The sequence below is a fragment of the Dendrobates tinctorius genome, unplaced genomic scaffold (assembly GCF_039654945.1).
Source record: "Dendrobates tinctorius isolate UK_male_01 unplaced genomic scaffold, ASM3965494v1 ptg000156l, whole genome shotgun sequence".
Classification (NCBI taxonomy): domain Eukaryota; kingdom Metazoa; phylum Chordata; class Amphibia; order Anura; family Dendrobatidae; genus Dendrobates; species Dendrobates tinctorius.
In genome coordinates, this window is record NW_027361823.1 from 8162483 (window position 1) to 8739198 (window position 576716).

Below are 576716 nucleotides of genomic sequence, written 5' to 3' on the forward strand. Positions count from 1 at the left end.
ATCCTGCTGAAAGTAGCCATCAGATGTTGGGTACATTGTGGTCATAAAGGGATGGACATGGTCAGCAACAATACTCAGGTAGGCTGTGGCGTTGCAACGATGCTCAATTGGTACCAAGGGGCCCAAAGAGTGCCCAGAAAAAATTCCCCACACCATGACACCACCACCACCAGCCTGAACCGTTGATACAAGGCAGGATGGATCCATGCTTTCATGTTGTTTACGCCAAATTCTGACCCTACCATCCCAATGTCGCAGCAGAAATCGAGACTCATCAGACCAGGCAACGTTTTTCCAATCTTCTACTGTCCAATTTCGATGAGCTTGTGCAAATTGTAGCCTCAGTTTCCTGTTCTTAGCTGAGAGGAGTGGTACCCAGTGTGGTCTTCTGCTGCTGTAGCCCATCTGCCTCAAAGTTCGACGCACTGTGCGTTCAGAGATGCTCTTCTGCCTACCTTGGTTGTAACGGGTGGCAATTTGAGTCACTGTTGCCTTTCTATCAGCTCGAACCAGTCTGCCCATTCTCCTCTGACCTCTGGCATCAACATGGCATTTCCGGCCACAGAACTGCCGCTCACTGGATTTTTTTTCTTTTTCGGACCATTCTCTGTAAACCCTAGAGATGGTTGTGCGTGAAAATCCCAGTAGATCAGCAGTTTCTGAAATTCTCAGACCAGCCCTTCTGGCACCAACAATCATGCCACGTTCAAAGGCACTCAAATCACCTTTCTTCCCCATACTGATGCTCGGTTTGAACTGCAGGAGATTGTCTTGACCATGTCTACATGCCTAAATGCACTGAGTTGCCGCCATGTGATTGGCTGATTAGAAATTAAGTCTTAACACACAGTTGGACAGGTGTACCTAATAAAATGACCAGTGAGTGTATATACATACTACATACATACTACATATATACTACATATATACATACTACATACATACTACCTACATACATACTACATACATACTACATATATACATACTACATACATACTACATATATACATACTACATACATACTACATATATACATACTACATACATACTACATATATACTACATTCATACTACATATATACTACATTCATACAACATACATATATACTACATACATACAACATACAGTGCATACTACTTACAACATACATACATAGTACATACATACATACTACATACATGCTACATTCATACAACATACATATATACTACATACATACAACATGCTACAGACATACAACATACACACTACATACAATACATTCATATAGACATACAGTACATACAACATAGAGTACATACTCACCATTACTTGTCACTTTGATCCCCGAAGCTAGTGTCATCTAAGGAAAAATATGAAAATAACAAACCACCAAATACTCCCTGATCCGCAGAAATCCACGAGTGAGTGTCCCACGCCGATCTTCCATGGAGAGCAGCATCAGCTGATGCGACCGCTCTCTACGGGGCTCAGGAATGCAGTGTCGGGAGGTAGGTATCCTTCCTCACTGTATTCCTCCGCCACTGTAAAAAAATAGTCCCTGGTCTCACTTTATGGCAAATGCTGCGTGGGAACTTTTTCACACAGCAATGCCAAAAGTGAGACTAGGGACTATTTTTTTACAGTGGCGGAGGAATACAGTGCGGAAGGATACCTAAGTCCCGATACTGGATTCCTTGAGCCCCTAGAGAGCGGTCGCATCAGCTAATGCTGCTGCTCTCCACGGGAGATCGGCGTGGGACACGCGTGGATTTCTGCGGATCAGGGAGTATTTGACTTGTTTGTTATTTTCATATTTTTCCTTAGATGACACTGGCTTCGGGGAACAATGTGACAAGTATTGGTGAGTATGTACTCTGTGTTATACAGTGGGGCAAAAAAGTATTTAGTCAGTCTGCAATAGTGCAAGTTCCACCACTTAAAAAGATGAGAGGCGTCTGTAATTTACATCATAGGTAGACCTCAACTATGGGAGACAAACTGAGAAAAAAAAATCCAGAAAATCACATTGTCTGTTTTTTTTTCATTTTATTTGCATATTATGGTGGAAAATAAGTATTTGGTCAGAAACAAGCAATCAAGATTTCTGGCTCTCACAGACCTGTAACTTCTTCTTTAAGAGTCTCCTCTTTCCTCCACTCATTACCTGTAGTAATGGCACCTGTTTAAACTTGTTATCAGTATAAAAAGACACTTGTGCACACCCTCAAACAGTCTGACTCCAAACTCCACTATGGTGAAGACCAAAGAGCTGTCAAAGGACACCAGAAACAAAATTGTAGCCCTGCACCAGGCTGGGAAGACTGAATCTGCAATAGCCAACCAGCTTGGAGTGAAGAAATCAACTGTGGGAGCAATAATTAGAAAATGGAAGACATACAAGACCACTGGTAATATCCCTCGATCTGGTGCTCCGCGCAAAATCCCACCCCGTGGGGTCAGAATGATCACAAGAACGGTGAGCAAAAATCCCAGAACCACGTGGGGGGACCTAGTGAATGAACTGCAGAGAGCTGGGACCAATGTAACAAGGCCTACCATAAGTAACACACTACGCCACCATGGACTCAGATCCTGCAGTGCCAGACGTGTCCCACTGCTTAAGCCTGTACATGTCCGGGCCCGTCTGAAGTTTGCTAGAGAGCATTTGGATGATCCAGAGGAGTTTTGGGAGAATGTCCTATGGTCTGATGAAACCAAACTGGAACTGTTTGGTAGAAACACAACTTGTCGTGTTTGGAGGAAAAAGAATACTGAGTTGCATCCATCAAACACCATACCAACTGTAAAGCATGGTGGTGGAAACATCATGCTTTGGGGCTGTTTCTCTGCAAAGGGGCCAGGACGACTGATCCGGGTACATGAAAGAATGAATGGGGCCATGTATCGTGAGATTTTGAGTGCAAACCTCCTTCCATCAGCAAGGGCATTGAAGATGAAACGTGGCTGGGTCTTTCAACATGACAATGATCCAAAGCACACCACCAGGGCAACGAAGGAGTGGCTTCGTAAGAAGCATTTCAAGGTCCTGGAGTGGCCTAGCCAGTCTCCAGATCTCAACCCTATAGAAAACCTTTGGAGGGAGTTGAAAGTCCGTGTTGCCAAGCGAAAAGCTAAAAACATCACTGCTCTAGAGGAGATCTGCATGGAGGAATGGGCCAACATACCAACAACAGTGTGTGGCAACCTTGTGAAGACTTATAGAAAACGTTTGACCTCTGTCGTTGCCAACAAAGGATATATCACAAAGTATTGAGATGAAATTTTGTTTCTGACCAAATACTTATTTTCCACCATAATATGCAAATAAAATGAAAAAAAAAACAGACAATGTGATTTTCTGGATTTTTTTTTCTCAGTTTGTCTCCCATAGTTGAGGTCTACCTATGATGTAAATTACAGACGCCTCTCATCTTTTTAAGTGGTGGAACTTGCACTATTGCTGACTGACTAAATACTTTTTTGCCCCACTGTATGTACTGTATGTCTATGTATGTATTGTATGAATGTATTGTATGTATGTATGTATTGTATGAATGTATGTATGTTGTATGTATGCAGTATGTATGTATGTCTGTAGCATGTTGTATGTATGTAGTATGTATGTAGCATGTATGTAGTATATATGTATGTTGTATGAATGTAGTATATATGTAGCATGTATGTAGTATGTAGTATATATGTATGTTGTGTGAATGTAGTATATATGAAGCATGCATGTAGTATGTAGTATGTATGTAGTATGTAGTATATATGTAGTGTGTAGTATATATGTATGTTGTATGAATGTAGTATATATGTAGCATGTATATAGTATATATGTATATTGTATATATGTAGCATGTATGTATGTATGTTGTATGAATGTTGTATATATGTAGTATGTATGTTGCATGTATGTAGCATGTATGTAGTATGTATGTAGTGTATATGTATGTTGTATGAATGTAGTATATATGTAGTATGTATGTAGTATGTATGTAGTATGTATGTAGTATATATGTATGTAGTATGTATGTAGTATGTATATATGCAGTATGTATGTAGCATGTATGTAGTATGTATGTAGTATATATGTATGTTGTATGAATGTAGTATATATGTAGTATGTATGTAGGATGTATGTAGGATGTATATATGTAGCATGTATGTAGCATGTATGTAGTATGTATGTAGTATATATGTATGTTGTATGAATGTAGTATATATGTTGTATGTATGTAGTATGTATGTAGTATGTATTGTATATATGTAGCATGTATGTAGTATGTTTGTAGTATATATGTATGTTGTATGTATGTAGTATGTATGTATGTAGTATGTTTTTTTTTTGTTTTTTTACATTCAACACATTAGCCGGATGATGGGACTACTACTGTCCCATCATTGGCTAATGTGTCAATCACTGTCAGTGTAGCAGGCATCGCCCGATGGGACTTGTAGTCCCATCGGACGATGCCTGCACACACACAAGACCCCCGGCAGGCCCGCACAGACCACTGGCAGCCGGCACAAGCCCCCCGGCAGGCCCGAACAGACCCCCGGCAGGCCCGCACAGACCCCCCGGCAGGCCCGCACAGACCACCGGCAGCCGGCACAGGCACCCGGCAGGCCCATACAGACCCACGACAGTCGGCACAGACCCCCCGCAGTCGGCACAGACCGCGCATCATGATGCGCACAGACCGTGCATCATGATGACGTCATTTCAGCAGCCAATCACAGCCATGCCAATAGTTAACATGCCTAACAGGATGTGCCCACACTTCTGAGGATTCCCATTGGCTGAATCAAATCGAGCAGGCTGATGGTTTTATGGGAACTTCCGATTCCGGTATCCGATACGAAAAAAGTATCGGAAGTCAGTATCGGAATTCCGATACAGCTAATATCGGCCGATACCCGATACTTGCGGTATCGGAAAGCTTAACACTAATCCTCACACAATCCCCGGTTCGCGGTCGGTCTTTATCGGAAAGTGGTGCCGTTGTGTCGGTCCTCCCTCTTCCGCCCCCCGTCCCGCCCTCACTCTGTCTCCTGTCTGCTCCATTGGCCGGGCTTGCTCTCCCCGATGTCTGCCTACCTTCCCCCTCTGCGCTTTGTGCTTTCTCCCTGGAGGTTGCCTGCACTGATAGCTGATGGTGGGGAGCCATTATTCTCCTGGCCGAGGTGACTGTACCATCACACCCTGTGTGAACCGTCAGTGGACGTCAGCTGTCCTGTAGTGGCTCATACACCGCTGCACGCCCTCTGCCGCCACATCTGTCGCCAGTGGCATCCGTGAGCAGGGCTGCCACTAGGAATTTCAGGGCCCCATACTGGCAAAATTTTCGGGGCCCCTTGAAACGCCACCCAGGCTCCACCCCAGCTCCGTCTCCACCCCTCGAACCTTTCAAAGTCCCACCGCCCTCTCTTGGAACAACTCCACTTCTGCACCATGTCCTCACAAATCACACATTAACACTTCCCATCACCACATACATAGCAGGCAGCTTTTGCTTTGGCCAAAAGATTTTTTAATCTGCCGTCACGTGAAAGTAGACTCTTTTGGTCAGGCCCTACTCTACTGTAACTTACTAAACATTTGCTAAAATATCCAATACAGTTTCGGTATATTTATTTATTTTTCCATTTTTTAAATTACCAGTAATGCCACATACAATGGACAAATACCACCGCACCGTGACCAGACACCATATTACCACCACATGGTGACCGGGGTCCCCTCTGCTCATCAGGCCCCATCCAGTAAGGGCAGTAATGCCCTGATAGCGGCCCTGCTTAGGTCAGTGGGTTTGGGAAGAAGGATACTTATATTACAGTCATATGTTAAAGTTTGGGCACCCCTATTAATGTTAATCTTTTTTCTTTATAACAATTTTGGTTTTTGCAACAGCTATTTCAGTTTCATATATCTAATAACTGATGGACTCAGTTATATTTCTGGATTCAAATGAGGTTTACTGTACTAACAAAAAATGTGCAATCTGCATTTAAACAAAATTAGACCGGTGCAAAAGTATGGGCACCCTTATCATTTTCTTGATTTGAACACTCCTAACTACTTTTTACTGACTTCCTGAAGCACTGAATTGGTTTTGTAACCTCATTGAGCTTTGAACTTCATAGCCAGGTGTATCAAATCATGAGAAAAGGTATTTAAGGTGGCCACTTGCAAGTAGTTCTCCTATTTGATTCTCCTATGAAGAGTGGCATCATGGGCTCCTCAAAACAACTCTCAAATGATCTGAAAACAAAGATTATTCAACATAGCTTTTCAGGGGAAGGATACAAAAAGTTGTCTCAGAGATTTAACCTGTCAGTTTCCACTGTGAGGAACATAGTAAGGAAATGGAAGAACACAGGTACAGTTCTTGTTAAGCCCAGAAGTGGCAGGCCAAGAAAAATATCAGAAAGGCAGAGAAGAAGAATGGTGAGAACAGTCAAGGACAATCCACAGACCACCTCCAAAGACCTGCAGCATCATCTTGCTGCAGATGGTGTCACTGTGCATCGGTCAACAATACAGCGCACTTTGCACAAGGAGAAGCTGTATGGGAGAGTGATGCGAAAGAAGCCGTTTCTGCAAGCACGCCACAAACAGAGTCGCCTGAGGTATGCAAAAGCACATTTGGACAAGCCAGTTACATTTTGGAAGAAGGTCCTGTGGACTGATGAAACAAAGATTGAGTTGTTTGGTCATACAAAAAGGCGTTATGCATGGAGGCTAAAAAACACAGCATTCCAAGAAAAACACTTGCTACCCACAGTAAAATTTGATGGAGGTTCCATCATGCTTTGGGGCTGTGTGGCCAATGCCGGCACCGGGAATCTTGTTAAAGTTGAGGGTCGCATGGATTCAACTCAGTATCAGCAGATTCTTGACAATAATCTGCAAGAATCAGTGACGAAGTTGAAATTACACAAGGGATGGATATTTCAGCAAGACAATGATCCAAAACACGGCTCCAAATCTACTCAGGCATTCATGCAGAGGAACAATTACAATGTTCTGGAATGGCCATCCCAGTCCCCAGACCTGAATATCATTGAACATCTGTGGGATGATTTGAAGCGGGCTGTCCATGCTCGGCGACCATCAAACTTAACTGAACTGGAATTGTTTTGTAAACAGGAATGGTCACAAATACCTTCATCCAGGATCCAGGAACTCATTAATAGCTACAATAAGCGACTAGAGGCTGTTATTTTTGCAAAAGGAGGATCTATGAAATATTAATGTCACTTTTATGTTGAGGTGCCCATACTTTTGCACCGGTCAAATTTTGTTAAAATGCAGATTGCACATTTTCTGTTAGTACAATAAACCTCATTTGAATCCAGAAATATAACTGAGTCCATCAGTTATTAGATATATGAAACTGAAATAGCTGTTGCAAAAACCAAAATTGTTATAAAGAAAAAAGGTTAACATTAATAGGGGTGCCCAAACTTTAACATATGACTGTATAAAGTCTTCGGGAATAATAGGAATAATTAAGGTATATAAAAGAATTGTCCAGCTGAAAAAAAGAGTATGGCTGGGGTCACACGAGTGATGATTCTCTCATGTGAGAGAATCAGCTCAATTATGCTACTGACACTCGGCCCAAACTCTCATTCGAGTGTCATCTGATTCTCTTGCATGAGATAATAGGAGCACATTGAGAAGACAGGGAACTTACCATAATTTCTCCATCTTCTCCATTGTCTGAGGTCATGGATTCAGACTACACTCAGCTGACAGCTGAGTGCAGCCTGATGTTTCACACGCATCCATAGATTTCAATGGGTCCGTGTGATCCGAATTCCAGAGCCACTTGCGGCGTGCTGCAGATTATTTTTCCACAGATGAATTTGGTCTGTAGAAAAAGATCACAGATCTGCGATGCCCCAAAGTATAACATTGTGCCAAGTGTTATCCAATAAAACATCACATAGCGCTCAGCCGTGTTATACGTTCGTGTGAGCGAGGACTAAGAGCCTTCATTCCCCCTGCAGATCTTCTCTCATTAGCTTCTCATGCTGGAGTCCGGCCTCAGTTACTTTCCTGTAATATAGTACTGTGGAATTTTTGCATACTTTTAGGGTATGTGCACGTTGCAGATTGTGCTGCGGATTTTTCCGCTCAGATTTGGCTGAATCCACAGGTAAAAATGACCTGCGTTTTACCTGTGGATTTTCTGCAGATTTTCCCTGCATTTTTACACCTGTGGATTCCTATAATGGAATAGGTGTAAAAATGCTGCGGAATCCGGACAAAGAAGTGACATGGTGCAGATTTAAATCTGCAGAAAATCCGCGTGGAAAAATCCACAGCACATGCACTGCGGTTTTGGTTTTAGATAGACTTTAATGGTGCTGTACAACGCAGCAGAATCTGCTTCAGATCCACAGGGCCAAATCCTCTGCGGATCCACAGCAGAATCCGCAACGTGTGCACACACCCTAACATATACTGTGTTTGATATATATATGTTAGTGTGTGGTTGTGTTACATGACATCTCTGGGAGGTGAGCCTGGTCCTCAGCTATACCTCCTGATGAGCAGCGACCTGGACCCCTGCCCCCCCCAGAGAACAGAGAAGGATAATGCTTCTGTGCCCCCTCTGACCCCTGACAAGATACAACACCTCCATTCTGAAGACTGAAGTTTTTTACTCAAGTTTAGAGAGTAAATGCAGGGAATCCTGAGAGGGGGCTGCTGTGTCCTGTCAGGGGGCAGGCTGGGCTCAGCGGTCTTATGCTTCTCTGCAGGACGGGAGGGGGCACTCAGCTCTGATCTTTTCATGATACAGACAGAGGTCAGACTCATCAGTTAGCGGCTGCTGTGCTGATAGTAAGACTGACACTGTCACTGAGCACACAGCTGACTCACTGAGGATCCATCTGCTGCAAGGACTGGACTACAGCCTGACAGACACCGTCCATACACTGAAACAACACAGGCTCAGAGCCTGAGACACTCACCAGGGGGGCTGAGGGGGCTGCGCTGCTCCTCAGTGACTCTCACTGTGACTGACTATGTGACGGAAGAATACTGTACCTGCACTAAGCCTGCGCTCAGCCAGGATTGGATGCTGGAAAGTCCCGCCCTCCTGTTGCTCAGCACTGGCTGCCTCTCCTAGCTGTCTGTCACAGTGACTCCTGCTTCCTCCTCACACACAGCGCTCTGGTTTATGAAAATTCTGAGCGCGGGCCCCTCCAGATGGGTCGGGCTCCAAAGCAACCGCTTCGGCTGCTACCCCGGTAGTTACGCCAGTGCGTCTGCCATTACTCAGCAGCAGTTATAACACCTTGTGCACGGTGGACCCCAAGCGGCGAACGCACATTATTATTTATTTTATTTAGTGCGTTCCGCCGTTCCTAACATGACTGGTGGTGTATTATACTATATGGAGCACTATGAGGATTGTATTATACTATATGGAGGACTGAGCGGTGTATCTTAACCCCTTAATGACAGCCAATACGTCTTTTAACTGACCTCAGATAAAAGAGAATAGCATCCCCATACAGGTGACAATCCAGCAGCTGTCGGCTGTTCACTATAGCTGACAACTTGCTGTATCACAAACGATCAGTGTTGTCACTGTCCATATCTGTTTAACCTCTTAGTTGCTGCTGTCAAAAGTGACTACATCAAATAAATGGTTAATAGATTGTGGGGGCTCCCGCTTTAATCTAATTGACACACCGAGATCATGATTGTGTGGTCCTGTTGTTTGCCATAGCATTTCATGGCCAAATAGCGGCCTTAAAGTCTCCAGGCTCTAGTGGTCAGTTCAGAAGTTAGTAACATTTAGGTGGTAAACAAACACTTTTTCATTCTGGCTATACCACTTTGCATTAATTCCTGAAAATCACCTCAAGGGTTAATAAACTACCTGACAACTGTTTTCAATGTGTCAGGGGGTGCCGTTTTTAAAATGGTATCATTTTTGGGGTTTCCCAATATATAGCACCCCAAAAGTCACGTCAAACATTGATAGGTCCCTCAAAATAAATTTTGTAAATTTCCTTGAAAAAATGAAAAATTACTGCTACATTTTTAAACCTCTAAAAGGCTAACTAAATAAATGAGTGTTTTAAAAATGGTGCTGATGTAAATCCTACATGTGGGAAATGTTATTTATTAATGTTTTTGTGTGGAATGACTATCTGGATTAAAGGGATAATCATTCAAAGTTTGAAAATTGCAATTTTCAAATTGTCAAATTTCTGATATTTTTTATAAATAAACACAAAACATATCAACCTAAATTTACTATTATCATAAATTATAATGTGCCACGAAAAAACATTCTCAAAATCAATGGGATTTGTTGAAGCGTTCCAGAGTTATCACCACATAAACTGACAATGGTCAGAATTAGAGTTGAGCGACTTTTGTTTTTTTAGGGTCGAGTTTCGTTTCGTGAAACCCGACTTTTCCAAAAGCCGGGTCGAGCAAGATCGGCCGATTATAGGAAAAAGTCGGGGTCGTCCCGAAACACGAAACCCAATGTAAGTCAATGGGGAATAAAAGTCGGCAGTGAGAGGACAGGAAACACACCTACAGTGCCCATTTGAATGCCAAAAGCATCAATTCTTCTTACTTAAGCTTGTCAACCTTAATTAACTTCATAATACAAGTTACGCACTGAAAAATGGGGGTTATTTGGCTAAAGTTGTGGGGGGGTAGGGCTGGCTCCAGGTTTTCATGTGCCCTGGGCGAAAGAGCGCCCCTTTAACACATACCACAACTCATCATGCTCCGATACGGCAGAGAAATAGCGGTATAGTACAATGAAAAATACTTCACTTTTTACATCTCATGACGAGGCCCATCTATTTCTCCATACAGAATCATTGGTCCCATATAATGATTGAAACAGTATATGATGAGCTCCACATAATGCTACAGTATATGTTGGTCCCCATGGATGAAGCTCCACTGTCTTATGGCCCAAATAATGCTCCAAACATAATGGGCCCCATTTCTAATGCTCTAGTGTATAATGGGCCCTGTAAATGCTGCTCCAGTGTCTGATGTCCACCTTTGGAATGTTCCAGTGTATGGTGGGCCCCATCTATCATTCTCCAGAGTATAGTGCTCCCCAAAAATTGCTGTCCCAACATTGAAAACAATCAAATAAGTCTCCTCGCTAGGGAATCCCTGTACTAGTCTGGACTCCTCGTCGTCCCCATCTTCCATCTCACTGCACAGTATTTCAACCTTGCAAGTGCTGTGATCCTGAGCAAGCAGGGGGGGGCCCACTCGTTGGCGACGGCACTGGCACAGGGCCCCTGATAGTACGGTGGTGTGTCTGATGGCGGGTGGGCCGAACCTGCACTTTCATCTGCAGCTTCCTCTTTGTCACCGTGTAAGATGGAACTGTATATGGGAAGGGTAACCTGAGTTTCATCAGGGTCAGATTCAGGCCGTGTAGCGTGCGAGGGGAATGTAGTGGTCTGGGTCAATGTACCAGCAGATTCATCGAGCAGTGGCTGGGCATCAGTGCACTTGTGTCGCCCCCAGGAGTACGGTCGCCACAGTGGCATTACCTTCCTCCTAGGGAGTGTGATGTCATGCTTGGGAGCAACGAAGGATCTCTCTAGCAGGTTAACTGATTGGGCGGCGTTATTCCCACGAGTCATGACCCTCCAAACAGCGTTCATGAAGGCAAAGTGTTTGTTTTACGTGGGCAGTATGGTTGCAAAGCTGAACCTTAAAGGAATGTCCAGAAGGGCACCACCAGGAGTGAAGCCTACGGTTAAATTTGACTCCACCTGCGAAACCTCAACCATGCCAGCTACAGAACAGATGCACACATTGCAAACTTAATTCCGTTAACGAACGAGACTCCGTCATGCCCCGCGGTCCGAGTCTGGCTTACTAGAGGGACACGTGAGGCTCTGGCACATGAGATTGGCCAATAACTGGTGTGTCATGCCCTTACATGTCCGTGGCTGCATGTGCGCTACACTGAAAAGGCCAGCGTTTGTCGCTTACAGGTGCAGATAACCCGCTGAACAACGTTAGTGATGGGGATCACTGATTACAATTATTACCCGCGAACGATGATTTCCCAGTAAGTGCAGGTCAACCGCAGTTCCGGAATTAGGCCTAACCGTCATTCCTGAAAAAATGAAAAACTTACGTGTGCAAACCACAGGTGCTGTAGCTTGCTTAACAGCTACCAAGCCGTTCTCACGCCCAGTATGGATTACACGTGATTGCACAAAGGTGAGAAAGGGTACCGTATCCCCAGATAACATGTATGGATAGCGTACACATTCAAAATATAACTCTATACATCAGGAGGCAGGCTCAGACGGTGTTAGGCCCAGTATGGCTTGCACGTGATTGCACAAAGGTGAGAAAGGGTACCGTATCCCCGGATAACATGAATGGATAGCGTACACATTCAAAATATATGTCTATACATCAGGAGGCAGGCTCAGACGGTGTTAGGCCCAGTATGGATTGCACGTGATTGCACAAAGGTGAGAAAGGGTACCGTATCCCCGGATAACATGTATGGATAGCGTAGACATTCAAAATATATGTCTATACATCAGGAGGCAGGCTCAGACGGTGTTAGGCCCAGTATGGCTTGCACGTGATTGCACAAAGGTGAGAAAGGGTACTGTATCCCCGGATAACATGTAAGGATAGCGTACACGTTCAAAATATATGTCTATACATCAGGAGGCAGGCTCAGACGGTGTTAGGCCCAGTATGGCTTGCACGTGATTGCGCAAAGGTGAGAAAGGGTACCGTATCCCCGGATAACATGTATGGATAGCGTACACATTCAAAATATATGTCTATACATCAGGAGGCAGGCTCAGACGGTGTCAGGCACAGTATGGATTTGACGGCCCAGACTACACAGCGGAGGAGCAGGGAGAGGTAAAGATTGCAAATGCTGGGGCCCTGCCCAAGCAAGGGGGGCCCACTCGTGGGCGTCGGTACTGGCACTGGGCCCCTCATAGTACGGCGGTGTGTCTGATGGCGGGTGTGCACCACCACCGTCAGAGACACTTGATTGCACTATGAGGGACCCTGTGCCAGTGCCCGCGCCCAAGAGTCGGCCTACCCACCTGTCCAGGGCAACGGCACTCGCACGGTGTCGTGCGCTAGGTGGTGACCCCGGCCATGGGGGGGGCAGCACAGTTAGGGAGTTTTAGAAAGTGGCATATGTTGATGTTGGACATTCAGCTGATGCAAAAGGCGAAATAGGTCAAGTCCCAGGAAGAGGTGGACCAAAGCAAGCCATTTTTCTGTCACCCTATGTGTCATCAGGGGAAGGTAGGACAAAATCCTTGGAAACCCATGCATGGTTCATTTTAATGAAGGTTAGATCATCCACATTTTGGGTTGACAGACGGGTCCTTTTTTCTGTCAGGATTGATCCAGCTACACTGAAGACTCTTTCCGATAGCACACTTGCAGCTGGGCAAGCGAGCTCCTGTAAGGCATATTGTGCCAATTCAGGCCAGGTGTCCAGTTTAGCGGCCCAATAGTGAAAGGGGAATGACCTGTGTGGGAGAACATCGATATGGGAGGAAAAGTAGTTTGTAACCATAGTTGACAACTGCTGTCTCCTGTCACTTTCCATCGATGCAGTATTACCAGTTGTGTGAGCGGTACTTGAAAAATCAGTCCACAACATTGTCATGAAACCCCTGTCTCCAACGCCACTTCTGCTGTGTGCACCACGAACACCTCTGCCAAGCTGCCCCCGGCCCGTACGGCTCGTGTGAGAACCATCACCGCTGCTGTGTGCTGGGAATGCCTCAAGCAACCGATTTACCAGAGTTGCTTGTTTATTAGCCAATATTAGGTCAAGGTTCTCCTGTGGCATGATGTTTTGTAATTTGCCTTTATAGCGTGGATCCAGGATGCTGGCCAACCAGTAGTCATCATCGTTCATCATTTTGGCAATGCGGGGGTCCCTTTTTAGGATCTGCAAGGCATAATCTGACATGTGGGCCAATGTTCCCGGTGTCAATGATGCACTGCGAGTGCTGGTTGGAGGAGCACTTTCTGGCAAATCCACATCCCTCCAGTCACGCACAAACCCTGTACCAGACCTTGCCACGCCAACATTTTCACTTGCCCCACGAGATGCATCCTCCTCCCCTAAGTAATCATCCCCATCATCATCCTCCTCCTCCTCTTCTTCCTCCACCTTGTCCAGGAGAGGTCCCTGAGCAGACAATGGCTGAATGTCATCAAGGATTCCCTCCTCCTCTTCCTCCTCATCAACATTGGCTGCAGACGCCTGCTCCTTAAGGTGCGTCAAAGTTTGCATGAGCAGACGCATAAGTGGGATGCTCATGCTTAGGATGGCGTCGTCTGCGCTTACCAGCCGTGTGCATTCCTCAAAACACTGAAGGACTTTACAGAGGTCTTTCAGCTTCGACCACTGCACACCTGTCAACTCCATGTCTGCTCTCAAAGTGCCTGGCCGTGTATCCTCCCACAAATGCATTATGGCCTGCCTCTGCTCGCACAGCCGCTCCACCATGTGCAGGGTGGAGTTCCACCTTGTTGCAATGTCGATAATGAGGCGGTGGTTGGGAAGGTGGAGCAATCGCTGCAGCTTCTGCATACGAACGGAGTGTACAGGCGACCGGCGGATGTGCGCGCACAGTCTTCGCACCTTCTGGAGCAGGGCTGTTAACTCCGGATACTTTTTGAGGAAGCACTGCACCACCAGGTTCAAGGTGTGAGCCAAGCAAGGTATGTGGCTGAGTTTTGAAAGGCCTATGGCTGCCACAAAATTACGGCCGTTATCAATAACTACCTTGCCTGCCTCAAGATGTACACCGCCCAGCCATGACTCAGTTTGTCGCTTCAAGTACTCGGCCAGCACCTCGGCGGTGTGTCTGTCGCCCAAACACATCATCTGCAACACAGCCTGCTGACGCTTTCCACTAGCTGCTCGATAGGGGGACACCTCGTGTGCAACAGTGGCAGCTGCAGATGGAGTGCTCGTACGACTGCGCTCTGTGGACGAGCTTTCGCTTCTGGAGGAGGAGGAGGGTCGAACGCCTACAGCCAACTGTTTCCTATACCGTGGGCTAGGCAGCACTGTCCCACCACCGCTGTCCCCTGTGGACCCTGCATCCACCACATTAACCCAGTGCGCAGTGATGGACACGTAACGGCCGTGGCCATGCCGACTGGACCATGCATCAGTTGTGAGGTGCACCTTTCCACTCACTGACTGCTTGAGTGCATGGACAATGCGGTCTTTTACATGATGGTGGAGGGCTGGGATGGCTTTGCGAGAGAAGAAGTGGCGACTGGGTAGGTCATAGCGTGGTACTGCATAGGCCATGAGTTCGCGGAAAGCTGCGCTTTCCACCAACCGATAGGGCATCATCTCAAACGAGATTAGTTTGGCAATGTGGGCGTTCAAACCCAGTGTACGCGGATGAGAGACTGAGTACTTTCTTGACCTACTCATAGTGTCTGGGAGGGTGAGCTGGACTTGAGAGCTGCATATGGTGGAAGTAGCGGTGGACAGGGCGGACTGAGAGAGGGTTGATGATGGTGTTGGAGTTGGTGTTCTTTCTGATGGCCTAGATTCAGTATTTCGTTGATATAACAGTGGGATTCCCTGACTGCTGTGGCCTTGCAACGACACCTCAACATTTGCTGCTGTGCTAACCGGTGGGCTTACAGTGGGGGAAACAATGTAGCGTTGCTGACTACCTTCTTTGTGATCAGTTGCACATGTGGCACTTGAGGTTTGGTGTTGTGTCCACGCTTGCAAGTGCATGCTGGTTAAATGTCTAAGCATGCAACTGGTATTCAAATTTTTCAGATTTTTCCCTCGGCTAAAGGTCTTTGCGCACTTCTTACAGATAACCTTGGCCTGATCATGAGGATTTTGTTCAAAAAAGTGCCACACTGCACTCTTCCTACTTTGGCAGACATTTTGCGGCCTAGCACGCTGTGATCTTTTGACCCTCTGGACAAGCTGTCCAGCAACTCTTTTGATTTTTGGAACCTGTCTTTGGAGTGCTCCGGGCCTGCCAAATAACAGCTGTTGCGATGTCGATGTCTGCTGTGGATGCTCCTCATCTGAGCTATTGGAAGCAGCACCCTCTTCCCCCAATGGATGCCAATCTGGGTCAACAACTGGGTCATAGAATCATAGAATCATAGAATCGTAGAGTTGGAAGGGACCTCCTGGGCCATCTGGTCCAACCCCCTGCTCAAAGCAGGATTCGCTAAATCATCCCAGTCAGATGTCTGTCCAGCCTCTGTTTGAAGACTTCCATTGAAGGAGAACTCACCACTTCTCGTGGCAGCCTGTTCCACTCATTGATCACTCTAACTGTCAAAAAGTTTTTTCTAATATCTAATCTGTGTCTCCTCCCATTCAGTTTCATCCCATTGCTTCTAGTCTTTCCTTGTGCAAATGAGAATAAAGTTGATCCTTCTACAATGTGACAGCCCTTTAGATATTTGTAGACAGCTATTAAGTCTCCTCTCAGTCTTCTCTTTTGCAAACTAAACATTCCCAAATCCTGCAACCTTTCCTCATAAGACAGGGTTTGCAGACCGGTCACCATTCTGGTCACTCTTTTCTGAACTTGCTCCAGTTTGTTGATGTCTTTTTTAAAATGTGGTGCCCAAAACTGGACACAATATTCCAGATGAGGTCTGACCAAAGAGGAGTAGAGGGAAATAATGACTTCACGTGATCTAGACTGTATGCTTCTGTTAATACATCCTAGAATTGCATTTGCCTTTTTTGCTGCTGCATCACACTGTTGACTCATATTCAGTCTGTGATCTATTAGTATACCCAAGTCTTTTTCACATGTGCTGTCACTTAGCCCTATTCCTCCCATTCTATATCTGCTTTTTTCATTTTTATTGCCCAGATGTAGTACTTTGCATTTCTCCCTGTTAAAAACCATTCTGTTAGTTGCTGCCCACTTCTCCAGTTTATTTAAATCTTTTTGAATCCTCTCTCTCTCTTCTCTAGTATTAGCTATCCCTCCTAGCTTTGTGTCATCAGCAAATTTAATCAGTTTACCCTCAATTCCTTCATCTAAATCGTTGATAAAGATGTTGAACAATACAGGGCCCAGGACAGAGCCCTGTGGTACCCCACTTGAGACATTCTTCCAACTGGATGTGCAGCCATTTACGACCACTCTTTGGGTCCGATCACTAAGCCAGTTATGAATCCACCTAACAGTTGCCTTGTCCATTCCATACTTAGTCATTTTTTCAATAAGGATTGTATGAGAGACTTTGTCAAATGCTTTGCTGAAGTCAAGATATACTATATCTACAGCATTTCCTTGATCCACCCAATCAGTGATACCATCATAGAAGGAAATTAAGTTAGTCTGACATGACTTATTAGTTACAAACCCATGCTGACTCTGTTTAATCACTTCATTCTTATCCAGGTATTGACATACATGTTGTTTAATAATTTGTTCAAAGATCTTTCCTGGTATAGAAGTCAGACTCACCGGCCTATAGTTGCCTGGGTCCACCTTCTTCCCCTTTTTGAAGATAGGAACAACATTTGCTCTTCTCCAGTCTTCTGGCACTTCTCCTGTTCTCCAAGAATTTTCAAAGATTATGGAGAGGGGTTCAAAAATTTCTTCTGCTATCTCCTTCAGTACTCTGGGGTGTAATTCATCTGGACCTGGAGACTTGAATTCATTTAGGTTAGCTAAGTGTTTCCTCACTATCTTTCTGTTTATAGATATCCTGGATTCTTCCATTCCCTTAATAGGACAGTGAATAACAGTTGATGCTACATTTCCTTTCTGAGAGAAAACAGATGCAAAATAGGAATTTAAAAGTTCAGCCATCTCAACATCCTGTCTTACCATTTCATCATTTTCATCCTGGAAAAATCCTATAGCATCTTTGACTTTTCTTTTACTTTTGACATATCCCCAAAATCCTTTAATATTGCTTTTGACATCTCTTGCAAGCCTCAATTCATTTCCAGCTTTAGTAATCTGATTTGTGCCCTGCAGGTTCTGCAGACAGCATTATATTCTTCTTTAGATATGCCTCCCTCTTTCCATTTTATAAACATTTTTTTCTTCCTTTTTAGCATGTGCTTAAGTTCTGTGTTCATCCATCCTGGTTTCCTTAAATGCTTCCTATTCTTCCCTCTTTTCGGAATTGTTAACAACTGTGCTTTGAGAATTTCATTTTTCAAGATTTCCCATCCTTCCTGGACATTTTTGTCTTTAAGGATATCCAGCCATTGGATCCCTCCAATTCTCTTTCTGAATCCCTTAAAATCTGCCTTTCTGAAATCTAACCTTGACGTCTGAGTCTTCACAGGTCTTCCGCCTCTAGTTATCCAAAATTCTAAAATAGCATGGTCGCTACCTCCTAGGGTCCCAGCCACTTTTACCTCCTCAACCATTTCCTCCCTGTTTATAAGGATTCGATCCAAGGTAGCAGTTCCCCTTGTTTTCTCCCTTACCTTTTGGAAGATAAAGTTGTCAGCAAGAGAGGATAAGAATTTCCTTGACCTGTTAGTTTTGCCTGAGAGAGATTCCCAACAAATGTCTGGATAGTTGAAATCTCCCATGACAACTATGTCATATTTTTTGGAGAACTTGGCCATTTGATGCATAAAGAGTTCATCCATATCTTCAGCTTGCACAGGCGGCCTGTAGTAAATGCCTACAATGGTGTCCTTTCCATTGTTCTGTCCTTGTATTCTTACCCAAACAGTTTCCACAGAACTCCCAGTCTCTGAAGCTTCAATCTCTGTGCAGATATACGCATTTCTAACATACAATGCGACACCCCCTCCTCGTTTATCAAGTCTGTTTCTTGCAAATAAGTTGTATCCTTCTAGTCTTGTATCCTTCTAGTCATCCATCACCTCCTCTTCAATGTCATGTGCACCTTCCTCTGTGTCACCGTGTATGGTGGTATAGTGTGCGGGAAGGGGCACCTGAGTCTCATCAGGGTCAGAATCTGGCTCTGTACACTGCGAGGACAATGTAGTGCTCTGAGTGAATGTACCAGCAGAATCATCTATCAGCGGCTGTGCATCAGTGCACTCCATGTCAGATTCATCTTGGCCTGGGTAATTCACCATTTCACTTGATAATCCAGGCATGGTATGTGAAAACAGCTCCATGGAGTAATCAGTAGTATGGCCTGCGTCATCCTTCCTTCTTGGTTGGGGTGAAGGACACAAGGAAAGGTGTGGTTCATGAACATGAGCCTCCAATGACGACTCAGTGCTTTTATTTTTTACAACTTCAGAAGAGGAGGCGATAGAGCTGGAGGCTGAGTCAGCAATGTAAGACAAAACTTTTTCCTGAAGCTCTGGCTTTAAAAGCGGTTTGCCAACTCCTAGAAAACTAAGCCTTCGAGGCCTTGTGGAGCCAGACGATGACGCAGGCTCAACACCTCCTGCATTCGGTCCTATTTTGCTTTTGCCACTACCATCAGATCCACCATCAACACCATCATTACCAGCTGCCAACCCCCGCCCAATTCCATGGCCTCTTCCACCAGCCTTCCTCATTTTTGGTAGAAATGTAGACAAAATCCAACAAACTATATAGTAATGTAAAACAAGGTGCAAGGTGTCTATAGGACAGGGGAGATTTTGAATTTCTGCAGACACTTGTGGACACTGGACACTTTTGGATTGTGTGAGGCCCACTGAATATCAGAGCGCTATGTCACAGGCTCGATGGCACAGGTGTGAAAAAAGTGACTACAGGATAAGGGAGATTTTGAATTTCTGCACACACTACTGGACACTGGACACTTTTGGATTGTGTGAGGCCCACTGAATATCAGAGCGCTATGTCACAGGCTCGATGGCACAGGTGTGAAAAAAGTGACTACAGGATAAGGGAGATTTTGAATTTCTGCACACACTAGTGGACACTGGACACTTTTGGATTGTGTGAGGCCCACTGAATATCAGAGCGCTATGTCACAGGCTCGATGGCACAGGTGTGAAAAAAGTGACTACAGGATAAGGGAGATTTTGAATTTCTGCACACACTAGTGGACACTGGACACTTTTGGATTGTGTGAGGCCCACTGAATATCAGAGCGCTATGTCACAGGCTCGATGGCACAGTTGTGAAAAAAGTGACTACAGGATAAGGGAGATTTTGAATTTCTGCACACACTAGTGGACACTGGACACTTTTGGATTGTGTGAGGCCCACTGAATATCAGAGCGCTATGTCACAGGCAGAAATTGGCTAGTGTATCACAAACTACAAGGTGTATGTAGAATTGGGCAGAATAGGAATCTCCCTAGAGTGTAGGTCTGTAAGAACGGAACAAGTCCTCCACTTATCCTTCCACAGAGACACACAGATAGCTTTACTGTGGCCGTGATAACAGCCGTTACACGGTACTGAGAGGAGCGTGCACGTACACGGCTGTCCGGTGTACGTAAAATTGTCAAGCTCCGTGTTTTTTAAGTATACGGACTGACACGCTGTCTCTCTATAGTTTTGAATGTGATCAAACAGCAAATATATTTAACTGTTTGAAAGCTAGACAAAACTAGTAGGTGCAGGTCTGTAAGAACGGAACATGTCCTCGACTTATTCTCACAGAGTGACACACAGATAGCTTCACTGTGGCTGTGATAACAGCCGTTACACGGTACTGTGTGAGGAACGTACACCGCTGTATTGTGTGAAAAAATGCACGCTCAGTACCTCAGCAGGACAAAAAAAAAATTGGGATTGCTTTTAAAAAAGAAGTTTACAGAGCAGTGGGTAAACAGCAATGCAGCTGTCAGGAAGCCTTAGAAGGCAGCCTAACAACCAACACCGCTGATCCACCACAATATAGCCTCCCCTTGCACTGCACACACAGTGACTGGTGTGTTGTACAGGCAAAATCTCTAGCAGCAGAAGCAGTTTTTTTTTCTTCTTCCCTGCCTAACGCTCTCCCTAAAGAATCAGCAGCAGCAACCTCTCCCTATGCTAAGATCGGCAGAAGTAAGATGGCGGTCGGCGTGCACGCCCTTTTATAACCCCTGTGACGCCCACCAAAGCAAGCCAATCACTTGCATGCCCTTCTGAAAGATGGTGGTGACCCCTGCTTATGTCATCACGTTGCCCACAGTGTCCGTGGATCCTGATTGGCTGAAAAAGAGCGCAAAACAAACTTTTGAAACGCGACTTTGGTGCGTAAGTCGCCGACCTCGTGGCCGACCTCATCCTAGGGTCGGGTTTCGTTTCATGAAACCCGACTTTGCCAAAAGTCGGCGACTTTTGAAATTTTTCGACCCATTTCGCTCAACTCTAGTCAGAATTTAAAAAATTGGCCCCGTCACTAAGGGGTTAATATATGAAGGACTATGAGGAGTGTATTATACTATATGGAGGAGTGTATTATACTATATGGATGACTATGTGGAGTGTATTAGACTATATGGAGGACTATGGGGAGTGTATTATACTATACGGAGGACTATGGGGAGTGTATTATACTATATGGAGGACTGAGGAGTGTATTATACTATATGGAGGACTATGGGGCACATTATATTACATGGAGGACTATGAGGTGTAAACTGTAGATGTGCTGCTGATAACATGATACTGTATGGTGATCTGTTAGTGATCCATTAGTGATTGTTCTGTCCCCATTATTCTTTCTCAGATGGTGGAAAGAGGCTGGGAAACAAGTGTTGAACGATTTCAATATTGTCAATCACACTCATTTAGCGTCCTGAACTCAGCGCATGTAAATACAATCAAAATGCTTCTGTTTGATGTGCAATATGTTAGCATTTGGGGCCCCATTTTAAACTTTGCCTAGGGCCCCACTTTGCCTAAAACTGGCCCTGACAATAATGTTCAGAATGTACCATTTATGAGTTACGTGTAATGTGGCGAAGCTGTGTAGCTTTATACAGTAATGTGGTTAAGGAGGAAATGGTGTCGAAAGTAGTACTGGAATAGCACTCAGACCCTCACATCTTGTGCCCTGCAGCAAAGAGGTCAGGCAGCTGCTTCCCAGTCCTTTCTCTGTAAGTCCTCATCTGCATAAATGAAAGAGCATTTCCCCTGAGATTAGGAAAATGGAAATTTTTCTACGCTTACCCTCCACCCTTTCGACACTGATTGAAACAGCCATAGAATGTTTCGGGTTTCTCCGGATGAGGCCAACTGTGTGCACTGGGAATTTGCATGCAGCTACTTCAAGAATAGGAGCACTCTTAAAGAAAAAGAAAACATAAAACATCTATCTCAAAACATATACAACATATACACACGTTCTATGTGTATAGAGTAATTAAGACTCAATTTTCTTTAAGTACAATGTTTACACCATCGTGTCTCTTTTGCTTTACTGTTTTCCCACTGTATGTTATATACACACGTTATATACTATCAGGTTAGTAGAGACTGTCTCCCATCCTCCCAGTTTTCTTTACAAAGAGAAACCCTATATAACTGAAAGTGGGTATGGGATGAGAATTCAGCTCTTCACTCCTCACTACAGTGAATTTGATTGCCAACAGATGTGCCAGATGTTTTAGCAAACGAGTACTGGGAAGAAATTTCATTGAGAAGTTACATAAAGTGATAGAAAAAAAGCCTGAGGAAGTAGTGATCTGTCACACATCATAGTGGAAGAAATCGCAATTTGTTACATAGGAGAATGGAGAAGTAGAGTTCTGTCACATAGAAGAAATACTGAGGTAGTGATCTGTCACTTAGAAGAACTGACAAGTAGAGGTCTGTAATAAAGGAGGGCTGCAGAAGTAGTAATCTGCCACATAAGATAACTGAGTAGTGATCTGACACATAGGAGAACTGAGAGGTAGGGGTCTGTCACATAGGAGAACAGAGAAGTAGGGGTTTGTCACATATGAGGGCTGCGGAAATAGTGATCTGTCACATTGGAGAAATCAGAAGTCACATAGGATTTGTCTCATAGGAGAGATTTGTCAAATAGGAGAACTGAGAAGTAGTGATCTATCACATAAGAGAACTGAGAAATAGGGTCTGTTACATAGGAGTACAGCGAAGTAGTGATCTGAGGCATAGGAAAACTGAGAAGTGAGGGTCTGTCGCATAGGAGGGCTGCAAAAGTAGTGATCTGACACATAGGAAAACTGAGAAGGGATCTGTCACATAGGAGAACTGAGAAGCAGGGGTCTGTCACATAGGACATCTGCAAGAGTAGTTATCTGTCACATAGGAGTTGATGGCTGGAACCAAGTTTTGGTTGTGCCTCAAACCAGGCATTCATAACAGCATTGGCATCAGAAATGGTGTGAAATTTGGTACCCTTGAAGTTTTTCTTCAGGTTTGGAAACAGATGTTAGTCGGAGGGAGCTAGATCTGGTGAATAAGGTGGGTGGTCAACCAGCTGGAAGCCCAGCTCTGTCAATTTACCTTGGTCGCTTAGGCAGTGTGAGCGGAGGCGTTGTCTTGCAGGAACAAGATTCCTTTGGACAGCTTGCCGCACCTTTTCGCCTTCAGTGCTGCCTTCAATTGGTCCAAAAGTTCAATGTAATACCTTTCATTGATGGTGGAACCCATTTTGAAGGTAGTCCACTAGCAGCACACCCTCCTTATTCCAGAACACAGGGACCATCAGTTTAGTGGCTGATTTTTGCACTCTGAACTTCTTTGGACGAGGAGAACCACTGTGCCGTCACTCTTTTGACTGATCCTTGGTTTCAGGGTCATACAAATAAATCCAGGTCTCATCCATAGTGACCAGTCTATCCAGGAAATTTCTTATCAGTCTGGAAATGCTGAAAAATGGATCGGGAAGTTTTCACTTGCATGCTTTTCTGATCTGTTGTCAAACATTTGGGGACCCACTTTGCAAATAGCTTCTCATGTCCAAATGTTCATGGATAATTACACAAACACGTTCACGGGAAATCCCCATGATGTCTGCTATTGCTTTAGCTGAAATTTGCCGATTCTCCAGTATGAGGTTGTGTACAGCATCGACGATCTCCAGAACAACAATCACTCTTGGTCGTCCACGACATTCCCCATTGTTGGTGCTGAAGTGGACTGTTTTAAATTTGGCAACCCAGTTCTTAACTATAGAATAAGAAGGGCATTGATCCCCTAATGTCTGTGACATATCACCATGAATATCCTTCACGGACTTTCCTTGCAGAAACAAGAATTCTATCACTCCTCTGCTCTCATTTGCTGTGAATATTTCATTAGACTCCACTCCACCATTTTGTTTTCCCGTTTGCTAAAAACGCAAAATTTTGAAAACATATATTAGACACATAAGGCTTTCATGTGATGTAACATTCGTTAACATTGAAACAAAAAAAGATCACAAAGCCAAACACTTATCAGCAGCTCCTCGTACAAAGCCTTTATGAGTGTAGGAGAACATTGACTACACTTTCAAAATATTTGAATGTGTCCTGCCAATTGTTGCCTTTCCCGGGTCTATAGATGACACGACGACCCTCCTTATCATTTTTTACTGGCTTTGCACTTTGTGCAAATCCTTTATAAGTGTAGGAGCACATCAACTACACTTTCAAAATATTTGAATAAGGCCTGCCAGTTGTTGCCTTTCAGAGTCTATGGATGACTGTATGATCCCCCCTTATAATTTTTCCTGACCTTGCACTTTGTGCAATGCCTTTATGAGTGTAGGAGTATATCACCTACACTTTCAAAATATTTACGTTCAAAAAAATTCTTGGTTGAATTTGTCATCCATAGAGTTTTACATGTTTTGTGTTACATTATAGTGGTATCTAAAACTCTAAAAAAAAAGTTCAAAATTATTTCTTGGATTCATTTAGTCATCCATACATTTTAAGGTACTTTGTGTAAAATTGCAGGGGCTTAAAATTTTTAAAAACCGCTTGGCTGGGTACAGTTCACAGAACATTTTTGTTCCAAAAATTGACTACTGTCATACATACTGTATAACCTGCTTTGTATGAAATTTCGTTGGTTTGAAATAAAAATGAAATATTAGCTGGTCAGTTACAAGTGTACAAATTTGGTTGTTCAACAATTGACTATTGTCATATATACTGTAAAACTTGGTTTGTATGAAACTTTGTTGGTCTGAAATAAAAACAAAAATTGGCCTGCTACAGATGTACAAATTTGGTTGCTCAAAAATTGATTGTCATATATAACATTGAACTTGGTTTGTGTGAAATTTCTTTGGTTGAAATACAATAAAAAATTGGCCTGCTACAGGTGTACAAATTTGGTTGTTCAAAAATTGACTATTGTCATATATACTGTAGAACTTGGTTTGTGTGAAATTTCGTTGGTTTGCAATAAAAACAAAAATTGGCCTGCTACAGGTGAGCAAATTTGGTTGTTCAAAAATTGACTATTGTTATATATACTGTAGAACTTGGTTTGTGTGAAATTTCCTTGGTTTGAAATTAAAAACTAAAATTGGTATGCTACAGGTGTACAAATTTGGTCCCTCGATACTTGCCACTATTTCTCCCGGTGTAGCAGCACCTTTCCAGGAACATCACCCATGCCCTTTGCTGGGATTGTCCACTTAACAACCGACACGTGGCCAAGGATGCTATATTTACCTGATGGCACACTGGGTGAACATACTGGAGTCCTACCCTGGAACGGCACATGTGGTACCGACGGCGAGAATTACTGGCCCTACTTTTATCAGGGTTTCTTCCACCTCCTACAACAATTCCTGCACCCCTCCTGCTCGTCCACATCTTTAAAGTGCTGTCTCAGAGCATGTCAGCCACATCAGCCAGAAGCTGGAAGCTCTGCAGCACTATCTCATCAAAGTGGCAACAAGCTCTGCTGAAGCGAATTTATCTAGGAGACAAACCGCAAACCACGGCAGAGTTATTGAAAGGAATAAGAGACCAGACAGATCTATGGCTCTTGCAACTGAACCTACAACCTGGCATGGTCTTGTGACAAAATGGCCATAACCTGGAGGCGTCTGTGAAGCTTGGAAAGCCCACAAATGTACAATGCTTGACCCTTGTGCTCAACTTGGTAGTTCAGCGGTTTTTGAAAACCTACTCAGATTTGCCAGAGATTCTGGTCAAGGTACATCTCATCAGCGCCCTTTTCTGCAAGTCAGCTACAGCTGCCGCCGAAGAGGAAGCAGAAGAGGCCGGTGGTTGAGTACCAGCTCCAACACGCCAGTCGATATTCTGGTCAGCCTCCGCATAACAAATGAAGAGTGGGCATGGATGTCTGACATTTGTGCAGTTTTCCAGGACTTTTACAGTTCTTCAGGACTACACAAAGATGGTGAGCGGTGATGATGCCATCATCAGCGCAATGATCCCACTTCCATGCCTACTTAAACAGTGGCTGCTGACAATTAAACATGAAGCTTTTCATGCAGACCAGGTGGAGAAGGAAGAAGACATGAGACAGGGAGATACCAGCCAAGCCTCATCTCATCTGCTCAACACAGATTGGTAACAATGAGGAGGTAGAGGCTGAGGAAGAGGAGGAGGAACAGGAGCTGGCTGATGGCACAACAGAGGCTATTAGCCACATAAGCTTTGTCCCATCTCTCCTACATGAATAGTGTCATGATCCCAGTGCAGGTTTTGACCTGCACGTCAGGGGTTAATGTCTTGAGCTCAGTGCAGGCCTTGACCTGCACACCTGGTGTTAATTATTGTGGCCTCTCTTTGGTTCAGGCAGAGCTTTTTATTGCCCTGAGATACTCCAATCCCTGTCAGTTATACTTTTGCCTTTGGCTGAGTGTTTTGACCCCTGTGTGCCTGTTCGTTGTCTTATAGCTTGCTTATATGGTTCTGATCAGGTTCTGTCCCCCGTTGTGAGTTTGCCTGTTGATTCTGTACTGCATATCTGCTTCTCTGGTTTCTGACTTCTTGGCTACGTCTTGACTATCCGTTCTGTCTTGCCCTTTGGTAATTGCCGTGCTATCTCGTGCTTTGACCCCGGCCTCATCTGGTTTATTTCCCTCTCTATGCCTATTAGTAACTTTGTTCCGTAGTTACCAATCTTGGAGTTTTCCTGCAGCTCTTAACTCTCGGGAGTTTAGGCCACACCCCCAGCAGTCACATGCTTCAGGTCCTGTGGGTCTGAAGCACGCATCTTCTCTGCTGCTGCCCGCTCCACAGGTATCTCTGTGTACAGGTTGTCTTACTCAGGACACGCGCACTGGCTCAGTGAGCAAGTGCAGTGCGGTGTTCCTGACAAATAGGCTGAGGAGCGGAAGGAGAAGGAAGAGATGGAGGACGAAATAGAAAGTAGTCATCGTGGTAGAGACAGGGAAGTGTTGGCTGTAGGAACCTTGGCACATATGGCAGTCTTCAAATACCACTGCCTTTCCTGTGACCCTCACTTTACATACATCTTGGCCAAAAGAGAGTACTGTCTGTTCAACCTACTAGACTCACGCTACAAAGAGAACTTTGCATCTCTTCTTCCTGAGGTGGAGAGGTTTTCTAAAATTTCTATACCAGAAGGCCATTGTGGGAAATATGTTGAAGAAATTCCCATCAGACAACGCTAGTGGCACGGGGAAAGCTTACTTGCCCAACCAAGGAGGATAGGTGAGCAAGACACACACCAGGTTCAGTATAGGCAGGGGTACACTGTAAAAAACATGGGCCGATATCATGAAACCCTCCCAGTGTCCAGGCCCTGATGACAGGGTATTTTTGACAAGAAGGAGAAAGTTTTTAAACATGGCCAAGCAATACCTGGCAAACAGAACTAGCATACTCCCTAATTTCTCTGCAACCTTCAGCAATTGAGTCTCAAAGAAGAACACCTGGCTGTCCATTTATGCCTTGGATATGTTGGGCTGCCCTGCCACTAGCATCTTGTCTGAGCGGGTTTTTAGTACTGCCAGGGGGTTAGACAGGTGCTTCAAGAAGTGCTGACAAGTTCACTCTGATAAAAATGAACAAAGTACACCACCAGTTGACAGCAGCACATAAAGTGCTTTTAATCTTCAATATTTGAAGGAGGCTCTCTAGTTGTTACCTTCAAGGGTCTATGGATGACTGGATGACCATTCTTATAATTATTTCCTGACTTTGCACTGTACGCAAAGCCTTTATGAGTGTAGAAGTACCACAACCACTTTTTGTTCACAATATTTGAATGAGGCACTACTGTTGCTGCCTTCATATATGTATGGATGACCCTGCTTGTAATTATTGGCAGAATTTGCACTTAGTGCATAGCCTTTATGAGTTTAGGAGTACCAATTCATGACAATTTGAACATTATATTTCTATATCGCCAACATATTGCGCAGCAGTTTACATTTTAAAGGGGATACCAAGTGGAGTGATGGCCCTGCTCGCAAGCTAACAATCTATGAGAAAATATGGGAGACACGAAAGGTGGATGGTAACGATTCTTGTATTGCACGGTGCAGCCATCAATATAATAAATAGAATGTTCATGTAATGCTGAATAAACTGGTCACCAACCAGTATGTGTACAGACACAGAGGGCTATTAAGTGCATGTAGAGTGTGGGAACAGATGATAAGAGGGTCTTGGTTTTCAAGAAAATTTTGTATGGGCAAAAAAAGGATAGTTAGATAAGTATGTTGAGGTGATAACCAGACTTAATGTTTAATACAGGGTGTATCTGAGTCCCTCATTTTTGGCACTTCTTGCTTCCTTCGGAAATTACACTGAAATTTCCAATTTTTTTAATAAAAAAATTCAAGGTTTGTTTATTTAACCACTTTCCAACATCGGGCGTAATAATATGCCGATATCGGACACTCTCCCTTAGATGTGTGCTCCGGCTGACAGCGGCATTTTTACATGCACTCCTGGCAATCGCGCCAGAAATCTGCCCATCGGTCACCCCAGTCAAATCATCGTGGGTCACTGATGGGTTGACATGATAACCAGAGGTCTCCTGGAAACCTCTATGGTTGTCACTGCCAGATTGCTATGAGCGCCGCTCGGTGATCGGCGATCATACCAAGTGAGGTATTCTGCTACATACAGGCGATCTGATCATCGCCTGTATGTAGCAGAGCCGATCAGGTTATGGCAGCTTCTAGTCTCCCATGGAGACTATTGAAGCATGCCAAAATTGAAAAAAAATGTTTTTAAAAATATAAAAAATATATATAAAAGTTTAAATCATCCCACCTTTCGCCACATTCAAAATAAAACAATAAAAATAAAATCAAACATACACATATTTGGTATCGCCGCGTTCAGAATTGCCCGATGTATCAATAAAAAAAAAAAGGATTAACTTGATCACTAAACGGCATAGTGATAAAGTCAAAACACCAGAATTATGTTTTGTTTGGTCGCCACGACATTGCAGTAAATTGCAATAGCGCGTGATCAAAAGATTTTATCTACACGAAAATAATATCATTAAAAACGTCAGCTTGGTGCGCAAAAAATAAGCCCTCACCCAACCCAAGATCACGAAAAATGGAGACGCTACGGGAATTGTAAAATGGTGCAAGTTTGGAATTTTTTTTTACTAATGAGATAAAAAAGAACTTAGACATGTTTGGTGCCTAGGAACTCATAATGACCTGGAGAATCATAATGGTAGGTCCATTTTAGCATTTAGTGAACCTAGTAAAAAAGCAAAACAAAAAACAAGTGTGGGATTGCACTTTTTTGCAATTTTACCACACTTGGAAATTTTTTCCCATTCTCCAGTACATGATATGTTAAAACCAATGGTGTCATTCAAAAGTACAACTCGTCCAACAAAAAACAAGCCCTCATTCGGCCATAATGATGGAAAAATAAAAAAAAGTTATGGCTCTGAGAAGAAGGGGAGCAAAAAACAAAAACACAAAACCAAAAATACCTCCAGTCATGAAGGGGATAAATTATATTTTTTTAATCCTATTAAAATTTTGTCTTATATACAAGTTATTATAAAGAAAAAAATGTTTCTCAACTTTTTTTTCCTTTAAACTCCAAGTTGTCATCGATTTTGAATGTTTTATCGTCAGTCCTTAAAGTCGAGTAAAAGTGTGACACCATTGTTCTCATCAGTGATCTGGGAATTAGAGATGCCTCCAGGGCTCTTCCCCATGCTGTTCTCCTTCCACTCAGCACTTTTTCCATCCTTTCAACATTTTCACTGTCGCCAGAACTCCATGTAGTGTCTGCCGGAAAAATGCTTGGTTTCCCATTGACTCCCATTATACTCATTACTCGAAACAAGCATTTGAGCATTAGGAATTGCTTGGTTCGAGTAACGAGCATCTGAGCATTTTAGTGCTCTCTCATCCCTAGCCATAACTAGGGATGCTACTTTTTTTATATGATGCATTCCATTTGGTGCCTTCAAGGTGAATGGATGACCCTCCTTTTAATTTGTTTCTGGCTTTGCATTGTGTGCCAGAGCTTTCATGAGTCTAGGAATATCACAACTACACTAATATTTGAATGAGGCACTCCAGTTGATGCCTTCAAGGGTGTATGGATTACCCTGATTGTAATTTTTGGCAGGCTTTGGACTTAGTGCATAGCCTTTATGAGTCTAGGAGTACCACTACATGACAAATTGAACATAATGTGCATGAGGCCTTCCTTATGTATGTATGTATGTATATGATCTGGGAGTGTGAGATGCTTCTGGGGGATTTCCCCATGCTCTTCTCCTTCCATTCAGCACTTTTTCTATCCATTTCAACATTTTCACTGCCCCCCCAAACCTCATTGTAGGGTCATTAGGAATTGCTTGATTCTAGTAACGAGCATCTGAGCATTTTAGTGCTAGCTCATCCCTACTGAGAAGCAGTGATCTGTTACATAGTAGAACTGAGAAGTAGTGAACTGACACTGGAAAAATAGTCTGAAAAGTCTGAAACATAGGATGGCTGTGGGAGTAGTGACCTGTTACATAAGAGATCTAAGAAGTAGGTGTCTGTCACATAGGACGTCTGCGGAAGTAGCGATCTGTCACATAGGAGAAATGAGGAGTAGCAATCTTCATAGGAGAATAGGAGAATTGTAGCAGTAATTTTCTGAAATATAGCAGACAAGCATAACGATAGCGTATGAGATCACAGTTGCAAGAGTAATATTACCATACTATTCTTCCTTCTTGTTCATGAAAGGATCAAAAACTGCACATATTGCCTACTCCTGATATGCTACAATGGAGGGCACTTTTATAGGTCGTCACTTATTTAGCCTAGATTTCATGTAATTGTAAAGCAGGTTGTAAGGGGGACGACCGAACTGCGGGTACCTGCTTTCCGGGGCTGGAACTGTCGAGGCCTGTTGCCTGAGGGAAGCTCTAGCGAGGCGGACCTTCCTCCTGACCATGGGGGCGGGGAGATAAAAGGAGAAAGCGTACGCAGCAGAGCAGTTTGGCAAGAATAGAGGGCAGCGTGCAGTCAGGTGAGTGGCGTGCTCCACTTCCCCTTCCCACACAGAGCACCGGCACCACAACAGGCCGCACTGACAGGGTCTCCCGACGTCTGCAGAGGGACCGCTGCACTGAGGGGAGACGTGTGTCCAGCAGCAGCAGCCAATTATAGGAAAGTTGCTGAAAGACCCGGTCTGCAGGGAGCAAAGGACAGGATTCTATTGATGCAAAAAATTCTTCATTTATTAAAGAAACAATTGGAATTTAAAAGAGTCCACAATGCGTTTCAACTGAATAGATCCATCTTTCTCAGGTGGCATTATACACTCAATGAAAAGGGGGATGTATTTTAAGGAACAGCAACCAATAAAAATTTAAAACAGTTACCAATACTGATAACGGCCATATAAAAAGTGTACAAAACATAAATACAAGAACATGTTAAAAAAGAAATGAGTAGGGATAAAACATCACTAAAAAACTTCAAAAATGTGGAAGGTGTATTTTGATAAAAGAATCTCAGATATCAAATGGCTTTTTCAAGCCATAAATCCATAAAGACGCCATTAATCCTCCCGGCTGCCCTATTATTTCAGGCATTGGTTCCATCACGTGTAACCTGTCCCATTATGTGGATTTATTTTTACAAAAATATGTGTTGAATCTGGCATCTTACCTTAAGGACATAGGGAGCCAACAAGGGGTAAAACATCTTAAACAGTGTAAGGGTTATTTTAACTCAGTCTTTTTATCAGGTTCAATTTATCTTGACTCTGCTATCCTTTACACGCTTGCAGACCGATGGGTGATGGGATGCCGGCAGAGGCAGATACTGCATCTTCAGGCTTACCCGCCCAACACCCGGTCCCACTTCTGGCGGCAGTGGGCAGTCACCAGTTTTTCCCACTGAGCCCCTAGTCCTTTGAACTGCAGAGCCAAAGAGTGCAGCTCTGTACAAGTCTCTACATTGCTTTCCTGTGCACCTGCCAATACCTGGATGCCCACACCGCAATGCTTCACTAGGCGCCCAACTCTCAACACACCTGCTGGTACCTTGATAGCCGCACTGCACCGCTCTGCCCGATACGCATCTTCCTGTATGCCTGCTGGTACTTGTGAGTCTTTACTGTGCTCTTCCTGGATCTGTGCTCTGCGGCAGTTCCCCACTCGGCATGCTCTGACCTGCACGCTTGGCGACACTCCCCAGGTCCTCACTGAACCTGACCCTTATCACTGCCGTGCGGCCTATTGCTGCTTGCTGCGCAGGTCCTCTCTCACTCAGCCTTCTGGCAGGAAGCTCCTCTCTTTTCCTGTGTAAACCTCCTTATACCGTTGTACTATATGGGTACAAATGGAGGCCAGCTGGCCTTGGGTTGAGTATTACTTTAATTGGTAAAATCATTTGAGAAGTAAGATGTGATGACTGTTCAGTCTTTGCTATCTGTAAAAAAACAACAACTAAGGCTAGTTTCACACTAGCGTATGGAGGAGCTGTGGAGGGATGCAAACTTCCTCCGTGAAGCTCCGCCCACTGCCGCGCCTCCTCTATTCAACTCCACCTACATCTTTAGCATTGGGTATGCAGGCCATGCCGATGTATGCGGATGCCTCCGCATGTGTCATTTTGACGGTGCGGCGACCTGCTCCTCCATACGCTAGTGTGAAACTAGGCTAAGACTTACTAAATTGAGTAAAAAGTGCTTTCCCATTTTCAGCATGTTATCTTTGTGTATAGTCTATATAGGAGTAGACAAAGAACATTCCACCAACGCACACACTTATTGTATTTCATAGTGATCTTAACATAAAACAAATGGTGTGCTGGATCATAGTGCTGGACACACCAAAAAACTATGCAGAGGGCAAGAAAAAGGATGTACTAGTCCAAAATATTTATAAATGGTATAGAAAATTTTATTATTAAAAATTCATTTACAAGGTATACTCAGAAAAAACACAGGAAAGGACATGAGGGAATGATGGAAAAATAGTGCACAATATGTAGCTGTAAACAAAGATGCTACACCTCAATGAAAGACCACATAAGGAAAATGTAACACAGTTGTAGATAATTCAATTATAATCATTATAAGAAAGAGCCAGGTGGTATAACCAAAGATATAAAAGACAGATGTCCATAACACATGCACTAGTACTAATTAGTCCACCAAATAAATGATTTGGGCAAAATGGGCCGTGTTGCCTATATATAGTGAAAAAGGCTCAGCTTATAGTGGTCATCCAGGGGGTATAAGCGCCTACCCCAACGCGCGTTCCGGCCTTTGCTCCCTGACGAAGGCAGGGGAAGAGTCCTTAGGAGAGAATTTGCATATTCCCAGTGCCTTCTGAGATAAGTGAAGAGTCTCCGCGAGCTCAATGATCACTGGATTTTGGCCGTTGCAGCTGAAAAGAGGAAATCGGTAAATCGTGCGCCAAATTTTGGCTCATTTTTCATCGCTTTGAAATCTCTTTAACAATAACAATATTGAAGAGGCCAGGAGCCCTTTGGTGAGCTGCATTTCTTGCTACATGTTCACAGACTTAGCAGTGGAAAAGCCAAACTTCACATGCCACAAATGCAAGCTTGTGTCCCTGTTGGAGGAAAAGTTGCAAAATCTCGAAGAGAGGTTAGCTACATTGAAAATCATTAAGGAAGATGAAGAGTTCTTAGACAGAGCAGAATTATCTCTTCATGTTACAGAAAGAGAAAAAATTTGAAGTGCACCTGAAGAAAGAGAGGAATGGAAACATGTGACCCAGAGAAGCAGGAGGATCGGGAGGCAGTCAGCGCCCATACTTCTCAGGAACCAGTACCAGGCTCTCACGCAGGAGAACGATGAAGAAATACATCTGGATAAGACTTTTCCCACAAACAGCAACCTTGTACGCCTTCAGAATCCTCCTGGATGGAGAAAGAAAAATGTTGTGAAGAAGAAACGGAGAGTGGTGGTCTTGGGGGATTCCCTGTTGAGAGAAACAGAGGCCGCTATCTGTAGACCAGATATAACCTCAAGAGAAATGTGCTGTCTTCCAGGTGCAAAAATTAAAGATGTGTCTGACAGGATATCAGGACTCTTCAGACCTACAGATGACTACCCATTCCTGCTACTACATGTGGGGACAAATGACACTGCAAGAAACGACATGGAAACCATCTGCAGTGACTTTGAAAAATTAGGTAAGAAAGTGAAAGAACTGGGAGCGCAGGTGGTCTTTTCTTCCATCCTCCCAGTGGATGGCTATGGAACAAGGAGGTGGAATAAGATTCTGCAGGTGAACAACTGGCTACGTCGATGGTGCCATCAGCAAGGTTTTGGATTTCTGGATCACGGAGTGGATTACCTATACGAAGGACTACTTGCTAGAGATGGGGTGCACCTTACGAAGACTGGAAAACGTGTATTTGGAAGTCACCTTGCTACACTCATCAGGAGAGCTTTAAACTAGAATAATGTGGGAAGGGAAGCAAAAGGCCAGAAAAAGCCACACACCTGATAAATGCTATTGAGAACTCTGCTATTAGAAGTGGAAAGGAAGAACAAAGACAAAAGAATCTAAATAATAAAAATATTGGAGAAAGAGAAACCAATCACAAACTAAAATGTTTCTATACTAATGCACAAAGCATGGGCAACAAACAAGGAGAATTGGAACTACTAACGCAGGAAAAGAAATATGATGTCATTGGAATCACTGAAACTTGGAGGGACAATACACATGATTGGAATACAAGGATAGAAGGATACAACTGATTTGCTAGAAACAGACTTGATAAATGAGGAGGAGGTGTCGCATTGTATGTTAGAAATGCGTATATCAGCACAGAGATTGAAGCTTCAGAGACTGGAAGTTCTGTTGAAACTGTTTGGGTAAGAATACAAGGATAGAACAATGGAAAGGACACCATTGTAGGCATTTACTACAGGCCACCTGTGCAAGCTGAAGATATGGATGAACTCTTTATGCATCACATGGCAAAGTTCTCAAAAAAATATGACATAGTTGTCATGGGAGATTTCAACTATCCTGACATTTGTTGGGAATCTTTCTCAGGCAAAACTAACAGGTCAAGGAAATTCTTATCCTCTCTTGCTGACAACTTTATCTTCCAAAAGGTAGGGGAGAAAACAAGGGGAACTGCTACCTTGGATCTAATCCTTATAAACAGGGAGGAAATGGTTGAGGAGGTAAAAGTGGCTGGGACTCTAGGAGGTAGAGACCATGCTATTTTAGAATTTTGGATAACTAGAGGAGGAAGACCTGTGAAGACTCAGACGTCAAGGTTAGATTTCAGAAAGGTAGATTTTAAGTGATTCAGAAAAAGAATAGGAGGGATCCAATGGCTGGATATCCTTAAGGACAAAAATGTCCAGGAAGGATGGGAAATCTTGAAAAATGAAATTCTCAAAGCACAATTGTTAACAATTCCGAAAATAGGGAAGAATAGGAAGCATTTAAAGAAACTAGGATGGATGAACACAGAACTTAAGCACATGCTAAAAAGGAAGAAAGAAATGTTTATAAAATGGAAAGAGGGAGGCATATCTAAAGAAGAATATCATGCTGGCTGCAGAACTTGCAGGGCACAAATCAGATTACTAAAGCTGACAATGAATTGAGGCTTGCAAGAGACGTCAAAAGCAATAATAAAGGATTTTGGGGATATGTCAAAAGTAAAAAAAAGTCAAAGATGCTATAGGATTTTTACAGGATGAAAATGATGAAATGGTAAGACAGAATGTTGAAAAGGCCGATCTTTTAAATTCCTATTTTGCATCTGTTTTCTCTCAGAAAGGAAATGTAACATCAACTGTTCTTCACTGTCCTATTAAGGGAATAGAAGAATCCAGGATATCTATAAACAGAAAGATAGTGAGGAAACACTTAGCTAGCCTAAATGAATTCAAGTCTCCAGGTCCAGATGAATTACACCCCAGAGTACTGAAGGAGATAGCAGAAGAAATTTTTGAACCCCTCTCCATAATCTTTGAAAATTCTTGGAGAAATGGAGAAATCCCAGAAGACTGGAGAAGAGCAAATGTTGTTCCTATCTTCAAAAAGGGGAAGAAGGTTGACCCAGGCAACCATAGGCCGGTGAGTCTGACTTCTATACCAAGAAAGATCTTTGAACAAATTATTAAACAACATGTATGTAAGTACCTGGATAAGAATGAAGTGATTAAACAGAGTCAGCATGGGTTTGTAACTAATAAGTCATGTCAGATTAACTTAATTTCCTTCTATGACAAAATCACTGATTGGGTGGATCAGGGAAATGCTGTAGATATAGTTTATCTTGACTTCAGCAAAGCATTTGACAAAGTATCTCACACAATCCTTAATGAAAAAATGGCTAAGTATGGAATGGACAAGGCAACTGTAAGGTGGATTCATAACTGGCTTAGTAATCGGACCCAAAGAGTGGTCGTAAATGGCTGCACATCCAGTTGGAAGAATGTCTCAAGTGGGGTACCACAGGGCTCTGTCCTGGGCCCTGTATTGTTCAACATCTTTATCAATGATTTAGATGAAGGAATTGAGGGTAAACTGATTAAATTTGCTGATGACACAATGCTAGGAGGGATAGTTAATACTAGAGAAGAGAGAGAGAGGATTCAAAAAGATATAAATAAACTGGAGCAGTGGGCAGCAACTAACAGAATGGTTTTTAACAGGGAAAAATACAAAGTATTACATCTGGGCAATAAAAATGAAAAAAACATATACAGAATGGGAGGAATAGGGCAAAGCAACAGCACATGTGAAAAAGACTTGGGTAAACTAATAGATCACAGACTGAATATGAGTCAAAAGTGTGATGCAGCCGCAAAAAAAGCAAATGCAATTCTAAGTTGTATTAACAGAAGCATACAGTCTAGATCACATGAAGTCATTATTGCCCTCTACTCCTCTTTGGGCAGACCTCATCTGGAATACTGTGTCCAGTTTTGGGTGCCACATTTTAAAAAAGACATCAACAAACTGGAGCAAGTTCAGAAAAGAGCGACCAGAATGGTGACCGGTCTGCAAACCATATCTTATGAGGAAAGGTTGCAGGATTTGGGAATGTTTAGCTTGCAGAAGAGAAGACTGAAAGGAGACATAATAGCTGTCTACAAATAGCTTAAGGACTGTCACATTGGAGGAGGATCATCTTTATTCTCATTTGCACAAGGAAAGACTAGAAGCAATGGGATGAAACTGAATAGGAGGAGACACAGATTAGATATTAGAAAAAACTTCTTGACAGTTAGAGTGATCAATGAGTGGAACAGGCTGCCACGAGAGGTGGTGAGTTCTCCTTCAATAGAAGTCTTCAAACAGAGGCTGGACAGACATCTGTCTGGGAAGATTTAGCGTATCCTGCTTTGAGCAGCGGGTTGGACCAGATGGCCCAGGAGGTCCCTTCTAACTCTACGATTCTATCCTGGATCTCCTCATATCTTTCCAACCGCACACTCAGCGTCTCCCACTCCCAAACTACCTCCTCATCCCACCCTCTCTCTGTTAGAGTCCCCCAAGGCTCTGTTTTAGGACCCCTACTCTTCTCAATCTATATACTTGGCCTGGGGCAACTCATAAAGTCCCATGGATTCCAGTACCACCTTTATGCCGATGATACTCAGATCTACCTCTCTGGCCCAGACGTCACCTCTCTGCTGTCCAGAATCCCGGAGTGTCTATCAGCCATATCCTCCTCCTTCTCCTCTCGCTTCCTCAAACTCAATGTCGACAAATCTGAACTGATCATCTTTCCCCCAATTCACAGATCTTCCTTACCCGACCTATCTATAACAATTGACAACATCACGCTTTCCCCTGTACCAGAGGTTTGCTGCCTCGGAGTAACACTTGACTCTGCCCTGACCTTCAAACTGCACATCCAAGCTCTCTCCACCTCCTGTCGTCCCCAGCTCAAATATTTCCAGAATCCGTCCCTTCCTCAACCCTCATTTTACTAAAATGCTTGTACATGCCCTTATCATCTCCCGCCTCGACTATTGCAACATCCTTTTTTTGTGGCCTCCCAGTCCATCCTTAACTCTGCCGCCCGACAAATTCATCTCTCTCCTCGCTATTCCTCCGCTTCTCCCCTCTGCAAATCTCTTCACTGGCTCCCATTCCCTCAGCATAGCCAATTCAAATTATTAATACTGACCTACAAGGCCATCTATAACCTGTCTCCGCCATATATCTCTGAACTAATCTCCCGATATCTTCCCTCATGTAATCTCCGGTCCTCTCAAGACCTCCTTCTCTCCTCCACACTTATTCGCTCTTCACCCAACCGCCTCCAAGACTTCTGCCGAATAGCCCCCATACTCTGGAATTCTTTACCCCAACACGTCTATCAACCCCACTGCTGAACCCCCTCCTCCCCTCCCTGGTAAGTTGCTCCATGGTTTTTTGCCTGCGGTTTTTTTACTTCAATCAGCATTGGGTTTATTTTTTACCTTCATTGATAGCAGGCATCAGTCATATAACACTTTGTTACCGCTATTATTGCAATTTACCCTATAAATGCTGGTGTGGCATCTTGATCTGAGATATGATCTATGTTCCATGGTTGTTGCTCACTGGGTATTCCTTCTGGGGGGATGTGTGAGGTTGGTTCATGGGACATATTGTCCATCATTGTTCATGAGCACATCTTTTGCTACCCGTTTTGTATTGTTGCTATATATTTAATAAAAATTTGCATTTTTCTATATGAAATTTACCGCGTGCTCTCATGCTTCTCCTCTTACTAATATCATGTTTTGAGCTTGCGCTTAGGGTGTTGGAGCTGGGTTGTCCCTTGTCTCCTCATCACCTTATATCTATGGGCTTTGTGTTACCACGTCTATCAACCACAATCGGATCCTTCAGACGTAACCTGAAAACCCATCTCTTCAGGAAAGCTTACAGCCTGCAATAATCCCCACTGCCTCCTCACCATTTCTGGAGCTACCACCTCACCATCACTGGAGCAGCTGCAAACCCCCAACCTACTGTCTCCTTCCCCACCATCTTGTAGAATGTAAGCCCGAAAGGGCAGGGTCCTCTTTTCCCTCTATATCAGTCTGTGATTGCTAGTTTGTTTACTGTAAGTGATATCTGTACTTTGTATGTTACCCCATCTCATGTACAGCACCATGGAATCAATGGTGCTATATAAATAAATAATATGTCCTACATTATATTTCAATCAGAACATGAATACTCATGTGATTGAGTTTTATCTGAATTTATCGTAGATTTTATGACCTTTTCTAATTTCTTTGTCTCTATTAACAATTGATCAAAAGCCATGTAAGATGGATCTCTCATGCTTTTAAAGGGAAATGGTCATGCAAAATAACACTATTAATTGGAGATATTGGGTTAATCTGCAGGTTAAAAGCGCTATCACACCGTATGGCTTCAGGATTGAGAACCCCACTGCCGGGAGGAAATGAACTTCATCCCCAACCAGTAGCGTTTAGCTTCCAGTGTGCATAGAGAGCGGTGTCTGTAACCGCGACTTCAACACTGAATGACAGCAGCTCAGCATTAGCCCCAACTGTCAGTAAGTGGCGGGGGTGCAATTACCGCCACCGCTCTCCATACTTTGAGTGGTACCACCCCTATCACAGGAACCGAACGATGCTGGGGGAATACAGATCAATTCCTCCTGGCAGCGGGGCTCTCAGTCAAGGCACCTCATGGTGTCAGAATACTATTACCCAGCAGATTAACCCCATATATGCAGGTGAATAACATTATTTTACATGGCGAGTTCTTTTTAAAAGCTTTTGTAGCAAAACTCAACCTTATGTTCTAGAATCATGGATTCTGTTTGTTGAATACGACTGTAGTTTAAGTATTAGATTTTATGATTAGTAATTCGCAATTCCAGTTTTGGACCTGAAAAAAACTGTCATGGTTATTTCTGATATATATTGGCTTGTAAGCACAATTTTTGTAGGGCCAGGCCATCAGAATTTTCATTAAAGAGTTTATTTTGTTGTTTTTTTTTTACCAGCTCATTAGATTGTCAATATTGGTCTACATAGAAGAAGGCAAGATACCTTGAACTTCATAAGTCAACTCCATGCGAAGCAGCCAAACTCTTCTCAGGACAGTTTTACAAAAGTAGAAGCAGCTGTGCTAAAATAATAGCATAAACTGCAAAGTAAAGTTTCACTTCTTCAAAAAAGTATATGAAGTTGTTGCACAATAATTTGGAAGAAATTTTATAAACTTAGGAAATTATCACTGTTTTTTTCCCACTACTGTCCCTATCCGGTCGAAGGATAATTGAAATATGCATATGTGTATGTTTAGCTAATAAAAGTGATTGCGCATATTTATAGGTATAAACACCAGATTCTAAACATCTTACTTTGCTTGTGTATTCATGTGGCTTATCAGATTTGTTGAGGTTTACTAATGATCAGATTGTAGAGTCAGAGGAAGGTCAAAAGCCTCAAGCATTTCCTGTTTTATTTATCTTTGGCTTGTGGTAATTATGCAGACATTAATCATATACACCGCAACATGGTGCTAATATAAAATATGTCTACTGCTATTCACAATGTCAGCTCTGCTTTAAGGTAACTTTGGGTCAAACTGTTGCTCTGAGTGACACCAAGGGGCTCTATCATTAAAAAGTGCCGTTACTCCATTACCCCCTTATTACATCCAGAGGTCTATCTCTATACCAATGATTAAAATAATTCATTTTTATATTTTCGCATTTTGCTTTTAATTTTCTCTTGGAATATTCTGCCCTGTAATTTGTGTGACTCCATATTATGGAACTCACAGGAGAGCCGAGTGGTCACATCGGTGGATCTTAAAACGTAGGGGACCAAGGTTAATTTTTAAGCATGGTTTTACCACCATGTGTATGATAGTAGGACGGAATTAATAAATGCACAATTATTCATATGTACCCCCTCCTAATGATCCTTACACTTAAATGTATGTAAACTGGCGCCAGTTGGCTTCCAGCACTGTCCATCGGCAATTTAGCAGCACGTGTACCAGGTCCCTAAGTTATGAGTAATGTAAGACGTTCATGCACCTCAAAAGCCACATTAGGTTTACATAAAACACTAAATATAATCGTCCCAAGATAGCTTGGTCTTCAATATTGCTCTGCAGTTTAGGGAAAGTACCCAAATTAAAGGGAACCTGTCACCTCTTTTGGCTGCTATAAGATACGGCCGCTGCCTTTCAGGGCTTATCTACAGCATTCTATAATGCTGTAGATAAGCCCCCGGTCTGACATGAAAGATAAGAAAAATATGTTTTATTATATTCACCCGGGGTGCGGTCCAGTCCGATGGGTGTTGCAGGTCCAGGTCTGGCGCCTCGCATCTTCTTGCGACGCTGCCCTCCTGCTTTCTTCATCACTCCCCGGCGCGCAGGCGTACTTGTCTGCCCTGTTGAGGGCAGAGCAAAGTACTACAGTGCGCAGGTGCCGAGAAAGGTCAAAGAGGCCCAGCGCCTGCGCACTGCAGGACTTTGCTCTACCCTCAACAGAGCAGATAAGTAGGCCTGCGCAGGAGCGCGATGCCGGGGAGCCATGAAGCAAGCATTAGGACGGCATCACAAGAAGATGGGAGGTGCCGGACCTGGACCTGCGACACCCATCGGACCGGACTGCCCCCCGGGTGAGTATAATAAAACTTATTTTCCTTATCGTGCAGGTCAGACCTGGGGCTTATCTACAGCCCTGAAAGGCAGCGGCCGCATCTTAAAGCGGCAAAACAGGTGATAGGTGCACTTTAAATGTCTTCACTAATATAGTAATGAAAAAAAATTCTAATAAAAGGAAAAATAAGAAATAAAAGAGTTTCAAAGCCAAAATGAAAAGTGATGTTGGCACTATGGTGGTACATTAAAACGATTGTTCCAGAACTAACCGTAATGTCAACTGCCTGTTTCACGTGGCAATAAACATGAGATGGCTGCTGGCTGAGCAAATCAGATTGCATCCTATGTACAGTACAATACTATTCATTGCAGCAATGGAAATAGAGAAAATATTATAGAGAATCTGTCACCAGGTTTTTTGCAATCTCCTCTGAAAACAGCAGAATGTAGAGAAAGAAACCCTGATTCCAGCAATGTGTCACTTATTTTACTGGGTGATGTAGCTGTGATGAAATCAGTGTTTCTCTCCTGTACATGTAGTAGTGCTGATGTAAGCAGGTGCTGGGATTGCAGAGCAATGCGGTGCAACAATATGGTAAAGATGATAGTAATCTCCTCGCAGGGAGTTAATAAACAGTAAACAAGGATTAAAGAAATAATAAGAATTGATGCAACAGTCTGAGGTTTAGGGTATGTTTCCACGGGGCATATTGGCAGCGCTTTGGACGCAGCTCCGCCCAAAGCGCTGCTCCCTTTTATACACGCGGTGATTCCGCATGTATTCATTGAACACTTGCGGAATCACCGCATCCTATACATAGACTGTGTAATTTGTCTTGCGGAGACTGAGCATCTCCTCAAGATAAATAGACATGCTGCGGTCTATAAAGATGCGCCCCATGTGCGTATATGCAGGTCTGCCACCTGCATGTTTGAACGCATAGTGGAGCTGAGATTTCATAAAACATCGGGACACTGCAGCTGTATGCAGCGTCGAATCCACAGCGTCTACTGACCATGGAAACATACCCTTAAACTAAGTGTACATATTAGGCCTGTTTCACACTTAATTTTTTTTACGTCAGTCAAAATCCGTCGTTTTGCAAAAAAAACGGATCCGCCATTTTTTTGAGCGGATCCATTTTTTCCCATTGACTTGCATTGCGGCGGATTCTGACGGCTAGTCATCCATTGCATCCGTTTTTTGACGGATCCGTCATAATTTTGCCGTCCGCTGTCTTGAGTGGACAGACAATGAAATGTTTTTGTGTGCGTCGAAAAAGCGGATAGCAACGGATCCGTCGCTGTCCGCCATGCGTTATAATGGACGCCTATGGGCAGTGGATCCGTTGGCAACCGTTATTTGACGGAATCCGCCAACGGATACACCTTTTTTTATACTGAGCATGCCCATAAGAATTTTTTTTTAACCCCAAATTCCGTTCTGGCAGCGCAAGAAATCTCTCTCTCTCGTGTCAGGACCTAATCTTCCATTGCACATGCCTCAGGGTTCAGTAGTGAACACTGCGTGCACGTTTTCAGAGAGAAAGAAGAAATTAATGGGCCAGCGGCCACCAAAATACAGCTGTCGCCCCAAGCAATGTAGTCCCCAGGAATCTGCCCGGGGGCTGGATAAAAGGTAATCGAATGCTGTAAACCGCCCACAGGCCTGAGGTTCTGAGGTTCCCCACCCAAGATCTACAGTGTAAGCTAACAAGGCGGTGGGAAATGGACAGAATGGTCTTTGAAACCTAAAGCCAGAATTGCTATGACTCCACCTATATACCACAGATGGTGCCAAATAGTAACCACAACATCAACAACTTGCAGTCTTGATTTTCAGGTAGAAACAAAACTAAATGCATTTTAAGGTAAATATGTATTTTCCATTTTTCATACAACACATCATAAACAATGCATTTACGGATTTTTTTTTTAGTTAAACAATCTCATCTGTGTTTGGCAACATCTTTCCTCCAGGCTACCAGCTCTGCTCACATGTTCACATTTTATGTGCTCAGTCATAAATCTCCAGTGGTTGTCACTTTGCTTTATCACATTAGTGCTCAGTAACATGTTCCCAATATGAAATACTTTCAGTTTGCGGAATGTCAATTAGGGGGTGGAAAGCCGAGCTAATGTTCCTAATGGTACAGGAAGGCCACAATGTAGGTCAATGGAGTCATACAGTTGTGAGTATACATATATACTGTGTATATATATACACTCACTGGCCACTTTATTAGGTACACCTGTCCAACTGTGTGTTAAGACTTAATTTCTAATCAGCCAATCACATGGCGGCAACTCAGTGCATTTAGGCATGTAGACATGGTCAAGGCAATCTCCTGCAGTTCAAACCGAGCATCAGTATGGGGAAGAAAGGTGATTTGAGTGCCTTTGAACGTGGCATGATTGTTGGTGCCAGAAGGGCTGGTCTGAGTATTACAGAAACTGCTGATCTACTGGGATTTTCACGCACAACCATCTCTAGGGTTTACAGAGAATGGTCCGAAAAAGAAAAAAAATCCAGTGAGCGGCAGTTCTGTGGCCGGAAATGCCTTGTTGATGCCAGAGGTCAGAGGAGAATGGGCAGACTGGTTCGAGCTGATAGAAAGGCAACAGTGACTCAAATTGCCACCCGTTACAACCAAGGTAGGCAGAAGAGCATCTCTGAACGCACAGTGCGTCGAACTTTGAGGCAGATGGGCTACAGCAGCAGAAGACCACACCGGGTACCACTCCTCTCAGCTAAGAACAGGAAACTGAGGCTACAATTTGCACAAGCTCATCGAAATTGGACAGTAGAAGATTGGAAAAACGTTGCCTGGTCTGATGAGTCTCGATTTCTGCTGCGACATTCGGATGGTAGGGTCAGAATTTGGCGTAAACAACATGAAAGCATGGATCCATCCTGCCTTGTATCAACGGTTCAGGCTGGTGGTGGTGGTGTCATGGTGTGGGGAATTTTTTCTTGGCACTCTTTGGGCCCCTTGGTACCAATTGAGCATCGTTGCAATGCCACAGCCTACCTGAGTATTGTTGCTGACCATGTCCATCCCTTTATGACCACAATGTACCCAACATCTGATGGCTACTTTCAGCAGGATAATGCGCCATGTCATAAAGCTCGAATCATCTCAGATTGGTTTCTTGAACATGACAATGAGTTCACTGTTCTCAAATGGCCTCCTCAGTCACCAGATCTCAATCCAATAGAGCATCTTTGGGATGTGGTGGAACGGGAGATTCGCATCAGGGATGTGCAGCCGACAAATCTGCGCCAACTGTGTGATGCCATCATGTCAATATGGTCCAAAATCTCTGAGGAATGCTTCCAGCACCTTGTTGAATCTCTGCCACGAAGAATTGAGGCAGTTCTGAAGGCAAAAGGGGGTCCAACCCGTTACTAGCATGGTGTACCTAATAAAGTGGCCAGTGAGTGTATATATATATATATATAGAGAGAGAGAGAGAAAGAGAGAGGGATAATGAGGTAATTTATTGAACACCCCTTATATATATACATACAGAGGGTGTTTGATAAGTTATCTAGCCCGAGTCCAGGTGGGAGACCCCAGAGAAAGTGGTGGAGAATGAAAGGGATAAAATCCTCTGGGACTTCAAGATCCAGACGGATAAGCAGGTGTTGACTAACCAACCAGACATTGTGATAGTAGACAAGGATCAGAAGACAGCAATGATAATAGATGTGGCAGTGCCAAGTGACAGCAACATCAGAAAGAAGGAATGTGAGAAGCTGGAGAAATACCAGGGCCTCAAAGGAGAACTGGAGAAGATGTGGAAGGTGAAGGCGACAGTGATTCCAGTGGTGATAGGAGCACTTGTAGCAGTGACCCCTAAGTTGGAAGAATGGCTACAACAGACCCCAGGAGCAACATCTGAACTCTCTGTCCAGAAAAGTGCTATGCTGGGAATAACTAAGATCCTGCGCAGAACCCTCAAACTCCCAGGCTTCTGGTAGAGGACCTGAGAATGAGGAAGAACAACAAAGACCACCCCCCATTGGGGGGTGAGAAGGAAGTTTTACATATACCCAGGTGCTTCTCACACAATTAGAATATCATCAAAAAGATAATTTATTTCAGTTCTTCAATGCAAAAAGTGAAAAAGTGAAACTTATATACAGTATTATGAGTCATTACAAAGAGAGTGATCTATTTCAAGTATCTATTTCATTGGCTGTATCTATTACAGCCAATGAAAACCCAAAGATCATTATCTCAGTAAATTAGAACAATTAACAAAAAACACCTGCAAAGGCTTCCTGAGCGTTTAAAAAGGTCCCTTAGTCTGTTTCAGTAGGCCCCACAATCATGGGAGAAGACTGCTGAATTGACAGATGTCAGAAGGCAGTCATTGACACACTCCACAAGGAGGGTAAGCCACAAAAGGTCATGCCTGTTCATAGAGTGCTGTATCCAAGCATATTAATGGAAAGTTGAGTGGAAGGAAAATGTGTGGTAGATAAAGGTGTACAAGCAACCGGGATCACCGCAGCCTTGAAAGGATTGTTAAAAAAAGGCCATTGAAAAATTTGGGGGTGATTCTCAAGGAGTGGACTGCTGGTGGAGAGCCACCACACACAGACGTATCCAGGACATGGGCTACAAGTGTCACGTTCCTTGTGTCAAGCCACTCATGACCAATAGACAACGCCAGAATTGTCTTACCTGGGCCAAGGAGAGAAAGAACTGGACTGTTGCTCAGTGGTCCAAGGTGTTGTTTTCAAATGAAAGTAAATTTTTCATTTCATTTGGAAATCAAGGTCCCAGAGTCTGGAGGAAAAGTGGAGAGGCACACAATCCAAGCTGCTTGAGGTCTAGCGTGAAGTTTCCACAATTAGAGATGGTTTTCGGAGCCATGTCATCTGCTGGTGTAGGTCTACTGTGTATTATCAAGAGCAAAGTCAGCGCAGCCATCTACCAGGAAATTTTAGAGCACTTCATGCTTCCCTCTGCCGACAAGCTTTTGGAGTTGGAAATTTCATTCTCCAGCAGGACTTGGCACCTGTCCACACTACCAAAAGTGCCAATACCTGATTTAAAAACAAACAGTATCACAGTGCTTGATTGGTCAGCAAACTCGCCTGACCTTAACCCCACTTAAGAACTCTCTTGTTTCCATCCATTTCTGGGTGCTACTTGAAGTATGTTTGGGTCATTGTCCTGCTGGAAGACCTGTGACATGTGACCTAGGATGCAAAGCCATCTTACTGACACTGGGCACTACATTTTAACCCAAAATCCTTTCGTAGTCTTCAGATTTCATGATGCCTTGCATGCAATCAAGGCACCCAATGCCAGAGGCAGCAAGAGATCCTTAGTCCAGATGGTGGATAAGCAGACCCAATCAAGTTCCAAAGAAATTCCAAAGAAATTCAATCTGCCCTGCAGGCTCAGGGTGAGTCATTGTCAGCGTGAACTATCCATCAACATTTGAATGAAATTAAATGCTATGGCAGGAGACCTATAAAGATCACACTGCTGACACAGACATAAAAAATCTAGACTGCAGTTTGTCAAAATGTACGTGATTAATCCACAATCCTTCTGGGAAAGTGTCTTGTGGACAGATTAGACCAAGATAGATTTTTTTAGTAAAGCACATCATTCTAGAGTTTACAAAAAATGGAATGAGGCCTAAAAAGAAAAGAACACAGTGCCTACAGTCAAATATGGTAGAGGTAAAAGAGATATTTTGGGGTTACTATCCTGCGTTGCAACCTTTTATGGATTTTTTTCTGTCGCTCTTGTCCAGGGAGATTAGATATAATGCCATGTGTTGGTTGTAAAGTTCTTGATTATGTTGCGCACCATGGACAAAGGAACATCGAGATCTCTGGAAATGGACTTGTAACCTTGAGATTGTTAATATTTTTCAATCATTTTAGTTCTCAAGTCCTTGGACAGTTCTCTTCTCTTTCTGCTTTCTATGCTTAGTGTGGCACACAGACACACAATGCAAAGATTGAGTCAACTTCTCCACTTTTTATCTAGTTTCAGATGTGATTTTCATATTGTCCACATCTGTTACTTGCCACAGGTGAATTTGAATGAGCATCACATGCTTGAAACAAAGTTGTTAACTCAAAATTTTGGAAAGGTGCCATGCCATTTTGGGGTTTGTGTGAAATCATTTCCAATTTGCCTTTTTTTCTATTTTTGTTTTGTGTTGTTCCAATACAGACAAAAGAAATAAACGTGTGTATAACAAAACATGTTGCAATCATTTTCTGGGAGAAATAGGTCATTTTCTGGAACAATTTAACTTGAGTCCAACAAAAGCAATCTAAATCCCCTATCAGTATGTCTTTGGAATGTGAGAACAATCATGGGGACAATATACACTGCTCAAAAAATAAAGGGAACACTTAACATAATATAACTCCAAGTAAATCATACTTCTGTGAAATCAAACTGTCCACTTAAGAAGCAACACTGATTGACAATCAATTTTACATGCTGTTGTGGAAATGGAATAGACAACAGATGGAAATTATTGGCAATTATCAAGACACACTCAATAAAGGAGTGGTTCTGCAGGTGGGGACCACAGACCACATCTCAGTACCAATGTTTTCTGGCTGATGCTTTGGTCACTTTTGAATGTTGGTTGTGTTTTCACACTTGTGGTAGCATGAGACGCACTCTACAACCCACACAAGTGGCCCAGGTAGTGCAGCTCATCCAGGATGGCACATCAAAGCGAGCTACGGCAAGGTTTGCTATGTCTGTCACCGTAGTGTCCAGAGGCTGGAGGCGCTACCAGGAGACAGGCCAATACACCAGGAGACGTGGAGGGGGCAACAACCCAGCAGCAGGACCGCTACTTCAGCCTTTGTGCAAGGAGGAACAGGAGGAGCACTGCCAGAGTCCTGCAAAATGACCTCCAGCAGGCCACAAATGTGCATGTGTCTGCACAAACAGTTAGAAACTGACTCCATGAGGATGGTCTGAGTGCCCAACGTCCACAGATGGGGGTTGTGCTCACAGCCCAACACCGTGCAGGACGCTTGGCATTTGCCACAGAACACCAGGATTTGCCACTGGCACCCTGTGCTCGTCACAGATGAAAGCAGGTTCAAACTGAGCACATGTGACAGACGTGACAGAGTCTGCAGACGCCGTGGAGAGCGATCTGCTGCCTGCAACATCCTTCAGCATGACCGGTTTGGCAGTGGCTCAGTAATGGTGTGGGGTGACATTTCTTTGGAGGGCCGCACAGCCCTCCATGTGCTCGCCAGAGGTAGCCTGACTGCCATTAGGTACCGAGATGAGATCCTCAGACCCCTTGTGAGACCATATGCTGGTGCCGTTGGCCCTGGGTTCCTCCTAATGCAGGACAATGCCAGACCTCATGTGGCTGGAGTGTGTCAGCAGTTCCTGCAAGATGAAGGCATGGAAGCTATGTACTGGCCCACCCATTCCCCAGACCTGAATCCGATTGACCACATCTGGGACATCACGTCTCGCTCCATCCACTAACGTCACATTGCACCACAGACTGTCCAGGAGTTGGCGGATGCTTTAGTCCAGGTCTGGGAGGAGATCCGTCAGGAGACCATCTGTCGCCTCATCAGGAGCATGCCCAGGCATTGTAGGGAGGTCATACAGGCACGTGGAGGCCACACATACTACTGAGCATCATTTCCTTGTCTTGAGGCATTTCCACTAAAGTTGGATCTGCCTGTAATTTGATTTTCCACTTTGATTTTGAGTATCCTTCCAAATCCAGGCCTCCATGGGATATTAATTTTGATTTACATTGATCATTTTTATGTTTTTTTGTTCTCAACGCCACTATGTAATGAATAAAGATTTGCAGCTGAGTATTTCATTCAGTGATAGCTACGATGCGGTATCTTAGCGTTCCCTTTATTTTTTTGAGCAGTGTATAAACTCCTTGCAGATGTTGTCCTTAATGGTTTTTGAACCCAGGACCCAAATGCCACTTAACTATCCACAGAGACACTGTGCTGCACCTGAAGATGATTTTACACAAATGTGCACCAAAAAAAGCTTTACCTTCTTATGGTTGATGAAGACAGATTTTGTGTGAAAGTACAGCTACACTTTAAAAAGTAAATACCTGGCACTGGTCAATGAAGAGATAAGATGGATAAGTAAAATATGATTTCTGATAAAAAAAAAAAAATGTTTACTTCAATCATACAAACTTAAAGAGCAATATAAACTTTCCTATATGTATTTGCTTTAGCTCCAGACCTTCCTTTAGCTCTGGCTCCTGTTATGCTGAGCATAGAAAAATGCTGAGGTTTTAAGCCCACCAAATCACCAAGGTAAATAAAAGTGCTGAAAATAGCTGAGACAACAGTAAAAATAGAAATGCCTTGTCCATGTGCAATGGAAAAAGTTGACATTTTAAACAAACTAAATTAGAAGTAATTTGCATAAAATTAATCCAATATGTAATTTAGATGAAGGATCAGACATCTTGAAGCACACATGTATCAGCCGGAGACTGGATGTACTTGTAGCTGCAGGGTGCAGTAATCTTTTTTTATGGGAGATGCTGTCATAGACACTATGCATATGCTGTCAAGCGCCATCATGTTGTAAATGTACTTAATTTAATCATGTCTGAATAATGCTTAGCCTGTGGCTATTTAGAAAACAACAGGAACACAAAATAAAAGCAGTTCAGTTATTATTGCTGGTGTGTGGTAGAAAGTCATAGATAAGATTTCTGCCTAAATGTTTCATTCCAGTGCCATGGGATGACATGAAGTCTATGTGACAAACAATTCCTTTGGATGCAATCCCTTGATATCAATGTTCAACCACCAACATTTCAGGCCACTGAATGGTATGTATCATTCTGTTATGTGGTCTGTGTAAATGATACAGTAAGTTATCCCCCAATAGAATATACTGGCCAAGAATCCCAAAACATTGGAGAGGCTCTTAGAAAAAAGAGAGACCTTCACAACTCCCGGAATAGTTGGAATTTCTCTGGAACACAAGCTCAAGCTTCCTAAAACCTGCTGGAAAGAAGAGCTTTCAGGTTTCTTGTGCATAATGCCAGGATACTCCACCATAACACAGAGTCCCAGTGTCCAAAATCACATTCAGGGGGTGAAAAATTGGGTGTGGAGGAGTTATCAATGGAGAGTGAAATTCATTTTGCCATGTATCCACAAACAGAAGGGTATATTCTGGAGACATGTCTCCAAGAAAGAGAACGTTGTCCATGTAATGTCATGTAACTACAGCAGGCCATTGGTAATGTCCCATCCATGCTGATTTAACAGGGAACCTACTGGAGAGTTAATTTATGTGACATCACACTGCATCAATATTGGCATTTGTTGTAAACACCATTCCCTCCGAATTCGTGTTCTTTTGGGGTCAAAACTACACCAATATTGCTTGGAAATCCAGCAACAAGTATCTAAGGCACCGAATATATTCCTCAATCAGTTTCTTTATTTGTTGCAGTATAAAAACACAGCATTTTGGACATATACGGCAAAATATGCAGCGCTATTTATTATAGCGCATGGATGCATACAGTTGTGGCCAAAAGTATTGACACCCCTGCAATTCTATCAGATAATACTCACTTTCTTCCTGAAAATGATTGCTAACACAAATTCTTTGGTATTATTATCTTCATTTAATTTGTCTGAAATGAAAAAACACAAAAGAGAATGAAGCAAAAAGCAAAATATTGATCATTTCACACAAAACTCCAAAAATGGGCCAGACAAAAGTATTGGCACCCTCAGCCTAATACTTGGTTGCACAACCTTTAGCCACAATAACTGCGACCAACCGCTTCTGGTAACCATCAATGAGTTTCTTACAATGCTCTGCTGGAATTTTAGACCATTCTTCTTTGGCAAACTGCTCCAGGTCCCTGATATTTGAAGGGTGCCTTCTCCAAACTGCCATTTTTAGATCTCTCCACAGGTGTTCTATGGGATTCAGGTCTGGACTCATTGCTGGCCACCTTAGAAGTCTCCAGTGCTTTCTCTCAAACCATTTTCTAGTGCTTTTTGAAGTGTGTTTTGGGTCATTGTCCTGCTGGAAGACCCATGACCTCTGAGGGAGACCCAGCTTTCTCACACAGGGCCCTACATTATGCTGCAAAATTTGTTGGTAGTCTTCTGACTTCATAATGCCATGCACACGGTCAAGCAGTCCAGTGCCAGAGGCAGCAAAGCAACCCCAAAACATCAGGGAACCTCTGCCATGTTTGACTGTAGGGACTGTGTTCTTTTCTTTGAATGCCTCTTTTTTCTCCTGTAAACTCTATGTTGATGCCTTTGCCCAAAAAGCTCTACTTTTGTCTCATCTGACCAGAGATCATTCTTCCAAAACGTTTTAGGCTTTTTCAGGTAAGTTTTGGCAAACTCCAGCCTGGCTTTTTTATGTCTCGGGGTAAGAAGTGGGGTATTCCTGGGTCTCCTACCATACAGTCCTGTTATGATGAGTCACCGAAGGAGGAAAAAACAAAATACCAGCTAAGTCCAGAAAAACCAGAGAGGTTGGCAGCTATCGGATTGCAGACCCCTGAACCTATCCACAACAACTAGCAGTAGCCGTGGGGGGTTCCTACGGTGCCCTAGACCCCTCGATCACAGCCGGAGAATTATATAGTCTAAAGACAGAAAGGGGAAAAACTAAACTGCCCCAGAGCAGACCCCAAAGCAATAGGCAGCCCCCAACATATAATGACGGTGAAGCAAGATGAAAACACTAACACAGATAGAAAGATAGGTTGAGCAAATGATGGGGCCCAGGCTAACTACATAGGACAGGATAGGAAAGCTGCTGTCTGCCATCCGCAAAAACCCTCTCAAAATGAGCCAACCGACTGATAGGAAAAATATGCCCTGAAGTCGCTAGGCTTCAAAAGACTATATCAGCACTCAGGTATATTCTGAAGACAGAGCAAAATATCAACAGATCAGAGACAAAAATGGAGTTCAGCTCACCCCCGGCCGGGGATGGCAGAACTCCCAAATAACAAGGCAAAACAAAAACAAAACTGAAGAGTACAAAGAAGAGCAGAAAAACTTAGCTTTGAGATGCAGGAATCAGACTGGTCTTCAAGAATCCAGCAGGAAAATCACAAGCCAGGAAGAAGGGCATCAGCAGCCTTATATCCAGTCCTCAATTCCAGCCACCCAGTCATCATCTAGCTGCCCAGGTGTTTGGTAATCAGCCTCACTACCTTCCTTCACCAGAGGGAGTTCATCAGACCTCAATGGTGAAGGGAAAGATGAACTCACAACAGTACCTCCCCCTTGAGGAGGGGTCACCGAACCCTCATCCATGCCACCAGGGCGATCCGGGTGAGCCCGATGAAAGGCATGCACCAATCTTTCGGCATGAATATCAGAGGCAGAGACCCAGGAATTATCCTCCTGACCATAACCCTTACACTTAACCAAATACTGGAGTCTCCGTCTAGCCAGACGGGAATCCAGTATCTTCTCTACCTCATATTCCATGTTACCTTCAACCAATATAGGGTCAGGAGGTGCCATCACAGGAACTACTGGTTCAACAAACCTCTTCAACAAGGACTTATGAAACACATTGTGAATTTTAAATGTGACAGGAAGAGCCAACCAAAAAGAGACCGGATTAATAATCTCCAAAATCTTGTGAGGTCCAATAAATCTAGGCTTAAACTTAGGAGAAGCCACCTTCATAGCGATATTTTTTGATGACAACCAAACCATATCACCCACCTTAAACTGGGGACCAACGGTCCTACGCCGGTTGGAAAACCGCTGGGCCTTTTCCTGGGAGAGAGACAACTTATCCACTACTTGGTCCCAGATCTGGTGCATTCTCTCCACCACAGTGTCAACACCTGGGCAGGCAGAAGGCTCCACCTGCCCTGAAGAAAATCGAGGGTGAAAACCAAAGTTACAAAAAAAAGGTGACATCAAAGTGGCAGAACTAGCTCTATTATTTAAAGCAAATTCGGCCAAGGGCAAAAATGAAACCCAATCATCCTGATCGGCAGAAATAAAACATCTCAAATACGACTCCAAAGTCTGGTTTGTTCTCTCCGTCTGCCCATTGGTCTGAGGGTGAAACGCAGAGGAGAAGGACAACTGAATTCCCAGCTTGGAACAGAAAGTCCTCCAAAATCTAGACACAAACTGAACTCCTCTGTCAGATACAATGTTCTCAGGAATCCCGTGCAAGCGAACCACCTGTTGCAAAAACAAGGGCACCAACTCAGAGGAAGATGGCAACTTAGGGAGTGGTGCAAGATGGACCATCTTAGAGAATCTATCACAAATCACCCAAATAACAGTCATTCTCTGAGAGACAGGCATATCAGAGATAAAATCCATTGAAATATGGGTCCATGGCCTCCTGGGCACCGGCAAAGGCATCAACAAGCCACTAGAGCGAGAACAAGGTTTAGACCGGGAGCAAGTCCCACAGGACTGCACAAAATTCCTGACATCATGAGACAAGGCGGGCCACCAAAAAGACCGACTCACCAGATCTCTAGCACCAAAAATACCTGGATGACCAGCCAATGCAGAGCAATGAACTTCAGACATCACTCTCTTCCTCCACTGGTCAGGAACATACAACTTTCCACTGGGACAACGCTCAGGTTTGTCCTACTGAAACTCTTCCAGAGCACGTCTCAAATCGGGTGAGATGGCAGAAAGAACTACCCCCTCACCTAAGATGGTAGCAGGCTTAGTCACTAGAGGAGAATCAGCAAGGAAACTCCTAGAGAGGGCGTCTGCCTTGACATTCTTAGTGCCCGGAAGAAAAGAGACCACAAAATCAAAACGTGTGAAAAACAAGGCCCACCTAGCCTGTCAAGGATTCAAGCGCTTGGCCGACTCCAGGTAAATCAAATTCTTGTGGTCAGTAAGGACCACGACTTGGTGTTTGGCTCCCTCCAACCAATGTCTCCACTCCTCAAATGCCCATTTCATGGCCAACAGTTCCCGATTCCCCACATCATAGTTACGTTCGGATGGGGAGAACTTTCGGGAAAAGAAAGCACAAGGATTCATTTTAGATGTCACAGGATCTTTTTGGGATAACACCGCTCCTGCACCAATCTCAGAAGCGTCCACCTCCACCTGAAACGGGAGTGAGACATCAGGTTGCAGCAAAACCGGAGCAGAAGTGAATCTTCGCTTCAGCTCCTGAAAGGAAGAAACAGCCTCCGGAGACCAATTCAGCACATCAGCACCCTTTCTAGTCAAATCCGTCAATGGCTTGGCAATACCAGAAAAATTAGCTATAAATTTCCGATAAAAATTAGCAAAACCCAAAAACTTCTGGAGGGCCTTCAAAGAAGTGGGCTGAACCCAATCATAAATGGCCTGTACCTTGGCTGGGTCCATTTCAATAGTTGACGGAGACAAAATAAATCCCAAAAATGAAATCCTCTGTACCCCAAAAAGGCATTTCGATCCCTTGACATACAGGGAATTCTCCCTCAAAATCCGGAACACAGTCCGAACATGTTCCACATGAGAGTCCCAATTCTTGGAGAAGATCAAAATATCATCCAGATAGATCAAAAATTTATCCACAAAGTCTCGGAATATATCGTTCATGAAGCACTGGAAGACAGAAGGGGCATTAGTGAGCCCAAAAGGCATCACCAGGTACTCAAAATGTCCCTCCGGAGCATTAAACGCCGTCTTCCATTCATCCCCATGCTTAATGCGAATAAGATTATACGCCCCCCTGAGGTCAAGCTTGGTAAACCAGCAAGCACCTTTAACTCTGGAGAATAGATCAGAAATCAGGGGTAACGGATACTGATATTTAACAGTAATTTTGTTGAGGGCACGATAGTCAATACAAGGCCTTAATGAACCATCCTTTTTAGCCACGAAAAAAACCCCAGCACCTAAGGGTGAAGAGGATGGTCTAATATGACACTTCTCCAATGCCTCCTTAATATAGGATCGCATAGCCTCGTGCTCGGGTACAGATAAATTGAAAAGCCGACCCTTGGGGAATTTACACCCCGGGTTCAGCTCAATTGCACAGTCATAACTCCTATGAGGAGGCAAAGACGCAGACTCATTCTCACTAAATACATCATAAAAGTCAGCCAAATAGTCAGGAACATCATGTGACTGGGGAGAGGTGGAGAAAACAGGAGCATCACTAAGGGCACACCGACAACCCCAACTCACCACAGACAAAGATTTCCAATCCAGAACTGGATTATGGATTTGCAACCAGGGAAACCCCAGAACAATGGTATCATGCAAACTATGCAACACCAAAAATCTGCAATTTTCTTGATGGTCTGGGGCGACCCGCATTACCACCTGGGTCCAAAACTGAGGTTTATTCTTCGCCAAAGGAGTAGCATCAATACCCCTCAAAGGGATAGGCGTCCGCAGAGGTGTCATAGGAAATCCACAACGTTTAGCAAAATCCAAGTCCATCAGGTTCAGAGCTGCTCCTGAATCCACAAAAGCCTTGGCGGAAAATGTGGACAGGGAGCAGATCAGAGTAATTGCCAGAAGGAACTTAGGTTGAACACCACCCACAGAAAACGTGTGTGTACAACGTTTCTCTCGTTTAGGGCAGACAGAAATAATATGCGAGGCATCTCCACAAAAAAAACACAGCTTATTACGCCTTCTGAACTCCTGACGTTGCGCCCTAGACAAAACTCTATCACATTGCATAGGTTCAGACATCTGTTCAACAGGTGGCAACATCTCTCGTGTAGTTTACAATTATTCTTGAAATTCAAGAATTTAGACCGATCCCCCAAAAATATATCAGGAGTAGGAATCTTTGGTTCAGCAGCATGTGAATGAGCAAGATAGGCGGAAATTCCCCGCACTTCAGCAGCAAGCTGCTCCACACGATCAGACAATTGCTTCATCTCCATTGAGAGAAAAATTCCCCCTTACGGCCTCAGAGATATAGAGGAAAAAATATGCACACCAAAAAAAAAAAAATTCTGACCCTTTTTTTTTTTTTTTAACAATTCTCTCCTGCTATTGAGTACCCTAGGATCTGCGGTATGGCTGGTGATTCTGTTATGATGAGTCACCGAAGGAGGAAAAAACAAAATACCAGCTAAGTCCTGAAAAACCAGAGAGGTTGGCAGCTATCGGATTGCAGACCCCTGAACCTATCCACAACAACTAGCAGTAGCCGTGGGGGGTTCCTACGGTGCCCTAGACCTCTCAATCACAGCCGGAGAACTATATAGTCTAAAGACAGAAAGGGGAAAAACTAAACTGCACCAGAGCAGACCCCAAAGCAATAGGCAGCCCCCAACATATAATGACGGTGAAGCAAGATGAAAACACTAACACAGATAGAAAGATAGGTTGAGCAAATGATGGGGCCCAGGCTAACTACATAGGACAGGATAGGAAAGCTGCTGTCTGCCATCCGCAAAAACCCTCTCAAAATGAGCCAACCGACTGATAGGAAAAACAGGCCCTGAAGTCGCTAGGCTTCAAAAGACTATCAGCACTCAGGTATATTCTGAAGACAGAGCAAAATATCAACAGATCAGAGACAAAAATGGAGTTCAGCTCACCCCCGGCCGGGGATGGCAGAACTCCCAAAAAACAAGGCAAAACAAAAACAAAACTGAAGAGTACAAAGAAGAGCAGAAAAACTTAGCTTTGAGATGCAGGAATCAGACTGGTCTCCAAGAATCCAGCAGGAAAATCACCAGCCAGGAAGAAGGGCGTCGGCAGCCTTATATCCAGTCCTCAATTCCAGCCACCCAGTCATCATCTAGCTGCCCAGGTGTTTGGTAATCAGCCTCACTACCTTCCTTCACCAGAGGAGGGAGTTCATCAGACCTCAATGGTGAAGGGAAAAATGAACTCACAACACAGTCCCTTTTCATTCAGATGCCGACGGATAGTACGGGTTGACACTGTTATACCCTCGGACTGCAGGGCAGCTTGAACTTGTTTGGATGTTAGTCGAGGTTCTTTACCCAACATCCGCACAATCTTGCGTTGAAATCTCTTGCCACATCTAGGGAGGTTAGCCACATTGCCATGGGCCTTAAACTTCTTGATGACACTGCGCACGGTAGACACAGGAACATTCAGGTCTTTGGAGATGGATTTGTAGCCTTGAGATTGCTCATGCTTCCTCACAATTAGGTTTCTCAAGTCCTCAAACAGTTCTTTGGTCTTCTTTCTTTTCTCCATGCTCAATGTGGTACACACAAGGACACAGGACAGAGGATGAGTCAACTTTAATCCATGTCAACTGGCTGCAAGTGTGATTTAGTTATTGCCAACACCTGTTAGGTGCCACAAGTAAGTTACAGGTGCTGTTAATTGCACAAATTAGAGAAGCATTACATGATTTTTCGAACAGTGCCAATACTTTTGTCCACCCTCTTTTTTATGTTTGGTGTGGAATTATATCCAATTTGGCTTTAGGACAATTCTTTTTGTGTTTTTTCATTTAAGACAAATTAAATGAAGATAATAATACCAAAGAATTTGTGTTTGCAATCATTTTCAGGAAGAAACTGAGTATTATCTGACAGAATTGCAGGGGTGTCAATACTTTTGGCCACAACTGTAGATGTTGTATAGTGATGAACCACAGAAAGAGACTATTGCAATTAGGGAACTCCGCTGCCACAAGCGGGTGTATTCAGTCTTCAACAATGCAACTCCATGGTTCAGATACACACCCAACCATTATACAGCCCCTGGCAAAAATTATAGAATCAACGGCCTTGGAGGATGTTCTGTTGTGAGTTCATTTTCCCCTTCGTCACTGAGGTCTGGTGAACTCCCTATTCTGGTAAAGGAAAGTAATGAGCCTGATTATCAGGCACCTGAGCCTAATGAGGATGACTGGCTGAGTGGAGTCACGGACTGGATATAAGGCTGCCGACGCCCTTCTGCCCTGCGGGTGATTTCTCTGTGGACTTCTAGGACACCAGTCTGATTCCTGCTCCTCTAAAGCTAAGTTTTCTGTTTTGCCTGTTAGCATTTTTGTTTTGTTTTTTGTTTTCCTTGCTTTTCTGTATTCTGCCATTCCCTGCGGGGGTGAGCTGAATCTCCTTTTGCTTGTAGCTCTGTCTTCAGAATATTCCTGAGTACTGACATAGCTTTTTTGAAGCCTAGCGTCTTCAGAGCATTTTTCACTGTCAGTCTGTTGGCTCTTATTTTCATAGGGTTTTTCACGGATTGCAGACAGCAGCCTTCCTGTCCTTTTCTATCTAGTTAGCTTGGGCTCCTCTTTGCTCAGTCTATCTTTCTGTCTGTGTTAGTATTTTCATCTTGCTTCACCGTCATTATATGTTGGGGGCTGCCTATTGCTTTGGGGTCTGCTCTGGGGCAGTTTAGATTTCCCCTTTCTTTCTTTAGGCCTATTTAATTCTCCGGCTGTGATCGAGGGGTCTAGGGCATCGTAGGAACCCCCCACGGCTACTGCTAGTTGTGTTGATAGGTTCAGGGGTCTGCAATCCGATAGCTGCCAACTTCTCTGGTTTTCTGGACTTAGCTAGCATTTCTGTTTTTGCCTCCTACGGTGACTCAATCATAACAGAATCACCCGCCATACCGCAGATCCTAGGGTACTCAATAGCAGGAATGAATTGTGTTTAAAAAAAAAAAAAAAAGTGTGTGTATATTCTTTCCTCTGTATCTCTGAGGCCGTAGGTGGAATTTTTTTTTCTCTCAATGGAGATAAAGCAATTGTCTGATCGTGTGGAGCAGCTCGCTGCGGAAGTGCGGGGAATTTCCGCCTACCTTGCTCGTTCGCATGCTGTTGAACCAAAGATCCCTACAACTGATGTATTTTTTGGGGATCGATCTAAATTTTTGAGTTTCAAAAATAATTGTAAATTTTTTTTTGCCTTGAAGCCTAACTCGTCAGGGAGCTCCGTGCAGCAGGTTAAAATTGTCATCTCTTTGCTGCGTGGCGATCCCCAGGATTGGGCGTTTTCTTTGAAACCAGATGATCCTATTCTGACTAATGTGAACGCATTCTTTGAAGCTTTGGGGTTGTTGTATGACGAACCTAATGCTATTGATTAGGCTGAAAAGACCCTGTTGGCATTGAACCAGGGTCGAGATTCTGCAGAGTTGTACTGTCAAAAGTTCCAAAAGTGGGCGGTCCTTACTACCTGGAACTATAATGCCTTGGCTGCTCTCTTTCGGAAGGGTTTGTCAGAAGCCGTAAAAGATACTATGGTGGGATTTCCTGTTCCCTCTGGTCTGGACGATTCTATGTCATTAGCCATTCAGGTTGATCGGCGTTTACGTGAACGCAGGATTGCACGAGAGGGGTTGCCACCGGTTGAACAGACGTCTAAACCTATGCAATGTGATAGAGTTTTGTCTAAGGCGCAACGTCAGGAGTTCAGAAGGCGTAATAAGCTGTGTTTTTTCTGTGGAGATGCCTCGCATATTATTTCTGTTTGTCCTAAACGAGAGAAACGCTTTGCACACACGTTTTCTGTTGGTGGTGTTCAACCTAAGTTTCTTCTGGCAATTACTCTGATCTGCTCCCTGTCCACATTTTCCGCCAAGGCTTTTGTGGATTCGGGAGCAGCGCTAAACCTAATGGACTTGGATTTTGCTAAACGTTGTGGATTTCCGATGACACCTCTGCAGACGCCTATCCCTTTGAGGGGGATTGATGCTACTCCTTTGGCTAAAAATAAACCTCAGTTTTGGACCCAGGTGGTCATGCGGGTCGCCCCAGACCATCAAGAAAATTGCAGATTTTTGGTATTGCATGGTCTGCATGATGCCGTTGTTCTGGGGTTTCCCTGGTTGCAAATTCATAATCCAGTTTTGGATTGGAAATCTGTGTCTGTGGTGAGTTGGGGTTGTCGGTGTGCCTTTAGTGAGGCTCCGGTTTTCTCCACCTCTCCTCAGTCGCATGATGTTCCTGACTATTTGGCGGACTTTTATGATGTATTTAGTGAGAATGAGTCTGCGTCCTTGCCTCCTCATAGGAGTTATGACTGTGCAATTGAACTAAGCCCGGGGTGTAAATTTCCCAAGGGTCGGCTCTTCAATTTATCTGTACCCAAGCACGAGGCTATGTGGTCCTATATTAAGGAGGCGTTGGAGAAGGGTCATATTAGACCATCCTCTTCACCCTTAGGTGCCGGTTTTTTTTTGTGGCCAAAAAGGATGGTTCTTTAAGGCCTTGTATTGATTATCGTGCCCTCAATAAAATTACTATTAAATATCAGTATCCGTTACCCCCGATTTCGGATCTATTCTCTAGAGTTAGAGGTGCTTGCTGGTTTACCAAGCTTGACCTCAGGGGGGCGTATAATCTTATCCGCATTAAGCAGGGGGATGAATGGAAGACGGCGTTTAATACTCCGGAGGGACATTTTGAGTACCTGGTGATGCCTTTTGGGCTCACTAATGCCCCTTCTGTCTTCCAGTGCTTCATGAACGATATATTCCGAGACTTTGTCGATAAATTTTTGATTATCTATCTGGATGATATTTTGATCTTCTCCAAGGATTGGGATTCTCATGTGGAACATATTCGGACTGTGTTCCGGATCTTGAGGGAGAATTCCCTGTATGTCAAAGGATCGAAATGCCTTTTTGGAGTACAGAGGATTTCATTTTTGGGATTTATTTTGTCTCTGTCAACTATTGAAATGGACCCGGCCAAGGTACAGGCCAATTATGATTGGGTTCAGCCTACTTCTTTGAAGGCCCTCCAGAAGTTTTTGGGTTTTGCTAATTTTTATCGGAAATTTATAGCAAAATTTTCTAGTATTGCCAAGCCATTGACTGATCTGACTAAGAAGGGTGCTGATGTGTTGAATTGGTCTCCTGAGGCTGTTGCTTCCTTTCAGGAGCTGAAGCGAAGATTTACCTCCGCCCCGGTTTTGCGGCAACCTGATGTCTCACTCCCGTTCCAGGTAGAGGTGGATGCTTCTGAGATTGGTGCAGGAGCTGTTTTGTCCCAAAAGGATCCTGTAACATCTAAAATGAATCCCTGTGCTTTCTTTTCCCGAAAGTTCTCTTCATCTGAACGTAACTATCATGTGGGGAATCGGGAACTGTTGGCCATGAAATGGGCATTTGAGGAGTGGAGACATTGGTTGGAGGGAGCTAAACATCAAGTTGTGGTCCTCACTGACCACAAGAATTTGATTTACCTAGAGTCGGCTAAACGCTTGAACCCTAGACATGCTAGGTGAGCCTTGTTTTTTACATGTTTTGATTTTGTGGTCTCTTTTCTTCCTGGAACTAAGAATGTCAAGGCAGACGCCCTCTCTAGTAGTTTCTTTGCTGATTCTCCTGTGGTGATCAAGCCTGCTACCATCTTAGGCGAAGGGGTAGTTCTTTCTGCCATCTCGCCCGATTTGAGACTTGATCTGCAAGAGTTCCAGGAGGACAAACCTGAGCGTTGTCCCAGTGGAAAGTTGTTTGTTCCTGACCAGTGGAAGAAGAGAGTGATGTCTGAAGTTCATTGCTCTGCATTGGCTGGTCATCCAGGTATTTTTGGTACTAGAGATCTGGTGAGTGGCTCTTTTTGGTGGCCCACCTTGTCTCATGATGTCAGGAATTTTGTGCAGTCCTGTGGGACTTGCTCCCGGTCTAAATCTTGTTCTCGCTCTAGTGGGTTGTTGATGCCTTTGCCGGTCCCCAGGAGGCCATGGACCCATATTTCAATGGATTTCATCTCTGATATGCCGGTCTCTCAAAGAATGACTGTTATTTGGGTGATTTGTGATAGGTTCTCTAAGATGGTTCATCTTGTACCACTCCCTAAGTTGCCATCTTCCTCTGAGTTGGTGCCCCTGTTTTTGCAACAGGTGGTTCGCTTACACGGGATTCCTGAGAACATTGTATTTGACAGAGGAGTTCAGTTTGTGTCTAGATTTTGGAGGACTTTCTGTTCCAAGCTGGGAATTCAGTTGTCCTTCTCCTCTGCTTTTCACCCTCAGACCAATGGGCAGACAGAACAAACCAGACCTTGGAGTCGTATTTGAGATGTTTTATTTCTGCTGATCAGGATGATTGGGTTTCATTTTTGCCCTTGGACGAATTTGCTTTAAATAATAGAGCTAGTTCTGCCACTTTGATGTCACCTTTTTTTTGTAACTTTGGGTTTCATCCTCGATTTTCTTCAGGGCAGGTGGAGCCTTCTGCCTGCTCAGGTGTTGACACTGTGGTGAAGAGAATGCACCAGATCTGGGACCAAGTGGTGGATAAGTTATCTCTCTCCCAGGAAAAGGCCCAGCGGTTTTCCAATCGACATAGGACCATTGGTCCCCAGTTTAAGATTGGTGATATGGTGTGGTTATCATCAAAAAATATTGCTATGAAGGTGGCTTCTCCTAAGTTTAAGCCTAGATTTATTGGACCTTACAAGATTTTGGAGATTATTAATCCGGTCTCTTTTCATTTGGCTCTTCCTGTCACATTTAAAATCCATAATGTGTTCCTTAAGTCCTTGTTGAAGAGGTTTGTTGAACCAGTTGTTCCTGGGGTGGCACCTCCAGACCCTGTATTGGTTGAAGGTAACATGGAATATGAGGTAGAGAAAATACTGGATTCCCGTCTGGCTAGACGGAGACTCCAGTATTTGGTTAAGTGGAAGGGTTATGGTCAGGAGGATAATTCCTGGGTCTCTGCCTCTGAAATTCATGCCAAAAGATTGGTGCGTGCATTTCATCGGGCTCACCCTGATCGCCCTGGTGGCGTGGTTGAGGGTTCGGTGACCCCTCCTCAAGGGGGAGGTACTGTTGTGAGTTCATTTTCCCCTTCGTCACTGAGGTCTGGTGAACTCCCTATTCTGGTAAAGGAAGGTAATGAGCCTGATTATCAGGCAGCTGAGCCTAATGAGGATGACTGGCTGAGTGGAGTCACGGACTGGATATAAGGCTGCCGATGCCCTTCTGCCCTGCGGGTGATTTCTCTGTGGACTTCTAGGACACCAGTCTGATTCCTGCTCCTCTAAAGCCAAGTTTTCTGTTTTGCCTGTTAGCATTTTTGTTTTGTTTTTTGTTTTCCTTGCTTTTCTGTATTCTGCCATTCCCTGCTGGGGTGAGCTGAATCTCCTTTTGCTTGTAGCTCTGTCTTCAGAATATTCCTGAGTACTGACATAGCTTTTTTGAAGCCTAGCATCTTCAGGGCATTTTTCACTGTCAGTCTGTTGGCTCTTATTTTCATAGGGTTTTTCACGGATTGCAGACAGCAGCCTTCCTGTCCTTTTCTATCTAGTTAGCTTGGGCCCCTCTTTGCTCAGTCTATCTTTCTGTCTGTGTTAGTATTTTCATCTTGCTTCACCGTCATTATATGTTGGGGGCTGCCTATTGCTTTGGGGTCTGCTCTGGGGCAGTTTAGATTTCCCCTTTCTTTCGGCCTATTTAATTCTCCGGCTGTGATCGAGGGGTCTAGGGCATCGTAGAAACCCCCCACGGCTACTGTTAGTTGTGTTGATAGGTTCAGGGGTCTGCAATCCGATAGCTGCCAACTTCTCTGGTTTTCTGGACTTAGCTAGCATTTCTGTTTTTGCCTCCTACGGTGACTCAATCATAACAATGTTCATTCAGTTGATTAATTTTGTAGAAAAAAAGCAGATCACAGACATGGCACAAAACTAAAGTCATTTCAAATGGCAACTTTCTGGCTTTAAGAAACACTAAAAGAAATCAAGAGCAAAAAATTTGGTAGTCAATAATGGTTAAGTAACCATTACTGACTACCACATTTTTTTGTTCTTGATTTCTTTTAGTGTTTCTTAAAGCCAGAAAGTTGCCATTAGAAATGACTTTAGTTTTGTGCCATGTCTGTGATCTGCTTTTTTTCTACAAAATTAAACAACTGAATGAACATCCTCCAAGGCCGGTGATTCTATAATTTTTGCCAGGAGTTGTAGCTTTGGAAAGTGCACAGTGATCAGAATGAGCATTCTACACCACCCTAGATGCGAGAAGCTATGATGTATTGTTTATTCTGATACCTTTCTGTATAGCCAGCAGTACCTTTCTAAGAATATGTAGCTCATACATTTTAAATCCCTTGATTCATAGGATCCTGGGGAAAAAGAATCCTCCTGGTCTCGAAGAAGAGGTGACAAAGCTGTAAGGTGCACATAGAATCTAAAACCAAAACCAAAATATGCCAGGGCTGATATTATTATAAAAACCAAAAGAAAATCAGGCCTAAAAGATAACTTTTATTGAATCATTTTAAAACTCTCAAAAAGTATCAAAGGATTAATACCAAAATAGTGAGAGGATCAGACAGAAAAAAGTAATATGCCAGGTTCAAAAAATGTCTCAATTACAAAAGGATATAGACTAGGGAAATAGAGATAATACTGCCTATTTTCCCGACCTGGTAGCGTAGGTTGGCACCCTAGGGGAGACAAAATGATGCCACCGATCCACGTCGACTAGCCTAGCTGATACTTAAGGGATTCCCTCACCAAGCCAACACCAACACCATGAAACAAAAGTGCTTAAGGACTTATCAATGAAATAACTTCATCCATATCTGTTTGCTCAGTGAGCGTTCAGAAAACAGTCAGTATTCAAGTGCTTGTTTGAGTATACAAAAATGTGCCTCATGCAGATGGATAAACTCTGCCAGCAAGTTTAAGGGAGGCATATGTCTGAATAAGCTAGTCAAATCCCCAGATAACATTGATATAACCTGGTAAGATAACCTCAAAAAAAGTTGTCAATGAAAAAAACAGCTTCAATATCCTTGCTGTCACCATCAAGACACACAAAAATGATCTATCACCATACTGATTCAAGACGAATCAAAAAGCACTATACTGTGGGTTCACTATAAATATTGAGCTGACATACAAATTGGCATTTTAATTAACAACTCACTCAAAAATCTCAGTGGTAAATGACCACCTCCCAACCATAATTAGTCTGAGTTTTGTTGGTGGAAAGACACCGCATCCCAATGCATTGCTCCCTTACAGATGGAGTAAGGGATCATCAGGCGATTATACAGGGTGTGCCATTTATATGGATACACCTAAATGAAATGGGAATGGTTGGTGATATCAACTTCCTCTTTGTGGCACATTAGTATTTGGGGGGGGGAAACTTTTCAAGATGGGTGGTGACCATGGCGGTCATTTTGAAGTCAGCCATTTTGGATCCAAATTTATTTTTTTCAATGGGAAGAGGGACATATGACACATCAAACTTATTGAGAATTTCACAAGAAAAACAATGGTGTGTTAGGGTTGGGGGAATGCAGCAAATAAAATATAATAATAAGGTGCGTTCGCAACCCGGAGTCCACCGTGCAGTGATGGTATACTGGTGCTTGGTAATTGCGAACACAGAATGAACACCGGTGGGGTAACCGCTGACCAGTGTGTACAGGAGCGAACTCTGTTACTGTACAGAGCCGCAGAACACAAGTACCAGAGCCTGTTAACCTCACAGGGCTTGGCAAGGTGAACACTAGTTAAGAGACACAGGACTCTGCCCCAAGAACACAGGGTTAGAGTCCCTCTAGTCCCACTAGCATTCGACACTGCAACTGCGATGCCTGAACTAAATAATATAATCGCACCACGTGCGCACTGCATCGGTTCAGAGGACGCCAATAACCACCCAGAGCGGGGAGGTAAGCGCTTGACTTGCGTACGGCGCTGCTGCACATGAAGTCCAGTGGTGCCTTGTGTTGACTGGTGCTATCTAGTGCTAACACTCATGTGGAGAGCGGGATGCTCTGTGGCACATAGATTATGCCACTGACTATCTCCTTAAACCATAACTCATACACAACCGAGGGTAGGGGTTTCATAATGAGTCAGTCACCATTCTCATACATCCATCATCACACACACAACTATCCATCAGAGTCTATATTAGCGAACCTTTTATAGCAGCGTCCTTCCAGGACCTTCCCGATGGTTCAATCCGAGCTGCTTGAGGACCTGAGCATATGACCTCCGACCTCCAATGAGAGGTGATCCCACGAGCATGCTCAATAGGTTGCAAAAAGGACAGTCTCTGGAGCTGCTCACTGCTGGCTAGTGTGGATTGCTAAAGCTGGACCAGAGGTGGCAGCAGCAAACAACCTGACCGCACTAGCTTGAGCAGGACGCCGGGAATGACGCCTTTGCTGAGCAGTCTCCTCTGCGGTCAGGACTGAATGGGAGATCACAGAAGGCAAGGCAGGGTATTCCTCCTGTGCAGAGGTCGGAATCCAACCCCTAACATTGTGTGCTTGTTTTTAACGTAACTTTATTCCTTCACGAGTTATTTACAAGTTTATGACCACTTAGACTAGTTTCATACTAGTGTTCTCGGGCGCAGCGCAGGGCCGCCGCTTGGCTGCGCCCCCTCTGGTCAGCTCCTCCTAGGATCGCATGATGCTGCATGCGATCAGCGTACCCTATATTTAGCGTTGGATACGCTGACCGTACGCTGGTTTGATTTTGCTGGCACTGCGCCCTTTTGGTGCTGCGCCCAGCGCACAAAAATGCAACACAGTGCGTTTTTGTGCGCTGGGCGCAGCACCAGCAAAATCAGACCAGCGCACGGTCAGCGTACCCGAAAGAGTATGGGGGCACCACCGAACTATTCAAAAGGGATCCAACCTTGACCTATAACAAAGTGCATGATTATCAAAAAGAAGAAAGTCATAGGTCACAAACAGGGGATCACCCTAGGCAGGAGTTAACATGAAAATTCAAATTTTATTAGACACAGAAAAACAGACACAAAAATATTTAAAACATTAAAAATGGTCAATAGTATAGGTAATGGGGTGCTCACCGCAGTAAAGTAGGTGCTCAGAGGTAAAGAGTAAATACTAATATGAAAAATAACCTCGGCACACTCAAAGAAATAAATTCACGTGGCTGCTTATAATTTTTATTTGGAATTTCAACGGACCAAAAAGAATAAAGTACAGATAAAAAAAATCAAACGTTTCAGCTCTCTAGCCTTTGTCAAGGATTTATCTATAATGACAAACAAATCTCATCTCAATACCTTCATAGAATAGAAACAAAAAAGGTCCATATAATACACTTTGTTGCCATGATTGAGAACACAACATATATAATACAAACAAAAAACATCACAAATAATACATTTATTGTTCTTGGATAATAAATTCACATGAGAGGCATATAATATCTGCTCACAAATGCACAATGAGGCAAAAGAATTGATCAAAAGAATGCACTTAATACCTGTGAATAAATTGAAGACAAACTGGTCCTAAATTATGCAGACAGGATGCACATGTTCAATAGTGACCTGTAGGAGTCACCTTCTGATCAAAAACGAAAAGATATAGCGTGAGAAACCAAAAAGGATATAAAAAAGAACATGGTCCAGTATCCAAAAAACATACCGATTGTGTGAGTTCATATCCAAGCCGTCAGGAGCTGGTGCAATAACGTGGTGCGCTTGAAAGCGCATTGTGAGCCGTCAGTCCCTTAAATACAGGCGTAGCAAAGACACTTCCGGGTAGAGGTCGGCGTTCACCGCTGTGTACTGCGCATGCGTCGTCCAGAAATGGCGGAGATAGCCGAAGAAGAACGAAGGAAAGAGAGGGCGGCATTCACCGCTGTGTACTGCGCTGTGTACTGCGCATGTGCCGTCCGAAGACGGCAGGGACAGCCAAAAAAAGTGGAAAGGAGGCGTGTATCTCCAAGGAAGGAGAGTGCAGGGACTTAACCAGGAGTGCTATATGAATTGCTGGAACCGAACCAGTGTGTAGCACATAAGTGCTGTGACAGGATACTGGAAAACAGTTGTTAGGATATCTAAAAAGAAAAAGGAAATGAAAAATAATTCTTTATAGAAAGCAGATTAACACATACGGAGTATCAAAGTTTGTAATCAAAAGTGACATAAGACAGAAAAATCCATATAGACAAATAAATAAATAACTGCTACTACAGAGTGGAAGGGAACAATATTAACTCTTTACTATAAATAATAATTCCAATGCATCATAAGGAGAAAATCAATAAGAGACCTCATATTCTCTATTAAGTCCTAACGGTGTTAATGTTTGTAGTGTGTGGATCCAAAAGGATCCATGTTCCTTCAGTCTCTTTATCCTATCTCCACCCCTTCTTGATATTTGAACTTGATCGATAACTTGAATTTCGTAATAATCTACAGCTTAAAAAGATGAATAAATTCCTGCGGCATATGGACGATTATCATAATAATCAAGTGTACCGATGGCGTTTTTCTAGTACCTACAGGAATACTCGATCATTTCGGAGAGGATACAGCTCCTTATCCACCAGTTCAGACAGCGATCATGGAGTGTCACGTCCAACTACAACTTCTTTTTTGGGAGTACGATGGGAATGTCCATACAGAGGAAGATGCGGAGGGGCAAACGACGGTACAGCAGAACAGTCGAGAATGACAACGAGATAACAGGTAGGCGGCAAAGAGACAATATCGTGTACAACATCTCGTCCGAAAGCCTTTCCCCCTCGGAGATGACATTGCTGCAAAAAGGCTTAAGTTTTTGTCCCACTTCCTCTTTAAATTCGTTTCAGTTGGATCAAGACCTGCATAGATTTTATAGAATGTTACGCCTTAAGGCACATTTCTCCGATTGTATTCCTATGACGGGTGTAGATACTACTGATACATTTACCAAATTTTCATTAGCATCTCTTAAATTATGGTTTGTGAGCAATTTTATGCCACCACGAATCTATCATCCCATTGAAACTTTTATTAACCTTGTGCAGCGTGACGTTAATGAGGTACTACAGACTATTAACAGGGGTCATTTACGAGTCAGAAATAATTTAACATTGGAGGAAAAGAGATCATTAAATGATCTAAAGGAGAATAAAAAATTAGTCATAAAACCAGCCGATAAGGGCGGAGCATTGGTTGTCATGGATCGGTCATATTATATAATGGAGATTCTTTCCCAACTAAGTGATACTGACACCTACACTCCCATTTCACGTAATCCTACATACAATATAGCAAGGAGTGTTAGAAAACTTGTCGATTTTTATTGTCAATTGGGTACCATTGATCTTAAACTTAGTGAATATCTTATTAATACCAATCCTACTATACTGGTGTTTTACACTCTCCCAAAGATACACAAAGACTTTTTGAGACCCCCTGGATGACCAATTGTCGCCTCCACCAATTCTATTGTTTCTCCCTCATCTATAACATTCTGACTCCTTATGTATCTTTAATAAGGTCCTTTATCAAGGATACCTCTGATTTTTTTACAGAGCATTAAAGATGTTGGTCCCATTCCTTTTGGGAGCAGACTAGTGACACTAGATGTGAACAGACTGTATACTAGTATCGGACATCAAGAAGGTATTGAAGCTATGGTTAATTTTTTGTCTAAAAATACGATTTTTACAGGAGATCAGATCGAATTCTGCAGGGATTTACTCACATTAATTTTGACAAAATTTTTTTTTCTTTTTGAAGATCAGTTTTTATGCAAAGGAGGGGGACAGCCATGGGGTCCAATGTGGCACTCCCCTATGCCAATATATTCATGGCACATTTTGAGGATTTATTTGTTTATGATTATCCTTTATTTACAGCCTTTGGGTTATCCTGGAAACGATATACCGACGACATTTTTTTAATTTGGACTGGCAATGAGGAGACTCTCCTTTTTTTTAATCATTTAAATGGATGTGTTGCAGGATTAACTTTTTCTCTTCATCATGATTGCCACTCTATAAATTTTCTTGACACTTTGATTATAGTCAAATCTGATGGCTCCACTGATACTGACTTGTATGTTAAACCTACTGATAAAAACAGTTTACTGCATTTTGAGAGTTGTCACCCGAAACATATTAAGCAGGCTGTCACGAACTCATTTTCTGCTCCACCAGTTGAGAGTTCCCCTTCCGTTCTCCCTCTGGTGGTGACAGGAGGTAGTGCGGTTGGTTTAAGTGGTAGTGATCTGCCACCTGATGAGGAAGATAACGATTGGATCTCTGGAGTATCAGACTGGATATAAGACAGCTGACGCCCTATCCGGGTGCTGGTGATTCAGTCTGCTTCTCAGGTCCTGGACTTCAGCTCTCTTCCAGTCTTCTCAAGATAAGTTTGTTTTTTGCTATTGTTCACACTAGCGCTTGTTGGTCAATTCAGTTTTTTGTGTAATCAGCCTGCCCCTGCTGGGGCTATGCTGAAATTCCATTCCTATTAATCAGCATTTACCAATCTTTTTGTCCCTTATTAGATTGGCCTCTTTTTTGCTCTGTCTCAGAATATTTCAGAGTGCTGATATAGGTTTAGAAGTCTAGTGACTTCAGGGTTAATTTTGCTATCAGAAGTGTTAGACATTATTTTTGTAGGTTTTTTTTGGCAGATTGCAGACAGTGTCTTTCCTTTTCTGTCCTTTTTAGTTAGGCGGGCCCCATCGTTTGCTCAGCCTATTTTCCTGCCTTTGTTTGTATTTTCATCTTGTTTCACCGTCAATACATGTGGGGGGCTGTCTTTCCTTTGGGGTCTGCTCTGGGGCAGTTAGTTTTCCTCTTTTCCTGCTTTAGGCTTATGTAGTTCTCCGGTTGTGATGAGGCGTCTAGGAACGCTCCACGACTGCTGCTAGTTGTGCGGGTAAGATCAGGGATCTGCAATCTGCATAGTTACCAACTTCTCTGGTTTTCTGAGACTTAGCTTGTTGTCTTTTTTTCCTCCTCGGTTTCCCATTCATAACAGCAGGCATTACCAAGGTCACAATATGTACGGATTGATAGGATAGTTTTGGATCCTTCCACTAGAAGTGTGAGACTTAAAGAAGTTGAGGAACGTTTTCGGAATAGAGGTTACCCTACCTCTATACTTAAGCATAAGGCTGAACCTGCCCTACCTAAAGAGAGAGGACGGAGATTAGCGTTTGTTAGCACACAGTGCAGGAGGGTGAGCAGCCCTCAGTGATGGTGCAGGAGGGTTGAGCAACGTACTCCGCACCCCGAGAATCCGCACTGCAACGTACTGCAGCCGACATCTCCTGGTCACTCCAGTGGGACAGCGAGTGTAGAAAGTGCAGTGTGCCCAGCTACAAGTAAAACCATGCATGTGCAGAGAAGCGAGGGCCGGCTACAGGACACTAAATTGCTGTCCCATCTGTCGGACAGCACACATCAGCCCAAGCTTGATCCTGGGATTTCTGCAGCTCTCTTTACGTTAGGTATACAGGTTTATGGACTAGGCGCTCAATGGTTGCGGCCAGAAGTTGGACCGTTGTTTGTTGGACCCCATCTGCAGACAATACTCCGGCCGTTGCCTTTACTACAACCCTCAAAGGATCATCTGCGGCTGAGGAACCTAAGGACACGATAAGATTGATAACTGGACTGTTGTTAGTTTGCAATTTCTCTTTTCAACTTAGCTGTTTATCTCCCTGCGAGGAGTTCCTCTATTGATTCAGTTAAACGGTTATACTGTTAACCCTTGCTCTGCCTTCCTTGTATAACTGCATCGCGCAACCTGCTTACAGTCACATGACCACTTGGCCTCGCCGTCGGCACAGGGGAATCTTCACATCTTGTACTCTGCGCGATGTGAGGGATTCACAAGTCTGCAGTGACAGAGTGACTGCAGACTTTCATGATAAGCATGGACAACCCCTTTAATATAGTTCATAATAGTAACAGAAATCAAACCTTTGCTACAGCCAAGATGTATGAGAAGTTACCGGACAAGTGGTGACCGCTGTGAGCACAAAATATGTTTGTAACTTTTCTTTTCCAGTCTAAAAATTAGGAGACTAGTGTCCATAATAAAGGTGTAATCTTTGAAAGTCATAGTTTCAAAATGTAGAGTTATGAAACATGAAGATAAGAATAAGAAATATGACTTGTGAAGTCTTGTGGCTACAACATAGTTTAATTGCAGGTAAAATGATATGCAAGTTCTGAAGCAATCTAGCAAAAGTCAGCTGTGCGCCTCTTTCTCATGACATTTAATCTATGTAACTCAATGAGATGGTTCATATTATCAAGAACAATAAATGTATCTGTACAAAGGTCTAGCTGAGGTAATGGCGTTGGTGATATATATATATAATACTTGAAAAGATCTGAAATATATGGAAAAGATTTAAAATTCTATTAATTAGTTGATTGAGAAGCAAGGGAGGTCTTTCAAGGTCTTCTGGATGTGGTCATATTTGGACTGATTCCTAGGATGCATTAAATTAAGAATTAATAATGGCAGCCACAGTATTACTTCTTGTGTTTTAATCTGCAGAACCATGTCTAGAAGGTGTTCTCATTGCTACTGCAAAGGTTTAAGTGTTTTCATTTTCATTCATTTAGCAAGATCATTACAAAAAAGTTCTGTAAGAACTGTAAGGCTTATATACCTTTTCAAGTTCTCATAAAAATGTTAAAGTTGCTGGAGTCCACCTTGTCACAAAATCAACAGACAATCTAAGCTTAAAAGAGTTATCCAGGCATACAGATTATTAAGGTATTGTGAAGTCTATGTGAAACGAAGAAATGTCATAACTTGCTGTAAAAAATTCAGCTTTGTTTCTGAGCGTTCACATGTGTCAATCATCTGACCTCCATCTTCTTGCTTTCTGCTGCAGTTTGTTCAAAGCAAAGAGTAACAGATTTCCCATCTGTGCTTTGAATGGAATGTCAGTCAAGCCCCTCTTGTATGCAGGACTCAGGATAGCTCTGTAGTTTGAACTGTGATGTTATGACCTGTGCTTCTCAGCAAGTTGTGAAACACTGGGGATGTGCACTGGGGCAGGGTCCATGAAGAAATACAGGCTCCACACACAGAAAAATAGTAAACTTATCAAGTAGTGACTTTAGCTAGAGGGGATGGAGATAGGTAGCCAGGAGTGACTGATTACACTATATTAAATTAATGTGCTATTACTTATAGCTGTCATGGGTGTGTTAGGTGTGACAGGCAGTCATCCTGGGTCCGGCTGTAGAAGGTCATTGCGTTTAGTTCAAGCACCTTCTTGATTTTTGCATCTTTGTTATGGAGCAATATCCTTCTCCTTCTAGGACCCAATAGTTACCTCCACATTCTGCTGCTATTCACACACCTGTGCTGAAGGCTTAAATACATTCAATTGATGTAGCATAGTACAGGTGTTAGCTCTTACTTGCCTTATTCTTGTTGAAAGTTCTAGCAGTCGGCTACTGTCTTCCCTGAGGACCCTTGGAGGATTGCTGGCGTGACGTCTCGGTTGTGTTCTCAAGCTAAGTATTTCCCCCATCCGTCTACCCTCTCTGTCTTTAATTCTAGTGGGGACTGACAATTGTCACCCCATCCCCTCCTTATGTAGTGCATATCACTAGGGTCTGGCAGGGATTAGGTTCCTGCTTGGCGATAGATGCAGAACCTATTTTTAGGGCAGACAAGGTAGTTTTAGATCTGCCTATGGGTCTCCATTCCCCTCTTCCCTAGTGTTTGGGCTCCCTGTCATGCTCTTACTAAATGAATGGGATTCAAATAGCTTAGCAAGCAGCTAAATCGCTATACCGGGTCCAATAAGGGAGACTGTAGTTGAATCTGTGTTTTATTGAACGTAGGTATATAGAGGAGGTGAAACTAGGATCAGAAATACATGAAGACAATCAGTGCCGGGTACATACAAAGTACATATATACATAACGTACATGATGGCACTAACAGCTGAACAAGGAAACTATCTAAGCTGGCCAGTAAGAGAGACAGGTATTTATAAAGGGAGCGTGTCACTTACCAGCGATGCTAACACTGGGGGAAAGATGGATGAGGTGTTTCCAGTATGCAAACAGATTGAAAATGGAGGACTGGACAGGGAAATGGGGATGGACTAGACCATAATCCCTTGCAAATCCACCCATGATACAGTGGGAGTTGGAGGGAAAAAGAAACGAAAACAGGAAGAGAATAACACTGCAGTTATTATTTTTGGCCACTAGATGGAGCTGGAAACAATGCACATCAAACTGTATGGCAACTGAGCATTATCACTGAATTTATGCAATGGAAATAAACATTTAAGAGTCATTATTTATGTTGGAGACAGAACACTCCCCCTGCCCTCTTACTGTTGTTGTGCACTTACTTATCCTTTACCCAGTGCGACAATAGCTTCCCTACAGTACACTGAGTCCACATAGTGGCAGCAACAGTACCTATAATATTAAAGAGTTATATACTAACATCCGCAATAATCCGAACCTTCCACTTCCTTATCCAAGAACCATGTAGAAACATGTCTAGAAGGTGTTCTCATTGCTACTGCAAAGGTTTAAGTGTTTTCATTTTCATTCATTTAACAAGATCATTATAAGGTTTTAGGCATGCCCTAAAACTGCTCTTCTTTAGGTTGGCCTATTGCCTCGCCTCATTTAACAATTCCAGTTTTGCCCTTCCAAAATTTTGTATCTGTACTTGTATACAATACTGGCTGGTGACTGGTTTATGCAATGCTATTTTAATACATTGCTGGCTGGACCGAACAAAACAAGCACTTTTTACAATTTACCTTTCATGCCTCCCCTAGTTTCTCATAGAGTGTAAGCTTGCAAGCAGTGCCCTCACTCCTCTTGTATCTGTTGAATTGTGATTTCTCTGTTATGTCTTTACTGTCTGTATAAGTCACCACTGTAATGTAAAGTGCTGCGGAACATGTTGGTCTTATAGAAATAAAAATGATTATTATTACAGGTGCTGTTCTGAAAAAATAACAAATGAAAGCATAAGTAAGAGTGATTATTTAAATTATTTAAATAATCACCCTTACTTAGGTTTTCATTTGTTATTTTTTAGCGATGTCTGAAAAAGATCTGGATGAGGTCGAAACGTTAGTCGCTCCTTAACATAATTTGCACTCATCAGACCTGCAATTGTTTTTGTTTGTGGTGTAACTTCTTGCACAAGAATTAAAATTATTGTTCAACTTGCATCTATGTGAGTGCGGCTATTTGACTATTTCGACAGACTCAATTAATCACTCAGACTTCAACCTCTACAACATGGGCAAGACCAAACAGCTTTATAAGGATGTCAGGGACAAGATCATAGACCTGCACAAAGCTGAAATGGGCTACAAAACCATAAGTAAGACACTGGGTGAGATGGCGACAACGGTTGGTGAAATAGTAAGAAAATGGAAGAAATACAAAATGACTGTCAATCTACATCGATCTGGTGCACCATGCAAAATCTCACCTCGTGGGGTATCCTTGATCATGAGGAAGGTGAGAGATCAGCCTAAACTACATTGGGGAACTTGATAATGATCTCAAGGCAGCTGGGACCACAGTCACCAAGAAAACCATTGGTAACACATTACGCCGTAAAAGTTTAACATCCTGCAGTACCCGCAAGGTCCCCCTGCCCAAGAAGGCACATGTGCAGGCCCGTCTGAAGTTTGCCAATGAACATCAAGATGATTCTTTGAGTGATTGGGAGAAGATGCCGTGGTCAGATGAGACAAAAATTGATCTATTTGGCATGAACTCAAATCGCCGTGTTTGGAAGAGAAATGCTGCCTATGATCCAAAAAACACCATCCTCACTGTCAAGCATGGAGGTGGAAACATTATGTTTTGGGGGTGTTTCTCTGCTAAGGGCACAGGACTACTTCACCGCATCAGTGGGAGAATGGATGGAGTCATGTACCGTAAAATCCTGAGTGACAATCTCCTTCCCTCTTTCAGGACATTAAAAATGGGTCATGGCTGAGTCTTCCAGCGAGACAATGACCCAAAACATACAGCCAAGGCCACAAAGGAGTGGCTCAAATCACATAGAAAACTTATGGGGGAGTTGAAGCTTCGAATTGCCAAGCGACAGCCTCAAAATCTTAATGATTTAGAGATGATCTGCAAAGAGGAGTGGACCAAAATTCCTCCTGACAGGTGCGCAAACCTCATCATCAACTACAAAAAAGTCTGACTGCTGTGCTTGCCAACAAGGGTTTTGCCACCAAGTATTAAGTCTTGTTGACCAGAGGGATCAAATACTTATTTCTCACTGCAAAATGCAAATACATTTATATAATTTACACAATGTGATTTTCTGGATTTTATTTTTGATATTCTATCTCTCAATGTTAAAATTAACCTACCCTTAAAATTATAGACTGTTCACGTCTTTGTCAGTGGGCAAACTTACAAAATCAGCAAGGGATCAAATACTTATTTCCCCCACTGTAGCTCTGCCTCTTGAAAAATGTAATCTAGGGGCACTTTGGAAGAGCTGACAGGAAGTTCTGAATATAAATAATAACAGTCAATAAAAATGGCTGCAAGGGGCTGAAAAAATAAGAAAATAAAAACAAATCTAGAGGGTTGGGGAACTCATTACAGGGACAGCTGTGCCTGTAAAAACACTTTAATATAGTCTTAACATTATCACCCCCCCAAAAAAAAAAATCTTACACTGTAGATAAAATTATTTTTACCCGTTTAGACTTTTAAAAGGAGTCTGTCAACCCCAAGCATATAAAACTTAAACAAATATATAGGTGACTCGGTCCCAATAAAAAAAAAATCATATTAGCAGTAGAGATGAGCAAATCTTTCATAATTCTAATTCGACGAATTTTCCCACAAAATTTGATTCACATTTAATAAATTCAAGAATATATTTAATACTGGAAAACTCGTAATTGTAAGTATATTACACGTCGGGAGAGGAGCAAGAGAATGAACCTGACAGACTACAGGAGAGACAGAGGACCCCCACTGATTATAAGAGCTTAAACTCTACAGAAGAGAGAGACTTACCAAGTGACTGGAGATGAAAAATGACTCTGCCATTAGATGGCCCAGGCACTGACCACCACTGTACAAGGTGTGATAATCCGCTAGATGTCAAAGCTGCAGGGAATTATATGTTCAGCCAAACCAGGACAAAGGCCTCTCACCCAACCTACCAGTATCCTACTCTGAACCAATGAGGGGCAAGAACCCCGAAACATCTGTTTGCAGATGGTGGTCTTTTCCATTTGGGGAAGACTCTAATTTGGCTCAATATCACAAGGCAAGTGGAAAGACATTGACTATAAAAAGTGGCAACCTTCAAGAGGTGACACTAGAAAGCCAGCCTTGTAGCAGTACTAATGTGCACAATTAATGTAGTAAATAGGTTTATAATAATAATAATTTTTATGTCTATGTCTAGATTCTGCAGCATTTTACATTTAGAAGATTCAAACCGGATAGGGACCAAGTAATGGCTGGTCCAAATATTGACCTGAAAGTCTTGTTAGAAAGTAGATCACATGAAGGCATGACTTACAGTAGAGCTGCTGCATACCTTATTACACGGCCTTTTGTTCTCTTTCTAAAGACGATTACATAGCTCTGCTTCTTCTATTTCTGTGGAAATGAACAATAATTGTAGTTTGGCCTTGGGAAAAATTCATTGCACAAATGAATTAGAAATGTTCAGGCAATTTGCCTAAAACGTTAAAATCCACACTTTCAAAGTCAGGTTCCCAAGCCTCATCTCGCTGCTCTTCTAATTCCCGAGCCTGATTTCTGACAGCTGAAGGGCCTTTTATTAGGTGTTCTAAGTCTGCGGAGGATTTCAGCTTCTAATGTACAATCTTAACTTAAGTTGAAACCAAACTCATCCGATATTCTGGTCATTAGCCCGGCATATTCGGATGGGTTATAGGAAATCTTATTTACTGTAATTGCTTGTTTTATATTGCTTGTAAAAAATATCTCCCTCCATCCTTTTTAGTTTTTTTCTGGTGTAACAACAGTAAATTTAATTTAATTTGTGGGTTTTTTTCACCACTGAGATATAATTTTTGAAGATTTTATTTTTATGGAAAGGAAAAAAAAGCAAACAATTACAGATCCTAACAGGGTCCAGAAGAGCGTATATGACTGCTTAGTGAATATAAACAGAAATAGTGGACAAAGTATTGCTGGGACCCAGGTTTCATTTAAAGGAAGTTCTAGCTAGGAGGAAAGGTGAATAGAAAATGTCATTTTGGATATTATATTCATACAAAAGAATCCATAGTTTCTTAAAGGAATATTCTCTATCATATATACTATATACAGTATAGCTGAGATGTGTGTATTTGTCTATACATGCCATCCACAAATAATTAGGACTAAGTAAATTATGAATGGCTGAGAAGTGAATGCCCCTTTAATTTTAATATCAATTAAATATAAATCATAAATTAATAGTACACAAGATATATTATAAAGTGGCTTATTTTCATATTAGAGAAATCTTCTTTCTCCTCCTGGATTGATCTTTTACTCAAAATTTATGGGCAAAATCTATATGCAGTGAAGACATATTTTCCAATACTGAGATAGGAAATGGCAGTTGGTTCTTGTAAAATTCTATGGAGGGGGAAGGGCTAAAGGAGACTACAGACATTCTACTGCAAGATCTCCTGAAAAAAAACAGTTACAGTTCTCCATAGAACTTTGTAAGCACCAGTATGCATAATTTTTCTCAGTAATGGGAAAATTTGTATTTACAAAAAGCAAAGTTTACCTGTGAATTGAGAATTTTGAGAATAAATGATCAGTCCAGGAGGAAAAAAGAAGTGATGTTGTGTCCCACGAATGGGAACAACCTGTAATGTATATTTTCTGTGTTTAGTTTTTTCCTCCAATCAGCAAAATTCCCTGTTGTTGCTAGGTTGAATTAGACTGTGTGAAGATTGTCCCTATGTCCCTCCAGTAGTTGAGCTCTGTATTAGGTTGCTCCTCCCTTCTTCAGTTTAGCCTACAGCAGCCATTACTCAAGATGCATGTGTACTCCCCTGTACAGATTACTCCTTTTTACCTACTGTTCATTGTAAACTAAGATTTTGGAAGAAAATAGCATAGTTTTGCCTGGTCTATCTACAGTTTCATTGCCAGTGGAGTTAAACTATCTGCGGACGTCTAGTGGCGTGAGTATGAGTTACACAATTTTCTAAGAACTTGATAGTTAGAACGCCTGGGATTTGAAGTCATCAGGAAGAGGCAAAATAAGCGGAGTTCTCGAATAAGTACTTTTTTAAATTTTGCTATATCCTATTGATTTATATTTTCAAACATTTAAACAACATTACTCTTAAGGCTAAGTTCACACGTAGCGGAACTCTCGCGGAAATTACCGTGAGAATTCCGAATTCCATTCCACGGGAAAATCGCATTTTAAATTCCTGCGATTTTCCGGCGGAAAAACTAGCATTTTGCAAGTGTTATTAGCTTTCAGAATTGCTAGCGTTTTCCAAGCGATCTGTAGCATCGCTTGGAGAACTGGTTGACAGGTTGGTCACACTCGTCAAACATAGTGTTTGATGAGTGTGACCAACCTTTTACTATTGAGGCTGCCTATGCGGCATCAATAATAAAAGATAGGATGTAAAAAAATAAAATAAAAAAAAATATTGTTATTCTTACCTTCCGGCGTCCCGCGCAGCCTTCCCGCCTCTCTCCACGCTCCCTGTCCCAGTAATCCTTTGCGAGAATTACCGTGATGACGTCCGTTCTCGGGGGATCGCGACGTCTTGCGGTCATTCGCGATGACGTCGCGCGAATGACCGCGAGACTTCGCGATGCCGCGAGAACGGACATCATCACTCGCAAAGGATTACTGGGACCGGGAGCGTGGAGAGAGGCGGGAAGGCTGCGCGGGACGTCGGAAGGTGAGAATAACAGTATTTTTTATTTTAAATTCTATTTTTTACAGGGATATGGTACCCAAAGCCCAGAGGACAGTCTCCTCTCCTCCGGACCGTGGGTACCATCCGCAAATGTTCTGCTTACTTTTCGCATGGTGTGCACAGCCACATGCGGAAAGTAAGCAGAACAATGCATTCCTATGGGTGCGGGATCGCCGCGATTCCGCTAAATTAACGAGCATGCTGCGTTTTTTACCGCAAAGCGATTCCGCCGCAGTAAAAACCGCAGCATTAGCACAGCATTGCGGAATCCCATAGGAATGCATGGGATTATTCTTTGCGGCAAAATCGCGCGGTTAAAACCACTGCGAAAAAACCGCCACGTGTGAACATAGCCTTAAAGGTATATTTATTTGCATGAAGGGGTTAATGAACACAAAATTTGAAGTTCTAGGTGGATCTAATTGATTCAGGATTTTTTTTTCCATAATGTAAAAACAAATTAGAATTCTAATGTAAAACCATTGCTTTAGCCTTAAATAACATCATCGAGTCATAAAAGCTTTAATAAATCAGTTTCATTATTCTATAACAAACAAGAGATGTAAAGTAACTTGCAGTCACATCAATAAAAGCATCAGTTTCAGATGATGCCAGAAAAGCCATTCTAACCAATAAATGTAATTAAGCTGAGAGCACAATGTTGGAATGCTCACACATAAAAATTGATACGATCACATTACTACTTTATATATAATCGGCTAGTGTCCATGCTGAGACCGGGAGACTAAAGATTCCACAATCCGTAGTGCCGATTCGGTACATCCATCAAAGTTTGAATGTGTAAATCCATCTCCACCACATAGCAGGAAAGGCTTGCTGTGCAGAGTTATCTGACCTGGACAATCAGGAAAAGCCTCTGTAACCTGCAACATAAATCATTGCAAAATGTCAGCAACAGAAGTCAGCGACAACATAGGCTAGGGCATACGTGAACACCAAATTGTTTTACTTCTTCTGCTTTTGGTAGCAACTTTTCTGCACACAACAAGCACATCATGCCATAAATATGCCAATGATAGCGCATAAGTGACACATGACATTCTCATAAGTACTTCTGCCATCAGGAGAGGAACAAGGGGCTTCATAGATATGAGATCCTGCAAAAAAAATAGTCTATAGTTATGTTCATCTCATGAACTCAAAGGAAGCCTGACAGCTTACACTTGCTGCTTGATCCTCGGGCAGCATGTATCAGGCACTGGCTGTATGATTCAAACTTTGCAGCATCCTCGATGGCATCTCTTCAACCAGCGTCAGTGACTGACAGTTCTTTCCCTATACATGCACGCAGGGAGAGACCCATACATACCGCCGGGGACCCCCTAGCCTCCCGTGTGTTTGGTTCCCCAGTGGCTTTTAAAGTATGTAGGCCCAGCTCCTGAACCCACACTATACACGGGCACCCTGACTGTGACATACAGTTATATCACGGCGCGTAAAGGGGTTCATTATATTGGTCTATCTGGTTGAAGATCTAATTTGACTACTTTTTTCTAGGTAAAGATTATGCCAATAGAGTAACTAATTTATTTCCTTGATATGGCAAGAGGATGTTCTTCTGGCCTCCACCTGGGGTTACTGCCTGACAGCGGCCACAAGCACAGTCTGCATCAAGTATAACGTCAAAGACAGATTTATTGTTGGTGGCCCATATAACCAGCACCAGTACAATGCTCATCAGCTCTTTTGCTTATTTTCTTTACATACTTTAGTGTGACGGATAACGTTTAAAGGACTACTGATGCCACACCAATAACAGGTGTAAGGCAGCGACTTCCACATCAGTACAGTAACAAGGCAGTGACCCAGGTAAGTTATAAAACAAAGTCTTTATTATCCAAACTTTACAAATTAAAGTTCCAAACCTTCATCTTCCGAATCGCAGTCGGGAAAATTCGTATATAATCCATTGCCGTGGGCGCCTGCACCACCGTCTCCGGCTCTGGTCTGCGTTCAATCTCACAGCCAGGCATACACAGACCCTCTAGCTCTGGTGCACTTAAAAACAACAACTGAAACCCCCTGTCACGCAGGCGCCGCCTGTCAGGTCAGTACCGGCGCCGCCTGTCAGGTCGGGGCCGGCGTCACCTGTAATGCCGGGTCCCGCACTCCCTGCTCCCTGGGTCCCCTGTTATGAATGAGTCACCGAGAAGGAAAAACAAAAACAAGCTAAGCCACAGAAAACCAGAGAGGTTGGTAACTAAGCGGATTGCAGACCCCTGATCCTATCCACACAACTAGCAGTAGCCGTGGAGCGCGCCTACGATGATCCTAGACGCCTCATCACAGCCGGAGAACCAAATAAGCCTAAAGCAAGAAAAGGGGAAATCTAAACTGCCCCAGAGCAGACCCCAAAGCAAAAGACAGCCCCCAAACATGTACTGTCGGCCAGACAAGATGAAAACACAAACACAGATAGAAAAATAGGCTGAGCAAACGATGGGGCCCACACTAACTAGAAAGGACAGGAAAGGAAAGATGCTGTCTGCAATCACGCACAAAACCCTGCCAAAAAAAGGTCCAACACTTTCTGATAACAAAAACCCTGAAGTCGCTAGACTTCAATTCCCTATATCAGCACTCTGGTATATTCTGAAGACAGAGCAAAAGAGACCAATCTGATCAGGGACAAAAAGCAAACTGGCATAAACAGAGACATAAGAATGTAAATTCAGCACAGCCCCAGCAGGGGCTGGCTGACCACAAAACTGAGTAAACCAGATCAAATCTCATGTGAAAAAATAGCAGAGCACACTTAGCTTGAGAAGGCAGGAACAGAACTGGAAATCAGAACCTCAGGGCAGGAAAAAATCACCAGCACAAAATTAGGGAGTCGGCTGCCTTAAATCCAGTCAGAGACTCCTGATGTCCACTCACAGTCCTCCTCCTCAGGTGGCAGGTCTCTACCATTTAGATCAGCTTCATTACCTACTGTCACCACTAGAGGGAGCCCGGATGGAGAACTCACGACTCCTCTGTCAACACAGCCAGCTCCACCACCCTCACCAGAAGCCAGAGGTAAACCAGAAAATGAGTTCACAACAGTCCCCCCTCGGCTCCCTGCTCACCGCTCTGGCCGCCGCGTGGCACCCCGGTCTCACGTCTTGCAGCCCAGCACGAGGGTTCTTCCTCCTCCTCTGCTCCTGTTCCAGGCATGCGCCTTAGGTCACAGGTGCACGCTCTTCCCCTCACTTAACCCCTTCTGCACCATCCCTGTGGAGCAATCACCAATCAAGCTCCAGCACAGGGTATATCAGGCGGCTCCTACGTCATGGAGGTGCCTGATTATCGTGTGCCTTCTTGTACGGTACTCTGGCCCCGTTTGGTCATTCCTGACTCCAGTCGCTCCTGACCCTCTGCCTTGTTCTGTCATCCGCACCTGAGCCGCCCCTCTTGGTATCAGCTGTCGCTGTATTCGACTCCTTCGGGCCTGCTACTAACGGTCCCTGTATAGGGGTCGGCTTCACCTGGCCAGCTCGCCCCAGGGATCCCGGTACCGCGACCCAGAAGGTCCAATCTTGCTACTCCTTACAGTATAATCAGGCCATGGACTCCGCTCGTGCCTCGGCAGCCACCCAAAAAGAATTACTCTTTTTGTGGAAGAACCAAACCCGGATTATGGCTTTTATGAAGTCCATGGACACGCGGTTATCCGCCATTCAAACCTCTGATCCAGGGAGAGCCCCTCTGCTGGCGGGACACCAGCAGGAGCTCGTGCAGCAGCGTGATACACAGTCCCATATTCTTAATTACATGGCATCTGTTGATGACCGTTTGCAGTCCCTGCAGTCTTCTGCAGCGGCCTCTGCCCCGCCCCGTGACCCTGCACTTCACCCACCGCCACGTTTAGGGAAGCCTCCAAGGTATAGCGGGGATCCCAAATTGTGCCCATAGTTTCTCAACCAGTGCCGCCTACATTTCGAGCTGCTGCCCCAGCAATACCCGTCTGATAGGGTGGCATTTACCCGTCTGATAAGTGGCATTTATGACCCATCTCGAGGGGGAGGCCTTGGCTTGGGTGAGCCCCCTGTGGGAAGGGGATGATCCAGTGGTATCCAGCATACAAGACTTCCTGGACACCTTTCGCCAGTTCTTTGATGAGCCTGGGCGTCTGGCCTCCACCACAGAGTTCCTTTTCAATCTCCGACAAGAAACTCTTACCGTGGGACAGTACGCTATTCGCTTCCGGACACTGGTCTCAGAGCTGGGGTGAAATGAGGCATTGGTAGGGGCCTTTTGGAGGGGGTTTCGGGGAAAATCAAGGACAAGCTTGCTGGTCGGGACACCCCCACCTCTTTAGAGGACCTTATATCCCTGGCTACTTGTATTGACTTGCGATTCCAGGAACGCTCCCGCAAGACACTCAGAGAGAGAAGCCCGTCTAGGTTTAACCCAGCCCCTAGCCCTCGTTCGACCAAACCTGCCAGTAGTTCTGCCCCGGAGCCCATGCAGGTGGATCGCGTTAAGCTATCAGAGCTGCGGCGCAGGGAAAAATTAGAGCAAGGTTTTTGCCTCTATTGTGGTGGAACCAACCACTTTCTGCGTTCCTGTCTAGAGAGGCCGGGAAACTCCTCCACCTAAGCCAGGTAAGAAAGGCCTCCCTAGGTGACTCTGTTCCTTCTCTACCCTTTACTATCTCAGCATTAATTCTCCTAGGTCGGGGGCGTAGATTTGTGGAGGCGTTTGTGGACTCCGGTGCGGCAGGCAACTTCATCTGGATGGAAGAGGTGGACAAGTTCCGGATTCCTGTTGTCACCCTTGAAGAGCCGAGTGTGATCACCTCGGTGGATGGCAAGCCATTACCTGTCCCCGTCACCACGGTCACTCTCGAGCTGGAGATGCAGATCAGAGCCCTACACCGGGAGAGAATTGCTTTTTATGTTTTGCCTAACTTGTCCCATGCTCTGCTCCTTGGCCTGCCCTGGCTCAGGTTGCATGAGCCAGTCCTTGCTTGGCGCTCCAGGGAAGTCCTTTGCTGGGGTCACTCTTGCCAAGAATGTTGTCTGCTGCCTGTTACCCATACCAGTCTGCAACAAGTGCTCACGGACCTTCCTGGGCTTCCCGTGGCCTACTATTCATTTGCGGATGTCTTCGACAAGAAGGAAGCTGAGACCCTCCCTCCGCATCGGGCCTACAATTGCCCAATCAAGCTAGTTCCTGGAGCTACTCCCCCCAGGGGAAGAATATACCTGTTGTCGCCTGCAGAAACCTCTGCCATGACGGAGTACAACCGGAAGAACTTGGCCAAGGGCTTTATCCGGAAGTCGTCTTCTCCAGCAGGGGCCGGGTTTTTCTTTGTTTGGAAGAAGGATGGATCCCTTCGTCCTTGCATTGACTACCGAGGCTTAAATAACATCACGGTCAAGAATAGGTATCCTCTACCACTTATCCCCGAACTGTTTGACCACCTGCGTGGGGCCCGGATCTTTACTAAACTGGATCTACAGGGGGCCTACAATTTGGTCCGAATACGTACTGGAGATGAGTGGAAGACCTCCTTCAACACGTGGGATGGCCATAACGAATATCTGGTCATGCCCTTTGGACTTTTTAATGCCCCAGCGGTCTTCCAAGAATTTGTTAACGACGTCTTCCGGGATCTTCTGTACTCGTGCCTCATGGTGTATTTAGATGACATCCTCATCGTTTCACCAGACCTGTCCTCTCACAGGAGGAGTGTTCACCTGGTCTTGCAACGCCTGCGGGAGAATCGACTTTATGCCAAGATAGAGAAATGCCTGTTTGAACAGACCTCCCTACCCTTCTTGGGGTATATTATCACGGACTCGGGGTTGCGAATGGACCCAGAGAAATTGTCTGCGGTGCTCAAATGGCCGCGACCTGACGGAGTGAAAGCCATTCAACGATTCTTGGGCTTTGCAAATTACTATAGGCAATTTGTCCCGCACTTCTCCGTGTTAACCAAGCCTATTGTTTCCCTTACCCGGAAGGGAGCAAGACCGAACATCTGGCTTTTGGAAGCTGAAGATGCATTTCTCGCTCTGAAGCGGGCCTTCGCCACGGCTCCGGTTTTGCATCGGCCAGAGGTCGGCAAGCCCTTCATCTTGGAGGTAGATGCATCTTCTACAGGGGCTGGGGCGATTCTTTCCCAAAAGACATCTACTGGGCGCTTGGCTCCGTGCGGGTTCTTCTCCAAGTCATTTTCACCTGCAGAATAACTACACAATTGGGGATCGAGAGTTGCTGGCCATAAAGATGGCGCTGGAGGAGTGGCGTTATCTCCTGGAAGGGGCAGTCCATCCCTTCACAATATTCACTGACCACAAAAACCTGGCCTACCTCCAGTCGGCTCAAAGACTCAACTCCAGTCAGGTGGTCATTGTTGTTCTCTCACTTCGACTTCGAGCTCCACTTCCGACCCGGTGACAAAAATACCAAAGCAGATGCACTCTCCCGGTCCCTGCAGTCACCCGAAGTGGAGGAGACTCCATCGCATGTTATCAATCCAGCCCGGTTTATCACGGTAGCCCCTGTGAGTCTTCATTCCGTGCCGCCTGCAAGACCCTCATCCCGCAAGGCAAAAGGGTAGAAGTACTACGCTGGGGGTCACTCCTCCAAGATCGCTGGACATGTTGACATCAAGAAGACCCTTGCGCTGGTTTCCCGTTATTACTGGTGGCCTTCTCTCTGCCAAGATGTGTTAGACTTCGTGGCCTCCTGATCAATTTGCGCCAGGAACAAGGCACCTAGAAGCTTGTCCTCTGGCCTCCTTCAGCCATTGCCTGTTCCCGAAGCTCCTTGGCAACACATCGCCATGGATTTTGTTACCGACTTACCCCGCTCTTCCGGATGCACGACTATTTTGGTAGTAGTCGATCGGTTTTCCAAAATGGCCCATTTTGTTCCGTTACCTGGCTTGCCCACGGCCCCTGAATTGGCTAAAATCTTCATTCATCAGATTTTCAGATTACATGGGCTTCCTCAGCGGATCGTGTCTGACCGCGTGGTACAGTTTACCTCCCGCTTCTGGAGAGCACTCTGTAAACTCTTGGGCATATCTCTGGATTTCTATTCCGCTTATCACCCACAGACCAATGGGCAAGTCGAACGGGTCAACCAAGTCTTGACCTCCTACCTGCGGAACTTCTCTAACAATCAAGACAATTGGGTCGATCTTCCGTGGGAAGAGTTCGCCCATAACAATCATTCCAATGAATCCACCACCAAGTCTCCGTTTTTTGTGGTCTCCGGTAAAAACCCAGGGGTACCTCTTCCCGTATCTTCATCCTCTGGCGTACCCGCCGCCGATGCCCTCCCCCAAAGTTTTCCCAAGTCTGGAGGAAGACCAAGGAGGCTCTCATACAAGCCGCGGTCCGGATGAAAAGACATGCCGACAAGAGGCGGAGGGATCTCCCACCATACCATCCAGGAGACAAAGTTTGGCTGTCGACCAAGCACATCCGCTTGAAAATCCCTTCTTATGAGCTGGGTCCCCGGTACATCGGCCCCTTCGAGGTTCTTGGACGCATCAACAATACGACCTATAGATTGAGGCTGCCTGCTTCACTCTGGGTCCATAACGCCTTCCATGTCTCGCTCCTGAAACCGGTCACCTCAATCAGCTCTGCCCTGCGCCTCCTGTTGTTCATCAGCCAGTAGGGGCCGATGACGTCTTTGAAGTGAGATATTTTGGCCATGAAAAAGGTTAGGGGAAAGACCTTTTTTCTCATTGATTGGAGAGGGTTCGGTCCTGAGGAGAGGTCTTGGGAACAGCAAGAGAATGTTGATGCTCCACACATCATGGACAGATTCTTGGCCAATCTCAGAAGGAGGAGATGTAAAGGGGGGGTACTGTCACGCCGGCGCCGCCTGTGAGGTTGGTACCGGTGACGCCTGTCAGGTCGGGGTCACCTGTCATGCCGGGTCCCACTCTCCCTGCTCCTGCTTCCTGAGTCCCCCCTCGGCTCCCCACTCACCGCTCCAGCGGCACCCCCCGGTCTCCCGCCCTGCAGCCCAGCATGAGGGTTCCTCCTCCTCCTCTGCTCCTGTTCCAGGCATGCGCCTTTGGCCATGGGCGCGTGCTCTTCCCCTCACTTAATCCCTTCTGCACCATCCCTGTGGAGCGATCACCAATCAAGCTCCAGCACAGGGTATATCAGGCAGCTCCTCCCTCATGGAGGTGTCTGATTATCGTGTGCCTTCCTGTACGGTACTCTGGCCCCATCTGGTCACTCCTGACTCTGTTTGCTCCTGACTCCAGCCGCTCCTGACCCTCTGCCTTGTTGTGTCATCCGCACCTGAGCCGCCCCTCTTGGTATCAGCTGTCGCGGTATTCAACTCCTTCGGGCCTGCTGCTAACGGTCCCTGTAAAGTATAGGGGTCGGCTCCACCTGGCCAGCTCGCCCCAGGGATCCCAGTACCGCGACCCAGAGGGTCCACTACATTACTACGGATCTCTCCAATAATAAAAGCCCATATCAGATTTTCCTAAATCTGATTTGGTCAAATAGCTTGATCCAGTCCACACTTAATTTAATTTTGTGTTGCAACCATAGTCGTGGCTGTGAGTACAACCCTCTCCAGTGGGTTCAGTATGTTTCCATACACATTCTGGGGGACATGTAACAACCCTCGTATATGACTCCCATTACTGCCTCACACGTGCTGTTAATATCGTATTGTTTCACATGTTTATGCAATGACTGAGGCCATATAGAGTAATCCATTGCGCACAGACTTCCATGGTAAAGTGGAAACCGGCCATATGGGAAAACAAAGGATTCTGTTTTGGCCAATGAAATCAACTGTTTAGCATGTACATATAAAGCTTTCCCAGGATCAATCCGTTCACCCATTCTTCCATTTTAAAATTAACCTGACACTTGATACATACTGCACGATCCACGGGCAACATGTATCAGACACTGGCTGTATGATCACAGACATGTATTTCTGACTCTGAATGGCTGCGACATTTCAAAGAAAAGCATACTTAAAATAAAAAGGTGGACCCTGTGTCAGTGAAAGGTGGAACATTTCCAGCAAGGGACATTTCCAGAAGCTATCATGGGTGCACGGTTTCTGTGATGACAAGACCAGGGAATTTCCTTCTCATTTGACACTGTGGTTCCTCCAGTGGTGAAGTGATGTTGCAATACTGCTTGGTAATGTATAGTATGGATACTTATTTCTCTATGTATTATAATTCATAATAATTGTATGATTCACATGAAATTAACAAGACAGGGTAATATTATATCTGCCATTCCATTGATTTGGTGTTTTTGTCACTTGGATTGATCATTGTATAATAAAATTGTGTTATATCCAAGTAGTAGCCTTCTTTAAAGCTGTATCCGAACCTTATTGCTGAACAGTTGGCAATACAATACTGCACGATCCACGGGCAACATGTATCAGACACTGGCTGTATGATCACAGACATGTATTTCTGACTCTGAATGGCTGCGACATTTCAAAGAAAAGCATACTTAAAAGCTTACAAAAATTAGTTCAGCTCACCCCGTCTGTTTTCCAAAGAGTGCATACAATCCGAGTACGGACTCGTTTCCACCAGACGTCTAAGAAGATACTTGAAAAAAAGTGGAGTCCAGCTCCAGAAATAAAATCAATAACACTTTATTACAAATCCATTAAAAATATTACAAGGCTGCTATATTCATTATGAGGTATACCCAAGCGGGATTACCCAAGACGAGTCTGCAGAGAGCCTAGACGCGTTTCGAACAGCAAGTGTTCTTAAACTAAAGGCCCTGTCACACTAAACGATCGCACCAGTGATCACGACAATGACACAACCTGTCAGAGATCGTTTGTACATCACTACATGGTCGCTGGTTAGCTGTCAAACAGGCAGATCTCATAAACGACACACCAGCGATCAGTGATCTGTATAACGACCTCGGCGGTCGTTGGGACCTGTCACACAGCATGAATTGTTAAAAGACCCAGACCTCGATAGGCGTGATTGAGCGCAACCTTTTCCACGCCCCTCTGCACAGATTGGTGGTCACTGTAAGCTCTCGCTTTGTGATTGGACGACCGCGTCATAAAAGACGACGTATTAGCGCTCCCTTCCTTTGTTCTCGAGTGCTGTGGTTCATACGGATTTCCAGCAGCATCATTCCATATTGCATCCTGCTAGCCTTCAGCTTTGCAGCTCCAGCGATCCAGTCTTAGCCGCTATTGCGTTTGCCCCAGATTTATTCTTTCAGGATTTTTAAACTGTCTTGTAAGGTAGGCACAAAGGACTACCACCAGAACGTTGGAGTAATCCACAAAGCGCGCAGGAAGAATGGATGGGGGCAAAGTTTTATGTTTTCTTTTATGCTGAGGTGTTGTAGAGGCCATCAATCGGAGCTGAGGGGCGTTACAAAAGAAAACCTAGTCCCGCCTGCGCTGCTGAGCTATGAGTCGCCAACGAGGTCGCTCATCGTTCATAAAGGGTGTCAAACTCAGCGATTCAGGCTCGGCAGTGGGACGCCAACGATCAAAAAACGGGCCAGGACGTTCGAGCCACATCGCCGCTACATGTCACACACAGCGATATCGCTGACAATGTCGCTACTGCATCATCAAATCGGTGTTGCTTAAGCGATATCGCTAGCGATCTAGCTTAGTGTGACAGGGCCTTAAGGTTAATCTCTGAAGGCAACAAGACAGGCTTTGAAATGAATGAACAGGTGAAACTAATTATACACATGAGACACGCAACATGACAAACGCTGAATAATACCATTAATGCTATACAAATAGACACAACGAATAAAACTAAATATACACAAGATAAGAAAAAAATTAGTTAAAAATTAATAATTTAACATCAACTCTTATCAGATTAAGACCCAATGGCACTCGTGTGTCTTACAAGAAGATCCAAAGAGCTTCCTTATCCCGCAACGATTGTTCCCTGTCTCCTCCTCTAGGATGTTTTTTAATACGTTCTATTGCGTATACTTTACAATGGGTGACACTCCAGTTGTGTACAGTGACAAAATGTTTTGATGCATGAGACATATGCCGGGTAGTAGAATGTAGGATATCATGTCAATGTTCCCGAAATCTTTGAGTGTCAATGAGTGTCACCCATTGTAAAGTATAAGCAATAGAATGTATTAAAAAACATCCTAGAGGAGAAGACAGGGAACAATCATTGCGGGATAAGGAAGCGCTTTGGATCTACTTGTTAGACACACGAGTGCCATTGGGTCTGAGAAAAGAGTTCATGTTACATTATTAATTTGTAACTAATTTTTTCTTATTATCTTGTGTATATTTTGTTTTATACGTTGTGTATCTATTTGTATTACATTGATTGTATTATTCAGAGTTTGTCATGTTGCATGTCTTATGTGTATAATTAGTTTCAACTGTTCATTCATTTCAAAGCCTACCTGTAACCTAAGTTTAAGAACACTTGCTGTTCGAAATGCGTCTAGGCTCTCTGCAGACTCGTCTTGGGTAATCCCGCTTGGGTATACCTCATAATGAACATAACAGCCTTGTAATTTTTTAATGGATTTGTAATAAAGCGTTACTGATTTTATTCCTGGAGCTGGACTTCATTTTTTTTCAAGTATACTTAAAAGCTGCAAGGGACCAAGCAGCGCTGAAGACTAGTCGGACAGCTTAGTCCCCTGCAGTTTCTCCCTGTCCGCTGCACTGGAATGACAGGTCTCTGCCTATGTGCACATACAAGGAGAGACCTGTTAATCCAGGACAGCGGGCAGAGAGAAGCCATTGGGTACCCACCTGTCCAATTAGTCTACAGAGGGACTTGGTATGTACTTGGCTGAGATCATACAGCCAATGCTTGATACATGGTGCCCGTGGATCAGACAGCATGTATCAGCTGTCAGCTTCCATTTAAATAAGAACCCAGTAGGGGCCAAGCTACATATTGTTATTCTTATAGAGTACATATTATTAAAAATAATCACATTAGATATATTGTTGCTTTAGATACATTACATTTTAGCTGCATAGCAGATTCCTAGTTAGTGGGGGAATTAATAATTATGTAAACTATGCAGGGAAGACTCCCAGAGTTAAATTAGTACATTTTAGACTGGTTTACAGAAGAATCCAGTAAGATAAATAATTGGTTGGGTGAGTGATGGAAATGGCGGTACATTGTTTGTCTGTTTGTATAAACAGAGCAACTCAGAGATTCGGAGATGAGGCCGTATACTAAGCACACTTGATATAATTAGAAGTTCAGGGTGATGAGAAGAAGTTTTGTTAAAATTGCCTCTCCTTTTTTAACATCATACAGCTTTTTACAGAAAATCATAACAAAAAATGATATATTGTTTAAATCAGGTTTTAAGTCTATAAATATTCTTTAGCACAAACTTTTTAACTTGTAAGTGATCACTATTAACAAAAAAAATCTTGAAATATTTCAGCTCTCACACTGGTCACTAGTGCAGACACAATAGATTGTCATTTTTTGTTTTCCGCACTTGTTAGCTTTACTGTGTAGACTGCCACAGTATGAGCAGAGACGTGTGAGCCCTTTCTTTTTATAGCGATGCTGTTGCTCTCACTCTTTGCTCATCACTTTTGCAGGCGGTCCTCTACGCTTGAATGTTTGTTTGATAAAGGTTGTGCCGACCGAAACCTCACGTTAATGATTCTACATGGACCACATGTATTGAATAAAACCGATCTTCATTCACTTTAATTCTGGAGTGCCAGATTTCTCTAAATTTTTCATTATTGTTAGGTTGGACCCTATCCGAGCACCCAAAATGGAAACAGAAAATTGACGTTTTTCCTGCTATATAATTTAAGCAAGAGCCATTTCATTGTCATTAGAAGATGTCCAAGCTAGGCTAAATTTACATCGTGTTTAAGCGTCTGTGTTCAATACATACAACAGGGCATATATGTTAAACATTTCTCCAATGGATAGTGTCACCCATTACCACAGTATTGCCATAAGTTTATATTTTTTATCGAATACCAATGTTTAGAATATCTTTGCAATTCCAAACAATGGTAACCAGCTAAATAAAATTATCCATATGGCATACGTATAAAACATTAGATTAATTTATGTCCCAGCACTTATATTAAAGCACCACTTTGGCCTATTTTTTAATTTCACTGCTGGAGTGGCATCATTAAAGTCTATTCCCTGCCCCTAGTAAAATACTTACCAGGTGTTGTCTTCCTGCTCTTCCTGATGTTGCTCTGATCCTGTTCCTCACTTTTGTGACTTCACCTCACAGGTAATGGTCACAAGCAGTGTAAGTCTGTGAAAGGCTCGTTCTGACCTCGTTCTGGCTCTCAGGGCTGTGGAGTCAGAGTTGTGGAGTCGGAGCTCATTTTGGTGGATTCGGAATAAAATGGTCCGACTCCAACTCCTAAAATATATAATAAATTGGGTTCAATGCAGAATGTGCTGAATATTTTTTCATAGGAATTTGGGAAAGTTATGAAATGTCCTATAAATGGCTGTTCTATTCCTGATCTAAGGCTACATTCACACACAGCGTTTTTGCTGCGTTTTTTGAGGATATGTTTTTCAGCTGCAAAAGCAGATCAGCTTTTTAAAAAACCGCATCACCTGAAAGGTTTTGAGCTCATAGATAATGTTTTCAACAGCAAAAGCAGAATAGAAATCTGCTCTATCTATCCATTTATCCATATCTGTCTATCCATATCTTATCTGTACCAAAAAGAATGAAAGCTGGGTAGCACACAGACTAACACTCCTCTTTTTTTTTAGCACCAGTCAGGTACACCTCATAGCTGCCCAAAAGGACGCCCAGAACAGGCTTTGCTCGTCTTCAGTAACACATCAACATCAATTGATAGTTGGAATAAATAGACTTCATTCACCACATCTTAAGGTGCAGTCTTTATTTTCAAGTGTAGGGGTGTGCAGTATAAGGTTCTGCAGCAGCTGAGGTGTGCAGTATGAGATTCTGTGGAACAGTATGAGGTTCTGCCCCCTCTAGTTTTGATCCTGGCTAAAACCGTTTCTTATAGATATGGCGAACCCTCAGGTAACCCTAAATGAAGGACAATGGACACAGGTGGCTGAATTGAAGGAATTGCTTAATCACCTATTTACCATGACTAAAAAATTACAAGCTAAGGATTTAACTCCTGGCATTTTCATAAGGGAGTGGAAGAACTTGCTATTTTGACTGTCCCAAAGAGGAGATTTAATCGCAGATGGCATTTCTGCTTCAATGAAACAGAGAGAGACACAGCTATTGGAAAATAAAATTTTTCTGGCAGCTGTTTATGTGGACCCAAGTCATCGTATATTGCTTGATGATCGACAGCTTACTAAAGGAAAAGAAGCTCTGACTGAGGTAGCAGTTAGGATGAGTGGCCTACAGGAGGACTGCCAGGCGCAAGAGGACTTGGGTCCTGACAGTGTACTGCTGCCATATCTTCATCCTCATCAGATGAGGAGTTTGACTTTGACAAGTATTTGGATGATATGGAGCAGGCAAAGCGTTGCTGCAAGGAAAAAGATTTCACTCCATCTCCTATAGCAAGCAGACAGACCATATTTCAGCAAAATGTTTCACTTGCTCTCAAAGAAAAAGAAAAATTCAACCGTTCATCAAAACTGACTGTGCATGAGGCAATTCCTTTATACTTGGAAATTGTTAGAGATATTGCCCATGTGGTTACGGCTTTGCCTCCAACCCAAGTTAGTGTAGAGAGGTTGTTCTCTGGCCTTAAAATTATTAGGACAGATTTTAGGTCATCTATGAAGGAGGCTGGCCTGTAGGATATACATTGGCAACCATAAGTTTTGCATTTTTTTTTTTAAAAAGTCTGATTACTTCTGTCTGGTTGTTGTGATGCCATTTTCCTGATGATTTTAGTAAACTTAGTTTGACACTGTTTTATCCCTTTATGTGTTAGTTTTCAATATCTGCTGGACCAAATGTTTTGCATTATTTTGTCACAGGTAGTTGAATTTTTGGATAGTCCAAAAAGATTTTCTTTGTGTGTTTTTAGGTTAATATATGGCAGAGACAAAGACAAATTTATCACCAGATGTCAGGAAGCTTACTAATATGAGAATGAAGTCAGGCAAAAGCCAAAAAGAGAAGCTATGGAATTCAACTGCTCTCAGAGTCAAGTGTCACATACAATGAAGAAAGAAAAAGAAGGTTATGGAACAGCTGACAAAACCTAGAAGTGAACGACCACAGAAAACTTCCTGCAAAGTTGATCACATTATTAAGAAAAAGTTAGTATCTGATGCCCATGAAAGTCCTGTACAGACTTCGCACAAAATGAATATGAGGTCAAAGTGAGTCACAAAGCTGTGGGGTGACGGCTAAGAGCAATAGGGTTGAATACATGAGTTTTAGTCAAGAAGCCTTTCATCTCAGCATAGAACCGAAAGGTCCGATTTGAGTTTGCCAAAGAACACAGCCAATGGAAAGAGACACATTGTTCTAAAGTGTTGTGGCTGGATGAATCAAGTTCAATCTGATTTGTAGTGATGGCAAGCACTATATATACCCCTTGATTGGAAAACGTAATGATGTGAGGTACCACACGCCTACAGTGAAACATGGTGGTGGCAATATCATGGTTTGGGGCTGCTTTTCTACATCTGCCATTTGCCCTATGAATTGATGGAAATTTGAATGCTACCATGTACAAGGATATACTGGAGAATGTAATACTGCCACCTGGTAAAACCAAAGTAGGCAGGGGTTAGAAATTACAGCAAGATAATGATCTTAAGCACACATCCAATTCAGTCAAATATTGGTTAGCAAAGAAAAAGGTTTGACTTTTGCAATGGCAAAGCCAATCACCTGATGTAAACCCTATAGAGCACCTTTGGGATGAGTTAGGGCAAAAAGTTGGTGTTCATACCAAAGCAATATAGATGAATTGTTTGCAGATTTGCCAATGGAATGGAGCAAGATCCTTCAGGATGTCTTGAATACCAGAGTGGCTTCAAAACCTTTAGTGTAGAGCAGTAATTAAAGCAAGATGTTATGCTACAAAATACTAAGTTGTGGCATTGTAAATAATGAATTACAGTATATAATCAAGTATAAGCCGACCCGAGTGTAAGACAAGGCACCTAATTTTGCCAGAGAAAACTGGGTAAGCTTATTGACTTGAGTAAAAGCCGGTTATGCATTGTCTCCTCATCCCTGTCCTGGTATGTGTGGCTCCACCTTTTGTATGTATGGCTCCCCCGTCCTCTGCCTTCTTATATGGCTCAGAGTCCTCCCTGTCCTCACCCTTGTTACATGGCTCCGCATCCTCCCTCTTGTTACATGGCTCAATGTCCTCCCCCTTGTTACATGGCTCAGTGTCCTACCAGTCCTCCCCCTTGTTACATGGGCTCAGCATCCTCCCCCGTCCTGCCCCTTGTTACATGGCTCAGCGTCCTCCCTGTCCTCCCCCTAGTGATATGGCTCAGCGTCCTCCCTGTCCTCCCCTTGTTACATGGCTCAGCGTCCTCCCTGTCCTCCCCCTTGTTACATGGCTCAGCGTCCTCCCTGTCCTCCCCCTAGTGATATGGCTCAGCGTCCTCCCTGTCCTCCCCTTGTTACATGGCTTAGCATCCTCCCTGTCCTCCCCCTTGTTACATGGCTCAGCGTCCTCCCTGTCCTCCCCCTTGTTACATGGCTCAGCATCCTCCCTGTCCTTCCCCTAGTTACATGGCTCAGCGTCCTCCCTGTCCTCTCCCTTGTTACATGGCTCAGCGTCCTCCCCCTTGTTACATGGCTCAGCATCCTCCCTGTCCTTCCCCTTGTTGCATGGCTCAGCATCCTCCCTGTACTCTCCTCATCCTTCCCTCGTCTTCTTCCTTGTAAACATGGCTCGGCTCCCCCTGTCATACTCACTTCCTCCTGGTGCGGTCTCGGTACTTCCCAGCTGTATTGTCTCCGCTGTTGGCAAGGCAGCTTCTTCCTATGTTCAGCAGTTACTCATTAAAGTAATGAATATGCGCTCCATGCCTATGGGAGTGGAAACGCATGCATATTCATTACTTTAATGAGCGGTACCACGTGAGCGCTGAACACAGGAAGAAGCTTCCTCGCCAGGACAAAAGAGATGCAGGGAGGATGTGCAGCGACCAAGCCAGGAGGGGTTGATTATGATTTAACAGCCGCTGGCTCCTGACGCTCCCCCCCCTCCAGCTTTCTGGGACAATGACTCGTGTATAAGCCAAGGGGGCGTTTTCAGCACAAAAAAATGTGCTGAAAATCTCGGCTTATACACGAGTATTTACGGTACTCTCTATGTTGTCATTAATAAATAGTATATGCAAAACCTTTAGCAGTGAGTTTTCTTTAATTAAATGACCATACCTATATTCTCAAGCACTTTGGTTAAAATTAAGATCTTGCATGATGAGAACTTCATGCACTTTCAATTCATCACCAGAAAAATGGCATCACAGCAACCAGACAGAAGTAATCACACTTAAAATGCAAAACTTTTGGTCGCTGCCATGGGTTGATATTCATAGCTACACAGTAAATCTCTATTTAAAAAGTGAAAACCACAGTGTGGCATTGAAATTACATTATACTACACAAATGTGCAATTATTTGCGTCCTAACTGTACAATTATGCGATTAAGGCTATGTAAATAAACAATCCTCAACGCTGAAATTGCAACACCAAGAAGAAAAGTCACGGAATTATGGAAATCACAGGATGGATAGACATGTTATGAATATGCAAATAAAAAATTGGCTTCCATCAATGAGGTTATTATTAGGGCTGAGCAAGCACTAAAATGCTCGGGTGCTTGTTGCTCGAACCGAACAATTCTTAATATTCGCCTGCTAATTTCGAGAAATTAATATAATTGGAGTTAATGGGCAAGCCAAGCTTTTTTCCGTCAGACCCTACAAAGTCTGGGGGGCAGTGAAAATGTTCAGATGGATGGGAAAAGTGCTAAACGGAAGGAGAACAGCATGGGGAAGACCCTGGAAGCATCTCTGACTCCTAGATTGCTGCTGAGAACAATGGTGTCAAACTTTTACTCCACTTTAAAGACTGACAATGAAACATTCCAAACCAATGAGAAATTGCATTTTACAGGAAGAAAATGTTTTTCCTGTATAGTGACGTATATAAGGTTAAATGTAAAAAGGATTTAAAAAAAAAACATATAATTTAAGTAAACTAAAATTTATTTTCTTATTAAAAATAGGAAATTTTAGTGTAATTTATGAAGAAAGCAAGAACTGACAAAAATTAGGAACTGACATAAAGGAGGGCCTCATACACATTCTGCTCAAATTGTCATGTATTGCACTTAGTTACATACCAAGGAAATGTACTTCAGACTACGGAATAGTCTATGAGTGAGCAATAGAATACCAATAAGGGTATGTGCACATGTTGAGTAAAATTTCTGCATCATTTCTGCATCTCTTTGCAGGAAAAACGCAGCTGCAAAAAGCACGTTTTTTTGATTGATTGGAGTGAAGTCAATGATGAAAAACACAAGGCAAAACGAACAGAGAATTGACATGTTGCAGATTATTTTCTGCACCAAATCTGCAAGTCAAAAATACTCAACGTGTGCATGAGACTTCAGGTTTATCATTCGCTTTACTAGCATCAGGTTTTGGTTCAGGATTTGTAGTAAATCCGCACAGAAGAAAACACGACAAAAAGGCACCAAATCTGCAATGTATGCACATAACCTAAATTTTTAAACACGTTTTTTGAGGGTTATAAACCAACGAAATGTACCCAAGAATATGTATCACCCTATGGATGATCAATATAATACCGATGCATTTTTGAACAAGTTATTTTAGGTTTTTATAGCAAAGAAATATACCCAAGAGGACGTAATACTTTATGGGTGAGCAATATGATACTGATAAATTTGGGACAAGTTTTGAAGGCTTATATAGCTACAAAATGTACCAAAGAAGATTTAATACTCTATGGGTGAGCTATATGATATCGATAAATTTTGAACACATTTTTTGAGGGTTATATACCAACAAAATGTACCCAGGAATTTGTAATACCCTATTGGATGAGCAATAAAGTACAGATAAATTTTGAACACGTTTTTGAAGTTTTTATAGTAATGCAATGTACCCAAGAAAATGGAAAAAAAGCCCAAGGGTGAGCAATATAATACCGATAAATTTATGAATATTTTTAGGCTTACATAGCAATGAACAGTACCCAAGAAGATGTGATACCCTATGGGTAAGCAATATAATAATGATAACATTTTTAACAAGTTTTTTGAGGGTGATTTACCAACAAAAAGTACCCAAGAACATGTAATACTGTATGGCTGAGAAATGTAACAGCAAAATTTTTCAATTTTTTTTTGAGTGTTATACGTATATCATAAAAATGTACCCCAGAACAAGGAATAGTGTATGGGCAAGAAATGTGAACAAACAAGTAAAATTTTCAAAAGCTTTTTTGTCCTGTTATATAACACCAAAATGTGAAAGAAAGCTCAAAATAATATATGCATGACTAATGTAATCTTGAAATATTTTTCTGCACTTTTTTTTTTTTTTTACATACCACCATAATGCAACAATAACTGTTAAACTATATGGATGAGCCATTGTATTAATAAAAAAAATTTTTCAACGAAAGTTTAGTTGATGTACTTATACAGTCATAAAGAAAGTGCAAATCCAGACAGAAATTATGAAGAGGGTCATCGATAGAATCCTGAAAGGCAACAACTGGCAGGCCTCATTAAAATATTGAATATTACAAACACTTTATATGCAGCTGTCATCAGGTGGTGTGGAAAAGTCTGGGCTAATCCAGGCTTTGTTCATTTTTATGAAAGTGAGCCTGTTTGCATTCTCCAACAGAGAACCCACTCAGACAAGACGCTAGCACAACACCACCAAAGCATAGAGGGCCAGCTCATATCAGGTGTCCTGCTTTGAGACCCAATAGTTGATAGTCACAGGGAGTTAGGAAGTATGCTGGTTTGGTCGGCCAGGTATTTCATGGCTATCTTTAAAAACTTTTCCCTCCTTGTCAAAAATCCCCAGTCATCAGGCCCTGGTCGCTGGGCTGGTGTCACGAAATTGGCTCATTCCTCTGACAGTGTACCCTTGCCTCTGCTGTGGATCTCCTTGGTTGGGCAAGGAAACTTTCCCCCTGCCGCTAGCGCTGTCTGTTGGGAATTTTTTCAACATATTTTCTACAATGGCCTTCTGGTATAGCATGATTTTGGAAGACCTCTCCTCGACCACTTTAAGAGATTACAGAAACGTTCACAGACCACGTAACACTATGGCTGAGAAAAGGAAACCTTCAAAATTTTTAAAAGCTTTTGTTCACATTTAGAGATCATTAGAATGTTCATAGACCACGTAACACTGTAAGTCTGAGAAATGTTAACCTACAAAATTTTTAAAAGCTTTTTAGCAGTTTTTCAGATCACAGAAATGTTCACAGACCACGTAACGCTGTCTGAGAAATGGAAACCTACTCAATTTTTAAAAGCTTTTGTTCACTTTTAGAGATCACAGAAATTATCACAGACCACGTAAACCTGTATGTCTGAAAATTGAAACCTACAACATTTTTAAAAGCTTTTTAGCAGTTTTACAGATTACAGAAATTTACTCCACACTACAGAACAGTGTATGGCTAAGAAATGTAGCCCAGGAAAATGTTTCAATGATTTTTGGATATGTTATATAACGCAAAAAAGGACCTAAAATCATGTAATACTTGATGGATCAAAATATATTACATTTTTTCAGCCCGCACAAAAAATGCAGATATTCATTTTCTGCACATGCCTAATTCCTGCCTACAGACTTGATTCTGTCACGCTTCCTGTTCCTCCGACTCGCTCTCCCTCCCTTGGCTAAATGCAGATTATATGTGCTGCAAACAATTAGCCCTTAGAAGAGCTGTTAGTATGAAGTCACAGCTACAGAACCAGTATCAACACTACAGGACTCTGATTTCTTATTGTCGTGCAATACAGAGACAAACACTAGAGGGCAAGGAAGGGAGGTAACAGGAACTCACCCCAAGCTAAGACCTGTAGAGATGAGCAAACACAGATAGGGGGCAGTAGAGAGGTCATACAAGCCAAGTCAGAAACAGCCAGGGACCCAGTGTCAGAGGGGAAGGCAGGAGCAAGGTATGAAGCAATCCAGAGGTCAAAAAAGCCATTCGGGAGCGTGGTAACAAAAGAGGACGAGACGAAAGCACAGCCAGAAACACGCCAAATGTCAGAGCCAGACAGATCAATCCAAAACAGGAACGGAAGATAGATGGGCAGGTCAGAATTCAAGCCGGATCATACACTGCGGGGAACAGTCACACAGAAAACACTAAGTCAGAGGTAGGGAACGAGGCAAAACAAATACGGGCAGACAGGTAGCAACGTACACTCAGGGTACGCTAGGTCAGCTGCTCTCGCTGAAGACAAACTATCACTGACATCAGTACAACGCAGGGAAATAGTCACCCACACACCAGAGAGAAGCAGAGAAGGTTAAACCCTGCCTGACCAAGTCAGGAAGCAGAAAGCAAACCCCGACATGGATCATGACACTTATACTATGCACATAAGCCTAGGCAAGCAATCTCTTTCTCCAATACGAAATGTCACAGAGCTGTGCAATTTCATCAGTGTGTCGAGCCAGGCGGCGCATGTCCTTTTTTAATACCTCATGATGTCAGACGGCGAGCCAATTACAGTAATGCCAGAAAAAATATGGCTGAGACATTACAGTGACTCACGGGCAATCCCTGCATGCTTATTGGCTGCATAACAGGTGCCAAAGATGTGGGGCGGGGATTCGAGTTTTATATCGAGCACCACCTATTACTCGCCGAGTAACGAGCATATTAGAGCATCGTGATACTCGAGTAATAACCGAGTATCACAGATCACAATCGCTCATCCATAGTTATTATTGGTTGTCTGAGGACTGTTCTGCCAGGCTGAATGCATTTGGGCACAGAAATCATAAAGATTCACTGCGGACAACTCCTTTTGTAAATGCTGGCAAATGACATTCTAGAAGAAGTGCTCAATGGGAGACAATTCCAAAGACATTGAAGGCTATGGTAGCACATTTAGGCCTCGCAGGCTGCTTACAATAGCACTAGCAACATGCAGCCTGGCATTGTTGTGTTGAAAATTGCCTCCAAGGTCATTTTGGAGAAATGTCTGCACCACTTGTTCCGCAACCAAATAAAATTAGTATACATGGAATGAAAATTAGAAGGTGCGGTGACTGAACATTAGGCCACCCTACACTCTAATTCTGGTAGTAGGACCATTGTGAAGTTTTCTCTTCACGGCAACTTCATGGAGTTGTCCATGTGGTCTCCAAACCAATCTCTGTATTTAAATGAATCCAATACAAAAATGGGTCCAATTGCTGAAAAAGATAGACCTCTATTCCAGATGTAGGGGAGGTGGACTGACGTATGGACCTGTCTGCAGTGGGAAGGTAAAGGTATAGTGAGAAGGGTGCAATACTGAAATTTGTCCACAAGATGGGAGTAGAGAGAGCTGTGAGAAATGGACTTAACACCAACTTAGGGCTACGAAACCGCACAGTCATGGGGGGCGGGGTTACAGAACTCTGGGAGGAATCCTCAAGGAGGGGGATAAAAAGCAGGTGGAGAGTTCTAGAAGCGGTCAGTCCAGGGAGAGGAGCTGAATAGAAGAGTAGACCTGAGGACAGTGGTGAAACTCCAGAAGGGACTGACATCTGAGACAGTCAGAGGGGTTACCCTGACAGGAGAAGCCGCAGACGGAGAGACAAGAGAAGCCGCAGACAGAGAGAGAGCCTGGGGGTACCACAAGACGGACGGACTCGGGCAGGCGAAGCGCTGTAGTGGTACGCCTAGAGCATCTGCAGTGAAAGAGCCGCGAGGGCTGTCATACCGAAGAAGGAAGCGAAGGTACCCGGGCCTGTGTGCGGATAGTGTCTAGCTGCTGCTGTATGTTGCTGCGGTCGTCAAGAGGACGGCCAATAAAGAGGACCTGTTGGACGCACTTCAGTCTCCGTCTCAGTCTGTTCGCGGTGAGAAAAGGGGTCACCCCCCCAGTCGGCTCACCTACCTACACAGAGTCCATTTCTTTCTTGCTCTACACCATTACAGCATTTGCTAGTGGTGGTGTGAGGTGAATGGTGCACCTGTAGCTGGACGTCTGGTTTGTAGATTAATTTAGTGAAAAAGCCTTCTTTTGATGTTTTGTGTAGCCATTGTATGATGTGTTAGGCTTGATATTTCATATCCAATTTCACTTGCAGTACAGAATGGATCAACCATGGATCCAGTGGTACGACCATTTAGCCAAAGTGTCCCAGGGACCATTTTTTTAACATGACAACACCAGGCCTCATGTTGCCCATGCTACTCTGAGCATCCTGCGTGGGCTAAACATGCTATCATGGCCTGCAGCGTGTTCGAACTTGTCTCCTATTGAGCACATCTGAAACATCATTAGTTGGCAATTGCAAAGGAAGCTGCTATCAGAGAATCTTAATTATTTGTGAGCCTAAACGCATTTAGCGTGGCATTACATTTCTCAGACAACCATTAATAATCTCATTGATAGCAGCCAAGCTGAGCAAAAGCGTGGATTTTTGTGAATCATGCTCATATTTGATACTAAATAAATCGACTAAATAAAATTCCATTTTCCAACAATTGCATTTCATTAACATGTCTATCCTTCCTGTGATTTTTATAACTCCTTGACTTTTCCTTCTTGGTGTTGCAATTTCAATGTTGAAGAGTGTACATAAAGGGATTATATGGTTTTGAGATATATGGCATAGACTACTGCAGGGTTAGTTACGTGTCTAGAATCAATGTTTTCAGAAGAAACATGATGGTAGTTGTTATTCATGAGCTTAAAACAACAGTATAATATGGACTCAGCACTCGCAGAGTATCACATTACCCAGACTTGTGTAGCGTATTACAAGAAAGCATCATAGCTACCCAAAAAAATAACCCTAGCATATAAGGAAGATAAATAATCCTTGTCTAGGGTGGTCGAACAGAAGACAATCAGACAGAGCTCCCACAGGACTTTTCCTCCTTGCACATGATGCTGTACATAGGATGGATTATTTTGTGCAGCTCCTACTTGGGGATATTCCTAATCTTGTCCTGGGGACCAACTACGTGTCAGGTCTCAAATTCTTTAGCTTTTTCAAATGCTAGATATTAATTGTCGTGGAGTTTTGGTTGGCTTCTTGTTAGCCAGAGGAGAGTGATCCTTTCTGTGGTCATTAGCTTAAGATAACACGATAGTATATTCTCTCGAGAGAATCGGGTCTATTATGCAAATCAGACTTATCAAACTCAGAGTTTGATCAAAGTTTGATGAGCGTGTGATCAGATTCTTTCGGAGAAGATGGAGAAAAAATGTTCTCCATCTTCTCCATTCTGTTAGTCTGTGGAAATCTGCTTGCACTAAGATGTCATCCCAGTGCGATGTGATGGTTGCCACGGACTCATTGACTTACATGGCCAAGTGTGATCAGAATATCAAATCAAACATGGGCATGCAGCAATTTTTCTCTCGATTCAACGAAAAAATCTGATGTGCTTGGCCCCATAGAATAACATTGGTCGATGTGCAATCCGACATTTTGTCGGATCGCACTTGGACCGAAAATACGCTCGTCTGCACAAGCCCTTACAAGGCTAGATTTATATACAAGGAGGAGAAGCCATATCTCAGGAACGGAAAGACAGAGGACCCAAAAAAAGGCCAGGTTCAGTACAATGGTTGCAACTAGAACAGTTAAGACATTTAGGCTGTGTGCACACAGTGCTTTTTTGGTGCACATGCGTAGCCTCCGGAGGCCAATTTCCTGAAGCGGAGGGCTGCTGAGATCTTAATCTGTGCACGCGCTGCCTACGGTTTCAGGAAGATGGCCGCAGGTAAACCAACGATGAACTACGCACCGCTGACACAGATCATCAGCATTGCCACACCTCTGCCGCTAAGGGTTCCCCTGCTACCCTGCTACACCACTGCTGCAACCCTCCAGTAAGCCTGTGTTCGGACTATAAGACACACCCCCCATTTTCCTCCCCAATTTTTTGGGGAAAAAGTGCATCTTATATTCTGAAAAATATGGTACTCACCTTACACCTAATCCCTTAGGCCTTTTGACTCCTGTAAAAAAGTCAAAAATAAAAAAACACCATATACTCACATTAATGCCTAATCCCAAATGCCCATGTCACCTGGAAAAGAGAAAAAATAATAAACACCATATCCCTCACCTCTGCGCCGTAATCCATAATGTCCAACGATGATTTGGACCACTTGTAGAGCAGTCATATCAGCTGATGTGACTGCTCTACCTGGCAGCCGGTGACACACTCATACGAGTGTGTAATCACTCCTGCAGTGTGTGTGCTGAGTTGTGGTGAGAAAATTCACCAGAATCCATCAGCTGATGAGCCCTCGTGACCTCACTTACGGCACTGCTGCGTGAGAAAGTTCTCACACAGCAAAAGTGCAGTAAGTGAGATCAGGGCTGAGGCTGGTTTCACATTTGCGTTTTTTAGCGCTGGAAAAAAACGCATACCTGCGCATGCGTTTTTTCCCCTATATTTAACATGGGTGCGCATACCTGCGCGCTGGTAAGCGCATGTATGCGATTTTCATGCGCTGCGTTTTTTTGGGGTGTGCGTTGGTATTTTCCAGACGCAGCATGTTGCATTTTTTGGCCCTGGAAAAAAGCGCATGCGCACGTATGCGCACGTTTTGCGCTAAAAATGGCCATTATAGCCTATGGATGCGCATACGTGCGCACTGGCATGCGCAGGTATGCGTTTTTTTAGCGCTGCGTTTTTTTGGTGGTGTCCACTTGTTGTCCTAGTTATAATCTTCTAAAGTCAAAAAAAAAAAGTCTATATAAAGGAGGTGCCTGCCAAAACACTGCCACTACTACACTGACAGATTGAAGAGCAGACAGTCAACCAAGAACCTATTATATCAGCGAAGAATGTGAGTATATTACATTATATGCCTGTCCTTTTAAATTATGTATGTACTAATGATTTTTATTATTTTTACATGCAGTATGTCTTCAGAATCGGAGTATTCCCCATCGCGGCAGGAATTGGCGCAAGCAGACCGTGAGGTGATTATTTTCGTGCATCTGGTAAGTATATCTGCTGCTTCTCCAAATCTCTTACGTTTTTTTCAACTTTTTTAAGACATCGTCATCATCATCTTCTGCGGACGGGACTAGTGAGGGCGAAGAGCAGGAGCAGCGAAGCCAAGTCCCGGTGGTGATACGGAATGTAAGTATCAAATGATTTGTAATGTTCTTTATTTTTTATCTTCTATTTTTACTCTTTTTTATGTTTCTTTTTTTGTAACTTTTTATTCAATTTAAATTTGATTATTCTAATGAATGTGTTTTGTCTAGGTTCCACAACGGGATGAAGACGTCTACCTGGATAATGAGCAGCTCATCAGCCTGGTCCAGGAGCGTTCGCCGTTGTGGGACAGCCGTGACCGGCTGCACAAGGACATTGTGGTGACCCGGCGGCTATGGAATGAGGTGGCCGCAGCGTTGATGGATGGCTGGGACAGCGCCACAGCATCCTCCAAAAAGGCGTTTAGTGAGTATTTCCCTGCTCTGTATTGTGCCGCAGTGACTGTTGTCCTTGACGGCACTGTTGGGTTTCGTGCTAGGTGTATTCTAGCAGGAAACCCAACAGTGTCATCGGGGTCTACAGTGACTGCTTTGAGTATTGTATTGCTACATTGTGCCGCAGTGACTGTTGGCCTTGACGGCACTGTTGGGTTTCGTGCTAGGCGTATTCTAGCAGGAAACCCAACAGTGTCATCGGGGTCTACAGTGACTGCTTTGAGTATTGTATTGCTACATTGTGCCGCAGTGACTGCTGTCCTTGACGGCACTGTTGGGTTTCGTGCTAGGCGTATTCTAGCAGGAAACCCAACAGTGTCATCGGGGTCTACAGTGACTGCTTTGAGTATTGTATTGCTACATTGTGCCGCAGTGACTGTTGTCCTTGACGGCACTGTTGGGCTTCGTGCTAGGCGTATTCTAGCAGGAAACCCAACAGTGTCATCGGGGTCTACAGTGACTGCTTTGAGTATTGTATTGCTACATTGTGCCGCAGTGACTGTTGTCCTTGACGGCACTGTTGGGTTTCGTGCTAGGTGTATTCTAGCAGGAAACCCAACAGTGTCATCGGGGTCTACAGTGACTGCTTTGAGTATTGTATTGCTACATTGTGCCGCAGTGACTGTTGTCCTTGACGGCACTGTTGGGTTTCGTGCTAGGTGTATTCTAGCAGGAAACCCAACAGTGTCATCGGGGTCTACAGTGACTGCTTTGAGTATTGTATTGCTACATTGTGCCGCAGTGACTGTTGTCCTTGACGGCACTGTTTTTTTTTTTATCAACAGTGGACAAAGTCCGAACACGTTGGCGTTCGATCAAGGACCGCTTCAACAGTGATGTTCGTGCTGAGGGCCAGGTTCGCAGTGGATCTGCGTCAAGGACCAGAACTAGATACCGTCACTATCACGCGTTGCAGTTCCTAAGACCGGTCCTTGCCACGAGATCGTAAGTATTATAAATTTTGGGTTTTTATTTTTATTAATCTGTGTTTTTCTAATCCACAGCTGATGCTTCTTGTAAAAGGCATGGTAGTAATGATTTTCCTTTCTTCCACAGCACCTGGAGCAGCACCCTGCAACCTGGCCCTGGAGCGGTCCTTCCTCGGACGTCCTCTGACCCGTCCCAGCCATCCGACAGCCAGGAAGCACCTTGCAGGTCAACCACACACACAGCTGGTGACCAGGAAGCTGGGCCATCAGGTGTTCCCCTGTCCCAGGTCTCTGCCACTGGTTATGCGGGCACTACCCGCCAGCGGCAGAGGGCCTTGGACAGGAATGTCTTGCCCGAGTTTATGCATTTGAGCGAGACATTTAATTCCAGCCTCAAGTCACTGTCCGACAGAGTTGAAAGCGGTTTTGCACTCATGGAACGTGGTTTTAACCACTTTGAACACCGCTTCAATTCTGTAGAACAGCGCCTTGACCGTCTGGAGGCCGACCTCAACAGACCAGCACACCATTTTTTTAGTAAGATTGAAAAGGGCATGGCGGAACACCTTAGTCCTGATCAACAGCTGAATGTGCTGCAGGCCTGCAACAATGCTTTCTTGCAGGCTATGCAGCATAATCGGTACGGTCAGCAGTCAGTGGTGTCCTTTCCAACTGTGCCACCATTGACTCGCTTCACCTCACTACCGACTTGTGCTGCATACCACTGCACGGACACCTCTATTCAAAGCCAGGACACCCACCGTTACACCACCACAAGTCTGAGTGCAGCTGGTCACTTCACCGACACCACCATGGCAAGCGCTGCTCCTGTCTGGAGCACCACCGCCACTCCCATGCATGCGAGGAGCTCAGCCACCACTAGGCAAACATGGAACAGCCCTGCCGCTACAACAACATGTAGTAGCCCTGCCACCACCACTCTGCAAACCTGGACCATCACTGCCGCCACCAGTCCTCCTGCAAGGACGAGCACTGACAACGAAGAGCAGCAGCAGCAGCCGCCACCTCAGCAGCAGCAGCCACCTCAGCAGCAGCCACCTCAGCAGCAGCAGCAGCCACCTCAGCAGCAGCAGCCACCTCAGCAGCAGCAGCAACCACCTCAGCAGCAGCAACCACCTCAGCAGCAGCAACCACCTCAGCAGCAGCAGCCACCTCAGCAGCAGCCGCCACCTCAGCAGCAGCCGCCACCTCAGCAGCAGCAGCCGCCACCTCAGCAGCAGCAGCAGCCATACCAGCAGACGGGGGACCTACATTCAATATTTGCCCCTAGTTCAAGGCGAAATCTATCAAGGCGGGCATTGGGCCAAAGTCGGTCCAGGCACACAAGCCTACGGCGACATGCCATTACAACTAATGTACCTGAACAGATTTCCTCTCCTCCAAGTGTTCCTAGTTTAATTCCCTTAACTGGACTACCTTCCCCCACAAGTTTTGTTGCCCCTTCCCCTCAAACACCGTCTTCAACTGCAAGTGTTGCATATTCCCTGCACACCCCCAAATTGAAACCATCTGCCCCCAAACGCCGGAAAAAATAATTTTTTGGTTTATTTTTGTGATAAAAAATAAATTTACATTTGTGGTTCACCATTACTAAGTTTCATTAATGTTGTTTGCGCCGCTCACACACACTGATGGGTAAATACATGTTAAAAACCAACCCAAGGCCTAGTATAGTCATATGTGAAATAACACGGACTAGTATAGTCATACCAAGGCCTAGTGTAATAACTCGAGTTTTACCAACTTGGATCTGGTTTCATGAAAAACAAACTGTTGAAACTTGTCTTAAAAATAAGTTTCTTTCTAGTTTCACCAGTTTGTTTTTTGTGAAACAAGATGCTAGTTGTTAAAAATCGAGTTATTACAGTAGGCCTTGGTATGACTATACTAGGCCGTGGTATTTCACATATGACTATACTAGTAGGCCCAAGGCCTACTATACTCATATTTGAAATACCACGGCCTAGTATAGTCATTCCAAGGATTAGTGTAATAACTTGTAAGTTGGAATGGAGCAGATTAAATTCATCCACTCAATGCTGACTTGTATTCCCCATGGACTTTCATTGGGGTTGGGTTTTGAGGGTTGTGTTTTGAGAAAATCTCATACTTTGTTTTCAACTAGTTGCACAATTTTCTCTTGAAAAAAAATGGTTTCCTGATTCATGGCCTGCAGCTTTGCTCGTTCCAATATATTTCACGCAGACTAGCAATGCTGCATTTTAACTCATATGTGTATTTACCTGCCCAGGTGTGTGAACATCAAAAAATTCAGTTATACATGGGAAGTTTTTTATTTAATTGGAGTTTAAAAAATATAGTGCACTCAGTAATGGTATCAAATAAGGTTTTTTATTACCATAAACAAACAAAAACATTACACCATTTCATCTTGCCAGTGCACCCGTCCTACATCAGAAATAAAGTAGGCCGCAAATTGGTCCCTCATTTGGCCAACTTCAACGGATGACCTGAGAGTGTGCTGAGTGAATTCAGGCAATGGGTTAGGAGCATCATCGTCCAGTTCAAAGGTCGGGTGCTCTTTAGCCATCACAAAGTTATGTAGAACCACACAGGCCTTCACCACCTCATCGACTGTTTCAAGTTTAAGATTAATGGCCGTGCCCAGAATTCGCCATCTGGAAACAAGAATCCCAAAAGCACACTCGACAGTTCTTCTGGCCCTGGTCAGCCTGTAATTAAATATTTTTTTGGTGTGGTCCAAGTCCCGGCTGGAGTAGGGTTTCAGTAAGTTTCCGCACATTTGAAAAGCCTCATCGCCAACCATTACAAAGGGCAGTGGCGGAGCTTCGGTGTGAGGAAGAGGCCGTGGCATAGGGAAATTAAATTGGTTGCCATACAACCTCCGGCCCATGTCTGAGTTTTTAAAAGCCTGTGAGTCATTACCACGGCCAAATGCTCCAATGTCCACTGCTACAAACATACATCCGGCATCCGCAATCGCAATGAGTACTATTGAAAAGTACTTTTTGTAATTATAGTACTCAGATCCCGTTCTTTGGGGTTTGATGATCCGTATGTGTTTACCATCAACAGCTCCCAAACAGTTGGGAAAATTGCATACAGTCCAGAATTTGTCAGCAATTTCCATCCACTTTTCAGCGGTGGGCAGGGGCATAAATTCTGGGCAAAGAACATTCCAGAGAGCCCGGCAGGTGTCAGCAACAATTCCAGACAAGGTAGAGATTCCAATACGGTACTGGAAGTGTAGTGAAGATAGGGTTTCTCCAGTCGCCAGGAATCTGTGAACAGACAAAGAAGTAAAATTAATATTTATGTATATTATTTTAAAAAACTATAAAATAAAATATTAGTACATTCACGAAAACTAATTACCCAAGGTTTTGAATACTAAATTTAAAAAAAACCCATCAGACCGCACCCCTTGGTTTTTAAAACATACCGTAATGTCACCAGTAGCCGTTCCTCAGGAGGAATCGCACGACGGAGCTGTGTGTCCTGTCTCCGGATGGATTGTTGGACACGAGCAAGCAAATCCATGAAACTTTCGTGGGACATCCTGATATAATCTGTAAATTTCTCCGGGTTTGCCTGTAGCTCGCTGTAGAGGGTGTGGTATGCCCCACGGCTCTCCCTGAGTTCAACAATCGGATGTATCCACATACGCCGCCGTCTTCGCTGCCTCTCTCTCTTCCTTTGTTCATGGCAAGCAACTGCATACGCCTGAGCCATCGCGATGTCCAAATCCAAGTTGAAGTGAAAACTCTTCCAGCGCAGATCCATGGTCACGAGAAGAATCAAGCAAATGTGAAGAATACTGTAGACAGGGTCTATATATTAACATACCACACCCACAATGAAGTCCCATTGGTCTTGTGTGTTGTTGAATGGTTGTTTTTTCATTTTTGTGGGGTTTTTCCAAAATCTGTAAAAAAACGCAAACGCACAAAAAACGCATACAAACGCGCAAAAACGCTGCGTTTTTTTCCTGCATGCGCATAAAAATGCTTGAAAAAAACGCAGCGTTTGTATACATTTGTATGCGTTTTTTAATGCGTTTTTTTGCGGGAAAAACGCGCTGCAAAAAAAAGCAAGTGTGAAACTAGCCTTACAGTGGGAAAAAAAAGTATTTAGTCAGCCACCAACTGTACAAGTTCTCCCACTTAAAAAGATGAGAGAGGCCTGTAATTGACAACATAGGTAGACCACAACTATGAGAGTCAAAATGAGAAAACAAATCCAGAAAATCACCTTGTCTGATTTGGCAAGAGTTATTTTGCAATTATGGTGGAAAACAAGCATTTGGTCACCTAAAAACATGCAAGATTTCTGTCTCTCACAGACCTGTAACTTCTTCTTTAATAGGCTCATTTGTCCTCCACTCAGCACCTGTTTGAACGTATTATCAGTATAAAAGACACCTGTCCACAACCTCAACAGTTACACTCCAAACTCCACTATGGTGAAGACCAGAGAGCTGTCGGAGGACACCAGAAAGAAAACTGTAGCCCTGCATCAGGCTGGGAAGACTGAATCTGCAATAGGCAAGCAGCTTGGTGTATTGAAATCAACTGTGGGAGCAATAAGAAAATGGAAGACATACAAGACCACTGATAATCTCCCTTGATCTGGGGCTCCACGCAAGATCTCACACTGTGGGGTCAAAATGATCACAAGAACTGTGAGCAAAAAGATCATAAAAAACGTTTGACCTCTTTCTTTGCCAACAAAGGATTTACTGTATAACAAAATATTGAGATGAACTGTTGCTAATGACCAAATACTTATTTTCCACCATAATTTGCAAAATCAAGTTTTCCAAATCAGACAAAGTGATTTTCTGGATTTGTTTTCTCATTTTGACTCTCATAGTTGTGGTCTACCTATGATGTCAATTACAGGCCTCTCTCATCTTTTTAAGTGGGAGAACTTGCACAATTGGTGACTGACTAAATACTTTTTCTCCCCACTGGATTTCTCAAATAATTGTGTCACCCTAATAGTAGGACTTCTATCTATGAACTTACTGACAGTGTCATACTGCAGCCCATCGGGTCCTGCACTGTTTACAACACTATGTCTTATGGTGCAGAGAGTTCCGTAGAATCATAGAGAATCTCGTAGATGCCACTTGACTCACCTGAAAGCAGCTAGACTGTTACGACAACACATTTTTTCATATTTTATTCCATTTAAATCTACCAGCAGAATAATGATTTCCACCAAAACAACTCTAATAAGTCTCTCTTTGCAATCCCAGGGGGGTGCTAGCAATGAGCTGGTAACAGAATGCATGCAATAACAATTCAAATCATCCCAGATTCAGGATCCCATTATGAGCGTACATTTTCCATCTTCTTCAGACATTTCAACAAGCTCTTATATTGATTTTATGCGCTACATCCTGGGAGCAGCATTCCTGAACTGAGCTGCATTTGATTAGGTAAAGTGAGCAATATTTTCTTTGCCATTCAGAGCCACTATTTTGAATGCTATTAGATTCATTCTGGATAGATAAATTTTGTAGGGGAAGAATATTGCATGCACATAAGGAAGTGGAGCAAAGAATTTAGAATATACATTGTCACGGTTCTTATTTTGGGATAACGCTTGACATTTTCTAATTCATTATTGTTTTGGAATTTACATTCTCATGGAAACCTTGACTCAAAGTAATAATGAATGGATGTAAACGCAAACATAAAAAAATCACTCAGATTTCAAAGTCATTCACTCTTAAGGCCCCTTTACATTTAGCGATCCACCAGCGATCCCGACAACGATACGACCCGGTCAGGATCACTGGTACATCTCTAAATGGTCGCTAGTGAGCTGCCACACAGGCAGATCTCACAGCGATGTAGCGATGCAGCAGCGGTCGTTACTTACCTTTCAGATGCGGCGATCCTGACGTCCTCCCGCCCGCATCCACGCGTCGCTCGTCGGCGCCAGCAGGAAGCCCAGCAGGAAGTGCCCGACGAGAAATGGACGTGAACGATCTCGCGCGATCAGCGACAGACAGCGGGGGAGCCGGTCGGAGGTAAGTATCACACATAGCGATATCGCTGCTGCGTCACAAAATCGGTGAAGCTTTAGCGATATCGCTAGCGATATCGCTATGTGTAAAGGCCCCTTTAAAGGGAATTTTTCAGAAGGTTTTTGTTATCTCATCTGAGAGCAGCATGATGTAGGAAAAGAGGCTGAATCCAAGATGTATCACTCTGTTTACTGGGTGCAGCCACTCTGATGCAATCAGAGCTTTTAAATTTAGCATAAAGCATAGCTGATAAAACTGCTCCCAACTCCACCAGGCTCTTCATATACAAAATCCATAGACAGTGAGGTGCTTATCACAGCATGCTAAGATACTAGCGCTAAAACAATCACTGTAAGCAAAGAAAACTTCAATGTCTCGCAATGCCTTGGGACTGTGGGCGCCTATCAAGTTCCTAGAACTAAGGGCACCTTAGTCTATCCCTGGCCCCAGGATTATTCCTAAAGCTGGAGACGCTGGGTTCACGTGCCTTGCTATGCTCCTATATACACCATAATCTGTCCTCTCCCCCCACACAGGGAGGTGGGAAGCCGAAATATATGGGAAAACACTTTCCAGACAAACAAGGGCAGACAGACAGGGATAAACTAAAATATCATTCATACAAAATACACTCACCAAACAACAGACTGGAACACGGGGGAGTAAAAGGAAGGAGACACAAAATAGGACAGGATGAGGATGTGCGTACAAACAAAGCTACAAGCAACAGTCTCCTGAACAAATCTCGAAACGCCAACTCCAACTACACATTTAACTTGAAACCAGGCAGTAAGAACTAACACTAGCAATTCCTAAGTGCCAGAGGCGAGCTTATAAGCTTATATTGCGAAGGGGAGTGGCAAACACTGAACAGCTGAGACAATCCAGGTAGTAAAGCTCCAGGAGATCAACTGAACTGAATAACCCTTGCACAGCCAGCAAGGAAAAACCTGCACTGTTTTATAAGATGGTGAAGTAATTGTAACCAGTGCAGGAGTTTGTGAAACCAGACGCCGCAATCTTTTGGCCCCAATTGAATACAAACACATGGGCAATGCACACCGTGAACAAGTCTGAAGGACAGTGTTCACACAACCAGAAGACTGAAAAAGAAAAACACAGTAAAACAAACGTATAAAAATACTCTGCTGTAAAAAAGTAACAGTAAATAGCAAGTGCTAGTAAAAAGATAACAAAACAGGATATTTGGTTGATATGTTTGCAAGATTAGGGAGGTTTCCACTCCTTACTTGTGGGCCATGCACATAAAAGCCGTCTTCAACAGCATGTCCACATCGGACATTACCTGTCTGAATCCTGCTGCTCTGATGGGGTTACCTTGACGTTTGGTAGAGCGGCTTAGTATACATTTTTTTGCAAAAAACTTATCAACCAAATACCCTATTTTGTTATATTTTTACTAGCACTTGCTATTTACTGTTACTTTTTTACAGCAGAGTATTTTTATACATTTGTTTTACTGTGTTTTTCTGTGTTTCAATATTTTGACCCCACTCTGCCACACTGTGACACTCGGAGCTTGATAAGAGAGGCATCACTGAAATCTGTGTTTTAACTCCCACAGCATGCGATCTTCAGCTTACATAGAAAAACCTGCTGACAGATTCCCTTCAACTGACAACCACATTTGTATATTTTACGAGACAACATTTAGACATACGGGAAAATATTGTCAGTAAGAGAGAGAGAATGAATTGAGACCACTGACTGCTGGAAGGAAGCGTCCTAAGTCTTAGGCAAGCATTTGTGCCCCTTCAATTTCAGTGATGTTTATTACAAATTTAGATAGTGGAAGCTAAAATGGCATTAGAAACCCATAAAGATCAAAGGGTGCAACTTTTCCATCATTCTGAAATATTTAATTATGTTTTAGCAATATATGGGGGTCGTAGCTTGTGAAGCCCAACTGATCACCGGCGATTTTCTTGCATGGAGATTCTCACATTGTGTTTTTTGCAAGGCAGATTTTAGTATGTATCCATTGCAGAAAGCCATTTGTACGCTGCTCACAAAATGCCTCCCATTGCTTGCAATCTTCTTCTGTACATTTCTTAAAAGCAGTTTTAGCTAAATCTCATAGAGATGTTTAAATTTGATAACCCACATTTGTCCATGTAAAAATGATCAGCATACAGTATATGAGTAGATATTTTGATATAGCATAATTAAAGGAACATTCCAGCTTTTTTAGTTTTTATTTGACTATCCGTTAGCATTCAGTAATGTATGCCCAATGTATGCATTAAAGTACTTACCGATCGCTATCCTTAGCTTCTATCTTGGACAGCTTCGGTCCTCACCTGGATCATATGAGTTCAGTTGTGACCAGCCAGATCACACAGGGGTTATTTGTGGACTAGAAGTCATTTTATCAATGTAAAGTCTATGAAACTTAGAATGAGGCTCTCATAGACTTACAATAAGGCCAGGATCACACATGCGAGAAACTCGGACGAGTCTCGCATCATATTACCCAGCACTGCCGCTGGCACTCTTGAGCGGAGCGTGCGGCTGCATAGAAAGACATGTAGCCACACGCTCCACTCCCGAGTGCCAGTGGCAGTGCCGAGTATTAAGATTCGAGACTCATCCAAGTTTCTCACATATGTGATCCCGGCCTAAGAAAGAAGTAACAGCCCATTGTATGAGCTGGCAAAAAAGAGCTGTGGTCACGTGATGAATGAGAAGGATTGGAGCAGCGTTGGAAACGGCAGAGGACACAGACTGGAAAGTATTTTAATGCATACACACAGTGTACAAATATTACTGATAGCTAACAGATAGTGAAATAAAAGAAATGGATATAACCATACTTTAAATACCTTTAAAAATTCTTAAAGGAATGGAATTAGAAAAATGGGGTTGATTTCTTCCAAAATCAAGCAACAAAGTTTTCAGCAAAGTCAGCACCTCCAAAGTGAAATAAATGAAACTGGTTGTGACTACAATGAACAAAAACAATACTGCAACAATCTGTATGAGCCAACATATAGATAAATCTTTAAAATATATAATTTTAAATGTCACTTTGCCATGTTTATTCTACTTATACAGTAGATGTGAGGTTCTTAATGCACATTTTGTACAACAGGGATATCTTATAAAGATGGGACACTATATTGAACAGACTCACCCCAATTGAATCAAGTTTACAAAATTAGCAATAGTGGGTAGTTACCACCTTTTTTCTGTTCCTGGCAGATGAGAGGAGTGCATGGTCAAGATGAAGGCATTCACAATTACCATATGTACTATATAATGTAAAAGAAAAAACACATTTGACCTCATAGCCTACACAGGCAGTCTCAGCGCAGCCTGGTGCCATTGAAGAGAATAAGTTTGAGCCAAGATACCATATACAACCCAGCAATAGGCAACCAGCTGCTTTTGGAAAAAGCAACTGTGTTTATTAGATACTGTACGACCCTTTTAGCGTGGACTAGATATTGGCTTCTGCCATAAGATGTGAATTGCATAAGTTCTGTCAATGTACAATATGTGCAATGATTTCTGTGAAAGTGTACCTAATATAAATGGTATTTAGGTGGACAATTCTGTCTTCAAGCTTGGTAGGAATGTTGGTATTAGACATAATCCTTAAAATGAATCTGTCAGCAAAAAGATGACATTTACCAGCAGTCTTAGTGGTAATCTGCAATTAAATACCATTTTAAGCATGTGCATCAGTTTATTTGGCCATGCGGGTACAGGGGAAAATGAAGTTATATTCTCTCTGCAGCCGCTTGCTTCCAATCGTCTGGGCATCTTCGGGATGTGACCAGCCAGCGCTCACTACACAAAGTGCTGTAATTGCCCCTGCTATTAACTGACTGACATCCTGCCCTGCAGCGTATGTAGAGAGAAGGATGTCAGTTAAAGAGTGGGGAAGTAGGGAGAGAGATTTGAATGTGCCCTGATGCCGCCCAGGCGATTGGAAGCCAACGGCTGCAGAGAGAATATAACTTTATTTTCTCACTGCAGCAACACTTACAAATAAACCGCTGCACATGTTTAATAAGGTATTCACACACGTGGTCAAAATTGTTGGTACCCCTCGTTTAATGACAGAGAACCCACAATGGTGACAGAAATAACTTGAATCTGACAAAAGTAATAATCAGTGATGAGTGAGTATACTTGTTGCTCGGGTTTTCCCGAGCATGCTCAGATGTCCTCCGAGTATTTTGGCGTGCTCAGAGATTTAGTTTGTGTCGAAGCAGCTGCATGATTTGCAGCTGCTAGACAGCCTGAATACATGTGAGGAATGCCTGTTTGTTAGGGAATCCTCACATGTATTCAGGCTGTCAAGCAGCCACAAATCATGCAGCTGAGACGACGAAAACTAAATCTACGAGCACGCCAAAATACTCGGAGACCACCCGAGCAACGAGTATACTCGCTCATCAATAGTAATAATAAATAAAAAAATCTATGAAAATGAACAAATGAAAGTCAGATATTGCTTTTCAATCATGCTTCTACAGAATTTTTAAAACATAAAACTCATGAAATAGGCCTGGACAGAAATGATGGTACCTCTAAAAAGTTATTTCTGTCACCATTGTGGGTTTTTCTGTCATTAAATGATGGGTACCAACAATTTTGACCACGTGTGTACCTGCAGAATACCACTATGGCTGCCAATAAATGCCGTTTTTTCTGCTGACAAATTCAATTGTAGAAGACATCTTAGAATATGTGTAGAATAACTTGCTTTTCTTTACTCTGGAAACACCACATCTTTTCTAGGTATCAGATTAGCAGAACATATAGTTGGATTCTGCATTCTCTGACAGCCAAAAATGAATAGATACAAGATGCTAAAAACTTTTTTGTTTCTGTAAGTGATTAACTCTACAATGTACCAAGAAAATGAGAAAGCTAAGGCTAGCTGTTCAAATATAGATGTCAGCCACCCCCACACAACAGGCGGCACACATAGGACAGGTTAATGCTAATATTTACTGCTATTCATGTAATCTCTGGTGAGTTATTGACGTTGCTAACTCAGCATCAAAATAATGGATTTCACACAGTGAGCTAGTTTTTTTCTTTCACATACAAAGAAGAAATTTTGGCTTTACAGACAAATGAGTGGGCTGCTATAGGAAATGCGTGACTGCTCTAAATATTTATTACAACGCTGTAAATGTCTTCTTAAGAAGTTATTCCGTGATGCGCAAGCTAATATGTAGCTGAAAAAAGTATGATATTGTGTCTCAAGAAAGTTCTAAAGTTGAATGATGCCTACTGAATTATTCCCGCACCACTAACAAATGGACCAAAAATTCAAAAACGTATTCCAAAACATTATATTGTGTATCTATGATAGCATAGCAAACGCGTTTCAAGCCTGTTGAATTCCCTTAGCCAGAGCTGCAATGGAAGGTTTCCAGTAGAATTAAAATGCATAGACTATTCAATGGTTTGGAATATATTTTTGATTATTTAACCCGTTTTTCAGTTCTGCTGGAAAACGACAAACTACACTGCTCAAAAAAATAAAGGGAACATTTAAACAACAGAATATAACTCCAAGTGAATCAAACTTTTGTGAAATCAAACTGTCCACTAGGAATCAACACTGATTGACAATCATTTTCAAATGCTGTTGTGCAAATGGAATAGACAACAGATGGAAATTATGGGCAATTATCAAGGCACCATCAATAAGAGTGTGGTTCTGCAGGTGGGGACCACAGACCACATCTCAGTACCAATGCTTTCTGGCTGATGTTTTGGTCACTTTTGAATGCTGGTTGTGCTTTCACACTCGTGGTAGCATGAGCCGGACTCTAGAACCCACAGTGGCTCAGGTAGTGCAGCTCATCCAGGATGGCACATCAATGCGAGCTGTGGCAAGAAGGTTTGCTGTGCCTGTCAGCGTAGTGTCGAGAGGATGGAGGCGATACCAGGAGACATGCCAGTACACCAGGAGACTTGGAGGGGGCTGTAGGACGGCAACAACCCAGCAGCAGGACCGCTACTTCCGCCATAAAAGAGAACCATGGTTATTTCACATAAATATAATCATATCATGGTTACAGAATAAAGGAAAAAACCTGAGTAATGACATCAAGCATAGTGATTGGTACCCAATATACATGAACTATCTACAATGGGCTCAAACAAACCATATCATGAATATCCCACATAATCAAATCAATCATCAAAGCTGATGATTTTATTGATAGCATTTTGCTGTAGATACAATCTTTTGATCGCACATTGTTGCATTTTATTAGAATGTTGTAGCGACAAAAAAAAGTAATTCTGGCATTTCAATTTTTTTCTCGCTACGTTATTAATAAATGATTGGATTAATTCTTTTTACATATTGATAGATCGGGCGATTCTGAACGCGGCGATACCAAATATGTGTATGTTTGATTTTTATTTATTTTATTTTGAATGGGGCGAAAGGGGGATGATTTTAACTTATATATTTTTTATTTTTTTACTATTTTATAATTTTTTTTTACTTGCTTCAATAGTCTCCATGGGAGACTAGAAGCTGCAATCATCCAATCGCCTCTGCTACATAGAGCAGGGCTGAAGCCCTGCAATATGTAGTAGATATGCTCACTTGCTCTGAGCACCGACCACAAGGCGGCGCTCATAGCAATCCAGCAATGACAACCACAGGGGTCTCATGCTGACCCCGGGTTATCATGTGAACCTATTGGCGACACGCGGTCATGTGACACGGGTGCCGATGGGAGGAGGTAATGACGCGCTTCCAGCGCAAGCATGTTAAACGCCACAGATCAGCTGTCATGTGCCAGAAAAGGTGCGGGCTCATCCCTGAAGCCTGCACCAAATAGGGGGAGGCGTCCAATGATGAACGCTGTCCGTCATTGGACGTTACGGGGTTAAAGAGATGAGTAGGGTAAATGATTTAATTTGCACAACTCTCATGAGCAATAAATCTTCAATTAAAAGTATTTTTAAACTAAGAAATTCACAATAGTATATGTAATATTATTCTTTGTGGCCTACAAGAGACGATATGACTTTTTAGTGCACCTTGAAGACTCCGATATGATTTTGGCACAAAATTCAAATCAAAGTATAGGAAATGAAATCTGAACTTAGGCTGGTGTGAAAAATGCGCAGTTTTGAAATACAAGACATGTAGTATTTTACTTGTCAAGTATTGGCTTCATCATACCAACATGCTCCATAATATTCTAGCAATCTGATTTATGCAGCTAACATTTAGGAGCGAATGAGAGATCTCTGTTCCCTCTTTCACAGACTTCTGAAATATAGAATTCTATATAGACTAGCTTGGCCCGTGCAAAATTTTCGCACATTGGTTGTCGGGGGTGCAGGCAATTTCAGAAAAAGCAAGCTGGTCAAATGTAAATGTATTTCATGAGATGATGAACACAGACAGGTATTATATATGTAGATTGGTAATACAATAAATTGGTTTGATAAGCAGAGGCCAGAAAATGTTTTCCAGTTGAGGTGCCACCTGCAGGTCATTGTGTCTTTCTGCAGGTTTATGAAAATGAATGTTTAAACTGTATTTAGTGAAAATTGTGGATGTGTGGTTTGTTTGGCTCTTTTCTTGATGAAGGGAGCAATTTTACCTTTCAAATGGTGTATTGTGTGTGTGGGGCGAAGTAATCAGCGAAAAAGCAGTGCATGTTTACAAATGTGTGCATATGTGACTCACCTGCACTGAAGTATACAATCCTCCAATGTGCTTGAAATAGGATGGACAAGCACTTGAGCAAGCTGGAAAGACCCCAAGGCAAATGTTTGGATTTGTTTGTGATCTCTGTAAGCAGCTTTGTAGTAGTGTGCTTTGGGGTAGTGTGCTGCCACCTGTAGGTAATTTGACCTTTCAAATGGTGTATCATTTGCTTGTGCGGGTGGAGTATGAACGGAGCAAGTGTGCAATTCAATAGGCAGTGCATGTTTACAAATGTGTTTGAATATGTGCCTTGCAGTGAAGTGTGCAATCCTCCAATTTGGCTAAAATAGGCTGGGAAAGCAGTTTGGCAAGCTGGAAAGCCCCCAAGGCAAATATTTGGATTTGTTTGTAATGTCTGTAAGCAGCTTTGTGGTAGTGTGCTTTGGTGTACTGTGGTGCCACCTGCAGGTCATTTTTCCTTACTGCAGGTTTATGAAAATTAATATTTAAACTGTATTTTGTGATCAAATCATGGATGTGTGGCTTGTTTGACTATTTTCTTGCGGAAGGAGTCAGGTTTACCTTTCAAATGGTGTATCATTTGTGTGTGTGGGTGCAGTATGAACGGAAATACAAAGTAATCACCCAAAAACAGTGTTTAGAAATAATAGAATAGATTTCTAAATTCTCAAACCCAGCTTGTTAGATGTTGTTTCATATTGGGGTAAATTTAATAATGTATTCGTAAAATCATCATATGGGTAAAAATGGTTAGATTCATCCTACTACACAAATTCAAGCAGTCTAACAAAACAGCTATAGAATATGTACGGCCACCTTTATATCGTTTGTCATCACCACCCTGTTCCATTCATTACAATAATTTACCACAGAACATAATACTTCCACACACTAAAGTGCCTGTCACACTAAGTGATATCGCTAGCAATATCGCTGTAACGTCACTGATTTTGTGACATAGCAGCGATATTGCTAGCAATATCGCTATGTGTGATACTTACCTCCGACCGGCTCCCCCGCTGGTTATCGCTGATCGCGCGAGAACGGCCTGGGCCATTTCTCGTCATCAGCTTCCTACTGGGCTTCCTGTGGTGCCGACGAGTGACGCGTGGACGCGGGCAGGAGGACGTCAGGATCGCCTCGTCTGACAGGTAAGTAGCGACCGCCGTCCGCTGCTATGTCGCTGGTGAGATCTGCCTGTGTGGCAGCTTACTAGCGACCACTTAGCGATGCACCAGTGATCCATATCGTTGTTGGGATCGCTGGTGCATCGCTAAGTGTGACAGTACCTTTAGACCCCCTTCACACATCCGCTTTTATTTCCGCATGCAGTCCATTTTTTAAGGGCCGCAAATAAGAACACATGCACGTCAGGTTTTTTTCACACCTGTGTGTCATCAGCGTGACAAGTACTGACGCCTAGGAAGAAGTGCTACAGTTTGTGCTGTACCGAGGTGTCGGCTGCTGAAGGCAGCTCTCATGATTGTAGCTTGGTCTCCCTGAGATCAGAGCGACCAGGCGACAATGAAGGGAGTTGTATTTATCAGCACTCGCTGTGTCCCTCCTGTGTAAAATAAAGAATTACATTTAAAAAAAAATCGCTTGGACTCCAACGCAATTTTCATAACCAGCAGAGAGAAAGCCCACAGCTGGGGGCAGATGTTAATCTGAGAAAAGGTTACCAAGTTAATATTAACAGCTCACAGCTGTTTGCTTAGCCTTTACTGGTGAATTCACAGGACACCCCTGAAAGAAAATGACATAGGGTGCCCCTGTAAATTCAGACCAGCAAATGCTAAACATACAGCTTTGGATTGATATTTTTAGTCTGGGAAGGAGCCAGATATATTGCCCGCTCCAGGCTACCAACATCAGCCATCAGTCACCCCAGAAAAAGCGCATCCATAAAATGAGCCAAATCTCACGCTGTTTTTATTGTGGTAACACTATAAGTACCCTCAAGGCTCACTAGACATGTACCTTGGAGAGTTTCCTATGTTCCATTTTAAAATTTAACTTTTATTAATTCATTATAAAAGTACTCCAACCCTGGATATAAACATATAAATACAACACACAGTAGATTAAAGTGCTCGTGCTATACCAGTGCTCATTAAAAAATGGTTCAATCTCACCAATTTGCAGAGTTCTGTCAGTAGCCAGATTCCAAATGATAGGAGCATTCAAGTATGTATAAAGAAAAGGGGGAAGGGTTCTATTGCTCCCTGTGTGCCCCTGCATTGCTCCCATCCTTATAAGGACAGTACCCAAATGTGATCTGCTACTGCATCCTACCATGTCCATATCAATAGTTATCTTCCCAACGCGTTTCTTCCCCAGTATGGGGGATTCATCAGGGGAACAGAAATAGAAGTATAGTGGGTTTAAATGGACCCTGCAGTGGCGGGAGTCCACTATTCTAAGTATGGTCTATTATAGCATTACCCATATGGGGGAAATAGTATACCACGAAAAGGAGCAATAGAACCCCCCCCCCTTCTTTATACACACTTAAATTCTCCTGTCATTTGGAATCTGGCTACTGACAGAACTCTGCGAATGGGTGAGATTAAGACTTTTTTTAATGAGCACTGGTATAGAATGAGCACTTTAATCTACTGTACTGTGTGTTGTATTTATATGTTTATGTCCGGGGTTGGAGTACTTTTATAATGAATTAATAAAAGTTAAATTTTTACGTGGAAAATAGGAGACACTCCAAGCTGTATGTCTTTTCCCACCTGCCCTATGGCATTGGCAAGTGGGTTCATTTTTATAGGGTTTTTGTCAGCTTTGTATTGTCAGCTGACATCAAGCCTAGGGGTAAATAATGGAGAGGCGTCAATAAGATGCATTCAAATAGGATGTATGACTAGGTTCTCCCATCTTGGTACTTTTAAACGTTCTTGATTATTTTGCTTAATAAAATGAGATAAAGAAGTCATGATTATTCCAGTTTCCTACATTGAAACCCTTAATTTTTCTTTTTAAACTGCCTTTTATCCTTTCCTTGCTTCCTGCTAGCCGATTTTTAGGAGCTACATCCAGTCCCTCAAACTGCTCAAAGGAGCTACGTGACCTGTGCAACATCATAGAATGGCTCCAGGATTATTTGGATAGAGTAGCACAGGGATGCACTGCAGAGAGCTGCTGCAGCATGTGTGCTCCTGAGATCCCAGACATCCTCATTGCCTGGTGGTGGGCATTTCTGTAGACCACATATGTAAGACTCCAGGCTAGAATTTAATCTTGATCTGATATCTCATATTTTGCCACAATTTCAAGGACATCGACCATGCACAATGAATGTTTTTCCCCACTTACGAGGCTTTTGTTATTCATAGACTTGCCTACCTGAGAATATCTCCATTTGTGACACTTGACATACTTGGGTTGAGGAAGGTTGGGCAGTATTGAGTCCAGTTGCTTCAGAATCAGGGGCTGCACGGCTTCTTTCTCTTGCTCTAGGTGCTTTTTTCCAAATGGCACACTAGTGTGGACAACAAGTGATGGCCCAATTTCTGAAAACTCTGTTGAAAAAAAAAAATCAGCTTATTAAATAGTCTTTTATTGTTAATGCTTTTGTTCACACTGTAAATATAGATGTCAGGAGTTGTACACTAAACGGTATGCAGAGAGTTAAGCTATTCGTGGACTGGAAAACTAGTCTTGAATGTAGCTGGATTTGGACGGCGTGAAGAGCCATATTAAGAGCATGAAGAGAGTCCAACAAGAAAGAGCATGTCAGAGAACGTTGGCTGCTGCTCGCGGATCTGTGCTGGGATCATATATTGGTTACAGAAGACTAATAAATTGTGGAGGTAGAATTTCACTTTTGGATCCACTTTACATGAGCCAGAAGTGATCTCAGAAAAGTCTATAGGTCCTTTGTGCTTAAATTATAAGTAAAGGCTTAAAGAACCAGACAACTTTTAAATACATTAACTCATAAGTGTGTATGTGAGGTTTAAGATGGTAAGATTCTTTATTGTAATATTTACATTTTTACCTGAAGCAAAAATCCCTGAAAAACGTCATCCTTATAGGGAATCACAGGCAGCATGAACCAGAGACCAGCTCCTGCTTGCTAAGCATACAGTATATGTTTTATTCTGAAAACCTGCAGTGTTTCAGAGAAAAATATAGTTAAAAGAGCAGATGGGCACAAAGTGACTAGTCCAAGAAGCAAGCCCCCCAGGCTCCTCGCTGCCCGCTCAGACAGACTGATAAGTCTCTCCCTATGGCCAAGGTCACACATTCATTATTTGTTGAGTTTTTTTTAACCCAGTATTTGTAAGACTAAACAAGGAGTAAAACAATCATGACACCACTTCTGTATTTTTCACCCACTTCTCAGTCAAGCTGAATGGGTGGAGAGAAGCCGGTGAGGGCTTGCCTCTTGGACTAGACATCCCTAGCTGTGCTTTCTACTATGGCTTCCTCTGAAGTGCCACATATTAGACCATAGATATTTAATATGCAGTAGCCGGTCTTGGATTCATGCCACACAGTTTGGTTTCAATCAACTCAGAGGCTCCCAACAGATTAGGGCAAAAAGATACAAGGTAAATTTAAAAGACAATTTTTGGTAGGGATTGTCTGGCTTTAAAAAACTAATTAAATTGAATAATAGGCCCATATCAATAGGCTAAAGTGGAAAACTGCTACAAATGGAGTCTCAGTCTGGAGGACCAGGCTTTTCCATGTATTATACGGACTCTGTATTGATAATATTGCTGGAATTGAGAGCTGTTTAATGGCCAAGTTCCCTTTTGGGGTACAGCAGGGAAAATGAACACTTGTTGGCTTTTTATGCAAGTGGTTTTCAGTTGCAGCAGATACATTGCTGAGGTTTATATACATTGATAAAATACACTATCAATATGAGATCGAAAGTTATGTATCTAGTGGAGATTATCGATTTTTTTTAATTACTTATTTGACAGAATTGTGACATTTTTTTCCAAAAGTTAGGTTTTCGCAAATAAATTTGCTGCAGATTGTAGATGTTCCAATTGCCCTGATGAGATAGAACACTTTGAGCTCTTCCAGGTCTGTAGCTCACTCATTTCAAGCTCTTTAACACAAACACAGCTTTTTGTAACGTAAAACAGACTTTACTATAGAAATGGATGGTAGCTTTATTAAAGTGGTAAAAAAAATTATTCCTCAATCATTTGAGATCAGACCATTTTGTGCAGATCACTGACGCAAACCTATGGTGTTGCTACTACAGGTAACATCATCCTGTTGTGACCTGGATGAGTGATGTGCCATATTGTACATAATGCTACCCGCCTCCTCCTCCTCACTAATATGCTTTACGAAGGCAAAGGAGACCAGTTGTGATCTGTAATGGGTAGTACTACCGCCCGGACAGCTGGTGGCAGTGGGGGTGGTGGTGCTTCTGCTGATGTCATTCTTAGCAGTTTTTCTTTTACATTACACCTTTCATTATCATTACCAATTTTTCTTTTACCATGCATTTTATAGAACACTATATTTCAATTTTAACAATCTTTTCAACCTCAATTATTCAACCCTTGTCAAAAAGGAAGTAACAAGAAATACTAAGTAGGTAGGTACGGTATATGTCCAAACGCAAAATGTGGTAGAAAACTACAGAATAGGTTTGTACAGTTGTCAAATTGCACTAATAAAACAGGTGTGCAAAAACAGAGGGAAACGTCTAAACTTGTGGGTTTTTTTTTTTAATAATTTCAACAAAATTCAACCCCATTCCCCAAAATGATGTTTAAAGAAATGCTAGGTAGGTACATGTCATCATTCTGCAGATTTATCTATTTTTATGTAGGATGCAGCCAGGCCTGATAAGTGTTGGCTGGGTAAATATGGATTTCTGTCCCTGTGAGGTGTACCCATATTGTAATGATTAGCCCGTCCGTTTTAAAATTATGGGCATCATTAACTCCTTAATCCCCGGGCCATTTTCTGCTTTTTTGCTCCCCTTCTTCCAAGAGCCATAACTTTCTTATTTTTCGGTTAAAATGACCATGTGAGGGCTTGTTTTTTGCGGGACAAGTTGTACATTTGAACGACACCAGTGGTTTTACCATGTCGTGTACTGGAAAACAGGAAAACAATTCCAAGTGCAGTGAAATTGCAAAAAAATGAAATTCCACAGTTTTTTTTTTTTCGTTTCTTTTTACCATGTTCACTAAATCAAAAAGCTTTTGGAGTTTTGAATTGTTTTCTCGTCACGCAGTTTAGCAATCGGAGTAATTATTTTTTATATTGATAGATCAGTTGGTGATACCAAATATGTGTATATTTATATTTGATTTTTTAATTGTTTTATTTTGAATGGGGCGAAGGGGGGTGATTTGAATTTTTATATGTTTTATATTTTTTTTTTTTTACCTTTTGCATACTTCAATAGTCTCCATGGGGGACTAGAAGCTGCAGTACTTTGATCGCCTCTGCTATACACAATCGATGATCAGATCGTCTGTGTGTAGCAGAAATGCTCACTTACTATGAGTGCCGACCACGGGGAGGCGCTCATAGCAATCTGGAAATGACAAACACAGATCTCCACTATCATTGAGAGTTTTTCTCAACGAGGTCACCGCAGTTCAGCTCGGCTGAGAACGGAGCTTCAGTGACTGGACATAACCTCAATGACGTCACCACCAGCCACTGAGGCTGCGCTCGAAACCGCTCAGTCACCAGTGGTTTTCAGCCTGGATGAATGCATCTTGGCAAAGTCCAGGTTGAAAACAGTTTATCCCCCAGATATGGATTACGGCGTGGGACAGAATGACGGACAGGTATGGTATATTGTTGTTTTTTTATTTTACTTTTATTTCAGGAAAACAAGGGCTTAGCTGGAAATAGGCATTTAAATAAAAATGGAAAACTGTGTTTAATCTTATTTCAAATAAAAGACTTTATTCTGGCTGTCTTTATTTATGTCAGAAAGCGAGCCCGCTTTCTGATATTTATGCGTGATGAGTGCCATGCAAAAAATCCCCCGCTTTGTATACAATGGCTTTCCTCCCGATGATCTAGCTGAGTGAAACGTGTTGGGAGTTACACCTTGGTTAATTAATCATGTACGGTCTTTGAATGTGTCCACGTGTTGGGGAACTGTATGGACGTTTATAGAAGCCTCCCCCATCAGCTGTGGATAATTTTCGACATTAAAACTTTTTCGGTCTAGTGAAGGAGGGAACAACGCTGGGTGAGATTGTTCCTTTTCTTTATTTACATTGTTTCTTTTTCTTTATTCATAACACATTTTAATACTCACCAGGGCATTGATGTGTTTTTTGTGCTTTTTATGATATCATGCTTACTGGCTGTTTATTAGGGTGCAGTTTTGAAGTGGCATTTTTCCATTATTAGTAGGGTGCATTTTTGAAGTGGTATTCTTCCATTAGCCCTACCCTTTCTTTTATATCGCATCAATGGAGTGAGTGATGTTTATATGTGACTTTTTGGTGTGTTGTTTTTGTCTGTATATGTTTAAGTTTATGAACCATTTAGGTTCTTTTTAGTGGAATAATAAAAGTTAAATTTTAAAAAAATAAAAATTCTGCACATCTACCTTGCTTTTTCACACCCCTAGTATTGATTGGTAGACCCATTGTTCTTTTCTGTGTCTTTATTTACCATTCAACTATAGAATTAGTAAAGGATAAGTGTCTTATAGATATCTCTCCATTACTAAAGGCCCCATCACACATAGCGATCTCACTAGCGAGAGACACAATTTTTGTGTGCAGGGCATGTGTGGTTAGGGTCAGCTGTGGACTGCCCTTGTTAGGGCAGGAGTCTGGGTTTGAGCCTAATTTAGGTGTTAGGGATGTGACAGGGTATTGTCTTCCCCTACTGCATCCTCCAGTTGGACTGAACAGAGGATTCTTCCGGACTCCTGACCCATCTATCCACTGGGTGAGACTGTTCCTCTTTTATTATTCTCACCTGACTGTCAATTTTTGGTCCTTGGTGACCTTTTGGCCGAAAATTTGCATTTTTCTATATGTATGCAAAAGGGTCATGGCATTCATGGGAAAGTGTTCTCAACTGTTCTAACCCATACATGTTTTCTGTACACCCATATAGAGAATTCTTTGGGTGACCATCTACATCCCTTTATTCAGGCTTGGCCGTTTTTTCTTTTTTAAGTATAGACCTATATGCCTGATAAGCAGCTGTATGCTGCTTTTTTTTATCTCCACAGGGTGACACATTAATTAGTACTTTTAAATGATTGATTAAAAGTTATATTTTATATTTTCACCTATTGCTTTAAACTCCATATAATATTTTTTGGTGAGACTTATGTCAGTTTGTCCTTGAAACTGTCTAGTGCTTTATCTACCAGACACAATTTTTGTGACACAACAGCGATCTCACCAGCGAGATCGCTGTGTGAGACAGCGATCAGCGACCGGCCCCCCTGCCGGTATCGCTGATCGCTGCAGGAAAGGCCAGGACTTTTTTTTGGTCGCTGGTCTCCCGCTGGCCACCACGCATCGCTGCGTGTGACAGGCGGGAGACCAGCAATCTGCTGGTAACTAATGTACACATCGGGTATCCAAGGGACGTGCGTCCCTTGGATACCCGATGTGGACGTTAGTTACCAGCTTCCTGCATCAGCGTGCTGGTTACTAACGTGCACAGTGACGCCGGGCGCTGGGCGTCGCTGTGCTGATCGCTGGTGAAGCTGTCTGACAGCTCACCAGCGATCACATAGCGATTCACCAGCGATCCTGACACATTGATATCGTTGTCAGGATCGCTGGTGAGTCGCTATGTGTGACTCCAGCCTAAGCCGTGGGTTTGATGTCACCTGACAATACAAAGGTAACATCAACCCCACAAATATGAACCCCACTTGCCACCACTACAGGGCAAGTGGGAAGAGCTGGGCAAAGTGCCAGAATTGATGCATCTAATAGATATGCCTTTTCTGGGCAGCTGCGGGCTGCTATTTTTAGGTTGGGGGGCCAATATCCATGGCCCCTTACCAGCCTGAGAATACCAGCCCCCTGCTGTCTGCTTTAGCAAGATTGGTTGTCAAAAATGGGGTGGACCCCACACCATTTTTTAAATTACTTATTTAAATACCGGTAATTCAAATCTATAGCAACATTTATAGTACCTAGTCCAAAGCAATACTGTGTCCAGTCATGACATGAATCTTTGCCCCTTTCCTCCCTTTACAAAATACTTGGATAAAGAAGCCAAGCAGTTCATATTACAAGACCGAGAGAGATCAGTGCAGACTTGTACAGTATTTTTGTTGGGAGCAATATACATGTATGGAGTAGCTTTGGCTGGAGCAGTTGGAACCAGAACAACTTTAGGTTAAGCCTAGGGGATAGAATAAAGTATAATTGAAAAAATTAATTGAAGCCATATACGTGAACACAAATTTCTTTGAGCATATAAGATCTTCATTCTGTACTTTCAGATGTTTAAGGCCTGGGTCATATTCATTTTTATGGCTGTCTATTAATTACAGGTGTCCTGTTTCCAGGTTTGCTTGGTTATTATATTACATTACTAACCTCAGATCAAACCTCACTATAGAGCCAAGATATATGCCGATGTTTATGCTGTGATATGTTAGCAAAAGCTTCATTTATTAAGTACTTTAGAGTAAAGTGCTGATTTCATGCCCTGATTACTTCTGGGAAGCTCATTTGTTGTCTATTGCTTTCAAAGGGAATATAGATTCAGTACATTTTTTTACTTAAACTATTTAATTATTAAGTATCAATGTAATTGCTACAACAACCCACAATCACATCAAGACTGGACCAAAGGGGTGCAAGAGGGTGCCCTGTCCGTCTGTGAACTATTTAGGTGCTAAGGTCCATATGGACTACTAGATATAAGGTGTTAAATGACCATGTCTCCATTGCTAGCCATTTTAGCAAGAGCTGGCTGTGTATTAGTGAATGTTCAGCAGCTGTCCATAAGGATCATTTACTATATTGTAAATGAGTGATATTAGGAACGCTCGTTTCACGATAATCGGACAGTGGAAACAGACTGCCAATTACCCAATGAACGAGTAACATGCTTGTTCGTCGGGTGAAATTGTTTTGAGGCGCCCTTAAAAATCATCGTTCTCTGTAACACATCGTCCTGTGTAAATGAGACGTGCTGCCAAAAACAATGGCAGTCTATGTGCACAGAGTGATCTATGTGCATAGAAACTGCAGTCTGCCTGTTTAAAGGGAATTTGTCAGCAGGTTTTTATTACCTCATCTGAGAGCAGCAGACTATAGGAAAAGAGACCCTGAAGCTAACGATGTATTACTTAGCAGTACAATCAGAGTTCTTAGATGTAGCAGAGCTGCGAAAGCTGCCCCCGCCCACACCAGGCTCTTTACGTCCATTAAATTACGGTACCAAAATGTCCAGAGCTGGTATGTCACTCGCCACAAGGAGAGACCTTACCCCTTAGATCTCAGTCCAGAGCCTCTCACCTAGCCAAATCAGTTCTCATACTTTGCACTGACGAGAGCCAATAGCTCGAAACACCGTATCTGCAAATTGAGATTCTGATTTGGCTTTTATCCTAAGTCATATTACAAGACTCGTTAAAGGGTTGATTGTGACTTGTAGGATTGCTACTACCAACAGGTGGCGGTATAGAGTTCAAGTCCTCTTTTTCTCTGAAGAGGCAATTTGCATATTAGTTTCCCAGAGGAGCACTGCACGGCGAATAAGCCTCCTTACCTTGACAAGCCAGAGCTGGCATGTCACTCTCCACAAGGAGAAACCTTACCCCTTAGACCTCAGTCCAGAGCCTCTCACCTAGCCAAATCAGTTCTCATACTTTGCACTGACGAGAGCCAATAGCTCGAAACACCGTGTCTGCAAATTGAGATTCTGATTTGGCTTTTATCCTAAGTCATATTACAAGACTCGTTAAAGGGTTGATTGTGACTTGTAGGATCGCTACTACCAACAGGTGGCGGTATAGAGTTCAAGTCCTCTTTTTCTCTGAAGAGGCAATTTGCATATTAGTTTCCCAGAGGAGCATTGCACAGCGAATAAGCCTCCTTACCTTGACAAGCCAGAGCTGGCATGTCACTCTCCACAAGGAGAGACCTTACCCCTTAAGGTCCTTTTACATTTAGCGATATGACCCGGTCAGGATCGCTGGTGCATCGCTAAATGATCGCTAGTGAGCTTCCACACAGGAAGATCTCACAGCGATGCAGCAGCGACGCAGCGCACGATACTCACCTTTCACACACAGCCATCCTGACGTCCTCCCGCCCGCCTCCACGCGTCGCTCGTCGTCACAGCAGGAAGCTGAAGACGAGAAATGGAGCCGGACATTCTCGCGCGATCAGCGATGGACAGCGGGGGAGCTGGTCGGAGGTAAGTATCATACATAGCGATATCGCTAGCAATATCGCTATAACGTCACAAAATCAGTGACGTTTTAGCGATATTGCTAGCGATATTGCTATGTGTAAAACCCCCTTTAAACCTCGGTACCAAAATGTCCGAAACACATAAGGCTAAATGGCATTTCAATAACTACTAAACATTATGTATGGGTAATCCACCAGAGTAAAGAAGTGCGCCATTGAATTAAAAAATAATCCAATCATTATTGAAGAATATCTAAAAAACAAACCATTAAAAATCATAGAATGCCTCATATAGGGGACACCACTAAATCATGACTAATGACAATGACTAACCATATTAGGAATTTGATAATCATGAAATAGGGTACTACATAGGTAAAGTCAAATGATTCAATGAATCACATCATATATAGCATTTATAATCCTGTAGTAGTGAATAAAGTTAATATAATGTCCAATAGTAAATACCAATAGGAACAAATATAATTCCAGCTGTGTAGAATAACACCTAAAGTCCTATTAAAGGTATTTCCAAGGGTAAAATATGAAGTATAGCAACAACAATAAATGCACATAAATGCATAAATGTGTTCATATACTAATCACCAACCTGAATACTAAGCAGAATATAAGTGCAGAATATTATACATATAACTGTGAAAATAAGTAAACTTAGGTGGAGATAAGGGTATATACATATCCACAAATTAGAAAAAATATGCAGATTTCAAGGAAAAAAAGTGTCCCGTATGTAGGAAAAATCAATAAGCCCAATAGTTATAGCTATAAGAGGTGTGTGTAAAAAATCTGTGATGGTCAGGAGAATCCAGCGTGGAATCCCCACAACCCAACGCTCTTTTCACCTCTGGCTTCTTCCAAGGGTGGAATTAATATCTTGCGAGAGTTGGACCAGATAATGCTCACATATATTGATATGTTTTTTGTGCACTTTTAATATTTCTTTCAGGGTGCAGTTGGGCCCAAATGGTTCTGCAAACTTGTGGCCTCTGTTCACACGGGATGCATTCTAGTTGGCACTGGGCAGCCCCCTATATGGTGTTACTAAGAGGTTGTGAACCAGAAGCCCTGCATTCCCTGTGTGAACACTGCCACATACGGATTATTTCTTCTGCACTGGTGTACCACACGGCCAATCCCTCACTGTAGGCTGGCTGTTTCATTTGGTATTTATGCACCTGTGCAGCTGCCATTTTACTTGGGTCCGCTGCACCTTGTATTAGTGCAGATGCATTTAGGCCTGTCTGGTTTGTATCTGAATTTTTTGGAGGATTTTTTCCTCTTTTTGAGGTTTTCACTAAACGGGGGGCTTGGTGACTGGAAACAGGCCACTCCACCCAAACCCAGCAAGAAAGCATTCCAATGGCTGATCTGCCTCTGTGGGACACAAGATTGTCCCGGTACACCAGTCTGTGGGAGTTATCCGAGTGCCGGAAATGGTATCTCTCAACCTCTCTCCTTGTCATTACACTGTCCTGACACTGATTGTGGGAACCTTCCGCAACCTTGAAGGTATCAAGGTGGTCATCGAACCAGTGGGCCTAGGAGATGTAGGCCAGAATGTCCTGGTCGCCCATACATTAGCAGTGGTACATAATGGACAAGTACCCATCAGAGCCGTGAATGTGTGACAGAGAGAAGTCTGCTTAACCCCAGGAGTGGAGCTGGCTCGAGTGTACTTACATCAAAGCGAAGTGATGAGTTGGAAAGAAGTGACCCAGGCACGAGAAATTGCCAAAGAAGCTAATGAGTTGGGAGCCCACTTTAAACAGGGAAAAACTTACTAGTGACTGCAGCGTAGTGTACATTGCCTATGGCTGGAGGCCAGGGTTGAAAAAGTATGCGGACAGTGCAGTATGTGTGACCTCACCAAAAGCACAGAACAAAGGGCACCCGTACAGATCATACGGACCAATGATAGACTACCTCCTTGAGGGACAATCAACTAGAGGTGCACAGTACTGCCACTTCTCCACATTTGCAGTGGTCTCCCTAACTAGGGACCAGACAGCTAAGTCCGCTGTGCAAGTAGTTTGTCAAGATTTCACCAGGGGCTAAGGGTGTCCGAAACGGATCCACTCAGATCAGGGAACATGTTTTTAGGGTAAAGTGATGTAGGAACTGCACCGACTGTACATCATCAAAAAAAGGTTCAAGTCCAGGACAACCCCATACCATCTCCAAGGGAATGAGGCATGTGAGCTCTTTAACCAGACTCTGCTTCAAATTTTGATAACAGCAGAGGAAGACAAGAAAGCACATTGGCCTGACTATGTGCCCAAAGTGGTCTATAACAATCAGGTCCAAACAACCACAGGTTATAACCGGACATGCTACTATTTTGTAGAGCCGGCCAAGAAATTGTCTAACTAAATCTGGAATGGTCTGAGGATCTATTAGAACGATCAACCATCTCATCAGAGAAAGAACATTGGCAGCGACTCCAAACAATCTGCTTTCTAGCAGGCCAGCAGTTACAAGAGAAGACCTATAACAGTGGACTTCCAGTTCATCCTAGGGACCGGGTGCTGGTGCAGGAATGATATCCCAAAGCCAAGCTAAGTGAACGTTGGGTGATACAACCATATAAAGTGATAAAGAGAGTGTACCCCAATGGCTTGATGTACAAAGTACAGGTTGAAAATGAGGAATCTGATCTGAGAACTCTACACATTAATATGTTACGACCATTCCAGTCCGAAGATCCCACATCTGTCCCCACTTTCTGTTCCTTCATCAGGGCAAACTTTCAATGACCTTCACTGTAGTGATAACTGGTGGACCATTTCTGAGACTGCGGAAGGTCCCCAGTCCGTGGATGCCGACGTTCCCGACACAGAACTATAAACAGTTGTATAGAGTCTTTTATCCTTCTCCTTGGACTATACAGCAAGGAGGAGGGCCACCGTTAAGTGGGGAAGCATGTACGGATCATCCCCGGTCAAGAACTGAATTACACTGTGACTTTGAGACATGATGCTTCTCTCTGATGTGTGTGCTTGGACTAGTCTTTTTCCCCCCTACAGCTAGCTGTGTCATGGTTTGAGCAAGAAGCAGGAAGTGTCTGTTCAGGAAATGTAGGGACACTCTTGTGCATGGATGATAAAAATAGGATTGATCACCAGGACCACGGCAGAATGAAAGTCACATCGCACAGCAAGGTTGTTCTCCCCATGCACCTATAACCTGAGAGAAAAAACAACGGTGTGGTACCGGTAATCCTTCAGCATTGAAAGTGGGAACAAGACTTGCTCGGACCCGAAAGAAGAAAGATTTGTTAGCCTGAAGGAAGACCTTAACACAACAAACTCTGCTCCCCTACATCAAGACCAAGCAGAAGCTATCAGACTTTCTCCTAGGCGCTACAGAACTGTGTGTATAACACCAGTGTTCAATTTCTTTAGCTAGGGCGCTGTAGTAGCGCGACTCGATTATCGGAAGCCAGATAGGAAGTTAAAAGAAGGTAGTTTACAGAAATTGTTTATACTGTTTTTTTATTGAACTTTGCATTGCCATAGCTGGAGCGCAGCTTGTGTGACACATTCCAGCTATCTCTCCTTGTATCTATTATTGCTCTTATCATTACAAGAACTGTAAAGGTACTGTCACACTAAGCGATATCGCTAGCAATATCGCTATAACTTGTGACGTTATAGCGATATTGCTAGCGATATCGCTGTGTCTGATACTTACCTACAACCCGCTGCCCCGCTGGTTATCGCTGATCGCGCGAGAGCGTCCTGGACTGTTTCTCGTCGTCAGCTTCCTGCGGCGCTTCCTGTGGAGAGATGAGCGACGAGCGTGGACACGGGCGGGAGGACGCAGGATCGCCTAGTGTGACAGGTAAGTAGCGACCCCCGACCCCTGCGATGTCGCTGGTGAGATCTGCCTGTGTGGCAGCTCACTAGCGACCACTTTGCGATGTACCAGCGATCCTGACCGCGTCATATCCGCTGGTCGGGATCGCTGGTACATCGCTAAGTGTGACAGTGCCTTTAGTCTTATTTTGCGGCATATAATCCTCTATCTTTCAATAAAGTTGGTGTTCTGTTTCTGCCTCCTTGTCTATTGTACCTTGAGTCCTACCCGGCGGTGTTGTTCAGACATGCCTCCATGTCTGCCTGGTGAGATCGCCGATGAAGCCTTGCCTGTGCCTGGACTTCTTAGGAAATAATCTATTTTACAATACAGTGGAATTCTACTATGTGCATTGAAGAGACTGAAGGTTCAAGTCCCCTTGAGGACTAATTAAAAATCTAAAAAACATCAATACATATTAAAGTTAAAACACTCCCTTTTCCCCAAACATGAATAGAGAAATGGAAAAAAAATTCTAATTAACATATTTGGAATTGCTGCGTGGGTAATTTCCCAAACTAATTATAAAACTATCTATCCCATATGGTGATCACAAAAACAGAAAAAAGTCAAAACACATAATTGGCCTTTTTCAGTTGCAACTAATCCACCCCAACATGCAAATAGTGATTAAACCATACACAACTCCATCAATGAAAAAAAAAAAAAAAAAAAAAGATATGGGTTTCAGAAAATATGACCCAAACTACAGTAATTGTGTTTTTTTTTGTTATTTTTACAAATTTATTTTTTTCTTACCAAATTTTGTACTGCTGGAATCGTACAGACCAGGAGAATCATATTGCCAGGTTAAAGGTAACTAAAGGAAAATCAGCAGGAAAAGCAATTTGAAAGAGGGTGTACACACATTCCAAGGTTACTTTTACCGCACAGTGAACAACATACAAACAACACTAGAAAAAACATTATATTTTTTCTTTCAATTTTACAGCACTTGAATTTTTTTTTTCTTCTTTTTCAGTATATTATATGAAGATCAAAAATGATAAAACAGGATCAGCGCTGTCTTTTGATGACCATATCTGAATCAATAAAAATTAGATATTCAACTGGTCCCCCAACAAGTTACAAAAACGTATATCACAGCCAAATGCTAGTTATCATGTTGTGGCATACATTGTTATCACTATGATCTCAGGGGTTCTGTCACTTCACCTGCTAGATCATTGGCAGGATTATAAAGTGTGCCATGTCTACAGCAGAGAAAACTGTGACTATCATAACTCCTGCATCCAGTAAGTGATGAGTTGCTGGAATCAGGGTCTCAGTCCATACCTCATAATGCTGTCAGATTACAGAGCAAAAACTTTATGACAGACTCCCTTTAACAACCAAGGTCTCATTAAGAGGTCTGTAGTTCACGAACGTGTTCAATCTATACTTTTCACGGATAGAATACATACCCATTTATAGTCTATGCGACTATTCACATTTGCAAGGGTTGTATTTGCGGCACTTGTTTTGGCAAAATGAAAAGAGGACATGTTCGTTTTTGATGCTGATCACAAATCCAACTCACCAATACATGTCTACGGGCCTGTAAAAAAACATTCTCAAGTTTTCTCTTTTTCGCTGACTGCTTGAGAAATTTCCATCAATGTTTTTTAGACAAATATTGATGAAACACTGATGATAAAAACTGCCCAAATATCCTGATGAAAATTTGAGCTAACACACTCACGGAAATTGGTCTATTGTTGCAGGTAAAAGGAAAAACGAAAAGATATCTGAATAAGGTCTAGGGTTATGATCACATCACTTTTTAGCTGTAGGTCACCGGCTCAGTCATGGCTTCGGTTTGAAACCCTGGAAAGGGTATTCAGACGTCTCTCTGATGGGGCCAATGAAGCAAAGTCATCTTGTGCTCTGTCCCACCTCATTTTTGGCCCTGTCTACCTCTAACGAGGCAGGCACAATGGCAGGGTCAACTGCTTTTTTGGACACTGCCGAAGGAGGGTTCAGACATATCAAAAAGTGACTCCATTCCCGTCATTAAAATCATTGTTGTTGTTATGTTTGAATTCCGTGATGTGAACCCGACCTATGAGGAAAGGGTATGGAACCAAGCTGAACGGAGGCTCCAAAACTGCAAAGGAGAGTAGCTGTGTCCATTAGGTGATCCAATGGTCCCAATATGTAGATTATAGGACCATAAAATGCGGACACAATAAACATTCCTGTACCTGCCCACCACAACGTGGACACAAATGGATTCTGTCTACAACTGCGCTAAAAAAAAGATGCTTTGTGTAGTCGGAAGACATGAGGGAAATGGCATAACTCAAGTTAGTCATCTGGATTATTTTGGCCAAGCATGGAGAAGTTGGCTACATTGAAGGTTATTGGATAATCCCTTAAAAAGATGAAATTTAAGGAGGAAATAAAATAATTGTAGCCATAACTGCAAGAGAAAAACACAGCTGTGAAAAGGGCTCTCCTTTCTGTTAGTTCATCAACAACTGAGTTCCAATTTCCATTCAGACGCTGAACTTGTTGTTTTCATGGAAGATTTACATAAAAAGTGCTCTTGATATCCATGGCCGAAGCATAAAATAGCTTTTAGCAAAACACTGCTGACTTTTAGCAGTTCCTTTTGGTTAAGACGGCAGACAGGAAAGTAACAGGTTTTGGTTGTTCCATTAATTTGGTCGTTTTCCTTATTTTCGTTGGATTTTTATTTAAATTACTAAGTAAGAAAATTGCATCAAAAGCCTATTTATCCCATAGTCCCATCCCCGTTTCAGGAAAGAAGTCAGTAACTTTCCAGTTCCTGAATAAAAATATATTCGTGTTCAGTATTCATTTATTGCAATAATATTCTTAAAGGGAATGATTGCTGGCCCCTATTGCTAACAAAAATAAGTCACCAAGGTCCACATGGGCCCATCCTAGTGAATCAATACCATGGGATCCCAGGGAATAAAATTAAGATTGGCATACAATCTTCCATTACGATCTAGCAAAGGCCATAATGCTACGGTCACATCATCGTATTTTCTCTGGTCCAAGAGAGTCAGGCAGATTATAATAATCACACCCTGATCAGATTTTTTTATCAGAGTGTGATAACAGTGAGATCCAATTTTCTTGAATAAGGAGAAGTGGAAATATATATATTTTTCTCCATTCTGTCAGTCTGTGAAAATAGGACCGCACTCAGATGTCATCCAAGTGCATCTGATTTTTTTCCACAGACTCAGAGACTTACATGGCCATGTGCAATCTGAATATCAAATGAAAATCGTGCATGCTGTGATTTTTACCTTGGACAGACTTGGTTCGAGTAAAAACTGGGTATGTGCACAGTCCCATAGCATAACATTGGTCTGAGTACGATCCAATCACAATCAGACCGAAAATACGATCATTTACACAAATCCTAATGATCGCTGATAGTCTACACAGGGAGGTTTTGCCAATCCCAATTATTTTTTAGGGGGCATAAAAGCTGTGAGCAACTAATAAATGAGTGTTTGCTCCTCCATGATTGCTACCTATGTAAACTAATAATGTTAATTAGCATTCATATTGGCCAGTGTAAAAGGTCCTTTATTCGAAATATCCATTGATTTTTCTTGATTTTTCTATTTCATTGTGCCTTCCTGTGCATTTTATATCCTTGATTGGTAAGTCATTAAATGTGAACCTACCAGCAATCAGAGTGATGAGACTTACAGTCAGTTGGGGTACAACAGAATATGTTGGTTAAAGGGGTTGTCCAGTTTAGACAGCTGGGTTTCAAATACAACATTAGGGTATTATGAAACAATAGAAAGGGGTTCCATATTCAGGACCTTCATGAATTTCTGTGAAGAGCATCTCCAATAAATCTCTATCCTTGGACGCACCAACACATTGCTGAAAATGTATTGAATTCAATATGCACTGTGTAATTCTTTATTCCCCCCTGTGGGGGTGCTGTAGTGAAAGTAAACAGTAGCAGTTAGCCTCTATAAATTACAGAATTTTGCTGGATGTCTGAGCAGAAGGATACCCTACAATAATCTTGTCATCTGGACTCTCTTCTAACAGAGTAGACAATACATTAACAGTATGAACAGAATTAAAAATTAAGCACTAGGGTTAATGCAAATTTGATCTCTTCTAGCAGAATCCCATTAGTGCCACCTAGTAAAGGTATCTATCTCAAAGGTCAACATCTGACCCTTTAAAAAGTTTTGTGAACCCACTTGGTAAATTAGCCAAACCTTATGCCTGCCCACAAATGGCTGTTTTTGGTTACTTATCCTTTATTAAAGGGTTTATTCACTACTGGGCATCTCCTTCTTAATGTTTCAGGTCGGCATACTTTCCTCCTGAACCAGAGTCACACCTCTGGTCTTCCCTGCTGTGTCCAACGGTGGTCCGCTCTGATGGAACACGGAAGGCTGCAGCCACTGATTGATGACGGCAAGCACAGCGGGAGATTGTAGAAGTGGCGCTGATCCAGGAAGTAAGGCTACTTTCACATTTCCGGTTTTTCTCAACCGGCGTGCTGTGGCGAAAAGTTGTGAAACCGGATCCTACCGTAGACTCCGGATCATCATTTTTCGACAGATACGGTGCAGCCGACATTTAAAGCGACATCGCAGGAGAAACCGTGGATCCGGGGGTGAGAGAGAGAGAGAGCGGGGGTGAGAGAGAGAGAGAGCGGGGGTGAGAGAGAGATTGATTCTATATTCACATCTTCCGGGCATGCTCTTCTAGGGTTAATATTCACATCTTCCAGGCATGCGCTGTTGTAAAAACCGGTTCAGCGCTCCAAAAAAACGTTGCAGGGAATGGTTTTTGAAGACGCCGGACAGGCAATTTTTGCTGTGTCCGGCTTTTAATGAAAGTGTCATGATCCAGGTTGGATATGACAGAGATAAAGCACAGGTAACCTTTTTTTCTGTGCTTAGGTTTGGTTTTTGCCCCCGGTGGCCATTAGGATTATAGCACTGTGGTGTCTTTTGTTCTAAATTTGCCCCCCGATGGTGGTGAGCGTCATTGCACTCTGTTTCTTTAGTTTAGTGCACATGATTATAAAACAGGTGTGATTGCGCTGTAGAAGAGTCACAGGTGTTGCAGTCAGCGTTGGTGATAATGTCACGGTCACGCATGGCTGGACACAGCGCCTCCAGCAGGGCGGATTTAGATGACTTACGTGACCCTGGATAAACCGCCTCCAGTTGGGCGAATTTAAATAATAAAACATGCAGCTGGATACACCGCCTCCAACAGGCGAATTTTGGAAATACACGTATGTCTGGAAACCCCGCCTCCAGTAAGGCGAATTTAAACAATAAAAGGGAAAACGTGGGTAACAATAACAATGGTGGCCCTGCGATAGGGAACGGGGAAGTGGAGATCTCCTGTACTCCCCTGAGTCAGTGTCTCTACACTCCTAAAGTTCCCTAGGGGGGTTCCGCACCAGGCGACGATCAGGAGCCTAAAAACCTTGACTCGCCCTGCACCTAAACCCTCACTAGTGAAGCGGACGGTGCGGAAACTAATCCCACCACTGCACTAAAACACACATAAGGAAAAGAGACAAAACAGGGAAACACCACTTAGCTTTGCTCTGTTGCTGGGAGCGTAAGCAACAGAGCAAAGCTAAGTGGTGTTCCCCTGTTTTGTCTCTTTTCCTTATGTGCGTTTTAGTGCAGGTGGGATTAGTTTCCGCACCGTCCACTTCACTAGTGAGGGTTTAGGTGCAGGGCGAGTCAGGGTTTTTAGGTTCCTGATCATCGCCCTGCTGGAGGCGCTGTGTCCAGCCACGCGTGACCGTGACAGAAAGTCTATGGTAAAAAAAACGGATCCGGTGCCAAACAGTGCCAGATCCGGTTTTACAAAATTTCATCGCATCGTGCCGGATGATAAAAACCGGAAATGTGAAAGTAGCCTATGTATACCATCTTGTATTCATTTTGCAGACTGGAACGGACAACCCGTTTAATGCAGACATTGCTTGGCCGGCTGAACAAGAGTCTAACAATTAGAAGACTTTCCAGTCAACTATTCAATAAAATATTTCAAAACCTTTTATTCCATATCGGAAAAAATTGGCCTTCACAATAAATCCAAACAATATGTAGTTTTCTACGCGTTTCAGACAAAAAAAAAAAAAGCCCTTAATCATGGATTATTTTATTCTGAAACGCGTAGTAAACAAAATTATGTTTGGATTTATTGCGAAGGCCAATTTTTATGATATGGAATAAAAAGGTTTTGAAAATTGTAAATCAAGAATGATGTTGTATTTGGCCACAAAGGTCAGTGACATTACTGTGCTGAGAATCATACAAGCTTCAATCAAGGTGAGCTGCACTACACGTGTTTGCATCTGAACGAGCGTCCCCTTCTCGCTAAATCAGTAGATTTAAGCAATGTACGCGCTTCTGCTTAATAGAGTAACCATACTACGGCATGCCTTATTCAGAAGATTTAATATTCAGAACTGATGTACGGCTAACCTACTTTCTTCAAATGTTAATTTCCCTTTAAGTGCTGACAGGTTACTTCATTCTGCCCATGGCTTTTTTTTCCATAGCACGATAACTTCACACGAGAATTTGAACACCCAGGGCAATTAATTTGTCACTGAAGCTGAGGTTTTCCATAGATACAACCTCTAGACACTGAGGTAGTTTGATATTTATAAACCAATTGAAACTGAATGATGTCAATGTTATACATGGACACCTTAGCTACACGGCAGCTCTACCCACCTAGAGATTCTCGGACCAGTCAAGATGAAACTTTTCGGATACATACGCTCCTCAACATTGAAACTACAACACCAAGAAGGACAAGTCATGGAATTATGGAAATCGCAGAATGAATAGACATGTTAATGATTTGCTACGCTTATACCCCAGTGACATGCACAGCAAAACAATGAAGCCTGTGTGAACAATCATTCGTTGGCATACAGTTTGCCTCCTCTGTCTCGTGCGCCAAAATAACTTGGGTCCTGGCCCTGCTCATTTTGGGTCCAGAGGGCGGTCATATCAGTGATTGACAGCTATCAGTCATTGATATGACCGCCCACTGGACTGAAAAGCTCAGAAAAGCAGAGATTAAAATGACTGAATGAGAAGCCATGTGGAATGTGTCCTCTCAATCTACTCAGCTTCTTCTACTCTATAACTTGGTGCCTGCATGTTGAGTATGTCATATTTTATCAAATATCTTGACCAACAGGTTTCCCTTCAAGCACTGGGTGAAAAAAAAAAAAAATCGAACAGTAAGAGTTCGAAGAGTAAAAATCAGAAGCATTTGGATACTTCTTTTTTTTACCTCAGTATCTGTAAGCCAAAACCAGGAGTGGGTGATAAATCCAGAAGTGGTGACGTGTTTCTATTATACTTTTCCTTTGATTGTTCCACTTATGGATTTGGCTTACAGATACTGAGTACTGAGGTAAAAAACTTATGAAATACTCATTTGTGTGCACATCCCCTAAAAGTTCTCTCACACAAAAAAAAATGGCCACATTCTCATCGAGCAGAGCGGGACGATTTTTTTCCTCACTTGTCATCCGTAATACTTTTTCCTTCCTCAAATCAGAACGGTTTATACAATTTTATTCTTTTAAAATTTATACATCCCTGAGATAATTTGGAATCATGGATGTTTCATCAGAAGCCATAATAAATTCTTAGCTATGTTTCATCCTGGATGTTTCCATCCGGGCCTCGGTGTTCCTACTCCTCCATTTTTGTTCCTGCACATATCCCCATAATTGACGGTGTGTCTCCCGCAGACACAGGACCTCTCTGGGCTTCAGGACTACAGCGTCAATTGCTCAGTAATGAGCACTCTAGTGAATGTCCTACAGCACAGATTGAGGCAGTAGATAACAATGCTATGTGCCAGGAGGGTAGAGTTCTCTTGTGGCACCATACAGAGAACTCAAGAGCAGAAACTGCACAGATCCATCCACAGATGAAAAAGACTCTGGGTCAATGTAACTGCTAGATACATGGGCTACTGTGTATGATGAGGGTCTTGAAGGGACTCTGCCTAATCTGAGAGCAGCATAGTGTGGAGACAGCGAAACTAACTGCAGTAACTTATTGGGCTGCTTGCTGTAGTTTTGATAAAATCAATGTTTTTCAACAAATTATCACTAGATGACTATAAGAAAGCTTGCAATTTGTTACCATCTTTTCAGTTAGCCATTAAAAGGTAACAACCACTGAGGACTCTCAATACTAAATATTTTTTGTCACTAGAGGACTAGTAAACTTGTAGTCTTGTAGTCCTCCATATTCTTGAGCCCTGTGTAACTTTGCACCCACCACTGATTGGCAGCTTTCTGTGTACACTGTGCATAGGCAGAAAGGTGTAATGAAAACTGCAGCACTTAGCAAAGTACGTGATACATTGCTGGAGTCAGGGTCTCTGCTCCTATATCATGCTGCTCTAGATGGCATAGCAAAAACCTGGTGTCAGTCTTTAAATGGACTTTACAGTGACCAGGCTATATAGGTAAGTTTGGATTAGAACAGACATTCATATTAGAACATTAGCTATAGTTGTAAAATAATGTTACTGTATTTTGTATTGTGAATATTATGACAGATCTGCTTCATTATTTGAAATAAATTAAAATCAAGGTATTTGTGGTTGGGGTAATAAAACACCTTAAAACAGCACATCCACATACCTTTTTAAGACAATAAATATTACTCAAGGTCATAGTCTTATTGAGACCATAATTCACAATTTTGCAGTATAGCCCTTGTTAAAATGTTCAGTCGTTCTTGAGATATTAAAGAATCATAATAAAATGTTAAATTTGCAAGGGTCCCCCAGCGTGATTGTGGCCAACCCCCTGCTCAATGCAGGATTCAGTAAACCATCTCAGACAGATGACTGTCCAGCCTCTCTATGAAGACTTCCATTAAAGGAGAACTCACCACCTCTCGTGGCAGCCGGTTCCACTCATTGATCACCCTCACTACCAAAAACTTTTTTCTAATATCTAATCTCTGTGCCCGGAAGAGGTCCCGGACCGCCCCTGGGTGAGTATAATATAACTCGTTTTTCTTCACTTTCAGGTTGCATCGGGGGCTTATCTACAGCATTACAGAATGCTGTAGATAAGCCCCTAATGGCGGTGGCCGCATCTTATAGTCAAAAAAATAGGTGACAGATTCCCTTTAAGAGAGCCTGGGATCAGAACCAGAGCGCAGAGTGGATTTGCGCTGACTTACATACTAATGATCCCTTTAATCGAATCCTGGGGTCAGAATCAGAGCGCTGAGGGATCTGCCCTAACTTCCATACAGGAGATCCCTTTAAGAAAGCCTGGGGTGAGTACCAGAGCATTTGAAGGCAATTGCCCTGACTTCCATACTGGGGATTCCTTTAAGAGAGGCCTGGGGTCAGAACCAAAGCGCTGGATGGATTTGCCCTGACTTCCATACTAATGATCCCTTGAATAGAAGCCTGGGGTCAGAATCAGAGCGCTGCTCTACTTCCATACCAATGATCCCTTTAAGAGACCCTGGGGTCAGAACCACAGAGCTGAGTGGAACAGTCCTAACTTCCATACTGGGGATCCCTTTAAGAGAGGCCTGGTGTCAGAACCAGAGATGTTATAATTAGGTCACCGAGAAGGATAACTGGGATATAAGCTAGGCAACCAGAACACCAGAAAGGTTGGCAACTTAGCGGATTGCAGACCCCTATACCTAATAACACAACTAGAATTAGCCGTGGGGCGTACCTACGATGCCCTAGACGCCTCGGCACAGCTAAAGAATTAACTAAGCCAAAAGCAAGAAAGGGGAAACCTAAACTGCCCCGGAGCAGAACCCCAAAGAAATAGATAGCCCCCAAACATATATGAGATACATGAGATAAATATATGAGATACATCTATGAGATACAAACATATACAAGATGAGGCACAAACACAGGCAGAGAATAGAGTAAGCAAATGATGGGGCCCAAACTGTCTAGATAGTACAGGACAGAAAAGATACTGTCTGCAATCACGCAGAAACCCTAAAAAATCCAACACGTCTGATATGCAAAAATACTGAGGCCACACGACCTCTCCCCCACTAGATCAGCATTCTGGTGTGAACTGGAAGCAAAACCAAACACACTGCTATAACAGGGGATTAGCAATACTGAACACACTGACAAGCTGTGGCATATGGAGGGGGCCAGCACCGGTCCCAGCAGGGAACAATGCTGAACCCACACAGCAAAGCAGAAAGCAGAGAAAGTCAAAACTGGATAAAATGCAAAAAGATTCCAGCAAACAAATAACTTATCTGAACGATGCAGGACCAAGCAGGGGACAAGCAGACTTCAAGATGCACAGGATGAAAAACAAATCACCAGCAGCAACTGAGGGAAGCTTGCTCACTTAAATCTTCCCAGTCTGTAACACCTGACTTCCACTCATCGTCTTCAGGTGATGGACTTCTGTTAACCCGACCAGCTCCAATACCCGCAGCCACCACCAGAGGGAGCCTAAACTCAGAAGTAGGTTAAGCGTGTTCACAACACAGAGTGCTTAGTGGAATTACCCTGACTTTGACACCAATGATCCCTTTAATAGAAGCCTGGGGTCAGAATCAGAACGCTGAGGGATTTGCCCTAACTTCCATACCGGAGACCCCTTTAAGAGGGAAGATGTGCCTATGGGATGGAGGGGGGATTCATTTCTGTCATGTGCTCTCTGCTCCTTTCCGGGGGGCAGACAATGGCTGGCAGCTTATGTTCCTGGGGATGCTAGATTTCTCCCACCCAGTCAGTGTCTGCAGAGGTGTTGTGGAGTGGGAAAACTGTTGCTCATAGCAACCAATCACAACTCAGCTTCTTTTGAACAGCTCTGGTGAAATGAAAGATGCTTAGTGATTGGTTGCAAGGAAAATTGTTGCTCATAGCAACCAATCACAGCTCAGCTTCTTTTTAAACAGCTCTTTTAAACACACAATAAGAGAAAAAAGAAAGGCTCTACCTGTCTCCAAACATTTTTGTATCCCTGGTCATAGCATGATGGACATTTAATTACTTGTATTAAAATGTAACTTCAAGTCTCAGAGAGACAGAAGAGTCTGGGAGTATAAATTTATGACGACCTTTGACACACTCAGTGAAGGAATGAATGTGTCACATGGATTTATGTCTTTTTACAACAATTAAGGAATTTGCTCTTCAGACCTTCTGGGGTCATCACACAACACAGAACCAGACACCAATCAGAGGACAATATAACTTTCACACTCCTTATCTATGAACTGTTCCAATATTTATGTCTATACCTCTCCCATAATGACAATCATGCTTCAAGTCACTTGTTTTATCCATTGTGTTATTTCTGTGCGGTTTTGTGTATAAATATGTGATCCTTCAGATTTTATATTAGTCTAGTCTGATGAAGAGACCTGAGTAGTCTGGAAAGCTTGCAATGTGTTACCATCTTTTCAGCCATTAAAAGGTATCAACCCCTGAGGACTCTCAATTCTAAATATTTTTCTATCTACTGGCTAACAATGTACAAAGGTATATACTGTATCTTTCCTGCTTTTACAAGCACTATCCGACAATATCAATCAAGAACTCTTTAATCACAGCAGAATATTCCTTGCTCATGGAAGTTGACATATTTTAGTAAATATAATATACATCTTCATTTTTTCTGGAACATTTATGCATGTGTATTAATTTCAAACCAAACACTCTTAGAATATAACTTTATATAAAGGAAAAAAAATAACAGTTGTACAAAGGGGGCAACAGCTGTCATGAATATGCAGATGCTGTAAGTAGATTACATGCTTGATGGATCGTAATGAGAAGAGGTGCAAGATGCCACAGGTATGCTCATCGAGAGATGCACTAAAAAATCATCCACTACAGTAGCTAGAGCTCCACTGCCGGCACCAATGTGGCTGGCATTGTTATTGCAAACCATCAATGCATGGACAACCCATTAATTTCCAAAAATAATCCCTTGAACAGGTGAATGTAATATTTCCTTGCAAAGAAAAAGGTGTAGGAAAAGCATCGAGTGTCCACATGATAACAACATACATGTCATCCGAGGCTTATGGCTGCATCCAGTACACATTCTCTTCAGAGAAGCAATACTCAATGAAGCCACATATCTGCTGATCCCCACCCTCTATTGTCCCTGTGTTTAGGAGGAATAATGGAACCACTGACCTACATTGCGTTTTTTATTATCAATGGAGATGAAGCGTATGCAAGGATTATCATTGATGTACTTTGCTGCCCAGGGGACATCAATCTGCGTGCCAGTTTCATAAAAGAGTCCCAAAGCATATCGGGAGGAGTAGCTCACAGTTTCCAGTTGCCGCCTTTGGCTTTCCTTAATTACTGTAAAACAAAAAAAATATATAAATAAATGACGATATGCAATATTCAGCATGCTGATGGATCGCAGACTACATTTCTCATCATCCTTAGCCATTAATATATCTATTTAGCAATGAATCTCGGCGATGCATGCACAGAAGAAAATTCATCTAACATATTGTAAGGAAGCACTGTCATTCGGGTAGGGGATACTCGCTTGGGAGCCAAATAATCAAGTCCGGCATTTGATAAAACAATAACAATCCATGCGGTTTATTCAGGCATCATAAACCCACAGCAGCAACATAAAGTTCATATAAACAGCATAGTGTTCATGACAGAGCTTCCCTCTGTTTATCCTGTAGTCATACAGGTTGTGCAATGTCCAGCACACAGGCTCTCGAGCCTCACAGTTATACCCCCCACAGGTTTACCTCATGGCTGCTTCATACTCCACACTTCAGACGTCCATTCCCTCCAGGGAACTATCAGGCACTTGCAGCCATTAAACACAGCCACTCCACGTGTTGTCAGGCAGGAAACTCCATCTCCCAGCGGGACCTTCCACAACGGACCAACCGGGTCCCAGCATTCACTCATGTGACCTACCCTGGCCACTTTATATGGTCCGTAGCCACGCCCACTGGGTCACATGGCTATGACCTCATCACAGGTCCTACAAGCATTCATACATTCTTTAGTATGGTGTTCTAGACACACCCCTGGGTGGATTTGTTGGTAGCTGGTCTCGCCTGTCTCTCCAGCTACCTGAAGACTTCTCCCTGACACATTGGAACGAAAGATCAGCTCTGCTGATCAGCACATAATCAAGCCTTCATCTCAAGGCCACCCACCTTGAGATACATTACAATCATTCAGCATCCTACTCCAATCAGGACACTGAAAATGCTTATACGCCTGTCCTGGGACACCCACACAGCGCCCCCTAGTGGACACAGTGGTCACTACACCACAATATGTTATACCGGCAGGGTTTAGGAAGAGCTAAAAAAAAGTAGTATAAGGATAGTCACATTTAATTGGGTTTTCACATTGAGCCCTTTTTGGAATACGGTGCATTAAATAACCGATTACAGAGCAATTGTATACCTCTCTTGTGTTACTATTTATTAGTTTGTTACATTATTCATCATTGTGTTTGTTTGGCACAATTCCTGAAGTGAATCTGTCACCAGGTTTTTTGCTACCCCATCATGGGGCAGATACCCTGATTCCAGCTATGAAGCACTTACTGTACTTCTTGCTGCATCTGCAGTTTAATCTTCTACAGATCAATCAGTTCTCTGAATGCCGAGCTCTGTGTAACCCTGCCCCTGCCACTGAGTGACATCTTTCTGACTATGCACAGTGTACACAGAAAGCTGCCAATCAGTAGGGTGTGGGGGCTATACAGTTCATAAATCTCCAGCTTAAAGGAAAACAAATAGCATTTGCTTCAGCATAAAGGTAAGCCAAAAATAAACATACAGTCCATACGGCAATACAGGATCAAAGAGCGGGCTCACCCTTTCTAAATTAAGTCCAGTCTTCGCCTCTGGCAGAGACTGACCCGCATACAATAGTTCTTTTCCATCTTCATATACACAGACACCACTGAGGCAGCAAAATAGGCCCTTCAGCACAATGGGCCCTTCAGCACAATCGGCTCTTCAAATACCAAAGTGGAAGCATAGGAGTGACTAGTCCCACCCAGTTCTTTTGGCCGCTCCTAAAACCCGGACCCAAAAATCTGGGCCCGTTAAAAAAAAAAACTTGTAGTTGCGGTAGCCTGCTTTTCCAGGACTCACATCACCGAGGCTAACCACCTCGGTGACATACACCTCTCATCCAGGATCTTGCCAGCAATTTGTAAACATTACATTCCCAACATTAAATTTATGGCATCATCCTTTCTATACACAGTAGACACTTAATCTGTGTGTTTATACCAAATATTGAGGAGTCCATGTACAATAGTTCACTTGAATAGGATGTTTCACCAAATTGTTCATGTTGAACTGGACAATGGATGTAATAGTGTGCGTAGAGCAGAATAAAACGTTTTTCATTTTGCCTTTCTGTTGTTGAGATATTAGCAAGCAAAATATTTGGCACCCAGTTATTTTTTAAGTCTTAATGGGCATTACCACTGAGATTTTACGGGGGGTGTGTACTTCCTATTTCAGACATGAGCCAGTCATAAGCAGGCAGGAACACACCTGAGAAAGAACACGCCTCCACAATAGCACTGACAGTCAGCTCTCCTCTCTGCAGTGTGATGACATTTGCTGAAGCACAGCAGACCGGAGTGTAATTAACTAACATCTGTCAGCTTTCAACTCTGGCAGTCTCGTTACAAACACTTCTAGGAGCTGTGTGTTGCTGCCTGCTTGTAACTAGTCAGCTTCAGAAAGAAGAAGTATACGCCCCAGTGAAATCTCTCTGGTAGTGCCCACTGGGAAAATAACTGTTTAAGTTCCAAACATTTTGCTAATCTCTCTGTAACAGAGATGCAAAATAAAATAAAAAGTTATTTTTCTTCTCTTCAGCGCCTTTTTAAAAACGAAAGGGTTTTTCCCATTCCGACACTTATCTAATTATGCTGGTCTTTATTCCTGGTCCTATCTCGACAAAGGAAATGGTAGGAATGGCCCGATTTGCCAAATTACTAACTTTAGTGTTGACTAGTCTTAACCAGTGATTAGCTAAGTGGGCTTTACCTGCCATTTCTAGGTACAGTAATTGCTGAAAGGGGAAGTATTGCTTTTTCCACCTTTTTTTATGAATGAGTGCTATGAAAAATTTATTTTTTTAAACGTTAACTGGGGATTGTATAGTTCCACCAACATTAAATAAATGGGCAATATCACCAACAGTTGCTTTGCAGACCCATGGAGTTATAACTAGGTATCAAGTGAGAGCAGCTGGATGTTGGTGGCACCTTTTTAGACTCGTTTGCCTAGACCCCTGACAATAGTGCCGCCTATAGGGCCTACATAGAAGCTTTAGCAACTTAATAATTTGATATCTAATTATCTGCAATTAGGGTAGATTTAATACTTCCAAACAACAAAAAGTATATACCGTAATCAGAACATTATCCTTGTAATGTTATCATTTCCTGTTCTGTCCAGATGTCACTGTATCCCAGAATTCCAAATGGAGGAAGTTCACTGACCGCCATATTGGGACACCCAAGTGATGGGTGTCTCAATATGGAAACTGCTGCTGGTACCAACCTATTGCTCAGTACCCCCAGCGGAACACTGTCGCACCACACAGACACACACACACTCTCTATACGCCGGCGCAGTGAATCAATCGGCTGATCCCGGCGGCAGATGCGCAACATGTCTACAGGCAGAGGAAGTCGGTCACATTAAACTGGTTTTCCCACGAACGAAAGTTCATTTTAAAAATTGTCTGTGTCTGACCGTGTACGGAGCATGCCACATCTCCTGGGCAGGGGATCACAGAGGATTCATTTTGTGAGGTAAAATATTTCACTGACAGTTTTTAAACAATATTTTACCTCACAAAATGAATCCTCTGTGATCTCCTGCTGTAATGTCAGTACTGTCTTTTGCTTCCTCCCCTGCCCAGGAGCTGTGGTATGTTCTGTACGCGGTCAGACACAGACAATTTTTATAATGAACTTTCATTCGTGAGAAAACCCCTTTAAATAGAAACTCCTCCTGAAATGCTGTGCACTGACTGTTTAGTGATGGGGTACACAGGTCAAACAAGAGATGACATGAGAGGAGAAGACAGCAGATGGGGGAGAGAGAAAGCGCATGGGGTGAGACTGCTCAAACGGGACAGCAGATGAGGGGAGAACACAGCACAGGAAGGAGAGAGAGCGCAGACAAGGGGGATAGCACATGGGGTAGACAGGTCAAAGAAGAAAGTAGAAGAGAGAAGTCAGCATATGGGGAGAGAGAGAGTGGATAGGTGGGTGAGCACATGGGGGGAGATTCTCAACGCTGCAAAGCTTTCCCCATCGTGACATTAACGCCCTCCATCTAGTAGAACATAAATGATTTCATACTGTCCATTTATCATGCCATTTAAACGTGGGGAAAAACAACATTTTAGGTAAAGAATTCTTCATCAATAAATTTAGAACGGAAGCTCACACCATAACCATATTAGTCTATAGGGGTTTTTTTACGTATGTTCCTATCATTAAGTCTCTACCCTGTCACATACTGTCCTAGCTACTACAATCACAAGAATGGCCACGTCACTGCCTCCCACGAGATTAGTAAACCCGCTGATACACGGTGTGCCATTGTGAACATTCCCATAACATAATGGATTCCAGGTTGTTCTGTCCTTGCCCTCATCCAAACAGAGAACATGCAAACAAACAGCAGATGAGGAATGAATACAGCCCATTGCTTTAATTGTAGGCGCACCTTAAAATCTGCCAAGTACAAAGAATATTGAGGTTTCAAGCCAAAGTAACCGAATTGTCAAAAACATTTCTATCGCAGATCAACAATTTAAAAAAAAAAAAAAAAGCATAGCATATCGAAAAATCAACTAATCTGATATTAATTGATCCATCCAATTCTGCACCGGGAAGTTTACTTGGTGACTTTACGATGACCACAGCTTAACTCTGTGGCCTCCAAGTCAACTAGTGGCAAATAAAAAAAAATCCTGGATGTCATACTCACTAGCGATGTGCTATGGCGGCAGGGTTATGATACATTCAATCCCTGTTCCTTTGCTATGGGATTAGAACACAAAAATGTGCCTGGAAGCGAAAACTAGAAATTGCTTCTTAGAAGTGGAAAATATGTTCAAATGATTTAGCAAAAACTATGAAAGGGAGAATTTTGTGGTGGGTGTTATTCTTTAAACCCTGTTTGTGGATTTGTCTCTCCTTTCCCACACACATAGTGCAATCAATCATTCGGTAGCATTATGAGAAACATGTGACAGTGAATAAAAGAAAAATATAATGGAGCCAACGCTTTATGGCTAACAAAAGAAGTCGTTTGCCTTCAGTAGGGTTTATGGATTGGTTGCTGTTGTGAATCAAGAGTTTATTTGAGCCGCATCCAGAAAAAATTAGAGAATATAGACTTTTCGGATAAGATGATTTACGGTACAACTGCCATTATTTAAGATCTTGCTGGTTTCACCAATAATTAATCATATTACTGGGAAAAGAGTGAATATTGATTGAGACATGATGACGTTGCCTCCACTGTGTACAGTACATATTGTCACTTTACTTATGCCTACATCTGGAGTTTTGTCTAACCTGCGATCCCTATTACTTAAAACGAGACATACTCTGAAATTTTATTTGCATTCTGTGGGGAAAAAACATGTCTGAGAATGCTTTCCAGAAAAAAACCTCATGGAAGAAATACAACTTTTGGCTTTGTTGTTATGTTTCAATAGTCCTAAAAATCAGGCCAAGATTTTCTCTCTGAAAATTGTCATTGCACTACTAGAAAGGTCTTTGGAAGGAGGTTTAGCAGGTAGTTACAAATGTTGGCTATCAAGATTTCTCAAAGTGGCTTAGTTTGAATACAGACCGGTCACAGTACCTATTTAAATCCTGAGAATTTATATGCCCAGCCACCATTGAAAAGGGTACAAATTCGGCACTGCCCAGATTTTCTGCACCACCCACTGTCTGCAATAGAAGAAGTCAGGCAGTCAATGTGTTTGCCAATCACACTTATTTTGATACCCTATGATATGCCACTCAAATTGGGTCCCTCTTGTCAACAGAAGAACCATATATTTGTTATTCAGATGGTGCTTTATTAGCACTAAGGTTAATCTTGTATAATAACTATGACTGGCACTGTTCTATGCGCACTAAGGATTGCATGTGATCATTATTGCTTTCATTATACTCACAGCTAGCCTTACGTACCCTATGTAGTTCCTTCTATTACTCCCATTAATAGCTTATTTTATTTATTTTATACACTTACTGTATATAGAGTTATTAAAGGGGTTGTCCGGTCTTTAAATACAAGTCTGCAGGCACTGTATGTGCCTGCAGACTTGTGAATCCTCACGTTGAGCACTGTGAGGATTCTCCGATACTGGTGCCGGTGAGAGGTGGGGGCGTGACCACAAGTATGTAATTTGTATACATGTGGTCACCAGCCAACTAGACTACCTCCAGCCTCACTCAATGCAAGAGCGAAGCCGGATACAGTCTAGTCGTAATGTGGTCAAAAGTATGCAAATCTCATACTTGCGGTCACATTGACCGCCCCTTCCCAACTCCGGAGGATTCACAAATCTGCAGTCACATAGAATGAATGCAGACTTGTAGTTTAAGTCCAGACAACCCCTTTAATTTCCACAGCTCTTTACAGACATCATCATCACTGTCCCATACATATGTGCACTTTGAATGGTGATAAATAAGCATTAGGGTTATTATAAGGGCACAACGGTACAACTGGACACATAAGGTGCTGTTAGTGTGGACCAAAGCTGTCATCATGTGCATTATGACACTATTATTGTCATTGGCGGATTTCATGACAACCCATCTGGCACAATGTTTGGTGTTATAAGCTCATTTTCTGCTCCACCAGTTGAGAGTTCTCCTTCCGTTCTCCCTCTGGTGGTGACAGGAGGTAGTGAGGTTGGTTTACGTGGTAGTGATCTGCCACCTGATGAGAAGGATAACGATTGGATCTCTGGAGTATCAGACTGGATATAAGACAGCCGACGCCCTATCCTGGTGCTGGTGATTCAGTCTGCTTCTCAGGTCTTGGACTTCAGCTCTCTTCCAGTCTTCTTAAGTTAAGTTTGTTTTTTGCTAATGTTCACACTTGCGCTTGTTGGTCAATTCAGTTTCTTGTGTGGTCAGCTTGCCCCTGCTGGGGCCATGCTGAACTTCCACTCCTATTTATCTGTATTTGCCTTTTTGTCCCTTATTAGATTGGCCTCTTATGCTCGGTTTCAGAATATTTCAGAGTGCTGATATAGTGGGAGAAGTTTAGTGACTTCAGGGTTAATTTTGCATCAGACGTGTTGGACAATATTTTTGTAGGTTGTTTTTTGGCAGATTGCAGACAGTGGCTTTCCTTTCCTGTCCATTCTAGTTAGTCGGGCCCCATCGTTTGCTCAGCCTATTTTCCTGCCTATGTTTGTGTTTTCATCTTGCTTCACCGTCAATACATGTGTGGGGGCTGTCTTTTCCTTTGGAGTCTGCTCTGGGGCAGTTAGTTTTCCCTTTTCTTGCTTTAGGTTTATGTAGTCCTCCGGCGGTGACGAGGCGTCTAGGAACAACGTAGGAACACTCCACTGCTACTGTTAGTTGTGTGGTTAAGACCAGGGATCTGCAATCTGCATAGTTACCAACCTCTCTGGTTTTCTGGGACTTAGCTTTTTATTGTTCTTCCTCGGTGACTCATTCATAACAGTATGGTATCTCCAACTTTTTTATTTGGAGAATATTTAGTCAAAATTATTGTGATTAAATTAAGGCAGTGTTATGCATTTCAGATATTACATGTAAAAAAAGGAGGGAAAAAAACACATAAAAGGAAATAATATGCAAGGCAGAAATAACTTCAGTTCATCATTTTCTAACATGTTGGTTCTTTGTTAGTCATGTAGTAGGTTGCATTTCATAAAGATGAGAATAACACCTCATTCAGTAAAGCAGGCGCTGGGACCACAGACTGTTTTTAGTGGTTGGAAGGATGTATAAATAGTTACACGCTTTCCTATGGCCCAACCGCTATACACAATGCCAGACTGTAAGGGCAGGGATTATGTTCTTAGCAAAGCCTATAGATTTTTGGTTATTAAACAGAGTTGATGGGCTGTTAAAGACCTAAACCGCTTTCCTTAAACACAAAATGTTCCAAAAAATAGACCTTTTTCAGACACAATTCCAGATTATTTTAGTGTGAGGTACATGACAGTCTAAATAGTGTAATACTAGTTTATATCGAATGCTACTTTGCAGAACTATTCTCTTGTAGTAAGTTTACTACATTACCATATGGCGGTTAATGGAACACAGCAGCATTTTAGTATAGAGCCATACAGGATATACCGGAGCTGCCATATTGCCTCATGAAAATGTTTCAGTAAAATATATGAGGCCTTATAGGTTCTAGAGTCTAGAATCTAGACTAAAGATAGAAATTCGAGTTTGCATCGGGTGCTCGGGTACGTACCCAGTATCGCGGGTGCTTGAGTGAAACTTTAGGGTCCCGGCACCCACATGTTCCGAGGCTGTTACATGGTCGAAAGACATGCTGGGATTGCCTGACATACACAGGCAATCCCAGCATGTTTTGTGGCTGTGTAACAGCTGCAAAACTTGCGGACGCAAACATTTCACTCAAACACCTGTGATACTGGGTACTTACCCAAGCACCTGATGCAAACTCTCAAAAGGAGCATGCTCGCTCATCACTAAAAGATCCCAATTAATCATGTCTGGCAGTTTGAACGCCAGTTGTGATAAAAGTACACTGAAACAAAATGAGCCAAATTCATAAACAGGTGTGTGCCCCTTAATGAGTTTGGTGCATCGTTCAGCTGCTTGTCACCAGTGTTAGTAATGTACAACAGTCACTTTTGCGTCAAAAATTATAATGAAATTATCGGCTGTCCTCAGCCTCACCCCTTAATGGTAAACTTTTCAAAAAATTGTTGGAATTCGATGGGACTGGCGCAAAAACTCCAAATGTCGCAACAAGTTGCACAAAGATTTCTGGAAAAAACTGTTGAATTAGGTGCATTAGATTATCCTGGGCGAAATGAAAGTACCCATTACAACTGGAATCAATAGTAAGGCTCTGGTGTATTCCCCATTGAAAGGCTCCAACACACACCACTATATATTTTTGGTTGCCTGTAGCCACAATATGCAAAAAAAAAAAAAAATATACAGTCTGGAATCTGCTGTATTAGGAAAGTACAGTCTACTAAGCTTTTTAATACGGTTAATAGCTATAACGTGGGTCTGTCAATGGTGGCCTGGCAGCTGTAAAAGTGGCTGCCATAGACCGGCTTTGTGCAAGCCACTCCATTTACCAGGTCCCAGGGGTTGATTTGGCCTGCACCCTTTAATACCTGAAAAGGAATCTGGATTTACACAGGGATCCCTGAGTTGTAACCACAGAGTCAGCAGCTCCTTGATGGTGCAGGTTGGCAATAGAGGTCTGGAAGCCGAGTCAGAACTAGGAAAGAAGTCAAGGTACAAAATAAGAAGATGGAAAAATATTCCAGAAACAGGTCCATGTCTAAAATAGGAAAAGGCACAAGAACAGGAGCTTTAATCAAAGGGTGGAAACCAGGTAAGTAAAACTATATTTGGCATCCCCCAGCAGTAAGTTGTGAATTTTAGTAGGGTGTGATGCTGTTCTATAAGCAAGGCAGGGAGCTGAATACTTTATCTGGACAGTACACGCATGCATACTGCCAGACTGGACGCTTCTACAGGTCCCAGTCACTGTCACCCTAGTCTCGGTGGATGAACAGATGTCTTCCCCATCACCAGCGCTGTTGGAGAGAGAATGAATACTGGATCAGACATTGCAGGAACATGTCCTGGAGGAGACGTGACGATAGTATGCTGATAGAAGCCCCTATATTCACTTTATGTGAGGTGAGTTTCCTGGCACATACAACCAACTTAACAAAAAAAACAACACAATGTGAACATGCTCTGAATCTCTGGATCCACATACTGTAAAATTTTAATATGATTAAGATATTAAAGCAAATCCTAAAAAGATGATTTTGAAGCAGATTTCACTCATTTAAAAAATAAAATGGGTGAAATTCATAAGATCCCCTCCGATGTTTTTTTTCATTTGCAAAGTATAGTACATTTGTCACAAATTTTCACATACGCAATTCACACAAAAAAACACAACAAAAAGTGGCTTTATCTTTGCATCTGGTCATTTGCCACACTGAATACCTGATCTGAACCCTCCAATTTCGGCAGGATGGGCAAACCATCCAATATGTATGTAGTAGAGATAAGAAAAAACTACTTCATGGCAGCTGGATGAGGGCAGTGTGAACTTCCTCTGCTGGGACAAGAATATCGGCATCCTGGGTGCATGTTGCGATTACCAGACCCCCACAACATCCTGAAGTGCCATGGTCAAACTGCGATTGCATGTCAAATTGTAGTGAGAATTTTGTTGCTCAACCCTAGACAGATTATGTTGATATACATAAGGATAGGGGAATTGTAATTTAATCACCCAATTCTTTGGTTTGGCGGAGAGATATGGTGCTGCCTGCAGCTCGCTCATCGAGAATACTGTAGCTCTTGTCCCAACAGAGTTTTCCCTTGTATGGAGGAATCAGGAGAGATAGCTGTCAGCTGAACAATTGGTAAGGCCAGCATTATATAAGTGGAAAAATATTGCTTATTTTAGGAGACTAGGACCAGGTTTGCCTTACGATTGTACAGTATAAAAGGCACTACCGCTATATAAAAAAAATAAAAAGGGCCCCAGCCAAAAATCTATATATAAAGCTAAGTGTATGTATGTGTGTGTGTGTGTGTGTCAAGCTACACCCACTGTCATGATCTCAGTGCGGGTTTGACTCGCACACGTGGGGTTAATGTTTGGAACCAGTGCTGATGACTGGCATTTCTGGGGTTAAAGGTTGTGATCCCGATGCAGGCTTACCTGCACACCTGGGGCTATGATTGTGGCCTCTCCCTGGTTCTGGGGAGGCTTCTTATAGCCTCAGGACGCTCCCATCCCTGTCAGTTATACTCTTGCCCTTGGCATTTGTGTGGTGACCCCTGAGTGTGTTTGTGCTGTGTTCTGGTTACTTGATTCTCTGTGTATGACTCGGTCTGTTCTCTGGATATCGCTTTGGATTCTGCCTGGTACCTCCTATGTCTGTTTGGTTTTGATCTCTGCTTGGCCCTGATTATCCGCTCTGTCTCATTCCTGGTACTGTACTGTGATCCTGTGTATGACCTTTGGCTTTGTCTGACCTCCCGTCTGTTTATTCCTCCTGTACCTCGTTTAGGCCGGTTTCACATTAGCGCTTTTTCAGCGCGCGCACGGCCGGGGGTAGCTCCGCCCCCGAGCCGGCTCTCTGCCCGGCGTGCCCGCCCCTTCCTTGTAGCGCCGCCTCCTAGCGGACAGCGGCGCCTGCGATCGGCGCACCCTATCTTTAGCATAGGGTGCGCCGATCGTGCGCAGGCCGTGCGCTAGTTGCGCTTTGACCTGCGCTGCGCACTTTTGACGGTGCGCCGTGCACGCCAAAATCAAATTTTTCGGATTTTGGCGCGCACGGCGCACCGTTAAAAGTGCGCTGCGCAGGTCAAAGCGCAACTAGCGCACGGCCTGCGCACGATCGGCGCACCCTATGCTAAAGATAGGGTGCGCCAATCGCAGGCGCCGCTGTCCGCTAGGAGGCGGCGCTACAAGGAAGGGGCGGGCACGCCGGGCAGAGAGCCGGATCGGGGGCGGAGCTACCCCCGGCCGTGCGCGCGCTGTAAAAGCGCTAATGTGAAACCGGCCTTAGCACTGCTTCTGTACTCAGGACACGCGCACTGGCTCTATGAGCAAGTGTAGTGCGGTGTCTCTGACATTATAACTGACCCTTTCAGTTTTGTTTTTGTTTTTTTCTGAAGAAAAAAAAAAAAAGTGTGTGTTATCCTCATGGATCCCATACAAGCCTTGGCTGATCAGGTCAAGCACCTGACCCAAATGTTCCATAAGCTCAATGTGGAACAACGCACGATGGCCCATACCCAGCAACAGTTGGTGGTTACTGTGCAGGGGGCTGTCGATGCAGGGGCTTCTGGTTCTGGGGGTAGGGATGTGTCATTAGCATCCCCCGAATCTCCGGTCAAATTACCAGACCTTTTCTCAGGGGATAAAAAGGAGTTCAGGTCTTTCAGAGAAGGATGCAAGCTTTTTTTTTCTCTAAGGCCCCGCTCCTCCGGGGATGAGTTCCAGAGGGTGGGGGTCATTATTTCCCTACATCGGGGGGGCTCCGCAAGCATGGGCTTTCTCTCTGTCTTCCTCTGCTCCTGAACGTATGTCAGTGAACGCATTCTTTGAGGCCCTCGGGCACATTTATGATGAACCTGACCGAGTGCGATTGGCAGAGGACATGGTGATGAGTGTCTGTCAGGGGAAACACACAGCTGAGTGGTTTTGTTCTGAGTTCCGCCGCTGGGCGGCAGAGGTCTCTTGGAGCGACGCCGCACTCCGAGGACTCTTTCGCAGAGGCTTGTCCGAGCGGCTGCAGGATGCCTTGGCGTTACATCCCCCACCTAACTCTCTCGAGGACGCCATGACCCAGGCCGTCCGGATGGACCGCAGGCTGCGGGCCAGAGGGGTGATGCAGGTGGATACTCCATTATTCCCCAGTGGAAAAGAGACTGCCCCTGAGCCCATGGATGTAGGCGCCCTCTCCCTGAAGGATACGGAGAGGAAACGCCGGAAGGACAAGCAGTTATGCTTTTACTGCGGTAAAACGGGACATTGGAAAAGGGAGTGCCCGAATTGCCCGTCTTCAAACCCGGTCGGCGGGAAACGACTAGGTCTGGGTAGTCAACGGGGAGGCTGCTCAGACCCTCAGGTACCATTTTCCTCGTTTTCTAAAGTAGTACTGCCTGTGGAACTGTTTGTGGATGGTAGTTCTTTTTCCTCTACAGCCTTTGTGGACTGCGGATCATCTATTAATCTTATTGACTCCCAATTGGTCACACACTGCAAGATAGGGACAGTTAGGCTCAAGGTTCCGATCAAGGTGATGGCCATTGACTCATCTCCCCTCACTAAGGAGGGAATTCGCTTTATGTCTGATGTGTTTTCGCTCAGAGTGGGCGCTACTCATGTGGAAAACATAAGTTGTTTTGTGCTGGACAATCTACCTGCAGGGTTGGTGTTGGGCATGCCCTGGTTACAACACCATAACCCAGTTATTAACTGGAAAACGGGGGAGATTGTACAATGGGGGTTTAATGATTTTGAGTTATATGATAAAGCCGCACTGCTGGTTGAACCTGCTAAATCTGTGTCTGTATCATCTGTCGAGCTGGAAGGTATTCTGGAATGCCTGAAGGACTTCGAAGATGTATTCTCCGAAAGCGAGGCCGAGACATTACCGCCACATAGACCCTTTGACTGCGCTATTGAGCTGGTCCCGGGGGCTAAATTACCCAAAGCCCGTCTGTTTAATTTGTCCGATCCTGAGCGCTTGGCTATGAAGGAGTACATTACTGAGAGTCTGCGCAAAGGACACATACGTCCTTCAGTCTCACCTGTGGCGGCAGGTTTCTTTTTTGTAAAGAAAAAAGATGGCGGGTTACGTCCCTGTCTCGACTTCCGGGAGCTTAATCAAATTACTGTACGAAATACGTACCCCCTTCCGTTGATTCCCGATTTATGTAACCAACTATCAGGGGCAAAGTGGTTTTCTAAACTGGACCTTCGGGGGGCATATAATTTGATAAGGGTCCGAGAGGGGGATGAATGGAAAACCGCGTTCCTCACGACCGAGGGACTATTTGAAAATTTAGTCATGCCGTTTGGTCTTACCAACGCCCCTGCCATATTTCAGAATTTCATCAACGTGGTATTCTCGGATCTCATTGGTCGTTTTGTCGTTATCTACTTAGATGATATTTTGATATATTCCCCCGACAAGTATTCTCATTTGGAACATGTACGAACTGTGCTCCAAAGGCTGAGAGAAAATCATTTGTATGCCAAATTGGAAAAATGTGTATTCTGTGTACAAGAGTTGTCCTTTTTGGGGTTAATTGTATCCGGTGAGGGTTTTCGCATGGACCCCAAGAAGGTGCAGGCCATTGCGGATTGGGTGCAACCCCGAGATTTTAAGGGTCTTCAGCGCTTCTTGGGGTTCGCCAATTATTACCGCAAATTTATCCGGGGGTTTTCGCAAGTGGTCAAACCTCTCACGGATCTAACATGCAAAGGTGCGGATGTGAGAAATTGGTCCTTGCTCGCAAAAGCGGCCTTTGCGACGCTGAAAAAATGTTTTATGTCTGCTCCTGTGTTAGTGCAGCCAGATCCGTCCAAACCATTTGTCGTGGAAGTGGATGCCTCTGAGGTGGGGGTGGGGGCGGTGTTGTCCCAAGGGCCTGCCACTCTAACCAACCTCAGGCCATGTGCTTTCTTTTCCAAGAAGTTCTCTGCTGCGGAAAGAAATTACGACGTAGGCCATAGAGAGCTTCTTGCGGTCAAATTGGCGTTTGAAGAATGGAGGCACTTTTTGGAGGGGGCCAGTCACCCGGTTACGGTGATCACGGATCACAAAAATTTGTCGTACATTGAGTCTGCTAAAAGACTAACGCCCAGACAAGCCCGTTGGTCACTTTTTTTTTCCCATTTTCAGTTTACAATTACATTTCGTCCAGGGTCTAAGAATGTCAAGGCTGACGCCTTATCACGCAGTTTTCAGCCGGTGTCGCCCCCTGAGCCACCGTCCTCCATTCTTCACCCTGGGGTTGTGATAGCAGAGGTCTCATCTGAATTGGAACGGGAGATTCAGGGGGCCCAGTCGCAGGCCTCGGCGGCCAAGCCGGAGGGGAAGTTGTTTGTCCCAGAGCAACTTCGCCTGAAACTCTTGCATGAGTTCCATGAATCCAAGCTGAGTGCTCACCCTGGTATTTCAGCCACACGTCTGGCGGTGGCTAGGATCTTTTGGTGGCCTACCCTTGGTTCGGACATAAAAAAATTCATTGCTGGTTGTGGGGTCTGCGCTCGTTCTAAAAGCTCTCATAGCCGGCCGGCAGGGGAGCGGATACCCTTGGCAGTGCCCGAAAGGCCATGGACTCACTTATCCATGGATTTTGTTACCAATCTCCCTCCATCTAAGGGTAATACAGTGGTATGGGTAGTGGTGGACAGGTTTTCTAAGCAGGCTCATTTCGTACCCCTGTCCGCACTACCGTCAGCTGAGACGTTGTCCAGGTTGTTTGTGCAGCATGTGATCCGGTTGCATGGGGTACCCCTGAATGTGGTGTCTGATCGTGGTGTGCAGTTTCGGCGTGCTTTCTGCAAAAAATTAGGTATGTCTCTGTCCTTTTCGTCTGCATACCATCCTGAGAGCAATGGGCAGACAGAGCGCACTAACCAGTCCCTGGAACAGATCCTCAGGTGTCTAACCTCTGCTAGACAGAGTGACTGGTGCGATGCACTACCGTTAGCTGAATTTGCCTTCAATAGTCGGGTGAGTCAATCCACTGGTAGGTCCCCTTTCTTGATTAACTATGGGTTCAGTCCTCATTTCGGTGAGTTTTCTCGTCTGGATTCGGGGTGCCCTGGGGCTGAGGACTTAAAAAATACATGGGCAGAAGTCCAGCGGCGTATATCCAGGTCTCAAGGCAGATATAAGTATTTCGCGGACAGGAAACGAACACCTGGTCCCATGTTTCGGGTGGGAGAGAAAATTTGGCTCTCCACGCGAAACATTAAGTTAAAGATTCCGTCAGCCAAGTTAGGACCCAAATTCATTGGCCCGTACAAGATTGTGGAAAAAATCCAGTGGCGTATAGGCTGTGCCTTCCACCCTCTTTCAAGATCCCTAACGTCTTCCACAAATCTCTACTGAAACCTTTTGAAGCAGTCCGGGGAGACTCCGAGTCTGCTGCTTCTCCTGTTTTGGTCGAGGGGCAGGTGGAGTACGAGGTTGGTCATATCGTAGATTCCAGGTTGGTACGGCGGTCGGTACAGTACCTGGTTCATTGGAAGGGGTATGGACCGGAGGACAGGTCCTGGGTACCGGCCCGGTTGATGCATGCTGATCGCCTGGTACGGGCTTTCCATGCTAAGTACCCGGGCAAGCCTGGGGGTCCAGAGGCCCCCCGTTGAGAGGGGGGTACTGTCATGATCTCAGTGCGGGTTTGACTCGCACACGTGGGGTTAATGTTTGGAACCAGTGCTGATGACTGGCATTTCTGGGGTTAAAGGTTGTGATCCCGATGCAGGCTTACCTGCACACCTGGGGCTATGATTGTGGCCTCTCCCTGGTTCTGGGGAGGCTTCTTATAGCCTCAGGACGCTCCCATCCCTGTCAGTTATACTCTTGCCCTTGGCATTTGTGTGGTGACCCCTGAGTGTGTTTGTGCTGTGTTCTGGTTACTTGATTCTCTGTGTATGACTCGGTCTGTTCTCTGGATATCGCTTTGGATTCTGCCTGGTACCTCCTATGTCTGTTTGGTTTTGATCTCTGCTTGGCCCTGATTATCCGCTCTGTCTCATCCCTGGTACTGTACTGTGATCCTGTGTATGACCTTTGGCTTTGTCTGACCTCCCGTCTGTTTATTCCTCCTGTACCTCGTTTAGCACTGCTTCTGTACTCAGGACACACGCACTGGCTCTATGAGCAAGTGTAGTGCGGTGTCTCTGACACCCACTCCACATAACCCTGCCCACTGGTGGCTGGAGAGCGGGGTTGCAAAGAGAAAGTGCGGGACATGGGTGGAGAGCGGAGCTGCGAGGGAGAGAGTGGGACATGGATGGAGAGGGGGGCTGTGGAAGGATAGAGCGGGACGGCACATGGAGAGCAGGGCTGTAGAGAGAGAGAGCGACTGTGGAGGGATAGAACAGGACAGAGCATGGAGAGTGGGGTTGCAGAGGGAGTGTGCGGGATGGCGAGTGGACAGCGGGGCTGCAGAAGGAGAGAGCATGATGGTGGGTGGAGAGCAGGGCTGTCAAGGGAGAGAGCGGGTCGCGGGTGGAGAGCTGAACTTCTGAGGGAGAGAGCGTGATGGCTATTGAAGACAGGGGCTGCGGAGGAAGAGAGCGGGGCTGTGGAGGGAAAGAGCAGGGCTGTGGAGGGAGAATGCAGGACGGCGATTGGAGAACTGGGCTGCAGAAGGAGAGAACATGATGGTGGATGGACAGCTGGGCTGCGGAGGGAGACAGTGGGGCTGCAGAGCAAAAGTGGGGCTGCAGAGCAAAAGCGGGGCTGCTGAAGGAGAGTGCAGGATGGCCAGTGGAGACGGGCTGCGGAGGGAGAGAGCAAGCCGGTGGATGTAGAGCGGGTCTGCTGAGGGAGAATACGGGACGGCAGGTGGAGAGCTGAGCTTCGGAGGGAGAGAGCGGGACGGTGAGTGAAGAGCGGGGCTGCGGAGGGAGAGAGCGAAACGGCAGTTAGTTACTATGCCCGGGCAACGCTGGGATCTTCAGCTAGTACAATATAATCATAAAGTTTAGGTTATGCACATTTTCAGCTGTATGACTATAAGAAACACTCCTTTACTCCTGGCTGCAACAACGTTACCCTTGGCTTGAAATATTTTGCTCATGAATTTGTGCACCAGGCCACAAAGGGTTAAGGTTGAATGTCCCAAGACTAAAAATCTTATTTATTTTAATATAGTTTTCCCCTAAAACAAAGCTGGCTGCCTGCCTGCGTTGTGGTTATTTCAAGCAGCAGAATGTCTTGCAGTTGCTCTGCTTGCGTAGGTGGTATCAAAGGTTATGAGAAAAGTCCCTGCTTGGTAGCAAGTCTCGCTCAGAGTCAATGTATCCAATATGTGCGGCTAATCTGATAGGCAAGATATCTTCCGCGCTGCTCCATTTACTGCATGAGTGTTCTGCTTTACTAATGCTCTATCATCTCAGTAATAAGGGATCGGAAGTTTCCATACATTGGACAGGGTGGGTGCAGAATGGTTTCTCATACTTAAGTGGAAGAGAATATAACTTTTACTAAGTCGGAAAGATAGAAACCGTGCCAGTAGTGAGAAAAGTCATAAATCAGTCTATAAAAATGACGTATATTTTGCTGTTGTGACAGGTCAAAAAATTGCATTATTATTGGGTCAAAGGTACGAAAAAATTACTTTCACGTTAAAGTTGCTTTTACAGAAATTCATATGCTTGGGGAAAAGTTTTTTTAAGGGTTCCCCTGAAAATGGGCGAATCTCAGAGACTCAAAGAGATTAGTGTTAACCTGAAGGAATCTTTCAGCGGGTTTTAAACTTTCACACAGCGCCACCACCAGGGAACTGAGAGATTACATGACTGTCCAGCCAATGAATGGACAAGCCATCTCTAAGGCCGGGGTCACACTTGAGAGTGCAATGCGAGAAACTCGTGCAAGTCTTTCGCCTCAATACCCCAAAACACTGCACTGCCGCTCAGGACCAGAGTGTGCGGCTACATGTATTTCTATGCAGCTGAATGCTCCAGTCCAAACTGCAGGCGGCAGTGCTGGGTATTGATGCGAGAGACTTGTGCGAGTTTCTCGCATTGCGCTCGCAAGTGTAACCCTGGCCTAAGAGAGAGGATCTATGTACCAATTATGCTGCGGTTTGTTGCTGGAGGCCCTAAATAAGGTTCTCTTTTTAAAGTAACCTCTTTTTAAAGGGTTGTCCGACAAACTGCATAAATCACTATCATTTATGTAAAGATAGGTGATTCATGTATGATCGACGGGGGTCCGACTGCTGGGAACTCAATAAACATGAGAATGGGAGTCCCATGTCTCCTGTGTGAATGGAGTTGAGGTGCGCACATGTAAGGAAGTGGACTGACCCATGGACCTGTCTGAATGTGAAAAGGAAAAGTGTACAATGTGCAGTAAATATTCTTGATGCGAATTTGTATATACATGTGGGAAGACAGCGAGCAATAGTGAAAGATGGTGAAGTACTGGGTTTTGGCCACTAGGGGGAGACAAAGAATAGCAAGGGAAAGCTATAGTGCAGTACTAAAGTTTGGCCACTAGAGGGAGACAAAAGGAAGTAGGGAAAGGACTAACATAAGCGAATGCTAAGAAACTGCAAGTCACGGTGGGCCGAGTTACGGGGACTGAGATGGACTTTCCCAGGGTCAGTCGGTTGGAGGGAGTGACCAGGGAGGAGCTGGAGCGCGGAGAGGAGCAAGAGACAGGAAGAGCTCTGGAGAAGACAGTCAGGGGGGATGGCCCTGACAGAACAGCTGTTGGAGAAGACAGTCAGGGTGTGGCCCTGACAGGACTGCAGCAGGGCAAAGGAGGCCAGGAGGTACCTTGGATGGACAGACTCGGTCAGGGGAAGCGCTGTGGTGGTGGGCCTAAGGCAGCCACAGTAAAAGAACCGAGAGGAACGTCGCAGCAGGGGAAGGAGCAGGAGGAAGGTACCCAAGCCAGTGTACGGGAGTTGTCGTATGGTCGTGGTTGTCGAAGAGGACAGCCAATAAAGAGGACCTGTTGAATGCAGATCGGTTTCTGTCTCCAGTCTGTTCGTGGCAAAAAGGGACCACCCCTCAGGTCGGCACACGTACTATACAAACATGACCATTGCTGCATCACTACAAATTAAGAACTTTAGCTCATTCAAGTAACGTTGGTTGAAGATTCTCATATGATAAAACAAGCATAGAGTAGTTTAGAACATTTTAAAGGAATTGTCCGGCATTATGCTACAAGCCTGCAGTCATTCTATGTGACTGCAGACTTGTGAATCCTCCCATTGTGCACACTGCGTCATGACGATTCTCTGGTGTAAGCGCCAGGTGCAGCGGGGGTGTGACCACAAGTATGTGATTTGCATACAAGCGGTCATAATCTGATAAGATGAGCACAGCCTTGCTCAATGCAGGTGTATGGAGCGAGGCCGGACATGTCTAATTGGAAACTGGAGAGAAGTATGCAAATCACACACCTGCGGTCACATGACTGCTCGCTCCCAGTGTGGGGAATCCTCACAGTACGCAGTGTGCAGTACGCAGATAGTGACTGCAGACTTGTAGCCTAATGCCGGACAACCCCTTTAAGTAATTATCCCATTCCAAAGCTTCCCAATTCCCATCATTATCTACTTCCTACTGCAGCAATTACTTCCCATCACAGCTAGTGCAGTGGTCACATGTCCTTGTAAAGGTTTTTGCAGCAACGGGAAGTGGAAACGAGCATAGGGTCGGGCAGTGTCAGAAAGAGACTGGATCTGGAACACCCCCAGGGCTGTGGGATTACTCGGTACCGGGCCACTGTCTTAAAGGGATGTGTCACAGTGGCAGTGACCCAGTCCATGGCCCTGGGTGTCCATGTAAAATAGGTGGAATGACGCTGAATAAAGTTTATAAGTAGATAATTTGTGACGCCAACTGTGGTACTCGGCAATGAAGGTGTTAAGCCGACGCTGTGGTGCAGATCCTCTGAGACAGATGGTATAAGGCAGCAAAGATGGAATAGCTCTCCACAGGTAGAGCTGTAGTCCCAGGGCAGTAGTAGATGGTGTTGAGGTAGATGGTGTAGTGTTAGGCACAGAGATGTAGCAGTGCTGAAGAAATTGCAGGAAAGTTTTCAAAGAACACAACAGAGTGCAGTTTCTTTTACCTTTTACTGTGCTTTGTAGGTACAGTCCAGGATCCAGATTACAGATGGTACAGGAGTTGGTCGGCCTGGAAGCAACTTAGGAATCTCTCTATGCAGATGGGTTGTGTAGTTGCCTTTCTAGCGCTAATCTGAAGTACTTGTAGTTCTGAATTACACTCAAGTTCCTCTTGCTTGCTCTTGCTTAGAACTCCACTGACATGGCAGGCAGCTGTAGCCTTCTCTCTCTGGCTCACACACGTTGCTGCTGTGACTTCGAGTCTTAGGTGGGAACAGAGCATTTATAGCCTCTTATTCCTCCGGTTTCTGCTGTGGAACCTTTAGTATCCTTGTAGGGGAAGTGGACTGACATACAGACCTGTCTGCAGAGGAAGGGTTAATGTGCAATATGCTGGACATGGACTGCTGTGTAGGAAGGTGGGAGACAGCTAGACAGAGGAGCAGGGTGGTGAAGAACTGGGTTTTGCCATTAGAGGGAGACCAAGGACAGCAGAAATGGAGGAAGGTGTAGTACTGCAATTTGGCCACAAGATGGGAGCAGGGAGCAGTGAGACAAGGGCTTAACATTAGCTTACAGCTATGAAACTGCAAAGCCATGGGGGCGGGGTTACAGGAACTCTAGAGGGGAATTTCCAGAGAGAGAGGGGATATAAGAAGGGACAGAGAGTTCTAGAAGCGGTCAGTCCAGGGAGAGGAGCTCAGGAGAGAAGAACAAAGGGAGAGGTGGACAAGGAAGAATCTCCGGAAGGGACTGACAACAGAGACAGTCAGGGGGGTGGCCCTGACAGAAGCTGCAGACAGAGAGAGCCTGGGGTACCACAAGACGGACGGACTCGGACAGGTGAAGCTCTGTGGTGTTAGGCCTAGGGGAGCCACAGTGAAAGAGCTGTGAGGGACGTCAAACAGGAAAGGAAGAAAGTGAAGGTACCCGGGCCTGTGTGTGGAGTTGAGCAGCTGCTGTGTGGTGCTGCGGAGTCGAGCAGCTGCTGTGTGGTGCTGCGGGTCATCGAGAGGACGGCCAAGAAAGAGGACCTGTTGGATGCACTTCAGTCTCTGTCTGTTTGCGGCGGTAAGAGGACCACCCCCCACTTGGCTCTACTACCTACATCCACACAGCCTCGGACGCCGGAGTCCGGTCAATGCGCTTCAACTTGGGGTGAGCTTGGCTTCAGCTCTGTCCCCAGCTCGTCTCCACACGTCTTCACTCTTCCCTTTCTCTGCACAAACTAATTTCATTTTCCTGGCCAGGGAGAGCAGCTCCTCAGCAGTTTGGTTCAGAGCTCCCTCTGCTGGCCTGGAGTAGGAACTGTGCTGTGTGCTGGAATTACCTCATAGAGAGACCCTTCATTACTTCCAAGCATGACATCACACTCCATGGGAGGGAGGTAATGCCACTGTGTACTCCTGGGGGGCGCCACAGATCTGTGAGGAGTTTTGTAATTTTTTTCAACCAAAGTGTTCTGATTTTTTTTCACTATTTGTACACATCCTTTCAAGGGAATCTGTCACCAGGTTATTGCTACCTAATCTAGGAACAGCATAATGTAGAGAAAAAGATCTAGTTTCAAGTGATCACTTACTGGGCTGCTTGCTGTAACAATGGTTTTATCAGCCGGAGATTATCACTAGAGAACTTGTCTTCATGCTGACATGTAGTCCTGTCCTCCATATTCTTGAGTTCAAAACAACCCCACCCCCATCACTTACAGGCAACTTTCTGTCTATACATAGGGTACACAGAAAGTTGCAAATCAGTGGTGTGGGCAGGGTTATACAGAGTTCAGCATTCAGAGAACTGATAGATCTGCAGTAGAGAAAACAGATTTTAATCAAAACTACAGAAAGCAGCTCAGTAAGTGATGCTTTCAGATGGAGTACCACCATCAGTATATCTTGGGAGGAAATCGGAGAACACCCACACAAACACGGCGAGAACATAAACTCCTTGCAGATCTTGACCTTGGTGGAATTTGATCCCAGGACCCCAGCACTGCAAGGCTCCAGTGCTAAACACTGAGCTACCATGCTGCCAGTCACCGACAGGAAGCAGAGATCTTTCAAAAGTGAAGAATTAAGGCAGATTAGAAAGTTGCAGAACATTTCACCACTAGTGATGGGCGAACCCCCGATGATTGGCATCGGCGGGTTCGCCCAACTTTTTTTTATGCAAAGTTCGAGCTAGGGGGCGGAGATGACGCGAACTTGCGTCCGAACCCCGAACTTGGACTTTATAGATATGGGATGCGGCGGGGAGGGGGGCAGGGGGGGCTGTGAAACAAAGCATAAAATTAATAATAAACATTATAATTATACTTACCAGTTCAGCGACGCGTCCTCCCATCTCTGTCTCCCAGCCGCATCTACTTCCGGGGCCGCTCATTAACTTCCGGGTTATTCACTCCACTTCTTGGCGCTCAGCAATTTTCGGCCGGCGTCAGCATTGTTTGTGTGGTGACGTCAGGGTTCACCCCAGTTCATGGCCCGAGCCATGAACGCGGGTGAACCCTGACGTCACCGCACGGACACTGCCGGAAAAAAACGAAGACTGCCGAGGGCAGTGAATACCGCCGGAAGTTAATGAGTGGCCCCGGAAGCAGATGCGGCCGGGATACAGCGGGACGGGAGGACGCATCACTGGACAGGTAAGTATAATTATAATGTTTATTAATTTTATGCTTTTATTTTACAGGCCCTGAACCCCAACTGGACCTGAACTACATGTAACACGGGTTTCCCATGGAAACCCGTGTTCGGGACCTTGTGACCGAACACTATGTGTTCGGTATGGGTTCAGAACTTTACAGTTCGGGTTCGCCCATTCCTATTCACCACTTCTTATACATTTGCCTATAGAATTATATCATTCACATCACTGTACTCTGGGGGCATCTGTACAAGCTGTTACAATGCCCGATAGTGATTGTATTCTTACTTCAACAAGAGTCTTGGAACATCTCCACTTGTAATACCTTAGTTTTGTAGAGAAGTTGAGTAATATGTTACACATTAATGTATCATAGAATCATAGAATCGTAGAGTTGGAAGGGACCTCCTGGGCCATCTGGTCCAACCCCCTGCTCAAAGCAGGATTCGCTAAATCATCCCAGTCAGATGTCTGTCCAGCCTCTGTTTGAAGACTTCCATTGAAGGAGAACTCACCACTTCTCGTGGCAGCCTGTTCCACTCATTGATCACTCTAACTGTCAAAAAGTTTTTTCTAATATCTAATCTGTGTCTCCTCCCATTCAGTTTCATCCCATTGCTTCTAGTCTTTCCTTGTGCAAATGAGAATAAAGTTGATCCTTCTACAATGTGACAGCCCTTTAGATATTTGTAGACAGCTATTAAGTCTCCTCTCAGTCTTCTCTTTTGCAAACTAAACATTCCCAAATCCTGCAACCTTTCCTCATAAGACAGGGTTTGCAGACCGGTCACCATTCTGGTCGCTCTTTTCTGAACTTGCTCCAGTTTGTTGATGTCTTTTTTAAAATGTGGTGCCCAAAACTGGACACAATATTCCAGATGAGGTCTGACCAAAGAGGAGTAGAGGGAAATAATGACTTCACGTGATCTAGACTGTATGCTTCTGTTAATACATCCTAGAATTGCATTTGCCTTTTTTGCTGCTGCATCACACTGTTGACTCATATTCAGTCTGTGATCTATTAGTATACCCAAGTCTTTTTCACATGTGCTGTCACTTAGCCCTATTCCTCCCACTCTATATATGCTTTTTTCATTTTTATTGCCCAGATGTAGTACTTTGCATTTCTCCCTGTTAAAAACCATTCTGTTAGTTGCTGCCCACTTCTCCAGTTTATTTAAATCTTTTTGAATCCTCTCTCTCTCTTCTCTAGTATTAGCTATCCCTCCTAGCTTTGTGTCATCAGCAAATTTAATCAGTTTACCCTCAATTCCTTCATCTAAATCGTTGATAAAGATGTTGAACAATACAGGGCCCAGGACAGAGCCCTGTGGTACCCCACTTGAGACATTCTTCCAACTGGATGTGCAGCCATTTACGACCACTCTTTGGGTCCGATTACTAAGCCAGTTATGAATCCACCTAACAGTTGCCTTGTCCATTCCATACTTAGTCATTTTTTCAATAAGGATTGTATGAGAGACTTTGTCAAATGCTTTGCTGAAGTCAAGATATACTATATCTACAGCATTTCCTTGATCCACCCAATCAGTGATACCGTCATAGAAGGAAATTAAGTTAGTCTGACATGACTTATTAGTTACAAACCCATGCTGACTCTGTTTAATCACTTCATTCTTATCCAGGTATTGACATACATGTTGTTTAATAATTTGTTCAAAGATCTTTCCTGGTATAGAAGTCAGACTCACCGGCCTATAGTTGCCTGGGTCCACCTTCTTCCCCTTTTTGAAGATAGGAACAACATTTGCTGTTCTCCAGTCTTCTGGCACTTCTCCTGTTCTCCAAGAATTTTCAAAGATTATGGAGAGGGGTTCAAAAATTTCTTCTGCTATCTCCTTCAGTACTCTGGGGTGTAATTCATCTGGACCTGGAGACTTGAATTCATTTAGGTTAGCTAAGTGTTTCCTCACTATCTTTCTGTTTATAGATATCCTGGATTCTTCTATTCCCTTAATAGGACAGTGGATAACAGTTGATGTTGCATTTCCTTTCTGAGAGAAAACAGATGCAAAATAGGAATTTAAAAGTTCAGCCTTCTCAACATCCTGTCTTACCATTTCATCATTTTCATCCTGTAAAAATCCTATAGCATCTTTGACTTTTCTTTTACTTTTGACATATCCCCAAAATCCTTTATTATTGCTTTTGACATCTCTTGCAAGCCTCAGTTCATTTTCAGCTTTAGCTAATCTGATTTGTGCCCTGCAGGTTCTGCAGACAGCATTATATTCTTCTTTAGATATGCCTCCCTCTTTCCATTTTATAAACATTTTTTTCTTCCTTTTTAGCATGTGCTTAAGTTCTGTGTTCATCCATCCTGGTTTCCTTAAATGCTTCCTATTCTTCCCTCTTTTCGGAATTGTTAACAACTGTGCTTTGAGAATTTCATTTTTCAAGATTTCCCATCCTTCCTGGACATTTTTGTCTTTAAGGATATCCAGCCATTGGATCCCTCCAATTCTCTTTCTGAATCCCTTAAAATCTGCCTTTCTGAAATCTAACCTTGACGTCTGAGTCTTCACAGGTCTTCCGCCTCTAGTTATCCAAAATTCTAAAATAGCATGGTCGCTACCTCCTAGGGTCCCAGACACTTTTACCTCCTCAACCATTTCCTCCCTGTTTATAAGGATTAGATCCAAGGTAGCAGTTCCCCTTGTTTTCTCCCTTACCTTTTGGAAGATAAAGTTGTCAGCAAGAGAGGATAAGAATTTCCTTGACCTGTTAGTTTTGCCTGAGAGAGATTCCCAACAAATGTCTGGATAGTTGAAATCTCCCATGACAACTATGTCATATTTTTTGGAGAACTTGGCCATCTGATGCATAAAGAGTTCATCCATATCTTCGGCTTGCACAGGCGGCCTGTAGTAAATGCCTACAATGGTGTCCTTTCCATTGTTCTGTCCTTGTATTCTTACCCAAACAGTTTCCACAGAACTCCCAGTCCTGAAGCTTCAATCTCTGTGCAGATATACGCGTTTCGAACATACAATGCGACACCCCCTCCTCGTTTATCAAGTCTGTTTCTTGCAAATAAGTTGTATCCTTCTAGTCTTGTATTCCAATCATGTGTATTATCCCACCAAGTTTCAGTGATTCCAATGACATCATATTTCTTTTCCTGTGTTAGTAGTTCCAATTCTCCTTGTTTGTTGCCCATGCTTTGTGCATTAGTATAGAAACATTTTAGTTTGTGATTGGTTTCTCTTTCTCCAATATTTTTATTAATTAGATTCTTTCGTCTTTGTTCTTCCTTTCCACTTCTAATAGCAGAGTTCTCAATAGCATTTGTCAGGTGTATGGCTTTTTCTGGTCTTTTGCTTCCCTTCCCATGTTGTTCTAGTTCACTTGGGCCTCATGCGATCATTATTGATGCCACTTTCAGAGGTCTGTGTATTCGCAGTACAGACCATGACTTGCAGACTGCGACCATGAGTTCCCGGACCAGAAATCAACAGTTTCACATACTGTATGCATAGAAGGCTATTGAGTTTGGACCAAAAACCCACGACCAGTCCAGAAATCACAGTCCATGCTCGGACAGTGTTTCATGGACCTCTAAAGTCAGTCTCAACCATCAGCTCCACCAACACCATTCTGAGAAGATTGGAGGACAAGTGGCGATATTATGAAGCCTACGGATTTCACAGGGGTTGAGGTTTTGCAGCGTAATGTACGGCTCTATGGTCAGATTGCGAATGTGGAAAGCTAAATCTTTCCTTTTTTTCACTGAAAAGGGGAAAACCATGACTAAACTGCAGTATGTGAATTTTGCTTTAGCTTGACAGAATGGTTAGGAAATTGAACCCAGTCATGTCAACAGGAAAGTATGAATGTGTCCCGACTGATGTAAAGCACAGTACTAAATTATTATGGATTTTTACAATAAGTCATGTTTATGCAGCTGAACATTGGCTTTTACATGAAATTCTCAATTCTCATTAACATTTCTGGTGATTGCTACAATAACTTCGATGGGATTTACAGTGTTTATATAAAACCTCTGACAAGTCTTCCATAAATTGTGACTTCACAGGTTGCTTCTGCCTCTTGGTCTCGGTTAAAGGGAAGCTGTTGCCAGAAACAAAAGCTATTAACCTGCAGACAGGCGATTAATCTGCAAGTTAATACCATTACTAACCTGACTAGCCGAATGTTGCGGGGAGAAAATGAATTTTGTTTCCCCGGCAGCATACCTGTTTCAGTCACAAGGTGGGCGCCAGTGCCCTGGTTCAGTTGTGAGGAGACTGCAGGCACGTAGGATGCAGTAACGGACCGTACACATACCAAGGGTGATAGGGGTTTATTTTACAACATAAAACTCCACGCAGGGAGAAAACAGTGGGATATTATTCTGTAATACAGCAATAACTATTGGGGATTACTTAAGGCACAAGAATAAGTAAGGCAGATAGTACAATTAAATACTACTTATCCCTCAGGTGTCAGTCACGGTTAAACTCCTGACAGTGACTTGAGCCGCTTAGGATGTGTCGCAGTGGAGGTCTGACACAGTTCTGAGGAAGCTGGTATAATACAGTATATCCTGAAGATGGTGGTGTCCTCTCGTGGTCCTGACGATGGCGGCGACTCCTCGGGATCCTTATGCAGGTCTTGGGTCCAGAAGATGAAGCGATGAAGAGGGAAACGTCTTTTTCCTCAGCGGTGAGTGTCCCAACACTACGGAGACTTGCAGCACTGCCCGAACACAGTTTACAACAGGCAGCCCGGTTTGCTGTGTGGACTCGACACGTCCAAGTCCAGTTCACAGACCTTGTCTCTCACGGTCAGTGCTGTCAGCGGGGGCAGCTGTGGCAGAGTTGTAAGCTGTGTCAGCGGTCTCAGCGAGGGCAGAGATGTCAGCGAGGACAGCGGTATCAGCGGTACTCAGTCGGAAGTCTCCTGTCAAAGCACTCTGCCGTTCCAGGCTCTGTTCTACTCTGCCCAGTCGCCTCTCAGCTGATTTTACCTCACAGGTCTCTCGCGCGCTCAACGTTCCCGCCCAAACTGTTTGAATCGTCACGCATGAACCTTCTCTCAGCTTAGCCACGCCCCCTTCACACAAGTTCAGGGAGCGGTCTCGCGCTTAAAGCTTTTCCCCCTGCGACTTAGGTGACAGCCCCGATGGTTCCGGACCCATCACAGAGGAGACATGCCTAACCAATTCCTTCCCCTTACAGTCACTGTTCTAAGAATACAGAGCAGCAGCTATAACCATGCACCTGGCCATGACTGACAGCCATCCACAGTGCAGAGCCAGTGTCAGGACACGGTTACAGCCATTACTCACTATACAAGGAGCGGTGACTGAACCAGCACTGGTGCTGCCCTTGTGACTGAAACCGGAACACTACCAGGGAGAATAAAGTTCATTATTCATTGCTCATTTTTTCCTTCTACCCAAGTAATTCTTCTCTTTCCCATTAGGTCTATGACATCACGTGATTAAAAACTGACTAGCTGAATCCTTCTAAGCTCTATGTAGAAATAGGAAGTCTCTTTTCATTCCATCCATCATGCTCAGGACAGGCAAATCAATAAAAGACCATCTTATTCATAGCCATTTTGTGGTCCTCCAAATCAACGGGGACATGGCTTGATCGTAGTCTGGCAGGCACGTACAGGTGGCATATCATGTCATACAAAAACATAACGGTGATATTAACTCCATTACTTGTACATAACCCTGGACGTATGGAATACCATTTTTAGTGTATAAGCCAGGATGGGACTGCACACTGGACTATAGTTTTGGTCCACATTTCTCTGAATATTATTTTATGGAAACTGCATTGATGAACTTCTTTATAACTGCTACTGCTATCTATTTAAATACCCCCATTCTTGTGGTCCTGTGCCTTGTATCCTTGGTATATAATCTATATATATATAAAGTTGAGTGTATGTATGTGTGTGTGTGTATGTATGTATCAAGCAACGCCCACTCCACAGAGCCCCACCCACTCTGCATAGAGACCCTAGTCCAGGGAAACCTGACAACAGTTGTGACACAGCTTGGCCTCACATACATTGCACACACAGCTCTGCTGAAGGGACCCACTGATCAAATAAAGTGTGTACGAAGTCTAAAGGAGAAAAGTGTGGTGCTGCAGAAGAAGTAGTATGTGCAATATAATTATTATAATTTGTTATAACTAACCACAGTTCGTTACTATGCCGGGGCAACGCCGAGCTCTTCAGCTAGTTATTAATATTTGCCAAATGCCAGAATAATGGCAGAGAATGTTTTAAGGCATTTTTATTACGTACTGCAAACTCAAAAGTTGACATACATTTCATTAGTATTTGGTACCATTGTCCTTGGGGGGTGGGGTTAGAACAGTTAATAATTTAAGAAAGAATAGAGGTACAGAGAGATACATAAAGTGCATGTATACTAATGCCAGAAGTCTCGCCAACAAAATGGAGGAACTGGAGTTAATGTTGTTGGAACATAATTATGACATGGTGGGGATATCTGAGACATGGCTGGACGAGAGCCATGACTGGGCTGTTAATTTACAGGGCTATAGTCTGTTCAGAAATGACCGTACAAATAAGCGAGGGGGAGGCGTGTGTTTATATGTAAAATCATCCTTAAAACCCATCCTTCGTGATAATATATATGAATCTAATGAAAATGTAGAGTCCCTGTGGGTAGAGATAAGGGGAGGGGGGAAAAATAATAAATTACTGATAGGGGTTTGTTATAAATCTCCAAAAATAATGGAAGCTACAGAGAATATCCTCATAAAGCAAATAGATGAAGCAGCGACTCAAGGAGAAGTCATTATTATGGGGGACTTCAACTACCCTGAAATACATTGGGGAACCGAAACCTGCAGTTCCAGCAAGGGTAATAGGTTTCTGACAACGAAGAGAGACAATTACCTTTCACAACTGGTTCAGGACCCAACAAGAGGGGGGGCACTGCTAGACCTAATATTAACCAACAGGCCAGACCGCATATCAAATGTAAGGGTTGAGGGTCACTTGGGTAATAGTGATCACAAATTAATAAGTTTTCATGTATCCTTTAATAAGATGTGTAGTAGAGGGGTTACAAGGACACTAAACTTCAGGAAGGCAAATTTCCAACGGATGAGAGATGATCTTGGTGCAATTAACTGGGACGATATCCTGAGACATAAAAATACACAAAGAAAATGGGAGACGTTTATTAGCATCCTGAATAGGACCTGTGCACAATATATACCGTATGGGAATAAATATGCGAGAAATAGGAGGAAACCACTATGGCTAAATAGAGCTGTAAGGGGCGCAATAAGAGATAAAAATAAAGCATTTAGAGAATTAAAGCAAGTAGGTAGTGATGAGGCATTAAATAAATACAGAAGATTAAATAAATTCTGTAAAAAGCAAATCTAGACAGCAAAGATTGAGACAGAGAGACTTCATTGCCAGAGAAAGTAAAAATAATCCCAAAATATTCTTTAACTACATAAATAGTAAGAAGCTAAAAAATGATAGTGTTGGTCCCCTTAAAAATAGTCTGGGTGAAATGGTGGATGAGGATGAGGAAAAAGCCAATATGCTAAATGACTTTTTTTCAACAGTATTTACACAAGAAAATCCCATGACGGATAACATGATCAGGGATAAAAATTCTCCATTAAATGTCACCTGCTTAACCCAGCAGGAAGTACGGCGGCGTCTACAAATCACTAAAATTGACAAATCCCCAGGCCCGGATGGGATACACCCCCGAGTACTGCAGGAACTAAGCACAGTCATAGATAGACCACTATTTTTAATCTTTAAAGATTCCATAATAACAGGGTCTGTACCACAGGACTGGCGTATAGCAAATGTGGTGCCAATATTCAAAAAGGGAACAAAAACTGAACTTGGAAATTATAGGCCAGTAAGTTTAACCTCAACTGTGGGTAAAATCCTGGAGGGTTTTCTAAGAGATACTATACTGGAGTATCTGGAGAAGAATAACCTTATGACCCAATATCAACATGGGTTTACAAGAGACCGTTCCTGTCAGACTAATCTGATAAGCTTTTATGAAGAGGTAAGTTTCGGACTGGACCAAGGGAATGCAGTGGACGTGGTGTACATGGACTTTTCAAAAGCTTTTGATACGGTGCCACACAAAAGGTTGATACATAAAATGAGAACAATGGGGATAGGGGAAAATATGTGTAGGTGGGTTAAGAGCTGGCTCAGGGATAGGAAACAAAGGGTGGTTATTAATGGAGCACACTCGGACTGGGTCACGGTTAGCAGTGGGGTACCACAGGGGTCAGTTTGGGGCCCGCTTCTTTTTAACATATTTATTAATGACCTTGTAGGGGGCATAGAGAGTAGAATTTCAATATTTGCAGATGACACTAAACTCTGCAGGGTAATTAATACAGAGGAGGACAATTTTATATTACAGGAGGATTTATGTAAACTAGAAGCTTGGGCTGATAAATGGCAAATGAGCTTTAATGGGGATAAATGTAAGGTCATGCACTTGGGTAGAACGAACAAGTTGTATAATGATGTGCTTAATTGTAAAACACTGGGCAAAACAGTCACTGAAAAAGACCTGGGTGTATGGGTGGACGACAAACTCACATTTAGTGGCCAGAGTCAAGCAGCTGCTGCAAAGGCAAATAAAATAATGGGATGCATTAAAAGAGGCATAGATGCTCATGAGGAGAACATAATTTTACCTCTATATAAGTCACTAGTGCGACCACACTTAGAATACTGTGTACAGTTCTGGTCTCCGGTGTATAAGAAAGACATAGCTGAACTGGAGCGGGTGCAGAGAAGAGCGACCAAGGTTATTAGGGAACTAGGGGGTCTGCAATACCAAGACAGGTTATTACACTTGGGGTTATTTAGTTTGGAGAATCGAAGGCTTAGGGGTGATCTTATTACAATGTATAAATATATGTGGGGACAATACAAAGACCTTTCTAATGATCTTTTTACTCTTAGACCTGTGACGGGGACAAGGGGGCATCCTCTACGTCTGGAGGAAAGAAGGTTTAAGCATACTCACAGACGCGGATTCTTTACTGTAAGAGCAGTGAGACTATGGAACTCTCTGCCATATGATGTTGTAATGAGTGATTCACTACTAAAATTTAAGAAGGGAATGGATGCCTTTCTTGAAAAGTATAATATTACAGGGTATATACACTAGTCTCCTTAATATTGCGTTGATCCAGGGAGCTAGTCTGATTGCCGTATGTGGAGTCGGGAAGGAATTTTTTTCCCCAATGTGAAGCTTACTGTTGCCACATGGGTTTTTTTTGCCTTCCTCTGGATCAACATGTTAGGGCAAGTTAGGATAGGATATGGGTTGAACTAGATGGACTTAAAGTCTCCCTTCAACCTTAATAACTATGTTACTATGTTACTATGTTAAACAGAAAGACTTGGATCAAACGTGTGGGATATCCTTCCACAAGCTTCTGTCAATAGTTGGTCGGAATTTAGGCCCATTCCTCCTGACAAAAATGGTGTAACTGATCCCGGTTTGTAGATCGCCTTGCTCCCACCTGCCTTTTCAGCTTCACTCATGAATTTTAAATAATATTGAGATGAGGGCTTTGTGATGGCCACTTCAAAACATTGACTTTGTTATCCTTAAGCCGCTTTGTTACCATTTTGGCAGTATCCTTCAGGAGGTTATTGTCCATTTGGAAGACCCATTTATACCCAAGCTTTAACTTCCTGGCTGATGTCTTGAGATGTTGCTTCAGTATTGACACAATCTTTTTTTCTCATGATGCCATCTATTTTGTGAAGTGCACCAGTCTCTCCTGCAGCAAAAAAAAATAGCATGATGATGCTGCCACCCCTGTGTTTCACAGTTGGGATGGTGTTCTTAGGCTTATAAGCTTCTCCCTTTTCCCTCCAAACGTAACTATGGTAATTATGCCCAAAAAGTTCAATTTTAGTTTCATCAGATCACAGGACATGTCTCCAAAAATTAAGGTCTTTGTTCCTGTGTGCATTTGCAAACATTAAACTGTTTTTTTTCTTTTGAGTAATGGCTTCTTGCTGGCAGAATGGCCTTCCAGCCCATGTTGATACAGTACTCGTTTCACAATCCACACAATCTTACCATCTTCTTCACAAGGTGTTTTGCTTTTATCCTTGGGCTGATATGCATATGTCAAACCAAAGCAAGTTCATCTCTGGGACACAGAACCCATCTTCTTCCTGAGCGGTATGATGGCTGGACATTCCCATCTTGTTTGTACTTGCACATAATTGTTTGTACAGATGAATGAGGCACCTTCAGGTATCTTGAAATTGTAGCCAAGGATGAGCCAGACGTGTTCAAGTCCACAATTATCTTCCTGATATCTTGGCAGATTACTTGAGACTTTACCATGATGCTACACAAAGAAGCAGTGTGTTTCAGGTGTGCATTATAATACATCCACAGGAGTGTTTCTAATTAAATCAGATGTTGCCAAAAGCTTCCAAACACATGACAACATCATATGGGCAGTTCAGAATTGTTTAAAGGCATAGTAATCTTAGTGTATGTAAACATTTGACTTTGCAGTAAGTAACAAAAATGCCTTAAAACATTGTCTCTCTCATTATTGTGGCGTTTACAAATATTAATAATTATGGTAATCCTAATTGACCTAAATCGGGAAAGGCTTATTCTGATTTCATGTCAGATATTGAGAAAAACATGCTTATGTGTCTTTTTATATAGTGTATGTAAACTTCTGGTTAGCAGGAGAAATTGGACCCAAAAGTTGTTGTACAATTTGTCCTGAGTATGCTGATACCCCATATATGCAGGTAAACTACTGTTTGGGTGCATGGCAGAGCTCAGAAGGGAAGGAGTTCCGTTTGACTTTTCAATGCAAAATTGGCTGGAATTCAGATTGGATGCCATGTTGCATTTGGAGAGCTGGTGTGAATTCACTTTCTGGCCTACCTCTGGTTACTAGTGAAGGTAGTGGAGCTGGTTATATTGACAGAGGGGTCGCGAGTTCTCTTTCCGGGCTCCCTCTGGTGGTTACAGGAGGTAATGGAGCTGATCTAATTAACAGAGGCCTGCCACCTGATAATGAGGAGGACGATTGGACATCTGGTGTTTATGACTTGATTTAAGACAGCCGACTCCCTCTATCCCTGCTGGTGATTTTTTCCTGCCTCCTGAGGTCTTAGTTTCCAGTTCAGTCCCTGCATGCTCAAGCTAAGTGTTCTTTTGCTATTGTTCACATTTGATTTGGTTTTGTCTATTCAGTTTTGTGTGGTCATCCAGCCTCGGCTGGGGCTGTGCTGAATTTCCATCCTTATGTTACTGCTTGTGCTTGTTTTTGTCCCTTATTAGATTGGCCTCTTTTTGCTCTGCTTTCAAAATATGCCAGAGTGCTGATATAGTGGGCAAACCCTAGTGACTTCAGTATTTTTCTATCAGACGTGTTGGACATTTTTTGCAGGGCTTTTTGGTTTTCCGTGGCTTAGCTTGGTCTTGCTTTCCTACTCGGTGACCCAATCATAACAGAGAGCCCCGGATATGCCTAAACAGTGGAAACCCCCCACAAGTGACATTTTGGAAACTAGACCCCCCAAGGAACTAATCTAGATGCCTGGTGAGCACTTTGAACCCCCAAGTGCTTCACAGAAGTTTATAATGTACAGCCGTAAAAATAATAATTTTTTTTTTACAAAAATGGTCTTTTCGCCCCCAATATTTAATTTTTACAATGGTAACAGGAAAAATTGGACCCCAAAAGTTGTTGTCCAATTTGTCCTGAGTACGCTGATACCCTATATGTGGTGGTAGCATTTGACTTTTTCAACTCAGAATTGGCTGGAATTGAGATCGGACGCCATGTCGCATTTGGAGAGCCCCTGATGTGCCTAAACAGTGGAAACCCCCCAATTCTACCTCCAACCCTAACCCTAACCCCAGCCCAAGCCATAACCCTAACCACAAACCTAACCCTAACACACCCCTAACCCCAAACCCTAACCCAAAACCTAAATTTAGGTCCAACCCTAACTTTAGCCTTAACCATAACCGGAAAATGGAAATACATTTTTTTATTTTATTATTTTTCCCTAACTAAGGTGGTGATAAAAGGGGGTTTGATTTACTATTTATAGCGGGTTTTTATGTTTGGCAGCTGTCACACACTAAAAGACGCCTTTTATTACAAAAAATAGTTTTTATATCACCACATTTTGAGAGCTATAATTTTTCCATATTTTGGCCCACAGAGTCATGTGAGGTCTTATTTCTTGCGGGACGAGTTGACATTTTTATTGGTACAATTTTCGGGCACATGACATTTTTTGATTGCTTTTTATTATGATTTTTGGGAGGCAGAATGAACTAAAATCAGCAATTCATGAATTTCTTTTTTTTTTGGGGGGGGGGTTTACACCGTTCCGCATGTGGTAAAATTGATAAAGCAATTTTATTCTTTGGGTCAGTACGATTACAGCGATACCTTATTTATATAACTTTTTTATGTTTTGTCGCTTTTATACAATAAAAACTATTTTAGATAAAAAAAATTATATTTGCATCGCTTTATTCTGAGAGCTAAAACTTTTTTATTTTTTCACTGATGACGCTGTATCACGGCTCATTTTTTGCAGGACATGATCACGTTTTCAGCGGCATGATGTTTATTTATATCCGTCTTTTTGATCGCGTGTTATTCCACTTTTTGTTCCGTGGTATGTTGATAAAGCATTTTTTTTGCCTTTTTTTGTATGGGGTTCACTAAAGGGGCTAACTAGTGGGACAGTTCTATAGGCTGGGTCATTACGGACGCAGTGATACTAAATATATGTAATTTTGTTTCATTTTAAAAAAAATATTTTTACACGTTATTTTTCTTTTTTACATTGTCCCAGTATGGGACATTACTATATAAAGTCAGATCGCTGATCTGACACTTTGCGCTAGGCTTCAAAAGACTATATCAGCACTCAGGTATATTCTGAAGACAGAGCAAAAGATCAACAGATCAGAGACAAAAATGGAATTCAGCTCAGAACTCCCAAAAAACAAGGCAAAACAAAAACAAAACTGAAGAGTACAAAGCAGAGCAGAAAAACTTAGCTTTGAGATGCAGGAATCAGACTGGTCTCCAAGAGTCCAGCAGGAAAATCACCAGCCAGGAAGAAGGGCGTCGGCAGCCTTATATCCAGTCCTCAATTCCAGCCACCCAGTCATCATCTAGCTGCCCAGGTGTTTGGTAATCAGCCTCACTACCTTCCTTCACCAGAGGAGGGAGTTCATCAGACCTCAATGGTGAAGGGAAAAATAAACTCACAACAGTTGAGCTTTGTATAACCCCGGCAACACCGATGACTGGCAGTTTTCTGTGTACGCTGCTCATAGGCAGAAAGCTGCCAATCCGTGGTGGGAGTGGGGTACTAAAGAGCAGGAGGACTACATCACACAAGTCAAATGGTCCTCTAGTGATAATCTCCTGCTGACAAAACAGTGATTTTATAAATACTACATAAAGCAGCAGCCCAGTAAGTGACACATAGCTGGAATCAGGGTTTCTGTCTGTACATTATGCTGCTCATAGATAAGGTAGCAAAAACCTGGTGACAGATTCTCTTTAACCAGATCTTGTTGGGTCATACTCACATAAACAATGTGACAATGTGACTTTCGTTGAATTAGATAATTTATGAGACTCTACTCTGGACTCCTCAGCATTGCCAATTTAAAGCTCTCGGCACTTGTACTGTTTCGGTAGAGGGCATACAGACGTGATGTCATCGTCCTCTGTAACCTGAATGTCACTGTCAGGAAAGGCGGAAGACGTCACGGCGGTGGAGCAGGGAGAGGTAAGTATTGCAAGTGCTGTGGCCCTGAGCAAGCATGGGGGGCCCACTCGTGGGCAACGGCACAGGCACAGGGCCCCTCACAGTATGACGTTATGTCTGACGGCGAGTGGGCCCTCCCACCGGCAGAGACAATTTTGCGTACTATGAGGGGCCCTGTGCCACTACCGTCACCCACGAGTAGGACCCCCCCCCACCTACTCAGCGAACCGGCACTTTCATCTGCATCTTCCTCTGTGTCACCGTGTAAGGTGGTATAGTATGCGGGAAGTGGCACCTGAGTTTCATCAGTGTCACATTCTGGCTCTGTAGAGTGCGAGGGGAATGTAGTGCTGTGGGTCAATGTACCAGCAGAATCATCTAGCAGTGGCTGTGCATCAGTGCACTCCATCTCCAATTCACGTTGGACTGGGGAATTCAGAATTTTACTTGATAACACAGGCATAGCCTGTGAAAAGAGCTCCATGGAGTAATCTGAAGTGTGGGCTGCCGCATCCTTCACTTTTAGCGGGGGTGAAAGAGACAAGGAAAGGGGTGGTTCCTGACCAGAAGCCTGCACTGACGACTCAGTGCTTGCATTTTTTTGAACTTCAGGAGGAGGCGATAGAGCTGTAGGCTTTTTTGGCAATGTAAGGCAAAACCAGATCCTGATGCTCCGGCTTTAAAAGCAGTTTACCTACTCCCAGAAAAGAGAGCCTTAAAGGCCTTCTTGTGCCAGCTGATGACGCAGGTTCAACACATCCTGCCTTAGCTGCTACTGTGCTTTTGGCAATACCAGCAGATGCACCACCACCACCATCAGTACCAGCTGGTCCCCTCTCACCCACGTTCACGGCCTCTTCCACCATACGTAATAATTTTTGTGAAAATTGACTAAAAATACCAGCAGATATATAGTACTGTTTCAGAAGAGAACAGCTCTATACAGTCTAGGGATAATTGTAAATCTCTGTATATATTTCATGAGTCAGACACAGATGGTCACAGGCTCAGTATGGATTAGACAATAATATAAAAATTTGCAAAAGGGTACAGTATCACAAGATACAAGGTATATACAGTATAGTTTAAACATACTGAATCTCCGTATACATTTCAGGAGCAAACACAGATGCTCTCAGGCCCAGTATGGATCCGACAACAATATAGAAAGTTGAGAAAGGGTACTATGGCGACCCTGAGGGTGCGGTCGCCACAGAGGTACTGCACCTCATCCAAAGGTGTGGTATCGCACCCTAAGGTAAGGAGGGATCACCACTCAGGACTCCTAACCCTACACTCAACACACACACACATGTTAGTCAGTGCTTTCTGGGTGTACCTGGCAGGAGGATGGCCTCATCCCTGACTGACTAGGAAAGGGTGTTGGGGGTTAGTGTGGAAGGTAGGTACAGTGGGAGGAGCTTAGGTAGTGGAGTGATTGTGGGCATCCAGTCAGAGAAAGCAAGCTGACAGTTGATGGGTGGAGCTAATCTGAGGTAAATGGATCTTTCTAGAGAGTTGTCAGTCGGTGACAGGACAGAGTAAGAGCAGGATTGCTGTGAGAGGGCTGAGGGTCAGAGAAGAGAGAAAAATCTTGTCCAAGCTCCTAGACTGGAAGAAAGGGGTCCTTGGGGCACGGGAAGAGCAATAAGCCACCTGTGAAGCCCGTTTCTGGAGAAGGAAGGACCAGGCCTCGTTGGGGAAGGTGGCTCCTGAAGGTAGTGGAGAAATACAGGCCTTACCTAGAAAGAAGGAGGCTGAGGTAACTTTAAGTGCCTCAGTCGCAGCCGCATTCAATACTCAAAAAGGCAGCAGTTGGAATAAAGGACCCCGGAGCCTGACCCACGTCGCCCGGTGTGATCCATGGCTGCCGGCTTGGGGCACTGTTTGCGAAGGCCCACAGCAGGAAGGAAGGGAGAGATCAGCGCAGAGACACGGCCTAGAAAGGATACACAAGGAGGAGTCTTGAACAGGTGTTCCTGATCTACCTTTGAGTTTGCCGGACCCCTCCCTCGGATGACAGTACCAATTGGGTCATCTTGTGCACAAAACTTTTTAGGAAAAACTCAGAAACTGCACCCAATTGCATCCTTGGTGGCTTTTACAAAACGCCTGCTACACACGCTACACTCACCATCACCGACTCACAAACACCATCTCAACTGCCCGTGGAGAGCTTCATCATCTTGTCTGCTTTAACACCGGCACAGAGGATCTGCATTGCAGCATCGGCTACCATAGCAGAGTACCACGGGTGGCGTCACGATCCCCCTTTTCCAAATTAATTATCATACCATCTTCCCCCTCATCTGAACTGTCATCTTCTTTATTGGACACCCAGGGCCACGGACCGGGTCCCAATCACCACCATGACATAATTCCGTCTTAAAAGAGCCTGAAAGGCCCGATACTGAGTAACCCTCGGCTCCGCGTGGCGTTTCATTTTAACACCAGATAACAGGGATATATTGTATAGTTTCAACATTATAAATCTACGTATATATTTGAGGAGAAAGAAAAACTAACTCGTGATGTAAGAGAGAAGCAAGGATAGATGAATATGTGTATATAAAGAGCTTAATAAAAACCAAAATAAGTAAAATAAAATAAGCCTTTATTGTGAATTTTGGCCAAACAACAACTTCAATTAAAAAAATAATATAAAAACATAAAAATTATTACATTATTTGGCAAAGAAATCGCACAATATATTAATAATCTAGTATCATACTAATGATAATTTCACCACTGTAACCACTGTACAAAAGATTGTACAAATTAAGTATATATAATAGTCCCCAAGTGAAGCAGCAAAAAACATAAATATACGAGTGCATAAAAAATAATAGTGATCAAAAAATAAAATTATCAAATACAAATCACTACACCAAGAAATAAAATGTAAACAAATGTGTATGTGTAACACATGTGTATGTGAAGACCTCAATAAAAACAGTGAAAAGATGTATATATATAATATTATAATAATAAAAACTGAAGTGAGATCACTCAAAATTGTGAAAAAAAGGCTGCTAAAAAAAATGGGGCAAAAAATAAATGCTGAGCTCACATAGGAAATACTAGAGCATGAAATTGTAATAGCGCTGTATTGAATTACCAAGCAAAAACTACACTGCATAGAAAATATCCTTTTAATACAGATGCACTTGTATAATTAATAACCAATGTGCACCATATAATCGCTATATAAAAAAACCACTAAAAAGGTGCCATATAAAGTGCTATGTAGTAAAAATGGGCCAAAGCCAGGGATAAAACTACCCGCATATTGAATGATGATATGCAAATCACATGGGCCACATTAAACACAGAGATACCATGTGTAGCGCTGTGCAATAAACAAAATGTCTAGCTCTTATACAGCAGGAAAGGCATGCAACATAATAGAGCGTGGTATGTTATCTAGTATAAAGCGCTATGTAGTAAAAATGGGCCAAACCAGGGATGAAACTACCCGCATACTGAATGATGATATATAAATCACATGGGCCGCATTAAGCACAGGAATGCCGATTGTAGCGCTGTGCAATAAACAAATTGTCTAGCGCTTATACTGCAAGAGAGGCATGCAACATAATACAGCGTAGTATATTACCTAGTAAGCCAGATAAAGGACAGTGGGAGAAGCGGATTGCCAAATGAACGCGCCCCGACGCGCGTTTCGGAAAAGCTCCTTCGTCCCCCTGACGAAGGAGCTTTTCCGAAACACGCGTCGGGCCGCATTCATTTGGCAATCCACTTCTCCCACTGTCCTTTATCTGGCTAACTAGGTAATATACTACGCTGTATTATGTTGCATGCCTCTCTTGCAGTATAAGCGCTAGACAATTTGTTAATTGCACAGCGCTACATTCGGCATTCCTGTGCTTAATGCGGCCCATGTGATTTATATATCATCATTCAGTATGCGGGTAGTTTCATCCCTGGTTTGGCCCATTTTTACTACATAGCGCTTTATACTAGATAATATACCACGGCTGTATTATGTTGCATGCCTTTCCTGCTGTATAAGCGCTAGACATTTTGTTTATTGCACAGCGCTACACATGGTATCTGTGTTTAATGTGGCCCATGTGATTTGCATATCATCATTCAATATGCGGGTAGTTTTATCCCTGGCTTTGGCCCATTTTTACTACATAGCACTCTATATGGCACCTTTTTAGTGGTTTTTTTATATAGCGATTATATGGTGCACATTGGTTATTAATTATACGAGTGCATCTGTATTAAGAGGATATTTTCTATACAGTGTAGTTTTTGCTTGGTAATTCAATACAGCGCTATTACAATTTCATGCTTTAGTATTTCCTATGTGAGCTCAGCATTTATTTTTTGCCCCATTTTTTGTAGCAGACTTTTTTTCACAATTTTAAGTGATCTCACTTCAGTTTTTATTATTATAATATCATTATATTGTTATATATATACACATCTTTTCACTGTTTTTATTGAGGTCTTCACATACACTTGTGTTACACATACACATTTGTTTACATTTTATTTCTTGGTGTAGTGATTTGTATTTGATAATTTTATTTTTTGATCACTATTATTTTTTATGCACTCGTATATTTATGTTTTTTGCTGCTTCACTTGGGGACTATTATTATATATACTTAATTTGTACACTCTTTTGTACAGTGGTGAAATTATCATTAGTATGATACTAGATTATTAATATATTGTGCGGTTTCTTTGCCAAGTAATATAATAATTTTTATATGTTTTTATATTATTTTTTTAATTGATGTTGTTTGTTGTTTGGCGAAAATTCACAATAAAGGCTTATTTTATTTTACTTATTTTGGTTTTTATTAAGCTCTTTATTAAACTACATTTTGTTGTATATTATTGATTTTTTATACATTACTGCTGTGTCCTTTTTCTTTTCTTCTCGTATATATTTGAGGAGGCAGACACAGACGCTGTCATGGCCAGTATGGATTCGACAACAAACTAAAAAGTAGAAAGGGTACAGTATCACCAGATCCAAGGTATATATAGTATAATTTCAACATTCAAAATCTCCGTATTTATTTCAGGAGGTAGATACAGACGCTCTGAGGCCCAGTATGGATTACACAACAATATAAAAAGCAGTAAAAGGGGAATGGATCCCAAGCGTACTGCTGTATACAGTGTTGGGGGTCATTTGGCGATCTACATATATATTTCAAGAGTAACACACAGCCTCTCACAGGCTCAGTATGGCTCACACCATAATATAAAAAGAAGATCCGCAAGAAATTATCACACGTGTGGGCCAATGTTCCAGGTGTCAGTGATGCACTTTGAGTGGTGGGTAGAGGATGAATTTCAGGCACAAAGGGTACTGATTCAACAGATACAAAGGTATATATAGTCTACTTAAAATACAAAAAAATGTCTGTATGTATTTCAGGAGGCAGACATATGCTCACACGCTCAGTATGGATTTGACAATAATGTAACAAGTTGAAAAAGGGTACAGTATGACCAGATACAAGGTATATATATATAGCATAGTTTAAACATTCTAAATCTCTGTAGACATTTCATGAGGCAGACACAGACACTCTCAGTCCCAGTATGCATTAGCCAAGAATATAAAAAGTATAAAAAGGGTCACTGTATCATCAGTTACAAGGTACATATAGTAGTGTTTAAACATTATAAATCTTCTTATTTTTTTCATGAGGCAGACAGATGCTCTCAGGGTCAGTATGGATTATATAATATAGAAAGCAGTAAAAGGGTAATGGATCAGAAGCGTACAGCTGCTTACAGTGTTGGGGTAATTGTAAATCTCAGTAGATATTTCCAGAGTCAGAAACAGACTCTCACTGGCCCAGTATGGATTAGACCACTATATAAAAAGCAGTAAATGGGTAAGGTATCACAAGCGTACAGCTGTATACAGTGTTGGGTTAATCTTAAATCTACAAATATATTTCTGGAGTTACAGGCAGACGTTCACAGGCTCAGAATGGATTACACAAGAATATAAAAACTTGAAAAAGGGTAATGTTTTACAATCGGTCAGCTGAACACAGTGTTGGTGTCATTTTAAATCTTCTTATATTTTACCAGAGTAAGACACAAACTCTCACAGGCTCAGTATGGATTACACCTGAATATAAAAATGAGAAAAAGGGAAATGCATTCGAAACGTACACCAGTGTACAGTGTTGGAGTACTTTGAAATCTTTGTTTATATTTCAGTGTCAGTCTGCCAGTCCAGACTCTCCGCTAGAGGAAGGTAGATGGATAAAAGTACAGACGTAAAGTCGAGTGATTTTAGAGGTTTTTGAATTTGTAATCACGGGAAAACCTCCCGGGAGAATTCGCAGAGGCGATGCTGACCCTCAATAACTTTAACTGTGGATACAGCTAAAACGCAAATTAGTGAAGAAAGGGTTGCTGTATCGCAGTTGCGTTGATCCCATCACCATAACTCGTCTCCATCAAGTTGTGATCACAGGGAGAGCTGTAGACATGGTCCTCACTGCCTATCATGATCTGTCTGGTCACTTTGGAGTGCAAAACACACAAACCACAGGCCGTAGGGGATTCTATTGGATTGCCATGACAGGAAACATTGAAAAATGTTGGCAGGATGTCACACGTCTGTGACTATGAAAAATGTAAAAGGTGATCATAAAGCACCATTGCATCCGATTGGGAGTTGACGTCCATTACAAATAGTAGCCATTGGTAATCTGAAGGTAGTGGCCAGCAGGACAGGACATAGCTACATCTTAACCATCATCGATCAGTACAACAAATTTGTAGTGGCCGTCCCTGTGACGGATTTAATTGGCCAGATTACACAGTAGTGGATGTTGTGAATTCGCTTTCTGGCCTACCTCTGGTTACTAGTGAAGGTAGTGGAGCTGGTTATATTGACAGAGGGGTCGCGAGTTCTCTTTCCGGGCTCCCTCTGGTGGTTACAGGAGGTAATGGCGCTGATCTAATTAACAGAGGCCTGCCACCTGATAATGAGGAGGATGACTGGAGATCTGCAGTTTCTGACTGGATTTAAGACAGCCGACTCCCTCTATCCCTGCTGATTTCTTTCCTGCCTCCTGAGATCTTAGTTTCCAGCTCAGTCCCTGCATGCTCAGCTAAGTGTTCTTTTGCTATTGTTCTCATTTGACCTGGTTTTGTCTATTTCAGTTTTGTGTGGTCAGCCAGCTCCGGCTGGGGCTGTGCTGAATCACCATCCATATGTTATTGCTTGTGCCAGTTTGTTTTTGTCCCTTATAAGATTGGCCTCTTTTTGCTCTGCTTTCGGAATATACCAGAGTGCTGATATAGTGGGCGAAGTCGTGCGACTTCAGTATTTCTCTATCAGATGTGTTGGGCATTTTTTGCAGGGTTTTTTGCGTGATTGCAGAGTCTTTCCTTTCCTGTCCTGTCTAGTTAGTGTGGGCCCCATCGTTTGCTCAGTCTATTTTCCTACCTGCGTTTGTGTTTTTATCTTGTCTCCCCCACAATATATGTTTGGGGGCTATCTATTCCTTTGGGGTCTGCTCTGGGGCAGTTTAGATTTCCCCTTTCTTGCTTTAGGCTTATTTAGTTCTCCGGCTATGTCGAGGCGTCTAGGATCATCGTAGTTATGCTCCACGGCTACTGCTAGTTGTGTGGATAGGATCAGGGGTCTGCAATCCGCTTTGTTACTAACCTCTCTGGTTTTCTGTGGCTTAGCTTGGTCTTGCTTTCCTCCTCGGTGACCCAATCATAACAGGTGGACAGGGAGAGGTAAGTATTGCAAGTGCTGTGTCCCTGAGCAAGCAGGGGGGACCCACTCGTGGGCGCCAGTACTGGCACAGGGCCCCTCATAGTACGCCAGTGTGTCTGACGGCAAGTGGGCCCCCACCGTCAGAGACACTTTATTGTACTATGAGAGGCCCTGCGCCAGTGCCGTCGCCCAAGGGTTGGGCCACACACCTCTTCAGGGCAACAGCACTTGCCCAGGTGCGGCAGGTGTTGACCTCGGGCCTGGGGGGGGCAGCCAATTTCAGGTGGTTTAAAAAATGGCATATGTTGATGTGTTGGCTGGACTTTCAGCTGCTGCAAATGGAGGAATTGGAGAAGTCAGAGGAAGAGGAGGACAAAAGCTAGCCTTCTTTCTGGTAACCTATGTGATATCAGGGGAGGGTGGGACAAAATCTTTTGAAACCCATGCATGATCATCAACATTTTGGGTTGACAGACGGGTCCTTTTTTCTGTCAGGATTGATCCAGCAGCACTGAAGACTCAGATAGCACACTACCAGCAGGGCAAGCGAGCTCCTGTAAGGCATATTGTGCCAATTCAGGCCATGTGTCCAGTTTTAAGGCCCAATAATCAAAGGGGAATGACCTGTGAGGGAGAACCTCGATATGGGAGGAAAAGTAGTTTGTAACCATAGTTGACAACTGCTGTCTCCTGTCACTTGCAATCGATTCTGTATTAGCTGTCGTGTACGCGGGACTTGAGAAATCAGACAACAACATGGTCAGGAAACCCGTCTCCAACGCCAGTTCGGCTGTATGCACCACGAACACCTCTTCCATTTTGCCCGCTACGGCTCGTGGGAGAACCAACTCCGCTGCTGTGTGCTGGGAATGCCTCAAACAACCTTTTTACCAGAGTTGCTTGTTTGTTAGCCAATATTAGCTCTAGGTTCTCCTGTGGCATGGTGTTGTGTAATTTGCCTTTATAGCGTTGATCGAGGATGCTGGCCAACCAGTAGTCATCATCCATCATTTTGGCAATGCGGGGGTCCCTTTTTAGGATCCGCTAGGCATAGTCACACATGTGGGTCAATGTTCCAGGTGTCAATGCTGCACTGCCAGTGGTGGGGAGGAGCACTTTCTGGCAAATCCACATCCCTCCAGTCACGCACAAACCCTGTACCTGACCTTGGCACGCCCACATGTTCTCTTGCCCCCTGAAGTTTTTTACTCCCCAAAATAATCATCCCCCTCATCCTCCACCTCATCTTCCTCTTCATCCTCCACCTCATCCACGACAGTTCCCTGACCAGACAATGGCTGACTGTTATCAAGGCTTCCCTCCTCCTCCTGTTGCTCCTCAGCTGCAGACGCCTGATTCTTGATGTGCGTCAAAGTTTGCATGAGCAGACGCATAAGTGGTATGCTCAAGCTTATGATGACGTCGTCTGCGCTTACCAGACGTGTGCATTCCTCAAAACACTGAAGGACTTTACAGTGGTCTTTCAGCTTTGACCACTGCACACCCGACAATTCCATGTCTGCCCTCAAACTGCCTGCCCGTGTATCCTCCCACAAATGCATTACAGCCTGCCTCTGTTCGCAGTCTCTCAACCATGTGCATGATGGAGTTCCATCTTGTAGCAACATCTATGATTAGGCGGTGCTTGGGGAGGTTGAGTGATCGCTGCAGCTTCTGCATATGTCTGGAGTGGAGGTTTGAGCGACGGATGTGCGAGCACAGTCTTCGCACCTTATGGAGCAGGGCTGTTAACTCTGGATATTTAGGAAGCACTGCACCACCAGGTTCAAGGTGTGAGCCAGGCAAGGTATGTGTGTGATTTTTGAAAGGGCTATGGCTGCCACAAAATTCCACCCATTATCACTGACTACCTTGCCTGGCTCAAGATGTAGACTGCCCAGCCATGACTCAGCTTATCGATGCAAGTACTCAGCCAGTACCTCCGCGGTGTGTCTACTGTCACCCAAAGACATCATTTTTAAAACAGCCTGCTGCCGCTTACCACTAGCTGTTCGATTGTGTTGCACATGAGGTGTCCCACTGACAGATGTGGATGGAGTGCTCGTGCGACTGCGCTCTGTTGACGAGCTTTCGCTTCTGGAGGAGGAGGAGGGTCGAACGCCTACACCCAACTGTTTCCTATACCGTGGGCTAGGCTGCACTGTTCCACCGCCGCTGTCCCCTGTGGAGCCTGCATCCACCACATTAACCCAGTGCACATTGATGAACACGAAACAGCCCTGGCCATGCCTACTGGTCCATGCATCTGTTGTGAGGTGCACCTTTCCACTCACTGATTGTTTTAGTGCATGGACAATGCGGTCTTTCACATGCCAGTGGAGGGCAGGGAAGGCTTTTCGAGAAAAGAAGTGCCGACTGGGTAGGTCATAGTGTGGGGACAGCGTAGGCCATGAGCTCTCGGAAAGCTTCGCTTTCTACCAAACGGAAGGGCATCATCTCTAATGAGACCAGTTTGGCAATGTAGGCATTCAAAGCCAGTGTACGCGGATGAGAGGATGAGTACTTTCTTGTCCTACTCAGAGTGTCTGGTAGGGTGAGCTGGACTTGAGAGCTGAATATGGGGGAACTAGCATTGGACTTGACGAACTGAGAAGGGTTGGTGATGGTGAGGGTACTGATGGCCTAGATTCAGTGTTTCCTCACAAAAATATTGTGCTTGCATGACTGGTTTGGCCTAGCGACGACACCAACATTTCTTGATGGTGGTGAGCTTAGCGGTGGCTTTACAGTGGGGGAAGCGATGGAGCATTGCCGGCTAACTTGAGTCGGAGCAGGTGCACATGTGCTACCTGAGCTTTTGTAGTCCATCCACGCTTGCAAGTGCATGTTGTTTAAATGTCTAAGCATGCAACTGGTATTCAAATTTCTTAGATTTTTCCCTCTGCTTAAGGTCCTTCGGCACTTCTTACAGATGACGCAAAGGTTATCAGTAGGATTTTGTTCAAAAAAGTGCACTCTTCCTACTATGGTACAAATTTTCAGGGCTTGCACGCTGTGCTAATTTTACCATCTGGCCAAGCTGTCCTGCAACTCTCTTAGTTTTCTTGCCAAGTTTTTTGACAGCTACGGGCCTGCCGGATAACCGCTGCTGCGATGACTATACCTACTGCAGATCCTTCTCCTGTTCTAATAATAATAATACATTTTATTTCTATAGCGCCGATATATTCCGCAGCACTTTACATTTCAGAGGGGACTTGTGCAGACAATAGACATTACAGCATAACAATAATCACATAGATTATAACAAATACCAAGAGGAATGAGGGCCCTGCTCGCAAGCTTACAATCTATGAGGAAAAAAGGGGAGACACGAAAGGTGGGTGGTAACAGTTGCCCTGATTGTATGGACCAGCCTTAATGTTAAGTGTGTAACAGTACAGACACAGAGGGCTAATAGATGCATAAAGCATGTGGGAACATGATGCGGGGAACCTGGTTACGGTAAAACTTTTGGCTGTGCCACACAGGGATAGATTAGGTTAAATGTGTTCTGCTGTTCTGACCTATTGTCACCAGCACCCTCTTCCCCCAATGGATGCCAATCCGGGTCAACAACTGGGTCATCCATGACCTCGTCTTCAATGTCATCTGCACCTTCCTCTGTACCTTCCTCTGTGTCACCGTGAAAGGTGGTATAGTATGCGGGAAGGGGCACCTGAGTTTCATCAGGGTCTGATTCGGGCTCAGTAGACTGCGAGGGCAATGTAGTGCTGTGGGTGAATGTACCAGCAGATTCGTCTAGCAGTGGCTGTGCATCAGTGCACTCCATGTCAGATTCATCTTGGACTGGGGAATTCAAGATTTGACTTGATAACCCAGGAATGGTATGTGAAAAGAGCTCCATGGAGTAATCTTGAGCATATGCTGCAGCATCCTTCACTTTTGGTGTGGGTGAAGGAGACAAGGAAAGGTGTTGTTCCTGACCAGAAGCCTGCACTGACGACTGTGCTTGCAGTTTTTGTAACTTCAGAAGAGGAGGCAATAGAGCTGGAGGCTGTTTCGGCAATGTAAGCCAAAACCTGTTCCTGATGCTCCAGCTTTAAAAGCGGTTTACCTACTCCCAGAAAAGGGAACCTTAAAGGCCTTCTTGTGCCAGATGATGACGCAGGCTCAACACCTCCTGGCTTAGCTGCTATTGTGCTTTTGCCAGAACCAGCCTATGCACCACCACCACCACCATCAGTACCAGCTGCACCCCCCGCCCACGTCCGCGGCCTATTCCACCAGACTTCCTCATGTTTGGGAAAATGTACCAAAAATACCAGCAGAGAAATGATACTGTATGAGTAGCGTACAGCTGTGTAAGGTGTATGCAAGAAGTGAAATCTCCGTATATATTTTGTGAGTCACAGACGCTCACCCAGTATGTATTTCACCGTAATCCAACAAGCAGATATACGGTACTGTATCAGAGGTGTACAGCTGTATACGTTGTTGGTGAAACTGTCATTCTCCGTATATGTATTTACGGAATGTCACACACACACGCTGACTCTGTGTAGATGTGACCGTAATAAGAACACCAGATATCCAATACTGCTTGATAATCGGACTGCTCAATACGGTGTATAAAGAAATGTCTGTATATGTATTTATTGAGTGTTACACACACACGCTGACTCTGTGTAGATGTGACAGTAACAAGAACACCAGATATCCGATACTGTTTGAGAATCAGACACCTCTATACGGTGTATGTATGGAAAAATGTTAATCTCCGTGTATTTTTTTACGGCGTCACACACACATAGCATGTATTTGTCCGTGATATCAGCCGGTACACGGTAGTGTGTGAGGAGCGTACACCTCTATACAGTGTGTGAAAAAATGTACGCTCAGTATCTACTGTGCAGAAAAAAAGTAATAAAAGGATTTTTGCTTATAAAAAAAAGCAGTCTGCACAGCAGTGTGCAAACAGCAATGCAGGTATCATGGAGCCTAAGGCAGCCTAATAACCAACAGAGCTGCTGCACAAAAAAGTGTGAAAAAATGAAGGATTGGTAACTGTGTAGAAAAAAGGAATAAAAATATTTTTGCTTTTAGAAAAGCACTCTGCACAGCAGTGTGCAAACAGCAATGCAGCTATCAGGGAGCCTTATAAGGCAGCCTAATAACCAACAGAGCTGCTGCACACAAATATATCCTCCCCTGTCACTGCACACTATACAGTTGTGTTTTACAGTGACATTCGCTATCAGCACAAGCAATTTTTTTTTTCTTTTTCCCTGCCTAAACACTCTCCCTATTGAGAATGATCAGGAGCAACCTCTCCCTATGCTAAGATCGGCAGAAGTAAGATGGCGGTCGGCGGTCACGGCCTTTTATAGGCACTGTGACGCCACACAAAGACAGCCAATCACTTGCAGGCCCTTCTCTAACATGGTGGGGGCCGCTGCCGACGTAATCGCGTTGCCCACAGTGTGCGTCCTTCATGATTGGCTGAAAACAGGCACTGGAAGGATTGTGGGAAACGCGACTTTGGCGCTCAAGTCGGCGACCTCATGGCCGACCTCACGCTATGGTCGGGTTTCGATCGGCGAAACCCGACTTTAGCAAAAGTCTTCAGATTCTGAAGTTGGCCGACCCGTTTCGCTCAACTCTAGTCAAGACGTATTTCATCAACCAAGGTATCATTTTAATCAGTAGAACGGCGCCAACCTGACACCGTGTGTAGGTTACTGTACACAATCCTGCTGACAGGTTCCCTTTAAGGCGTTTTGGATTTTTGGAGGTACATAACCATGTTCCCTTCAACAGAAGGACCCAGTATAACTTATTCAAAGTTTAATTCATTCACTAGTACTTAGCATGGACTAACCAATCCACAGTTATCGCCAGGACTATATTGATGTAACAGACTGGCATCCAAAATGTATATGTTACACCCAGGAGAAATGTATAATGTATCCAGAATTTTTAACCTTTGAGTTTTGAGTTGATGTCTATTAGGGTAATTAGAAATGGCAAATGTTAATCATCTGGTGGATCCCCAGGGGAAACATATTAGAAACCCCATGGAGATTGTGAATGAGTTTGCTAGATATTATACTCAACTTTATAATTTAGGCCGGGGTCACACTAGAGAGAAATACGGACGAGTGAGAGGCATAAAAACAACACATTGCACAAGGACCAATGATTCTCTATGGGGCAGCTCCCATCAGCCGTATATTTCTCGCGCGTATTTTACGGGCCGTGCCAATCGCAGCATGCTGCGATTGACAGCGTATTCTGGCCAAAATACGCCAATACAAGTCTATGGGTGCGCAAGAAAAACCACATTACACACGGACCAGATGTGTGACTTGCGAGAAATACGCACCCGGTGTCCTTTAGAAAAGCTGGCAATTCAGTGCGCGATACAGTAAAATCACACTGACATGTTAAATAAAGAAACAAAAGAACAGATACACATAGAATACATATAATATATATATACATACACTCACTGGCCACTTTATTAGGTACACCATGCTAGTAAGGGGTTGGACCCCCTTTTGCCTTCAGAACTGCCTCAATTCTTCGTGGCAGAGATTCAACAAGGTGCTGGAAGCATTCCTCAGAGATTTTGGACCATATTGACATGATGGCATCACACAGTTGGCGCAGATTTGTCGGCTGCACATCCCTGATGCGAATCTCCCGTTCCACCACATCCCAAAGATGCTCTATTGGATTGAGATCTGGTGACTGAGGAGGCCATTTGAGTACAGTAAACTCATTGTCATGTTCAAGAAACCAATCTGAGATGATTCGAGCTTTATGACATGGCGCATTATCCTGCTGAAAGTAGCCATCAGATGTTGGGTACATTGTGGTCATAAAGGGATGGACATGGTCAGCAACAATACTCAGGTAGGCTGTGGCGTTGCAACGATGCTCAATTGGTACCAAGGGGCCCAAAGAGTGCCCAGAAAAAATTCCCCACACCATGACACCACCACCACCAGCCTGAACCGTTGATACAAGGCAGGATGGATCCATGCTTTCATGTTGTTTACGCCAAATTCAGACCCTACCATCCGAATGTCGCAGCAGAAATCGAGACTCATCAGACCAGGCAACGTTTTTCCAATCTTCTACTGTCCAATTTCGATGAGCTTGTGCAAATTGTAGCCTCAGTTTCCTGTTCTTAGCTGAGAGGAGTGGTACCCAGTGTGGTCTTCTGCTGCTGTAGCCCATCTGCCTCAAAGTTCGACGCACTGTGTGTTCAGAGATGCTCTTCTGCCTACCTTGGTTGTAACGGGTGGCAATTTGAGTCACTGTTGCCTTTCTATCAGCTCGAACCAGTCTGCCCATTCTCCTCTGACCTCTGGCATCAACATGGCATTTCCGGCCACAGAACTGCCGCTCACTGGATTTTTTTTCTTTTTCGGACCATTCTCTGTAAACCCTAGAGATGGTTGTGCGTGAAAATCCCAGTAGATCAGCAGTTTCTGAAATTCTCAGACCAGCCCTTCTGGCACCAACAATCATGCCACGTTCAAAGGCACTCAAATCACCTTTCTTCCCCATACTGATGCTCGGTTTGAACTGCAGGAGATTGTCTTGACCATGTCTACATGCCTAAATGCACTGAGTTGCCGCCATGTGATTGGCTGATTAGAAATTAAGTCTTAACACACAGTTGGACAGGTGTACCTAATAAAGTGGCCAGTGAGTGTATATACACACACACACGTCAATGTGCAAGGTGACATTAACCTATTCATAGTAACCCATTAGCCATCGCTGCAGGGCAATGGGAATAGAGGGGATAAGTGCTAGAAAAGGCGCATCTTATAGATGCTTCTTTTCTGGGGTGTCTGGTGACAGATTTTTGTAGCCGGGGGGGCAAAAACAATGGTCCCTCTCAAGGCATGCAAAATCTGCCCTCATTCACCTGCTTTACCTCTCTGGTTGCGATTTTGCCGTGGGAGCCCATGCATTTTTGTCCAACGAATTAACCAACTAATTCAACAGCTAGACGTCCCAAATTTTACACACAAACCCTAATCTAATTACAGTTGTGGCCAAAAGTTTTGACACCCCTGCAATTCAGTCAGATAATACTCAGTTTCTTCCTGAAAATGATTGCAAACACAAATTCTTTGGTGTTATTATATTCATTTAATTTGTCTTAAATGAAAAAACACAAAAGAGAATGAAGCAAAAAGCAAAACATTGATCATTTCACACAAAACTCCAAAAATGGGCCAGACAAAAGTATTGGCACCCTCAGCCTAATACTTGGTTGCACAACCATTAGCCAAAATAACTGCAACCAACCGCTTCCGGTAACCATCAATGACTTTCTTACAATGCTCTGCTGGAATTTTAGACCATACTTCTTTGGCAAACTGCTCCAGGTCCCTGATATTTGAAGGGTGCCTTCTCCAAACTGCCATTTTTAGATCTCTCCACAGGTGTTCTATGGGATTCAGGTCTGGACTCATTGCTGGCCGCCTTAGAAGTCTCCAGTGCTTTCTCTCAAACCATTTTCTAGTTCTTTTTGAAGTGTGTTTTGGGTCATTGTCCTGCTGGAAGACCCATGACCTCTGAGGGAGACCCAGCTTTCTCACACTGGGCCCTACATTATGCTGCAAAATTTGTTGGTAGTCTTCAGACTTCATAATGCTATGCACACGGTCAAGCAGTCCAGTGCCAGAGGCAGCAAAGCAACCCCAAAACATCAGGGAACCTCCGCCATGTTTGACTGTAGGGACCGTATTCTTTTCTTTGATTGCCTCTTTGTTTTTCTCCTTTAAACTCTATGTTGATGCCTTTGCCCAAAAAGCTCTACTTTTGTCTCATCTTACCAGAGAACATTCTTCCAAAACGTTTTAGGCTTTTTCAGGTAAGTTTTGGCAAACTCCAGCCTGGCTTTTTTATGTCTCGGGGTAAGAAGTGGGGTCTTCCTGGGTCTCCTACCATACAGTCCCTTTTCATTCAGATGCCGACGGATAGTACGGGTTGACACTGTTGTACCCTCGGACTGCAGGGCAGCTTGAACTTGTTTGGATGTTAGTCGAGGTTCTTTATCCAACATCCGCACAATCTTGCGTTGAAATCTTGTCAATTTTTCTTTTCCGTCCACATCTAGGGAGGTTAGCCACAGTGCCATGGGCTTTAAACTTCTTGATGACACTGTGCACGGTAGACACAGGAACATTCAGGTCTTTGGAGATGGACTTGTAGCCTTGAGATTGTGCATGCTTCCTCACAATTTGGTTTCTCAAGTCCTCAGACAGTTCTTTGGTCTTCTTTCTTTTCTCCATGCTCAATGTGGTACACACAAGGACACAGGACAGAGGTTGAGTCAACTTTAATCCATGTCAACTGGCTGCAAGTGTGATTTATTTATTGCCAACAACTGTTAGGTGCCACAGGTAAGTTACAGGTGCTGTTAATTACACAAATTAGAGAAGCATCACATGATTTTTTGAGCAGTGCCAATACTTTTGTCCACCCTCTTTTTTATGTTTGGTGTGGAATTATATCCAATTTGGCTTTAGGATAATTCTTTTTGTGTTTTTTCATTTAAGACAAATAAAATGAAGATAATAATACCAAAGAATTTGTGCTTGCAATCATTTTCAGGAAGAAACTGAGTATTATCTGACAGAATTGCAGGGGTGTCAATACTTTTGGCCACAACTGTATTAGGGATATATAAAAAATACATGAAATGAAATGGTTTACTATATGTAAACCATGTGTCATTTCATGTCCGGTTTGGAATTGATTTGACAGAAGACGGCAATTGAATTAGCGGCTATTCTGCTATGTAGAACTCTATGAAATATAAATACACAGATATATATATATACATACATACATACCGTATATACTCGTGTTTAAGCCAAGATTTTCAGCCCATTTTTTTGGGCTGAAAGTCTCCTCTCTGCTTATACGCAAGTCATATACCGGGGGTGGGAGAGGGAGCGGAGGTGTCAGAGACCATACTCACCCCTTCCTGGCACGTCTCTGTAGCCCCTGCTTCTCCATCGGTCACCTGCTTCCTGCGTTCAGCTGTCACATGGTACCGCTCACTAAACTCATGAATATGCGCAAATTTATGAGTTTAATGAGCGGTACCACGTGACCGCTGAATGCAGGAAGCAGACGAGTGAGACGACCGATGGAGAAGTAGGGGCTGCAGAGAAGAGCGTGCACCAGGACGGGGTGAGTATGACGGGGCAGAGCAATATTCACCTGTCCCCGTTCCATCGCCGTGCACCGCTTTGTCTCTGGGTCCTCCTGCATCTCCGGGTTCTCCTGCTGTGACATTCAGGTTAGAGGGCGCGATGAATTAGACAGTGCGCGCCCTTTGCTGAAGTCACTGCAGAGACCTGGAGACACAGCGGTGGATGGCTATGGAACAGGGACCGGTAAATATCGCTGGTGCCGGGGCATCAGGACACTGGCACCTGGCCCCCAGCGACGGAGAGGTGAGTATGTCATTTTTTTGCAGCAGCGGCAGCAAATAAGGGGCATTTATGGAGCATCTTATGGGGCAGAATTAACCCTTGTGCAGCAGCATATGGGGCAGCATTAACCCTTGTGCAGGAGCATATGGGGGGTATTTATGGAGCATCTTCTTTTGCCAACATTAACCCTTGTACAGCAGCAGCATATGGGGGGGGACACGCAGAATGATTAATGAAAGTGGCGGAGCACTGTGGACTCCCCAGTGCATTACTGCCGCTGGATGCTGAAAAAGCCTTTAGCAGGGTGCACTGGGGATATCTTAGGAGTGTACTGACAAAATTTGGTTTGGTGGGCCCCATATTATCAGCGGTCTGTGCCATGTATTCCAACCCCAATTCTAGGGCATTGTCGTCAGGATTTTTGTTAAGTTAATTTGCAATAACTAACAGAACATGTCAAGGCTGCCCCTTATCTCCCATCATCTTTGCTTTGTGCATGGAGCCATCAGCCGAAAAAGTACGAACTTCTCCAAATATAGTGGGCATTAAAGTTGGGCTGGTAGTTCACGCAATTGGACTGTACACGGATGATGTAATTATCTCGTACACCGATATAGAATCATCCTTTCCTGCCATTGTCACAACGTTAGAGGAATTCGCTAAAGTATCATACTATAAACTTAATGCCACTAAATCATTAGTTTTTCCTGTTTTTGTTCTGTCCACAACTCGAGGATTATTGGAATGTAAATACCCATTTAAATGGGTCAATGAAGGGATCCCGTATTTAGGTATAGTTCTTACACACTGTAAACAGCTTATAGAGAGAAACTTCTCCAACCTCCTGAAAGAGACCAAGTTAGAATCAGATGAATTTTAATCTATTCCAGCGTCATGGATATCCAGGATCGATATTTTTAAAATGATGGTGCAACCTAAGATTTTATATTATTTTAGGTTTATTCCAGTCAGAATTCCTATTAGAGTTTTTTTGTGCCTTCAAAAAATGGCTAATCATTTTATTTGGGCTTATAAAAGACTGAGGGTGGCTAGAAAGTTGATGTATTTACCCATATGATGCAGAAGGAATGGGAGTCCCTAACTTGCTTGCATACCATAGGGCGGCAGTCCTTGTTGGGTAAGAGAATGTTGGCTAATGGATAATGCTCATAAGTGGCTACAGATTGAAGCATTTTATGCTAGTAGGGGGTCAACCCATCTTACACTAGAAATTGAGACGGTCAAGAAAACTTTGTTTACCCCACCCTTTCCGACGATGGTGAATACTATAGACTACTGGAGACAAATAGCCTCAAAGTTGTTAAAAATCCCTCTCACCGATGTGTATTTGAAAGCTCTTGAGCCACATATCCCTTACATCAATCTTCAGAATTGTATCAATGCAGGGGTTAAAACTCTTCAGAACTTGATGGATGGTGCTCTAATCCTTCCCTTTGATCAATTGTCATTAAAACATCCAGGTATACAACGTTTATTTTATCAGTATTTGCAACTTAGGCACTTGATCCGCACATCACAAGAGTCCTCATTCTTTAAGACTCCCTTGGACCATAGGGCTAATGGATATATTCTAAGACTGGAGTCAGGATCTAAGGGAATGTCCATCCTATATAGTGCTTTGAATATACCAGCTGTTGATACTACATAACCAAACATGATTCTTTGGGAGGGGGAGCTGGGCATATCCCTTGACCCGGAGACATGGAGGGAGGGTTTGAGAGAGGTGCAAAGAGTATAATCTTGCCTAAATCACCTGGAACAGTTAAAAAAAAGTGCACTTAAGGTGGTACCAATGTCCAGCGCAGTTAGCTCATTTTGGCCCTAATCAATCTCAGGCGTGTTGAAAAGGTTGTGGGCAAAGGGGAGGACAATAGGTCATATGTGGTGGTCATGTCCGTCTGTAGCTAAATTTTGGGTGGATATTGGTGATCTAATACGGGAGGTCCTTGGGGTGCAGTTGGTTTTGGAGTCCAATCTGGGAGTCTTACATATTGGCATAGATAAAGTACTGCAGGTGCTTAGATGCTCTTGCTTGCATATTTTGATTGCAGCTAGGCTAGCACTGGCAGCTAAGTAGAAGGGGATAGTTTTGCCTTCCACAAAAGAGGTGATCGAGAAAGTTAATGCACATTGCCAATATGAACTGGCGTTGGCTCATTGCATTTCAGGCATAAACAGAATTCAGAGTATATGGGATCCACGGCTGGATAGCCAGATGTCAGCCCCTCTCCACTAAAGATATAAAACCTTACTTGGCCCTCTGAAACTTATATTACTAGGTTTAAGACATCATGTTCTAACCTGGGAGTTCCCGTGAGTGGTGAAGGTGTTATGTTTAAATGAGTACATGTAACATGTGTACAGGTACCTATTATATTTTGTTACTGTGTTTTTGGGTCTTGCTTGATCTTTTGAGTGTTCAAAAATTTTCTGATATTCAACACAAATATTGGTTTCCAAAAAAAAAAAAAAAAAAAAAAAGGCAAATGTTGCCACCTACAATTGGTTAATTTATGGGAAAATGAATCTACTGCTACATCTGGAAGAAGAAGTATATCAAAAGAGGAGAGCCCTGCATAAATTCTGTAAAATATGGGAGGACTGGAAAATTCACCAAGGCTTGAATATTGTGTCCTTACTTGGGGGTGCCGGGTAATATTACGTGTGTCGCGTGAGATATGTCTGATTAAGGTTCTAGGAGTGATGCATATAAAATCTGTCTCCATAATGTCCTTCCTGTTTCAGGTGGAAACTAAAGAACTTGGAGACTTGGAACTTGTCTTTCATAATGTTTATTTGCACATGAGTGTACATACTGCCGCATTCAGCTTAAATATGTTGTTTAACATAATGCAATACTTGCTAATCCGGAACACGGATGGGGGAGGGGTCTTGGTTGGGTGTTGTCTTTGTTGTATGTCGAAAAATTAAATAAAAATGTATCTGATTTAAGAAATGTTAAATGTTTTGCAAAAAAATGTCTGTGGCTGAAGGTTCCATACAATGGAAAGGAATCGAATGGGACAGTCATAACATTCTGCAACGAATCTGTCATGTGAATGTACTGTATCTTAGTTTACTGTTTATTTTACTAAACAATTATGAATTTTTTAAACCGTATATCCAAGGCAAAATAAAAGTGAAAAAAAATAATGTAATATCTTCATGTCTTATGTACTTCAGGTCTTGGCATTCCAGTCGGCAGAAGGTAAACCCTTCTCCGTGCAAACAGGTTTCGTAAAATAATAGAGGGTGCACTTTATATTTATCATTAATTAGCATTATATTATAAAATATATGAAATGTTGAAATGAATCCTATTAATAGAATGTGACATCTGCTTCACTTTCCAACAACCACTTTCCCTGGTAGATGTAAAACCATCATAGTTACTAACAGTTTCATATCAAGTAAAACAGTAAACTGAGAAAAGAACAGAGGGGGAGGAGGGGGATTCAGCTGCAGCTACTCAGATGTCAAATTAGGTGAAAGCACAAAGTACAGTTCTAAGGCCTCTTTCACACATCAGGTTTTCGCCGTCAGGCGCGATCCGGCGCTTTTGACAGAAACCGGATCTGGCGAAATGCAATGCCGGATCCGGTTTCCCCCCCATTGACTTGCATTTGCGCCGGATCGCGCCGGATGGCCATGCGTTTCATCTGGTTTTCGCCGGATCTGGCAATGTGTCGCGATCCGGCGTCTGGAAAAAACGGCTACTGTAACGTTTTTTGTCTCCGGTGAAAAAGCCGTACACGCCGGATCCGGCGCGTCCGGCTTTTTCACACAATGAAAGTCTATGAGCGCCGCAATGCGCCGGATCCGGTTTTTTGGTCTGAGCATGCTCAGTAGCTCTGCCCACAGGAGATATATAAAAGCAAGACAATGGGACCCTCAGCCACACCCAACATGCCACCCAAGCCAAGAACCAGGAGCAGGAGAAGGCAGCAGACATCTGCAGCAGCAGCACCATCAGCACCACCCCAAATGGAGCAGCAAATGGAACATGCTGAGGAGGGGAGTCCAGCAGCAGATGAGAGACGGTAATTATCAAATCCCCCATTCCTCCAAACTAGGGCCATGGAATATCAAGATATTCATTGGCCCTTTGTTTCTCTTTATTCAACAGCCGCCAAACAGATGCAGCAGCAGCAGAAATGGCATCACTGGCAGCAGCAACAGCAGCAGCAATACCCACAGCCATGGAGTCTGGCCATCAACAGGACAGCACATCTTCTTCTGGGAGCCCTCCCTCGCATCGTCAGCGTTTGACGGTAAGTTTTTATTTCCAAAATCCATCATCTCTGTAATATATGTCTATTCATTGCCTTTTATTTCAAAACAGGAATCACAAGATGAAGAGGAGCTCCCAGAAGAAGAAGGAAGGGGTGGACAGACACCTGGAGTGGGCTCACAATTGGTAAGTTTTTTGCATCAAACGCAGAAACACAACATCACACTACACACAACACATAGAAAACAATGTTCTGCAGACCACACACAGCAAACAAATGCCTACATCCAAAGACATAACATTTTTTGTTTTCTTCTCTAGTCTTCCCAATCTGGTGCTCGGCCAAAAGGTCCTCGCAGTGCCTCCCAGGGTCGTCGGCGACAGCAACGCGGCGGTCACCAGCGTGTAAGTATAAATATTTTTGCTTTGTTTTTTTGCACTTTTTATTTCATTTCTTTTGTGGAGGCTAATTATGTTATTTTTGTCTTTTTCTTTAACAGCCTTCACAGCGTGCTCCCGACTCTGACGGTGAGGATGGAGGGATTGATGTGGACCGCCTCATCGATCTCGTCAGAGAAAGGGAGCCGCTCTGGAATATGGCTGACCGCCGCCACGCTGACCTGATCATTACCCGACGACTCTGGGAGGAAATCTGTTCGCTCCTTGTGGGCCGCTGGGAGGACCTCGATGTTCGGGCCCAGATTAAAGAGCGTAAGTATATACAGTACCGGTTGCTTGATGTAAACCAGTGTTTCCCGAACTCCAGTCCTCGTGGTCCCCACGGATCATGTGTTCAGGATTTCTATTTACTATGGAAATCCTGAAAACATGACCCCTGGGGACCATGAGGACTGGAGTTTGTGAAACACTGATGTTGTATACTAACCACTCCTTTCTCGTTTCAGGGAACAGAATTGTGAATCGGTGGCGGTCTGTGAGGGATCGTTTCAAGAAGGAGTTCAATAAAGAGATGCGGGCCCCGAGTGGATCTGGAGGACGCAGGAGCAAGTACAAGTACGCACAAGCCCTGTCGTTCCTCCGGGAAACAATGCTCACCAGAAGGTAAATATTACACACCACATGTGAAAAAAATGTTAGATGTAACTTTTTTTTTTCAGCCAGGGCCATACCATGTCAGTATTTTAATTGTTTTTTTTCTCTTTATTCCACAGCACGGTGAGCAGCACTCGGGAGCCTGCACGATTGGACCCTTCTGAGGCGATCCCTGAGGAGACCGGCACCGAGGGACACTTCGACCGCCCCGGTACATCTGCACCTTCCCAGCCTTCCCACACATTCGACCCATCTGTCCCATCCACCAGCACAGGAGCATCGTGGCCGCCTACATTACATGAAGCTGCTGGTGAGGAGATCGCTTTCCCTTTACCCCACCCTTCTGCCCCTGCCACCTCTAGTACACCTGCGGGTACTGGGCGGCAGCGGCAGAGGGGTCAGGAAAAGAGTTATGCGCAAGAGTTCTTGCATCTGAATGCATCTTTCCAGAACTGTCTAAAAGTCTTGTCAGAGCAAATCTCCGCAGGCTTTCAGCAGATCAACTCCAGCATTCTGGAGGTGAAGACACTTCTGCAAACCATGCATTCAGAAGCAAGATCTTCGCCAAACCACACCTTTTTCAGGTCTGTTGTGGAGCGCATGGCAACACTATCTCCTACCCAGCAGATGCATGTAATGCATTCGTGCCACGGTGCTCTACAGCAGGTTACCTCCCAACCTCCACCTCCCACCACTGTAGTTCCTCCACCTGCACCCCCTCCAGCCACTTTCCATCCTCCCCCTCCTATTACATCTGCACCCCCTCCAGCCACTTTCCATCCTCCCCCTCCTATTACATCTGCACCCCCTCCAGCCACTTTCCATCCTCCCCCTCCTATTACATACCAGCAACCTCACCAGTACCAGCAACCTCACCAGTACCAGACATCTCCCCACTTCCAGCAACCTGCCCCGTACCAAACTCCTTCCCCGTACCAAACTCCTTCCCCATACAACTTTCCATCAACATCATCTGCTCCTACAGTCCCTGCCCAACCCTCCACTCCACCGCCCACCACCTCTTCTGCCTCCCACATGTCCACCCATTCTGTAGCTTTTTCCACACCTTCACCTCTAACTGTTCCTTCCCCACCACGATCCCAGTCCTCTCTCCACACACCCAGTGTCGAAGTGTCCCGCAGCCCCTCCAGCAGTATTTCCACCCCACAGTACACAGATTTGTAATGTGTGTTTTTTGTAATAAAAATGCCCATTGGGTTTAAAACCTTTATTAAAAAAGTTTTTTGCACTTTAAAAACATTTTACAAAAAAAAAAAAAAATTTTAAATAAAAGTTAAATTATCGTTTCACAATGGTTGTCTGTCATTTCTTTCAGCGGCGAACTATGTTAAAAAAAAGGTTAAATACAGGGTATTTCAAAGGTAAAAAGGTATTCAAAACCAGGTATATAACTGTGGGTAAATTTTAGCTTTTTGCCACAGTTGTGTTCCTGGTTGTGTTTGAAGCAAAGTATTTCACCTAAAAAGTTGTGTTTATTGTTGGTGATTTCCTAACAATGTACACAACTTTTGTTAAAAGGTGAAATACTTTGCATAAAACACAACCAGGTACACACCTGTGGCCTAAAGGTAAAAATAGTAAGACCATGACAAGATAGCCAACTTTGGTTGGCAAAGGTATATACTGTTGGTCCAGAAGGTACACAAGTTTGGTTAGGGCACAAATCTTTCACACTCTGTCATCCCAGTGTACTCTGCCTTGAGGTGACAAAGTATAGTGGAAAATTGTCCCTGAAACAGTCACAGAACTTCTAGTGGTAATATTTCCAATGACAACATCCATCTTCGCCAGTAACTTGCTCTTCTCTCCAACCTGCACTTTCTTCTCTACAACCTGTCAAAGAAGGGCTGTAGGAACATGCTATATATAGTTTTCCAGTAGCCAATCCCGTTCGGAAGGCCACAAGGGTCAATTTTAAAAACCGGATCCGGCGTAATCCGTCGAAAAACGGATAGAAAAACGGATGAACCGGATGAGACGGATCCGGTTTTGTCTGTCAAGAACAAGACGGATCCGGCAGAAAACCGGATCCGGCACATCAGGTTTTACAAAACATTTGCCGGATCCGGCATTCCGGCACGACGCCGGATCGCGCCTGACGCCGAAAACCTGATGTGTGAAAGTAGCCTTAAAGGGAATGTGTCACCCTGATAACTTTTTTCAACAAAGTACAGCTCTTAAATGGAATGTGTCACCCCCAAAAAACCTTTTTCAACAATTGAAAAAATACAAACCATTACTTTTTTATAATTTCATCAAATATGAAAAATGATTTTAAAAGTTATGATATTTTCAACGTTTAAACAATTAGTGGGAGAAGCTGCTAACATTTGTCATAAAAACCTAGCGTTCAGCGAGCTCACATTACGATTGCAGTAAATGTGGGCTGAATCTGTTACCATGTGTCTGACATCACTCCTCTCCTCCCCTTCTAGGCGTTTGCAAAGGGATAAGGAATGATGGAGTGTAGGATCACAGTGTGACAGTGTGGAGACATTTTGTTGGTGACTGTAATGTAATACTGAGATTTGGACAGTGCTCCTGAGTTCTGCTGGCAGCTCTGATTTTGGTGTTCCAAAAATTGACGGCCCACACATCAATAGTTAATAGCCGTCAGCCAATCAGAGGCTGGCAGCAGATGTCAGCCGCAGCGCGCACGTCGCCGGCTTCTGACGTCACTGTCAGTCGCCGGCAAGTGCGCTCTTCAGTTGTGTGGAGGGTGCTTCACCGCTGGAGTGCGGCCAGGTAAGAACTTTTTTTTAATTGAAAGCGGCAATCTGGGGGGCCCAGGGCAGACTGAGACAAGGGGACAGAATGCAAGACATGATGGGGCAGAATGCAAGACATGATGGGGCAGAATGCAAGACATGATGGGGCAGAATGCAAGACATGATGGGGCAGAATGCAAGACATGATGGGGCAGAATGCAAGACATGATGGGGCTGAATGCAAGACATGAGGGGCAGAATGCAGACATGGGGCAGAATGCAAGACACAGGGGGCATAATGCAAGCCATGATGGGGGCAGAATACGAGACACGGGGGCAGAATGTGAGACACGGGGGCAGAATGTGACAGTGCAACACAGGAAGGGACAGAATGGCCACAGGGCAGAATGTGACAGTGAGACACAGGAGGGGGCAGAATGTGAGGCACGGGGGCAGAATGTGACAGTAAGACACAGGAGGGGGCAGAATGTAACAGTAAGACACAGGAGGGGGTGACAGTGAGACACAGGAGGGGGCAGGATGGGAGACACATTGTGCAGGATCATGGGGCAGGATGGATACAGATGGGGAGATCATATGGGGCACAATGGATACTCATGAGGGCGGTATGGGAGAACATATGGCTGAAGCCAGGAATGAGACACATGGGGGCCAGGATGGGGAATATTATTACCATAGGGGCTAATTAAGGGATATTATTACTGCAGTGATGTATTTCTTTTATTTTTTGAGTATACTGTTTTAAATGGGGGGTTGGTCCTGTTACTGTGTAGAGTGATACTATGTTGCCTTTTTTTCTTCATGTGATGTAGAAGTTGGGAAAAAATAAGTAATGTGTTCTGCAAGCAGAGTTCTAGATAACTGTGTTATTTCCTGCAGAGACGAGTCCTAGCTGGAAGAAGTGATGGCGATCTGTGCTGGATGAAAGATGAAAAGCAAGGATGAAGGACTTCACCTAGAGACATCACTGGTGAGTTAGTGTGTTACCTATACACTGACACTATACACTGTATACTATATACAGAGGTCCTGTGTATAATTTCACCAGTGATCACTGTATTACCTGTACATTAAATACAGAGCTCCTGTGTATAATCTCATTGATCACTGTATTACCTGTACACAGATAATGCTTACTAAGTACAGATCTCCTGTGTATAATGGCATTTATGGTGATAGTACTGTGTTTTTTTATTACTGATCAGTATTGTAGTATTCAGTCACAATGTGGTGGTAATATGTGGTCTGGACATGGTGTTGCGGCATTTGTCCCTTGTATGTGATATTATTCGGTCACTGTGGTAGTAATATGTGGTCTGGTCATGGTGTGGCAGTATTTGTTCCTTGTATTTGGTATTATAGGTCACTATGTGGTGGTAATATGTGGTCTGGACATGGTGCGGTGGTATTTGTCCCTTGTATGTGATATTATTGGTCATTTTAAAAATTGAAAAATAAATAAAATTATACCTAAATTGTATTGCATATCTTAACAAATATTTAATAGGTTAGCCTAGAGTAGAGCACGGCCAAAAGTGTCTACAGTGTTGTGATGGTGACTTAAAAAATCTTTTGGCCAAAACAAAAGCTGCCGGCTATACGTGTGATCTGGTGATTGGAACTGTTAATGTGTGATTGGTGAGAAGTAGAGTTTTTCCAAGAGAGGGCGGTGGGACTGTGGACAGTTTGAGGGGTGGAGGTCGGGGCTGGGGTGGAGCCTGGGTGGTTTAAAAGGGGCCCCAAAAATTTTGCCAGCATGGGGCCCCGAAATTCCTAGTAGCAGCCCTGATAGGATTAGATCTATTCCTTTGGAAATTGCATCTCACATAATGAGATTAGAAACACAGCTCAGAGGTCAATTATTGTGATTTTAGTGGAGCAGTCATATCATTGCGATTGCAGTGCTACGATCACCCTAATTCCCGGTGCGTGGTAAGCATAGGTCTGGGCACAAAGGCTGTGGAGACAACTTTATCCGGTGACGTGTTTTCTTCTCTGGATATAGTCAACGCCACAGCATTGGTTACTCTGATCTGAGCATTGTAATAACATGATGGCGTTGCTCAGACCACAGTAATTACAGATAGCTGAGGGAAATGCTAGCCAAGCAGTGAACTACAAAAATCGAACTGTGAACTGGGCACACATGGAGGCATAGCCCAGATTACAGCTGGCATGGCCACAGCATAAGAGATTGGGTTGGACACCAACTGCAGTCTCTTAGGCTATGTGAACATGTTGCAGATTTAGATGCGGATCAGCAGCGTTTTTTGCGACACGGATTTGCATCAAATTCGCAGTGTAGTGCACAGTCAATGTGAATCTAAGAATTCCTGTGCCCATGCTGCGGAAAAATCCGCGCAGATTTGCAGTTCTTTTTTACCAGCAGCATGTCAATCCTTTTTGCGGATCTGCAGCGTTTCGGCACCCATTGACTTCCATTGAGTCAGGCACATCCGCAGCAAAACCGCAGATGTAAAAAAGATCTGCGGATTTGCTGCGGATGTGGGTGCGAGAAATGCTGCAGATCAGGAGTGAAGTGTGTGGGCGGAGCTATGTGCGTGTATGTGTGTGCGGGGGTCTGCGTGAATCTGTATGTAAGTGTGGGGGTCTGTGGAGCTGTGTGTGGGTCTGCGGGGCTGTGTGCAGGTATGTGTGTAGGCAGGTATCGCCCGATAGGACTACTGGTCCCATCCGGCTATGCCTGCTACAGTGACACCATTAGCCAATGATGGGAAAGTAGTATTCCCATTATCTGGCTAATGTGTTGAATGTTAAAAAAAACCCACATACAGTACATATATAGTACATACTTACCATATACACCTAATCACCAAAGTCATCGATCATCTGCAAATAAAACTAAAATAATAAACAAACAATACTCTCCCTGTGTCCAACGTAATCCTATTAATAACGATTGTCCCACAACGATATCCCGTGGAGAGCTGTCACATCAGCAGATGCGACCACTCTCGAGGTGCTCCGGTGATACAGTGACGGAGATAATCCTCCGCACTGTATCACTCCGCCACCGACAGGTCATCTGAGCTCATCCTGTCACTTGAGCAACAGCAGGGTGCGAATTTTCTCTTGCTGTACTGCCGTAAAGTGAGAGGCTTAACTCTGATGATACACTGCTAGAGGGTTATGTTATGATTAGGTCACCGAGGACGACAGCCAGGGAATAAGCTAGGCAACCAGAAAAACCAAAAAGGTTGGAAACTAAGCGGATTGCAGACCCCTAAAACTAACAACACAACTAGAATTAGCCGTGGGACGTACCTACGATGCCCTAGACGCCTTGGCACAGCAAAAGAGTTAACTAAGCCTAAAGCAAGAAAGGGGAAAGCTAAACTGCCCCGGAGTAGAGCCCCAAAGGAATAGATAGCCCCCAAACATATATTGCCGGTGAGACAAGATGAGGCACAAACACAGGCAGAAAATAGAGTAAGCAAATGATGGGGCCCAAACTGTCTAGATAGAACAGGACAGGAAAAAATACTGTCTGCAATCACGCAAAAACCCTAAGAAAAATCCAACACGTCTGATATGTAAAAATACTGAGGCCACACAACCTCTCCCCCACTAGATCAGCATTCTGGCTTGAACTGGAAGCAAAGCAAAAGATACTGATATAACAGGGGACTAGCAATACTGAAGAGACTGACATAAGCTGTAGCATATGGAACGGGGTCCAGCACTGGTCCCAGCAGGGAACAATGCTGAACCCACACAGCAAAGCAGAAAGCAGAGAAAGGCAAAAACTGGATCAAATGCAAAAAGATTCCAGCAAACAAATAACTTATCTGAACGATGCAGGACCAAGCAGGGGGCAAGCGGACTTCAAAATGCACAGGAAGAAAACCAAATCATCAGCAACAACTGAAGGAAGCTTGCTGACTTAAATCTTCCCAGTCTATAACACCTGATTTCCAATCATCATCTTCAGGTGATTGACTTCTGTCAACCAGACCAGCTCCATTACCCGCAGCAACCACCAGAGGGAGCCCAAACTCAGAAGTCAGGTCTAAAGTGTTCACTACAGGGTTATCTCCGGTCAGTGTGTCATTGGAGGCCCTATAGAGTCGTCACATCTCCTGATGTGACAGCTCTATAGGGGAGAGCATCGTGGGACACTCGTTATTAAAGGGATTACGTCGGTCCAGAGAGTATGTGTTTGTTTAGTATTTTAAATTTTTTACAGGAGATCGATGGCTTTGGGGAATTAGGCGTGCAATAAAAAGATGGACAACTGTAGTGTTTTATTTCGTTAAAATACTTTTTTCTGGCTGTGTCTTTTTTAAGCCATTAATAACTATAGGATTAGTAATGGATAGGCATCTTGTTGAAGCCTCTCCATTATTAACGGGGCTTAATGTCACCTTACAATCTAAGGTGACATTAACCCCTTATTACCCCACATGCCACGGCTACGCGGCAGTGGGAAGAGAGAGGCTAAGTGCCAGAAATGGCACAACTTAGAGATTAATACCCATGGAACTTCCCAGGATATGAATATCAGCCCTCAGCTGTCTGCATAGCCTTTCTGGCTATTAATTATAAGGGGACCCCACATCATTTTTTGGTGGGTCCCCCTATATTAATAGCCAGTAAAGGCAATGCAGACAGCTGCGCTGATATTCATATCCTGGGAAGATCCATGGGTATTAACCCATTTTCAGGCTATAAACATCGGCCCCCAATCACTGGCTTTCCCTCTCTGGCGCAGAAAATTGCGCGGGAGCCCACGCCATTTTTTTTTTTAAATTAAACAGATATTGCATTTAAGGCCGGGGTCACACTTGCAAGAAACTCGCATGAGTCTTGCACCTCAATACCCGGCACTGCCGCTGGCACTGAACGCTCCGGTCTGAGTGCCGGCGGCAGTGCCTAGTATTGAGGTGTGAGTTTCTCGCAAGTATGACCCAACACAGATTTTTCTATCTATAGATATATCTATATTTCTATAGACATATCTATCTATAGATATATCTATAGATAGATACAGTATATCTATGGATAAATAGATTGATATGTATGAAAAAGGCACAGCAGCACCCTGTGAATGCCAAGACATATGATGTCAATGCAAATAACTTCCAAACGCTCTGTCCCTCAGCAAGATGTACTTACAAAAAAAGCGAAGGTTCTTAGCGCATGATTTGGCCAATACATGTGTGCCCATCAACCGCGGCATGGTGACACTTCTCTGACGGGTCCTGTCTTAACCCTTCCATATCCTACTGTATATGCCACTTTCTGGTTAAAAAACCTACAATAATGGATAAACATGTCTCTCCTGGGCTGCAAGCCTACAATTTGAATGGGCAACTAGAACTGCTTGAGAACACCTGCAGGTTAATGGGAGGAGTACATCTTGTTTAGGGACAGAGCGTTTGGAAGTTGTTATTTCCATTGACATCATCTGTCTTGGCATTCTCAGGGTGCTGCTGTGCCTTTTTCATACATATTTTGCAGTCACTGCAGCTTGCACCTATTCACACTTAGGAGGTGCTGGTCAGGTTTTTTTGTATAGCTATTTTGGGAGGTGTGACTCCCTCTGCTCTGACACTTGCACTCCTGTTGAGGAATAAGGAAGCCGCTCGATGTCTAGAGCGTGCGAGGAAAGTTCACAGTCAGCGGGGCATTGCAGAAGACATCATTCAAGTGCCCAGAGGTCTGGTGAGAAAGGTCATCGGAAAGTTTGGGAAAGTGATGCAGGAGATGGTGAATAGTTCCGGTGTGATGAGTGAGGATTCCGGCTGATGACATAGCCCAGGACATGGGTGAAGATGGGATGGTTCCATTCCTCGTTGTCGGATCCATGGAGAGTCTTTGGGATGATCCAAGAGTATCGCGTGGCCTATCTGAAAGAAGTAGAGCAGCTAAGACTTGAGAGGGAGCATATCAACGGAAAGCTGCAGGAAATGGAAAGATGGCCACCACCTTCAACTCGCGGTATAGAGCAGCGAAGAGGTTCGCTTAAGACTGGAAGTCCTCAAGCTGGAGATAACAGAGGACATAGAGATAAATGGAAGGGCTGCTCTCAGGACCACATAGACCATAGGTGAAATGCCCAGCAGAGAGATGACAGTAGGTGGTCTGATGGAAGAGGTAGAAGTAGTGACGCCTAAGGTGAAGACCCTGTAGTGGACGTGGTGATAAAGAGTCAGACCAGGCAAATGGTATGGGTGCAAGAGAATTGAGACGCCGGATTAACTGCTGGGGGTGCGGGTGGTCTGACAAGGGGTCATCTCTATTAAAAGACGTGATGGATGATGGGTATCTGCAAAGGGTTCAATAGGAGGGCCCGACATTGACAGACGGTTTGACTGGCAGGGACGAGCGAGAAGGATCTCAGGTCAAGGAATAGAAAGTGCCAAGCCCCATGGCTTTAGGCAGAGGGGGGAATATGTGATGTGACGGGTGGTCGCGTGGTTAATGGGAGGTATATGTCACGTGGATGGATGCTCCCTGCAATGCAACCCAAAATATTTTGTCTCTAGTGTACATGAGCACTAAAGATGTAATTTAGTGCACTGGGTCCAGGTTGCGGGTAGCTATGAGAGATGGGAGGGTCTGGATACCCATATTGCCTCACCTCTGGGTGAGGGTGCTCACTGTACCCGTTTTCCTTCAGGACCTGCTGTGAGGTCATGACCATGTGACCAGCCTATGTGATCCATACCTCACCTGTGGGTGTGGTTACAACCCACATAATGGAGGCTGTGTTTAGCATATGGGTAGTGAGTGTGTGGGAGTCTGGGAGTGTGCACAGACTTCCATGTGTGCAGGTGGTACATTACAGAGTGGTATGTGTTCTAAGGAAGGAGAAGCCTTCCTGAGTCTGTGACTGCAGATAGAACTCTGCTATGGACATTGCCCTGGCCTGTGTGCGCACAGGGCCTGAGAGAACCAAGCCAAGCTAAGGACTGTTTTGTGTTGCTTAAAGACTATTTACCTTTCTGTTGTGGATTTTATGGTTAATGAAGCAAATGAACCCACACGGACGAGAAAGAGAATGAGCCCCCTGCTTCTTCCTACGCTGCTAAGTGAGTACAAACGTTATAATTAGAGCTGAGCAAAACAGGTCGGTCAGATTAAAAAATCACCGACTTTCGCCAATCGAAACCCGACCCTAGCGTGAGGTCGGCCATGAGGTCGCCGATCAGCACGCCAATGTCTCGTTTCAAATTATGCTTTCAGCGCCTTTTCTCACCCAATGATGGAGGACGCACACTGTGGGCTACGCGATGACATGTGCAGCGGTCAGCACCATCTTAGAGAAGGGCATTGAAGTGATTGGCTGGCTTTGTGTGGCGTCACGGTGGGTATAAAAGGCTGTGAACGCCGACCGCCATCTTACTTCTGCCGATCTTACAATAAGGAGAGGTGCTGCTTCTGATTCTGAACAGGGAGAGCATTAGGCAGGGAAGAAGAAAAAAAAACTGCTTCTGCTGATAGCGCTTTTCACTGTACAGTTAGTGTGCAGTGAAAGGGGAGGATTTTTGTTGTGTGCAGCAGCGCTGGTGGTGATTAGGCTGCCTTTTAAGTCTACCTGCCAGCTGCATTGCTGTGTGCACACTGCTGTTCAAACTGCTTTTTTCAAAGCACTCCAAATTTTATTATTTTGTCCTGGTGAGTTACTGAGCGTTCATTTTTTCACACACCATCTAGCGGTGTACGCTCCCTCACACATTACCGTGTATTGGCTGGTATCATGGACAAATAGAAGCTATCTGGGTGTGACTCTGGAAGAAAAAGCTGAGGAGTTTGTCCATTTTTCCAGACCTACACCTTAGAGTTGTGTCCGTTTTTCAAACAGTTTCGTATATCTGCTGTTTGATTACAGTCAAAACTAGACAGAGAGCGAGTGTCAGTCCGTATAAAAATACACGGAGCTTGACAATTTTCCATACAGACACCGTCTAGTGGCATATGCTCCTCACACACTACCGTGTACCGGCTGGTATCACGGACAAATAGAAGCTATCTGGGTGTGACTCTGGAAGAAAAAGCCGAGGAATTTGCCCGTTTTTCCAGACCTACACCTTAGAGTCGTGTCAGTTTTTCAAACAGTTTCGTATATCTGCTGTTTTAATTACGGTCAAAACTAGACAGAGACAGCGTGTGTCAGTCCGTATAAAAATACACGGAGATTGACAATTTTCCATACAGACACCGTCTAGCGGTGTATGCTCCTCACACACTACCGTGTACCAGCTGGTATCACGGACAAATAGAAGCTATCTGGGTGTGACTCTGGAAGAAAAAGCCGAGGAGTTTGCCCGTTTTTCCAGACCTACACCTTAGAGTCGTGTCCGTTTTTCAAACAGTTTCGTATATCTGCTGTTTGATTACGGTCAAAACTAGACAGAGACAGCGTGTGTCAGTCCGTATACAAATACACAGAGCTTGACAATTTTACATACACACACCGTACAGTGGTGTACGCTCTTCACACACTACCGTGTACCGCCTTCTAGCATGGACAAATAGAAGCTACCTGTGTGTGACTCTGGAAAAAAAAGCCGACGAGTTTTTCCAGACCTACACCTTAGAGTCATGTCCTTTTTTCAAACAGTTTCGTATATCTGCTGTTTGATGACGGTCAAAACTAGACAGAGACAGTGTGTGTCAGTCCGTATAGAAATACACGGAGCTTGACAATTTTCCTTACACACATCGTATAAAGCTGTCCGATTCTCCAACAGTATTGTATATCTGTCATTCGCATTAGTCACTTTTATACCTAGTCAGCGTGTTTGTGTGTGACACTCCGTAAATACATATACGGAGATTGTTAGTTGCACAAAAATCGTATACAGCTGTACACTTCTGATACAGTTCCGTATATCTGCTTGTTGGATTACGGTCCAATACATACTGTGAGAGCATCTGACTAACATAGTATACATGTTGATTTAATTTGTTTAATACACCTTACGCAGCTGGACGCTCCTCATACAGTACCATCTCTCTGCTGGTATTTTTGGTACATTTTCCCAAACATGAAGAAGTATGGTGGAAGAGGCCGCGGACGTGGGCAGGGGGGTGCAGCTGGTACTGATGGTGGTGGTGCATCAGCTAGTTCTGGCAAAAGCACAATAGCAGCTAAGGCAGGAGGTGTTGAGCCTGCGTCATCCTCTGGCCCAAGAAGGCCTGTAAGGTTGCCTTTTCTAGGAGAAGGAAAACCGCTTTTAAAACAGGAGCATCAGGAACAGGTTTTGGCGAACACTGCCAAAACAGCCACCAGCTCTATTGCCTCCTCTTCTGAACGGTCGAAACCTGCAAGTACAGAGTCGTCAGTGCAGGGTTCTGGTCATAAAAAACCCCTTTCCTTGTGTCCTTCACCCCCACCAAAAGGATGCGGCAGCACACACTTCAGATTTTAAGATTACTCTATGGAGCTCTTTTCACATATCATGCCTGGGTTATCCAGTCAAATCCTGAATTTCCCAGTCCAAGATGATTCTTACATGGAGTGCACTGATGCACCGCCACTGCTAGATGATTCTGCTGGTACATTGACCCACAGCACTACATTGCCCTCGCAGTCTATTGAGCCAGAATCTGACCCTGATGAAACCAAGGTACCCCTTCCCGCATACTATACCACCTTACATGGTGACACAGAGGAAGGTACAGAGGAAGGTGATGACTTTGAAGAAGAGGTGATGGATGACCCAGTTCTGGACCCGGATTGGCATCCATTGGGGGAGGAGGGTGGCGCTGGCAATAGTTCAGATAAGGAAAAGGATCCGCAGCAGGCATTGACATCGCATCAGTGGTTATCTAGCAGGCCCGTAGCTGTCCTAAAACGTGGAACAAAAACTAAAAGAGTTGCAGGACAGCTTGACCAGACGGTCAACTTAGCAAAGCGTGCAAGGCCAGAAAATGTTTACCATAGTAGGAAGAGTGCAGTGTGGCACTTCTTTGTCCAAAATCCTACTGATGAGGCAAAGGTTAAATGCAAGAAGTTCTGAAGAACCTTTAGCCGAGGTAAACAACTCAGAAATTTGAATACCAGTTCCATGCTTAGACATTTAATCAACATGCACTTGCAAGCGTGGACGTACTACAAAACCTCAGGTAGCACATGTGCACCTGCTCCGACTGAAGGTAGCCAACAATGCTCCATCGCTACCCCCACTGTAAGACCACCGCCACCATTAAAGCACACCACCAGAACTAAATGTGGAGGTGTCGTCGCAAGGCCAAAACACTCAGGGAATCACAATGGTTTTGCAACACAACACTGAATCTAGGCCATCACCACCAATACCATCACCAACCCCCTCTCACTCCATCCGGTCCACCGCTACTTCCCCCATATGCATCTCTGCAGTCCAGCTCACCCTACCAGACACTCTGAGTAGGACATGAAAGTACTCATCCTCTCATCCGTGTACACTGTGTTTGATTGCCTACATTGCCAAACTAATCTCATTAGAGATGATGCCCTACCGTTTGGTTGAAAGCGAAGCTTTCCGCGACCTCATGACCAATGCTGTCACACGCTATGACCTACCCAGTCGGCACTTCTTTTCTCGAAAAGCCATCCCTGCCTCCACCGGCATGTGAAAGACCGCTTTGTCCATGCACTAAAACAGTCAGTGAGTGGAAAGGTGCACCTCACAACGGATGCATGGACCAGTAGGCATGGCCAGAGCCGTTATGTGTCCATAACTGCGCACTGGGTTAATGTGGTGGATGCAGGCTCCACTGGGGACAGCGGCGGTGGAATAGTGCTGCCTAGCCCACGGTATAGGAAACAGTTGGCTGTAGGCTTTCGCTCCTCCTCCTCGTCTATCAGCGAAAGCTCATCCACAGAGCGCAGTCGCACAAGCACTACATCCGCAGCTGGCAGTGTTGCACACGAGGTGTCCCACTATCGAACAGCTAGTGGTAAGCGTCAGCAGGCTGTGTTAAAGATGATGTCTTTGGGCGACAACAGACACACCGCGGAGGTACTGGCCAACTACTTGCAGCGACAAACAGAGTCATGGCTGGGCAGTCTACATCTTGAGGCAGGCAAGGTAGTCAGTGATAACGGCCATAATTTTGTGGCCGCCATAGCCCGTGCAAAACACACACATACCTTGCCTGGCTCACACTTTGAACCTGGTGGTGCAGTGCTTCCTAAATAATTATCCGGAGTTAACATCCCTGCTCCATAAGGTGCGAAGATTGTGCTCGCACATACGTCGCTTGGCCGAACACTCCAGTCATATGCAGAAGCTGCAGCGAGATTGCTCCACCTCCCCAAGCACTGCCTAATCATAGACATTGCAACAAGGTGGAACTCCACCCTGCACATGGTTGAGAGGCTGTGCGAACAGAGGCAGGCTGTAATGCATTTGTGGGAGGATACACAAGCAGGCAGTTTGAGGGAAGACATGGAATTGTCGGGTGTGCAGTGTTCAAAGCTGAAAGACCTCTGTAAAGTCCTTCAGTGTTTTGAGGAATGCACACGGCTGGTAAGCGCAGACGACGCCATCATAAGCATGAGCATCCCACTTATGCGTCTGCTCATGCAAAGTTTTACGCACATTAAGGATCAGGCGTCTGTAGAGGAGGAGGAGGGAAGCCTTGATGAAAGTCTGCCATTGTCTGGTCAGAGAACTGTCCTGGACGAGGTGGAGGAAGAAGAGGAAGAGGAGGAGGAGGATGAGGGGGATGATTATTTTGGGCAGGAGGATGTTTCTCAGGGGGCAAGAGAAAATGTTGGCGTTCCAAGGTCAGGGACAGTGTGTGCGTGACTGTAGGGATGTGGATTTGCCAGAAACTGCTCCTCCACCCACCACGGGCAGTGCATTATTGACACCTGGAACATTGGCCCACATGTGCAATTATACCTTGCAGATCCTAAAAAGGGACCCCCGCATTGCCGAAATGATGAGGGATGACGACTACTGGCTGGCCAGCATCCTTGATCCACGCTACAAAGGCAAATTACACAACATCGTGCCACAGGAGAACCTAGAGATAATATTGGCAAACAAACAAGCAACTCTGGTAAACTGTTTGTTTGAGGCTTTCCCAGCACACAGCAGTGGTGCTGGTTCTACCACGAGCCGTAGTGGGCAAAATGGAAGAGATGTTCGTGGTGCACACAGCAGAAGTGGCGTTTGAGACAGGGGTTTAATGACCATGTTGTGGAATGATTTCTCAAGTACCGTTCACACGACTGCTAATACTGCATCGATTAAAAGTGACAGGAGGCAGCAGTTGTCAACTATGGTTACAAACTACTTTTCTTCCCATTTCGATGTTCTCCCTCACAGGTCATTCCCCTTTGACTATTGGGCCTCTAAACTGGACCCTTGGCCTGAATTGGCACAATATGCCTTACAGGAGCTCGCTTGCCCTGCTGCTAGTGTGTTATCTGAAAGAGTCTTCAGTGCTGCTGGTTCAATTCTGACAGAAAAAGGACCCGTCTGTCAACCCAAAATGTTGATGATCTAACTTTCATTAAAATGAACCATGCATGGGTTTCAAAGGATTTTGTCCCACCTTCCCCTGATGACACATAGGTTACCAGTAAAGTGCCTCGGTTTTTTCCTCCTCTTACTCGGACTTGCCCAATTACGCCCTTTGCAGCAGCTGAATGTCCAGCCAACACAACTACATATGCCAATTTTTAAACCTCTCTAACTGGGCTGCCCACCCCTTCCTCAACAGCTGGGGTCAAGACCTGGTGCACCCGGGCAAGTGCCGTTGCTCTGAATAGGTGGATGGGCCCACTGATGGCCGACTGCAATGGCACAGGGCCCCTCATAGTACAATACAGTGTCTCAGACGGTGGGAGGGCCCACTCACTGTCAGACACACCAGCGTACTATGAGGGGCCCTGTGCCAGTACCGTCGACCACGATTGTGCCCCCCCTGCTTGGTCATGGCCACAGCACTTGCAAGTTGCAATACTTACCTCTCCCTGCTCCACCGCTGTATAGTCTGGGCAGTTAAATCCTTCACAGTGATTGCCACTAGAAATTTGGTGTATTGATCAATGATGGTTAAGATGTAGCTACGGCCTGTCCTGCTGGCCTCTACCTTCAGATGATCAACGGCTACCATTTGAAATGGACGTCAACTTACAAGTGGATGCAGTGGTGGTTTATGATCACCTTTCACAGTTGTGATAGTCACAAACGTGTGTGACATTCCTGCAACCATTTTTCAATGTCTCCTCTCATGCCAATCCAATAGAATCGCCTACGGCCTGTGTCTTCTGTCATTTGCACTCCAAAATGACCAGACACATCATGATAGGCAGTGAGGACCATGGGTACATCTCTCCCTGTGATCACAATTTGATGGAGATGAGTAATGGTGATGTGATCCACGCTACTGCGATAAAGCAATCATTTCTTCACAAAGAACCTTTTTCGCTTTCTCCACAGACACAGTAATTGAGGGTCTGCATCGCCTCTGCAACATCTACCGGGAGGTTTTCCCGAGATGAGTAATTAAAAAATTTCTGCTAACACTCGACTTTGCGTCTATACTTGTATCCATGTAGTTTTCAGTAGCGGAGATTCTTGACTGGCTTACTGAGATTGAAATATATATGAAGATTTAAAAGTACCACAACACTGTATACTGGTGTACGCTATGAATACCTTTCCCTTTTTCTACTTTTTTAATTCTGGTGTAATACATAGTGAGCCTGTGAGTGTCTGTCTGACTCCAGAAGTATAGACGGACATTTAACCCTAGACTGGACACACCTGGTATGTGCTGATATAGTACCTTGTTTCAAAAATTTGTATTAAGGTATCATCTGTAGGATAACCAACTGTGGGGGGGACCCTATTCTTGCCACAGACAAACACGAGACTGAGACAGAGTTTGTATTGAACAGGTCCATTTTAGTGCACATCCTTCTGTCAACAACAGCAATTCACCACAGCCGTTTCACATTTCTCTGTACACAGGCCCCGGTACCTTCACTTCCTTTGTAACTATAATCGTGGCGTCCTCTGTGGCTCCTCCACTGTGGCTGGCCTAGGCCCAACCACCACAGCGCTGCACCAGTCTGAGCACACCGTCCGTATGATAGCCCCAGGCCGTCTTCGTCTGCGGCTACCGTCCTCTTGGCCACCCCCCCGTGACCGCCTCAACTGTCAGTCCTCTCTGGAGCCTTTCCACTGTCTCTATTTCCTCAGCAGAACTTCCTCTTTACTATGCTTTTTGAAATTTTTTGTTATGGTCAAAACCAAACTGAGTGAGCGTCTGAGGGTGACTACGGAAATATATACCGATATTTTCAATTTGGCCAACACTGTATACAGCTGAACGCTTCTGATACAGTAACCTTTTTAGCTATTTAGATTCTGGTGCAATCCATAATGAGCCTGTAGACGTCTGTCTGTTACTCCGGCAATATATTTGGAACTTTAAGATTACCACAACACTGTATACAAGCTGTATGCTTGTGTTACATAACCCATTTACAGCTTTTCATATTCTTGTGTAATCCATACTGGGCCTGAGAGCGTTTGTGTCTGCCTCCTGAAATGTATACGGAGAATCAGAATGTTCACACTATACTATATATACCTTGTATCTGGTGATACAGTACCCATTTTCAACTTATTTTATTGGGTAATCCATACTGAGCCTGTGAGCGTCTGTGTATGCCTCATGAAATATATACGGAGATTTACTGTTATCCATAGACTGTATAGAGCTGTACGCTTCTGATACAGTACCATATATCTGCTGGTATTTTGGGTCCATTTTCAAAAACATGAGGAAGTATGGTGGAAGAGGACACGGATGTGGGTGTGGAGGGCCACCTGCTACTGATGGTGGTGGTGCATCTGCTGGTAGTGCCAAAAACACAATAGCAGCTAAGGCAGGAGGTGTTGATCCAGCATCATGGTGTAGCTCTGGAAGGCCTGTAAGGCTCCCTTTTCTGGGAGTAGGTAGACTGCTTTTAAAGCCGGAGTATCAGGAACTGTTTGTAGCTTACATTGCTGAAACAGCCTCCAGCTCTATCACCTCCTCTTCTGAAGTTGTAAAAAATTCAAGCACTGAGTCGTAACTGCAGGCTTCTGGTCAGGAGCAAACAATTTCCTTGTGTCCTTCACCCACACCAAAAGTGAAGGATGTGGAAGCACACACCTCAGATTACTCCTCAGATTACTCCATCACTCCATTACTCGATCCCGCGAGAACGGACGCCATCGCGGGCATTTTCGCAAAGGATTACTGGGAACGAAAGCGTGAAGAGAAGCGGGAAGACTGCGCGGGACGTCGGAGGGTGAGAATACAATATTTTTTATTTTTAAATTCTATTTTTTACAGGGATATGGTACCCAAAGCCCGGAGGACAGTCTCCTCTCCTCCGGACCGTGGGTACCATCCGCAATTGTTCTGCTTACTTTCCGCATGGTGTGCACAGCCACATGCGGGAAATAAGCGGAACAATGCATTCCTATGGGTGCGGGATCGCCGCGATTCCGCAAATTAATGAGCATGCTGCGGTTTTTACCGCGAAGCGATTCCGCCGCGGTAAAAACCGCAGCATTAGCACAGCATTGCGGAATCCCATAGGAATGCATGGGATGCTTATTTTTCGCGTTATCGCGGCAAAATCGCGCGGTTAAAACCGCCGCGGAAACGCGAAAAAAACGCCACGTGTGAACTCAGCCTTAAAAAGGCAAAGTCACTCATCTCTAGCTACAAAATATAAAAAAATTATACCACTTTACCATTCATTTTACACACTTATTTAAAAAATATCTTTTAACATGAATTTATTTATTTATTTTTTTTTAAAGTAACATGTTTCCTTTAACACCTTTACCCTTAAGGGTGGTTTGCACGTTCATGACCGGGCCAATTTTTACAATTCTGACCACTGTCCCTTTATGAGGTAATAACTCTGAAATGCTTCCATGGATCCCGGTGATTCTGACATTGTTTTCTCGTGACATATTGAACTTCATGTCAGTGGTAAAATTTCATTGATATAACTTGCGTTTATTTGTGAAAAAACGGAAATTTGGTGAAAATTTCGCAATTTTCCAACTTTGAATTTTAATGCCCTTAAATCACAGAGATAGGGCACACGGAAAAACTTAATAAATAACATTTCACATATGTTTACTTTACATTAGCACAATTTTGGAACCAACATTTTTTTTGTTAGGAAGTTATAAGGGTTAAAAGTTGACCAGCGATTTCTCATTTTTGCAACACCATTTTATTTTTACGGACCACATCACATTTGAAGTCACTTTGAGGAGTCTATATGATAGAAAATACCCAAGAGTGACACCATTCTAAAAACTGCACCCCTCAAGGTGCTCAAAACCACATTCAAGTAGTTTATTAATTCTTCAGGTTCTTCACAGGAATTTTTTTAATGTTTAAAAAAAAAATGAACATTTAACTTTTTCTCACAAAAAAATTACTTCAGGTCCAGTTTTTTTTATTTTACCAAGGGTAATAGAACAAATTTCACAATAACTTTTGCAGTCCAATTTCTCCTGAGTACGCCGATACCTGATATGTGGGGGGGGGGAACCACTATTTCGGTGCATGGCAGAGCTCGGAAGGGAAGCAGCGCCATTTTACTTATTTGGCTGGAATTGAGATCGGACGCCGTGTCGCGTTTGGAAAGCCCCTGATGTGCCAAAACAGTGGAAACCCCCCAAAAATGACACTATTTTGAAAACTAGACCCCCCCAAGGAACTTATCTAGATGTGTGGTGAGAACTTTGAACCCCCAAGGGCTTCACAGAAGATTATAACGTACAGCCTTAATTAAAAAATCATTTTTTTTCCACAAAAATTATCTTTTCACCCCAATTTTTATTTTTCCAAGGGTAGCAGGACCCCAAAAGTTATTGTGCAATTTGTCTTGAGTATGCTGATACACCATATGTGGGGGTAAACCACTATTTGGCCGCAAGGCAGAGCTCGGAAGGGAAGCCGCGTCATTTGACTTTTATGGCTGGAATTGAGATTGGACGCCATGTCGCGTCTGGAAAGCTTCTGATGTGCCAAAACAGTGAAAACCCCCCACAAATGACACCAGTTGGGAAACTAGACCCCCCAAGGAACTTATCTAGATGTGTGGTGAGCACTCTGAACCCCCAAGTGCTTCACAGAAGTTTATAACGACCGGACGTGAAAAGAACAAAATCATATTTTTTCCACAAACATGATCTTTTAGTCTCCAATTTTTTATATTTTCCCAAGGGTAACAGGAGAAATTGGACCCCAAAAGTTGTTGTCCAATTTGTCCTGAGTACGCTGATACCCCATATGTGGGAGTAAACTACTGTATGGGCGCACACGGGGCTCTGAAGGCAAGTAGTGACGTTTTGGAATGCAGACTTTGATGGAATGGTCTGCAGGTGTCATGTCGCGTTTGGAGAGCCTCTGATGTGCCTAAACTGTTGAAACTCCCCACAAGTGACCCCATTTTGGAAACTAGACCCCCTAAGGAACTTATCTAGATGTGTGGTGAGCACTTTGAACCCTCAAGTGCTTCACAGAAGTTTATAACGCCCGGGCGCGAAAATAAAAAAAAAATCATTTTTTTCCACAAAAATGATATTTTTTGCCCCCGATTTTTTATTTTCATAAGGGTAACAGGAGAAACTGGACCCCAAAAGTTGTTTTGCAATTTGTCCTGAGTAGGCGGATACCCCATATGTGGGGGTAGAACACTATTTTGGGCGGATGGCAGAGCTTGGAAGGGAAGGAGCACCATTTGACTTTTTCAACGCAGAATTGCCTGGAATTGAGATCAGACGCCATGTTGCGTTTGGAGAGCACCTGATGTGCCCAAACAGTGGAAACCCCCCAATTATAACTCCAACACTAACCCCAAAACACCCCTAACCCTAGCCCTAACCCCAACGGGAAAATGGCAATAAATACATTTTTTTTTTTATTTCATTATTTTTCTCTAACTAAGTGGGTGATAAAGGGGGGTTTGATTTACAATTTATGGTGGGTTTTTATGTTTGGCAGCTATCATACGCCAGAAGACGCTTTTTATTGTAAAAATAGTTTTTGCATCACCACATTTTGAGAGCTATAATTTTTCCATATTTTGACTCACCGAGTCATGTGAGGTCTTATTTTTTGCGGGACGAGTGGACATTTTTTTTTATCGCTTTTTATTTCGATTTTTGGGCGCAGAATGAACAAAAACAAGCATTTCATGAATTTCTTTTGGGGGGTGCGTTTACACCGTTCCGTGTGCGGTAAAATTGATAAAGCGGTTTTATTCTTCAGGTCAGTACAATTACAGCGATACCTCATTTGTCATTTTTTTTATGTTTTGGCGCTTTTATGCAATGAAAACAATTTTATATAAAAAATAATTACTTTTGCATCGCTTTATTCTGCGAGCTATAACTTTTTTATTTTTTCGCTGATGATGCTGTATGGCGGCTCGTTTTTTGTGGGACAAGATGATGTTTTCAGTGGTACCATGGTTCTTTATATCCGTCTTTTTGATCGCGCGTTATTGCAATTTTGTTCGGCGGTATGATAAAGCATTATTTTTTGCTTTGTTTTTTATTTTTTAAGGGGTTCACTAAAGGAGTTAACTATTGGGATAGTTTTATAGGGCGGGTCGTTACGGACACGGCGATACTAAATATGTGTACTTTTATTGTTCTTTTTTTATTATTTCCAAACAATGAATTTATTAGGGAATATTTTTTTTTCAATTTATTTAGCGATTTTTTTTATAAATTTTTAAACTTTTTTTTTAATTTTATTACATTGTCCCAGGGGGGGGACATCACTGTAATATGTCAGATCACTGATCTGACAGGTTGCACAGGAAGGCACTAAGAAAGATGCCTCCAGGCAGGCCCCCTAAGGTCCCCGCCGCCATACTGGATCCGGGGACCTGCAGGTAAGGAAGCCCCCGCAGCAGTGCTGCACATCGCTCTGCTGCGGGGGTCTCAGGGAAGCACGGAGAGAGCCCCCCCTCCCTGCCGATGCTTCCCTAAACCCCCGGTACACTGCGATCGTGTTTGATCGCAGTGTGCCAGGGGCTATCGTGCCGGGGACGGTCCGTGACCGCCCCTGACACATAGTTCCGGGTGTCAGCTGTGATAATCAGCTGAAACCCGGCCGCGATCAATGGCGCTCCCCCCGTAAGCCCCGCTGATCGCGATGACGTACTATCCCGTTCACGGAACCTGGGCCCCTATGACCGGGGACGGGATAGTACATCACACTTTCTACATGCTAAACTGATTACAACATGATAAAAATGCAGAAGGTCTGAATAAAACAATTTCTCATCTACAGGTGATTCTCACAAAATTAGAATATCATCAAAAAGTTTATTTATTTCAGTTCTTCAATACAAAAAGTGACACTCATATATTACACAGAGTCATTACAAACAGAGTGATCTTTTTCAAGTGTTTATTCCCGTTAATATTGACGATTATGGCTTACAGCCAATTAAAACCCAAAAGTCATTATCTCAGTAAATTAGAATAATTAATAAAAACCACCTACAAATGTTTCCTAAGTGTTTAAAAAGGTGCCTTAGTCTGTTTCAGTAGGCTGCACAATCATGGGGAAGACTGCTGACTTGACAGATGTCCAGAGACACTCCACAAGGAGGGTAAGCCACAAAAGGTCATTGCTAAAGAAGCTGGCTGTTCACAGAGTGCTGCATCCAAGCATATTTAATGGAAGGTGAGTGGAAGGAAAAAGTGTGGTAGAAAAAGGTGCTCAAGATGCTATGCATCTATTGCAGTCATCAGGGAATAATGCCCTAGTACCTGGGACATCGAGCACTGTATGTAACACACTGCTGCTCTCTTCTCACAGCACTGTCATGTCATTCATAATGTAATGAGATGACAGCACAGGGAGAATATAGCATCAGCATGCGAGCAGTGTGTCACATAAACCTCTCTGCATTCTTACTCAACTAATAGGGCATTGTTCATGCCTAGAATAGATGCAAAGTGGTGTATGTAATGACACACAGCTATGCTCTCCTCATCTTGAATTTGTAATCAATGACAGTAGATGCTGGCAGTGAAATCAGTGTGATCTGGTTAGACACATCAGTCTTACTATATTAGAGCAGATTATTTAGAGATTACCCTCTGGAAATACCATTCCTCACAGAATGGTCTATAACTTAAAAAAATCCTTTACTACAAAAAGATGCCCGATTGAAATCCATTTTTCCAGACCCCCCACTGCTGTGTTTTAGGCAGCCCCCAAATTTGAGAAGCATCATTGTCAGAAGCTCCCTGTCCTCTCCAACAGCTGCAGGAACCTTTCCTTGCAACCAGAAAAAATGTAAAACCTGTCCATTTATAATGACCACGGACAAGATAAAGATCCCCAACTCACATCAGGACTACAAGATCGCAGGTACTTTCAGCTGCATTACATCTAATGTGGTGTACTTAATTATTTGTACTAAATGTCCAACTGGGGGTCTGTATGTGGGGGAGACAGGGCAAAAGCTTAGAACAAGGATGAATGCTCATCGTCACACAATAAGAGAAAAAAGAATGGATCTACCTGTGGCAAAACATTTCTGTATCCCTGATCACAGCAGCGTGGATATGAAATTACTGGTATTGAAAGGTAACTTCAATTCTCAGAGAGAGAGACGAGTTTGGGAGTACAAATTTATGACGACCTTTGACACTCTCAGTGCTGGAATGAATGTGTCGCATGGATTTATGTCTTTTTACATCAATTAAGGAATTTCCTTTTAAACCGTGTGGGGGCATCACAACACAGAACTAGACCCCAATCAGAGGACCATAAAACATCCGGACTCCTTATCTATGAACTGGTCCAATGTTTATATTTATGTTTCTCCCTCTCCCATATTGATAGTTCTGCTTCACGTCACTTGTCTTATCTATTGCATTTTTTCTAGGCTGTATTGTGCATAAATATGTGACTTCAGATTTTGTATTAGTCTAGCCTGATGAAGAGACCTGAGTAGTCTCGAAAGCTTGCAATGTGTTACCATCTTTTCAGTTAGCCATTAAAAGGTATCAACTACTGAGGACTCTCAATCCTGAATATTTTTCATTATTCATATGGTAATTTACAGTCAAATGCACGTCAAAAAAGGTAAACCCATAGGTCATCACTTATCAGAATATAAAAACTGCATTCACCGCAGCACCAGCCCAAAAGTAACAGATGACTACTCATTATTGCCACTTACCTAAGAATTTTTTTTTTTTTGCATTATTATTCACAAGTGAAAAAAGTCTGGTGGTAACACAGCATATCCAAATGTATAATGTGGGTTAGCAGTACAAGGATTAACACATACATTATGTGTTATGTGTTAGTTGCTGCCTATTTATTATCAGTGTAATTATACTTCTGTAAAACAAGGAAATGCAACAACCACCGAGAATTCGTCCTTAGAGTGCAATGCCGGAGCGCTAAATTAAGCACGCCTCTGGAGCATTTTATGCATCCCTTGCTGTGTTAGGAGCTGTTAAACATTTCCAGCTAGCCAATTTACTGGAAGCAGAAGGCAAGGACAGGATGACATTGTTAAAGATAATTACTTACTGCTTTACAAGCCATTTTGGAGGCCTATATTGTGTACACAGTTTTATTGAGCATATTACATGTTGATGTTCCTTTAGTTATATTCCTACTTGGTTTTCTGATAGTTTTCTAGACATTTTTAGTTAGTACAAAATATTAAATAAATGGATATTTTATCATTATTTTTAGCATATTAGAAAAAGTATTCTGAGTAGTCCTGTGGTTAGAAATGCAAATTACTGTGTCGACAAATCAATATGAAGGCTTAAAAGGGGATCTGTCACCAGGTATCATAATATAAACAGCCTAGATTAGTACATACAGAAAGTTCTGGGAAGCAGGGTGTGTTGCAGTCCGCGCTGCCGAGATTAACAAATCACCTGGGATGCAAGATGTTGTAGCAGTGTACTCCTTTATTTCCTCCTACGCGTTTTGGCGCCCTTCCTGCCTATCCCTGAGGAAGGTGCCAGCAAGGGCGCCGAAACGCGTAGGAGGAAATAAAGGAGTACACTGCTACAACATCTTGCATCCCAGGTGATTTGTTAATCTCGGCAGCGCGGACTGCAACACACCCTGCTTCCCACAACTTTCTGAAGGTTTTTCCACGTGCGAGTGGTTGGTGGAGGTCCTGCAGCAGTTGATTCTGTGATATGCTCTCAAGCCAGTTGTGGGTTACACAACTGGAATAGGTGAGTGGAACTGTATTATACCGCTCATACTTCAAGTGTCACTAGTGATAGGGCACTATTGCGCCTCTTGTTCCCCCCACCATTTTTTGTATAGATTAGTACATAGATCTTTTAGACACAATGTGGCTGGTGTGCTGTTAGGCTGGGTTCATATTGCGTTCGGGGGATGCATTTAACGCATCCGTTACATAGCGGCATTGACTGCTATAGACGAGCGCATCGCTAACACATGTCATAATCGGCATGCGTTAGCGATGTGCCATCATTCTAGGACGGACCCTCGGACGCAGTCTGCAGCGTTCGAGGGTCCATCACTGCTAGCGCAGTTGAAGCATCTGTGCTAGTGTGATCGCATAACGCGATCAGAAAACAGAGGAGCATTAGCGCAGTCCGTTTAACGCATGCGTTGAACGGACTGCTCTAACGCAATATGAACCTGGCTTAGGTTCAACAGTTGAGGTGGATCCTCTAAACCTCAGGTCTGAGTGAGCACATGGACTCCAGTCATTGATGCAGCAAGCTGGAAGGCACGTGAGCAGTGATGACTTGGCACACTCAGGAATCAGAAGTAGAACCAAGCAAGGATGAAAGCAAGTTAATCCCTTAAGGAATGATCCACTTTGTAGGTTAATGACTGGGCCTCATTTTTTCAATCTGACCAGTGTCATTTTATATGGTACTAATTTTGGAATGTTTCATCGGATCCCAGTGATTGAGATTGTTTTTCGTGACATATTGTACTTTATGATAGTGGTAAAATTTGTTTGATATGACTTGCGTTTATTTGTGAAAATATCGAAAATTTTGGAAACTTCACAATTGTAATTTTTATGACCAGAAAGCAGAGAGTTTTGTCACACAAAATAGTTCATCAATAATATTTCCCACATGTCTATTTTACATCAAAACAATTTTTGAAACATTTTTTTTTTTTGTTATGAAGTTATAAGGGTTATAAGGGTTGATCAGCAACTTCTCATTTTTCCAACAAAATTAACAAAACCATTTTTTTAGGGTCCGCATCACATTTGAAGTGACTTTGGGGGGCCTATCTGACAGAAAATACACAAAAGTGACAACATTCTAAAAACTGCACCTCTCAAAGTCCTCAAAACCAAATTCAAGAAGTTAATTAACTTTAAGGTGCTTCGCAGGAATTAATGCAGTGTGAAATGAAAAAATGAACATTTAACTTTTTGTCACAAAAATTTTACTTTAGCCCCAAACTTTTTATTTTCACAAGGGTAAGAGGAAAAATTGAACCTCAAAATTTATTGTACAATTGTTCGTGAGTACACCGATACCCCATATGTGGGGGAAAACTACTGTTTGGGCGCATGGCATGACTCCGAAGGTTTATGAGGACCGTTTTACTATTTGAATGTAAAAATGGCTGCAATGGAGAGCAGACGCCCTGTCATGTTTGGAGAGCCCCTATTTTTGAAGCACAGTGCAAAGCTCAGAATGTGTTGGGAGAATTTTATACCATTGAGCAGTGAAGAAAAAATAATTACATTTTTACCACAAAACATTTTGTTTTAGCCCCAGATTTTAGATGTTTATACTGGGAAATGTATAAAAATGGCACAAAAATTTGTCCCACAATTTCTACTGAATATGGCAATATCCCATATGTGGCTGTGCAGTACTGCTTAGCCACACAGTGAGATTCGGGACAGACAAAGCGCTATTTGCTTCCTGGTGCACAGATTTTCCTAGACAAGTTTGCGAAATCCATATGCAGAACCCCTGCTCTAAATGATAGTGCTAGAAGAGCAGAATACCACTCTCAATTGACCCGATATTGGAAAATATACCCCTGCCAAATATGTGGATGCTAAATGTGGTTTAAGCACACTGTGGGGCTCAGAAGGGAGGGGGCATATGGATTTGAGAATTCAGAATTTGCTGGATTTCTTTTGGGGGGTGAAGGAGCATAGCACTTTTCCAGAACCTTTGTACTACCAGTAACATGGAAAACCCCTATATTTCCGTTAACAGATGACTGACCTGAGTGAGGACTTGATTTTTTTGTGGATTGAGTTGAACTTTTTATTGGGAACAATTTGCATAACATTTGGGATCATATTTATACTGCGCTCTACGCTGAGCACTTGTTTCCATCTAAATCTCAGAATAACGCGATTCAGATGAAACTCCCTGATCCATTCACTGTAATGAGGCAGCAGAGTTCTCACGAAGTGAGCAGTGACATCACAAAGGTTAAATCAGTTCACATGCTGGTTCACATAGTGGTTACTGTGAGAAACACTGCCTGTGATCGGCGGTAACCTTAATTATGTCACCGCTCGTCACTTCAGCCAGGTTCTGTCATTGTGCACCGGCTCTCAGTCTCTGCTTAGGACACCATCCACACAAAGTTATTTACTCTATCTGGTAGGCATTAGACACTAGGCTTTAGGTAGCATTCACACAGGCAATGCAGTTTTGTTGCGGTTCTCTGTACACGGCCTGTGCATTTAATCATGATCTCATATGTCAGTGCGGGCTAACCCAAACAGATTACAGTACCTTCTCCCAGAATAGACTTCATACACAGAAGAAGCATGATTCCACTAGTTGCAGTATTGCCTTAAGCCTGAGCTCCAGCAACTTCCAGCGCTAACCAGAAGTGATCAACCAGGCACCGTTCACACTAAACAAGCTGCGGTTTCCACACAGTTCCCTGTTGCTCTTACAGACTGTTTTGCGCCGTTTCCATTCAGAGAAAGACCCTTGCACGTCTCTCTCTCAGTTACAGTTCACATTTTGGCTGATCACCAATAGTGTACTCATCTCTGCTTTACCAAGCAGACTTCCACCTGATGAAGACGGATCCTCCGTTGAAACGCATTGTGGTTTAAACCCATCTCGTCTGAGTCTCTTTCCTGCGCTCTTAAAACCGTTTTCCATTTTCTCATTGCTCCTATCCTCCATTGGAGGCTTTCGGCTGGATGTGCGGTGGAGACCTGACATCCTTGTCTGCCCCTGGGTTGCTTCCTAAGCGCTCCTTATGACAGCTTATCACTGACTCTTACCGAGCAGACTGACATTTTCCCAGGATCCTGCCACCCATGAAGCTACTTCCTGGTTCTTAGAGAAACACTGCAGGTGCATCTAATCAAGAACTGCAGATTTAACTCTTAAATGACTAAGAAAATAGGTAAACCATTGTAATACTTTATTCTAGTGTCAATTCGCTATTTTTTTAAAATGTACTTATTGTTCACTTTACTCCAACAAAACAAAATGAAAAATGTTTATTTATAAAAGGTAATAAAGACAGCCTGTGTCATGATGATAATAATAATCTTTATTTTTATATAGCGCTAACATATTCCGCAGCGCTTTACAGTTTGCACACATTATCATCACTGTCCCCGATGGGGCTCACATTCTAAAAGGCTTAAAATCTATTTGGTAAAATAACAAATAAAGTTAGGGCCATTAATAAGGGCCAACTACATCTGCAAAATTGCTAAAAGGTGTTCAAGCATTAAAGAGGTTCATCTGTTCACTGTAGGATCATTAGGGGTCTTGATGACCAGCCATTGCTAACTACTTTGTACAGTGGTCCAAAATGTTATCTTTATATATGTATATATACCTTTAGGCCATGGTAACTTCCATGATCTGTAGGTGGAAGAAATCAAAACTTCAATTGCATATTCAAAAAAAATCCTCAGGATATAGCTTTGCTTAATAAGAAAATATAATACCTGGCAATCTATCTCCGTCATCTGTTATCGTAAGCGACTAGAGAAATTCAGGGCAGATTATTTAGCGATTATCATCCTCTGGAAATACCATTGCTCATAGTTTGATCCATGACTCAATAAAAGGCATTATTCATGTCGTAATTTACAGTCAAAACATACTTGATACACATAATACTAATATTCATGTGTGGTATAACAGATGATCATTGATTCTTGTACTGTTGACACGTTTTACATAAAAAATATAGTATATAAATGGTATAGTAATAACAGTAATTATAAATGGGTCAGTAGAAGTTTATAGGGAAAATCCACCTTATATCATCTTCCAATATGTTACATGTGAGAAGATTACTTTGGTGAAGACTGGGATATATGACAACCAGTGATATCCAGGATTAAAGGGCTCTACGGAAAGCACAAACCTCATTTAAATGGCTTTCAATGTAAAATGTGAACAGCATAGAATAAATTAAATTAAAAGTGGATGTTCAAAAATTATAAATGGCCCTTCAGACTTGTTTCTGAGCCCTATGAATCTTTGACTGACACATGGTGTTTTTTGGGGAGGATTTTGAAGTAGATTTGCTCCAAAGTCATCTTCCTAAACTGATTCAAATACTCTGAAAAATCTTCTTTTACAATATCAACGGAAAATCTAATTTTGATGCTCATACAATACAATATTCTGATTTCCTTACCCCAGGAAAAAATAAGTGAAGTCACTTTTTTGAGGCAGAATTCTCCTGGAATCCACCTCAAACTTGACAATGTCAAGTTAATAAGATGCAAAACACTGTGTGTAGAAATAAATGGGGTTGAGTAAAAAAAAATTGCAGTACACTGGTCCAATGGCCGTGTCAGTAACCTGTGGTCACCAGAGCCTTGTAAACTTCCTTCTACCTCTCAGCTTCCCTGTTATCTCTTCTAATTAGTAGTCCATGAGTGATGTCATGCGTGCTTTGTGCCGAATGACATAGTGCCAAGCCTCAGAAGTTTGCAGGACTCTGTTCTGGCAGCAATGGAATACTGATGTGATCACTGGACTGGGATCCTGCATTTCTTTATTTCTTTTTGCTGAACCAATAAGCAGACATCTTCCAATCCGCTTTAGGTTAAATGGCAGCCTTTAAAAAAAAATTAAAAAAAAATAAATAACAAAAGTAGCTTTAGTAGTAGATAGGATTTGACTTGTAAAATTCATTTGAATTTTTAAAATGCAATCTAGCCTAAAATCCCCCATACATATTAGATAGCTGTCAGCTGAATGATGCTTAGGCCGATCATTCGGCCAACCGCCGTCTCTGCCATACACAGGAGCGCTCACTCAGCCGTGCATTATGAGGAGGACACAGACTGACATATCGGATGGTAGGTTATCCCCAGGAGAAGAGTCTGAAATCGGACATGCCTGCCTGACTGACATCTCCTCCAACAATCAGTTTACCGGCGCCCCTATATACACCTGCCGGTATCGGTGCGACAGTCTAATTTGTATGAGAGTATAGCAAGATAAGGGGTGTTGTGAATTTTAAACACTCAGAGGGGGTAGTAAGGTAAGGTGAGGGGGGGGCCTGTGAATATATACCAAAACCTTTGTAGTACAGTAGGATATATGAAGTACTGTGAATATGTCTTTGGAGGTAGTCACACTAGACAAATTAGGACCCAGCAATTGAGACCATCTTGTCGTTGGTTGCTGGGCATGCATGAATTGGTCAAATTATGTGCTAAGCATCTCAGTTTTTCCTAGTATCCCGAAGCCGTATTGCTATTCATATTTCATATATTTCATATTGTTATGCTTTAGCACTACAGAGTGCAACTTTTTTTGCTTACGTTTTGAATAGTCCCCATACTTCTGTGATTTAGGGGTCACTTCATAAATGAAGCAATCAGCTTTTGGCATGAAATGCTCTTTGTGACACATGGATGTGATATACCATACAGTCCCAGCTTCATTCTTCATTATTTGTAATTACAATCGGTGTCCTTCTTTTACTGCTCAGGGTTTTTTGTGCTTTTTATTCAACATTAAAATGTACAAGTTACTATTTCCCGAGCTATAACCGATCTTGGGTTCCACTTGCATGTTTAAATTAGCAATTATTTTAATCAGCTACAGCGCACATTTCTTTCAACTTTGTTTAAACTGTCTGTACTGAACCAGAGAGAATTTTTGGTGTCAAACCTAGGGCTAGTTACACACAGAAGCCTTTGAAGATGGAAATCAATGCCGTTTTTTTTTTTTTTTTTTTAAAGTACGCCTATATGATTACAACCATGAATTCTGTCTTCATTTTCAGCCTCACTTTTTAGATGCAAAGCCTGCTGTAAATAATGAGTTAAAGCCATTTTTAGGTCTCTTTTTTTAACGAAAGCAAGTCAAGTCTGTAGAAGTCTATGCAGACATCCTGTGCATTGGGCAGTGTAGGACCTTCATAATAATGTCTGCAAGATGAGTAACAGTTTCTAATATCACATCCTCTTGGATGTCATAAATCCTTAAATTAAAACCATCAGCTTTTCACCCGTCACTTCATGCGTTTCAAAGGTTTCGTGCAAACAGCTGTATGATGACTCAGCTGTGTACTGAGCCATAATAGGACTTCTATTTAGGTTGGAGTCCCATACTGTATGTGTTTGAATTCATAGGAAATAATACTTAATGGTTAAAAAAAAAGTTGTGACATGCTCCATCAAATTTAATATGAATGGAGACATTATCCCCTAGAAACATTACATCGTAAAAGAGCCATGCAAGCTTCATGCACTGCCGTAAAATCTTTACACAATTTGCCCATGGAAAAAATCGGTAGTGGAACACAGTAGCGGCCACGTGGATAAGATTTGTCTGCCTGGAAGTTTGTGGCTTTTCAAAAAGAAGCTGTGTCAGTGTCTGGAGTAGAAAGTTTAAAGATTTGTCACAGATTTTCTCTATTAATTTCAATAGGGATGTCAAAATCTGCAGCAAAAACTCTTGTAGAATTTTTTGCTTTTGGTTAATTGTGAACACAGTAAAATCCACAGGTGTGGATACTCCTTAGAAAACACCCCACTAGTTATTAATATGTATTAGTTTTACATGATCTAAATGTACCGTAGCAGTTCTGAGTCTGACAGTCCTTGTTTTCACACTTCTCCATTTTGAAGATATGATCCACAAGTAAATCTAGTCTAGATGCTCACAAATAGGAGTTAAGGATCCCGGACTTAAATACAGGGAAAATGGAGGGGGGTCATATTGCAGAATCAGAGAGTAGGAAAAAAAACAATCCCAGATTCAGGAGCATAGGTTAGGTGCAAGGAAAACCAAGAAATTTAGGTTCATTTACACTAGCCAACAGACAACTGTAAACTGCCAATCAGCTACTTCTTTGCTGATTTGCAGTTGTTTAGTAGACTGTTTACATAGGCAGGCCACTGGGGATACCGCGACAGAGAGGGGCCAGAAGAATACATTCTGCACTGATTAGAACTGCTTCACCATCCTATTAAACAGTGCAGGTTTCCCTTTCTAGGTCATTGCAAGGGTTAATCAGCTCAGTTGATCTCCTGGAGGTCTCCATCCTGAATTGCCTCAGCTGTTCTGTGTTGGCCACTCCCCTCTGGTATATATGCTTGCCACTGGCATTTGGGAATTGCCAATGATAGTTCTTACTTCATGGTAGGTGTTGAAGGAAAAATTCAGTGTTTGGAGTAAGCGATTGGAGAGTTGTTCAGGAGATATCTGCGTGAAGTTGGTTTGCATGCTTACCCTCATCCTCTCTTATTTGGTTTCTGCTACCTATCCCTCCCCTGTGTTCCACTCTGTTGTTTTGTGAGTATGTTTGTAGTTTTCTTTCATCTGTCTGTCTTCCCTTGTCTGTCTGGTTAGTATAATCGTATAAACTTCGGCCTCACCCCCCCTCGGGTGGTAAAGGGAACAGATAAGGTTTAAGACAGGCGCTTAGCAAGATACTTCTCCACCTTTAAAGGTAATCTGGGAGAAAGGGTTAGACTAGTGCGCCACCAAGTTCGAGGGATCGGGTAGGCTCCCACCTTCTCAAGTTACTACTGTACGTGTCAGCAACGCTTCAGATGCGCACTATATGCACTGTGAGAGCACACAGGCTACCATTGTTCTCGGCTGCACAGGTCCTGAATATATAGGATGAGGCTCTGCCAAGAATGATGATCTTTTGGGCAAATCAAAAGATCCTATCAACCAACGAATTAGCTTTTTGCTAACTTGTTAGGTAATCTGTAGCTTTACACTGCATGAATTTTAAGACACAAGCGTTCTTAGGCATGCTCGTTAATGATAAGAGTGCACTGAAAATGCCCCATTGCCACAAATGGATGCAATCTTTAAAGCAGCTGTCTGTCCTTAGCGTACAAATCTGCAGTCACTATGTTACTGCAGAGTTGTGAATCCTCACATATTGCACTCTGCGTATTGTTGGGAGCGACTGGAGTGTGACCGCAAATATGCGATTTTCATACATGTGGTCACATGCCGCGTAAACATGCATGGTCTCCTTCAATGCAAGTGTATTGACCGAGGTCGGACACATGTAGTTGGAATGTGGCAGGAAGTATGCAAGTTGCATACTTGTGGTCACATGACCACCCGCTCCCCGCACCGGTAAGTCCTCACAGCGCACATGTGAGGATTCCCAAGTTTGCCGTCACATACATTGACTACAGACTTGTACCCTAAGGCTGGACATCCTCTTTAAAAGAAATCTGTTAGCCGATCATGCTTTCTGAAGCATAGGCAGCATGAATCAGAACCTGGTTGAGCTAATGTATTAGTATGTTTTATTAAGAAACCCCACAGTGAACATACCTAGTAAATCGGATGTCTACTCAGAGGCAGGTCACTGGTGGCTTTTCCTTATTCCACTTTCCATGACTAACAGATCTCCCTCTAAACACACACATAGGGGAAACCTGTCAGCCAGTCACGGGGAGAAGCTGACAAAATCTTGCCTCGGACTGGTTATTCAAGATGCAGTTCATAGTTTTTCTGCAGCATTTCATAGTAAAAACATACATGACTATTAACACATCTGGTGTCTGATTCCTGCTGCCTCTGCATCGAGCAGAATGATTCAGATGCAGGTCCCATTTCATTACATGGGTTAATTTTACCAGAGCTCCCTTTGATGTACATGTATGTTATCAGACAAAGGTTGTGTCTGAACCTTCATGTCGATGTTGATTCAAATAACATATAAAGATAGAGATGATTAAATAGAAACTAACTTTCTTAAACTTAACAAAAAGTTAACTTGATCCCCAAAAAAGTAAAATTTTGTAGCTCATTGGTCATCAAGAAGGCCAATGTATTTTTCAACTTACATTAAAGAATACTGCTTCAGTTGTATATACATATGTGGCAATTTTGTCAGTGCTAAAAGATCAAAGAACAGATGAAAGCAATACGGAGCGGAGCAGGGGAGGGATATCATCCTGTTTCACCTAGCAAAAGAGCTAAGTGCTTTATTGTTTAGTGGCGAGCACTAGATATGGTATGCCATATTAAAATGCAGCAGTGGCTATGAAAACTCCATCTGATAAGTACAGCTGTGCATAACTTAAAACTGTAATCTGCGGGACCACCCACATCAAAGCACTGAATTGGCTTGTACCTTCACGGGAACAAAGATGACTTACGGATCTAAGCTTCTTTCATTTCTTTCCCCTTTTTTCTTAAACATTATCATTTGTGTTACAAAAACTTTTGTTTTTTTTGAAAGAAGTCACTCGCATGACAAATAGATGGTTAGAGCATTATTATCTGACATGGATTTACTAGAGATATGGCAGTGCATGCAAGAGATGCGACAACATTTACAGGTGCTTCTCACAAAATTAGAATATCATTAAAAAGTTAATTTATTTCAGTTCTTCAATACAAAAAGTGAAACTCATATATTACATAGAGTCATTACAAACAGAGTGATCTATTGCAAATGTTTATTTCTGTTAATGTTAATGATTATTGCTTACAGCCAATGAAAAGCCAAAAGTCATTATCTCAGTAAATTAGAATACTTTATAACACCAGCTTGAAAAAATGATTTTAAAATCCAAAATCTTGGCCTACTGAAGTGTATGTTCAGTAAATGCACTCAATACTAGGTCGGGGCTCCTTTGGCATCAATTACTGCATCAATGCGGCGTCTCATGGAGGGAATCAGCTTGAGGCACTGCTGAGGTGTTATGGAAGCCCAGGTTGCTTTGATAGCAGCCTTCAGCTCGTGCTCATTGTGAGGTTTGGTGAGATGCACCTGTATGTTAAAAGATTGCACCATATTAAAAAAAAATTCAGTTGTGTGAAAAAGTGTTTGCCCCCTTACTGATTTCCTATTTTTTTTCATTTTTGTCACACTTAAATGTTTCAGATCAAAAAAACAAATGTAAATATTAGACAAACATAACAAGTAAACAGAAAATGCAGTTTTAAATTAAGGTCTTTATTAAGGGAAAAAGATATCTAAACCTACAGGGCACTGTGTGAAAAAGTGATTGCCCCCATCAACTTAAAACATAAATTGACTGTGGTTTATCACATCTTTGGTAAGCGGAGTTCAAATTACCAAGCCTTATACTGACACATCTGTTCTCAGTCAAGAAATCAATTAAAGAGGACCTGCCTGACAAAGTGAAGTACACCAAAATCTCCTCCAAAGCAAGACATCATGCCGCGATCCAAAGAAATTCTGGAACAAATGAGAAACAAAGTAATTGAGATCAATCAGTTTGGAAAAGGTTGTAAAGCCATTTCTCAAGCTTTGGGATTCCAGTGAACCACAGTGAGAGCCATTATCCACAAATGGTGAAAACATCGAACAATGGTAAACCTTCACAGGAGTGGTCGGCCGATCAAAATTACCCCAAAAGTGCTGTGACAACTCATCCAAGAGGTCACAAAAGACCCCACAACAACATCCGAAGAACTGCATGCCTCGCTTGCATCAGTTAAGGTCAGTGTTCATGACTCCACCATAAGAAAAAGACTGGGCAAAAATGGCCTGCATGGCAGAGTTCCGATACGGAAAATACTTCTAAGCAATAACATCAAAAGGCTGGTCTCAGTTTTTCCAGAAAACATCTTAATAATCCCCAAAACTTTTGGAAGAATAATCTGTGGACTGATGAGACTAAAGTTTAACTTCTTGGAAAGTGTATGTCTGACTACATCTGGCATAGAAGTAACACAGCATTTCAGAAAAGGAACATCAGACTAACAGTAAAATATGGTGGTGGTAGTGTGATGATCTGGGGCTGTTTTGTTGCTTCAGGACCTGGAAGACTTGCTGAGATAAATGGAACCATGAATTCTGCAGTCTACCAAAAAAGCTTGAAGGAGAATGTCCGGCCCTCTGTTCATGACCTCAAGCTGAAGCGCACTTGGGTTATGCAGCAGGACAAGGATCGAAAACACACCAGCAAGTCCACCTCTGCATGACATTAACACTTTGATGTAGCATGGTCAAAGTCCTGATCTTAATCCAATTAAGATGCTGTGACATGACCTTAAAAAGGAGGTTAATGTTCAAAACCCCTCCAATGTGGTTAAATTACAACAATTCTGCGAAGATGAATGGGCCAAAATTCCTTCCTAGAACTGTAAAAGACTCACTGCCAATTATTGCAAACGCTTGATTGCATTTAGTGCTGTTAAGGGTGGCCCAACCAGTTAATAGGTTTAGGGAGAAATCACTTTTTCATACAGAGTTCTGTAGGTTTAGATTTCTTTTTCACTTAATAAAGACCTTAATTTAAAAACTGCATTTTGTGATTACTTGTGTTGTCTTTGTCTAACATTTACATTTTTTTGGTGATCTGAAACATTTCAGTGTGACAATCAATGTGACAAAAGAATATGAAATCAGGAAGAGGCAAAGACTTTTTCACACAACTGTATATATGCATGAATAGGAAAAGATAAGAAAATAAAAGTGGAAATGTACATTTACTACATATAACTGATGATTATTTCATTGGAGAAGATAGGAGATCTGGCGATTTTATGGTTAGATGGTTGACTTGACACTTATGCTTTCATACAGTCATATGATAAAGTTTGGGCACCCCTATTAACCCCTTACCTACAATTGACGTAATATTACGTCCATGTGACCATGGACCCAATTACCATGGACGGAATATTACGTCATCGCGATCAGCGGCGCCCACGTGGTGAGCGCCGCTGATCGCGGCCGAGTGTCAGCTAATTATCATAGCTGACACCCGGCACAATGTGTCAGGGGCGGTCACGGACCGCCCCCGACACGTTAACCCCTTGCACACCGCGATCAAACACGATCGCGGTGTACCGGGGGTTAAAGGGAAGCATCGGCAGGGAGGGGGCTCCCTCCGTGCTTCCCTGAGCCCCCCACGGCAGCGCAATGTGCAGCGCTGCTGCGGGGGGCTCTTTCCCTACAGGCCCCCGGATCCAAGATGGCGACGGGGACCTCTGGGGGCCTGCAGGAAGCTGACTTCCTCAGTGCCTGCAAAGCGCAGGCATGAGGAAGCCTGTGCAGTGCCTGTGACAGATCGCTGATCTGTCACAGTGATCTGTGATGTGACAGATCAGCGATCTGTCACAGGACAGTTATGTCCCCCCTGGGACATTGTAATAAAGTAAAAAAAAAATAAAAAAAAAGTGTAAAAATAATTAAAAAAAAAATCGCTAAATAAATAAAAAAAAAAAATATATATATAACCCAATAAATTCATTTTTTGGAAATAAAAAAAAAAAAAAAAAACAATAAAAGTACACATATTTGGTATCGCCACGTCCGTAACGACCCGCCCTATAAAAATGTCCCAATAGTTAACCCCTTAAGTGAACCCCTTAAAAAATAAAAAACGAAGCAAAAAATAATGATTTATTATCCTACCGCCGAACAAAAAGTGCAATAACGCGCGATCAAAAAGACGCATATAAATATCCATGGTACCGCTGAAAACGTCATCTTGTCCTGCAAAAAACAAGCCGCCATACAGCATCATCAGCGGAAAAATAAAAAAGTTATAGCTCGCAGAATAAAGTGATGCAAAAATAATTATTTTTTATATAAAATTGATTTCATTGCATAAAAGCTCCAAAACATAAAAAAACGACCTAAATGAGGTATCGCTGTAACCGTACTGACCCGAAGAATAAAACCGCCTTATAAATTTTACCGCACCCGGAACGGCGTAAACGCACCACCCAAAAGAAATTCATGAAACGCTGGTTTTTGTTCATTCTGCGTCCCAAAAAATGAAATAAAAAGCGATCAAAAAATGTCACATGCCCGAACATGATACCAATAAAAGCGTCAACTCGTCCCGCAAAAAATAAGACCTCACATGACTCGGTGGGTCAAAATATGGAAAAATTATAGCTCTCAATATGTGGTGATGCAAAAACTATTTTTACAATAAAAAGCGTCTTTTAGCATGCGACAGCCGCCAAACATAAAAACCGCCATAAATAGTAAATCAAACCCCCCGTTATCACCCCCTTAGTTAGGGAAAAATAATAAAATTAAAAAAATGTATTTATTTCCATTTTCTCGTTAGGGCTAGGGTTAGGGTTAGGGCTAGGGTTAGGGTTAGGGCTAGGGCTAGGGCTAGGGTTAAAATTGGGGGTTTCCACTATTTGCGCAAATCAGGTGCTCTCCAAACGCAACATGGCGTCTGATCTCAATTCCAGCCAATTCTGCGTTGAAAAAGTCAAATGGTGCTCCTTCCCTTCCAAGCTCTGCCATGCACCCAAAGAGCGTTTTACCCCCTCATATGGGGCATCAGCCTACTCAGGACAATTTGCAAAACAACTTTTGGGGTCCTATTTCTCCTGTTGCCCTTAGGAAAATAAAAATTTTGGGGCAAAAATATCATTTTTGTGGAAAAAATTTTTTTTGTTATTTTCACGCCTGGGCGTTATAAACTTCTGTGAAGCACTTGGGGGTTCAAAGTTCTCACCACACATCTAGATAAGTTCCTTGGGGGGTCTAGTTTCCAAAATGGTGTCATTTGTGGGGGGTTTCCACTGTTTTGGTACATCAGGGGCTTTCCAAACGCGACATGGTGTCCGATCTCAATTCCAGCCAAAAAAGTCAAATGGCGCTGCTTGCCTTCCGAGCTCTGCCATGTGCCCAAATAGTCATTTACACCCACATATGGGGTATCAGCGTACTCAGGACAAATTGCACAATAACTTTTAGGGTCCTGTTACCCTTAGGAAAATAAAAATTGGGGGTGAAAAGATCATTTTGTGGAAAAAATATGATTTTTTAATTGTACCGCTGTACATTATAAACTTCTGTGAAGCCCTTGTGGGTTCAAAGTTCTCACCACATATCTAGATAAGTTCCTTAGGGGGTCTAGTTTCAAAAATGGGGTCACTTGTGGGGGGTTTCCACTGTTTAGGTACATCAGGGGCTCTCCAAACGCGACATGGCGTCCGATCAGAATTCCAGCAAATTTTGCATTGAAAAAGTCAAACGTCGCTCCTTCCCTTCTGAGCTCTGCCATGCGCCGAAACAGTGGTTCCCCCCCCACATATCAGGTATCAGCGTGCTCAGGACAAATTGCACAATAATTTTTGCAGTCCAATTTCTCCTGTTACACTTGGTAAAATAAAAAAAATTGAACCTGAAGTAATTTTTTTTGTGAAAAAAAGTTAAATGTTAATTTTTTTTAAATATTCAAAAAATTCCTGTGACGCACCTGAAACTCCTTGAATGTGGTTTTAAGCACCTTAAGGGGTGCAGTTTTTAGAATGGTGTCACTTTTGGGTATTTTCTATCATATAGACCCCTCAAAGTGGCTTCAAATGTGATGTGGTCCATAAAAATAAAATGGTGTTGCAAAAATGAGAGATCGCTGGTCAACTTTTAAACCTTATATCTTACTAAGAAATAAAAATTTTGGTTCCAAAATTGTGCTGATGTAAAGTAAACATGTGGCAAATGTTACTTATTAACTTTTTTGTGTGCCATATCTCTGTGATTTAAGGGCATAAAAATTCAAAGTTGGAAAATTGCGGAATTTTCAAAATTTTCGCCAAATTTCCGTTTTTCTCACAAATAAACGCAAGTTATATTAATGAAATTTTACCACTAACATGAAGTACAATATGTCACGAGAAAACAATGTCAGAATCACCGGGATCCATGGAAGCGTTTCAGAGTTATTACCTCATAAAGGGACAGTGGTCAGAATTGTAAAAATTGGCCCGGTAGTTAACGTGCAAACCACCCTTGGTAGTGAAGGGGTTAATGTTAACCTTTTTTCTTTATAACAATTTTGGTTTTTGCAACAGCTATTTCAGTTTCATATATCTAATAACTGATGGACTCAGTTATATTTCTGGATTCAAATGAGGTTTATTGTACTAACAGAAAATGTGCAATCTGCATTTGAACAAAATTTGACCGGTGCAAAAGTATGGGCACCCTTATCATTTTCTTGATTTGAACACTCCTAACTACTTTTTACTGACTTCCTGAAGCACTAAATTGGTTTTGTAACCTCATTGAGCTTTGAACTTCATAGCCAGGTGTATCAAATCATGAGAAAAGGTATTTAAGGTGGCCACTTTCAAGTAGTTCTCCTATTTGATTCTCCTATGAAGAGTGGCATCATGGGCTCCTCAAAACAACTCTCAAATGATCCGAAAACAAAGATTATTCAACATAGCTTTTCAGGGGGAGGATACAAAAAGTTGTCTCAGAGATTTAACCTGTCAGTTTCCACTGTGAGGAACATAGTAAGGAAATGGAAGAACACAGGTACAGTTCTTGTTAAGCCCAGAAGTGGCAGGCCAAGAAAAATATCAGAAAGACAGAGAAGAAGAATGGTGAGAACAGTCAAAGACAATCCACAGGCCACCTCCAAAGACCTGCAGCAGCATCTTGCTGCAGATGGTGTCACTGTGCATCGGTCAACAATACAGCGTACTTTGCACAAGGAGAAGCTGTATGGGAGAGTGATGCGAAAGAAGCCGTTTCTGCAAGCACGCCACAAACAGAGTCGCCTGAGGTATGCCAAAGCACATTTGGACAAGCCAGTTACATTTTGGAAGAAGGTCCTGTGGACTGATGAAACAAAGATTGAGTTGTTTGGTCATACAAAAAGACGTTATGCATGGAGGCTAAAAAACACAGCATTCCAAGAAAAACACTTGCTACCCACAGTATAATTTTGTGGAGGCTCCATCATGCTTTGGGGCTGTGTGGCCAATGCTGGCACCGGGAATCTTGTTAAAGTTGAGGGTCGCATGGATTCAACTCAGTATCAGCAGATTCTTGACAATAATGTGCAAGAATCAGTGACGAAGTTGAAGTTACGCAGGGGATGGATATTTCAGCAAGACAATGATCCAAAACACCGCTCCAAATCTACTCAGGCATTCATGCAGAGGAAAAATTACAATGTTCTGGAATGGTCATCCCAGTCCCCAGACCTGAATATTATTGAACATCTGTGGGATGATTTGAAGCGGGCTGTCCATGCTCGGCGACCATCAAACTTAGAATCATAGAATCATAGAATCGTAGAGTTGGAAGGGACCTCCTGGGCCATCTGGTCCAACCCCCTGCTCAAAGCAGGATTCGCTAAATCATCCCAGTCAGATGTCTGTCCAGCCTCTGTTTGAAGACTTCCATTGAAGGAGAACTCACCACTTCTCGTGGCAGCCTGTTCCACTCATTGATCACTCTGTCAAAAAGTTTTTTCTAATATCTAATCTGTGTCTCTTCCCATTCAGTTTCATCCCATTGCTTCTAGTCTTTCCTTGTGCAAATGAGAATAAAGTTGATCCTTCTACAATGTGACAGCCCTTTAGATATTTGTAGACAGCTATTAAGTCTCCTCTCAGTCTTCTCTTTTGCAAACTAAACATTCCCAAATCCTGCAACCTTTCCTCATAAGACAGGGTTTGCAGACCGGTCACCATTCTGGTCGCTCTTTTCTGAACTTGCTCCAGTTTGTTGATGTCTTTTTTAAAATGTGGTGCCCAAAACTGGACACAATATTCCAGATGAGGTCTGACCAAAGAGGAGTAGAGGGAAATAATGACTTCACGTGATCTAGACTGTATGCTTCTGTTAATACTGAATTGCATTTGCCTTTTTTGCTACTGCATCACACTGTTGACTCATATTCAGTCTGTGATCTATTAGTATACCCAAGTCTTTTTCACATGTGCTGTCACTTAGCCCTATTCCTCCCATTCTATATATGCTTTTTTCATTTTTATTGCCCAGATGTAGTACTTTGCATTTCTCCCTGTTAAAAACCATTCTGTTAGTTGCTGCCCACTTCTCCAGTTTATTTAAATCTTTTTGAATCCTCTCTCTCTCTTCTCTAGTATTAGCTATCCCTCCTAGCTTTGTGTCATCAGCAAATTTAATCAGTTTACCCTCAATTCCTTCATCTAAATCGTTGATAAAGATGTTGAACAATACAGGGCCCAGGACAGAGCCCTGTGGTACCCCACTTGAGACATTCTTCCAACTGGATGTGCAGCCATTTACGACCACTCTTTGGGTCCGATCACTAAGCCAGTTATGAATCCACCTAACAGTTGCCTTGTCCATTCCATACTTAGTCATTTTTTCAATAAGGATTGTATGAGAGACTTTGTCAAATGCTTTGCTGAAGTCAAGATATACTATATCTACAGCATTTCCTTGATCCACCCAATCAGTGATACCGTCATAGAAGGAAATTAAGTTAGTCTGACATGACTTATTAGTTAGAAACCCATGCTGACTCTGTTTAATCACTTCATTCTTATCCAGGTATTGACATACATGTTGTTTAATAATTTGTTCAAAGATCTTTCCTGGTATAGAAGTCAGACTCACCGGCCTATAGTTGCCTGGGTCCACCTTCTTCCCCTTTTTGAAGATAGGAACAACATTTGCTCTTCTCCAGTCTTCTGGCACTTCTCCTGTTCTCCAAGAATTTTCAAAGATTATGGAGAGGGGTTCAAAAATTTCTTCTGCTATCTCCTTCAGTACTCTGGGGTGTAATTCATCTGGACCTGGAGACTTGAATTCATTTAGGTTAGCTAAGTGTTTCCTCACTATCTTTCTGTTTATAGATATCCTGGATTCTTCTATTCCCTTAATAGGACAGTGAATAACAGTTGATGTTGCATTTCCTTTCTGAGAGAAAACAGATGCAAAATAGGAATTTAAAAGTTCAGCCTTCTCAACATCCTGTCTTACCATTTCATCATTTTCATCCTGTAAAAATCCTATAGCATCTTTGACTTTTCTTTTACTTTTGACATATCCCCAAAATCCTTTATTATTGCTTTTGACATCTCTTGCAAGCCTCAGTTCATTTTCAGCTTTAGCTAATCTGATTTGTGCCCTGCAGGTTCTGCAGACAGCATTATATTCTTCTTTAGATATGCCTCCCTCTTTCCATTTTATAAACATTTTTTTCTTCCTTTTTAGCATGTGCTTAAGTTCTGTGTTCATCCATCCTGGTTTCCTTAAATGCTTCCTATTCTTCCCTCTTTTCGGAATTGTTAACAACTGTGCTTTGAGAATTTCATTTTTCAAGATTTCCCATCCTTCCTGGACATTTTTGTCTTTAAGGATATCCAGCCATTGGATCCCTCCAATTCTCTTTCTGAATCCCTTAAAATCTGCCTTTCTGAAATCTAACCTTGACGTCTGAGTCTTCACAGGTCTTCCACCTCTAGTTATCCAAAATTCTAAAATAGCATGGTCGCTACCTCCTAGGGTCCCAGCCACTTTTACCTCCTCAACCATTTCCTCCCTGTTTATAAGGATTAGATCCAAGGTAGCAGTTCCCCTTGTTTTCTCCCCTACCTTTTGGAAGATAAAGTTGTCAGCAAGAGAGGATAAGAATTTCCTTGACCTGTTAGTTTTGCCTGAGAGAGATTCCCAACAAATGTCTGGATAGTTGAAATCTCCCATGACAACTATGTCATATTTTTTGGAGAACTTGGCCATCTGATGCATAAAGAGTTCATCTATATCTTCGGCTTGCACAGGCGGCCTGTAGTAAATGCCTACAATGGTGTCCTTTCCATTGTTCTGTCCTTGTATTCTTACCCAAACAGTTTCCACAGAACTCCCAGTCTCTGAACCTTCAATCTCTGTGCAGATATACGCGTTTCGAACATACAATGCGACACCCCCTCCTCGTTTATCAAGTCTGTTTCTTGCAAATAAGTTGTATCCTTCTAGTCTTGTATTCCAATCATGTGTATTGTCCCACCAAGTTTCAGTGATTCCAATTACATCATATTTCTTTTCCTGTGTTAGTAGTTCCAATTCTCCTTGTTTGTTGCCCATGCTTTGTGCATTAGTATAGAAACATTTTAGTTTGTGATTGGTTTCTCTTTCTCCAATATTTTTATTAAATAGATTCTTTCGTCTTTGTTCTTCCTTTCCACTTCTAATAGCAGAGTTCTCAATAGCATTTGTCAGGTGTATGGCTTTTTCTGGTCTTTTGCTTCCCTTCCCATGTTGTTCTAGTTTAAAGCTCTCCTTACAAGTGTAGCAAGGCGACTTCCAAATACATGCTTTCCAGTCTTCGTAAGGTGCACCCCATCTCTAGCAAGTAGTCCATCGTATAAGTAGTTCACTCCGTGATCCAGAAATCCAAATCGTTGCTGACGGCACCATCGACGTAGCCAGTTGTTCACCTGCAGAATCTTATTCCACCTCCTTGTTCCATGGCCGTCCACTGGGAGGATGGAAGAGAAGACCACCTGCGCTCCCAGTTCTTTCACTTTCTTGCCTAAGTCTTCAAAGTCTCTGCAGATGGTTTCCAGGTCGTTTCTTGCGGTGTCATTTGTCCCCACATGTAGTAGCAGGAATGGGTAGTCATCTGTAGGTCTGAAGAGTCCTGATATCCTGTCAGACACATCTTTAATTTTTGCACCTGGAAGACAGCACATTTCTCTTGAAGTTATATCCGGTCTGCAGATAGCAGCCTCTGTTCCTCTCAGCAGGGAATCCCCCATGACCACCACTCTCCGTTTCTTCTTCACAACATTTTTCTTTCTCCATCCAGGAGGACTCTGAGGGCGTACAAGGTTGCTGTTTGTTGGCAAAGTCTTATCCTGATGTATTTCTTCATCGTTTTCCTGCGTGAGAGCCTGGTACTGGTTTCTGAGCAGTATGGGTGCTGACTGCCTCCTGATCCTCCTGCTTCTCTGGGTCACATGTCTCCATTCCTCTGTTTCTTCAGGTGCACTTCGAATTTCTTCTCTTTCTGTAACATGAAGAGATAATTGTGCTCTGTCCAAGAACTCTTCACCTTCCTTAATGATCTTCAACGTAGCTAACCTCTCTTCGAGATTTTGTAACTTTTCCTCCAACAGGGACACAAGCTTGCATTTGTGGCATGTGAAGTTTGGCTTTTCCACTGGTAAATCTGTGAACATGTAGCAAGAAATGCAGCTCACCAAATGGCTCCTGGCCTCTTCCATCTTGAGATTTCTTAAAAACGATGAAAGATGAGCCAAACTTCGCGCGCCGATAGGCGCGCGGTTTTTCCGATTTCCTCTTTTCAGCTGCAACCGCCAAAACCCAGTGATCGTTGAGCTCGCGGAGACTCTTCACTTATCCCAGAAGGCACTGGGAATATGCAAATGATCTCCTCAAGACTCTTCCCCTGGTTTTCCGATTTCCTCTTTTCAGCTGCAACCGCCAAAACCCAGTGATCGTTGAGCTCGCGGAGACTCTTCACTTATCCCAGAAGGCACTGGGAATATGCAAATGATCTCCTCAAGACTCTTCCCCTGGTTTTCCGATTTCCTCTTTTCAGCTGCAACCGCCAAAACCCAGTGATCGTTGAGCTCGCGGAGACTCTTCACTTATCCCAGAAGGCACTGGGAATATGCAAATGATCTCCTCAAGACTCTTCCCCTGGTTTTCCGATTTCCTCTTTTCAGCTGCAACCGCCAAAACCCAGTGATCGTTGAGCTCGCGGAGACTCTTCACTTATCCCAGAAGGCACTGGGAATATGCAAATGATCTCCTCAAGACTCTTCCCCTGGTTTTCCGATTTCCTCTTTTCAGCTGCAACCGCCAAAACCCAGTGATCGTTGAGCTCGCGGAGACTCTTCACTTATCCCAGAAGGCACTGGGAATATGCAAATGATCTCCTCAAGACTCTTCCCCTGGTTTTCCGATTTCCTCTTTTCAGCTGCAACCGCCAAAACCCAGTGATCGTTGAGCTCGCGGAGACTCTTCACTTATCCCAGAAGGCACTGGGAATATGCAAATGATCTCCTCAAGACTCTTCCCCTGGTTTTCCGATTTCCTCTTTTCAGCTGCAACCGCCAAAACCCAGTGATCGTTGAGCTCGCGGAGACTCTTCACTTATCCCAGAAGGCACTGGGAATATGCAAATGATCTCCTCAAGACTCTTCCCCTGGTTTTCCGATTTCCTCTTTTCAGCTGCAACCGCCAAAACCCAGTGATCGTTGAGCTCGCGGAGACTCTTCACTTATCCCAGAAGGCACTGGGAATATGCAAATGATCTCCTCAAGACTCTTCCCCTGGTTTTCCGATTTCCTCTTTTCAGCTGCAACCGCCAAAACCCAGTGATCGTTGAGCTCGCGGAGACTCTTCACTTATCCCAGAAGGCACTGGGAATATGCAAATGATCTCCTCAAGACTCTTCCCCTGGTTTTCCGATTTCCTCTTTTCAGCTGCAACCGCCAAAACCCAGTGATCGTTGAGCTCGCGGAGACTCTTCACTTATCCCAGAAGGCACTGGGAATATGCAAATGATCTCCTCAAGACTCTTCCCCTGGTTTTCCGATTTCCTCTTTTCAGCTGCAACCGCCAAAACCCAGTGATCGTTGAGCTCGCGGAGACTCTTCACTTATCCCAGAAGGCACTGGGAATATGCAAATGATCTCCTCAAGACTCTTCCCCTGGTTTTCCGATTTCCTCTTTTCAGCTGCAACCGCCAAAACCCAGTGATCGTTGAGCTCGCGGAGACTCTTCACTTATCCCAGAAGGCACTGGGAATATGCAAATGATCTCCTCAAGACTCTTCCCCTGGTTTTCCGATTTCCTCTTTTCAGCTGCAACCGCCAAAACCCAGTGATCGTTGAGCTCGCGGAGACTCTTCACTTATCCCAGAAGGCACTGGGAATATGCAAATGATCTCCTCAAGACTCTTCCCCTGGTTTTCCGATTTCCTCTTTTCAGCTGCAACCGCCAAAACCCAGTGATCGTTGAGCTCGCGGAGACTCTTCACTTATCCCAGAAGGCACTGGGAATATGCAAATGATCTCCTCAAGACTCTTCCCCTGGTTTTCCGATTTCCTCTTTTCAGCTGCAACCGCCAAAACCCAGTGATCGTTGAGCTCGCGGAGACTCTTCACTTATCCCAGAAGGCACTGGGAATATGCAAATGATCTCCTCAAGACTCTTCCCCTGGTTTTCCGATTTCCTCTTTTCAGCTGCAACCGCCAAAACCCAGTGATCGTTGAGCTCGCGGAGACTCTTCACTTATCCCAGAAGGCACTGGGAATATGCAAATGATCTCCTCAAGACTCTTCCCCTGGTTTTCCGATTTCCTCTTTTCAGCTGCAACCGCCAAAACCCAGTGATCGTTGAGCTCGCGGAGACTCTTCACTTATCCCAGAAGGCACTGGGAATATGCAAATGATCTCCTCAAGACTCTTCCCCTGGTTTTCCGATTTCCTCTTTTCAGCTGCAACCGCCAAAACCCAGTGATCGTTGAGCTCGCGGAGACTCTTCACTTATCCCAGAAGGCACTGGGAATATGCAAATGATCTCCTCAAGACTCTTCCCCTGGTTTTCCGATTTCCTCTTTTCAGCTGCAACCGCCAAAACCCAGTGATCGTTGAGCTCGCGGAGACTCTTCACTTATCCCAGAAGGCACTGGGAATATGCAAATGATCTCCTCAAGACTCTTCCCCTGGTTTTCCGATTTCCTCTTTTCAGCTGCAACCGCCAAAACCCAGTGATCGTTGAGCTCGCGGAGACTCTTCACTTATCCCAGAAGGCACTGGGAATATGCAAATGATCTCCTCAAGACTCTTCCCCTGGTTTTCCGATTTCCTCTTTTCAGCTGCAACCGCCAAAACCCAGTGATCGTTGAGCTCGCGGAGACTCTTCACTTATCCCAGAAGGCACTGGGAATATGCAAATGATCTCCTCAAGACTCTTCCCCTGGTTTTCCGATTTCCTCTTTTCAGCTGCAACCGCCAAAACCCAGTGATCGTTGAGCTCGCGGAGACTCTTCACTTATCCCAGAAGGCACTGGGAATATGCAAATGATCTCCTCAAGACTCTTCCCCTGGTTTTCCGATTTCCTCTTTTCAGCTGCAACCGCCAAAACCCAGTGATCGTTGAGCTCGCGGAGACTCTTCACTTATCCCAGAAGGCACTGGGAATATGCAAATGATCTCCTCAAGACTCTTCCCCTGGTTTTCCGATTTCCTCTTTTCAGCTGCAACCGCCAAAACCCAGTGATCGTTGAGCTCGCGGAGACTCTTCACTTATCCCAGAAGGCACTGGGAATATGCAAATGATCTCCTCAAGACTCTTCCCCTGGTTTTCCGATTTCCTCTTTTCAGCTGCAACCGCCAAAACCCAGTGATCGTTGAGCTCGCGGAGACTCTTCACTTATCCCAGAAGGCACTGGGAATATGCAAATGATCTCCTCAAGACTCTTCCCCTGGTTTTCCGATTTCCTCTTTTCAGCTGCAACCGCCAAAACCCAGTGATCGTTGAGCTCGCGGAGACTCTTCACTTATCCCAGAAGGCACTGGGAATATGCAAATGATCTCCTCAAGACTCTTCCCCTGGTTTTCCGATTTCCTCTTTTCAGCTGCAACCGCCAAAACCCAGTGATCGTTGAGCTCGCGGAGACTCTTCACTTATCCCAGAAGGCACTGGGAATATGCAAATGATCTCCTCAAGACTCTTCCCCTGGTTTTCCGATTTCCTCTTTTCAGCTGCAACCGCCAAAACCCAGTGATCGTTGAGCTCGCGGAGACTCTTCACTTATCCCAGAAGGCACTGGGAATATGCAAATGATCTCCTCAAGACTCTTCCCCTGGTTTTCCGATTTCCTCTTTTCAGCTGCAACCGCCAAAACCCAGTGATCGTTGAGCTCGCGGAGACTCTTCACTTATCCCAGAAGGCACTGGGAATATGCAAATGATCTCCTCAAGACTCTTCCCCTGGTTTTCCGATTTCCTCTTTTCAGCTGCAACCGCCAAAACCCAGTGATCGTTGAGCTCGCGGAGACTCTTCACTTATCCCAGAAGGCACTGGGAATATGCAAATGATCTCCTCAAGACTCTTCCCCTGGTTTTCCGATTTCCTCTTTTCAGCTGCAACCGCCAAAACCCAGTGATCGTTGAGCTCGCGGAGACTCTTCACTTATCCCAGAAGGCACTGGGAATATGCAAATGATCTCCTCAAGACTCTTCCCCTGGTTTTCCGATTTCCTCTTTTCAGCTGCAACCGCCAAAACCCAGTGATCGTTGAGCTCGCGGAGACTCTTCACTTATCCCAGAAGGCACTGGGAATATGCAAATGATCTCCTCAAGACTCTTCCCCTGGTTTTCCGATTTCCTCTTTTCAGCTGCAACCGCCAAAACCCAGTGATCGTTGAGCTCGCGGAGACTCTTCACTTATCCCAGAAGGCACTGGGAATATGCAAATGATCTCCTCAAGACTCTTCCCCTGGTTTTCCGATTTCCTCTTTTCAGCTGCAACCGCCAAAACCCAGTGATCGTTGAGCTCGCGGAGACTCTTCACTTATCCCAGAAGGCACTGGGAATATGCAAATGATCTCCTCAAGACTCTTCCCCTGGTTTTCCGATTTCCTCTTTTCAGCTGCAACCGCCAAAACCCAGTGATCGTTGAGCTCGCGGAGACTCTTCACTTATCCCAGAAGGCACTGGGAATATGCAAATGATCTCCTCAAGACTCTTCCCCTGGTTTTCCGATTTCCTCTTTTCAGCTGCAACCGCCAAAACCCAGTGATCGTTGAGCTCGCGGAGACTCTTCACTTATCCCAGAAGGCACTGGGAATATGCAAATGATCTCCTCAAGACTCTTCCCCTGGTTTTCCGATTTCCTCTTTTCAGCTGCAACCGCCAAAACCCAGTGATCGTTGAGCTCGCGGAGACTCTTCACTTATCCCAGAAGGCACTGGGAATATGCAAATGATCTCCTCAAGACTCTTCCCCTGGTTTTCCGATTTCCTCTTTTCAGCTGCAACCGCCAAAACCCAGTGATCGTTGAGCTCGCGGAGACTCTTCACTTATCCCAGAAGGCACTGGGAATATGCAAATGATCTCCTCAAGACTCTTCCCCTGGTTTTCCGATTTCCTCTTTTCAGCTGCAACCGCCAAAACCCAGTGATCGTTGAGCTCGCGGAGACTCTTCACTTATCCCAGAAGGCACTGGGAATATGCAAATGATCTCCTCAAGACTCTTCCCCTGGGAACTGGAATTGTTTTGTAAACAGGAATGGTCACAAATACCTTCATCCAGGATCCAGGAACTCATTAATAGCTACAGGAAGCGACTAGAGGCTGTTATTTTTGCAAAAGGAGGATCTACGAAATATTAATGTCACTTTTATGTTGAGGTGCCCATACTTTTGCACCGGTCAAATTTTGTTTAAATGCAGATTGCACATTTTCTGTTAGTACAATAAACCTCATTTGAATCCAGAAATATAACTGAGTCCATCAGTTATTAGATATATGAAACTGAAATAGCTGTTGCAAAAACCAAAATTGTTATAAAGAAGAAAGGTTAACATTAATAGGGGTGCACAAACTTTTACATATGACTGTATTTGTATCCTTCGCTTGTCCATGTGCTCAAGATCTAGGCAGATGATCTACTTGAGTAAAAGTGCGCAGATGCATGAACATGAGCAACAGATTACAGTTCAACACATAGCTTGAAGCTTGGCCTAATTGGAGTGCATAACAAGCTTCCTTTCACCTTTAGTATCAGCAGGGACGGACCTACCGCCCATGCAGCCCATTCATTTAACGGGGGCCCCGGGGGAGAGGGGGCCCTTCCAGCCTCCAGCATCGCATGGCTAATTCATGGCTTCCAACTTCCCGATTCCCACGGGACAGTTCCGTTTTTGACACCCCAGCGTTGCACTGAGCAGATAGGCCCATTGCAGCCTGCCCTGCAATGATGTGGCTGGGCTGTGAATTTTGTGTGCACAGGACCTGTGAGAGGGGAGGAGTCAGGGGTCACATGATCAGGGGCCTCCCTGTCTATGTGGCTGGGCTATGTGTTCTGTGTGCACAGGACCTGTGAGAGGGGAGGAGTCAGGGGTCACATGATCAGGAGCCTGAGGCTCCGTGTCTGTCTGGACTCTGCTGCGCTGGTTGTCATTGTGCTGTTCTGGATGAAGTAGTTTCTGTGTAGGGTCAGGAAGGTTTTACAGTGTGGATGTAGCAGAGCCGCGTGTGCACGAGGCGTGCGGGGCGGAGCCGCGTGTGCACGAGGCGTGCGGCGCGGAGCCGCGTGTGCACGAGGCGTGCGGGGCGGAGCCGCGTGTGCACGAGGCGTGCGGGGCGGAGCCGCGTGTGCACGAGGCGTGCGGCGCGGAGCCGCGTGTGCACGAGGCGTGCGGCGCGGAGCCGCGTGTGCACGAGGAGTGCGGCGCGGAGCCGCGTGTGCACGAGGCGTGCGGGGCGGAGCCGCGTGTGCACGAGGCGTGCGGCGCGGAGCCGCGTGTGCACGAGGCGTGCGGGGCGGAGCCGCGTGTGCACGAGGCGTGCGGGGCGGAGCCGCGTGTGCACGAGGCGTGCGGGGCGGAGCCGCGTGTGTACGAGGTGTACGGAGCGGAATCGCGTGTGTACGAGGTGTGGGGAGCGGAGTCGTGTGTATGCTTGGTGTACGGAGCGGAGCCGCGTGTGTATGGGGTATGCGGAGCCGTGTGATCGAGTGGAGCCATATGTGCACTGTATGTACGGAGCAGAGCCAAGTGTGTACGAGGCATACAAAGTGGGCTTTCCCACGGACACAGGAGTACATGTCGGAGCCCTGAGTAGCACTTTAAAACTCGCACATGACATTCCACCAGAAGAGATGTGCTGGAAGCTGACCTGAAATGAGGTAATTTCATGAGGCGATTGTGACGGAACCAGGAATGCTTCAGATCCATCACCATGTCCTCTTCCGATATCCTGCTGTCCGCGCTCACCTTGGAATCAGGGTTGCCAGCCATGTGTGCGGATCATATGTCCTGCACGGGAGGCTCAGGTGGGCATTATAATGGGAGCCGGGCTGCTATGGTATCTTTATAGAATCTTTCTCTCTGTTTCTTTCTCAGTCTCTGTTCTGTCTTTCCCTCTCATTTTCTTTCTCTCTCTAATCTTTTTTTTTTCTGTCTCTCTCTGTTCTTTCTTTCTCTGTTCGTTCTTTCCCCTCTTTCTTTCCTTCTCTGTTCGTTCTTTCCCCTCTTTCTTTCCTTCTCTGTTCGTTCTTTCCCCTCTCTTTCTTTCCTCTGTCTTTCTCTCTGGTCTTTCTTTCTTTACTTTTTTTTCTCTCTCTCTCCTTTTTCTGCCTCTCTCTGTTCTTTCTTTCCCCTCTTTCTCTCTGTTATTTCTTTCATTTTTTCTCTTTCTCTCAATGTTCTTTCTTCCCCTCTTTCTTTCTTTTTCCTTTCTTTTTCTTTCTCTCTATTCTTTCTTTCGCTCTCCCTCTGTTCTTTTTTTCTGTACCCTCTTTCTTTCCCCTCTTTCTTTCGCTCTCTCTCTGTTCTTTATTTCTTTCTCTCTGTTCTTTTTTTTTCTTTCCCCTCTTTCTTTCTTTCCCCTTTTTGTCTCTTTCTGTTCTGTTCTTTCTTTCTCTATCTGTTCTCGCTCTGTTCTTTCTTTCCCCTCTTTCTTTCTCTGTTCTTTTTTTTGTCCCCGCTTTCTCTCTGTGTTCTTTCTTTCCCTTCTTTCTTTCTTTCTCTCTTTTCTTTTTTTCTTTCCCTTCTTTCTCTCTCTGTTATTTTTTTAGTCCCCGCTTTCTTTCTCTGTGATCTTTCTTTTTTCTCTGTTCTTTATTTCCCCTTTAATTTTCTTTTCTTTCTTTCCCTTTCTTTCTCTCTCTGTTCTGTCTTTCACGCTCTGTTCTTTCTTTCCCCTCTTTTTCTCTCTGTTGTTTTTTTCGCTCTCTGTTCTTTCTTTCCCCTCTTTCTTTTTCCCTCTCTCTGTTCTTTTTTTCGCTCTGTTCTTTCTTTCCCCTCTTTCTCTCTGTTCTTTCTTCTTTCTCTTTCTGTTCTTTCTTCTTTCTCTCTCTGTTCTTTCTCTCTCGCTCTCCTTTCTTTCTTTCTCTATTTTCTTTTTTCTCTCTGTTTGCTTTCTTTCTTTTCCTTAGTACCACTCGGTGTGCCCACAGTACCAGCCACTGTGCCCATAATGCTATCCACTATGCCCCCAGTACCAGTAAGTGTGATCAGCAGTGCTAAATGGGTGCGGTTGGGCGTGGACATGGGTGTGACTAGTCACAAAATGAGTGTGGTCAGGGGCGTGGACTAAAATTTGCGGCAGCGCGCTGCAGCCTTTGTCCCTCTTTCCCTTGTTCAAAAGTTGGGAGGTATGGCTACTTATTTACCTATTCAGATTTACCATGTTGAGCACCACGGGGGCCCTGGCCTGAAGAAAAGCATGGCCTGGCTGCTCATGAATGGGGGCCCCTGGCCTGGGGAGAATCATGGCCTTGGCTGCTCATGAATGGGGGGGCCCCTGGGGAGAAGCATGGCTGCTCATGAATGAGGGGGGCCCCTGGGGGAGATGCTTGGCTGCTCATGAATTGGGCGGCTCATGGGGGGAGAAGAAACATGAATCGGGTGGCCCACATAGGGGGAGAAGCAGCATAAACTGTCGGGGCCGCATGGTGAGAAGCAGCATTAACGGGGGGCCACATAGGGCGAGAAGCACTATGCCAAAAGTAGACCGCACATGGGGAGAGCATTACGAAACAAAGGGAAATGGGGGGTGCTTATATATATTACCTGGAGGCTGTTTTGGGCTATACATGTTATTTAGATGCTGTTTTGGGCTGTATATATTACCTGAAGGCTATGCTGGACTGTATCTATTAACTTCAAGCTATGCTGGACTGTATATATTACCTGGAGTGGAGGCTATGCTGGGCTGTATATATGACCTGGAGGCTGTGGTGGGCTGTATATATTACCTGAAGGTTGTGCTGGGCTCTATATATTAACTGGAGGCTGTGCTGGGCTCTATATATTGCCTGGAGTCTGTGCTGGGCGCTGTATATATTACCTGAAGGCTGTTGCTGGACTGTATATATTAACTGGAGGCTATGCTGGGCTGTATATCTTATTTGGATGCTGGGCTGTATATATTAACTGAAGGCTATGCTGGGCTGCATACCATATTTTATTTGGAGGCTGTGCTGGGCTGTATATATTAACTAGAGGCAATGGTGGGCTAGTGGGCTATATATGTTATTTGGAGGCTGTGCTGGCCTGTATATATAATTTGGAGGCTGCAACTGGCAAATAATAAATACAGCCCAGCAGCACCCTACAGATATTATATCCAGCCCTGCATAGCCTCAATATTAGATAACAGCAAATAACAAATAACTATGTTGCCCTATGAAGGGTGGGGGGCGAAAAATTTCTTGCACAGGGGCCCACTACAGTCTGTCTGCCCCTGAGTATCAGGGCATATATTTGTTCATGAATAATTTATTGTAATTCGCAAAATTGGTCAACAATGAAAATGACTCCCAAAGTCTAATTTATGAGAAACACTGTCTTCCTCCTGATCGGATACTGTGTGAAAAGAGAGGCTGTTGCACACAAGCAGGGCAATTGCTGAGACCATCAGTCCTGTGTCTGAGGTATTCGAGAGAGATGGCTGTCGGCCGACTGCAGGAGGGACTTTATTTTATACACTAAAATAAAGTCCCTCCTGCAGTCGGCCAACAGCCATCTCTCTCGAATACCTTAGACAAGACTGTTCGGCTCTCATAATAATAATAATCTTTATTTTTATGTAGCGCTAACATATTCCGCAGCGCTTTACAGTTTGAACACATCATCATCACTGTCACCGATGGAGATTAACACACTAAATTCCCTATCAGTCTTTTTTTGGAATGTGGGAGGAAACCGGAGAACCCAGAGTAAACCCACACAAACACAGGAAGAACATACAAACGTCTTGCAGATGTTGTCCTTGGTGGGATTTAAACCCAGGAACCCAGTGCTGCAAGGCTGCAGTGGTAACCACTGAGCCACCATGCGGCTCCATGTTCTTTATGAGAAAGTAGCTGTGAGACTCCAATGAGAGTGACTTAGCTCCAGAAGAACAAAAGAATTAGCTCACGTGCCAGATTCTTGTTTTGCCCAACAATGTTGGGAGGCCCCAAAACATGATCGACCGTCGTCCAATACCAGAAAGGAGCAGAGTTAAGTCTAATTACTGCAAACTGTTCTTCAGCACTGGTTTGTTTGTTTTTTAGAAAATGCCATTAGCTCCAATCTTTTTATAGCTGTACTGACAGCTAGAATCTTTGCATCCAGAATTTAGAAATGTACTGTAAGCCAAGCATAAAGCAAGTTACACTCAGCCAGTTTACTTAGAATGATAACATAACTGTAAAATTCATTTCAACATTTTCTAGAACAGATTTAAAACAATAAAAAAAAAGTTTAACCTGCACAACTAAAATAGTAAATGTCACTACAAAGACAGGACAAAATTCTTACGTTAAAAATTAATACAAGTTGATTCAAAGTTAAAGCTATTCCTGGATAATTATGCAGTAACTTTAGTTAAAATGAAGCAGAGCTTTTGAATTTCGGAACACGTTGTAACTCTTAAATTTTTATCTTCATAGGTTATGTATTTTGGTTTGGCTGTTAACGAACTCTTTGTATTAGTTTGCAGTCCTTTAAAGTTCATTAAAAAGCTCTAACTACTGACTAGTGTCTGTAAGGCACGGCTGATATGAAATCGCCTCCCACTCAGAAGTCTCAGATTAAAGAATGTCTGTCTACTAAACAAAATTGAATATTTTCTTTCAGTTCATTGTACTCATGCAATATTGGTTGAAAAAGAGCGCTCTCATGACTGCTTGACATTTTCTAATTTTAAAGAATTAGGCTTTTTTTTGCTGGTGACATGGCTTGTTATGTATCATAGCAATAATCTAGTATATACAGCATAAGAAAAATTTAAAGGGAATTTAACACATTGTAAATTCAGTTCTATCTATAAGCAGCTCAGTAGAGACCACGAGGAGCTCTAAAAATTGATATTTTGTTTTGTTGAAAAAGATTCAGTCTAATTTGTATTTTGTCTTTTTAGATTCCTATTTTATGCTTCAGAGTCCAGTGGGTGGTCCTACTTGGTGATTGGCAGCTATGACTGTAAGCACAGTCATACAGGGAAGACTGCCAACCTCGAAAGATTGTAAATCAACACATTTGACTCTCGAACATGAAAAAGGATGGAATTTAAATATAATACAAAATACACTGAATCATTCTAAAAGTTCAATGTAGTTGGGAACAAGCTTGGTAACAAGTTTACAGAAGGCCATAACTTGTGGTATTACAGTAAAGGTAAATTAGAGGAGGAAAAAGTCCAAGTTCTAAAAAAGGTCACTCACAAAGGCTGAAGAAGATCATAATAATATCCTACAAATGGCAACAGAAAGGAGGGAAAAATCAATTGGGTAATCAATTAAGCAATAGGTGCAGATTTTTCAGTAGTAAAATCAGCAGGAAAATCTGTGTTGCTAGATATGAACTGTAATGTCAGTTCTGTTGTTGATTTGCAATACAGATCTACTTTTTTGGAAATTATTTCTGCAAAAAGAAAGGACATGTTACATGGTTTAAAATCTGTATTATTTTGTTAAAATCTCCTTTTCTTAGCTGGTACTGCACTTTGCTGCAGTTTTTGAGCGAACCTCTAAACATCGTCTTCAATTGTCTGAGTGCGAGTGCCATACTAAAAAATTTACAAAGCATTGAGAGATGTGCTAAAGTTTCCCAAAGTATTGATTTGGTTTCCCAACATTGGGGTTGAGAATGGGCATAAGTGAATTACGGTATATTCATTGACTTAATTCTTTTTCCAAATTAATAGCCGCTCATGGAGTTTGGGGGTTGCTGGTGGCATCTGTATAAAAGCTAATATTAGCCCTTTATGGGTATCTCGTAGACACTCGTGTAGAAGGCACATTAAAAGAAAACATATCCTCTTATGTGTTCAAACAGAGGTAATAGAAAGTCAACAACAAAACATTTACAAAAGATCAAGCGTGGGATATTAAAACCATATTGTGTAATTTGTTGCTATGTACCGTGGAACATTTGAGCCATATTCACCATGTCATGAAAGAAAAATTTTAACATTTTGATTACTGAACTTAAGGCAAAACTCGAATAGCAAAATGTTGGTTGTCTAAAATTTCTTACAAAAAGGGCAAATTCTAATCAAAATGCTACCAGAGCTCTGTAATTTACAGGCTATAAATATGTGCTAGGGACATCAGTGTTTGATAACAAAAGAATGCATTCAGTGATTACATAAATTACAATTTCAAAATGTATTTCTGAGAAATGTCTTTATAAATAGAGCATCGCAACATCTAAAACCGTGAGAACAGTGCCGTTTCATTTTCATAATAAATAATTAACACATTAAGATTACATTACTACTTCAATTATATCAACTTCCAGCTAAATAATTTGCTGTTAAAATCTGTGTAGGAGGCTTGCAGGGATCATTTTAGGATACTCATCCAGAAAGCCGACAGAGAAGGCTCTGAGAACAAAAACCGGAACTCTTATTGTGGTGCATGTTTATTTTTTTTAGGACAGTTTGAACAAACTCCAGAATTACCATTTTATAGGTAAAATAGGATGTATTGATAACGTGTGAATAAAATCTCAAAAGGCAATCTCGATAGTAAAAAAAACAATCAAAATAATCACTTCAAGGAACAGTAAGCAGAGTATTCATTCCTTTATGTCATTCTGAGCAGGGTTTTTTATTGTAGGTGGCCAGATAAATCCTTAAAAAGGGATATTCCCATGATAAAAAATAATGGCGTGTCATTACTTCATCAATGGTGGTGATCTCACTAATCTTATCAAGGGCCAACGGTGCAGGAACAGCCACATTCAGTTGAAAAAGCCTAAGAGCCTCCTGCCTTTTTGTTCACATGGCTGCTTGATTCCAAAATGAGTATTTCCAAAAGGGTGGAATCCACTCTATCCAACAGATCTGCTTTTCAAGATAATGCAAAGAAGCTGTAGAAGGAGACAGATACCGTATATACTTGAATATAAGCCAACCAAAGTATAAGCCGAGGCACCTAATTTTACCACAAAAAAACTGGGAAAATGTATTGACTCGAGTATAAGCCGGGTATGCATTGCCCCCTCATCCCTATCCTGGTCTGCATGGCCCTCTCATCCCTATCCTTGTATGCATGGCTCTTCATCCCTATCCTTGCATGCATGGCTATTCATCCTTATCCTTGTATGCATGTCTCTTCATCTCTATCCTTGTATGCCTGGCTCCTCAATCCTATCCTTGTATGCATGACCTTCTCATCCCTGTCCTGGTATGCATGGCTCCTCATCCCTATCCTACTATGCATGGCCCCCTCATCCTTTACCTTGTATGCATGGCTCCTCATCCCAATCCTTGTATGCATGACCCTCTCATCCCTGTCCTGGTCTGCATGGTTCCACATCACCATCCAGGTATTCATGGCCACATCCTTCTTCTGGTATGATTGGCTCCCATCCTCATCCTGGAATGCATGGCCCCCATCAAAAAACAAAAAAGAAAATAAACCATTATACTTACCTTCCTGCACTCCCTCACAGCGTCTTGTTCTGGTGCCAGGAGCTGCTTTATGCTTGTAAGCAGCGCATGGCAGGGACGTCATGCGCTGCTTATAAGCAGAGCACAGCGGCCGGAATACTCACCGCTCCCACCGCCGAAACTATGTGTGTGGAGGGCAGTGAGTATTCATTGCTATTAAGTAGCGGGCACAGTGCCAGCAGCAGCTTCCGGCAGTCACGTGTCCCCGCTCCTTAAGAGAAATGAATATTCACCTCTCTCCACTTCATATCCCTTAAGTAACGGGGACGTGACCGCCCGGCAGCTGCAGGAGCCGGCTTCTGTGGCTGACACTGTGCACACTATTACAGAGAAATTAATATTCATTAACAGTACAGTGAATATTAATTTCTCTTTAGTGTGCACAGGCTTTAGCTGAAGCAGCCGGTTCCTGCCTCTGTGACCCGCTGCTCCACCGCTGACGCTTCCCCTCCATGGTTTGGACCCTCACTCAAATATAAGCAAGGGTGTTTTCAGAACAAAAAAGTGCTGAAAAAATTTGGCTTATACACGACTATATACAGTAACTGCTGCATGGTGGAAATAAACATAGCTGGAGTTGCAGAAGCTTTACCACCTGTCCCAGTTGCAGTGGTGCGTCGCTGCTCAAAACATATGATTCACTGATGGCAACACAACAGACCCTGGATCAAGAAGTTCATGCTCTGTGTTTAAATTCATGAATGTGAAATCATCAAATCATTTGAATTTTCAGTTGGCCAGCTTTTACAACTTTTCCATTAAATCCGATTTGCTTCAAACCACAAGCATTCCTTGGCCTCTAATTTCTCAATAAAGATATGGAATAGCCTAAGGTCTGCAAGGACTCTATTTAACTCCTTATAAACTTCTGAATGCAAGCACAAGCTTATGTTGAAGTCACTTTGACATTTCTATCGGTCTAGGGAATACAAATAGTAAATGGTGGTAACCAACAGCCTGATTAAGGCTAGGTTCACATTGCGTTAAGGGGGTGCGTTTAACGCATCCATTACTTAGCGGCATTAATGCTATGTAACGGATGCGTTAACGTACCCATAGACTGCTATAGACGAGCGCATCGCTAATCGGCATGCGTTAGCGATGTGCCGTCATTCTGTGACAGACGCTCAGACGCCGTCTGCAGCGTCCAAGGGTCCGTCACTGCTAGCTGCGCTAGCAGGATCGCATAACACGATCGCGGCTGGGAGTAGCGTTAATGCAGTCCTCCAACGCTATATGTTGAACGGACTGCATTAATGCAATGTGAACCTGGCCTAACAGAACAGTGTTCTAACAGACATTTTTAATTGGTTCAAAAATTATCCCTTTTTTGGGGGACATATGCCTTAATTGCTGATGTTTATACACATGTTGCACATGGAAGAAGCCATGGCATTTAACAATGATTTGTGCAAAAATTATCCCTGTTTAGGGTGTAACAAGACATTGAGCTTTTCTCAACAAAGTGATAATTTTTGGAAAGCGTATGAAAAAGCAATACCTTTATTTAGGGAGCAGAAATTGGTGTGCTGTTTTGAAATTAAAAAAGCATTGGCTCCTTAACCGTAAGTGAATTTTTTTAAGGAATGCAACAAGTTTGCTATTCTCAAATTTACTAAACAATTACTATGGCTTTTTATAAAGCCATCCAATAATTATTCCTTTATTAAGGGAACAGAAACAGAATAACTGTTTTCAAAGTGAAAAAGCAATGGCTTGCCAATAAGTCATGAAAAAATTTTACATAATTTGTGAGCAGTGTCATATTTGTATACCCTAAAGAGAATACACTTTCCAGCAGCAAAACAATATAGCTATACAACACACTGCACATGCAAAGGAGACGTATGTGGGTGTGTAGTGGGAGTGACAGCAACTGCACAGCATAGGGCAGGAGAGGGCAGGCAGGTGATGTCTGGCCACAGCAGCACAATATAGATGACACAATGGACAGGGAGTAGATGCCCTTCTGGGCATGAGACATTGTTACTGGGGGCAACAGAACAGTGTAGAAGACAATGAACAGGCAGACAGATGCTATGGCTGATCTAATCATTGGAATAGGTGTAAGAGTTGGTACTGAACTGTGCCTAATTAATTTTGCCAAAAGTAAGGGTTTTAACATTTGCATGGGACAATCTGGTTTGTTTCTGAACAAAACCACCAGCCACGCTGAGTACCCTCACTGGCCCTCAACTGAACATGACAATACAACTATCTCAAACTTGGCCAATTCTTGCCACTAGTCCAATTTGTTCTCCCAGAAATCCCACTTACCTGCTGCAATAAAAAATAAAGAAATAAAAAGACAGTCCGGGTGTGTTTGCTGAAGTGTGTCATGTTGACTCAGTGGCAAAAAAAACATCTAATCCATCATGTCAAATATATTGTGGCAGTGCCACAACCATTTTAGGTACGTTTTCTAGTCCTTGTATTGGAACAGGAGGGAGAACGTAGGCTTTGTGTGGAGCTAGGTGGGGTCTTTTGGTCAGTTGTGTGGTTGGCAGTTGCCCATTGGGTGAAGCTGTGCCAAGCAGGGAATCAAGTTTATCCTAATAATATGCTGATGAACCCCCAATTTTCTGACTTTAAATATATTATTCTCAAATACTCACCTGTGGTAAATCAGAATGTTGCTCTTCGACAGTTAATTAGTAGAGGTTGTAGATGTGTGGCCAAACGAGGACACTCTCTTGGTGATATGCTTGCTCCAAGCATGGCATGTCAACCTAACTCCCGCTCGAGTTGGCTCACGTTTAATGGATTTTCCAAATGTACGATAGATGTAACGTTTATAAATTTGCTGATAATAAAAAACAATTTTTCCTTCTTTCTACTGGATTATAATATAAAATCAATAACCTAATTAACTGTGACTCAGATCATGTAGTTTATTGCATTGTCTGTAATGCTTGCAAATTGCGTTATACAGGTTAAACTAGAAGAAAAAGTAAAAATCCATAGCCGAACATTTGTCTAACAGAAATAGTGCTAATGTATTCTGGTTCGCTAAAACATTTTGTTAATACACAAAGGTGATACCACTCATTTCCAATCTCATGCCATTGAGAAAATATTACACCCTAAGAGGTGGAAATTGGCAGAAACAACTAGCTCTACGTGAAGCATTTTGGATTTTATATCTGAACTCTAAATATCCTCATGGTAGGAACTATAAAAACAATGTATTGTTTATTAATATATGTATTACATTCAAGTTATTTATATGGGTTTAATAGCATTAATAACTTTCTATTGACTCATGTATTTTTTCATAAGTCCATTTATACAACCGTTTTGTTTTCAGATTATTTTATAATCTTTGATGTGATTGGGTTATAGATGTTTTAAAAGTCCCATGATTCCTTGTATATCCTATGACTAAGGGCCGTTTAAAGCCAGAAGGTTAAGTGCACAATGGATTACTCGGATTTTAATGATTTCTAAATGAAGAATTTGATTTTATTCATTGGCTGGATGTGCCGTATTCCTCTCTCATTATTTGCACCATCTCAAGTACTTATTCTAGACCTAGTGATGGAACAGGAGGGAGAACGTTGGCTTTGAGGGAATCTAAGAAGTGTATCCTGGTCTATTCTGTGGTTGGTAGTTGACTGGTGAAAGCTGTGCCAAACACGGAACCCAGCGTACCCTAATAATATGCCGATTTGGACTCACAAATGGTCAAAAGGGATAAATGGCAACATGAGGCTTGATGAAACATGATTGCAGGTCCACTTTGTTTTTCCTAAATGAGCAGGTGATGTGGTACTGTAGGTACTGTGTTCTTTTCTTTGTAGGTCTCATTATATTTTCAGTAAATGGTAGAATGATGTGCTTTACCAAAAAGCTCTATTTTGGTCTCAACTGACCATCGACGTCCAAGGAGATTAGCTACAGTGTCATGGGTTGTAAACTTCTTGATTATGTTGTGCACTATGGACAAAGGAACATCAAAAGCTCTGGAGATGGACTTGTAACTTTGATATTGTTGTTATTTTTCAACAATTTGGGTTCTCAAATCCTCAGACAGTTCTCTTCTCCATTTCTGTTCTCCATGTTTAGTGTGACACACAGTCACATAATGAAAAGATCGAGTTAACCTCTCCCCTTTTTATCAGTTTTCAGGTGTGATTTTCATATACTGCCCACACCTGTTACTTGCCACAGGTGAGTTTGAATGAGCATCACATGCTTGAAACAAAGCCATTTACCCACAATTTTGGAGAGGTGCCAACAATTTTGCCAGGCCCATTTTGTGTGAAATTATATCAAATTTGCCTTTTTTTCCCACTGTTTTATTATGTTGTTCCAATACCAGATATAGCAATAGAAAATTTTTGTTTAGGTTACGCAACCAAAAGAATAGTAGTCCCAGGATGTATAGTATAGATATGGCAATATATAGAGATTAAAACATAACATTTAATTGAAACATTGAAAGGAAAAAACACAACCTAAAATGCTACAAAAGCAAGACTGCTTTCACCAAACTATTTAAATGGTACAAATGCCAGACCTGCTTCATTTACTTGCAGGTCAAGAGAGTGCCAATATACTGTATGCTTGCAGGTCAAGAGAGTGCCAATATAGAGGGGATTGGCTACCTATGTCAGTATCACTGACATGGAAAGCATTTGCATATAAAGCCTGACATAACCTGGTCAGAATGTGCTATAACACAACATACAGACAGACATATAGAGCTCTAGTCTGATTCAGGTTTATATAAAAAGGTAGATCAAACAAACACTGAGCTTCACTGGAGTGATCTCACCCAATTCAGACTGGCAAAGGACCTCTGACAATTCGATAGCTCTGTGACTTTATACATCACGGTACCGTAGATTTAGCTACATTCCAAGGCTATTCGAAGATGCCAGTAGGGAACAATAACTGCCTCACAAGAGTTATTGGCACATAGTTATTGTTCCCTACTGACATCTTCAAATAGTTTTGGCATGTGGCTAAATCTGCAGTACCGTGATGTGTAAAACCACACAGGACTGTCGAATTATCAGAGGTCACCATATATACGACTCACCATATATACCAGAATGGTGAGCCATATATGCCAGAATGGGGGTGCCATATATACCATGATGGGGGAGCCACATATACCAGAATAGAAGGGGCATATATACCAGAATAGGGAGAGCCATATATACCAAAATGAGGTTGCCATATATACCATGATGGGGAACCATATATACCAGAATGGGGATGCCATATATACTATGATGGGGGAGCCATATATACCAGAATGGGGGAGCCATATAGACCAAAATGGGGGAGCCATATAGACCATGATAGGTGAGCCATATATACCAGAATGGGGGGCCATATAAACCATAATGGGGAAGCCATATATACGAGAATAGGGGGCATATATACCTTGATGGGGGAGCCATATATACCAGAATGGTGAGCCATATATACCAGAATGGGGGTGCAATATATACCAAGATGGGGGACATTAGTACAGAATTGGGGGACATTACCCCTATAACAGTGTCAGCAGCAGTTCCCCTCATGGTATAGGCCACGGTTGACAAGGGCGGACGGTGTGGCGGTTATAGCTGATAATGGCAGTTTGGCGGGTGCAGATCATTAAGGAGGACAGTATGGAGGATATATACTATAGAAGACTTATTTAGATCATAATTTAGACAGATATTTTTTATTCAGGAGCATTTTAATAACTTATTTTAAAAGGGCACCGTGTGGGGATGTGCTACGGAAGAGTGGAGAATAGGTGAATCTGGAGAGACGAGCTGTGGATGTGAAAAAGTCATCATGGTGTCTGGACAAGATGAAGATGAAAAGAAAGACGATGTCAGCTATGGTGTAAGGTTCTCACTACCATTCAAAGTACCCTCAGGGGTTAACTAGCAAATATAGCCAGGAGGAGTCCCCAAATATTAAAACATAACCTTTAATCAATTATTAAAAAGACAAATATCAAACAAACCAAATAAAGTGCTTGTGCAAACCAGTGCTCATTAAAAAATGGTTTGATCTCACCACTGTTGACTGACAAAAGATCCTGGCCTCCTTCCGGAAGTACCTTGCCGGGAGATGGATCCAAACAAGGGAAAGGGGAATAGATATGGGGGAGAGACTTAAGCGGTATGTATTAATTTCCTAGACTCCCTGTCATGCCCCAGTATTGCTCATGTCCTAACAAGGACAGGCCCCAAGTGGATCCTATAGTGATACCTCCAATGATATGGGGCTGAATACTCCCTACGCGTCGCGTTTCCTCCCCAATGGTGGGGATTCATCAGGGGAGTTTATATAAAGATTTGGGAAGTAAGAAAAAACTAATCCAGTCCGTAAGTCAAAGCAGGCCCTGCAGTGGCAAGGTGCCAGGTCAGAGAAAGTGACTGCCCATGAGTGACTCACTCTGACAGTCAGTCACTTTCTCTGACCTGGCACCTTACCACTGCAGATCTTTTGTCCGTCAATAGTGGCGAGACCAAACCATTTTTTAATGAGCAATGGTTTGCACGAGCACTTTATTTGGTTTGTTTGTGATATTTGTCTTTTTAATAATTGATTAAAGGTTATGTTTTAATATTTGGGGACCTCTCCAGGCGATATTCGCTAGACGAAAAGAAAGCAAAGGCTCAATCAGAGAAGAGGTCACCCATAAGGTACCTGGATGTAAATGTTTACTAACTACGTCTCATTAGTGCTCTGGTTCCTGTATGGTTTGCAGTCTGATAATGGCTGATTACAACTGATTACCACAACTCCCATTATCTCATACCACCGTTAAAGACATACTGGGAGTTGTAGGTTCACGAGATACAAATGTATATGGGCCTGACTTAGAAGGATTCTGTTAGTAATTTTTTAAGCACGGTGTGTCTAAAGGCCCCGTCACACACAGCAATCAGCAATCAGCGAGATCGCTATGTGTGATGGGGATCAGCGACCACCCCCCCAACCCCCGCCGGGTATTGCTGATCGTGCACTATCGTGCACGGCCGTTTTGTGATCATTGCTCTCTCGCTGGCCAGCGCGCATCGCTGCGTGTGGCAGCGGGAGCCAACGATCAGCGACGCTCCCAGTGCTCTAAGCAGGCGCTGGGAGCTGGTAACCAAGGTAAATATCGGATTACTAAGCGGCGCGCTTCACTTAGTTACCCGATGTGTACCTTAGAAACCTGTGTGCTGGCAGCTCCCGGTGTGCGCACGCAGGTTTCTATGGTACACATCGGGTAACTAAGTGACGCGCGCCGCTTAGTAACCCGATATTTACCTTAGAGACCAGCGTCCTCGCTGGTGCTGATCGCTGGTGAAGCTGCCTGTTTGGCAGCTCACCAGCGATAATGACAAGGTTGTATCGTTGTCGGGATCGCTGGTGCATCGTGTAGTGTAACGGGGCATATAGACCTAATGGAAAAGGGAAGAATTAGCTAGGTAGAATGGTATGAGCAAGTGTAATTGCACAGTGCTATATAATATTATGATTGCAATATATTAAAGGGTATATCAGGGGATTTCTTAAAAACAAAAAATCTGATTAACAGCTGGATTCCCGTTGTCTAACTGTCCTGCACCGTTAACTGAGTGGAACAGAAAAGAATCCACCGCTTTGTGGATGTGAAATCAGCAGAGGCAGCAGAATCACCAGCAGGAGCGGTCTGTGACTGGTCTGTCTGGGAAGAACGGAGCTGTGCACAACAGGCAGGTGAGTAGCAACTACCTGCCTGTTAGTGCTTAAGCACATTTTTGGCTTTTCAAGAAGTCCCGGACAATGCATTCCCTTTAGCATGTTCAGTATTTGGTCAGTATTTTACCTCAGTATTTGTATGCCAATTTTACAACAACAATTGGAGGAAAAAGTATAATACAAACAAGTTGCCACTTCTGCATTTTTCACCCACTAATGGTCTTGGCTTTCAAATATTGATGTAAAAACAATCAATCATACGCATCCGTATTATTATTATTATTATTATTATTATTATTATTATTATTATTATTATTATGCCATTTATTCCATGGCGCTTTACATGTGAGGAGGGATTTACATAATGACAACAAGTACAGTAATCTTAAACGATACAGGTGACGACTGATACAGGAGGAGAGATGACCCTGCCCGCGAGGGCTCACAATCTACAAGGGATGGGTGAGGTTACAGTAGGTGAGGGTAGAGCTGGTCGTGCAGTGGCTTGGTCGATCAGTTGTTACTGCAGGTTGTAGGCTTGTCGGAAGAAGTAGATCTTCAGGTTCTTTTTGAAAGTTTCAATGGTAGGCGAGAGTCTGATATGTCGTGGTAGAGAGTTCCAGAGTAAGGGGGATGCACAGGAGAAATCTTGTATGCGATTGTGGGAAGAGGAGATAAGAGGGGAGTAGAGACGGAGATCTTGTGAGGATTGGAGGTTGCGTGCAGGCAAGTACCGGGAGATGAGGTCACAGATGTATGGAGGACACCAGTTGTGGATGGCTTTGTATGTCATGGCTAGGGTTTTGAACTGGAGTCTTTGGGTAATTGGGAGCCAGTGCAGGGATTGAAAGGGGAGAGGCCGGGGAATAGCGGGGGGGACAGGTGGAGTAGTCGGGCAGCAGAGTTTAGAATATTCTGGAGGGGTGCGAGAGTGTTAGAGGGGAGACCACAGAGCAGGAGGTTGCAGTAGCCAAGGCAGAAGATGATGAGGGTGTCATGTCGGACGCTATTCACACCACAGCGTCTGGCAGGCAGAGGTAGTTCCACCTCCTGTCCACTATAGCTTCAGTGGCGCCGGCTTGAGTTTCTCAGGCTATCGGGGGTTAATCTAGCTGAAGATCAGGTTGGATGTTTGGTCACGCCCACGGTCTTTAAATAGTCGTGCTGGCCTATGGGCGTCGCCGATTATAGCTTGTGTTTCATACCAAGTGGTTCTGGTCTGGAGTGGAGGTGTTGGAGAGAGAGAGAGAGATTCATATCTGGTGTCGTATGATCCATTGTTACCTTCTCGCCTTCCCATATTTGTGTTTTGTTGTGCCCTGTTCACATTACTGTATAGTCCTGTGTGTATACGGCGTGGTGCAGTTTAAGTTCTCCCTGTCTGTCTTTATTGTTTGGGGCTTTGGTGGTTTGTCTCCTCACTGGGTGGAGGGTGGAGGGTTAAGCTTAGGGCTGAGCAGGAGATAAGGAAAGGGTGGAGGCTCAGGCATTTGCACCTTCAGCAAAAACCCTGGGTTGAGGGTCAGACAGGGTTGCCCCTAGTTAAAGGGACATCACAGGGGCCCCGGGTATTTCTGCCTTAGTTGACCTAAGCCCCGCGTGACATTATAATCGGCCCACATTTTTCAGGAGTCCATGGATCCCATGGATTCCATAACCCGCCAGTTGGCGGCGCTGTCCTTACAGGTCTCAGAGTTGAAAGGGGCAGTTCAGCAGCAGGGCCTGGTAGTAGCGAAGGTGCAAACGGCATCTGCAGGTGTCGGTGCAGAGCCGAAGATCCCGCTGCCAGAACGATTCTCAGGGGAACGCAGCAAATTTGTCATATTTCGGGAGGCCTGCAAGTTATACTTCCGCATGCGCCCGGTCTCCTCAGGTAATGAGGCTCAGCGGGTGGGCCTGGTGTTATCATTACTGAGTGGGGACCCCAAAGCATGGGCATTTTCCTTACCAGCTGACTCTGCTACATTTCATTCTGTCGATAATGTTTTTTCTGCACTCGGACTCATTTATGATGATCCCGACAGATTAGCTCTAGCAGAATCTAAAATCCGCGCCCTCCGTCAGGGGGAACGTATGGCGGAAGACTATTGCTCCGAATTTCGCCGTTGGGCAGTAGACACACAGTGGAACGACCCAGCGCTGCGGAGTCAGTTTATTCATGGGGTTTCAGGAAGAGTTAAACTGGCCCTCCTGATGTATGAGACTCCTGCATCGTTGGAGTCTGCCATGAGTTTGGTTATACGTATTGATCGTCGTTTGCGTCAGGGGGCACAGGAGACGCTACCCCTGGGGGAAAGCAGGGGTGCAAGTGTGGATGCTGCAGGTGAGCCCACTGAACCTATGCAAATTGCGGAGGTGTCACAGGTTAAGCGTCGCGTCCCTGGGTTCACGAAGCCCGGAGCATGTTTTTACTGAGGTAAAAGGAATCATTATGTTAACGTTTGTCCTGTGCTACCGAAGAAGGTCACACCGGCGGAAAACTACTAAGCTCAGTGGGTATGGAGGAGACCCAGCTGAGCGTATGCATATCCTCCATGATGGTATCTCAATGTATGCTCCCTGCCAAGGTTATTATCGCGGGCAGAGAGCTACCAATATCAGTGTTTGTGGATAGCGGTTCCACCACCAATCTCATAGATGAGGAGTTTGCACGCACTGCCGGGTTTAAGATCGAAAAACTCCCTCATCCTATTCAGGTGGTTACCATTAATGCCGCTCCCCTCCCTCAGGGGGAGATTACGGAGTTTGTGGCTGAGGTGAAACTCCACATTGGGGTCCTACATTCGGAGTGGGTTACATGTAGGGTCCTCCGTAATCTCCCAGCACAAATGGTCTTGGGTTTTCCATGGTTGTCCAGGCACAACCCAGTGATTGATTGGAAAACTCAGGACATAGTCCAATGGAGTGGTTTTTGTCAGGACAATTGCTTGGCCACATGTGTGTCCGCCGTGACGCCCAGCCTTCCGGAGGCTTTGCAGGATTTCGCGGATGTTTTCTCTGAGAAGGGTTGCTCAGAACTGCCTCCACATAGAGCCTATGACTGTGCGATTAGGTTAAAACCCGGGGCCAAATTACCTAAGGCCAGGATGTTTAATATTTCTGGTCCAGAGAGACAAGCTCTGAAAGACTACATCGCGGAGAGTCTGAGCAAAGGACACATCCGGCCTTCGTCCTCGCCTGTAGCAGCGGGGTTTTTCTTCATTAAGAAGAAAGATGGGGGGTTACGGCCGTGTCTGGATTTCCGGGAGTTAAACCAGATTACGATCCGTGATCCATACCCGATGCCTTTGATCCCTGATTTGTTCAACCAGGTGGCGGGGGCAAAGTGGTTTTCCAAGCTTGACCTCAGGGTGGTGTATAACCTCATAAGGGTCCGTCAGGGGGATGAGTGGAAGACGGCCTTTAACACTCCTGAGGGTCATTTTGAGAGCCTGGTTATGCCATTTGGGTTGACAACCGTGCCTGCTGTTTTCCAACATTTTATTAATGACGTGTTTGCTCATGTCCTGGGGATATTTGTGATTGTATACCTGGATGATATCCTCATTTATTCGAGCGACCGGGACATTCATTTAGAGCATGTCAGGCAGGTGTTACAGTTGCTCCGTGAGAATAAGCTCTATGCTAAGCTGGAAAAATGCTTATTTTTTGTTCAGGAGTTGCCTTTTTTGGGATATATTGTGTCCGCCGCAGGGTTTAAAATGGACACCGCTACGGTGCAAGCGGTGCTACAATGGGAAAGGCCTGATAATCTGAAAGCGCTCCAGCGGTTCCTTGGGTTTGCTAATTATTATAGGAAATTTATAAAACACTTTTCTACTATAGCCAAAACGCTCACGGACATGACAAAAAAAGGTACCGATCTGACTAGCTGGTCTGAGGTGGCGATACGTGCATTTGAGCGTCTGAAGAACAGTTTTGCTTCAGCCCCCATTCTGGTGCAACCGGACGTGTCTAAACCTTTTGTGGTGGAGGTTGATGCGTCTGAGGTGGGAGTGGGGGCAGTACTGTCACAGGGCTCATCTTTGAGCGATATGCATCCATGCGCCTACTTCTCCAAGAAGCTGTCGCCGGCCGAACGGAATTATGATATCGGCAACAGGGAGTTGTTGGCCATCAAATTGGCTTTTGAGGAATGGCGACACTTCTTGGAGGGGGCGGCTCACCAGGTCACAGTCATCACCGACCATAAGAACCTGCTCTATCTGGAGTCGGCCAAGCGTCTGTCTCCTAGGCAGGCTTGCTGGGCATTGTTCTTTACCCATTTCAATTTTCTGGTGACTTACCGTCCCGGGGCTAAAAACACCAAGGCGGATACCTTGTCCAGGTGTTTTCCGGGGGGTAGAACCTCGGGAAGAGCCGGTACCCATCCTCCAGGAAGGTGTAGTGGTTTCAGCTCTCACGACTGAGGTAGAGGCGGAGATTGCCGAGGCCCAAGAGGAGGTACCGCCAGGACTTCCCGCCAACAAATCATTTGTACCCCTTCATCTTCATCTTAAGGTGTTGAGGGAACATCACGTCTCAGTACTGGCTGGTCATCCAGGGGTTAAGGGCACCTTGGAGCTGGTATCGCGTCGTTTCTGGTGGCCCAAAATCCGGCAGGACGTGGTCTCATACGTGGCAGCTTGCATCACGTGCGCCAGGGCCAAGTCGCCCCGAGCCCGTCCTGCTGGCACGCTACAGCCTCTGGGGGTACCTAATAGGCCATGGACAGAAATCTCCATGGATTTTATCACTGACTTGCCAGTCTCGGCGGGGAACACGGTCATCCTGGTGGTGGTTGATAGATTTTCAAAGATGGCGCATTTTGTCTCATTGCCCTCCTTGCCCAATGCGAAGACGTTGGCTCAGGTGTTTGTGCAGGAGGTGGTCAGACTCCACGGAGTTCCGTCGGACAAAGTATCTGATAGGGGAACTCAATTTGTTGCGAGGTTTTGGAAAGCTTTTTGCTCACGTTTGGGGATCAAGTTGTCACATTCATCGGCGTTTCATCCACAGTCATATGGTCAAACTGAGTGCATGAACCAAAATCTGGAGCAGTATTTACGATGCTTTGTGTCCGACAACCAAGAGGAGTGGTCTACTTTCCTTCCTCTGGCCGAGTTCGCGTTAAATAATCACCGTCAAGAGTCATCGGGAGAGTCTCCGTTCTTTTGTGTTTACGGTCAACATCCTCAATTTTGTACCTTACGTCAGGGTGACTCGGGGGGCGTCCCGGAGGAGGACCAGCTAGGAGCTCAATTATCATCGGTCTGGAGGAGGGTGAAACAGCGTTTGTTGAGCATGAGTGCGAGGTACAAGCGGGTGGCTGACAGTAGACGCGTGCCAGGTCCGGACCTGTGTGTGGGTGAATGGGTGTGGTGAGCGACTAAAAATATAAAACTCAAAATTCCATCTTTAAAATTGGGTCCAAGGTTTATTGGGCCTTTTAAGATTGCTGCCATCATTAACCCAGTTGCTTATCAGTTGGAACTCCCTGCAGTATACAAGATACACAACGTGTTTCACAGGGCTTTATTGAAAAAGGTGGTAGGCTCTGTGGACATGACGCCGATGCCACCTCCAGTCATGGTGGATGGCGATTTAGAGTTTGAGGTCTCCAAGGTAGTGGACTCTCGAGTAGTGCGCCGTACTCTTCAGTATTTGGTACACTGGAGGGGGTATGGTCCGGAGGAGAGGTCTTGGGTACCAGCCTCGGACATACATGCAGATCGGCTGGTCAGTTCTTTTCACCGTCGTCATCCGGACAAGCCGGGTCCTATGAGTCTTGAGGGCCCTGGGGTCCCTCGTAGAAGACGGGGTACTGTCATGTCGGACGCTATTCACACCACAGCGTCCGGCAGGCAGAGGTAGTTCCACGTCCGTCCACTATAGCTTCAGTGGCGCCAGCTTGAGTTTCTCAGGCTATCGGGGCTTAATCTAGCTGAAGATCAGGTTGGATGTTTGGTCACGCCCACGGTCTTTAAATAGTCGTGCTAGCCTATGGGCGTCGCCGATTATAGCTTGTGTTTCATACCAAGTGGTTCCGGTCTGGAGTGGAGGTGTTGGAGAGAGAGAGAGAGATTCATATCTGGTGTCGTATGATCCATTGTTACCTTCTCACCTTCCCATATTTGTGTTTTGTTGTGCCCTGTTCACATTACTGTATAGTCCTGTGTGTATACGGCGCGGTGCAGTTTAAGTTCTCCCTGTCTGTCTTTATTGTTTGGGGCTTTGGTGGTTTGTCTCCTCACTGGGTGGAGGGTGGAGGGTTAAGCTTAGGGCTGAGCAGGAGATAAGGAAAGGGTGGAGGCTCAGGCATTTGCACCTTCAGCAAAAACCCTTGGTTGAGGGTCAGACAGGGTTGCCCCTAGTTAAAGGGACATCACAGGGGCCCCGGGTATTTCTGCCTTAGTTGACCTAAGCCCCGCGTGACATTGGGCATAGACTAGGGTTTTTGCAGATTCTTGGTTGAGGAATGTACGGACCTGTATGGATTTTTGAGTTGAAGTCGGCAGGAAGTAGAAAGGGCTTGGATATGTGGTTTGAAAGAGAGATCAGTGTCAAGGATTATCCCGAGGCAGCGAGCTTGTGGGACTGGGGAGAGTGGGCAGCCATTTACTTTAATGGATAGATCCACTGGGGGAGTCGAGTGAGATGGGGGAGAGATGATGAATTCTGTTTTGTCCATACTGAGTTTTAGAAATCTAGCGGAGAAGAAGGATGAAATAGAAAACAGACATTGTGGGATTCTGGTTGGTAGGGAGGTGATATCTGGTCCAAAGATGTAGATCTGTGTGTCATCAGCATAGAGGTGATACTGAAAGCAGTGAGATTCTATGAGCTGTCCGAGGTCGAAGGTGTAAATGGAGAAGAGCAGGGGCCCTAGGACTGAACCTTGAGGGACTCCGACAGATAGTGGGCGAGGTGAGGAGGTGGTGTGACGGGGTATGTTTAGTTTCCATTAGGGCATCTGCCAAACGCTGGAAATCAAGCAGCTTCCATTATAGTGAAGGTGAAAAAAATACGTGGCACTTCTAGATGCAAAGGTGCACAAGTAGGATTCTAATACGTTAGTGGTATGAAAAAGATACTTGGCACTCAAAAATTACGTTTAACAGGAGTATTTTATTAAATAAGGAATATCCAGAAAAGAATAAGACGTTTTGGTCAACCAGACCTCCATCAGTCCTCTGGATCATAGGAAACTGCAAATTATAGCGCTGAAGGAGAGTCTGCAGCATCTACCGCTTAGAAAATGAAACTGATGAAGATCTGGTTGACCGAAACCCATTATAGTTAAGTCATTAGTATCCATGACCATCCTTGGGTCTGACATTTAAAATATAGGAGATCAGGAAGGAACATCACTATTTATCACTTCATTGTGTAAATGGTCCACAAACAATAACTGATTCCATATCTAACCTTGAAAAACCCTCTCTGTTGGGCCTCATCTCTAAAGTACATAACATTTTTTTTTTACCTTTGCCTGTAATCTTTGGTGAAAAAGGGGAAGTAATTTAGGGGTCTTTTTACCTTGGTCTATGACTCATTCCTTTTACTTGGGTGCTGAGGGTTCATCAGGGTTGTGAGGGAAGGGGCGCCATCAGCTTCATCTGCCTAGGGCAAAATGGCCCCAGTGAACAGTGAAAAATAAGATATAATTTTTATTTACATGTAGATTGTGATTTGAAAAATAAAAAATACAAATTTTTTTTTTTTTACAAAAAACACTTAATAAAAACACCAGATTTAAACAGTAGGTCATTTTCTAAAAACAATTTGTCTTTAAGGCCTTTTCAGGCTGGGTCATTAAAGGGTTAACATGTGGCAGATTTGTTGCATAAAGTTATAAATCCGTATGGGATAATTCCAGAGGCAAATAATTTTTCTTATTGTTCATTTAGTTCCATAATGTAAAAGTGAAAAGATTTGTGCAGTTAATTAATATTAATTACTTTTCCTTTTGATATTAGATCAGTGGGGGTCTGACACCTGGCACACCCACCGATCAGTCATTACTAGCTCCAGCAATGGTGGGATGTGAGCACTGAACGCACCTGCACTGCACAGCTCCATTCACTGTGTAACGGCTGCTGTTGAGAACTGTGGGGAAGAGGAGTTGTTCTCCAGTGCTTGGCAGTGACTACTACATCTCAAGCACTAATGACAGCTGACTAATCGAGGTATTGGGTATCGGACCCAAACTGACATGATACATAACCACTTTAAAAAAATTTAAAAAAAAAAAGACCACTGCTTTTGCAAAATTATACAAATCCATTAGAACTGCTCCTCAATTTGGATGACTCGCTCTGATATCACCCTCCTTTTTCTCATTGTTAGCGATAGCACCAGGGAGAGAGAAAGACTGGTGTACAAATCTCAAGAGTAGATAGAGGGAAAACCACCCACAATCTAAGAGGTCAGAGATATCAGGCTATAGGTGATGAGGAAAACACAAGAAGTAGAATTAAGTTCAGGATAGAAGCTGTGCTGCTAAATGCGTTAATGAAGACAGTAGCATCCTTGACACACACAAACATCATATCCAGCCTGTATTACTGAGACACTCCCACAAGAGAACAATTTGAAAATTCAATCAGGCTGCACAATTGCAAATCAGGGTTCTTAAAATGAATGCATGAAAGACAGCCGCAGAAATTTCAGAAAAAATCTGCCACTTCTGAAAGTACACATTTTTCATCACAAAAGATATCTGAAGTGAATGGACATTCAAAAGTTCAATTAGTAACAAGTAGAAATCACATAACAATTTAATAAAAACAAGTCCAACAAATTTAGCTAGTCTTCCAGGGACTATTTTTAATGCAGCTATCAATTCTAATTTAGACTCAGAAGCGTAACGGCAGGACGCACATTCTGCTGAAATGTAGTGCAGCACAGATACCCACCGGCTCCCTGCACTGCAACACACGTGCCAGCCAATCAGTGGCTGCCAGCAGACGCCAGCTTGCCCGAGAAGAGCGGTGCATGGCAGTGACATCATGTGCCGCCAACGCCGGCATGCAAAGTCAGCTGCTATAGAGGAGGATAACGCATGTGGGAGCAATGGAGGGGAAAAATGATAGTTTGCTCATTTTTAAAATGTGTTGGAGAGGAACGGAAGGGGACCAGGATGGGGGCATTGTACGAGAATGGGAGACATTAACACATGATAGTGGACATTATACCAGAAATGGGGCCAGGATGAGGGACATTGTTATAAAATGGGGCCCAAGAAACAGGGCATTACTGTTTGAAGGGCCAGGATGGGACATTACTGCTGGAAGTTGCCCAGGATGGAGGACATTGTTATAGGATGGGACCCAGAATGGGGGACATTATTACATGATGGGGAACATTATACCAAAAAGGGGTCCAGGATTGGGGGTGTTATTACTGAAAGGGCCAAGGACGGGGGCATTATTACTAGAAGAGGCCAAGATGGGGACATTATTACGGTTAAAGGTCCAGAATGGGAACATCATTACTGGAAGGGACCCAGGATGGAGGACATTATTCCTTGAAGGGAGCCAGGATGGAGGACATTATACCTGGAAGGGGCCAGGATGAGAGAGATTTTTACAATGAAAAAGCCCAGGTGGGGGACATTATTACATTGGGGCGAACATGTATGTCTTTATAGGATCTACAACGCTACAAAGGCCCATATATCTGACCAACATGCATGTGAGGGCCTAGGACCAAATTTTGCAACAGGGCCCATTGAGCTCTAGTTACCCAATTTTTAGACTATATGTATAAATCCAATAGACACTCAAAGATATAATACTGATCACTCTTTGTACGGAATGCGAACAAATATTCTAGTGCTATTCAACTCAGCATAAATGAGAACAGTTTTCAGTGCAGTTTCCTTAACAACTTGCATTTTGTCTCCAAGGAGAGAATCTATGAAAGCTTCATCTCACAACTCATTCGTCAGTTGGCCTTCACCTGGCCAAGAGGACATGTGGTATGACACAATAATAATGCGAAATGTAGACGTTAGCTGTGCAGTTGGAAAGTGTTTTATTTCCCCAGAGTAATGCCTTGGACTAAAAAGGAACGTCTAGAGCAATTAATGCCGGTCGGACGAAAGTTATTCTTGCTTAGCTGAAAAAATTCATTTTTTAAGTTTTCTAGGAAATATAGACCACCAGTCAATTTATTTTCATGTATTGACAACATTATATTATTTTTATAGCACTGCAGAGTTGTATTTGGTTTCGTAATCTCTGAAGTGGATTTACAGCAATTGCTTACTTTTGAAAAGTCTAATCTTTTCTGCTCCCTCCAGCCAGATATATTCAGTCATGATGGCTCCAATGAAGAGCTAAGTGCACTGGAAGCTATCCTGGAGGAACAGTCCCTATTATAACAGGGCGACGTCTGGCTTTAGTTCAGAGGATTTAGTTTCTCATTAGGCCTCATTCAGAGGCTTGTTTTTTTCAGATGCTTGAAAAAAAAGAGTCTGATTTTCATCATTGTGCTGGATCAGATTTTCGTCAATGCTTGGTCAGTATGTTCATTTTTACCATCAGTGTTTCATCAGTAATTTTCTCATTTGCTTTAAAAAATAATTGCAAAGCTTCATCCAACTCATTACATTGTTGAAAACGAACTGCACAAGGATTGCACTCAGATGACATCCGTGTGCCACTAGCTACCATATTTATCAGATTATAAGATGCACTTTTTCCCCTCAAATTTGGGGAAAATCTGAAATTGTAGCTGCAGTGGAGCTTACCGGCTGTGTTGGAATGGGGTCCCAAAGTCACTGCTGCAAAAAGCTTCTGACGGCGGCAGAGGTAGGAGTGGGGTGAACCTGTGTGCCACAAACTGATAGGACAGGATGTCAGGATTTTGTGAAAGCCTGGAGCCCCACACTTTCCATATTCTTCGATGCAGTGGACTCCGGGAAAACGGCCACCGAAGACAGCGCAATGTGCACATTGAGATCTCAGCACCGAAATTTCGGCTCCCAAGATTTCAATTGCACATGCACCGCCTCCAGGGGCCATTTTCCTAGAGTCCACACATTAAAAAGTATGGAAGGTGCGGGTCTCCAGGCTTTCACAAATTTGTCGGCGGAAACCCCCGCCTTACCGAACACCCCGTCCTACCAGCCTGGGGCCTGCAGTATCTCCTGCCTCCACCAGCGTCCTGTGACCCTATCACCTGGGACCCCGCTCCATCACCGCCACTCCCAAGGGATTCTACCTAAAAGCATAGATATAACACACTCCACCATTTTAGTAGAGAAAAAATGTTTTTCCTATTTTCCTTCCAAAAATTTGGGTTGCGTCTTGTAAACCGGTGTGTCTTTTAATCCGCAAAAGTCTTAGTTACTCACCGGTTAACGGTATTTTTCGGAGTCCATGACAGCACAACCTGAGAGAGGGGATCCGCCCTTTAGGAACAGGAAACCTACAGATACATAAGGGCGGCACCTCTCCCACGCATCAGTTGGATTACAGAGGACTTCCAAGGTTAATGCATGATTTATGTACAGTATTCTTATTATTATTATAAATGTTTATCACCAGTGGGCATATACAAGAGGAAGACGTGCACACCCAAACTAAACTAAAGGGAGGGAATATACGGGTGCTGTCATGGACTCCGAAAAATACCGTTAACCGGTGAGTAACTAAGACTTTATCGGTCGTCCATGACAGCACCACCTGAGAGAATTACAGAGAGTAAAACTATTTAGGGAGGGACTACAGCCTGCAGTACCCTTATACCAAACGAGAGGTCTGTGGAAGCACCTAAGTCTAGCCTATAATGACTATAAAAGGTGCTCGGAGAGGACCAAGTAGCCGCCTTACATATCTGGTCAATGGAGACTTCTGATCTTTCGGCCCACGAGGTCGCCATGGCCCTGGTGGAATGCGCCCTCAGCTTCCCGGGTGGTGACCTGCCCTTTGAGGTGTATGCTATTGAAATCGCCTCTCTAATCCATCTGGCTAGTGTATTTTTCGACGCTCTACAACCTTTCCTAGGGCCTTGATGGGAGATAAATAGGGCATTATCTTTCTTCCAGGGGTCGGTGACTGCCAGATATTCTATGAGGCATCTCCTAACATCCAGGGTGTGTAGTTTCTCTTCCTTCTCGTTAGCTGGATTAGGGAGGAAGGATGGGAGGACTATTTCCTGTGTCCTATGAAAGCTAGAAACTACCTTAGGTAAGTACGCTGGATCAGGTATAAGTATTACCCTATCCTCTTTGAACTGTAAATAAGGAGGACGCCTAGATAATGCCTGGATATCGCTTACTCTGCGAGCTGATGTAAGGCTAGATTCACACTAGCGTTTATGAGCGCAGCGACGGCCTGCGCACGGCCGCCGCTAAGCCCCACCCCCTGCCGCGCCTCCGCCGGTAGCTCCGCCCACCGGCGCATGACGCTGCATGCGCCCTGCGTCCCCTATCTTTATCACAGGGGGCGCAGGCCGTGCGCAGTATGCGTTTGGCGGCGCATGCGTCCTTTTGACGGTGCGCCGACCTGCGCCAAACGCAACCTGCTGCAGTTTGGTTGCATCGGCGCACCGTCAAAAAGGCGCATGCGCCGCCAAACGCATACTGCGCACGGCCTGCGCCCCCTGTGATAAAGATCGAGGACGCAGGGCGCATGCAGCGTCTTGCGTCGGTGGGCGGAGCTACCGGCGGAGGCGCGGCAGGGGGCCGGGCTTAGCGACGGCCGTGCGCAGGCCGTCGCTGCGCTCATAAACGCTAGTGTGAAACTAGCCTTAGAGCTACCAGGAAGGCTATTTTGAGGGACAGGTTTTTTATGGAAGCCGATGAGATAGGTTCGAATGGGGTTTCCGTCATAGCAGTGAGGACTAGGTTCAAGTCCCATGGCATGAATCTATCCTTCACTATTGGTCTGGTTCTGCCTGCTGCCTTCATGAACCTGCTGACCCAGTAATTACCAGCGATGTTGCAGCTAAAAAGGGCCCCCAAGGCTGATACTTGTACTTTAAGGGTACTGGTGGAAAGCACCATGTCCAGACCTTTCTGTAGAAACTCTAATATCTGAATTATAGGTGCTGAATCCCCAGCGACTACTCCTGAGTTTTGAAGGAATTTTTTCCAAATTCTAACAAATTTTCGTGGTAATGATTTTTCTACTTTTAAGTAGGGTGTTAATTAGGTCTGGGGAGAAGCCTTTCTCTTCTAGCAGTGACCGTTCAAACTCCATGCCGTCAGATGTAGGCCAGCCACCTGAGGATGGAAGACTGGGCCCTGGGATAGGAGATCCGGGATGTCCGGAAGAACCCAAGGATCGGATACCGACATGGTCCTGAGGCATGAGAACCATGCCCTCCTGGGCCAAAATGGAGCGATAACTATAACCCTTGCTCTGTCTTTTCTGATTTTCCTCATCACCAGGGGTAGTAGAGACAGAGGAGGGAAGGCGTAGGCTAGCCTGAAGTCCCACTTTATCAGAAAGGCATCTTCCGCCAGAGGATTCTCTCTGGGATTTAGGGAGCAGAATTGTCTCAATTTTTTGTTCTCCTTGGTGGCGAAGAGATCTACCTCTGGATGTCCCCACTTTTGTACAATCAGGTTGAATATGGAGGTGTTTAGGGACCATTCTCCTTGCTTTAGCTGATTGCGGCTTAAAAAGTCTGCCGTGATGTTGTCCTTCCCTTTTATATGTAGAGCTGTTAAAGATAGAAAATGCTGCTCTACTAGTTGGAACAACTGCTCTGCTACAATCAACAGGGGTCTGGAACGGGTCCCGCCTTGGTGATTGATATACGCCACGGTGACCTGATTGTCGGAGAACACTCGCACGTGATGGCCCTGTAGATACACAAGGAGCTTTTTAGCTGCCTGTTCTACTGCTGTCAATTCTTTTAGGTTAGACGACATTCTTAACTGATGATGTTCCCATTGGTCCTGGACTAGCATTTCACCCATATGAGCCCCCCAACCGGAAGGGCTAGCATCCGTGGTGACTATGCGGGTTATGTTATACTCCCAGGGTACCCCTTTAGATAAATCATCCTTGTCTAGCCACCACTCTAGGGACTCCCTTGTGTTACGGGACAAGGTTAGCTGGCCCTCCAAGTAACCAGGACTTTTTGATGTAATAAAACCTCGCTCTGTAGTTTCCTTGCATGAAACTGGGCCCACTGGACTGCCGGGATACAGGCCTAGAGAGAGCCTAGAAGGGACATGGCTTTCCTGAGGGACATAGTGGGGTTATTGGAGGCGTTCAGGACCTGGTAGTGGAGGCGAACAAGCTTCTCCGGAGGCAGACGGCATTCCTGTTTCTCAGAATCTAGGATTAGGCCCAAGAATTGTTGGACTCTCATCGGTTGCAACCGAGATTTTTTGATGTTCAGCAACCATCCTAACCGCTCTAGGGCAGACATTGCCCTTTGTAGCTGTTCCAAACAATGATTCGCCGTTTTGCCTACGATAAGAAAATCATCCAGGTAGGGGACCACCAGAATGTCTGACTCACGTAGATGGGCCATGACCTCTGCTATCACTTTAGTAAATACTCGGGGGGCGACTGCCACCCCAAAGGGAAGGGCCGCATATTGGAAATGTCGAACTGACCCATCTAACTGAACCGCCACTCTGAGAAAACGCTGATGAGCTGCATGGATGGGTATATGGTAGTAGGCGTCTTTTAAATCTAACACCACCATAAAGCAGTTTTGGAACAGCAATTTTATTGTGGATTTAATTGTTTCCATTTTAAACGGACGTATGACCAGAAACTTGTTGAGGGCCTTAAGGTTTATTATAGTCCTAAAGGAGCTGTCTGGCTTGCGGACCAGGAACAGAGGGGAATAGAAACCCTTCCCCCATTCTCCCTCTGGAACCTCTGTTAGGACTTTCTTGCCGCACAGGTCATGAACCTCGGCCTCCAGGGCAGCTTGTTCTGAAGTAGAAGACCTGAGTGGGGTGATTTTAAATCGATCATGGGGGATCCTAGAGAATTCTAGTCGCAGTCCCACAGCTATTACCCCCGGTATCCAGATGCTATTAGAGATCAGCGACCAGGTTGGGTAGAAGGCAGCTAGTCTCCCTCCTACCGGGGCAACTAGTCATTGGGGCGGCTTTTTCGTGTCACGAGCTGGACCTTCCTGGCGCCCCCCTCCTCCAAACATGAATCCTGTACCTTTCCTTCTTTTCTCATCCCATCTGCCCTGATCTCTGGACGGCCTTCTACGGAAATATCCTTTCCTGGTAAAGGGACGTCTATAAGAAGGATTCGGCAGACTGGGAAATTTCTTTTTGTCATCCCCAGCTTTTTCTAATAATTCGTCCAGGACGGGGCCGAATAGATACTTCCCCTCGCAAGGAATGGAACAGAGACGGGACCGGGCCTGAATATCTCCCGGCCAGCACTTTAACCAGAGCGCTCTCCGCGCTGCATTAGATAGACCCGCGGCTCTAGCCGCCATCCTTGCAGAGTCTGCTGAAGCATCGGCTAAAAACGCAGCGGCATTCTGGATGATCGGCAGATTTTTTCGAATGGATGCTCTTGAGGTTCCGTCTTTTAGCTCGGAATCCAGTTGATCTAGCCAGACCATCATGGATCAGGCTGTACAGGTGGCAGCTATCGCTGGTCTTAGTGCGCCTGCTGACATTTCCCATGTTCCTTTTAGAAAAGAATCTGCTTTTTTATCTAGCGGATCTTTCAAGGAGGCCATATCGTCAAAGGGTATGGAGGATTTTTTTGGACGCTTTGGCTACTGCTGCGTCTAGTTTCGGGGCCTTATCCCATCTGCTTACTACTGGGTCATCAAAGGGGTATCTTCGCTTGAAAGCTGGTGGCATGGTGCCCCTTTTTTCAGGTCTTTTCCATTCTCTGTCTATCAGGCTCTGGACTTTATCATTTAATGGAAAAGCCCTGCGTTTTCTGGGGTCTAGACCCCCGAACATTATGTCCTGTGCTGAGAGTTCCCGTTTTGTGTCCGCTACCCCCATGGTGGACCTTATTGCCTTCACTAGTCTGTCCATTTGATCTAAGGGGAAGCAGAACCGGCTAGAGTCTTCATCCGAGGAAGAAGACGAGGAGGCCGAGGAGTCCGAGGAGTTATCGCCTTTCCTAGGGGTGACTGAGGCCTCCGAGCCTGAAACACTAGCCTCTCTTCTTCTAGACGGTTCCCCTTGAGATAAGACTTTCATCTCCGACCTGATTATCTCCCTCAGGCTTGAATTGATGTCAGGTGTCTCTTCCGCTACCTGCGTAAACGAGGGAGAGTATAAGGGCCTGACAATCTACCCCTGGACTCCCTGTCTCTATCAACCCCTACCGTCTGTCGTATGCATGGCTGACATAACTTTTTAGGGTGGCCATCTGGTAGGGGGCAACTACAGAGGGCACATTCCCTGTGCTTCTGTTTTCCCGTAGCTTTCTTCCCCTGCGAAAAAACATAAGGGAACACTGCATCAGGGTACATTCACGGAGATCTCTTACCCATGCAGTTGAAGCAGGTACCGGATCACGGAGGGAGGCAGGGGGATCCTTTAGTCTGGAGGAACTTCCGCGGCTTTGGTCGCTTATTCGTCTCTGTTTCTTTTGCTGGCCACTCGTATGTGGTTTTGTTGTGGCCTGTTTCTGCGGGCGCTCCTGCGCCTCGTCCTGCTGGTCTATGGGAGCTTCCGTCGTATCCATCGCTGGGCCCTTCGGAAGGACCCCAGCAGCGTCCCCACCTGCCTTATATGGCCTCTTGGTGTCCGGGTCAGCAGGGATCTGGCCATGGCACCACCCACCTGGGATTCTCCCGTGACCTCCCCCCATGCTCCGGCCCCCCCCACCTTCCCAAAGCCGCCGCCCGCGACCCCCGGACAGGCGTGCACTCACGGCGCGCATCGGAAGGCGGCCGGCACCCAACTTCCGGTTTCGGCGTTCCCGGCTCCGCCGCGTCACTTCCGCCGCTCACCAGAGCTTTGCGGGAGCGCGCACAAAGGAGTCGGCACGGCGCCCCCCGCCCGGAATGCCTCCCAGCCCCGCGCGCGCCGCCACCCCCTCTGCTCCACCTGCTCCGTCCACTGCCGTGGTGACCTACCCGGCCCCACCGTGGCGCTTCCAGGGACCCCGCACTGACCGAGGTAGGAGACCCCCCTGCTACCTGGGTCGGTCAGCCGGCCTGGGAATCCATGACGACTCCATGACGGACGATCTGTAGGGAGTCCTGTCCTCTAGGAACAGGAAACCAACTGATGCGTGGGAGAGGTGCCACCCTTTTTGTATCTGTAGGTTTCCTGTTCCTAAAGGGCGGATCCCCTCTCTCAGGTGGTGCTGTCATGGACGACCGATAAATATGGTATTTTGTACAGAATAGATTTGTATGGGTAACTTTGCTTTCAGTCTCAGACTAGGATCGAAAACAGCCATGTAGCGCAGAAGCTGAATAATGGGATGTTTTTAGCTGCTATGTCACAAAACTGGTGACCCTTTAAATATATCCACACTGCATACATAATCCATTATCATTAAGGAATACATTTATTTCTGGGAGATGATCTATAAAGGGTTAAATGTTTGATAGCTGGTGGTCTCACCCATCTATAGTCCTTCTTTCCACCTCACCCACTTCATTACAGTGAACAGAATTTTGATTGCCATTTTCATACTCCATGTGGGAGAAAGGGGTTGTCCAGGCTTGGAACCAAACTCCGCAGTTACTCTATGTGACTACAAACTTCTGAATCATGACAGAGTGCAGTGAACATGCTGTCACAATTTCCCAGTATTCCCAATGCAAGCAGGCATTCATGAGCAATCATCAGATGTAAACTGACTCCGCTATACAGTACAGTACACACAAAGATGGGTTTCTGCTCTTCTCTATCTGTAGCATACATAAAGCAGCAGCAACATTACCAACATTCTATAACAATACTGAGCTGTGTGGCTGTGAATCCAGAACTGAAGTGAAATACATTTACTGAAAGCTGCCCGTGACTGCCTCTCTCACACTGTGCCGATAACTCTTCACTCCTCATTCTCCTAAACTCCACAGAATTTAATCAGCTATATAAATTGGCACCTCACTGTGCTGGCAGACTGTCTTGCTTTGGTAAAGTCAGATTTAAGCTAGGTTTTAGTTAATGGTAAGTTCTAGTAGCAGGGAGGAGTTGAAGTGGCTCATCATATATTACAAAGTTTCTTATATTTGTCTGCACTCCTAATTATTGCCGAATTTATTGAAAGTATAGTGACTGTTTTATGGAGTCTCCATCAATTTATACAACTAGACTTTTATGCTGCTATTATCTATTTATTTTGTAAAAAGTGTTTAGCATATTCTTAAAATATTTTTCGCACTAATCTTTTTCATATTAAAGCTAAATCTATAAAAACATTGGCTAAAAAAAGGAGCTTATTTTAGGTTTTGAATGAAGCAGTTGAACACTTAAATGTATCATTAGCAATATGAGGCTAAAAATCTGAAAACCAATTTAACATTGTGGTCTTAAAATGTTTATCTTTCTTTTTTTTATAGTACTTACTCTTTATCAATCATCCAGAAATAAATTGAGTTAAATCAGGATGATGGCAACCAAAGATAGATTTGTTAAATGGGTTATTCTACATATGAAAATGTGTTCAGGGATGGGAGCCATTATGCCAGGAGTATAGATGTGGCATATGACCACAGCGGTGGTCACAAGCGGGCCACATTTAAACAAAGACCTCTAGAAACTATTGTCCTATATATTTTCTCTAATCAGTTATATGACACATTTTTGTTCTCCCTCCCCAATCTTTTTTTTTTCTCTCTACTGCCAAGAGTTTCAAGGAAACAAATAAGCTTCTAAATATTCCATTTCTTTTATGTGAAGCACCATGATCCACTCAGTGACCCACTAATAATATAGAAATAATGGATTTGAAACACACAGTATCCACATAAAAGCCTAAATGTAACAGCCCCATTCTTCTCCTAATTAGCAGGACTGAATACGTTTTTGTATATTAAATACAAGTCATGCCAGAGAAGGAGACCACTAGAAAGAGACGCCTCGCTATCTCTCTATAAATGAGAGCGCCCTTTGAGCAGCTGTTCAATAGGAATTAAAAGGACACTTGTTATTTTAGTTTGTTGCAATATTGTTCTGAAAAGTGCACGAAAGAGGGAGGTAGAACGCAGCAATCCTCCAAACCATCTGGGTTTGCAACTAATATATAATTAGTACTTTGGCATTTCTTACAGGTATTAGCTAATCCTCATACAGAAAACCCATGATTCAGGAGACAAATGAGAGTCGGCGATCAAGGTTTTCAATTATCCTGTGCATACAACAGAATAATTACTAGCACAAATTTGAAGGTTTTCTAGCTCATAAAATCATTTTGTATTTTACAGAATTATAGGCAAAAGGCATAAACCGTGCAAATGTAGCTATAGGTTTGCGTCTCAAATGTTCTAATTTCTTTAAATTTTAAGGAAATTTTTTTTAAATTTTAGATCGTATTGAAGAACAACACATCAGTAAGGTGGCTCGGTGGTTAGCACTGCAGCCTTGCAGCGCTGGGGCCCTGGGTTCAAATCCCATCGAGGACATCTTCAAGGCGTTTGTATGTTCTCCCTGTATTTGCTTCGGCTTCCTTCCTCATTCCAAAGACATACTGATAGGGAATCTAGATTGTGAGTCCCAATGGGGACAGTGATGATGTCTGTAAATTGCTGTGGAATTAGTGATGCTATATAAGTGAGTAAAATAAATAAATAGATTAAAAAAAAAATTATCCACTGAGAATTAAAAAGCACACCAGCACCTGTGGACTAGCTCAGCGACACCATTTTAGGGTCTGTGCATGTGGTCTTTCTTGGGCAATCATATGAGGCGGCCTGTCATGTCCCATGATTTAGAATCGTACAGACAGTATTGCATTTTATTATATTGTTGTTGTCATTGCTGTGTCTAGATCTGCCCCTTTTAGAGGATGTCTCCACCCCCTCGCATGTGACTCTCATTTCTGTAACCCCTCCCTTCTCCATCTTTGAGACACACGTTTATACAGCTCTGTATAATGAAAGTCTCTTTTTACCTACTGTAACTGCGCATTATGCAAGGATTCAGCTGAGAATAAACCTTCTACGGGACTCTTCAAACGTGCTCTTTTCCAGTCGAGTTTAAGCTATCTGCGGACATCACTAAACGTGAGTAATGGTAAGCAGACGCCATGGGATGGCAGTCTGAGCGCCCAACACTTGCAGTTTGGCCGTGGAGGCAGAATAAGGCCACTCAATGTGATTAGATGTGCCAGAAAAAGCGTTGGGTGTCACGAAGACATCAGTGTTTCATGAACATGTTCTGTCTTTTTTTTCCAAGGACACACAGAACTTTGGTCACATGTTCGTTGAACTCTAAAACTGTTGTTTCTGTGCCAGAAGAAGCTTGAGAACACTCCCCCAACAATTTTTTTTTTGTTTATGAGAAAAACTGATAAAACACTGATGGTAAAAACTGATGCACTGATCAAACACTGATGAAAGTCTGATCCAAAATTAATATTAAGTATGCCAGGACAACCCATTTAAAAGGGGGTAGTTTTAGCAAGGGAACTTTTTTTTTCCATATGACTATCTACATTAAAAGAACAAAACAATATAAACAAACCTTGTGCAATATTCACATTGGCCATTTGGCTTTATGATAGACATTTCCTGTTCTGCACAGAAGACTTTTCATCAGCCTCATTATCATCACAGACAGGATTACAATGAAAGGTCACATAAGCAGTAAATAACACGGGCTCCACAAATCACAATCCGTGAAGTCTCACACTGACCTTTGCAATGGATGAGGCATGCTCAGATAATACTTCTATACAAAAAATAAGGTCACATGTCCATCAGTTGGTAGGAGTCTTAATTTAGTCCTAGTGGCCAGTGTAAAAATTGCATACTTCCTTCACAGTGATTGTAAAAAACAAAATAACATTATAAACATTTAAAAAAAATTATATAAAAACTTAATTTAAAAGAATAAATAATTATCTGATGACACATTCCCTTTAAAATTTAGAGGCCAGCTAACGACCATATTAAACTTCTTTAACCTCAGGTGATTTTTCCTGCCCCTTTAATTGCTATATTAAAGGCAATTTATGTTGCGCAACCCACAGGCAGCATGAATCACAACTGGGCGGCACAAAGATCCAGCTAGGGACCATAGCTGGAGACCGGACTAGTCAAGCTCCGCGGTCTTTAAACTCTATGAAAAATCAATATTTCCCAAGATTGAATGCCAATTGTTTGAGAATAAGGCAACAGAGTAATTTTCAAATTTGCAAAGAGGTTATAATGCCATCGTCTCATGCAGCCTTATTACCTGAATTTCTAAAAACTTGGGAGACAAATTGCCCAAATATAGAAAAGCAACCAAAGGATGCTGTCACATTTCATTGCAGTAAATGCTGAACATGCAATCTCCTTGTAGCTTTGAAAAAACATAGATGAGTACAAAGACAATGAACTGAAAGTAATCATTTACTGCTCCCTAAAGACCAAGTATAAAATAAACTTCTCACTTGAAGACACGCACATGCAAAAAAAAAAAAAGTTCCTCCTTTTTTTCTTTGCAGGCAAGAATAGATTTCCATGTTCATGCCAAGATATGACTGGCACTGACTGCATTTCTAATTTGAAAATTCTCATTTTACTTGTATTTTTTTTCCTCTTCGCAAATTATAGAAAAGTGCCAGACACCTGTTTGCAGTTAAGAAGTTAAATACTAGAAAAGTGTGTGCACACATACATGCATCAAACGCATAACACAGCAAATGGTTAGACGGGTCTTTGATGCACAGAACTGTGGCTGTTCTCTTCTACGTGTCCTAAAAATGTCAGCACATCTAGATACTGCAAGTATGTTCCTAAGGCTGTGCTTCACGTACGGACTGCCGTACACCAACACTGGAGTTGAATTTCAAATTGTCAGTATTATTATTACCGTAATATTTATTTATATAGCACCGTATAAAGGCATCCACCAATATAATCAAATTGCATTTCCATTTTTCTTTTACGTTGCCAATCAGTTTGTTCCTAAATTTGAACTTTGATGTAAGATTTTGGCTCCGTCTGACGTGACTATCAACTGCCTGATCACTGGTTCCTTATCAGTCGCTGACCTTTCTGCCTGATGATGCCCACCATGTGTGATCACATGCCGATGACTTGGCCTTCACAACCAAGAATCTTATCCATTTTTGTCAACTACTCGTTGCACTCGGAGAACGTCAACACTTAATTCATTTTGTTCCATTGGACAAAATTTGATTTGCTCAAATACCCTCTAAAATTTAAAGGGGTTTTTCGGTTAAAACATGTTATCACCTGTCAAAGGATGGGTGATAACTTGTTGAACAGTGGGGAGTCAACCACGGAGACCCTCACCAATCGGCAAAATGGGGAATTTTTATCCTGCCATCTAGCAGTGGAGAGAGTGCACATATTCCAGTCATTTCTTATGGGGTGACCGAATGCTGTGCTCTGCTTTTGCTGGCAGCCCCATGAAGAATGACCTGCCATGGCATTGTATAACAAGTATAAAAGTTACTCATCAAGTATAAAAAACTTTTCAATCCCTGAAAAATGCACAATCTTGAAAGCTTCTGTATTACCAAATTATTAACCTCACATTTACCCCTTAAACATTTTATACTAATTAGATGTACATTTTGTACAAGTGTCTCTTTGCTATGCAGACGTGAGTACCTATTCCTCAAGCAGTACTGCCAAGCTTCATCAGCTTAATGGTGATTGCTGAAGAGCAGCAGGTTTCAAATCCTTCTACAGACTGATGTAATTTGAGGTCTTTACATTTTTTGGAAGATTTAACAAGAGTTTGTAGAAAGTTTATATTTTCCTTTGGTAATGAAGCCGAATATAATCCTTACAAAAATTTGCAACTAAAACAAAAAAATAAATAAAAATGAAAAAAGTTTATATCTTTGCCTGAAGAAAAGTTCAATCATGGAATATTATTGTTGATCAGTGATAACATGGTTCGTTTTCTACAGAATGCACTATTAGGGTATGTTCACACAATGCAGTTGCATTTTCTTTTCCACCAAATTATAACAAAAATTATACAATTGTACAGTAATTCTAGAAAATCGAATCAAAAATAGCAACACAAATGCATCATCTGAACATGGTCTTAGACTTTTCTTGATTGGTTGAGGATTTGATACTCATTTAATGTGTACTTAAGACCCCCAGACAGCCACATATTTATATTCTTTATATGGTGTTGTGTGCCCAAAGTGCCTTGTGTTTTGTTTCGGGTACGGCTTCTTTTACACTAACTATGTTTTTGCGGCCCCAATCTATTGGGGCCACAAAATTGGCCAGCAAAATTAGTCGGAGCGCCGTGTGCCACATGGCCGTGAAAATAGATTGAGCCTGCTCAATCTTTTTCACGGCTTACAGACACGGCCCCCATTGAAAATCAATGGGGCCACAAAATCAACAGAAGTTTGCTTTTGCGGTGCACCGCCACTTCCGGTTTTGCGAAACGCCGTTTTTTTCCCCAAAAACATCTTCCATAGTATTGGAAACCTGAAAAACGTCGATCTGCAAATTTTTTTCGATCCGTTATTGTGGTAGACCGTGAAAATTGCAGCAGTATGGCCCACAAAAAAGGCCCGCAAAAAACATGGTAAGTGTAAAAGAAGACTAAAGAAAACCGCATTTGGACTGAAGTTGTCACTGTCACATGTGCAGATTCTGACAGCATTAAAATAGGTATCCAGACAGATATCAAAAGTGTATAACCTTTCCAGTGAAACTATTGAGACATGATATATACATTATGTGCCATTTTATACCTAAAAAATATTTAAAAAGACACAGCCTACAAGGTTTCCTGATGATTAATTCAGTAAGTTAATAGACTATGCAAATGTAAGGAAAGGTTTCACAAAATAAAAATCTAATCACTTATGACGGATGTATTACTTCTCCTAAGGGAACTGAATAAAGCATATTTAATTTTTTCCTACGGTTTCTCTTGAATCAAGTGCAATTTCCCACATAACTTAGTCCTCCAAGCAGTAATTTGGGAGAAGATTTATTTATTTTGATCCCATGCTGGAAGCAGCTGATCTTTTTTTGATGTTTTGAAGACTTCTGCTTTAGTAGCAAAAATGGTCAAACAAAGGCACAATTCTTCAAACCTATAAAGATCATTTAATGTGACCTGAAAAACTGCAACAGGATTTTGTAGGTCACACGTTGAAATCAGTGTCTACTACGTGGAATACTGCAAAAGTACTAAGCTAAGAAATACTACACCATAACATGCAGATGTGGAAAAAATTGTTGGTAGTCTTCTGTTAAAGTAAGGAAAACTCCAACTGGTCACTGAAATAACACAAAACTGATCAAATACATTTTAAATTTAAATGTACTGAATATCAACACACTAATTAAAATCAGACATTGTCTTTGAATTGTGGTTCAAAAGAAAAAATAACTAATGAAAATAACCTGGACAAAAATTATGGTACCCCTAGAAAAGAGTGAAAATAATTTGACCATAGGCACAAATTAGCAGCACAGGTGCCTATAAACTTGTAATCAGACAGTATGCCTATTTATAAGGGTGAAAAGTAGTCACTGTGCTGTTTGGTATCATGGTGTGTACCTCACTGAACATGGAGATTAGAAAGAAAATTACAGACAAGCATGTTAAAGGTAAAGACAATGTCACGCTGGTGGGCTTGGACCCACTGTGCCACGGACCAGGCTTACCCTGGAGTGGCGTAACTAAGTGGCTACCTGGTCTGCAACTAAAGCCTCTCTGATGGTGAGGTTAGTCTTGTGCTGCAGGTAGCCGCAAGATACCACTCCAGGGTAGTCCCCGCTACTGCAGCAGCTGACCCCATAGGTCAACGACTTGCAGTGTCAGGCAGGACAGACTCAGGATCACTGGCAGTGTGGAAATTGGTGCCAGTTCAGACAGGACAGTTCAGGGTCGGACAGAACGGCTGGGTTGGACAGGATGGGCTCAGGAAAATGGAACTAGAAAAAGACTAGTAACTTAGAGACACACAAGGTACTGAAGTTGCCTTAAACACCTATTGCTTTCCAGTTTTAAGAAGAAAGGAACGCGCACACCCTAAGCACGTTGTCAGGAGACCTGCACAGGCCCTAGAACGAGAAAGTCACAGTGGGAGCTGCAACAGAAGTTGCCGAGCGGACGTGGCAGTGAGAATGTTGGCATCCCTGCTGGGGGGAGGAAGAGGAACCATGTAGGGACGCTGGCGTTACAGACTATAAGATCATTTGCAAACTGCTTGATGTTCCTGTTACTACAGTTGCACATATTAAAAAGTTTAAGGTCTGAGATTGTAGTCATATTCCCTGAACATGGCCGTAAAAGGAAAATTAATGAAAAAAAGTCTTACCACTGGTAACCAGGAACCCAGAATAAATTCCAAAGAGATTAGATGTGAACTCTCAGGTTAAGGTACATCTATGTCAGATTGCACCATCTGTAGCTGTCTTGGTCACAGCAGACTTCATGGGAGAAAACCAAGAAGGAAACCATTATTTAAGGAAAATCATAAAAAAGAGAAACTATAATTTGACCAAATGCATATTGATAAGCCACAAAGCATCTAATAGAATGTCATTGGACAGAGGAGGCAAAACTGGAGCTTTTTTGGCAAATCATATCAGCTCTAGCCTCACAGATGCAAAAATGAATCAATTAACAGAACTCTGTACCTGATGTGAGACATAGAGGAGGCTCCATTTTGTTTTGCTGATGCTTTGCTGCATCTGGAACAGTGTGTCTATAATGTCTGAAGGGTACAATGATACTAAGTATGGAATGGACAAGGCAACTGTTAGGTGGATTCATAACTGGCTTAGTGATCGGACCCAAAGAGTGGTCGTAAATGGCTGCACATCCAGTTGGAAGAATGTCTCAAGTGGGGTACCACAGGGCTCTGTCCTGGGCCCTGTATTGTTCAACATCTTTATCAACGATTTAGATGAAGGAATTGAGGGTAAACTGATTAAATTTGCTGATGACACAAAGCTAGGAGGGATAGCTAATACTAGAGAAGAGAGAGAGAGGATTCAAAAAGATTTAAATAAACTGGAGAAGTGGGCAGCAACTAACAGAATGGTTTTTAACAGGGAGAAATGCAAAGTACTACATCTGGGCAATAAAAATGAAAAAAGCATATATAGAATGGGAGGAATAGGGCTAAGTGACAGCACATGTGAAAAAGACTTGGGTATACTAATAGATCACAGACTGAATATGAGTCAACAGTGTGATGCAGCAGCAAAAAAGGCAAATGCAATTCTAGGATGTATTAACAGAAGCATACAGTCTAGATCACGTGAAGTCATTATTTCCCTCTACTCCTCTTTGGTCAAACCTCATCTGGAATATTGTGTCCAGTTTTGGGCACCACATTTTAAAAAAGACATCAACAAACTGGAGCAAGTTCAGAAAAGAGCGACCAGAATGGTGACCGGTCTGCAAACCCTGTCTTATGAGGAAAGGTTGCAGGATTTGGGAATGTTTAGTTTGCAAAAGAGAAGACTGAGAGGAGACTTAATAGCTGTCTACAAATATCTAAAGGGCTGTCACATTGTAGAAGGATCAACTTTATTCTCATTTGCACAAGGAAAGACTAGAAGCAATGGGATGAAACTGAATGGGAAGAGACACAGATTAGATATTAGAAAAAACTTTTTGACAGTTAGAGTGATCAATGAGTGGAACAGGCTGCCATGAGAAGTGGTGAGTTCTCCTTCAATGGAAGTCTTCAAACAGAGGCTGGACAGACATCTGACTGGGATGATTTAGCGAATCCTGCTTTGAGCAGGGGGTTGGACCAGATGGCCCAGGAGGTCCCTTCCAACTCTACGATTCTATGATTCTATGATTCTATGATACCTCAAGGCTATCAAGACATTCAGACATAAAATATTCTGTTAAGTGAGCGAAAACTTGGTCTGGGTCATGGGTCACAGGACCTCCAATAGGATAATGACCCAAAACACACAGCTAAAAACCTTCAAGAATGGCTAAGAGCAAAGCTTTGGACTTTTCTGAAGTGGCTTCTATGAGCCCGTATCCAAATCCTATTAATCATCTGTGGAAGGAGCTGAAACCTGCTGTTAGGAGAAGGTTCCTTCACATCTGAGACAGCAGGAGCAGTTCTAATGAGTGGGGGCCAAAATACCTGTAGACAGTTGCAGGAGTCTCCTTGAGAGTTACAGAAATCATTTGTTTGCATTGATTGCCTCAAAAAGTTGTACAACAAACGTTAAGGATACCACTATTTTGTACAGGTTATTTTCATTTTCTTTACCAACAATTTTGTAAACATCTATACACTCATATCAAGTGAAAAACATTTTCTAAGCAAAAAGGTATGATATCCTATATTTTATTAGTTAAAAAGAGTTGTCTCATGAAACCTACCACTCCCATATAATAATAATAATCTTTATTTTTATGTAGCACTAACATTCTGCAGCGCTTTACAGTTTGCACACAATCTAAATTCCCTATCAGTATGTCTATGGCAGATTAGGGTATCATGAAGGTATCATGAATGATGATTCTGTGATTCAAAGCGGAGAGCCACAGACACCAAAGAATAACGTGCTAAGACAAGTTAGAACATTTGCAGCTGTTTTGTTAATTGTTTTGGGTTATCATCTCTACCTCTCCACAAGTGAAGAAGTGAAGAGTCTAGGCTACAACACAATTTTAACAGCATAGTCCAAGTATGACCAGTAGGATTTTTTGTCCGCTTTTATTTATGTTAAGGTTCATTGAGTATTAATTCTGGTTTTAAAGAAGTTGTACAGAGTTAATAAAACATTGTCTCTTGCTTCCACAAATGAATGTACTTAAATGGAGATTAGCAGTGCAATGGCTAGGTGTGGCACTCTTTCTGGAAGAACATCAACGGGCAAGGAGAGAAGAAAATGTATTCATTCCAGCACTGCTCCAAGATTTCTCAGTAATAATTAATATATTGTTACTCTTTTTTGCTTTATATGAACACCATGTTCTGATGCTAAACCCAATTGCCAACTCAATTGAAACTCACGTTAACCCCTTTCTGACCTTTGACGTACTATTCCGTCCACGTGCCCGAGGCCTTAATGCCTATGGACGGAATAGTACATCATACGGAATCAGCTGCGCTCACGGGGGGAGCGCGGCAGATCACGGCCAGGTGTCAGCTAATTCTCAGAGCTAACACCCAGCACTAAGCGCCAGGAGTGGTGACGGACCACTCCCGGCACCTTAACTCCCAGCACACTCGATCAAACATGACCACAGCATTCCGGGAGCAGGCAGAGGGGCTGACAGCCCCTCTGCCTTTGGATTGGAGGCGGGGTCCCGATCGCTCCCATAGTAACCTGATGTCGTCAGACTTCTTGTCATGCGCAGTGCATGTCAGTAAGTCTCACAGGTCAGTGTGCAGAAGCTGCAGCGCTGACAGCTTCTATAGCATGCAGACCTGCATGCTATAGAAGCGATCAGCCTGCACAAAATGAGTGTCCCATAGTGGGACACAGTGTAAAACATAGAATTAAATGTTAAAAAAAAAAATAAATTGTAAAAATATAAAAAAAATAAATATTTTTTCCATCAATAAATCAATATTTGAATAAAAAAAAATCTAAAACAATAAAAGTACACATTTGGTATCATTGCGTCCATAACGACCCGACCTATAAAAGTGTCCCTTTAGTGAACACCATTAAAAAAAAAAAAACCAAGGCAAAAAACAGCTTTATCATCATACCGCCGAACAAAAAGTGGCACAACATGCGATCAAAAAGATGAATATAAATAAACGTGGTACCACTGAAAACGTCATCATGTCCCACAAAAAACAAGCCACCATATAGCTCCATCACCGGAAAAATAAAAAACAGTTATAGCTCTCAAAATAAAGCAATGCAAAAATAATTATTTTTTTCTATAAAATAGTTTTTATTATATAAAAGTGCCAAAACATAAAATAAAATAAATGAGGTATCGCTGTCATTGTACTAACTCGAATAATAAAATTGCTTTATCAATTTTACCACACGCGGAACGGTATAAACCCCCCCCCAAATAAATTCATGAATTGCTGGTTTTACTTCATTCTGCCTCCCAAAAATCGGGGTAAAAAGCGAACAAAAAATGTCATGTGCCCGAAAATAGTGCCAATAAAAACGTCAACTTGTCTCGCAAAGAAACAAGACCTCACATGACTCTGTGGACCAAAATATGGAAAAGTTATAGCTTTCAAAATGTGGTGATGCAAAAACTATTTTTTTGCAATAAAAATCGTTTTTTAGTGTGTGACAGCTGCCAGACATAAAAACCCACTATAAAAACCCACTATAATAGTAAATTAAAGCCCTTTACCAACCCCTTAGTTAGGGAAAAATAATAAAATAAAAAATGTATTTCCATTTTCCCATTAGGGTTAGGGTTAGGGTTTGGGTTGGGGCTAAAGTTAAGGTTAAGGTTAGGGTTGGGGTTAGGATTAGGGCTGTGTTAGGGGTAGGTTTGTGGTTAGGGTTACTGTTGGAATTAGGGTTAGGGGTATGTTGGGGTTAGGGTTGGAGTTAGAATTGGGGGGTTTCCACTGTTATAGCACATCAGGGGCTCTCCAAACGTGACATGCGTCTGATCTCAATTCCAGCCAATTCTGCGTTGAAAAAGTCAAACGATGCTCCTTCCCTTCCGAGCTCTGCCATGTGCCCAAACAGTGGTTTACCCCCACATATGGGGTATCAGCATACTCAGGACAAATTGCACAACAACTTTTGGGGTCCAATATCTCCTGTTTCCCTTGAGAAAATACAAAGTTGTGGGCAAAAAGATCTTATTTTTTTCACAAAAATGATTTTTTATTTTTATGGCTCTACATTTTAAACTTCTGTGAAGCACTTGAGGGTTCAAAGTGCTCATCACACATCTAGATAAGTTCCTTGGGGGGGTCTACTTTCCAAAATGGTGTCACTTGTGGGGAAGTTTCCACTGTTTAGGCACATCAGGGGCTCTCCAAAGGCAACATGGCATCCAATCTCAATTCCAGCCAATTTTGCACTGAAAAGTCAAACGGTGCTCCATCCCTTCAGAGCTCTGCCATGCGCCCAAACAGTGGTTTACCTGCATATATGGGGTATCAGCGTACTCAAGACAAATTGTACGAAAACTTTTGGGGTCCAATTTCTCCTGTTACCCTTGGTAAAATAAAAAAAATTGGATCTGAAGTAAATTTTTTGTGAAAAAAAGTTAAATGTTAATTTTTTTTAAACATTCCAAAAATTCCTGTGAAGCACCTGAAGGGTTAATAAACTTCTTGAATGTGGTTTGGAGCATCTTCAGGGGTGCAGTTTTTAGAATGGTGTCACTTTTGAGTATTTTCTATCATATAGACCCCTCAAAGTGACTTCAAATGTGAGGAGGTCCTTAAAAAAAAATGCTGGTGTAAAAATGAAAAATCGCTGGTCAACTTTTAACCCTTACAACTTCCTAACAAAAAAAAATTTGGGTTTCAAAATTGTGCTGTTGTAAAGTAGACATGTGGGAAATGTTATTTATTAACTATTTTGTGCGACATATTTCTCTGTTTTAAAAGTTGGAAAATTGCGACATTTTTTAAATTTTTGCCAAATTTCCATTTTTTTCACAGATAAACGCAAGTCATATAAAAAAATTTTTACCACTATCATGAAGTACAATATGTCAAGAGAAAACAATGTCAGAATCACCGGGATTCATGGAAGCGAATCACCAGGATTCATGGAAGCATTCTAGAGTTATTACCTCATAAAATGACAGTGATCAGAATTGTAAAAATTGGCCTGGTTATTAACATGCAAACCACCCATGGGGTAAAGGGGTTAATAGATTCTTTTATGCTATTTTATTGAAAATCAGGCAGAATTTATAAGTATTATTAAATAAGTAGCTGGACTGAATCACAGATACAGGTATCACAGACATCAGAGCACAACCCCTTTAGGAGAGCGAGTTGGAATAAAGACTATGCTACACATATTTTATTATTAATGTATTGCCTATGAAGGGAGACTTGGCAAACTTATCATGCTCAGATTTTAATGTCTATTTACAACATTCTTTTTAAATTTCACTTCTACTTTGTGGAGTGTAACATCCCTTCCGGTATCACTGCATGGCTTCCCATCTCCCATCTTACTCACCAATCCGGGCCATGCTGTGGGCCTCATGTCCTTGCTTGCTGCATATTCCTGGCTGTAGGCCTAGGGGGTTGCGCCGGCACTTCCTGAGTTTTATAGAGACAGTGTGCATGCCCCTAATTTAGCCTCAGCCTATTGCCAGGAGGCATCGGATACTTAAGGTATCTCCACATATAGGTCCTGTTTTCCACCTCTCTGGGGGCTGCATACCCAGACCCGTTTCTGTGCATGTTTTGTCTTGTTTTCTGCCTCCCTGAGGGCTGCATACTCAGGCCTGAATCCTGTGTCTTGAGCTTGTTACTGTGTCCGTCCTTGTTTGTACTAAGTCCGTTTCTTGTACCTGTTCGTATCCTTGTCTGTTTCCTTCGCTACTCAACTTTGTGTAGCCTTGTGTCTACTCCTTCTGCTCTGCTCCACACCCTGTGGCTCTGCTCTTTGCTCCAAACCCTGCAGATCTGCTCTTCGCTATGCACCCTGCGGCTCTGCTCTGCTTTTCATTCTGCACCCTGCGGTTCTGCTCTGCTCCCGTTCCGCACCTTACGGTTCTCCTCTGCTCCCGTTCTGCACCTTACAGTTCTGCTTCCCTCCCGTCCCGCGTCCTATGGTTCTAGTCCCTCCAGTCTGAACTGGTTCCTACCTGTTCTCTTATCCTACCCGTGCCTGCCTGCCAGAGTGCCAGCTGTGCCCACCTGCTTGCCAGAGTGCCAGCCATGCCCGCCTGCCATGCCAACCGTGCCCGCCAGAGTTCCAGTCGTGCCCATCTGTACTTGCCCGCACCTGTCATTAGTGTTCCGTCCCCCAGTGGGATCAGCTGCTACAGCCAGACATAGAGTGGTACCTGGCACTACCTGCCGCACAAGTCTAAACTCACCATCAGAGGCTCAAGTGAACACCAAGGTAGCTGCTTAGTCATGCCCCTCCAAGATAGTCTGGTTTGTGGCACAGTGGGGCCAGAATCTGTGTTACATGTAGAGATTTGCCAAAGTATTAGGCACCTAATGAGTTAACATCAAATTGTTAAAAAAAAGTCATCAGACAGTTTTCCCTGGGAGCATGCAATTCTTCTCTCTGTATGATGCTGACTCATAAGCAGGCAGCCACACTCGAAAAAACATGGCCCATCATAGCTTAGAGCAGGTTTCTCAGTGTGTGAGATGTAATAATACAGCCCTGATCTTCTGATTTAATATCCTACATGTAGTAGTGTAGGGGAAGGGGCAGCGCAGGTGAGTTTAGCTGTGTCACACTACAAACCCTTTTTATTTTAGCAAGTGGCTGGTCAGTGTTTTAGTTTTTACTGTCAGTATTTCACCATGTATAAAAAAAATAGGTATTAGACCTACCGGTAATGATGTTTCCAGGAGTCCATCCTGACAGCACCATGGAGGACGTCCTCCTCCTCCTTACAGGGACAGGAAAGCACACGAGAGGTTAAAAGGCCATGTCCCACCCCCATTCCCTCAGTGATTTGACAAGTACCACAAGGTGGATGATACTAGTAACGGTTTAATGAAACAATCATATTACAGCATATGACATAACATAATACAACATAGTATAACATAACAGGGAGGGAACTACCCGTGCTGTCAGGATGGACTCCTGGAAACATCATTACCAGTAGGTCTAATACCTATTTTCCAGGACGTCCACCTGACAGCACCATGGAGAGTACCAAAGCACCTCCTCAGGGTGGGATTACTGCCTGGAGAACTTTTCTCCCAAATGCGGTTTGTTGGCCAGCTAACACATCTAGTTTGTAGTGTTTGCAGAATGTATTAAGACTAGCCCAGGTTGCCGCTCGACAAATTTGATCAACTGACGCCCCCGCCCGCTCGGCCCATGAGGCCGATACCGCCCTCGTAGAGTGGGCTTTTAAGGAATCAGGCGGGCTGGCGCCTTCAGCCTGGTAGGCATCCGAGATTACTGAGGTAATCCAACGCGCGATGGACGCCTTAGAGGCCTTCTTCCCTTTATTCCTACCTCCAAAGAAAACGAACAGGTTCGGGTCGACACGCCAACTATTGGTGGCCTCTAGGTATTCTATAACTGCGCGCCTCACGTCTAGCGAATGGAGCCGCCGCTCCTTCTCATTTCGGGGATTATCGCAGAAAGAGGGTAACACTACCTCCTGGTTCAGATTTCTTGTAGAGGCTACCTTCGGGGTAAATGCCGGGTCTAACCTTAGGTTTATACTATCCTCTCTTATCTGGAGGTATGGATCCTTATTGGATAGGGCCTGGATCTCCCCTATTCTTTTGGCCGTGGTAATGGCTACTAGAAAGGCCGTTTTACGAGTGAGAGCAGGGATGGCTATCTTCTCACTAAGGGCGAAAGTGTCCGAGCAGAGGAACCGAAGTACCAGGCCCAGGTCCCATGGCGGGGTGAACTGCCTAATCGTGGGGCGCAGGCGCTGTGTGGCTTTTATAAACCTTATCACCCAGGGATGTGCAGCTAACTGATAATCGAAGAAGGCGCTCAAAGCTGAAACCTGGACTTTTAGAGTGCTGGGCTTGAGGCCTTTATTAAAACCTGCCTGCAGGAACCCTAGTATGTTAGGGAGATCAGGGGTGCCTGCCACGAGCTCGGACCTGCCACCCTCCAGACAGAATCTTTTCCATATCTTCCGATAAATTGCCGACGTCACCGGCTTCCTGCTGGCCTGTAGGGTGGATATGACCTGCTCCGACAATCCTTTTGCCTTCAGGATGTCCCTCTCAGGATCCAAGCCGATAAATGGAGTCTTGCTGGGTCCGGGTGGTGGATCGGGCCCTGGTGGATGATGTTCTCCCACAAGGGCAGCTCGACTGGATCTTCTACTGCCATGGCTCCCAGAAGGGAAAACCAGCTTCTCCTCGGCCAGTATGGCACTATCACTATCACTCTTGCGTGGTCTTCGCGTATCTTTCTGAGCACTGCCGGTATGAGGGCCAGTGGTGGGAACGCATAAGAGAGGGATTCTCCCCAAGTCTGACTCAGGGCGTCTACGCCTTCTGGATGGTCCATCGGATTTAGGAAGTAGAATCTGGGAACCTTCGAGTTCTTCCGGCTTGCTTAGAGATCTATACTGGGGGTCCCCCAGGGCTGACAAAGCTGGTCGAAGATCTCTACGTTCAATTCCCACTCTGTCGGGTGGATCTGTTGTCTGCTCAGGTAGTCTGCCACTTCGTTTTGGGAACCCTCTAGATGTACCGCGGTCACGGATCGAACTGTCCGTTCTGCCCACGTGAATATCTCTTCCGCCAGTGCCTGTAGTGGTTGATGTCTGGTTCCTCCTTGGTGTTTCAGGAATGCCACTGTCGTTGTATTGTCGGATAAAATGCGAACATGACGACTCTTTAGTACCGACCGGTTTCTCCGCAACGCTTCCCAGACCGCGAAGAGTTCCTTGAAATTGGAGGATCTGGCCTTGATGCTTGCTGGCCACTTCCCCTGGAAGATCTTCCCTTCTATGTGGGCTCCCCATCCCCACGCACTTGCGTCTGTGGTGACTACCACGTATGGAGAGGTTGTCCAATGCACGCCCACCTGAAGGTTCCTGGCCTGTAACCACCAGCGAAGGGACTCCTTTACTCGTCCTGAGAGCCTTAGGGGTTTGTCTAGCGACGCCTGACTCCTGTCCCACCTCGCGAGAATCTCTCTTTGTAACAACCGCGAGTGGAATTGGGCCCAACGGACGCACTGGATGCAGGCCGTCATGAGGCCCAGGACCTCCATTGCTTCCCTTATGGAGCATTGACGCTTCAACAGGCCTCTGGTTCTGGCCTGAATGGACTTCTGCTTCTGCTCGGGTAGCCAGGATATTCTGTCGGCTGAGTCTAGGAGGACTCCCAGGAATACCTTTCTGGTGTCTGGTGTGAGGTCCGACTTCTCCCAGTTGATCACCCAGCCCAGGAACTCCATCACAGTAGTTGTTCGGATCCTGTCTCGGATGAGCGCTTCTTTGGATCTTGCCACCAGTAAGAAGTCGTCCAGGTACGGCACAATCACAATACCCTGATCTCTCAGGTAGGCCACCACCTCTACCACCAGCTTTGTAAAGATCCTGGGAGCTGAGGCCAGCCCGAATGGAAGACCCTGGAACTGGAAATGGCAGGTCCGGGCTGGTGAACTGATCGCGAACCTTAGTAGGCCTTGGGATGAGGGATGAATAGGAACCTGATAGTATGCCTTTTTTAGGTCTAGGGTGCACATAACTGCGTCCCTGTCTATCAGAGGAATTGCGGATCGGATTGATTCCATCCGGAACCTCCTGTATCTGACCCAAGTATTTAGTGGCTTCAGGTTTATGATGGTGCGGGCCTCGCCGGATTTCTTTGTGACTGCAAACAGGGAAGAGTAGTGCCCTTTCCCTCTTTCTGACGGTGAAACTGGTATTATGACCCCTGAGTCTAACATGTCCTGAAGATCCGACCAAATTGCGGTGTCCTCCCGGACGACAGTGGGGGCAATATATCTGTCGGGGGGAGGAGAATAGAGCTCTATCCTGTAACCTTCCCTGATGGTTCTGAGGACCCACTGATTGTTGGTGACTCGTGACCAGTTTGCTGCAAAGTGGCGAAGTCTCCCCCCAATGCCTATGGCGTCATTGTCTCCTCGATCTAGATGTCGATGCAAATGGGGGACCTCTGTTCCTCCCACTTTGGCTGAAGGAGCCTTTGTAGGAGCTTCTATTAGACCTCGCCTGGCCCCTAAACTCTGACTGTCCTCTGAAGAAGGAGCCTCTCCGAAAGGACTGGGACCGCCTGGGCTTTTCTTCCGGGAATCCCTTATTCTTATCGGACACCAGCTCAAGGATATTATCCAGGGCTGGACCAAACACCCTCAGACCCGAGAAAGGGATGGCACATAACTTTGCTTTAGAAGGGTTATCCCCCGACCAGGATCTAAGCCAGACTGCTCTCCAGGCCGCATTAGAGAGGGAGCTGTTTCTGGCCGCAAACCTAACTGATTCCGCCGACGTATCCGACAGGAACGCCGTGGCTGATTTCAAGAGAGGAAGAGATGCTAGTATCTCTGACCTCAGGGTCTTGTTGGTTAGGTGTTCCTCCAACTGCCCCAACCACAGGAACATAGACCTAGCCACCGAGGTGGCTGCTATGTTGGCTCTAATCAGGGCTGCCGACGTCTCCCATGCTCTTTTTAACAAGACGTCCGCCTTTCTATCCATCGGGTCTCGAAGATCGGATGAGTCCTCGGCTGGGATAGCCGACTTCTTAGTAACCTTGGCGACTGGGACGTCGATCTTAGGGACTTCTTCCCACGCCCGAGTTTCCTCGGGATCGAAGGGCAGTCTTTTTTTAAAGTCTCGGGAGAGTGTCAACCGACGCTCTGCTTCTTTCCACTCCTCCAGGATCATTGCTTTGATGTGCTCGCTTACAGGGAACACCACCTGTTTGCGGGACACCAGTCCTCCAAACATTAAGTCCTGTCTGGACTGTGGCTTAGGGACTTCTTCCATCTGCATGGTATTTCTGACCGTGTGTACCAGCTCGTCCATATCCTCCAGTCTGAATAGGTACTTTCTGTTCTGCTCCTGATTATCCCCCAGGATCTCGCCTTCTTCCTCCTGATTTGAGTCCCGGAAATCGGATTCCTCGCTAGGGCTCGCCTCTGATACTGGGACTGGTTCCCACCTCGGATGCTTGCGACTTGGCCCAGGGCTGGGGGATCGACGCCGGGTTGTAGAGGCCTGAATCTCTTCCCTTATCACCGACCTCATTTCGGAAAGTAGAGATGGCTGTTCCTCGCCTATGACCCTGGAGGTACAGGGACCGCATAGGGTCTTGCTATAGGTGTCTGGCAGCTTTACTCTGCACACCGGACATCTGACTGATTTGGAGGTGGCTTTCGCCGGGTCCTTCCCCGAGGGGGACTCTGTCGGGGTTCCCTTTTCCTGATAACATAAGGGGCACCTCATCAGATCTGGGCTGTGGGGACGGGTGGGAAGGGTGGTCTGCGCTATGCGCACTAACCCCTCCACCAGATGCAGTGTTGCCTTCCATCCCCTGGCGTCCGATGCAGTCACACAGTCTGGAACGACCTGTGACGACTCTGGAGAACGCTGTGGTCCAGGAGCGCGCGCGCCCTGGATTTGAAACCGGCGTCTGACATCACCGGATGTGACGCTGGTAAGCCGCGCCTCCACTTCCTGCCGGGCATCTGCGCGCGACCGCGCTCGGCGCGTGCAGGGAGCCGCCTCCCCGCCTGCTATGGCGCTCTGGCCTCCAATGCCCAGCCGTCGGCGTCGTCCTGCGGGTACTCGGCCCGCCGCGGCCGATTGCGCCCACTTCTGTCGGTGCCCGCACGGCCAGCCGCCTGCGGGGAGCCGACCCGTCCTGGAGCCGAGAGCCCCCCCACCGGGAGGAACGGCTCCCTCCAGGAGCGTCGTCCTGCTCCTGGCCTTTGGAGCCGAGGGACTCCCCACCGGGAAGTTTCGGCCCTGGAACCTCTTGACAGGGGAAGGATTGGACCGGCCGCACGATCCCCTGGGCCCCTCCGGTAAGCTCTCGCGTGTCCCTCCATGCAGGGACAGGAAAAACACTGAGGGAAAGGGGGTGGGACATGGCCTTTTAACCTCTCGTGTGCTTTCCTGTCCCTGTAAGGAGGAGGAGGACGTCCTCCATGGTGCTGTCAGGTGGACGTCCTGGAAATAGAAAATTGCAAAACTACTGAAATGTAAAGAAGCGACAGCAAACACATAACACAAGGATGCCATCCATGTGCTTCAATGACCCGTGGACTTGTATGGGTACTTTTGTTCTCAGAGTTGTAAAAATTAACATGTTTCCTTAATATTTTTGTAGACACATGATCCACTACGAAATACATAAAAAATAAATAATGGACACATGGTCAATCCATTCTACTACTCTTAAAAATAGGAGCAAAAGGTATCTGCAATTTTGATAGGGTCATATTCATCAACTTTCCGATCAGGAGGGTGAAAGAGCCGGGCTAGTCGGCCACCATATATTGAAATGTTCATAAGAAAACCATTTGGTTTGGCCATTAAATCTGGAAATTTGGACAACCAAGGTCCTTCATGCCTCCGTAGTATTGAGAGGATCGTCCCACGTAACTTGGGAGCAATTGCATTTTTAATCAAGTTTAGAAAGTATAGATCATATCCAAAATAGAGGAAACCTGAAATGACTTCTCGTTCTTTAGACGTGACCTGTGTTTTTAATAAATACTCCTCGGAATACACACTTTAAGACTTCCCGCTGGACCAAGAGGGAAACCGATCCAGCTTATGAATGATGTAGGCGTACTCTGACAGTTTCCTGTTAGTATTTTACCCATCAGAGTACCACACCTTCTGCTTTGATCAGAAGGATTAACTCTTGGCTAAGAAATTACAATCCCATAAAATTAATGACTCAACCTAATCTTAAACGGAACATTTAGTTTGAGCATGTTAGTATAACGTTTGTTTGTTTTTTCATAATCTCATTAATAAGACGAAACCATTCATATGTCACACAACAGACATTCATTTCATTTTTCAGCAGAAATCTTAATGAGTCTGGTCTCTGTCAATAAACACAAAAAATGTACCCAGCGGAAAAAAAAGGAAAAAGAAGAAATGGTGAAAAGGAACAGCGAGTCAAAGGCATGTCATAGGTTTTCCTTTGCTTTCTGTTGTCTTTGGCGGTTTCTGGACTCTTTCAATAAAAACAGACACTTGGCTTTGTGTGTTGCATTAAAAATAAGAGCATGATGGAATACATCCCGACACATTCGTGAACAGCTTTTTTTTTAATCAGTGGTCATGCAAATGGATGATTGCACAAAAAAAAAAAAAAAAAATACACACGCGCTCTAGGCTTACTGATCTGTGTCTGCCAGCCCATGTGTAATTCATTTTAGGATTATTTAATACCAAGGTAAGTTTTTCATCCACCAACATAAATCCAGGGTTACATCACATACTGATAACAAAGTCGTAAGACATTATACAGGACACAGTCATCAAATATCACTGAACTAGCTGGGGCTTTAATTCCTTTATACCAATGCATTTTGGGACTTAATACCAAAAACATTGTAGGCACATGATGGTTAACTGTTACTTTGGCTATGAAAATTATTTATGTTGCGGCAAATATGATTTTAAATGAACTGATTACTACTATTTTGCATACTGTTTAAAGTAGCTTTTTTAGGATTATTGGAAATCGCAATAAACAAATAAATAAAAATGAATTTAAAAAAGTTCAAGAAGCTCATAAAGGAATTCTAAAAGAGATAATGTGTTAGTAAATGAATGTTTGCTATTGCTTAGCAGGAAGAACATTGTTAGAGTTAAGGTATTTTTTCATGGCAGTGTATTAGCCTTTTTTTATTAGACTTCACTTTAAATGGTCAGTATACACCTTTGGGGGAGGGGACAGTATTATTATTCCAAAATATATATGTCCCTTGTCATTTGAGCTGCCGTAGTAGCAAATGTTACCAGGCCAAAAGGCCTGATACACACAAGGTCAAAATTCTTGGTACCTCTCATTTAATGACAGAAAAACCCACAATGGAGACAGAAATAACTTGAATCTGACAAAAGTAATAAAAAATAAAAGATCTATGAAAATGAACAAATGAAAGTCAGACATTGCTTTTCAACCATGCTTCCACAGAATTAAAAAAATAAAACTATAAAACTCAAGAAATAGGCCTGGACAGAAATGATGGTACCCTTAACTTAATATTTTGTTGCACAGCCTTTTAAGGCAATCAATGCATTTAAACGATTCCTGTAACTGTCAATGAGACTTCTGTACCTCTTGAGAGGTATTTTGGCCCACTCCTCAAGAGCAAACTGCTCCAGTTGTCTCGTATTTGAAGGTTGTCTTTTCAAGATGGCATGTTTCAGCTCTTTACAAAGATGCTTAATAGGATTTAGGTCCATACTCATAGGCGGCCACTGGGCAGCACATTTCTCTCTAGAATTCCTTGATAGTTTTGAGATTTCATTGTACCCTGCACAGATTTTAGACACCCTGTACCAGATGCATCAAAGCAGCCCCAGAACATAACAGTCTCCTCCATGTTTCACAGTAGGGACAGTGTTCTTTTTTTGATATGCTTCATTTTTCCATGTGTGAACATAGAGATGATGTGCCTTTCCAAATTTTGTCTCATCTGTCCATAGGGCATTCTCCCAGAAGCTTTGTGGCTTGTCAATGTGACGTCCGTCCGCAAATCTGGGCTGCAGTAGGGACAGCGCCCCGAGAAACCCCGCGACTCTTAACCCCAATACAGGGATCTGGAATTGTAGCAAGGCCCAGGGGGTGGCTGTCTAGAATAGCAGTGGACCAGAGCAAGACGGTCACCAAGGGGAAAAGGCAGGGAACCAAAAACGTAGACAGAAATCGGGAGAGCAGCGGAGGTACAGAATCGGCAGGCAGTGGCAGAGTCAACAGTCCAGGCCAAGGTCACAAAACGGGAGAGTGGCAAAGGTACAAAAACGGCAGGCAGTAGCAGAGTCAAATATCCAGGCCAAGGTCACAAACCAGGAGAGTAGCAGAGGTACAAAATAGTCAGGCAGTAGAGGGGTCAGAAATCCAGGCTGAGGTCAGAGTCAAACAATGGCAAATCACACCGTAGCACACAAGGGAACCAAGAATATATCCGGCGGCTTGCAAGACCAGTCCCAAGGTATTTGAGGGATCAGGTCATCCCTCACAGGTTCCTGGACTGATGATGTCATTAGGACCGCCCCCAGGACCAGGCCAGATGGTGATGCACCAACCCCTTCATGACTGACAGAGGAGCGGAGCCTGCGTCCACCAGATGCCTGCGCAGGAGCCTCTTCTCTGTCGCCGCCATCACTCAGGGGCGAACCACGGCGCTTCCCAGTGGCCGAGGCAGGAACAGCAGGCCCCGAGTCAGACGGCGATGTGACAGTCCGGCGCCTCCTAGTGGCCGAGGCCGGGACAGCAGGCCCCAAGTCTGGCGGCAACATGACAGTCAAAATGTAGTTTGGCAAATTCCAGTCTGGCTTTTATTTTTTTTTTCAACAATGGTGTCCTCCTTGGTCATCTCCCATGAAGTCTACTTTGGCTCATACGACAGATGGTGCGATTTGACACTGACGTTCCTTCAGCTTGAAGTTCACCTTTAATCTGTTTAGAAGTTTTTCTGGGCTCTTTTGTTAACATTCGTATCGTCCGTCTCTTTGATTTGTCACCAATTTTACTCCTGCGGCCACATCCAGGGAGGTTAGCTACAGTCCCATGGAACTTAAATTTCTGAATAATATGTGCAACTGTAGTCACAGGCACATCAAGCTGCTTGGAGATCGTCTTATAAATTTTACCTTTAACATGTTTGTCTATAATTTTCTTTCTAATCTCCTGAGACAACTTTTTCCTTCGCTTCCTCTGGTCCATGTTGAGTGTGATACACACCATGTCACCAAACAGCACAGTGAATATCTGTAGCCCTCTATACAGACCCACTCACTGATTCCAAGATTGCAGACACCTGATGCTAATTAGTGGACACACCTTGATTTACCATGTCCCTTTTGTCACATTATTTTCAGGGGTACCATCACTTCTGTCCAGGCCTAGTTCATGAGTTTTATTTTTAAAAAAAAATTCTGTGGAAACATGGTTGAAAAGCAATGTCTGACGTTCATTTGTTCATTTTCAAAGATTGATTTATTATTACTTTTGTCAGATTCAAGTTATTTCTGTCACCATTGTGGATTTTTTTGTCATTAAACGAGGCGTACCAACAATTTTGACCACGTGTGTAAGTGTAAACTGCGAACTTAGTCAGGGTAAGATCTAGTCGTGGAATAGTTTTGAAGTAGTCCAGTTGACTTCCTGTAGTTTTTGCATTGACAAGTATGGCTTTGATGCCTCTTTTTGATTGCTTGTGGTATAGCAGGGTCATTACCACTGATACACTGTCTTTCAAAAGTGTCACAACTGCACCGTGAAGCCTTATTCTCAGACCCAACTGCAACTGTTGATTTTTCTATTCTATGCAATGTGCCCATTGAGTGCTGAGTACATAATGACCAAAAATGGAGGAAGGTTAATAAAAATGTATGCCATTAAGAAACCAACTGGGGAATATTGTTAAGGAAACTAAAGGGGGTAATCCACCATTTATAAATAATTTCATGTGCGTAGGTTGAGGTTAAAGGAAAAAAATAGGTATATACACCTACTGCAACTGTACTGCTGCTCCGTCAGCTGTCACAGTCTATCCTAGATGGCTTCTTCTACTTGGGTGGAATGTGAAGGCTGCAGGAGCGAGCCATTGCAATAGGCGGATAACTTTTTTTCCCACCCTAGACACAAAGAAAATGTTTGAAAGTGGTGGACAATCTATTTAGGGGATTAATATGATTAATGTATTTTTTTTTTTTCACCACATCTGTACAGCATTGCTCGCCACGCACAAATTTTTCACTTACCGTAATTCCCCTTTGTGCGATAATCTGATGAACTGCAATTTTAAGAAAACCATCCAAATTATATATTAGTTCCTTTTACATTGGTGAATTAACTACTAGAAAATTGTTGGTACAAAATCATCTACATTGTCCCATGTAGGGTCATATCTTACGGTGGTCCTCATAGGATGCACTCTTGGATTACAGCTTATATGAGGCTGTGTGATACAGCAGGTGTTAAACAAGGCCATACAGACTTGACAAGCATGTGGCACAAGAAGAACCTGCTATGAGATGGCAGGGTTGATTGAAGACCCAAAATGGAGGTGGCAGTGAATGCTGCTTTGGTATAATACACTAGGGCCCGAGTGTTGCAAGGGGAGCAGATTTTACATCCATACGACATTTGGAAGTACTTTGCCTATTTGTGTTTCTTTCTGAGCGGAAAGCGTTTAATAGCTGTTAATTCTTTTTGCCATACAGTTACACAGTTAGAAAAGTGAAAAGAGTATACATCCTTCAAGTTCAACCTTTCACGCCTAAAAGCTCAAGCTGATCCAGAGGAAGGCTAAAAAACAACCCACACACTCCATTTGGCCTTACAGTGGAAAGTTACTCTGTTATCCCACCATTGTCAATCAGACACGTCTGGATCAAAATTCCACTTAATACTAGTAACCTTATATATACTGTAGCTGAAGACACATGTCTAACCCATTGTTAAATCTATCAACACTTTCTGGTGTTACCGATATTCCTGCGGGAGCAGGTTCCACATCTCTAATAGTAAAAATAACACTATTGTATTTTGAGATGAAATCTCTTGAGGATGCAGTGAGAGAGCTCAACATCTTTGAGGGATCTGCAAATAGAATATGTGACCAACAGAAGCTTTGTAATATCTTTTCTGTAATGCAACTATGTCATTCATAGCTTTCTCTTGTGTGAATATATTTAATTTGGACAAAGGTGAGGGTTCACCACTAATTTATCTGCTCCTGTTTGCATCACCTCAAATTCCATGACATAAATGTGAAAAAGTGTTTTCGTCCTTCTTGATTTCCTATTATTTTGCATGTTTGTCACAATTAAATATTTTAGATCACCAAAGAAATTTAAATATTAGACAACGATAACACAAGTAATCACAAAATGCAGTTTTTAAATGAAGGTCTTTATTATTAATAAAGGAAGAAATCCAAACATACAGGGTCCTGTGTGAAAAAGTGATTTCCCCCTAAATCTAATAACTGGTTGGGCCACCCTTAGCAGCAACAACTGCAGTCAAGTGTCCCTAACCCCTTAATATCCAATGACGGACACAGTCCGTCATTGGACTTCTCCCCTGCTTTGATGAGGGCTCCAGCGCTGAGCCCGTATCAAAGCCGGGACATGTCAGCTGTTCAGCTGACATGTGCCCGCAATAGGCGCAGGTGGAATCGCGATCCACCTGCACCTATTAACCCGTTAAATGCCACTGTCAAACGCTGACAACGGCGTTTAATCGGTGCTTCCGGCCGCCGGGACGGAAATGAGGTCATCGCTGACCCCAGTCACGTGATCGGGGGTCAGTGATGAATTGGCATAACAACCAGAGGTCTCTTGGAGACCTCTATGATTGTTGATGCCGCTTTGCTATGAGCGCCACCCGGTGGTCAGCGCTCATAGCTATGCAGTAATTCTGCTACATATGGGCGATCTGCTCATCGCCTATATGTAGCAGAGCCGATCAAGTATGGCATGCTTCTAGCCTCCCATGGAGGCTATTGAAGCATGACAAAATTAAAAAAAAAAGTTTTAAAAAATATGAAAAAGTTCAAATCATCCCCCTTTCGCCCTATTCAAAATAAAACAATAAAAAAATTACACATACACATATTTGGTATCGCCGCATTCAGAATCGCCCGATCAATAAAAAAAAGCATTAACCCGATCGCTAAACGGCGTAGCGAGAAAAAAAAACCAAAACCCCAGAATTACGTTTTTTTTATATCTCTGTAACAATGCATTAAAATGCAATAACGGGCAATCAAAAGAACGTGTCTGCATAAAAATAAGCCGTCACCCGACCCCAGATCACGAAAAATAGGTATTAGACCTACCGGTAATGATGTTTCCAGGAGTCCATCCTGACAGCACCATGGAGGACGTCCTCCTCCTCCTTACAGGGACAGGAAAGCACACGAGAGGTTAAAAGGTCATGTCCCACCCCCTCTCCCTCAGTGATTTAACAAGTACCACAAGGTGGATGATGCTAGTAACAGTTTAATGAAACAATCATATTACAGCATATGACATAACATAATGCATTGTAGTATAACACAACCGGGAGGGAACTACCCGTGCTGTCAGGATGGACTCCTGGAAACATCATTACCGGTAGGTCTAATACCTATTTTCCAGGACGTCCACCTGACAGCACCATGGAGAGTACCAAAGCACCTCCTCAGGGTAGGATTACCGCCTGGAGAACCTTTCTCCCAAATGCGGTCTGTTGACCAGCTAACACATCAAGCTTGTAGTGCTTGCAGAATATATTAAGACTGGCCCAGGTTGCTGCTCTACAGATCTGATCAACCAACGCCCCCGCCCGTTCGGCCCATGAGGCCGATACCGCCCTCGTAGAGTGGGCTTTTATGTAATCTGGCGGGTTGTCGCCTTCTGCTTGGTAGGCGTCCGAGATTACTGAGGTAATCCAACGCGCGATGGACGCCTTAGAGGCCCTCTTCCCCTTATTTCTACCCCCAAAAAGGATGAACAGGTTCGGGTCAATGCGCCAGCTATTGGTGGCCTCTAGGTAGTCTATAACTGCGCGCCTCACATCCAGCGAGTGAAGACGCTGCTCCTTTTTATTACGGGGATTATCACAGAAAGATGATAACACTACCTCCTGGTTTAGATTTTTTGGAGAGGCTACCTTTGGGGTAAATGCCGGGTCTAACCTTAAGATTATACGGTCCTCTCTTATCTGGAGATATGGGTCCTTAGTGGACAGGGCCTGGATCTCCCCTATTCTTTTGGCCGTGGTAATGGCTACTAGGAAGGCCGTTTTACGAGTGAGAGCAGGGATGGTTATCTTCTCACCGAGAGCGTAGGGGTCTGAACAGAGAAACCGAAGTACCAGGCCCAGGTCCCAAGGTGGGGTGAGCTGCCTAATCGTGTGGGGCAGGCGCTGTGTGGCTCTTATAAATCTTATTACCCAGGGATGTGAAGCTAACTGGTAATCGAAGAAGGCGCTCAAGGGTGAAACCTGGACCTTTAGAGTGCTGGGCTTAAGGCCTTTATTAAAACCTGCCTGCAAAAAACTTAGTATGTTAGGGAGGTCAGGGGTGCCTGCCACAAGATCGGACCTGCCACCCTCCAGGCAGAATCTTTTCCATATTTTTCGATAGATTGCGGATGTCACCGGTTTCCTACTGGCCTGTAAGGTGGATATGACCTGATCCGACAATCCCTTTGCCTTCAGGATGTCCCTCTCAGGATCCAAGCCGATAGGTGGAGTCTTGCTGGGTCCAGGTGGTGGATCGGGCCCTGGTGGATGATGTCCTTCCACGGGGGTAGTTCGACTGGATTTCCTACTGCCATGGCTCCTAGAAGGGGAAACCAGCTTCTCCTCGGCCAATATGGCACGATCAACATCACTCTTGCGTGTTCCTCGCGTATCTTCCTGAGCACTGCCGGTATGAGAGCCAGTGGTGGGAACGCATAAGAGAGGGATTCTTCCCAAGTCTGACTCAGGGTGTCTACGCCTTCCGGGTGGTCCGTTGGATTCAGGTAGTAGAATCTGGGGACCTTAGAGTTCTTCCGGCTTGCGAAAAGATCTATACTGGGGGGTCCCCCAACGCTGACAAAGATGGTCGAAGATTTCTACGTTCAGTTCCCACTCTGTTGGGTGGATCTGTTGTCTGCTCAAGTAGTCTGCCACTTCGTTCTGGGAACCTTCTAGGTGTACTGCGGTCACTGATCGGACTGTTCGTTCTGCCCACGTGAATATTTTTCCTGCCAGGGCCTGTAGTGGTTGATGTCTGGTCCCTCCCTGGTGCTTCAGGAATGCCACTGCCGTTATATTGTCGGATAATATGCGGACGTGACGACTCTTTAGTACTGACTGGTTTCTCCGCAAAGCTTCCCAGACCGCAAAGAGCTCTCTGAAATTGGAGGATCTGGTCCTGATGCCTGCTGGCCATTTCCCCTGGAAGATCTTCCCTTCTATGTGGGCTCCCCATCCCCACGCACTGGCGTCTGTGGTGACTACCACGTATGGAGAGGTTGTCCATTGTACGCCCACCTGAAGGTTTCTGGACTGTGTCCACCACCGAAGGGACTCCTTCACTCGTTCTGGCAGCCTTAGGGGTTTGTCTAGCGACGCCTGACTTCTGTCCCACCTTGCGAGGATTTCTCTCTGTAACAATCGCGAGTGGAATTGGGCCCATCGGACACACTGGATGCAGGCTGTCATGAGGCCCAAGACCTCCATTGCCTCTCTTATGGAGCATTGACGCCTCAACAGGTCTCTGGTTCTGGCCTGAACAGTGTTCTGCTTCTGCTCGGGTAGCCAGGATATTCTGTCATTTGAGTCTAGGAGGACTCCGAGGAATACTTTTCTGGTGTCTAGCCTGAGGTCCGACTTCTCCCAGTTGATCACCCAGCCAAGGAACTCCATTACGGTAGTTGCTCGGATCCTGTCTCGAATGAGCGCTTCTTTGGATCTTGCCACCAGTAGGAAGTCGTCCAGGTATGGAATGATCACAATACCCTGATCTCTCAGGTAGGCCACCACCTCTACCACCAGTTTTGTAAAGATTCTGGGAGCTGAGGCCAACCCGAATGGAAGACACTGGAACTGGAAGTGGCAGGTCCGGGCTGGTAAACTGACCGCGAACCTTAGTAGGCTCTGGGATGAGGGATGGATAGGGACCTGGTAGTATGCCTTTTTTAGGTCTAGGGTGCACATAACGGCGTCCCTGTCTATTAGGGGGATTGCGGATCTGATCGATTCCATCCGGAATCTCTTGTATCTGACCCAGGCATTTAGTGGTTTCAGGTTTATGATGGTATGGGCCTCGCCGGATGGTTTTGTGATCGAAAACAGGGAAGAGTAGTGCCCTCTTCCTCTTTCCGTCGGGGGAACTGGTATTATGACCTTTGAGTTTACCATGTCCTGAAGATCCGTCCACATTGCGGAGTCCTCCAGGACGACAGTGGGGGCAATATATCTGTAGGGGGGAGGTGAATAAAGCTCTATACTGTAGCCTTCCGCGATGGTTCTGAGGACCCACCGATTGTGGGTGACTCGGGACTAGTTTGCTGCGAAGTGGCGAAGTCTCCCCCCAACACCTATGGCGTCATTGCCTCCTCGATCTAGATGTTGATGTGAATGAGGGACCCCTGTTCCTCCCACCTTGGCTGAAGGAGCCCTTATAGGAGCTTCTATTGGACCTTGCCCGACCCCTGAATTCCGTCTGTCTCCTGAAGAAGGAGCCTCTCCGAAAGGACTGGGGCCACCTGGGTTTTTCCTCCGGGAATCCCTTATTTTTATCGGACACTAGATCTAGAATGTTATCAAGGGCTGGACCAAATACTCTCAGGCCCGAGAAGGGGATGGCGCATAGCTTTGTTTTAGAAGCGTTATCCCCCGACCAGGATTTAAGCCAGACTACTCTCCGGGCCGCATTAGAGAGGGAGCTGTTTCTGGCTGCAAACCTTACTGATTCAGCCGACGTATCCGACAGGAACGCCGTGGCTGATTTCATGAGAGGAAGTGATGCTAGGATCTCTGATCTAGGGGTCCTGTTGGTTAGGTGTTCCTCCAACTGCCCCATCCACAAAAACATAGACCTGGCCACCGAGGTGGCTGCTATGTTGGCCCTAATCAGAGCCGCCGACATCTCCCATGTTCTTTTTAACAAGACGTCCGCCTTCCTATCCATCGTGTGTCGGAGACCTGATGAGTCCTCGAATGGGATGGCAGTCTTTTTGGTAACCTTGGCGACTGGGACATCTATTTTAGGGACTTCCTCCCATGCCCGTGTTTCCTCGGGATCAAAAGGCAGTCTATTTTTAAAGTCTCGGGAGAGTATCAACCGACGCTCTGCCTCTTTCCACTCCTCCTGGACCATTGTTTTGATGTGTTTACTTACGGGGAACACTACCTGTTTCCGGGCCTCTAGTCCTCCAAACATTAAGTCCTGTCTGGACTGTGGTTTAGGGACTTTCCTCTATCTGCATAGTATTTCTTCCGTGTCCTCCAGTCTGAACAGGTACTTACTGCTCTGATCCTGTCTATCCCACCAGGATCTCGCCTTCTTCCTCCTGGTCTGAATCCCGGAAGTCGGACTCCTCGCTAGGGCCTGCTTCCGACACTGGGTCTGCTTCCCACCTTGGACGCTTGCGACTTGGCCCTGGGCTGGAGGACTGACGCCGTGTGAGGCTGGCTGTAGAGGCCTGAACATCCTCCCTTATCAGCTATCTCATTTCGGAAAGGAGGGATGGCTGTTCCTCGCCTATGACCCTTGAGGTACAGGGTCCGCATAGGGTCTTGCTATAGGTGTCTGGCAGCTTTACCCTGCATACGGGGCATCGGACCGATTTGGAGATGGCTTTTGCCGAGTCCTTCACCCCCGAGGGGGATTCTGCCGGGATTCCCTTCTCCTAATAATACAGAAGTGGCACCTACTCAGATCTGGGCTGTGAGGATGGGTGGGGGAGGGTGGTCTCAGTCTGCGCTATGCGCACTTACCCCTCCACCTGCTGGAGCGTTGCCTTCCATTCTGGCACGATTTTGCAGAGCGCTGTGGATCTCAGGAGCGCGCGCCCGGGATTTAAAGCCAGCGTCTGATGTCACCGGATGTGACGCACGACCTCTCCGCGATAGGCCGCCTCCTCCACTTCCTGCCCGGGCTCCTGCACGCGACCGCGCTCTGCTTCTCCCCCGGTGCCTGCTCAGCCCGCCGCTTGCAGGGAACCGCCCCCCGCCTGCTATGGCAGTCTGCTGGAGCCTTCCAGCACTGACCTCGCCGCCGTTGGAGCCATCCTGCGGGTGCTCGGCCCGCCGCTTGCCCAGCGCCGACTGCGCCCATCCTTCTGCCGGCGCCCGCTCAGCCAGCCGCCTGCGGGGAGCCGACCCTCACCTGTTATGGCGGTGAGTCCTGGAGCCGAGTGCCTCCCACCGGGAGGAATGGCTCCCTCCAGGAGCGTCGTCCTGCTCCTGGCCTTTGGAGCAGAGGGACTCCCCCATCGGAGAGTTTCGGCCCCGGGACCTCTTGACAGGGGAAGGCTTGGACTGGCCGCACGATCCCCTGAGCCCCTCCGGTAAGTCTCTCGTGTGTCTCTCCATGCAGGGACAGGAAAAACACTGAGGGAGAGGGGGTGGGACATGACCTTTTAACCTCTCGTGTGCTTTCCTGTCCCTGTAAGGAGGAAGAGGACGTCCTCCATGGTGCTGTCAGGTGGACGTCCTGGAAAATGGAAACGCTACGGGTCTCGGAAAATGGTGTTTTGTTTTTTTTAGCAAACTTTGGATTTTTTTTCACCACTTAGGTAAAAAAGAACCTAGACATGTTTGGTGTCTATGAACTCGTAATGACCTGGCGAATCAAAATGTCTTGCAAAAAATAAGCTCTCACATGGCTATATTGATGGAAAAATAAAAAAAGTTATGGCTCTGGGAAGAAAAGGAGTGAAAAGCAAAAACGAAAATAACCCCGGTCCTTAAGGGGCTAACAATGCTCTGGAAGAATTTTGGCCCACTCATAAGCTACATTGGAGGGTTTCCGAGCATGAACTGCCTTTTTAAGGTCATGCCACAGCATTTCAATCTTATTAATGTCAGGACTTCGACTAGGCCACTCCAAAGTCTTAAATTTTGTTTCTCTTAAGCCATTCAGAGGTGGACTTGTTGGTGTGTTTTGGGTCATTATCCTGCTGCATATCCTAAGTGTGCTTCAGCTTGAGGTCATGAACAGATGGTTGGACATTCTTCAGGATTGTTTGCTAGACAGAATTCATGGTTTCATTTATCATATTTTACGGTTAGTATGATGTTCTTTTTCTGAAATGATGTGTTACTTCTACGCCAGATGTAATGACATATACACCTTCCAAAAAGTTCAACTTCTGTCTCATCAGTGTACAGAGTCTCCCAAAAGTCTTGGGGATCATTAAGAGGTTTTCTGGCAAAACAGACAAGTCTTTATGTTCTTATTGCTCAGCAGTGGTTTTCGTCTTTGAACTCTGCCATGCAGGCCATTTTTTCCTAGTCTCTTTCTAATGGTGCAGTCATCAACACTAAGCTTAACTGAGGCCTGTAGTTCTTTGGAGGTTGTTGTGGTCTTTTGTGACCTCTTGGATGAGTTGTCACTGCGCTCTTGGGGTAATTTTGGTCAGCCAGACACTTTTGAGAAGGTTCACCACTGTTCCATATTTTTGTCATTTGTGAACAATGGCTCTCACTGTGGATTTCTGCAGTCCCAAAGCTTTAGAAATGGCTTTATAACCTTTTCTAGACTGATAGAACTCAATTATTTTGTTTCTCATTTGTTCGAGAAGTTATTTGGATCGCAGCATGATGTAGCTTTTGAGGATCTTTTGGTCTAGTTAAATTTGTCAGGTAGGTCCTATTTAAGTCATTTCTTGATTGAAGACAGGAGTGGCAGTAATCATGCATGGGTGTGGCTAGGGAGTTTAAACTCAGCTTCCCCAAAATGTAATACACAACAGTTAATTTATGTTTTATGGGGTGGCAATCATGTTTTCACACATGGACCTGTAGGTTTTGTTTTTCTTTTTCCTTTAATAATAAAGATCTTCATTTAAAAACTGCATTTTGTGCTTACTGGCTTCATGTTTGAACAAGTTGGTAAATTCGAGCATGCCTATTCAAGATAAGGTGGTGTTGGTGTTTCACAATGTTCTATAATTTTGAATCAGTGCTCCATCTTATTCAAGAGAGTGCTACAGTTGTGGCCAAAAGTATTGACACCTCTGCAATTCTGTCAGATAATACTCAGTTTCTTCCTGAAAATGATTGCAAACACAAATTCTTTGGTATTATTATCTTCATTTAATTTGTCTTAAATGAAAAAACACAAAAAGAATTGTCCTAAAGCCAAATTGGATATAATTCCACACCAAACATAAAAAAGAGGGCGGACAAAAGTATTGGCACTGTTCGAAAAATCATGTGATGCTTCTCTAATTTGTGTAATTAACAGCACCTGTAACTTACCTGTGGCACCTAACAGGTGCTGGCAATAACTAAATCACACTTGCAGCCAGTTGACATGGATTAAAGTTGACTCAACCTCTGTCCACGAACCAGTGCGCCAATTGCGGGCATGACAATCAATAGTCACTACTTAATCATTCTCATACTCTGTTCATTCAGGGTGTTAATGGCACTCTTAGACCCAAAAAAACATTCAGTGTTACCTGCCATTTTTCTATTCATTTAGTCAGTGTATCCAGATTGCCTGTAGGGATATGACACACTGTTACACCCGGTCCCCGTCCAGACGCTGCGCCCAGGTCTGCCACTGTTACACCTCGTCCCCGTCCTGGCGCTGCGTCCAGGTCTGCCGCTGCCCTTCGTTCTGGGCACTCACCTCCAGCCACCCACACTGTCCTTAGGCGGCAGCCGGCCTCCTCTGGGTCTCATGCTGCTGCTCTGCATGCAGGCCTCCCTCTGGCCTCCACCTCCTGGCATCCTGTCGGCAGGTCTGTAACTAGAGCCATTAGGGCCCACCCACCTGCTCTCCTGCCTTCTTAAAAGGGACAGCGTGCATTTTTCAAAAAATGCAATTATCCAATGGCAGCGCACAGGCTGCTATTTCTGGCCTCTCCTCCAGATTGAGAGCGCCGGAGCAACGAGTATCAATCATTGCTAAATCCGGTTCTCACGCTAACCTGTCTAGGCTGCGTCTGCAGTCTCTGTGCATTGTCTAATGCTATCTGTCTCCACAGAGTATCAGTATCCTGTGCTTCCTGCTTATATCCGCAACCATCTGGGCGAAAGCCATCCCGTTCCGCCAACAGCCGTCCGAGTCCAAGGACTGTGTGAAGGTTACTGGAACCGACTCCTTACCAACTACCCGGATCCAGGACCCGTCTCATTACGGACTCTGCTGTAACTACCGTTATCCCTTTTGGTCCCACTGGCACAGCTGCCACGTGCTCGGGGTCTAACTCGAGGTAGCACCTGTGTCCTCCGGGTATTCCATTCTGGCCCTGTTTGAGGGGCTTTACGACGGGTACCCGGGGCTCACTAGTCACGCCCCCTTCGGAGCCCCCCGGACCGTGGTCCCGAGGTTCCACTTAAAAAATAAAAACGAATGTGAACTTCACCATCTCTGCCTCCGCTTCCATTCGTTACACGCCCTATGCCGATTGTATGCATTTTGCATCTGACAAAACTTCCCCTTAAGAAATTTGACGTTTCTTTAAATAAATTAAAAATAATTCAGCTAGTTCTATACTTCTGTAGAGAATAATTCTTTTTGGTTTCATATACGGCATTTTTTTTTTTAACTAAAGACAAATATAGAACTATAATAAAACATTCCATTACATTTCTTTTGATTTTGGAAGATTTTTAACTGCAGCTTGTCAAGAGCTAAGATGGAGGAGAAGGGAGGTCAGCAGCTAATGCCTGTATGGAAATCAATGGGCTGGAGAGAGGTAGCTGGAATGTTAGGAGCTAACACCTATTAAAAATTTAATAAAAGCTCTCACAGCAGGAAAATGACAGCAGATAGAAAAAGTCTTGTAAGCAAACTTGCTTATTTTCATTCTCAACTAAACAATTTAATAACACAAGGAAGTTAATTAAATCCTGTTTAATATTTCCGTCAATGTAGCGGTCTTTCTTTGTTTGAGCCTCTCTGCTCCCACTCCATACTAAGACAAGGAGTATGGATTCTTGCTGAGCAGCAGATGAAAGCAGCTTTTAAAAAGAGCATCAACTGGGCATTGAAACAGCAATGTAGAATAGTGTTTGAAAGAAAAAAAAAAAAGTAAAACTAAAGGATGAAGTATGTTACAAAAACTCATAAGTTTGCAATGCTTGAAGGATAATTAAATAAATAAAAAGTTTAGTAACTTTTTAAAACAAGACATCCATCTAAGGCTTGTATTGGGGGTTCATAAGTCAGTAGCCAGAGCCTTAGGGATTTTCTTTAGCATAAAGGCCTTAAGCACATGGACCCATATGATCCTATACAATATCTCGATGTACATTCATTTTCTTAAAAAAAAAAAATTTGAACGCCACATTATGGAGGTCTAGAACCATTGATTCCAGTGAAGAATATGTTGCCTAATACAGACACCACTGGCTTCATTATACAGGCCCTAACGGTCTTGGTGCTGTGATACTTTTGACCTTTAGGTAGTAAATGCAGAGCCTCATGCTACATTGTACAACCAACATCATGCACCTACAGTGTAGGTCAAACCAGTGACTGCCTACTCCGATCAGTGACAGCAACCTTTTAGCACCCTAACACCAGACATTATCCTAACGTACAATTTATACTTAATCTAAACCATCTCGTGTGAATTCTGCATTTTCATTGACTTTCTCTGAAAGTTAAACTTTTTGTTTTAAAGGCTGAAAAATAAAAAAAAAAGTTATTAGAGCCTTATGGATTACGTGCGAGTTACAGGCTTCTATCCTAGCAGGAAATGGAGAATTACACATTTATAGGCAGGATTTCGCTATGATGCTGAGCTTTTTTGGCAGGCTGAAACATGGGAAATGTCATGAATCCAGCCAAGGTCTACTCTCTTAAAATCTGTGTTAATAATATGAAGAGATTTTATGCAACTGCTTTGATTTTAAAGGGAACCTAACATATTTGATAAGCTCTTATAACTGTTAGGATTGTGCAGAAAACAGATGTCGATGTACCACAGCGCTGTACAGACCTCATCAGTGCTGCCGGGGGGCTCGCAATGTATACTCCCTATATTTTTTTTTTATTTTTTTTTTTAAAGTGTGGGAAGAAAACGGAGGTAACCCACACAAGTACGAGGAGAACATACAAACTCCTCCCAGATGTTGTCCTTGATGGGATTTGAACCCAGGACAGCAGTGCTAACCACTGAGCCACCATGCCACCCATGACTATAAATGGAAACCCTTGGCATGTGGAATTACTAAAGGAGATCCAGACCCTGGGCATTAATGGTCTCCTTACCAAGCACCGTAGGAATGTTCTGGGTTTATCAATGACATTTGAGGGATGCTTTATTTATCACAATTTTTTTTTCTTGCAGTTATTTTAAAGGACAGGGTGTCAAATGCTAAAATGGATGTCAATGCAGCCAAGAATTTGTAAACGGTAAACGTTTCGCTATGGGTGGGAGTTTATGTGGAAAACTTTGGATGTGAGTGTACTGCCAGCGGGTGGAGGGGCATAACTTTCTGGGTCTACTTACTGTGGTGTTGGGGAGCTTAGGACAAAGCTTTGGACGGAGGTACACTGCAGGGGGTTTGGATGTGATTAGGGTTATGGGAAAGTTCTGTGTGTGATAATACTGTGGGGGGGCTCTGGAGGTATATAGGGATAGGGCAGTCTACGTATTATACCGGGGCATGCCTGACTCTGGATGTGGTGATACAGACAAGGCGTGCACTCTGTGGATATGAGGTAGGTGCAAGCTGAACCTGGAACTTAGTCCAGACAGTCATCCAGTGAAGAGAAAACAGCTGCACTCTGGGAAATTTTGATTTTCAATGCAAAATTTTTTTTATTATTGAAGACACCACTCTGACTCTGGATGTGTACATACTAATACTGGGAATGCTGTGGAAGATCAGTGTAGCTTGTACTGAAGACATGGGATCTCCATATCTATATGTAACTCATACTGGGAGACAATGGCTCTGCATGTGACCAGAAGGGTACTACTAAAGTGGCAACATTCCTCAATTTCGTTTAGCAGGATTTCTGAAAAATGGCCAGAGAGCAGAAAATTACCAAACAACATCCTGCTACTTTAGAGCTACGTTTTTTTTAATGTCCATCACAGCCAATCACTGACCTCAGCGGTCACAGGCCCATTATGCCAGTGAGTGACAAGTGTAATGGTTCAACACGGTCATTCATTTATTTATACCTTTCCTAGTAAAAAACACACACAACAAGATATGGCCTTACCAAAACCCTGTCTGATGACAAATGCACATATAGCAGGATGCAGCGGGCCTCCAGTAATAAAGGCAAGGGGCAGCTCAGGTGCAAACTACTGATAAAAACAACCACCCCACACCTAACAAACCATGGTGGGGTTGGCTTCCTAGTAGGAAAAATGCCCATAGATAAGGCTTGCATAGGACATGAGTCACACATATAAGTGTGATGCAAAGTGTCTGGCTTGCAACCTATTAATGACGCTGTTTTTATCAGTAGTTTATCAGTAGTTTATCAATTGCACCTGAGCTGCCCCTTGCCTCTATTAGTGGAGGCCCGCTGCATCCTGCTATATGTGCATTTGTCATCAGACAGGGTTTGGTAAGGCCATATCTTGTTGTGTGAGTTTTGTTGAATTTTTTCTATGTTAGCTGTTTTGACATTAGTGTTAGGGACCTGCAATATTATGAGGAGCCTTGACGTTGGCTTGCAGGCTCTATTATGGCCAAAATAGTAACCAATACCTCACTTAATGTACTCATTGTTTGCATTAATTTTTTTCACTTATCATATTTTTTGCAGGATGCAGCCGGGCCTCTTTCTGTTGGCTTGGTCTATTGGGGCGTCTGTCACTGTGTGTTGCATATTATAGTGCTGTAGCAGCCCGCCTGATAATACTATGGGCGTCATTAATAGGTTGCAAGCCAGACACTTTGCATCACACTTATATGTGTGACTGACGTCCTATGCAAGCCTTATCTATGGGCATTTTTTCTACTAGGCAACCAACCCCACCATGGTTTGTTAGGTGTGGGGTGGCTGTTTTTATCAGTAGTTGGCACCTGAGCTGGCCTGCCCCTTACCTTTATTAGTGGAGGTCCACTGCATCCTGCTATATGTGCATTTGTCATCAGACAGGGTTTTGGTAAGGCCATATCTTGTTGTGTGAGTTTTTTTGAATTTTTTTCTATGTTAGCTATACCTTTCCTAGTAGAAATAACAGAGGAATTGCATAACAGATATGGTATGTTACTTTCCTTACTTGGTTCCAGGGAAGGATCTGTTGAGTGCCAGCAGCTACAATGGTTGCTAAGGCAACCGAAACCTGAAGATGACATCAGTCCTGTCAGACTAATTAATGAACAGGCTACCATAGGTTGCGTGCTTGCTCATTAAGGATCTCATCTAGCTGAGTTACTATTCCTAGTTTGCTTTTAGCTAATCTATGCCATTTATCCTGATTTTGTTCATAAACAGTGTACAGAGAATTGAATGGGAAACCCCAAGAGTTAACTATGAAGAAAGCCAGAAGGCAGCGAAGAGCGCCGAGGAGACGGCCAGAATGCAGCGAAGAGAGCCGAGGAGACGGCCAGAAGGCAGCGAAGAGCGCCGAGGAGACGGCCAGAAGGCAGCGAAGAGCGCCGAGGAGACGGCCAGAAGGCAGCGAAGAGCGCCGAGGAGACGGCCAGAAGGCAGCGAAGAGCGCCGAGGAGACGGCCAGAAGGCAGCGAAGAGCGCCGAGGAGACGGCCAGAAGGCAGCGAAGAGCGCCGAGGAGACGGCCAGAAGGCAGCGAAGAGCGCCGAGGAGACGGCCAGAAGGCAGCGAAGAGCGCCGAGGAGACGGCCAGAAGGCAGCGAAGAGCGCCGAGGAGACGGCCAGAAGGCAGCGAAGAGCGCCGAGGAGACGGCCAGAAGGCAGCGAAGAGCGCCGAGGAGACGGCCAGAAGGCAGCGAAGAGCGCCGAGGAGACGGCCAGAAGGCAGCGAAGAGCGCCGAGGAGACGGCCAGAAGGCAGCGAAGAGCGCCGAGGAGACGGCCAGAAGGCAGCGAAGAGCGCCGAGGAGACGGCCAGAAGGCAGCGAAGAGCGCCGAGGAGACGGCCAGAAGGCAGCGAAGAGCGCCGAGGAGACGGCCAGAAGGCAGCGAAGAGCGCCGAGGAGACGGCCAGAAGGCAGCGAAGAGCGCCGAGGAGACGGCCAGAAGGCAGCGAAGAGCGCCGAGGAGTCGGCCAGAAGGCAGCGAAGAGCGCCGAGGAGTCGGCCAGAAGTTTTGTAAAGCAGGAGGTGGCGGCACTGGTTGGGGAATAGAGCTGGAGTGACAGAGGCTTCAGATTTACCATAACCTTTCAGCTTCATTTGCATGGCAATTAAAACGCTGATTTCTCAGTAATGGAGGAATGGACTGGCCATGTGCAAACATTGTTGGACTTGTCTTTGAAAGAGCCATATGCACATAAAAATAGTTTAAAGGGGGGAAATCTTACTGACAAATTCACTTAAAATGCCCAATTAGACAGCTTGTTTTTTTTCTTTAAAAGCAATGGAGTCAGATATTACCGATTAAAGTTATATATCTACCTTTGCAGTTTTTTTATTATTAGTGTTATTTTGGGGGGATAGATTCATTTTTATGAAAATGCTCCTTTTTCTGATGTTGCACTTTTTTTCTGGTGTTTTAGCTATAAATTTCTTTATGGATCTTTAAGAGGACATCAGGAAAACATATGTAGAGAATGTTACACAGATGATGCATGTAACAAAAACAAATCCAATAAAAATGAACTTTTTATTTTATTTTTTTTTTATAATAAAAAAAAAAAAGGAACCTCAGATAAACCGCAGGCTTCTAGTTATTTGTCTACCAAAGTTCTAAGATGGACTATACTTAGAAATTCTATACTAGTACAGACTCTATGCATCGAAATGAACCACTACTGCCACCAAGTGGAGATTTTACGGTAAAACAACAACTTCAACAGGAATAAATTCTCTTCTTTTTTCAATATTTGATAGTGTGATGACAATTTTTAAACAAGAAGTAACGCTGTAAAAACATTAGTGGTCTTCCTCCATATTCTTAAAGTTGACAGTGGGAAGCGATGATGTCACGACCACAAGTCACCTGGCCGCTTCAACCACTGATAATGGGACGATTAAGGCCCAATAAATTGAGACTGGTGATCTTCACGCCAATCTTAATGAGCAGCTTAGCCATACCCGTCCGTGCTCAGATCATTTGTTGATGCTGTCCGGGACTGGCACGAAACTGCCAAAAGTCACATTTTTGCACAACTTTTAAATTGTGCATAAATTTTTGAGACTTTTTAACGTGTTTTACTCTGGAATTTAAGGTGTTTTACACTAGACATCAATTTCAGTTATGGTAAAGTGTAAATTGGAGTGAAATACACGTCTCAAAAACCTGCGCAACGTCCTCCAGTTGTGCAGGTTCTTGCATCCAATTTTAATTTTAAGATAGTGCATGTGAAATTCTATTTTTACACACTTATTTTTACAGACTGGAACCCAAAACGCTTGTCAGAGAGCACGTCACCATTTCAAGCATAGTGTAGTCATTGAGTCAACAGGGAATTTTATGAGATTTCCACTCTCATGGATGCAGAATCAGAATTTAACAATAGGGTACAATAACTGAAGGGGTTTGCGCACCATAACACATCACCTATCCACAGAATAAGCAATACGTTTCTAATCGCTGGGGAATGTCGAATCTTGGGACCCCAACTGACCCCAAGACTGAGGCTCTGGAGCCTGCCACTTAAAGCTCTACAGTAACAGATGTACACCTATGATCCATTCATCATACCGTATCCAGGACAGAAAGCGAGGCCAAGTTCCTTCATAATATCTCCCATAGACAATGACTGGAGCTCTGCTGTCCCCACCACTAGTTAGTCTAGTGAGCCGACCGCTTTTATTATGTTATTGCAATGAATTTCCAGCATTACACTGTTGGGTATATTTATAGACAGCAGTAATAATATAACAAAATGCTACACAAAAAAATCCATTTATTTACATGCCTTTTTGTGGTGGTTTTGCAATGTTTACACTCACAGAATTAAAAAGAGACAATTTCGCTCATATTAAACAACTAATGCAATTGCTGAAAAACAGTAACAAGAGCCACAAATGATTATATGTGTGTTTTGTTTTTGGGTACTGAAGTAGTGCTTTTACTCATATCCTAACGGTGCTTTGAATTCATGTGTCATTTTACTAGATTTACACAAAAGGAATAATCCTACATGATATATGTTACAGCTCGTCCACGGTAGCACTACTTGCAGTTCTCAGTTCTCTCAAAAGCAGGGAGCATGTAAAGAGAAGGTTGAGATTGCCAGCAATATGTGCTTTAACTTTCCTTCATTTAGTGTAACTAAATCTACACTGCAAATGTGCTAGGAAAAACTAGGAGGCAAATGGAAAGTACATGGCAAAAGAGTTAGCTATTGCAAAAAAGCCTAGGAGGAAAGAAGGGTAGAAAAGAAAAGCTGATGTGCTATAAGAAACAAGAGATCACATGTAATACAATGGAGGGTCATCTGGCAGTCATTGTAAAAAGCCTTAGGAAGGGAGAGCAGGGGACAGATGCGGATATGATTTTATGAATGATCAGACAAGTGAATCACTGTGGAATGGTAGATACAGAAGAGTCCAGCAGCATTTTACTGTGAACTGTGTAGCAAGGAGGTTTTTACACAGTATTTATGAGAGCTGACAAGCAGAGCAGATTGTAAGGATATATCTACACATCATGCATTCTGTTCTGCTTATCTGAAACTATAGACAGATTATTCTTGACAACAGGAGGTAAGTCATCAAATAACCAAGCCGCTATAAATTTAGAGCAATTTTTCTACTATGAATGTATCTTGAACATTACTGAAATATATCTATTTAATAAGCTGAAAACTAAAATGCAACTTACATTTGGAAATATCACCTTGCAGCTGCAGAATCTGTGGGACTGGCATTGTGAGAACCACAATATCAAAGTTTTCAGGGGACCCAGACTTTCTGAAAACTTCCCATCTTCCCTCACGAAGGTTTATTTTTGTTACGTGCCGTTCATAATAGACATCAGCACCTGTTTAGAGCAGAAGAAAGGTTGCTTAAAGTTGTTCTCCATGAATCTAATAAAATGGCCTTTGCTACATGATTCAAAATGTAGCATGTCTTAGCCATGTGTTAGGATGGGTTGCTGTGTAAAGAAACAGCTCCCAAGACCTGTGTCTTAGGCCTGTTTCACACTTCCGTTTTTTCAAATCCGTCAAAATCCGTTGTTTTCCGTAAAAAAACGGACCCGCCATTTTTTGCAGGATCCGTTTTTTTTGTCCCATAGACTTCCATTACGGTTACCGCGGATCCGTCAAAAAAACGGATCCGTTTTTTTAAAAACAGATCCGTTGGCATCCGTTTCCGTCAAAAAAACGGAAACGGATCCGTTTGGCGGACACAAAATCGGAAGTGTGAAACAGGCCTTAACTGACAGAGGTGCTGGATCATAAGCACACATATTGATTAGTGCCAAAGAAAGACAGTAAGAGAAACTATCTCATTGGCTGGCTGTACACAGTGGACAGAGGCTGGAAAAAAAAAATCCTGTGTGTTCTGTTAATGACAAGTAGATTTAGGTCTTCTTCTTCGTCATAGTCCTTCTCCGGCAGCTCTTTAGTATATGTGCTTACGATACAGCTCCTCTGTCACTAGGGACACAGGTCTCGGTGACTGTGCCTACATACTGCAGCATGTCTTGACACACGACAAGGATAGGCTGCCATCTGAATTATGTGACGAGAGCCATTTTATTGCATTCTTAGAGAACCCTTTTAAAGTGGCTGCCTTATTTAGTAAAAGTGTTCTTTGACAATAAAGTCATTACAGGGTATCCTGCTGCTATCACCAGTGATCAGCTGTTATTTGTAGAGGAAATTTGCAGCGCCACTACAGGAAAGTGAAGCTTTGCATAATTCTAAATAGAAAACTGGAGTCTGAACTGAAAATGTAAATTAATGTGTATGCACAATGTAAGTGCATATTAACACATGACCATTAACTAGAGAAAACAAAAAACACAAATATCCTAAACTAAAAAGTAAAATTAAACTGCAAATAATGCATAAAGGTAATAATAAGGGTATTTAGTAAACATAATTTTGATCAAAAATAATGTACAAGCCATCCCGCCACATCACGGCAACCCTTGTGGGACAGTCCCTACTCTAGTATTTAAAACCTTTTCACTTGCCAAGTGACGTGAATGTGAACAAGGATCGAGCAACTGAACCACTAGTAAAAGCTTAGGCCAGACAGGATGGTTTTCCCAGCTCAGAAAGAGGGCGGTCACACCCATATATGCACAGAATGCACAATGAAATGAATAAAAAACTGGAGTCAGAACTGAAAAAGTAAATTAATGTGTATGCTTGTACATTATTTTGATCAAAACTATGTTTACTAAATACTCTTATTATTATTACCGTTAAGCATAATTTGCAGTTTAATTTTTACTTTTTAGTTTAGGATATTTGTGTTTTTTGTTTTCTATAATTCTAAATAGACTGTATAACAAGAGGACAAATTGGGAACTCTAAATTGAGAGGTAATTTTCATTGCTGCCCTTAATTCTAATAGTTCTGGGTTTTAAAAGGGAGATCACAATCACTTTACACAATCAGGCATTTCATATCAGTTTACATACTTAATAAAAAGTATTTTCTGGTTGCACGTAATAAAGCTTAATATTTCTATGTTAAAAATATTAACCACCAGTAAGGAGCTTTGTCCTGTATTACTTTTATGACTCCAGAGATTCAAAGACATATAAAGTAACAATCTGAGCTTATTCTCACCCAGGGTCGTTCTGGCCTGGCAGGGTACCGGGGAAATCCCCAGTGGACCCTTGGCTGTAAGAAGGAGAGGAGGAGCGCAGGCAGGTAAGAGCAAGGTTTTTTTTTCTTCTCTCTCATGAGGGGGGCAAGATGGATACACATACAGGGGGAAAGGGGCCAGGATGGATACACATACAGGGGGAAGGGGGCCATTATGGATACACATACCGGGGATAGGGGGCCAGTATGGATACACATACGGGGGAAGGGGGCCAGGATGGATACACATACGGGGGTGGTCTGGATGGATACACATACGGGGGTGGCCTGGATGGATACACTGGATACACATACGGGGGTGGCCAGGATGGATACACATACGGGGGTGGCAAGGATGGATACACATACGGGGGTGGCCAGGATGGATACACATACGGGGGTGGCCAGGATGGATACACATACGGGGGTGGCCAGGATGGATACACATACGGGGGTGGCCAGGATGGATACACATACGGGGGTGGCCAGGATGGATACACATACGGGGGTGGCCAGGATGGATACACATACGGGGGTGGCCAGGATGGATACACATACGGGGGTGGCCAGGATGGATACACATACGGGGGTGGCCTGGATGGATACACATACGGGGGTGGCCTGGATGGATACACATACGGGGGTGGCCTGGATGGATACACATACGGGGGTGGCCTGGATGGATACACATACGGGGGTGGCCTGGATGGATACACTGGATACACATACGGGGGTGGCCAGGATGGATACACATACGGGGGTGGCCAGGATGGATACACATACGGGGGTGGCCAGGATGGATACACATACGGGGGTGGCCAGGATGGATACACATACGGGGGTGGCCTGGATGGATACACATACGGGGGTGGCCTGGATGGATACACTGGATACACATACGGGGGTGGCCAGGATGGATACACATACGGGGGTGGCCAGGATGGATACACATACGGGGGTGGCCAGGATGGATACACATACGGGGGTGGCCAGGATGGATACACATACGGGGGTGGCCTGGATGGATACACATACGGGGGTGGCCTGGATGGATACACATACGGGGGTGGCCTGGATGGATACACATACGGGGGTGGCCTGGATGGATACACATACGGGGGTGGCCTGGATGGATACACATACGGGGGTGGCCTGGATGGATACACTGGATACACATACGGGGGTGGCCAGGATGGATACACATACGGGGGTGGCAAGGATGGATACACATATGGGGGTGGCAAGGATGGATACACATACGGGGGTGGCCAGGATGGATACACATACGGGGGTGGCCAGGATGGATACACATACGGGGGTGGCCAGGATGGATACTGTTGTGAGCTCATTTTCGGGTTTGCCTCTGGCTTCTGGTGAGGGTTATGGAGCTGGCTGTGCTGACAGAGGAGTATTGAGTTCTCTATCTGGACTCCCTCTGTTGGTGAAGGGAGGTAATGAAACTGATCTAAATGGCCGAGACCGGCCACCTGAGGAAGAGGACTGTGAATGGACATCAGGAATTTCTGATTGGATTTAAGGCAGCCGACTCCCTAGTTTCTTGCTGGTGATTTCTCCTGACTGTGGCTTCTGGTTTCCAGTTTGGTTCCTGCCTTCTTAAAGCTAAGTTTTCTCTGCTATTGTTTATGAGTTTTCGTCGGGTTTACTTAGTTTTTGTGTTCATCCAGCCCTGACTGGGACTGTGCTGAATCCCCATTTTGTCTCTGATCAGTTGATCTCTTTTGCTCTGTCTTCAGAATATACCTGAGTGCTGATATAGGGAATTGAAGTCTAGCGACTTCAGGGCCTTTTTCTATCAGACGTGTTGGACATTTTTTGGCAGGGTTTTTTGCGTGATTGCAGACAGCAGCTTTTCTTTCCTGTCCTTTCTAGTTAGTGAGGGCCCCATCGTTTGCTCAGCCTATCTTTCTATCTGTGTTTGTGTTTTCATCTTGTTTCACTGACAATACATGTTGGGGGCTGTCTATTGCTTTGGGGTCTGCTCTGGGGAAGTTTCGATTTTCCCTTTCTTTCTTTAAGCTCATTTAGTTCTCTGGCCGTGACAAGGCGTCTAGGACCACCGTAGGCACGCTCCACGGCTACTGCTAGTTGTTGTGGATAGGATTAGGGGTCTGCAATCCGCTAGTTACCAACCTCTCTGGTTTTCTGGGCTTAGCTTGCTTTTTCCTCCTCGATGACTCATTCATAACAGGATACACATACGGGGGTGGCCAGGATGGACAGACATACGGGGGTGGCCAGGATGGACACACATACGGGGGTGGCCAGGATGGACACACATACACGGGGGTGGCCAGGATGGACACACACATGGGGGTGGCCAGGATGGACACACATACGGGGGTGGCCAGGATGGACACACATACGGGGGTGGCCAGGATGGACACACATACGGGGGTGGCCAGGATGGACACACATACACGGGGGTGGCCAGGATGGACACACATACACGGGGGTGGCCAGGATGGACACACATACACGGGGGTGGCCAGGATGGACACACATACACGGGGGTGGCCAGGATGGACACACATACACGGGGGTGGCCAGGATGGACACACATACACGGGGGGGGCCAGGATGGACACACATACACGGGGGGGGCCAGGATGGATACACATACGGGGGGGGCCAGGATGGATACACATACGGGGGGGGCCAGGATGGATACACATACGGGGGGGGGCCAGGATTGATACACATACAGGGGGGCCAGGATGGATACACATACGGGGGGGGGGCCAGGATGGATACACATACGGGGGGGGGGCCAGGATGGATATACATACGGGGGGGCCAGGATGGATATACATACGGGGGGGGCCAGGATGGATATACATACGGGGGGGCCAGGATGGATACATATATGGGGGGCAGGATGGATTTATGGGGGTGCAGGACAAGGGACCAGGATGCATATATATGGGGGCCAGGATGGAAATATGGAGGGGGGACAGGATGGATATATATGAGGGGGCCAGGATGGATATATGGGGCAGGGGCAGGACAAGGGTACTGAATGGATACATGGGGAGCCAGGATGCATATATATATGGTACAACTAGGATGCATATATATGGGGGGGTCAAAATGGATTTATGAGGGAGGGGGGCAGGACAAGGGACCAGGTTGCATATATATGGGGGGGGGGACAGGATGGCTATACATGGGGGGGCAGGTTGCATATATGTTGGGCCAAGATGGATAAATGGGGGGGCAGTACAAGAGACCAGGAAGCATATATATGGGGGAGCCAGGACAAGGGATTAAGAAGGATATATGGGGGTTCAGGAGAGATATATGGTGGGGCAGGACAAGGGACATATGAGGGCCAGTATGTACAGCTGGGGAAGCGGGATGGATATCTGGGGGCCAGGCTGGACAAGGGACATAGGGGGCCAGGCTGGGACATATTATAAAATATAGGGGGCCAGGCTGGGCAAGATTATTAAATAAAGGGGGCCAGGATGAGGGACTTAATTACTGTTCGAGGGCCAGAATGATGAACATGCTATATTAGTTTATGGTGACAAGTGGGGAACATAAATTCTTTAGGGTTCAATTAGGGACATTATTACTACTGTAATATAATTTACTTTTTAGGAAGCAGTTTTCCATAGAGGGAACAAAAGTGAGGTCCTGTTACTGTGCAGGGCGGTACTATGTATCTTTTCTTCTTCATCTGACGTAGAGTAGAAGTCAGAGAAAAAGTGGGGAAAGTGCTCTGGAAGCGATCAGCTATTGATGACTGTGTGTTATTTTTTTGCAGAGACGAGTCCTGGCTGGAAGAAGTGATGGCCGTCTGTGCTGGTTGAAGAAGAAAAGCGAAGATGAAGAACTTCAACTACAGACGTTACTAGTGAGTCAGTGTATTACATGTATACACACACTATACAGTTGTGGCCAAAAGCATTGACACCCCTGCAATTTTGTCAGATAATACTCAGTTTCTTCCTGAACATGACTGCAAACACAAATTCTTTAGTATTATTATCTTCATTTAATTTGTCTTAAATGAAAAAACACAAAAAGAATTGTCCTAAAGCCAAATTGGATATAATTCCACACCAAACATAAAAAAGAGGGTGGACAAAAGTATTGGCACTGTTCGAAAAATCATGTGATGCTTCTCTAATTTGTGTAATTAACAGCACCTGTAACTTACCTGTGGCACCTAACAGGTGTTGGCAATAACTAAATCACACTTGCAGCCAGTTGACATGGATTAAAGTCGACTCAACCTCTGTCCTGTGTCCTTGTGTGTACCACATTGAGCATGGAGAAAAGAAAGAAGACCAAAGAACTATCTGAGGACTTTAGAAACCAAATTGTGAGGAAGCATGAGCAATCTCAAGGCTAAAAGTCCATCTCCAAAGACCTGAATGTTCCTGTGTCTACCGTGCGCAGTGTCATCAAGAAGTTTAAAGCCCATGGCACTGTGGCTAACCTCCCTAGATGTGGACAGAAAAGAAAAATTGACAAGAGATTTCAACGCAAGATTGTGCGGATGTTGGATAAAGAACCTCGACTAACATCCAAACAAGTTCAAGCTGCCCTGCAGTCCGAGGGTACAACAGTGTCAGCCCGTACTATCCGTCGGCGTCTGAATGAAAAGGGACTGTATGGTAGGAGACCCAGGAAGACCCCACTTCTCACCCTGAGATATAAAAAAAGCCAGGCTGGAGTTTGCCAAAACTTACCTGAAAAAGCCTAAAACGTTTTGGAAGAATGTTCTCTGGTCAGATGAGACAAAAGTAGAGCTTTTTGGGCAAAGACATCAACAGAGTTTACAGGAGAAAAAAAAAAAAAGAGCCAAACTGGCTCTTAAAGGGCCGACGCGCCAAAGTGATTCTTAAAGGGCCGGCGCACCGAAATGAGTCTTAAAAGGGCCGGTGCGCCAAATCGAAAGCTGAGTGACCCCAGGCTCCAAATCGGAGGCTGATCGACCCTGGCCTACAAATCGGAGGCTGAGCCACCCTGGCCTCCAAATCGGACCCAGAGTGGCCCGGCCCACCAAATCGGACCCTGAGGGGCCCCGCCCACCAAATCGGACCCTGAGGGGCCCCGCCCACCAAATCGGACCCTGAGGGGCCCCACCCACAAAATCGGACCCTGAGGGATCCCGGCCACCAATTCAAGCCCTGAGGAGCCCAGGCCACCGAATCGGATCCTGAGGGGCCCCACCCACCAAATCAGACCCTGAGGCCAAAGTGGCCCCTGAGAGGCACCCACAGTTAAAACGGATACTGAGTTGAAAGTCTTGCAGGGGCAGCAGGCAAGTCTCTTAAAGGGGCAGCCCAGGCACCATTTCAAAACACTATCTGTACTTCCTTCAGGAAATACACATCTAGTTACAGTTTGTTATTTAATCAGTTTCTATATATCAATACAGGTTAAAAAAAAATCCAATTTTCACTTTTAGTCTCCATTTGTCTCACTAAGTGAATTAATACATCAAGGAGCACTTCTGAATAGCATTTACTCTTATTGTATAGATAATTTTTGCATGGTAAAAAATGCTCCTGTTTTAAGGTAATCTGTCAGCAGGATCCCTCCCACCTCCAGAATATTTATTTGCACTTGTAGTTCTTTCAAAGATAAGTTAAACAATACCTTTACATAATTAGTCCGATACGGTGTTACTAAAAAATAAGTTTAAGTTTACATGCAAATGAGGCTGACGGGTTATGGTAGATCTTAATCCTCTGTCACTCCAGCTTTATTCTTTACCCTGCGTCACCTCCTCCTGATTGACTTTCATGCTCCATTGCATGAAAGTACACAGTACAGAGGCCGTGATTCAAACAGGAGGAGGCAGCAGTCGGAATAGAGCTGGAGTGACGGAGGCTTCAAATCTAGCATAGCTTTTCAGTCTCAACTGCATATCAATTCAATCACTGATGTCCCAATAATGATGGAACGGACCGGCTATGTGAAGGTATTGCTGGACTTGTCTATATAAATAGCTTTGGGGGGGGGTGAAAATCTGCTCACAGATTTCCTTTTAATATATAGCTTATATGCCTTCAGTACCATGTTACGTGCTGTACGTTGAATTTTATTAATATTTACAAAGAAAGTTCATCTATGTAGTATTATTTAGATACTAAAAATGTAGCTATAAAGATAAAATATATTTCATACCTGACTGGCTGAGGTAGTACTTAACGATTGAAGAGACTCCCTGAGGTGTAACTAGGTTATAAGAGCCTTCCTTCATCACCATTCCCTCTACTGCCGCACTTAGAGCTTTACAGATGCCGTTAGCCACTAGTTCATCATAAAAGCTGAAAAAGAAAGAATGTATTTTTTGGCCAGAGCCACAAAAAACAATATTTTACAATTAGATAATCAACTGACCATGCCCCCTTCTGCTAAGTTTTTTTTTTTTTAAAGCGAGAATAATGGCACAAAAGGGCAAAAATGTGAAAATATTTTGAAAAAACTTGATTATACCCCCTTCTATCTAGCACTTCTGGCCTGCAGAATCAAAAGGGGTTGTCCACACCAGTGCTGTTCCAGCGATGTTGGTGCAGGGTGTCTTCGTGCTCGCGTGACATTATGTCAAGTGAGCACTGCGGCCAATCAGCGGATGCTAATCACTAGGACGAAATTGTAAATGCAGCAATTTAGTCAGTGACCTCTGATTGGCTTCAGCGCACATGTAAAAAAAAGTGCCGATGTGATAAAGGAGTATACGATTTTATTATTTTGCTCAAACATTTAAGACGTAGTTGCCCAAGTAGTGGACAACCCCTTGAGTGCTTCTACACTGGTGGAGAACACGTCTATAATACCCCTTGGGACATTTCTTTTTCTCATGAAAAAAAGTCATGTCACTAAGGATAACAATGTCTTACCTTTTGTGCTTCTGGGCATAATCCGGGGTGACTGTGATATACTGGGCTCCCAAGTCAACAATACAGTTTGGATTCGATGGTGACCGACTGGTGGACATGCGCCCCCCTAAACAGCAATAAAAATGGGAACTTTTTGAGTAGAATGGAGAAAACTGATACAAGACAAATTAATAGTCTAAATTTTATGGACAGAAGGGGCAACATTAACGTTTGTGCCGGCTCAGACGCTGCAGAAATGCTTACAAGATGCTTCTAATTCATTTGCATGCGTTTTTGGCTTTTTGTGCCAATGCATGCGTTTTTAACCGCTCAGGAATCGCTTAGCGGCTAAAAACTCAGCATGCTCATTATTTTCCGCATAGCTGAGCATTTTTAGCCATCCCCAATGTTCCCAGAAATCGCGTGTCAAAAACGCGTAAAAAAAACGCGCAAGAAACGCCCGTCTTTTTCTGCGTGTTTTCTGGAAAAGGGGATCCTTTTCCTGAGCGTTTAAAAACGCTAGTGTGGGCACATAGCCTAACACTTTTTTTTTTTTTTTAACTTTATTACATAGTCCCAGGTGGGACATCACTGTCCTGTGACAGATCGCTGATCTGTCACAGGCACTGCTGCAGACTTCCTCATGCCTGCGCATTGCAGGCACTGAGGAAGCCGGATCCTTGCAGGCCCCTGTCGCCATCTTGGATTCAGGGGCCTGCAGGGAAGGAGCCCCCCGCAGCAGCGCTGCACATTGCGCTGCCGTGGGGGGCTCAGTGAAGCACGGAGGGAGCCCCCTCCCTGCCGATGCTTCCCTTTAGGCTGTGTGCACACGATGCGTTTTTTTAAGCGTTTCCGCAGCGTTTGAGCCGGCTCAGACGCTGCAGAAACGCTTAAAAGATGCATCAAATTAATTAGCATGCGTTCGTTTTTGGCTTTCTGTGCCAATGCATGCGTTTTTAACCGCTCAGGAATCGCTTAGCGGCTAAAAACGCAGCATGCTCATTAATTTCCGCATTGCTGAGCGTTTTTAGCCATCCCCAATGATCCCAGAAATCGCGTGTCAAAAAACGCGTCAAAAACGCGTCAAAATCGCATAAAAAATCGTGCAAAAAAACACGCGGAAAAAGACGCGTGATTTCTGGGAAGGGGATCCTTTTCCTGAGCGTTTAAAAACGCTAGCGTGTGCACATAGCCTTAACCCCCGGTACACCGCGATGTTTGATCACGGTGTGCAAGGGGTTAAGGTGTCGGGGGCAGTCCGTGACCGCCCCTGACACATTGTGCCGGGTGTCACATGTGATAATTAGCTGACACCCGGCCGCGATCAGCGGCGCTCACCACGTGGGCGCCGCTTATTGCTGAGACGTACTATCCCATCCATGGGCATATGGGCCCGGGTCCAATGGACGGGATAGTACGTCTGATGTCAGGAAGGGGTTAAAATAAGGTTTTCGTATTGCCTTATCTTGAAAGCTATAATTTTTCTATATATCTGCCAACCAACAGAGTCATGTGAGGACTTTTAGTTTGCTGGACAAGTTTACATTTTTATTGGTACCATTTTCGGGCACATATTTTTTTCTATTTCTATTTTTGAAAGGCAGAATGACCAAAAACCAGCAATTCAGGAATTGTTTATAAGGGTTTTTCATTCCATGCACCATATGGTAAAAGTGATAAGGCAACTTTATTCTTTAGGTAAGTACGATTACAGCAATAAACCATTTATATAATTTTTCTTAGTTTTCTGGTTTTTACACAAACTATTTTATAGAAAAAATAATTATTTTTGCATCGCTGTATTCTGAGAAGTATAACTTTTTCATTTCTACGCTAACAGAGCTGTATGGTGGCTTGTTTTTTTTTTTTTTACGGGACAAGATGACATTTTCAGGTATCCAATTTTTTTCAGATTTGTCTTTTTTTTTATTCGACTTTTTCGGCAGTATGCTGAAAAAGCTTTTTTTTTTTTTTTTTTTTTTTTTTTACACATTTTTATTAGGTCTTTCTGACAGAGTGCACTGAAGGGGCTAAATAGAGTGACAGTTTTATAGGTCAGGTGATTACGGACGCAGCGATATTTTTTTGTTCATTTTTTTAATATATATATATATATATATATATATATACACACACACACACACACAATTTTATTTCTTACTTTTTTTTTTTTTTACATATTCCCTCTATGGGACTTTAACTTTTATGGCTCATGCTCACTTGTGAGAGGCTCACACCATTCTCGTGCGAGTCTCTCGCATGAAAACCTGGCACTGCCGCTGACACTCAGACCGGAGCATGCGGCTGCATAGAAATCCATGTAGCCGCACGCTCCGGTCCCAGTGCCAGGTTTTCTTGCGAGAGACTCGCACGAGAATGAGCCCTTATAACTCTGATCACCGGCCAATGCTGCACTGACAAAAGCCTGTTAGGGTGTGTGCACACGGTGCGGATTCTGCTGCGGATCCGCAGCGGATTTGGCCCTGCGGATCCGCAGCAGAACTGCAGGTGATGTACAGTACCATTCTAGCCTATGGAAAATTGAAACCGCTGTGCAGACGGTGCGGATTTTTCTGCGGATTCCACTGCGGTTTGCCATCTCCTCCATTGTGGAGGTGATAAACCGCAGGGTAATCCACAGGTCTTTTGAGCTGCGGATTTACCTGCGGATTGTGCAAAATCTGCGGGTGAATCCGCACTGTGTGCACATAGCCTTCAACGTTGCTCTCTTCTGGTCAAATGAAGCAGCAGAATAGAAAAGGGTAAAATAAGAAAAGTTCCAGAAAACCCCATTGAGCTTTTGCTTTATTAAATACTTTACATTTTTGTTTACAAATCACTTGATCGTCATATGGTTTACACAAAACACAAGGTAAACCACTAAAAACGCCCTAAAAAAGCACATTACTTGGAAAAAGAGCACTGATCTTTCAAAATACAGTTTTAATACATTTTCCAAATGTTAGAAAAGTCCATTATACGTATGAGTGGTAAATGCTGATATGTGGCACCGTGGCTACAAAAGGCGCATACTAGGAGGGCCCTTCTGGTGCTTGGATAGTGTCAGTGTCTGAGATCAGATTTTAGCACATATCATTTCACGAAGTTAGTAAAAAGTAACTTCAGCCCTTTAAACCACCTTGTTATAAAGTGATCATTACCTGCGCCCCTGGCTTTATCCCATATGACCAGCTGCAGTTTGTTGGCCAGTTCCCTCCTCAGCAGGTAAGCACACAGGCTCCCTGTCAGGCCTGCACCAACGATTAATATCCTAGCCATGGTTCTCCTGCCAGTGAATGAAAATCTCCTGATCTGAGCCTCTCCTCCACCCTTACAGCTGCTGGACAAACATAGCTTTCCCTGGGTTTGGAGCTGCAGGCCTGTCAAGCTGCACTGATAATACAGCACTCAGCATCGGTTACGTACAATACCGACAAGACCTGTTCTCCCAAAATGATTCTAGCCGTCGTGCAGTTAATTGCTTCTTCCAAGCGCATAGAAATAAAATCTGTGTATTTTACACTAAGAATCTAATTGAAGCCTCCGTTACAGGTCTGTAGGAAAAAAAACACCGCGAGCGCAACTGGAGGATGGTGCTAAAGGTTAGGTTCCCAAACCGTAAAAGTGGAAGTTATAAACCTAGCACTCAACTTGGATGTGATCAAAAAGATTTATTGTAGTACGCATACAAAGCGTCTCGGTCAATTGCGACCTTCTTCAGTTACGTGCTGTATTAGGTATTCAGCAGGGGATTATATAGCCCTTGACTAGCTGTCTGTCAGTACAGTATGAGTTAATTTATTTATGTGGACTGATGGGGCATATGTTCCTCCAGACACGGGATCCGCTGCAAGTCTCTCACATCAATACCTGGCACTGCCGCCGCCACTCGGACCGGAGCGTGCGGCTGCATAGAAATACATGTAGCAGCACGCTCTGGTCCGAGGGCCGGCGGCAGTGCCAGGTTTTCATGTGAGAGACTCGCAAGTGAGTATGAGCCCTTGGCCTTACAGTTCCAGCAAGTTGTCAAAGCCAAAAACCAGGAAGGATCAAACACAAGGTAGCTTTATTTAAAATAATACATACTAAAAAGAGACAAAAAAAGATGAACTTTATGAAACCTGTACTGTAGGCAAAGAACACATGTAACTCGCAGACAAAAAAAAGTTACAGAAATGCAGCAAAAATGCAGGGTAAGTGCTGAAAAACAAGAGTTTTGAATTCAGCTTTTTTACTGCCAAGAGAGCAGGTTTTGGTTGCAGAAAAATAAATGTAGCACAGTGTGTGTGTAAGGGTATGTGCACACGTTGCAGATTTGGCTGCATATTTTTCTGCATGGTTTTTGCTTAATCCGCAGGTAAAATGACCTGCGTTTTACCTGGGGATTAGTGCAGAAATCCTGCTGATTTTCTGCAGATTTTGTGCTGATTTCGCCTGCGTTTTTACACCTGCGAATTCCTGTAATTAAAGAGGTGTAAAAACACTGCGGATTACACACAAAGAATTGACATGCTGCGGAAAATAAACCGCAGAAATTCTGTGCGGAATTTTCTGCAGCATGTGCACAGCAGATTTGGTTTTCCATAGGTATACATGGTACTGTACACCGCATGGAAAACTGCTGCGGATCCGTAGGGCCAAATCCGCTGCGGATCCACAGCCAAATCCGCAACGTGTGCACATACCCTAAGGGGTTGTAAAGTCTCGTTAACTCTTAAGTTACATCCCAATTTTATATATTTCTGTTGTATGTATATTCCCTGTATTTTTATATAATATATTCATTAATGTCATTGTTCTGGTAGGGTGAGAGGAGTACCCAGGTTTGGCACAAGATGGGGGGTACATTTTAGTGGTAGGGAATGTAGTGTAAAGAGTAAATATAGGAAGGGCCCGGTGGATAAGGTAGCAGGACTTCCTGCGCAGCTCACTTGGGCTAACTAGCCCCAGGCAAAACTGTGTCAAGTAACGTTGCCAAAGGGAGAAAGCCCAGCCATATAGTGTTTGTGGACAGGATTTCACCAGGGGGAGCAACAGTGCTAGCGGTGCAGTATAAGTGGGACTGCAGTTGCCAGAGAAAACTAAGCAGTACAGGAAGGTCTCTCAATATTTGGCAGCTTATTGCTTGGGCTGATGTCCTCAGTACTGGAGCGAAACGGCTGAGGGAGTCCCCTAACAAAGTAAGTCTGAACAGTAAGGATGCTGTAGGATCCAAAGGTGCCGTCTGTCCCAGAAGCGAGCTTAGTACAGGGAAAGAGCAGGAGTTGCACGTTGTGAAACCTGATGTTGATGCTGGAAAGAATGCTTATATGATGTGTACCAGAATCAGTAAAGTTACCAGTTTGAAAGTTGAATTGGACTGTGGCTCATTTTGTAAAAAAACGGACCATGAAGACCTCCAGAAACAGTCAGAGGACCCTGATGAAGCTGAGGAAGAAGCCACAGGTATGCAGTGCTATGGTCAGTATGTGTATGTGATGACAGGGCAGGGCGCGCAAATGCTATGAGCCACGACTACCACCCTGTACCTCCACATGTGAACATAGCCTTTTGCCTCCTGAGAAATGGCTATTTTTGCTTAGTGCTAATTTTTTTGGTCTTTACCAAGGGGGCATATTTGGCTTCAGTCCTATATTAAGCTTGCAGCTAAGTGGCCTCCTAACCACTGCTTACTCCTTACTCTACTTATTTGGGTTCTGTACTCTGCTAGGGCAGTTTCACACGTCCAGATAATTCCGGTACCGGAAAAACCGGTACCGGAGCTATCCGTGTCAGGGTGCATACGTATGCCATCCGTGCTACATCCGTGTGCTATCCGTATGTCCATGTGTACCATCCGTGTGTTGTCCATGTGCTGTCCGTATGCTGTCCGTGTGTCAGTGTCCATGTTTTTAAAAAATTATTTTCAATGTTAACCCTTTGACTTTTAAAATCGCACACGGATCGCACACGGACAGCATCCGTGTGCGGTACGTGTTTAAACGGACCCATTGACTTGTATGGGTCCATGTGATCCGTGCTGTTGCACAAAAACGGACATGTCAGCGTGTTTTGCACACGGACACACGGTCCGTGAAAACACGCTGACATCTGCATAGACACATTCCTGAGAATGTGTCTACGTGTGTCAGTGCCTCCGGTACGTGAGAAAACTGTCACTACACGTACCGGAGACACTGACGTGTGAAACTGCCCTTACTATGTGCAGGGAGTAGGAACTCCTCATGGTTGTACCCAGTGCTAGTACTATTAGGCAGTACTGCTGTGCCAGTTCTAGCATGCATTTCAAATCAGTATGATGTAGTACTGCTTATGCAGGACATACAGCGTGACCCTTCTGAGCATTGAGAGAATTCCTGCACAGAATACCCTGCAGGGGAGCAAACACATTCCTAAGCGGCCTCCTCATCCACTGACAAATTTGTACTCAAAGTGCCTAGTAAGGGAATACAGAACAGTCAGATAATTAGGGTATGTTTCCAGGGTCAGTAAATGCTGCGGGTTTGACGATCATCCAGATGTTACAGCATAGTGGATGGGATTTCAAGAAATCCCATCTCCACTATGCGATCAGAGACGCATGCGGCAGACCTGCGTAAACGAACATGCGGCACGTCTTTATAGACCGAAGCATGTCTATTTACGATGCGAAGACGCTCAGTGTAAATTTCCCATAGACTATCATTAGATGCGGTAATGGAATTTGTCAGTAGGATCAACCCTACAAAGCTGACTAAATGGGCATGTAGGTCATAGGAAGCAGAATAAAATGATACCTTTATATCTGCGATCGAATGTCTTATTCCAGAGCTATCCATGCTTTTCTTATACGGAAATAAGCTGTTCGAGGCTATGGTTCGGACATTAATCTGCATGAGAATCTGCCTCTAGGGCTTTTTGTAAATGAAAGAGGGCGTTACCAGAGTGAGACATGTAACAAACACAGGACAGTAGGACTGAACCTTGTCTCCTTACAAATAGGCTGCAGCTCTCACAGCTCTGCTGTATTGTAACACTAGCTCCTGTAGATGGAAGCTGAAGCTGAGAGGAACCTTGAGATGTGTCAGGTCTAATCGCACCCAGCTCTGCAGTGAGATCAGGAGAGCAAAGATCGGCCATTACACATCACACTGGTAACACTGGTAACCATTACACATCACACTGGTAACACTGGTAACCATTACACATCACACTGGTAACCATTACACATCACACTGGTAACACTGGTGTGGTGTGTTATGGTAATGGTAACCATTACACGCTAAAGACATACTGATAGGGAATCTAGATTGTGAGCCCCAATGGGGACAGTGATGATAATGTTTGTAAAGCGCTGCAGAATAAGATAGAGCTATAGAAGCAATGCATAATAAATTCAGCTTCCTATGACCCACATGCCCATATAGACAGCTTAGGAGGGTTGATCCTACTGACAGATTCCCTTTAAATGACTTTCATTGCCGGATAGAATTTGAAAAAAGAAATTGAAAGTTTACTTCCTCTTTAATAATGTTTTATTCTCTTGCTATATAGGAATCAAATCCTTAAAATCATCAAGTTAAGTGGGGGGAAGGGGGTCACTGATCAGCATTATTGTTCTGATTAAATTATATTGTGGATACACACAATCATTGATATTACTCAGAAATCTGATCATCTATTTTTGGCAGGATGAAGTGCATGACTATCACACGCATTTTAATCCAATTTCCTCTTTCAGATTTAATCATGCTTCCCAGATTTTTTTTCGGTTGTGTGCTAGTTGCAAGGATAAAGGTCACATTAGAATCCGTCATGCTTCAGATCCATCAAATATTGGCTTAGCAATGCAAAATGGTTTCTCCTACAATTTGCTGATACCGATGATCATACTGTAATTGTGGGCAATTGATAACAACCTGCACAAGGAGAGGCTACACCAAATATATCTGAAGCAGATTTCATTTAGCGGATCGGCTCCCAACCTTATGAAGAAATGTGCATCTGGCTGCAAATATTGCAGCATAAGCAGGGCTCCCACAGTGCAGTTGGTACAGCCGTTTGTTTACAAATTCAAAGTTACATATTACATACATTAAATACATAATAAAGCAAATCTGTCACCAGATACACAAACTGTATCCATTATTAAAATAAATCTCCAGGACCCAATGAGGCTGGTGTACTTATTTTGAAAATCCATGCCATCTTTTTAATTTATTTTACTCATTTATATAGCGCCATTAATTCCACAGCGCTTTACAGACATTATCATCACTGTCCCCATTGGGGCTCACATTCTAAATTCTCTATCAGTATGTCTTTGGAGGAAACCGGAGAACCCGGACGAAACCATCGAAAACACAGGTAGAACATACAAACTCCTTGCAGATGTTGTCCATGGTGGGATTTAAACCCAGGACCCCAGAGCAGCAAGGTTGGAGTGCTAATCACTGAGCCACCATGCTGCCCCAGTTGATTGATTTGTTAGGTTTATTGATCTACTACTGTCTATATTGGGATTACAACCAACATATCTCAGTTGTGTATGAGTCTTAGTACAGCTTAGATCATTGCTTTCTGTTATTTCCATGGGGGGAACCCTACCCGGAAAAGCTTTTGGTAATTCATATCTTACTTAAGATTTGTTAAAGGGATTCTAGAACCAAGTTTTTGCTACCCAATCTGAGAGCAACATGATGTAGGGGCAGAGACCCTAATTCAGGCATTGTATCACTTACTGGGCTGCTTGCTGCAGTCTTGATAAAACCACGTTTATCTGCCGCCAGTTCTCTGAATGCTGACCCCACCCACACAACTGATTGGCTGCTTTATGTGTACACTGTGCCTAGGCAGAAAGCTGTCAATCAGTGGTAGGGTGGGTTATACAATGACTATTGAGGCAGCAGGTTTACTAGTGTTCTAGTGATAATTTCCTGCTGTTAAAACTGTGATTGTATCAAAACTAAAGTAAGCATCCCAGTAAGTAACACATCACTGGAATCAGGGTCTCTACAAGATACTGCACCCAGATTAGGCAGCAAAACCTGGCGACAGATTCCTTACAACCAAACGAAGCATTTCCGGGGAGTCAGAAGTCATTTTCCATCCATTTTTAGAAGATATAGCAATTGCTGCCACTGTCTTCTGGGGACCCCACGTTTAGGTAAAAATATAAGAGCTGAATGCCCAAAAGTCTCTATTTTCTGTATGATTTTCAGCAAAATCACAGGGATTTTAGCTTTGGGAAACACCATATGGTATAGATAAAGCCTTGTATCTGGACCCCGGGGAACGGGCGCATGATACTTTGCTGCTGCCATGAAATGATGCAATTTCCATATTCCAGGATAGAGAAGGCACATTTGTAGCCCACAAAGCCGTGGCGTAGGGTGACACATTTTTAGAACACTGATCTCCTTAAATGATATCTTTAAATGATTACCGCTATATAAGCCAATTGTCGTTTCTACGGGTTGACTACGGAATTACAGTTTCCATGGAGATGAAGAGGATATTCCGCCACATGTATCAGTTCTCTTTTATTATTATGATAATACGCTTTCTTCTGCTGACAGTGCCAGTGGCATTATTACAATCTAGGCATTGTATACTTGCTGGAAAACGAAACATACGATGCAAAATGTTTCATTTGTGAAGACATCGATACAATAAAAAGGAAATCAAAGCCAGCAAAAGCAAACACGGTAATGCCAATTTCCATTATTGATGAGTATTTGGAAATAACATATGCCCCTTCCTATTCACTTTAATATGAGATATTGTGCGATAAGAATAGATATAGTCCATATTAGACATGGACCCTGACTGTTATAGTTTTTCCTTTGGGGCCCAAAAGTTTTTAATGGCTACAAAACAAAAGTACTTAAATAATGGTAAATGTAATGGTCGTTTTTAAAGGGGTTGTCCCCTACTAGTACAACCCCTTCTTGAACTAAATGTTTGGTCCCGATAAAATAAAAAAGCCTATACTCGCCTCCCGTGCCGGCGCCGGTCCCGCGGTGTCAGCGGTCACTCTCCCCAGGGCTCTCGTGCGGTGTTGTAACACATGACGCCGACGCCCAATCAGGGCTGGCGTCAATGTCCCCGCCTACGTATGGATTGAACAGGAAGAAGCCAGGGATCAGCCGCAGCCCAGACTTCCTCTTCATGTTCAAGTCGTATGTAGGCGGGGACAGTGACGCCAGCACTGATTGGGCGTCGGCGTCATGTGTCACAACACCGCACGAGAGCCCTGGGGAGAGTGAGCGCCGACACCGCAAAAAAGGTGCCAGGACAGGAGGTTAGTATAGGCTCTTTTTTCGGGGCCAAACATTTAGTTTAAGAAGGGGTTGTCCTGTTAGTGAACAACCCCTTTAAATTTAAATCCATAAATCAATAGTACATATGCAAATAAGAAATGTAATATATTTTATCAGAGCAATCTGCTTCTATCTCTGCGATGACTGATCTTTCATTCTCAAAATTCTCAAATCACGGGTGAAATTTCAGAGAAAACAGATTGTTAGATTACTGAGAAAGGAGATGTTAGTGCTCATAAAGTTCTATGGAGAACTGTAACTGTTTTTTTCAGCAGAACCTGCAGCAGAATATCAGTATCTGCCTCTACATCCTCCCTCCTACATAGAGTATTAAAAGCACCAACTGCCATCTTACATCTCAGTAATGGGGAAGTCTGTCTTCACTGAATACAGATTTTACCCATGAACAAAGAGTGAAAAATAAAAACACGGGGAGAAAGAAGCAAATTTCTCTGATAAGATATATTACAAAGTAGCTCAGCTTCGTGTGTAGTACTGATTTATGAAACAAAGATTAAAATGATCGTTACTCTTTAATGAAGTTCTCCCCTTTCAACAAACTTTAGTTGATAGGTTGTTTTGCGCGCAGAAAAGCTAAGTAATCTTTACTTACCCTCCCCAGGTCCAGTGCTGTCTCTACGCAGCTGCTGCTGCTTTGTTGGTCCATTTGGCTGCCGTGGTGACATCACGATGCCTGTGTTGCAGCCAATCACTGAGCTAAATGACTTTTACTGTTTATATTGGCCGAGCTGCTGTGCTCAGTGATTGACTCCAGTGCTAACCACATGAGGTTACTGCTGCAGCCCACCAACAGAGATGGGAGGATTTGCAGAGACATAGCACTGGACCAAGGCTCGGTAAGTAATTCAAATAAAATATGTTTTGGTACATGCCGCCGGCACTCGGATCAGAGCGTGCAGGTGCATAGCAATACATGCAGCCACACGCTCCACTCCCGAGAGCCGGCGGCAGTGCCGGGTATTAACATGCGAGACTCGTCCAAGTTTCTCACATGTGTGATCCCAGCCTAAATGTTCTTTAATTAGGAAACTATGCCACCTACTAAAATGATTCGAAAATTGTCATATGTATGCTCTATACTGCTTCATACAAGAAAGAGATTCCTATGTTGGCACATGATCAATGCTATGCTTGAAGGGGTCTGTCTTATTGGCTCACATTAACAGCTAAGCCAGCCCCCTTCTCTTTCACAGCTGAGGTATAAACCAAGAAGGGGGATGGATTAGTAGGCTGAAATGAACAGGGTGGAGCAGATATCAGAAGATTGGGGCGCCTGTGTTAATTGAAGTATATTACAAAGTTGTAGCACTTACCATTTTAAGCACATTTAAGTATAATCGTTATAAATAGACAACCCCTTAAAGTTACCGCTCTGCTTACAGTGGTATTTCTGAATTCATGCAAATGTTTCGCTGACAGAGGCATCTCCTGTATGTGCAGAGATTCTGGCTTCTGATCTAAAACAGGAACTTTGAAATGTGAAGTAATCCAGTGTTTTACCATTATTGCAGTGGAAATCGGTCATTGAAAACTTCTGAGAAATGTTCTGCTTTGTGTTCACACAGGCTTCATATGGCAAAGTTCAGCTATTTGCTGAGCAGAAGTCATCCGACCCTAAAACTTAGTATTTCTTATTAGGTGAGACTAACTTTTAGCAATTATTTCCAACTGTCTCAATTGCTGAATTACCGTTCATTTGGCTCTTAAAAAAAAGAAATGACATTAGGGTTCGGGTGACCTGTGAATCACGGTAAAGTCGTGTCATTATCGCGACTCGCACACAGTTATGGGTGCCTTACCACAATCATGATAATGTAAAACACACTGGAAAAATAGACAGTGATGTAAAAAAAAAAAAGTATGGACTGCTCAATAATTTAACAGTCTTCCTTTAAAATCTATCTCTAATTATAAAAATAGAATAACATAGGAGGAAGTAAAGCGGTTTTCCCCAATTAGTGATACCTAACTTACTGATTGCTTGGTGTCCAACTTTTGGGACCCCCCCAGTGATCTTGAAAATAGGACATTGAATGGAATGGAGTTCAAAAACGCGCATCTCCGCTCAATTCATTGTCTATCGGACTGCCTGAGATAACTGAATACAACGATCGGCTTTTTCTGGAAATACCAAAGAATCTGGGGATCATGTTTGATTCTTTTTGTGAGGTAAAACATTTCCTTGCCTGTTTTTAAACAATGTTTTACTTCAAAGAAAGAATCATTTACGATCCCCTGCTGTCCTGTCTGTATACTCTCTTTAGCGTCCTCCCCTGCCCAGGAGCTGTTCCTGTACGGTCAGACACAACCATTACACAGATCCCAGCAGGACAACATGTATAAGATTATCTCAGCACAGGAACATATTATTTATATACATCCAATTGTGGAAAATATCATTCCAAGATTCTATTGATTAAAATGTTCCAGGGAAAACCCCTTAGGCTGGAGTCACACTAACCTGCGCAAAATACGGTCAGTATTTTACATGCGTAATACGGATCAATGACCACTAAATAGTGGTCGGTAGGTCATCCGTAAGCAAGGTGAGGTCGCGTATTTTGCGCATGTGTGTCTCCGTATGTAATCCGTATGCAATCCGTATGGCGAGATTTTCTCGCAGCCTTGCAAAATGGACATTTAACGGTTTTGAGGCCTGCAAACAATTTAAATCATTAGCCTGCACCCTATTTAGACACTCAGAAACAGGTGGCTGCCTACATTCTGTACATTTGTCACCTTGCTTTCACGAGGTGTGTTGGTGTTCTTTGTGCAGCATGGCCGAGGGTCTGACATTCAATACAACCGACCAGGTTCTCTTTACCTGGCTTTTGTCACGGCGCTTTGGCCAACCATATCCTGTGATAGTGGATCCGCGGAGGAGGAGACACATGTGGGTACATCCCCTTTTGAGGCAATGACTCACAAGATGGCATTTTCACCGCCTCTATTCGTCTCTGCGGGAGCATCCGGACAAATTTTACCAGTACTGTCGAATGAGCATTTCCACATTTGATCGCCTCTTGGAGACAGTGCGCCCTGGGATCACCTTTCAGGACACTAGGATGCGCAAAGCCATATCTGCAGAGGAGCGACTTCTACTCACAATACGGTATGTACTCCACAACCACAATCTCTATGTTCATAATGTGTGTGTTAATTTATGTTTTTTGGCCTTCTTGGACAAAGTTTAATACCCTCATCTTACTCAAAATATGTTACACCTGACACAGCAGAATGTTACATCTAATATGTACTGCATATCACTTAGTCATTGTGCCACCAAATATGTGTGTGTTGTTCTCTCTCATTTCCTACCAAGTTTGGTCGGCATGTAACTGATTTTTTTTACTTTAGACATTCTAAACTTTACTATTTCTGTTGTTCTACAGCTTCCTGTCCACTGGCCTGTCTTATGCCGCCCTCCACCATGAGTTTCTCATTGGAAAGTCCACCATTTCAGGCATAGTGAGGTCTACATGTGCACAAATCTGGACAAGACTCCATCAGGTGGTCCTACCCGAGCCCAGGATGGAAGACTGGTTAAGGATTTCAAGGGACTTTGAGGAGGACTGCCAGTTTCCAAATTGTATTGGGGCCCTGGATGGCAAACATATCAGGGTGCGTAAGCCGCCGAACTCAGGCTCCCAATTCTTCAATTATAAGCAATACTTTTCTGTTGTATTGTTGGCTCTGGTAGACCCTCAATACAAGTTTATAATTGCTGACATTGGGGCCTATGGAAGGACGGGAGACTCTAGAGTCTTCAATACTTCCATAATGGGTCGGCGGCTACGCACCAACCAGTTGGATCTACCACCACCACGCCAGCTACCAGGCTCCCCCGAACAATCAGTCCCTTATGTCCTTGTGGCAGATGAGGCCTTTCAGTTATCATGTAATGTCATGGGGCCATATCCCCGGCGCAACCTTGACCACAGGCGCAGAATTTTTAACTTGCGCCTATCACGTGCTAGGCGACTGGTGGAGTGTTCCTTTGGGATTCTTTGTGCCAAATGGCGGGTACTCCAGTCTGCCATTCAGGTGAGTGAGCAAAATGTGAATGAAGTTGTCAAAGCCTGTGTTGTTCTGCATAACTTCACCAGGATCCATGATTGTTCCTCCTCTGATGGTGTTGTGCGTAGGCCGGACAATGTGCGCAGGGTGAGACCACCTATCATCCCTCAACGTAGACCGCTCTCTGGCCTCAAAGTGCGTGATATATTCACGAATTACTTTATCTCACCTGAGGGGGCAACGTCTTGGCAAGAGAATGCTGTCTCTATGTTATAATTTGTTTTTTTCAAAGTGTGTCTAAATATATATTACTCAAGCCTTTTTATGATTCTATGAGTGTTTCTTTGCATTGGTTGGTGTCTGTAAGTATGTTGTGATGGATAGTGAGAAATCACACAGAGACGTTAACTAGAGTAGACAAATTTTTAGTTTTGCCTTTTTTTTTTTTGTTTTGCTTAAAGGCAAACATAATTTTGCCAGAACACAAATTTGGCAATGGCCAAAATGACCCTTTGGGCCTTCTTTAACTTGGTGTAACATTAACATTACCGAAAAAAAATGCACCAAACATTATGCAATAACAACATTGCTGCATGCCTACATTAACCTTGATTAGGCAACAAAGGGTGAGCTCCATCACCTAAATAAAGTGAATAAGATAACACTCACATTTCCTCATAATGTTTTCCAATCATAGAAAGATTCCACCATGACAGGCAAGGCTACCTCACATCTTTCACACAGATATTACCTGTCTGTAGAACAGACAATATTTAAGCATGCTATACTGGAAAGGATGAAAATACAAAACTCACTTGTTAAGACATTGAGAGAGCGTGATATTGTGAATGCTGGTCGCCTCAAATTGGTTTAATAGAGAATGCTAATAACAAAGTTGACTACTTAACTAAAGGCAAGCACGCCTTTCCTATGCATTAGCAAGTGATTAGTGTATTTTCATCCTTTCAGGTAACAGTATAGCGCATTTAAATATTCTCTTTTATACACACATGTAATATCTGTGTGAAAGGCATGAGGTAGCGTTGCCTGTTATGATGGATTGTTTCATGTTTGGAAAACATTGTTTAAAAATGTGAGTGTTAAATTATGTTCTAAATGTTGGTGAAGGAGAACACCTGTTTTTTTGTCTAGATTAGAAGCACCAGTTACATGTAACTGGACATCTCCAAATTTTTGAGTCATAAATCCTCATATGTAGGGAACGGGGAGGAACAGCCTGTGGGTGCTGCTGGACATTGTGGCCAACATCGCCCTGTGTGGGGCCATACTGTTGCCCATGATGCTGTTGTTGTCCAGCCTCCTGGGCCTGTTGGTGATACTGCCCAGAGTAATAATGATGATGGTGAGGGGCTTCTTGTTGGCTCTGGTAGGCCCATGGCTCATACCCACCAAGATAGCCAGATCGTCCCCAACCAGGTTGGGACCAGCCTCCAACACTGGGTGGGTACAAGTGGCCATATTGGTGGGGTTGGCTTGATGAAGACATTTGGGGCTGCGGAATAGAAGGATGGGTAGGGGGAGGAAGGGGTTGAGGTGTTGGCCCACGTATTAGGGGCTGTTCAGACCCTGCTTGAGCAAGCATCTGTGTGGATGGTCTCATGCGCATTAAATTTCTTGGTGAGAGCTGCCACCTCTCCAGAAATTCAAACACCTCATATGGGGTATTGGGGGGGTGCTCGCATCAAGCAGGATCTGAATACACCCCCTAATACGGAGCCTGACCTCACGGGTAAGGGCACGGAGATAAAGGGTGAGGCTACGTGCATAGGCCTCCTCACCATCATCTGTAGTGACTCTGGACAAGTAATTCAGCACCCCAGTGTCCACATGGGTCCGGCTCTCTTGAATGGCGACCTGGCGCCTTCTTCTTATTCGCCGTGATGCAAGAGCAGCCTGTGGGGAAGGCCTGATCTGGGCAGTTGGGCTGCTGCTCAAGTTGCCCGGCTCTTCCAGGATGGGTGAGTTTGCAGCAGCAGACCGTCCTGGTGGTGTGTTGTGTAGGGCAGCCATTGTGTGGTCTTGTGATGCCTCCTCTAAAGCCATCCTTCTTGTAGGGGGAGAAGATGGGCCAGCCACCTCATCCCCTACAGGATCAATAATGGGCTCTGCCTCTGAGGCCGTTCCTCGATCCGTAAGGTTGGATTGAGTTCTGTTATGAAATAGAACAGAGGCAAAAATACATCAATATTTTTGTCCCTGTAAAGTATTTGTGTAATGTTTTTGTGTCATGTGGTGTGAGGTATGTACTTACGGTCTCAGAGCCAGAATTGGGGCGAGGAAGTTCAGCCGGTCATAGTAGATGTATTTGCCCTTGACATGGCCAGCATCCCCACTCCTGGACCGCTGCTGGCGTTCACGGCGGTACTGGTCCCGGATGCTTCGCCACCGTTTCATCACATCTTCGACTGCAATGTGACAGGAAAGATTGTCAAAATCACATATTTGATAGGTCACATTTTCAAACAGTAGTCTAGGCATGGGGCCTTATGGGGTGTGCGTTCTACCCATGGTGGCATATGTAATTGGGCCGATACCCAGGGTCTCATTAGCTCCCCTGGAACTAATTTTAGTGGCTAGGAGGATGAGGAGCTTGTGGCCTAACCCCTAATTATGGCTGTGTGAAGCCACGTGTCACATCCTATTGTAACGGCCTCATGAGGCTAATAAAAGTACATGCACAGGAAGGGGGGGGGGCTGATTGTAGAGTCATTTTATAGCGCGCGCTAACGTTAATTATATTTTTATGGTTGCACTTACGAATTTTCTGCTGCTCATCACGTGGTCTGTCACCAAAGTCATGGTACATCTGGCGACAGATGCGCCTCCATGACGCCTCCTTTCTTGTGCGGTTTGCATAGTTTGCGTCGCGTGGGTCCCATATTTCTGGACGCTCCTGCACCAGCACAATTAGCATCTCTACATTAATATATGTGGACGCCATGCTGCTGCTGTACTCCGTGGAGGCGTACTTCCTGGATGTCTGGAGCGCTTTTTGAGCTCATTTGCATGTCTACGCTTCCTGATGATGGATTGACCCATTTCCTGTTCACCAGCCAAAAGACCTGCGTATTGCTCGCAGGTCACACGTGTGTTCAGTGTGTAATCCGTATTTTTTGCGCACCCATAGACTTGCATTGGCGTGCTACGGGCGTAGTACGCTGACAATCGCAGCATGCTGCGAGTGGCACGGAGCGGAGGATACGGAGGAGAAATATACGCCTGGTGCGAGTGACCCCATAGAGAATCATTGGTCCGTGTCTAATGCGTGCTTTTTGCGCCTCTCACGCACCCGTATTCCTCGCCAGTGTGACTCCGGCCTTAAACCTAATATATGTGATGCTAGTCACTATTCACGGACAAGCCGTGGGGCTGGGTAGTCAAGAGGTCTGAGGTCAAAACTCAGGGTTGTCGTAGTCAGGAAACAGTCTGAGGTCAATATTCCAAGAAGGGAGCAGATCACGACACAAAAGGGCTAGGCAAACGCATGGTCAAGACAAATCCTACATCGAGCAGCAAACGTTAGAATAGCAATAGGATGAAATGATATGATCAGCTCACCTATCCACGAGCGCACAGGATCTCAAATCCAAGGAAAGGCAGTCCAAAAAGGGAAAGAAGGGGGTAGATCCAGCACTTCAAAGGAAATCACAAATTATTGTTTCCATCAATTAAAACATGATTCCAGGGGGAAAAAAATCACATTCTACAATGGATAAATACTATAAATAAAAAAATAAAAATACCTTTGACAAGTGTCTGCATTTTAAATATCAAGAAATCAGCATAATAATTCAATAGCAGACAGAAATAGATGGACAATAAGGACAATTGCAATCTACCTAGAGAGAAAACTGAGCAAAGCTCCAAAAAAAGCGACTATAAGTCCAGAGTAAAGTCAAAAAGTTTTTTATTTTAATTAAGACACATCCAGATACAAATGGGGGGAGTGGGCAATAAAGTGCGAAACTGCACACCGCATGGATAAAAAAAGGATTGTTGTACAACCAGAACCTATGCAGTAACAAGACATACATAAAGTTACTAAATTGTCACAAAGTGCATATAGTGCATGGCAATGTATGGCAATTAAGAATGGACCGCCAAACAGTATATATGTGTGTGTGTATGTATATATATATATATATATATATATATATCTCTTTATACCAGCTCCATCCATCAAGTAAACAGCTAAATACACAGATCATTATCAGATAGCAGGTGACCATTCACCATGGTTAGACAGATATATGATGCCTAAGAAGCATAGTAATAAGACAGGAAGCATAAATTACCTAATGAAATGGCGGGCAGAGGTTCCGGCAGTCAGCAATCCACCCCAACGATCGTTTCGGAGGGTTACTCCTTCATCAATTAAAACATGATTCCATGGGGAAAAATCACATTCTACAATGGATAAATACTGTATAACGTGTGAGGAGAAAGTCCCAATAGAAATTTAATGCCCTGGTTGATGCATTTTGAAGTGATACTTCTTCTTCATAACTTTAGGACATTAAGGTCAACCAGGACATTACATTTCTCTTGGGACTTTCTTCTCAGACATTATATTCATCCATTGTAGAATGTGAATTTTTCCCTGGAATCATGTTTTAATCAATGGAAATAACAATTTTGAATTTTATTTGAAGTGCTGGATCTACCTCCTTGTTTCTCTTTAGAAATGTTAGAACACCAGACAAGAAGCACGGAGCACGGACTTCTTGAACAAAGCTACAATTGGCATCAATCAAAGGCAGAGAGCTGGTTAAATAGTCGGGTAATCACTCTGGACAAGAGACACATAATAATAATAATAATAATAATAATAATCTTTATTTATATAGCGCCAACATATTCCGCAGCGCTTTACAGTTAAACAGTTTCAAACACAACAGTCATAAGTAACAACGTTAACAATACAATAATTAAAGCGAAATAAGACGACCCTGCTCGTGGAGCTTACAATCTACAATGAGGTGGGGGGGATACAAAGCACAGGTTTGTATTTACAATGATGTATTTACAATGACGGTCCAGCCATCTTCAGGGGGTGGGGGTTAGATGGAGATAGTGAATGGGCTACACACACACAAACATGACTTTGATTACTGAATGTGATAGGCCGCTCTGAACAAATGTGTTTTGAGCGAGCGCCTAAAACTATGCAAATTGTGGATGGTCCTAATATTTTGGGGTAGAGCATTCCAGAGGATTGGCGCAGCACGGGAGAAGTCTTGGAATCGGGAGTGGGAGGTACGGATTAGGGCAGAGGTTAGTCGAAAGTCATTTGCAGAGCGCAGCGGTCGGTTAGGCCGATAGACAGAAATGAGGGAGGAGATGTAAGGGGGTGCCGCACTGTGGAGAGCTTTGTGGGTGAGAACAAGTACTTTGAATTGTACCCTGTAATGAATTGGCAGCCAGTGTAACGACTGGCGAAGAGCGGACGCGTCTGAGAAACGATTAGCCAGATGGACAACCCTGGCTGCTGCATTAAGGATAGACTGGAGAGGGGAGAGTCGAGTGAGAGGGAGGCCAATTAATAGAGCATTACAGTAGTCTAGGCGGGAGTGGATCAGGGCGACAGTGAGAGTTTTTGTTGTTTCCATGGTGAGAAAAGGGCGGATTCTAGAGATGTTCTTTAGGTGTAAGCGGCATGAGCGGGCAAGAGATTGTATATGGTAGGTGAAGGAGAGATCGGAGTCGAACATAACACCCAGACAGCGCACCTGCTGTCGGGGTGTTATTATGGTGCCACCCACAGAGAGGGAAATGTCAGATTTAGGGAGGTTAGTAGATGGTGGGAGCAGAAGAAGTTCAGTTTTGGAGAGGTTGAGTTTCAGATAGAGAGCAGACATGATGTTGGAGACTGCAGACAGACAGTCAGTGGCGTTCTGTAGTACAGCGGAGGTAAGGTCAGGGGATGATGTGTACAGTTGTGTGTCATCAGCATAAAGATGGTACTGAAAGCCAAATCTGCTGATGGTCTGTCCAATTGGGGCTGTATAGAGAGAGAAGAGAAGGGGGCCAAGGACTGAGCCCTGAGGTACCCCAACAGTGAGAGGAAGAGGAGATGAAGTGGAGCCAGAAAACAGAACACTGAAGGAGCGGTCGGAAAGATAGGAGGAGAACCAGGAAAGAGCAGTGTCCTTAATGCCTAGTGACTGGAGCCTAGAGTAGGAGAGGATGGTCAACATAAGTGAAGCCCTGGAACACCCTGGTCCTGATTGGACGGCAAACTGTCACTCCAAACACTGACAGCTCAGCACACGCCTCCTAGATTGGACGGCAGAACTGTCAGTCACTGCGTCCAAAAAGTCAGACAGGAGAAATCGTGACAATATGAACGTGCAGCTTTTGATCTCTCCTGGGCTCCTGCCTGCAGTCGAGGCCTCATGTTAAAAAATATGTGTCTAACAAATGCCTCACCGAATGCCAGCAGTCACATACAGATGTCTACGTTACAAAAAACCCTATACGTTATCGTAAATATTTGTTTCTTTACCGTATTACTGTGACCGAGGCCGTTGACGAAAACCATTCAGCGTAGGCTGTCAACGTTTATTTTATTTGCGTTAATAAGAAATGTTTAATATTTTTTTTACTGGACGGCCCGAGATTCTATCGAATTGGTATTATCATGGGAGCTACAGAAGCTTGTGACAGCGCTCATATATTTACAGACAAGAAGGAAAAATCATTTTAATTTAAAAATACGTTTTCTACTTGTTCACTGTAGGGTTATAACAAATGACTTATCTATTAATAAGATAAAACTTGATTAGTTCTATATATTACAAAAATTGGATTCGTTCTGTATATTACATTCTCTCAATCATATGACTCCACTCACCGTTAAATGAAGTTATGTGCTTTAACCCCTTACCTACAATTGACGTAATATTCCGTCCATGTGACCATGGACCTAATTACCATGGACGGAATATTACGTCACCATGATCAGCGGCGCCCACGTGGTGAGCGCCGCTGATCGCGGCCGGGTGTCAGCTAATTATCATAGCTGACACCCGGCACAATGTGTCAGGGGTGGTCACGGACCTCCCCCGACACGTTAACCCCTTGCACACCGCGATCAAACGCGATCGCGGTGTACCGGGGGTTAAAGGGAAGCATCGGCAGGGAGGGGGCTCCCTCCGTGCTTCCCTGAGCCCCCCACAGCAGCGCAATGTGCAGCGCTGCTGCGGGGGGCTCCTTTCCTCCAGGCCCCTGAATCCAAGATGGCGACGGGGGCCTTCGGGGGCCTGAGGAAGCTGGCTTCCTCAGTGCCTGCAAAGCGCAGGCATGAGGAAGTCTGCAGCAGTGCCTGTGACAGATCGCTGATCTGTCACAGTGATCTGTGATGTGACAGATCAGCGATCTGTCACAGGACAGTGATGTCCCGCCTGGGACAAGGTAATAAAGTAAAAAAAAAAAAAAAAAAAGTGTTAAAAATAATTTAAAAAAAATCGCTAAATAAATTAGTAAAAAAAAAATAAAATATTCCCCAATAAATCCATTTTTTCAAAATAAAAAAAAACAAAAACAATAAAAGTACACATATTTGGTATCGCCGCGTCCGTAATGACCTGCCCTATAAAACTGTCCCATTAGTTAACCCCTTTAGCGAACCCCTTAAAAAATAAAAATAAAAAACGAAGCAAAAAATAATGATTTATTTTCATACCACCGAACAAAAAGTGCAATAACGCGCGATCAAAAAGACACATATAAATATCCATGTACCGCTGAAAATGCCATCTTGTCCCGCAAAAAACGAGCCGCCATACAGCGTCATCCGCAAAAAAATAAAAAAGTTATAGCTCGCAGAATAAAGCGATACAAAAATAATTATTTTTTATATAAAATTGTTTTCATTGCAAAAAACCGACAAAACATAAAAAAACGACCTAAATGAGGTATCGCTGTAACCGTACTGACCCGAAGAATAAAACCGCTTTATCAATTTTACCGCACGCGGAACGGTGTAAACGCACCCCCCCAAAAGAAATTCATGAAATGCTGGTTTTTGTTCATTCTGCGTCCCAAAAATCGGAATAAAAAGCGATCAAAAAATGTCACGTGCCCGAAAATGGTACCAATAAAAACGTCAACTCGTCCCGCAAAAAATAAGACCTCACATGACTCGGTGGGTCAAAATATGGAAAAATTATAGCTCTCAATATGTGGTGATGCAAAAACTACTTTTACAGTAAAAAGCGTCTTTTAGCGTGCGACAGTTGCCAAACATAAAAACCGCCATAAATAGTAAATCAAACCCCCCGTTATCACCCCCTTAGTTAGGGAAAAATAATAAAACTAAAAGAAAATGTATTTATTTCCATTTTCCCGCTAGGGTTAGGGTTAGGGTAGGGTTAGGGTTAGGGCTAGGGCTAGGGTTAGGGTTAGGGCTAGGGTTAGGGTTAGGGCTAGGGTTAGGGCTCAGATTAGGGTTAGGGGTGTGTTGAGGTTAGGGTTGGAGTTATAATTGGGGGGTTTCCACTGTATGGGCACATCAGGTGCTCTCCAAAGGCAACATGGCGTCTGATCTCAGTTCCAGCCAATTCTGCGTTGAAAAAGTCAAATGGTGCTCCTTCCCTTCCAAGCTCTGCCATGCGCCCAAACAGTGTTTTACCCCCACATGTAGGGTATCAGCCTACTCAGGACAAATTACAAAACAACTTTTGGGGTCCAATTTCTCCTGTTACCCTTAGGAAAATAAAAAATTGGGGGCAAAAATATAATTTTGCGGAAAAAAATGTTTTTTTTATTTTCACGCCCAGGCGTTATAAACTTCTGTGAAGCACTTGGGGGTTCAAAGTGCTCTCCACACATCTAGATAAGCTCCGTGGGGGGTCTAGTTTCCAAAATGGGGTCACTTGTGGGGAGTTTCAATAGTTTAGGTACATCAGGGGCTCTCCAAACGCACATGACACCCGCAGACCAATCCATCAAAGTCTGCATTCCAAAACGTCACTACTTCCCTTCCGAGCCCCGACGTGTGCCCATACAGTAGTTTTCTCCCACATATGAGGTATCAGCGTACTCAGGACAAATTGGACAACAACTTTTGGGGTCCAATTTCTCCTGTTACCCTTGGGAAAATAAAAAAAATTGGGGACTAAATGATGATGTTTGTTGAAAAAATACGATATTTTTATTTTCACGCCCGGTCATTATAAACTTCTGAGAAGCACTTGGGGGTTCAAAGTGCTCACCACACATCTAGATAAGTTCATTAGGGGGTCTAGTTTCCAAAATGGGGTCACTTGTGGGGAGTTTCCACTGTTTAGGTACATCAGGGGCTCTCCAAAAGCAACATGACACCCGCAGACCATGCCATCAAAGTCTGCATTCCAAAACGTCACTACTTCCCTTCCGAGCCCTGATGTGTGCCCATACAGTAGTTTTCTCCCACATATGAGGTATCAGCGTACTCAGGACAAATTGGACAACAACTTTTGGTGTCCAATTTCTCCTGTTACCCTTGGGAAAATAAAAAAATTGGGGACTAATTGATCATGTTTGTGGAAAAAATACGATTTTTTTATTTTCATGCCTGGGCATTATAAACTTCTGTGAAGCCCTTGGGGGTTCAAAGTGCTCACCACACATCTAGATAAGTTCCTCAGGGGGTCTAGTTTCCAAAATGGGATCATTTGTGGGGGGTTTTCACTGTTTAGGTACATTAGGGGCTCTCCAAAGGCAACATGACACCCACAGACCATTCCATCAAAGTCTGCATTCCAAAACGTCACTACTTCTCTTCCGAGCCCTGACGTGTGTCCATACAGTAGTTTTCTCCCACATATGGGGTGTCAGCGTACTCAGGACAAATTGGACAACAACTTTTGGGGTCCAATTTCTCCTGTTACCCTTGGGAAAATAAAAAAATGGGGACTAAAAGATGATGTTTGTGGAAAAAATACGATTTTTTTATTTTCACGCCCGGACGTTATAAACTTCAGTGAAGCACTGGGGGGTTCAAAGTGCTCACCACACATCTAGATAAGTTCCTTGGGGGGTCTAGTTTCCAAAATGGTGTCATTTGTGGGGGGTTTCTAGTGTTTTGGTACATCAGGGGTTTTCCAATCGCGACATGGTGTCCGATCTCAATTCTAGCCAAAAACGTCAAATGGCGCTGCTTCCCTTCCGAGCTCTGCTATGCGCCCAAATAGTCATTTACACCCACATATGGGGTATCAGCGTACTCAGGACAAATTGCACAATAAATTTTAAGGTCTTGTTACCCTTGGAAAAATAAAAATTGGGGGTGAAAAGATCATTTTTGTGGAAAAAATATGATTTTTTAATTGTACCGCTGTACGTTATAAACTTCTGTGAAGCCCTTGTGGGTTCAAAGTTCTCACCACATATCTAGATAAGTTCCTTGGGGGGTCTAGTTTCCAAAATGGGGTCACTTGGGGGGTTTCCACTGTTTAGGTACATCAGGGGCTCTCCAAACGCGGCATGGCGTCCGATCTGAATTCCAGCCAATTTTGCATTGAAAAAGTCAAACGGCGCTCCTTCCCTACTGAGGTCTGCCATGCGCCGAAACAGTGGTTCCCCCCCACATATCAGGTATCAGCGTACTCAGGACAAATTGCACAATAACTTTTGCAGTCCAATTTCTCCTGTTACCCTTGGTAAAATAAAGAAAATTGAACCTCAAGTATTTTTTTTGTGAAAAAAGTTAAATGTTCATTTTTTTTTTTAATATTCAAAAAATTCCTGTGACGCACCTAAAGGGTTAATAAACTTCTTGAATGTGGTTTTAAGCACCTTAAGGGGTGCATTTTTTAGAATGGTGTCACTTTTGGTTATTTTCTATCATATAGACCCCTCAAAGTGGCTTCAAATGTGAAGTGGTCCCTAAAAATAAAATGGTGTTGCAAAAATGAGAAATCGCTGGTCAATTTTTAACCCTTATAACTTCCTAACAAAAAAAAATTTTGGTTCCAAAATTGTGCTCATGTAAAGTAAACATGTGGGAAATGTTATGTATTAAGTTTTTTGTGTGCCGTATCGCTGTGATTTAAGGGCATAAAAATTCAAAGTTGGAAAATTGCGAAATTTTCAAAATTTTCGCCAAATTTCCGTTTTTTTCACAAATAAACGCAAGTTATTTGAATGCAATTTTACCACTAACATGAAGTACAATATGTCACGAGAAAACAATGTCAGAATCACCGGGATCCATGGAAGCGTTCCAGAGTTATGACCTCATAAAGGGACAGTGGTCAGAATTGTAAAAATTGGCCCGGTAGTTAACGTGCAAACCACCCTTGGTAGTGAAGGGGTTAAAGGAAAATTATGTATAGAAGCTGACAACGTACACTGAGGTGAAAAGTATTTGCCCCCCCCCCCCCCTATCTTCTAAACGTCTGTAATTATGGAAGATCGGTCATTGCATTGCTTAATTCTGAGAGCTATGACTTTTTTATTTTTTGGCTGATGGAGATGCTTCACAGCTTGAATTTTGCGGAACAAAATGATCGTTTCAGTGATAGCATTGTTATTTACATTTGTCTTTTTGATCGCGTACTTTTTGTTCGGCGGAATGATAAAGCATTGTTTTTGCCTCGTCTTTTACGGTGTTCACTAAAGGGGTTTACTAGTGGAATAGTTTTATGGGGCAGGTCATTCCGGATGCAGCGATGTCAAATGTACGGTATACTTTTATTTATTTTTTCATAACATATATATATTGAGATTTTTTTTAGATATTTTTACAGCTTTTTTTTTCCCCTTTCTTTACTTAGTCCCACTATGGTATTTTCACTTTCTGCAGTCTGATCGGCATCAATACCCGGCACTGCCACCGGCACTCAGGACTGGAGTGTGCGGCTGCATGTATTTCTATGCAGCCGCACACTGTGGTCCCGAGTGCCGGCGGCAGTGCCTGGTATTGATGTGAGAGGCTCGTGCGAGTTTCTCGCAAGTGTGATCCTGGCCTTTGTTAGTGGGGGCGGAGCCAATATAAAAGGAGCTGGGGATGCCAGGGCTTGGGACTCGATTGAGCAGGAAGGCTGGAGGGCGCCAGAGAGCCGGAAGAAGAGAGCAGCGACTGAAGGGACTGGAGCGAGACGGCACCAAGTCGTCCAGCAGAGAGACACCGACTGCCCGACCGCGCTCCTCACGACAGCCACCGCCCGGCTTCAGCCCGTGGCCGCGGCCTGCCTTCTGCCGCTCCACTCCAACCCGCAGCTGCGGCCTGCCTGCTGCCGCAGCTTCACTCCAGTCCGCGGCCTGCCCGCTGCCGCTGGCGGCCACCGCAGCTCGACTTCGGCCTGCGGTTTGTCCGCCACGGCCGCCGTAGCCCGATCCCAGCCCTTGGCTTGTCCGTCGTCACCCGCCGCTGTCCAACTTGTGGCTGCGGCCTACACACCCCGGTCAACACCATCCCACCGAGGCGCAACGCAGAGGAACTCTTCAGGGGCCTGTTGTGCCCCCACTTCGCCTGGGCGTAGGAACGCCCGAAGTCTGCGCCAGATCCTCGTCGGCTGGGCCCAGCGGCTGAAACGCCGAAGCAGCACCGACCACCACTCTGCCGGACGTCAGAGAGGATAAGTAACACGTTGCCGTTAATACCCTGTAGTTTTCTGGACCCGTAGTCGGCCATACCGCGGCCCTATAGTTACCGGTCTCGACCAGGTAGTCATGATCGTGTTACCAGTGTATTCTTGTTTTGATCCCTGCGAAGATAGCTGCTGTTAGCCCCTATATGTATAACCATATATAAAAAGTTACATCTTAAGTTCATCCCGTCTCGTCACTGCATCCTGCGTACCTGTGATTACTGCATCGTCATCTCACTGGGGGACATTTTTTTTTTACTTTTATGCAAAAAGTGTGCAAGAGAAAACCATAAAAAAAGTTCTGGCCCTCAGGGGGTTAAGTTTAGTAATGTCAAGTATACTATATAGGCTATACTAATAGTAATGATGACACAGGATTACAACGCAGACAGTTGTGGAGCGTGGGCTCAGCACTACACACCCTGTGACCATCTACACCCGTGGCTGCAGTGAGTGTGCACACTAACTGAGTGACTGCACCCACGAACTGCCCTTGGACGTCTAACGTCACACGACCCCCCCTCCTTGTAGCAAGAGCCTAGTGACAGTCCCACGTGATTTGCACGCAGAACACTGATTGGATCTTTAGCTTAAACGGTGAATCATGATACCTGTTTTCTTATTGGTTAGAACATGTCCGTGGCAAAGCAAACAAGCCTCCTGATTGGTTAATTGTCATCGTCTGTCTTCTCAGCTTCGCCTTTCCAGGAAGCAATGTATGGCGTGAGCGGCGGCTGCTCTCTGATTGGCTGCAGTCTGCGAGTTGTCAGTGGTGGAGAAGCAGCTGCTGGGTGTGCGCGCTCCTGTGTGGTACGTACATGGCTGTGTGCTGTAGCCTGCACCTCACTGGTTACACTGCAGCCTCTCTGCTGACTGCAATCTGCTCGTGTGTTATAGCCCTGTATATACTGTATAATACATACACACAGCATGTGTGACGTGTATAAACACTGTACATACTACGTGTGTAATATAGTTGTACTGCCTAAGTATACTGTATGTGTGTAATATATATAGCACTGTGCATAAATATACCATGTGTAATATAGTACTGTACATAACTAATATGTGTGTAATATAGCACTGTACATAAATTTACTGTGTAATGCATACATACTGTGCATATACTGTGTGTAATATATATAGCACTGTACATAAATATACTTTATATGCGTAATATATACATACTGTACATATACACTACGTGTGTAATATATGTACAGCATGTATATATTACGCACACAGTATATTTATGTACAGTGCTATATATGTATATTACACAGTGTGTATATATATATATATATATATATATATATATATAGAACTGTATATAAATATACTTTAGTGTGTATAGTACTGTACATAAATATGCTGTATGTGCTTAATATATAGACTGTACATATACTGTGTGTAAAATGTATATATATATACACAGCATGTGTGTAAACACTATATAAAAATACGTGTTTGAAATATATACACGCACTACATAAATATACTGTGTATGTGTTTATATACACACTGTCCATAAATATATTGTGTGCATAATATATACATACTATACATATATACTATGTGTGTAATATATACAAAGGTACTGTACATAAATATGCTATGTGTGTAATAAATACGCACTACATAAATATACTGTGTAAAATATATATATATACTGTATATAAAATGTATATACATACACACTGTGTGTGAAAACATACACTATGTGTAATAGATATACTGTACATTGTGTGTATATATGTGTGTGTGTGTATGTATGTGTGTGTATATATATATATATATATATATATATATATATATATATACTGTACATGTATACCATATGTGTGTAATATATAAATACTGTACATACATGTAATTTAAAAAAAAAAAAAAATGGAGTCAGTGCATCCAGATGAGAAGAATAGGTAACGTTTAATGGCCCATAGTGACTAAGCTTTAGAGAGGTCCTCAACTGGACTGAAACGTTGAAGAACATATAGAAAAGGGGCCCTCGGAGAACTGGTTAAAAGACAATCTTTATTAAATATTTAAAATGATATGATACATTGTGAGCCAAAAGAGTGCATGGTAATGAGCCTAAATATGAGTGGCACCACAGAATGGCAGGCAAACAAAGTAAAAAAAGCAGGCAATTTAAAGTTCCTAACGTTGGAAAACCAAAGCGGAGTATGCATGATTGTAAATAACACAACCCTAGCACCTATAAAGTGCACAGTGCTAATATGGAACGAGGGACTAGATCAGTAGTGCTGCAAAAACCAAGAAGACAAGTAATGTAACTAAGAGATTGGTGAAAGATTACCTGAACCAAGCGATGGTGCCACTGCCCCTACGCGCGTTTCCACGGCGTGCCTTTGTCAGGCTCTTTACCATGCTTTCTTTTGGCCCACAATGTTTTATATCACTTTAAATATTTAATAGAGATTGTCTTTTAACCAGTTCTCTTAGCGCCCCTTTTCTATATGTTCTTTCTTCTATCTTGGTGATGAACTACAGTGCCTTGCGAAAGTATTCGGCCCCCTGGAACTTTTCAACCTTTTCCCACATATCATGCTTCAAACATAAAGATACCATATGTAAATTTTTGATGAAGAATTAACAACAAGTGGAACACAATTGTGAAGCTGAACGAAATTTATTGGTTTTTTGTGGAAATTCAAAAACTGAAAAGTGGGGCGTGCAATATTATTTGGCCCCTTTAACTTAATACTTTGTTGTGCCACCTTTTCCTGTGATTACAGCTGCAAGTTGCTTGGGGTATGTCTCTGTCAGTTTTGTACATTGAGAGACTGAAATTCTTGCCCATTCTTCCTTGGCAAACAGCTCGAGCTCAGTGAGGTTTGATGGAGATCGTTTGTGAACAGCAGTTTTCAGCTATTTCCACAGATTCTCGATTGGAGTCCTGTCTGGACTTTGACTTGGCCATTCTAACACCTGGATACGTTTATTTGTGAACCTTTCCATTGTAGATTTTGCTTTATGTTTTGTCTTGTTGGAACACAAATCTACATCCCAATTTCAGGTCTTTTGCAGACTCCAACAGGTTTTCTTCAAGAATGGTCCTGTATTTGGCTCCATCCATCTTCCCATCAATTGTAACCATCTTCCCTGTCTCTGCTGAAGAAAAGCAGGCCAAAACCAAACCATGATGCTGCCACCACCATGTTTGACAGTGAGGATGGTGTGTTCAGGGTGATCAGCTCTGTTGCCTTTACGCCAAACATATCATTTGGCATTGTTGCCAAAAAGTTCGATTTTGGTTTCATCTGACCAGAGCACCTTCTTCCACATGTTTGGTGTGTCTCCCAGGTGGCTTGTTGCAAACTTTAAGGCTATGTGCCCACGTAGCGTTTTATTCCGGACACTAAAAACCGGACTCCTTCCCAGAAATCGCTCGTTTTTTTCCCGCGCGATTTCACCGCGATTATGATCGCGTTTTTCGCATGCGATATTCAAGCACTTTCCAAGCGATTTGAAGCATCGCTTGGAAAGTGATTGACAGGTTGGTCACACTCGTCAAACATAGTGTTTGACGAGTGTGACCAGGTTTTTACTATTGAGGCTGCCTATGCGGCATCAATAGTAAAAGATAGAATGTTAAAAAAAAAAAAAATCAAAAAATCGAGGTATATTTACCTTCCGGTGTCCCGCGCTGCCATCCCGGGCCTCAGCGTTCCCAGTAATGCCTTGCGAGACCTGTGATGACGTAGTCTCGCGTTGCTATAGCGATCTCGCGAGACCACGTCATTACAGGGCCTTGCCCCAAGGCATTACTGGGAACGCTTAGGCCAGGAATGCAGCGCGGGACGTCGCAAGGTAAATATACCCTGATTTTTTTATTTTTTATTCTTTTTTTTTACAGGGGTATGGTACCCAGGGCCTGGAGGACAGTCTCCTCTCCTCCACACCGTGGGTACCAACCGCACATGAGACGCTTAACTTCCCGCATGGTGGGCATAGCCACATGCGGGAAGTAAGCGATTCTCATGCATTCCTATGGGTGCGGAATCGCGGCAATTCTTTGCGATTCCGCACAAAAGAATAAGGATGCTGCGATTTTTTTTTTTTTTTTTCCGCGATGCGATTCCGCCCCGGAAAAAAGCGCAGCATTAGCAAAGCATGTGCAGAATGCCATAGGAATGCATGGGGGGCATTCTGTACACGGCTTTTAAACGTTTTTGTGCCGAAAATCGCGGCAAAAAATGCTTAAAAATTGCTACGTGGGCACACAGCCTAAACAACACTTTTTATGGATATCTTTGAGAAATGGCTTTCTTGCCACTCTTCCATAAAGGCCAGATTTGTGCAGTGTACGACTGATTGTTGTCCTATGGACAGACTGTCCCACCTCGGCTGTAGATCTCTGCAGTTCATCCATGGGCCTCTTGGCTGCATTTCTGATCAGTCGTCTCCTTGTTTGAGGTGAAAGTTTAGAGGGACGGCCGGGTCTTGGTAGATTTGCAGTGGTATGATACTCCTTCCATTTCAATATGATTACTTGGACAGTGCTCCTTGGGATGTTTAAAGTTTTGGAAATCATTTTGTATACAAATCCGGCTTTAAACTTCTCCACAACAGTATTATGGACCTGCCTGTTGTGTTCCTTGGTCTTCATGATGCCCTCTGTGCTTCAAACAGAACCCTGAGACCATCACAGAGCAGGTGCATTTATACGGAGACTTGATTACACACAAGTGGATTATATTTATCATCATTAGTCATTTAGGACAACATTGGATCATTCAGAGATCCACAAAGAACTTCTGAGTTTGCTGCACTGAAAGTAAAGGGGCCGAATAATATTGCACGTTCCACTTTTCAATTTTTGCATTTCCACAAAAATGTAAAATAACCAATAAATTTCATTCAACTTCACAATTGTGTCCCACTTGTTGTTGATTCTTCACCAAAAATTTACATTTGGTATCTTTATGTTTGAAGCATCATATGTGGGAAAAGGTTGAAAAGTTCCAGGGGGCCGAATACTTTCGCAAAGCACTGTATATCCATAAATGTTCCATTAGATGCTAGAAATTATCTCACCACTGTGGTTTGCTTTATAATGATAAATTCTAGTTAGCATCATTGCTAGGGATTTCCATATGGTATAACCTGAACTGTTGCTGCCACTATAGGCCAATATTGCATGTTCTTCTAATTTGGCTGTGCTACCTCCAATTTTTACATATATCGGCGGATGCAAAACTGTCTGTTTGCTGGTGTTGATATATATTCACACATTACTTTTTACTTACTCACATTACTTACGCAGCCTGTCTAGCACTCTTGTCTCTGGAGCGTCGTCTCGTCTGCTGTGTTTTGTACCCAGGTATAGTCACTGCAGTATATATTGGGTCTGACTGTATGCACCGCCGTGAGCATTAGCCTCTGTCTAAGAGCTCATACCCATATGTGAGAAAAAACATATACATATCTAACTATTCTGCATGTTTCTAATGCATGTAAACCATGTCTTCTTTCTATCCTGTCGGCTCCTGCATTGATTTTACAGAAGCCAACAAATGAATTACCGGCTATACAGCTATGTATCTTTCTAGGTGATTTATATATTTATATTTCATATCTATCTGTTCTAACCCCTCAATGTGATTTTACAGTAGCCGCATATGAATTGCAAAGGACACTGGTGCGTAAAAAATCGGACAGCGCTCGCATAGTGCGAGTGCTGTACCATTTTTTTTTTTTTCCTCGCACCAGTTGACTTGCATTGGCGAGTCTCGTCCAAGATACGCGGCATGCTGCGATTTTTTTTTTTTTCCTTTTTTTTTTCTTCTTCCTCAGTCCGATTTCAGCGGAGAAAAAAATCTCAGATGAGATGTCACCCACTGAATAACATTGGTCTGACTGCAATCTTTTTTTTTTTTTTTTTTTTTTTATTTTTTATCAGATTGCACTCGTCCTTATTTCTCGCAAGTGAGTATGAGCCCAAAGGAGGAGCCTCCTGCTACCGTCCATTGTCAGCAGGATCCTCTCCCTAGACGACAGCCTCTATCAGGAACCTTTCCCTGTATTAGGGAATCACATGTGCGCGATCAGGATGGTAGGTGTAAGCAGCCAGGTTGTGCACTGCTGACTTTGAAATACTGCCCTTCTGTGTACATCAGTATGTCAGTTTCTACACACGGCCATTTCCGCAACAGATTTCATAATATACGGTATATAATGAGTTAGGCATCCAAACGATTCTGCCATGTCAGTTATGTGTATGTTTTCAGGTTAATAATGAACTATAACTAATATATTTGTAAATTACTTTCCAGTCCCAAGATGTGGGTTTTGGCTGCAGTGAGCATATTGATCAGTGGCATTACAGCCCAGACATGGACGCTGTCACCGAAAGCCAGACGAGATGTTGGGGACTTCCTATATACCGCAGACCCTGAAGCTACCATGAATATTGTAAGCAATGTACTAATTGCTGCATATTGTAAAGGGGTGAATGTGATTCCCAGTGCTGTACTAGATTTGATGTTCGCTAGATCTGAATTTTGCCCATAGGACCCCATTAATTGATAAAGGAGTCCATTGTGGGTAGCTGCTATTCCTGCTTTCATAAGTGAGGGAAATGTTAATGGAGATTGAAATAGCAGCATGATCATATCCTAGCACATTCAAAGAGGTATGTCACCTGAAAAATAGGCAGGAAACCAAGGAGGAAGACATGGCTAATGTCCTGAGAACGTGTCTGAACATCTTCTCTGGTCACGTCAGAATTTAAACCAATGTGAGACTGGGCACATTGATCATAAGACGTGTCGCTGATGGGATCTTCCGACTCCTTGCATGTGATTTCCATTCTGCTAAAGGAGATGTCGCATTATTATTTTATATATATTTTTAAACACATTTGCAGCATTTTGTTTCTTTTTTAAATTCCCCCTTTCCTGGCAATTTAGCAATATATGTACAAGTTGGGCATTAAAATACTTACTGGCCGTTACCTGCTGTCGTTCCCAGCGCTGTTCCAGTCCCTCTGTTGTGACCTCTGCTTTGGGTAAAACCCAACCATTACTTCCTTTCTTAGGGTGTGTGCACACGCTGCGGATCCGCAGTGGATTTGGCCGCTGCGGTTCCGCAGCAGTTTCTGCTGCGGTGTATAGTACCCTAATATCCTATGGATATCAAAAACCGCAGTGCAGACAGTGCGGATTTTTCCGCGCGGATTTGCTGCGGTTTCTAAACCGCAGAAAGAATTGACGTCAATTCTTTCTGCGGATTCCGCTGCAGTTTGCCATCTCCTCCATTGTAGAGATGATAAACCGCAGGGCAAAACCGCAGGCTAATCCGCAGATAAACCGCAGGTCTTTTGACCTGCAGATTTACCTGCGGATTTTACAAAATCCACGCTGCCAAATCCGCACCCCAATCCGCAGCGTGGGCACATACCCTAAGAGGAGATTTGGAGCTTAGAATTTTTCGCCTGTAGTTGCAAACTACCCGTTTATTTTGTCCTGCGACGATCTATCCTGCCTCAGAGCGCTCACAGATCTGCTCCTAGCCGCGATTCTCCTACTTCTTCATTGCATCGACAGAGCGTTCTTTTGATCAGTCTGTCAATAAAGTGATGCCCTGATGACAGAGTGGAAGGGAAGGATCTGTTCTATCACAGGAAGCATCAGAAGCATCGGCAAGAATGCTCTGTGACCGCTCTGAGCTGGGAAACATCAATGCAGCACAGGCAGGCAGTTAGTTATCTTTAAGTGCTTTGAGAAAAAGAAAAGTTCCAGTTAAGTCCTTTTAATGTAGTCCTGTGAGATCCTCATTTTGAGACTCAGACTGATATTGAGAAAGTGATTTCGAGGTCTACACAAAAACGCTACGTGAGCCAGCTGGTCACCACTGCAGTCACATGATGCGGGAGAGGTAATTTAAAGTGCACACTGACCATACATTACTGGTTATCTAACTCATAAGGAAATTCAAAAAAAAACAAAAACCACCAGAGTGGAACCTTAAATGGCTATAAATGTGATAACATAAAAGGATAATCTATTTGCTTCCCTATATTTTTTTCCTCCTGTGATAAATCACTGTTGTTCTGAGTAGTTGCTTACAAGTGATTCCGCAAGTGATCACTCCAGCAGACAGGTGCTGGCCACTTGTAAGCCAAGAACAGAATGACTACCGGAGTGTCGAGACTGGTTCTCCTGGGATGAAAAATAAGGGGATGAGTGTGGTTGATTTTTAACGTTTTCTGCTGTTTTGAAAATAGGTAGCCGCTTTCATTTAGAGTCCTCTGGTTGGTTTATAAAGCCCAATGTTAAAGTGTTGTTCTTAGGCTGTGTTCACACACAGCGTTTTTTAGTGGTTTTTACCGCGGTTTTCGCTATAAAACCGCTAAAAATAAGCTGCACAGTCATTTCTATGCATTTTGCAGTTTTTGTGCACATTGATGCGTTTTTTACCGCGAAAAAAAACGCATCGCGGTAAAAAACGCAGCATGCTCATTAATTTTGCTGATTTTTCCACAGTTTTGGCTTCTTCCATGCGTTTAGAAACCGCTGCGGTAAAAAACGCATCAAAAACGCGCAAAAACCGCCGTGGAAAAATATGTGCGGTTTCTGGGAAGGGATTCAGGTTTTTGTGCAGAAATTTTCTGCAACATTGTGCACTTAGCCTTAATGTCACCAGACTTGATTGCTTGGTGGTGGTAGAAGGGGGAGCTCAATGCACTCCTCATTGATGAATAGTTAGGACCAGGTGCGTCTTCTGCAATGTTCCTTGTGAGGCAGCATCAGAGGAGTGCAGAGGAATGAGGATGGTCTCATCGGCTGATAACCAGTGATCCGGCCAGGTTCAGAGGGGTGTTTACAAGCTCTATAGAAGTGCGATTGAAAGCACTACACTTGTTTGGCCACTGCTGCAATGGTCCATTCCCTTGGCAAAGAGCAGAAAATAATACAATCAACCCCTTGTCCTCATTCTTGAAAATCAAGAGGATTTTTAATAACAAGTGAATTGTTTCTACCGGCACTTGGGAACCGTCTAGTGTATAAGAAAACAGAAATAATTGTTTGATGGCCCATCAGAAGTGCACAGTTTCTGCACTCATTTCTGGTTCGCCTTATTGGGGGACACAGAGACCATGGGTGTATGCTGCTGCCACTAGGAGGCTGACACTATGCACAAAAAAAGGTTAGCTCCTCCTCCGCAGTGTACACCCCACCGACCGGCAGGGAATTCCCCAGTTTAGCGTAGTGTCAGTAGGAGGTGGACACGGGTCTTTCATTAGACCCTTATCTACCTCAAGGTGCGTCGTTCCTTTTCAGGTTCCGGAGGGATACAGTGTGAAAAGTCACAGCTGTACTCCCACAAAGAGACTATGAGTACGGCGTGTACTGCCACCCCGTATCCTCATAGGTCTCTACGGCAGGACCAAGAGCTCCGCACGGATGCGTGCCAGCGATCCAGATGGTCCTCGCTCCCCGTCTCCCACCCACTCGCCCACCAGAGCCTGTCGGTCTGGATGAGACGCGGACACTACAGAAGACAAACAGCGTGGGATATTGAGGTACCTTTATTGATTGCCAGACGGAGGTAAGTATGGGGGCCGAGTCACGTCCTCCTCATCCCTAGATGGGCATCTCGGCGGCTCCAATCTTATTCAAAGCGGCCACTGCGGCCGCCGCAATTACTCCTGGCCCTGGCGTCAGAAGGGGCCTTGCCCGGCGTTTCCCCCCCCGCCTTCAGTCCTGGGCCCAGCAGATGGCAACGGCGCTCTGCAGAGCGGTTGCTGCGGCAGCGCTGCGGGAGCTCCGCGCCGCCCCGCGCTGACAGGCGGCCGCCGCTATTAATTTAGGCCCCGGCTTCATTTCGGGCCTTCTGCGTCGCGGCCACGCCCCCCGCCCCTTTCTTCTAAGCGGGCTTCTCTCCTGCCCGTTCCAGGCCTTCCCACCGCCTCCTTCTTGCACCCCAGCCTATTCTTGGCCAGCGGGCGGTGCCTCCTTCAGCCTGGCAGTTAACGCCGCCCTTCTTCTTCCCCCTGGAAGCGCGCGTTCTCCCATTCCTCTCAGGCGGTCGCCATCTTCCCAGCCTGTCAGCCGGAAGCCGTTCTGTCAGCCGGATATCGCTCTCTGGGCCTGTCAGCCGGATTTCGCTCTGACCTGCAGACAAGCCGGATAGCATTGTCTCTGGGGACACCGGACTGTGAGTAGCGCTGCATCTGCAGACTGACACCCTCCTCTGCCTTCTGTCCCCCAACCTTCCGGCACTACCTCAGTTATCACTATGTCTAACTCTAAATCTGATCGTGCCTGCTCTACGGCTCCCCCCTGCACTCTAGTCAAGTACTTTGCGTGCTCTTCTTGCAATCGCAAACTTCCCTCAGGTCAGTTCACTCCCCTCTGCCTGGACTGTAGCAATCCAATTCAGCCGCCCATGAGCCATCTATGGCCCCATGTGAGAGTGAACCCCCCCCATGCCTGGCTGGGCTTCATCTCTTTCTCAATCAGTGGCAGACCTCACCAGGGTGTCTCAGTCCCTGGTAGCCACTCTGGATAAGTTGCCCCTGGACACTTCTGCAGGGTCCAGCAGGCCTCAAGAGATTCCGTCTGAGTCAGCCAGCGTTAGTCGCAAAAGACCCAGGCAGGATCTCCAGCCGGAATCCTCCCCTCGTCCCATCTCACCGCATAGTCCGTCTCAGCAGCCTCCTTCCCGGGCCTCCTCTCCCGAGTCAGGTGAAGCGTTCTCAGACAGGTCTTCTGAGGGGACTTTAGAGCTGGATTCGGACCAAGATGCGAACATGAAGGTTACGATGCAGAACCTCATTGCAGCGATTCACCAGACCTTCGAGATTGCTGACCCCCCCTGCGAAATCCCCAGATCAGGAGGTTTCGTTCAGACGGGCGGAAACACCCTCCAGGGTATTTCCTTTCCATTCCGAGTTTGGAAAGATTTTTACCAGGGAAAGACAAGATCCGACCAGACGCTTTCAAAGAGGAAAGCGTCTCGGCGTACTGTACCCGTTTGCTAAAGAGCTCACGGACAACTGGGCTGCTTCTCCCTCGGTGGACCCGCCCGTGTCCAGACTTTCTAATAACACGGTTCTCCCGCTTTCAGGCGTGGCGGCTCTAAAGGATTCTAATGATAGGATTATAGAATCCCTAGCTAAGTCTGCCTTCGAAGCGGCTTCAGCGGCGGTATGTCCAAGCTTTGCTTCGTCTTGGGCAGCAAAAGCCATAGCTACTTGGGCAGAGGATCTTCGTCAGGGCATCCTAGATAAAGCACAACCAGAGCGATTGGCCGATCTCGCCAATCAGATTTCCCATGCGGGGGATTATCTGCTTTCTGCTTCTTTGGATGCCGCATCCTGCGCGGTTCAGGCGGCAAGCAACGTTGTGGCAATCCGACGTACAATTTGGCTCAAGGCCTGGCAGGCGGACTTGTCTTCTAAGAAGTCTCTTACTAATCTGCCTTTTCAGGGAGTACGCCTCTTTGGATCCCAATTGGACCAGATTATTAAGGACGCCACCGGAGGCACGAGTTCCCTTCTCCCTCAGTCTAAGCCTCGCAGACCTCCACTAAGGCGTCAGTTTCGACCCTTTCGGGCTTTCCGCCGTTTCAATACGGCGGAGAACCCATCCAACCAACAAAGACCGCAGGCGCGCCAAGATAGAAAGAAAGTTTCCTTCAGACCCACTCCTTCCTGGCGATCCCACTCTTCCCAGGGCAGACCATCCAGATCCAGGTCTGAACGGTCTACATCTGCATGACTATCGTCGGACTCCCGAGGGTCCCTTCCGATTGGGAGGTCGACTTCTCTTCAGGGACGTTTGGCTGGCCTCAGTAGAGGACGCTTGGGTCAGGGAGGTTGTATCGTCAGGATACAAGATAGAGTTCGTTTCTCTTCCACCGAATCGTTTCTTCGAATCCCGTCCTCCAAAGGATCCAGCCTTGATTCCGGGGTTCTATACGGCCATCACCTCTCTCCTCAGTTCCGGGGTGATTGTGCCCGTTCCCGTCTTGGAGCGGTTCACAGGATTTTATTCGAACCTTTTTGTGGTGCCGAAAAAAGGCGGGGCGGTCCGACCCATCTTGGATCTCAAGCTTCTCAACAAGAGAGTACGCCTTCGCCACTTTCGGATGGAGTCGGTTCGTTCGGTAATCGCTTCCATGGAGGAGCAGGAATTCATGTGTTCAATAGACATCCAAGATGCCTACCTACATGTTCCCATATTCTCCAGACATCAGAAGTTCCTGCGGTTTGCGATTCGCCATGAACATTACCAGTTCGTTGCGCTGCCCTTCGGTCTCGCCACCGCACCCAGAGTCTTCACGAAGATTATGGCTGCGCTGATGGCCTTGTTGAGGATCAGAGGTCTCGTTCTTTTTCCGTACCTCGACGATATTCTGATCAAAGCTTCCTCTTTTCAACAGGCTCGCCTAAGTTTGACGATCGTCCTAGACACCCTTTCCAATTTCGGGTGGATCGTCAACAGGAAAACTTAAACTATTTTTATATAAAACATGTTTAGTAAAATCTAGAGTAATAAAATAATTGGTATAGGACCCAAGTCCCCTGTATGAAGGTCTAAATAGTTAAATTTCAGTTTTGGCAGCCATCTCCATTTAACTTGGTGGTTAAGGAATAATAACTACTATTATTATTATATTATTTATCTGCCGTGTCTTATGTACTTACCCAAAACAGGGAAAGGAAGCAGTTTTGGTAGTCAATTAAAGTTTGAGAAACTGTCAAGTTTAGAAATGACGTCACCCCTGACAGCCTTACTATTAAGCTCCTATAAATATTGCACAGCATACCATAGTAAATGTAAAATACAACATTATCTTTTCCTCTTGTCTCAACTAGTCTTACTGGTACAGACAGAAGATACTTGAGGTGTGGTATAGCGGCCTTATTAGTTCATTGTGTGTGTTACACTTTAATATTTTATACTGCCTTATGTTTCACCATTTCTCCTATGTTCTTTCTTTTTTTTCAGTGAAAAAAACCACGGTCAACTATATAAAATGTATTAAGACGTAAACAAAAAAAAAGTTAAAAGAACTTTTTAACTATGTCTTCCCCATTAATATTATGTGCACGCTGCGACATATACGTCTGAATACAGTGTTTTGCAGGCCAGGCGTAGGAAGAACTGTATACGTGTGAACCGAGGCTAACATGAAGGGCACATCCATGCAGAAAACTGACCTACAAATTGCGGTTTATACCTCCGACATAGTGCTTGACAGAAAGTTGTGTGTGTGTGTCTGTGTGTGCGCGCGCGCCTGGCCTTAGTGGAAGTGCTGTATGTCACACTATGTGTTTGCTTTAGATTTCACTGTAACCTTTCTTTTTCCCCACAGAGTGAGCTGGTTAGATATCGAGGTTATCCCAGTGAGGAATATGAAGTTGCCACTGAAGACGACTACATCCTGAGCATCAACAGGATACCCTATGGAACCAAATATCCATTTACAGGTGAACGTGAATGGCAAAGCTTGGGATTTCCCGACAAGACCAGATTATGATTGAATATTATACACTTACAAAAAATGTTGCCTAAAAACTAGAGTTGAGCGAATTAGATTGAGGTCCTGCTTATTCGGCAAGCAATAGCGCTTACGGAATAAGCTGCAGTGGGAACCCGGCTTCCTGGAGCGCTCCTGCTGATCAGCTGTTCGGCGTCGCAGCTGCATGTGTTGCGGCTGTGTCAAAGCACATGTATGGAGAGTCCAACACACATGCTCTCTATGCATGTGCTGTAACTGTCACACAGCCGTGACACGTGCAGCTGCGGTGCCGAACAGCTGATCTGCATCCAGGTTCCTTCTGCAGCTTATTCGGCAAGCGCTATATCTGGGACCAAATTCACCATTTGTTCCCAGAGATTTGGGCCTTTTTATTTAGGGCTACTTTTCATAGTCTTTACCAAAGGGGATTGGTTCTAATAATGCAGAGTAGCCTACACACACACTCCCTTTTAGTAAAGACCAAGGATAACCCCTTTAAATAAATGTCACATTGGTCTAAACTCCTTGCTTTATTTGCCTGTGTTCCGCGTCATTTATTTGGTACATGACTGGTAACGTTTAGTCTATTTGTGAAAAATAACGAAAAAAAAAAAAATTCCACAGAAGGCTGTATTATGTATGGGCTGTGATATTGCTGCTGGAGGACAGAATTGGACCCATATGTCATTTTTCCAGCCAGATTTGTGAACTTGTCTCCACTTTTTTGGATGTAGAGACATTTTTCCTTTCATGCTTTCAACCCATATTAGAGGACAGCTGTCTTTTTACTGCAAATTTCTGGCTTTTATCTCTAAACACAGTAGCCTGTTTGATTACGCGCCCACAAAATATTTTTTATTTTCTTTTTTTTTATGAGCAGGAATTATCTTTTCCATTTTATGTTATTATTTTCTCGTTGCGTACATCCTGCTCTTTAAGTTGACGAAGTGTGAAACATCGGGCATTGATCTGGTGCAGTGACACGGGCCTCACGCAGATGCCTATGTTGGCCGGTAACCAGGACAGGGTTCTCAGTCGCACTTGTCCTTGGAGGATGACGCATTAGTAACATCATCTTCATTGCAGCCAAGTACTAACATGAGGATTCCTTGTGGCTAGGACAGTATGTCCATGACCAGACGTGTTCTTGGAACGAACAGAGTTTAGGAAGAGGAGCATTATGATTTGTAAACGTGTGAAACTGAGCGCAACTACAAGGCTCTCTGAGGAACGATGACAGAACATGACTTTCATTAGAAGACACGGAAGATGTGACAGTGACTTCTTCATGGAAACCTGCAGTTCTGTTAATCCTCCTCCTGGCTTAACATTGCCATTTCCACAGCAATCTGGTGTAATCACGACCATAAATGTTCAGACTTGGTTCTTCATCAAGGATCGTGAAGCCTTTTGAAGGTCGGATGTTATGGAAATGTGCTGTCACTCAGCTTCGTGACACAGCTTGGCTTTTACGATGGTTCTACAGATGGGAAAAATGGTTATTCCACGTTGTCATTTCATGATTTACTTTAGGTGGAGCAAACGTTTAAGTACAAGATTATATTGGTGTTTTCAGTTCCTTTTTTCTTTGTCAGGATGTTACAACGCTCACTGAATAAATCACATTTTGCAATAGGCACAACGACGTGAGATCTGCAAAATCATTAGCAACACTGCCTTGGCTTTCATTACTTTGGGGGTCAGTGCTCAGAAACACTGCTGCTTTCAAAAAAGAATGCTATATACTGTATTCAGAGGGATTTATCAATTTTAACTTTGGGTTTCACTGAACAATCAATGCGATCTTGGAAACACAGCTTTAAAAGGACCTGTCACCAGGTGAAAAGTGGCCAGTTTTTGCTCTGAATTTATTCTTGCTGCAACCTGATTCTTTTTACTACTTTTTTTTTTTTTTTTTTTTTTTTTTTTTTTTAAATGTGCCATATTGTTCAGGGTCTGTTATATTTTCTACTTTTTTTTTTTTTTTTTATGCAGCCATCACCAATGGAGCGTGTCTTTAGACTGCTTTGCATTATAAGTGTGAACAACTCCCTAAAAGGGAATCTGTCAGCAGCTTTTTGCGACCTCATCTGTAAGCAGTCTGATGTAGGCGAAGAAAAGCTGAATCCAACTATGTTTCACTTAGTTTACTTGGTGCAGCCGTTCTGACAGAGTTTTTAGATTTGGCAGTGAAGCAGAGCTGAGAAAGCTGCCCCTGCCCACAGCACAGATAACCCCGCCCACACCAGGCTCTCCCCATGTACAAAGTCCATACACAGTGAGGTGCTTATCACAGGGGAAGAGGACGTTGCAGGACTAGTGTACTCCAGCAATGTTAATCTCTCAGTGATAAATCCTTCACAGGTAGTAAAGATCACGCACTGTGCCAATGACACATCTGAGTTCTGTGTTTCAGCCTCTCTCCTGTGGTCTTCAGATTACATAGTTAAAACCTGCTGACAGATTCCCTTTTAGGAAGGGCCATTAAAATCGTAGACCAAATTGAAAGGCTCTTGTCTCTGGAACGGAATAATAGATATAAAGTAGAAAATGGAATACTCAGGAGCAGTGGTAAGAAAATAAGAGTAAAACCCAATCTCTGATCTGGTGATAGGTCCTTAAATGACTGGCCAATCCAGTACCAATGACCCAGTGGTTCACGTGATCACTGGCGTCAGCTATAATATACCCTATATAATGGTAACTCCACTGCCTCAATTTTTTTTCTCACCTTACCTGAATCCTCATTATCTGACATCCTGATTTACATCTCTTTTATACATGGTGTAAGCATCCCCTATATAATTGTGTAACAGATGCTGTGTAATCATCGGTAACTGTGATGGTAGTCCCCCCCCTGCCCGGTGAAAAATGTTCTGGTACAACTTCATTGCACATGCACTTCTGCTGACCTCCCCTCCTTTAGAAAACAAAAGGCATGTCGTTCTCGAAAAGGGTTGCAGCACCTAACTGAGGAGTATACCCTGAAGTTTCAGATATTTAAGGGACAAATAAGTAAAGAAATACTATCAGAATTGAGTATATTGGAGAACTAGTTAAAGGATGAATTAGTAACAAAAAAATCACTTGTGTGCTCCTTTAATTGTGATCTGTACATTAAAAATCTATGATTACCACCTTTGTGTCGCCCTGCTGCAGCACGTCTTTATACACTTCAACATACGGTAAGTAGGCATCATAAGTGTGAGGATCATATGTAAGATAATACATCCTCACATTTTTTGTCAGCGCTGTCACTAGTAACCAGTAGCATCTAACACAAAGGAACAACTAATTTCCTGTAGGTTACTGCTTTCCCACATTGCCTGTAGGAAGAAGTGTTGCCTAAAGGCCCCTTTACATTTAGCGATGCACCAGCGATCCCGACCACGATACGACCCGGTCAGGATCGCTGGTGCATCGCTAAATGGTCGCTAGTGAGCTGCCACACAGGCAGATCTCACAGTGACGTAGCGACGCAGCAGCAGTCGTTACTTACCTTTCAGACGCGGCGATCCTGACGTCCTCCCGTCCGCGTCCACGCGTCACTCGTCGGGGCCAGCAGGAAGCGCCCGACGACAGACAGCGGGGAGCCGGTCGGAGGTAAGTATCACACATAGCGATATCGCTAGCAATATCGCTGCTGCGTCACAAAATTGGTGACACTTTAGCGATATCGCTATGTGTAAAGCCCCCTTAAGACTCTCTCCATAGTCTCTGCTGGTGGCAGATACTGGAAATCTGCACTTTTTTTATGTTGGAGTAGATAGGCAGATTTGTGTGATGATGATGGATGTCTTGATTTGCAGGCATCTGCCAGTCTACTCGAGACCACGATGCCCAGCAGGGGCAGAAGCACTGGGTCAAGAACTTTTTCCAGTCAGTCCGTATAATAATAATTAATATTTTGTTACATTTAATTCTTAATTTATAATGCAAAATATTTAAGTTTTCAAGATTACATATGCACTTGGTTTTACAGCACTAGAAAATTTAGTGTGTCATCCATCCTTGTTTAATAATGTTATAGTGACATTTTCTAGTGCCTCCCTATTCTTCCTATTTATTTATTTTTTTCTCCTGTGTACAGTAATATACCACTATTGATACAATCAATAAGAATATATATAGATTAGGCATGACACTTCAAAATCTACAAAACAATGTAGATTAATGAATTGTTGACATGTTACCACTGCACCTCCTACAGAGAGCTGTGTGTCAAGTAGGATCATTGCTCATCACAAAATAGGACGAGTGCGCCCCCTAGTGTTACTCAGTGCTAGAAGTGTGGAATGCAGTTTGGTTGGGAATTAGGATGTGCTGTGAATGCTATGACCCTTAGGAGGAAAAAAAAAAGATCAAAACCATATCACTAGTATTTGACACTAATAGTCTTTTATCTTTTTTAAAGAGAATCCTTCTCTGGATTTTTTTTAATAACCTTAATAGGACATGTCCCTAGTTTTTGCTGTTCTTTTAACCACTTAATGACTGGAGCTTTTGTCGATATTTTTTTTTTTATTTGGTTTGTTTTTCGCTCCCCTTCTTTCTAGAGCTATAACTTTAATTTTCTGTCAATATGGCCATGTGAGGGCTTGTTTTTTGCGGAAGGAGTTGTACTTTTGAACGACACCATTGGTTTTACCATGTCATATACTTGAAAACGGGGAAAAAAAATTCCAAGTGCAGTGAAATTGCAAAAAAAAAGTGCAATCCCACACTTGTTTTTTGTTTTGGCTTTTTTACTAGGTTCACTAAATGCTAAAACTGACCTGCCATTATGATTCTCCAGGTCATTACGAGTTCATAGACACCAAATATGCCTAGGTTCTCTCTTATCTAATTGGTGGGAAAAAAAAATTCCAGTTTGCTAAAAGAAGAAAAAAAATTGCACCTTTTTCCGAGACCCGTAGCGTCTCCATTTTTCGTGATCTGGGATTGGGTGCAGGCTTATTTTTTGTGTGCCGAGCTGATGTTTTTAATGATAGCACTTTTGTGCAGATATGTTCTTTTGATCGCCTGTTATTGCATTTTAATGCAATGTCGCAGCAACCAAAAAAACATAATTCTGGCATTTAGAACTTTTTTCTCGTTACGTTGTTTAGCGATCGGGTTAGGCTGTGTGCCCACGTAGCGATTTTTAAGCGTTTTTGCCTCGATTTTTGGCGCGAAAACGCTGCGAAAACGTTTAAAAATCGTGTACAGAACGTCCCCCATGCATTCCTATGGCATTCCGCACATGCTGTGCTAATGCTGCGCTTTTTTCCACGGCGGAATCGCATCACGGAAAAAATCGCAGCATGGTCATTCTTTTGTGCGGAATCGCAAAGAATTGCCGCGATTCCGCACCCATAGGAATGCATGAGAATCGCTTACTTCCCGCATGTGGCTATGCCCACCAAGCGGGAAGTTAAGCGTCTTATGTGCGGTTGGTACCCACGGTGTGGAGGAGAGGAGACTGTCCTCCAGGCCCTGGGTACCATACCCCTGTAAAAAAAAGAATAAAAAATCGGGGTATATTTACCTTCCGACGTCCCGCGCTGCATTCCCGGCCTAAGCGTTCCCAGTAATGCCTTGCGGCAAGGCCCTGTGATGACGTAGTTTCGCATGACTCTAGTGGTCTCGCGAGATCGCTATAGCAATGCGAGACTACGTCATCACAGGTCTCGCAAGGCATTACTGGGAACGCTGAGGCCCGGAATGGCAGCGCAGGACGCCGGAAGGTAAATATACACCGATTTTTAATTTTTTTTTTAGCATTTTAACATTCTGTCTTTTACTATTGAGGCCGCATAGGCGGCCTCAATAGTAAAAACCTGGTCACACTTGTCAAACACTGTTTGACGAGTGTGACCAACCTGTCAATCACTTTCCAAGCGATGCTTCAAATCGCTTGGAAAGTGCTTGAATATCGCACGCGAAAATCGCGGCAAAATCGCGATCATAATCGCGCGGAAAAAAACGCACGATTTCTGGGAAGGAGTCCGGTTTTTAGCGTCCGGAATAAAACGCTACGTGGGCACATAGCCTTAATCCTTTTTTTATATATGTGTAGGTTTGATTTTTTTTTTTTATTTTTTTTAATTGTTTTATTTTGATTGGAGCGAAAGGGGGGGTGATTTAAACTTTTCATTTTTTATATTTTTAAACACTTTTTTTTAACTTTTGGCATGCTTCAATTAGCACGATCGCCTCTGCTACATAGAGGCGATGCTCAGATCGCCTCTATGTAGTAGAATTACAGCATTACTATGAGCGCTGACCACAGGGTGGCGCTCATAGCAGTTGGCCGTCAACAGCCATAGAGGTCTCGCGGAGACCTGAGGTTTTATAGCAAAGCGTTGCTGACCCCCAATCACGTGACGGGGGTCGTCGATGCGCTCATTTCCGGCCGCGCGCCGGATGTTCTAATTAGCTGGTTTAACTAGTTAATAGGCATGGGCGGATGACTATTCCGCTCGCCCCTATTGCGGGCACATGGCAGCTGTTGAAAACATGTCGCGGCTTTCAGCTGGGCTCACTGCCGGAGCCCACCTCAAAGCGGAGGATACTGTACTCTGACGTACTATCCCGTCAGCGTTCAGTAAGGGGTTAATCCCATTCCTCCCCTTAGTAATCATTTTTGGGGGGTCTGTTTGTGGTGTTTTAAGTCTGCCATACTGTTCTAGAGACATTGGCACTTTTTATTTGGTGGTAATGTTTATGGTCTAAAACATGCCTCCATGCCCACTCAATTTGACTTTTCTGGTTGCGCCGACTTCACTGGAAGCCGCTGCAGCTGCATACTGCACCAGAGTGGGATTCCAGTGACATCGCCGCAATCGGTGAAATCAATTAAATTGAGTTGGCAGCAACGCCCGTGACTGAACACAAAATTAAGCACACCCCTATGACTAAACGAGCAGGTACGATATAACTATATAAAGTGCGTTTTGGACATCACTACAGCGCTGTTTGTAATGAAAAAATAGTGTTTGATCTACAACAAAACAGGTTAGATGCTTGAAATGACGTGACAGGTTCCCTTTAAAGAAGCACACCCATCAAAGTTTTTATACTCTTAATATATTGCAGCCATCATATTATATTGCACTGTGTACTTAAAATTGCTCATTTTGCCTTCTCACCCAGAAAATTCTTCTCTTTTCTCTGCTCTGTGTAGACACAGGAACTCTGTTGTCCTTGCAGAAATCATTCCGCTCTTCAACTCCTTGCCCAGCTCCTCCCCATCTGTCACCCCTTCTTTGAGATATCATATAATGATATCATTTAGTTGTGTGTCACATAAGGATTCTCTTAGTACTTTTGCTTCCCCCTGACCCCGCACCTTTCATGCATAAATACCTTGTTTATATCGGTTCAGATGTATGTAAACTGCCACGGTCCGGTCCGCTGGGCGGGGCTTATTCAACTGCTCCCCCCCTCCCTGTCTTGTTCTACACAAGAAGAAATGCGTAGAGCAAGACAGGGAGGGGGGAGGAGCAGGTGAATAAGCCCCGGACAGCGGCAGTTTACATACATCTGAACAGATATAAACAAGGTATTTATGCATGAAAGGTGCGGGGTCAGGGGGAAGCAAAAGTACTAAGGGAATCCTTATGTGACACACAATTGAATGATATCATTATACTAGTATGATATCTCAAAAAAGGGGTGACAGATTCCCTTTAAACAGACTGCCTTCTCTAACTGGTGCTTGCTGTTCCACTGTCCTTGGAACAGTGTTTCTCTTTTTTTTTTTTTTTTTTTTTTAAAGCCAACTGGGCATATACCACAGAATTTCTGTGTAGGACTTTGCGTATACTCCTGCATGATGCTGTTAAATCAAAACACAGCCGTATCATAGAGGGGGGGGGAAAGCAGAAACACAGAGACCAGGACATCTCACTGCAGCCTGGCTTAGCCTGTTTTCAAGAGAACTTCATAGTCGATGTTTTCCTTTCTGCTTTTGGGTCCCTGGAGAGCAAACACTGCCTGGGTGTCAGAGCATAAAAGAAAACCAATAACACAGGGCATCGCCTATAAAAATTGGATCTGTTGTTGCTAATTTCCAGCGTTACTGCTCTCCTGTGTTTGGGTGCTCCAATAGCAAGCAGTGACTCCGGAGTTCTCAGTGGTCATGCGAGTCAAATCTTGTCTCTGGAGAATACGCAGGCTGCAGCTGAGACCTCTCTCTGAGCATTTTTGCTTTTTTTTTTTTTCCCTTCTATGATGCAGCTGTGTTTTTTGATTGGACAGCAGCATAGAGCAGAATAAGCAAAATTTCAGAGTTCTCCTGTGGTATACTTCCACTTCTACACCCATTTTGTTGATATGAAAATCTGCCTATTGAGCACTCTTTATTGCCAAAGGGCATGACTTTTGGAATGGAATGAAATGAAAAAAAAAAAAATAGTCCAGAATCAGCACGAATTGCAGGACATATTCTGTTTTAAATCTTTTAAAAAATCAAGTGAAGGTTATCGTGTCTCAGTATTGCTCGTCATATTTACGTACTAGAAAAGGTTTGTTGTATTTCTACCACAAAGGACCATTTTACTGCAATCTGTTCAACTGAAAACTGTTCAGCTGACTATAAGAGAACATAATCCTGTGCTACAGTCTGCTATGGCATATGCAGGTCATGGTGTGGGTCATATATTTCACAACCCTCTATTTAGGGACATGTTCTTCAAATGGGTCTACCCTAGTGTTTTGCAATTGGAAAGGCTCTTAATTGTGTGGTGCAGTGACCGCTGTGACAGCTAGGGGGTGCTGTATGGGTCATGCACACAGGCATATCCATTGTGGTAATGGATATAGGATGGTAAATGACCGTTATGTATCCCAGGGTGGGTGGGCCGGGATGGAAGCTTGAACGAGTGTTGATCAGCAGAGGTACTGCTGAGGTTTTTGTTGTAATGTATCAGGGAGAGCTTTCAGGTGGCTGGTGAGATGGGTGGGACCAGTCACCTACAAACCCACCCAGGGGTGTGTGTCTAAAAACGCCCATAGTAAGCCTGTATATGTGTGTATGCATGGGTGTCTGATATAGGACCTGCAATGAGGACATAGCCATGTGATCTGGTGGGCGTGGCTACGGACCATATAAGGTGACAAGGGTAGGTCACATGAGTGAGTGCCTGGATCTGATTGGTCCGTGTGGGAAGGTCCCGGAAGGCTGCCGTGCTGGAAGGTGGGCTACCTTCCTGAAGCGCACATGTGGACGCCGCTGACCGTGTGTGGCCTGTGTGTGTAATAGCCTGTGAGTACTGGACAGACCCCAGGAGGAAAGGGACGTCAGGACTGAGAAGCAGCTAAGAGGTAACCCAGTCAGGGGGAATTAAATGAGACTTTAGAGCCTGTTTGCTGGACAAAGCACAGCCTGTGAATACAGGGTTAAGAGAGTAGAGCTCCTTTATGAACTTTCATTTGGTCTGGTGTAAGACAGTTACCGTTTTCTTCATGCTGCCATGGTTTATACAATAAACCGTATGGACTGTGTTATATGAAAAACCTGTGCCGGACCTGGTTTATCTGCAGCCAAGCGAGTGTTCCTCAATACACTCAGTGAGCGCTACCTTACAATTGATTCGGGGTTTTTTTTTTCTTTAATCCCCATAAATCTGCACATATTTGACTCTGCTTTTACATTCTGCACTACCTGATTTATTTCAGTGTGGCTTCATATGTATTTCTTACTTTCTAGGACCAAAGCCTGTGGTGCTCTTGCAACATGGTCTACTTGCAGATGGAAGCAACTGGGTCACTAATCTGGCGAATAATAGTTTGGGCTTCATCCTGGCAGATGCAGGATATGATGTGTGGATGGGAAACAGTCGGGGAAATACCTGGTCTCGGAAACACAAGACTCTCACTCCTGATAAGGAAGAATTTTGGGCATTTAGGTAAATGTGAGCAATAACCATGAGCAATGCACCATTGTATAGAAAATAAAAAGCATCTATTTCTACCTTAGTTTATAGTTTACAATCTACGATAACGTAAAACATTTTCTCTTAAAGGACAATAAAGGTTAACCGTAAAAACACAAATCAAACTATGTCCTTTAGATAATGGTGAACTGTGTAAAATGAAAACCTAAAATATTCCACATTTTTTTTTCCCCTCTAAAGATAGTTATTCAATAAATTAAATGTATCCCAAAGTCATGTCATTATGAAATATTTGATTAAATACCTGACCAATATACAATACATAAAATTGGCTCTGTGAACTGTATCTCACTCCTGTTTTCATGTTAGTGCTCCTGGTAGATGCATTATCCACGTTTGTCACAAACTCCATAGAGTACAGCACCCGGCTATTTCCAGCAGTCCCATAGACAATGAATGGAGTCGATGTTGAGTACTACATTCTAGAATGGGCTCTGCCGAGCTCTGTTCCACATCAGCAGAGCCCTGCTTTTCTATGTGGAATTCACATGCGTTTTCCCGTAAAACAAACGTTTTTAGCTTTCAGATTGTTTGCGCTTTTCCAGGCGATTTGAAACATTGCTTGGAAAAGTGATTGACAGGTTGGTCACACTTGTCAAGCATAGTGCTTGACAAGTGTGAGCAACTTTTTACTATTGCCTATGTAGCATCAATAGTAAAAGATAGAATGTTAAAAATAATAAAAAAAATAGAGATATACTTACCCTCCGTCGGCCCCCGGAATCCTCCCGGCCCTCATGGCGCTGCCGGCAACTTCCGTTGCCAGGGAAGCATTGCGCGACTGAGCGAAACCGCTACGTCATCAGAGGTCATTCGCGCAATGCGTCCCTGGGATCGGATGTTGCCGGTAGCGCCATGAGGGCCGGGAGGATTCCGCGAGCCGACGGAGGGTAAGTATATCTCTATTTTTTATTTTTAACAGGAATATGGTACCCAGGGCCTGGAGGAGAGTCTCCTCTCCTCCAGACCCTGGGTACCATCCGAACATGAAACGCTCACTTCACACATGGTGAGCATAGCCACATGCATAAAGTGAGCGTTTCAGTGCAATCCTATGGTGGTTGGAATCGCCGCGATTCCGCAGAAATAATGGACATGCTGCGGATTTTATCGCTATGCGATTTCGCAGCAGAAAAATCTGCAGCATGGGCACAGCAACTGCGGATTCCCATAGGAATGCATGGGGATGCGTTTTATTAGCGGTTTTTAAGCTTTTCCGCTGCGGCAAAAACGCGTCTGAAGCGCATAAAAAACGCAACTTGGGCACACAGCCTCAAGGTTGCTTACCAGTAGCTTGCTACTATCAGAAAGGTCTTCATGGGAATGAGCTGGAAGTGCGTATATAGGGAAGAAGGCGGCAACATTACTGTAAGCACTAAATGGCTACGGTAAATACTATTTTATTATGGGCTATATTTTTTTAAAATGCTGCAAATGATGTGCAGACATTGAGCCAGTTAAGTGAGAGATTTCAGCTCCGAAGCCTGCAGGCTTTTAAATGCAGGTAGAACACTTAATGTATTTGATGTGATGTTGAGTATGAACATACACTGTAAATGAACAACTAATATGTTTATTAGGCTAGTTTCACACTAGCGTTTTTGAGCGCAGCGACGGCCTGCGCACGGCCGCCACTAAGCCCCGCCCCCTGCCGCGCCTCCGCCGGTAGCTCCGCCTACCGGTGCATGACGCTGCATGCGCCCTGCGACCCCTATCTTTATCACTGGGGGCGCAGGCCGTGCGCAGTATGCGTTTGGCGGCGCATGCGTCCTTTTGACGGTGCGCCGACCTGCGCCAAACGCAACCTGCTGCAGTTTGGTTGCGCCGGCGCACCGTCAAAAAGGCGCATGCGCCGCCAAACGCATACTGCACACTGCCTACGCCCCCAGTGATAAAGATAGGGGACGCAGGGCGCATGCAGCGTCATGCGCCGGTAGGCGGAGCTACCGGCGGAGGCGTGGCAGGGGCGGGGCCTAGCGGCGGCCGTGCGCAGGCCGTCGCTGCGCTCAAAAACGCTAGTGTGAAACTAGCCTTAACCTTTTCAATTCTGAAGGTTTTAACATAAATTTGTTCTTTCTTCTAGCTATGACGAGATGGCTAAGCTTGATCTTCCTGCAGTCATAAACTTTATATTACAAAAAACTGGGCAGGAGCAAATCTATTACATTGGACATTCGCAGGGAACCACTATAGGTATGAAATAACCGTCACTATATAAACCAGCTCTGGTGCATGTAATAAACTAATTCCAGTCATAACCTCCGTTTCTGTAGGCTTACTAAATATATCGCTCCATGACATGGCAAAGTGTTTAATCTGCAGCATTATAGGATGGACATGGTGTTGGAAATGTTTCTAAATCCTAGTTTCTTGAACAAGGCCATCGTACACTTAATTGACTTTATCATCATCAGGACTGGTCTTTCTTTGGTCTTTTCAGCAACCAGTCCCATTCCAGGAGCCATAGCTTTTCTTTTGTATGAGGGCTTGCGTTTTGGCCTGGTCCGCAGTTGTATTTGTCAGGGAATGATTCACGTTACGTGGCTGCTCTTGTGGAGGAAAAGTCTTTGGCCAATAGTGGATAAGGTGGTTTTTACGTCAACGCATTTTGACGCTGTACCGGCGTCTTTTTCAAGTGAAAAAGGCAAAGTACCAGTTTCACTGTTTTAGCATAAGTATGTTCTAGCCTCCACCCCAGAGTACTAGTGGTGTGGAGCTTTACTAACCGACACGTCTCATAGACTAGAGCGGTGGGACATTAAATCTAAGGATAAGTGTTTTTAAAGTAATCATGAAATATAATTCTCCCGACTCTGTTCGTCCGCAGTATTTTTGTATAAACCTGAAATAATTGAAGAAATCTTGAAGAAATCCTGCTTAGAGCCAAGGGGTTAATTTCCCTCTGATTAGTTTCATCTCCGTCAGCACTTCGGAGGCATGACTTACATATAATTTATATTACTACATATCAGGTGCAGCCGGGAGGTTTCTGCTGCAGCCGGCACTGTCGCAGCCACACACAGGACAGTAGGAGGGGGACATGGCTGAATCCCTGGGTCACAGAGTTTTATATAGAATATATAATATTCTTCATTTTTCCATCACGGTGTCGGAGTTATTATTTTGGACTAATTGTTTGTTTTTTTTCTGTTTTTGTTTTTTTAATGTGTTTTGTATTCTAGGATTTATTGCATTTTCAAGTTTGCCCCAACTGGCAAAAAAAGTGAAAATGTTTTTTGGGCTGGCTCCTGTGGCTACTATCAAATTCTCCAGCAGTCCATTGGCAAAATTGGGTGTTTTTCCCGAGTTTGTAATCAAGGTATGGCTAACCAAGTGTTCAGTATAATTGTGTATTTCAGGACGTTCAATTGGCCAGAAGGATTTGGAGGTAAGATTTTAATTGAGAAATCTGATATTGGAGCGTTCTAGGAGACAAATGATCAACTGATGACCTTCGTAGCTTGTGGTTTTGGTAGTTGCTTTTCTTCTGGGACCTACAGAGCATTTTGAGTATGGGGGGGTCTATCTTTGGAAGACCACGAGAGTTCCTAAAACTGCAGAGCTTACAGGCACACAGCCACCATGTAATTCCCAGTGGTGGGAGCCAGGGACCCCTGCATATTCTGTGGATATAGCAGAGATTTCCAAACTGTGATTATGTCACAAACCAAATCTATACCTTTTTGTTTGATCATATTCATTGTAATTAGAGGACCTTATACTTCTTTCTTTATATTTAGGACCTTTTTGGAAAAAAGGAATTTTTACCCCAGACAGAACTCATTAAATGGCTCGCCACTCACTTCTGCACCCATCAAGTGATTGAACAAATATGTGGCAATATCTTTTTTGTTCTTTGTGGATTTAATGAGAAGAACCTCAACATGGTAAGCTTCACAACCGGGTTTCATTTCACCTAATCGTTACGGCTGCTTTACAGAATTCTTCATGGTATATACTGTATTATGGCAGAATGTTCACGACAGAGGTTCGCCTGCACATCAGAAGACTGGCGGATGCAGAACTTGGATTGCGATATTGAGCAGCAGGATTCTGTCCAGATTTTGTAATTCATTGCAAGGTAGCAGAGGTTGTGCCCTGTTCATCCCACAGCTCTGAGCCTCCATGTGCCAGGCAGCAGCTGTAGATAAGTAATACTGCTAGCCCTATACAGCTGCGGGTATGATCCCATGAGCATTTGGGGCTGATGGCCTGGGCCAGTACCATTAGGTAAACTCTTGTGCAGGTAAAATAATGCCCCATGTTAACCCTTTAGCGCCAGAGCTTGTTTTTGCTTTCGTGACCGGGCCAATTTTTTTCAATTCTGACCAATGTCATTTTAAGAGGTAATAACTCTGAAACGCTTCAACGGATCCTGGTGATTCTGACAATGTTTTCTCATGACATATTGTACTTCATGACGTGGTAAAATTTCTTTGATATGACTTGTATTTATATGTTAAAAAAAATGGAAATTTGGCGAAAATTTTAAATATTTTGCAATTTTCAAACTTTTAATTTTTATGCCCTTGTTACGGTTGTGCTGTGATGGTAAAGGATGCTAAAACAACCGGGAAGTGGACCCTCTGGGTCACGGCTCCAGAGCCCATGTGGACGAGCGGACCAGGTGGAGCCACCCCCTATACAGGGAGTGTTAGGGGCAGGCCCACAGGGGATAGAACAGTGACAGCCGGAGCCAAAGGGGCGACTGGGGTGGAGCGCCTGGGCTATAGCAGGACTGGGAGTTACTGAGACCACGGAGCGAGAGAGACGTAGAGACCAGGTGGACCAGGAGATGGCGGAGGCTGGAGGCTGCAAGAGAGAGATATGTAGTAACAGCGCGGACAGTACCTTCAGAACGGACAGACAAGGAGCCCCACAGACGAGATACAGAGAGGCTACCAGGGATGGTGGTACGGAGGGAGACACAGGAGCTGTACCAGAGACTAAGACACAGAGCTGGAAGAGACCAGTACACGAAAGCTGCCAGAGGTAACGCAGACAGAGGACAATGTAGCTGAGAGGGGCCTGCAGAAAAAGTGAACGCTGGCCGAGAGGACAGCGTCACCGCACCGGATAATCAGGCGTCTTACCAGGAAAGTCTCCGAGAAGAAATAGACGGTGGGCGCCGCCATGTTGGAGGCGGGGCCAACCACGTCACAGATCCCAGGAGTCAGAGCGCCGGGTGGACGCAGGTGCACAGAGCCGACGCCGGGGACAGCGAACATCAGGAGCGCGCCGTGGTAAGTAACGGTGCCGGCGGGGGAGCGTGACAGCCCTTTAAATGAGAGAGTCATATCGCACAAAATAGTTAATAAATAACATTTCCAACATGTCTACTTTACATCTGCACAATTTTGGAAACAAAATTTTTTTTGTTAGGAAGTTATAAGGGTTAAATTTGACCAGTGATTTCTCATTTTTACAACAAAATTTACAAAACCATTTGTTTTAGTGACCACCTCACATTTGAAGTGAGTTTGGGGGGTCAATATGACAGAAAATACCCAAAAGAGACACCATTCTAAAAACTGCACTCCTCAAGGTACTCCAAACCACGTTCAAGAAGTTTATTAATCCTTCAGGTGCTCCACATGCATGGAATGTGGAAAGAAAAAACAAAATTTAACTTTTTTTTAACAAACATTTTACTTCAGAACCAGTTTTTTTTTTTTTTTTTTTTCACAAGTGTAAAAAGAGAAAATGAACCACAACATTTTTTGTGCAATTTTTCCCGAATGCGCCGATACCCCATATGTTGGGGGTACACTGTTTGGGCACATGGCAGAGCTCTGAAAGGAAGGAGCGTCGTTTGATTTTTTTTCAATGCAGAATTGACAGGAATTGAGATTGGACGCCATGTCGCATTTGGAGAGCCCCTGATGTACCTAAACAGTGGAAACCCACACAATTTACACCATTTTGGAAACTAGACCACTCAAGGACCTTATCTAGTTGTGCAGTGAGCACTTTGAACCCCCAAGTGCTTCACAGAAGTTATAACGTAGAGCCATGAAAATGAAAAAACATTTTTTCCACAAAAATGATCTTTCTTTATCGCTTCATTGGGGGACACAGGTAACCATGGGTGTATGCTGCTGTCGCTAGGAGGCTGACACTATGCAAATAAAGTAAAAACTGGCTCCTCCGTAGCATACACTCACCGACAGGCAGGAAGTAACTCAGTTTAAGTTTAGTGTCTGTAGGAGGCGGACCTGGATCTAACCCCGGATCCGCAGTGTTTTTTCTTTCACAGGTTTCTGTGTGAATTTATTAATCTTTTTCGCTTTGTTTTTCAGATACAGCTTGTCGGGTAACAGGGTGCAGATTTCTCACCCTGTTTTCCCACATTTAAGCGACCGAGAGAGCAGTGTGGTATCATCCACATCGCCCACTCTCGGACCCGCTGACAGGACTTTGTCCCCTATCCCACTCTGGGGTGTATCAGGGTGACTCTCGGTGGCCAGTCCTTGCCTTATGCCCTCCTCACCCCTCTCCTCGGAAAGGGCTGAGAGGAAGACGGTGGTCACCGGTGGTGGCCTTCCCCCTTCTGGTAAGGGGTTGTCGCCGTCTTCTGCACCATCCGGAGATGGTGCGGGAAGGAGGATCTTCATTCCCAGGACCCTCTCACTTCCGAGGGCTCCTGATGCGATCCTCATCTATCATCTATCAAGAGGAGCCAGATTCAAGCAGGTGGTAAGCCAGCGGGCCCCTCCCCCCCCCCCCCCCCCCCCCCCCGCAGCAGCTTTCCCCGTGCAGCAGCTCCTCCGTTTACCGGTGTATAGGTCCCCGCTGTAGATAGGCCACTTTCCTCCCGGCTCCACCTCAGTTCAATTTTCACGCCTTTTTTCTCACTGCGCGTGGCCCCGGCACTTTGCAGGCTTTCTTCTCCCCTTCGGCCATTTTACATCATGAGCACGCCCCCCCCCCCCCCGTCTCCTATCAGCCGCCCTCATCGACCAGATACGCCCCCCGCTTGGCGTGTTTATTTTGTCCTAGCCATCTCCTATGCTGGACACGGCCCCTCCGGCGTGCCATATTATCTCGCCTTTCCCACCGCCGGGCACGCCCCCTATCTGCGCGTCACCCCCCCGGCGCCAGCGCCAGCGATTGGGTCATTTACGGTTCGCATCACGCCTCCTCTGCATGTCGACCTGTCAGGCCTCAGCTTTCATCCTTCGCGTTCTTTCCTGCCCGATGGAGGTGGTGCCGAGTCAGATAATCCTGGCTAGGTTCAGGACACGCCTCCCAGCACAGCTCCGGCCGGATCACGCCCACCGCTCCGCAGCGGGACGTTGTACCTGTCTCTCCCTGGCTCCCCCGGACCGGTCACTACTGGCGCCCCCCGCCGTGTCAGCCATTAGGAGGGACATTTTTCCTTGTTTTTCGCCAGCCGGCACATTAACCTGAGACGGCGCGGCTTATCTGGTTCCTTCTGCTAATTGAGCCCCTGGCTTTGGCCCTTCTCTCCCGGTCTCCACGTAACCACGCCCTCTTACCGGCCTCAGGCCAGTCAGTGACCCTCGGCCAATCAGTGCGCGCCCTGCGTATTACCAGGCCAGTCAGCGTGTGCCTTGGGCTTAGCCACACCCCCTCCCGATGGCCGCGTTTATTTGACTAATCAGTGGGTGTGCCTCTCTAGCCCTCTCCCTGTCACCTGGGACACGACCCCAGTATAGCGTTTCAATGCCTGCAACTTTGTGATCATGCACTATCTGTAGATTTGTGCACCGTCTGTCACCATCTGCCCCAGGGCTTTAAGGGCACAGCAGGCGGTGTGTCTCTGTCTATAACAGCAGACGAAGATTCGTGCACCCCAGCGGGCTCAGTAGGTACCCTTCTCTATCCCGTACCGGATCTGGGAGACACTGCAGCCTTAGCAGTGACCGTGCCATCTCTAGTTTCAGGTAGGACCAGCCCAGGCTGGTTGTCTTTTCTACCTGATAGGGGCTTATCTATCCCCGGCAGTAGTCTTCATTTCTCCCTTTGACACCATCTGACTGCACCATAAAAGCAGAGGCCCTCTGACTAGTCTGCGTTATTTATGCCCGTACTGCAGCTCTTCCACCGTGTCTGCCCTAATGCCCGGGACAGGAGCACTCCCCTCCCTCCGGAGTGGGCTGCTGCCATGTCTCAGTCGATATCCGACCTGACAGAAGTTTCATAGTCCACGACCCAGGTCCTGGAGCGTCTGTTGCATCAGTCTACTGCCACCAGTGCTCCGAACACCTTTCATGGTGATTCGCACGCACCTGTCCGCAATGGTCACAAGGACATATCTGGTACGGAACAAGGGAAGCGAGACCAGGTCCCTCGGCATCTGCCTGGGAGGACAGCTCTCCCTCCGGAGTGGCCTGTTGCCATGTCCCAGCCGGTCTCCAGCCGGACAGAAGATTCAATTTCTGAGATGAATGCACTCCCCTCCCTCCGGAGTGGGCTGTTGCCATGTCTGTCGGTCTCAGACCTGACTAGAAATTTCACAGTCCCTGGTACAGGTCCTGGACTGTATGCCGCTTCTGTCTGCCGCCACCAGTGCTCCGAACACCTCCCATAGTGATTATCATGCACACGACCTCCACAAGGACAGATCAGGAAAAGATCTAGGAAGCGGACTCTGTCTAGCTCCTCATAAAGTTCACCGGGCCCCTCTGCGGCATCCAGAATGCCCCTCTCTACCCATTCACCCTCCTCAGAGGCGGACATTGGGTCGGATGTAGCTTTTCAGTCAGAGTCTGACTCGGTTGTGGATCAGACTTTTGAGCCGCAGGACATGATAGATAACTTTATTTCGGCTATCGTTCAAAATCTCGAAATATAAACGGAGCAGGTGGCTGCTCAGGACCATCTCTGTTTCATTCAGATGGGTGAAATGTCCCTCCAGCATTTTCTCTCAAAGAGTTTGAGGCTACCACCTCTAGACACTGGGAACATCCCGGCAGACGCTTCCCAGGAAGAAAACGTCTGGACACTCTATACCCTTTTATAATGATCTTTATTTTTTTATGTGACGCTGACATATTCCGCAGCGCTTTACAGTTTGCCCACATTGCAGACCTTGTCAGCATATGTATGAACATAAAAAATCAACAGCATCCGATCCGGGTAAAGAAAAAAAAAAAAAAAATTCAGAAGTTTCCTTATTCTGCCATCAATACGTTTCGACCATAGCGTGGTCTTTTTCAGGTACCCGGATTGGATGCTTGTCAGCTTATGGTCCGATCCCCCTAAGGTGGATCCGCCCTTTTTCCACGCTTAACCTCTCAAACAGTATCGTCCAGTCTTGATGCGGCGTCTCTCAAGGACGCTACGGGCAGACAGATTGTGGCTTAACTGTATCTGCTTTACAGGCGTCATGCACTTCTCTCTGACCTAATTTCACCTCCACTTGAGTGCTGAAAGCCATATTGGCCTGGACCAAGATACTTCGCCAGGGCATTACGGCGTCTCCGACAGAGGAGCCAGCAGATCTAGCACTGGCCTGCCATTCCAGGAATCCAGACTCTTTGGGATCGAGCTGGTCCAGATCACTTCCGACACCACCAAAGGTAAAAGCACCTCTCTGCCTTTCCTGTGACGGTTCTTTCCAGCACGACCGTTCTCCTGCACAAGGGGAAAGAAAGAAACCTTTCTTCAAGCTATTCCTCACTGGAGGCCTAGGACCCATCTTTCTAAGTCCTCCAGATCCCCCTATCACAGATCCTCCTCTAATGACATGGTGGAAGGCAGGTTTCTTCTTTTCATGGAGACTTGGTTGTCGGCGGTCGACAACGCCTGGGTCAGGGAGATCGTTACACCCGGCTACAAGATGGGTTTTTTTTCTTGCCCCCCAGAAAGCCGTTTTCCCCTCCCGCCAATTCAACCCTGTCATGGTTTTCCCAAGCAGTCTCATCCCTGCCTAAGCTCACGTGTCATTGTACCCGTTCCTTGGCATGAAAGTTTTTTTCTGGGTTCTGCTCGAACCTCTTCATCTTAGACCTTGAGCAGTTGAATTGCCATCTTCGAATTTGCCTCTTCAGAACGGAGTCGGTGATCCCCTCCATAGAGCAGGGGTATTAACTTTGCTGTGTAGACATTCAGGATGCTTACCTGCACGTTCCTGTTTGTGTACAGCATCGGCGGTTCCTTCGGTTTCCGATACAGGAGCACCTTTACCAGTTCACAGCACTCCAGTTCAGCCTGGAGTCCGATACCAGGGTCTTCACGAAGGTCATGGCGGCGGTCATGGGAAATGTGCCTTATGCCCAGTTTCACACCAGCCCTCTTCAGTTGGCCCTCCGGTCTACCTGGGACAAGAGAATTATTTCCCTGGATCGGCCAGTGCTTTTACCTTTCAATGTGAAGCAGTCCTTCTTTTGGTGGACACTATCCGTCTCTGCCCTGCGCAGGAGGTCATTTCTCCCGCTCCGTTGGCAGATCTTCAACATCAATGCCAGTCTTCAGGGTTGGGGAGCAGTCTTCCTCAATCTCGCAGTGCAGGGTCGCTGAAACGTTCAGGAGACCCTCCTCCCCATCAATCTCTTGGAGATCAGGGCAATTCTCCTTCCCCCTCCTCCGCTGGCAGTCTCTCCTCGCAGGCAAGCCAGTCCTCACTCAGTCGGACTATAACACAGATTAAGGCGAGTAGTCTCTCACCTCCGCCGTCTTCGGTAAAATTTGTCGGGGGTGGGGCATTCCGGATACCCACCTAATGACTTCTCCAACGAACCAAAAGGTTACCTGGTACGTTACCAGGTCCCAGGATCCGATGGCTGTCGGTTGCGACGCACTTGCGAGTCCGTGGTCTCAGTTTTCTGATGCCTTTTCTGTCCCAGCTTCTTCCTTTAATCACAAGAGTCAAAAAAAAAAAAAAATCAGTCATAACGGCTTCCAGTAGTCCTGACAACTACAAGCTGATAAGTCAGACCTGGTACCTGGAGCTGGCGTACATGCTCATGGGCGCCTCCTGCGGCTTTCCAGACCGTCCGGATATTCTTCCGCAAAGCCCCTCTTCCGCCACAGTTCACTGTTGTTTAAGTTAACGCCATGGCCTTTGAGGCCTACTTCTGAGAGGGACTGTGGTGTTTTTTCCCATCAGGTCATGATGTCCATGCTTTGGGCAAGAAAACCTGCATCCTCAAGTTTATGCAATAGTTACTGGAAGATCTGATTCAGGTGGCGTAAGTACAACTATTTGGTTCCATTTACTCTTGTTGGTAGCCAATAAGGCTATCAGAGGAGTTTGAGTTGGCAGCATTATCCTGCCGTCCTCCGTTCCCTTTCTTTCCACATTAGTGCAGACATTGTCCTTTCTTCTCTAAGTTCCTCTTGCCCCTTTCCGGTCCATATTCTGGATAACTCCTGAGGCAGTTTCTCGCTAGTCCTCGGCTTTAGAGGTTGCAGAGCCACGACCTAGTCCTCTTCACACATTCTTGCAAGTTTTACGAAGCTTATACTCATGTCTTGTCCAACACAGGCCTAGGAAGGAAAGGTGCTCAGTCGGCGGTTACACATCGGCCGGCCTCAGTCCTTTTTTTTTTTTTTCTCTGCATTCTTTCTGTTCCCAGCCTTGGAGTCTGCTTTAGGACGTCCCGTGGTTACCTGTGTCCCCCAATAAAGCGATAAAGAAGGATTTTTGGTACTCACCGTAAAATCTCTTTCTTGGAGCCTTCATTGGGGAGCACAGCACCCTCCCTATTTGTACTGATTTTGGGCCTACGTGCCTCGGTCGTTGAGCCGGTACATATGTGGAGTTTGTTGGTTGCTTCTCTTACTCCTTTAACACTTAACTGAGGTACTTCCTGCCTGTCGGTGAGTGTATGCTACGGAGGAGGAGCCAGTTTTTACTTTATTTGCATAGTGTCAGCCTCCTAGCGACAGCAGCATACACCCATGGTTACCTGTGTTCCCCAGTGAAGGCTCCAAGAAAGATTTTACGGTGAGTACCAAAAATCCTTCTTTTCGCCCCATAATTTTTATTTTCCCAAGGTTAACAGGAGAAATTAGACCAAAGTTGTTGTGCAATTTGTCCTGAGTACGCCGATACCCCATATGTGGGGGTAAACCACTGTTTGGGCACCTGGCAGAGCTCTGAAAGGAAGGCGCGCCATTTGACTTTTTCTTTTTTTTTTCAGTAAATATATTTATTAAAATTTTAAACAGTAAGAACAGTAGAAACAACCATTACAGTGTCCAGAGCTATACATTACATCTCTGTAAAAGCAGCACGCATATAGCCGAACAAGGACTCTGGCACATAAAGGTTCCATGCTTGCTATCTCGAGAATCCCCTCCGGACATGAACCTTATATACAGAGTAACTAACCTATAAGAAAAGCAATTGTGGAGATAGAAGAAAAAGGAAGAAAAGAGAAAAGGATAAAAGAAAGGAAAAAAAAAAGGGGGGGAGAGGGGGGAAATAGGGAAAAGGGAAGTAAGGAGGGAGAGGGGAGGAAGGGTTAATAGAAACCCCGCAGTGTAAATGCCCAGATATTGAGGATTATGAATATGCACTTAGTCAAGTCAGGAACCCCATGCTCTCCTTAAAGGATTGCCAGAGGAACCAGGTGCATCCCTGTTAATATATAGCATCACTGTCATCTGCCGCCAGTGACTCTAGACGATGTAGTCTCTCCATTTCAGCAATCTATTCCTCCGTGGAGGGGACCTCAGTGGACCTCCAATGCCGAGGAATAACCGCTCTGGCAGCCGTTAGACAAAATCTTAGGATCCCCTTTTTAATGGAAGCCAGAGGCGTATCTAGGCTTCCTGGCACCCGGGGCAAGAATTTGGTTCGGCGCCCCCCCCCCCCACTCCAAATCCCCCACACTCCAAATCCCCCACACATTAACCCCATCCCCACTCCAAATCCCCCACACATTAACCCCATCCCCACTCCAAATCCCCCACACATTAACCCCATCCCCACTCCCAAATCCCCCCCCCCACACATTATGTACCCCCACTCCAAATCCCCCACATATTAACCCCATCCCTACTCGTTAACCCCCCCAACAATAACCCCCATCCCCACTCATAAATCCCCCAACACATTATGTACCCCCCCACTCCAAATCCCCCACACATTAACCCCCATCCCCACTCGTTAACCCCCCAGACATTAATTCCATCCCCACTCATTAACCCTCCACAAATTAATTCCATCCCCACTCATTAACCCCCATCCCCACTCATTAACCCCCATCCCCACTCATTAACCCTCCACAAATTAATTCCATCCCCACACATTAACCCCCATCTCCACTCATTAAGCCCCCCACTCATTAACCCCATCGCCACTCATTAACGCCACTACACATTAACCCCATCGCCACACATTAACACCCCCCATCTTCAGTGGTTTCTTCAGCTCCACATTGGAGCACACTTACCACCAGTGCTGAGCGTTCACTCTGGGCGCCGGGGAGTGACGTCAGCAGCGTGATCACATGACATGTCACACTGCTGACGTCGCTCTGGCCCGGCGGTCAGAGCTGCAATTGTACTGGCGTCTATACAGACGCCAGTACAATTGTTCCCTGGGAGCCGGCACGCGCACCTTCTCTGCGACAGCTGACACAGAGAACCGCCGACTCTCAGGCCAGGGGGGCGGCAGAACGCAGCCGCCAGGGAGGACACTGCGGACCTCTGCATTAGGCGGCCCGGACTGCGCCCCCTGCCGGCTGCGCCCGGGGCAACTGCCCCGGCTGCCCCCCCCCTAGATATGCCCCTGATGGAAGCTATCGAACTGGGAATCAGGGACAGTAGGGCCATTTGGGGGGAGGGCTCGTGGCGGACCCCAGTCATCAGATGAAAGGCATCAAAAACTGAATTCCAGAAGGGTTGCAGGGGACCACAGGACCACCAAACATGAAGCATCGAGCCCATGGTGGATCCACATCTCCAGCAGGCGTCTGGGGTCTCTGGGTTAATCCTATGGAGAAGTGTGGGACACCTATACCAGCGCGTCAGCAATTTATAATTCCTCTCCTGCGCCTGACAGGACATTGTCATCTTTTGTGCAAGAGTGAAAATTTTTAAACTATCCGCCTCAGAAAAGGTGATCCCCAGGTCCCTCTCCCAAGCCTCCATAAGTCCAAGTGTAGTAGGGGGAAGTGAATTCAAGACCAGGCCATAGACCACCGAAACCACGTGGGAGGGACCTTCGGTAGAGAGCATCATGGACTCAAATGGTGTCGGTGCCCACATTGGTACTCTGAGAAGGAAGCTCCGCAATTGCAGAAACTCCAGCCAGGACAACGGCGTCGTACGACCAGGGTGTCGTAAGCCCCGCAAGCTTATCTCTCACCTGGCTCAGACCCACCCCGTCAAGTCGTGACCAACACAAATACGTAGATCTATTCATTGCTGGGGGAAAGGCCGGATTGTCTAAAAGGGGACTCAGTCTGCTCAGTCGGGAGGTCAGGCGTAATTTCACATAGGATCTATCCCAGAACCTCAGAATAATCTGTGTGAGTGGTGCATAGCTCGACACAGGTGGGCGTCCGATTCCCCCCCAACCAAGGCAGCCAATACAAAGAAGAGGGCGATAAAAGTTTCTCCAAGAGCACGCACTGTTTATGAGCATCACCGAACCTCCAGTCGACAATCCTAGAGAGCAGGACTGCCTGATAATACCGTTTAAAATCAGGAAGGCCCACCCCCCCTTTAGTCTTGGGTCTTACTAGTATCGAGAACCGAGTCCGCGGTTTCCTAGTTCCCCAGATAAAGCTATCCCCTGAAAAAACAATCCGGAACCTGCACTGGAGCCGTCTGGAGAAGATAGAGGAATCGGGGTAAGATTTCCAACTTGATCACTCCTACCCGTCCGAACCAAGATACCGGAGGTCTGCTATATCGTTTAAGGTCCGAGATAGTTCTCCGCAGGAGCGGGACATAGTTCAGAGCATATGTTGCGTTAATGTCAGCAGGTATTAAGACTCCTAAATATTTCAAGGCGGCAGTCTTCCACTTAAAAGAAAAGGACGCCTGGAGCTGAGAAACCAGATCGTCAGGCAACGAGACACTAAGCGCCTCCGTTTTGAAGTAGTTGACTTTAAACTTTGAGTCCTCCCCGAACCTATGGAAAAGTACAGGAAAGGCCACAGCTGGGTTGGTAATATATAGCAGTAAGTCATCCGCATATAGGGATATCTTGAACTCATGTTGGCCAATCCGTAGACCCTCAATATTAGGTGTCTTTCGTAATGCCACTGCCAGATGTTCATCGCAAGGATATAAAGTAAGGGGGAAAGGGGGCAACCCTGCCGGGTCCCGTTCCTTATATCAATGGGCATGGAGAGGGTGCCATTCACTTTGAGACGGGCCATAGGTCTATGATACAGAGCAAAAATCCTCTCCAACATGTTAGGACCCACTCCCAGTTGTTTCAGGGACGCACGTAGAAAGGGCCAGCCTAGGCGATCAGACGCCTTCTCAGCGTCAATAGATAATAGGCATGCTGGTACCCTTCCTGTGCGCATATACGAAGTCAGGAGCAACGTCTTCACCGTGTTATCTCTGGCCTCCCTATGTGGCACAAAGCCCGCTTGATCATTATGGATGGACCCAGGGAGAACAGGGTTCAGTCTACCAGCCAACACTCTCGCGAACACCTTCACATCCACATTAATAAGGGATATGGGCCTATAGCTTGCACATAATAGGGGATCTTTCCCCGGTTTAGGAATCACGGTGATTGTAGCCATCAGCGTTTGGGGGGCAAAGGGACAGCTGGCCGAGATGGAGTTAAACAGTTTGGTCATGAAGGGCACCAGGGTATTCGCATACAACTTGTAAAAGGCGGCAGAGAATCCGTCCGGGCTGGGGCTTTTACCATTAGCTAATGATTTTATTGTGCCTAAAACCTCCTGTTCCGAAAGAGGGCTCTCCAGGGCCTCAGACTCCTCCACCGACATGGGCGGGAGCTCAATGTCTCGGATGTAATCGTCCACCCGTGCTTGAAACTCGGGAGGAGACATATCAGACAACGGGCCGCTTAAATTATAAAGAGAGTCGTAATATGCTCTGAATGAGTCCACAATCTCCCGAGGGAAATGGACCAGTTCACCCGCAGCAGACCTCATGGCAGGAATATAAGTAGTGGGGGCACGGGGGTGCAAAAACCTCACCAGGGCTCTCCCAGGTTTATCAGAATACTTGTACAGAAATTTATGAAAGCGATCCCTCTGTCGTGCTAATGTCGCGTCCAACAAGGTAATCAATTCACAGCGTGCCCGGAGAAGATCAGTCAGCACCCTGGCGTCTCTAGTCCTTTTATGATCTAACTCCAAAGCTTGGACACGAGACAACAAACCCACTATGTTAGTCTCCCTCTCTCTTTTCAGTCGGGCCCCCTGTAGTATAAATACGCCCCGTATGACTCCTTTCAAAGCTTCCCATTGATACGGAATAGCCGTGGGGTCATGTTTGTGGAAATCTAGAAAGTCCGAGATTGCTGTCCGCACGGCCGCCCTACACGTTAGATCTCCAAGGAGACCAGGGTTTAAGGACCAGGTCCATTCTCCTGGAGCGAGACTCGGCAGCCGCAGGGAGAGCAAAACCGGGGCATGATCCGACCATAACATCGTGTCAATGTCGGATTTTGGGTTAAAAGACAGGAGCCCGTGGCTGATCAAAAAATAATCCAATCTACTGTAGGAATTATGTACTGTGGAAAAGTAGGTATAATCCCGGGCAGTGGGGTGTAGTAACCTCCAAACATCCACCAACCTTGAGTCCGTCAGGGCCCGACGCAGGCTCTCCAGCTGTGAAGGGGACACCGCCGCCCTTCCCGAAGAAGAATCCACAGCGCGGTCCAACACCATATTGAAGTCCCCTCCCATAATCACATAGCCCTCCGCAAAGGCCGAAAGGTCCCGTAGGTACTTTCTGCACGACCGGAACTGGTCTTGATTGGGGAGATAAATGTTAGCTATGGTGAACAGATCATGGGCAATTTTAAGCTTCAAAAACACATATCGACCATCAGAATCCGTCTTAGAGGCGACTACCTGAGCCTATAGAGACTTATGCAATGCAACACGTTGCTTATGCATACCATATAAAACCTTCGATCGCTTTTCGGGGACATTAAACCCCCTGACATTAAGTGAGCAGAGTTGTAGGGATGCCATATGAATTGTCGGGCCTACGGGTGGTACAATCGGGTCGGAAAGGAGTAAAGGGGGTGGAGAGTGGGAAAAGATAGAAACAGAAAAAGTAAAGCACTAAGGAGAGAAAGTAGTTTAGCCGGAAGACAGGATTCCAACCAAAGAGAAAAGGAAAGACCAAAAGGCCACTAGGCCTTAGGTGTAAAGGACAATATCAGAGAAAACTCTGAGAAGTAGTGTCAAAGACACACCCTAGGGGGGATGTGATTGCGCAATGAGCAAGTAGCCAAACCCCCGCAGCAAAGAAAAAAAAAAAAAAAGGAAATCCAAACTCTACCCTATAGGTCCGTTAACCTGTCGACATAAACATTATTAACAAACATAACAGGACGGGCTATGGGCCAGATACCGTATTTTCCGCTTTGTAAGACGCACTTTTTTTCCCCAAAATTTTGGGGGAAAACAGGGGTGCGTCTTACAAAGCGGACATGCCTTACCTAGGCTGTGATCGGGGGCGTCCGGCGGTTGCTGGCCGCTGCTGCGGGTGTGTCCGGTGCCGCGTTGTGTGCCCGTCGATGCCCGGGGCTCTGCCAACATTGTGCGACAGGCCAGAGCCCCGGCATTTCCTCGGTTCCCTGTGTGCCGGTAAAAAGATGGCCGCCGGCGCGTGCGCAGATGAGATCTCGGGACCCAGTTCTCGAGAGATGAGATTTGAAATCTCATCTCTCGAGAGCTGGGTCCCGAGATCCCATCTGCGCACGCGCCGGCGGCCATTTTCCCTGGGTTCCCTGTGTGCGCGCGGTGGTGCCTGCAAAAAAATGGCCGCCGCGCGTGCGCAGATGGGATCTCGGCACCCAGCTCTCGAGAGATGAGATTTCAGATCTCATCTCTCGAGAACTGGGTGCCGAGATCCCATCTGCGCACGCGCCGGCGGCCATTTTTTTTTTTTTACCGGCACTTCAGCGCACGTATACAGGGAACTGAGGAAATGCTGGGGCTCTGGTCTGTCGAACAATGTCGGCAGAGCCCCGGGCATCGATGGGCACACAACGCCGCACCGGAGGCACCCGCAGCACCGGCCTCCAACCGCCGGACAAGTGGAGAAACCTGACACCAGCACAAGACTCTGCAGCAGCAACGGCACACATCGGAGCCCCCCCTCATCCCTGAATGCGGCCTGCAGCATCACTCCACGCCTGCCTCCTCCAGCAGCGAGCCTGGGACCCCGCTACACCGCAGCCACCAACCCTGGTAAGCAATAAGATGCAAGGATTATAAGAGGCACCACCATTTTATTAAAAAATATTTTTTTCTTATTTTTCTCCTCAAAAATTGTGGTGCGTCTTATAATCCGGAGCGTCTTATAAAGCGAAAAATACGGTACATTTGCAAAGATGAACAGTCGGAACGAGCCTCCGAAGGGGCATCACCGGGAGCTAAATTTAGGAGAAATAGTAGCGTTAGTCAACCTAGAATAATATTAGTGGAATCATATAGTAATACAACAGTTGAACACATCCAATGGGGCACCCATCAAAGTAGGAAAACATGCATAAACAGTGCAAAATAAACTATGCTGGAAGCTCCACTCAAGAGTCCCAGACAAAGTCAGATAGTAATGACATCGCTACTAGACATACGGTTCCAGTCCCCCCTCAATAATCAAACTTAAGCAAAGTTACGACCAGGCTTCCCATGGAAGACCGGCAACATGTAGGGACAGTGCGGGCGGCAAAAAAGAGGAAAAAGGCAATAGAGAACATATGGTCTGGGATAAATGATCAGGTGTCGTCAGTCTGAGTGACGGAGCTACGTCGACGGCGGTAGCCAAGTTTCCTCTTTCCCATAGACCCGGCAGGAGGTCCTCCATCGCTGCGCAGTCCCCATAAGTCAGACGTAGTAAGGCTAGGCCAGTCACCTATTGTGACCATAGGTAAGCCCAGTGCAGCGGTGAAGTTCTGGAGATCCGACGGGGATCTCAAAATTGTCGATCCCTTGTCACTGCGTACTTGCAATTGAAATGGGTAGCCCCAGCTGTAGGGGATCCTATTTTCCCGCAACACCTCCAAGAGGGGATGTAGAGCCCTCCGTTTGGCCAAGGTAAAGCGTGAGAGATCAGCTAGGAGAAGGATATCCGATCTATTAAAGTCTATAGCCTCGTGGTCCCTCGCCTTACGCATGATGTCATCTTTAGTTTGGAAGTAGTGAATCCTGCAAATGACGTCCCTCGGCTTAGATGTGTATTGGGGTTCCTTGGGCCTAGCGAGCGGTGAGCTCTATCAATTTCAATGTGTTCAGTGGATGATCTCCCTAGGAGCGAATTGAAAATGCCATGGAGGACCGAGGAGCGGTCACGTGGGGCCACGGACTCTGGGATCCCACGAAGCCTGATGTTTTTCCTCCGATTCCTGTTCTCAGAGTCCTCTAGCATATCTAGGACCACATTGAAAGACTCGGAGTGTAGGTCCAGAAGTTGTTGCTGACTCTGCAATTGTGAGGAAAGCGACTCCACCCTAGCCTCCAATGCAGAGACGTTGGTAGTAAGGTGGGACACGTCCTCCTTAAGGGACCCCATTTCACACCTGCACACCGCCTCCAGGCGCTGAATACAGCCCTCCATATCAGCTTTGGTGGGGATGGCACTCAATTGCGCTCTCAGCTCTGAGGCATTTATAGGGTCATCAGGGCCCACAGATCTAAAAGGGGCCTGTGCAGGGGGGCCATGAGATGTAGCAGTGATGGGGACACTGTCCTGGGACACTAGGCAGGGAGAAGCCCCTCTCTCATGTCTCCCTGATGGTAGAGAAAGATCCGCTCCTGTCACCTGAGTCTGATAAGGATGCAGTACAGGGGGAGACATGTCCTCAGCTGGTTCAGCCTGTGGTATGGTCTGACCGGGGGGTGAGGGGCAGGTGCAGCTCCTACCTCTCCCATGCTCTGTGCTTGGCTCTCTCCTGTCTGCTTCCGCGGTGAGCGGCCAATCCCCGGGGCAGCAGTCACCCGTCCCCCATCCAGTGCCTTCTCCGCTTTGGCCCCATTCCTCTGTGCGCCCATGGTCCCAGTCGATGAGCGCCCATGTGCGTGCGGCTGCATAGTGGAGCCACCTCCCCCTCCACCATTGCCGAGGACGCCGCTCTCCTTCCCGCGCCTCCAGGGGCCGACATGTACTTGGCGATTCCGGCACCCCTGGGACCCGCAGTGAGCTCCCTGGGTGCCTGGGAGCGGAGTCCGACCTTGCCCTTCATACCGGCGGGTGAGTGGAGCTAGAGATAGCTATTTAATCGCTGCAGGGGCCTCAGGCACACCGGAGTTCAGAAGAGATGCGGCCTCACAGCTCCATGTCCAAGCCACGCCCCCCCCATTTGACTTTTTCAATGCAGAATTGGGTGGAATTGAGATTGGATGCCATTTCGCGTTTGGAGATCCCCTGATGTGCCTAAACAGTGGAAACCCCCCACAAGTGATGCCATTTTGGAAACTAGACCACCCAAGGAACTTATCTAAATGTGTGGTAAACACTTAGAATCCCCAAGTGTTTCTCTAAAGTTTGTAATGTAGAGCCGTGAAAATAAAAAATCCTTTTTTTTTTTTTCACAAAAATGATCTTTTGGCCCCCAATTTTTTATTTTCACGAGGATAACAGGAGAAATTGGACCCCAAAACTTGTTGTTGTCCAATTTGTCCTGAGTATGCTGGTACCCCATATATGGGGGGAACCACTGTTTGGCCCATGGCAGAGTTCGATAGGGAAGGAGCTCAGTTTTGGAATGCAGACTTTGACGGAATGGTCTGCGGGCGTCATGTTGTGTTTGCAGAGCCCCTAATGTGCCTAAACAATGGAAACCCCCAATTCTAATTCCAACCCTAACCCCAACATAACTCTAACCCTAATCTCCACCCTAACCACAAACCTAACACCAACACACCCCTAATCCCAACCATAACCGTAACCACAACCCTAACCCCCAACACATCCGTAACCCTAATCCCAACCCTAGCCCCAACTCTAACCCTAATTTTAGCCTCAGTCCTAACCCTAACTTTAGCCTAACCCCAACTTTAGCCTAACAATAACCCTAACTTTAGCCTAACAATAACCCTAACTTTAGCCTAACAGTAACCCTAACAGTAAAATTAACCCTAACCGTAACCATAACTTTACCCTAACTATAGCACTAACCCTAACTATAGCACTAACCCTAACTATAGCACTAACCCTATCCCTAACAGTAATCCTAACCCTAACAGTGATCCTAACCCTAACAGTAACCCTAACCTGCATACCTGCTATTTTTACTGTGTGACAAGATCGCTGCCTGGCACAGCTGTCAGCGCTTGTCACACTGTTTCTCCTCTGATCTCGCACTGACATGAGATCAGAGGAGAAGCAGCGTTACTATGAGTCAGATCGCCGGGAAAGCTCGTTGCCAAAACAAGCTTTCCCAGCGATCTCTCTCATTGACTGCTGTGACGCTGACGTCATCAGGACCTGAACCAATCAGGTCTCGATGAGGTCAGGGTTCACAGCATTCATTGTGCGCCGGGATCCCCGCGTTATAAGGTACGTGGGGTTCCCGGGGGGCAGAAAACCGCCAACAGTAGATAAGCCCAGCAGGCGCCGACGTTTATCTACCATTTATAGCAGGTTATAACATTTTTAAATTAATTCAGTGTGTTTTTAGTGTCTGGGAAAAAATAACCGGCTTTATTTGATAAGGATTGACTGAAAGTTGACATTTCGTGGTGTGAGTCCCATGCTTTCTGTTAACCAGCAAGTGTGTGTTTTTTTTTTGTTTTTTTTTTTTTTCTTTCTTTTAGAGTCGAGTAAATGTATATTCCACCCATTGTCCATCTGGAACATCTGTCCAAAATATACTCCACTGGGCCCAGGTAAGAAAGAAATTCCTGCTATATCAATATGGTTTTGGTATATACGTATTAATAAACATTAATGGTACCCATCCCCGATATTAAACCATCTGGTACGTCGTATGTCTGGTCCCCATATATTATGTGGAGTCAGGAACTGAACCTGCATTATACCTGGCAGATGCAGGCTGTGTTACACATCTAGTATATGCCTGAAACCACAGCGGACATAACTGAATGGTACTTGCTGCTTTTAACTCCTTAAGTGCTGCTGCCAGGCTCTAGCAATAGTATTTACAGCTTGCTGTGTGGGGCACACCATTCCACCCAACCATTAGCCCCATATCGCAACTATGGACATACTGAAGATAGCCATTACTGTGCTTACTGAAGACAAATCTGTGTCTAGGCTTCCCAGTAGGCCGTGACTGTAGATACATGAGGGTCAGTGGGTGCTCTTGTCCTCTGGCCTGGCTGTCTTTAGAAAGACAGCACAGTCCAGGGCTCATCCCACTGAACTCCCGTAGTCCTTCCCCGTGGGCAGAACACTACTGTGACAACACAGGGTGAAGGTTCCACATGACACTAAGAATTTATTGGATCACCAACAGTCAACAACATATAGTACATTCCCAGCAAGTACACTAGATGGTGCAAATGACAGAGTCTTGCCCTTCCGCTGGCTCACTGGGGAATAGAACCTCTGCGACTTCAGGGCCAATTACTCCAAACAGTTAGCACTCTGCTTTTGGTGGGCATCCACAGAGAAGCAATAGCGTCAAGTTTAGGAAGCTGACCAAGCACTGATTGTCCCAACCTGGGTTCTCTAAACAACTTTGTGGTCTCAGTGATGGACAGTGGAGCAGATCTATATTTCACCACCTGGAACCGAGGTTCCTGAACTGACGTCCTGTAGAATCACACTTATGATAAAAACAGGGCCCTTTTATATCCCACAGTTCTTCTTTCAGGGTATTGTCCCACAGTATTGGGTGAAGGTGAGGGGAGGTAATCCCTCATTGTCTAATTAGACTGCATATTTTTCTTACAAGCTTTTCAGACTAGTACACTGCAGGGGGCTGATGCAATATGTAATCAGCAGGCATTCCACAAATTAACATACAATATGGGTCAACGGACAGTCTCGTATGAAACAATGGCTCATGTTCCTTGACCAACTGAGGAACAGTATAGCTGGCATAATTAAGAATAATGCAATGGTGCACCAATGGCCAGAATGACGCTATGTTGTCCCAGTGACTTTTACTATATACTGTAATACTGAAGTATTGCGGTACATAGTATAAGTGATGGTCGCAAGTTCAAGCCCCTAAATGGGGCAAAAATAAAGTGTTTAAAAATAGTTTTTAAAAATCTAAAAGAATATAAAATTTTTAAAAGTCAACATGTTTATCGCTGCATCCATAAAAGTCTGAACTACTAAAATATTTAATGAACCAAATCCGTGTACGCTGAAGAGAAAAAAATATCAAAACTCCAAAAATTTGTTGCCACAATTTTTTTTTACAAAATGCAATGAAGATGTGATCAATATGGTATCAATAAAAACAGCACAATTAATGGAAAAACGAAAACGTTACAGGTTTTGCACAATCCTTCTGACAGGTTCCCTTTAAAGGGGTTGTCTGAGATTGATTTTTATTTATCCATAGGGTTGCAGTTGATGAAAATGACAAACCGCAATACTCTATCTCCTGTGACCAGTGATAGTTCACCACCACTGCCCCATTCTTTGTTGACAGACATCAGCAGTGGTCACCTGCAGTGTAGTCATGATGTTACTGCTGCTTCCGGTCAACAAAGACCAGTGATGAGGCATCCCTGGATGGGATGGCTGGTTTGTTTGTTTTTTTCTCATTTTTGCAAGCTTATGAATAAATACAAAATTATACCTTGAGAACCCTTTTATGGCTTCAGGATGTTGAAGTCAAAACTCAGCAATGGATTCAAGGGAAGGTGAAGTCTTGGTCTTTCATTTTTGATCCATTCCATTTAGACTTCAAATATGCATTTAAAAAAAAATAAACGTGGAAGCAAAACTCCAAGTATCACTGCAGTCCCAGCAATAAAATCCCACCAGTTAGTACATATTGGTAATAATGTGTCTTCTTAATCCTTCATGGGATAACCCCTTGTAAAGAACTTCTTCAGTCACCAGAGCTGAATATTTCTGGTTATCTATATGCTAAAAATAAATTAAACAAAAAAAAACTTTAAGACACCAGATACTTTCAGTGAAAGAGCAGCTATTCAATGAAATATAGATAGGGTAGCACAGTGGCTCAGTGGTTACAACTGCAGGCAGCCCTGCAGCGCTGGGGTCCTGGGTTCAAATCCTCCCAACATCTGTAACACTACCTTCCCACGATCAGGAAGTAGCAGCGCTTTAGACGCGCTGTGTTCTAATCACGCAGGTAAATCCGCAGGTGTTCACTGAACAATGCAGATTTACCACGTCTGTGCAACAGAAATTAACATACTGCGGCTTGTAAACCCGCAGTGCAGGCGACTACGTAACATCTAATAGAAGCACAGTGGGCATGGGATTTCTATAAACGTAAATAAAAAAAAATACTTAGCTTGGCCCTTTCTAAATTTTCGCACATTGGTCTTCGGGGTGCAGGCAATTTCAGAATAAGCAAGCTGGTCAAATGTAAATGTATTTCGTGAGCTGATAAACACAGACAGGTATTTATTTATGTAGATTGGTAATACAATAAATTGGTTTGATAAGCAGAGGCCACAAAATGTTTTCCGGTTGAGGTGCCACCTGCAGGTCATTGTGTCTTTCTGCAGGTTTATGAAAATGAATGTTTAAACTGTATTTAGTGATAAAATCGTGAATGTGTGGTTTGTTTGTCTGTTTTCTTGCTGAAGGGAGCAAGTTTACGTTTCAAATGGTGTATAGTGTGTGGGGCGAAGTAATCACCGAAAAAGCAGAGCATATTTACAAATGTGTTGGCAGTGGTGCCACCTGCAGGTCATTTTTCCTTACTGCAGGTTTATGAAAATTAATGTTTAAACTGTATTTTGTGATCAAATCATGGATGTGTGGTTTGTTTGGATATTTTCTTGCTGAAGGGGGCAAGTTTACCTTTCAAATGGTGTATCGTTTGTGTGTGTGTGGGTGCAGTATGAACGGGGATACAAAGGAATCACCGAAAAACAGTGTTTAGAAATAATAGAATAGATAATGACAAAGGTCATTGTATCTGAGCTTAATGACTTTTTCTTAATCTTTTTTTCTTTTTTTAGGCAGTTAAAAGTGGTGAACTTAAAGGTTTTGACTATGGAATAAAGGGCAATATCCTCCATTACAACCAGGTACTAAATCATTATTATCCCAAAACTTGTACGTGGTTAGATGGATATCAGACCCCTTCTTTAATATTACACTGTACATGACAGTTGGAATATGATAGTCACCAATGGACGAGGATGTTGGGTTTTTTTGCTAATTTTCTTTATTTTTTTTGACTGTTCCTTATGCATTTTTGTCTTCTAGACTGTGCCCCCCTTTTACACAGTGAAGGACATGAAGATTCCCACTGCGTTATGGAGTGGAGGCAATGACTGGTTGGCCGATCGTAAGGATATGGCGCTACTGCTTACTCAAGTCAGTAATTTGGTTCACCACAAAGAGATTCCAGACTGGGAACATCTGGATTTTATCTGGGGCCTGGACGCTCCGGAGCGAATGTACAATGAAATCATTCAGTTGCTGAAGAAATTTTCTTGAACGTGTTCTGTACTGTAGCTAAAGAACAAGGGGCGGGAGAGAGGAAAATGTTGCCTCATTGACTACTAGGTGAAAATTTCATATAAGTTGTAGCCATACGACATATTAATTTGCAATGGTGCTTCAGCCACATACAGAGATTTACTATAGCTACATAAAGAAACTTACTATTGCTTTACACAAAGATAACGGTCCTGATTCATCAAGACTGGCATTTTTCACACCAGTCTTGATGACGGCGCAGGGTGTATGCAGAGAACGGACACAAAGCACTATAGGGTGCACCAGAAACCAGATATTAGTCAATGCGGGAGCAAAAACCATGCAAGGAAAAATGAACCATGAATTTGAAAAAGAGAAAAGACCAAGCAATAAATGGTTTGCACACCTGACTGAATACTAAATATATAAATCACAATTTATTAGGGAAACAACACACACAATAAATCTTAAAACCATTTAAAAACACATACAAAATCAGAGGCAGAGATGCTTAATTCATTAAGAGGCGCACTCCTCCTAATGAATCGGGCAACGTGTGATATGCCTCCCTACAAATCTTACTCCACTGGTGGACTGGAATAAGATTTCTGGCATATAGAATGCCACCGCTTGTCATGAATTTGATGAGTGGGGATCGCAATGGCCCGTCACTCCTCCACTCCGCTTGCGTGATAAACAAGCAATAGTTGCAATGTTTTCTTGCAAGTTTTCAAAGCCTTTTACACCAGGTTTTTGGTGTAAAAGCTTTGATGACTCGGGGCCATAGCTTTCTATTTCTTACCAAGTAACATTTCTTTACAAATCATTTTACCCTACTATAACGTTCAGCAATGTGACTGTGTCATGGGATTCTTAAAGAGGTTGCCTGTCGTAAACTACTCCCACCACTGTGCAAAACCCCAGTCTTGAATAATCAGGGCCTAATAGTTTTTCCTGTTTTATGTGTCTGTTTTTTTGTTTGTTTTTTTATATTTATAACAACTATTGGATTGGTATTTTTAAAGATTGAGCTAAGTGGGGAACTTGTTTAAGGTTTGGTAATGTGATTGTTCACCTAAAGTTTTCCATGGATTATTAATTTTAGGGTAAAAATAAGGAGCCACTAATTACTACCTACTTACACTTCATTATACTCAGGAAATGTGTAAATATGCACAGATAATCTGAAATCACAATGCAGCTGTTGTTGCGTTATCTAGCAGGGCTTTAAACAGTAGCAATAATGTGAGATAAATCTTACAAAGTGCTATCTAATATATAAAGCTCAAGTGTGTATGTGTGTGTGTGTGTGTGTGTGTGTGTGTGTGTGTGTGTATGTCCGGGATTGGCATCCGCACCGTCGCAGCTACAGCCACAAAATTTGGCACAGTCACACGTCTGGACCCCGAGAGCGTCCTAAGCTATGTTGTGAGGCGAAATGTTAACCCCGCGCGTTCCAATTCACCAAACAATTTTGCCCCCATCTACATACTGGGGAAAAAGTGTGTGCGTGTCAAGCCCTGCCCCTCGTGATGTCATAATGTCCCTATTTGCATAATGGGGAAGCAGTGTGTGTGTATCAAGCCACGCCCCTCATTATGATGTCACAATGGTTGCCATGGCAACGCTGATGTCATCATAGGTTGCAAGCCTCGCCGCTCATTATGATGTCATAATGGTTGACTATGGGATGGAGGATGTGTGATGGGTATATGGGCACTGGACTATTGGATGGAGGATATGTATGATGGGTATATGGGCACGGGACTATGGGATGGAGGATGTGTGATGGGTATATGGGCACTGGACTATGGGATGGAGGATATGTATGATGGGTATATGGGCACGGGACTATGGGATGGAGGATGTGTGATGGGTATATGGGCACTGGACTATGGGATGGAGGATATGTATGATGGGTATATGGGCATGGGACTATGGGATGGAGGATATGTATGATGGGTATATGGGCGCGGGACTATGGGATGGAGGATATGTGTGATGGGTATATGGGCACTCGACTATGGGATGGAGGATATGTATGATGGGTATATGGGCACGGGCCTATGGGATCGTGGATATGTATGATGGGTATATGGGCATGGGATTATGGGATGGCGGATAATTATAATTTGCTATAACTAACCACAGTTAGTTACTATGCCCGGGCAGCGCCGGGCTCTTCAGCTAGTATTTTTATATAGAACAATTTTTGATATTCATTTTAGACTGGAGCATTAATCAGTGTTATTACCACATCTGTAGACTATTGGCAGAATTCACCCCATTTTGTAAGATCTAATTACAAAAGCTAGTTATGGCAGGGTTTTGACCAGTACATTTTGCCATGTAATTAAAAAAATTAATTACTACATTGGTTTGATACTGTGCCTATTTCCACTGACTACTTGCATATATATTGGAAAATAAATATAGAATGCATGTAATAGTTTTCAGGTTATTGAAGGTTTCTACCACTAGATGCTGACAGTATTTTCTAATCCCTGCTTGGATGATTGTGCCTTAGATTCTTTTAACAGCGCACCCTGTGGTTAGGAGGGGTATTGCATTTTAAACTTTTAATACCTAATAAAGTATGAAGAATCTATGAAGGAATGGCATACATGCAGGGCATTTCGGGGTAACTCTAAAAGGTGTTTTACAATATTCATATATTAAAATCATGTATACTTTATTCCTTATTAAAACATCTGTGACCAGTATGCCTGCGATAAAAACAACCATTTTTTTTTAAACCTTGGGATAGTCCATGTAATATTGATTGTCATTCCTTGTCTGCTTTTATCATTCCTTTTTTTTTTCTTATGCAAAAAAAATCAAGATGACGGTTTTGTTTTTTAAGCAAAAAGTGAAAAATGGACAGCCCACAGATTCTATTAATGCTGATCATTTTTTTTCACTGATCCCTTGTTCATAAGACGAAATTGGAGATTTTTTTTTCGGTTTTAAAAAAAAACTATGTGAATAATCTCATAAAATATAATGCGTCCACATGCACTGATGTGTGCACAAGACCTTATGAAAATATGTTGTTGCGCCGTAAAAACAGAAGTCAGACATTTCTTGTTTTCAGGTTATTGGAGTACACATTTCTACCACTAGATGCTGACAGTATTTTCTAATCCCTGCTTGGGTGATTGTGCCTTAGATTCTTTTAACAGCACACCATGTGGTATTGCATATTAAACTTGAGGCTGCGTGCACACGTCGCGTTTTTTTCGTGGTAAAAAACGTGAAAACAGCATCCCATGCAATCCTATGGGATTCCGCAATGCTGTGCTAATGCTGCGGATTTTCCCGCGGCGGAATCGCTTCACGGTAAAATCCGCAGCATGCTCATTAATTTGCAATTCTGCCCACATAGGAATGCATTGTCCTGCTTACTTTCCGCATGTGGCTGTGCCCACCATGCGAAAAGTAAGCAGAACATTTGCGGATGGTACCCAAGGTCCGGAGGAGAGGAGACTGTCCTCCGGGCTCTGGTTACCATATTCCTGTAAAAAATAGAATTAAAATAAAAAATATTGGGTTATACTCACCTTCCGGCGTCCCGCGCAGCCTGCCCGGGCCTCAGTGATGCTCCCGTTCCCAGTAATGCCTTGCGAGACCTTTGATGGCGTTGCGGTCTCGCGATACTGTAGCGGTCCCTATTCCTCGCGAGATCGCTACAGCATCGCGAGACCGCAACGTCATCAAAGGTCTCGCAAGGCAATACAGGGAACGGGAGCATCGCTGAGGCCCAGGAAGGCTGTGCGGGACGCTGGAAGGAGAATATGACCTGATTTTTTTTTCTTTTTTTTTTTTTTTAAATTATTATTATTTTTAACATCAGATCTTTTTACTACTGATGCTGCATAGGCAGCCTCAATAGTTAAAAGTTTGAGTGTGACCAACCTGTCAATCAGTTCTCCAAGCGATGCTACAGATTGCTTGCAAAACGCTAGTATTCTAATTACGCTTGCAAAGCTCTAGTTTTTCCACAGGAAAATTGCAGGAATTTAAAATGCGATTTTCCCACGGAATGGAATTCTCGTGGTAACTTCCGCGGGAGTTCCGCAGCGTGTGCACATAGCCTAAAGCTTAATACCTAATAAAGTATAGAGAATCAATGTCACCCATGCAGCGCATTTCAGAATAACTCTAAAAGCTGTTTTACAATATCCATATGTTATAAAAAATCATGTATACTTGATTCCTTTTGAATTCCATGCATTTACTGATAACATTACAGTTCATCTTTCAGTTTTGGGATCACAGTATCTCATGCAGTTCACTTTTTATTGCGCTATCCATGCCTGTATTGTCTATGAATTTAACCCTGTGATGTATTTTTAGATATTCTATGGCCTACTCTACCAACAGAAGTTGTTTGTTGTGTTATATGCTCCGGGGCAGGAGCTAAACTGTAATAAATTGTGAATAACTAAAATGTATCCTGTTGTTCTTTTTATAATGTATCTCTATACAGTGCTTATGGTGTTTTAGTTTGCGACTATGTACAGTTATTGCCACGTAAAGTGGCACATGTCTGTGGGGGGAAAAAAAAATGAAAAAACATTCAATACTTGTATATAGTTACATAGGTGGAAAAAAAGATACAGTAGGTTCATTATACTTTACCTTCCTTAACCAGTTACTGGTGATGAGCCAACATGCTCGGATAAGGTGCTATCTGACTACACTCATATGCTAACCAAGTATATTTGGCGTGGTAGAATATGTTCGAGTCCCTGCAGCTGCATGTCTCGCAGCTGTTCGGCAGCCACAACATGTGCATGGATTACCTGTTTGTTAGGCGGGCATGCAGGCGCGGGGACTCGAAAATATTATTCAAGCATGCCGAAGTCACTCGGTTAGCAAACAAGCCTACTCTGATAACACTTTATCGATGCACGTTCGCTCATCACTACCAGATACACATTCTGTTTCGCTAGATTATTTATAGCCCACAATGCCATTTGCTATGTGAAAAGCATCCAGCCCATTTGATAGAGTCTGCCATTGCTTTCTCTATCTGTAGGGCATTCCACAGTCTGACTGCTCTAACAGTAAAGAACCTTTTCCTATTTAGCATCCACCTTTCCTCCTCACGTAATTGTTTCCTGGTCCTTTTGTAAAATACATTCTGTGTGAAGTACATATTTTTGTGTTGTGTCCAGGGTTTACAAGCTGTGCAGCTAGATGTGATTTGGACTACAGTGTCACTGACATATTTGATATATTCTCTAAGATTTTACATTCCTACCCACACAGGTGTGTACATTATGTGGGGGGGCAGCACAGGACGTATACATACCAAGCAACCGAAACATGCAAACCAGAATGAAAACCAATAAATAAGACTGATTATCTCGGGCGCTTGTCAATGAAGGTCTCATCTTGAAATTTTCAACTCTGGATCTGTTAGTCTTAGCGAGAAGCCACAGGACAACTTTAGAGTCCTTTTGATATCCATATCTTGATGGGTCAGAGCCTTTTTGGAAGCTAGAGGTGGACATATGCAAGATTCAGCTATGATATGACTGATAAATGAAGATGATTATGTATAATATGGGAGGATTTAACGGCTGCTTACAATCCTCCTTTAGCATATGTAGCTGTAACAGGACAACTGGCTCAGCAGGTGGTCCAGCCACACCAGCTAGCATACAAGCTCATACAGGATGACTCCCTATGGAGCCCACACTGTGTAACTGCTTCCCCCAGTCAGATAGGATTTCATAAGGAGATTTAAGGAGAATGAGTTATCATACGTCCTAGCCACACACCGGTTATATTCTCGAGATGTCTGGAACACCTTCCAGAGTCTCGATCTGTTCAAGCACTCAAGGGTGGGGGAGATACGCAGAGCGGCTAATAGAAACAAGCTAGTAAAGCTGTATTTGGTCTCCAAGTGTAACGGGGCTGAGCCGGATCCGATGGCACCAGAACCACCGCCGCTTTATGACCTTCCGTTGGAAAGTTATGATCTTTCATAAGATTTGGAAACTTTAGCTACAGACCCCCAGAGGACGAGAGATGAGGACAATCCCGGGGGTTAGAAAAAGGAGTAACCAACCAAAGGAGATAAAGGCTTGTGTAAGGCCATGTGCTCGCGCTCTTTGTCATGTAACGTGCTGGAAGGACCTGCAACCAGCTGGCACACCACTCTCCCATTCGGCCCAGCACATGGTCGAACATTAAACCGTTAAATGACATGTTTCCTCTGCTTATACTTTTGTACTATCTCCTGAATTTGAATATCTGGTCATTGTACAGTCATGGCCAAAAGTTTAGAGAATGACACAAATATTAATTTTGACAAAGTCTACTGCTTCATTTTTTCTAATGGCAATTTGCATATACTCCAGAATGTTATAAAGAGTGATCAGCTTAACAGCAATTACTTGCAAAATCAATATTTGCCTAGAAAATTAACTTTATCCCTCAAAACACATTTCAGCATCATTGCAGCCCTGCCTTAAAAGGACCAGCTAACATCGTTTCAGTGATTGCTCCATTAACACAGGTGTGGGTGTTGATGAGGACAGGGCTGGAGATCAATCTGTCATGATTAAGTAAGAATGACACCACTGGACACTTTAAAAGGAGGCTGGTGCTTGGCATCATTGTTTCTCTTTTGTTAACCATGGTTATCTCTAAAGAAACACGTGCAGTCATCATTGCACTGCACAAAAATGGCCTAACAGGGAAGAGTATCGCAGCTAGAAAGATTGCACCTCAGTCAACAATCTATCGCATCATCAAGAACTTCAAGGAGAGGTTCCCTTGTTGCCAAAAAGGCTCCAGGGCACCCAAGAAAGACCAGCAAGCGCCAGAACCGTCTCTTAAAAGTGTTTCAGCTGCGGGATCGGGCTACCAGCAGTGCAGAGCTTGCTCAGGAATGGCAGCAGGCAGGTGTGAGTGCATCTGCACGCACTGTGAGGCGGAGACTCTTGGCGCAAGGCCTGGTCTCAAGGAGGGCAGCAAAGAAGCCACTTCTCTCCAGAAAAAACATCATGGACAGACTGATATTCTGCAAGAGGTACAGGGAGTGGACTGCTGAGGACTGGGGTAAAGTCATTTTCTCTGATGAATCCCCTTTTCGATTGTTTGGGACATCTGGCAAACGGCTTATTCAGAGAAGACCAGGTGAGCGCTACCACCAGTCTTGTCTCATGCCAACTGTCAAGCATCCTGAAACCATTCATGTGTGGGGTGGCTTCTCAGCCAAGGGAATGGGCTCTCTCTCAGTCTTGCCTAAAAACACAGCCATGAATAAAGAATGGTACCAGAATGTCCTCCAAGAGCAACTTCTCCCAACCGTCCAAGAGCAGTTTGGCGATCAACAATGCCTTTCCAACATGATGGAGCACCTTGCCATAAAGCAAAGGTGATAACTAAATGGCTCAGGGAACAAAACATAGAGATTTTGGGACCATGGCCTGGAAACTCCCCAGATCTTAATCCCATTGAGAACTTGTGGTCAATCATCAAGAGACGGGTGGACAAACAAAAACCTTCAAATTCAGACAAAATAAAAGCATTGATTTTGCAAGAATGGACTGCTATCAGTCAGGATTTGATCCAGAAGTTGATTGAGAGCATGCCAGGGAGAATTGCTGAGGTCCTGAAGAAGAAGGGTCAACACTGCAAATATTGACTTGCTGCATTAACTCATTCTGTCAATATAACCTTTTGTTACTCATAATATGATTGCAATTATATTTCTGTATGTGATAAAAACATCTGACAAACACATAAAAACCAGAGGGCAGCAGATCATGTGAAAATATAATATTTGTGTCATTCTCTAAACTTTTGGCCATGACTGTATATGTATAACTATTGTGTATAAAGTGTACTGTATAGTGTACCCTTAAGGCAATCTAATATATAAAGCTCAAGTGTGTGTATGTACAGTGGGGCAAAAAAGTATTTAGTCAGTCAGCAATAGTGCAAGTTCCACCACTTAAAAAGATGAGAGGCGTCTGTAATTTACATCATAGGTAGACCTCAACTATGGGAGACAAACTGAGAAAAAAAAATCCAGAAAATCACATTGTCTGTTTTTTTTTCATTTTATTTGCATATTATGGTGGAAAATAAGTATTTGGTCAGAAACAAAATTTCATCTCAATACTTTGTGATATATCCTTTGTTGGCAATGACAGAGGTCAAACGTTTTCTGTAAGTCTTCACAAGGTTGCCACACACTGTTGTTGGTATGTTGGCCCATTCCTCCATGCAGATCTCCTCTAGAGCAGTGATGTTTTTGGCTTTTCGCTTGGCAACACGGACTTTCAACTCCCTCCAAAGGTTTTCTATAGGGTTGAGATCTGGAGACTGGCTAGGCCACTCCAGGACCTTGAAATGCTTCTTACGAAGCCACTCCTTCGTTGCCCTGGCGGTGTGCTTTGGATCATTGTCATGTTGAAAGACCCAGCCACGTTTCATCTTCAATGCCCTTGCTGATGGAAGGAGGTTTTCACTCAAAATCTCACGATACATGGCCCCATTCATTCTTTCATGTACCCCGATCAGTCGTCCTGGCCCCTTTGCAGAGAAACAGCCCCAAAGCATGATGTTTCCACCACCATGCTTTACAGTAGGTATGGTGTTTGATGGATGCAACTCAGTATTCTTTTTCCTCCAAACACGACAAGTTGTGTTTCTACCAAACAGTTCCAGTTTGGTTTCATCAGACCATAGGACATTCTCCCAAAACTCTGGATCATCCAAATGCTCTCTAGCAAACTTCAGATGGGCCCGGACATGTACAGGCTTAAGCAGTGGGACACGTCTGGCACTGCAGGATCTGAGTCCATGGTGGCGTAGTGTGTTACTTATGGTAGGCCTTGTTACATTGGTCCCAGCTCTCTGCAGTTCATTCACTAGGTCCCCCCGCGTGGTTCTGGGATTTTTGCTCACCGTTCTTGTGATCATTCTGACCCCACGGGGTGGGATTTTGCGTGGAGCACCAGATCGAGGGAGATTATCAGTGGTCTTGTATGTCTTCCATTTTCTAATTATTGCTCCCACAGTTGATTTCTTCACTCCAAGCTGGTTGGCTATTGCAGATTCAGTCTTCCCAGCCTGGTGCAGGGCTACAATTTTGTTTCTGGTGTCCTTTGACAGCTCTTTGGTCTTCACCATAGTGGAGTTTGGAGTCAGACTGTTTGAGGGTGTGCACATGTGTCTTTTTATACTGATAACAAGTTTAAACAGGTGCCATTACTACAGGTAATGAGTGGAGGAAAGAGGAGACTCTTAAAGAAGAAGTTACAGGTCTGTGAGAGCCAGAAATCTTGATTGCTTGTTTCTGACCAAATACTTATTTTCCACCATAATATGCAAATAAAATGAAAAAAAACCAGACAATGTGATTTTCTGGATTTTTTTTTCTCAGTTTGTCTCCCATAGTTGAGGTCTACCTATGATGTAAATTACAGACGCCTCTCATCTTTTTAAGTGGTGGAACTTGCACTATTGCTGACTGACTAAATACTTTTTTGCCCCACTGTATGTGTGTGTGTATGTCCGGGATAGGCATCCGCGCCGTTGCAGCTACAGCCACAAAATTTGGCACAGTCACACGTGTGGACCCCGAGAGCGTCCTAAGCTATGTTGTGAGGCGAAATGTTAACCCCGCGCGTTCCAATTCACCAAACAATTTTGCCCCTGTCTACATACTGGGGGAAAAGTGTGTGCGCGTTAAGCCCCGCCCCTCATTATGATGTCATAATGCCCCTATTTGCATACTTGGGAAACAGTGTGTGCATATCAAGCCCCGCCCCTCATTATGTCATAATGGTTGCCATGGCGACGCTGATGTCATCATAGGTTGCAAGCCCTGCCGCCGCTCATTATGATGTCATAATGGTTGACTATGGGATGGAGGATGTGTGATGGGTATATGGGCACTGGACTATGGGATGGAGGATATGTATGACGGGTATATGGGCACGGAACTATGGGATGGAGGATGTGTGATAGGTATATGGGCACTGGACTATGGGATGGAGGATATGTATGATGGTTATGTGGGCAAGGGACTATGGGATGGAGGATATGTATGACGGGTATATGGGCACAGGACTATGGGATGGCGGACATGTATGATGGGTATATGGGCACGGGACTGTGGGATGGAGGATATGTATGATGGGTATATGGGCACGGGACTATGGGATGGAGGATATGTATGATGGGTATATGGGCACGGGACTAGGATGGAGGATATGTATGGTGGGTATATGGGCATGGGACTATGAGATGAAGGCTGTATGATGGGTATATGGGCACTCGACTATGGGATGGAGGATGTGTGATGGGTATATGGGCACTGGACTATGGGATGGCGGATATGTATATGGGCACAGGACTATGGGATGGAGGATGTGTGATGGATATATGGGCACGGGACTATGGGATGGCGGATATGTATATGGGCACGGGACTATGGGATGGAGGATGTGATGGGTATATGGGCACTGGACTATGGGATGGAGGATATGTATGATGGGTGTATGGGCATGGGACTATGAGATGAAGGATGTGTGATGGGTATATGGGCACTGGACTATGGGATGGAGGATATGTATGATGGGTATATGGGCACGGGACTATGGGATGGATAATATGTATGATGGGTATATGGGCATAGGACTATGGGATGGAGGATATGTATGATGGGTATATGGGCACGGGACTATGGGATGGAGGATATGTATGATGGGTATATGGGCATGGGCCTATTGGATGGAGGATTTGTGATGGGTATATGGGCACGGGACTATGGGATGGCGGATATGTATATGGGCACAGGACTATGGGATGGAGGATGTGTGATGGGTATATGGGCACTGGACTATGGGATGGAGGATATGTATGATGGGTATATAGGCACGGGACTATGGGATGGCGGATATGTATGATGGGTATATGGGCACGGGACTATGGGATGGAGGATATGTATGATGGGTATATGGGCATGGGACTATGAGATGAAGGATGTGTGATGGGTATATGGGCACTCGACTATGGGATGGCGAATATGTATGATTGGTATATGGGCATGGGACTATGGGATGGCGAATATGTATGATGGGTATATGGGCATGGGACTATGGGATGGAGAATATGTATGATGGGTATATGGGAATGGGGCTATGGGATCGTGGATATGTATGATGGGTATATGGGCACGGGCCTATGGGATGGAGGATATGTATGATGGGTATATGGGCACGGGCCTATGGGATCGTGGATATGTATGATGGGTATATGGGCACGGGACTATGGGATGGAGGATAATTATAATTTGCTATAACTAACCACAGTTAGTTACTATGCCCGGGCAGCGCCGGGCTCTTCAGCTAGTTAAATATATAATTTAAGCTTTGACTGTGGTTTTATCTCCTTCCACAGATCCTCACGCCCGTGTTCCCAGTTTTAACAGCATATGCAACCGGGGTTGGTTTCTGACCTGATATAATCACGTTTACAGACTGGGCTTATATATAACAAGGAACTTGTGGCAATCCTATCAGGCTGAGAGGGCTCTGTTTCACTGGTGCTAGTGAAACGGGCCTCTCAGCCTGTCAGGGCTGTGAGTGCTGTGCCAGGTGAGCGTGTCTGGGCCACATTCTTTCACTCTCTTGTGTGTTCTTGGGCATTAGTGGACAGGGGTGTCCATGTAAAACTGTGGCAAGTTGATCTTGCGTATCCTCAGGGGTGCGAAACGTCAGGCGGGGTGGCGAGGAGCCGGTTCGTTATAATTATTATTATTTTGTATAACTGTATCCCCAGCATGATGATGGGTAAGTGGATTCTTTTTATACTTTTGTGGTCTTGCCCTTCTTGGAATGATCAGGAGACTGTTGAGAAACCACCCAACATGCATTTTATTGATTTATGGGATTACAGTACCTTGGATGGTGACGTATTTTTTGGCTCCTGGATGGACTTCATGATTGTAATGGTATTTCCTAGTCTTTTTATTGAATTGTTTATGGCGTAATTGGCGCATAATTATGAAGTGTGATGGGTTCACTTTCATGTCAGCTGGGATAGGAACAGTATAACCTTCGTACTATAATGTTTCATTCTGTATATTTTACTTTTCTTATTCCACTCTGTAGGCTTCAGTAACAATAGTAAGTAGTTTTAGCTTGATACACTTTAGACTAAATAGAAGAATTCCATTATATGGGCAAATGCTACTAATAAATATAGACTAAGTGAGATTATCGCATGCACAAGCGGTCCAATCATGTCCTTGCTGTGCGGGTGGGAGAATCAAACAGACGTGCCGCAGTGCAGGTTTCTCCTCCCTGGAAGTTTTGAGAAGCTTCACCGCAGTAGATTGGAGCTGTTCCTAATCTGATTTACAATGAATTTGTAAAACTGGGATTGCTTAATGGTTAGCGAAACGCGCTCCTTGGAGTGGTTGTCCCTGTGAGTATTACTTTATGGTATGTTTTTATATATGTTGCACTTTGTATTAAGGGCAGCACGGTGGCTCAGTGGTTAGCGCTGCAGCCTTGCAGCGCTGGGGTCCTGGGTTCGAATCCCACCAAGGACAACATCTGCAAGGAGTTTGTATGTTCTCCCCGTGTTTGCGTGGGTTTCCTCCGGGTACTCCGGTTTCCTCCCACATTCCAAAGACATACTGTTAGAGAATTTAGATTGTGAGCCCCATCAGGGACAGTGATAATGTGTGCAAACTGTTAAGCGCTGCGGAATATGTTAGCGCTATATAAAAATAAAGATTATAATAAAGATTATTATTAAATTTATATCACTGTCTGTAAATCCTTTAAAACGTGTCCAATGGCCGCCCGTTCAGTGCGTCTTGGGTAATGGCTGTTAAAAGTATGTTCACATGCAGCAGACTTGTTGGAGAAATTTCTGTGGCTTGAAATCTGTTCCATACACACTAGCAGGGCTGTGGAGTCGGAGTCGGTGCTCATTTTGGTGGAGTCGGTATAAAATGGACCGACTCCGACTCCTAAAATATATAATAAATTGGGTACAGTAATTCAATGCAGCATGTGCTGAATATTTTTTCATAGGAGTTTGGGAAAGTTATGAAATGTCCTATAAATGGCTGTTCTATTCCTGATCTAAGGCTACATTCACACACAGCGTTTTTCCTGTGTTTTTTGAGGATACGTTTTTCAGCTGCAAAAGCTGATCATCTTTTTAAAAAACCGCATCACCTGAAAGGTTTTTGAGCTCATAGATAATGTTTTCAATAGCAAAAGCAGATTAGAAATCTGCTCTATCTATCCATTTATCCATATCTGTCTATCCATATCGTATCTGTACCAAAAAGAATGAAAACCGGGTAGTACACCAATATATACCGTATTCTGTTCTATCTAAATATCTTGATTATTGGATCATAAAAATGATTAAATGTCTGAGGTTCACATTGTACTACAATAAATTTTTCACTTAAATATAAGCAATATGTGTCGGAGTCGTGGAGTCGGAGTTGGAGTCGGTGTAAGGGAAATTGAGGAGTCGGAGTTGCAGGTTTGGCTTACCGACTACACAGCCCTGCATACTAGGTTGTTTCTCCAGCATGCGTGTAGATGTGGATTTCTGCAACCGTCATTTTTTTGTTTCTTTGTTACCTGGACTATAAAAATATGCATTTGTGATACATTGGCTATGTTTACTTATGTATTTTTAATCAATTTTGTACTGATTTGAAGCTGCAATTTTTCTTTTATTCTTTCCAACAGCGATAAGCTTTTTCTTCCTTCTTTTTTTTAATACAGGCACTGCCCTTTATTGCACAAGAAGTAGTAATGGCATTAAATTGAAAATCTCACCTGTGCTTCAAAAATTACCTTTTTCTTGTAGCAAGGTTATGGTTTGGTCAAAATTATCTGTCTTTTACTACCGTACTTGTGCACAAAATAATTTTTCCTTGCATCACCATATTCCGAGAGCCAGGACTCATTTTAAATCAGAATTTCATATTTAATATCATTATATGCTCTCTGTACGGCTGTAACAATATAATAATACATTTTATTTTTATAGCGCCGACATATTCCGCAGCACTTTACATTTCAGAGGGGACTTGTACAGACAATAGACATTACAGCATAACAATAATCACATAGCTCATAACAAATACCAAGAGGAATGAGGGCCCTGCTCGCAAGCTTACAGTCTATGAGGAAAGAGGTAGACACGAAAGGTGGGTGGTAACAATTGCCCTGATTGCTTGGACCAGCCATAATGCTAAGTGTGTAACAGTACAGACACAGAGGGCTAATGGATGCATAAAGCATGTGGGAACGTGATGCGGGGAACCTGGTTATAATAAAATTTTGACTGTGCCACACAGGGATAGTTCGGTTAATGTGTTGAGGCGGTAGGCCAGTCTGAATAAATGCGTTTTCAGGGCACGCTTAAAATTGTAGGGATTGGGGACTAATTGTATTGACCTGGGAAGTGCATTCCAAAGAATTGGCACAGCACGTGTATAGTCTTGGAAATGGGAGTGGTAGGTTCTGATTATTGAGGATGCTAACCTCAGGCCATCAGCAGAACGGAGGGCGTGGGTAGGGTGGTAGACTGAAACGAGGGAGGAGATGTAGGGTGTTGCTGAGCCATGGAGAGCTTTATGGGTGAGGGTAATAAGTTTCTACTAGATTCTTGAGTGGATGGGTAGACAGTGTAATGAATGGCAAAAGATAGAGGCAACGGTGTAACAATTGGCGAGGAATATGATCCTGGCAGCAGCATTCAAGACAGAATGGAGGGGGGAGAGTTTGGTAAGAGGGAGACCGATTAGAAGAGACGGGCGCACCATCCATGAGGCAAGGTGAGTCCTCTGCCTCAGGCGGCGCTATGTCTCTGAGGATAGGTGGCGGCAGAATCTAAAGAAACAAAATTGACTCACAGATGGGTGGAATGAAATCCCGCAGGGAGAGACAAATAATTAAAAATAATTAAAAAAATATATTGAGAGAGATATATATATATTTATATATATATATATATATAATCAAAATATATTAAAATATATATGTTGCTGTATAAATAAAATAAAAAGTTACAGGAACACAATATTCAATAATAAAATGCCTTTATTGCAATATTGGCACAACTTGAAGTGCATAAAATAGTAAATACAAAACTACATTAGCAATATATATATGGAAAAAGGAATACCCATCCATAACATGAGGCTTGATTAATGAACCAGGTAAATGAATATAAGATAGCACAATAAAAAACATTCATATGTGTATAAGTAAAACATGTGCTCAAAGTGCTATAGTGCAACTGTGCAAATATAAGACACACAAATTTAATGTGACCTAACCATAGAAAAAAAGTGCTATGAGTGTAATACCTGTAAGCCTAAATGCGCTATGTAGAGTGTCCTAGAACGCGCCCCGACGTGCGTTTCGGAAATAGATCTCCTTCGTCAGGGGTTGTAATTAATGTACAGTGCGTGCGCAAGGTTTATTTATAGAAAAGTCAATCACAGGCAAGGAACTCAACAGCGCATGCGCCGTCAATGAAACAAGGTTACAAGGTAAGACACATCATGTGATTAATTACTTCCGGGTAAGCTAGATGTCAGTTACTATGAGATGCCGTCTCTATGTAAACAAACGGCGCATTCAATAGCGCATGTACAAAGCACAAGGCCAGTTGTATATAGTGAAGTTAATCACTGGCCAAGACCCAAGCGGCGCATGAGCAGTCACTATAACACGGGAGCAGCAGTGCGATAAGCGTCATATGACAAAACACTTAAAGGATTACCAAGTGTTAATCATTAAAAGCCGCCATCGCCATGTGAACCACCGGTATATTAGACAGCTATGCGCACAGTCCATGCCATTGATAACAAACGGTGATATGAGGTATATTAAAAAAATTTTTATATTTTATGGCCATGTCAAATTTAAGGTGCAATATAAATATCATACCTATACAACCCACATATGCAATGCAAATATGAAAAAAAAAAAAAAAAAAAAAAATATATATATATATATATATATATATATATATATATATATATATATAGTGTGCATATAAAAAATGATTATATCACAAAAAAAAATATATATATATATCTAAAATACACATATATATATAGCATATATAAAGAGACACAAATAATGAATAAATGAAAAAAACAACTATTATTAAAAGGTGCATATATAGCATTAATAATAATACACAGTGCAATAGTGAAATATGCAAATAATAATTAACAATAATTAAAATATATACATATGCATATACATATATAATGAGATAGGAGTTCTTCTTGCTTCTTCTTTCACCACAAAAGAGATGGATATGATGATCCTCATAAAACCGTAACAATCACACCTTAGAGTACGGGTGACTCCGTCGTTTATAGTTTCATGGGAGAAAAATTGTAATGAAACCTCCTGGGAACTTATGAAGCTCTTAATTGGTTTTAATGCCAAATCTATTACAAATGTGGATAAAGAATTGGATGATCTATTTATTAAAGCCAAGTCCAATTTATCCCCTGAACAATTTAATAATCTGAATGAGTCCCTGGATAAAGATTTGGAATTATTGGTTAAAGAAATACAACGTAAACATACTAATAAATTATCAAGGGACCAAAGTGATCTATCTTTGGGAAGGATTTATTATTGGAAAAAGCATATCAATGATAATTCTAATAGGGATCGTTCCATGTCTATTGCGTCCAATCCTTCAGTCGGTGATGCCTCTGTTGCCTCCTCTTCCGCCTCTGTGTCCTCTATGGTTACTCCCAAAAGGAAAAGGAATCTGCGTTTTCTTCCTAATAAAAGAAATTATACTCCAGAATCAAACTCAAGCCAGTTGAAGGTAATTAATTTAAGTGTTCATACCTTCTCTTCTACTGAAATTAATATTCTAAGCAAAGGGCTAATGTTTTGCCCAACGGCAAAATTTGACTGTTTTATGGCAGTCAAAGATTTACATCTTTTTGCCAGGAGGTTACTATTCAAACGCATTTTCCATGATAAACAAGTTTCTGATTCTTTTCCAACAGAGGCGGAACAGGAGGCGCTAGCTGACTTGGAGCAATTATCAAGAGAACATAATATGAAGGGAAGGTGAGGTCCCACAGGTTATCAAAAAATCATTACTAAATTTCCTTCATTGTCAACTTGTCCAAGCATCGATGTATTTGTTAAAACTGTCAGTAAGGAAATTAATAACATTTCACCGAAAATATATGCGGACAATTTGAGCATTGAAGAAAGAGCAAGTCTTAAGAGACTATCAGGTCTACAAGATATTGTGTATAAGCAAGCAGATAAGGGTGGGAATATAGTGGTATGGCCGAAGGACATGTATGAAACAGAGGCATTTCGCCAGTTGAATAACCTTGAATGTTATAAGAGGTTAACATTTAATCAATCCTCTGTCAAAATTTCAAGGGGAGTTAAAATTGTTCTTACAGGATGCCAAAGATGATGGTATAATCACAAATGATCTTTTTTTGGCCCTGCAAGTCCAAGAGCCTGCCATTCCCACCCTTTATCTGTTGCCTAAAGTACACAAAAACATGGATATACCACCAGGTAGACCAATTATATCAGGGAGAGGTAATTTTTTAGAAAATGTGAACAAATACGTCGATTCGATTTTGCAGCCCTTTGTTGCGTCCCTCCCGTCTTACACCAGGGACACTAGCGATTTCCTTAGAAGGATTGATGGCATGCACAGTGATAAGAATTCCATGTTAGTTACATGTGACGTGGAGTCCTTATATACTAACATTAAACATGCAGATGGAATCGCTGCCGTATTATATTTTTTACAACATTCATCTTATTCACGTTCATTTACTGTGTTTTTTATCAATTTATTAGAATTTGCGTTATGTCACAATTTTTTTTATTTTTAAGGGTCCTTCTACCTACAGACCCAGGGAACAGCAATGGGTGCTCCCTTTTTCCCATCATATGTCAACTTGTTCCTGGGTCTGTGGGAGAGGGACCTCTTTTTATCTGGTAATTATGAGCCGATTGAGCGTATTCCATTTTGGATACGCTATATCGATGATGTGTTTTTTATTTGGCAGGATTCTGCCGATAAGCTATCTGAATTCATCAGAAGGCTAAATTTGAATAATATCAATGTGCATTTCACCTTTCGATTTGATTGTGAAGTCATCGATTTTCTTGATGTTCGTGTGATGAGGGATTGTAACAATTGTCTGCAAACCGATTTATTTAGGAAACAAACCGCGGTTAACTCTTTCCTTCATGCATCATCTTCTCACCCTAGTACTCTAATTAATTCTATTCCAATCGGGCAATTTTTGCGTATAAGACGCAATTGTTCTACTGAAATGGACTTTTTAAGACAGGCTGAGTTACTGAAAGACAGATTCTTGGAACAAGGTTACAGCCGACGCTCCATAAAAAGGGGGTTTAATAGAGCAAGACATTTGTCCCGACATAGTGCTCTTTATTAGAATAATAGAAATAAATCTAGTTCAAAGGAAGTAGTTAGATTTATTACCAGTTTTAATGGCCAAAATGAACAATTGAGATCATGTCTGGATAAATTTTGGCCGATTTTGCAAGCTGATCCTATCCTTTCTAAATACATTGGAGAACGTCCAAATATTATATTTCGGAAATCAATAAAATTTGTGTGATAGGTTAGTGAAAAGTCACTATGTTCGGGAACCAGTTAATAATTTTATTATGCAACACAAATATACTGTAGGTTGTAAACCATGTGGACAGTGTTTAGCCTGCCCTAACATTGTCAGAGCACGTACATTTACGAGTTCTGATAATGTTCGTGTCTTCAACATTAAGAAATCCATAACTTGCTCATCCACGACTGTTATATGCTATGCCACATGCCCCTGCTCCCTCATCTATGTTGGCCTTACCACCCGCCAGCTCAAGGTGAGGGTGCGGGAGCATGTTTTGGGCATAAGAGCAGCTGTTGATGTTGAGGACATTTCCTCACTCAAAATCACCCGCCAGCTCAAGGTGAGGGTGCGGGAGCATGTTTTGGGCATAAGTGCAGCTGTTGATGTTGAGGACATTTCCTCACTCAAAATCCTGCCTAGACATTTCAAAACACACCATAATTGTGATTCTTCATTGTTGAAGGTTTTTGGTATTGATATGGTGTGTAGAGGGGTTAGAGGGGGAAATGTCAGTAAACTACTTGCCCAGTTAGAGACCCAGTGGATATGGACACTAGGTACGGTGTCTCCATTGGGTCTCAATGAGAGTCTTTCATTTATTCAATTTTTATAAAAATTTCGTGCATTTTAATATATTTTATTTTTTTCAGGGGTGTGATTGTTACGGTTTTATGAGGATCATCATATCCATCTCTTTTGTGGTGAAAGAAGAAGCAAGAAGAACTCCTATCTCATTATATATGAATATGCATATGTATATATTTTAATTATTGTTAATTATTATTCGCATATTTCACTATTGCTCTGTGTATTATTATTAATGCTATATATGCACCATTTAATAATAGTTATGTTTTTTTCATTATTATTTGTGGCTCTTTATATATGAGATATATATATATATATATATATATATATATATATATATATATATATATATAGATATATATATATATATATATATATATATATATATATATATAATATAATACATATAATATATATATATATATATATACATATAATATATATATATATATATTTTTTTTTTTTGTGATATCATTATTTTTTATATGCACACTTATATATATATATATATTATTTTTCATATTTGCATTGCATATGTGGGTTGTATAGGTATGATATTTATATTGCACCTTAAATTTGACATGGCCATAAAATATAAAAAATTTTTTAATATACCTCATATCACCGTTTGTTATCAATGGCATGGACTGTGCGCATAGCTGTCTAATATACCGGTGGTTCACATGGCGATGGCGTCTTTTAATGATTAACACTTGGTAATCCTTTAAGTGTTTTGTTATATGACGCTTATCGCACTGCGGCTCCTGTGTTAAAGTGACTGCGCATGCGCCGCTTAGGTCTTGGCCAGTGATTAACTTCACTATATACAACTGGCCTTGTGCTTTGTACATGCGCTATTGAATGCGCCGTTTGTTTACATAGAAACGGCGTCTCATAGCAACTGACATCTAGCTTACCCGGAAGTAATTAATCACATGATGTGTCTTACCTTGTAACTTCCGGGTTACATTTACGGCGCATGCGCTATTGAGTTCCTTGCCTGTGATTGACTTTGCTATAAATAAACATTGCGCATGCACTGTCCATTAATTACCCCCCCGACGAAGGAGATCTATTTCCGAAACGCGCGTCGGGGCGCGTTCTAGGACACTCTACATAGCTTATTTAGGCTTACAGGTATTATTACTCATAGCACTTTTTTTCTATGGTTAGGTCACATTAAATTTGTGTGTCTTATATTTGCACAGATGCACTATAGCACTTTGAGCACATGTTTTACTTAGCACAATAAAAAACATTCATATGTGTATCATATTCATTTACTTAGTTCATTAATCAAGCCTCATGTTATGGATGGGTATTCCTTTTTCCATATATATATTGCTAATGTAGTTTTGTATTTACTATTTTATGCACTTCAAGTTGTGCCAATATTGCAATAAAGGCATTTTATTATTGAATATTGTGTTCCTGTAACTTTTTATTTTATTTATACAGCAGCATACTGTATATATTTATATATATATATATATATATATATATATATATATATATATATATATATATATATAATCTCAAAATATATTTTTTTTAATTATTTGTCTCTCCCTGCGGGATTTCATTCCACCCATCTGTGAGTCAATTTTGTTTCTTTAGATATACCGGATGGTCTGCCATCCTCATTTTTTTTTTTTTGGAGGGGATTGATTCAAACATATTTTGTGAAGAAATATATGACTTTATAAACTCACGTTATTAATTTTAATTAAATAAGTTTGAATTCTGTTTTCTCCAATTATTTTCTGATTTTTCTGTGTTTTGGCGGCAGAATCTGCAGTTTTAGTTCCTACTCTATTAACTTGCGGACTCGGGCTGTACCTGCCGGGAGCTACTCTAACCGCACTGCACTGATACGCCGCAACGCCTCCCCATGCACCCCTTCCTCGCCCTCCAAGACAGACACACCGCAGCCTGGAGAGCCGCACAACACATACCTGGCTGCTCTGTGCGCACAGGACCTATGATGAGGTCACAGGAGGGGAGGAGTCAGGGGTCACACGATCAGGGGGCCACTGTGTGCAGGACTCTGCTGTGCTGGTTGTCCTGTTGCTGGACTAGGGTAAGTTTGTGTTGGGTCAGGAGGAGTTTACAGTGTGGATGTAGCAGAGCTGTGTGTGTATGAGGTGTACGGAGCATAGCGGTGTGTATGGAGCGCAGCCGTGAGTGTACGAGGTGTACGAAGCTGAGCCATGTATGTGTGCGGAGCAGAGCCGCGTGTGTACGAAGTGTATGGAGCGCAGCTGTATGTGTACGGAGCGGAGCCGTGAGTGTACGAAGCTGAGCCGTGTGTGTGTACGGGGTGTACGGAGCTGAGCCGCCTGTGTACGGGGTGTACGGAGCTGAGCCGCCTGTGTACGGGGTGTACGGAGCTGAGCCGCCTGTGTACGGAGCTGAGCCGCCTGTGTACGGGGTGTACGGAGCTGAGCCGCCTGTGTACGGGGTGTACGGAGCTGAGCCGCCTGTGTACGGGGTGTACGGAGCTGAGCCGCCTGTGTACGGGGTGTACGGAGCTGAGCCGCCTGTGTACGGGGTGTACGGAGCTGAGCCGCCTGTGTACGGAGCTGAGCCGCCTGTGTACGGGGTGTACGGAGCTGAGCCGCCTGTGTACGGGGTGTACGGAGCTGAGCCGCCTGTGTACGGGGTGTACGGAGCTGAGCCGCCTGTGTACGGGGTGTACGGAGCTGAGCCGCCTGTGTACGGAGCTGAGCCGCCTGTGTACGGAGCTGAGCCGCCTGTGTACGGAGCTGAGCCGCCTGTGTACGGAGCTGAGCCGCCTGTGTATGGGGTGTATGGAGCTGAGCCGCCTGTGTACGGGGTGTATGGAGCTGTGTGTACGGAGGAGAGCCGCGTGGGTACGGGGTGTATGGAGCAGAGCCGCGTGGGTACGGGGTGTATGGAGCAGAGCCGCGTGGGTACGGGGTGTATGGAGCAGAGCCGCGTGGGTACGGGGTGTATGGAGCAGAGCCGCGTGGGTACGGGGTGTACGGAGCAGAGCCGCGTGGGTACGGGGTGTATGGAAAGTAGCTGTGTGTGTACGGAGTGTATGGAAAGTAGCTGTGTGTGTACGGAGCGGAGCCGTGTGTGTGTGTAGAGCAGAGCTGCATGTGTACAGGGTGTACGGAGCTGAGCCGCATGTGTACGAAGCAGAGCTGCGTGTGTACAAGGTGTACGGAACTGAACCGTGTGCACGGAGCAGAGCCTCGTGTATGGAGCGGAGCCACGTGTGTACAAGGTGTACGGAGCGGAGCTGTGTGAAAAGAGCAGAGCCTCGTGTGTATGGGGTGTACGAAGCGGAGCCATGTGTGTATGGAGCAGAGCCGCATGTGTACGAGGATTACTGAGTGGAGCCATATGTGTACTGAGTGGAGCTGTGTGTGCGCGCGCAAGAGGTGTACAGAGCAGAGCCTTGTGTGTACGAGGCATGCAAAGTGAAACCGTGTGTGTATGAGGTGTGCGAAGCCGTGCGTGTACAAGGTCGGTGTATGGTGGGGAGCATTCATACTTCCCAACCGTCCCAGATCCATTGGGACAGTCCCAATTTTGAGAGTCTGCACCGCTGTCCCAACCGGGAGCTTACTTTTCCCGCGGACACAGGAGTACACGGCGGAGCCCCGAGGAAGCTGAGCAGAAATTAGGTAATTTCAGGAGGAGATTGTGACGGAACCTTGGAGGCACTTCAAGGAATGCTTCAGATCCATCACGTGTCCTCCGACAGAGCGGACAGCGGGATCGCCTTGGAATTGGGGATGCCGGCCATGTGAGCGGATCATGATATTTCCTGCACCGGGAGGCTCAGGTGGGCATTACAATGGGAGCCCGGCTGTTGTATCTTTATAGAATCTTTCTTACTCTCTCTCTGTTCTTTCTTTTCCCTCTCTTTTTTTTCTCTGTTCTTTATTTTACTCTGTTCTTTATTTCCCCTCTTTCTTTTTCTCTGTTCTTCCCTTCTCTCTCTGTTCTTTTTCTTTCCCCTCTTTCTCGTTCTTCCTTTCTCTGTCTGTTTTCTTTCTTCCCCCTCTTTCTCTCTCTGTTCTTTCTTTCTCTCTCTGTTCTTTCTTTCTCTCTGTTCTTCATGTCTCTGTTTTCATTCTCTCTTCTTTGTCTCCTTTCTTTCCACTCTTTCTGTTCTCTTTCTCTCTCTGTTCTTTCACCTCTTTCTCTCTCTGTTCTTTCTTTCCCCTCTTTCTCTCTGTTGTTTCTTTCCTCTTTCTTTCTCTCTCTCTCCTCTTTCTTTCTCTCTCTCCCTGTTCTTCCTTTCTCTCTTTGTTCTTTCTTTTCCTCAGTACCAGTCAGTGTGCCCATAGCACCAGCCACTGCGCCGTCAGTACCAGTCAGTGTGATCAGCAGTGCTAAATGGAACACGGGGGCCAGAATGGAGCACGGGGGGGGGGGCAGAATGGAGCATGAGGGTGCAGAATGGAGCACGGGAGTGGAGAAAGGAGCACGGGGGGCAGAATAGAGCAAGGGGCAGGATGGAAACAGATGGGGCAGGATTGGAGACATGATGCAGGATGATGAGGCAGGATGGATACGATGGAGACAGATGGGCAAGATGGATACGATTGAGACAGATAAGGCTCGATCATGGGACATCACATGGGGGCAGAATGGCTACCCATGAGGGCAGGATGGAGAACATACGGCTGGAGCCAGGAATTTGACACACGGTGCCAGGATATACTATAGGGGCTAATTAAGGGATTACCTGTGTAGCAAGGTGGATAGTAAAACTTAACCTTTATTAGGTAAAATTGTAAAAAGCCGAAGTAGTCAAACAACAAAAACAAAGGGGTACCACAGTGAAGGAAGTGCCCTATAACCATTGAACAGAAAAGGGGAGGGGGGTTGTTAAAAAGGTACAACTGGCCTCTCAGATCCTTAATATTAATCTGACCTGATGGGAAAATGACTATAATTGCCCATAGGATGAATAGTATATACATGATCTCATTTATATGGTACAATTAAGTGGTGCTTATAAGAAAAGGATGTTATACCCATACATGTTGTTGTGACTTACTTGGGCAAGTGGATGACATATCCTATGGGCAACTATAGTCATTTTGCTATCAAGTCAGGTTAATATTGAGGATCTGAGATGCCAGTAGTACCTTTTTAACACCCCCCTCTTTTCCTGTTCGTTGGTTATAGGGCACTTCCTTCACTGTAGTACCTCTTTGTTTTTGTTTGTGGATTGTTCTATTCCTTCTTTACATGCTAATTAAGGGATGTTATTACTGCAGTGATGTTATTTATTTTATTTTTTGAGGATACTGTTTTAAATGGGGGAGGTGGTCCTGTTAATGTGCAGAGCGACACTGTCGCTTTTTGTCTTCATCTGGTATAGTTTAGAATTTGGGATAAAATTAGGTAATTTGTTCTGGAAGTGGTGTTCTAGATAACTGTGTTATTTCCTGCAGAGATGAGTCCTGGTTGGAAGAAGTGACGGCAGTCTGTGCTGGATGAAAGATGAAAAGCAAAGATGAAGGACTTTACCTAGAGACGTCACTGGTGAGTTAGTGTGTTACCTGTACACTGACACTATATACAGAGCTCCTGTGCATAATGTCACCAGTGATCCCTGTATTACCTGTACACTGACACTATATACAGCGCTCCTGTGTATAATGTCACTGGTGATCACTGTATTGCCTGTACACCACACACTATATACAGAGTTCATGTGTATAATGTCACTGGTGATCACTGTATTACCTGTACACTGACACTATATACAGAGCTCCTGTGTATAATGTCACCAGTGATCACCGTATTACCTTTACACTGACACTATATACAGAGATCCATCCTGTGTATAATGTCACCGGTGATCAGTGTATTACCTGTACACTGACACTATATACAGAGCTCTTGTGCATAATGTCACTGGTGATCACTGTATTACCTTTACACTGACACTATATACAGAGATCCTGTGTATAATGTCACCGGTGATCAGTGTATTACATATACACTGACACTATATACAGAGCTCTTGTGCATGTCACCAGTGATCACTGTATTACCTGTGCACTGACACTATATACAGAGCTCCTGTGTATAATGTCACCAGTGATCACCGTATTACCTTTACACTGACACTATATACAGAGATCCTGTGTATAATGTCACCGGTGATCAGTGTATTACCTGTACACTGACACTATATACAGAGCTCTTGTGCATAATGTCACTGTTGATCACTGTATTACCTTTACACTAACACTATATACAGAGCTCCTGTGTTTAATATCACTGGTGATCACTGTATTACCTGTACACTGACACTATATACAGAGTTCCTGTGTTTAATGTCACCAGTGATCACCGTATTACCTTTACACTGACACTATATATAGAGATCCTGTGTATAATGTCACCGGTGATCAGTGTATTACCTGTACACTGACACTATATACAGAGCTCTTGTGCATGTCACCAGTGATCACTGTACTACCTGTGCACTGACACTATATACAGAGCTCCTGTGTATAATGTCACCAGTGATCACCGTATTACCTTTACACTGACACTATATACAGAGATCCTGTGTATAATGTCACCGGTGCTCAGTGTATTACCTGTACACTGACACTATATACAGAGCTCTTGTGCATAATGTCACTGGTGATCACTGTATTACCTTTACACTGACACTATATACAGAGCTCCTGTGTTTAATATCACTGGTGATCATTGTATTACCTGTACACTGACACTATATACAGAGCTCCTGTGTTTAATGTCACCAGTGATCACCGTATTACCTTTACACTGACACTATATATAGAGATCCTGTGTATAATGTCACCGGTGATCAGTGTATTACCTGTACACTGACACTATATACAGAGCTCTTGTGCATAATGTCACCGGTGATCACTGTATTACCTTTACACTGACACTATATACAGAGATCCTGTGTATAATGTCACCGGTGATCAGTTTATTACCTGTACACTGACACTATATACAGACCTCTTGTGCATAATGTCACCGGTGATCACTGTATTACCTGTGCACTGACACTATATACAGAGCTCCTGTGTATAATGTCACTAGTGATCACTGTATTACCTGTACTTTATACACTATATACAGAGCTCCTGTGTATAATGTCACCGTCTCCACCTTTTATCGGCGCCATCTTGTGACTGCAACTAATGTCTGCGGGAAGTCAGAAGTAGCAGAAACCCTCTAACAGGCCACGTTCACAGGTTCAGTATTTTACCTCAGTATTTGTAGGCTAAAACCAGGAGTGGAACAATCAGAGGAAAAGTATAATAGAAACACGTCACCACTTCTCGATTTCTCACCCACTCCCGATTGGGCTTACAAATACTGAGGTAAAATACTGACCAAATACTGAATGTGTGAATGTGGCTTTAGGCTGATTTCATGCATCCCCATATTTCCGGTACCGAAAAACCTGGTACTGGAGATATCCGTGTCTGTGTGTGTAATACGTGTGGCAACTGTGTGCCGCATCAGTACCACACGGACGGCCGCCGGGGAAGAAGCGTTACAGTAAGCACTGTTCCCCGGCTAGGGGCTCACCTGAAATGAAGCAAGTTGATCACTTCACCTCAGGCGGCATTGAGTCCCTGAAGAAGTGTAAAGATCGATGTTTCAAATATATTCCTATTTAAAAGTGTATGTATTTTACATGTGCATCAGGTTAGGCTAGTATAGAGTAAACCAGATTTATTTGTATTGATTTTACTATGGTGGGGGGCACCATTTTCCAGTTCGCCTCAGGCAGCAGAGAGGCTAGGTTCACCCCTGAGAAGAGAGTTACAATTGTCCAGACGAGAATGAATAAGAGAAACAGTAAGAGTTTTTGCAGAGTCAAAAGTAAGAAAAGGTCGAATTCTAGAAATGTTTTTGAGGTGCAGATAACAAGAGTGAGCCAGTGATCGTATGTGGGGGGCAAGGGAAAGCTCGGAGTCAAGTATGACCCCAAAACAGCGGGCATGTTGCTGGGGAGTAATAGTGGAACCACACACAGAAATGGCAATATCGGGTATAGGTACATTAGTAGAGGGAGGAAACACAAGGAGTTCAGTCTTTGACAGGTTCAGTTTCAGATATATTGAGGACATGATGTTAGACACAGCGTTTTGACAATCGCTGGTGTTTTCTAAAAAGGCAGGCGTGATGTCAAGAGAAGCATATAATTAGGTGTCCTCAGCATAGAGATGGTACTGGAAACCAAATCTACTGATTGGTTGACCAATAGGGGCAGTGTGCAAAGAGAAGAGGAGGGGACCTACTGTAGAACTGATCCTTGAGGAACCCCAACAGTAAGGGGAAGATAAGAGGAGGAGGAACCAGCAAAAGATACAGTAAAGGAGCAGTCAGAGAGGAGGAAAACCAGGAGAGAATGGTGTCCTTGATGCCAATGGAGCGGAGCATACTGAGGAGGAGCTGATGATCCACAGTGTCGAATGCTGCAGAGAGATCCAAGAGAATTAGCATGGAGTAGTGACCATTAGATTTAGCTGTTAGTAGATCATTAGAGACTTTAGTTAGGGCAGTTTCATTAGAGTGTAAAGAGCGGAAGCTGGATTGGAGAGGGTCGAGAAGAGAGTTATCAGAGTTAGCGGATAAGACGGGAGTGGACCAGGCATTCCAGGAGTTTAGAGATGAAGGGATGATTAGAGACAGGTCTATAGTTAGCGGCAAAGTTTTGGTCGAGGGTTGGTTTTTTAAGTAGTGGATGTATGATGGCATGCTTAAATGAGGAGGGAAAGATACCAGAAGAGAGAGAGAGGTTAAATATTTTAGTTAGGTGAGTGCTGACATCAGGGGAAAGGGACTGGAGGAGATGTGACGGAAATGGGTCACTGGTGCAAGTGGTTGGACGAGAAGATGCAAGTAGCATGCTAACTTCTTCTGTGACTGGTTCAAAATCAGAGAGTGAGCTAGATGCAGTGGGGGAGGGAGGACAGTGCATGGTATGAGGTGATTGGGAGATCATTTCCTGTCGGATATGGTCAATTTTTTCTTTGAAGTAATTCGCCACATCGTCAGCTCGAAGCTTCATGGTTGGGGCCTGCACTCTTGGGTTGAGTAGAGAATAAAAAGTGTCAAAGAGACGTTTAGGGTTATTGGACAGTGAGGTGATGAGGGTGTTGAAATAGGTTTGTTTGGAGAGGTGAAGGGCAGTGTTGTATGTTCTAAGCATAAACTTATAATGGATGAAATATTCGTGTAGATTGGATTTTCTCCACAGACGTTCGGCGCACCTGGAGCACCGCTGCAGGCAACGTGTTTGCTGGGTGTGCCAGGGTTGTCGCCATCTATGTTGTGTTGTTCTATGTATAGGAGGTGCAAATTCATCCAGGGCACCTTGAAGTGTTTCATTGTAATGCTTCAATGCAGAATCAGGACATGAGAAGGAGGAGATAGGGGCCAATGAAGACTGCAAGTTCTTCATAAGTTTCTGGGTGTTAATGGCCTGTATGTTTCTATAAGTATGGACAGTGGGGGTGACCTGAGTGGTCTGGCAGTTCTTGATAGAGAATGAAAGAAGGTTGTGGTCAGAGAGTGGGAGAGGGGAGTTTGCGAAATCATCCACTGCACAAAGCCGAGAGAAGACCGAGTCGAGGGAGTTTCCGTTTTCATGCATTAGAGAATTAGGCCAAACGAGGAGGTTAGACATAAAAGGTGAGTAGCAGATGGGGAGAGGGGAAGAGCAATGGGGATGTTGAAATTGCCCATGATGAGGGTAGGGATGTCTCAGGACACAAAATGTGGAAGTCAAGTGGCAAAATGATCCAGGAACTGATGGGAGGGGCCGGGAGGACAATACACCGCCACTCGCATGGAGAAGGGGGTGTAGAGTCTGACGGCATGGACCTCAAAAGAAGGGAAGACAAGTGAGGGTACTTGAGGGATAACCTGAAAGGTACATTTTGGTGATAGGAGCAAACCAACGCCTCCACCTGCTCTTTTGTCTGATCTTGGGGTATGAGAAAAGTGTAATAATGATTTTATAGCTCTAGTTCATACAGATACAACGACACCAATAATGTGTCCATCCTTTTATATTTTAAGAATATTTTTGGTTAATTTTTGAGTTTTTTTTTTTTTTAATTGGTACTAATTTTATTTTTATGTATTTAACATTGCTATTGTATTCTAATTTCACACATCGCACTTTTGCCATGGTTTTCTAAGCGTTTTTGCCTCAAACAAACGCAGCATTTTACTGTCCCAGCAAAGTGAATGAGATTTCTGGAATCTAATGCTCATGCTTCTTATAGTTTCCTTGCGGATTTGAAGCAGATTTACATCTGCTGCATATCAGTTGTTTTAACGTTTCTGCACCGTTTTTCACCCATTCTAATAAATGGGAAAAAAACAATTAAAACAACAGTTTTTATTCATTGTTTTTCCTGGCAAAGGACAAGTTTTTGATGCAGAAATGTTTACAGCAAATACTTAACGTGCACTTATCCATAGGACCAGTGTCTGGATGTTGTGGATGCTATTGACCGTGGTATTGAAGAGACTGAATGACCTGAATCCGACTTATCTCCAATCCCGGCTGTCCCAACTAACATCCACTACGGATTCTGTTGTTTTATATGTATGGCGAGGAAATTAATTGTATGGCATTTCCATGTGCTACCAAGGCATTGTAGGAAAGCCAGATCGGCTAGGGATTAAAAACAACCACTACAGGCCCTGATTAGTTGCACCTGGATGGTTAGGACTAGAAACAGGCCATGTGCCTACTGTTGTCAGTCAGCTGGGAGAAGCTGAGCAGAGCGGAGTGTGTTGGAGAGTGGCAAGCCAGAATCTCTCTCAGACTGCACAGACCGTGTGCACCAAACTGCAAGTATCACTGGTTGCTATAGACAATGGCTGTTTTGTGTGACCAAGGTGAGGCTAGCTCAGCCGTGTCTGAATACCCCTGTGTCTTCAGTGTTTAGTTAGTGCCTGGACAAGGCTAGAGATTTTATGTTTATAGTTTTGTTTTCGATACTGTACAACCAGTGGAAATAAACACTATACAAATAAAAAAAACACTGTGGCTTCGTGTCACAAGTGGCTACCCAAGAAAGTGAACCCTCTACAACTGGTGTAATGATTCCAGGATGCAATCCCAAAGAGCACAAGTGATTACAGTTTAAAGATAGAAGCTGCCCGGGGCAGAGAGATGTGACTTTTCTCCATCCAAAAGGACTGCATCCGGGTGAGGCGAACAGTATGAGAGGTCTTGTAGAAAATTACTTGAGGACCATTTTGAGACTTTCCTGACTGTCTTTCAGAGGTTGCAGACAGGGAGAAGCTGTCCTCAGAGCAATGGTCAGAGGTCCTAGCTCTGTACCTTACTGGGGAATCGCAGACAGCATACTATGACCTTGTGTTGCAGCATGCCAAGGTATACAGCAAGCTAAAGACTAAGATTATGACATGTTTGGGCGGAATCCTGGCAGTCAGGATGCAATGGGTGCAATTTAGGCACTACCAAAGGAAGAAGCTTCCCCGGTTCCAGATATTCGATCTGTTACACCTGGTGCAAAAATGACTGCAGCCCAAGACCTGTTCTCCGGCAGAGATGGTGCAACGAGTGGTAGTGAACTGATTTTATCCACTCAAAACAGAAATGCATGCAAAGTTCAGTTGCCCAAGAAGATCCCCAGAATGCAGATGACCCTGTGAGCATTATAGAAAGATATTTGGCTGTGGAGAACTCCCTGACCAATCAAGGGAGCTTGAGGTCATCTTCCTGGGATACCCTGAGAAAAAGGGGACAAAAGAACCAGGAGGGATCAGAGCCTTGTTCAAGGGATACATCTCATACCATTGTCTGTTAGAGTTGTCGTGCCCCAGGGCATGTACCAGCCCATTGTCCATTGGTGTCTGAACTGATGGACTGCTCCGTTGGCCAATGCTTCTTTTTTTTTTTTTTAGCACATTGAGAGTACATTGCCATACCTCACCCGGAGGGGGAACTCCGCTATGTTAGTGATGGTAAATGGTGTGACTATGACTGGACTCAGGAAGTTTGATGACTGGTAAGGGCCACACTTACACTTGTGCTAGTCCCTGGGTAGGGGATGGGGCTAAGAAGTATCCATGGAGAAACCAATGACTATCCCATGGCCTGAGTCAAAAAGCACACAGACTGTGGTTCCATGTGTCACAAAATAGGAGTGGTCAAAGACTTATTGCCTGCTATAATTATAGAACGTGATTTTCCGTTGTTCTGGGATTTGTGGGCTAAAGCTGTAGCACCTAGTAGTCCAGTATGCTGCCAGTAGTCAGCTATGGTAACAAAGTCATATGATGTAAATGGAGAATTGCCTTTCACTGAACTGGCTTAAAAAGGAGGATGAGGAAACATACCTTGAAGCCAATATTCCTGACCTGATGTAGTCCCAAGACAACTTTAGGGCTGCCCAGCTCAGGGACATAAAGGTAAAAGTCATTCTGGAAAATGTAAGTGTGTTAAATAGTGTTACCAAGAAGCTGGGAGCCACTAATAGTTTTCTACAAATGACCAGGCATAATCTGTTGAGTCAAGGGACCAAAGTGGGGGGGACGGTAAAAGAGCGCTTCCTCAAAGCCCAGGTGGGAAAATCTATTTGCTCTAGTGAGGCAGTTTAGGCGTGGGGAATGGGAACTTGTGTTGGTGACCACAGTGGAGAGCACTGCTTACTAAGTGGCAGGAACCCTGTGAAGTAGTGCGAGAGTTCAACTATAAAGTAAACCGACGAGGAAAAAGGAAGCCCTTTCCCAAATATTGCAACAAGCTAAAACCGTGGAAGGATAAGGACCTACTCAAAACCCCTTGCTTGTTCGCCCAGTTTGAAGACAATGTTGTGGGTATCAAAGTGGCAGAAACTTTGTCGCCTTTCCAAAAACAGCATTCCCGTAAAATGGTACTCAAAACCAATCGCACGTCCTCAGAGTTACTAGCTTAGTCTTGTGTCATCAAGCATGAGCCTCACACTCGGGTCAAGTCAAAGCCCTGTAGGATTCCTGAGAGTAGTAGACTATTTCAGGTGCTTGAACTGGCCTCCTTTAGGCACTGTGGGCTGGCAGAGGGGGGAGTGGGTATATAGGAAAGCCAAGTAGGATAGGGGTTAAATCCTATCACTACATGTCCTGATTAGGTGCACCTAGATATGACTAGAACCAGACCAGTGTTCACTGTTGTTAGTGAGCTGGGGGAAGCTGAGCAAAGTGGGTTGTGTTTGGAGCTGGAGAGACACAAAACAGAATTTGTCTGAGAAGAGACTGCACAAGCCGTGTGCACCAAACTCTAAGTATCAGGGTGCGTGCACACGCTGCGGATTCTGCTGCGGATCCGCAGCGTATTTGGCCCTGCGGATCCACAGCAGTTTTAGCTGCGGTGTACAGTACCATTCTATCGTACGCAAATAAAAAACCGTAGTGCAAACGGTGTGGAATTTTCTGCGCGGTTTTGCTGCGGTTTCAAAACCGCAGCATGTCACTTCTTTTTGCGGATTCAGCAGCGGTTTGGCACCTGCTCCATGGCAGGTGTCAAACCGCAGGGGAAAACCGCAGACCAGACCGCTGAAAATCCGCAGATACCCTGCGGATTTAGTGAAATCCGCGCGGAAAACGTGTGTACACAGCCTTACTGGTTGCTGTGGTTGATGGCTCTTTTGTGTAACCAAACTGGGGCTAGCTCAGCCGTGTTTTAATAGTCTGTCATCTATATTGTTTAGTTAGTGCCTGAACATAGGTTAGGAATCTTATGGTTTTGTTTTTGGTGATTTGCAACCTGTGAAAATAAACATTATTCCTTGTGTCCTATAAAAACACTGTCGCTTTGTGTTCCAAGTGGCTACCTGAGAGAGAGTGAACCCCCACAGCGTGTACACGGAAAATACTCCAGTGGATACTAGTGGTGATCACACATGTAGTTTCCCACCATCAGTGGAATGGCTGCACACAGGGATAGATACACATCAGCGCAGCGGTGTGCAAGGGTCTATTGCTTTCCATCAGAGGCGACTTTATGGAATGGAATTGAAGGGTTGAAGATACCTATGTGTTTTGCTTATTTGTAAGGTAATTAATGACGGTCATTCAAAGATGAATCAGATTGTACATGCAAGCTGCAGACTACAACTATGCTCTCCTGGCACGCCTCTGTTCCACTACTCCTAAAAAGAAGGCTGCATATCTTTCAGAATGTATTATGACTAGTGTTGAGCATTCCGATACCGCAAGTATATTCACGGTATCGGAATTCCAATACTGACTTCCTATACTTTTAGCATATCGAATACCGGAATCGGAAGTTCCCATAATGCTATGAGCCAGTTTGATTTGATTCAGCCAATGACAATCCTCAGAAGTGTGGGCACATCCTGTTAGGCATGTAGGCATGTTAACTAATGGCTGTGATTGGCTGCTGAAATGATGTCATGATGCACTATAAAAGCCGCCACCATTTCTGGTTCACTCTGCTGTGAATTCAGTTAGGGACAGGCTGCTGTTCAAGACTCTGAGGGACAGTTAGTGATAGCGATTTTCAAAATCATATTGTGCTTTACCCAGGCTACATAAAAAACAACTGTAGCTTTCTTTTGCCTTGCAGCAGTGTTCACAGCTGTCTGCAAGGTCTGTGTGAGTGCAGCTCACGCTGAGTAGTGTGTCCTGCAGCCACGTCTGGTTGTAGGCCGCTCAGCATGCATCATTGCCTCACACATATTTTTCTTTTATTGCAGCTCATTTTTCATTCTCCTATTAGTGTGCATCCACCCGTATCCATATACATTGGTTGCAAACACTATAGGAGTAGTCAACGGAGCCTTTCTGCAGCTTTTCAGTGCTAGTGCCCACTTATCTGCACTGTTCACGGCTGTCTGAGAGGTCTCTGTGTGTGAGTGCAGCTCACGCTGAGTAGTGTGTCCTACAGCTACGTCTGGTTGTAGGCCGCTCAGCGTGCGTCACTGCCTCACACATATTTTTGTTTTATTGCAGCTCATTTTTCATTCTCCTATTAGTGTGCATCCATCCGTATCCCTCTACATTGGTTGGTTGCAAACACTATATAGGAGTAGATAGAGGAGCTTTTATTCTGGCTTGTGCCCTTCAGCCGCAGCCAGATTAGTATTACCCTATTTTTTGGAACCTCATCTTTTGCATTGTAGGTTACCTTCCTGCATTGTAATAGCTCCAAAAAGTTTGTGATACTATCGCTTTCAAATCTTTGTCACATCCTTTTTGTTTTTTTGAAAAAAACAAAATAAAGTTCACCAAACACTCCATTTGACAGTTGTGTAGGCCACATTAGCTCATATTAAAGTGTAGTCCACACACTTCATAAAATTAGTGTTTCTTATACCTGTTAGCAGCTGTTCAGGAATAAGCACACTAAGCACCCCTTTGTACTTTTCTGCCTATTTTTATCAGTCTACCAAGATGAAGGCAGGGAGTAAGGCACGTGGGCATGGAGTCTCAGCAGGGAGAGGACGTGGGGATTCTGCAGGGAGAGGACGTGGGGATTCTGTGCCTGCTGCGGGCACCTGTGAGTCAGCATCCCCCAGTTTTAGCAGGCAACAGTCCTTTATGCGCAGCTTTGTAGGACCTCGTCGTACCCCACTGCTGCGGGACGAACAAATTGAAGCCATTGTCGGATGGATGGCAGCTAATGCATCGACTTCAATGACTTCCACGTCCTCTCTGGGCCAGAGCACTGAAGAGCAACCATCTGTCTCTTCACCACCTGCCAAATTGCCCAGGCAGTCAGAGAGCCCTGGACATGAGCCATCACAGTCTCTACTTCTTTTCTCTGAATCTGTTGGCTTGGAAACAGGGGGCCAGCCAAGCAGCATTCAAGAATGTCAAGAAGAGGGAGTATGCAGTGATGCGCAACTGCTTTGTCCCTCTGAATCTGAAGAGGCGGGTGGGCCAGTGCCTATGGTCAGCACACCTCAGTACGCATCAGATGATGACGAGACTCAGGTGCCACTTTCTGTTGCGTATGGTGCTGGCGAGACTACCCAGGAGAAGCAGGTGTTTGAAGAGGGGAGTGTAGATGATGAGGTCCTTGACCCATCATGGTGTGAGGAACAGGAAGGTGATAGGAGCAGCTCTGAGGAAGAGATTCCCCGAACGGCCAAAACAGGAGGGCGAGGGAGGGGGCAGACTTGGTTGCCTGTAGCCTCCACTTCGGCACCCGTTGGGAGCATTCCTCTTCCAAAAGCCAAAACGGGCGCTCCCAAGACTTGCAGTGCGTGGTCCTTTTTTGACACAGTTGCAAATGACATTTGCTTTGTCAAATGCAAGCTGTGTCATCAGAAAGTCAAAAGAGGGAAAAATGTCAGCAACCTCAATACCACAAATATGTGGAAACATGTGCGGACCAAGCACGTGGTGGAGTTACAGAGACACACTGAAGACGTAGGCCAACCTACAGCACCACCTACCATCTCTTCAGCTTGTGTTGTAGCTTCTTCCTCCAGCTCACACACAGCTGGTTCGGCTTCCTCACAGGATCGCCATGGAAGAACCTCTGGCACTGTTGTCCAGAGACCCAGTGACATTCCACCCACAGCACCACGTTCCCATTCATCCTCACACTCCCAGGCCACTCTACAGCCATCGGTAGCACAGGCATGGGAGAAAAGGCGGCCATACTCGGCAAACCATCCCCGAGCACAGGCTCTGAATGTTGGCATTGCCAAATTACTGGCCCTTGAAATGCTCTCATTCAGGATGGTGGAGACTGGCACCTTCCGGAACATCATGGCATTGGCAATCCCACAATACACCCAGCCGCTTTTATTTCAGCAGGCAAGCCATCCCTGCCCTGCAAAAGCATGTGGAGGGAAAAATTAAACATGCGCTACTAAACGCCGTCAGTAGCAAGGTCCACCTGACCACCGATGCGTGGACCAGTAACCATGGACAGGGACGATACCTTTCCCTCACTGCCCATTGAGTCAATGTTGTGGAGCTGGGTACAGATCTGGAGAGTGGCACTGTACATGTTCTGCCAACTCCAAGGATTGCAGGAATCCAGTCTGTACACATTGACTCCTCCTCATACTCCAGTTCCTCAGAATCAGCGCTGCAGGAGCCTGTTACGACCGATATGAGCACAGCCGTGGCCAAACGTCAACCGGCCGTACTGAAACTAATTTCTTTGGGGAATCGAAGCCACACAGCGCAGGAGCTCTGGAATGCCATCAAGCAGGAGAGCGACGTGTGGTTTCTGCCAGCGAATCTCCAGCCAGGCTTGGTAGTGTGTGGCAATGGCGGAAATCTGGTGGCAGCTCTGGGCCTAGGCAACCTCACTCACATCCCATGTCTGGCACATGTGCTCAACTTGGTCGTGCAGAGCTTTCTGAGGGACTATCTGGATCTTGATGCACTGCTACACAAGGTCCGCATAGAGTGCGCTCACTTGCGGCGTTCCAGCACGGCAAGATCGCGCATTGCAGCTCTGCAGCGTCGATTACGCCTTCCGGAACATTGCATCATATGTGACCTACCTACCAGGTGGAATTCAACGTTACATATGTTTGAGAGGTTGTGTGAGCAGCAGGCAGCATTAATAGAGTACCAGCTGCATCAGGCGCAAACAAGTCGCACTGTGCGCCGGTCACACTTCAGCACCACTGAGTGGGCCTCTATGAAGGACATCTGCCTCGTTTTGCGTGCCTTCGATGATTCCACATGGATGGCGAGTGCAGATGATGCACTAGTCAGCATGACTGTCCCCCTTATCTGCCTGCTTCAAAAAACACTGCAAGCACTAAGGGAGGAGGTTTTGGAAGAGGTGGAGGATGAGGAGTCACAAATGCCATCTTCATCTGGACAGTCTGCGCTGCGTGGTTCCTCACAAAGGCCTAGGCAGGGGACACTTTGTGAGGAGGAGTCAATGGAGGAGGAAGACATCTCTCCAGAGGAGGGAGGTACACAATGCTCTAGTCAGTATGTACAGCGAGGGTGGGGTGATGCAGAGCAGGCAGAGATGACGCCTCAAGCAGGGGACAGCGTTTCTTGGGCAGTTGGGAGTCTGCAGCACATGGTTGATTTCATGCTGCAGTGCTTGAGAAACAACCGCCGCATCGCCCACATTCTCAACACGGCTGATTATTGGGTGTACACCCTCCTAGGTCCTCGCTACCGGGACAACTTACAAAGCCTCCTCACACCGTTGAGCCGGGAGCGTAAAATGCGGGAGTACCAAGATACACTGGTGCAGTCCATCATGTTCTCCATTCCACCCGAGAGCAGTGCTGCTAGTGCTTTACAAAGCAGCTCCGTGCATCGAGGCAGTGGAGGAAGCTCTGCACAAAGAGGGAGCGCCTCAGCACAAGGCAAGACCAGTATGGCCCAAATGTGCAAAGTTTTGTGTGCCCGCCACAAATGTCTACACAATCACAGACGGCTCCAGTCAGCAGGAGGCAACGTTTCTGTCAGATGGTGACAGACTACATGTCTTGCCCTGTCAGTGTACTCCCAGACGGCTCTTCCCCCTTCAAGTTTTGGGTCTCTAAGCTGGATACATGGCCAGAGCTTAGCCAGTATGCATTGGAGGTGCTGGCTAGCCCTGCTGCCAGTGTATTATCGGAACGCGTCTTTAGTGCCGCAGGTGGTGTACTAACAGACCGTCGCACGCGACTATCCTCCGATAACGTTGACCGGCTTACTTTTCTGAAAATGAACAAGGCCTGGATCTCGCCAGAATTTGCCAGTCCTCTTCCAGAATAAATAATTGGTTGGCAACAGTATCCAGGTCTCCTGTTGTGTTCATGTTTCTACCACCTGAACTGTAATCCCTGGGCTTCAACACAGCCAGTTGTTGCTCAGAAGTGCCATCTGCAGAGAAAAACACTAGCTCCTGTGTTAGTGGGGTTCAGTAACGTCAGCTGCTCCCCTGCTGTGTGGACGGCAAAATCTCCTGCTGTCTCCACATTCACACTACATCCGATTTTCTACTTGCTCCAAGTAGGCCTCAGCCTGCTGCATGATTGATCCTGGGCTTCAATGCAGCCAGTTGTTGCTCGGAAGTGCCGTCTGCACAGAGAAAAGCACAAGCTCCTGTGTTAGTGGGGTTCAGTAACGTCAGCTGCTCCCCTTCTGTGTGGACGGTAAAATCTCCTGCTGTCTCCACGTTCACACTACATCCGATTTTCTATTTGCTCCAAGTAGGCCTCAGCCTGCTGCATGATTGATCCTGGGCTTCAACGCAGCCAGTTGTTGCTCGGAAGTGCCGTCTGCACAGAGAAAAGCACAAGCTCCTGTGTTAGTGGGGTTCAGTAACGTCAGCTGTTCCCCTGCTGTGTGGACGGCAAAGTCTCCTGCTGCCTCCACATTCAAACTACTACTGATTTTTAACCGTCCTCCACTTAGGCCTCTGGCTTCACGGTCTCTAGTATTTCCCCTGGCCTCCAACCGCGCCAGTTGCTGCTCCGAAGTGGCGTCTGCACAATCCACACTTGTTCCTGTGTTACTGGCGCTCAGTCATGTCAGTTGATCCCCTGATGTGTGTCCGGCAATGTCTCCTGCTCTGTCCACATTCCCATTACTAGTTGTGGGAATGTGGACAGAGCAGGAGACATTGCCGGACACATATAAGGGGATCAACTGACGTGACTGAGCGCCAGTAAGACAGGAACAAGTGTGGATCGTGCAGACGCCACTTTTGAGCAGCAACTGGCGGGGTTGGAGGCCAGGGGAAATACTAGAGACAATGGAGCCAGAGGCCTAAGTGGAGCATGGTTACAATCAGTAGTAGTCTACAACCTATATAAAACTTGCTGCAATTAGGCCTCAGCCTGCTCCATGACTGATCCTGGGCTTCAACACAGCCAGTTGTTGCTTGGAAGTGCCGTCTGCACAGAGAGAAACACATGCTCCAGTGTTAGTGGGGTTCAGTAATGCCAGCTGCTCCCCTGCTGTGTGGACGGCAATATCTCCTGCTGCCTCCACATTCAAACTACATCACCTCTAAAACTTGCTGCAATTAGGCCTCAGCCTGCTCCATGACTGATCCTGGGCTTCAACACAGCCAGTTGTTGCTTGGAAGTGCCATCTGCACAGAGAGAAACACATGCTCCAGTGTTAGTGGGGTTCAGTAATGCCAGCTGCTCTCCTGCTGTGTGGACGGCAATATCTCCTGCTGCCTCCACAAAAAAACTACATCACCTCTAAAACTTGCTGCAATTAGGCCTCAGCCTGCTCCATGACTGATCCTGGGCTTGAACACAGCCAGTTGTTGCTTGGAAGTGCCGTCTGCACAGAGAGAAACACATGCTCCAGTGTTAGTGGGGTTCAGTAATGCCAGCTGCTCCCCTGCTGTGTGGACGGCAATGTCTTCTGCTGCCTCCACATTCACACTACTACTGATTTCTAATGTGCTACAACTAGGCCTCTGGCTCCACTCTGTCTCTAGTTTTTCCCCCTGGCCTCCAACCCCGCCAGTTGCTGCTCAGAAGTGGCGTCTGCACAATCAACACTTGTTCCTGTGTTACTGGGGTTCAGTAACGTCAGCTGAACCCCTGATGTGTGTCCGGCAATGTCTCCTGCTCTGTCCACATTCCCATTACTAGTAGTGGGAATGTGGACAGAGCAGGAGACATTGCCGGACACACATCAGGGGTTCAGCTGACGTTACTGAACCCCAGTAACACAGGAACAAGTGTTGATTGTGCAGACGCCACTTCTGAGCAGCAACTGGCGGGGTTGGAGGCCAGGGGAAATAATAGAGACAGAGTGGAGCCAGAGGCCTAGTTGGAGCAAGTTTGAAATCAGTAGTAGTCTACAACAGATATTTAACTTTACGAAATTAGGCCTCAGCGTACACCCTGATTGACCCTGGGTTCCAACACCGTCAGCTGGTTCTCGGCACTGTCTTTGGCATGGGTACTCCCTCCTGCCCATCCTGGTTCCAGCACGCCTGCTGTTTCCGGGAAGTGTCAACGTCACTTTTCCACCAATACGTTGTCCTGTCGTGTTGCGGTCGGGTTAGCCGAGCCTATGGTGCCTGCAGTTTAGGTGCTTCCTATGTGGGCTGCAGGTTCTGGTAATAAAGGCTGGTTCCATAGTGCCAATAGGACAAGCACCCCCTGTAGGACTGTGGGTTTCGGTAACTGCGGCCGGCTCGCGGCCTTGCAACTTTGTTTATCATGGGTACCTTCTGCTACCTATCCGGGTTCCAGCACCGTCAGCTGGTTCTCGACAGTGCCTTTGGCCGAGGTGCCTCCTTCTCGGTATCCAAGTTCCAGCAACGTCTGCTGGTCCTTGGTAGTGCTTTCTAGCACAGGTACCTCCTGCTTAGTAACCATGTTCCAGCACCGTCAGCTGTTCCACTGTTGTGCCATTGGCTCTTGTTCCTTCTGCTGCCCCTCCGGGTTCCAGCACCGTCAGCTGGTCCTGGCTATTTCCATTTGCTCTTGCAGCTTCTGCTACCCATCTGGGTTCCAGCACCGTCAGCTGGTTCTCGGCAGTGCCTTTGACCTAGGTGCCTCCTTCTCGGTATCCGAGTTCCAGCAACGTCTGCTGGTCCTTGGTAGTGCTTTCTAGCACAGGTACCTCCTGCTTAGTAACCGTGTTCCAGTACCGTCAGCTGGTCCACGGTTGTGCCATTGGCTCTTGTTCCTTATGCTGCCCCTCCGGGTTCCAGCACCGACAGCTGGTCCTCGCTAGTTCCATTTGCTCTTGTTCCTTCTGCTAACCATCCGGGTTCCAGTACCGTCAGCTGGTTCTCAGTTGTTCCTCAGCCTTCTTGTACCTTCTGCTACTTTTCTAAGTTTGAGCTTGTGGAAATGGTTTTTGGTTCTCACTTTGGATCTCCAAGACGACGACCCTGAAGACGACGACCCTGAAGACGACGACCCTGAAGACGACGACCCTGAAGACGACGACCCTGAAGACGACGACCCTGAAGACGACGACCCTGAAGACGACGACCCTGAAGACGACGACCCTGAAGACCACACCGAAGAAGACCAAAAAGATGACCCTGAAGAAGATGACCAAGAGGACAAAGAACATGAAGACAACCACCAAGATGCAGAACAACAAGAGACAGAAGACCAAGAAGCAGAAAAACCAAAAGCAGAAGAACATTAAGCATAAGACTAAAAATCAGAGCAAATGATATTATCTAAATTATAAGCAGAAGAAGACTAAGCAGTGTATGGGGGTGAGTCCGTTCCTCCTCGTGGTGCCCCTGGAAAATGCCTGCTGCTGCAGGCCAAACTGAACGCAGACAAATCCTGCTGTAAATCTTTTGTGATACGCAGAACGTAAGGTGTAAACTTCAAACTTTTATAGATAACAACTACAGGAACGACTGTGACAAATAAGAATATGATGAAGAAGAATAATAGTTGAATAAGAAGAATATGAAGAATGCAAAAAAAAAAAGAATAATAGGAAGAAGGTGAAGAAGAAGATGAATAAGGTGAAGAAGTTGATGAAAAAGATGCTGCTGCTGAGGATCATGAAGGAGAAAGTGTGGGAGAAGTAAAAAAGAAGGTGAAGAGCATGGAAGTAGTGAAACATACATCCATGACAAAATATTAAAGAGGTTAACATAGTCAATATCTTTGTAACTCCGAACGTCTTAAAAAAAAAAAAAATTATTCCTGCTATTCCATTTGATTGGGCTAAACCTCTATGCCTTTAATGTCTCCTCCACCTCCCCCAATACATTCTACATTATTCTTAGTTGTTTTTCTTCATGTAGAATTAACCTACAAGGAAAGAAAGGTTTTTGTTTTTTTTAATTCCGATATTTCGGTCCCATTGACTTGAATGGGACTTCCGGGATCGGAATCGGCGATACCCGATACTTTTTGGATATCGGCCGATCCAATCCGATCCGATATTTCTCAAAATCGGATGGTATCGCTCAACCCTAATTATGACGTTTTGTGTTTGCTGATATGAAGTATAGTTCCTGGTAGCACTGTATTGCTCGGACCTGGGTGTGTAAGATCCCTGATCGCCGATATGGTAACTTATCATCATCATCTGATTTACCATTCAATCTTGTTTAATTTATTATATTTTGTGTTCTACATTTTGCTATTACTAGATCTCTAGCTCATACTACTCTGCTGCTTACTGTTTTCTCACTTCTAATGTTGCTTAAAACTTTTGCTTTCATTTATGAATAAATTGTATTTTTATAGTTTGATATTCTTTTTTCTTCTTCTCAATATAATATAGTTATTATTTTTTAATACAGTGTTAAATTTGGCTCACGTGTTATAAAGCCGGAGTCTCTGAGCAGAGTATTATATTACTTTATTCCGAATTTTTCGTCAAATATTTTTATTAAAAATATTAATGGGTATTTTCTTTCAAACTAACTGACATTTGCATATTCCCTTCAACATTTATAAGAATTTATATGGTACATTTTTATTTATTTTTTCCTCTGAAAAGTCCAGGAATGTGGCTTTGGTTTGCAGTGACCATTTTGATCTCTCAATGTTCCAGACAGATGCTGGTCCACCATAACGAAGGTCAATGTGTTACTTATGCTCCAGACCCTGAAGCTTATATGACTGTGGTAGGTTACTTTTTGTAAAAAATTCTGAAGCTTTTTTTTTTTTTTTTTCAACAAAGATTATTACTTTCAACACTTATAAAACTACACCGCTAATTTAAGATAATCATGTTAAAGAGCCCTCTCCAATCCTCCAATTAGCAAACCATTTGTAGACAAGATTACAGTAATAATAATTTTTATTTCTATAACGCCAACATATTCCACAGCACTTTACAATTAAGCAGGGACATGTGATGTGCAAACAATACAAAGTAACACATAGTTCAACAGTTACTAGAGGAGTGAGGGCCCTGCTCGCAATCCCCAATCTATACTGTAGTTCTTAATAATGTTAATAATTTGTTAAAGGGAGATTGTGCCCTCTACATCATTTAGGCAATGCTTATACTTTGATTTTGTTTTTTGGAAGGTGGGGGGAGTGGCGCAAATCTGTGCCCAAATCACTCTTGGTAAAGTTCCTATTTATTAGTATGGGAAATTAAGAAACATATGGAGATAAAATAATGCATACTGCATATTTGAAGTGGACCCTGATGAGCAGCCCCTTCTTTTAACTGCTTTAGGGACCGGAATCCAGACGCGGTTTAAAAACATGAGATCAGACAGAACACATGCACAGCAGTGTTTGTTTTTTTCCCCATTTTATCTGAAAAAGACATTGTGTGCACATAAACTTGAAAATGGGTGTTTTCTGAAGCGTTTTTTTTTCTTTTGCCGCTTGAATAATTCAGTGATTTTAATACTTAACCCTTATAGGGCTCGGTAGAATATGATTAGATTAGGCATTGAAGAAGAAAAAAATCAGTTTTTAATTTTGCAAATAATCCAACAGTTGCTCCAAGGGCTGTCGAAGTCTGGGCAAGCTCTCCACTTCTTACTGTGGCTCATCTACTGCCTCCTTGATTGTCGCCTCCACTGTTCTGGCAGGCATAGAAATCCATTCTGGCCCATACACAGTGCTCATTAGAGAGGGGTTGGCTGGAAAACCACATAATTACCTTGGTTTATCAGACCGTCCATCTGACAGAGGAAAAGTGTGGTTATGCAAACCAATTTTGACTTTCCTAGAATGTACATGTACTACAGGCATGAAGAACCTACACACACTGATAAAGTTGACCGTACGGGTAATGGGCAACATATCTGATCAACGTTTTCTCCAGTTGACTTATTGGCTCCTCCGAACCACTTTGAGGGAAACGGCAACATTTCTCTGCGTCTACCCTCCCATAGTCTAAAAATGTAAAGATTATTTCTTAGTAAGGCTACGTTCGCATGATGAGCTTTTTTGTGAGTTTTTGATATTGCAGATTTTCTGCACCCATTATATAAGACTGGTTACTTACATTCTTTTAATAAAAAAATTGCAGCTTCAAAAGCTCATCGGAAGAACGCAGCTCAACAAGTAAACCATTATATAATGATAATAAAAAGTTGCATTATCTAATGTTACGTTACATGTTATAGATTGAACTAATCCGCTACCGAGGATATCCCAGTGAGGAATATGAGGTGGTCACTGATGATGGGTACATCCTAAGTGTCCACCGAATACCACATGGCACGAGGCATCATTCTGCTGGTAGGTAATGCTTTGTACCTTTCATGTATTACTTTTACTTTTTTATTTACTATATTAATAAGATAAGATAATCCTTGAATCGTCCCACCATGGGGAAATTCAGAGCATTACAGCAGCAAGGCAGGAACAAGTACAGATACAGATGCATAAAGGCATTACATTGACGGTAGGTACATATACGAAAAAAAAAAAAAAAAAAATGTAACCAGACTGTCACAACTTTGGATCTATCAGTTCTCTGTTTGGGTCATTCTCTGTTTTGGACAGTGCTGGTTATACAGCCTAACTGCAGCAGGAAGGAAGGACTTTCGATAGCGCTCCCTCTCACATTTAGGATGAAGTAGCCGGTCACTGACAGTACTGCACATCTTTGTCACGGTCTCATGCATGGGATGGGAATCATTCTGTACCATGTAGCTCACCTTGGCCAGTATCCTCCTGTCGCTTACTTCCTGAACTGGGTCAAGGGGGCATCCCAGGACAGAGCTGGCCCTTCTAATCAGTTTGTCCATGATGATAATGATCTGTAATACACAAACATAATAGAATGTAATGTGGATCAAGTTCCTACTATAGTTCGGACTTTGTAATCACCTGTTCATCACCAAAAAGCTCCACCCAATATTAACTTTTTTTTTTTTTTTAAATCTTTTTTTATAAAATCTTTTAATTATATTTAAACATATAGGGTGAAGGAGGGGATGGAGAATACAGGGGACACCATAGTCTTTTCAGCTCCTTTAGATGTGCGTAATATTGTATAAATGAGTGGAGATGGTCCCAGATCCCCCGCTGCTCTATTTTGTGTTTGTGGGACACAAAGCATAGCCGAGTACAATTGCTTTGCTGTTAGTCCTGTGGACATTTGGTACGGCGTCAGTGTGCATCTACAGTGACCCAAAGGTGTGCATTACATGTTTTGGTTATGTTATTTGTTCATGAAATAAGTCTTAAATACTTAAATTTTTCATTTATTTGTTTTATTACATTTCTGGGTAAGCACAGACCCAGTATATACCAGCAGCAGTTAACCCCCTATTATCCATAGCTTATAGACCAGGAAGCGCCAGTGTACACTTGTTACCTCAAGTCTTAAATACTTAAATTATCGCATAGTTTTGTTGTTTAGTATTGGACGTACACCATAGGGTTATCCTCACCACTTAGCTGACTGGTGGAAAATAGTTAAGTGGGTGGAGTCTAATTTATAAAATGCTGCAACCATAGTCAGTAGAGAGAGTCCTTGCAATGAGATATCCGCAGCATGTGAGGAGAGAAGCTCGCTACCTTGTTGCAGTAGGTCATCATGGCAGAAGTATCTGAAGAAAATGTAGCACAGCAATGCCTGCTTACCCCTCAGGGCGGAGAAATGATCCCCAGCTGTGCAGGATTCAGAGAAGCCCCTTGTGTTGAGGCCCTGGAAGGCAATGAAGCCGATAATGGGAATGGTCGCAACCTTCATGTAACAAAGAATAGAAGGTACTGGGATTTAGAGGCCCACTAGGGTGGGTATAGCAAACCCATATAGAGTGAAAGATATTATGGAAAATAAGCATTTAGCTCAGTCTTCCAGGTTAATACCTACATGCATGTAACTGTCAAGCTTCTTGTACCACCATCTACGGTGATTTACCTGCTGTATTGAGTAAAATTTTCTTCGGTTTTACAACACCGCTTCTACTTCTCTTGTTTCTCCTCTACATCACTATTATGGGGTATGCCACTAACCATCCAACCATGAGGGAATGAGGGAACAGTAATACAGTCATCATCCCACACATTCATCCCCGTGTACTCACTATTGCATCAGTGCCAAGTCACTGGGCATGGCTACCATCAATAACGCTAAGGATCCAACCTATGCCTGATTTACTGGGTATCCTGGCCACTGCACATGTGTTACTGGCTCCTTGTTTGGAGGTGTAGGCAAAGGACCATAGTTCTTGTGATTGATAGTAAGGAGATAGATGTTGCTCATCGACCAATCACTTTATAGGTAATCTTTCATTAAGATCAACCCCTCCCCACCAAACACATGTATGGCGGAGAAACAACCTCAGTAATCAATGGCTTGTTCAGTGCTCTTGGTGTGATCTAGCCCTTAACACATCATTTTCAAATGAATGACAACGCTGTTTTCTTGGGAATGCAGCAACAGACATGAAGGTTTTGATGGATTTACATTTGAAAGGTTTTTTTGCCCATATATGCCTATTTGGTTATGATCACACGCTGTTTGTTTTTTTAAGCGTTCAAAAATAACAAGTTTGTCATGTGGAAACCACTTTAGGACATGCTCCTTTGGAGGAGTGTATTCCTGAAGTTTTATTTGCACCTTTTTGCTGTGCCTAGTTTGGAGAGCCTAGTTTGGAGAGGTTTCCTTCCAGATCTGCTTTATTGAAGTGACATTCACTTTTTATTCCACTTCAGAGGGAAAAAATGTCCTTACAGTGGCATGTAAAAGTTTTGACACCCCTGGTCAAAATTACTGTTATCGTAAACAGTTAAGCAAGTTGAAGATGAAACAATCTCTAAAAGGGTTAAAATTAACGATGAAACGTTTACTTTGTATTTTAGGCAAAAAATATATATTGCAAAATTCTTCCAGTTCTGGGAGATTCCTGGGTCGTCTTGCATCCTCTTCTATTTTGAGGTGTAGCCACAGATTCTCAATGATATTCAGATTAGGGGTCCTTCAGTTTGCATCTTTTTGAGGCAGTCTATTGTGGAATTTGATGTGTGTTTAGGTTCATTAGTGTCAGGGTCCTGTCCGCGCCGGCGTGGAGCCTCCGCAGAGCAGGGACTCACCCGCACTGTAGGGGGGCCCGGGATCAGGTACAGGGCCGGGAAGCTCAGACAAACAGGACCTGGGGATGCTGAAGTTTAGCAAGCAGTGAAGGACCTACAGTCATGTGACTGCAAGGGGCGGGGCTTAGCGTCCTGCTGCCAGAGATCGGCAGGACACAACTACAGGAATACACAAAGTCAGGCAAATGGGGGTCATACACAGAGATAGCAGTAAGGTATCAGGGATGAGACAGTACGGATAGTCATGGCCAGGCAGGGGTCAAAACCAAACAGACATAGAGGGTTCCAAGCAGAATCCAACAAGCAATATCCAGAGAACAGACCGAGTCAAAACTAAAGTATAAGGCAACCAAAACACAGCACAAACACACTCAGGGGTCAACAAACTCTGCCAAGGGCAAAAGTATAACTGACGGGGATTGGAGCTTCTTAAGGCTATAAGAAGCCTTCCCAGAACCAAAGAGAGGCCACAATAATAAGCCCCAGGTGTGCAGGTAAGAGTCTGCACAGAGATCATAACATTAACCCCAGAAGTGCAGGTCCACCAGCACTGGTTCCAGACATTAACCCAAAGCATGCGGGCCCAACCAGCACTGAGATCATGACAATTAGCCATCTTTTCAACTTCAGCTTTTTTACAGATGGTGTTAGGTTTGCATCAAGAATTTGATGAGGTTCCATTAAATCCATTCTTCCCTCTACCCGTGAAATGTTCCCTGTGACATTGGCTGTAACACAACCCCAAACCATGATTGATCCACCCCCATGCAAATGTTCTCTTCCTAAAATTCTGTGCCCTTTTTTTCTCCACACATACCTTTGAGCAATGTGGCCAAAGAGTTCTATTTTGATCTCATCAGTCCCCCCAAATGTGCAGGTGTCTCTGACCGGTAGAACGTACCACAACTCCAGAGTCTGCTAAATCTTTTTGAATGTCTTTTGGAGTCAAGCGAGCGTTTTGATTTGCCTCTCTAGCAATCCAACGAGCAGTTCTCACTGATATTCTGCTTGGTCTTCCATACCTTATCTTGACCTCCACTGTTCCTGTTAGCTGCCATTTCTTAATTACATTTCAAACTGAGGAAAGGGCAACTTGAAAACACGTTGCAATCTTCTTATAGCCCTCTCCTGCTTATAGCATAATTTTCATTTACTGAGTGCTAGGCAGCTGCTAAGAAGAACCAATGGCTGCAGCTTTTTGGCACAAGGTTAGAGGAGGCTGAGTTTTTATAAAGCTGGGAAAATTGCATCACCTGGCTTTACCTTATCCCAATGTAGGAATTGCACTTCTCAATGACTATTTTGGAACATCCAGCATTCTTTATTCTGGAGAATTGCAAATATGCCAGTTCGGTGCCCATACATTATGCCCACATACATTGTGGCCCCATGCAGTTTAGAGCCCACCCCCATACATCGTGCCCAGCTTAGGCATCTAGAGACTCACACTCCGTAAATTAAGTGCTCTCTCCCTGCTACAAAAATTTTAAGCATGTGGCTGCTTACTGCGGTTCAAGCATAATGGGGCTCAGGAGAAGGGCATTTGGATTTTGATTTGGAAGCACAGATTTCACTGAATTTTATTTGAGGGGACTGGAGCCATGTCGCTTTTCCACAGTCTTTGCTCTACCAGTAACTTGGAAATCCCCTATATTTCCAGTGGCCGATGACAGACCTGAGTGGGGGCTGGTTCTGTACGAGATAAGTTTGGCGTTTTTATTGGTAAGACTTTTGGGTACATAATATTTTTTCATTTCTTTAAGTATAAGGCTGGGATCTTATTCTTGTGTTCTTTGTTGAGCACTTAAGTTGGGGTTTCCATGTAAATCACACAAATTCAAATCAGATGAAACGCCCAATCGAACCACACACTATAAAGAGGCAGATCGATACACTTTGGAGTCCATTTGGTATCTGTTTGGTGTTTTCATTGATACCGCTTTTTATATTAATTAATTTTTTTGTCTGTCAGTATGATGAAAAAGCAACATTTTTTGGCATATTTTTTATTTTTATGGTGTTCGCCGTACGAAATAAATAACATTACAGTTTTATAGATCCGATAGTTAGTAACGCAGCAATACAAATTATGTGTACTTTTTTGTTTCTTTGTTTTATCACAAAGGCTGTTTCTTTAGTGGTGATATGGATTTTTGTTATTTGTATGTACTTTTTGTGTTTTTTTTTTTTTTTTTTTTTTTTTTTCTTGCTCATATTTTTTTTCACTTTTTCATTTAGTCCCACTGTGGGACATGAATATTTTTTTCTTTAATCTCTGGTTTCATGCATTGCAGTACTCGTGTACTGCACAGCATGAGACCTGTCAGTGACTCACTGACTGTGCCTGTTATGCTGGCATGTACAGCTGTAACACAAGGAAATTACAGCCACAGGGGAGTGCTATTTCTTATTACTCATCGCTGTTAAAAAGTGCCAAGTTTTCTCAGGTGAAGCCATTTAGGAAAATGTGGGCGGTTGTTTTCCTGAAGTGGCTTTGCCGGTGATTTCGCTTTTGTTCCTGCAGCAACTCCCCACCAGCGTCGTATACTCTGTACTTTTAAGTATAGAGAGCAGGAAGGATGAGAATATCCCTTCTTTTAACGACTTAAGGGTTTCCAAAACACTGAAATAGTCAAGGAGTTTGATGATCTGGAACATGTGTACAGCAATGTTGTGTTGACATGGCCGTGCATTATCTTCATTTTTTGGGGAGCTATTTTGGTGCTTTTTCTGGCTGATCCCAGGGGAAATCGCTTGGAAAAAAAAGAAATGGTATGTGCACATACCGTAAAGGTCGCTGAGAAGCTCTTTAAACTCTGATAGAGATACAGTTTCTATAGGATTCATGGCTCAAGCAATAATAACGATATGTGCGCACTATTGTTTTCTGGTGGATTCTGCTCCAAAATACATCTAAAAAAGCACTAACATGTTTTTGAGCATCTTTCAACTTGTTCAGGTTTTCAAAAACGCCAAGTTATTAAAAGAAGTGACCCGTCCATTCCTCATGTTGGCAGTGGCATTTTGCACTCTGAAGACACTCTACACTTCACGATTCAAGTCAATGGGAAGGCTCTAAAATGCAGGAAAAAAGTCAGAAACACCCACTGTTGGTCTAAAACATGGAAAAAGCACGTGGAATTTACCAAAAAACACTGGAGATGTGTCTGGGGAAAAAACCCTGATATTTCCTAAAGCGTTTCGTCTTGAAAAACTGTTGGTTTGTTGGCCTGAAAAAAAACCTGTGTGTACACAAACCCTACGAGGTATCTTCAGTGTCAGCCAAATATAACATCTTGTGTAGCATAAATCTATTTTAAAGGACATGAAATGAGGTTAAAGATTCCTTTATTATGGTTTGATATGTCGTGGATCGATCGCACAGGAATACAGATTCATGCTGTCGCACCTCAACATCTCTAATAACTCCACCACTTGAGAAAACTGACCTCATATTCTCCCTGTGAATGTTCTCTTTATTCCGCTATGAGTTACTCTCTTGAGAGCTCTTGAGGATATCAATGACACTTCTGTGAATACTTAGCATTTAAAGGAATATTGTCAGTAAGAAATACATTACAGTGCATAGGACTTCCTCAAAAATGTCACTTATTACAGTTACTGGTATTATCTACGGACGACTTTCTGTAGTTTGTTAAAAATAATTTATAGTGATGTCCTTCTAATTGTCTTTTACAGTATATTTCTTGTCTAGTAGACTTCTTGTCTACTATAGAGGTCCTATTTTTCAGGCAAAGACCTCCCATACGTAACAACGTTGGCTCTTGAGATTCAGTAGTGACGTCTGTCCTGTGGGCTCTTTTGTGTAAGTGGAGTAATGTTTTAATGATTAGCTATATACTGTATGTGCAAGACTGACGTGAGCAGAGAGCAGAAGTAAGGAAGTGTCTGTAAAAACATGTTGCCTTGTTCATATCTGTTTTAGCCATTCAGTTTTGTTTCCCTCTAAGGTAGGAATATGCTGTGTGCAGCATGGATGCTGGACAGGTACTCAAAAATGTAACCATCTGTGTCCACTTAAGGTTATATAGGAAATAAAAGCCAACCAGAAATAGCTGATATTTCTGATGGGCGCACCAGAATACCTCTTGGCTTTCCCCCAGCGCCTTACAGACATCATCACCATTACTGTTCCCATTGGGACTCACAATGTCTATTCCCTACCAGTAGGTCTTGGACTGTGGGTGAAAACTGGAGAACCTGAAGGAGAACCAAGCAAACACACAAACTTCTTGCAGATGTTGTCTTTGATGGGATATAAACCTAGGACCCCAGCGCTACAAAGTCAAAAGTGCTAACCACTGAGCCACCGTGCAGCTTTTACCTCAAAGCTGTCCCGAAACACATCCACTTGATCAAAAACTTTTGCTTTTCATATTCACAAATAGTAAACTATTTTGTGATGTCATTATATATTTGGTGACTATCTCACATGTTCTAGAGGGATAGTGAACCCTTTAGCATCACTGTCTAAGGAACAAAAGTCTGACAAAGAGAATATTGATAACTTGTCAATTACTTTGACAAAGAACAGTGAGAACATTGATAACATATTAATTACTTTGGCAAAGAAGACCTTTTTCTTCTATCTCATTGGTGACTTTTGTGAAGTCAGTTTTCCATGCACTGAGATGTTACTGAACTTTAGGAATGAAATACAATGAGTTCTTGCTTATATACAACAGCTATTATGAGTAGAGATGAGTGAACTGAACTTCCAAGTTCGGCGTTCGTACTGGACAGTTACTGTCTGGTGCTAAACAAGATAGATGTTTATTTTCTGGATCAAAAGTCTGGTCCCCATTGTTTTCAGTGGGGTTTGGGCTGGGTACCAAAACTCAAGCTTCCACAGGTTCGCTCATCCCTAACTATGAGCAAGCAGAGGCAACTTTACACAACTGCACTTCTTTTTAATCCCATTCATATATAGGTATATGTATATATTTTTTTTCCCACTGAATATTGAATGATCAAGAGAAAAGTAAATAACAATGCCTATGTGTCAATCATAATTTTGCTTATACACAGTAAGCTTTTTTTTTTCTTCCATACTTTAGAACGTAAGCCAGTGGTATTCCTACAGCATGGCCTTCTTGCAGATGCCAGTAACTGGATCACAAACTTTGAAAACAATAGTCTGGGCTTTATCCTGGCAGACGCCAGTTATGACGTATGGTTGGGAAACAGTCGTGGTAATGCATGTTCTCGGAAGCATAAGTCTTTGTCCACTTCAGACAGCAAATTCTGGGCTTTTAGGTTTGTGTATTTTAATAGATTGAACAATCTATGGTAAAACCAATGCATAATAGTGTCTATGAAACTGGAATGAGATGTTTCACAATCACGAATGTATAACAACCTCCAGACATCATATACTGTACATAAGTATCAGGCCTAATCTTTGCACAATCTACAGAAAACCAAACAGCTTAAAATCCATTCTAAAATCCCCATGAATATACCCTTAAAGGAGATATCCGAGACTTAGTGCTTAGGCACATTTTTATTTTTTCGCAAATAGTTTCTACCTACCTACCTGTTGTGCCCGGAACCGTTTATCACCAGCACACAGCGGTCACAGACGGCTCCTGCTGGGGATTCAGCTGCCTCTGCTGATGTCACATCGATAGAGCGGCGGCTTCTTTTCTGCCCTGCTCTGTTGATGGGGCATGGCTTTATGACATATCTGGTCATCTCCACCTCATTTAATTCCTCTTTATTCTGCTCATTGATGGTCATTCCAGCATCTGACCATCACCAATCAAAAAAAAAAAACTCTGGATGGTCTTCAGGATATCCTATAACTCAATATTTCTACTTTCTAGTTATGATGAAATGGCGAAGAAAGATCTTCCTGCAGTTGTAGATTTTATTTTGCAAAAAAACGGGCCAGAAGCAACTCTATTACATCGGTCACTCGCAAGGCACTACTATGGGTAAGAATACTTCACACTTATATTTTGAAAGGCTTTTGAGGTTGGATTACACTGTAAATTTCTGATTACAGGCCTGTTGTGGGGAAATCTTAATTTCATATGGACCTTTCTTTTTTAGCGATATACTAAAATATTGTGGGGACTAATAGAAAAGTAGAAGAAAAATCTTACATATATGAAAAAACATATGTTCAAGTTACCCTGTGACACACCCTTAAAAATAAGAGCACTACAAAAAAAACATTCAGTCCTATCAAAATTTAAAATTATTTAATGGCAGAATTGCCATTTTCAGTCGCCAATAAAACATTCGCTCCCCAAAAAACAATCCCTCTCACAGCTGCACCGATGGAAGAATATAGTCTTTGAAAATGGCGTCACAAACCATTTTGTTTCTTTACACTTTTCTGAACTTTTTTTTTCTCTATTTAGATAAAAAATAAAATATACAAGTTTGCTATTGCCATAATATGTTTTGCTCAGTGCAGATCCTTTGTTTGTACCATTACAGGATTCATTGCATTTTCTACCATTCCTCAACTGACACAAAAAATTAAGATGTTTTTTGCTCTTGCTCCCATGGCTACTGTTCAATATCCTATTGGTCCAATTGCAGCTGCCAGAGGGATACCAGACTGTTTAATTGAGGTACAGTACTCAACATAAGGGTATGTTTACACGGTCCGGATTGCTGGCGCTTTGGACGCAGCGGAGAGCCTGCTCCGCCCAAAGCGCCGCCTCCCCTTTCTACGCGCGGTTATTGAACATATGCGGAATCACTGCATCATATCAATAGACTGTATTATTTATCTTGTGGAGACAGAGTGTCTCCGCAAGATAAACAGACATGCTGTTTTCTATAAAGCCGCATGTCTGGATTCGTGGGTGTGTCACCCGCGTTTTAGTAGGCATAGCTGAGACAGGATTTCTTAAAATCCCCTCCACTATGCTGTAACATCTGGACGCTGCGGATTAAATGCTGCGGCTGTATGCAGCATCCAATCTGCAGCTAATCCTGATGTAATCCGGACTCTGGAAACATATCCTTAAAGGTTATCATTTACTATTACGCTAGTCCAAAAACAGAATAGGACACCTTTTAAGCTAAACTAGAAAGCAAAGGAGGGCCCTAGGGTCAGGACAGAAGGCACGGCCATGTTGTCTTTCCGAAGTAAAGCAGCTACATCGGCTGGGTAGGTACAGGTTGCATTTATGGCTAATGTCACAACTCATGGTGAAGTATTGGGGAGCTTGGAAAAATGGGAAGGTTGGTTAAATATCTGAAATCAGATATTCACCTTTTAAGATTGGATTACACCGCAAACATTTTTTCCGATCTGCAGTCAATAGCCTGTTTGCACAGACAGATCGAGCTGATCGATGTACACCAAATGATCTGTTATAGGTCATTCAGTTCACATAGGATGCAATTGTTCACAGAGGAGGATCCTTTGTGCAGCTCAGAAGATCAATGTAACTGAGAAACAAGCATCTTGATCCTTCATCCCTGGTGATCGGTCGCCTGTTTGGATTGCAAGATTATCATGAAATTGTTACGGTTGCTGTTGCAAAGAGGAACGTAGAGGAAACCCGGAAGTGGACCCTCTGGGTCACGGCTCCAGAGCCCCTGAGGGCGAGCGCCCAGGTGAGAACCACCCCCTATACAGGGAATATTAGGGGCAAACCCCCAGGGGATAGAACCGCGACAGCCGGAACCAAAGGGACGACTGGGGCTATAGACTGGAAAGGAGGCACAGACGTATCAGTACAGTTAAGCACAGGAGAACACAGGGACCTTGGAGAATGGGCAGGGCACAGGACCGGAGCGCCGAGGGAGACAATGGCTGGAGGCTGCAATAGAGAGGAAGCACAAATACACTAGGCGGGAAGCAAGGCAAAGAACAGGGAAGGTATGAGGGTAAGACGAGAAGACGGAAGGAGCAGGACAGAGAAGGTATAGGGACCCAAGGAGGGCACGGTATAGCTGAAGTACAGAGGGAGAGCTAACAGAGACAGCGCAGGCAGGGGCAAGGACGAGGGAACCTGAGACACAGAGCACAGCGCAGGCAGTGGCAAAGGATGAAGGGGCCTGAAACAGAGAGAACGTCGCCAAGAGACAGCATCACCGCATTCGATAGACAGGCATCTTACCTGTCCAGACGCCGAGCACTGGACAGGTACATGAGATATTTGACAAATCCTATTCACTATTATAAGAAGCTGCAATTTTAGACAAGTGTGAACAAAGTACAAGACCCAGTTCTTATTTTGCAGTTTTTCTAGCCAGCACTACATTACAAAAAAATAACTATTGTTATTAAAAAAAAATATATATTCCATGTCTGAAAAGGCTTTTGGTCCTGTTCATCATGTGTGGCGTTTTTAGTCACTTTTCCTTTTTCTTTTTTCTTGTGGTATTTGTTGACCTATTTTTCACCAAATTCTTCAACATGGCACACATGGTTCATAAATTTTGCACAAAATCTTTAAATGCTCTTTGTGCCTGATTAGTCATTGAACTTACGTCAATTTTTTGACTGGTTAACTCTCAAGTAGTTACTTTATAATTTGTGACAAATTATTCAAAGAAATCGTACCTTTTTCAATTGTCACCCTAGTGTGATTTTATTTTTCATACAGCAGAAATGCTATAACTTTTTGCACTAAATAGATGCAAAAAATTTTCAAGATAGGGCAGCACAGTGGCTCAGTGGTTAGCACTGCAGCCTTACAGCGCTGGAGTGCTTGGTTCAAATCCCAACAAGGCCAACATCTACAAGGAGTTTGTATGTTATCCCTGTGTTTGCGTGGGTTTCCTCTGGGTACTCCGGTTTCCTCTCATGCTCAAAAGACAAACAGACTGGGAATCTAGATTGTGACCCTCAAAGCACTGTGGAATAAATAGCGCCATATAACTGAGTAAAATAAAGACAAAATGAATACCATATGTTACTTCAAAATTTGGCAACAGCCCGTACTATTTTGAAGAATTTGGGACAAAATAACAGCAACGAATACCACATGACAAAAAATAAAAGTGACAACAAGTTGCAAATTATAAATTAGAGCCTTTATTTTTGTCCTTTACCCTTTTTGCATCTTTTTAGAGCACAAAGTCACATGTTCAGCTAAAATGTTGCAAAATTTGCACAATTGTTCCAGGCGTACATAAAATCACTCTGGGATGAGGGATTTAAATACATTTGCACAAAAGTTTTGCAACATTCAATAAGTCGCAATTGATGAATTTGCTGCAAACATCTGGAAAACAAAAATCAGACCCACATAGGTGCAGATTAGGGATGAGCGAGTACTGAAGTTTTCGGACTCGCTATACTCGTACCGAGTATACCCTAATACTCAGGTATTCGGTACGAATAGCGAGGCCAATGATAGTCAATGGAAAATGCGAGTAATTGTCTGCTGGACCCTACAAAGCGGTCTGGGGGCTGAGGAAAAGGCTAAAAAATGTGTAAATGTTAAAAAATGTATGCTGTAAACAAATGTATATAACATGGGGGCACCTGGTCAGGGGCTGCACAAGTGGTTTTACACCACTGCTTCACTAGAATGTACAAACACTATTTGAAGCCCTGTGGTTTTTTGCCGGAAGAGCGGGACTCGTACGCCTCTTACGCAGTGCCAGTGATATATCAGAAGTTCCGTACCTACCCTTCTGACAGCTAAGTGTGTAAGTGGTGTAAGGAGAGCAATCTGCCCTAGGGGCTGTGTTATGGTTAACGTAGGAAGAAGCCAACCATCATCATCATCATCATCATCATCACAAGGGATTCACAATTATAAAGCTTGGACTACTGTCCTTGTTGTGCCACTGCCCAATGTGTAGGCATAGATATAGTGTCTTCAAAACATTAGCCCTAGTGGCTGTATCATGGTTGATGAAGGAAGCAATGCAGGTCTGAAGGGCCAAACAATTATGATAAAGCCAGGACTACTAGCATAGAGGTGGCCATGCCCAGTGTCCAGGCATAGCTATAGTGTCTCCAAAAATTAGCCCAAGGGGCATGATACCATGGTTGATGAAGAAAGAAGGGTCTCACGCTCATCACAAGTGCCTCCAATGGTAAATATTAATTAATGTAACATTGTTTTTAGCTTATTGACCATGAGGTACATGTGTCAGAAGCAGGTTTTGAAAACGTGTAAGGCTACTTTCAAATTAGCATTTTTTGCGTAGCGTTTCGTGTGCACTTGAAACGCATTAAAAAAATGCTTGCGAACAATTGTAAAGTCAGCGATTTTTTTTTTTTGTCGCATCAGCGTGCGCATGACGACAAAAAAACGCAGCTTTTATATGCGGTTTCATACGTTTTTGTATGCGTTTGCGTTTTTTAGGCGCAAGCGTTCTCTGGGTGTCCCATTTCACAGGAGAAAAATCCTTGAAAATTCTTGAAACAGACTCCACCAATGGGACACCAGTGGGCGTATGTCATGGGAATGCTTTATATAGACCCTGTTACAGCTGAATTTCTCAGATTTGGTTACTTTTTCCTTTGCGAACATGGATCTGCGTTGAAAGACTTTTCACTTTATCTTGGATTTGGACATCGCTAACCCTTTTTTTTTATTATTGCTTTCCAGCAACAAAGGGAGGAGAGACAGCGAAGACGGCAGCGCAGCTGTTTGTGGATACATCCAATTATTGAACTCTGGGAGAGCCGTGGAGTGTGCCACACCCTCTACAGCGAGCTCCAGGGCAACCCGGCGAAATTTACTGACTATACCAGGATGTCCCAAGAAAGCTTCAGGGATTTGTCTGCTCTGGTTCAAGGAGCCATCCGGAGACAGGACACACAGCTTCGTCGTGCAATTCCTCCAGAGGAACGGCTCCTGGTCACATTACGGTACGTAATATTTAAAAACCAATGTCTGAATAATTGTTTTGGGTCAGCCATGTACTATTCCAAAGCCTGCATAATTATTGGTCTGCCATGTACTAATATTTTAACATTTCAGTGTTTTACAAAACTCTGGACATAAATATTAATTTTGATTCTCTGTTTGGCAGATTCCTGGCTACTGGAGAGACCCTATCTTCACTCCACTTCCAGTACTGGCTTGGAATCTCCACCTTGTCTGGAATAGTTGCCGACACCTGCTGGGCTGTGTGGGACGTTCTCTGTCCAGAATTTATGTCCCTGCCCACCACGGAAAAGTGGATGCAAATCGTTGAAAGATTCTGGACAGTCTGCAATTTCCCCAACTATTTGGTAGCGGTGGATGGGAAACACATCCGGATAATAAAACCCCAAAGAACTGGATCTGAGTACTATAATTATAAAAAGTACTTTTCTACAGTACTCATGGCCATTGCGGATGCTGACTGTCTGTTTGTTTTGGTGGACATTGGGGCATTTGGCCGGGGGAATGACTCACAGGCTTTTAAGAACTCTGACATGGGCTGTAGGTTGCATGGTAACCATTTTAAATTCCCCACGCCACGGCCTCTTCCCCACACCGAAGGTCCGCCACAGCCATTTGTAATGGTTATGAGGCATTCCAAATGTGCCAAAACTTACTGAAACCCTACGCCAGTCGTGACTTGGACCACACCAAAAAAATCTTTAATTACAGACTGACCAGGGCACGAAGAACTGTAGAGTGTGCTTTTGGTATTCTTGTCTCCAGATGGCGCATTCTTGGCACAGTCATTAATCTAAAGCTGGAAACAGTGGATGAGGTGGTGAAGGCGTGTGTGGTTCTTCATAATTTTGTGATGGCTAAAGAGCACCCTAACTTTGAATTAGATGATACAGCTCCAAACCCATTGCCTGAATTCACTCAGCACCCTGTCCGGTCATCCGTTGAAGTTGGCCAAATAAGGGATCGATTTGCGGCCTACTTTATCTCAGATGTAGGACGTGTGGAATGGCAAGATCAAATGGTGTGAAATAGATTTCTTGTGTGTATGTTAATAGAAAAAACTATTTTCATACCTGTACCGAGTGCACCCTGTTTTTATACACTCCAATACAATAATCACCTGGCCAGGTGTACCAGTGAATTCATGATGCTGTGTTTTGTTCTTCATGAATGTACTATTACTCATGGCCATGTGACTACATACACACAAGTTGTATGACCTTTATCATCTCTATAGTTTTTGTTCAATGTGCAGCGACGCCGGAGATAAGACAACTAATATTTGTATCACATGGCCTGATGTTACAAATATTGTTTTTTTTAGGCAATTTTATCCTTCACTTTCAAAATATTAGTTGCTGGAACTCCACTGTGACAACAGTATGAGCGCAGACTGGAGAGATGATAAAGTTTATACAACTTACACAATCCCCGGGCTGGGTGTCATGGTGGCGTTATCACACCTGGGCAGGTGACTACACATATGAATTAAACTACAGCATCCATACAGTCTGCGGGCAATAGATAATGCAGACTGAAGCGGCGCTGCAGGTTAACTCATGTGTATTCACCTGCCCATTTGTGATAAATAGTTATGATACGAGGCCAGGGTATTGTACATATGATGTGTATTTTCTCCATCATCTCTTCAGTCTATTCGCCACAGACTGAATAGATGATGTGGTTAATTAGAAGGTATATCTAGAATACCCTAGCCTTGTGTCACAAAGAGTGAAATGATGATGGTCAAAACACATCATCATCAATTCACTCAATGATACATGGCAAGGTAACAATAGATATGCCTTGCACTCAACACCATCCTCTATTCAGTCTGTGCAATATTAGCAGACTGAAGAGAGTGGTTGTGAAAATACACGTCATATAGTTGTGTTTTTTTGACTACACATATCTCCATGAATGACACAAGAAACATGTGTCAGGTAATGGAGCTATGTGGTGGCAAAAACACATATTGTACAGCGCAGTGTGTGTACGGCGCAGTGTGTGTAGCCGGCGAAATACATTGATCAAACATTATGGTAAACCATAAACTCACATTTATTTTCCCAAAAAAAATGAAACATTTTATTTGGACCGACTTTTTCGGGAAGATGGAGGCAATTTTGGGGTGTGGAGAGATGAGGAATGGCTTAAAGAGGGGGAAAGGGGTTCTAGGGGAAGGGGCAACAAAAGTAGTGGGGGAAGGGAGCTCAGGGATGGAACTGGAGGCAGGTTGGGACACACTGGGAGGTGATGGTGGATGGAGGGTAAGAGTCCTTTTTTGTCTCCTGTTCCCTTGTGGGTCCTGCCTGGAGCGCCTGCTAGTTGTGGACCTCCTTGTGGTGGGTCAAATCCTGGAGCTGGTCGACCTGAGCCTGGTTTCTACAAATAGAGAATACAGATCACCCCTCTGCTGCTGATGCTCGGTGCTGGTCCAGGCAGGAGTAGCGGTGGTGGTAGTGGTGCTCAAAGCAGGAGTATCGGTGGCGGTGGTGGTGCTCATAGCAGGAGGAGCGGTGGCGGTGCTCCTATCAGGGGGAGCGGTGGTAGTGCTCCTAGCAGGCAGAGTGGTGGCGGTGCACCTATCAAGAGGAGGGGTGGTGGTTCTCCAACCGCCACCGCTCATCCTCCTATCATGAGGAGCTGTGGGGGTGGTCCGATCAGGAGGAGCGGTGGCGGTTCTCCATTCAGGAGGATCGGTGGCGGAGCTCATATCAGGAGGAGCTGATGCGGTTCTCCTAGGAGGATGAGCGCTGGCGGTGCTCCTAGCAGGCGGAGTGGTGTCGGTGCTCCAAGCAGGAGGAATGTTTTCTGCGCCGGTGTGCCAAGCTGGCGGAGTGGTGGCGGTGGCTGTGCTCCAAGCAGACGTGGTGGTGGCGGAGGTGGTCCAGACAGGAGCAGCGCTTGCCATGGTTGTGGTGGTGGAGTATCCAGCAGCACTCGGACTTGTGGTGGTGTAGTGGTGTCCGGCTTGGCTTGGAATGCAGGTGGCCGTGCAGTGGTATGCAGCAGAAGTCGGTAGTGACGTGAAGCGAGTCAGTGGTAGCACAGGTGGAAATGCCAACACTGACTTGCAGCATAGCCTGCAAGAAAGCATTGTTGCAGGCCTGCATCACAGTCAGCTAGAGATCTGGACTAAGGTGTTCCGCCAAAAAAAATGCTAAAAAAATGGTGCGCTGGTCTGTTGAGGTCAGCTTCCAGATGGTCAAGGCGACTGTCGACAGAGAGGAAGAGGTGGTCCATGTGGTTAAAACCGCGTTCCATGAGGGAAAAAACACTTTCCACTCTCTGCCAGCGACTTGAGGGCATTCTGAAAGGCCAAGCTCAAGTGAAGGAACTCGGGCATGACATTCCTGTCCGAAGCCCTCCGCCGCTGGCGAGAAGTGCCCGCAAAACCAGTGGCAGAGACCTGGGACAGGGGAAGACCTGAAAGACCAGTTTCCTGGTCTCCAGTTGTATGTGTTGCTGACCTGCAAGATGCTTCCTGGCTGTCGGATGGCTGGGACAGGTCCGAGGCAGCTTGATGAAGGACCGCTCCAGGTGCTGTGAAAAGCAAAGAAAAAACATTAGTATCATACATTTACAAGCGCCAACTGCTGTGGAATAGAAAAGCACTGATTAAAAAACAATACAGTACACCAAAATACTTACGCTCTGGTGGCAAGGACCGGTCTTAGGAACGCCAACTCCCGATGATAGCGGTATTTTGTTCTGATCCTTGCCGCTGAACCACTGTGAACCTGTCCCTCAGCACGAACATCCCTGTTGAAGCGGTCCTTCGTCGAGCACCAACGGGTTCTTTGTTCACTGTGGGAAAAAGAAAGAAAAAAAATTATACAATGCACTGATGGCAAAATCATCACACACACCTGTGTGAGCACAGCCAAGAGTCAAAGCGGCATCACACAGCAATACAATAGACAATGCACTCACTGTTGGCCATGATAACACAATTGTGTATCAGACTAGAATATATCTAGCATGACACACACCTGTGTGAACATGGCCAATAGTCAATGCAGCATCACACAGCAATACAATAGACAATGCACTCACTGTTGGCCATAGCGCAATTGTGTATCAGACTAGAATATATCTAGCATGACACACACCTGTGTCATCACGGCCAAGATGACTGTGACATCACAAAAAAATACAATGCACTTATTGTGTTGAACATGATAACACAATTGTGTCCCATGCTAGAATATATCTAGCATGACACACACCTGTGTCATCACGGCCAAGAGTCACTGCGGCATCACAGAGCATTGAAATACTTACGAAAATCCTTGCGGACCTGGGGAGAGGCGTTGTCCCAGCCATCCATCAGCGCTGCGGCCACCTCATTCCACTGCCGCTGGATCACGGCTGTTCCACAACGGGACATGTTCCTTCCTGGACCATGCGAATCAGGGCTTCATTGTCCAGAACAATTTCTTCATCCCGTTGTGGAACCTAAAAAGAAAAAAAATTAGAATCTTGGAAATATTTGTAAATGAAAAAGATAGAAAAACATTCAGAAAACATGAATGATTAAAGATGAAAAACAGGACAGAAAAAAAGCCAGGGGAAAAAAAAATGGACATTCACAGTCAGTCTATAAACTTACACACCGTCTCCCTGCCGACTCTTGGCTTGGCTGCTCCTGCACTTCTGACTCTGAAACCGTGTCCGATGACGTCTGAAAAAGAACAAAAATTAATTTTCCACATGTGTAGATGCAGCAGCTATACTTACCCAAAATGTAGGTCAGGAAGATACTCACTTCATGCTCTGCTTGGGCCAGCTCACCACGGGATGGCCGATAATCATCCCCAGAAGACATGCTGCAATAAAAAAAAATAAAAGGCATTAGTACACAATATATTTAAAAGGACAGGCAGACATTAGGTTTAGAATACTCACATTCTTGATGCTGCAGCTTTGATCCGAAATGGCTCTTTTCTGTTGCAGGCTGTCTTGTCTCTTCAAGGCTGTCTGTAGAGTATTGTTCTGCTAGTGCAAACACCTTCTTTTATGTACACAACCCCCCAAACAATGTTGCTTTGTGTAGGAGGTGGTTTAATCCAGTGTCTAGACATTGTTTACTCAAAAATCACATGCGCTCAAAAGCGCACGCCAGCTACCCCATAGACTGTAATGTGTTATTTGGGCGCATTCCGTGTGCACGAGATCGAATGCGCTTTTTTAGCGAGGTTGGATGGAACAAAAAATGTAACATGTAGCGTCTAGCACGTCTGGGCGCACACCTGGAAAAAGCGCATGCGCACGAAAACGCTGATGAACGCGTGCAAGCGCTAGACCATCCCCCCCATGTTAAACATAGGGGGGCATGGCGCATGTGACCGATAGCGCTCGAAGCACTGCACGCAAAAACGCTAATGTGAAACCAGCTTCAGAAGAAGAAAAGGGGCTTATATGGGCAGGGATGGACGTGATCACCAATTTAAGAAAAAAGTGTTGGGTGACTTTAGGTTGGGATACTGTCATCTGGAGGGCTTAAATACTGTTGCAAAATCCAGTCCTTGTTAAATTTTATCAGTCAGCCTGTCTGCATTCTCTGTTGTCAACCGTGTGCGTGTATCTGTGATGATTGCCCCAGCGGCACTGAAAACACGCTCTAACATCACACTAGCAGCAGGGGAGGCCAGCACCTCCAAGGCATAGAAGGAGAGGTCGGGCCAACTATGCAGCTTGGATACTCAGTAATTACCGTATTTTTCTGACTATAAGACGCATTTGGGATGAAAGTGTGGGTGCGTCTTATGGTCGGAATGTAGCATGTGGGGAGGGGGCAGCGGTGGAGTGAGACAGCACTGGGATCACAGGAGGCAGTAAAGTGTTCCCTGCTGCAGGAATCCAGGGGAAGTGGTCCCGATACTTAAAGTGAAGTGAATATTCATGAGCCGCTTCCCCCCCTCTCCTGTCAGCTGAGCAGTGAGCGGGAGCAGCAAATGACAGACCAACATGGTTTCCCCAGCACCGATTCCTGCAGCAGCTGGGGAGATCTGTGTCTGGTGGTGGAGGGGGCAGGAGCAGAGTGCAGCAGGAAGGATCCATACCTGAGAGGCAGCACAGCCAGGGCTGTGCTGATGCCATGCAGAATGTTCCTGTGAAGGACCTGTGGTGAGGTCATGAAGAGGGCGGGCTGGAGCAGCACATGACCGCACAAAGCCCTGCCTCTTCACGATGTCATCACAGGTCCTGCAGACACCGCACTACAAATAGTGCAGCATCCTCTTGCATGACTTGTGTTGAGGACATAAGAGGGCTCTGTGCGGCCATGGGATGCTGCATTACCTCACCACAGCGTGGCTTCCTAGCTGCAAGACCTGCACTGAGCACAGTGAGCAGCAGCCTGTACAAGAATGAATTATAAGGTTAGTAATTGCAGCACATAAAAATCACTCTGACATCCTGAACTATAACTCCCAGCATGCCATAGGATCTGCAGGACATGCTGGGAGTTATAGTTCTCCCATGGGATCTTAAAGTAGCACTCCAGTGTTATTTTTCAGTGCTGGAGTGGTGCTTTAAATATAAGTCCTGTTCCCCCATTCTTATACTCACTCTCCAGAGTCTTTATACAGTACTTTACAGACAACACACTAGTCCCGCAGCACCATCTGCTACCTGTAGCTCCCAACATAATAACATACTATTATATATATATTAACACCACATATAATAGTATGTTGTTTATTATTAAATATGTTACCACTTTTTTTTTGGTTCAAACATATTTTTCCCCTATTTTCCACCCCTAAAACCTGGGTGCATCTTATAGCCCGGTGCGTCTTATAGTCCGAAAAATACGGTAAACGGTACAGAAGCATCAGGAAGGATGCAGGTATGGTCACTTAGTCATTGAAAATGTGGATTACGCGAGGTTCTTGGCACAGTCAGATATGAAGTGTGCCAAGCTGCAAAGAGGCAAATGTTCTGTGACCCCTGAAGGAGAAAGAATACCCATCCTCTCCTCACACTGACTCTCCTCCTCCATATCTTCCTCTTCAGCCCACCCATGCTGGACAGACATGAAGCTGAGGTTGGGATTCCCCTCTGTAGCATGAGGTGTCCCCTCGGTACCACTGAAAAAGAAGTCCTCTCCCTCCTCATTATCATCTTCATCCCCCAATGTTGCCTGATGATATTGGCTGGGCTGGGTACGATCACCTATTGTGAAATCTTGCTCCATACCCCACTGCTGGGCACGCAAAGATTACATTTTTTGATTCTGCAGCGATTTTTTTCAGCAGACATAGCATAGGGATGGTTACGCTGATAGCCTGATCACCGCTAACAAGCTTGGTGCAGTACCCAAAGTTATCAAGCACCTCACAAATATCAGCGATCCACACCCACTCAACAGTTGTTATGTGTCTTGGCTGAGTCTCAGTGTGACGGGCATGTTTAAGCTGGTATTCAGAAAGTCCCCTCTGCTGCTCACTTACCCTTGCCAACATATTATATGTTGAGTTCCACCGTGTTGGCAGGTCGCAAATGAGTCTGTGGTTTGGCAAATTAAATTGCTTTTGAAGCGCTGCAAGACCGGCAACAGTGGTTGAGGAGTGGCGGAAATGGGCGCAAATACGGCGCACCTTCTCAAGTAGGTACGGCAAGTCAGGGTATGTTTTTATAAATTTCTGCACCACCAGGTTCAGCACGTGAGCCATGCATGGCACGTGTACCAGCTTCCCGAGCTTTAAAGCTGCCATCAGGTTACGCCCATTGTCGCAGACAACCAGACCAGGTTGGAGTTGCAGTGGGGAGAGCCACTGATCGGTCTGTTGTTTTATTCCTTGCCACAGCTCTGCTGCAGTGTGTGGTGTTTCACCTAAGCAGATCAGCTTCAGCAGAGCGTTTTGCCGCTTTGCCGATGCGTTGCTGCACAGCTCCCAACTTCGGAGTGATGTGGAAGGTAATTCAGCATAGGATGACGAGGCGGAGGAGGAAGAGGGGAGACTGGACATATATGATGAGGCAGAAACCCTGATTGAGGTTGGGCCCGCTATTCGTGGCGTGGGTAGGATATGTGTTGATGGTCCAGTTTGAGACTTTGTCTCACCCTCCACCAGGTTGAGCCAGTGTGCCGTGACAGAGATGTATCTTCCCTGGCCACAAGTACTTGTCCACGTGTCTGTTGTAAGATGGACTTTCCCGGTTACGGTGTTGGTGAGAGCACGCTTTAGATTGTTTAAGACGTGCTGGTGTAATGCGGGGACGGCACACTGGGAAAAATAGTGCCGGCTGGGAACTGAGTATCGTGGGGCAGCCACAGCCAAAAGATCACGGAAAGACTGTGTCCCCACAAGCCTAAACGGAAATATCTCCATGGCTAGCAACTTGGCAATGTGCGCGTTCAGTACTTGTGCTTGTGGGTGTGTGGCTTGGTATTTACGCGTCCTTTCATACAGCTGGGGCACGGATAATTGGACACTTTCCTGGGACAAACAAGTGGATGAGCTTGTTGTGGCCTGTGTTTGTGCAACCGCAGCTTGTGACCAAGAGGTATGATGAATCACCTGCTTCCTGCCCAGCAGATTGGTAAGGAGGATGTATCACAGGCGACATGGCAGTGGTTTGAACCGCAGTCACAGACACTGATTTGGTACCCTGTTGTTCAGCCCACTGACTAGGGTGCTTGGCAGCCATGTGTTTCCACATACTGGTGGTGCTTTGGTTGCCTTTGCCCTGGCCTCTGCTCAGCTTCCTATGGCAGATGCTACAGATGACAATATTTAGTTTAGAAGGACTATCGGAAAAAATTTTCCAGACAGCGGCTGAATGCACCCTTGCCTTGACTTGGAGCACAGAGGGATTGCTCTTGGCAACAGTTGACACAGTTTACACTCTGCTCAAACCAGTATCCCTTGGTGCCTTTGTTGGTGCTACGTATCCACCTTCATCCTCTGTGCTGCTGTGCTGGCTATGCGTGCCAACGGCCCAGGTCGGATCGGTGGTTTCATCATCGACAACCTCGTCGTCCATGTCATCCTCCTTCCATGTTGATATTGGCTACTGGCCAGATGGCAACTGTGTGTCATCACCATCAGCCTCCACCTCTTCAACCGGTATATCACGTGGATGAAAGTCGCTTTCTTCTCGACGTGGGGCTTCAAATATTTGGCCATCTTCAACAGATGATACCCCCTCACGTTCCTCTTCAATGTCGCGTGGTGAGAGGCCAGAGGCAATGCAATGAAATGGATCAAACAGATCCTCGGAGTGACCAAGGTTGGGGTCATTGTTTCCTGTGACTCCTGACCGGGTGATGAACTAGGAACAGGTTGAGAATAGGATGACCCAGCTTTTTCTGTATGGACAGTAGACTGTTTTGTCATGGACAATTGGGTGCTGCTAGAACATTTCGTTGAGGCCTTATCAGCCATCCAAGACAGTATCTGCTCTTGTTCTTCTGGCTTTCAGGCCCGTTTATGTTCCAGACTGGGAAATTTCTTCAGGAACCTAGATGCATCAACCTTCTTCGATCTCCCAGACACTGTGCCTTGTTGGGCACCAACGACCCCACGTCCCTGTCCCTTCACAACAGCCTTTTTAGGAATTATGGATTTTTCTGCCATAGTTGCAGATGTTCAGATGCAGATATTGGGGAACAAGGAGCAGTTAGTGCTTTGTGGAAGGTAACACTACAGCCTAGTACTGCTTTGTGTTTTACAAACAGCACCTCAGCAGCAGAAAAAAAAGGCCCTGAGGTTTAAGGTGAGATTACGCACCCCAGTAACCACACAAGACAGCGGTGCTGCCACTAAAAATTTGCCCTGAGGTTTAAGGCAAGAATACGCAGCCCCGACACCACGCAAGACACCGGTGCTGGCTACGTGTCAGTTGTGCAGTACTGTGCGTGCGTACTATTCGCTGTGAACACAGCACCGCAACAGCACAAAAAAACTGCCCTGAGGTTTAAGGCAAGAATACACAGCCCAGACACCACACAAGACAGCGGTGCTGGCTGCGTGTCAGTTGAGCAGTACCGTGCGTGCGTACTATTTGCTGTGAACACAGCACCGCAACTGCACAAAAAAACTGCCCTAAGGTTTAAGGCAAGAATACGCAGCCCAGACACCACACAAGACAGCGGTACTGGCTGCGTGTCAGTTGTGCAGTACCATGCGTGCGTACTGTTCGCCGTGATTATGTGAACACAGCACCGCAATAGCACAAAAAAACTGCCCTGCAGGGGTAAATGTGACTTAACCAAAAGCTAGGAAAATGGTCACTGCTCAGTCCCTGACCTTATACTTTCAGCTCTGAAAAGAGCTTTTGGGTCTCACAGGGGATTTCTGGCTGACTTGAACCAAAAAACACAAGTCTCCCTAGCAGCTGCTCACTGTTATGAAAGGGTCACCAAGGAGGAAAAAAACCTAAACAAGCTAAGCCCCAGAAAAACCAGAGAGGTTGGTAACTATGCAGATTGCAGATCCCTGATCCTAAGCACACAACTAGCAGCAGCCTTGGAGCGTACCTACGATGAACCTAGATGCCTCGTCACGGCCGGAGGACTAAATAAGCCTAAAGCAAGTAAAGGGGAAAACTAACTGCCCCAGAACAGACCCCAAAGGAATAGACAGCCCCCACACATGTATTGACGGTGAAACAAGATGAAAACACAAACACAGGCAGGAAAATAGGCTGAGCAAACGATGGGGCCCAAACTAACTAGAAAGTAAAGGAAAGACACTGTCTGCAATCTGCCCAAAACCCAGAAAATAATGTCTGTTGTGAGTTCATTTTCCCCTTCACCATTGAGGTCTGATGAACTCCCTCTTCTGGTGAAGGAAGGTAGTGAGGCTGATTACCAAGCACCTGGGCAGGATGATGATGACTGGGTGACGGGAATTACTGACTGGATATAAGGCAGCCGACGCCCTTCTGCCTTGCTGGTGACCTCTCTGAGGGATTCTAGGAGACCAGTCTGATTCCTGCTCCTCAAAAGCTAAGTTTTCTGCTCTACTTTTTGCATTTGTGTTTTGTTTTTGTTTTGCATTGTTTTCCTTGATTTCTGCCATTCCCTGCTGGGGTGAGCTGAATTCCTTTTTGCTCTGTCTTCAGAAAATACCTGAGTACTGATATAGTCTTTTTGAAGCCTAGCATCTTCAGGGCTTTTTTCCCTATCAGCTGTTGGCTCTTGTTTTGATAGGGTTTTGGCGGATTACAGACAGCAGCTTTTCTATCCTGTCCTATCTAGTTAGCTTGGGCCCCATCATTTGCTCAGCCTATCTTTCTATCTGTGTGAGGGTTTTTTCATCTTGCTTCACCGTCATTATATGTTGGGGGCTGCCTATTGCTTTGGGGTCTGCTCTGGGGCAGTTTAGATTTCCCTTTCTGTCTTTAGGCTATGTAGTTCTCCGGCTGTGATTGATGGGTCTAGGGCACCGTAGGAACCCCCACGGCTACTGTTAGTTGTTGTTGTTAGGTTCAGGAGTCTGCAATCCGATAGCTGCCAACTTCTCTAGTTTTCTGGACTTAGCTAGTATTTCTGTTTTTGCCTCCTACGGTGACTCATAACAGAATCACCCGCCATACCGCAAATCCTAGGGTACTCAATAGCAGGAAAGAATTGTAAAAAAAAAAAAAAAAAAAAAAAGTGTGTATTTTTTCCTCTATATCTCTGAGGCCGTAGGGGGAATTTTTTTTTCTCTCAATGGAGATAAAGCAATTGTCTGATTGTGTGGAGCAGCTCGCTGCGGAGGTGCGGGGAATTTCCGCCTACCTTGTTCATTCACATGCTGCTGAACCAAAGATCCCCACTCCTGCTGTGTTTTTTGGGGATCGGTCTAAATTTTTGAATTAAGTCAGACAGGGAGAATTACTGATGATGGGAGATTTCAACTCTGTCCCAGACAGCTCCATAGATTCTTCTTCTAAGACCAGAGATTGCACTGAAAATCTGAACCAATGGTTATTTAGGAATGAGTTGTTTGATGTTTTTAGGTGCCTTAACACCACTTCCAGGGAATACAGCCATTACTCAGATGTTCACCAAACAGCGTCGAGGATAGATCTTCTGGTAACAGACGTTTTCTCCCTCCCAAAGTTTCAAAAGGTAAGTATTGGAAACCGGAGTCTCTCTGATCATTCTCCGGTAATAGGAGACTTTCTAACAGGCCCTCCCCATAAGAACATCCGCTTATGGAAATGTAATACTAACATACTATTTGACCCAACCAACAAAGTTAAAATCGAAAAAGCCATTAAAGACTATTTCAACGAGAATGATTCAGTGTCGACCAACCCAGCCATCAGATGGTGTGCCCACAAGGCTGTGTTGCGGGGCATACTCATCGAAATAGCAGCAAAAATAAAAAAGGAAAACAATGCTAAAATAAAACTGATTCAAACAGAAATAAATAATAAAGAAAAAATACAAACAAATGCTAGTAAACCATTAATCCATGTCCAAATGGAACTGCTCAAATTAAGGAAAGATCTAAAAGCTTTAATATACTCACCGTATGAAGAAGCGATCAAAGCATCAAAATACAAACATTACGCAGCATTAAACAGACCCACTAGATATATGACAAACAGACTGAGGAAAAAAAGAATCCATAATGGATTAAATAAAATAATTACCTCAAACGGCACTATCCTCTCCCACCCACAAGATATTGTGGAAGAATTTGCTGAACACTATTCAAAATTATATAATATTACAAAAAACTCTCTACCCCCACCAACAATTACTAAAGAGGTCGAAAACTACTTGTCATCAATAAAATTACCTACCATGACTCCAGACGACCTAGACTTTATGACATCCCCATTTACTTCGCAAGAAGTACAAGACACCATCAGAAAGTTGGCTTTGATTAAATCCCCAGGACTTGACGGATTTGGCAATTCATATTATAAAACGTTTCAAGAACTACTGTCCCCACACCTCTCTGACTTATTTAACTGGGTATCAAAAAAAGAAAGCTTCCCCCCTGAAATGCTAGAGGCAACGATTTCCCTAATCCCCAAGCCAAAGGGCGATCCAAGCAATATTACAAATTATAGACCCATATCGTTAATGAACAGGGACACAAAGTTGTACTCAAAAATTCTGGCCAACAGGCTGAGTATAATCTTACCTTCACTAATAAAAAATGACCAAATGGGCTTTGTAAAGGGCCGTCAGACGTGTGATGCAACCAGAAGGATAATCAATTCTATCAAACTAATCAACCAAGCCAAAACACCGGCAGTATTTATATCCATAGACGCAGAAAAGGCTTTTGACCGCCTTGACTGGTCCTTTCTAAAACATACCTTGTATAAATTCGGTCTAAATCAAAATTTAATAAACACTATCTTGGCCCTTTACACTAACCCCACTGCAAGAGTCTTTTCCAATAACCATTTATCCAAAGCCTTTAGAATTTCAAATGGGACTAGACAGGGTTGTCCCTTATCCCCCCTACTATTTAATTTGGCCCTCGAACCACTAGCAGAGCATTTTAGGCAGAATCAAAATATCAAAGGACTAGTCACCCCAACAGACATCATAAATTAAACCTATTTGCAGATGACATTATACTTACCCTTACGGATCCGACGTCATCCACTCCCGAAGCTTTTAAGGAACTGAAAATTTTTTCCATTCTATCAAATTTCAAAATAAATGAAAACAAGTCGAACATTTTACCCTTTAATTTAAATAATCATCAGATAAACTCTATAAAAAGCATGTCATCCCTCAACTGGTCCACAAATGATATTACATACTTGGGAATTAAATTAAATAATAACATACCAGACTTATTCAAAGCTAATTTAACAAACTTAACAGAAGTAATTAAAAAGGACTGTATTATATATGGCGACAAGGACTTGTCTTGGTGGGGCAAGAACTTCACGGTCAAAACCTATATACTACCAAAAATAATCTACGTCTTAAGGTGTATTCCTCTACCAATCTCGACCTCTTACCTCACGAATCTGCAATCCTTGATAAACTCATTTATATGGAGTGGTAAAAAACCAAGGTCAGCATCTTCAAATTTATATAATAAAAAGAATAATGGTGGTATGGGAATACCAAATCTTTCTGCCCATTATCACACTTTATTAATAAAAAGCAGTTTCTATTGGCTGTCTACTTCGGACCCACCAGCTTGGCTGGATCTGGAAAATAAAATAAATAAAGGCATTAAACTAAAAAATATTATATATAAAGTTATCACCCGCAAATTCCCAAGCTCGACAACCCATCCTGTCTTCCAGGCGATCTCTCTGGCCTGGAAAAAATTGTCCACCCCTAAGAGAGTGACTTATAAAATAAACATCCTCAAAAAATTATCTCTTGTATTAATATCTGCTATCATGGGTCACAACCTGAATTGTATCTGGAAAGAACTAGGAGTCAACACTCTAGGGGACATTTATGATGGAAACAAATTCTTAAAATTTGCAAATTTAAAAAATAAACGCAATTGGTCATCAACAATTTTCCTTGAATATCAAATCTTAAAAGATAACATGTCGGCATTCCTCAAACTTAAACCAATTTTTACTGAGACGACTGTCAAAATCCTTAGTAATATAGATCACAAAATCTTCTGGAGTCATAAATTTATCTATGAATGTTTCAGTCAAATGTCAACCCCCCAAAAAAGCGCCTTTATGCTAAGATGGGAGAAGGATGCTAGGTCTACGCACTCCCTGGACGAATGGGAAGAAGCTTTCACATTCTCATATAACTCAACACTATCTATGCCACTTCAGGAGACCCATTTTAAGGTGGTATCTAGGTGGTATTACACCCCGGTAAGAATGGCACACTTTGGGACATCCAACTCTCCATTGTGTTGGAGAAACTGTGGCAACAGAGGTGACCTCTTCCACATATTCTGGGACTGTCCAATAACCAAATTGCTTTGGCATCAAGCATCCAAGATTATTGGGAAACTGCTAGGTAAACCTTTTATACTCTCCCCCCATTTAGCATTACATTCGTTAAACTCAGATTGCATAGACTCTTCCTTGAAACCTTAGTCCTACACATTTGTTTAATTATTAAGAACTCGATAGCATATCACTGGAGGGGACATTTCCTCCCAAAGATCGAAGACATCATATCTCTACTGGTTCAACACAGAACATATGAGCTCAAATTTGCTCTTGCACATGACCAATTTAAAAAATTCCACAATAAATGGTCAAGATGGGATCACACATTCCCATCGTCTATCCAATAAGTTAAAATTTAGCTGTGTTTTACATTTTTCTGTTGGCGTTATACAAACCATTATGCTCAATGGTACCACATGTTTGCTCACTGTTTACTGTTTTTGTATGTTTTTATCCTATATTCCGCCTTCCTTCCCCTTCCTTGTCCTACCCTCCCCTCCCCTCCCCCTCCAACTTCTTTCCCTGTTCAAGTCAAAAATAAAAATTTTTGGAAAAGAAGTAGTTAAATGATAGTAGATATTCAATATCACCCAATTACATAAAGAAAAAGGGACTACAGTAAATCATTTCTATTATATAATCCCAAATTTCCAAGGGTTTCGGCGCTCTGTGCTTTTACTTGAAGGATTTATTGTGGTCCCCTACTTGCGAAAGTAACGGAACTTGTTCCAATACGACTAAAATACATACTACAAAATGTCTTGCCGATTTATAATAGAAGTTACAGGGACAGAAGATAATGGAGTGTTGCACTGTATGCATATGACCTCCTATCTGGAAATATCTTTTTGCTAAGTTAAATTGACAGTATGAACAATGTCTCATTAGGGGATTCATTATGGGAGTCATGTGGTTTAACCAGTTGTTAGATCTTTTAAATTGTCTTCTAACCAACTCATCTTTAAAGTGTGGCTGCATTTATAAGAAATGAGTTTTTATCTGCTGATGAAATCTGAGTCCTGTTCAATTTGGAGCCAGATTTTCCACATGGCATTTTTTATTACGGAATCCATAGGGCTATGTTTAAAATAAAAGAAAACCTCCTTTCCTGGCTGTTGTTTTTTATTTTGGGAAAATAGATCCATCTGTTTCAGCTTATTAACTTTCGTTAAGAATAAGTGGCCACATCTCCTGACCTCTTCTCTATCGGCCAGGACTTATGGCCGCAACCAGGCCTCGGAGGTCACCTTATCCTTGCCCATTTGATAGGGAAATATATACACATTACTACTATCAATGTAAATCTGTGACGTTCGATGGCTGTATGCTTTTTTTTTCCTTTTACGCTTTTTTAATACTTGTGGCTGAAACGCGTGACATCAAGAATTACGAGGGATGTCCACATGTTCTCAGCTATATCATGTCTTTTTAAACCAAGAAGTTTCTTGTTCTGCCTATTAGATATAGAATTTGTGTTATGGTCATTGTTTGTTTTATTAGTTTTTCTTATTTTTCCTTTTAGCTATTGTTCGGTGACAAGAGCTTCATACCACAATCAAAATATATTAAGTACCTTTCCAGAAAATTTTGCAATCATTTTTTACTGGATGAACTATGTGGCAACTTTTTATTCCTTCTGTGTGGTTTTAATGAACAAAATTTAAATATGGTAGGTCGAAAATATAAACTCATTGTTGACTGAAAATGCATGCGTAATACATTTTTCAAATTTACAAGATTTCAGCCTACTATTAGTGAAAAGCAAACGTGGTCGAATATCGTATTATCGTGTTGTCCGTGTATATTGGCCGTGCTTGAATAATATGTTTGAGTCCCCGCGGCTGCACGATTCGCTGCCTTTAGACAGCCGCAACATATGTGGAGATTGCTTGTTAAATATTGCAGGCACGGGGACTCGAACATATTATTCGAGCACACCCAAGATACTCGGATAACACAATATTCGTGCACGTTCACTCATCACTGCGTGCTATCAATGAGTCATTTTTTTTACATTTCGAGATGTCAACTCACATAAACCTAATACTTGTCACATCAGAAAGTGTCCTACAGATATTTATCATTTCTCTATAACAAAAAAACCCGAACTCCGATATATTTATGCAATGGCTGGATTTATTTTAAAGCGGGTTGCCTAAAAGGATTAACGCTTTTGAATGTGTCTCAACTTTGCAAAATAGTCGAGTATTTTGTCCCCTCTAATGATGGCCACTATTCATTGACCATATAATATAGCAAAAATAAATAAAAGCTAATATTTACCAAATCCAGGCTTCCCGTCGAGCACAGCCTTCATGTCTTCTTTTATCCTGGGCAGCATACACACGCGAATACAATTGAATGCAGGGAGGGAGCGATGGCCGGGGCACAGGCAGGGAGAGGTGAGCAGTGTCCGTTCACTGTGCTTGTATGAGAATAATTTATAAAAAATACATTTTCCACACTTTATAAATCCTATTTAAAACATTGTGGCTCACTTTTTGTGTGCTTCCATCATTTAGACTTGGGTCCATGTCTACACTTCGTTTTGTCCTGCTGGAACATCTGTGCAAAATATGATCCACTGGTTAAAGGTACCGTACAGTATGGGGTACAAATCTACACATGTATTATTTTTTAAAGAATGCTACAAAAATGCTTTAACCCCTTCACTACCAAGGGTGGTTTGCACGTTAACTACCGGGCCAATTTTTACAATTCTGACCACTGTACTTTTATGAGGTCATAACTCTGGAACGCTTCTATGGATCCCGGTGATTCTGACATTGTTTTCTCGTGACATATTGTACTTCATGTTAGTGGTAAAATTGCATTCAAATAACTTGCGTTTATTTGTGAAAAAAACGGAAATTTGGCGAAAATTTTGAAAATTTCACAATTTTCCAACTTTGAATTTTTATGCCCTTAAATCACAGCGATACGGCACACAAAAAACTTAATACATAACATTTCCCACATGTTTACTTTACATCAGCACAGTTTTGGAACCAAAATTTTTTTTTGTTAGGAAGTTATAAGGGTTAAAAATTGACCAGCGATTTCTCATTTTTGCAACACCATTTTATTTTTAGGGACCACTTCACATTTGAAGCCACTTTGAGGGGTCTATATGATAGAAAATACCCAAAAGTGACACCATTCTAAAAACTGCACCCCTTAAGGTGCTTAAAACCACATTCAAGAAGTTTATTAACCCTTTAGGTGCGTCACAGGAATTTTTTGAATATTAAAAAAAAAATGAACATTTAACTTTTTTTCACAAAAAAAATACTTCAGGTTCAATTTTCTTTATTTTACCAAGGGTAACAGGAGAAATTGGACTGCAAGACTTATTGTGCAATTTGTCCTGAGTACGCTGATACCTGATGTGTGGTGGGGAACCACTGTTTCGGCGCATGGCAGAGCTCAGAATGGAAGGAGCGCCGTTTGACTTTTTCAATGCAAAATTGGCTGGAATTCAGATCGGACGCCATGTCACGTTTGGCGAGCCCCTGATGTACCTAAACAGTGGAAACCCCCCCAAGTGACCCCATTTTGGAAACTAGACCCCCAAAGGAACTTATCTAGATATGTGGTGAGAACTTTGAACCCACAAGGGCTTCACAGAAGTTTATAACGTACAGCGGTACAATTAAAAAATCATATTTTTTCCACAAAAATGATCTTTTCACCCCCAATTTTTATTTTTCCAAGGGTAACAGGACCCTAAAAGTTATTGTGCAATTTGTCCTGAGTACGCTGATACCCCATATGTGGGTGTAAATGACTATTTGGGCGCATAGCAGAGCTCGGAAGGGAAGCAGCGCCATTTGACGTTTTTGGCTAGAATTGAGATCGGACACCATGTCGCGATTGGAAAACCCCTGATGTACCAAAACAGTGGAAACCCCCCACAAATGACACCATTTTGGAATCTAGACCCCCCAAGGAACTTATCTAGATGTGTGGTGAGAACTTTGAACCCACAAGGGCTTCACAGAAGTTTATAACGTACAGCAGTACAATTAAAAAATCATATTTTTTCCACAAAAATGATCTTTTCACCCTCAATTCTTATTTTTCCAAAAGTAACAGGACCCTAAAAGATATTGTGCAATTTATCCTGAGTACGCTGATACCCCACATGTGGGGGTAAACCACTATTTGGGCGTATGGCAGAGCTCGGAAGGGAAGCAGCGCCATTTGACGTTTTTGGCTGGAATTGAGAGCGGACACCATGTCGCGTTAGGAAAGCCCCTGATGTACCAAAACAGTAGAAACCCCCCACAAATGACACCATTTTGGAAACTAGACCCCCCAAGGAACTTATCTAGATGTGTGGTGAGCACTTTGAACCCCCCAGTGCTTCACTGAAGTTTATAACGTCCGGGCGTGAAAATAAAAAAATCGTATTTTTTCCACAAACATGATCTTTTAGTCCCCATTTTTTTATTTTCCCAAGGGTAACAGGAGAAATTGGACCCCAAAAGTTGTTGTCCAATTTGTCCTGAGTACGCTGATACCTCATATGTGGGAGAAAACTACTGTATGGGCACACGTCGGGGCTCGGAAGGGAAGTAGTGACGTTTTGGAATGCAGACTTTGATGGAATGGTCTGCGGGTGTCATGTTGCGTTTGGAGAGCCCCTGATGTACCTAAATAGTGGAAACCCCCCACAAGTGACCCCATTTTGGAAACTAGACCCCCTAATGAACTTATCTAGATGTGTGGTGAGCACTTTGAACCCCCCAGTGCTTCACAGAAGTTTATAACGACCGGGCGTGAAAATAAAAATATCGTATTTTTTCAACAAACATCATCTTTTAGTCCCCATTTTTTATTTTCCCAAGGTTAACAGGAGAAATTGGACCCCAAAAGTTGTTGTCCAATTTGTCCTGAGTACGCTGATACCTCATATGTGGGAGAAAACTACTGTATGGGCACACGTCGGGGCTCGGAAGGGAAGTAGTGACGTTTTGGAATGCAGACTTTGATGGAATGGTCTGCGGGTGTCATGTTGCGTTTGGAGAGCCCCTGATGTACCTAAACAGTGGAAACCCCCCACAAGCGACCCCATTTTGGAAACTAGACCCCCTAATGAACTTATCTAGATGTGTGGTGAGCACTTTGAACCCCCCAGTGCTTCACAGAAGTTTATAACGACCGGGCGTGAAAATAAAAATATCGTATTTTTTCAACAAACATCATCTTTTAGTCCCCATTTTTTTTATTTTCCCAAGGGTAACAGGAGAAATTGGACCCCAAAAGTTGTTGTCCAATTTGTCCTGAGTACGCTGATACCTCATATGTGGGAGAAAACTACTGTATGGGCACACGTCGGGGCTCGGAAGGGAAGTAGTGACGTTTTGGAATGCAGACTTTGATGGATTGGTATGCGGGTGTCATATGCGTTTGGAGAGCCCCTAATGTACCTAAACTATTGAAACTCCCCACAAGTGACCCCATTTTGGAAACTAGACCCCCCACCGAGCTTATCTAGATGTGTGGAGAGCACTTTGAACCCCCAAGTGCTTCACAGAAGTTTATAACGCCTGGGCGTGAAAATAAAAAAAACATTTTTTTCCGCAAAATTATATTTTTGCCCCCAATTTTTTATTTTCCTAAGGGTAACAGGAGAAATTGGACCCCAAAAGTTGTTTTGTAATTTGTCCTGAGTAGGCTGATACCCTACATGTGGGGGTAAAACACTGTTTGGGCACATGGCAGAGCTTGGAAGGGAAGGAGCACCATTTGACTTTTTCAACGCAGAATTGGCTGGAATTGAGATCAGACGCCATGTTGCCTTTGGAGAGCACCTGATGTGCCCAAACAGTGGAAACCCCCAATTATAACTCCAACCCGAACCTCAACACACCCCTAACCCTAATCTGAGCCCTAGCCCTAGCCCTAACCCTAGCCCTACCGGGAAAATGGAAATAAATACATTTTCTTTTAGTTTTATTATTTTTCCCTAACTAAGGGGGTGATAACGGGGGGTTTGATTTACGATTTATGGCGGTTTTTATGTTTGGCGGCTGTCAGACGCTAAAAGACGCTTTTTATTGTAAAAATAGTTTTTGCATCACCACATATTGTGAGCTATAATTTTTCCGTATTTTGACCCACCGAGTCATGTGAGGTCTTATTTTTTGCGGGACGAGTTGACGTTTTTATTGGTACCATTTTCGGGCACGTGACATTTTTTGATCGCTTTTTATTCCGATTTTTGGGACGCAGAATGAACAAAAACCAGCGTTTCATGAATTTCTTTTGGGGGGTGCGTTTACACCGTTCCGCGTGCGGTAAAATTGATAAAGCGGTTTTATTCTTCGGGTCAGTACGGTTACAGCGATACCTCATTTAGGTCGTTTTTTTATGTTTTGTCGGTTTTTTGCAATGAAAACTATTTTATATAAAAAATAATTATTTTTGTATCGCTTTATTCTGCGAGCTATAACTTTTTTATTTTTTTGCGGATGATGCTGTATGGTGGATCGTTTTTTGCGGGACAAGATGACGTTTTCAGCGGTACCATGCATATTTATATGCGTCTTTTTGATCGCGCGTTATTGCACTTTTTGTTCGGTGGTATGATAATAAATCATTATTTTTTGCTTCGTTTTTTATTTTTATTTTTTAAGGGGTTCGCTAAAGGGGTTAACTAATGGGACAGTTTTATAGGGCAGGTCATTACGGACGCGGCGATACCAAATATGTGTACTTTTATTGTTTTCGTTTTTTTTTATTTTGAAAAAATGGATTTATTGGGGAATATTTTTTTTTTTTTTACTGATTTATTTAGCGATTTTTTTTTAATTATTTTTAACACTTTTTTTTTTTTTTTTTTTACTTTATTACCTTGTCCCAGGTGGGACATCACTGTCCTGTGACAGATCGCTGATCTGTCACATCACAGATCACTGTGACAGATCAGCGATCTGTCACAGGCACTGCTGCAGACTTCCTCATGCCTGCGCTTTGCAGGCAGTGAGGAAGTCAGCTCCCTGCAGGCCCCCGTCGCCATCTTGGATCCGGGGGCCTGTAGGGAAAGAGCCCCCCGCAGCAGCGCTGCACATTGCGCTGCCGTGGGGGGCTCAGGGAAGCACGGAGGGAGCCCCCTCCCTGCCGATGTTTCCCTTTAACCCCCGGTACACCGCGATCGCGTTTGATCGCGGTGTGCAAGGGGTTAACGTGTCGGGGGCGGTCCGTGACCGCCCCTGACACATTGTGCCGGGTGTCAGCTATGATAATTAGCTGACACTCGGCCGCGATCAGCGGCGCTCACCACGTGGGCGCCGCTGATCGCGATGACGTAATATTCCGTCCATGGTAATTAGGTCCATGGACACATGGACGGAATATTACGTCAATTGTAGGTAAGGGGTTAAAAATAAAGAATTAATCATTGACATTTAGCACTGCAATAGCTTACTGCTAAAACTTTTATATACAGTAAGACTTTCCGTGCCTTATACATGTCAACCAGATACTACGGTTCTTATGGCAAGGGGAATTGATGTTCAATGTAATAAAGTCCATATATGTGACTACCATCTAAATACGAACATGGGAAATGAGTGTCCAGTTGAAAGATTAAGTAATCAATTGCAGCACGGTGGCTCAGTGGATAGCACTGCAGCCTTACAGCGCTGGGGTCCTGGGTTCAAATCCCACCATGGGACAACATCTGATAGGAGTTTGTATGTTCACCCTGTGTTTGCGCGGGTTTCCTCTCACCCTCCAAAAACTTACTGATAGAGAATCTAGATTGTGTGCCCCATTGGGGACAGTGATGATAATGTGTGCAAATTGTAAAGCGCTGCGGCATATATTAGCGCTATATCAAAATAAAGATGATTATTATTATTACTATTAATATACTGCGTGTGTATCCACACTTGTTTGAAGCATATGGTGGACTTGACACATATGCCAAGTGTGCCCATAGACTTCAATGGATACTAAAATGATACAGTATTGGCAACCATCTCATTCATACTTCACTTTTTGGGTCTGTATTTTGCTTCTTGTTGAATGAATTTTCCCACTTTCAGGAAGGTGGAGCTCAAAAGCGCTAACATATTTAAATTAAAAAATGTAGTGCGTACTCGCCCTCCCCTGTTTAGCTATAGTTCCCCGCCATTGCTTGTGCCTCAGTGTTTTGGCTGTAGCAGTGATATCACATCAACAATGCAAAGATCCACAGTAGATAAATACTTAACTATTGCTTTGATTTAACTCTGCTATTAGAAGTGGAAAGGAAGAACAAAGACAAAAGAATCTAATTAATAAAAATATTGGAGAAAGAGAAACCAATCACAAACTAAAATGTTTCTATACTAATGCACAAAGCATGGGCAACAAACAAGGAGAATTGGAACTACTAACACAGGAAAAGAAATATGATGTCATTGGAATCACTGAAACTTGGTGGGACAATACACATGATTGGAATACAAGACTAGAAGGATACAACTTATTTGCAAGAAACAGACTTGATAAACAAGGAGGAGGTGTTGCATTGCATGTTAGAAACTCGTTTATCTGCACAGAGATTGAAGCTTCAGAGACTGGGAGTTCTGTGGAAACTGTTTGGGTAAGAATACAAGGACAGAACAACGGAAAGGACACCATTGTAGGCATTTACTACAGGCCGCCAATGCAAACTGAAGATATGGATGAACTCTTTATGCATCAAATGGCCAAGTTCTCCAAAAAATATGACATAGTTGTCATGGGAGATTTCAACTATCCAGACATTTGTTGGGAATCTCTCTCAGGCAAAACTAACAGGTCAAGGAAATTCTTATCCTCTCTTGCTGACAACTTTATCTTCCAAAAGGTAGGGGAGAAAACAAGGGGAACTGCTACCTTGGATCTAATCCTTATAAACAGGGAGGAAATGGTTGAGGAGGTAAAAGTGGCTGGGACCCTAGGAGGTAGCGACCATGCTATTTTAGAATTTTGGATAACTAGAGGAGGAAGACCTGTGAAGACTCAGACGTCAAGGTTAGATTTCAGAAAGGCAGATTTTAAGGGATTCAGAAAGAGAATTGGAGGGATCCAATGGCTGGATATCCTTAAAGACAAAAATGTCCAGGAAGGATGGGAAATCTTGAAAAATGAAATTCTCAAAGCACAATTGTTAACAATTCCGAGAAGAGGGAAGAATAGGAAGCATTTAAGGAAGCCAGGATGGATGAACACAGAACTTAAGCACATGCTAAAAAGGAAGAAAAAAATGTTTATAAAATGGAAAGAGGGAGGCATATCTAAAGAAGAATATAATGCTATCTGCAGAACCTGCAGGGCACAAATCAGATTATCTGAAGCTGACAATGAATTGAGGCTTGCAAGAGATGTCAAAAGCAATAATAAAGGATTTTGGGGATATGTCAAAAGTAAAAGAAAAGTCAAAGATGCTATAGGATTTTTACAGGATGAAAATGATGAAATGGTAAGACAGGATGTTGAGAAGACCGAACTTTTAAATTCCTATTTTGCATCTATTTTCTCTCAGAAAGGAAATGTAACATCAACTGTTCTTCACTGTTCTATTAAGGGAATAGAAGAATCCAGGATATCTATAAACAGAAAGATAGTGAGGAAACACTTAGCTAACCTAAATGAATTCAAGTCTCCAGGTCCAGATGAATTACACCCCAGAGTACTGAAGGAGATAGCAGAAGAAATTTTTGAACCCCTCTCCATAATCTTTGAAAATTCTTGGAGAACAGGAGAAGTCCCAGAAGACTAGAGAAGAGCAAATGTTGTTCCTATCTTCAAAAAGGGGAAGAAGGTGGACCCAGGCAACTATAGGCCGGTGAGTCTGACTTCTATACCAGGAAAGATCTTTGAACAAATTATTAAACAACATGTATGTCAGTACCTGGATAAGAATGAAGTGATTAAATAGATTCAGCATGGGTTTGTAACTTATAAGTCATGTCAGACTAACTTAATTTCCTTCTATGACGGATTCACTGATTGGGTGGATCAAGGAAATGCTGTAGATATAGTATATCTTGACTTCAGCAAAGCATTTGACAAAGTATCTCATAGAATCCTTATTGAAAAAATGACTAAGTATGGAATGGACAAGGCAACTGTTAGGTGGATTCATAACTGGCTTAGTGATCGGACCCAAAGAGTGGTCGTAAATGGCTGCACATCCAGTTGGAAGAATGTCTCAAGTGGGGTACCACAGGGCTCTGTCCTGGGCCCTGTATTGTTCAACATCTTTATCAATGATTTAGATGAAGGAATTGAGGGTAAACTGATTAAATTTGCTGATGACACAAAGCTAGGAGGGATAACTAATACTAGAGAAGAGAGAGAAGATTCAAAAAGATACAAATAAACTGGAGAAGTGGGCAGCAACTAACAGAATGGTTTTTAACAGGGAAAAATGCAAAGTACTACATCTGGGCAATAAAAATGAAAAAAGCATATACAGAATGGGAGGAATAGGGCTAAGCAACAGCACATGTGATAAAGACTTGGGTATACTAATAGATCACAGACTGAATATGAGTCAACAGTGTGATGCAGCAGCAAAAAAGGCAAATGCAATTCTAGGATGTATTAACAGAAGCATACAGTCTAGATCACGTGAAGTCATTATTTCCCTCTTCTCCTCTTTGATCAGACCTCATCTGGAATATTGTGTCCAGTTTTGGGCACCACATTTTAAAAAAAGACATCAACAAACTGGAGCAAGTTCAGAAAAGAGCGACCAGAATGGTGACCGGTCTGCAAACCCTGTCTTATGAGGAAAGGTTGCAGGATTTGGGATTGTTTAGTTTGCAAAAGAGAAGACTGCGAGGAGACTTAATAGCTGTCTACAAATATCTAAAGGGCTGTCACATTGTAGAAGGATCAACGTTATTCTCATTTGCACAAGGAAAGACTAGAAGCAATGAGATGAAACTGAATGGGAGGAGACACAGATTAGATATTAGAAAAAAACTTTTTGACAGAGTGATCAATGAGTGGAACAAGCTCCCACGAGAAGTGGTGAGTTCTCCTTCAATGGAAGTCTTCAAACAGAGGCTGGACAGACATCTGACTGGGATGATTTAGCGAATCCTGCTTTGAGCAGGGGGTTGGACCAGATGGCCCAGGAGGTCCCTTCCAACTCTACGATTCTATGATTCTATGATTTTTATTTAATTAATCAATAGTAGCCGTTTGTAATATATCTTATCAGAGAAATCGGCTTCTCTCTTGGACAGGACTGATCAGTCATTTTCAAAATTCTCAGTTTCTGGGTAAAATCTGTGTTCAGTGAAGACAGATTATTAAATTACCAAGGTAGGAAATGGCCGTTACTACTGATGAGACTCTATGTGTAGGAGGGAAGACTAGAAGCAAAGCGCCTCTCTCCTCCTTCCAAGTGTCTACATAGAATCAAACTAGCAGAGGCCTCCATGGCCTATCTCAGAAATGGGAAAGTCGGTCTTCACAGAATACAGATTTTACCCATAAATTGAGAATTTTTGATAATGACTGGTCAGTCCAGGAGGAGAAAGAAGCAGATTTCTCTTATAAGATGTCTCACAAAGTTGCTTATTTTAACGGGTACTATTAATTTATAAGATAAAAATTAAAATGACGGTTACTGCAGCTGAAAAATGTATTTACATGCTAGGCTTTCTGACGGAGCACTCCGCCCTTCACATGTGATGATTTTAATTACATCTAGTCACATTTAAGTCCGACCAACAGATAAATGTAGGCTTTGCTAAGAGTGGTGTCCACATTCACCCATGCATGCAGATAGTAGCCTTAGGCCGGTTTCACATTTGCGCTTCAGGGCGCAGCGATGGCCTGCGCACAGCCGCCGCTAAGCCCCGCCCCCTGCTGCGCCTCCGCCGGTAGCTCCGCCTCCCGGTGCATGACGCTGCATGCGTCCCCTATCTTTATCACTGAGGACGCAGGCCATGCGCAGTATGTATTTGGCGGCGCCTGCGTCCTTTTGATGGTGCGCCGACCAGCGCCAAACGCAACCTGTTGCAATTTGGTTGCGCTCGGCGCACCGTCAAAAGGACACAGGCGCCGCCAAACGCATACTGCGCACGGCCTGCGTCCTCAGTGATAAAGATAGGGCACGCATGCAGCGTCATGTGCCGGGAGGCGGAGCTACCGGCGGAGGCGCGGCAGGGGGCGGGGCTTAGTAGCGGCCGTGCGCAGGCCGTCGCTGCGCCCTGAAGCGCAAATGTGAAACTGGCCTTAGGTAAGAGTTCACACTGGACAGGAAGGTCAGAGACCCATCCGATTCATGAGATTACCTTGACGATGGTGGATGGGCTCACATTATTTGGCCAAATTTTGTGTGAAGTGTCTTGTGTTATTTTCCTAAATTTCTAAAGCAATTTTTTGCTGTTCGCGTTTCACGTATTTCACATTGACATGCTTTAACATGATTAAGTGCAACCATTTTCCTATCTTGAGAGGTTACTGCAGCTGAGCTCAGTGACTGGCTGCAGCGGTGCTGCGCACTATTGATGTGTCATCATCACTGCTACAGCCAGACACTGAAACCCAAGCAGCGGTGGGGAACCAAGGCTAGAACAGGGAGTTTGAGTACCTTCTTTATATGTTATTTTATGTGTTTTAACGCATTTGGGGTCCTTGCTACTAAAAGTATAAAACCCTTTTAACAAAAAGGAGAAGACTGACCAAAATACTGAGGTGTGAATGAGGCCATAATCTATATGGTGATGCTTATTTGCGATTTATGTTCCTTAGTACTTATTAGTGTGCAGTTGTGATATGTGACTGCAGCACAGCTGCACTGTCTGCAGGGAGACTGGGGTAGCCTGAGACACAGCCCTTGTATCATCATTGGTTTTTGCTCTTTCTCTTTCCATCCTCCTCTGCATTCTCTGATTGGGTGCTATGTATAACACAAGTAATAGGGGCTCCCCGGGACGTTGGCGCATGGAGGTCTGATTTCCATCACTGCCTACATCACTACCATCATAATTAGAAATGATTATAAAATTTGTAAGTGATGTAATTAGTTTTTACATAAAAAACCAACCACATAACAGCCCACATTCCCGTTAACACTGCAAACTCCAACTCATGGCAATAGTATCCACTGGTTTCCATTAGTGAGTCACTGGATAATGTTAATGAAACCCCAACCATCAAGAATCAGTTACTCATTAAGGCCTCTTTCACACATCAGGTTTTCGCCGTCAGGCACGATCCGGCGCTTTTGACAGAAACCGGATTCGGCGAAATGCAATGCCGGATCCGGTTTCCCCCCCATTGACTTGCATTTGCGCCGGATCGCGCCGGATGGCCATGCGTTTCATCCGGTTTTCGACGGATCCGGCAATGTGTCGCAATGTGTCGCGATCCGGCGTCTGGAAAAAACGTCTACTGTAACGTTTTTTGTCTCCGGCGAAAAAGCCGGACACGCCGGATCCGGCGCGTCTGGCTTTTTCACACAATGAAAGCCTATGAGCGCCGCAATGCGCCGGATCCGGTTTTTTTGGTCTGAGCATGCTCAGTAGCTCTGCCCACAGGAGATATATAAAAGCAAGACAATGGGACCCTCAGCCACACCCAACATGCCACCCAAGCCAAGAACCAGGAGCAGGAGAAGGCAGCAGACATCTGCAGCAGCAGCACCATCAGCAACACCCCAAATGGAGCAGCATGCTGAACGGGAGGGGAGTCCAGAAGCAGATGAGAGACGGTAATTATCAAATCCCCCATTCCTCCAAACTAGGGCCATGGAATATCAAGATATTCATTGGCCCTTTGTTTCTCTTTATTCAACAGCCGCCAAAGAGATGCAGCAGCAGCACCATCAGCACCACCCCAAATGGAGCAGCATGCTGAACGGGAGGGGAGTCCAGAAGCAGATGAGAGACGGTAATTATCAAATCCCCCATTCCTCCAAACTAGGGCCATGGAATATCAAGATATTCATTGGCCCTTTGTTTCTCTTTATTCAACAGCCGCCAAAGAGATGCAGCAGCAGCAGCAGCAGAAATGGCATCACTGGCAGCAGCAATACCCACAGCCATGGAGTCTGGCCATCAACAGGACAGCACATCTTCTTCTGGGAGCCCTCCCTCGCATCGTCAGCGTTTGACGGTAAGTTTTTATTTCCAAAATCCATCATCTCTGTAATATATGTCTATTCATTGCCTTTTGTTTCAAAACAGGAATCACAAGATGAAGAGGAGCTCCCAGAAGAAGAAGGAAGGGGTGGACAGACACTTGGAGTGGGCTCACAATTGGTAAGTTTTTTGCATCAAACGCAGAAACACAACATCACACTACACACAACACATAGAAAACAATGTTCTGCAGACCACACACAGCAAACAAATGCCTACATCCAAAGACATAACATTTTTTGTTTTCTTCTCTAGTATTCCCAATCTGGTGCTCGGCCAAGAGGTCCTCGCAGTGCCTCCCAGGGTCGTCGGCGACAGCAACGCGGCGGTCACCAGCGTGTAAGTATAAATATTTTTGCTTTGTTTTTTTGCACTTTTTATTTCATTTCTTTTGTGGAGGCTAATTATGTTATTTTTGTCTTTTTCTTTAACAGCCTTCACAGCGTGCTCCCGACTCTGACGGTGAGGATGGAGGGATTGATGTGGACCGCCTCATCGATCTCGTCGGAGAAAGGGAGCCGCTCTGGAATATGGCTGACCGCCGCCACGCTGACCTGATCATTACCCGACGACTCTGGGAGGAAATCTGTTCTCTCCTTGTGGGCCGCTGGGAGGACCTCGAAGCTCGGGCCCAGATTAAAGAGCGTAAGTATATACAGTAACGGTTGCTTGATGTAAACCAGTGTTTCCCGAACTCCAGTCCTCGTGGTCCCCACGGATCATGTGTTCAGGATTTCTATTTACTATGGAAATCCTGAAAACATGACCCCTGGGGACCATGAGGACTGGAGTTTGTGAAACACTGATGTTGTATACTAACCACTCCTTTCTCGTTTCAGGGAACAGAATTGTGAATCGGTGGAGGTCTGTGAGGGATCGTTTCAAGAAGGAGTTCAATAAAGAGATGCGGGCCCCGAGTGGATCTGGAGGACGCAGGAGCAAGTACAAGTACGCACAAGCCCTGTCGTTCCTCCGGGAAACAATGCTCACCAGAAGGTAAATATTACACACCACATGTGAAAAAAATGTTAGATGTAACTTTTTTTTTTCAGCCAGGGCCATACCATGTCAGCATTTTAATTGTTTTTTTTTCTCTTTATTACACAGCACGGTGAGCAGCACTCGGGAGCCTGCACGATTGGACCCTTCTGAGGCGATCCCTGAGGAGACCGGCACCGAGGGACACTTCGACCGCCCCGGTACATCTGCACCTTCCCAGCCTTCCCACACATTCGACCCATCTGTCCCATCCACCAGCACAGGAGCATCGTGGCCGCCTACATTACATAATAAATAATAATAATAATAATCTTTATTTATATAGCGCCAACATATTCCGCAGCGCTTTACAGTTGAACAGTTTCAAACACAACAGTCATAAGTAACAACGTTAACAATACAATAATTAAAGCGAAATAAGACGACCCTGCTCGTGGAGCTTACAATCTACAATGAGGTGGGGGGGATACAAAGCACAGGTTTGTATTTACAATGATGTATTTACAATGACGGTCCAGCCATCTTCAGGGGGTGGGGGTTAGATGGAGATAGTGAATGGGCTACACACACACAAACATGACTTTGATTACTGAATGTGATAGGCCGCTCTGAACAAATGTGTTTTGAGCGAGTGCCTAAAACTATGCAAATTGTGGATGGTCCTAATATTTTGGGGTAGAGCATTCCAGAGGATTGGCGCAGCACGGGAGAAGTCTTGGAGTCGGGAGTGGGAGGTACGGATTAGGGCAGAGGTTAGTCGAAAGTCATTTGCAGAGCGCAGCGGTCGGTTAGGCCGATAGACAGAAATGAGGGAGGAGATGTAAGGGGGTGCCGCACTGTTGAGAGCTTTGTACATGAAGCTGCTGGTGAGGAGACCGCTTTCCCTTTACCCCACCCTTCTGCCCCTGCCGCCTCTAGTACACCTGCGGGTACTGGGCGGCAGCGGCAGAGGGGTCAGGAAAAGAGTTATGTGCAAGAGTTATTGCATCTGAATGCATCTTTCCAGAACTGTCTCAAAGTCTTGTCAGAGCAAATCGCCGCAGGCTTTCAGCAGATCAACTCCAGCATTCTGGAGGTGAAGACACTTCTGCAAACCATGCATTCAGAAGCAAGATCTTCGCCAAACCACACCTTTTTCAGGTCTGTTGTGGAGCGCATGGCAACACTATCTCCTACCCAGCAGATGCATGTAATGCATTCGTGCCACGGTGCTCTACAGCAGGTTACCTCCCAACCTCCACCTCCCACCACTGTAGTTCCTCCACCTGCACCCCCTCCAGCCACTTTCCATCCTCCCCCTCCTATTACATCTGCACCCCCTCCAGCCACTTTCCATCCTCCCCCTCCTATTACATACCAGCAACCTCACCAGTACCAGACATCTCCCCACTTCCAGCAACCTGCCCCGTCCCAAACTCCTTCCCCGTCCCAAACTCCTTCCCCGTCCCAAACTCCTTCCCCATACAACTTTCCATCAACATCATCTGCTCCTACAGTCCCTGCCCAACCCTCCACTCCACCGCCCACCACCTCTTCTGCCTCCCACATGTCCACCCATTCTGTAGCTTTTTCCACACCTTCACCTCTAACTGTTCCTTCCCCACCACGATCCCAGTCCTCTCTCCACACACCCAGTGTCGAAGTGTCCCGCAGCCCCTCCAGCAGTATTTCCACCCCACAGTACACAGATTTGTAATGTTTTTTTGTTGTAATAAAAATGCCCATTGGGTTTAAAACCTTTATTAAAAAAGTTTTTTGCACTTTAAAAACATAAAAAAAAAAAAAATTTAAATAAAAGTTAAATTCGTTTCACAATGGTTGTCTGTCATTTCTTTCTGCGGCGAACTATGTTTTAAAAAAAAGGTTAAATACAGGGTATTTCAAAGGTAAAAAGGTATTCAAAACCAGGTATATAACTGTGCGTAAATTTTAGCTTTTTGCCACAGTTGTGTTCCTGGTTGTGTTTGAAGCAAAGTATTTCACCTAAAAAGTTGTGTTTATTGTTGGTGATTTCCTAAATGTACACAACTTTTGTTAAAAGGTGAAATACTTTGCATAAAACACAACCAGGTACACACCTGTGGCCTAAAGCTAAAAATAGTAAGACCATGACAAGATAGCCAACTTTGGTTGGCAAAGGTATATACTGTTGGTCCAGAAGGTACACAAGTTTAGGGCACAAATCTTTCACACTCTGTCATCCTGCCAGTGTACTCTGCCTTGAGGTGACATAAAGTATAGTGGAAAATTGTCCCTGAAACCGTCACAGAACTTCTAGTGGTAATATTTCCAATGACAACATCCATCTTCGCCAGTAACTTGCTCTTCTCTCCAACCTGCACTTTCTTCTCTACAACCTGTCAAAGAAGGGCTGTAGGAACATGCTATATCTAGTTTTCCAGTAGCCAATCCCGTTCGGAAGGCCACAAGGGTCAATTTTAAAAACCGGATCCGGCGTAATCCGTCGAAAAACGGATAGAAAAACGGATAGAAAAACGGATGAACCGGATGAGACGGATCCGGTTTTGTCTGTCAAGAACAAGACGGATCCGGCAGAAAACCGGACCCGGCACTTCAGGTTTTACAAAACATTTGCCGGATCCGGCATTCCGGCACGACGCCGGATCGCGCCTGACGCCGAAAACCTGATGTGTGAAAGTAGCCTAAAGGGGTTGTCCAGGACTGGCACATCGTAGTGGATCCCGCACATCCTAGGAGATAAAATAAATGTTTATTCCAAAATTGTTAAATCATCTTCATTTCTGTATATTCTGTAACAGGATTAGGCAAGAAAAGTTCAAACTGCGCAATAACTCCCATGTCTTATATACTTTTTGCCTAATCTCTTTATGGAATATTCGAATATATATGAAGATGTTCTAGGCATTTTAAAATCAACACTGATTTTATCTACTCACATGGGCTGGATCCCCTACTACCTTGGAACCTTCTGTATGGGATGGACTCTCCCAAGTGCTCCTGTGATCGCTGAATTCTGCTGACTTTTCCAGCAAATAGACCATCAATGTTGGTCTTTGAATGGGAGACAAACAGCAGTACTCGACGGCGGCAGCTGAGCAATATAAGAGATGGCCATGCTCTGCCCTGTAAATTGCTTAGTTCTTGACGCAGCCGGAGCAGTTTTCAGCCTGTCGGTGGGGATGCCAGGTGTTAGGTGCCCACAAATCTCATACTGTTGATCTGTCCTATGGAAAGGAAATCAAAAAATATCTCAGACAACCTATGTTAGATTAGCAAATACAATGGAGACAGCAGTCACACAAAAATGACTACAATTACGATGTACCACATCATTTAATAGATTATTGCGGGATATGTTTCTGCAAGAACAAACAACTGGAAATACCACTGTCATCATTCTGTAAAATTATATAACATATATGTAACTTAGATCTTGGGAATGCATTAATCATATACAGTCATATGTTAAAGTTTGGGCACCCCTATTAATGTTAACCTTTTTTCTTTATAAAAATGTTGGTTTTTGCAACAGCTATTTCAGTTTCATATATCTAATAACTGATGGACTCAGTTATATTTCTGGATTCAAATGAGGTTTATTGTACTAACAGAAAATGTGCAATCTGCATTTAAACAAAATTTGACCGGTGCAAAAGTATGGGCACCCTTATCATTTTCTTGATTTGAACACTCCTAACTACTTTTTACTGACTTCCTGAAGCACTAAATTGGTTTTGTAACCTCATTGAACTTTGAACTTCATAGCCAGGTGTATCAAATCATGAGAAAAGGTATTTAAGGTGGCCACTTGCAAGTAGTTCTCCTATTTGATTCTCCTATGAAGAGTGGCATCATGGGCTCCTCAAAACAACTCTCAAATGATCTGAAAACAAAGATTATTCAACAAAGCTTTTCAGGGGAAGGATACAAAAAGTTGCCTCAGAGATTTAACCTGTCAGTTTCCACTGTGAGGAACATAATAAGGAAATGGAAGAACACAGGTACAGTTCTTGTTAAGCCCAGAAGTGGCAGGCCAAGAAAAATATCAGAAAGGCAGAGAAGAAGAATGGTGAGAACAGTCAAGGACAATCCACAGACCACCTCCAAAGACCTGCAGCATCATCTTGCTGCAGATGGTGTCACTGTGCATCGGTCAACAATACAGCGCACTTTGCACAAGGAGAAGCTGTATGGGAAAGTGATGCGAAAGAAGCCATTTCTGCGAGCACGCCACAAACAGAGTCGCCTGAGGTATGCAAAAGCACATTTGGACAAGCCAGTTACATTTTGGAAGAAGGTCCTGTGGACTGATGAAACAAAGATTGAGTTGTTTGGTCATACAAAAAGGCGTTATGCATGGAGGCTAAAAAACACAGCATTCCAAGAAAATCTCTTGCTACCCACAGTAAAATTTGGTGGAGGTTCCATCATGCTTTGGGGCTGTGTGGCCAATGCCGGCACCGGGAATCTTGTTAAAGTTGAGGGTCGCATGGATGCAACTCAGTATCAGCAGATTCTTGACAATAATGTGCAAGAATCAGTGACGAAGTTGAAGTTACGCAGGGGATGAATATTTCAGCAAGACAATGATCCAAAACACCGCTCCAAATCTACTCAGGCATTCATGCAGAGGAACAATTACAATGTTCTGGAATGGCCATCCCAGTCCCCAGACCTGAATATCATTGAACATCTGTGGGATGATTTGAAGCGGGCTGTCCATGCTCGGCGACCATCAAACTTAACTGAACTGGAATTGTTTTGTAAACAGGAATGGTCACAAATACCTTCATCTAGGATCCAGGAACACATTAATAGCTAAAGGAAGTGACTAGAGGCTGCTATTCTTGCAAAAGGAGGATCTACGAAATATTAATGTCACTTTTATGTTGAGGTGCCCATACTTTTGCACCGATCAAATTTTGTTTAAATGCAGATTGCACATTTTCTGTTAGTACAATAAACCTCATTTGAATCCAGAAATATAACTGAGTCCATCAGTTATTAGATATATGAAACTGAAAAAGCTGTTGCAAAAACCAAAATTGTTATAAAGAAAAAAGGTTAACATTAATAGGGGTACCCAAACTTTTACATATGACTGTATATATTAGGTCTCCCCTAAGTCTTCTCTTTTCTAGAGTAAATAGACCTAATTTTGATAACCTTTCTGGGTATTGTAGTGAACCAACTCCATTTATCATTTTAGTAGCCCGCCATTGAACCCTTTCAAGTTCAGTAATGTCTTTCTTGAGCACCGGCGTCCAAAATTGCACACAATACTCCAAGTGTGGTCTGACGAGTGATTTGTACAGAGGGAGAATTATGTTTTCATCTCGTGTCCCCAGACCTATTCTAATGCATCCCATGACCCTTTTTGCTTTGGTGGCAGCTGCCTGACACTGGGCACTCCAATTTGGCTTCTTATTGACTAAGATGCCTAAGTCTTTTTCCAAGTCTGATTTCCCCAGCAGTTTCCCATTTAGTAAGTAATTGTAGCATCTGTTTCTCCTTCCCATGTGCATAACCTTACACTTATCTGTGTTAAACCTCATTTGCCATTTTTCAGCCCAATTCTCCAATTTACTCAAATCTGTCTGTAGTTGCAAACTGTCCTCCTTTGTGTTAACTACCTTACATAGTTTTGTATCATCTGCAAATACTGATATTTTACAGTGTAAGCCATCCACTAGATCATTAATAAATATATTAAATAATAGGGGGCCCAATACAGAACCCTATGGTACCCCAGTAGTAACCCTGGCCCAATCTGAGTATGCACCATTAATAACCACTCTTTGTTTTCTATCACTAAGCCAGCTACCTACCCATCTACACACATTTTCCCCTAGCCCAAGATTTCTCATCTTACTTACCAATCTTTTATGGCCTATATCGAGTCTGCCAAGAGACTGACCCCCAGACAGGCTCGGTGGGCGCTTTTTTTCCCCTCAATTTCCGTTTACCATCACATTCCGCCCGGGATCTAAAAACATCAAGGCTGAAGCCTTATCCCGAAGCTTTGATTCGGTGTCCCCTCCAGAACCTCCCTCCTCCATTCTTCAGCCAGGAGTAGTGGTGGCCGAAATCTCTTCTGAGTTACAGAGAGGGATTTTGTAGGCCCAGGCTCGGGCTCCGGGTGGTAAAGCCCCGGGTAAATTGTTTGTACTGGAACATTTCAGTCTCGGACTTATGCAGGAATTTCACGATTCTATGTTGAGTGCTCACCCTGGGATTGCAGCTACCCGGGGGGCAATTGCGAGGGGTTTCTGGTGGCCCTCTATGGTAACAGATATTAAAAAGTTTGTGACTGCATGTGGCGTGTGCGCTCGTTCTAAAAGTTCTCAGGTCCGGCCGGCCGGGGAATTGGTGCTTTTGCCAATTCCGGATAGACCATGGACACATTTGTCCATGGATTTTATCACAAATCTTCCTCCTTCCAGGGGCAACTTGGTGATATGGGTGGTGGTGGATAAGTTTTCAAAACAAGCCCACTTTGTACCTCTCCCCGCGTTACCATCTGCTGAAACCCTGGCCCGCTTATTTATGCAGCATATAGTTCCGTTGCATGGAGTGCCTATGAATGTGGTGTCAGACAGAGGAGTACAGTTTGTAGCCAGGTTTTGCAGGGCTTTTTGCAAAAAGCTGGGGATTTCGTTGTCCTTCTCCTCTGCCTACCACCCAGAGTCTAATAGACAGACAGAGCGCACAAATCAATCGTTGGAGCAGATTCTGAGATGCTTGGCCTCTTCCAGGCAGGAGGACTGGTGTGAGGTATTGCCCATGGCAGAGTTTGCATTCAACGGTCGTGTGAGACAATCTACTGGGAAGTTTCCCTTTCAGATCATCTATGGGTTTAACCGACATTTTGGAGAGTTTTCCCTCATGGATTCAGGTTGTCCTGGAGCTGAGGGTGTGACACAACGTCTTAGAATTCTTTGGAGGGAGGTTCAGAGGAATATTTCCAAGGCCCAGGAAAGCTATAAGCGGTTTGCTGACAGGAGGAGGGGGCCAGGTCCAGCATTTGCAGTAGGGGAGAAGGTGTGGCTATCCACCCGCAATATCAAGCTTAAGATACCATTTATAAAGCTGGGCCCCAAGTTTATTGGCCCATACAAAGTTGTGGAGGTTGTTAACCCAGTAGCCTACCGACCGCAGCTGCCCACCTCCTTTAAAATTTCTGATGTCTTCCACAGCTCCCTGTTAAAGCCTGTGGGGACGGTGAGAGAGGATCCCTCATCAAATGCTCCGCCAGTGCTGGTAGAGGGGCAGCTGAGTATGAAGTAGGGCGCATTGTTGACTCCCGGTGGGTGTGCCAGAGACTCCAGTCGGTCATGGGTTCCCGCCAGTTCGGTGCATGCCGATCGTCTGGTGCGGGCTTTCCATGCCAGATACCCAGACAAGCCTGGGGGTCCAGTGGCCCCCCGTTAAGAGGGGGGTACTGTCATGGATTGAACAGGGTTCTTGCCCTGCACTCACAGGGTTAAGTGTTCATGGCCTCTTTCTGGATCTGGGAGGGGTATTTATACTCACTCTTTACCAGGGTTCTCTGTCAGCTATACTGTTGTTCTGGTGTGTCTGACCCCTGGTGTGCGTGTATTCTGCGTTGCTTGTTTGCTTCCCGTGTATGACCCAGTCTGTTCCCTCACTCTGTACTCCGGCTCTCGTTTTGGTACTATTGTCTTTTCTGGTTCTGACCTCCTGGCTTGGCTATCGTTACTCCGCTACAGTTTGTCCCTATTGTACTGTCTATTGCCCGTTCTGGTTTTCTGATCTATTGCTACGTCCTGACTATTCGCTCTGTCTAACCCTTTGGTACTGTATTGCTATCTCGTGCTTTGACCTCGGCTTGATCTGGTTTCTGTCTCTGTCTATGCCCCTTGGTAACATTGCCCTGTAGTTACCTTTCTAGGAGTTTCCCTGCATGCATCGTCACCACTGATGCCCCGCTCCGCAGGTATCTTTGTGCACAGTCTTTGTACTCAGGACACGCGCACTGGCTCAGTGAGCAAGTGCAGTGCGGTGTTCCTGACACTTCTTTCTCCGTGAAGCTTCCTCCTTCATCTTTCTCTCTTGTGCTGTTTTCTGTCCTTTACTCGCCTTTTCACTTTTTGACTTTTTGATTCCTCCAGATCTCCTCCCCAGGTTACCTCACCCAAGGAGAGAAGAAACATTGTATTAATACATGCGCACATACACACTTCATACCAAACCTGACAAAGAAAACTCTGGTCCATCGCCCAAAAAGAAACATAAAAGCCACCTGGCTTAAAACACATCTATCTAAACCACGCAATTTTTTTTTCCATATATATATATATATATATATATATAATATTATTTTTTTTGTTTGTTTGTTTTTTTGGATTTTTTTTTACACAGCGAATACAAATATAACAAACCTACCACCACCCCCCCCCCCTCCCACCACTAAAAAAAACCCCCACACAGTACAAAAATAAGCTCACCGAGGAACTCATGACCTCCTGCTTACCAGACAGGTGCATTAAACCTGTAAGACACAGGATCATCACCATACAATACAATGCTACATAACTCTCTATATTACAACACTTACCCAGAGCCAGGATTGGTGCCTGTAAGCCCTATATCAGTAATTCACTTCTGCAAAACAAAAATCTGATAGTGAAAAGCCGCCAGCCCGCCACCAGGAAATCGGAGATGACAGGCTTCTATCCTAACAATCCTTACTCTACCAGCCGTCCCTACCTGTCTAAACATCTGCCCCTGTTTATCTACCTACCTTTCCCTGTCTCTCCCTCCCTGACCCTACTGCCCTACCTAACTCACCACATGCCTACCTAACTGTCCCTCGGCTGTCCCTGTCCTGCCCCTAACTATCTACTTGTCCCTACTGAAGCTATCTACTGGTCTCTACCACTTACCTGCTTATCTAAGCCCTAGGGTACATTAAATGAGAACCCTCTCCAGAGAAGAGAGGCCCTCGCTGCACCCAGCCTGTCATACTCCAGAGAGCGCACCTTCACCAGGCCACCCAGAATGCTCCTAACAACCTCGTCCTGGGGGAGGTTTTTCTGCTGAATTGACACTAAGCACCGTGCGTTCCACGTGTAAAACCTGACGACTAAACTGACTAGAAATAAAGTGCCCCGATCTCAGCCACCCAGGGATCTGAATACCCCATATGCCCACTCCGCATAGGAAAGGTGTGCCAGCCGAGGCCAGCCTATGGAAGCACCCACCCTGTTGTAGACCCCTGTATTAAAAGGACACTGAAGGAGGAAGTGCTCCATGCTTTCGCAACACTCCTCACAGGGTCAACCCCGATCTTCGGAGTTCCTACACTTCAGGTTGTCCCTTACATACAGTTTCCCATGGAGGCAGCGCCAAGCCAAGTCCCAAAACTTCAAGGGGACCAGTGTAGAATTCAATAACCTCAGCCCGCCCTCCAGATCCCAACTTGGGCAATATTTGAGCACCAGAGGCTTCTGGAAATGGGTCAACAGGACCCTCCTGTCAAGGAATTTCCTCGACATGGTCCTGATCTCCCACATTCCCAGACCCCACCGGCGGATTACCTTCAGAACCGGGGTAGCGTAAGCCGGGAGATGTCCATGCGGTGTGCGTATGTCCTTCACTTGCCCTCCTGTCTCCCATTACTGGAAGAAGGGCCGAAGCTATCCCCTGCATACCCACGGAGGAGCCCTCTCTGACCAGAGGTTGGCGATGTTAGTTTTGACAAAAGTGTTTACTAAAAACACCACTGGGTTGACCATACCCAACCCTCCTAGTCTCCTTGTGCAATATGTGACCTCTCGCTTGACTAGGTTCAGCCTATTTCCCCATAACATCTGGAAAAACAGGCTGTAGACCCTTGTCCAGAGCGGTTCTGGCAACATGCAGACACAGCCCAGGTATATTAACAAGGGTAGCAAAAAACCCTTAACCAGGCTAACCCTTTCCCTCAGGGTCAAAGACCAACCCTTCCATTGATCCACCTTCTGAGCGGCAATCTTAAGTCTGCCCTCCCAATTTTGCTGGGCGTAGTCCCCTGGGCCAAATTCGATGCCTAGAATTTTTGCAGATGCCTGGGGCTTTGGAAGAGTGTCCGGGAGACCAAAACTAGGGTCTCCCCCCTCCCAGCCAGAGACTCTCACACTTTTCCTGATTAATTCTGGACCCAGAAGCCTCCGAGTAGCGACCAACCTCAGACATGACTCACTCCGCCTCCTCACCCGAGGACACGAAAAGGGAGACGTCACCGGCATACGCTACCACCCTCAGAGTGGCTTCTGGGGCCGCCTGGTCCATCCCGACACCCGCCAACAGCCCGCGCTCAATCCTCCTTAAAAGGGGATCTATCGCGAACACGTATAACAGCGAGCTCAACGGACAGCCCAGGCGGACCCCAGACCCGACCTCAAAAGGGTGGCCAGACAAACCATTCACGAGTGGGAAGGTTTCTGCCCCCGCATACAAGATCTTTAGCCAATTCACAAACCCCCCAGGCAGACCGTACCTCAGAAGGACAGACCAGAGGTACTCATGATTCACCCGATCAAAAGCCTTCGCCTGGTCTAAAGACACCAAATACCCCTTCCAGTGACCCGCCCTACCCTGTTCCACTGCCTCCCGGACACCGAGTACTGCACTAAAAGTGCTGCAGCCTGGAACAGAGCAATGCTGGGTCCCCGAAAGGAGCCGGGGTGCAAACTTCACCAGCCGTTTAAACAGCACCTTTGCCAGAACCTTCCGGTCCGTATTGAGGAGCGCTATGGGACGGCCAATTCTCAATACGGGACGAGTCCTTACCCTTTGACAGGATAATCAGGGCCGACTGCCTCATTGACAGGGAAAGAGTGCCCAAGGAGAGATACTCGCTAAACACCTAAGTCAAGAGGGGGACCAAGGAGTCCCTGAGGGTCTTATAAAACTCGGATGTTAAGCCATCCGGACCTGGCGATTTCTTAGGCCGAAGCCCATCAATGGCCAGTCGCACTTCCTCTTCCCTGATTTCCTCTGTCAAAACGTGAAGCGAGGGGACATCCCCTGGCTCAGGGATGTCTTCGGCCTGGAAAGCCGACATTACGTTCTGATCTAAATCCTTCTTCCCCAAGAGGTGTGAGTAGAAAGATCTGATCACCTCCAGGATCCCTGATTTGGATCTGTTCAGGGAACCCATACTGTCGACCAAACCTGTCACCACCTTACAACTCACTGACATCTTACAGTTTCTGTAGGGGTTGGGCGAGCGGTACCTCCCGAAATCCCTCTCAAAAACAAAGATGTGTGCCTATCGTACTGACACCTCTTGAGTAAAGACTTCACTCTGGAGATTTCCTAACCGTCACCCCCAGTCGAGACGAGCTGTTCAGGCTCCTGAGGCTCGAGAGCTGGCGGAAGAAACTCGCAACCCGTTCCTTGAACATCTCCCACCACTCTGACTTATCGCTAATGTGATAAAACACTCCGGGATCGGCTTTGCTGGGGTCAAAGGTCACGTGCGTTCCGCATGAAACTCAGGCGCAGAGCTGGGATTCGGGTGTAACTGACCCTGGGTCAGGTTTATTAATAGTGAAAGCAATGCAAAAGGAAATAAAACATAAAACAAATCCTTGCCTGTCCGGCACTAACTAAACAATGGACAACCTAACTACCAACTGGCGGGCTTCTCCCGTCCAGCCAAACCACAGTTGCAGTGGGCACTGCTTTCACTCACGTGTGTGTCTCTCACACAGACAAGCTCTCTGTGTTCCCAGGCTGAGACACTCACGCAACCACCTGGCATCCTTTTATATCCACCTCCCATTATCCATTAGTAAGCAGGTGCGATACTGAACAGACTAGGCCACATAGGAAAGGAATCTGGGTGAGATATACCTGCCCTCATCCACTATTCCCACATGATTCTCACATATCCCCCCCCTTCTGCTCAGACCACTCCGGTCGAGCAATGACACCCGCCAAACAGTGCACTCGGGACAGGGCATCTGCATTCCCCATCTGTACCCCTGGGCGGTGCTCCACCGTAAAAGTGTAGGCCTGCAGGGCAAGGAACCACCGGGTCACCCGGCTATTCCGTTCCTTGTTCAAGTGCATCCACTTGAGAGGGGCATGGTCAGTTATCAGCCTGAACTTTCGGCCCAGCAGGTAATATTTGAGGGCCTCTAGAGCCCACTTAATGGCTAGGCACTCTTTTTCCACGACTGCATACCTTTGCTCGTGTTTATTCAGCTTCCTGCTGAGATAGAGGACTGGGTGTTCCACTCCGTCCCTCACTTGTGAGAGTACGGCCCCGATACCGGTATCAGAGGCATCCGTTTGTACCACAAACTCGCTGCGGAAGTCCGGAGTCACCAGTACGGGCTGAGAGCAAAGTGCCCGTTTTAGGCCATGGAAGGCTTCTTCAGCCGCTAAACTCCATTTAATCATGACGGAGTCTTTCCCTTTTGTAAGATCCGTCAGGGGGGTAGCGATGGCTGCAAAATTGGGTATGAACCGGCGATAATAGCCGGCGATCCCCAGGAAGGCTTGCACCTGCTTCTTGTTGACAGGTTGTGGCCAGTCCTGAACCGCCTGAATCTTATCAACCTGGGGTTTAACAACACCCCTCCCAATTACATACCCCAAATACCGGGCTTCTTCTAGCCCGACGTGACATTTCTTGGGGTTCGCGGTTAGACCTGCCTCCCACAGGTCGTCAATCACAGCTTGTACTTTCTGGAGATGAGTCTCCCAGTCCAAGCTGTAAATGACAATGTCGTCCAAATAGGCCGAAGCGTACTGCCTATGTGGCCTCAGGACTCGATCCATCAGTCTCTGGAAGGTCGCCGGTGCTCCGTGCAGTCCAAACGGCATATACACATACTGAAATAGACCTTCCGGCGTAGCAAATGCCGTCTTTTCTCTGGCAGCCTCCGCCAGAGGGATCTGCCAATACCCCTTTGTTAGGTCTAGGGTCGTAATATATCGGGCTTTACCTAACCGATCTATTAACTCGTCGACCCGGGGCATAGGGTAGGCATCAAATTTTGAGACCGCATTCAGTTTCCTGAAGTCATTGCAGAACCGGATTGTGCCGTCCGGTTTAGGAATTAACACAATCGGGCTGGACCAAGCACTGTGCGATTCCTCAATGACACCTAACTCTAACATTGCCTTCACTTCTCGGGAAACAGCTTCACGGCGCGCTTCCGGAATTCTGTAGGGTTTTACGTGAACAGTGACACCAGGTTCCGTTACGATGTCATGTTTCATTAGTGTAGTCTGCCCGGGTTTTTCTGAGAAAAACTTTTGGTTGTGAAGTAAAAACTGCCTGACCTCAGTCTTTTGCTGCTCCGAGAGAGTCTCTGCAACCCGTACCTCCGGTACGGTATGTGAGCAGACGGGACGGGCCAGCTCCGCTGACAAGGCAGACCGATTCTTCCAGGGCTTTATCAGATTTACATGATAAATCTGTTCAGGTTTCCGTTTACCTGCCTGGTATACTTTGTAATTTACTTCACCAACTCTTTCCTTGATCTCAAAGGGGCCCTGCCACTTTGCCAGGAACTTACTGTCCACCGTGGGGACCAGGATCAACACCCTATCTCCGGGTGCAAACGTACGGATCTTGGCGCCCCTATCATAGATTCTTTTTTGGGCTCCTTGGGCCTGCATCATGTGTTCTTTGACGATAGGCATAACAGCCGCAATACGCTCCTGCATTTGTGTGACATGATCTATCACTGTTTTAAACGGAGTGACCTGACCCTCCCAGGTTTCTTTTGCAACGTCTAATAGTCTGCGAGGACGTCGGGCGTACAATAACTCGAAAGGCGAGAATCCCGTGGAAGACTGGGGTACTTCCCTGATGGCAAAAAGCAAATACGGAAGTAAATAGTCCCAGTTCTTCCCATCTTTGTCTATCACCTTTCTCAGCATCTGCTTCAGAGTTTTATTGAACCGTTCGACCAACCCGTCTGTTTGAGGGTGATACACGGATGTGCGTAACGGTTCGATTTGTAACAACCGGCAGAGCTCCTTCATTACCCTGGACATAAAGGGGGTCCCCTGGTCGGTGAGTATCTGTTTCGGTATACCGACCCGACTAAACACATGCACCAGTTCCTTGGCAATCGTCTTGGTGGCCGTGTTACGCAAAGGGATGGCCTCTGGGTAACGAGTGGCATAATCCAAGATGACCAGGATATGTTGGTGTCCACGTGCAGACCGTGGAAGGGGCCCAACTAAATCCATCCCAATCCTCTCAAACGGGACTTCAATAATAGGTAGGGGTACCAAAGGGCTACAGAACCGGGGCTTAGGTGCAGAGGCTTGGCAGTCAGGACAAGACTCACAATATACACGAATATCGTGATGCATGCCTGGCCAAACAAAACAGTGTAATATCCTTTCGGTGGTTTTCTGGACTCCCAGGTGACCTCCCATCACATGTCCGTGGGCCAGGTCCAGCACCTGCCGCCGGTAGGGTTTTGGCACGACTAATAGTTGCACCGTATCTTCCCCCTTTTTCTCTATCTGATAGAGTAAATCATTCTCCAGAACCATGTAAGGATATGCCAGCCTAGAGCCAGGTTTTACGGGTACCCCATTTATCACTTTTACATTTGTCCTAGCCTGAGAAAGGGTAGGATCCTTTATTTGCTCGCTTTGGAAGTCATCTTTCTGAACTTCTAAATCCGGCAAACGGGAAGGTGGACGGCTGTCGGCCTCCTCCTCTTCCCCGGTCTCCTCCGTATCACCCGCCATGACTGAAAACGGGAACTGCAGGTCATTTCCCGCAGACTCTTCCCCAGAGTCTTCCGGGGAGACCTCTTCCAGGGGTTCGGGACCCACACGCGCCCTGGGAGAAGAATCATGTACACTATTACCCTGGGGTATCAACTGATTCTCCCACAATTGCCAGAAGTGGGGAAAATCCCGGCCCAGGATAACATCATGCAATAACGCCGGGACGAGTCCCACTTTATGTTGCACAGACCCATAGGAAGTAGTAATGCATATGACCGTGGTGAGGTACGAACAGGTGTCTCCATGCACACACGTTACAGAAAATTTGTCTGATGGTCCAGTCGGGGCTGACACCAGACTGGCCTTCACCAGAGTCACCACACTTCCCGAGTCTAACAATGCCACCACATTTTTGCCATCAACAGTTAAATCACACAAGTGCTTTTCCACATCCTTTTGACCGGCATTCACACTCACTACCCGTGCAACCATAGACATGCGGTTTTTAGAGTCTGTGACGTCGCACTGCATGGGTTCAGTAGTGACCGGACAGTTCGCAGCAATATGTCCCATCTCTTGGCAGAGGAAACACCTAACGGGCCCCTTGCTTAGACCATAGTTCGTTACTCTCGGCCTCGCAGTGCGGGCAGTCCCGTTTTCCTCCCCCACTGTCTTGGGAATTTTTCCATCTCCCCTACTCCCTGGAACAGTCTTACCGGTTCCACGTGGAGACGATGAAGAACGAGGTGGGGTAGCGTCGTCTCGGAGTCCTTCCGCCACGGAGTAACGTTCAACCAGATCCACCAGTTGATCTGCCGTCGTAGGATTTCCATGGCTTACCCACTTCCTCAGGGCTGGCGGTAGAGCTCTCAGGTACTTGTCCATGACGACTCTCTGGATTATCTCTGGCGCTGTCAACACCTCGGGTTGTAGCCACTTCTTCGTCACGTGGATCAGGTCGAACATCTGGGACCGCGGTGGTTTATCCGGCTGATAAGTCCATTGATGCACTCTCTGTGCACGGACAGCGGTCGTCACTCCCAGCCGGGCCAATATCTCGGATTTCAATTTGTCAAAGTCCTGCGCAGCTTCAGGTTCCAAGTCATAATACGCCTTTTGGGCCTCACCGGAAAGAAACGGGGCAATCAGGCCGGCCCATCGTGCCTTCGGCCATTTTCCTCGCACCGCCGTCCGTTCAAACGTGGTCAGGTATGCCTCGACGTCATCTTCGGTCGTCATCTTCTGCCAGTACCGACTCACGTGAATCACTCTCCACTCGGCTTCCAGATTAACCTCCTGTAGGCTTGCCAGGCGCTGCGCCACCTGCTGAAGAAGCGAACGATCGGTAGCTGTCATGTCCACCAACTCCTTCAGCTGGGCCATCATCACCCGATTAGCTTCTTGCTGGACGGCGGTGGACTGTACCAGCGCTTTCACCACGTCCTCCATGCTCATGCTTGCAACGTGCTGCCAGCATTCTCCACTACAATGTGATAAAACACTCCGGGATCGGCTTTGCTGGGGTCAAAGGTCACGTGTGTTCCGCATGAAACTCAGGCGCAGAGCTGGGATTCGGGTGTAACTGACCCTGGGTTAGGTTTATTAATAGTGAAAGCAATGCAAAAGGAAATAAAACATAAAACAAATCCTTGCCTGTCCGGCACTAACTAAACAATGGACAACCTAACTACCAACTGGCGGGCTTCTCCCGTCCAGCCAAACCACAGTTGCAGTGGGCACTGCTTTCACTCACGTGTGTGTCTCTCACACAGACAAGCTCTCTGTGTTCCCAGGCTGAGACACTCACACAACCACCTGGCATCCTTTTATATCCACCTCCCAATATCCATTAGTAAGCAGGTGCGATACTGACCAGACTAGGCCACATAGGAAAGGAATCTGGGTGAGATATACCTGCCCTCATCCACTATTCCCACATGATTCTCACACTACAGATATCCAAAAGCGGTACCTGGCTCTGAAGAAAGTCCTCAAAGGATTGTCTTATCTTCGCTTCTTCCAAGAGGGACGAATTCAGCTTCCATAGTCCCTTTCCCATCCCAGGGGTTTCTGAAACATTCAGAGAAAAAGAAATCAGACAGTGATCGGAGAACTCCACCTCAACAACGGACACTGCTGAAGAGATGGCTTCCTCCTTCAAAAAAAACCTGTCTATCCTAGACCTGCAGCTACCTCTATGAAAGGTGAAACCACTGTGACCTAGGGTGTGCCGGATGTGGACATCCACCAGGCGAGCGTCACTAGCTATGCTTTTAAGAGTATTACTATCATAAGCCAGCCGGTCAATGGAACCTACCCTATTATGAAGCCTTGTGACAATATTAAAGTCACCTCCAAAGACCACCTGCCTGCTCGTAAAAAGATAGGACTTAATCTTCAGGAAGAGACATTTACGGTACCACTTTGACTGTGGACCATAGATGTTAATGAGCCGAAGCTCCTGTCCCCTCATGAAGACGTCTAAAGGTACTGTCACGTCCACGCGTCGTTCGTCTCCACAGCAGGAAGCCCCAGCAGGAAGCTGACGACGAGAAACGGTCCAGGACGTTCTCACGCGATCAGCGATAACCATCGGGGGAGTGGTCGGAGGTGAGTATCAGACATAGCGATATCGCTATAATGTCACAAAAACCAGTGACATTATAGTGATATTGCTAGCGATATCGCTTAGTGTCACAGGCCCTTAAGACCAGGCAACTCCCCATTTCTACCTCGATAACTCTCCGGCATTCAACCGATGCAGTCTTAAAAAGGACTGCCACCCCGCTAAACGGCTCGGCCGCAAGAGACCAGTATGAGGACCCGCACCTCCACTCGCTCTCCGCCTTGCGTATGGTCCCCATATCCGTAAGTCTGGTCTCCTGCAAAAACAACATTTCAGCCTCAAATCGGGTGAGAAAATCAAAGGCCGCAAATCTAGCTGCATCAGACTTCATACTAGGGACATTAATGGTCGCCAGAGTCAACGGGGTGGGTTCCGCCATCATGAGTGATCGAGTGAGATGGCCTTTTTCTTCCTCCCACCCATTTTCCTAGCCCGTTCATCTCCGGACGATGAAGCCCCCCCTCTTCTTTTCAGAGAGACAGAGATATCCATCCCTCCCACCTCTTTCTCATCTCCGTACCCAGGGTTGGCCCCACCTCCTGAGGAAGACACACCCTCTGGAGAAGGGACTCCGCCCCCTCCCAAAGACCCTCCCGATGTTACCTCCAGAACCTCACCCCCTACTCCCATCTCAGCAGGGTCGTCAAGGGATTGGAACCGGTTAGAGAAGGGCATCAGAGGGGAGTCGGTGACACCTTCCTTAGGCACCCTTGGTCAGGGAGGGAGAAGATTTTCCACCTCCCTTCTTTTTCTTCTTTTTTTTTCATTTTTGCACTCTTGTCACCCCTTTCTTTTGGCTGTTCCTTTCCATCCTCATCAAAACTTTCATATGGGGAGGCATCTGAGAGATCAGCCACCTCCTCGTTCTCCATCCGTCTGATCTCCTCATTCACCGCTTCCTCCCCCAGGGCCTCGGTAACATGGGCTGTCGCCTCGGAGGAGGGGGCAGCCATTACCCCAGTTTCCCGAGGCTCCTCCTGCCCTCGTGACGCCTTGCCTGCCTCCGCTGGTAAGAGGGGCCCCTAGCCCTGCCATTCCTCATTGGCCCCTCAGCTCCTCCCCCGCTGCCACCTCCAACCCCTGCAGAGGTTGCACCGCCAAGATCTTCCTTGTGGCTCCCCTCCATCCGTCCGGCCATGGCACTAGAGAATGAACGAGGGCAACGGCTGAACGGGTGACCTAGATCACCACACAGGTGACATCGAATGACCCCACAGGACGCGGCGAGGTGACCCACCTCGCCACACAAGGCACATTTCTGCACCTTGCAGCCCGCGCTGAAGTGGCGAGGATCACCGCACCTGTGGCAGACCTTCGGCTGCCCCTGGTAGAAGACCAGAATACGATCCCTTCCCAGGAAAGCCGTGGAAGTAATGTGGGTGACAGTGCCCCCTGAACGCTTCAATTTTACCATGAAGGTCCAGCCTCCTGACCAGATGCCAAAATCGTCCCGGTTCTTCTTAGGGACCTCCACAACCTCGCCGTAGCGGCTCAACCAGGTCATTTTGTCGATGCCAGAAAGAGACTCATTACACGTTAAAACGGTCACTTTCTTCGGCCCACTTTGGCGAGAAATTGCCTACACGGCAAACCCTCGCCAGCCTGGCTCTTCCTTTACCAGCTCATAATTCGATCAAAAGAGCTCCAAGCCCTCTGGCCGAACAAAGCTGATATCAAAGGTGGAGGTCCCAAAAGGATGTATCAGAGCAAAGATGTCAATAGCCCTGAAGTCCATCTTCATAAGGAGCTTCACCACATTTGTCCTGGATGGACACGCCTCATCGCCCCTCCAGCGAAGACGAACCACATTTCTGCTGGAGACCCCTTGCCCGGCTGTCGGGAGGGACCACATGGTCTCCCCTCCCCTTTTCTCTTGGAAGGCAGCTAGACTAAACTTATCTAGCCAGTAGGACAACTCCACCTCTCTTCCCTCTACATCAGGGGTCCCAAACTCGGCAGAGTAAATGGGCCGCACATAAAAAAAATTTAAGCTGGCGGGCCGCATTCCTTTCAAACTTAATACAGACACAATTGATAGCGGTATCTATGGGGTTAAATGGCCGCGATCGGTGCTAACAGGTTGTCAGCTGTGATGTACAGCTTAAGCCCCCGTTACACATAACGATGTCCCAGCGATCCCACGACCGATCCGACATGATGGGATCGCTGGGACATCGTTGGGCTGATCGCTGGTAAGCTGTCACAAGACAGCCCCAGTGATCAGGACCAGCAACGCTGGTTTCTAATGTAAACATCGGGTATCCAGGAGCCGCGCAACTCCTGGATACCCGCTGTTTACCTTGGAAACAGGCGTACACGCTGGTTTCTAATGTAAACATCGGGTATCGAAGATCCACGCGACTCCTGGATACCTGATGTTTACATTAGAAACCAGCAATCAGCGTCGCTGATCGCTGGTCTCTCGCTGCCACACGCTGCGATGCATGCTGGGCAGCGGGAGACCAGCGATCGAAAAACGGCCCAGGCCGATGCTACACGATCAGCGATAACCGGCAGGGGGGCCGGTCGCTGATCCCCGTCACACACAGCAATCTCGCTGGCGAGATCGCTGTGGCGTCACAAAATCAGCAATCTCGCTAGCGAGATCACTGTATATGAAGGGGCCTTAACCTCAGCGGATGATAGTATCAGCTCTGCATGTGAGCCGGCGCTATCATCTCGCTGTACGCGCACAGCCCCAGTCACCTGCAAAATCCAGCAATGGGAGGAAAGTCACGCCTCCGCTCTCTGTGCGCTGGCGTGATGTCATCACGCAGGGCCACAGCCACTACGGAGCGGCGCACTCCTCCTCTCTTCTAGCGTGAGCAGCGGCGTAACTACAAAGTTATGGGCCCTGGTGCCATGCCAAAATACACGCACATCTCCACTCCGCACACCTCGTACACACGCGGCTCCGCTCCGTACACTTCATACACATATGGCTCTGCTCCGTACACTTCATACACACGCGGCTCCACTCCGTACACTTCATACACAAGCGGCTCTGCACACCTCGTACACATGCGGCTCCGCTCCGTACACTTCATACACATACGGCTTCGCTCCGTACACCTCGGTCCTCGTACACACACGGCTCCGCTCCATACACCTCATACACACACGACTCTGCTACATCCACCCTATAAACCCCTCCTGACTCCACACAGAAACTTACCGGCATCCAGCGCCATGACAACCAGCACAGACATTAGCGTCCTGCATACACTGAAGCCCCTGATCATGTGACCTCTGACTCCTCCCCTCCTGTGACCTCATCACAGGTCCTGTGCACACAGCCATCGAACGCTCCTAATGCGTGCCACTGCCTTCCCCCTTCTACCTACCTCAGGGAGTGTGACGTGGTGCACCGCGGGCCGCAGATGACTGCTTCAGGGGCTGCATGCGGGCCGCGTGTTTCAGACCTCTGCTCTACATTGATCGTCCGCTCCCCTTTTTTGAGGGCCTCCAAGAAACGGCGGCGAAAAAGATCATTCCCTTGGTCCGGAGATGAGGAAGACCCCCACAGAACCCCACTGGCAGCAGCCGCATAACTAATGGTGCCTGCAGGTGAGGGGGCGATGGACCAACCCCTAAATTCCCTGAACCCTCAATCTCACAGTCAACCATCTCCACCTCAGTGACCTCAGCCTCACCATTTTCATTAGCAGAATTTACATCAACCACACCTCCAGCAGAAACCGCCCCTCCAACACCTGACCCTTCACCATTGTCACAGACACTATTCACACCACTTGCACCACTTCCATTCTTATTTACATTTCCACTTGTATTTTTTACACTGCTTTCTGCTGGGGGGGTTGCTATTTGCAGTGCAGCTGCCCCTTTCAGATCGATACTGCAGGGTTTAATTACCACACCCTGCTTTTCAGCAGAGCATGTGCTGGCAGCTGCAGACCATTGCTCCAGCTTCTCCTGCAGACCATCTCCACACTTCTTTGTGCACTTCACCACCAGGTCCCCGCAGATACAGGTGACACACATGCAGAGGACTCCAGTGGTGCGACCCTCTCCGGCGAGCGTGCGGTCCAGGCTGGTATTACTGCAGCCATTGCAGCTGCACCTGAGATGATAACCGGTGCCGGTGTCCCTGACTTTGACCCAGCATCGGATCTGCATGTGGGGGACTCCAACACCACAGCACACGCCGCCGATGATGCGGCCCGGCTGATAGCGCACCGCCAACACTGTGGGGAGTGGCGACCAACAGCAAGGTACCCACAGTCTCCACCTCCTGAGCATCAGTGGGTGCAGCAGGCGCCAGGCCGTCCCCCGTTTTCACCGAGGATCGGGCCTGGACACCTCCACAGATCTTATTACCGCCTGCCATAGGACCACACTCCAGACTATGCACACTGTCCGACTCTGCAGCTGCATGCCCACTCTCGCTCCCTCTGCTACCACCAGCAGAGACGGCGACCTGCGCCACGTGACTTGTACTATCTCCGCTCCCTCGCACCGGACCCACTGCAGGTCCCGGGCCGGGAAAACACCAACCTCTCCTCCGATGTTTTCTTCCTTTTTTTCGGTTCTTTTCCCTCTCCTCGTTGCATCGTCCCTGCAGACCTCATCCTCAAACTTCAGGTAGGCATAATTTACTGGGGACTCTAGCTGACGGATCTGCTGCAGGACGAGGCAACCCCCACTACTGCTGTTATCGCTGCTGCTATCATCCGCATCACCCCCATCATCCTCTGAAATACTATTGTCTGATGGGAGTGGGACCTGCACTGGATCTATCCCGCTGTGTGTGGCCTGGAGAACACTTACCAAGCCCCCAGGTGGGTACGGTGCCTCCTCCATCTCCACATGGTCCACCTCCTCCACCTGGGTTGGACGCCGAGACCCCTCTGGCTCCATTGCAGCAGCCATGTTGTAGAAATCTATGTAGTGAGCTCCCCTATTGGTGGATGTATAAATCTATGTAATGAGCTCCCCCTAGTGGTGGCTGTGTACATCTATGTAGTGAGCTGTTCTAGCAGCACTGATGTTCTCATTAATCCCCTTAACGCTGTAGATTTAATTCCGAAGCCCCGTAAACACTGTTGACCATTACGGATAATACCCCACTAACCCTTAAACTCTATTTGATTCCAGAAGCTTCTTTGAGGTCCTTGAATACAGGATATTCCTGTAGTGGCTCCAAGCAATGATCGCCATTTTTGACTCTCGACCTGTTAGTCAAAAACAGTTCTTCACTGTCCCGGAGTTTTTCTTCACCTCATATTGACCGGTCACATCGGATAAAATGTCCTGGTTCAGATCTGGTAAACTAGGATTGACCCTCATGAGCCCCGAGGTCACGGAGTTGTATCTGAGAACCTCCTAAAGGAAATTCTCCAGAATAAGGAGCTCCGCCAATGTAGGAATGTACGCCCAGAACAAAAGCAATATGTCTAAACCATCTGCTGCCCCTATCAAAGCTTAGATGAAAAGGAAAGGGATTTACGTGGCCCATACCAACACGGGTTTAATTCTAATGCTCGGCGGAAAATTCTCCTGTGGAATCTGTATAAATCTGTATGTAGTGAGCTCCCTCTAGTGGTGTCTGTATGAATCTATGTAGTGAGCTTCTCCTAGTGGTGGCTGTATAAATCTATGTAGTGAGCTCCCTCTAGTGGTGTCTTTATGAATCTATGTAGTGAGCTCCTCCTAGTGGTGGCTGTATAAATCTGTATATAGTGAGCTCCTCCTAGTGGTGGATGTATATATCTGTATGTAGTGAGCTCCCCCTAGTGGTGGATGTATAAATCTATGTAATGAGCTCCCCCTAGTGGTGGCTGTGTACATCTATGTAGTGAGCTGTTCTAGCACCACTGATGTTCTCATTAATCCCCTTAACACTGTAGATTTAATTCTGAAGCCCCGTAAACACCGTTGACCATTACAGAAAATACGCCACTAACCCTTAAACTCTATTTGATTCCAGAAGCTTTTTTGAGGTCATTGCATACAGGTTATTCCTGTAGTGGCTCCAGGGCCGCACCTATAATGAGGCCATTTGAAGTTCTGGCTCAGGCAGCAGAGAGCTGCTGTGCTCAGGGGGCAGCATTATGCGCTCTGCTACCAGCAGCACCTACAAGTTAGCCTGCACGCTGGTGCTGCTGGTAGCGTGCAAAGGCTTGTAATTGCAATTGATGAGATCACAGGAGCGAAGGAGTCAGGGCCCCCGATCATGTGACCTTGACTCCTCCCCTCCTCTGACCTCATCACAGGTCCTGTGCACATCAGCCCTCGCTCTATCAATCAGCTCTGTCCCTGCTCTGCTGCTCTGTTCTATTCTCTGCCACAGTGACAGGACCTGTGATGAGGTCACAGGAGGGGAGGAGTCGAGGTCACATGATCGGGGGCCTCAGAGTATGCAAGACTCTGCTGTGCTGGACTGGTTGTCATCGTGAAGAATGAGGTAAGTTTCTGTGTGGGGTCAGGAGGGGTTTGCACTACAGGGTGAATGTAGCAGAGCCGCACGTGTGCGAGGTGTACGGAGCAGAGCCATGTGTGTGCGAGGTGTACGGAGTGGAGCCGTGTGTGAACGAGGTGTACGGAGCGGAGCCATGTGTGTGCGAGGTGTACGGAGCGGAGCCGTGTGTGTGCGAGGTGTATGGAGCAGAGTCATGTGTGCGAGGTGTACGGAGCGGAGCCGTGTGTGTGAGGTGTACGGAGTGGAGCCGTGTGTATGAGGTGTATGGAGTTGAGCCGTGTGTGTGCGAGGTGAACGGAGCGGAGCCATGTGTGTGTGCGAGGTGAACGGAGCGGAGCCGTGTGTGTGTGCGAGGTGTACGGAGCGGAGTCGTGTGTGTGTGCGAGGTGTACGGAGCGGAGCCGTGTGTGTGCGAGGTGTGCGGAGCGGAGCCGTGTGTGTACGGAGCAGAGCCATGTGTGAGTGAGGTGTACAGAGCGGAGCCGCACGTGTGCGAGGTGTACAGAGCGGAGCTGCACGTGTGCGAGGTGTACGGAGCAGAGCCATGTGTGTGCAAGGTGTACGGAGTGGAGCCGTGCGTGTGCGAGGTGTTTGGAGCAGACCCATGTGTACAAGTTGTTCGGAGCGGAGCCGCGCGTGTACGAGGTGTACGGAGTGGAGCTGTGTGTATATTGGGCGTATAAAACGGAGCCGCGTGTGTATGAAGCGGAGCTGCGTGTGTACAAGGTTTACTGAGTGGAACCATGTGTGTACAAGGTGTACGGAGCAGAGCCGCATGTGTACGAGGTTAACGGGGTGGAGTCATGTGTGTGAGCGAGGTGTACAGAGCAGAGCCGCGTCTGTACGGAGCGGAGCAGCGTGTGTACGGGGTGTATGGAGCGGAGCTGCGTGTGTGCGAGGTGTATGGAGCAAAGCCGCATGTGTACAAGGTTTATGGAGTGCAGCCGTGTGTGTACAAGGAGTACAAAGCGTGGCCACGTGTGTAAAAGGTGTACAGAGCAGAGCCGCATGTGTACGAGGTTTATGGAGTCGAGCCGTGTGTGTGCGAGGCATAAAAAGTAGAACCGTGTGTATGAGGTGTGCGGAGCCATACGTGTACAAGGTGTATGGTGGGGGGCATCCATACCTCCCAGCGGGACAGTCCCGATTTTGAGAGAGAGTCTGCCCCTCTACCTCGGCTGGAAGCTTGCTTTTCCCGAGGACACAGGATTACACGGCGGAGCCCTGAGGAGCACTTTAAAATTCGCACATGACGTTCCACCGGAAGTGACGTGCTAGAAGCTGACCGGAAATGAGAGAATTTCGGTAGGAGATTGTGACGGAACCATGGAGGCACTTCAGGGAATACTTCAGATCCATCACCGTGTCCTCCGACAGCACGGACAGCGGGATTTCCTTGGACTCGGGGATGCCGGCCATGTGAGCAGATCATGATATGTCCTACATCGGGAGGCTCAGGTAGGCACTACAATGGGAGCCGGGCTGCTATAGTATCTTTATAGAATCTTTCTTTCTCTCTCTGTTCTTTCTCTCTCTAATCTTTCTTTTTTATTTCTCTCTCTCTGTTCTTTCTTTCCTCTCTTTCTCTCTGTTCTTTCTTTCCCCTCTTCCTTTATCTCTCTCTGTTCTTTCTTTCCCCTCTTTCTTTCTCTTATCTTTATCTCTGTGCTTTTTCTTTCTCTTTCTGTTCTTCCTTTCTTTCTCCCTCTCTCTTCTTCCTTTCTCTCTCTCTGTTCTTTCTTTCTCTATCTGTTCTTTCTTTCCCTATCTGTTCTTTCTTTCTCTCGCTCTGTTCTTTCTTTCCTCTCTTTCTCTCTCTGAACTTTTTCTCTCTGTTCTCTCTCTGTTATCCTTCTTTCCCATCTTTCTTTCTCTTTCTCTGTTCTTCCTTTCTTTCTCCTATTTCTTTCTCTCGCTCTGTTCTTTCTTTCCCCTCTTTCTTTCTCTCTCTGTTTTTTATTTATTTCCCCTCTCTCTGTTCTTTCCGGCAGTCCGGCCCTGTGCCAGGTCTATTATTGCCATTAATGATCCTTGTTCTGGATACTTCTGTGTTGTTCTTGTATGTGCGTGTGATGGCGCTGACATCCTTGTGTTTGGACACCTTTCTTTTCTATTTATCTAAATCAAAATGTCCACTATTATACTCAGTTTTACAGGATAGATATGAAAATTTACTTTGTGTGCGGGGGAGGGGGGCGTCATTTTGCTGTTCGCCTCAGGCAGCAGAGAGGCTAGGTTCACCCCTGAGTGGCTCCAAGCAATGATCGCCATTTTTGACTCTCAACCTGTTAGTCAAAAAACAGTTCTTCACTGTCCCGGTGTTTTCCTTCACCTAAAGGAAATTCCCCAGAATAAGGAGCTCCACCAATGTAGGAATGTACACCCAGAAGAAAAGCAATATGTCTAAAACATCTGCTGCCCCTATCAAAGCATTCGCGAGCTTAGATGAAAAGGAAAGGGATTTACGTGGCTCATACCAAAACGGGTTTAGTTCTAATGCTCGGCGGAAAATTCTCCTGTGGAATCTGGTGGCAGAAGCTGCTCGCGTCTTCTGCGCCGTGGCTGTGATTTACCTTGTGCCAAACACCATCTCCTTCAAAAACGTGATGCAGTGCAGTCAGTACAGGTAGAGCAGGTGGGGGATCAAGGGATCCAGGGAATCGTCTGGCAGTGGCCTAATCCCCTCTCCTTATTAAAAGCACTTACATGCTCAAACAAACGAGCATCCATATGTCTGAGGAGGTCAGGAGAAACAGATGTTGGCCTGTCGAGCGCTCAGCTATTGAAATTGTATGACATGCTCTAGATTAATGTTTGCAGAAACTGACGATTTACTTACATGCATATTGGCGCTGATGGGTAGGACATGTTGGATTTTAACTTGTCTGATCTGTTTAGTCTTAGGCCTCTTTCACACTTCAGTTTTTTGCCATCAGTCAAAATCCGCCAAAATTTGAAAATGGTGGATCCGCTTTTTCTTGTTGCGGATCCGCCATTTTCCCCATTGGGATACATTAGTGGCGGATTTTGACGGATGGTCGTCCGTTGCGTCCGATATTCGGCGGATCCGCAAAATTCTTTGCAGATTCTGTCTGAGGGGGACGGAGCTTGTAACGTTTTTTTTCGCCGTCAAAATGGCGGATGACGGCGGATCCGCCGTTATCCGCCATGCGGTAGAATGGGCGCCTATGGGCGGCGGATCCGCCGGGATCCGCGATTTTGCGGAATCCGCCGGCAGGATCCGCAAAATCGCACTGGGCATGCCCAGAAAAAAGATACTTTTCCAGACAGTCCCAAAACTATATAAGGTGGGCTAATTGGGCCCAGACATGCAGTAACAGTCAGCCAGCAAGCCTGCCAGAGGACACCCACCAAGCCTGCCAGATGACACCCACCAAGCCTGCCAGAGGACACCCACCAAGCCTCTGCCAGAGGACACCCACCAAGCCTCTGCCAGAGGACACCCACCAAGCCTGCCAGTACCAGCTCACCTACAAGTGTGAGTATACCTATTGTGAGGTAGCGCTGTCATGTAAGTAAGGGGTTCTCGCTTGCAGCGATCGAAAAACACATCCGGCACAGGATTTTCCAACAAATCATAGTCTATGAGGTTTATTCATCCTTCATAAACCTCCAGCAGCAATATACACAGCATTACAGGAGAGCGTCCATTATACAGGCTATTTAGCCCCAGGGTTATCTCACCCACGTCAGGGTTCCCATATGGCTGTTTCTCCAGGCCGCAGAAGTCCACTCACTCCTCAGGGACTCTCAGATACTGGCCGCCATTACACACACAGCCGCTCCACAGGCTGCTGTTAGTGAGGAGATCCTTCTCCTCACGGGACCTTCCAAACTGGACCAATCAGGTCCCAGCATTCACTCCATGTGACCTAACCTGGCCACATTATATGGTCCATAGCCACGCCCACCGGGTCACATGACTATGACCTCACCACAGGTCCTTCACACAGACATATATACTTTACAATAGCATTCATAAACATACATATGTCTCTATCTCAAGGTCACCCACCTTGAGATACATAATGGCTCTTCAACCACTCACACTCTTGGGACATCCACACAGCGCCCCCTCGTGGACACAGTGGTCATTACACCACATACCTCCCCCCTATGTTCAAACTTGTGGGGTTGAACACACAACATCACACCAGGGTCTCGAGACCGGGCACGTATTGCACCTTGCCCCACAGGTCGAGAGAACTGTCTCCATTTGTCATACGGCCTCATCTCTACATTAGGCCTCCCCCGCCCCCAGCGGTCATAATACCGGTCATTGTCTTTGACCCTCCAGTCACGGTCTGTCTGCATCATCAGACACTGTTTAGTCACCACACTGTTACAGTGCCCCTTGTCACCTGATCTTTCTCTCATTGACCGTCTCTCTCGGTTGGTGCGGTCATAAGTCTTAGTCGATCCTGCTGTCTGGCACGAGTCTGACTCAGTCAACGTCTCACAGGAACTACAGCCCTTCAACCTCGTACGGTCTGTCGAATTGCCACTCGCTGACATTCTTCGGCCATCTGCCATGTCACTTCTTGGCGGTACCCCTGGGGTCCTTACATCTTGGTATGAAGGCGGCCGCCACCTGGTATTCCGCACTTCTTTATTAATCCGCTGGCGGTCCAGCTTCAACTGTTCAATCTCTTGCAGGTACCCCACTCTATACTCCAAGAGCAATTGAAAGTTCCTCAGGCTTTCCATGGAGCCAACCACCATCATGGGAATCCTTCCCACTTCACCAGACACCTGGTCTTCGTCATCAGGAGGGATCCTCACCCTCACCACACCGGAGACATTCACAAGGTCCTGCATCACCTTCCCGGACCTTCCAATGATTCTCCCAATCAGAGCTTTGGGTACCGGAACCACATCTTTCCTCAAACCCAACCGATCCATAGCCTCTCTTGCTATCTCTAGGCGTCGAGCAGCCTTCATATTACTCCGCCTAACCAATTGTTTGACACGTAGACACTGCAAATGCATCTCTTTCAGGACAGCTACTCGGTTTGATGTGTTTTCCCTAGCTGATACTATCACCAACTGCCGAGTCTCAGGTGCCCAGTGCACCTTACACGCTTTGACCGCCTCTTTGAAAGCCTCATGCACACCTTCCTCAGCACAGGCTTCTTGCATGTCTTCTGGTACATCAATTACAACCTTGAAGGTCGTGGACTTGCTCTCATCCTGGACAGATGGCTCTGGGTTCCCCACGGACACTTCCCTCAAGATATCTGTCATGACCGGATGACTGTCTTGTGCAGCTCTTGGCTCACCATCTTCCTGAGATTTACAGTCTTCAGGACCCTTTTCCAAGATGGGCTTTGGCAGTTCTGCCTTGCTATCAGTCGGGCAAGGCCGCTGTACGTCTTCGCCCCTCCACTTCTCCTGCAGAAGACCTTTTACTACTCCACTGAGTTCTTGCAGAACTTTATCTTTCTCCTCTGCCAGGTAGCGACGCTCATCCTCTCTCCTGAGAATCTCCTGTTGATGCTTCTCTTGGGCCTCTCTGAGCACCTCCATATCTTCCAACAGGGTCTTGTTCATGGTTTTACACGCTGACAGGTGACCTCTGAGCTCAGAGACTTCCTTCTCCAGCTCATCCACTCTGTGCTCAGCTGCTTGCCTTAGGACTCTTTCCCGTTCGACATGTTCTGTTACAGTCTCCTTTATCAGCTGTATCTCACGATCTTGTTCTCTTTTGTCCATCACGTGTCGCACCACTACCTCTTTAATTATATCGCTAAAGGGTACCACTGGGTCAGTCACCCCAGTCGAGTGAACCCTCCAGTTACCGTCCAGCACCAATGTGTCTAGTCCAGTCGTCTCATCTCCCAGCCCACCATCTGTCTTATCACGAGACGTCAGGTCCGTCAGTTGGGCAGATGTACTTCTTCCTCTGGTCAGTTCTACCTCTGACCTGTCCATGTCAGGAGCCGTCACTGTCTCAGTGTCCGCTTGCCCCACAGTCGAAGCATCTCCATCGTCAGACCAAACGTCATCAAACAAAAGAAAGTCCCGGCCCCTCTCCCAGGCATAGACTAAGTCCCGTGGTATTCCTCTACCTTGGCACTCACCACCTTTGGTCCCCTCAAACACTACTCTGTCTACTGCGTAGTTCACCGTGACCCCGTGTTTACAGCGAACCCTGATGTTTTTCTCGGTCAGAGAGAAAACGAGAGGAGTTCCTGTCAGAGTCACCTGACTCTCTGATTCCAGCCGACCAAAGGCTCCTTCCCGGTGCAGCATCAGTGTACACATCTGTGGCCCATCATTACTCCCCGGAAAGGATATTCCACATTCTGAAAAAGACCTGCACATACACTGCGGTACTCCAGACATACCTACTGAGACACCCAGTGCTGTCACTTCTTCACACTTGGCCCCTTTCTGGACCACCACCCCGCTTTGGGTTGCCACCCCAATTTTGGTCACCGCCCCCTTTTGGAACTCCACCCCTTTTTGGGTTACCACTCCAATTTGGGTCACCGCCCCCTTTTGGGACTCCACCCCTTTTTGGGTTACCACTCCAATTTGGGTCACCGCCCCCTTTTGGGTTTCCACCCCTTTTTGGGTTACCACTCCAATTTGGGTCACCGCCCCCTTTTGGGTCACCGCCCCCTTTTGGGTCACCGCCCCCTTTTGGGATTTCCCCATGTCCGTCCTGCAGAACCTCTTAGGCCACAGTTCACACAGTACAGTTTGTCTTTTAACGATACCACACAAGTCTTTGCTGGCACCACCACAGCTCCTGCTGTCACTGATCACCGGCACCTCCGGCTGCTGTTCACACACATACACAGCGGCTGGTGTCACTGCAGCTCCTGCTGCGCCATCTTCGTGGACCCGCCGATCCACCGGAAGCCGCTTGTCACCTTCGTAACCCCGCCGGGTTACTGGAAGCCGCTTGTCACCCTCAAAGATAAAAAAGCCACAAAAGTGCACCCATAGGGCCTTACCAGTGCAGGTATAATGGGTTATGCAGCAATAATACAGGGTACTCACCCTTAATAGTTGTGTAAAGCCACAACTACTGTATCCGCATAGTCATATGCAATAAAGCTGCAGCAGGATGGTGTAGACAGACAGCGTCTGCTACCAATGCTCCCAGGGCATATCCCTTAAAGAAAACACCAGGTCCTTGTGCTGCGAGACCTTCGTGACCCCACTGAGCCACAGCAAGCACCTTCAGGTTTTGCAGAGAAAAAGAAAAAAAAAAAAAAAAAGAAAAAAAAACACATGCACAGTCTCTCACATGTCCTGTTCGTGTGCCACTCAGGACGTACCGTCTCCGCCTGAGACCGTCCACCACACAGGGCACACCGGGTGCTATTCAGGGAGCCGACCCTCCTCCCAGGGTCTCCCAACACACCGGCCTCACCAGGTCCAGGGGCTCAGCGGGTGCTATTCAGGACATCCGTCTCGGCCTGAGACTGCCCAACACTTAAGCCTCACCAGGTCCAAGGTCCTACCATGTGCTCCAGGGCTCTTCCCAACACTGACCCTCCAGGACCTTGCTCACTGAACCCTCCAGGAACACAGTCTTTACCACTGACCCAGGTCAGTAAAAAAATTTTTTTTTTTTTTTTTCCTTCTTTCCCGACCGGCACCTGCTGGCCGCGCAGGTTCTCGGACCTCTCTACCGCAGAGGTATCCTATAAGTCTTTGCCACTGACTCCTGTCAGCACATCACATGGCTTTAAGACCGTCAGCCCTCCTGGCTCAGCGTTGCCCCCAGCAACCGGATCTGCAGTCCTTTTCCGTTGCCCCTAGCAACAAGGCTACAATATTGCCCTTTGCTTTCTCCACCATATGTGAGGTAGCGCTGTCATGTAAGTAAGGGGTTCTCCCTTGCAGCGATCGAAAAACACATCCGGCACAGGATTTTCCAACAAATCATAGTCTATGAGGTTTATTCATCCTTCATAAACCTCCAGCAGCAATATACACAGCATTACAGGAGAGCGTCCATTATACAGGCTATTTAGCCCCAGGGTTATCTCACCCACGTCAGGGTTCCCATATGGCTGTTTCTCCAGGCCGCAGAAGTCCACTCACTCCTCAGGGACTCTCAGATACTGGCCGCCATTACACACACAGCCGCTCCACAGGCTGCTGTTAGTGAGGAGATCCTTCTCCTCACGGGACCTTCCAAACTGGACCAATCAGGTCCCAGCATTCACTCCATGTGACCTAACCTGGCCACATTATATGGTCCATAGCCACGCCCACCGGGTCACATGACTATGACCTCACCACAGGTCCTTCACACAGACATATATACTTTACAATAGCATTCATAAACATACATATGTCTCTATCTCAAGGTCACCCACCTTGAGATACATAATGGCTCTTCAACCACTCACACTCTTGGGACATCCACACAGCGCCCCCTCGTGGACACAGTGGTCATTACACCACACTATTTATGACATTTCTGTGTGTGTGTGTGTGTGTGTGTGTGTGTGTGTGTGTATGGCCTGCTAGTGTGTGGTCTGCGAGTGTTGCATGTCTGTTTTTTTTTTTTCATACTTTTTTTTTCTGTTGCTTGTGTACTGCATTTTATTTTCATACAACTGTAATTATATTGTATTTTTTATGCTGTGATTGAGTGGTGTATGGTATGTGGTGTAATTGGGCCCAGACAATCCGGCACCAGCAACACTGAAGACACCAAGCAAGATATCTGACTGCAGCCTGATAGAAGATTGAACTAGAGCTATAAAACCTGCCTGCCCAGCTGCAAGTCTACCACCTGCAAGACCCCTGGAGTGTGTGTGTGTGTGTGTGTGTGTGTGTGTGTGTGTGTGTGTGTGTGTGTGTGTGTGTGTGTGTGTGTGTGTGTGTGTGTGTGTGTGTGTGTGTGTGTGCATGTATGGCCTGTGTGTGTGTAATGCATTTTTTATTTTTTTTTTCCATTTTTTTTTTTTCTGTTGCATGTGTACTGCATTTTATTTTCATACCACTGTAATTATATTGTATTTTTTATGCTGTGATTGTGTGGTGTAAGGCCGGTTTCATATTTGCACTTTATAGCGCAGCGATGACCCGCACACGGCCGCCGCTAATCCCCATCCCATCCGGTCATCGCCGCCTACTAGCGCACATGGACGCTTGGGATCTGCGCACCCTATGTTTAGTATGGGGTGAGCAGATGGTGCGCTGACAGGATTTTACAGTGTGCTGTGCACTTTTGAAGGTGTGCCCTTGTGCGCCAAATGCAGCATGTTGCATTTTGTCGCTCATGGCACACCTTCAAAAGTGCGCAGCACACAGTAAAATCCTGCCAGCGCACCATCTGCGCACCCCATACTAAACATAGGGTGCGCAGATCCCAAGCGTCCATGTGTGCTAGTAGGCGGTGATGACCGGATGGGGCGGTGATTAGCGGCGGCCGTGTGCAGGTCATCGCTGCGCTATAAAGTGCAAATGTGAAACCGACCTAACTGGTATTGTATGTGGTGTAATTGGGCCCAGACATCTGGCAACAGCCACACTGAAGACACCGAACCAGACATCAAACACCAGCCTGACTACCAAACTCAGCTGCAAATCTTCCACCTGCAAGACTGTGTGTGTGTGTGTGTGTGTGTGGCCTGACTGTGTGTTATGCGTGTTTGTGTGGGTTTTTTTATTTTATTTTCAGATTTGCAATTGTGGTGTTATTAATGTATCTGTTGTAAATTGGTGTTTTTTTATTTTTCATTTATTGTGGTATTTAAAATAAAGAGCAGAGTAGCTCCTATTTGTTGGAAAAAAAAAAGTAATAAAAAAAATAATAAACTGTTTTGAAAAAATCTCCTTTGTATCATTTTAAAAAAAAAAGGTAAAATTAAGTTACCATAAAGGTACATTAAATTTTTGGTATACAAGTGTGGTTAAAAGTGAGAGATTGCAACATGAAAATAATCTGGGTATACACAGCTGAGTTTTTCAGGGAGTTCAAAAACATGCAAACACAGTGTGGGTATACACAAATTAAACACCTTCAATCACTGGTTACACTCTCGGTGATTTGTAGGCTCCAACAGACTGTCAACGTGCTCCAATTAGGCATCTGTCTCCACTCTGTTTCCAGGATTTCACGTGACCACCAACACCGCCAGTTTATGCGTACAGTAGCCGTCTGCCCAATCCACACGTGTTCTTGTGTTACTGGTGTTCTGTAATGTCAGCAGATCCCCTGATGTTTGTCTGCCAAATGCCAATGTCTCCTGCTCTGGAGGTGGACAGCGCAGGAGACAGTGGCGGACACATATTGGGGGATCTGCTGACGTTACAGAACCCCAGTAACACAGGAACACGTGTGGAATGCGTGGACGGCAACTGTGAGCAGGAACTGGCGGTGTTGGAGGTCAGGGGAAATACTAGAGACAGAGTGGAGACAGAGGCCAAATCAGAGAATGTTTAAATCTGAAGTAGTTACAATTTGGAGGCAGCAGCAGTTTGCCCTCCACACAGCAGGGGATCAGCTGACGTTACCGAACCCCACTTTCACATGAACGAGTGTGTTTTTCTGTGTGGACAGCACTTCCGAGCACCAACTGGCGTTGTTGGAGCCCAGGGACAATCATGGTGCAGGCCGAGGCCTACTAGGAGCCAGGTGTAAAGCTGAGGTATTTTGACTTTGGAGGGAGCAGGACACTTTGCCCTCCACACAGCAGGGGATCAGCCGAAGTTACCGAACCCCACTTTCACATGAACGAGTGTGTTTTTCTGTGTGGACAGCACTTCCGAGCAACAACTGACGATGTTGGAGCCCAGGGATAATCATTTTGTAGGCTGAGGCCTACTTGGAGGCAGTTTAAGATAAGACGTTGTTTGAATTTGGAGGCAGCAGCAGTTTGCCCTCCACACAGCAGGGGATCAGCTGACATTACTGACCCCCACTTTCACATGAACGAGTGTGTTTTTCTGTGTGGACAGCACTTCCGATCACCAACTAGCATTGCTGGAGCCCAGGGAGAACCAAGGTGCAGGCCGAGGCCTACTTGGTGGCAGTTTTAGATTGTTTGTAGGCTACAACAGACTGTCAATGTGCTTCAATTAGGCATTGTCTGCCAATGTCTCCTGGGGTCCTCGGCGTCCTCCCGATCCACTCGGGGTCTGCATCTCTTTGTTGTAGTCCCTCTTGAAGCGATCCCGGAGCGACCGCCACCGTATGATAACCCTGTCACCTGTGAAGCAAAAAAAAAAAAAAGGGGTTTAGTATTCGACACTTCACATGTTGGAATATAAGTTACTGAAGTTGTAATACTTATGCACAAAATCCCTGTCCCTCGCATTGAGTTCCTCCCAGTTCTCAATAACTGAAGAACAGACCTCATCCCAGAGCCGTCGGGTGGTTGGTTGGTCGGCGTGTAGACGGTTTGCCATGTTCCACAGCGGCTCAAGGTTTTCCACCTCACGGATGAGTTCGTCAGTATCAATCATGATCCCCTCCTCCATATATCTCCGGGGAGCACGCTGTGAAACCTGTGAAGATAAAAAACAAAACAAAGAAAATTACATTCTATTTAAACACATGATGTTCATTTAAACAATTATCCAAATAGGGTTACTTACCTTTTGCCGACCAACAGATGCATCACCTTGACGACCCTGGGATGTCCTGGGAGTCACTCTAGTGCGGGCACCGGATTCTGAAGACTGTGGTAAACAAAAAAAAAAAATTTGTTTGGATGGATGCGTAGTTATTGTGTGTGCATTGTGATGAATGTTTGTGTTGGGTGTAGCATTTTGTATCTGTGTATGTGCTAAACTTACACTCTGCGCACCCCCTCGCGTCTCTCCACCCTGCACGTCTCTTCCTGGAAGCTCCTCTGAATCATCTTCCTGTTAAAACATAATACATGGATAGTGTTTTTAACCAAAAAAAAAAAATTATTTTAAATAAAAAAAAAATTTTTTTTACCTCAGCTCGCTGATGATGTGAGGGGGAGCTTTCAGGAGAAGACATTATGTTTTGGGGCAGCTGCGTTGGCAGCTGCGGTACTTCCTGAAGTGATCTGCAAGTATAAAGACACTTGTTAAGCTACTATACAAAGGATCATAATAAGCTTTCAGGCCTTTATACTTACAGGGAAAATAAAGGTTGGCTGGCCGTCTCTGCTGCGTCCTGTCCGACCGTCTCCGCTGCGGCCTGTCCGACCGTCTCCGCTGCGGCCTGACTGGTGGTGCTTGCTGAAGTGATCTGCAAGTATAAAGACAATTGTTAAGCTACTATACAAAGGATCATAATAAGCTTTCAGGCCTTTATACTTACAGGGAAACTAATCGTTGCCTGTACTCTGCCGCGGCCTGGGTGTTCATCTCTGCTGCGCTCTCGCCGTTCCTCTCTGCTGCGCTCTCTTTGAACATCCCTTCTGCGGTCTGGCTGGCCGTGTCTGCTGCTTTTTTGGTGCCTCTTCATTATTAAGTGATCTGCAAGTATTAAGAAAATGATTTTAAGTGTTTGCATGTCTACATTTCCTTATCTCTCACCGAGTGTAACCACAGTGATTGAAGGTGTGTAATATTTTGTGTAAACCCACTTTTTTTTGCATGTGAATTCCCTGAAAAAGTGTCACCAAGTGTAACCAGTGATTGAAGGTGTGGAATTGCTGTGTATACCAGTGTTTGCATTCCCTCAAACTCTCACCGAGAGTGTAACCAGTGATTGAAGGTGTCACCAAGTGTAACCAGTGATTGAAGGTGTGTGATTGAAGGTGTGTAATTGCTGTGTATACCAGTGTTTGCATTCCCTCAATCTAAAACTGCCACCAAGTAGGCCTCGGCCTGCACCCTGGTTCTCCCTGGGCTCCAACAATGCTAGTTGGTGCTCGGAAGTGCTGTCCACACAGAAAAACACACTCGTTCATGTGAAAGTGGGGGTCAGTAATGTCAGCTGATCCCCTGCTGTGTGGAGGGCAAACTGCTGCTGCCTCCAAATTCAAACAATGTCTTATCTTAAACTGCCTCCAAGTAGGCCTCAGCCTACAAAATGACTATCCCTGGGCTCCAACATCGTCAGTTGTTGCTCGGAAGTGCTGTCCACACAGAAAAACACACTCGTTCATGTGAAAGTGGGGTTCGGTAACGTCAGCTGATCCCCTGCTGTGTGGAGGGCAAAGTGTCCTGCTCCCTCCAAAGTCAAAATACCTCAGCTTTATACCTGGCTCCTAGTAGGCCTCGGCCTGCACCATGATTGTCCCTGGGTTCCAACAACGCTAGTTGGTGCTCGGAAGTGCTGTCCACACAGAAAAACACACTCGTTCATGTGAAAGTGGGGGTCGGTAACGTCGGCTGATCCCCTGCTGTGTGGAGGGCAAAGTGTCCTGCTCCCTCCAAAGTCAAAATACCTCAGCTTTACACCTGGCTCCTAATAGGCCTCGGCCTGCACCATGATTGTCCCTGGGCTCCAACAACGCCAGTTGGTGCTCGGAAGTGCTGTCCACACAGAAAAACACACTTGTTCATGTGAAAGTGGGGTTCGGTAACGTCAGCTGATCCCCTGCTGTGTGGAGGGCAAACTGCTGCTGCCTCCAAATTGTAACTACTTCAGATTTAAACATTCTCTGATTTGGCCTCTGTCTCCACTCTGTCTCTAGTATTTCCCCTGACCTCCAACACCGCCAGTTCCTGCTCACAGTTGCCATCCACGCATTCCACACGTGTTCCTGTGTTACTGGGGTTCTGTAACGTCAGCAGATCCCCCAATATGTGTCCGCCACTGTCTCCTGCGCTGTCCACCTTCCCACTGCAAGTGGTGGGAATGTGGACAGAGCAGGAGACAGTGGCAGACACACATCAGGGGATCTGCTGACATTACAGAATCCCAGTAACACAGGAACACGTGTGGATTGGGCAGACGGCTGCTGTACGCATAAACTGGTGGTGTTGGTGGTCACGTGAAATCCTGGAAACAGAGTGGAGACAGATGCCTAATTGGAGCACGTTGACAGTCTGTTGTAGCCTACAAACAATCTAAAACTACCACCAAGTAGGCCTCGGCCTACACCATGATTGTCCCTGGGCTCCAACAACGCCAGTTGGTGCTCGGCAGTGTCTTTGGCACGGGGACTCCCTGTTGCCCAGCCTGGTTCCAGCACGCCTGCTGTTTCCGGGTAGTGTCAAGGTCACTATGCCACCAATCCGTTGTCCTGTCGTCTTTCGGCCGGGTTAGCTGACTCTACGGTGCCTGCAGTTTAGGTGACTCCTATGTGGGCTGCGGGAACTGGCACTGAAGGCTGGATCCGTAGTGCCAATGGGACATGGACCCCCTGTAGGACTGTGGGTTTCGGTAACTGCGGCCAGCTTGCGGCCTGGCTACTTTGCTTTGAATGGGTACCTTCTGCTACCCACCCGGGTTCCAGCACTGTCTGCTGGTTCTCGCCAGAGCCTTTGGCCTAGGTGCCTCCATCTCGGTATCCGAGGTCCAGCACCGTCAGCTGGTCCTTGGTAGTGCTTTCTAGCACAGGTACCTCCTGCCTAGTAACCGTGGTCCAGCACCGTCAGCTGTTCCTCGGTAGTGCCATTGGCTCTTGTAGCTTTTGCTACCCATCTGGGTTCCAGCACCGTCAGCTGGTTAGAATCATAGAATCATAGAATCATAGAATCGTAGAGTTGGAAGGGACCTCCTGGGCCATCTGGTCCAACCCCCTGCTCAAAGCAGGATTCGCTAAATCATCCCAGTCAGATGTCTGTCCAGCCTCTGTTTGAAGACTTCCATTGAAGGAGAACTCACCACTTCTCGTGGCAGCCTGTTCCACTCATTGATCACTCTAACTGTCAAAAAGTTTTTTCTAATATCTAATCTGTGTCTCCTCCCATTCAGTTTCATCCCATTGCTTCTAGTCTTTCCTTGTGCAAATGAGAATAAAGTTGATCCTTCTACAATGTGACAGCCCTTTAGATATTTGTAGACAGCTATTAAGTCTCCTCTCAGTCTTCTCTTTTGCAAACCAAACATTCCCAAATCCTGCAACCTTTCCTCATAAGACAGGGTTTGCAGACCGGTCACCATTCTGGTCGCTCTTTTCTGAACTTGCTCCAGTTTGTTGATGTCTTTTTTAAAATGTGGTGCCCAAAACTGGACACAATATTCCAGATGAGGTCTGACCAAAGAGGAGTAGAGGGAAATAATGACTTCACGTGATCTAGACTGTATGCTTCTGTTAATACATCCTAGAATTGCATTTGCCTTTTTTGCTGCTGCATCACACTGTTGACTCATATTCAGTCTGTGATCTATTAGTATACCCAAGTCTTTTTCACATGTGCTGTCACTTAGCCCTATTCCTCCCATTCTATATATGCTTTTTCCATTTTTATTGCCCAGATGTAGTACTTTGCATTTCTCCCTGTTAAAAACCATTCTGTTAGTTGCTGCCCACTTCTCCAGTTTATTTAAATCTTTTTGAATCCTCTCTCTCTCTTCTCTAGTATTAGCTATCCCTCCTAGCTTTGTGTCATCAGCAAATTTAATCAGTTTACCCTCAATTCCTTCATCTAAATCGTTGATAAAGATGTTGAACAATACAGGGCCCAGGACAGAGCCCTGTGGTACCCCACTTGAGACATTCTTCCAACTGGATGTGCAGCCATTTACGACCACTCTTTGGGTCCGATCACTAAGCCAGTTATGAATCCACCTAACAGTTGCCTTGTCCATTCCATACTTAATCATTTTTTCAATAAGGATTGTATGAGAGACTTTGTCAAATGCTTTGCTGAAGTCAAGATATACTATATCTACAGCATTTCCTTGATCCACCCAATCAGTGATACCGTCATAGAAGGAAATTAAGTTAGTCTGACATGACTTATTAGTTACAAACCCATGCTGACTCTGTTTAATCACTTCATTCTTATCCAGGTATTGACATACATGTTGTTTAATAATTTGTTCAAAGATCTTTCCTGGTATAGAAGTCAGACTCACCGGCCTATAGTTACCTGGGTCCACCTTCTTCCCCTTTTTGAAGATAGGAACAACATTCCTGGTTCTCGGCAGTGTCTTTGGCACGGGTACTCCCTGTTGCCCAGCCTGTTTTCAGCACGCCTGCTGTTTCCGGGTAGTGTCAAGGTCACTATGCCACCAATCCGTTGTCCTGTCTTGCGGCCGGGTTAGCTGACTCTACGGTGCCTGCAGTTTAGGTGACTCCTATGTGGGCTGCGGGAACTGGCACTGAAGGCTGGATCCGTAGTGCCAATGGGACATGGACCCCCTGTAGGACTGTGGGTTTCGGTAACTGCGGCCGGCTTGCGGCCAGGCTACTTTGCTTTGAATGGGTACCTTCTGCTACCCACCCGGGTTCCAGCACTGTCTGCTGGTTCTCGCCAGAGCCTTTGGCCTAGGTGCCTCCATCTCGGTATCCGAGGTCCAGCACCGTCAGCTGGTCCTTGGTAGTGCTTTCTAGCACAGGTACCTCCTGCCTAGTAACCGTGGTCCAGCACCGTCAGCTGTTCCTCGGTAGTGCCATTGGCTCTTGTAGCTTTTGCTACCCATCTGGGTTCCAGCACCGTCAGCTGGTTCTCGGCAGTGTCTTTGGCACGGGTACTCCCTGTTGCCCAGCCTGGTTCCAGCACACCTGCTGTTTCCGGGTAGTGTCAAGGTCACTATGCCACCAATCTGTTGTCCTGTCGTCTTGCGGCCGGGTTAGCTGACTCTACGGTGCCTGCAGTTTAGGTGACTCCTATGTGGGCTGCGGGAACTGGCACTGAAGGCTGGATCCGTAGTGCCAATGGGACATGGACCCCCTGTAGGACTGTGGGTTTCGGTAACTGCGGCCGGCTTGCGGCCAGGCTACTTTGCTTTGAATGGGTACCTTCTGCTACCCACCCGGGTTCCAGCACTGTCTGCTGGTTCTCGCCAGAGCCTTTGGCCTAGGTGCCTCCATCTCGGTATCCGAGGTCCAGCACCGTCAGCTGGTCCTTGGTAGTGCTTTCTAGCACAGGTACCTCCTGCCTAGTAACCGTGGTCCAGCACCGTCAGCTGTTCCTCGGTAGTGCCATTGGCTCTTGTAGCTTTTGCTACCCATCTGGGTTCCAGCACCGTCAGCTGGTTCTCGGCAGTGTCTTTGGCACGGGTACTCCCTGTTGCCCAGCCTGGTTCCAGCACACCTGCTGTTTCCGGGTAGTGTCAAGGTCACTATGCCACCAATCTGTTGTCCTGTCGTCTTGCGGCCGGGTTAGCCAACTCTACGGTGCCTGCAGTTTAGGTGACTCCTATGTGGGCTGCGGGAACTGGCACTGAAGGCTGGATCCGTAGTGCCAATGGGACATGGACCCCCTGTAGGACTGTGGGTTTCGGTAACTGCGGCCGGCTTGCGGCCTGGCTACTTTGCTTTGAATGGGTACCTTCTGCTACCCACCCGGGTTCCAGCACTGTCTGCTGGTTCTCGCCAGAGCCTTTGGCCTAGGTGCCTCCATCTCGGTATCCGAGGTCCAGCACCGTCAGCTGGTCCTTGGTAGTGCTTTCTAGCACAGGTACCTCCTGCCTAGTAACCGTGGTCCAGCACCGTCAGCTGTTCCTCGGTAGTGCCATTGGCTCTTGTAGCTTTTGCTACCCATCTGGGTTCCAGCACCGTCAGCTGGTTCTCGGCAGTGTCTTTGGCACGGGTACTCCCTGTTGCCCAGCCTGGTTCCAGCACACCTGCTGTTTCCGGGTAGTGTCAAGGTCACTATGCCACCAATCTGTTGTCCTGTCGTCTTGCGGCCGGGTTAGCCAACTCTACGGTGCCTGCAGTTTAGGTGACTCCTATGTGGGCTGCGGGAACTGGCACTGAAGGCTGGATCCGTAGTGCCAATGGGACATGGACCCCCTGTAGGACTGTGGGTTTCGGTAACTGCGGCCGGCTTGCGGCCTGGCTACTTTGCTTTGAATGGGTACCTTCTGCTACCCACCCGGGTTCCAGCACTGTCTGCTGGTTCTCGCCAGAGCCTTTGGCCTAGGTGCCTCCATCTCGGTATCCGAGGTCCAGCACCGTCAGCTGGTCCTTGGTAGTGCTTTCTAGCACAGGTACCTCCTGCCTAGTAACCGTGGTCCAGCACCGTCAGCTGTTCCTCGGTAGTGCCATTGGCTCTTGTAGCTTTTGCTACCCATCTGGGTTCCAGCACCGTCAGCTGGTTCTCGGCAGTGTCTTTGGCACGGGTACTCCCTGTTGCCCAGCCTGTTTTCAGCACGCCTGCTGTTTCCGGGTAGTGTCAAGGTCACTATGCCACCAATCCGTTGTCCTGTCATCTTGCGGCAGGGTTAGCCGACTCTACGGTGCCTGCAGTTTAGGTGACTCCTATGTGGGCTGCGGGAACTGGCACTGAAGGCTGGATCCGTAGTGCCAATGGGACATGGACCCCCTGTAGGACTGTGGGTTTCGGTAACTGCGGCCGGCTTGCGGCCTGGCTACTTTGCTTTGTATGGGTACCTTCTGCTACCCACCCGGGTTCCAGCACTGTCTGCTGGTTCTCGCCAGAGCTTTTGGCCTAGGTGCCTCCATCTCGGTATCCGAGGTCCAGCACCGTCAGCTGGTCCTTGGTAGTGCTTTCTAGCACAGGTACCTCCTGCCTAGTAACCGTGGTCCAGCACCGTCAGCTGTTCCTCGGTAGTGCCATTGGCTCTTGTAGCTTTTGCTACCCATCTGGGCTCCAACAACGCCAGTTGGTGCTCGGCAGTGTCTTTGGCACGGGGACTCCCTGTTGCCCAGCCTGGTTCCAGCACGCCTGCTGTTTCCGGGTAGTGTCAAGGTCACTATGCCACCAATCCGTTGTCCTGTCGTCTTTCGGCCGGGTTAGCTGACTCTACGGTGCCTGCAGTTTAGGTGACTCCTATGTGGGCTGCGGGAACTGGCACTGAAGGCTGGATCCGTAGTGCCAATGGGACATGGACCCCCTGTAGGACTGTGGGTTTCGGTAACTGCGGCCAGCTTGCGGCCTGGCTACTTTGCTTTGAATGGGTACCTTCTGCTACCCACCCGGGTTCCAGCACTGTCTGCTGGTTCTCGCCAGAGCCTTTGGCCTAGGTGCCTCCATCTCGGTATCCGAGGTCCAGCACCGTCAGCTGGTCCTTGGTAGTGCTTTCTAGCACAGGTACCTCCTGCCTAGTAACCGTGGTCCAGCACCGTCAGCTGTTCCTCGGTAGTGCCATTGGCTCTTGTAGCTTTTGCTACCCATCTGGGTTCCAGCACCGTCAGCTGGTTAGAATCATAGAATCATAGAATCATAGAATCGTAGAGTTGGAAGGGACCTCCTGGGCCATCTGGTCCAACCCCCTGCTCAAAGCAGGATTCGCTAAATCATCCCAGTCAGATGTCTGTCCAGCCTCTGTTTGAAGACTTCCATTGAAGGAGAACTCACCACTTCTCGTGGCAGCCTGTTCCACTCATTGATCACTCTAACTGTCAAAAAGTTTTTTCTAATATCTAATCTGTGTCTCCTCCCATTCAGTTTCATCCCATTGCTTCTAGTCTTTCCTTGTGCAAATGAGAATAAAGTTGATCCTTCTACAATGTGACAGCCCTTTAGATATTTGTAGACAGCTATTAAGTCTCCTCTCAGTCTTCTCTTTTGCAAACTAAACATTCCCAAATCCTGCAACCTTTCCTCATAAGACAGGGTTTGCAGACCGGTCACCATTCTGGTCGCTCTTTTCTGAACTTGCTCCAGTTTGTTGATGTCTTTTTTAAAATGTGGTGCCCAAAACTGGACACAATATTCCAGATGAGGTCTGACCAAAGAGGAGTAGAGGGAAATAATGACTTCACGTGATCTAGACTGTATGCTTCTGTTAATACATCCTAGAATTGCATTTGCCTTTTTTGCTGCTGCATCACACTGTTGACTCATATTCAGTCTGTGATCTATTAGTATACCCAAGTCTTTTTCACATGTGCTGTCACTTAGCCCTATTCCTCCCATTCTATATATGCTTTTTCCATTTTTATTGCCCAGATGTAGTACTTTGCATTTCTCCCTGTTAAAAACCATTCTGTTAGTTGCTGCCCACTTCTCCAGTTTATTTAAATCTTTTTGAATCCTCTCTCTCTCTTCTCTAGTATTAGCTATCCCTCCTAGCTTTGTGTCATCAGCAAATTTAATCAGTTTACCCTCAATTCCTTCATCTAAATCGTTGATAAAGATGTTGAACAATACAGGGCCCAGGACAGAGCCCTGTGGTACCCCACTTGAGACATTCTTCCAACTGGATGTGCAGCCATTTACGACCACTCTTTGGGTCCGATCACTAAGCCAGTTATGAATCCACCTAACAGTTGCCTTGTCCATTCCATACTTAATCATTTTTTCAATAAGGATTGTATGAGAGACTTTGTCAAATGCTTTGCTGAAGTCAAGATATACTATATCTACAGCATTTCCTTGATCCACCCAATCAGTGATACCGTCATAGAAGGAAATTAAGTTAGTCTGACATGACTTATTAGTTACAAACCCATGCTGACTCTGTTTAATCACTTCATTCTTATCCAGGTATTGACATACATGTTGTTTAATAATTTGTTCAAAGATCTTTCCTGGTATAGAAGTCAGACTCACCGGCCTATAGTTACCTGGGTCCACCTTCTTCCCCTTTTTGAAGATAGGAACAACATTCCTGGTTCTCGGCAGTGTCTTTGGCACGGGTACTCCCTGTTGCCCAGCCTGTTTTCAGCACGCCTGCTGTTTCCGGGTAGTGTCAAGGTCACTATGCCACCAATCCGTTGTCCTGTCTTGCGGCCGGGTTAGCTGACTCTACGGTGCCTGCAGTTTAGGTGACTCCTATGTGGGCTGCGGGAACTGGCACTGAAGGCTGGATCCGTAGTGCCAATGGGACATGGACCCCCTGTAGGACTGTGGGTTTCGGTAACTGCGGCCGGCTTGCGGCCAGGCTACTTTGCTTTGAATGGGTACCTTCTGCTACCCACCCGGGTTCCAGCACTGTCTGCTGGTTCTCGCCAGAGCCTTTGGCCTAGGTGCCTCCATCTCGGTATCCGAGGTCCAGCACCGTCAGCTGGTCCTTGGTAGTGCTTTCTAGCACAGGTACCTCCTGCCTAGTAACCGTGGTCCAGCACCGTCAGCTGTTCCTCGGTAGTGCCATTGGCTCTTGTAGCTTTTGCTACCCATCTGGGTTCCAGCACCGTCAGCTGGTTCTCGGCAGTGTCTTTGGCACGGGTACTCCCTGTTGCCCAGCCTGGTTCCAGCACACCTGCTGTTTCCGGGTAGTGTCAAGGTCACTATGCCACCAATCTGTTGTCCTGTCGTCTTGCGGCCGGGTTAGCTGACTCTACGGTGCCTGCAGTTTAGGTGACTCCTATGTGGGCTGCGGGAACTGGCACTGAAGGCTGGATCCGTAGTGCCAATGGGACATGGACCCCCTGTAGGACTGTGGGTTTCGGTAACTGCGGCCGGCTTGCGGCCAGGCTACTTTGCTTTGAATGGGTACCTTCTGCTACCCACCCGGGTTCCAGCACTGTCTGCTGGTTCTCGCCAGAGCCTTTGGCCTAGGTGCCTCCATCTCGGTATCCGAGGTCCAGCACCGTCAGCTGGTCCTTGGTAGTGCTTTCTAGCACAGGTACCTCCTGCCTAGTAACCGTGGTCCAGCACCGTCAGCTGTTCCTCGGTAGTGCCATTGGCTCTTGTAGCTTTTGCTACCCATCTGGGTTCCAGCACCGTCAGCTGGTTCTCGGCAGTGTCTTTGGCACGGGTACTCCCTGTTGCCCAGCCTGGTTCCAGCACACCTGCTGTTTCCGGGTAGTGTCAAGGTCACTATGCCACCAATCTGTTGTCCTGTCGTCTTGCGGCCGGGTTAGCCAACTCTACGGTGCCTGCAGTTTAGGTGACTCCTATGTGGGCTGCGGGAACTGGCACTGAAGGCTGGATCCGTAGTGCCAATGGGACATGGACCCCCTGTAGGACTGTGGGTTTCGGTAACTGCGGCCGGCTTGCGGCCTGGCTACTTTGCTTTGAATGGGTACCTTCTGCTACCCACCCGGGTTCCAGCACTGTCTGCTGGTTCTCGCCAGAGCCTTTGGCCTAGGTGCCTCCATCTCGGTATCCGAGGTCCAGCACCGTCAGCTGGTCCTTGGTAGTGCTTTCTAGCACAGGTACCTCCTGCCTAGTAACCGTGGTCCAGCACCGTCAGCTGTTCCTCGGTAGTGCCATTGGCTCTTGTAGCTTTTGCTACCCATCTGGGTTCCAGCACCGTCAGCTGGTTCTCGGCAGTGTCTTTGGCACGGGTACTCCCTGTTGCCCAGCCTGGTTCCAGCACACCTGCTGTTTCCGGGTAGTGTCAAGGTCACTATGCCACCAATCTGTTGTCCTGTCGTCTTGCGGCCGGGTTAGCCAACTCTACGGTGCCTGCAGTTTAGGTGACTCCTATGTGGGCTGCGGGAACTGGCACTGAAGGCTGGATCCGTAGTGCCAATGGGACATGGACCCCCTGTAGGACTGTGGGTTTCGGTAACTGCGGCCGGCTTGCGGCCTGGCTACTTTGCTTTGAATGGGTACCTTCTGCTACCCACCCGGGTTCCAGCACTGTCTGCTGGTTCTCGCCAGAGCCTTTGGCCTAGGTGCCTCCATCTCGGTATCCGAGGTCCAGCACCGTCAGCTGGTCCTTGGTAGTGCTTTCTAGCACAGGTACCTCCTGCCTAGTAACCGTGGTCCAGCACCGTCAGCTGTTCCTCGGTAGTGCCATTGGCTCTTGTAGCTTTTGCTACCCATCTGGGTTCCAGCACCGTCAGCTGGTTCTCGGCAGTGTCTTTGGCACGGGTACTCCCTGTTGCCCAGCCTGTTTTCAGCACGCCTGCTGTTTCCGGGTAGTGTCAAGGTCACTATGCCACCAATCCGTTGTCCTGTCATCTTGCGGCCGGGTTAGCCGACTCTACGGTGCCTGCAGTTTAGGTGACTCCTATGTGGGCTGCGGGAACTGGCACTGAAGGCTGGATCCGTAGTGCCAATGGGACATGGACCCCCTGTAGGACTGTGGGTTTCGGTAACTGCGGCCTGCTTGCGGCCAGGCTACTTTGCTTTGAATGGGTACCTTCTGCTACCCACCCGGGTTCCAGCACTGTCTGCTGGTTCTCGCCAGAGCCTTTGGCCTAGGTGCCTCCATCTCGGTATCTGAAGTCCAGCACCGTCAGCTGGTCCTTGGTAGTGCTTTTTAGCACAGGTACCTTCTGCTTAGTAACCGTGGTCCAGCACCGTCAGTTGGTCCTCGGTAGTGCCATTGGCTCTTGTTCCTTCTGCTACCCATCAGGGTGCCAGCACTGTCTGCTGGTTCTCGCCACAGCCTTTGGCCTAGGTGCCTCCATCTCGGTATCTGAGGTCCAGCACCGTCAGCTGGTCCTTGGTAGTGCTTTTTAGCACAGGTACCTTCTGCTTAGTAACCGTGGTCCAGCACCTTCAGTTGGTCCTCAGAAGTGCCATTGGCTCTTGTTCCTTCTGCTACCCATCTGGGTGCCAGCACTGTCTGCTGGTTCTCGCCACAGCCTTTGGCCTAGGTGCCTCCATCTCGGTATCTGAGGTCCAGCACCGTCAGCTGGTCCTTGGTAGTGCTTTTTAGCACAGGTACCTTCTGCTTAGTAACCGTGGTCCAGCACCGTCAGTTGGTCCTCAGAAGTGCCATTGGCTCTTGTTCCTTCTGCTACCCATCCGGGTGCCAGCACTGTCTGCTGGTTCTCACCACAGCCTTTGGCCTAGGTGCCTCCATCTCGGTATCCGAGGTCCAGCACCGTCAGCTGGTCCTTGGTAGTGCTTTTTAGCACAGGTACCTTCTGCTTAGTAACCGTGGTCCAGCACCATCAGTTGGTCCTCAGAAGTGCCATTGGCTCTTGTTCCTTCTGCTACCCATCCGGGTGCCAGCACTGTCTGCTGGTTCTCGCCACAGCCTTTGGCCTAGGTGCCTCCATCTCGGTATCCGAGGTCCAGCACCGTCAGCTGGTCCTTGGTAGTGCTTTTTAGCACAGGTACCTTCTGCTTAGTAACCGTGGTCCAGCACCGTCAGTTGGTCCTCGGTAGTGCCATTGGCTCTTGTTCCTTCTGCTACCCATCCGGGTGCCAGCACTGTCTGCTGGTTCTCGCCAGTTTCTCAGCCTTCTTGTACCTTCTGCTACATTTCCAAGATCAAGCTTTTTGAAATTGTCTTTGGTAATCCTTATTGATCTCCATGACGACGACCCTGTTGACGACGACCCTGAAGACCACACCAAAGAAGACCAGAAATATGACCCTAAATAATAAGACCAAGAGGACAAAGAACATGAAGACAACCACCAAGATACAGAACAAAAGACAGAAGAACAAGAAGCAGAAGAAGCAAAAGCAGAAGAACAGAAAGCAGAAGAACATTAAGCATAAGACTAAAAATCAGCATAGAAGAAATCAAAATTATAAGCAGAAGAAGACTAAGCAGTAAATGGGGGTGAGTCCGTTCCTCCTCGTGGTGCCCCTGGAAAATGCCTGCTGCTGCAGGCCAAACTGAACGCGGACAAATCCTGTTGTAAATCTTTAGTGACAGGCAGAACGTAAGGTGTAATCTTATAACTTTTATAGATAAGTACTACAGGAATGCCTGTCACCATAAGAAAATGAAGACAAAGAAGAATAGGAAGAAGATGAAGAAATAGCATATTAAAATTGATAATAGCTGAATAAGAAGAATATGAAGAATGGAAAAAAAAATTAATGGGAAGAAGATGAAGAAGAAGAAGAAGATGAATAAGGTGAAGAAAAAGTTGATGAAAAAAATGCTACTGCTGCGGATCATGAAGGAGAAAGTGTGGGAGAAGTACAAAAGAACGTGAAGAGCATGGAAGTTGTGAAACATACATATCTGACAAAATATAAAAAAGGTTAACATAGTCAATATCTTTTTAACTCCGAACGTACTGAAAAAAAAAATTGGAATTAATGCTATGCCATGTGATTTGAATAAACCACTATGCTTTTAATGTCTCCTCCACCTCCCACAATACATTCTACATGATTCTTATTTGTTTTCAATTATGTAGAATTAGCCAACAAGGAAATAAAGGGCTTTTTTTAATTCCGATACCGGAAGTCCCATTGACTTGAATGGGACTTCTGGTATCGGAATCGGCAATACCCGATATTTTTTTCGTATCGGGCGATACCATCCAATACGATATTTTTGGGTATCGAAAGGTATCGCTCAACACTACTCTTGGTATTTGTTATAATCTATGTGATTATTGTTATGCTGTAATTTCTATTGTCTGTACAAATCCCCTCTGAGATGTAAAGTGCTGCGGAATATGTCTGCGTTATAGAAATAAAATTTATTATTATTATTAACTTTTCTTATACTAATCTTCCTAGTATAGGAGGTACTCATCTTGAACGTTACAAACAATTCTATCTAAAATTTTTAATTCTAAGTGCAATTTTCAATTCAAAGTGCTATTCTCTACAACACATTTTCCTTAGTATCTTTCTTTTCTTTCTCTTTCTATCTCTTTTCTTTCTCTAGACGCAAGACGCTGACCGCAAATACTTTGTCCGTCACCTGTCTACTTTCAATTCTTTATTCACATTACTCATCTCTATGTCAGACATTCCTAATTCTTCTATAAAAGCCATTTCTCAGTAACTAATAATCTTATAAAACACATTATCAAGTACTTTACAGTAAAACATTCAACAGTTATTCTTGTAAGTGCTGGACACCACTCCCAGCCGGGATTTCTTGCAGTGTCCTTTGAGGTAGACATCATCTTCGAAAAGTGTCCATGCAAAAACATTATCTTCGCAAAGTGTCTCTTATGTAAAACCAAGAAAGGGCACCTAAAGAGGTGCAACTATTTACAGTTAAAGTTTCTGGATCACTCCAAGTTCATGATCGCTAGTTCAAAATTGAAAAACGCTGCCAATCAACAGGGCAACAAAAGTGCTACCAGACAAACAAAAACATAATGAGAAATAGAAAAAGGCACAACTGGTGCAAACAAACCCTCCTGGGTAACGAGATTTGTAGAAAGTTTAGTGTTGATCCCCTCCTGGGGTTCTGGAAGCCAAACTGGAACTGCTACCAGATGTAAAATAGTCATTAGCAATCTTTAGGTACTCTTCTTCCCATGGTGTCAAATTGGAAAACTTTAGTCTAGGCTGCCGGGTTGGTATTGGGACTGGGGCAGCTGGTTTCTCGGGAACCGGTACAGGAACAGGCTGGATGGCAACTGTGGATGGAGGGGCAGCAACAGGTCGCTTCGGCTTGTACCTTCCAATCAGCTCTGCTGGAATACGGCGTACATTCAGGGCATACCACCCCCTGAGCCCCTCATGCCGGGTAAATGTCACATACTCTCCCGGTCGCAGATCTCGGTCAGGATGTCCCTTCCTCAGATGCGACTCGACATCCCTCCTGCTGAAGAACAAGTCACTGATTCTCTTGGGGTCCGCAATAAATCCAAAACCCCTCTCCTTGTTCACATTCAGCACTTGCCCTCATCCGGCTGTATCCTGGGGGCCGTGATGACCAGCACGGGTCCTCGCCTTGCGGTCTAAATCAGGGCCCAGCATCGACATCTTCCTCTGCTCCCTCTCCCTGTATTCAGCTGCCAGCTGCCGTAGGGTAGCCCGACAACAGGCCTCGGTCTCTTCTTCCTCCTCCCGGGACCTGCTCTCACCCACTGGGGCCCACGGTACCACCATAAGGGGTTCAGATGTCTACCCCTTGGGACTAGCATCCCAGTCCCAGACAAGGTCCAACACGACCTGTCCCGCCGCCACTACGGGCGCGCACCCCAGGGTCTTCCCAGATGCAGGGGCTGCAGTCATACCTGGGACCTCCTGGCGGTGCTCCGGCTCCAGTACAGATCCAAGGTGGTGGGGCGTTGCGGGGACATCCACCGGAATGGCGGGTCCGGGTGCTGGCGGTGGTGGAGCAGATGGTGGCTCCGGATCCGCATGGGCTTCAGTAGGGACCTGCGCGGCCGCTACAGGTCCGGGCGGGAGCACAGTCTCAGCTCCCGAGGTCTTCGATGGCTTCTCCGGGCGAGCGACACTCAGCTGCACGGACAGCGTGGAGGTGTAAACCAACGCTGCCTGAGGACAGTCCGGTGCAGCAGTAGCAGGTACCGGTGGAACGGGTACCGCAGGCGTAGGCCCTGCCGGGGCGCGCTGCCGTCTCAGCTTCTCCAAGGCCTCCTGCCTCAGCTGCAGATGGGTGGTCAGTTCAGCAATTTCGTCTTCTAGTTGCTGGTGGTTCATTCCAGAGTTTGGGTTGGAGCCTTCAGCCATGGCGCCAGGGATATGCAATTCCCCGCGCTCCGCAGGCCTCCTTCCCTCACTCTCCAAAATGGCGTTCTGGCGTTCTTCTTCCTGCCTCGGCCCCTTTCCCGCCACTGGCTTCTCCTGCCCCTCCTTCCGGAGGCTGCGTCTTCTTCCAGCGCCTCCATACCAAGCCAGTATACGAACCCCGCGGGGGGTGGGCCATGTAGCTGTCACATAGTAATTCAGGCAGGGGAGGCCCAAGACTCTTCGCGGTCTTTTCCTAGGACCTCCCATCTCTTCACGCCCTTCTTCGCACCAGCGGCCATTTCTAATGTCCATTTTACAGTCTATCAAATCAGATCTTCTGCACATTTTCAAAAGTCCAAAGTCCAATAAATCTCAGGCGCACAGAACCCGATGGTGTCGGGTCTCGTCATCCTGTTTGTGACGCCAAATTGGGTCGACCTCCCAGGGCTGTGGGGTACTCGGTACCCAGGGGTCAGGGGGATGTGTCACAGCAGCGGTGACCCGGTCCGTGGCCCTGGGCGCCCAATATCAATGGCGGATGATGTTTGTAATGTAGTTTATATGGATAGTTCGTGACACCACCCGTGGTGTTTGGCAAATAAGATGTTAAGCCAGCGCTGTTATGATTGAGTCACCGCAGGAGGCAAAAACAGAAATGCTAGCTAAGTCCAGAAAACCAGAGAAGTTGGCAGCTATCGGACTGCAGACCCCTGAACTTATCAACACAACTTGCAGTAGCCGTGGGGGGTTCCTACGATGCCCTAGACCCCTCGATCACAGCCGGAGAATTAAATAGGCCTAAAGAAAGAAAGGGGAAATCTAAACTGCCCCAGAGCAGACCCCAAAGCAATAGGCAGCCCCCAACATATAATGACGGTGAAGCAAGATGAAAACACTAACACAGACAGAAAGATAGATTGAGCAAAGACGGGGCCCAAGCTAACTACATAGGAAAGGACAGGAAGGCTGCTGTCTGCAATCCGTGAAAAACCCTATGAAAATAAGAGCCAACAGACTGACAGTGAAAAAGGCCCTGAAGACGCTAGGCTTCAAAAAGCTATGTCAGTACTCAGGAATATTCTGAAGACAGAGCAACAGGCAAAAGGAGATTCAGCTCACCCCAGCAGGGAATGGCAGAATCCAGAAAAGCAAGGAAAACAAACAAAATACAAATGCAACAGGCAAAGCAAAAAACTTAGCTTTAGGGGAGCAGGAATCAGACTGGTGTCCTAGAAGTCCACAGAGAAATCACCCGCAGGGCAGAAGGGCGTTGGCAGCCTTATATCCAGTCAGTGACTCCACTCAGCCAGTCATCCTCATTAGACTCAGGTGCCTGATAATCAGGCTCATTACCTTCCTTTACCAGAATAGGGAGTTCACCAGACCTCAGTGACGAAGGGGAGAATGAACTCACAACAGTACCTCCCCCTTGAGGAGGGGTCACCGAACCCTCAACCACGCCACCAGGGCGATCAGGGTGAGCCCGATGAAAGGCACGCACCAATCTTTTGGCATGAATATCAGAGGCAGAGACCCAGGAATTATCCTCCTGACCATAACCCTTCCACTTAACCAAATACTGGAGTCTCCGTCTAGCCAGACGGGAATCCAGTATTTTCTCTACCTCATATTCCATGTTACCTTCAACCAATACAGGGTCTGGAGGTGCCACCCCAGGAACAACTGGTTCAACAAACCTCTTCAACAAGGACTTATGGAACACATTATGGATTTTAAATGTGACAGGAAGAACCAAACGAAAAGAGACCGGATTAATAATCTCCAAAATCTTGTAAGGTCCAATAAATCTAGGCTTAAAGTTAGGAGAAGCCACCTTCATAGCAATATTTTTTGATGATAACCACACCATATCACCAATCTTAAACTGGGGACCAATGGTCCTATGTCGATTGGAAAACCGCTGGGCCTTTTCCTGGGAGAGAGATAACTTATCCACCACTTGGTCCCAGATCTGGTGCATTCTCTCCACCACAGTGTCAACACCTGGGAAGGCAGAAGGCTCCACCTGCCCTGAAGAAAATCGAGGATGAAACCCAAAGTTACAAAAAAAAGGTGACATCAAAGTGGCAGAACTAGCTCTATTATTTAAAGCAAATTCGGCCAAGGGCAAAAATGAAACCCAATCATCCTGATCAGCGGAAATAAAACATCTCAAATACGACTCCAAGGTCTGGTTTGTTCTCTCTGTCTGCCCATTAGTCTGAGGGTGAAAAGCAGAGGAGAAGGACAACTGAATTCCCAGCTTGGAACAGAAAGTCCTCCAAAATCTAGACACAAACTGAACTCCTCTGTCAGATACAATGTTCTCAGGAATCCCGTGCAAGCGAACCACCTGTTGCAAAAACAGGGGCACCAACTCAGAGGAAGATGGCAACTTAGGGAGTGGTACAAGATGAACCATCTTAGAGAACCTATCACAAATCACCCAAATAACTGTCATTCTTTGAGAGACCGGCATATCAGAGATGAAATCCATTGAAATATGGGTCCATGGCCTCCTGGGGACCGGCAAAGGCATCAACAACCCACTAGAGCGAGAACAAGATTTAGACCGGGAGCAAGTCCCACAGGACTGCACAAAATTCCTGACATCATGAGACAAGGTGGGCCACCAAAAAGAGCGACTCACCAGATCTCTAGTACCAAAAATACCTGGATGACCAGCCAATGCAGAGCAATGAACTTCAGACATCACTCTCTTCTTCCACTGGTCAGGAACATACAACTTTCCACTGGGACAACGCTCAGGTTTGTCATCCTGGAACTCTTGCAGAGCAAGTCTCAAATCGGGCGAGATGGCAGAAAGAACTACCCCTTCGCCTAAGATGATAGCAGGCTTGGTCACCACAGGAGAATCAGCAAAGAAACTCCTAGAGAGGGCGTCTGCCTTGACATTCTTAGTTCCAGGAATAAAAGAGACCACAAAATCAAAACGTGTAAAAAACAAGGCCCACCTAGCCTGTCTAGGGTTCAAGCGTTTAGCCGACTCTAGGTAAATCAAATTCTTGTGGTCAGTGAGGACCACAACTTGATGTTTAGCTCCCTCCAACCAATGTCTCCACTCCTCAAATTCCCATTTCATGGCCAACAGTTCCCGATTCCCCACATCATAGTTACATTCAGATGGAGATAACTTTCGGGAAAAGAAAGCACAGGGATTCATTTTAGATGTTACAGGATCCTTTTGGGACAAAACAGCTCCTGCACCAATCTCAGAAGCATCCACCTCTACCTGGAACGGGAGTGAGACATCAGGTTGCCGCAAAACCGGGGCGGAGGTAAATCTTCGCTTCAGCTCCTGAAAGGAAGCAACAGCCTCCGGAGACCAATTCAACACATCAGCACCCTTCTGAGTCAGATCAGTCAATGGCTTGGCAATACTAGAGAATTTTGCTATAAATTTCCGATAAAAATTAGCAAAACCCAAAAACTTCTGGAGGGCCTTCAAAGAAGTGGGCTGAACCCAATCATAAATGGCCTGTACCTTGGCCCGGTCCATTTCAATAGTTGATGGAGACAAAATAAATCCCAAAAATGAAATCCTCTGTACTCCAAAAAGGCATTTCGATCCTTTGACATACAGGGAATTCTCCCTCAAGATCCGGAACACAGTCCGAATATGTTCCACATGAGAATCCCAATCCTTGGAAAAGATCAAAATATCATCCAGATAGATAATCAAAAATTTATCGACAAAGTCTCGGAAAATATCGTTCATGAATGACTGGAAGACAGAAGGGGCATTAGTGAGCCCAAAAGGCATCACCAGGTACTCAAAATGTCCCTCCGGAGTATTAAACGCCGTCTTCCATTCATCCCCCTGCTTAATGCGGATAAGATTATACGCCCCCCTGAGGTCAAGCTTGGTAAACCAGCAAGCACCTCTAACTCTAGAGAATAGATCCGAAATCAGGGGTAACGGATACTGATATTTAATAGTAATTTTATTGAGGGCACGATAATCAATACAAGGCCTTAAAGAACCATCCTTTTTGGCCACAAAAAAAAAAAAAACTGCACCTAAGGGTGAAGAGGATGGTCTAATATGACCCTTCTCCAACACCTCCTTAATATAGGACCGCATAGCCTCGTGCTCGGGTACAGATAAATTGAAGAGCCGACCCTTGGGAAATTTACACCCCGGGCTTAGTTCAATAGCACAATCATAACTCCTATGAGGAGGAAAGGACGCAGACTCATTCTCACTAAATACATCATAAAAGTCCGCCAAATAGTCAGGAACATCATGCGACTGAGGAGAGGTGGAAAAAACCGGAGCCTCACTAAAGGCACACCGACAACCCCAACTCACCACAGACACAGACTTCCAATCCAAAACTGGATTATGAATTTGCAACCAGGGAAACCCCAGAACAACAGCATCATGCAGACCATGCAACACCAAAAATCTGCAATTTTCTTGATGGTCTGGGGCGACCCGCATGACCACCTGGGTCCAAAACTGAGGTTTATTTTTAGCCAAAGGAGTAGCATCAATCCCCCTCAAAGGGATAGGCGTCTGCAGAGGTGTCATCGGAAATCCACAACGTTTAGCAAAATCCAAGTCCATTAGGTTTAGCGCTGCTCCCGAATCCACAAAAGCCTTGGCGGAAAATGTGGACAGGGAGCAGATCAGAGTAATTGCCAGAAGAAACTTAGGTTGAACACCACCAACAGAAAACGTGTGTGCAAAACGTTTCTCTCGTTTAGGACTAACAGAAATAATATGCGAGGCATCTCCACAAAAAAAAACACAGCTTATTACGCCTTCTGAACTCCTGACGTAGCGCCTTAGACAAAACTCTATCACATTGCATAGGTTCAGACGTCTGTTCAACCGGTGGCAACACCTCTCGTGCAATCCTGCGTTCACGTAAACGCCGATCAACCTGAATGGCTAATGACATAGAATCGTCCAGACCAGAGGGAACAGGAAATCCCACCATAGTATCTTTTACGGCTTCTGACAAACCCTTCCGAAAGAGAGCAGCCAAGGCATTATCATTCCAGGTAGTAAGGACCACCCACTTTCGGAACTTTTGACAGTACAACTCTGCAGAATCTCGACCCTGGTTTAATGCCAACAGGGTCTTTTCAGCCTGATCAATAGCATTAGGTTCGTCATACAACAACCCCAAAGCTTGAAAGAATGCGTTCACATTAGTCAGAATAGGATCATCTGGTTTCAAAGAAAACGCCCAATCCTGGGGATCGCCACGCAGCAAAGAGATGACAATTTTAACCTGCTGCGCGGAGCTCCCTGACGAGTTAGGCTTCAAGGCAAAAAATAATTTACAATTATTTTTGAAACTCAAAAATTTAGATCGATCCCCAAAAAATACATCAGGTGTAGGGATCTTTGGTTCAACAGCATGCGAACGAGCAAGGTAGGCGGAAATTCCCTGCACTTCCGCAGCGAGCTGCTCCACACGATCAGACAATTGCTTTATCTCCATTGAGAGAAAAAAAAAATTCCCCCTACGGCCTCAGAGATATAGAGGAAAGAATATACACACACTTTTTTTTTTTTTTTTATTAAACACAATTCTTTCCTGCTATTGAGTACCCTAGGATCTGCGGTATGGTGGGTGATTCTGTTATGATTGAGTCACCGTAGGAGGCAAAAACAGAAATGCTAGCTAAGTCCAGAAAACCAGAGAAGTTGGCAGCTATCGTATTGCAGACCCCTGAACTTATCAACACAACTAGCAGTAGCCGTGGGGGGTTCCTACGATGCCCTAGACCCCTCGATCACAGCCGGAGAATTAAATAGGCCTAAAGAAAGAAAGGGGAATTCTAAACTGCCCCAGAGCAGACCCCAAAGCAATAGGCAGCCCCCAACATATAATGACGGAGAAGCAAGATGAAAACACTAACACAGACAGAAAGATAGACTGAGCAAAGACGGGGCCCAAGCTAACTACATAGGAAAGGACAGGAAGGCTTCTGTCTGCAATCCGTGAAAAACCCTATGAAAATAAGAGCCAACAGACTGACAGTGAAAAAGGCCCTGAAGACGCTAGGCTTCAAAAAGCTATGTCAGTACTCAGGAATATTCTGAAGACAGAGCAACAGGCAAAAGGAGATTCAGCTCACCCCAGCAGGGAATGGCAGAATCCAGAAAAGCAAGGAAAACAAAAACAAAATACAAATGCAACAGGCAAAGCAAAAAACTTAGCTTTAGGGGAGCAGGAATCAGACTGGTGTCCTAAAAGTCCACAGAGAAATCACCCGCAGGGCAGAAGGGCGTCGGCAGCCTTATATCCAGTCCATGACTCCACTCAGCCAGTCATCCTCATTAGACTCAGGTGCCTGATAATCAGGCTCATTACCTTCCTTTACCAGAATAGGGATGAAAGGGAAAATGAACTCACAACACAACGCTGCTTGCAGATCCACTGGGACTGATGGTGTGATGCAGCAAAGATGGTATAGCTCCCCACAGGTGGAGCTGTAGTCCCAGGACAGTGTGGGTGCAATGGCTGAGGAGAGGCACAGACTGGTGTGGATGCTGATACCCAGATGTGGCGGTGCTGATGCGAGAATGAATGGAGGACACCAGAGCTTGCAGTTTCAAAGCTTTACTCACAGTTCGTAGTGCACACAGGTGCCTGCTTCAGTACCGTGTCCTCGGGGCAGAGGCCCAGCCAACCTCCAGGCGAGATAGGACTCTCCCTGCCAACACTCCGCCAACATGTGCCTTTCTGGATGACTCCGCCAATGCGCCTTTAAGGGTGAAGCACTCCAGTACTTAGTTACCCTGGAATACCTCCTGTCTAGATGTTCCTAGAACTCTCACTTGTATGACAGACAGCTGTAGCCTGATCAGGGACCTCCTGGATCCCAGCTCTCTATCCGTTTGCTGTTGTGTCCCAAATATTGGATGGGAGTAGTGCATTTACAGCCAACTACTCCACCAGTGTCTGCTGCAGAACCATAAGTGTCCGTACAACCTCGAGGACCGGGCCCCGGCCTTGCGCTGAGAACCTATAGGCAGGGTTCCTATCCAACCCACTCCTCCTCTCTGTTCTCTCTCCTTCATTCCGTACTTGTCTTTCTCTCTCTTATGGAAATGCAGGTTACAGTTCTTCCTCTCTCCTTCTCCTTCCTTTCCCGTGCCAGCTGGCTCAGATCACTGAGGCAGCTGCAGCACTCCTTCTTCTATTCCTTTCCTCGGGAGCTCTCCACTAAGACCAGTCCTCAGCCTCTCCTGACTGACTGTCTTTCCTCCGCCTGACCTCCCGGCAGACTGACCTCCTGTCAGCCTGCTCTCTCACTCTCCAGTCATCCTGACTGACTGAGCTGACTGAACTCTAGATCCTATCTTTCCCCTTCTTTTATACTAACTCCACCCACGAAGCAAGGATCCACGAAAGGTGCTCTGCTACCCACTAAGCATTGAGCTGCAATCTGGTCCTCTGCTGAACTATCCTGTGTGTGGGATGCAGGTGTTGGAGTGTGGCAAGGAGTTCCCACCTTACCTGGATGGTGGGGCACTACACCTTAGGGGAAGGTGCAGTACTTCTGTGGTGACTGAGCCTCAGGGGTGCCACACAATGACTCCAGGAGCAGTCCACTCCTTGTGAATCTCTCCCAAAAATTTGAATTGCCTTTTCTTAGCAATCCTTTCGAGGCTGTGGTTATCCCGGTTGCTTGTGCACCTTTTTCTACCACACTTTTTCCTTCCACTCAACTTTCATTAATATGCTTGGATGCAGCACTCTGTGAACAGCCAGCTTCTTTAACAATGACCTTTTGCAGCTTACCCTTCTTGTGGAGTGTGTCGGTGACTGTCTTCTGGACATCTGTGAAGTCAGCAGTCTTCCCCATGATTGTGGAGCTACTGAAACAGACTAAGGAAACCTTTTATGTGCTTAGGAAGCCTTTGCAGGTGTTTTCTGTCAATTATTCTAATTTACTGAGATAATGACTTTTGGGTTTTCATTGTGTGTAAGCCATAATCATCAACATTAACTGAAATAAACACTTAAATAGATCACTGTTTGTAATGACTCTATTTAAAATATGAGTTTCACTTTTTGTATTGAAGAACTGAAATAAATGAACTATTTGATGATATTCTAATTAAGTGAGGAGCATTGTATTCATGACAAGTGACAGATCCTATTTAATGGGATTGTTTCTTTGACAAAACAGACATTTTCTGATACTATATAACTCCTTTCCATATAAATGTATTGTGGGCTCTGGATGGTCCTGTGTATGCTATCATCATACTCTCCTGGAACGCCTGGTCCACTCCCGTCTTATCCGCTATCTCTTTGATAACTCTCTTCTCGACCCTCTCCAATCTGGTTTCCACTCTTTACACTCTACTGAAACTGCCCTCACTAAAATCTCTAATGATCTACTAACAGCTAAATCTAATGGTCATTACTCCATGCTAATTCTCTTGAATCTCTCTGCAGCATTCGGCACTGTGGATCACAAGCTCCTCCTCACTATGCTCCGTTCCATTGGCCTCAAGGACACCGTTCTCTCCTGGTTCTCCTCCTATCTCTCTGACCGCTCCTTTACTGTATCTTTTGCTGGTTCCTCCTCATCTTCCCCTTACTGTTGGGGTTCCTCAAGGATCAGTCAAACAATCAGTAGATTTGGTTTCCAGTACCATCTCTATGCTGATGACACCCAATTATACGCTTCTCCTCCTGACATCATGCCAGCCTTTCTAGAAAACACCAGCGATTGTCTAAACGCTGTGTCTAACATCATGTCCTCACTATATCTGAAACTGAACCTGACAAAGACTCAACTTCTTGTGTTTCCTCCCGCTACTAATGTACCTATACCCGACATTGCCATTTCTGTGTGCGGTTCCACTATTACTCCCCAGCAACATGCCTGCTGTCTTGGGATCATACTTGACTCCGAGCTTTCCTTTGTCTCCCACATACGATCACTGGCTCGCTCTTGTTATCTGCACCTCAAAAACATTTCTAGAATTCGACCTTTTCTTACTTTTGACTCCGCAAAAACTCTTACTGTTTCTCTTATTCATTCTCGTCTCGACTATTGTAAGTCTCTTCTAATCGGTCTCCCTCTTACCAAACTCTCCCCTCTCCAATTGGTCTTGAATTCTGCAGCCAGGATCATATTACTCGCCAATTGTTACACCGATGCCTCTACCTTGTGCCTGTCATTACACTGGCTACCCATCCACTCCAGAATTCAGTATAAACTTATTACCCTCACCAACAAAGCCCTCCATGGCTCAGCACCACCCTATATCTCCTCCCTTGTTTCAGTATACCACCCTACCCGCGCCCTCCACTCTGCTGATGACCTGAGGTTAGCATCCTCAATAATCAGAACCTCCCACTCCCGTCTCCAAGACTTTACATGTGCTGCGCCAATTCTTTGGAATGCACTTCCCAGGTCAATACGATTAGTTCCCAATCCCCACAATTATAAGCGTGCCCTGAAAACGCATTTATTCAGACTGGCCTACCACCTCAACACATTGACCTAATTTATCCCTGTGTGGCACAGCCAAAGGGTTTAGCATAACCAGGTTCCCCGCTCCATGTTTCCACATGCTTTATGCATCCATTAGCCCTCTGTGTCTGTACTGTTACACACTTAACATTATGGCTGGTCCATACAATCAGGGCAACTGTTACCACCCACCTTTCGTGTCTACCTTTTTCTTCACAGACTGTAAGCTTGCGAGCAGGGCCCTCATTCCTTTTGGTATTTGTTATGATCTATATGATTATTGTTATGCTGTAATGTCTATCGTCTGTACAAGTCCCCTCTGAAATGTAAAGTGCTGCGGAATATGTCGGCGCTATAGAAATACATTTTTTTTATTATTATTATTAATAAGCAGAATTGAGCTCTGGTTTATAATTATAGAAACTGAATATGCCATTCCGACACACTGGATGAGGCGGACATACTTAATTTGATCATCGAAGACCTATTTCATCATGTAAACAGTTTGTGTGACACCCGAGACTCTGGTTGTCACAGTGACATTACCTCCCTCTAATGGGTAAAGTCATGCTTGGAGGCAGAAAGGGACCCCCATGCCAGGTAACAGAGATTAAAAATCACAATTTCCTGCTGCAGGTCAGAAAAGGGAGATGCCTTATAAATTCTGGCCAGCAGAGGGAGTTGGTGAGTCAGCTAGAAATCAGCTGAGGGGGTTCTCATGGAAACGAAGCAGCTGTGAGGAAATGATGACAGTTGAAACGTGAGGAGATGAGGTGAAGAAATCTTTCTGGAAGATCCTGTCAGAGAGTTCAAGACAGGGAGCTGATCGTGAGGAGCTCGATAGGCAGAGCTGATCTGACAAGAAGGAAAAGAACACGAGCAGAGATAAGAGACTCGAGGGGAGCTAAAATACTGCATAAAGTAGACCCCTGAGTGAAGCGCTAATAAAGAGAAAAGGGACACCAGAGTCCTAGGATGACAAGAACTGTACGCCCTGATAGCTGAATCTGAAAGTACAGGGGATTGTAAATTCCTGTGCACATTGATCACCTGAGGGCACGGCAGCGGATAAGGAGCCCGGGGCCGACGGTGAAGAGAATGGTACCTGTGGAATAGGCTCACGCTGACAGCCGTACAGGTTAGTGAAACCACGAATAGAGGGCCGCAGCATAGTTATATACAGCGGAGACCCACACACAAAGCGCAGAAAGGAAGGTCCTAAATCCCCACCTGGCAAGGTGGATCCGCTGAATGCCTCCAGGCGAGCCGGACTCCTTCCATCACCTGTATGTGGTACTCCGGACTGCAACCTATTACCAGTAAAAGGTAAAGAAACTGCACCTCTCTGTGTCTTTCTCTCATTTATCTGCACCCCAACGTTTACAGCCATCTTTACTATTTATTTAACATCTTTGCCCTGGGACTCCTGCCCTACCTGTGGAGGGCTACAACATCATAGCTGCGCCAACATCCATCCCAGAGAAGCAACACCGCAGCGCTGGTCACCTCTGACTAGAATACCACAGGTGGCGTCACGTATTTCACCATCTATAAACATTATCTTTATTTATTTTCATTTTTACCACACAACTTTCCCCTATTTTATTACTGGACGCCTCTGAGCCCCATGGAAGTCGACGGGCCCGGTACCGAGTACCCCCAGGCCCCGCGGGGCGCTCCATTTGTATTGTGAAGTTTTGTGACAGATCCACTTTGACGATAGTGGGATGAAAAAAAAAAAGGTTTTTTTACTACAACCCTCAATTCCTTGTAAAAGATATTATATAAACAATATTATAGTGCCTCTTGTGTAAAAGAAACATCACGTACCCAGGGTTTAGTTTTAATGAGTGATGAGGGAGTAATCAGTCGCAATAGCCCCTCTACTTTATACAAAGAATTTCATTTTTTTCGATTAACTGCTGTGTAAGTTGGTAATATGGATACAACATTTAGGAGCTTGTTCAGACTGGCCATTTATTAAACAGATAAAACTAAACATAGAAGCAAAATGGACATATACCCTGCTATAAGTAAATAAGTAAAAGCAATAGTGCATATAAATAACATAGGGGACTTGGTAAACAGTTTTTCATTAAAAAAAAAAAGCGTAAAAGCCATCCACCAGGGTCAAGGTGTACCCAAATCAGGATGGTCCTAACCTCTAGTATCAGAACCTGTCCATGTGTCAAAGTGACATCAATGTGAATAAGGGCTGAGCGGGACTGGGTCCCGAATTTGGACACCCAACAAATGGGAAGCTATATAAATCTAATGTCCAGCTCAAAGAAAGGGAGGCCACCTCCTTACCAGTACTGAGTGCAGAAACCTGAAACTTAACTGAAAAAAATTAAAAAATAAACTAGAATATTAGTTGGTATGTACGCAAAAAAGCATGTTCACACTGACCATTAAACAGAGAAACAAAATGAACATATACCCTGCTGTAAGTAAAAATAATAGTGCATATAAATAACATGGGGTACTTCGTCGACACAATTTTTGGATAAAAAATATATAAAAGCCATGGCATGAATGTTTTGATAAAAAACTGGAGTTAACCAAGAACACCATGTTATTTATATGCACTATTGCTTTTTCCTTACAGCAGGGTATATATTCATTTTGCATCTATCTTACGTTTTATATGAAGAAGCAGATATATGTCACATGGTAGTGGTTTAGGTCCCTGTAACACAATTTTCATGCGAGTCCACTGCCCGATTCACCATTACTTTTGCCCGTTTTTTGTTTAGTTTTGTACGTTTGCACTCTCTTTTTGTTTGCACCTATTTCATTATTCTATGGGGGGGGTTAAGTCTATTTTATATGTGCTCATATTTGTTTGTTGTCTCTGATTTGTGAGTGAAGTTTGGAGATTCCAGATGTTTTTACCTGATCAATTACAATTCTTTAAAAAAAATGACAAATTTTGTCGCAACTCCACTCCAATCCTCTCCTTGGTGCATTTCTAATTACACCAAAATCTTGTAAAATTTTTTGTGAATTTTGGCTGAAAAAGCAGTTCCGAACATGAAAAAAGCTTGTTTTTGACTTTGCAACAAAATTAATGAATTATGTTTGCCATTTTAATTAATTTTGCTAAAAAAGAAAAAATCAGCAACTAATATCACAAGACAAGCTTGAAATGTGATGCAGACCACGATCACACGTTCAGTATTTGGTCAGTTTTTACAACTTTTCAACCTTTTCCCACATATTATGCTGCAAACATAAAGATACCAAAAGTAAATTTTTGGTGAAGAATCAACAAGTGGGACACAATTGTGAAGTTGAACAAAATTTATTGTTTTTTCTTAATTTTTGTGGAAATTCAAAAACTGAAAAGTGTCCCACTTGTTGTTGATTGTTCACCAAAAATTTACACTTGGTATCTTTATGTTTGAAGCATGATATGTGGGAAAAGGATGAAAAGTTCCAGGGGGTCGAATACTTTTGCAAGGCACTGTATGTAAGCCAAAACCAGGAGTGGAACAATCAGTGGAGAAGTATAATAGAAACACATCACCACTTCTGGATTTCTCACCCACTCTTGGTCTAAAGGCCCCGTCTCACATAGCGAGATCGCTGATGCGTCACCGATTTTGTGACGCAACGGTGATCTCTCCTGCGATCTTGCTACATGTGACACATAGCGGTGACCACCCCCCCCGCTGGATATCGCTAATCTTGCTTGAATGTCCTAGGCCATTTTTTGATCGTCGACGTCCGGCTGGCCAGCATGCATCGCTGTGTTTGACGCTGACGAGCGACCTCGTTGGCGACGCAGAACTCAGGGACGCAGGCTGGAATCGTTCAGAGTAGCTGCTGTGTGACAACGCACCAGCAATCCTTACCAGGTCGTATCGTTGTCGGGATCGCAGGTGCGTCGTTGAAGAGATCTGCCTGTTTGGCAGCTTACTAGCGACCATGTAGCAACGCACCAGCGATCCCTACCAGGTCGTATCGTTGTCGGGATCGCTGATGCGTCGCTATGTGAAACGGGACCCTTAGCTTACAAATACTAAAGGCAATAAACTCACCAAATCCTCAATGTGAGCATGTGACCTTAAAAAAACCTGCAAATAATACATCAAGGCCGGAGAGCTTCAAATTAGGTCTGTGACCGCAGAGAATGCTTCCCAGGACAATGCTTTGTGTATCTATTCATCACATCAAAAAGGTATGTCAGCAAAAAATAAAATAAAATTAAAAAGTACAATAAAAATCTTACAAGCAATGCTGTAAATACGTCCATACCCTATTCCCAGCAATGCCAGCTTAGTGTTTAACCCCTTCACCCCCAAGGGTGGTTTGCACGTTCATGACCGGGCCAATTTTTACAATTCTGACCACTGTACCTTTATGAGGTCATAACTCTCGAATGCTTCCATGGATCCCGGTGATTCTGACATTGTTTTCTCGGGACATATTGTACTTCATGTTAGTGGTAAAATTTCATTCAAATAACTTGCGTTTATTTGTGAGAAAAACGGAAATTTGGCGAAAATTTTGAAAATTTTGCAATTTTCCAACTTTGAATTTTTATGCCCTTAAATCACAGAGATACGGCACACAAAAAACTTGATAACTAACATTTCCCACATGTTTACTTTACATCAGCACAATTTTGGAACCAAAATTTTTTTTTGTTAGGAAGTTATAAGGGTTAAAAGTTGACCAGCGATTTCTCATTTTTACAACACCATTTTATTTTTAGGACCACATCACATTTGAAGCCACTTTTAGGGGTGTATATGATAGAAAATACACAAAAGTGACACCATTCTAAAAACTGCACCCCTTAAGGTGCTCAAAACCACATTCAAGAAGTTTATTAACCCTTTAGGTGCGTCACAGGAATTTTTTTGAATATTTAAAAAAAAATGAACATCTAACTTTTTTTCATAAAAAAAATACTTCAGGTTCAATTTTTTTTATTTTACCAAGGGTAACAGGAGAAATTGAACTGCAAAAGTTATTGTGCAATTTGTCCTGAGTACGCAGATACCTGATATGTGGGGGGGAACGACTGTTTCGGCACATGGCAGAGCTCAGAATGGAAGGAGCGCCGTTTGACTTTTTCAATGCAAAATTGGCTGGAATTCAGATCGGACGCCATGTCACGTTTGGAGAGTCCCTGATGTACCTAAACAGTGGAAACCCCCTACAAGTGACCCCATTTTGGAAACTAGACCCCCCAAGGAACTTATCTAGATATGTGGTGAGAACTTTGAACCCACAAGGGCTTTACAGAAGTTTATAACGTACAGCGGTACAATTAAAAAATCATATTTTTTCCACAAAAATGATCTTTTCACCCCAATTTTTATTTTCCCAAGGGTAACAGGACCCTAACAGTTATTTTGCAATTTGTCCTGAGTACGCTGATACCCCACATGTGGGGGTAAACCACTATTTGGGCGCATGGCAGAGCTCGGAAGGGAAGCAGCGCCATTTGACGTTTTTGGCTGGAATTGAGATCGGACACCATGTCGCGTTTGGAAAACCCCTGATGTACCAAAACAGTGGAAACCCCCCACAAATGACACCATTTTGGAAACTAGACCCCCTAAGGAACTTATCTAGATGTGTGGTGAGAACTTTGAACCCCCATGGGCTTCACAGAAGTTTATAACATAAAGCCATACAATTAAAAAATCATATTTTTTCAACAAAAATGATCTTTTCACCCTCAATTCTTATTTTTCCAAGGGTAACAGGACCCTAAAAGTTATTGTGCAATTTGTCCTGAGTACGCTGATACCCCACATGTGGGGGTAAACCACTATTTGGGCGCATGGCAGAGCTCGGAAGGGAAGCAGCGCCATTTGACGTTTTTGGCTGGAATTGAGATCGGACACCATGTCGCGTTTGGAAAACCCCTGATGTACCAAAACAGTGGAAACCCCCCACAAATGACACCATTTTGGAAACTAGACACCCTAAGGAACTTATCTAGATGTGTGGTGAGAACTTTGAACCCCCATGGGCTTCACAGAAGTTTATAACATAAAGCCATACAATTAAAAAATCATATTTTTTCCACAAAAATGATCTTTTCACCCTCAATTCTTATTTTTCCAAGGGTAACAGGACCCTAAAAGTTATTGTGCAATTTGTCCTGAGTACGCTGATAACCCACATGTGGTGGTAAACCACTATTTGGGGGCATGGCAGAGCTCGGAAGGGAAGCAGCGCCATTTGACGTTTTTGGCTGGAATTGAGATCGGACACCATGTCGCGTTTGGAAAACTCCTGATGTACCAAAACAGTGGAACCCCCCACAAATGACATCATTTTGGAAACTAGACCCCCTAAGGAACTTATCTAGATGTGTGGTGAGCACTTTGACCCCCCAGTGCTTCACAGAAGTTTACAACGCCCGGGCGTGAAAATAAAAAATTCGTATTTTTTCCACAAACATGATCTTTTAGTCACCATTTTTTTATTTTCCCAAGGGTACCAGGAGAAATTGGACCCCAAAAGTTGTTGTCCAATTTGTCCTGAGTATGCTGATACCCCATATGTGGGAGAAAACTACTGTATGGACACACGTCGTGGCTCGGAAGGGAAGTAGTGACGTTTTGGAATGCAGACTTTGATGGAATGGTCTGCGGGTGTCATGTTGCCTTTGGAGAGCCCCTAATGTACATAAACAGTGGAAACCCCCCACAAATGACACCATTTTGTAAACTAGACCCCCCAAGGAACTTATCTAGATGTGTGGTGAGCACTTTGACCCCCCCAGTGCTTCACAGAAGTTTACAACGCCCGGGCGTGAAAATAAAAAATTCGTATTTTTTCCACAAACATGATCTTTTAGTCACCATTTTTTTATTTTCCCAAGGGTACCAGGAG

The 576716-nt window shown here is 44.5% G+C and overlaps 3 protein-coding genes across 8 annotated transcripts; 2 read left to right on the forward strand and 1 right to left on the reverse strand.

Moving 5' to 3' along the window:
• Nucleotides 1-68100: 68100 nt before the first annotated feature.
• Nucleotides 68101-348591, reverse strand: RNLS (renalase, FAD dependent amine oxidase). Of its 3 annotated transcripts, XR_012220619.1 has the most exons (9): nt 348398-348590; nt 345258-345363; nt 344542-344684; nt 336438-336596; nt 149306-149479; nt 125223-125398; nt 81245-81454; nt 78197-78258; nt 68101-68709 (listed from the first exon to the last, which is right to left on the reverse strand). XR_012220619.1 is itself a non-coding variant. In XM_073548205.1 (7 exons), exons 1-7 carry the CDS (start codon nt 348513-348515, stop codon nt 81290-81292), a joined length of 1041 nt encoding a protein of 346 aa, XP_073404306.1. In that variant the 5' UTR covers nt 348516-348590; the 3' UTR covers nt 81077-81289. The 3 variants fall into 3 exon arrangements, 2 of the variants coding, with proteins under 2 accessions (XP_073404306.1, XP_073404307.1); XM_073548205.1 differs by lacking the exons at nt 68101-68709; nt 78197-78258 and having other exon boundaries at nt 81077-81454; XM_073548206.1 differs by lacking the exons at nt 68101-68709; nt 78197-78258; nt 336438-336596 and having other exon boundaries at nt 81077-81454; nt 348398-348591.
• A 24271-nt stretch (nt 348592-372862) lies between these two features.
• LOC141051312 (lysosomal acid lipase/cholesteryl ester hydrolase-like) lies at nt 372863-423751 on the forward strand. 2 transcript variants are annotated; one of them, XM_073548208.1, is made up of 11 exons: nt 372874-372981; nt 378098-378250; nt 378471-378609; nt 385522-385636; nt 395360-395558; nt 397690-397799; nt 398789-398925; nt 399347-399493; nt 417512-417583; nt 420839-420907; nt 421089-423751. In XM_073548208.1, the coding sequence occupies exons 3-11, from the start codon at nt 378478-378480 to the stop codon at nt 421320-421322; spliced, it is 1215 nt and encodes a 404-aa protein (XP_073404309.1). In that variant the 5' UTR covers nt 372874-372981; nt 378098-378250; nt 378471-378477; the 3' UTR covers nt 421323-423751. The 2 variants fall into 2 exon arrangements, with proteins under 2 accessions (XP_073404308.1, XP_073404309.1); XM_073548207.1 differs by lacking the exon at nt 378098-378250 and having other exon boundaries at nt 372863-372981.
• Nucleotides 423752-442248: 18497 nt separating this feature from the next.
• LOC141051313 (lipase member M-like) lies at nt 442249-480692 on the forward strand. 3 transcript variants are annotated; one of them, XM_073548210.1, is made up of 9 exons: nt 442249-442660; nt 444196-444397; nt 446022-446112; nt 464056-464128; nt 465596-465710; nt 473597-473795; nt 474365-474475; nt 479078-479340; nt 479505-480692. In XM_073548210.1, the coding sequence occupies exons 4-9, from the start codon at nt 464060-464062 to the stop codon at nt 479579-479581; spliced, it is 834 nt and encodes a 277-aa protein (XP_073404311.1). In that variant the 5' UTR covers nt 442249-442660; nt 444196-444397; nt 446022-446112; nt 464056-464059; the 3' UTR covers nt 479582-480692. The 3 variants fall into 3 exon arrangements, with proteins under 3 accessions (XP_073404311.1, XP_073404310.1, XP_073404312.1); XM_073548209.1 differs by lacking the exon at nt 442249-442660 and having other exon boundaries at nt 443342-444397; XM_073548211.1 differs by lacking the exons at nt 442249-442660; nt 444196-444397 and having other exon boundaries at nt 445508-446112.
• Nucleotides 480693-576716: the final 96024 nt, after the last annotated feature.

What these genes read in the sequence shown, in the direction of transcription:
- RNLS (XM_073548205.1), bottom strand. Translation starts at nt 348,515, where the DNA reads ATGGCTAGGATATTAATCGTTGGTGCAGGCCTGACAGGGAGCCTGTGT. An exon ending in TAATAAAAAACGCAATGTAG is followed by an intron (nt 125,399 to 149,305) that starts GTCAGTGGTTCC and finishes TTTTTTCAACAG; the next exon opens with AGTTTTCAGAAATTGGGCCA. An exon ending in ACAAATGGAGATATTCTCAG is followed by an intron (nt 81,455 to 125,222) that starts GTAGGCAAGTCT and finishes TTTATGTTGCAG; the next exon opens with GTTACAGAGGCTTTTCCTGA.
- LOC141051312 (XM_073548207.1), top strand. Translation starts at nt 378,478, where the DNA reads ATGTGGGTTTTGGCTGCAGTGAGCATATTGATCAGTGGCATTACAGCC. An exon ending in ATGAGAAGAACCTCAACATG is followed by an intron (nt 399,494 to 417,511) that starts GTAAGCTTCACA and finishes TCTTTCTTTTAG; the next exon opens with AGTCGAGTAAATGTATATTC. An exon ending in ATATACTCCACTGGGCCCAG is followed by an intron (nt 417,584 to 420,838) that starts GTAAGAAAGAAA and finishes TTCTTTTTTTAG; the next exon opens with GCAGTTAAAAGTGGTGAACT.
- LOC141051313 (XM_073548210.1), top strand. Translation starts at nt 464,060, where the DNA reads ATGCTGGTCCACCATAACGAAGGTCAATGTGTTACTTATGCTCCAGAC. An exon ending in CTGAAGCTTATATGACTGTG is followed by an intron (nt 464,129 to 465,595) that starts GTAGGTTACTTT and finishes TACATGTTATAG; the next exon opens with ATTGAACTAATCCGCTACCG. An exon ending in CTCGCAAGGCACTACTATGG is followed by an intron (nt 474,476 to 479,077) that starts GTAAGAATACTT and finishes ATTGCTTTCCAG; the next exon opens with CAACAAAGGGAGGAGAGACA.